Here is a 534714-nt window from a genome sequence, read left to right as displayed (position 1 = left end):
GTTGGTATCATCTGAAAATAATCCATATCATCCCTAGTGGCCCTCTTATAAACAGATGTGTGATTAATATACATTTAAGATAATGACAAGAGTTAAAAACACATTTAATCCTTTTATATAAGATCATTATTTACATTATGATGTACAGTATATCTATATATTTTACATATACGTGAAATGATGTACATGTATTACAGCGGTATTAGACAGAAGGTTGTGTGGTATCACATGGAATTAAACGTGCATTATAATCTAACGGCATTATGAGCACACACACACTTATAAACACATTTTAGAGGCGGCTCCCTTCACTGCGGACATGCACAGTGTTCTGTTGAGCTGACTGTCAAATCATTAAAGCTGAGTGTCTCACATTTCCTTATCTGTGAAAGACAGAGGGAACAGATGAAACACTTTCTATTGTTGTGCTGGAGAGCTAACTAATTAAGCTGCTTTATTTTTTACTGTTGACTTTTCTCCAGGAAACACATTTGATTGTGAAACAGCGCAGATGTCGTCAGTTTTCTCTTTGCTTTTAAAATTTTGGTCCCTAGGTAGATTGATGTCTAAATTCACATTTTTTTATAGATTATGATAAAGATGGTGTAGATGGTTCCATTTAGTATTGACAGCAGTCGCAACAGAGGAAATAGAAAATAAGGCCATAATGACAACAACTGCAGATATTCATCTCTCTGTATCATATCTCTGTATTCTTTATCTCTTTCATTGTTTTCCTCTCGCTTAGATATTCTCTAGTATGTGGAAATGGGATGTCAACTTAATGATGACGGTAATTGAAGTCATTACTTTCTGTCTTGCAGGTTATTCAGTGCGATCTTGGAGCAGGCCACTAAGGGGGACGGCGCCACTCCTATTGGAGGGAAGGCAGCAGGCTTCGATGTCAAGGCTCTGAGGGCATTCAGAGTACTCAGACCCCTCAGATTGGTCTCTGGAGTACCCAGTAAGTACTGAGAGCTGTGGAAGAAAAGAAAGACAGAAAAAGTGAAAGAGAGAAAAGGAAGAGGGTAAAAAAGGATTCTCTGAGGATCAGGTGTGAATGGCGATTGGGTGAGGTGGGGGAGAAATGAACCACAGATTGGAGCTGATATTGCCGCTTTTTGCCACACACACATACAGTCCACACACACAGTGACACATAAATGCACACACATACAAATGCTCACACACACACACACACACAGTCCTCTTGTCCTGTTGTCAGATACTCAGACAGTACGAGCAGTAGATGAGTTGTCTGTCAGCCTGTCTGTGTTAGTGACTGCAGAAATCGATAATCCAATGGGCCAGAAGAGAGGAAAGGATCAGATATCCTGGATGAAGGTTGTGCGAGTGTGTGCACCTGAGCGAGTGTGTGTATGTGTGTGTGACAACTCTTGTGATTACAATACCAGGCAAATGCACAGGCTGCCAGTGCACATCCCACTCTCTTGTCGTCCGGTTTTAAAGCGCGACTGCTGCAGTGCACAATATTTAGACTGAACCCTGTCCAACATCATTGGCCTGTGTGTGTATTGAATTGATATCATGGCAACTCATCAGTAGCATGTTTGCTAGCTGATTAGCACACTGACTGACGGATTTTTATTTCTGAAGGCTTCCAGTTTCTTTGCTGCATAAATGCTGTAGAATTTTACAAAAACAGTGATGTGTTGATGAACGTGGTTGTTTTGTTAAAGGTGGAACAAGTACTGTGTTATGTAATTTAATCAACAGATCCCACCAGAACCAATCCAAGTATTCCTCAGTCATTGATGCCACCTACTGTGGCTTTGCTGTTGCATTTACGTCACCAAATTATGTGTGAATAATTGCACTCAAATACAAATTGATAACAATTTAGTTGTGATCGTCACTTGAGCTGGGTGTATAAATAGCTTTCCTTTATTTACAGAAGAATAAAGGACTCCATTTTCCTGTGTTTTTTTGTTTTTTCTGAGGAACTGATGGAAGGCACTCTCTCTAAAGAAAGATTATTAAATCTTTGGAAGAAATGCAGTTGTCAGTTTGAGTGCTTACATGGTGATTAACCACAACTGTTCGGCTGTATGATGCGCTGCACAAGGCTTTTATCATTAACATTATGATAACTGACTGTTTCGATACTCTTTTTTTTTTTGTAAAGTTTTTTGTCTATGTGTCCTCAGCGGTTCCTCTGTGTGTGTTCTGCAGGTTTACAGGTAGTGTTGAACTCCATAATCAAAGCCATGGTTCCTCTGCTCCATATCGCCCTGCTGGTCCTCTTCGTCATCATCATCTACGCCATCATTGGCCTGGAGCTCTTCATGGGCAAGATGCACAAGACCTGCTATAACGACCACATAGGTACACGCTCACACATCGGAGACAGCGAGAGAGGGAGTATCTAGACTGTCGCGCACTGATGCACACATGCAAATACAAGCATGCATGATCAAACACATACACTCCCATACCGCACTTCACTGCTCAGATTACTTTTGAGGCATGTATTCAACTGCGTGTGAAAGCATGCTTCAGTGAGCATATATTCACACAAGGACACACACACACACAAGACACACAGGTGAATACTATACCACACAAACCTTTTCAACTGAATCATGAGCAAACTCTATACTGTCACTTCGCTTCCCCGATGTGTCTGAGGTAATGAGTCTAAGTGGTGTGTGCATAAATCACTGACTGCAGTCAGACATCAACCATCAGCCAACAAAGCACATACCCTAAACAGCTTAAATGATAACCTCCATTAATTATTTAAACCATCATTTACGTTTCTGAGTATGAATGATTCTGGCAATAATTGAAACAGCAGCCGCCATAAATGACTAAAACAATTCTCAGTGAAGGCCCCTAGGTATAAATGGACTTGAGTGTTGTTATGGTGATGTTATAGATCCCATGAGAGGCATTAGCATTGCACTGGGTAAGTGCTGGTGGAATACTCTCTGTCATCCTATACATCACCCTCAAGAGCTTGTTTTGTATAATTAGTATTGCACTTTTTCACATAGATTTTTTTTGTTATGGCTGTTTAACACTTTCTTTTAGTGTATTTTTTAAAAAATATTGTTAGATGTAGAGTGGGAGTCATTTTAGCATTTTTCCTGAATTAAGAGACCCAGTCATTTTCTGTTACTGTTAGGTGTTGGCTGGACTACTTCCAAACCTGGATGAGTATGAAACTCTCAGGGTGTCATCTTTGGTACAGAAGATGACAAACTATGTCAGGAGATTAAAAAATAGAAAGGAACAAGCATGTGTACATAAAAAGTTGAGGAATGTCAACTTTAACTCTAAAGGAACATACCAGTGGGCATACCAACATACCAGAACCTCTGAGTAGTTTATTTATGGTTGCTGGAACCAATGGCTGCTCCCAGCAAGATGCCAGGTGTGTATGTCTCAAAAAGGTATACAAATCTCTCTCTTCTTCCTGTCCCTTTAGCCTCAGTCACCATTGCAGAGGAAAAGCCAGCACCGTGTGCACCTGACGGAGCTTATGGCCGACACTGTGAAAGCAACGGAACAATGTGCAAAGTGGGATGGGAGGGCCCAAACGATGGCATCACCAACTTCGACAACTTTGCCTTCGCCATGTTGACCGTGTTCCAGTGTATAACCATGGAGGGCTGGACGGACGTGCTGTACTGGGTGAGCCGGGCACCACAACAGTGTCTTTCTGTGTGTATGTGTGGAGTGAGTGACATACTGCTTGGTGTGCGTGTGTAGCCACTGTACTGTATCTGTAACATCAGTGTCGCGTGAGTGCTTATAAAGCAATAACACAAACACTTCTCTCAGAAAGACAGGTGTGCACACAAAGACACACACAGATTATGTTTTATGTGTGTGTGTGTAAGCTCATATCTCCGGCTAAATCAATGCAGACAATACACTGTGTAATTGAAGGCACCGATTAATTCAGAACGTGCAAAGACTCCTGATTCTTAATTCAAGTGTCAAGTTAACACACATACAGCCACAGAGACACGTGAACACACAAAAAGTATCCATCCCTCAGTAAATGGCCAGAAGCATGCAGCAGCCCTGTCCAGCTAAACAAACCAATAGATTAGTCTGTGCTATAAATCAATGCTTGGGAAGGTTCAATCAAACTCCCATATGTACCTCATTCAGAAAGCATTTGATTTAGACGGCTGCAACAGAGGTGTGGCTTCACACACAATTTATGATATTGATGATTCCCGATAATAGGTGTTTAGGGCTCACATGGCTGTTTCTGAAAGGTCATCTGTATGCCTGTACATTGCAGTTTGTCTCAACACTGCAAAGCACTCATGTGGTACAGATGAGTTTTCAATATATCACATGACTGTGCTGCAGCACAATACAACTGTGCTGATTTTCTAGATATCAGGTAGCCCTGGTATTTGCTTTTATTGTATTATCATTATATTCAGGTCACAGAGCTGAGCATCCGTTTCTTCCAAAACCCCAGAAGGTGGTTGAACAACACTTAACACTTTTATGGCAGCATTTATTTTCCAGGATCCTCCAAGTGTATTCTGTCCATATTGAAGAAAAAAATAATCCATCTACTGCACAATGAATTGATTTTTATCTTGTATCTTGAGCTTTAACTATATTTTCTAATCCAAAAAGACAATTGCAGCAAGAAGTTACATACTTCCTTCCCTTTCTTGCTGTGTCCTTGAAAACAATGTATATACATAACATATATGAATATACCTTTCAAATGTTTGTATCAAGCAAAAAGATAGTTATTTACTTTTGGCTACTACTTTTGTTTGAATTAGGAAATCTGTACACTCTGGAGAGATTATGTTTTCAACCAGGTGGAAAAGGAGTCTTTGAAGATTTTGTGAGAAACATTAAAAACAGTGTTAAGAACTTTTGAAAGTTCTCCAGTGATTTTGCTTCCAGAGAAACAGATTGTGAACTCTGCACCTAGAATATAATGATAAAACATGACATGCCATCAGGAAAAAACTAAAGTAATGAATGAACCATTATATCAGTAAATGAGTGTGTGTGTGTGTGTGTGTGTGTGTGTGTGTGTGTGTGTGTGTGTGCGTGCGTGCGTGCGTGCGTGCGTGCGTGCGTGCGTGCGTGCATGCATGCGTGTGTGCATGCACTGTATACACATGGAGCAGAGTGCCTACTAGCTCTTCACCCCTCCTGCACCCTGTCTGCTGCAACCTCCTGCATACACACATAAATACGCACACAAACACATTACATCAGTTAAATGTTATAATTTCGTTATTATGAGAGCGCTTGTGTTGCCAGCTCTCTTTATAATGAATGGGGCCTATTTGTTAGGAGTTATAAGTACAAATGATTATGGGAAAACACTCAGACAAGTCCAAGCCTTTCATTTAGTTTGGGCATTTAAGCATTTCCGTAGTTTTTATTGTCTCCCATTTTCGGGGTTTAGATTAATGACGTCCAACATCTGCCTCTGTCGTAACAAATGAACCCTCCCTCCTCTCCTCTGTTACGTCCCTTTTATCTCTCTCTATGAAAGTAAACTGGAAATATTCACCTTTGCTTTTGAATTTACGTACAGATGAATACTCTGACATTTATGATCGATCAAATCCCTGATACTAAATGGCTTAGACATTGTCTTGTCCACATCCCATTTACATCAGCCCTAATAACGATCTGCGTCTATTCAAGCCATCCCTAATGCAATATCCAGATGAGTGTGTGGTGTATTTCCCTGCAACTGAATATCCTGAAATAAGTCATATTTATTGATCCGCACCCGGATTTTTTTGTGTCACATACCGTAAATCCTCTAGAACAGATTGTAATTGGTTTACATGAACACTTGTTGAGTCACAGCATATAAATGTGTTTCCTGTAAAAACCGATCTACCTTTCCAAGAAAAGATTTCTTAAGGGATTGTGTAACCGCGAAACACACACTGAATAAGAGCTAAGGATTGTCATTGAGCTGTAAAAGCAGTTAAGTGTTGTTTAGTGTGTTCCTAACAGTTGATTGTCAAGCACCTGCTTTCCAACAGGCAGACAAAGGGGTTTTAAGACACACTTATTCATACAATACTGCCACTCTTGCTTCGGCAGGACTTTCTACTGCTCTTTCTAACATGCACTGCTATGCTCTTGTTTTCCTTTTCCATCTTTTATCCCCTCTCTAACACACTTTCTGTCTGTTCTTGGCCTCTGCTTCCTCCTCTCATTCACTTATTCATTCTATTTCAATCTTCTCAAACCTTTTTCTGCCACATTTCTTGTTCCGTGCCCATTGTTCTCATCCCTTTCTTCCTTCCATCTCCGTTATCTCTCCTTTCTTGTTAATCCTCTTCTTCTCTCCATCTCCTCCTCTGCTCTTTCTCTTGTCTCTCTCAGATGCAGGATGCTATGGGCTATGAGCTGCCATGGGTCTATTTTGTCTCTCTCGTCATCTTCGGCTCCTTTTTCGTTCTCAATCTCGTTCTGGGGGTGTTGAGCGGGTAAGAGGTCGTGCTGCTGTTGTCATGTGTGTACAAATGTCTGTGAGAGTGTGTTTGTGATTGTTGTTTGTCATGTGGCTATATAGTATGTAATGTTTTAGATGTGGTAAATGACTATGCTACAAGACTCCCTGGACCAGACATTTATGCATCTTATGGTGGATTTTTAAGGATGCAATGAACCATTGAAAAGTGGAATCAAATACAAATAATGCATGGCTGTCCACTTTATAAAACAAACAATTGTGCATTATTATGAGTATTGTTGTTGTCAATATTATTATTATGCAAGTTCATGGCAAAATCTGTTAAAGCAGTATTTGAAATTGAATACTCTGCTTTACATCTTATGTATTTTTGTTTGGAGGCAATTTGATTTTAGTTGGCCGTTTTTAAAATCCAGGCTCCCATGCTGTAGAGTCAAATGCCAAAAGATGGTCAAATGCAGTGCAAATCTAGCTACAGTAAATTGACAAAAAGTCTAAATTAGCACCAATTTGCATATTATCCTGGTACAGTCAAGTGGTACGCAGAACAAATTAAACGCAAAGAAGAGGAGGGTGAATCACGCCATCAGTCCACTAGTAAATTGGACGTCTTATACAGTTCATAGTTCTCTGCAGTCGAGGAAAGATGAACTGACGGTCACTGAACTGAGCAAAATCTGCTGCTCTCTCTCCTTTCTGTTCCACTCAATCAATCCTTTGTCACAAGCCCGAGAGAAACACACACATACAGTACACACAGGCGAAACAATGACGCACCCTCTGTCTACCTGTTATGTTCACGTCAGTTGACCTCATGGGGCTGCATCCTGTCACAACCTGTCTGTGATGGACAGGAGGACACACACAAACCTCCCAGCCCTGCTGGACTGGCCTCTTTTGACCAGCAGGGTTTAGTTACATACACAAGCAACTTTTATTTTTTAGTCCATCTATGTCCAGGCTCAGTTTTAAAGGACATTTTCTTTCTCAATCACCCGACTGCATTTAAAGATCTAGCGTGTTTGTTTACATACATGTATATCTCAAATTAGCATTCATCTGCTAACATTGTCCCTACAGCATGTGTGTGTTTTTTTTGAAGGCCTGTGCTGTGTCTGGGTGTATGTTTAGTTTCAATAAATGCTGCTCCAGCAGGCAGGCTGGGTGCTGTTTTACCTCGCTCTGCCAAGTCACGCTGTTTCAGTACAAGCACCACCCGGCCTGTAGGGACACACTGGAGTATTAATAATTCACCCCTCAGGTCAGCCATGGAGGTGGAACGCTATAAAAACGAGAGAGTGGAGTCTGAAGGAGACATGGCGTTAGATATGGAGATTATGGGATGGAAAGCCGCACTGAATGGGGAACATCATTTGTTGTAAGCGATCATAAAACCATCAGTGTCACTGGATATAAATAATCTGAACATCGAAGTTAAAAAACAATATTGGAAACAAACATAAACCAATAATGACAAAAATAGTAATAATACTGATAATAATAACTTACCCTTCAAAATTACATCCAAAGTTATAACAATAAAACATACATAAAAAAAGATTAAAGTGAAAGAGTGCGAGCATTGAGAATAATTTGTCATGAGGACAGTAATGATGTCCAAACCATGGGAGTCTTGCTGCACAGTCCATTAAAGCGTCTGACTAAAATGCCTTCTCTCCACAGTCATTACGCCTGAAATGAGCTGGTTTGTGTTCAACTGAAGTGAATCAAACTGTTTTTAAACATCTAACCTTCCTTTTTCACAGATGTACATGCTCTAAGAGTTGTTTTGATTATCATGAGGGTCATTTATAGCCATTCATAGTCATTTTTCAAATCCATGTTAAATACAGCTGGCCAAATACATTGCCATGTGGCCCTCTAAGTGACTCTGACAAATACTGTGAATGCACCATAATCCCAGCAGGGATCCTAAAGAAGCAAACGGTTCCATCTGTTGGGAACTTTCGCTAAGGATCTAACTCCTTCCCTCTTCCCGTCTTCCCTCCCTTCCCTCCTACTACTCCTTACTGTTCATTCCTTACTTTCATCCCTGCCCTCACTACTTTCCTCGCCTCCTTTTCCCTCCTTCTCTTTATCTTCTACCCATCCTTGGTCCGTCCAGGTGAATGATGCAGTAGGGTACAGGTGGCCCTGGGTGTATTTTGTCACCTTAATCATCATCGGATCCTTCTTTGTGCTAAACTTGGTTCTGGGGGTATTGAGCGGGTAAGGGGAAGGTCAAAAGTCATTTTAGACTAACTTCTCTTTTTCTCTTCATGCTCTTCTGTCTACATCCTGCTTGCGACTATAAATGGCGTTTGGTTTAACAAGTACTGTCCAAAGCATGTACAGGAATGTGTTGTAGTAGTAAATCTGGTTCAGGTCAGGAGTGTGTAGAAACACACATACTAGACATGTGACAGAAGGAAAAGTGCGATCAGACAGATATTCGCTGCCTTTGCGACCTTTTTTATATTACCTCTCTCAGTGGCAATATCCAAAAGGTCTTACTACAACTCTATAGTGTTGCTTCTAAAGAACAGCACTATTACTATCATAAAATGCTCAATTCTCTGCGCTGCTGGGATGGCACACAACACTGTCATCTCATTTTAAAATAAAGAGAACCATAAGCCAGCGGTATAAATTCAGGCTCCCAGTGGACACAGCCTCATATTACGCCAAATGAAAGCTGTGTTTGTTGAACACTGTAAGGATATTGACAAATACTTTGCAGCTTACTGTTCGGTTTCAGCTTTTGGGAATACATTAAAGAGTTCACTTTAACCTTCTCTTTATGCTTATAGATTGTTGAACCTCTCCAGTTTATTGGCCTCCCACCAACAATTACTAGGCTCATTATCTTCGCCATTCAGTCTAACTTTGAATATGGGTTTCTTCACATGGTTTAGGTTAGAATGAACTATGGTAGGGCACAGGTTTAGGGGATTGAAGTGTCTCACCTGTGACTGACTGACCTGAAACTGACTCTCGATACCCGCGGTGATGTGACAGCGGCATTGTGGGAAAAATAATAGAGGTCTATCTGGTCCAAACAGCTTGGGGGGTTTGGCTGTCTGACTCTTTGTCTGACTTCTGACTAATGATGCTGTCAACACACTACACAGCCTGACCTTTTACCAACTGCTTCCTCCATGGAGTGTGTGTGGGTCTCAGATTGGCATAATAACTAATGGCAAAACAGGAAGAAAGCGAGTAGACAGAAACATCAGGTGTGACAGCATTTGTCTGGATTTGATGTAATAAGTAAATAGTAAGAATGCAGAGAGACAGAATGAAACAAAGGGTGAGGGGAAAAAAGAGAATCCAGTGATGATTTGGGACAGAAAAATGACTTGATGGGAACGGGAAAATGAGAGCGATGCCTTGCAGAGACACATTCGGTATAGACACACACTGGCACGCACAAACACAGATCAATAGGCTTGGTCTCCTGCTACAGCGAGACAATAGCAGTTTGTCCTAATGCTCATTGATCCGTCTTGTGTGTGCATGAGTGTGTGTCTCTGCTGTCTGTAGGTGTAATATGAGGTTCCATCATTCCTCATCATTCCACACATGTTTTCACCCTCATACACTCCCACACACACACACACACACGCTCTCTAACTCTGTTCCAGCCTATAGACTGACTGTAAAAATCAATGAAAATTGCACATGACAATCTATAGAGTTTCATCACAGACTCTGCTCTTGCTCTCCAGGGACCCGTGTAACTAAACATTACACACGTGTTTGATTAAAATCTATGTTCCAACTGCATTCAGATGAACCTTCAGATAAGTCTGACACTATATCAAGTCATTATATATGCAGGTTTCAGGGCTGTATGTCCAAATCCAAGATCTCAAGATATGAGATGGCTAGCAGGGAGCTCTTCTTACTGTACTTCATTCAAGATATTCACGACATAGATGCAATTTTACTCGATGATGGACCTTCAAAATGTAGATTTATACACCTTTTAACTGCTGATGTTCTCAGGCCTCCCAGCTCCTGTCAGATCTCGTTCAAATGACTTCTTTTCAGACAAACTCCTGTGGCTTCAACCTGACGTTGACCTTCACAAGTGCAGCGTTTAATCAAACGTCCTTTAATTCTTTCTTTCGTCCTGACACCTAGAAGTAATTTCGCCAGGTTTCATCATAATATTTCAGTATTTCACACTCTCCTAACATTGATCTAAGTTGTCTTAAATCATCTTAGTTTATGTCCTCTTTGTCCACATCATCCTCCAAAATCCCATGAGTCTGGAAAAGAAGGCATAATTATTAATATTGCTGTATTAAGAAGAATAATAGAAAAGAAATTAAATCATGTACACACATAAATATTTTTTTTCTCCATAGAGAACTGAAAACTTTATATGAAGAGATAGCTGAGGCACAAAATACAGCTCTAGGTTTACCTGTATATCTTCGTTCCGACCTATGGCCAGAACCTCTGGTTGGTGACCGAAAGAATGAGGTGGCTGACGAAAGGTGAGGAGCTCAGTGATGCGCAATGACCTCCGTGCAGAGCCACTTCTCCTCCAATTTGACAGGAGCAAGCTGAGGTGGTACAGCTGGTGAGGGGTGCCCTCTCTGTCCCTCCCTCAGGGCTTGTAGCAAGCACATTGCAACTGGGAGGGAGCCCTGCAGTGGTGGACCCAGGACACACTGCTGGGCCTACAACTCCCAGCAGGCCTGGGAGTACCTGGGGCCCTGTTGCTCTGGGACAGTACAGATAAAAGAAGTATATTTTGTGGGCTGTTGGACACTTTGGGACTTGAATTTATAGCCGGACTACCAGAAGTTTTGCAATTAGATGACTTTTCATTGAAGCTCTAATCTACCCGAATTAAAAAATGTGGCCCCATCATGAATAAATCACTTTCAGTCTAAAATTAAATACATTCCCACTAGCACAGGCTTAATGACATTACCACGTTTACCAACATAAAAGAGAACTGGATTCAACTGAATCTATTTGTTAGCTGCTTAATAATACATCCAGATAAATTGGATTGTTTGAGATGTGAATCCAGGAGCAATGTGACTGTCTGGATGTGCTTTCATCTGCATTTGCATACTAACACGTTCTCTCCCTGGCAGAGCTTTTCTCTTTTCACTTTAATTTTTTTCTCTCTCTTCAGCAGGTTTTTCCTCCTTCCTGTTCTGATGTACTGTATAATGTTCTATATTATCGCAGCATTGTCGCATGATTCATTTTGCAACACTTCAGTCTAGATTTTCAGATTCTTTTTCCCTGTTTTCGGTCTCTCTCTCTCCCTTTATCTCTGCCCCCTACTGTGCACCCTCCCACCTCTCCATCCTGCTCTCCTCCTCACAGAGAGTTTTCCAAGGAGAGGGAGAAGGCCAAGGCACGTGGTGACTTTCAGAAACTCAGAGAAAAACAGCAACTGGAGGAGGACCTCAAGGTAAGTTGTCCTATGTGTGCTTGTTTGAGTGAGGCTTATTCAAAAAAAGGTGAAATTCTAGAGGTCCCAGTCTCCATTGGCAATCTGGCACTAGTACAAAGTAGAATAATGTGTGAATGGAAATTCAAGCAGGGCGACAAGATATGCAGAGTTAGATAAGAATTAAGACAACATCTTATCATGGTTATTACGGCTTTATCAAATATTGAACATCCTTTATCGCTAGTAAGGAGAAAGGCCAATGGAATATGGAGGTGTCCAAAATACCATCACTATAAGACATCAAGCATAGAAAGCAGAGCATTTACAAGGCACTTTTTAGATTTACAACACAGACAAGTAATTACATTAAAAGATTCAGGAACAAAAACGCAACGTAGATACTGTACTTATAACTATTGTATTGTGGGATTGATTTTATTTAACATGTTCAAGTGTAAACACTTATTTCCAACATGGTCCTGAGATGTTGAGGTCAACACAAACTTGAAATCTTTAAATTACATCACCACACAAGTAATAGTAATAGTAGTGAGAATAACTCTCCCATCAAAATAAAATATCCCTCTCATATTTAGCAACTTAATGTGTAGCAGGAGCAACATTTCAACACTGTTAAAAGCTTCTGGCTACATTATTCACTTAAGACACTTTACATGAATGCACATTGCCCCTGGTATTATAGTTGGACCATTGTTATCTCATAATAACACAAGTATTTGGAAGCAAGCCCATTGATTATCTACACTTAACTTAACACTTAACTTTTTGTCTGTGTGTGTGTAAATATAGGGCTATTTAGACTGGATCACTCAGGCTGAAGACATTGACCCAGAGAATGAAGAGGAGGGCATGGACGATGACAAACCTAGAAACCGTGAGTACTAATGCGTGTGATGTAACAGTACAATAGGCCACGAGGGAGTGAAAATCTGTCTTTACTGCAGTTTGCCTTGAGGATGACTATGCCTCTGTATGTGTGATTTACGTATTGTTGTGTGGTGGTGTTGGTAGGTAGGATTTTCTGTACTTTGGTTTCAGTAAGATTTTGTGTGAAAAAGCCTCGTTGGAATGGTGAAATTGTGTTTATATCTGAAGATATTTTGTCCTCAGTGCACCAAGAAGCTGTGAGGATAACTGTGCATGTGTGTGGGCGTGCATATGTTTGTGTCAAATCCTGTGTTTGGTCTATAAGTAGTGAACTCACTGCAGTCTCCATCACATGGTAGTGGCTCATAGTCAGTGAATGAATGGCTGACTTACTGACAGAGTGACTGACTGACAGACTGAGAGGATGTTAATATTGTCTGCTTGCTTTGGCTGAGAACCCTCTTGAGGTTTAAAGCCTGTTTTGATATTAGTGGAATGTGTCAGACTTCAGCTAATAGCCTCTGGGCACACACTCACATACACACAACAAACAAACTCACACACACACACACATTGTAGGTACACACCCTTAGGAATATGTGTACTTGTTTTCTGACAGAAATGTACACACACAAATTAACACCCTGTCTCTCTCCGCAACACCTCCAGAGAGAGGCAGCCACACATGGCACATGTCTCCCCAAGACTGAGCTGCATTTCCTGGGAAAGGAGAGCAGGGAACTGGCCTCTTTTGACCTGGAGGTTTGATCTCAGAGAAGATAGATAGAACTTGAAAGAGGGATGGTGTGAAAGAGAGACAGGGATTGTGTCTGCACTATGTCCGTGCATGTACTGTTCAGTTTGTACAGTATGCACTGTGAACTATTTCATAATGGATTGGAGCGCAGCTTGCTCGCAGTGGTGATGAATGAATGAATGATGCAGACTTAATATATGCAGAGGGAGAGCATGCAATCTGCATGTATTCTGCACACAGACCGCTCATCCTCTCCAAAGCACTTTGGCTCATTCTGAGAAACACTGATGACTGCCAAGGGAAGAAAGAAAGAAAGAAAGAAAGAAATAGGAAAAAAAAAAGATGATCTAATCTTTCAGTGAATCTCAAGAAATTAACATGGTCAAATGAGTAATGACCCAATTTACATGAAAATGAGGCACAACACCCCTGTGGCTAAACTGTAACCTCTACTTGTTTTCACCTCTTACCGTTGTGCTCCCCCGGGCCAATCAGTGTTGCAGAAACACATCAGCAGTGTATGAGATATAAGCACATTAACAAACAAACAAATACACTATGTGGTCTCCCAATTGGGCCAATTTTGTAAAATGTCATCACAATACTGAGATGCTTCTTTCCTTCATATTCTACAAATTCTGCATCAGTGATAGTAGACACAAAGTCCATACACACCCCATTTAGTTGTAGAAACAAAAAGAAGACAACACAAAATGTATCAAATAAAACATATGCATATTGCTTTTACTAAAATCAAGCAAATTTGCCTGAGAAATAACAATTAACAAGTATTAAAACTGTGGCTATCAGTCGGGTGCAGATTCAGTCCATTGCTTTTACTTAGCGGTATAACTTAGGCCCTTAGATTTAGATGATCTGACATAATGATGGATACATAAAATCCAAAGTTCTCCATCAGAAGGATCAATCATCCGTCTGTTTGTGAAGGTGGAAAATTGAGTCACTTGCTCTCTCATTGCTCTGCCTCCCCCTCTCCTCGATAGATGGATCCTCCTCTGGGAAGATGAATGAGGGCAGTTTGTCCCTGCTGCCCAGGACATTTTGCATAGACTAGTGCACGCACACACACACAAACGCATGTCTTAAGAAGGGATTGGAGACTTAGAGAATAGAGGAAAAGATAGCGCGGAGAGAGATGGCGAGGAAAATAGATGTTAAGATACGAAAGAAGGATATATAGAGTGTGAGTGTGTGTATGTGTGTAAAAAAATAGAGAGACAGAGGGTATCTAGGACAGAGAACAGATGGGATTTCACATCATGAACAAGTCACACCGGTGACCACACACTCATGCAGAGACCACACACACCTTTCTACGTGTCTATCTGTCATTCCGCCTTTACATGAAGAGCTACAGGAGCATAATATTGATGTATGATGTGAATGGTGTGTTCATATGAAGACAGATATTTATAGTGTGTGTGTGCGTGGTTGTTTTTGGTGACAGAGAGTAGTAGATGTCATTCACTGTATTGATTTTCACTGTTTTTAGAAACAGCGTGAGCGTCAAGAGCCTCTAAAACACGGCCGTTAGCATCTGTGATTCATGACCAACACCTGCACACCTGCTCGCACACACTCAAATGTGATGATGTGATATGAACGGTGTGGTAGTTATTTATTTATGTAAATGTATCAGATGATGTGTCTCCTCTACTCATTTATGTGTGTTTCCTGTCGTCTCAGGGGGCATACTGTATGTGTGTGAACGTGTGTCCTGCATGCTCTCACCCTCTGTCATCTTGTTCTCGCATGCTGTCGTCTTGTTTTGGCGTCTTGCCACTGCTGTCTGTGGTAGGAGTGTCCCCAGCCCACCTGGGTAAGAAGACCAGTAAGCTTGCCTGGTTCAGTCACTCCTCTGACTCTCAGGACGGTATGTGTGCGTCTCCGAGTCGTGTGTGTCTGTGACATGTGTTTGTGTGTCTATGTGTATTCGGTCGTAATCGGGCATGTGTTTTCATAATTACTTTGGTTGAAATGATCTTGATAAATCTCAATGAATAAGAAATAAGATCTGAAGGGCTTGTGGTCAACAGCCTCCTTAAGAGCTAGCTGGAGGGTTTACATGTCCCATCTATGAACACCTCAGAACCTGATGTGGAGGATGTGGCTGGGCAGAAACATGTCAGGACTACTTTGCTTTAGCTTGGATCAATAAGATAGGAGTTTTTAATCATTATTAAAACATAGTTAAAAAGACCACTTTATTGTTCATTTTACAGATGTGTCAGTATATCTGTTGGAAGTGTAGATTTCATTGCGCTAGCTCTCTGAACTTTTACCCTTTTTCAAACTAAAGTATCGGCATACTTTGGACAATGTATTTGGGCCGTCTGTTTTTCTGTCTCCCACGATGAAACTTCTCTACCCTCTGCCACGATAAATGTGCATTCACCCTGAGGATAAATATCCCTGAGCAACTTCTTCCAGGTCACCAGACAACCCCTACTGAAAACAAACACATAAAAACAGGTGTAAATGCTATGGGCTATAATGAAAACGGTGGTCATAAAATGTAAAATTACATCAGTATTTTATATTAAAATCTATGTGTATATCTGGTCAGTCGTCATCCCATCTCTGTTTGCATGTGTGGCCTACATGTTGATTTTTTGTTATATTTCTCTCTCCAGCTCTATGTTTAACACTAATGTGAGACCTCTTTGCGGGGGCTGTTTGGTGTTTGTGTGCTTTTGAATATGGTGGTACTTGTTTATCATTATCGTCTGCAGTTTAATCAAAGCTCGAACGATTCATTGGTTAATTTAACTGATAACTGTATGACTAGCTACTCTATGAGTGCAAGTGTGTGTAGCTGTTTATTTGTGTACTAAATGTTTGCTATATTTCACGCTATGTATCTGTGTATGCAGTTGGTTTTTTTTCTTTATTTTTGCTTCTGTACAAGTATGCATGAAAATCACGTCGGAATCACTGGAAGAATGAGCAGAATCCAACAATAGGATGACCCCAGTATGGAGGAGCATGCTGATGAATGCTCAGGCTCACAGTGATGGAAATAGTGTGAGAGGAAGGGGTGAAGTGGAAAGGAAACAATAGCTGTTGTGTTGGCCAAGAGGGAGACTAGAGAATAGGATGAGAAAATGTATTGCACTGTGTAGTGCTTAGTTTTTTTAAATGTTGACTTACTCAGCTTTCGAGAATACGAATCCTCCTATTGAATTCATTCTTTCTCTCAATCTCTCTCTGTCTCTCTTTCTGTTCTTGAATTTCTTTTTACTGTAGAGAGTGAGAATGTTCGAGTTCACATGTGATGGCACAGTCTTGCAGTGAAATACACTTGAATTACTGCAAGGGACAAGAGGGGATAATGCAGTAATAGTTATAGCTTGAGTAATAGGTGTGATTGTAAAGAGAGAATGTCATTTAACAGAAGCAATCACGTGTCCTTGCAACAGATAATGTACTCTATGGCATCAGAGCCAATACGAGTATGTGTGATCATTTGTGTTTGAATTTACAGTTTGTGTCCATTTCCGCATTTGTGCTGATTGTGAATGCCTTTTTGTGTGTATCCATGCGTGTGTGTGCTTGTCTTGCTGAGCCATGCTCTCTGTCCCCCAGGTAAGAGCCATCGTTTTCCGTCTCTGCGTGGAGCCGTGAAGAAAAATGCGGCTTTCCTTCGTAAGGCGTGTGCGTCTGTCTGCATGGTCCAACACTAGTAAAAGATTCACTGGAAAACGTGATTCTAGAGATGCAAGCGGACTGCACCCTCTCCTCTCCTCTCCTCTCCTCTCCTCTCTTCTCCTCTCCTCTCCTCTCCACTCCTCTCCTCTCCTCTCCTCTCCTCTCCTCTCCTCTCCTCTCTTCTCCTCTCCTCTCCTCTCCACTCCTCTCCTCTCCTCTCCTCTCCTCTCCTCTCCTCTCCTCTCCTCTCCTCTCCTCTCCTCTCCTCTCCTCTCTTCTCCTCTCCTCTCCTCTCCTCTCCTCTCCACTCCTCTCCTCTCCTCTCCTCTCCTCTCCTCTCCTCTCCTCTCTTCTCCTCTCCTCTCCTCTCCTCTCCTCTCCTCTCCTGCATCGTTTCTGCCCCCTCCAGAGCTTCAATGCTAAAGGGGGCATTGGCTGCCTCTCGACACTGTAAAGAAGTTTATTCTGATTGTCCTCCTCACCCCTTTTTTACACCTTCCGTTGAATAGAAATCTTATCTCAAGGCCATGTAAATTAATATTCTCTCGCAGTAGAGACTTGGAAATTTTCCCACCAATAACAATCCCTGCTGCTGGCAATATTGCATGTCTTCATTGCATTAAAACCTTTAACATGTTTCATGGCCCTCAACTTTTATTAATGTTTAATTGAAAAAGGGAGAACTGTCAGTACAGGAAATAAGGAGATGAGGAGAGGAAACTTTCTGTATTGAGATGCAGCCACTGTGTTCCTTTATAGGTTCGTAGGAAAGGATACGGTTCGCATTTGCCTGACTTTTCTGGGGGAAAAAAACCAAGAGGACAATGTCATCACAGAAAACAACTGGAGTGTGCTTCACTAAATATATTTGTGATGTCACAGTCCTCTCCTCCCTTTCCCTAAAATTCCCCTGCACTCTTGCTAGCCACATTAGATCTGACAATAAAAGAAAGCAAAGCGATGGCTTTAAAATTAGAATTTTAGCCTTTAATGATTTTCACCAGGCACTTGCCATACTGGTACTTCTTTTCATTGACGTCATTGATGAGTATTTACATGCTAATAAGATGGGTTATTTTAAATCATTCTCAGTAGAATCTGACAATTGCCTGGTGAGAAAAAACACTGGAGACTAAAATTCAAAATATTACATTACTGTATTAAAGGTCTGCTATGCAGGATTTGTCGGTTGCTGTTTGAAAACAAACCATTCAAAGTTGGCTCCTCCTCCACAGCTCAACTAGACTGAGAGCCAAAGCAGGTAAGTTAGGTAAAGAGGGAATGAAGAGAGGGAGTGGCGTCACAGAGAACAGAGGGAATCAGAGAAATTCAATAGTATTTTCTGATTGTTTCTTGGCAGTTACATTGTAAAGCAACCTCCGCACAACCCTGCAGGAAGGTGCCACAATGCAGATTTTGTGTGAATTCAGGCACAATTCACCCCTTTCCGCTGTTTACCTCTCTACTCTGTGTCTATGTGTATCTGAGCCCCGCCCTTGGTCAAACAGACACACAGACCAATAGCTCACAGAGCAGAGAGAGAGGAGATAGAGTACAGTTCTCTGTAAAAACAGACATGGTTGATGATTGAGAGGGTTTTTTTTGTATTTTTTTAATCCTGCATAGCGTACCTTTAACTGCATGAAAAACCTTTTATTTCAAAAGTTTAGACAATTATTTGAACAGTGAATTGACAGTCATTTTTGGTCAGTTTGGTATCGAAAATTCAGACTTCTTGAAATATCTGAAAATGACTTCTGGAGATGATGGTATGGACGATTATTATCTTAATTACGCTTTTTTTTTCGCACAAACCCGCACACACACACACACACACACACACACACACACACACACACATACACACATTTTTGTTTCCCAAATGCCACTGTAGTGAATTATTTTACTTTCCTTCCAATACATTATGGAGGAGTTTTCTTATTTTCATTGCTATTATTTAATGTTTTAACACATTCACTAATGCCACATTGGTAAGAATTAATGTATCCGTCTTTTGTGTAAAAAAAAGTGTGACCCTTCCTTGTCTTCCATATTCTGCTCCTCCCTCCTTCCATTTCTCTCCCTCCTATTCTCCTTCTTCATCTCCTTCCTTCTCACTGTGTCTCAGGTCTTTAGGGTTTACGCTAACAATAGGTATTAAACTAGTTCAGAGCTCCATTGAGGAGAAATCACCAGGCTGGTTTTATATTTGAAAGGCTTTAGCCTCGGGAGAGACCGGAGGGCCCCGGGTGCTTTTAACTGAGTAGCGTAGCAGCAGGTGGCACGTGTCGAGGTGAGGGAACAAACAGCAGAGGCCTTCACGTTCAGAGAGACCATCCTGATCTCAACAACACAGAATTCATCCATCACCAACCATGTGGCAAAATGTGCTGTTCACTTACTGCTCTCACTTACTTTGAGGTCTTATGTTAGCTAAGTACTTACAAGGCAGCTTATGATATAAAAGAGAACATCCTTTGCAAATGTGCCCTGGCAACTAGGTTGTTCTACAAAATGATATCTGAATGCTATTGTCATTAGTTGTCTTCACGTCTATATGTCAACTAGGGTTTTTTTTATTTGTTTATTTTTTTATACTTTAAAATGCACTTAAAAATACTTGGAATATGGGAAATATAGTTTTTGTCCAAGCCCATGACCAACACTTTAATCTAGTTGTTCTGTTTACAGTCAGGACCTGGAATGAGGAATGGCTCGTTGACTGCAGCCCTCTTTAGCTTGGGATGACTGACTGCATGCTAAGAGATTTTGCTTGCTGATTTTTCTTTGCTTTACTTGATTGCTTTTTTTGTTTGGCACGGCATTATTTACTCATCTGTATTGCAGGTCATATAGTTCTACAGTACATGCACATAACCAACAACCACAGTTTGTATTGTTTTCTATGAAACTTCAGGCAGATTTCTAAATTTCTATTAGAAAATGAATGCACAACTGTATGATAAACTCTGTACTTCTCATTTCATTTTTAAGGAATTAATATATTTTTTACCCTCTCATCTTAAGTGCTGACCATGTTCCTTGGCTTCATGCTGAGAGTTGTTTTTCAAGAGTTGCTTTTGCCTAATCTTACTTTTTCACAAGATGCATTGAGATTCATATGCAGCGTCTGACTCTGGTACCCAGAGGGTGTTACAATAAGTGTTTGAGGTGACAGTGAGGGGAGTGCAGCTCTCTCCCGCAGGCAGGCAAAGAGTGACAGAAGCAATAAAAAGCAATGTATCACTTCATATCAGTCTCTCAACCAGCCATGCCCACATTCATTCCTTTTTCCCCTCTTCCTCCATCCATACCTCCTGTGATGTTTCCATCAGTCCCTACCCTCAACCCCATTTCTCTTTTTTTCAGTTTATTCTCCCTCTTTTTCTCAATCGCTGCCTTCATCTTCTTGGTATTCATCCCTCCATCTTTACACATCATTACACTTGTCTTCAAATAAGGACAAAGTGACACATTTGCAGCCTCCTTGTGGCTTCATAAACAAGAAACGATTGGACTCAGCCTACCTGTTTACACATCGACAAAAAGAATCTGTGGAGCTGGGAATTAATTTTCAGATGTTTGCATTGTCATAAATCCTGCTAAAGCTCTCACAGCTGGATCAAAGTTTAGAAGACTGAATAGGAAAGCGTTTCAAGGTTTTTTTTTTAAACCGTGGCTGCAATGTAGCTCCAACATCCCCCACAAAGTTTGCAGACCAAAGACCAAAATCTACAGCATGTTATTTCTTTGAATCTCCCTGGGCTGTAAAACCACAGAAGGGTTTTGTTAAGATTTAATTCACACAGCGTTGAGCAATCCCTCAGCTTAGAAGTTGAAATTCATCCTAATAGCCGTTACAGAGATTGTGTCCCAGGATTCCTAACGGGTAAATATTGCTATTATGGTAGCTTAGTACGTAATTAGTTGAGGCGAGATTGTTTTTTAATCGTATAGAAATCAGATTTTTTTAGTGGTTGACTCAGTGGTCCACTGCAGCTCCTCAATACTGGATGCACTTTGTAGCTTTCAAGTGTGTGCGTAGTAGAATCATGTAAGTGAGGATGTACAACCCATTTTGCTGTTATTTCATCTTTCCCTCTCTGTCTCTCTTTCTACATCTGTCATCTCCTCCTCTCTTCCTTTGCTCCTCTCTGTCTCTCAGTGAGCATGCCAGCGAGTGAGAATGAATCAGTCAACACAGACAACGCCCCCGGGGGAGACGTGGAGGGGGAGACCTGCTGTACCCGGCTAGCGTAAGTAACAAGCCCTCTCTCATACGCACCTCGTCTCCTGCTCCAGTCACCTTCTGTCAGTCCCGAGGATGAACTCTCTCCTGAAACCTTCCTGCACTGGCACTTCGTTGTTAGCCATGGTTACAAGCGACTTAGCCTGGCTCTGTCGGGTCTCACAAAGCCAGACCTCTGTCTCATTAAGCTCACTGAGCTTTGGAAGAATTCATGCACTGATGTTGTTTAAAAGAGACTAGATTGGGTTGTCGTCATAGTCTAAATGGATCAAATTTCGAAAGGGAGGACGAGGGAGGTCTTTTTTTATTTTCAGAGCCAATTAAATGATCCCCAAAGTCTGTGACCTTGATGAGACAGAGGACGAGCCAAGAGGAACTGATCCTACACTAAACCACTGTGCCTTGTTATTTATTTGTAGTCTACTATAACCAAACAACTACTGTGAAGTCTGAAGTGTCTGGATCATTTTTCTTTTTTAGCTGAAAATTGAGAATGAAATATTTTTAATCTTGCTTTTGAGCTAATTTCTAACATTATATCATGAATATTTAATTTCTACCAAGGGAAAACATTTGTATTTTCTAAAAGTACAAAAGACGAAGACGAAATACAGGTTTACATTTGTACACTGTGTGTTTTCAAGCTTATCTACTCGGGTTATAATGGGTTTTCAAACATCATAGTATCACAGGACCCCAAAATGTGTCAAAAGAATTTGAAAAACTTGAAAAAGTGCCTGTTAACTCAAGTGGTTGACCATCATTTGGGACTTGGGAAAAGTAGAAAAGCAGGACATCTATCATGGCAGCATCTTCAGTTTTATTCCCTTTTCTTCTCTCCATCACTCTTCTCTCTCCTCCGTGTGTTTTCTGGTGAAGTGCTTTCCTCCTCCCCTGTGGGAGCTCACGAACAGCTGACTCACTCGCTCCTCCTCCCCCCTCTCCTTTCATTTCTTACATTATTCAAACAAGTGCGTTGCTTTCTTTCTTAGACTCAAGGCCACGCAGGAGCCGTGACCCAAGCGGGCCCACCTCAACACACAAAAGCAAACACACCTACATACAAAACTGTTCATAACTGGGAATGTAGCCCAATACAAGACAATACAATACAACACATTGGAGAACGTAACTGTATAAAATAGGCATTTTAGAGGTGAATTTAAACTCTCTTGACCAGAGGAACAGTAAAGCTAGTAGGCACACTTGGATGGCACACTGTTGTTTATCTGTACTCTCGCTGTCCATCTGTTACTTTGTCCTTGTTATGTTGTTTGTGTTTATTTGTCCACTGTCAGACCAAAACACCTCAAAACAAAGGATATTTCAAACAGTATCTCAGTTTTCATTGGTGTACTGACTAATCATTTTGTCTTTAAAATGTTAGAAAATAGTGAAACATGCCTGTTTGGATCCCCCAGAGTCCTAGGTGGCGTCCTTAAATGTCAACAACAGCCCAGAACTTGATGCTGTTCAATTTTAAATCGCGTATAAGAAAGAAAAGCATCAAATCCTTGCATTTAAGAAGCTGGCCCCAGCAAATATTTGCCTCTCTAGCTTAGAAAATTACTGAAATTATTATACAGTTATCAAAATTGTTGCAGTAGTTAGTTAATCGACTTATCAATTAATCAACTAATTGTTGCAATTCTACTATACAGGGAAATTTCAGCAACTTAATAATGTGTTTCAAAGAAAAATCTCACCTTATGGTTCACTTACTAGTTTTTACTGGAGCTTTTGGATGGATCTCACCATTCTCTTCAATGGGTAGAGTTTGCATGCGTACGTGCTTACTTAGCCATTGTATGTATTAAAGATCAAATATTTGATTCAATGTTCTAGATATATCACATATTATCTACTTTTGTACCAAAATACACCTTGTTGTGTCATAGGATATTATTTTCTCATTCATGATTTCTAAAATGGCTGCAAAATAAACCTATTTTGGTTCCAAAATTTACATAAAATGTGCAGGTCTACAGCATCAACCTCCTCTTTTATTATCCACAGAGGAGCTCCAGAATTTACACCTGCACTTTTAGGTTTTACTTAAATAAGTGACTTTCTCTGTAATCTGAACAAATGTCTAGTAAACCTTGCCAACACTGGAAATGTGATTCCTCCCGCTTCCTCAGTGAGACTGTTACGATTTTGGCTTGGGGCATTTGCTCACACAATTATGGCAATAAAACTTGAGACTTTTAGTTTGTCAGGTCTTCCTTATATTGCCATATAGACAGACCTCCGGGTAGGAGCTACTCCCATGCCCGCTGATCTCATAATGGAGACGGACACATGGAGAGAAGAGACTCGTGTACTGTCAGCCCCCAGATTCAGTCAGTCATTTTATTCTTTCTTTCGTTCAGTCAGTCAGTGAGTCATTTCATTGCTCCAGTCAGTCGGTCAGTCAGCCAGTCAGCCAGCGAGTCAGTCAATTCATCTGCTTTCATAGACAAATCAGTACAAAGCTGCTCACAACGACTGTATGTGATACAACTATGCTCTCTTTTGAATTGTTTGATTTTTCAAAATTAATATGGAAGCAATAAAGTGAAATTTAAATGCAACTAACATACATAAATACATAAAGACACTAACCAGTACATCATTTAATGTGGTCATCACATGAGCCACTATTTTGTGCAATGGGTTTGGTTATCATTAAACAATCCTTGGCTGAGAGAACGGACTCAGCCTGTGAGACTGTAAATCTCTTCTCTTCTCTTCTCTTCTCTTCTCTTCTCTTCTCTTCTCTTCTCTTCTCTTCTCTTGTCTTTCCAATGTCTTCCATACTCTCTTGTCCTCAGTACTATATGTATGTACCTTTTGCTGTTACAGTGGTGAACAATCAACAGACATTTTCCTCATAATTATTGTGTTTTGTTCACACCAGAGCTGATTGGAAGAATTCCAAACTTAGATTTTTTTTTTCTTTTGACTGGATGCCACTGTATATATGTTTGCAGGGGGTGATTTGTTCAAAAGAAAGGTTCGGTGACTGTAATTTGTGATAATAAGGGAAGCCTTTCCCCTTTATCCCTCTCAAATCACCCCTGTCATGTTGTGTACCTGTCTATATGTGTGTTACGTGTGTGTGTATAATCCATTCTGTTTTCTGTGTTCCAGAAATAGGATCTCCAAATCCAAGTTCAGGTTAGTACATGTTGTTTACCATTGTCTTTGAATTCACCTGCTCTACTGTCTCTACTGCTGTGGTATTTGTACAGTCGCTGGATGTGTGTGTGTGTGTGTGTGTGTGTGTGTGTGTGTGTGTGTGTGTGTGTGTGTGTGTGTGTGTGTGTGTGTGTGTGTTTCTTGTGCACACCTGTACACAAGCACACACGGAGAAACTGATAAAGTAATACATAGCCTTGCTCTTTAAAGGATTAGTTCAACTCTTTGAGAAATCACTTCCTCCCTTGCCAAGAGTTAGATGAGAAGATCGATACAATTCATTAGCTTAGCTTAGCACAAAGACTGGAGAGTGTCCAAAGGTAACACGACCTGGGAGGTTTATGTGCCAGACTATTTCTTGGCTGGGTTCAGTAACTTCCTGGAGTCTTTGATACCTTTGAACAGAGCCAGGTTAGCTGCCTTCCCCCCCATTTCCTGACTTTGTGCTAAGCTAAGCTGACCACCTGCTGTCTGTAGCTTCATATAATACAGTGACTTCATTGCTCCTTTGATGGTTTTTTCCATGAGTTGGGAAGTTGTCCTTCAAACTATCGTTCATGAGCTTTTAAATTGTAATATAGATGCTGCAAAGATGATGTGTTGTATTTTATTACTCAGAGCGTTAAAACAACATCTTGAATGTTGTTTCCAATATTTGGGTGACAGACTTGCTAATGCACCAATAAATTCCCTAAAATTACTGAAGTATTGCTTTACATGACTTGCTTTCAGGGTTAATGCTAATAAATAACGTTTCTAACTAATCTGGGTATTATAACTAATAACTAATACCATATTACAAATTACTTTCATTTACTTTCGTCCACATGAATGACATCAAAGACAGGAACTTTCCCAGTTGGGAACTCATTTTGATGTAAGAATGCATGTCCGCTTGTGTCGTGTCGTGAGTTGTGTCTCATGTAACATTCAGTGTGTGCATCATGGCAAAAGCCGCTGTGTGCCATAACTGACTCTAAACAGCTCACACACACTCAAACAGAAGACACTTGAAATATCATTTTTGTATAGGCAGAGAGCAAGATAACCTTTCAGATACAGTACAGTTCATGACAGCCAGTGGAGAAATAATGGATGGACACAACAGACAGTGGAAAAATGGAGATACTTGATTGGGACGGTCAGAGTCTTTAATCATTTAGTTGTTATAAATCAAAGCCAATTAGTCTGTGATGAATGAAAAGCACTCTCTGGTCGTTATACAAGTTGGTACTTTATTACAGTCCTTGTGGCGAGAAGCCAACTCAACACGTCAGCTTGTCAGCTTGACAACAACCCTTACACGAACCTCGTCACATCCACCGTGCCAAGGTCATAGAGAGGCACTCTTCTTAGCTATCAAGCTGTCGCCTTTAGACACTAAAATCCAGTGTGAACCAATTTCCAGCAAACCTTCCTCAAGAAACTGAGACAACCCGAAGGTCCTCTAATCTTTAGGACTGTGTGTCAAAGGTTGCACTGCCAATTTTGAGCTTCTCAACAGAAGATTTAAAGGTGGTTCCGCAGTTTTTCACATATCAGAAATGTTTAACACAGCTGGATGTATAAATACTTTTCTTAACTTAAGTCACTATGAATCGTGTGGTAGAATGTTTACCATAGCAGTATCCAGATTGTTATTTTTCTCACTTTGTTTCAAGGCAGTCTATCATTATCTAATTATTGTCTCCTCGTTAACTTTGAAGGTAATTTGGAGCAAATTCTTGTAATTACACGTTGCCATTTTGCCATTGTCCACCTACTGTGCCAATGCTGCTCTGCTTCTTCATATATAGAACAAAAGCAAGGTTGACTGTCTTCATGTTTTTGATTAATCTATAATTATTATTGTTATTATTATTATTCTAAAGGACAGTTATGAAAATTCAGTTATGTAATCTTTGGTACATGGGCGTTCAAAAAGAAAATGTCATGATTTAAGTGGACTGGTTCACAGAGATGTGAGTGCAAGGTGTGAAGCCGGCAATTACCAAAAGCAATAACTTTTATTTTCAACAGTAGAGGGCAAGAAAAGTGCAAAACACCTTGTGTACATCTAACAACATGTTAACCTGCCTAAAAAGAAAGAAAATGTGTTTTTTACACTAAAATGAACCACTTCTTTTGAAGCATTAATTTCCCTTCAAGTATGAATCCCAATATCACACATTTCAGTTTAAATTTGTGCCTTCAATCACTTTGTTTTTCCTCAAATGGTGCGTGTCTCATTGTGCAACAAAGCTCTTCATACTGGCTTTTTCTTGGTGTGAAATGTCTTTGAGGATGACTAACTTTTCTACAGCTCTGCTCTCAAACAACAGACAACTACGGGCCAAAGGCTGATGTCATCACTACCCTGTAGACAGACTAACTGACTCTTTCTTTGTCTTCTCTCTCCTCCGCTGTTTGCTTTTCACTCTCTTCTTCAATTGTTTCTGTTGATCATCCTTTGTTTTCTCTTATTTCTTCTCTGCTCATCGTCTTACTTTTCTCCCTTGTCTGGCTCTCTGCTCCCCATTCTCTCTCTGCACCTTCCCTTTTCTATTTGACCCGCCACATTTCTCTCCTTTTTTCCCTACCTCTTCTGTCTCCCATCCTTCATTACCTCTCCATCTCTCCCCCTCAATCTTTGCTTCTTCTTCTTCAGCCGATACTCGCGGAGGTGGAACAGGCTTTGTAGGAGAAAGTGCCGGGCAGCGGTCAAATCACAGGTTTTCTATTGGCTGGTCATCTTCCTGGTTTTCCTCAACACTCTGACCATCGCCTCTGAACATCACAAGCAGCCTCAGTGGTTAACTGATGTACAAGGTACATAAGCACACCCACACACATACATTACATTTATGTACACACAACATCACCTCTCTTCATTCAGTTAATAGCTAAATTATTCACCTTTTTGCATTGCCTTGTCCCTTTTAATCCCACTGTTAATTTCCTTTTCCAACTCCTTTCACTCCTCTCCTTTTTTATTCCTCCTCAGACATAGCTAACAAGGTGTTGCTAGCACTCTTCACTGGTGAGATGCTGTTAAAGATGTACAGTCTGGGTCTGCAGGTAGGTTGCCAACAGTAACAGGATTTTTCCTCAAAATTACTTATCTGGGAAAAGACTGTATTTTTAGCAAGATTGTCAAGAAAAGTGTAATGCAATTTTCCTCTCCCTGCTTCTTCAGCTACTTACTTAAGTTTCTCTTTTCTCTTAACTCTCCACAGGCATATTTTGTCTCGCTCTTCAATCGCTTTGATAGCTTTGTCGTGTGTGGAGGAATTCTTGAGACCATTCTGGTGGAAACCAAGATCATGTCTCCTCTCGGCATCTCTGTGCTACGTTGCGTACGCTTGCTGCGAATCTTCAAAATAACCAGGTTAACAGAGAATTTTTTACTTACAATTTTTGAAGAGTTTTGCAGACAAGAGTGTGCATTTCTCTGTCCTTCCACACACTCATGTTTGAATGTCACCTACTGCAGTACAGGACAATGAAAGACAATCGCAGCTATTTCATTACCAATGTCCTCAGGATGTAAAATCTTGCACTGAAGAGGAAAAAGAGGGAAAAAAATGGGAAACACAAGTATATAAGTCAAGTACATTGTGTATTTGGGACTGATACATATTAATGTATCTGCTTTACCCAAATATTAACTGGATGTCTCTTCCCCAGATACTGGAACTCCCTGTCCAACCTGGTGGCCTCCCTGCTAAACTCAGTTCGCTCCATCGCTTCCCTGTTGCTCCTGCTCTTCCTCTTCATCATCATCTTCTCCCTGCTCGGCATGCAGCTCTTTGGAGGGAAATTCAACTTTGACGAGACCCGACGCAGCACCTTTGACAACTTCCCCCAGTCTCTGCTCACAGTGTTTCAGGTAATGATGCTGCAAATGCCCCTGGTCTGGTCTGGTCCGGTTTTTATACGATTTTCTTCATGATTTTTGTCATTTTTATTCCGTTTATTTCTTCCTCCACAGATCCTAACAGGTGAGGACTGGAACTCTGTGATGTATGATGGCATCATGGCGTACGGTGGACCGTCCTTTCCCGGAATGTTGGTCTGCATCTACTTCATCATCCTCTTCATCTGCGGAAACTGTATCCTTCCATAACAGAGCCCTAAATAAAGTAGCTACACATCAGCATAGTATGGATCTGAAGAGAGTTAGGAGTGATGAGTGATCTGATTTATAATCCGTATCTAAGACACAGAAGCAGAAGGGAAGGGTATGTTGACATGGGGATACATTCATGAGCGCAAAAATTGTTTGCCAGGGGTCAATCAGTATGTCTGCCCGAGCTGTTTGGCGTTCAGTGTCTTTCAGCTGTAGAAAGGTCCCGAACCATTCACTTATCCTACCCGGACTGTTTGCAGCCAACCACACTGATGATCTGATGGGTCAGCAACATCCTTAACTTCAAACCCTCTGAACAGATATCCTCCTGAATGTCTTCTTGGCCATCGCTGTGGACAATCTGGCAGACGCTGAGAGCTTGACATCCGCCCAGAAAGAAGAAGAAGAGGAGAAGGAGAGGAAAAAACTGGCCAGGTAAAGTACAAAGAAAAAGAAAGACGGGTAGACAGTTAGCTGAGGAAAAGACTAAAAAAGGGAGGGGGGGAGGGAGTGGGAACATCGAGAGAGAGATATAGCTTTCAGTATCCTGGATAGTCAGCAATACCCAGAGGCATTTAAGTATGCTGATACTGGAACCTTAAAATCAAAGGACTAAAAATGCTTAACAATTAGAACATGAACTATTAGGTTTTTAAAAGAGGCTGACATTTGCCTGCTTTGCTTTTCTGTCTAAACCAATTTTATTGGGTAATTTTAGCGTCTCATTGCTTATAAAGGTCATTTGTCAGCAATGGTAATGTGAGATTTTAGTGCTGCTGAGGAAGATAGTGTTCCCCTCAGCGGCACAAATCATTAAATGTCTCCTTCTTGGGTGCAACACATATTGATCTGAGGAAAAAGTGTGATGGAAAACAACCATTTACCTAACACACTATCCTCTTCATTTGAGCACAGCCGCCCTCTGTGATTGAAATCCACCCCATTATTGAAAATCTGAGTGTTTATTTTGTCCTTCTGGTGATAATACAAGTCAGTGGATTAACATGGTGCCAATACTTTGAGGGTTAGGAGAGGGGGAAAGATGCTAAATGTGAGGTTCCTCTCCCTCTTTATCCAGGTTGGCCAGTCCAGAGAAGCGTCATAACAGCGAGAAACCCCCTCTGGAGGAAGAGAAGAAGGAGAAGATAGAGCTTAAGTCCATCACGTCTGATGGAGAGACCAACACTGCTATTAAGGTACACATAGACACACACATATCAAGAAATATCCTTCAAAAAACGCACAAGCGAGCAAGTAAGTGCACATGTAATCAGAGAAATGAATGAGTTAAATAAATGTAATGCTCTCCCTCTTCAGATTAACATGGATGAGTACTGTGGAGATGAAAGTGAAGAGAAGAACCCATATCCTGCTAATGATTATATAGGTAAAACACAAATCAGATGCATGTACTGTGTGTGTGGTTGAAACGGAGAGATTGTACCCTGCCAACAACCATCAAGGTCTATATGAGATCCCGACTGAAAGACTTTTCTCTCAAAAAAACGGAAATGTGATCAAGAAGTTATCATCATATATACATAATCTGTTAAAAAACTTCAAAAACCAACATGTAAATACCCACAGTTGCTCAGTAACTGTGTCTAAATTTCAGTTTCAACAAGTTCCAATTGTTACACATTTGTACTTCTTTCATCGCTTTATTTCCTGTAGTTTACTGTCTGCTTTTCTCCTCTGACATTTTCTCTCATCGTAATCCTTTTCCTCCCTGTCATCAGGAGACGAAGACGACGATGAGCCAGAGATGCCTGTGGGCCCGAGGCCACGGCCACTATCCGACATTCAGCTGAAGGAGAAGGCCATTCCCATGCCTGAGGCCCGCGCTTTCTTCATCTTCAGCCACACCAACAAGTAAGAGGACACTGTAGTTCTCCACTATACCTGCCTCTCTTCTATTTTTGCTCATTTTGGACTGTTTCTCCCTGTATTTTCTATCCTCTTTACTCCCATCCCTGCATGTTCAGATGATTATTCCTGTCATTTGTGTAACAAGAGACTAAAATATGTTTCACTCACTCTCTCTTTTAGATTCAGGGTTCTGTGCCATAAGATCGTCAACCACAACATCTTCACCAACCTCATCCTCTTCTTCATCCTGCTCAGCAGCATCAGTCTGGCAGCAGAGGACCCGGTCAAGAATGACTCTTTCAGAAACCAGGTAACACACACAATACATTTTTTTTTTTTTTTAAATCACATGTTTAAGTTTAAATACAGGATATACACTTTCATGGCCGGATATACTGTACATTAAGGCGCAGACAGAGGCAAACATTGTAGTCATCATTAGTTGCCCACACGCATTCATTCTGTGCTAAATGGATTATAGCTGACAGCAACATATAGAGGAACCAAAGCTTATTGTGACTGGCCGGTTACACTTAATGAGATTTCTTCCAGAGTAATGCAGCCGTGATTAACTTCACGTTAAGAAGATGTGAAACGCCTGTTAAGCTTTGTTTGGTCAATTTAACTCTTGGTGTTTTTTTAGCCAGACTGGCAACTTAACATTATGGTATTTGATATGTACATATATGGAAAATAATTATGCCATTTTAAGTTCATTATTATATTTATTTTCAGTTGCTCACATGTGCCTCTGAGTTCCAAGGTCAAAATATAACAGCAAAGACTGTGTATACAGCCAAACTCTTAAACCACAACACATGTACTATTTGTATTTACAAAGAATATAACTGCACTGCAGCTGTATACACTAATAACACACCACATGGATTATATATTAATGTTGTTTAGAGTTAATGGGTGTAATTTGTGAGCAGTATTCAAATGTAAAAGACTGAGCTCTGTGCATGCTGTATCTGTTTTTCTTTATTGTTTCTTCTCTCAACAAGCGAGACAAACCCCCTGAGGGCTGATAAAGATCAGTTTTATTGTATTTTCCTTGGCTATGGTATAGGCAGCTGTATATTAGTCTACCTCAATTAACCTCATTCTGAAACTTTAATGCAATAATACATCCTGTTTCTCAGATCCTGCTCTGTTTTCAAAGTCTATTTAAGTCAAATCGGAATTCATTATCCTTGGACCTGAACCTCGGCATTATTATTTCAGTATGTTGTAGAGTCTTCCAGGAGTGCGCTACAGTTGAGCGCAAGTTCAGCTTCGACCCCCTCCTGTGTGCTCTTTTCATTTCAACTGTATAAACAACACCTAGAATGGGTACTTTAGCTCTTACTGGGGGACCCGAAAAAGTGACAAGAATGCTAAGGTGGTTTTAATTCATCCAGACTCGGTTCAGTCACACTTTGGCAAACACAGCTGATGACATAATGTTTCTGTTTCCCACTCAATCAGAAAGCCATTGCATACTGGGCAGGGCAAAAGCAGTGTTGTTGTTCCATCCCAGGAGTGCTATTGTGTAATGTACATTAGTCCAGCAGTATTATGGAAATGGTTTCTCTAAATTGAAAACAATAACGCTCTTGTGTCGCTTTCAGATCCTTGGCTATGCAGACCATGTATTTACTGGACTCTTCACCATAGAGATCATTCTGAAGGTAGTGTTAATTTCCCTAAAGCATTTGCTTTATGTGTTTCAATCACACATCATATTTCCATCTAATTATATTACATAAGGTGTAAGCAAAGTATATCATCTAATGCAATGTATTTCTATAATGTTGAGCCGATGTAAATAAATTAGATAACTTAGTCTTTTTAAATTAACTTAACACAATCGATTTGTTCAATGGATTACTTCTCATTTGTGTTACTTTTATGTATAATATTTAAAAATAAAACAGATGGACATTTTATGTGTGATTAAAATACATGGAGTCAATGTTTTAGGTGTATGGAATTTGTTTTACTTGCTCTACTTTAATGTGATCCCAAACTTGTAAAACATTTTTTACATGTAGGATATTTAGAGAGACTAATATTTTGCTGTGGTTGATGTTTGGAACAGCCCTGATTTGCCTGGTGAGAAGCCATTGTTGCATCAGGGCAACAAAAGTGTAGAGAAGCAACTTTTTCAAGTAGCGATGAGTGTGCAAGCAAACACCAACTACTTTCAGATAGTATTTAATCCAGTGTTGAAGGTCAGGCAGTCAGTAGCACTGCATGGTTGATCGTACTAAGCTGTGAACTTTGACCCCTACAGATGACAGCCTATGGAGCCTTCCTCCATAAAGGTTCATTCTGTAGGAACTATTTCAATATTCTGGACTTGGTGGTGGTCAGTGTGTCCCTCATCTCTTCTGGAATACAGTGAGTGCAATATAATGTTTTCTGATGCATGTTTTATGGCGTTGTCCCATTTCAGTTGAGACTTGGATCATACACCGCTTTAGCATTTTAATCAAACTTTTGTGCACTGATATTTGCAACGTTATTTGGTCCAAGCGACAACACCAGTGAAGCCTACGATATCAAATATACACTCGTGTTATTGCTAAATAAAACAGGGGCTAGTCAGCCAGATAATGACGAGTGCATGAGACACTAGTCCAGTCCAAGAACACACAAATTAAGTTGGAATGCGGCTAAGTGGGGAAACGTTTTCATTTGTAAATTACCTCATGCTTCACACTTCTCTCTATTCTCTAACAACTTTACACTTCATTACTCCCAATCCCCTTCTCTCTTTGTGATGTTTATTAAAAATGTTCTCTGCTTCTCGTAGCAAATAACTCCTTGAAATGCTGTGATATTTTCTGATGTTTAATATGCTATGCTACACTCTCTGTCTCAAATGCTTAATAGACTAGACTTCTCGACGTAAGTCCACATTAGCCCATATTAATAACCCCCTTAACAGACCTTCACCTTAACTGTGTAAAACTGTCACTCTTTTGATTTGGTATTTCTATAGTCTTGGAGAGTTTAGTCGAAAATCAAGAATATAATCTTTGATCTTTTCAACAGGATTAGCTTCATGGGATTACATTGTATTGATAATAAATGGGTTTACTGTTATTATGAACACGTGGTATGCTTTTGCATGTGATGCATACCAAAAGGCCTCTTTAAAGGCACCAGCATTATTTGGTATTTAACAACAGGGTTAAACTGTCCTGGGTTAATACTGTAGTCCGTCACTGTTATGTTAATACATTTGTTCATCTATTCTTTGTCAGAGTTTCGGGGGCAGGTGAAACTCATATTTCTGGATAATCTGAACTCTCCCAGGTTATAGAAATGACACCTGAATGCTAAAACTCAGTGGTTTTTGCCTGTTAAAAGTAGTTTTTAGGTGGGATTTTTCTTGAACGCATCACAGTCAAATTAATTGTGATTATGCTGCATTTAGTGTGTGTGAACAAGTTTTTACTGCAGTTTCAGTATTTTACTACCCAATAATGAAGCATCTTTTTGGGGATATATTGTATATCTATATATCTCTCTGTTCCATTTAAGTATCTGTGCACATTGAAGTAAACATGTAAAATATGGATTTTTTTTATAAGGAGGTAATAAGCATGTTATAAAACAGTCCTAAAACAAATTACAACATATATAAAAAATCAGCTTATATTCAGCTCTCATTCTGTGTAGTTTCATAATATTGTATGTGGACAGCATGAAGCATGGATAGGGTTAGAGATGATACTAGTAATGAATGATGAACCGCCTACCTCTGGACAAAATCTGGTCCAGAGGTAGGAGGTTCATCATTCGCCTTAACCCAGTCAACTAAAGCAAAACTAAGTTACTTTTATGTAACATTTAAAAGTTATGTTTGAAATACAATTGACATTTATGTGGATTGTACTATCACTAGAATATATCTTCACAGCTGGTTTGACTGTGATGCGTTACAGATAACATCCTACTCCACGTGAACTACCTTTAACTACCTTTAAACTTTACCTTCCTGTGTAAAAAACTGGTCTTTTCCTTACTTTCTGTTTAAAAGTCGACAAAGAGTAATGTCACTCCCCTTAAATCACTCTTTTAACCCTCTAAAAAGTCACTCCCTTGAAAGGATACATTGACATTTTGAATACACTTCTTTCTTTCTACCTTCGTCACACTTTGGCAAAAAGTTTTTGTATTTGTTCTTCAGTTAACTGAATGACTGGCTTATTAATTTAAACTGAATTTAAAGGTGAAATATACTGGCAATATATATTTTTAACATGATTTACACCTGTTGAAGTCAAGTCATAATAATTACATTTAAATGTCAGACAGTTCAGATTACCGAAGGACTAATAATCAAGCCTTTTCCAAACATTAGCTGTACAATTCAAAATGTCAAGGTATTCATTTGATTCTTTTGGTTAGTATGTGAAAACTTTCCTTTGAAAGGTCACACTGTTTGACCTTTGGCCTGTACTGACACTCTCTTACAGCACAATAACTCTCTGTTTGCCTGTAAATGTATGTTTGGGTCTTTGTGTTGGTCTGTCTGTGTAGTACTTGTGTGTGTATGTCCATGAATCATATGTAGGTATGTGTGAGTGTTGTGTGTGTTTTACTGTATAACATATGCATTTTTATTATAATGTATTGTGTTAACTGTCATGGTATATTTATGTTAAAACCATGCTGTCTGCTGCCCATTTATAAAAAGTGACCAATAATGAAAGAATTTATTATCCTTTGTGCCAAAACCTGATATTTACAGATAATCACAACTTCTAACTTATCAGATCAGATGTTATCAGTAAAAAAAACAAAACACTATTTTCTAGGCAAGGATAGTACATGATAATTATTTTAGAAGTAAAAAATGAACTAAATCAGACAGTTTTTTTATTTTGCCACCTGATTTTAGCTAAATAAACATGTTGTGGCTTGCTGAGAATAATGTGCACCTCTACCAATCCCCTTTTAAAAATCTGAATTTGTATTTGACTCAGTGGTAAGAGCAGTTTGAAATATGTTTGACTGCTTTTCAGCGTACTGTACATTCTGTAGAGGAAATATGTTATTAAAATTATATATATATATTCTTGACTTTGCCCAATTTAAGCCCAACTTTACTTACTGCATCTCTAAAGAGAATCATGGCTATTTTCATTTATTATTTGCCTAAGTGTTTTTAGGATTATTTAGTATCATACTTCTCGTTAATTTTCAGTTGTCCAGTTTACATGGATCTTGATCATTTTCATTTCCTTACCTTGTGTGTTGTAACTTCTTGTTTCTTTGAACCATGCTCCGGTTTGATTTAACAATCTTTAACACGGATGCTTTTAAAAGCACCCTTGGATGTGTGTTATTCCAACCCTGCTAATACGTCTTAATTGTAAAATGTGTGTTTAATCAGATTGACTGGTCAGCAGTTTAACACCAGGTGTGTTTCAGGTCCAGTGCAATTAATGTGGTGAAGATCCTAAGAGTTCTGCGAGTGCTCAGACCGCTGAGGGCTATCAACAGAGCCAAAGGACTAAAGGTTAGCACACTCACACATTTAAAATTTAAAATGCATATTATGTATATTATAATAAACATACCCGCTTCTTAACAAATGAAACACATTCTTGTATTAACTATAATTTTTTGTGTGTTTCCAGCATGTCGTGCAGTGCGTGTTTGTAGCCATCAGGACCATCGGCAACATTGTCATCGTCACCACGTTGCTCCAGTTCATGTTCGCCTGTATTGGAGTACAACTCTTTAAGGTAAAGAAGACAGGATGGATATAAGAAGGAAACTCGTTGCTTTGTCTAAAAAAACATTTAATCATGTTATTTTTTCTGTATGTAATAAATGTCTATGTTTTTCCATCAGGGCAAGTTCTTCTTCTGTACCGACAGCTCTAAACAAACTGACGCAGAATGCAAGTAAGAGATCCCTCCTGCAAACAAGCTTGTTAACTCTCTTATATCGTAATCACTGGATAAAACGTGTATATGTGTGCGTTTGTGTTCACCTGTTTTACAGGGGTTCCTACATTATGTATAAGGACGGCGATGTGGGGAAGCCTGAAAGAGCCCTGAGAGTCTGGGAGAACAGTGACTTTAATTTTGACGATGTCCTGCAAGGCATGATGGCCCTATTCGCTGTGTCTACCTTTGAGGGCTGGCCAGGGTGTGTGTCTACATACAAACACAATACATGTGTATTTTGATCTGCATATTGTTTGTACTGTGTTTTTTACTTTTTCAAAAAGGTAACAATCTGAAAAATCTCCACCTTCCTCCTGCCCTTCAATGAATCTTCCCCCCCTTTCCTCAGGTTACTGTACCGGGCCATAGACTCTCACGCCGAGGACGTCGGCCCCATCTACAACTACCGCGTGGTCATCTCCATCTTCTTCATCATCTACATTATCATCATTGCCTTCTTCATGATGAACATCTTCGTCGGTTTCGTCATTGTCACGTTCCAAGAGCAAGGAGAGCAAGAATATAAGAACTGTGAGCTGGACAAGAACCAGGTAGCGTCAACTATAATTGAATTTGTTCACATCCTTTTTTTGTGTGTATAACTGCAGTTTTAAGCTTTTGTTTAGCAGCATGATAGAGTTTTCAGACTGCAGTAGAAGAGTTTTTCTGCTGTTCTGACTGAAGCGGGAAAGTCACTTTGTCATTCAGGAGGCACAAGGGAGAGGGAATGGAGGCCAGGCAGTGAGATGAGGAGAAGCTGGGGAAGCTGAACATGAATTTTAGGGGCTGAAATACTTCAGGAATCCAGCCAGGAGGCAGCTGCAGCAATTCAAACAGAAGATGAGGCGAAAGCTTAGAGAAGTAGCTGGGCCAAAACTCTGCAGCTGCACAGAGAACATGGAAGAATAGTTTTGGGTGGAAAAAGGCTTTTTTAGACTTTCCAAACGACAATTGGACAATTTTTCCTCCATGATGGCCTGACAGAGACAAAGCTACATCACCAAACCAAAGTTGGTTCATGCTCACGTGTGTTTGTGTATGTGTTTGTGTCATAGCGCCAGTGTGTGGAGTATGCTTTGAAGGCCCGTCCGTTGCGTCGCTACATCCCCAAGAACCCCTACCAGTACAAGGTGTGGTATGTGGTCAACTCCACCTACTTTGAGTACCTGATGTTCACACTCATCCTTCTCAACACCATCTGTCTGGCCATGCAGGTAAGTCTCACAAACATACACTCACAGAAGTACACACTCCAAAAATGTCAAAATGACACAGTCTAGGCTTTAGTCAACTCCCATGAAACTCTCTTTATTTGTGGATGTTTATGAGTTGTTTATGTGTCTTTGCAGCATCATGGACAGACCAAGAATTTCAACGATGCCATGAACATCCTCAACATGCTCTTCACTGGACTCTTCACTGTGGAGATGATCCTTAAACTGATCGCCTTCAAACCCAGGGTAGGTCCACTCCTCTAGCTGCAGAATAGAATAACACTCTTGTACAGCTCAGTAGGGAAGAGCAGCATAGAAAAAGAAATCTTATGGAATAAGATTTTATCAGATAAATGTACGTTAACCAATTAATCAGACAGAATAGTCAGATATACTTTTGGCATTGAATCTCATTTATTGCAAATAACTGCTTACTGATGTTGAACTGTATATTCCTAATCCCTATTTTATGTCCTCCAGATGATAATTACGATATAATAGATTCAAAACATGATTAGTGGACGGCATCATGCAGTTTTTAATTTCACTGCTCCCTCGTTACCCTGCTGTTGTTGCTTTGTGGGTTTATTGGTCTAATCTCAGAACTTCCTCGTGCATCAGCTATTTAAACATTAGCAGATGGGAATGTTTCCCCCGATTACAACAGGGTTAATGGAAAATCCTTCAACGAAATCAATAGGGAAAATGTAGTTTAATATTAAAGCTTTACTCTTATCTTTATTCTTGGACAGTATAGGTTGTAAATCAAAAGATGAGTACAAGGAACAAGTGTTTTATCCCTCTAGTATACATAGCATGTTACTGGGTTAGTTTTACTTTTTCTTTAATTTAAAGGTGGAGTTAATTGTTGGAAGTTAGATGTTTGTTGGAATTAATTAATGTCATCCACAAAATTGTTACTATTTGGGAGGTTTTCTAACTACTAATTAAAACTTTGTTATATTGTTTCTATCCAATTAGCTCCAAAAGCCAAATCATGTTCTACAAAATGCATCCTTTTATTAATTTGGATGAAAGATGATTTTCTTGTAACAACTTTTGAAAATAATTATCTATTTGTGCTATTTAGTCTGAGTAACATAATGCAAGCCTTGGAGTGTTTTCCTGCACAGGCGGACCGAGCTGGAATTCATGCAGGAAAACCTTTAAGATTTGGGAATTTACTTCATGCTGATCTGTATGTCTGTATCTAATGTTAACCTCAAGTAAGGATCATTTCAATTGCCAGATTTCTAAAAGCAGTTTTGCATCTTTACAAATTGTAAAACATATTCAATCTGATACCTGTTTTCCTTCTATCATGAATTTAGTCCACGTGATGAGATAAAGTGCAGCATGAAGACAAGTTCCCAAACCATTTTGAACAATGCCAATGAAAATAAACCAGTTTATTTGTGCATGAGTTACAACTTTAGGATGTGCCTTATTTTCATTGGTTTTCATTGAACTCTTCCTTTAAACAGCGGACACACACGCAGGACCAGCTCACTAACACTTTTACTTCTCAGGTATTACAGTCGTCAGCATACATGTGGAAGAAGCTCCAGTAACAGTTACTGTGTCGGAAAGATGCCAAGTATGATGCCTTAATGCCTATTGACTTTTTAACAGGTTTCACAGTCTCAGCCTTACTCATCGGGGAGCTTCATGAATTTTTGATAATGTTTATACTTTCTTTTTGGCCTGTTTTTTACTGTGTTGTGTAGTCCTGAATGTCAGAACACAACTGTTTCTGAACTGATGTGTGCCTATGTTAGTTTGATAAGAGTAGATGTAACCACTATACCTCAGCATTTAGATACTAATGCTGAGCTCTGTTTTACTAATGTTTACCCCTGTTTTACATTAATATTCTTACACCTGACAACAACTTAATTAAAACCACTATAGAGTCCAAAAATGCCTCATAGTATCTGCATAATCCCAGTGGGTGCAGGTGAAGTTTGGCAAGCAGAGTTTTTGCTATTTTATTATGATGCCTCAGCTGCTGAAGACAGATGATGAAGCTTAAAATAGATTATGAGACTGATCGTCTCTCAGCGTCCCTCTGTCTGCCACTTTGATGCAAACAATTGAGTGGGATTTGTTACGTACTGTATGAGTTACACAGCTATTTTACAGGTTTACTACCGTGTAAAATATGACTTCCAAAAAGACTAAAGGCAGAGGTCTCACATCTCACTATCCAGACAGTTATCCTCCCAATTTCCCTACTCCTACTTTCAAACATCTTTAGATTTCCTCCAATGTTGTTGCCTGGTGCAAACATGGTAACATCATTAGCCCCCCCAAGCCCACAGTGATACAAAATGTTAGTGTGCGATGGAAAAAGCAGTTGGGCAAAATCCGAATGAGATTTATTTTACAGCATATATGGCATTTTTTTTTCTGAAAAGGCTGTGTGTGTTTTTCAAAAGCGGCATCACATCTTGGATGTCTCTCCAAGTACGAGTATACTAAAGCTGTGTCTCTACACCAGAACATAACACAATCATTTGGCTTGAAGCTATGTGGATGTTTTTCATAAATACCCACGTTGCACCACTCCTGATGATGAATTGCCCACAATAAGTTAAGCAAACAAAGTGGTCCTTCAGTGTAATCACTGCTGCAGCATTACTGAATCGCCCCAAGATACTGTAACTGCTATCTAACACGCCATCCTTAACAGAGCAGGAAATTCAGCTGCACCTAATGATCAGATACAGCGACGGAAATGAGTTAATTCTCTTCTCTAGAATTAAAATTCTTTCTTGTGTTGGGTCATCAGCTGATTTTTCTGTTTCCTCATATAACCACCATAATAGGGCTGCGAAGTAGCAGCAGATGTTGTTTGCCTTCTAACCTACCTTTCTTACCCTCCTCCTCCTCCTCCTCCTCCTCCTCTTGCTCACCTCATCCTGTGTAGGGGTACTTTAGTGATCCCTGGAATGTGTTTGATTTCCTCATCGTAATTGGCAGCATAATAGACGTCATTCTCAGTGAGATCAACGTAAGTACGATGCCCACTCTCACTCTCCTTGTCACTTCCTCTTTCTTTCTGTCGTGTGCCCTCTTGCCTCCTCTGAATCTTTCATTTCCTGCCACTCTGCTCTCCTTTGTGGCTACTCCGTGTTGTGCTGTCTCTCCTCTTCATCTCTCTTCTTTCTTTCTTTCTCCTCCTTCCTCTCTCCCTTCTCCATCCGTAACTCCAAGATGGCCGCTGCTACTCAGGGGACCCCCAAGCGCAAGGGTTCCCAAGCAAGAACAAGCTTCTTCCTGGGTTTCATTAAAAGTCGCGTGAAAAGAGGCAGGGTTTAGTTTTGATTTCTGTCTTGCGTCCTCCTTCCTTATTCCTAACAGTATGTTCTCGGGTTCTTGATTTTTTTTTCTTCCATTTTTTTTGTCCGACTGTGACATGTCCTCAGGTTTGATTCCCTCACTAACTGAACTAACTCACTGACCACTCACAAACAGACTTACACACCTTTTCATTTTTTTAACTGCAGCAACAGGGGTGTTTTTTTGTTGTGATTTTGTTGCAATTTGTTCTTTACTGTTGTTGTTGTTGTTGTTGTTGACATTTTCCTCTCATGGACAAGCATGACCGATCGCCGCTGCTCTTCCTCTGCTGTCCATCTCTTTCAGACTGCCCCTTGTTTTCTTTTTAATTTATAAACTTTTGTTGATTCTTTCCCTCTCTCCTCCTACTAAAAACTCCAGTGCTCATGTATATAATGTTTTTATCTTATTTTTCTCCTCTCTCCTTTGATTTACGTTCTTTCCATCTTTTTAAATGTCTTATGTTCTGTCCTTTTCTTCTGTTGTTGTTTTTTTCTGTTCTTTCCACCCCTACGCAGCATTATTTTGTTGATGCATGGAACACATTTGATGCCTTGATAGTTGTGGGTAGCATTGTTGACATAGCGATCACTGAGGTTAACGTAAGTAGTCCAACTCCCTCCCTCCCTTCCTGCCTGCCTGCTCTGCCATTCCCACACACACAAACAGACCGAGCACCGATACCCATCTCGCATGCTTTCAAATGATTAGGAAACTTCAGCTGCACCACATTTGAACTTAAAAGGCGGCTGAAATCTGGCAGTGAAAACAGCCAGATGTAGCGCAATCAAAACAGAGCAGAGAGTCCTCTTAAGGGTTTGTGTAATTTAAAACATATGAAACGACACATTTTACATTTGTGCTCGGACAGCTTTGACCATAGACATCTGAATAATAATTTAGAGATGGTCAGTTTGATTTATAATCAATACATTGGCTTTTTGGAAGCTAATGTTATCATTACGTCATCATATATGCATTTTTTAAAATGTAATGTTGACAGTAGTGGAGTCTGCAAACCTGTTCTTGATGTTCCCTGTTTGCATTCCTCCACGTTTATCTTCAGCAGTGTAATAAGGCTGCAAATAAAACATTACAGTTTTAGTTTCTATAGATTTTATAATGTTTGAAACTGCTTCAAGTCGGTATTCGTGCCTCGGTCTGCTGAACATCAATAGCATCAAAAACTATTGCATTTGCCAATAGAACCTATTGCATTGTCTCAGCACTTGGTTTGTTTTCACATTTGGTTTATTTGATCTTTTGTCATTGCCACAGGGGATTGTGTCCATTCCCCTGGCATGATGGACACTGTATAGCATGACAGATGTAAAGGTGGCATATCAAGGCCTGGTACTGCATGTACTATTTTCAGAAAAGATTCACATTGCTGAAAGAGGAAAGAATACAGGAAGATAGATTCTCAATTTCGAACAACAGTGTTTGACCCCAAGGGGTCATGAAACTCTCTCAATTCATAAATCACCAGGGAAACTTTAAATTCAAATGAGAAAGATACAAGTTGCAGTTGCATTTTTTTTTCTTTTGTCCGACAATAGCAATGCGCAGACATGAGGAACAATTTGATCCATAAATGGATTTACTCAGGACCTGTGAAATTTATGTAAATGTATGTATGAATTCATTTATTATCGACGTGGAGGCCCTATGGTCAACAGTGGGGCTGAATAAGAATGAATATCCCAAACACAAGTCAAATGTTGAGTGTCTATCGTATTTACACTTCAGGGATAATTGGTGTTTTATTCATGTGATATTCAAAATGCTCTTTGGCAGCAGAATAGTCTGAGAGCCAAGCAAAGTGCCGAGCGTGGCTGGACACAACCCTGCGTCGTTCAGCCTTGGAAGAGGATACGTTTCGCTGTGTGTGCTGGTTTGCCTGAGAGGGAAATAATTTTCTACTATGATCAGACTGACCAAAAGGCTGAATGTCACTTTAAAAAATCTTTATACTGTGAAGGAGCTTCTTGTAGGAGAGCCTATCACTTAATTCCATTTGGTGCCTCAGCTTCAGTCTGCAGAACTAGTGGCAAAAATCCAGTGAAAATGCCTCCGGGGTCTTGAGTGTAGCTCAAGTGGCAGCTCAGTAGGTGGAGGCAGCTCTATATGAGTCTAACTCTGATATACTGTCTGTGCGCCAGCTTATAAAGGCACACATACTGTACCAGCCTTGCTGGGTTTCTACTAAGCAATCATAACATACAGCATCTCATCTCTCTGTGGATCATCTTCTAAATGCAGTAATTTGTGGTTAATTGTAGGTAATTATTTCTTAATTTAATTGCTGTTCTGGTGTATCACCACAAAATAAACCCAACAACATTGAACCTTATGGTCTCAATCATTTCGGGTCTTCTTTGGGTTCTTTTAATTTAGTAAATTATGGTCCTGTTTAGAGTAAAATGGTCAAAAAAAAGCAGGATATGATTTAGGGCAGGGCTGACTTGTGATTGGCAAGTTGCCACCACAGCGTGTCACGAGTTCTCAGTCAGATCTGATCAAGATATAGTCCCCAGCTCCACCGTCTCATCCACAAATGGTCACGTCTTGTTCCAAGAAACCAAGATGGCCACCATAATGCCAAAATCCCCAAAACCCAACATCACAGTGGGTTTAAGCTTCAACAGTTTTAGATTATGTCACATTGACCGTAGATACACTTTTACCACATGTCGATGCACATTAAGTACGGTTGGATGAAATCCCGTCACACCCTCAGCCTGCCGCTGGTTTGAGGACATGAAGCAAAGAAAAGATATGCACAGGGGTACACCGGTATGTTCCCCCTCAGTGGAATGCAGTGTGTTTCACCTCAGACAGCACTGGTCAGGCATACAAATAAGGTTAGTGTATCCCTGGGGTGTGTGAGCTTGGCAGTTGTTTTCGTGCCTTTAGAAAGGGAATCCATTTGTCCCCATGAGAGGCTGACAAAGCTGCTTATAAACGACACAGGGTAATTTCCAATCTGTACTTGGATATTTTATGTTTTATTCAGTTGTTCGATGTCGGGGGAATCATAAAAGCATCATAAATGTTTATATCCTTTTGTTGCCTCGCAGATACTGAATTTAGTATACTCACGTACGAAGAGCTTATAATTACGTAATTACATAGAGAGACAAAATCAATTTGATATGACATTTCTGTCAGGAACTGACACTATTTAATCACTGATTGATTAGCTGCCTTAATACTGATGTTCGTTGGGCCAGAGATATACATCTTTGTCATCTATACAAGTCACTGATGTTGCACTTAACACTTTGGTTTGGAGTCTGCCTTTGATTTGGTTTGCAGTTCTTTCTGAATGATTCATTATTTTCCTCTCTCACCTCTAACCTAAAGGCATGCCCCAAGTCTTTTATTTTTCTTCTTCTTCTCTGGTGTTTTTTTTTTTTTTAATGATTTGGGTGATGAGATGCCCAAGCTACCTTTTCTACATTTCTTTTTTAAGAAACCCTCCGCACTTTAATCCTGTGAGAACTCTTTGACTGTTTTTGAACTGGGACCCGGTCACTTAGACATTTTAGATTTTAGCCCGGTACTGCATTTCATCAGGCACTGAAGCACAAGTGAATGCTATTTAACGTACTGAGCAATGCAATTAGAAACTAATAGCGGCAGCTTGCCAACGACTACCTCTCTGTCATTGCATTCCTAAGTACACATTGAAGTGCAGTAACAGGCCAGCTTTTAAAATGTTACCACTTTGCCTTTAGTAAATATTAAATGGCCAAAAGAGCCTGTTTGAGTGCACCCACTTCGCTGTTCTGTTGGGTGCTTGTTGACGTAGATTAGATGCACATTTTGTGGTCTTCGAATCAGAATCCTTCCTTAATCCTGGGTCTCTAATTCTTCCCAGCGACCTGCGGGTGCTTCTTAAATCTTACATGGTTTCTTGTACATTTTTTTTGTTTTGGTTTGAGTAGAAGTAGTGTGAACAGATTGGTAGTGGTTTGCTCTGAGCGGTGTCTTGCAGACGATGCCAGTATGGACTGCATCTATTTCTCTTTTTCTTTCTCTCTATCCGGAATGCCTCCTCCTCTCCTCTTCATCTCTCTCCTTCTCTTTCTGAGCTTTTTCGGTTCACTTATCTCTTCTTTTATGGACGTTTATCTCTCTCTTTCTCTGTCTTCTTTCTCGTTGGTTTGCGGTGCTGCTTGCTCACCTGAGATGCAAGCTGGGTGACATGGGTCTCATGCTTTTCATATACCCTAAGAGGCCAGCCAGTTATCTGCTATATCTTTAAAAAATATTCTGATAATAGTCCGTTTTCATCAAAACACATGAAACATTAAATAAGAATGCACATAATGTTGCAGTATTACAACTTAACGATAAATGGATAAGAAGCAAAGAGGTGAGTAAACCTCAAACCTAGGGTAAGAATGTTCTCTAGAAACCCATGTTACCTACTGAATTGACTGAACTGATGAAATTTTTGCTTGAAAATATGAAGTGCAATGTGAGAAAACAGCTCACGTTCATAAATCCGACGAGCTGAAAATGCAGTAACTCACATCCGCACTGTAGTTCAGCCTTAAAGGACTACTGTATATTATTTACAAATTCACTGTTTTGATTTTCTACTGAGTTTTAGTTCGGTTAAAATTGCACCACCATGCACGGATCCTCCAGGGCCACAATTCCACTGTAGTCTCTGTAATTTGTTTTGTGTCCCTTCATAATGAGAAATATTCTAATTGAGTTTAATCTGAGACTGGTTCACAGCTTTGATTTCATGTAGAAATTGAAGCAAATTCAGATTTAAATCGTGCTTAAATTGAACCAGCTGGCCCTTTGTGTAACTCACACACACACACAGACAAACATCCAGATTCTTCCATATTCCAGTTTAACTACTGCACTTAGTGTAGATCAGTGCCATCTTCCTTCCCTGCGTCCGTCCTTCCTTTCCTTCCTTCCCTCCTGCCTATCTTTCCAACTCATCCTTGTCTTCCCTTTATGCATCACTCTTCCCTCCCTTCTTTCCTTACTTCCTTCCTTCCTACAGTTGTCCTTCCTTCACTTCATAACATAATGCCTCAGGCTTTGCACAGATACACACACACACACACATACAAATACCCTCTTTTTAAATTATTAGCTTCCTCGTTGCCAGCCGATAAAAAAACAGTTTATAAGTATACATACATAAAATATAGGAATCTATTACTCTGTGTACATCATTATTGTGTGTGATCATAAAGTTGTGTGTATGGCTCTGCTAGAATACCTTTAAATGCTTTATTACTTTCCCCTTTTCTCGCTGTATTCTCACCCTCTGTCCTTCATTTCCTTATTTCCTTCCAATTCCTTTCCTTTCTCTATCTTTTGTTGCTTCTTTCCAACTTTCCTTCCTCTCTACCCTCTCCATTCATTCCTTCAAAGTAGCTTTTACCTGCTCAGTCACTTCTTTATTCCAGGAAAGATTGGGAATAATGAAGCATTATGTTTGGTGGCAAGGTATTCTAACAGAGACCATACTAAAGCAGAGTGAACAGCTCCTGAGTCATAGATTGAACTACAAGTTAATCTATCACTCCCAGCAGTGTCAAATGTTGCAGTACCAGGGACGACCAATTAGTGTCTCCCCACAGTATGTTTATCTTTGTGCCTCTTAGTGTTATGTAAATACTTGTGTGCTCCGATTTCCAAAAGCATCTAAAATCATTTCGGTGGAACTGACTGAGATGATCTTAACTTCCTGTCTTTTTTATATTGTGGTATTCTGATGCCTGTTTGACCTGAAGGTAGATGAAAGTTGTGGTCTGGTTAACTGACAAGTATTGGGCCACAGACAACATATATAAACAAAAGAGCTTAGGGAAATGTCTCAAAACAATCAACCTTTAGGATATATTTTAGTTATGCTACTTATATTAACCCAAATGTTTCCAGCAATGTTCCATGTAAGAGAAATCTGTAATTTTACTCAAGATAACAGTGAGTTTCATTTGGTGACTTTGACTTCCAGGAAAACATCAGATGAAAGTAAACATTAAACATTATTACATTATTTCCATCGGCAATGGTGGTTGTTAAACAATGAAGACTGCCATGATCCCACAGCATTTCATAATGTCATCAAGCTACGTCTTTTGTAGAAATTACATACTGTGCGTTCAACTTTCAGAAGGTCCATTAGCATTTCTAATTTAACTTGACTCTTGACTATTCTCAGGTCGGGGAACAGCTTGAATAACACAAATTCAAGGGAGGCATTGTCCTTTAATGCCAAGATGCTTTTGGTAAACGTAGCCTTGGTTAAGCTAAAGCTTATTATAGTTTCAGCTGGCAGAAAGAAAAACAGATAGCTACAGAGGCGCCCCTCTATCCCCCATCATACACACAAACCTATGGGCTCACATGATACATGCGTAGCTGCACATAGACACATACAAAATCAGACCATCATTCAATTGCAATTTCCCAATATCTCACACTTCCTACATGTTTCAGTCTTCTCGTACTGTGATAAGAAGTGACTCATCCTGATGTGGCCGGCCTCTATATGCAGTAATATCGTACAGAACTCTCCCTGCTGGCCTAGATGAAATTATTTCCATCATGTGAGGGTTGATCAGAGACTGAACCCTCACTAGCCTGGTGGTTTGAGAGTTATTTTTCTGTCTGGGCTGCTGCAAAATTCTCCCCACTCTTCACAATATAACTGTACGTGCACGGTGACACACACACAAACAAACACAGACACACACACACACACACACACACACACACACACACACCAAGGCGCTGCTCTGGTGCTGATCTTTGTTGCCTTTCCTTAAAGCCAGCTGACTCCTCCTCGTCCTCGTCCTCCTCCTCTTCGTCCTCCTCCTCCTCCTCTTCCTCCTCTCACCCCCCTGCGGTAAGGCCAATGGTACGCTCCGACGGTAACCTCGCCCGCCTCCCCACCTCCTCCGCCATTCCTCCATCCTCCCATACTTCCATCCCTCCTTCTGCTACGCCATCCATGGTATGATCCAAAACTTTTGGCTTTACATCTGTCCTGTCACCTCTCCTCTGTCCCTCCTGCTGTCATCTTCTGCAGCATGTCCAAGGTTGCGTTTATATAGCTGTTGTTTGTACTTTTAAGTGTTTATATATATGTGTGTATGGTGAAGGACACTGTATTGTCAAGGCCAAGTATAACTGGAGTCTTGTGACTTTCCTTGTGTGGCAAATTGTTGCGCCCGCTGCCCCCCACCTCCCCCAATGGCTTGCAACCTGCTCCCCTTTCCCTTTTGGGTGTGGTATCTTTTAGTGCTTCGTCATCAGTGCAAGCCATCATGGTCACGCTGTCACTCTGTCTTCCTTTCTGTCACTCTTCTCCACTGGCCTGCCATCTATCTATTTATCAAACTATCTATCTATCTATCTATCTATCTATCTATCTATCTATCTATCTATCTATTTATATATCTATCTATCTATCTATCTATCGCTCTGTCTATCTGTGTATCAGTCTATTTGTTTGGATGTCTCTGAATAATTCAAACTATTCTTCATATTCAGACTCTCTCACTCTTTTACACTTACTGTCACTGTACCTTTCCCGCTCACTGCCCCCCTCTCTCAATGGTGCAATGGTCCCCACTGTGGTCCAGTTGTGGTATTACATGCAGTACAGAATATACACTCCTCGGAAGGATGTGTCATTTTCAGCATACCTGTGAATGGAGTTTGGGACAACTCATGTCTCGGGTTACTTGTCAACACTAGAAAAATGTGACATTTACCCTTAGAAAGTAAGCAAACTGCTCACAGTTATAGAATAATAGAAATAGTTTTCCTCTCTGAACACAACTCTAACATGTATTATGTTGAAAAGTAAAATTTGACATCAGTTATCCCAAACTGCAGCTAGATGTGATGAGAATGGCACATTCCTTTGAGGAGCACACTGTGTTTTCTCTGTGGGATTAGCATAAAGAATTGATGGCCTCTTGGAAAAACACAAATGGCACGGAACAGATTTAGAGGTCAGATAAGTTGATCTGGTGTTTTTTTAGGGTCGTATTTTATTATTACAGTGAAGACAGACATAGTGCTGCACTGCTGTGGTTGTTATGTTTAGGGTTTATCCAATGCATCCTGGTGCACTTGTGTGGAAAAATGTAGTTAGATGACAGTTTTCGTCATTTTTACATGATCGTTGCTGCTGTTATGGTTGCCGATGGTTTGTATGATCTGGTAACTTTGGCTTCTTCATCCGCTGTTTGTAGTATTATTATGAATAATATACTGAATCCTTAGTTGCTATATTAGCTGCACTGTGCTTTACACAAATCCTGATGTCGCCATTGTTTTTTTCCGCCTTTTTGTCCCAGAGAACGAGCAGCAGCAGCATAAATAAGTAAATCTGTATTAGAATAGCACTCAGCAAGAAGGCTGAATATTTCATCGCAGAGTTATTTCCTGTGGATGAGTACTGGGACAATAGACAGAAAGCTACAGTGCCTCTCAAGCTCACACTTCATAGCTTTACTAGGGTATATTTTGAATAAAAGTTAATCAGACAATGCTTTGCTTGTTTGCATTGAGATGCAAAATATTGCAGGTTCATTGCAAGAAGCTCTGTAAATACAATGCTTTCTGGGATGAGAACAGTTTCTGGAAGATCATAGTAAACAAAAAGTAAAGATGAGGAGATTTGCCACCCATGGAAATATTATCTTTCTACCTGGCACTGGCTGTATTGGGCAGTAATATTTTTATCCACCTGAATGTCATCTCCAGATTGTTTCTCCCGGTGGCCGGTTGCTCCGTGACAGACAAACAATTAGCCTGCCTGCATGATTTATTGAAACAGGAATCTGCCTGCAGGCGAGGATTTTTGTACTGTATCCGTTGTGAGTTGTTATCAGTGATTTATGAAAGAGCTTAGCTCCATCGATGGAAATCTCTCCGGCCTGGTCTCAGCTATTAGAATTTTAGTCCACACCGGTGCAGGATATCCAAATCGTTCAGCTTAGTGAGATGATTTACTTCAGGAGCTCCTAAAGTATTTCAGTGCTTGTTTGTCAAATGTCATTGCAAGGCTGGATTTACCTGTAATTGGATATAGAAACAACCAAGAGTGTGTTCTTTAGCTTGATTATGACAGCACTGTAGCGAGTAGGAAGTAACAGCAGAGTGACTAAAGACTATTGGACCCATTTCTAGTTTAGTTTTGATGGTGGTAAGGTTCCTTTAAAGACTGCAAAGTAATTTGGATTTGTCTATTTGCACAGTTAGATATATATATTACAGGACGAAAGCTTGAAATAGGTGCATTTAGGAAGCTGATGGCTGGTTTGTGAATCTCTTTGTTGCCAAGTGATTTTTCCATGAAGCCAGAAAAAATAAGCATGATTGCCCGATTCTCTCCCAGATCTCTTTTGTCAGTTGATTTTGATGGGATTTTGTAGGACGCAGATTTCCATTTATTAATTCAGTGTGTATGTGTGTGTGCGTTTGTGTTTGTGTGTGTATGTTATACATATTTACATCCACACACATGTGTGGGTGGGAATATGCAAACGAATGGTACTTGTACGTCTGCATTTCTGCATATGTATGTCTGCGTGTGTATGTTTGGATGTTTGTATGATCATCTTTACCTTTGTGTGTGTGTGTGTGTGTGTGTGCGTGTGCTTCCCTCCCCTACATATCTGCATGTGTCCTCCATGCGTCCTGTGTTTTTTCTAAAAAAAAACACCAAACCCCACCAAAAGGGACTGCAGAACTCTGAAGAGAACGCCAGGATCTCCATCACCTTCTTCCGGCTGTTCCGCGTGATGAGGCTGGTGAAGCTGCTGTCTCGCGGGGAAGGGATTCGGACCCTGCTGTGGACCTTCATCAAATCCTTCCAAGTGAGGGGAGAACCGGACACAACATGCTAGAACAGGGGGTTGGGTTTATACAAGACGAAAAGTGGCGCTTTAACCCTAATGCGATGCAGATTGGAGGCCATAGTACTATTTTAACTAGATTTCATTTTTCACCGCAGATTTTGTAGTTATTCTCAATTTTATTCTCTATATGTAGACGTAAGAATGGCATACTTTAATCACATCTGCTAAATTAAGACACAATATATTCATTTAATGTTGTTTTGTCTTGTACAATTTATCTTGTAATTTCAGATCTGAGTCACATGGGGCTAAAAATATCCTCGTTCTTGTGTAAATCCAGCTTGGTGGAGTCTCACAAGCCCCCTTTCCTTTCCTCGCCTCCTCCCTCCTCGTCTCCACCTCCTACTTTCATAAGAAGTCAGACAAAGTGGGAACAGTTCAGTCTAGATGGGGAAGGAGGAAAAGAAAGAGGGATGGCGTGAGGTAACGGAGAGGAGGTTTAGGAGTCTTGGTGCAGAAGCAGGGAGGGATGTAGGGACAAAAAGCTACGAAACAGGCAGGAACTCCAGACCCTTAACCAGCAGTCTCTTTTCTCCTCTTTCTTACTCATCTCTCCTCTTCTTCCTCCACTTCTTCCTCTTCTACTCCCTTTTCCCTCCAACACCCTACTACTAACCTCTGAAAGCTTACCATCCCCTGTAGGCGGGTTAAGCAATAGACAAGTTTAACGAAGCACTCCACCAAAAAATGAAATCATTTGATAGAGAGTTATAGGGAAATGAAAATAATCTGTTCTCTGTCTTGTGTTATGTGAGATGGGCCACGCCATGTTCTGGTACAGTCACGGAAATTTGAAATATTGGTGAAGCAGCAAAAACCACGCTCTCTGGCTTTGTCGCACCAACAAGGATTCATTTTTAAGCCAAATTAAATAATGGTTTCACTTTAAATTCTGTTGCGCCAAAACTTTCAACTCCAATTTATAATGTGATCCACCACTTGAGGAGGTTTAATGACAGCAGGCTTATTTATTTGTTTGTTTCAGTTTGGATGAGCAAGCATCCCCATGTTGATTTAACTCTTTAGTTTCGGTTTACTTCAATAAACTTGGATTTACTAAATGGAGATTAAGTTTACAAATGCAACATTTAATTTATAATCTGGATTTAGACATTTTAAACCTAGTTTTGCTTAACTCTGATTAGAACTGATTAGGATATTTTTTAAAAAACATTAAGCCCTTTCCTGCACATGTAAACAGCATTTTAGGTTTCTGTAAATGGATCTTTTAGGAAACCTTTCCAGGGTGAAGATGTTCAGTATCTCTTCAGTGTTTACATCTGGACGGGCAGAAACAGATTTTTTAAATGTAATTACAGATCTTCACGTTCACTTAATCTTTGTTGGTGCAACCCAGTCATTGTGTTACATTTAAGACAGCAGTGGTTGTTAATATATTACTATACTTAAAACAAATGGCTGTACCTTTTATCCTTATTTCATTAGTCAACAGCTTACATATTGACTTTTTATTTGATTCATCACGGTTTGGCCCTTCTCGCCCAGTCACAGGGGTAATGTTAGCCAGGAGCTCAGTTTTCCAGGCATGTAAATATCAAAGATATACCTGTTGTGGCCATGTTGGTCTCCTGGCTAAACTCAGAGAGCAGTTTATGAATTTACTGAGGTTTTTCACTCCTAAGTCAGATGATTTGTCCTGGTTTGTTTTTGGTGTTGTGCCGCACGACGCTGCAGATCAGTTCACTTTCACTTCATGAAGGACCAGTACGTTTTTTAAATTGCATCTGTTGATCTATAAAACAAACGCGTGATGTTTATCAACTTTTTTTCCAAAATCAGTTGTAGTTTATTGGATATTTAAGGTTTGAATGAAAGTGAAAGGACTCCAGCCTCGGTGCAGGATACTACTGTCCACAACTTGTTACTAATGTGTGTCTCTCCTCTTTAGGCACTGCCCTACGTAGCTCTGCTTATAGTGATGCTATTCTTCATATACGCTGTCATCGGCATGCAGGTAAGCTGTTGCCCTGTTTCTCCTCCCTCTGTTGTGTTTTCTTCTCTCTCACCCTCTCCTCTAGCTGGCCTTCGTCCTGTGTCTGTCCTCCTGGAGTCTTGTCATCCAGAGTTCCCATCCGGTCACGTCGTCGTCCTCTCCTCCACTTTTCTTCTTCCTGTAACTGTTGCCAGTCTGTGTCTCCTCTCCTCCTCTCTCCGTGTGTCCTTTTGTCTCACCTATAAGTTGTTTGTTTGTTTATCAGTGATGATGAGAGGGAGACACTTTGATTAGATTTTCTGGGGGACAGCCGGCCTCTAATTTGATTGTCCCAGTGAGCAGTCCCTTCCTCCTGTCAATGCTGACGACATATCCTGTGTGCTGTGACTACTTCCCTCCCTCCGTGCAGATGTTTGGTAAGATAGCGCTGCGGGACCACACGCAGATCAACAGGAACAACAATTTCCAGACGTTCCCTCAGGCAGTGCTGCTGCTCTTCAGGTGAGGAAGATGACCACACTCCTTATCTTCAGTCTTCAGTCTCCTTCACATCTCTTCACAGCTTCTTCTACTCTTTCTACATTATCATTGTGGTCCTCTTCTCCCTCCTGCATCATTAATTTCTTTTGATCTCCAGTATTTTCTCTCTTCCATTTACTGTTTTACATTAGAGGTTACCTCTGACATTGGATAATTTAAATGCACGAATATCTCCAAATGTCAAACAGTACATTTTGTCGATTCTGTAACTCTGCCAAGAGCCGATGTAGGAAAATGTTTTGTCAGTTTCTATGAGACCATTTTATTTCCACTGTGCCAAGAGTTATAAGTTGTAGTTGAAAATATGTAGCAGTGATCCCGATAAAATCACCAAAGATCTGACACAGAATCACCTCTTACTTAACAGCTTCAACAGCATCCAAACTCTCCGATCTGTACACTTGTAGGCTCAGAAGTTAGCTGATAATTGTTGACAATGATTCCTGAAACGTGACTATGAATTAATATTAAAAGACTCTGGTCCACTGAGGAGGACACCTTCTTCAGTTGTCAGAGGGCTCCACTGATAATACATGAACCCTGTGGTTGCGATGATGGTAAGATTCCATGCAGGGGACAAAAAGCATAGAAGCTGAAAGCATATATGAAATCTTTTCTATTCATTCATATTCTGTGCACTGACCCCTTCATGGAATATATCATAACGATGGGCTTCCATTCAGAGAGACTCGGATACTTCTTACTTCTGTGTAAACAATCAACACTTGATAAATAATACAACCAAAAATGATCACCTGGCAAAACAGCAGCTCAGAACATTTATTAGTACTGAAGTATTCAGAATGGAAGACATTTGTAGTTTGGTACAGGTCTTGATCTATTCAACTAAAACAAATCAGAATTGACATTTCTTTCTTTCTTTTGTTGTTTTTCTGTAAATCTTCTGTATCAGGATGTAATTTTAATGCGATGACTGTTTTGTTGCTCTCATGTTGTTCACACTCTAACACTTGTGCATATGTGTGTTTGTGTTTATGTGTGTATCTGCCTCCCTCCGTGGTTGTATCTATGTGCGTGTGAATGTGTGTTACTGTGTGTTTGTCCATGTGCCCGCATGTGTGTGTTATTGCATGGATGCACACATACGTTTATTTTACGTCCCTGTACATCCGCGTACCTTTGCATGCATATGATGTGCGTCAACGTGTGCGTATCTGTTTGTGCGTGTGCATGCACGTGTATGTATCAGATGTGCAACAGGTGAGGCGTGGCAGGAGATCATGCTGGCATGCACGCTCAGTCGGCCATGTGAGAAAGGATCGACCAATGAGAACAGCTCGGCCACCGAGGAATGTGGCAGCCAGTTTGCCATCATTTACTTTGTCAGCTTCTACATGCTCTGTGCCTTTCTGGTGAGTACAGTGCCAAGAAAAAACCTTTTGTTTTAAAGTTTTTAATGATTTTTAATATAATTCACTACATAATGTTACAGGTAATAATTTGAAACATGTGATCTATAGATGACTCTATTCGTTCGTGTAGTTTCTGACTGATTCCTGATTCTCCCCAGATCATCAACCTGTTTGTGGCCGTCATCATGGACAACTTTGACTACCTGACGCGTGATTGGTCGATCCTGGGGCCGCATCATCTTGATGAATTCAAGAGGATCTGGGCTGAATACGACCCAGAAGCTAAGTACGTTTACAGAGAATTAGTAACATACACGTCATCCAAATGGTTCATCTTTCACCTGCAGAGGTTGTATAGACATTCACTACCATGTTACATCTGTGTTGTTTCCAGGGGGAGGATAAAGCACCTGGATGTGGTGACTCTGCTGCGGAGAATCCAGCCTCCCCTCGGCTTTGGAAAGCTCTGTCCACACAGGGTCGCCTGCAAGGTAAACACACGCGCACACACGGCCTGCAAATTCCCAAATACGGTGTGAAGGCTGCAGAGCTGGAGAAAATATACAAAATATTTAATTTGGCTTTGGAATTAAAATCACTCTATTTGCTAGGTGTGATAAATATACAGACATTTGCCTTTGTGATATTGATGTGATGACATATCGACAGCTCACAACACCTTCCACAATGACTCAAATGGCACACTGACAACAGATCGTACATGTAGAGAAAATATTTTAGTTATTGAGACATCAATGTCTCTCTAGAGGAAAATTAGCCGTGACCATAGTGTCAAACTACTGTCAGCTGCCAGCATCAATTGGCAGTTGACGAGGAAATTTACCTGTGCATCATTTTCTTTTAAAATTAAACAAAATACACCATTTCCTGCAGCGTCTGGTGTCGATGAACATGCCTCTGAACAGTGATGGAACAGTGATGTTCAACGCCACGCTGTTCGCCCTGGTCAGGACTGCACTCAGGATCAAGACAGAAGGTAACACACATATGACACACTCTCACACAGTATTATACAGGTACTGTTTAGACACACGAGACGATACTGCGAAATACGGCAAGGTATACACTCAGTGGCATATATGCATAAGGTGGGGATTACATTTATTACCATTATGCCCAGAACAGCTCATTGTAGCAACACTTCTGGCACTCCTGACTCGAGTGTTAGATGCATCAACAATATACTGTCTCATAAACACAAATACAGACACATGTGCTGAGGTTTTCACACTGGACAGGCTGTGAAAATACTACATTTATGTGCTGTTCGTGTGCGTCCAGGTAACCTGGAGCAGGCCAATGAGGAACTGAGGGCAATAGTGAAGAAGATCTGGAAGAGAACCAGCATGAAGCTGTTGGATCAAGTAGTGCCCCCTGCTGGTGGTACGTACACTCTGCGACACAGTTCTAACAATAAACAGTAAAATTAAAAAGGTGAACTCATTCAAAAGTCACCACACTACACGCTGTGATTTAAATTTCTCCTGTTACTTTGGCTACTTTGGCAGCATCACTTCTTTTCTGGATAAAAAAACATGAGGCATTATTTCAAGCATGATAATTCTAATATTTGTATTTCTTGCAGATGATGAGGTGACAGTCGGGAAGTTCTACGCTACCTTCCTCATCCAGGAATATTTCCGCAAGTTTAAGAAGAGGAAAGAACAAGGGCTGGTGGCCAAGGTGCCCCCCAAAACTGCCCTCTCTCTGCAGGTACACAAATACACATAAGTTTTGTTTACCCTCGGTCATAAATCTGTACATATCCACTACCTGGGACATTCAGAGAACAGCGTTAGATTTTTCAAAATGTGACAAAATGATTAAAGAAATGTGAGAGAGAATATGGTGTATGAAGTGTGTGAGAACAACTGCCTTGTTTCAGAGTTTTGACAGCAACATAAACATGTTGGTCGCTATGTTAATCTATAAGAGCAACACATCAGTGTGTCTGGTCTGTGTGCAGGCGGGCCTGCGGACGTTGCATGACATCGGTCCAGAGATTCGGAGGGCCATCTCTGGAGACTTGACCGTGGAGGAGGAGCTTGACAAAGGCTTGAAGGAGCCTGTGTCGGCTGCATCGGAGGATGATATCTTCAGGGTAAAGGTCGGATACACACACCCTCACTCACTCTCCAAAGAGAGAAAGAGAGAGAGAGATGATCAGCGCCCAGCTTGAAGCCACATTACTGCTCCATGCACATACACGGACATGCTTGCATGTGCTCAGAGGTTCGAAGACATTTATAAAAAAAGGCTCATTCTCCACCACAAAGCTTGGCTACCAATCACTGCAGATACTGGACCAAATTTTAGTGATCACATGCATTTTGGAAGACCATCCAGTGGCCCCAAATGCAAAATAAGAACAAGAACAACATGTTTTTTCACAAAATGAAAACTATAAAATCAAACAGACAAGATCATTTCAGTTGAGCACTGTAAGTTAGCTTGATTCCGCCGGGCATGGTTGCGTTGCGTTCCAGCTGAGTGTCACCAAAGCACCTATCAGCTCTGCTCCACTTAAAATATGTGCTTAGTCTATTTTTGACAGATACCGCATCAACCTGTATAGAGCAGCTTTAGCCAGGCAGGAAGTCAGACACAGCAATAACATAGAGAATCTGGTCAATTTTCAAAATAAAACACCCCTACGTAGCCTAGCGAGCAGGCAAACACTCCATTTCTGAAACACTCCCATCGGGATATGAAGCCATGTGGAGGACGAAGCAAAACCATGTTGCAGATTTGACATCATACAGCTGTGCCCGGTGGAATCAAGGCATAAGCCTCTGACAAAAAAAATACACACACACATACACTTCTTCGCTCAAGGGTGAGTTATGCTACTTATCAGCCTCCATTTACAATATCATTGCCATTGCTTTGAATTATTCACTGCTGTGTTGTGTTACTTTTACATACTCTATCTAACACACACAGAGTGAATTAGGTGGTTAATAAATGGTAACATTTAGAGAATCCCACCACTCCTCTAACATTGATCTGTTATTAGGCATTACGGAGAGTTTTGACCGAGACTTAGTGCCTGATTCATTCAGTCCCATAGCTCTGCTCCCATGCTAAAGATTTCATCTGTTTTTAAAAATACAGTTTTTGCATTTCCATCTTGGCTGAGTAAAGTTTTGTTGCTGCCAGCAGTGAATGTGACGATATTAATTCTGATTCTGAGTGTTTGAGTGTAGTTAAGATATAAATATATAAAATTTTGATCTAAACATTATTTTAACTCCCTGCCTTTTTTCCAGTATTCTCATCTTCTTTTCTCTTCTTTCCTTTACTCCTCTCTTCTTCCTTTCCTGTCTCTTCCATTATCTCGATTACCTTTCTTCCTCTCCTCATCTTTCTCTCTCTCCTCTCACCCTACAGCGTACGGGCGGGTTGTTCAGCAACCATGTCAACTACTACAACCAGAGCGATGGCCGCAGTTCCTTCCCACAGTCCTTCACTACCCAGCGTCCCTTGCACATCAGCCAGAAGGGCTCCCCTTGCGAAGGCGAGAGCCCGTCCCATGAGAAGCTCATGGACTCGACCACTTTTACCCCGTCCTCCTACTCTTCATCAGGCTCCAACGCCAACATCAACAACGCCAACAACACCGGCATGGCCGGGGTGGCGACCCAGGGAATCAGTCGGTTCCCGAGCCCGTCCATAAGTACTGTGGACGGGCACACAGGACAGCCGCTCACCCCCATCCTGCTACCAAGATCAGCGTGGTGCTTTCCTCCAAAGAGGTGAGTGAAGCCAACAGCAGATTACATCTGCGTCTTATCAGGTGTTTAACATTTTTCTTTTATTGAAGTGGTGTTTCAGAGTCTTTTTTCCTTTCCTACCTAACGTGCTCTTGAACCGAAGCAAGAAGCATTAGTCCGTCTCTTTCATTTCAAGAACATCATTACAGCTATTTAGCTTGTCGGCTAACATAATAAACAACGTTACGTTTCAGCACGGACTTAAATCTTCTATTTCCTTCACTCTCTTTTTCCTTCCTCCTTCTCTTTCCTTATCTTTTTGTTTTTTCTGGTGGCGAGCAGGACGTGTTTTTATGACACCCTCATGCGGTATGTTGCCAGGGGACAGAGAGGGAGTGTGTGTGCGTGTGTGTGTGTTTCTGTGTGTGTGTGTTGTGTTAGTCCCCTAAATGCGTGCAATAAGGTTTCATAATGCTATATAAAATGGCATTGCTGTCAGAGTGCTATAATGAGACTTGTTGCTATGCACATAATGCTTTGGTTGCTACAGTATATCAAAAGCCAGACCTGTGCGCTGCTACTATAAAGACTGCTACCAAAGCCATGGATAGACTGTTTGGTGCAACATGTCCAAACCTTTCCTATCAAAAGCTCTTACTGCTGCTGTTCTCTGCTGTTTTATTGTATTTAATGGCAGGTCTGGGTTAGACAGAATTTCAGTCGGCCTGTCCAACTACCTAGAATGACATGAAATTTTCTCTGGTTTTTCATGGTCCCCAGATTCCTGATGAATTGGATGACCCCTTTACATTTGAGTTAGTGTCCTTAGTATAACCTGATCCTCTGGGGGATGAACTTTTTCCATTTCTGACTGAAGATATGAGGGAAGATTGCTGTTACATTTCTTCAACATACAGTATCTATGCTTCATGGGATGAGTCCTTTAAATGATTTAAATGACCTCTCTATTAGCACCACCCTCTGTAAAAACCTTATACTCATATCAGTTTTTATATGCAGTGATATGAGAACAGCACATGAACATGTTGGTCATGTTGGGCTTTAGCTTTAGTTGTGATTAGGGCTGCACAATATGGTAAAAATAAATCATATTGCAATTCTTTCACAGATATTGCGATTGCAATATCTTTCGCAGTTAGTGGGAATGATCATTTTTGCATCACAATTTTTATTTTCATTTAGAAAATGTATGAAAAATCATTATGATGTGACAATTTTTGGGTTCTGTACCAAGCTAACGTGTTTTCTTACTTATCAGAAGAACAAGATTTGTTGGCCAGGGCATATCTGTAGCACTACACTACTTTATTATACTGCATTAACATTTTGCCTTTATCATAAAACTGCAGCTTCTGCGATTTTTATATTGCACTTGGCCATAGTGCGATTCATCAATAATTAGATTATTTGTGCAGCCCTAGTTTTGATCCTAGATTAGCCCATGTGTACGGAGGTTGGTTACAGTAAATGAGGGAGCAAGATGAGTTAAACCCCTTCATGTTCTGTGTGTTGATCTAGATTTGAGTGCTCCATTACAGCCAAAGCATAGTATAAGCTTTCCCAATCACCATCTCTTTGGATTTGCTTGATTTAAGCGACAGAGTAACCTTCACCCAGCTGCCATGTGTAGTGAGCTTGATCTCATCCAGAACAGTCTTAGTCAGGTTTTAATCAAATACGTTCTAACCCAGAGTTTGCTGTGGAGCCCTTTTAATAGCTGTGGATTAAAGGAACATCTTGACAATTTGAAATGTGATTTTTTTTTTTTTTTTTTTCTTCACCAGGCAGTTCTTTGAGAATTGTATGTGCTGGTGATAAAAAAACAAGACTAATTATTTGTTTTTGTGAAAGTTCATCATTAAAAATAATGAGCACTTGTAACTGCAAGATGTTTGTTTGACTCATGAATTTGAAACACGACCGTTAACAGGTGGTTTCTTGGAGTTGACATGATGTAGCCTTTTAACCTGACAATCTGATGAAGAAGAGAAGATTATACTTCAAATGTCAAGATGCCTCCTTAAAGCTTAAGTCTGGAGTATGAAACAGATGTGGACAGATAGTGTGACAAGACATCTTTGGAATACAAAGACAATACAACCTAATACAGATTATTTACAGAGTCTAGATTAAGTCTCTCAGGAGGAAAAAAACAAAATACAATTTCGATTTCAGCTTTTGAGATAAACATGTGGAGTTAAACACTGTGTTTTCTGTGAGCTAAATTGTATCCAGGCATTTCGTCCTCTTCTTCAGAGATGAGTAGAAAAGACAGTATCTGATTCTTTATTGGCTTTCATTTTAAATGATGAGAACAGCATAACATTTAATTTCCCCGTAGGCTTACATTTAAATGCTGCTCTCCAAGGACCAGCTAACAACATCACATCACATCACAAGACATTATCTTGTCCGTCCCACTCGATGTTTTTTAAAGATGTCTGCACCTCAGTCGTGCAATCAGTTTGTCATATTCCAGTTGTTGCCTCTGATGCTTTTTACCATTTTGCTTTAACAACATAGTTCCCACCTGCTTCTCCTCCTCCCTTTCCTCTTCTTCTCCATCCTCCTCTGTCCTTCTCCTACATGCAGTAGTTAAACCTCAGTGGGTTCCTCCTTCTCTCCTCCTACGCTCCTCTCTGAGTTTTTTGCTAATCGGCTGCTTCTTTTTGTCTATGTGTTTGTGTTTACATCTGTCTGCCTATTCGTCTACCTGTTACTCTGTCTGTGGTCTGTGTTTACGTTCATTTTGTTTGTTTGTTTGTTTGTTTGTCTCGGGTTGTGTGCTTGTTTGTTCGTTGGCAGCTCGGACTCAAGTGACAGCCGTCTGCCGATCATCCGAAGAGGCGAGGGGTCAACAGAGGAGACGTACGATGAGAGCTACGCCGACGACAGGGAGTACCACGAGGACGACCACTCGCTCTCCTCTGACATGTACTACTGAAACACACACACACACACACAGAGAAACAATTTGGCTTTCATCTCTTCATTTGATTAGATTTTTGGTGTGTCTTTCATTAACTCCTCTTGTGTGTACTCATTAGGCTGGTGTATCATGATGACACATGTAAGCAGTTGACTCCCATGGAGGAAGGAGAGGAGGTAGAAGACAGAAGAGGAGGCGGAGGGTGGCAGTCTCCCAGGAGAGTCTTCCTCTGCCCCACTTCTCTGGGTGAGTAAACACGTGCAACTAAATACAATGCCTCCTTTTTCTATATTTTACTCTTTTTTTACATGCTGTGTGTCTGCATATTTGTTGTGTGTGTGTGTGTGTGTGTGTGTGTGTGTGTCTGTGTGTGTGTTAGGGCGGAGATCGTCCTTCCATCTGGAGTGTCTGAGGAGACAGTCAAGGCCAGACGTCTCCCAGAAGACGGCCGTACCCTTACACCTTGTACATCATCAGGTAGAAGTTGTCCTCAAAATCCTCTTCCACTTAAATGCACATAAACAAGTTGTAAATAGTTAAAGCCATCCCAGCTATAATCCCCCCTCTCTCTGCTCCTCTCTAACACTCTTCCTCCGCTCTCCCTTCCTCCAGGCTCTGGCAGTCGCAGGGTTGAGTCCTCTGTTAAGAAGGAGTCACTCACCTACCCTCTTCAGCCGGCTGTGCTCCACGCCTCCAGGCAGTCCCACAGGTATGCTGCATCCTCTGCACAGTTCAAAATCCAAAAAGCTGTTTGTCAACCACTTGCAGAAATGTTGCATTGTGTTTCCTCGGCAAGCAAAATTATGACAGTGGCCTCCAGCATTGGATGCTTGCTGGACGTAACACTAGGCGGTGCTGACTGTCACTAAACCTTCTTATAGACATGCTTATACTTCCTGGCTGCACCTGATTGGAATAGTGAATAGTGGAAATAGTGAATTTTGAAGTTTTCTTACCATGCTACAACTTTTTGGAGTTAGGTTCCGTCTCCTAATTGTTTCTCCTCTCTTTGTTATTCTAGCCCACGGCAGCGATGCCTCCTACCAGCGAGTGCCCTCTCTGAGGCTAGAGGGCTCAAACTCTCATGAAAAGCTCAATACCAGTTTGCCCTCTGTCAACTGTGGGCCCTGGTGAGACTAAGTACCTTGAAAAGTATCAGTTATGATGACAATCATGCCACTGTATAATCAGTAAGTATAATAACAGACAAATTATTGCCCCTAGGTACAGCGACAGTAATGGGAACAGCAGGGTGCCCAGTCCTAGCCCCAGCGTGTCAGTTTCCAATCCAAGACCACAACGGCCGGTGTCGCTCACAGTGCCCTCGCTGCTGGGAAAAGACTCCAGCTCACTGTGTCACGGCAGCGCAGGCAGTCTGGTGGAGGCGGTCAGTTGTTTTCTTTGTCTTATGTCAGTAATTCATTAGGTCACAGGATACAGTTGAGGTGCTTTGAGAGTTTTACACCTTTGGGTCTTTGAAATGCTTCAAACGTGACATTATGATGGATTGAGAGATCAAAACTTATAGACTTCTGGCACCTGGGATAAGTGCCTCAAGTGTTTGTTTTTATAATAAACAAGCAATGACATCACCATGAAAAGTCTAGAAAATAATCCCCACAATTCTTTCTGTCACCCTTGCTTCCTCTCCATTAATTCCTCCATTTCCCATTTCCCTCTCAAGGTGCTAATATCAGAGGGTTTGGGTCATTTCGCCCAGGACCCGTCGTTCATCGAGGTGACCAAAGCCGAGTTGGCTGACGCCTGCGACATGACCATCGAGGAGATGGAGCACGCAGCCAACAACATTCTCAACGGCAGCAGCGCCACAAACGCCACATCCAGCACCTCCTCCACCTCCCAGCACAGCCCCAACGGCAACCTCCTCCCCTTCCACACAGCAGCAGCAGCAGCAACGCACAGGGACCAAGCGGTCAGCGAGGGCGGGGAAGAGGCCGGTGGAAGCAGAGGCTCCATCCATGGGCCGTCCTCGGTCGAGGAGCGGCAGGAGCTACTAGCAGCGGGGAGGGGACGAGAAGAGGAGGAGGAAGAGGCGGAAGCAAAGGAGGAGGGGCACCACAGAAGCTCGGTTGTTATTGGAGGAGCGCGGCAGAGGAACAGCGGGCTGTTGGAGGACGAGGATAATGAGTGTGTGACGAGTTTGTAGGAGTCGGCTTGACGGGTTCGATCGGCCGACCGGCCCCTCTGACATCATCAGAGACTGACGCTTGTCAGTGCTGGGTAACAGCGCCGCAGCTGGCTCTGTCTGTCCCCGCCCCTCACACACACACAAACACACACACACACACTGTCTGCCTCTCTGCCAGACGTAACCGTTCTGGACATTGGCGGCCAGTGACGCAACCTTAAACACCTGGTTATGACTTTGTTGGTTTCTATGAGTTTGTATGTGTGTGAATATTTGTAGTAAAGTATACCACACTATACTCTATAATATCTGAGTGTATGCTCGTGTGTGTGACCTATGATTTTCTCTATTTGTACGTGTACGTGAGTGCGTGTGTTCTCCACACGTGTCTGAGTGTGTCTCTAAAGTGCCTCACAGTTTTATCATGTCCTCAAAGTGTGAAGAGCAGAAAAGTAGAGACAAGCAAAAAACATGCAAGGGGAAAGCAGGGATGAAGAAAGGTAGAAAGGAAACAACAGAAGCAGGAAGTCCTTTTATGGATTTCCTGCCGTTGACATAGTGTGTTAATTGTTTTCATTTCCTCTGCCTACTTTGGTGTTGTGTTATTGTTGTTTGTCTGGCCGCCATGAAGCCAGGTAGGGGACAGCAGACCAGCTCGTGGGGGGGGTCTGTTAAGGATTCAAATCTGACCGTACCCACTTGAGGTCAAAGGTCAACTCCTCCTTCTTGGTTCACTGATGATGAAGCGCTGTATTGAGTAAACGGGGGCGAGGAAAACCCTGTTTGAAATCTCATTTCTCTTCCTCTTCCAAAGCTAAGGAACCTTGGAGCACAGCCCTGCCAGCCTGGGGGTGGGATTAAGGTGACACGCCACCCCTAGCCAAGGGGGGGAAGGATTTGAGGGACGGACCAACAGCCACTACAGGGCTGCTGTAGGGGGCAACGGGCAGAGAGAGACACTCTCTGGCCAACAGGAAGCTAGCCAGCTCTTTCATTCGCTGGTCGATAAGATGCCAGCGAGAGACAAACTCAACTCGTCCGTCACCTTGATCTGGCTTTGCCTCCTTCACCGCTTTTACTTGTTTGGCCACACCCACTTCCTGCCCCAAACAGGAAATGGGAGGAGCATTTGGTGGCTAAGCAGCGACAGCGAGCCCTCTTATTCTGCCTCATACCTCGCCGTTCCTCACTCCTCCCTCTCTCCTTCTTCCCTCCTCTTTGGTTATTCCACCATCACGTCTCCCTCCATCGCTGGGTTTTTGCTTTTTCAGCCCTCGGGAGGCGAGTGTGTCGAACAGGGCAACAGAGACGGAGGGTGGAGGAGAGAACGGGAGTGACCGATTGAAAAGAAAACAGACTCTGGGCATGGATCTACAGAGGATCTGTCCGTCAATCAACTTCACTTCCTTCTCCGAGACCCTCCTCTTCCTCTCAGCGTGAAATCCTATTGGATTTGCTGCCACACACTCTCTCTACAGACCACGCCCACTATGTATTTAACAGTTCAATATTGTGCAAAACTGGCTAGCCATGACTATTTTGTTTTATATTCATGATGTTATTGGTTTAATTTATCCTTGATTTGTTTGCACAATCGGGGTGCTGGTCTTATAAATGTATTTTTGCTCGGTTTATTTTAGGAGAATTTTAAGAGGTTTTAAGTATCGAAGCAGGGCGTAGTGTTTGCGTGCGAGTGTATAACTATATTTGTGCGTGCGGGTGTGCGTCTGCGTTTTAGTACAGGACGTGTGTGTGTGTGTGTGTGTGTGTGTGTGCGTGCGAATGTGTGAGATAGCGTGTATCTAAAAGGGGGGTCTTTCTCTCTATCAGTATGCACCTTTTACAGATTGTATCTATTTATTTATTTATTTTTCCCAGAAGAGAAAAAAATGTGCGTGAGGATGTACGTTTGTATGTGTGTGCGTGCCTGTGTCCGAGCGGTTACTTATGTATTCTAAAAAGCTGATTTTAAGCCTAGACAGTAAATTAAGGTAGCATTACAAGTATGGTATTGTGTGTGTGTGTGTGTGTGTGTGTGTGTGTGTGTGTGTGTGAGAGAGAGAGAGAGGGTGTGTGTGTGTGTGTGTGTGTGTGTGTGTGTGTGATAATGGGCCTCCTTAACACAGGGTTACCATGGACAGGCATGCTTCCAAAGCTTTGTGGTTTCTTTAGCACGGTTTTTACTTTTTAGCCAAGCTGCAGAGTCAGAAGCTACTCTATCTTCGAAAATTAGTCATTTCATAACTTTTGTTTATTTTCCCATTTAGAGGTAGTTAGGCGTAAGGTCTCCAGCGAGGTCAGAGCGACGGTTAGGTTTACAGCGGTGATGAGTTTCGGCGTTGCAGCTTGGCCAGAAGGTAACAAGCCTTTTTGGCGTTTGCTGCTTTTACTTCTTGACGGTGGACGGTCGCTCTGAACGGTAGAAGCACCAAATTCGCACTGCCACAGTGACGCCTCGTGAACTGAACTGGGGGTATGACGCCCCGATCGCTCGGCTGTAACACACCGTAATCACAATGAGTTCGTCATTTAACCATAGTTTCAACTCCAAATGAACTATTAGGGCTGGTGTACAGATGCTGCAAGACTTCTGAATCACATCTCTTTGTCTGAGGTCTGCTCATATCACAAAACATGATGATTTATTGTTGATTATTTTGTCATTGTTAGAAATAAAAGAGTTCCCTGTCTGTAATATCATTGTACTACAGACACGGAATTGATAAGATGTGTTTGGGTGACGTGATAAATTCTTGGAAACAGATCAGGAAAGTGTCATCTTGGAGGGATGTTGCGTCCCGGTTGATCCCCTGGTGTGATTTCTGTCTTTTCATTTTCTCGTTATGGATTTTTTGGTAGCATGCTGACAACTTTTTATCGACCTTTCTCTAGTATGGCACAGGTATGAACCTCAGGCCTCAGTACATTACACAGGGCACAGGTCTCTCTTTGTATCTTCTCCAAAAAACATTCCTAATGTCAGAATCACACCCTTGGTACCAGTATTCACGTTTATTAAATGACTTAATATTATATAAAGCTGAAATGATTTAAATCAGCTCTCAAACTTTGGAAAAACATAATTGTTACCACCAAAATCCCAATGCAAAGTCAAGTAGACCCTAGGATATTCTGTATCTTACCATACCAGTGCTCACATGCAGATACATCTCAGTTATAAAGTACATTTTACGTTAGCTTTACAGCATTAAAAAACAGTTTCTTAAAACTCTTACTAGCTTGGAAACAATCTAAATATGTTCAAGAAACAGTTCTATAATTCTATAAATGATCTCAATTAAAATGTCACTTTAAATACAATGAATTCCCACCCAGATACACCATCACATGTCAACTTACAGCCATGAGTTTTCATTTTAAGTTACCACGAAGGACTAACTGCTGAGCTCTCATTCCTACGTGTTAAGCAGAGCAGGTTTGTGGCAGGGAAGGGTATGCATGAACACACTGCCATACACTGCATCCTGTGCCAGTAACAGACTTCTGACATTATTATGCAAACTAAATGTGAATGTTGAACGTGTTTTAAGTGGCAGTGCTAATTGTTGTTTTTGTGGTTTTGATCATACAAACCCTGAAGAAGTCTGTGTTGTCAAAGGAAATACCCTTCCTGACATTTAGTTGTTTTTTTTTCCTTCATAAAATATCTCCAGCATTTCTTTCTTTCTTTCAGTTATTCTTAAACCACCTCATTTAAATAGTCCTTTTATTTAAATAACTTGGTACCATAAGCTCAGTTTCAGTATAAGCTGCTTTTTTTTCCAATCAAACTTTAAGTCTAAAGGTTATGAAGGCAGATTTAGGAATGGTCAGGCATGTTTATGTGTGTGCAGGGAAGCATCTGGGTTCAGTGTTTTAATCTTGACGTTAGAACGTTTGGTTTTTGTTTCCACGCCTTGCTGCATCGGCCCTGGTAAAGTTTATTCAATCCCCCTCCTGGTTATTTATGCTAAATTACTTGATAAATTGAACATGAGCGTTCAGCAACACCTCCATTTTTGTGGATAAAAGACGACACATAATGGTTACATGCACTCTGAAACTAAATTCAGTTCAGATCCTTTATTTTGTGTTCCTAATACATGTTCAGTTACACATTATAGACGTGCACACTCCTATAGAGTAACTCCGCATATCAGAAGTGCCAAACCAGGCTGCGTTGTGTCTGTTTGAAGGCTCTTTGGTGTCAGGTGACACAGATTCTGTCAGAGGCCTGTGGTGCCCCCATGTGGAGTGGAGCAGCATTGCAGTTTTTTATGTTCCACATAGGTTAGCGTGAACTCTGAAGTGTTGTTTGGCAGTGTATGGTATGAGTGGGTGTAAACCTGCATCCCACAAGATATGCAAAAACAATGCAATAACTATGACTGTATACAAGGTTCCCGAAGTAAATATACTTGTGAAAGTGAAAAAAAATATCATGCCAATGTTTTTTTTTTGTTTTTTTTCTGTTTGTTACATTTGTAAGTAAACTCAGTGGTTTCCATGCCAGAGAAACCTAACATACTTGAAATCAGGTACATTGCAGTGCAGTATAGTAAAGATGTATTTATTTATCTTTATCGTGCCAGGGTGTCAGATCTGCACCTGCGGTCAGAAGCGTGTGTCGAGACAGCGACGTGAAATGGGTGTTTTTGCTCGTGGTTTAACATCCCGAATGAACGGCAGCAAAAAACAACCACCTTCACCTCCCTGCCTCGACACGTTTTTGACTGTGTCCCTTTTCTCTCGTTTATTTCCAGTTAGTTTTTTAATGGATTGAGCTACAGTACGTGGGTGTTACCATCAGTATTGCATGAGGTTCACATGTTGACATTGAGCGTGCCAGGTATTGCAGTCGTTTTGTTTCTTAGCATATCACATTATGACGGAGTAGCTATTTCTATTTAGTGTACATATGATTAAAGTCAGTATTTTTTCTCTACATACACACCTGACTGTGGACAGCAGTGGAGCGGTATTTTGGAAGGTGATTTTGCATATCTTGTGTCTTATGGGCTCATTTTCTGAGAAGGATAGAGCTCATGTTTATATGATTGTTGAGAAGCTGAGAGAAAAAAAAGATCTAAAGTATTCTTACTCCCCAGTTTAGACAGGCGTCACTACTTCCTTGCCTACGTGTTGCCATAGTTTCTGTCTTTGACTTCTATCTTTTCCTCGTCTGACATGTAGAAAATGGACCAGTGGAAATAATTAAGATGAAATGGACCAAATAACCCAACATTGGTGGATGATATTGGACAGACAAACACACAGGCAGGAGCTAACACATTCAGGCTTTGTAGCTTAGTAGCTTCACTCAAGCACAGAGCGGACAAAATGCATGAAAAAGTCATCTTACGATCCACAGGTTAAAAATGGGGATTTGGCCCACTTCCATACTACACACTAATTCTGAGCAGGTTTTGAGTATTTAGTGTTTTGAAACTTAAGTGACAAAATTAGTCAACACGGTCCTGACGACCCAAAAGCTGCAAAAAATTAGAGTAAACATTACTTCCCATTTGTTTTAGTGTTGAAGTTCTACAAATTTGGGAAAATGAATGGTAGAAATGTCTGCAGCAGAGGCTGATATCCTGATGTTTAGTCCCTGGTATGGGTAAAGCTTCAAATATGTCGGAAACTACATTTCCCATAATCCAACACAAAACATATACTAAAGCAGTGTGTTGTATGGATTTGGAACAGTCCTTTTTTAACAGCTGACATTTTGACTAATTAGCAGGAAAAGCTCAGGTGTAGCTAATGGCTCATATACCTGTTGTCTCTGTTAGTAACCCGTTAATCAGGCTGATAAGCCCCCTGAATCTCCACCTACAGCTAGGTAAACTAAAACCACACCCCTCTGCCATAAAGATATCAAAGTTATTTCCTCGAGTGAAAGCAAAGATAGAGAGAGAATAAAGGCCTGGTTTATTGATGGATGACAATCTATTTGATGATTGAAGACAAAGGGAAGCAGAGGGTGTTTTGTCTGGATGGAGAGTATTTTTTGGTTTTATTTCATCATGTTTGAAGGTCCGACATGGTGAACTATATATCCAAGTAATGTTTTATGTGCATGGGTTTCTCTCTCTAGGGATATAAAGTATTGGTCCTATGTGAATGATAATATCTTTTGTCTCACCACTAGCCAATGATTGTATATTTTTATATACCGTATACCATACTATAGCAAGATATATATGAATATATAATATTTAATCACCAGAATGTTAGAAGTAAGGAAAAGGCAGGACACTTATTTGGGAATGTAGTTATTGAAATACTGGTTATGAAAATGTGCTATATATGCCTGCTGACTGAGGGTCAGTATGAATTTATTGAACAAGTCCCACTTTATTGACTGTACTGTTGACCAAAATGAAGCAGCAGGGAATGATGTAGTAGGAACGATGGAATTTACACAACAGGCTTGATTCCCAGACTACGTGGCTTACTTTAAATATGATTAGCTGAACAACACAGAAAGGCTTCTTCACAGTTTTTCATGTTTAAACATCTAAAAAAAAAAAACACTGGAAATGCAGCAATCGATGCCTCAGTTTCACAGTTTGACATCTATTATCTAACATTTTAAGCAACAGACATCTAATATCTAAAAAATGCGTTTTGATTACGTGTTCGTTTTTCGTCAAGTGTTTAAAAAGACATACCAGCAACCTGTCAGCGCAGGAGGTCAAAGTCTGGACATTTTCCTACTGTAGCACCGAGAGAACTGTCTCTCTTTCACTAGTCCTATATCAGCGACACACACATATACACTGTACACTTTTTCAAATGCATTATTTAAGCTATTAACATCGAACCAAAAAGAATCCACCTGTCAAGGACTAGAACTCTCTATGCTTTGAGCCATGAAAATCATGTAGCTTCAATTATTTTTCTTCCAAAAAAAAAAAAAAAAAGGAATTAGAGGACTTGAACTACATCTCCAACACAGACACTGACCGACTTTTGTGTGTTTATGCAGCAATGGAGAAAAAAAAAAGAAATTTCTTCACATTTTTCGTGTCACCTGAAGGTGTTGCATTTATGTGACAGTGAGGTCGACGAAAACTCAAAAGTATTTTATGTTTGTGTGGAAGAGCTGCTATACATGTACACGAATGAATCTGAAGCTGCTCAGTATTAAGAGAAAGATGTCATCCAACATGCTTTAACAAATATTATACACACATATACCATTTAAAAAGTATTTAGAGTTGAGTGTTTATCCTGAACTATTATGAGAGAGGGTGAGGCCGGAGAGCAGGAGTCGTGTTATTTATCCTGTCGCTCAGATTTCCTCACGTGGCTCCACCATCGTCCCAACAGATCTATTTTCTTGTAAACAGAAATGTTTGTTGATCATTGTTTGATCCTGACAAAACATATTTTAAGAGGACTATTTTGAATATAGATTTTATTTTCCTTTTTTTCTAGGTACAAATCAGCATAGCCTGTTGTTGTAGGAATCTAATTAAATCGAATTATTAAAAATACGAATTCCCTTTTTTCAGGAGAAACAAGAGAGGACGTCCTCTTTGTTTTTCTGTTGTACAGATGTTCTTTTGACGACAGCGCCGGTGAACGCTTTGGGTACAGAGAGTTAGAGAGGGAATATATTATGAAATCCAAGTGTCTTCTATTTTAGATATTATATATAGAAAACTATATCTAAATTATAAGATATTGAAAGTTTGATGGATTTTGCAGAGGGTTAAAAGAAATCGTATTCTTTGAGATAAAATGCCCAGATCACTTTTCAAATCTACACGTTGGCATTTTCTATATCGGACACAGAGGACAAATGTTTTCAATGTTTCTATTAGGTTTACAAACCATGACTGATAAGTTTCCTTTGAGTGAAAATTAGCATTCGTCTGTTGCCAGTGCAAAAGCAGGATTTGGGGGAGATACATGCAATTAAATTCCGGTTATCTTCTTTCAAGATTAACGCGACAGTGGTGCACTTCATTTAGTAAAAGTGACACATTGTCGATGGATACTTTTAGGATTTTGAAACCTGATGGATTCATTACAAAATATGGTTAACTGTCAAGAGATTATGTTTAAACTTTACAAGGAACACATTTACAGCCTGCAAAATTTTAATAATCGGATGTTATTGTATGGATTTTGGAGGGAAGTATTCCAGTGTCATAAAGTTTTAATAACCATGATCACTATCAAACAAAATCTTAACCAACCCTCTGCTTATTGTGCTGCACTGGCTCATAGTTACAAACCCTCATAAACGCATGTGAAGCCTTCACCGATCAATCTTGGGAAAATTTGATTTATTCGCTCGAGACGGTGGTGAGGAGCACATATCTGATTTATTTACAACCCTCTTCCTGGGTTTTGTCCTGGGGCTGTTGAGCCCTAAAATGAACCAAATAGATGATACTTGCTTGCCCAGTAGATTTTAGTTATAACATGTAGGATTGTTAGGTATGACTCACCCATTGTGTAGCAGCACCTACAGCAGCACCCCTGCGTGAACATTAAGGACGACTGTTAGTATTGTAAGGACCTTGAAAGCCTCGTGTATATCACTCACTCCTTCTCTCACTGCTGTTCATACACTTGAATGAATAGTAAGTCATAAAGGAGATCCCCATGAACGGGAGCCAGAGACCGCCATGCTTGCATTGCGTTTTTTTGAAAACATTCTGTTAATTCGATATCACAGAGTTATTATTTTGTTATCTCAGGATAAGAAAGCCCATTTTTCGTGCGATCATTTATTTTGTTAACTCGAGAAAACCCATACTTGACCTTTAAGCCGTGCTTAAATTACGCTATTTTGATATCTGATTTGATATGTCATCATCTCAGAGCAACAAAGCCCCTCGTGATAATGGGCTGATTTAATTTGTTATCTCGAGGAAATTGTAAGTTGACCTTTCTCAGCTTCCGTAGGTGTGGAAGCGAAAAACAGCCATGCTCCGCCAGTCATGACAGTGACCTTGACAGCTGAAATCAGGTGTGATCAAATGAAACAGACGCTCATTTTCGTGTTTCGCCATAATTATTCCGCGATATCGAGGAAAAAGAGTTGTTCACTTGTGATAAATTGTCTGGTTATCTCGAGAAATCTGCCTTTTGTTTCCCCGAGATAAGATAAATGAACCTGTTATCACGAGAAAAAGGAGCTTTGTTATCTAGAGGTAAAGAAATCATGAACAAGTGCTCTCAAGATAACGCCGTTAAAAAAGAAAAAAATGCGAGCATGGCCGTTTTTGGCATCCGTAGGATCCCTGTTTGCACACATTACAGTAACTGACACAGAGATTGCGCTTTATGTTTCACTATTTTGGAGAAGGACGCTGCACCCACAGCCTGTTGGTAGAGCAGAGGGGTTTTCAGTGCCGGTTTCTAACAGTGGCTTTCTTCAGGATATTACTTCAGCTGACAGCTCTCAGCTCTCGAGGTGTGGCAGCAGCTTTACCGTGCAGACTTTCTGTCAGTGGTTCTGGTGTTAAAACTGTGAAACCATGAATGTCTCTGCATCTGCTACTTCTCTCTAATTCCACGAGAGCTACGTCACATTGCACCATGAATGGTAATGATTACATCCCTTGAATGTAGGACGCAGTGATGCTCATACTGGTGTACTTGCATATCCAAAAAAACGCCACTTTAAAGGATAAAGGCTCCTGGTTTATGTTTGGGTATATTTCCTTTTTTAGCAGCCCTTAACGGAAGAACGTGTTGGGAACTTTAGCCAGCTATCTCAGTTTTGACCACCACAGGCATAAAAGATCTGATTTGACCTCGATGAGTGGTTTTCATCGCCACATTTAACCACAAATAGCTCTTGTATGCCTGTGTGTGTGAGTAAAAGCAGCTTTAACGAATGACTTGGCTCACCCGAGAGCACCGGCAGTGTCATGTACATTATCCGCGTTTTCTTCCGCCTCTGTAACAGCATGCAGGCCATTTATCCGTTTGCCAGCCTGAGTTTGGTGGCAGGAGATCCAAGGCTCCATGCGTATAACGTAGTGTTTGACGAAAGCTTTTCTTGCTCCATATTTTTGGGTAAATGCCAGGGCCGTGTGGCTCTGTCCTCCACTGGTCAGTAGTGTCTTATGATCTTGTTCATAGTCTTAGTTCACTACTCATGCAAAGTGTTACAGGGCCTTTTGACAGGATTGAGCTGTTTTGTTTGTTTTTGTTCTTTTCTGTCGGAGAGAAGTCTGTTGTTAATCCTCGAGTTTGTTTCGTGTGCCGACAGAGGTGTTCACACAGAGACCAATTTGTTGTAATATTAGTAGTGACGCTACTGTTAAATGTAGTATTTAATGACAGCACTATTTATGGTCAAAAAAATGAACTAGAGTGTGTTATTGTACTTGCGGTAGCTTTGGAGGCAGGTGGCCATTCTGTAACTGAGTTCTTTAACATAAGCCACTCCCCCTCGGCATGCGAGGGATTTCATTGGTCCTGAGGTTGCTAAGTGACACTGGCCCAGCATCATTTGGTTTCCTCGGTGGTGACGACTGCATGGTCTCACGGTTGACACACCCTTTTTCTTCTTCTTCTTCTACTTCTTCTTCTGCTTCTCTTTCTTTTTTCTAAAGGAGAGTTCTTGATTTTTTTTTTGTTTTTTTTTTTGTTCATTCATTTCATTTTAGATTTTAGAAAGGGAAAGAATATGAATCAAATAAATCAGAATATTAATTCAATCACTTTTTCTACTCCTATTTTCAATAAAAAGTGAAACGAAAAACCAAACAAAAAGTTGATTTGTAAATAAGTGATGTACAGTTTGTATCTGTAACTTGTCAGTCTGTCATTGGTGACAGAGTCTGTCTTGCTTATAACGCACGCTACCAGTAAATAAAAAAAGGAAAAAGTATATTTAGACTGTATGGTCCCTTGAAAGCAAGTTTTAAATTAATATCTGATGTATATTCCTGTAACATTGCATTTTTATCTGAGGAATGATGTTATTAAAAAATTGCAAATAAATTGCATTTCCTACAGCTGTGTTCTTCACTTCCCTGTTACTCTCACACATCAGGTCTTCTTCTTCACACTACACCTCACATTTTTAGCATTTTTAACAGCTATGTCATCGCTGGATTTTCCATTAAGTGTGAGACCTCATTTCCATAAGGAAATGCTTCACTGCCTTTACGATAGAAAATCCACCCTAAAACATAATAATGAGAATAAGAAATCTTTCCCTCGAGTTTTTCCTTAAAGCCTCCTCAGACTGAATGGCAGTACTGACTGTGGTTTACTGAGGTTTGGGGACATTTAAGGGTAAATAACTTTCAGCCTTTTAATCAATTATACCTAATTTGGACATAAAAACATTATTTCTATGAATCAAAAGGCTTACTTATTGTGCATTTGAATTAAGGCTGAACAGTTCATCAAAATATTATCAAAACTGCAATATTGTTGAGTATATTAAGGAATTATACATGCTTGTTTGGTGCAGACCCCAGCAAAACACTTTTTTCATCATATTTTTTTCTTACACCTATAGTGACACATAGAAGCATGATATTGTGTAGTTACACAACTGCTGTTTTTAACCACTAAGGTAGTTTTGTAGGTTGTGTATTTCAAATGTTATGAAATACATTTGATTGACAAAGAGCTATGAAAAATTAAACCTACTCTACATTACATTACAGGCTCTTGTATACAAGTCTTGAAGGTATTGTTTTAATGTGGGATTTAAGGCCATATATGTAGATAAAAATGACTTCTACATATAAACTTCATCAAGATTGTTCATCAATCACAGTCAGTGGTGGAATATTGAATACATTTACACCTGAACTGTACTTCAGTACAATTTTGAGGCACTTGTTGTGTTTTGAATAAATAAATAGTTTTAGAAACTCCTGAGGGGCATTGATAACCTATAACTGTTGTTAGACACTGTAGAAATGCATTAAGCTACCAAAGTCACACCATCCCAACATAGATCCAGAACACACTGCCCTTCAGCAGCTGTCAAATAAAACAAACTTGAAAAATAACCCTGATGGCACTGTTGACTCGCTGAAGCACCCGTTTCTTAGACCACCAATGGAACAGATGGAAGCCTAAAAATGATCAAGATTCGATGTTGGGCGCAGAACTTTTTTTTTTTTCTTCGGAGATTGTAAACAGCTGCTAAAATGCACCAGTCTGGTAACTGAATGAAGAAACCAAAGCAGATAACAGGAACTGCAAATACTTTTTATCCTTTTATGACATACAAATAGAGTTCATTTTGGCTGTACAGCAGTTTTCAAAACACATGACAAGGTTAAAGAACAACACTAAAACTTACACATTATTATGTGTCAGGTTTATGAGTAGCCAAGTGTCTTTTCAGATTGCCCTGCTGGGAGAATTCTCTCTCACAGTTTGGACACTTAAACGGTTTCACCCCGTTGTGGCTGAGCGTGTGTCTCTTCAGGCAGTTCAGCGTGAGGAAACGCTTCGGGCACTCGGAGCACATGTACGGACGCTCCCCCGTGTGCGAGCGCGTGTGTACGTTCAGGTGGCTCTTGCTGGAGAAGCCCTTCCCGCAGTGTGTGCAGGTGTACGGCATCTCGCCCGTGTGAGACCGATTGTGCAGCAGCAGCTCCCCGGAGGATAGAAAGGACTTCCCGCAGGTGGTGCACAAGAAATTCCTCTCGCCTCGGTGCATCTGCATGTGTCTCGTAATGCCCGCTTTGCTGAAGCCTTTCCCGCAGATAGTGCACAGGGTCGAGGGGCCTTCGTGCAGCCGCTCGTGCTGCTTGAGCGAATAGCTGCACAGGAATCCCTTGTTGCACTGGCTGCAGATAAATATCCGCCCTCTCTTGTGAAGTCTCTGGTGCTGATAGTATCCAGAAGAGCTGGTGAATCCCTTCTCGCACTGGCTGCAGTGGTACGCGAAGCTGTGAAGCTTCATGTGCGCCTTCAGCTGATTCGGATGTTCAAAAACCTTTTCACACTTTGTGCATTTGGTTTCCTCCTCTGTGAAGTTTTTGGTGACGGGTCTCGTGATCAGAAATCTTTTGTCTTCCCCCGTGGGCTCTTTCCGTCTACGTCGCTCCTTGTTTTCCAAGTTGTCCTTCTTCTGCTTCCGTTCCCGCTTTTTTTCAGCACTTTCTTTTTGTTTGCGTTTCCTCTTTTTCTCTGCGTTGCCTCCTACTTTCTTCTTTGCTGCATCTTTACTTGTCTTTGCTCTTGCATTTCTCGCGGACAGTTTTTTCTGAATGGGAGCCGTCCCGTGGTGCTCACTCCTAATGTGCTCTAGGACCTTCCTCTTTGTGTGGTGAGTGAACGAACACTGGGGGCAGATGAACACACGGGACAGGCGGCCTGAAGACAGCATGAAAAAAAACAAGTTAGTTAAATAAGACTTCAGATAGTGTACCAGCTCTGGTCTGCTACTGCAGCTGATTCAGTCTAACCTGATACATTTTTTGGCAACCAATCATCTGCATGGACATCCGAATCTTCTTCTAAATCTCCCAGTGCCACCGTCACTTCCCCATTGTCATAATCACTGTCGTCCTCACTGTAAGGCTCAGTGAACCTTTCCACTCCGGTCGAAGCAGGGAGGGCCAGAGTGGACAAGAGGATATCTTCCTCACTGCTGGGAGGAGCTGCAGGTAAAGGAAGATGAAAGTGAGCGTGACAGCACCAAGGGAAAAAAACAGATGAACACCACATACAGAACTCTTCCTGTTCCTCATGTCTTTTCTGTTAAACGTACCTGAGCTGAGAGTGCCCGACTGTCTGTGATGAAGCAGCAGACTCTTCAGGGCAAAGGGTTCAGACAGATGCAGTCCAATTTCTTCTGACAACGATGTTGTTTCGGTGAGCCACGCTGCTGTCTGAGACACAGAGACAAAACCATCTAGATGCAGGCTGACAAGTGAAATAACAATCATGTTCTTGGTGACCTCAAAGCAAAACTCAAAACATTTCATTTTATTTCAAATGCCTGTTAGTGTTATACAGATAATGTTCTAAAAATCTGCTGACTCTAACAACTTCATTACATTTCTGATTGTATATTCCCGTGTCAGTAAGTGTGTGACCTGCTGTTAGTACCTGCTGAAGGTCCGGTACTGGCAGCAGCAGCTCCAGCCTGCACAGGAACTCAGACACAAGCTGCTGCAGTCTTTGGTCGTAGGCAGAGCCGTAGTTTGCAGGAAAAACCTCCTGCAGAAAAAGCCAGAGCTTTGCATTTAGATTATAAACACATCGCCGCTGTGAATAAATGGTTGGATATCTCACAGATTAACTCACTTGGAAGAATGACTCCTTTTCAAAAGGAACATTCAAGAGGTTCTGAACCAGGCTGGCAAAGTTGGTGTACGAGGTCTTCAGTATATCCGCACTGGCCTGTGAGGAAGAAGAAGAAGACTTTTCATATCAGTTATGTTTCTACCTTTGGCTTGTATTAAAAAAAAAAGTTAAAAACAGTAATAGTATCCCAGATCATGTATTTTGGGAACTCCATATTCAGGACTATGAGAAAGCCCTGAATTTATGTTTATTGTCCAAGTTTTGTTCATGGAGCAGCTCTGATTTCTCACCATCTGATCAGTGGAGCTCAATTCAGCACTGCAGGCGTGGATTTTGTCCAGATGGCTCTGGATGGACTGCAGGTTGGCGACACCATCCCCACGGCACAGCTCCAGGACCAGCTGCAACGGGGCAAAGGTGGGAAACAGGTAACTCAGAAGAGCATGACATGGCAGGGACAAGATTGATTTCAATTGTGAAAAGAAAAACTGAAGGTTGAAATGTACATGTTACTAATTACAAGACACACTAACATCATATCTAAAATGTTCAATTACACATGAAGGACTTCTCCTCTATGATGACTTAAAAGTCGAGATTAAAAGTCCATCCTTGACAATTTAGCATCGTGTAACATAATCTAAAGGAGGACTTATTATAGAAATGTTGTTGAGGGGTAAAACACCTTGTATGTGACATTTCTGCATTTCAAGTTGCACCAAAAAACAGGCACAGATGTAATTTTAAACAGTAACATCTGAGAAATCTTAAAGTATAGGCATATTACTCCTTATGCACATGCTAGTTAATGAAGGTTGGAAAAACAGAAGTGAAATGTGTCCCTTATGCAGCCACTGAGGGAAACGTGAACCAGGATCATACTATCTTGTCATCTCTGACATTTATATCTAAAGGCTCACAGTTGAGAGTAAGTCCTCACCCTTGCTCTGAGGCCCAGGATGAGCTGAGCTCTCTGACAGGGACTCAGAAGCTCTGGGACCATCTCTGTCGCCAAACTGATGAAGTCCACCAGCTTGTCATACTGCATCACACTGTGCTGCTGCACCACTTGCCACATGAAAGCAGACATAAGTCTCACTGGAGGGACGAGGAGATGTAAGGATGCCAGAGGAAGAGGGGGAGGGGAGCCTGGAGAGGACATTAAAGACAAGCGTACTGGAGTAAATAACGTGTAGCTCAGAGCTAACGTTAGCTTAATAACTGCATTAGAAACGGGATAATTTGGTAAATTGGCTGTCTGCGTTACTTGTTGGGTAGATAAATAAATAATGATACAAACCTTTGCTCTTCCACGCCATTTCTTTGTTTAAAAAGTCCGAACTATGATGAAAACATCATTCTGCACTCACTTCACAGTGCAGAGAAGATGCACTCACTACATCCGGGTGTGAACGGATGTTATGGAAACTGACGTGCAGTGTGCGTATCCCTTCAAAATAAAAGTTGGGACGCTCAATTATATTCTATTGAAAAGCAAAGATTTAGATGTGATAGTAACAAATATAAATATATGTATATTTAAAAAAAAAACAACAGTAGGGAAGAGAAGCGAAAATATACAGATTGTGATGTTTGAGCACTTTCTGCCGGTAGATGGCGCAAATTTGCTACTCTTTTTGTGGTATTCTGCATCTGTTTTGCCCTTTAGTTTATTCATTTGAACCACTGTTAATGTCATGAGTAAAATCTGTGCTTTTTCTACTATTACAAGTAGAAATGACTGCTGTCAAAAATACATATAGCGTAATGTTTAAATAATGTGGTATAAACAAAACTAACCATGTCAAACAAGAAGGATGCGACTCATGCCATCAGGTGTGTATGTGATCAATAAAACTTTTCATTAGTTCCACATATGCTCATTGTAAACATCCCCTGCACACGCGTGTCGTCAACATGGCTTCCTCTTCTCCCTTATTTAAAAATTCCAGAATATATGAATATGAAAATATTTTTGTTTTCCCCTTCCCTCTAAAGTCTCATCTCAGGGTGTGTTTACTAGAGGCTTCAAGTTTCCACATCACATTATGCACAGAGGAAATGTTCACTTACTCATACATCATTGTGCACAGTGAAGCTCAAACATTCAACATTATTGAAAAGAATAAAAACACTAATTTAACTTGAGGGGGACTTTAAACTCACCATGAACTGAGGGCTTATCTATTACTGAACTAAAATATATAAATACAAAAAGTACACCCATCCAGGCTGAAGTAAATACAAGTTTTAGTATTAATCTTTAATGGGGAAAACATAGTAAATGAATGCAAAAGTACCATAAATTGCTTGTATAATGTGCTTTCTAAAAACACTAAATCTTTTACTTAGGTATTAAAGTAAAGTAAATAAAGTGTCAGACATAAAGGTGCAATATAGTAATAATTTAATTTTAGCTCTCTTTGTGTTCATGACTGAATAAACTGACATTAAAGGACAACACAACTTCATACTGTTTTACTTTATTTATATTTGGCGGACCCTGCCACCTTTCTAGCTTCAAACTGTTTCCTCTATGAACAGCTTGTTTATTCAGTTAAGTTTGTATTATTACCTCATTAATATTGTTACACAATTTTAGATTTAATTTCTTCTCCAAAAAGTTGATAGTGCCCCTTTAATGGCAAACACGTAGGAAATAAAAGCAAAAGTCCCCCCAAAAATTTTTTATAGAATGCTTCCTCAAAATAAAAGAAAGTACCCAGCGCTCCAGGTTGATGATCACCCTTAAAGACGTGACACAGGCTGGTAACACACACCCAGTGCGTAACACACACGCCCAGTGAGTGCTGCCCACACAGCTCTTGCCTGCAGCAGCTTGTGACTCTCACTGTAACTGTACGTGTCGGCTCAGGTCTATTGGTTATGCCTGCGAGTCTTAAGCTCACTGAAACTCGTGTTTATCTGTTTTATTAATATAATTAGTAACTCATTTGTGCGCAAAGTTGGATTTTACGCTTGGATACTTGTCGCCATGGGAGGAAGACGCAGAGGAAACGACGAAGACTTCAGCTTCGTCAGTCCAGTTGTTAAATATCTACTGTTCTTATTTAATTTCATATTTTGGGTGAGTGGCTGTTTAACCTTTTATTTGCTTTTCCACGTGTGCTGGTCAGTCACAGTGTTTCTCGGCCAATCGCATCTGATCTCTGGTAGTTTCAATTAAACTCCTTATAATTAACAATATAAGAGTTATTTCAGGTTTCAGTTGTGGCACACTCACTGTGTTTTCTGAGCTCAGGGCGTGACGTGTTGATTTTGAAAATTGGAGCGCCACCTGCTTTGTTTGACTTGGTAAGTCATTAACTTTTTACAAAACAAAACAAAAAAAGAAGTGAAACAGTTCCCAGGAAATAGAGAAAGGGAAGTCAACATACATGTCTGACACATGCACACCAGCTGTCTGCTGCTCAAACACTGGACAGTTTGACAGTAAACAAGTTTTATTTTTACTGTCAGGAGTGTGTTATCAGATTTTGTCCCAGAGGTTTCTGAGCTCAGAACCTGTTTGGTATTGTTGTGAGTGTTTGAAATACCTACTCTGAGTAAACAAACTGTGCGCTGCCGTGGTTTGAGTTCAGGATAGGTCCTTTCATGACATAAGCAGCTGCCAAGAAACACAAACTTCCAGTGATCCATATTCTGATGCACATTTTTGCACAAATCTCTCTGCGGGTATTATTAGCCGTGACTGTCTGACTGTGGCATCTCGTCCTCCCACAGTGAGATGTTAATAATTGAACAACTCTCGGCTTTAAAAGTGAAGGATTCGGTTAAAAGTAACAGCAGTGGGTTGCAAACAAACCAAAGTTCATATCAGTGAGTTGCAGCGTCAGGCGCTCGGGGACTGTAACATAAGGGGATTTCTGACTTAGAACATTTTAAAGCAGATCTGTCGTTGCAGATTAAACGTGTGAGCGGAGTGTGAGGAGACTTTTCTTGTTTCTGCTCGAGCATAAAATGACAGAAAAAGAGGACAAATACAAGTTGAGTGTATACACAGAAGAATCCAATTGCTTCTTTACGTGTTAATATCCAAGAAGCCATGAAATATGTTTGTCTAAATGCTCAGGGACATCCTTTAAACAAACCTGCATGAGCTTCCTTGAACATGATCCCGGCCGTGTACAAACAGGATAAGGCCGTGTAAAAACTTGAAGCTCTTCAACGTGGAATGTGTTGTCATTTCTGTTGCCTCTGGCTACAAAGAGCTCTGTGTAAGACAATTATCACCGCAAATGCTGGACTAGATTGTCTGTAATCTTAGGAAATGTCACGTAAACTCCATGTTTAGTCAGAATCCCAGAAATTAGCTGTCTGGTGAGTCGGCACAGTGATGATTATACGATGAATTAGTCATGTTTCCAAATAACAACAGACATTTTTTTGCCTTTTAGCTTCAGGTGTCAGGTCTGGTGTATTCACAGCGAGAGCAAACCTTTACAAGAAGGTGCAGACAAATCTAGCCTTGCCCTCCTAACCCAGGAGGGTGCAGTGTCTGTGGTAACTGGATCCATTTCATTCATGGTGGGAAGAGTGTTTCTGAGGGCTCCCTTTTATTCTATTGAGGCAAGGAGAGAAGCACTGAGTGAATGGAACAGGTTTCTGCCAGGTTGGTTTAGTCAAATGGAAACAGAGTGGATGAATTTCCTTTTGACTCACCTGAAGTGAAGATTTTACTATCAGTTAAGTCTTGCCCATGACTCATACCGTATATACCTGTTGCCACTCCCTGGACAAGTATGAACATACAAGTAGTTCTTCTCATCTCTGTGGTTTCTTCTCATTATGTCCCAGTTATAATATTTTGAAATGCTTGAACCATGAAGACGTTTTGTGAAATCTTTTTTCTCTGTGTTCTCAGATAATCTCCCTGGTGATGGTGTCAATCGGCGTGTACGCCCGCATGATGAAACACGCAGGTGAATGATCCTTCACTGATAGAGCACCCAGGCTCTCTTCATGTTTAGTGTGAGACAGAGGGAGTATTAAGTGTCAGGACAGCGATGTTGCTTTTTGTTTGGGGCTTCCACTGTATGGAGTCACAGGAGGGCCATTAAAAAAATCTGTGAAAGATTACATTTGCATTTATTTATTCCTCCTATATTTCCACATTATCTTTTACACATTTTTTCAATTTTACTTTATATTTCCTCATTTCTTTTAGTTCCCATTTTTTTCCCCATTAATTTCGTTTTATATTTCCAGTTTTTACCTACTTATTTATTCTTTTACTTATTGTTCTTTATTTTTCCACATTTATTTTCTTGTTTTACAGATGTATTATTTTATTTATTTTCTCGTATTTTATTTTTTCTTTATATATTTTAACATTTTTATTCATTATTATACTTGTTTTTCCTTTGTATTTCCGCATTTCTCGTTTACTTATTTCTTATCTTATTTATTGTTCTTTTCAGTTCCACATTTATTTTCTTGCTCTTTTCCAGATTTATTTTTTATGGCACTGCTGTGACTGTGTAATGTTTCCTGTTTCTTTCAGCGAGGAATAATTCTGTCGTGTGGAGCAGTTCCTCTGCTCACATCGGTCTTTGAACTCCTCTTTTCTTCTTCCTCTCAGAGGCAGCTCTGGCGTGTCTGTCAGTGGACCCCGCTGTAATGCTGCTGGTTGTGGGGGTCCTCATGTTCATCATCACCTTCTGTGGCTGCGTGGGCTCCCTGAGAGAAAACATCTGCCTTCTGCAGACAGTAAGTCAGGAGTTTTTCAACCAGGTCGGGCTTTAATTTATTCTGATTTTTGACACACTATGAGCTGCCAGATAATCTTAATAGCATTTTATTTTAAAATCAATAAAATCAGCCTTAATGCTTGTAGAGGAAGAATCTTAAGCAGAAGCAGCTTAAGCAGTCTAATGAAAACAAGAGACTCTGTCTTTAGTTGACTAGTTTTTTACTGTGTCTTTCTGTTGTAACCCCTTGCTTTTAGCTTTCTTGCTTATTTTCTCTAATTAGAGAAGTTATTTTTAGTGCTGTAACTATCTCCCCCTCCACCTCCTCACAGTTCTGTGTCTGTCTGACGGTGATCTTCATTCTCCAGCTGGTCGCTGGGGTCCTGGGCTTCGTCTTCGCTGATAAGGTATGGAACAACAATATGGAGTATCAATTAGAATAATATATGCATAAATGTATTTGGGAAAAAGAAAGTGTTTTTTATACTCTGAACTTCTGTTGAACTTGGAAACTGGTGTCTTAGTTTTAATATATATTATTAGAATAAATCAAATCTAATTATCTATGCGGGGCAATAACAGCATAATAAAATTGATGCACCTTGAAAAGGGTACTTAATTTGTTTTTTCGACACTTTCCTTGGGGTAAACTGAGCTTTATTTATTATTTTCTGATTGTGAAGACTGAGGAAACACTGCCCTCTCCTGGTCTTTATCTGTAACTGCTGCAACATTTTAATTTGCTCATACATGGCTGTTATAAATGTGATTGTGTTTGCCAGATCTTGAGAGGAAGTTGGATTTCTGATGTTTTACAGCAATTAGAAAGAGCATAGTTTATTGGGATAGTTATATTTGTCATGAACCTGCTCATAGCTGACAAAAACATACTTGATATGAAAACATATGATACATCTAACAAGTCTGTCTATTCAAGATTATCTGTTAAATTTGCTTTTTTCATACTCTGCTAAGGCTCGTAACAAAGTGACTGAGATGATCAATAAAGCCATCATCCACTACAGAGAAGACATCGATCTGCAAAACCTCATTGACTTTGGTCAGAAAGAGGTAAGGACTGAATCCAAATACAGACTTCATGTGCCATGCATGCTGAACTGTCACCATCATCAGGGATAACAGTAGCCTACACAAACACCTAACATGTCCTGTATTGATTTCCATCCTTGTTTCCGTAGTTTGGCTGCTGTGGTGGTGTCACGTTCACTGACTGGTCCCAGAACATGTACTTCGAATGCAAGCAGAGCAACCCCAGCAGAGAGCGCTGCTCTGTCCCCTTCTCCTGTTGCATCATGCCCACAGACAAGGTCTCCCTCATCACAAGACTCTGCTCGTATCTTTTGTGTCGTTTGTTTTTTGATACGTCATTTTACCTATATCTATTTATTGACTTGTCTTTTAACTCTAAATTTGCAGGTGGTTATCAACACCATGTGTGGACAAGGTATGCAGGAGTTAGAGTACGCTGAAGCTGTAAAGCACATCCATGCCAACGGCTGCATAGACAAACTAGTGGACTGGATCCACAGTAACCTGTTCCTGCTGGGAGGCATCGCCCTGGGACTGGCCATACCACAGGTGAGATATGAAAATGAGCCTCCATCCACTTAAAATGCAGTAATCTGCATTCAAGCCAGGTTCGAACATTTTGTGTAATTTTGTTGACATATTAGACAATTTTGAACATGTCTTTTTATCACTCCATAAATCAGAAAATACAGTCAGTAGCTGTAGTAAAAAAAACAGGAATAGGATCATTTTTAGGAATAAAATGTCGTATAAATCAGGCTATGAATGATAAATGAGCAAACCCTTCTGTAAAAACCTTCCAAATATAGAAATCTGAACTAAAATATGCATTTTGGACATTTTCTGTCCACTAACTTGAAAGCAGACATGTTATAGAAGCAAACCATACCCATGAACATTTTTTTCCACCTGTAGTGTCTCCTCTTTAGAGGAGAGACTTGTCATGCCCAACTGGTGAGCCCTCTGTTTTGTCTTCTGCAGCTGGTTGGCATCCTCTTGTCTCAGATTTTGATCAACCAGATCAAAGACCAGATCGAGCTCCAGAACTACAACCTCAAGCACCGCACCGACCCCTGGAGATGACCCGGGCCAGATCACACCAGATTCTCATGAACGGCACCAGAAACTTGGTGCCACCGGCAGGTGTCTTTGCCAGCGCTCTGAAACAAAAAAAACAAGCATCTTTCATCTCTGCCTGGATTGAGGCTTCTTCTTCATTCATCTCGACTTAGAAACACAAGACGTGTGTCAAGCGAAACCACTGATGTGCTTGGAGAGGGAAGTCAGGACACAGAGTGGAAACTGATAGAGGAAATGGGACTCTGTCGCCACCTACTGGACATAGACCATGCTTGAATTTACCAAACTGTACAAAAAGCAGAGGCAGGATGGATGTTTGGTGCTCGGGGTCACATTGAGGGGATCACTGACCTTTACGTCCTTTTTTTATCATTTCTTTTGTGTCAAAGATGCCAAATAGGAGTGTGAGTCAATGCATATCTGTGTATTTTTTTGTTCCAGCTGTATCCACGATGTTGTAAATACTAATTAACTGACTGAACTCGCATTTTTCAACATTTTGTAGACGTTTTAAAAATAAAAGAATGTCAGACAGAAAGTCTTACGCATACTCAGCGATGCTGCTCGTGGCTGCTATCGCCTGCGAGATGCATCTGACGTTTATTTCATCTGACACGCGTACCCTAAAAATACGCCTGTTTTCACTTGGTAGCTAACGAGTCAAACAGAAAGGTCAGCCTACTTGATACATTCCTGAAGATAACGCCTGGTGGTGTGTAGTATTTACCTCTACACCCTGTTACAGAAGAGAAATAGTACGAGAGCGTAATAAACCTTGTTTACATGATGGTCGTAGGCGTGTTCATTTGATAATTAACTGTATTGCACCAATGGTCTCCATAGTAACACGGCCATGCTGGGCAGCCTGGTTGTCCTGCCGAGACCTCACACTGCACATGATGTCATTTCCTCCTCACAGCTCAGCTGCCAACATGGCTGCACGGTGCACGTATTTTATGTTAATATATGCCAAACCACAAACTGTGTATTCCTTTCTCACATATGTTGTGGCTGATGAATCCTGTATGAATCATTTCAATCCTGTCCTCCACTCCACCACTTTCTTTGTCATTTTTTTTTTTGTAGTTGCTTGCAACTCAAATACAAAAAGAGAGGGAAATTCCCAGTTTACCACTAAAGAAAACAGTTGTGCGAATGCCTGAGGTGCTGCAGTGTTGTTGTGTTGAAGGGCCAAGTTTGTGTTGTGCGACCAGACCGTGGTTGAGGTTCTGTGAGTGTGGAAACAAAAAATCAGATTTACAAAAGGAGTTAAACACTATTGGTTGTCTTGCTACGGTAACAATTTAAGCCTGACTCGCTCTGACAGCAAAGGAGAGTGTAGCTGTAATTAACTGCTTTTGTTTGAGGCTTTTTGTGTCTGAAAATCATCGCAGCATTAAAATGTTTTTAATTCTTTGTATGGTGATAATTCTGGGGCAAACCATCTGAGGAAAAGCTGCCATTTCATTCTTCACCTTCTGTCAAGAGAAGCACGATCCAACTCAACCTCTCCTCTCCTCCCCAGTCCCGTTTCTCCGCCTGGCAACTAAAAAACCCCAGTTTCTGAGACATTCCCAGCCTGAAACCCGATGCCTGTAATCTTCGGGAGCCCGAAACAGTCCTGCATGTTTAACAGCCTTTTGACGCAAGTCCGCAATCTAAACATGACATTTCGATGTTAGTTTAAAGCTGCAGTTACTCCCCTCGCTGGGATTTTCCCCTTCGGCACGTAAAACAAAATGTCACCGATCAATCTGATGGCACAAAGGAGTGAGAAAAACATCGGGGATGGATGGCAGAGGTGTGACATGTTATAATTTAGTAAAAGCCAGCTGAGTGTAATGAGAAAGTGACAGTTGTAACAGCAGCGTACGGCTCTCGTGATAGTGGCTGTGTTTTGGTATGAGTGTGTGTGTGTGAGTGTGAGTGAGAGTGAGTGAGTGTGTGTTGGCCTGGGCTCTGGGACACTGTGTGTGGTCCCTCCTGGTTTTTTGCCTCTGACTCACTCAGGCGGCCATGTTGCTGTGGATTTCAAGGAGGCCCAGACAGAGAGAGAGGGAGAGAGAGCGAGAGAGGGGAGGGAGCAGAGCTAACCCAGATTTACACTCAGAACACCGGGGGAGAAACAAAGCATCTGCAGCCATGCAAATACCACAAGTGCACCGTCCAATTAATGCGATAACAACAGCACCACGCTCGAGGATTTAACCAGTTTGAAATTTCTCTCTAGTGGCATCCTGAAGTATTTGTGGACATTCTAGTAAACTCCAATAAAATCAGCATAAAATAATGTACGTTTTTCGTGTTGTTTTGCAGTTGTTAGTTAGCTTCCTGCAGCCACGAGAGGAAGTCCAGTCCATTATGGAAGTCCCAGAGGATTTAATGTAGTTTTGAGTTATTAACTGTGCCCCTCCACTGCCTCACTCCCACACACGGATACTCACAAGCACACTCCTGCCATATAAACTGCTACTACACAAAACTTCATGTGAATCTTGCACAATTCTGACCGTCGTGATCTTAAAGGTGCGGTAAGTGATTCTGAAGAAAGGCGGTTGATTGTTGAGTCTCATTCCCCGGTCGTCGAATACTGACTCAGTGATTTGTACATCAACCCTGGGAAGGAGACTCGACAATCAACTGCATTTCTTCAGAAGTGCCTTCTTACTCACTAATATACAGGAAACAGATTATAAATGTGAACCAATCATCTTACATCTCTTTGATTGTATCTCCTCATGTAATCCTTCACAGTCAGACATTCATTCAGCTAGACTTCAGCAGATGAGACCACATTTATGGTATCTGTATGTTGTTTGACTATAACATGGTGTTTCAAGATATTGTATCATTATTGCCTAATAAGTGTAAATTACACATACTGCCCACGTGGCCTTATTTATATAATATTATGTACATACATTTTGTATTTATTAGTACTTATAAGGAATATCTCTGGAATATGACCTAATACATTTACTCAAGCACTGTAATTAAATACAAATTAGAGGTACTTATATAAATAAATACTGTTATTTTCTTTTTACCTACTAGTTACTTTACACTCTGGGTTAATGTGGCAACATTTCTCTCTATTTCAGAATTTTTACAAACCAAACAATCAATCAATCAATCAATCAATCAATCGATTAATCAAGAGCATAATCATGAGATTAAACCGTAATGAAAATAACACAAAATAGTTCCTCAGTAAAATCCTGCATTACACTGATGCATGAGTAATAATAATCTAATTATATAATATATGTAGTAGTATGACAGTCACAGGGGACATTTTATTGTATTAAAAACTTTTACTTTTAACAATTAAACTACGTTTTCCTGATTATGTCTACACACTTTTACTTGAAGGTGCACTCAGCAGTTTTGGGGGCGAGATTTTAATCAGAGGAGACAGATTTTATTCATTTAATTCATGACTGAATAAACTATATTAACAAATGGTTCTCAGAGGAGAGCACAATTTAATTCTGTTTTACTTTAACTTTGTTTATATTTGCAGGACCTTTCTCAGCAGCCATTTTTCATATTTTCCTGTGAGGATAGCTTCTTTGATTATATATTTATATTTCTGAGTTTATTGTGACCATATCAATGTTAGTAAATATGATCTTTCTGAGTTTGAATAGAGTACTTTTACAGTTTGGTATTAGTACTTTTAATTCAGTAAAGGATCTAAGTACTTTCTCCATCACTGTACCTATATTTACACTATTTGTAATACACATATCTGGAGTTCTGGATTTCTTTTGCACAAATAATTGAACAATTAATTTACACAGTCTAGGCCATTGTTATTTATCTAATGCACATTGCTCTTTAATGTCATCTCCTCTTCTATTTCTATGTATTTAATTCACATTGAAATACACTGGAATACCCATCTCTTGTGCAGCTGTTGCATTTTAAATCCGTACGTTATTCAATATGATGGTGAGAAGCTCATAATGCAGCATCAGCACCACCTCACTGAAAGTGCACATACATTTTAAACACATGTTTGTTAATGACTGCTGCATTAAAGCCCATGCACATTGCTTAAGTAGATCAATAATCAGTGAAAGGTCTTGAGGACCACCTGGGGTCTTCATAAAAACTGTGAGACGTGGTCACATGATCACACAGGTGTCTGATTCAGCACAGACTACACAGACCCTCCTGTCAGGTGGAGGCTCTGTGTTGTTTGGGGGGGGGTCCTTGAGATGAGGAGTTTTTGGAGAAGGCCTGCCATAAGGCACATTCTTCCACTTGCAGAGGGGGATGGGAGGGGAGGTTTTGTTGCTCTGGCTCTCCCCCACCATGTGCATACCAGAGACAAAAAAAAAAAAACACACACACAACCAGCAGACACCGAGCTGCAGCTCGTGAACACAACACAGAGCTGCGATCAGGACGCTTCACCGGGATTAAACTCGCTCCTCTGGACGCGCAGAGAGATGTGGGATAACTGCTCATCTTATTTTTCTGCCTGCATGTAAATAAAGGGGGGGCTGTGGAAAAGGGGGTGGTGCGTCAGAGCTGGAGATCCTATTACAGAGATCCAGACTTTTTCATGGCAAGTTTTTTGGAAGTGGGGGGAGGGCGAAATCTACTACTTTCACGGCGTTTTCATACCCAGCCCTGATCGCTCCAAATGAACACTTTGTATTGTTTTTTAAAGCGGATGATGCGTTTTCTCCAAAGCTGAGGGCAGTGTGTGTTTTTTTTTGTAAACCTCGGAGCTGCCGGAGTTTGGATAATGAAGGAATTCCGGAGGATCCAGCGAGGATCGGACGAGAAGTGCAGAATAAAAAAAGTTTGGGAGGACTGCGAGAAAAGTTTGACGCGCTCCGCAGATTTTCCTCCTCGACACGCCGCGTTTGGAAACTTATTCTGAGGACTTGGTCTGCGCGTACATCTGCGAACAGGAGGAGTGAATGAGGCGCCCGAGGATTCAAAAAAGTAATCTCACTTGTGCACGGTTGAATCTCCTCTCCCAAGATGTCTTCCCAGGCTCGGAGCCCCATTGTTGGATTTTACGGGATGCTTTGCGTCTGGGCTGCCTGGCTCTCGGGCTCCGGGGCAGTGTTGTCCCCGAACGGGACGATATTTGAGGACAAATGCAAGAAGACCACAACTTGCGAGGTTCTGAAGTACAACACATGTCTGGGATCGCCTTTACCTTACACGCATACTTCTCTGATCCTGGCGGAGGACTCCACGACCCAAGAAGAGGCTTATGAGAAGTTGACCATGTGGTCTGGTGAGTTTTAATGTCTCGTTTTAGAGCCTATAGAGTGATGATCATCCTGTAGTTAAATCAGACAACTGTGGAGACAGTAGATGTAAAATAAATCCCATTTGTTGGAGTGTAGATGCCAAAAACAGAGTTCTGTAAACACCTGTGGGGTTATTATGAATGTTAAGATGGCTTAAAATACTTTAAAGTGATAATTAAGAAGTATAACCTCACTATAAATCTATTATTGACTGCATTGTGTAGATTTTGTAATAAGCTCAGCATAAGAAAATTATATATTTTGTCTGCCATGCTTTTATTTTGTAGTAATTAAACAATAAATACATGCATAAGTGAATAAAAAAAGTGGAGCCAGTTTGATTAATTAAAAAAAATATCTTGTTATAATCATTACACAGAAATATTCAGCATTGTTGACCATGTGATGGTCATGTTAATTGGTGTGTCAATGGGCTGTGATGAGGTAGGCAGAGACCCCTCAACAGGAAATGAAGGGTTAAAAGCCATTAAAGGCAACAATGGGAGTCACTCACAGGTGTGAGAGAGGAAACAATAGTGGAGTCTGGCTGATAAAAGGTTTGTAGATGTTCTGTAAGAGGACTTTCACATTCATGAGCAAACACTAATGAGCTGCCAGGGCCTGGACAGTGACTCGCAGGTGTCAAGTGCTCCTAAATAACTCATAAGGAGCCTTATTTGTATCTTGGGTATGGTTTATTGTGGCTCCTGTGCTCCTGAGAATAATGATTATTTTTGCTCTGTTAGGTTTAAATATGCTTTTGACTGTTTCCACCAAATTGTTGTCTATGTTGTTGTTGTTGCTTTAAAAAATGTTCACTCTGTACTGATACAAAATGTCCCGGTGTATCACAGCTGGACTCCTTGCAGATGCTTTTTCAGACTTCACGAGATTTCACAAGATCACCCTTTATCGGGACCACACTCAAATAAAAAAAATGAATTTTCCACATCAATTAATCTGCAGGATAATTTTTTGATTAATCACTTTGTCCATAAAATGTAAGATGTTGCAGATCATCAGGTGACACCTTCAGATTGCTTGTTTTGTCTGAGCAACAGTGAAAACCTGAAACATATTGAGGTGACAAGAGTACAACATAGAACGATAGCAATAACATTTTTAATTAGTAGTTGTTGATTAACTTTCTGTTCAGTGGCTGAATACCAACGATTATTTTCATTATCAGTTAATCTGCCTATTCTAGCCTCATCCAATATCAAATTAAACATACTTAAATCTGCTAGAACCAGATTTTTCAAATCTGTACTCATTCGTAGATACCAGCTGCCTTAATATACCTGATTGTTTACATCAAAATCCATATATTATTCCCTGAGCAACTAATGGAAATGGCGAAAAAAGCACTACGGTGCTGACGTGTTAAAGAAAGTTAAATACAATTCCTGGATATGTGGCCGAGAGCCACTCTCCATCCAAGTGTTGTGGAAATCAATTTTGTAGTTTTTGTGTAATCCCGCTGACAAACCAACCAACAAACCAACATACGATCACAGGCCAAAACATAACATCCTCTGTGGGGGTAAAACTTTGTCAACCAACAGTCCCAAACCCAAAGACTCTTCATTTACTGCCATAAATGACAAAGAAAAGCAGGACGTCCTGACATTTAAGAAGCTGGAGCCAGCAAATTTTTGACACTTTTGCTTGTAAAATGACTGAAACAATCTCTTAAAATAGTTGGCAACTAATTTCCTGCTCATTGACTTATCAATTGTTGCAGCTCTAAACAGTTTGTCAAACCGACTGATCTATGTTCTATCCTGTTCCTGTCATAACTTTATTAATTTATATTTGCACATCTCCACCTTCCAGCTTTGGATAAATATTAGTTAATCGATAATAACAGTGATCACCATCACTGACATCAGTCTGATAAACGTCGCCCATGTCTTGCTGTACATTTCTCATGTGTAATGTCAAATGTTCAGCCCGTTCTAACACTGTTTTTCTCTCCTAGGTTTGAGGAACGCTCCTCGCTGTTGGTCGGTCATCCAGCCGCTGCTCTGTGCCGTCTACATGCCCAAATGTGAAAACGGTAAAGTTGAGCTGCCCAGCCAGAGCCTGTGTATGGCGACGCGCCGCCCATGTAGCATCGTGGACCAGGAGAGAGGCTGGCCCAGCTTCCTTAAATGTGACCAGTTCCCTGTTGGCTGTTCGGTAAGCTTCACCGTTACATAATGTCATTTTCACCGCAGGTCAGAAGTCAGGGCCAGCTGGAGAGCAGCCACCTTTGATTTTTAAAAATGGAATAATTTATTGTAATGATACCTTCAAGAAACTTTTTCTCAAATGATATCAAAGTAATGTTGGATTAGAAGCTCACCTTTCCCCTTGCCTTGTCCTCCGTGTGCAGAATGAGGTGCAGAAGCTCAAGTTCAACACATCAGGCCAGTGTGAAGCTCCCCTGGTGAAGACGGACATCCAGTCCAGTTGGTACAAGGACGTGGAGGGCTGCGGGATCCAGTGTGACAACCCTCTGTTCACCGAGGAGGAGCACGATGACATGCACGCCTACATCGCTTACTTCGGCACCATCACCCTCCTCTGCACCTTCTTCACCCTGGTGAGACATAACTGTGATCTTCTATTCCTATTCTATAGATACCTTTTCAGCCGTCCTCTGACTTTGAAAATGTCCTCCGATTCAGGCCACTTTTCTTGCCGACTGGAAGAACTCCAACCGCTACCCAGCCGTCATTCTCTTCTACATCAACGCCTGCTTCTTTGTGGGCAGTATCGGCTGGCTGGCCCAGTTCCTGGACGGAGCCCGCGACGAAATTGTCTGCAAGAGCGACAACACCATGCGACTCGGGGAGCCCTCGTACGTCTTCAAGCAATCAGTCACGAGATTAGATTAGAATATAATCCAAACGAAAAAAATTGAATTCACTCATCTGTTCTGCACAGGTCTTCAGAGACGCTCTCGTGTGTCACCATCTTCATCATCGTGTACTACTCCCTGATGTCGGGCGTGATCTGGTTCGTCATGCTGACCTACGCCTGGCACACGTCCTTTAAAGCTCTGGGCACCACCCACCAGCCGCTGTCGGGCAGAACCTCCTACTTCCACATGGTCACCTGGTCCATCCCCTTCATCCTCACTGTGGCCATCCTGGCTATCGCAGAGGTAAAATCTCACCCACTTTTTTTCCAGTCATGGGAAAAGATTAGTTTTTTTTTTCAATTTCATCACTTATTCATCGTTTCCCCATTGTGTGCTGGTCCACAGGTGGATGGAGACTCGGTGAGTGGGATCTGTTTTGTGGGCTACAAAAACTACAGGTACCGGGCCGGGTTCGTGCTCGCTCCCATCGGAGTGGTGCTTGTCGTTGGTGGCTACTTCCTGATCCGGGGTGAGTGACTTAAAAACCGAAGGCAGTTCCTTCCCTTATTTTCAAATCTTTCAAGCTTTGTGACCAGCGCTTCACATTTCTCTTTTCAGGCGTCATGACGTTGTTTTCGATCAAGAGTAACCACCCAGGACTTCTGAGTGAGAAAGCGGCCAGCAAAATCAACGAGACGATGCTGAGGCTTGGTACGTTCTCTCTGTCTGTTGCCACTTCACAGCACATTGTAGATGTGAGAAACGGCATGAGGGTGAAAGCCGTCCTGTTTGTGATCAGAGTTGAGATCTGGGTCGAGTTAAGGTGAAGAAATTGAACGTTTAAAGATGTGGCAGCATGTTAATTTGGGCACACTTAACACAGGGTTTATATAAAGGTTTGTAAGTTTTTGGGAAATGCTTAATCCTAGCTGTTACATTTGCAGGGATAGGAATAGAGAGCTGCAGCCTTAAAACCCAGACATAAGTTAGCATTTTTGCACTTCCAGTTCCCTCTTTAACGTGTATCAACATGCTAACAAGTGGCCAAATGAGACTACAGAGGTTATCAGGGACATTAAACGTCATCAGGCAAACTACAGAGACTCATTTACTCATGGATATCTACTTGTAAACTATTTTAACTCAACTTTTCCGACTTGTACAGTTTTCAATTCACAGTAGAATTAAACAAAACGTGTAACCATCGTAAACTTTTGTTTGCCAGAGGGCTTATTTTCTGCAATAATCCAAGGGAGATGCAAACTTCTGGCTCGTTATATGCTTGAATTTAAGTCTACTCCGTGAAAAATGCTTGATTTTAGACATATAATCTGGTGTTTCATCCACACACTAACTAAAAATCTTTAATATTTTAAATGAAACAACTTTCTACTGTCTTTTACAATGATTTCACCCATTATTCCACATTTTTTCATTATCATTTTAGGTACACTTTTGCTTTCTGTATGAATGATACTGGCAGTGAAGAGTCTGGTGTCTCACACCTCATCTGTCGTTCTGTTTCTCCTCGTCAGGCATATTCGGATTCCTCGCTTTTGGCTTCGTTTTCATCACCTTCGGCTGCCACTTCTACGACTTCTTCAACCAGGCTGAATGGGAGAAGAGCTTCAGAGAATATGTTCTGTAAGTCCTCAGTGTCTCTCCTCTTTAGGTGTCAGAAATCCCGTTGAGAAGTCTGCCGCTCTTTCCCTTGATCGTACACTCAGTAGCAGAGGTTTACACCTGCCTGCATCGGGGCTACTTAAAGCTAAATCTTCCACACAGAAATCCACAAACTGATGCTGTTGAGACTTCAAACCGCTGCTCAACCGCTCAGCTCGCAGCGGTGAATGCAGCCCTATTCCCCCACACTGTTGACACTGGCTGGATTGGAATTAATTTAGCCTCAAATATGTAAACCACTCTCTCCTGCCCGAACATGTAAAAGACTCTTATTTACCTGATTCAGCGTTTGAATGTAGCTCAGTCACGAGGAAGTATTCAAGGCGCGTGTAGCGTGGAGATGAATCATCTCATCGTGTTTTCGACAGGTGCGAAGCCAACGTGACAATCGCCTCTCAGACCAACAAGCCGATCCCAGAATGCACCATTAAGAACCGGCCCAGCCTGATGGTGGAGAAAATCAACCTGTTCTCCATGTTTGGGACGGGAATCGCTATGAGCACTTGGGTCTGGACCAAGGCCACCATCCTCATCTGGAAACGGACCTGGTGCAAGTAAGCAAACGTCAGACAGTTTTCTGTGGTCATAGTTGTGCCTCTAAAAACACATGATTCCAGAGGTTGTGTTTCATTCATTGAGTTTTGGAAATCTGTAGTTTGGATTCCTTGTAAGTGCTTGAAAACTGCTGGAATCTTAACCCTAAAAATCCATCTTTAAAAACGTGGATTTTCCCCCCTCATCATTTAAAAGTACGGGGGCATAAATTTGCTCAACTTCTTGCTGTGCGTCTCCAGTGTGTGCATTTAGGTTTGCTGTGTTAATCCCTGGTTTTGTAACAGCACTCACAGGGGCTTACTGTGACTTGGATTTCACTCGCAGGAATTAGTTTCCTTCTCGCTTTGAAACAAAAAACAGTAATTCTACGAATGATTGTTTTCGGTTCGGGCTTAAGTCTCATCCAGAGTGAAGTGACTAACATGTAGGAGATCCACGTCTTACCCAAGGTCACATGCCTGTCCCTCTTTCTAACCGCCTGATCATTTTCTGTGGGGGAACACAGCCTTTCATTCTATCAGGTATTGTTTTTACCTGTGGTCTCTCTTTTTTAACATGCCTTACGTTCATGTGTCAGGATTATCGGCCGTAGTGACAACGAGCCCAAGAGGATCAAGAAGAGCAAGATGATTGCCAAGGCGTTTGCGATGAGGAAGGAGCTTCACAAGGACCCAGAGAAGGAAATGTCCTTCAGCATGCACACCGTGTCTCATGATGGACCAGTGGGTGAGTACTTCAGTGGATACATGTACTACTGAGGACCCACTAGTGTGTGGCTGTGTCTGTAACTGCAGTGAACCTTCTCTTGTCCTGTATTTTCTTATTTTAAAGTTTAAGAAGTACTTAACTTATTTACTTAGTTAGAAAGATAGTTGTTAAATTTATTCCCAGGCCTTCAAATTGGGCTATTGGCTCGCCGACCAGAAGCGTTGGTATTTGACGACTAAACAATCGACTATAACTGGATTACTGCACCTTTAAACTGCGTGTTTACAAACAGCAACTAACAAATCCTACATAGTATGCCTTTAAAATGAACTCAGATCATTCTGGGGAAACCTACACTGATATTTATTTAGTTGTCCACTATTTGGACTGAAGAATGACACTTTGGAGGCCATGTCTGGAGATGTTTGCGTGCCTCCACCTTGTGGTAAATAAGTGAAAATGCAAGGTGTCTGTTAGTCAGGTCTATGTGTGCATATTATTCATAGAGTCCTCCCTGTTTGCCCCCATTGTAATGGGTGGCTTCACCCAAAATACATTCACTTATCTTTGAGGCTTCTGGAACGACACACTGTGGTTCAATTTTGTAATTTAGTTTCTTAAACAATTGTGTTGGGTAGACATCTGAAAGCCTAGGCACGTAAAAACTGAAACTGTGCGTGAATATATGCCGCTATAGGTAGGTGATAAACTACATTTTGTACTTTGTGGTCGCCGACTCTCTGAGCTTCGAGTTCAGTAGAAGAACGTCAAAGATGGCGCCATGTGTGCTTATATAATGCTATACTCCTTTGTGAACCACTACGTGTTATTTTTCCTTCAAATTTGGCCTGAAAAAAATGTTCCGTTTGCTTTTTTGTGGCCCAGAGGCTACACAACTGTTATGTCTGTAGCGAAGAACTGAATGACACATTCCTCTGCTCGTGTAAGCTGTGAGGCCGCTGCGGCTGCGGTGCTTGTTTAGCTTGGAGCAGTTCAGAGCTGCAGGGGCACCGCGGGGGAGCCGTTAACAGTATGTTGGATTTAAAGTTGTCCTTAGTTGTCCCTAAATTGAGAGTTTGCGGTTTGTCTTCATAGCTGGCATCAATTTCGACCTCAATGAGCCATCGAATGACGTGTCGTCAGCTTGGGCGCAGCATGTGACTAAGATGGTGGCCAGGCGAGGGGCCATCCTGCCTCAGGACATCTCTGTTACTCCTACTGGTACACCAGGTGAGAGCTGGGGACTGAAATTCACACCTTCTGCTTCAGATTGTCTTTTTTCCTCTTTTCTCCCTCTCTTTATTGGAAGAATCACCAAATATGTTTCTGTCATTTTTTTCCCAGTGCCACCCCCAGAGGAGAGGAACAGGCTGTGGATGGTGGAGGCTGAGATTTCACCAGAGATGATAAAGAGGAAAAAGAAGAAGAAGAAGAGGAAGAAGGAGGTACGTCCAGCGGAGGAGGCTATGGACCACCAGGCTTATCACCAGCGCGAGTTTGGTCGGAGCTCAGTGCCTCGTCTGCCCAAACTGCCGTGCCACCCGAGTCTGGTCGCCAATCTGCGGGAACAGCAGAAGCAACAGCAGCGGCAACAGCTGCAGCTGGAGGAGGAAGTCCTGCCAGGGTCCTTCCCAGATTTCCAACCCTCCTGCGAGGAGAGGTGTCCCTACCCACAATACCAGAGCGGTTGGAACAGATATGGCCGCAGCCTGCTCACTGACCATCTTACCCACAGCGACCGCCCAGAGGATCTGGGTCTCGGCCCACGCTGCCCTCCCACAGCCTCCACCTGGCAGACAGGTGGTTCTTCCCGCTACCCCGGGGAGACGGAGGGGCTGTCAGAGAGGATGGCCCATATGGCTCGGGTACCGGCAGCACGAAGGGCTGGCTATGGACCGGTTCACTCCAGGACCAATTTAATGGAAGCGGAGCTCATGGATGCTGACTCTGACTTCTAAGAGCATAGCTCCGATTTATTGCTTCGTGGTACACAGACAGTAAGCTACAAAAAGTGCTGGAAACTTTCAAAAATCTTACTCAAGTGCACCTAATTTCCAGTGCCCAGAGGTCAAGATGGAACTAAGCTGGTCAGTTTTTTAAATCTTTTTGTTTTTTCTTTCTTTCGAGTTTGTTTTGTTCTTACAAAAAGCAAAGGGATAAAGTGAAAAAAATATGTTGTGAATAAGTTAATGAAAAATATTTTTTTATACTTTATTTGTGTCCAATGAAATTTCAAAGGCAACTCGGTGATGACAAGACAAATGAGGCAGCTAAACTTTATATGGCTTGAAACCGATGTCTTTATTCTGAAGCCCCCTGCGTTCATTCAGCCCCGTTTGTGACAACATTGAACTTTAAACGCGGCAGGATGAGTAACGGTGTCATTGATGAATTGCCAACTGCCTGTCAACTTTATTTTGGCAGTTGCTAAAACGTTTGAAAATTGTTATATTCTTAATCTTGGATTGTCTGCTTTTGTCAGCCTGACTCATACAGAAGACCACACAGGTTAAAAAAAAAAAGAAATGTACGGGCTACTTGCAAATATTGTTTAACCCAGGTCTTCTTTTGTGTTATATTTAAATGTTCTTAAGGCTCCATTTCTGTCTTCCCACTACTATTTAGCCATTAATAACTTGTGTTTATGTACAGTTAATTAGAGGTACTAACCATTATCTCCCTTGCCCTAGTAATACTAATATAACAGAAAATATTGCTAAGTGGTTTTGAGAGGTTGCCTTAAGAATCTATGATACAGGAAGAACTAAAAGAAATGGTTAAATTTGTACATGCCATATTGTAGAAATTGAGATTTCCATGTCTTTTTTATCATAAAGCAAAGAAAAAGAAAGAAAATGCTGAATCCACAGAGAAATGCACACGAAACTGTGCCTTTAAACGAGCCATCGCGACTTCCGTAACGTTCTGATGTCACAACTATACGCCCTATAACGCCCTCAGCCACGCCCCCCAGCACAGCCACGGTTGCAAAAACACCTGCAGAACTCATGTGGAAACACGGTGGGCGGGGCCTGCTCAGTCCTGTGAGACCAATCAGAGCTGACTGGGCTTCCTCGGGAGGGGGGCCTTAAAGAGACAGGAGCGTTCAGACAGAGGGTGAATACGAGTGCTGCAGCAATGGACAGTATGTGAAAAGTAAAAGCATCTGAACAGTTTCTAGTCACCACCCAAAATAGAAGTATGAACCTAAAAATGAGCATAATATGTGGCCTTTGAGTCAAACACATTGCCCTCTTTGCGTTGTATTTAAACAGAAGAACCCAAATTGTTATCTCATCCTTACTTGCCATCATTTTATTGACATCTACAAAGTAGCAGTGACACGATTGTGTCAAAGAATTAACTTAACACCCGGCTGACAAGCAAACACAAGGCTTTCAGGGGTTGTTGAGTTACTCTTTAAACAGATATTATTCATAAAGATACTGAGCTGAAATACATGATTCAATACACCCACAGATAGCTTATTGTTTGTTTGGAGAAGAGTACTGAAATGTCCATCTTAACAAGTTCTCTTTGTATACTTCCGAACAACTTTTCTTCTTGTATAATTATTTTTAAAAGTGTTATTTTTTTACAGCAGTATTTCTACTTTTGTTTATCTGTTGTACATATTCAGTCTAAACTGGGCTTCATATGTGTGTCCTCTTCTCTTCAGTCCAGTTGAAGGTCGTCTTCACGATGTATTTTACACTACAGTGGGCTTAGAAGTCACCTTTTACCTAAATGCATCTATTTTTCACCCTCTCTCTTTCTAAATGTGTGTACTGTACATAGGTTGTCCATAGATTTCCTCAATAAGGGTATTATTTGTACAGATTTATATATCAAGTCACTTGATCACTCTGCTGATATGATAAATAAAAAGGGAAGAGTCAACTACGCTATAAAAAGTTTTCACTGTACTTGTGCTGTAACCAAAATTTCACCCAGCGTTGTCATGTTACACTCAGTATGGATAAATGATGCTGAAGCAGACTGTGATAGAGCGCCTCATAGCCGATACAAATTAGCCTGTCTAATGTAATTCATGTGAGATGTGTATGATAGAGAATTATTTATGTTATTATTAGTTACCACACTGCTATGAATTTGTCAATGTAGTGAGTCTGGCAACAAAAATAAAGCATAGCTGATGTCCACCCCAAAAAGTTTATGTTCAAAGATTATTAAAACATTAAATGAAGATTACTTTAGACATCATGTTTCACTTTTTTATGCCTTGGAAAGTAAATAAATTCTGTTTTTTGTGAGCTGTCTAAAGGATGTCGGCCTACCAGCTGGTCTTGTGTTGCTTTCTGTGTTTAGTCTCCCAACTGTGTAAAAAGAAAAGATTACTGTCACTTTGACTGTGCAGCTGTACTTTTTGTGTTTTCATGTGTAAATAAAAGTAACCCTACACTTTTCTGTGTGATTGTTTTGTCATATTTTCACACACTGGATTCAGTTTTGCCTCTAGAGTGTTACTATTACATTCAGAGCCAAGTGTCTGATTGTACAAAAAATAGATGCCCACTGATGAGAAACCACTGAGGCTTGTTCAGCTACATTGTTTTCTGTCAGCTGAACGATAAAAAAGGTTTTAATCTGTTTCCCAAGTCGTGCCTCTTTTTCCTAATACGAACAAATCCTTTCATTCAGTTGGTATAACATGAACCCAAAACTTTAAGTCCCCCTCCGGTCAAATATGTTCCTACAGTTGAATGTTTGAGCTTCGCTGCGTATAATGACGGACAGTGTGTGCAGAGTTCACAGAAAAACTCAAACGCAGCCATCTACTCATCCACATGCTGATGGAAAGTTAGTTAGGTGAAGTATCGTCGTAACATTTCTGGAGCTTTGCAGCAAAACGGCACTACATCATTCTCCTAAACAACTGAAGTAGATGGGGACTTGTTTTAATCCAACTCTATGGACATTATTTGTACCCCTTTTTAAAACCCAAATCTTCACTGTTGCTACTAAGCTTAAAGCATGCACAAGCTCAACCGTGCATTAATGGTGTAAATAACATCTTTTCAAATCAATCTGGGAGCTTCTGGAGACCTGGATTATGCAGGAAGAGCTGTATGGAGCCTTTTTATGTTTGTTATTTGTTTTTTTCTGTTTTTTTTAAATAATATTGGACCAGCAACCCTGGTCCAACATTAATATTAGTATTAATATATTAATATTATAAGTGTGACATGGAAACTTGAAGGCTGCAGTGCAGAAACATTGACAATTGATTTTACAGGGATGTAGGAGACATCTTGGGTCCAGCAGGAAAAATATTTCCTTACTCATACAATCTGGATTTTCTCTTTGACAAGGGAGAAGGAGAAGGTAATATTTTAAGGATTTTAATGTGGTAATAATTAATTATAATTATAATGTTTTCTGCTTCTGCAAAAACCATCTCAGACGGATGGTTAGGCTATATGTAGACTAATGGAAGTAAAGGCAAGGCATAAACTGGGGCCAAAGCTGGGGCATCATGTGCAACTGCATCACCCTCATTGTAATCCTCCCTGATTCTACCACTGGGGGGCGCTAATGTCGGACAACTCTACACCCAGCAGTGTCTGTATGTACTCTCCTCCTCCCCCTCCTCCCCCTCCTCCCCTCCCCTCCCCTCCCTGTCTTTGTATGGAGTCGGGCAGCCAGCAGTGAGAACAAGGCAGACTTCATAAAGAGGCGCACAGATGAGACAGCAGCGTCTCTTTGGGAGCAAACAGACAAAATGTCGCACAAGAAGTCCTCGCTGATGCCAGGTGATGCGGAGAACCTGCGGAGGAGATCCGCCGCTGACTCCTCAGGTGAGGCCAAACCATCGTCATGACCTCCACTTACACTTAACTCTGTTTGTTGAGAAAACTTATCTTTTTATTTGGTGTGTTTGTTTGTTTTTTTCATCGCTTGTTGTTCAATTTACCTCGTGTCAAACGCGTCCATCAAAGTCACCTGTGCTGCCAGACTTTCCTCCAATCACAGCTCAAGTTTGATAATCAGTTTCCTGTTTGGCTGTCAGGCTTTTTTATTCTAAGAGGAATTCTTTAAAAGTCATTTCCTAACTTCCAAACGCCACTTTATGTTGTAGCATGTTAGTTTGGTGGCTTCTCTCATCAGTTTCAGACGGCAAACATGAGTTGTTCCTTCAAAATCTCTTCAATGCACCCTTAAATCTTTTACTTTACATTTGTATCACACATATGGAGTTACAATGGAGTGGGGAGTCAGAGCCCCATGTGCAACATCATATGCATAATGGATTTTAACGAGCATGCCTTTATTTTTAATTTCAAAGCATATGTCAGTCTGCTAGGTCTTCTCATCTATCTGTGTCGCAATGCATTGATAATGTGATCAGTCGTGGCAGAGGGGACAGCATGCATGACGCTCATGAGGTTTTTGTTAGTCACACACTTGTGCATGGGGCAACCAGAGGGCGTTGGTCCTGGGTATCAGTCAACCTCGACACCTCTCATGTAATGAAACCCCCCCAGTCATTCAGTGTTTCTCTACTTGATGTACTGATCTGCATGATATCCCCCCACTCAGAGAGGTACGTAGATCCTGATCAGCATCACCAGTTACCACGGCGACAGTCCCAAAATGATTGGCTCGGCGTTGGCCCCCAGCATCCAGAGCTGGGCGCAGCGGAGTCGCCCCCCCCTGAGGCTTCCTCCCACCACATCTGCCACTACACACCGAAATGTTTCCTCACCGTCCACAGAGGTGAGTGAGACATTAAGTTGATGCCACATGTGTTTTTTTTTCTTTCCCCGCTGCGTGGAAGTTTTCTCAAAGTTGTCACCTGCACAGGAGGACACGGCACCTCAGCCCGGTCCACTCCGACACGAGGTGCCCGGTCTACTCCGTCACGGTTTGGAGAAGAGGGCTGGCATGAAGCCAGCACAAAGACAACAATCAGAGCTGAGAATGAGGTGGAGGCGCACAGGGAGGCCAACAACTACAAGGTGGGTCACAACCTCAGTATGTGTAAAATCCTGGCTACGGCCCTGTGAATAGATGCATGTTTATCTAAGCACGGCAATACCGTAACTGCTCACGACAAGGCCTGCAGATTATCTTGAGTAACCAGGTCATGTTTTCTGGAAAGAGACATCGCTGTGGCACCTTGAGCACCACAAGCCGGGTGCCGTCTACTCGCATTAGATTCAAGAAAAGGCGGCCGATATCTCAAAAACTTGGTGAACTGTCCCTTTAACTCGCTCTCAGGTTCAAATTGAGTCTAAAAACGGTGGGAAAGAGACCTAGAATGGGAGGCATGAAGGTTATTTTCCCGCTTTTTTCTTGCCGTTTCTTTTAAATTGTGCTGCAGATGTTTAACACGGACTACATTAAGCACTATTACCTCAAAGTTGTTGTGGTAAAAGTCACTGGGGCTTTGCTATTTAGCACTGTATCTTTGTACAACATATCATTCACTCTATTTTTTTTCCAGTTTGGCTTCAGGAAGTGGAAGGCCAGTGTGACGGAGAGGCCCATTGAAGACCAATCAGACCTCATCAAGGAGCTCTACTCTGATCTTACACTTGTGAAGCCTCGAGAAGGTCTTTTTTTAAAATCATTTTACTTAAATGAAGTTAAAGAGGTCTTAAATACTTTCTAAAACAATAACCTGAGTTTGTGATTTCTCCTCTCTTTCAGGCTCGGTGTTGACTTTGGGGAATGTAGTTTATGTAATTTCATTCGGATGGTGGATCTCTTTAATCTACCTCCTCATTTGTCCTGTAATGTGTCTGACAATCTTTGGCATCCCTTACGGTTTGTATCTTTTTTTAAACTCACAGTATCACTCACAGTATAGTTTTGCCTGAATGTGGAACACATACCGTCTTTCACTTTCCTTTTTTTAGGCAAACTTTGCTTAAAGATGGCGTGGTACTTTATTTGGCCATTTGGGAAATCGTTAGAAAAGGTAACATGATATACAGTATCTTTAATTCTCGATAGCTGCAACATGTTCTTTTAAATGGCATCCACAATTATTAATCTTACCCTGTTGTCATCTCTGCATTCTTTAGGCTGGTGATGTAGTTAGGAGACCCATTGGGAGGCCTCCAAAGATCGAGGTCATTCCTGAAGAGAGTGTCATTGAAGACAATAAGGGCCTTAACAGGGACTCCGCACCCCTCCTGATATCCTCCCCGGTCCCTGTTGAGATCCCTGTCCCAGAACATGCAGCTAGAAAAACTCCACATCACTGGGTAACACAGTCAGAATGACCTGAATCAGATTGAGCAAGGAAAATTTTGCAGCGTTTATATAAATATTATGAATGATAAGTATTCTTTATCCTCCCCTGCAGTGTCGCATCAGTACTTTTCTTTGGTTGTTACTGGGTTACCCCGTCCTGGTTGTGGTCCACTGCCTTGCCTGTGTGCTCTCCTGGCTGCTGGTCTTCACTATACCTGTAGCCAAGATGAACGCTCGCACAATGACCACCGTCCTTCTCATGGCACCAGAGGACGTTCAGATTCACAGACTGGAAAAGGTGCACTCTCCAAAACCTTAGCACAACAAACCAAAAGCATGGCCGCATACCACCACATGTAACTGATTTGTTCTTCTGTGTTTTTCCGTGCAGACGTATGTGTGCGAGGGCAGAGTCATCTTATGCTGTTATCAAGCTTTCAATGTGTATTACTACAAATTCACCGTCCAAGGAATCAGCATTTTTGCTCTGAGTATCCTTTTGTGGGCTGATTGAATTCGTCGTACTTGGCTCGTGCGAAGAAACGCCAAGAGGAAAGAAAGCTACGACTTGAAAAGAACAGTCAGTTATGATTTTTGAGGAAGGTGCCATCCATTTGTTCTCCTTAAGTCTCTGCTCCCTCCAGACCTTCTTCCCCTGGTAATAATCACTGTGATTATTGGCTATGTTGACCATAAACACGTTTACTTCAGCCCAGAGACCAAGTTTGCCTCGGCCATCACCTCCATCATTCCTCTGTCATATTTCATTGGCATGGGTATAGCCAGGTAATGCCTTGTTTTTTAAAACATTTTCATCTGTGCCTGGCCGGTAGATGAATGCGAATGAAGGGACAGACTGGGGCTGCAGTAAAGTCCTCATGAACTCTGATGTACAGTACATAGAACTGTTGTTTTGTTCCCGCAGCATTTCTGCCCAGAGTAACTTTGCAGTGGGAGCGGTGGTGAACGCCACGTTTGGCTCCATCACAGAGATGACCTTCTACATCACAGCACTGCTGCGAGGACACAGCGCTGGCACCAAATGTTATGAAGAGATCGTCAAAGCAGCACTCACCGGGACCTTGCTCGGCTGTATACTGTTCATACCTGTGAGGGGGAAAATGGGAACACGCAGCATTATGATTCTTTCTATGAAGTTTGCACGCACTAACCTCTTGCTGTCTGTCTGTGTTCAACTGCACAGGGTATCTGTATGATCATCGGGGGCATTAAACACCGAGAGCAGCGATTCAACAGTCGTTCAGCCGGAGTGAGTTCAGCTTTGCTCTTCATCTCCATTGGAGGTATGTATGGAAGACGCACATGTAACTTATTTGTATGCCTCCGCAGCAGCCTTAGCCTGAGGATTTTTGTTTTGGGGTTGTCTGTCCCATTCTTGTGAACAATGTATCTCAGGAAGGCCTTCGGGAAAATTCTCCAAATTTGGACCACTGCTGTCCTCCACCGACAGATTCATAAAACTGAACTTGTCCCTCCTGCTGTGAATGTCGTCCCCCAGGTGTGTTTGCTCCAACGCTCTTCTCAAAGACCTTCGGTAATCTGGTGTGCGAAAGCTGCTCCAACGTTCCAGGCAATGGCAGCGTACCCTTCGTCTGCAAGGATTGTCACTACGACTCGGTGGGCTGCTTCACTTATCGCTTCATACAGTATGACTTGACCGTTTGGAAAGATTGAGAACACAAGAAAGTCTTTTAAAAATGATTGATTTTAATTTTCACCTTCATTTTTTTGACAGAGTCAAACTGACGCACATTTCATTCTGTCCCAAATCGAGTAAGTCCCGGTGCTACACACAGATTTATCTTAATTAGCTGCAGTTTTTCAAAGTAATCAACTCAACTCAAACTATTTTTTAATTAAAAAAATGTTTTTCAGGCCTCTGGTGTACACAATCTCTGTGCTGCTGCCTGCTGCGTACCTTATCGGCCTCATCTTCACTCTGAAGACCCACTCCCACATCTATGATATCCATATCAGCGATGGCCAAGGGGGCCACGCACACGGTCAGTACGCACAAGCGGGCCCCAGCACATCCCGGCCCACTGGTGAGGCCGCCACTGGCCAACTCCTTGCAGACAACTCGTGTATTAATGCCAGCATTGTTTCCACCAGCCAGGTGGTTGCAACAGGTGTGTGGGTTGCACGCATGTAATCTTTTGGGTGAAGGAACTTGACACTGCGATGCACGGACTGCCTGTTGCCTGCTATATTAACCTTTTTGTGCATGTGAGGCAAAATTGTGCCTGTGCATGTCAAAACTCAGCATGTGAGGGTGAGGTCCCTAAAAACCGGAGAAGGTTCAGACTTTGGACTCGGATTAGATGCATGTGAAAGCAGAAAAAAGCTTGTCAAGTGAGGTAAGTCATAAATGTTAAACTGCAAAGGCTTACAGTGTGTCTGTTCCCAGGAGGTCATCATGTGGTCCACTGGTCCCGCTGGAGGGCTCTTGCAGTGCTGATTGTTGCCACAGTGTTGATGGCCTGCTGCGCTGACCTCAGCACGGAGAACCTCGAGCCACTGCTGACCGATTCCTCCATCTCCCAGGTATTCAAAATGCTTCAAAACTATAAAGAACAGTGGTGGAAGAAGTACCCAGACCAGTAGATCACCTCGGCTGGCTGCTGCCACACGGCTGCAGTGTACGGCTACTTACAAATTGTACATTTCAAAAACACAGGGAGGACTTGAGAAGGCCTGCATATATAGTTCTGTATTGCTACTCTATTCCTATTTATTGTAGGCTAGTTCTTTCATAAATGCACCAAAACATGGCAACATTGAAATGGAAATGCAAAGTTCAATTACCTTTATAAGCATAAGTAATCTTGATTAGCTAATTTAGACTTTTTAGGCTGTGTTACCTTCATTATAAAACACAAATATGTTCTGTGGCTCCCGACAGATTTTTTGGGCTATCCCTAGCCCACCGTTTCTTCCTGCACCAACTCAACAATCTCACAAGATATCAGAACTAGACTGCTCCTTGAACGAGCCTTGTGTGTTTGGTTACAAAACACATCCTGTTATTTTAAAAAACAAAGGCATATCTCTTTAAGAATCAGTAGTTGGTTAGACGTTGTATTTATAATCTGGAAAGTAATTTAAGCTGTCCGATAAATTGGGTAATCTATTTTCCTCTGAAATGTAGTAAGTAATACAAAGTTGGATAAAATGGAAAGACTCAGATAAAGTACAAGTACCAAAAAAAAAAAAAAAAGGTACTTTAGTAAATTCACCACTGATAAAGAGGATGGGAAAATGTATTTTATATTCCAAATGTCATTGGTCTTGGCTGGTTTGACTGTATAGCAGAAGATGAAACTGAATCCAACTGGCTGGTTTCAAATTGGGTTAAAAAGGAATGTAGGTTTTAATGGAGCCTTGATGTACCTGATGATGTGTTTACATATAAAGAGAATGTTTCCCTGTGCTTGGTGCAGTACTTCATCGGTGTCACATTGTTGGCCATGGTGCCTGAGCTTCCTGAGATCGCCAATGGGGTCCTGTTTGCAGTGCAGAACAATATCAGCCTGAGGTATGAGTACACTCTGCTGTCTTGGTATAATTTTTAGTTACTGCCTGAATTTTTCCAAGGGAGCTTACAGTATCTATTTTTTTTTGTCTCCAGCCTTGAAGTGGGCAGCTGCATTGCTGTGCAGGTCTGCATGATACAGATCCCACTGCTCATACTCTTCAACGCCTTCTATGTAAGTGCCCAGTTTTTGTAATTGTTAATTGATTTATTTACACCGTGCAAGAGTTTTTGAATCATGACTTGGTCTGAACCGTTTTCTCCCCCAGGATGTTGGGTTTGTGCTCGTGTTCAGTGACATTCATCTCTGGTCCAGCATCTTCAGTGTCATTCTGGTCAACTACATCTTCATGGATGGAAAATGTGACTACTTTCAGGGTAACGCCAAGATTTCCCTACGTCAGAAATCAGAAAAATTTAGGGACCACCGGAGAATATTAGATTTATTACTAAAAGCAACACTATGAAACTTCTGGAGTAAGATAGTTGATTGTTTATTCTCGTTCCGAAATCAGCCCCAATGTTAGCTCAAGATAGGCTCCAGCCCTCCACAACTTGGCATTACAGATGATGGATGGATGGATAAACACTTGACAATCAACAATCTTTCTGCAGAAAGTTACATAGTGTTGTTTAAAAAAACAAACATTTTAATGAACTCTTGTTCTGTTTGCAGGCACTGCTCTCGTGGTGGTCTACCTCATCCTTCTGGCCCTTTACTTCTTCGCTCCTTCTCCAAGTTCTTGTTGATCTGCTTGTCAAGAAAATTCCTCAAAAGGCTCCAAAATGTTATGCTACTATAAAAAATAAAAAATAAAGCATTCATCTTCCAGTGGTGTTTGTTCAGTGGCACAAAAGATTGAAAAAGAGTTGGGTTGTGTAAGTGAATAGCTTTTGTCAATATGGGACGGTGGCATTTTCCCAGTTCTGGGTGTCATGAGAACGTGTGACTTTTGATTTGTTTCTTTTGCATTTACATAAAATGTACATTTATTTTTTGTTTCTAAATCATTGTAATATGTGGTTTATACTAGATATAATAAATGCATCAATTTGTAAAACGTCTTCTACCAGTGCTTCAGTACCTGTACCTTTTTGTTTAAAATCATGTGATTTCTTTTGAGAAATACACACATTTTACACACATTAGTATGCTCAACTAACAGGAAACATGGCATGCAAGTTGTCATGTACTTTGAAAAGAAGGGGAAACAGCAGCTCATGCAAAAATAGCCTAAAATAAAACATTTTGCTTTAATTATTATGTGTCATGCTAGTTATTAGTAAAGCAAAGGACATGGGTGGAACAGAAAAACTATTTACAGAACACTTTTATTGACAGTACTCCAATACAACATTTTACACAAGCCTACTGTACAACATTTTAGTGGTCACCTTTAAATCTATGTCCCAAAGTAAAGGTTTAACGATGTTAATATAAAAAGCAGGGTATGACATCAGGCAGAGTTATGCAGAACAGAAAGAACGGGGCAGGCGGATCAAACCATGGAGCAACGTCCCATCATGGGTCTCAATTGAACCCTCATTCCTTGTCATAGTCCCACTACGTTTAAGATGCAACGTCATTTGGCATCAAGTTAATTCATAGATAAAACATATGAACCGTATTGAACACATTGATTTGACATGTTGAATGAAGTGCTTTTCAGGATGATACCCACAAGGCTAAACATGTTGCATCCTGTCCTGAAGTCCACTCTGCCTGGCCTTTAACAGGAGCAAAATACAAAGCTCCTGCGTCCTCGAAACAGGGTATAAAACTGCTGTTTTTGCCACTGAAATGTCGAGTGAGCATACATAATGGCTTGCTGAAAATGGTTCACCTACTTGGAAAAAAACAATTCTCAACATGAACCCTTCGATTAAACATGCAAAGATCTTATACTGCCTGTATTTGTTAAATTTCAACCTCATTAAAAGTTTGAAAAAGGCACTGCAGTATAAACCAGTGTTTGTGTAAGCCTGCTACTACTGAAGCGACTCCCTGTGCAAAACATTTTCCATATCGACAGAGAGGGAGTAAAAGTCTGAACAGAATTAAGTCTTTATTCGAATAAAAGCATTTTAAATTAACTTTAAAGAGCACCAAATTCACAGTGATGTGTTGCATGGTTTGGTTTAGAAATGCAAGCAAACAGGATGGAAATTGAATCATCTTGAAGACACCCACCTTCCTTTGACTTTTTTTTTGCAGATGAGGCTGTAACATAACATATTGTATAATGGAAAATACAGGAACTACAAGTGTTCAGACATGGAACCCTTTTGGAGAGTGTTCATACAGTGTTCATGCATGTTTTAGCCAAAAATAACATATATTACTCATGACCATTTTAAAGGCATACCATAACTTTTTAAATGTTTTTACCTCCAAGCAATTAAAAAAAACAAAACTTTATTTGTCCCCTGGGGGGCAATTAAAGAAAAGCAGACACCTGCTTGCATTCATACAGTAAAAAAAACTGAATCTGAACACTGAACACCATGTCTGCTTCTAGTCTCGCAAAGTTACGCAAGGCTAACTTTATGAAAATCCGGGTGATTGTGAGTTGATTGTGATACCATTGGGTGAAAAAAAAAAAAGGCTGCTTGGAGGGTTGCAAAAACATTTAAAAAAGAAAATCTAAAACACTACAGCATGTCAGTAGTAATGCATGTAATGAATATTATATATGAGATTCGAATTTAATTGGCTAAAATGTGCAAGAACACTGGCATGGTTCATTTGGCAAAAAAACATCTTTCTTCCACTTTTTAGACATAAATGATAGTTAAGAGGATCTATTAAAAAAAAAGAAAATGTCCACAAATACTCAAGACAAAGTGTGCAAACAGCAATACTAGTTGATGAGAATACCCCCAGAAAAACAGATTTAGTCCTTCAAATAAATACACATGCATTCTTCCTTTGCACAGAATTCTTAAAAGTACTAGAAGGCAAATTTTAAAAAAAAAGAAGAAAAAAAAAAGGGAGAGGACAGTCTTTGAAAGCATGACATGGCAAAATAAAGGATTTCCGGCTGTCACAGTTTGGAGGATGAGTAGCTCGACACAAAGGCATCATGTAAGGAACGGTGGTGGCAGGGGGAGTTGAGTAAAATCCATAAAACATTCCACATTTATTTTCTCTATCATCACTGAAACTGCAGGAAAGAAGAACAAACGAAAAGAAAAAGGCATCCCATTGTTTTTGGTTTTAAGGCGGGGCTACGTTAGGCGGGGGAGGGAGAGGGCATTTTCCCGAGAATTTCGCTGCAAATTAATTCCTGTGCTCTGTCGTCTCCTCCCAGTCCGGCCCAGCCCGTCCCATCCATTCATTCGTCCGTCCTCCACTGTGCGGGGCCTATTTCAAGCGTTCAATGAGTTCCTGTGTGAGGCCCAGGTTGAGCAGCTGCATGGTGGGGAGTGAAGTCAGATGGGGAAAGGCCTTGAGGAGCTTCTCCCAGCATAGCTCAAGCAGGCTGGGCACAGCCAGCCAGATCTTAAACAGAGAGCCAGTTCTCTTGTTCTCATGGATGTTCACAACGCCACCGTGGATGTACATGCAGCCAGCCTTTGGACGGAGCAAAAAAAATAAAGTTTATACACAGTAGAGAGATTAATACAAAAATGAACTGGGGCATCAGGTTGTAACCCTGCAATCCAATGCATGTCAGAAGCAGATAGCTGAGAATTGGTATTTCTGGCCTCCTAATATAAATGGACGCCCACAGCAAACTGATGTTTGTTTGGCAAATGCGTAAAATCAACAAACAACTAAAGCTATTGGTTTGAGAGATTTTCACACTCTAAAATGAGACAGGAGGAGTAGATTAGTACCACTCACGAGGACTTCTATAAGGCACGAATGGAAATGGAATCTACAAAGTTATACAACACTTTTCAGGGAGCTTGGGGGGGAAAAGACCTAACCGAGCAGCAAGAAAATAATAAGTGAATTGTATATATAATATAGCCCAAGTGGGACTCCATCCCTGGTCACCAACTAGGTGATATCATTGTGGTACGGAAAGATACAGGCTAGATGTTTCCCACTCGTCATTCCTTTGCCCTTTTCCATGCTTGAGTTCTGAGTACAATGGATTGCACCCTGCCATTCACATCTGCCCTCATTTCCATCATGATTACAGAATGTAAGACAGGACTTTACCTATTAGGGAATTAGACCAAAATATAGAGACTTTGCCCTGCCATAGATACAAATTTCATGGGTTACATTAGGTGACTAGATTACCAACTTTACCCTTTAAAGAGTTGATATTCCAATTAATTAAATGTATATACACAGAGTTACCAGAGAGTGTGGTACTCACTGGGGTGACAGCAGCACAGTGGAAGTAGGCCGGCTCAGGCATCAGTGCTGGTAGTTTACTCCACTGAAACGTCTGCAGGTTGATCTTCCACAGATCAGCTAATATCAACTCCCCGTTGTAGCCTCCACAGATAAATACATCTACAACGGAGAAAAACAATCAGACACTGTTCATGTAGCTGGCAGGGAGTTACTTCACACTGAAGATTTAACAACAGGAGTATGACTTTTAGTCAGGTGATACTGGCTGCTCACCATTTCGAATTTGTACACAGCTATGGCACCTCCTAGGAGCAGGATACCCTGTTCAGATGTTAGTGACATGTTAGAATAGTTTGAATGACAGCTAAACTGGCTTAGTTAATAATGAAGTGCAGACTGCAGACCTATTTTGTCATGAGGTTTAGTTGTAATCTCCTCCCAGGAATTGGTCTCCAGATTGTAAGCATGTATCTGTTAAAAAGAGACAACATTTACTGCGAGTCTAAGTGAGTGTTTAGTGCAGTGATTGATTTCTAAGATGGATTTGGCTTGTGTACAAAACAAAACTGTAATTAGAGTAGATGGTGTTTTTACCACTCTACTGTATTTGTAAAATCACTGTTCTCTTTAAAAGAAAGACAGGAAAATACCATATGTAGACCACATTTTGCTTTAGCTGTCATACAAATTAAACTGGAAGTTGATTAAGGGTTGTGGTAAAAATGTTTGTTGAGTCTACCCCGCGTAGTGCAGTACCTTGTCCAGAGGGTAAGATGTCCAGGAAGTTCCTCCTCCCAGAATGTAAATCCTCTGTCCGTCATGTGCTATTTCATGCCTGTACCTGTGATACACAAACACAACAAGCAGCCATGTCAAAGGAGTTTTATGATCTGAGAAGATCCCTAGCTTGTATCACATCCAGGCGTTACAAAGACGTACCGTTCCTCAGGCAGGTCGTCAGGAGGGTTGTTGGGCTTGAGGTGGATCCACTCCCTGGTAGTCAGGTCCAGCCTGTGCAGGTCTGTGCTGTAGATGTAGCCCGTTGTCCCTCCGAACACGTACAGGAAACCGTTTATAATTACCATTGCCTGAAGGAAAAAGATATGAAAGCATAGTAAGCATCAGCATTAAAAAAATATCAGAGCTTACAAGTTTGTATATCCACTGTATCCAACTGGATTTGGAAAAACGTTCTTTTAGCTTCTACAATAATTCTACAGTATACTGATTTTATGAGGTTACCTGTCCGTAGATTCTGTTGGGCTTCTTCCCCCGACAGTTGAGCAGCGACCATCGCTTGTACTTCACGTTACAAACGTGTACGTCATTGCCGTTATTCTCACCAAAGGGGATCCCAGTGCCACCAAACACCAGGAGGTTGTTTCCGTGCAAAACAGCTGAAGAAACAGAGCGACAAATGCATTTTCATACACTAAACAACACTGAAATATTATGGAGTCCATCTCATCTCATTCAGAGTGAAATATTAGATATGATGTTTTACCTGACATAGACGCCAGCTCTGTGGGCATATAGCCCTCTGTCCGAATCTGCTGCCAGCAGCCCGTGGCAAAGTGGTACCTCCAAAGCTCCCTGAACAGTGGATAGTCTTCATTCTCCGAGCCTCCTGACTCGTCGTAGTCAGGGTTGTACCCTCCGAACACATACAGGTTAGTGTTGTCAGCGACACAGCGATGCCCACTGCGGGCGGGGGGAGTACGATGAGCTGGAGAGGGAGGAGAAAGTTTCACAGGGTGAGGAGAGGAGGAGCATGGTAACAGAGATATCCCACAGGTCCAAGACTGGACTGATAAGATAATCACACACAGAAAGTTAGTCAAAATTAAACACTCAGTTTAAGATAACTAAATACTACTGGTTGTATTTATTATAACATTTGAGTGGTCATAAGAAAGGAGCACATTCATCCATTTTAGGGCCTAAAATCCATCTGCTTTGATCAACATGGAGTCATCACATGGTGTAATCATGCTAATTCACTGCTTCAACTTATTTATATATTATTTTTTTTATTCTTCCTCTACCTAGAAATGCTAAAAGATATCCCAGCATGCCCTGACAGAAAGCGTTAATGCTCGCCCATGGGTCACAAAGGCTAAACCATGAAAATGAACATGTTCACGGTCACGTTCACAAAATTGAGAAATTCTGACTCACAAGTTTCCCTGCATGAACTCACTGTGAGAGGAAACCTTTGGGCAACATAAAAAATAAAACCACAATATATCCTTGTTGAGAGGCGGCTGTGTGAACACCTTGTGTAGAAGTTGTCTAATTAAAATAAAACTGGTCAAACACATGGTGAGAACAAGATGTATGGAATCAGAAGCTTAATAATGGCACTGCAGTAGTGGCAAATCCAGTTCTCTACGATGGCATTTTTGTGCATTGTGTTGAGACTCAACGTAGTGCATCTACTAGGAGACAATGAGCTGTAAAAACAGTCACTGATACTCAAGCTACGGGCATTTCCTCATTATACTGTGAATGGACTATGTAGTGCAGTTTAAATTAAATGGCACTAAAGCAGAGAGGGTATGAGCCTACTCATGTAGTGCTGTAGCTAAAATACAGGATCAGACATTCACAGCGGCATTATCTGCAAAGCTCAGAGTTTTATAAGGAAAGCTCAGCAAATAGCAGAAAATAAAACATAATTTCAAATAATGCTCAGCCTGAGGGATTAGAAGGCGCATGATGACAAAATACAGAGCACATTAAGCCGAATCTAATAACGTACCTCGTTTAATGTTCTAAAAATAGACCTGAGGCCTACCTACCGACTCAACACTAATGTTCCAGCCAAACAATACATTTTTAATAATCATGGTTTGTAATGAACAGCAATTAAGAGGGGGCACACAGAGACAACAGAGGAATGTAAAAGACAACACGGAAGATGCCAGAAAACACAACACGAATAAGCGAATTCATAAGTTTGGCTGTTTTGTATTATCGTCTCAAACCTAATCAAATAGTTCGGAATCACACGATTCACGGGCCTAATTCAGTCCAGTTGCCTCTATTATTACATTATGTCCATAAGGCAGATGCTTTGGTCTCGAATTCTTTCGATAAGTGCATTCAAACTCAAGAGGAACAAGAGCTTAATGTTATCAAAACTTGGAAGCGCAACAGCTGAAAGTGTGTTCAGAAAGCTACACATGACTACATGCTTGAAGTTTGCTACTGACATGTGAGATGGGCCCAGACCTCCACCATCATGGCTGAAACATGAACAGAAGAAAGGTTGTAAGAGTGCACAAAACATGTCTGTTTCTCAAATCATTCTTCATCAGCTATTCCTCCTGATCTGTAATAAAAACACTGTAAAAACTTTAATAACATCTCACAGCATGCATTTGGGCTCTTAGAGGAATCGGCCTCCGGTCTCTTTAAGCGTTTATTAGAAATGTCAGTGCATTTTAATAAAATATGAAACCAATCAGGGGTAATTAAGGTGTCAGTTAAATGGCAAGCAATAATATGAAAGCACTACCTACAGTAGCTAGCATGGCAAGTGCCTTGTTCTGGCACTGAGTATAATATAAAAGCTAAATAATCTTGTTTAGCAATTGTCTATGGTCTCATCTACGTCATTGGATATTTTTGCAACTGGATGTCAATATGAGTCAGAGGGACCTGAGTTGGACTGTGTACCATTATATTGCAGGGACCCAGGTGCTGTAAGACTGTATCTGTGATACACAAAAGTGAAAATAGACCAGCAAAATGATCTGTACTGAAGGGTTGACACAACACTACAATCTAATACAATGTCAGAAATGTTAGAAAACAAAGAGGAGTCAATCCTTCCTGGCTTTTTCCACACATGATGGATCACCTCAATCATGTCTATCTATCGAGTACTGTGAACAGCAATTGAAGGTTATTTATACAATTTTATAATACGCCTATAATTTACAATTGATTGAAAGGGAATTATGCAGTTTGCAGCCCTGAATCTCTTAAAAACACAGTATCAACATTGCCAGTAAGGTGTTTGCAAGTCAGCAAAACCTATTAATTAATGATTTTGTGCCAGGCCATATACTATGTTGACTGTACAGCTAAAAAAAAACCATGATTTTACACAAGGTGAAAGAACACGACAGCCACTTTTCACTTTACAACACATAACATCTTGAATATCATTGCCAACAAGCTGTTTAAAGATAAACAAGCTGCATTGCCTGGTGCTAGCTTGAAGGCTACGTTTAGCAATGTCACCAATAAGGGCACAGTTTAAATTCTTTACAAAGCCAACATTGCCCGTGGAACAGCAGATATCAGTCACAAAGTATTTAATAAACTGCTAAATGTGGCAACGTTGAGTTAAAACCTGTCGTTAGCATGTCTTGCTAATGTTGTTGACCGACCTGCTAACATCTCATCGTGCGGCGGCCTGCCTGTCAGTTTCTCGAATTTATTCAGCTGGTCCGTGCTGCGAGCACCTTCAGCGTCCGACATCTTCTCCGGTTACAATCCACTCCTGAAGGATGTCACATCAAATAAAAACAACATCTGCTAAAGTGCTGATAAAACATTATAAATCACCCCACAGCTCAGTCACTTTGAAGCCATTCACAAACGTTGGCTGAGCGTCTTACGGACCGTAAGACGCTCAGCCAATCAGAAGGCTTGTTATTAGGGCTGTGTGTGTGTGTGTGTGTGTGTGTGTGTGTGTGTTGAGGAGCGTATGAAGGGGGGATGTATTGGAAGTGGATTGAAGTCAACAAATAATTATAATAAAAAATAACTCAATAGATAAAAATAGAAATAGTCCCAATGACCTCAGTGTCCATATTGGGTTAGGGTTGGGTTTGGGACCATAGACTGTATAATTGAAGTGGATGTAGTCTAGTAGTCTTTCTAATGGAAAGCCGGGCATGCGATGGCACTGGTTGCAAAAAGAAGTCTAATTGTATAGAAGTCTATGAGAAAATTACCCTACTTATCACTTGATTTATTTCCTCAGTAAACATTTTCCTAATGAGTTTAAGGTCTCAATTGCTCGTTTCAAGTCTTCTTTAACACAGCATGATGTTCATTTTGTAGATTATGGTCCCATTTAGAGCAAAATAGATGATAAACTAAGATATGCTTTAGGGCGGGGAAAAGTTGTGATTGATAAATTGCTACCACAGTGAATTGTCAATCAGCAATGTGTACACATGGCACTGTGTACTTTTGGTAGCTGTGAACATTTTTGGGTGTTGAGTGTATTTTTATTTAAGCATTTTGACTCTTTCACAATGTGTTTCCAGTTCTCGGAAAGCCAACTATTACATTTTAGTCACCTAAAATGTCTTTCTGTACGAAAAGCCACTCAAAGAGGTTGGCTGTTCATTTATATTTGAGAATGTATTTCGTTTTAATGAATATTTTCTCTGGCCAAAAGGTCGACTGGTGCTCTGAAACTGCACTACTGATAAAATGCCAGGAGTGATAGGATGTAACTAAGCCTGGATTACTAACAGGGCAAAGGGGGACCACTGCTCATTTTTGCCCTGGGGCCCCCTAACAGGTAAATCCGGCCCTGATTAGTACATTTACCAAAGAATTGTACTTATCAGCCAGCCTTTCTAATCAGCTCCTCCATTTTATCAGTAAACCCCAAAAGGGGTGAGGCAGGGGGGAGTGAAGGGAGCAGGAATTAGGAAATTGATTTTTGCATTTTTAAAGACTTTGGATGCAGGACTTGTGATTGAGTTATTTCACATTACTACTTACAGTATATTTAAAGAATCTGAATATCTCTTACATTGTGCTGTTGGATTCAGGTGCTTTAAATTGAGGTATTTCACCTCCCTGCTGGAGAATCAAAATGGACGACTTATGTTTATACATTTAAAGAGAGATATTCTAAAGAAATATACTAAATCTGTAGACACTAAACTAATTTCTAAGCAATTTATACCCCTATTCTCTCTTGTGATTAATAATTCGTACTTGATAAATACAGCAATGTATGTCCCAACAGATATTTAAAATTAAAACGGGGTTGACAGTGAAGTACCAGGCACGTTTGGTGGAGGTGGTGCTCAGGACTGTTCGGGGTCCTGGAAAGCGGAACGATTTGTTTCAGGGTTTATTTTCCGGGGAACTTCAGAGTCGATCATGGCGACTCACGGCGGCAGTCGTGGGGATCGTCTCGGCAATTCAAATCACCAAAAGTCTTCAATTGCATCTCCAGAGAAAGTTCGCGAGCTGCTTAATGACGGAGTGTCCTCAACAAATATCGGAGCCAACAGGTGCATTTCTGGAACAATCTCGCGGTATCTGTTTGATTTAAAGGGGCCGAAGAAACAAGTTGACATTAGCTAGTTTGGTTAGCCACTTAGCTTGGCAGCTCTGCTTCTTTAGCCGCCTTCACTCAGCGTAATTCAAAGAGGCACATGTCTCCCCAGATAAAGGGCTGTGTAAGTTAGGCCAGGAACGGGAGTTTGCATACAATTGTTACTTCTTGTGCTTGTATTTAGTCCATTTACCTGACATGTTTGTGGTGGTAGCCGTCGTGCTATCGCTCGCATGCACAGTTACAGATAAAGGGGGTGGGGACCCAAAGTTTTACTGTAACACAATGTTCTGTTTGTTTTCTATTCATTTCTGGACTATTGTCCACTTGCCGGCCAGCCATGAAGGCCAGGTTACATACATTTTCTCGTAATTTCTACTGTGCACTAAAATCAGAGGCAGACTTTGGTAAGCAGTAAGGAAGAAAGGAACCTTTCCATTTTTTTTCTCTCCGTTGTTACGTAACATTTTTATCCAGGTGTAATGTTGGGTAACTGCATGTTCATATCTTTTACTTTGCGGTCGTTTTCTTAAAACTCCCATCTCCAACTAACAAACCCCTACATGCATCAGTAGTTTAATTAAAACAGGCATGCACCAAGCATTGCTATCCAGCTGTGTAAGGTTATTAATACACTATGAATAAAGAATCTGACAGTGTACAGTACACTTGAATTTACTCAACTGCATCTTTTATGTCATTCAAATAATAAGTAAGTGTGTGGAAGCTAAAGATCTGTGGGTTTTTTTGTCCTGTTTGTGTGGATTTCAGTGGAAAAGGAGATTTGAAAGTTCTGGAAGTAAAAAGCAACACTCAAGCACCTTGTGAGGCAACGAACAAAGAAGCCTTTTTCTCAAGAGTGGAATCCTATTCAATATCCTTTTACTTATGCATCAAGGCATCAGGGGTTTTTTCAATAGCATGCAACCATGTGATCACTAATAAATTGTTGTAAGGAGTGTGACGATACTTGTTTTATGTCTAAGCGAACCTTTCCTTAGCAATGCACTGTTTGAAATGGGCAGGCAAGCCCCGCACACTGTCCCCCCTGATGTGCGCCAGATACGGCTGGATCAACGTTGGCTGCGATATGCTCAAGTGCTCCACCTGCCAGGCGTTCCTTTGTGCATCCCTGCAACCAACTATAGACTTTGAAAAATGTGAGCAAAACTTTTCAACGACAGAAAAAGGCAGTCGCACTTTATTCTGGCAAGGTTAGGGTGATGTTGCCAGTCTGCCAAAAAATTAAAGGTCACGCAACTCTCCCTCTTTCTGTAATAGATGAATCCCGCATTGCAGAGATATCGAGGCAGCTTCAGACACAGCATGAGAAGTTTTGTCCCTGGCCTGACTTTCCGTGCCCAGGTACAAGCAGCTGTTTTCTGTTGCATGTAAATACAAAGAAAATAGTCTTTAACGAGACAGTGTGTTATCCACGTGATGGTCAAGGTGAGTGTTGATGTCATTTCAGAGCGGTTCTGGCTGGTTCCAGCGTGTGAACCATCAGCACTTCTCAATGCCTTCTTGGAGCGCTTCCAGAGCGCCTGTCTCCTTGCACAGCAGCTGCCAGCCATGAAGCCAGAGCAGCTGAAGTCTATGGTAAGTGTCATTTTAGATACTGACAAAAATGCTATAATGCCATGTCATATTACAGAAAGGATTTGGAAGAATGATTCCAGGAGATTATTTAAGGATAGTTTGATTATAAAAATGTCAAGTCTAAGTGATGTATTAAAAAAAACAAAGCATTTTCTGTTGTTCACATTAAATAATGCCTACTATTTCTTTGCAGTCACTCACTGAGGATGTTGTCAGTGTTATACTGCAGCTGATCGAGGAAGAACAAAAAAGAAAGGGACGGACTCCATGTTCTGAACCTTTGGCTGTCCAGGTGGCTGCATGCATTGTTTCTCTCTGTGGCTGGGCTGCCAGGTGAGATAAAACTCCTTTTGTTGTGAATCTTCAATACACTTTTGAATGTTTTTATGTGACATTTAACTAGTATAAATAAATTGATACTGCCATAAACTAGAGGAAGCACACTCAGAAATTAAGCTTGATTTATGCTTCCAAGTTGAATACGGCCTAAGCTCTGCGTAGATGCATGCCCTACGCTGTAGCCTGACACGCACCTTCCCAGAAATGTGACTGCACGTCGCAGCCACACAGACGACAAAAACTGTAATTGGTCAGCTTGGTGGCCTTGCATTTCCGGCTTGTCCTCCAATGCTTACCAGCAGTGCTTACACAGGGGATTGTGGTCTGTAGTTTCCCTAGTTAACACACCAAACTCTCTGGCTGTTGCTGAGCCACTCTTTGCTGTTGGAGTGTCTCTGGGGAGCGTCTCTAGATAAAGCACACAGGCCGGTTGTCTGAAAGGTGGGCTGCCCCTCCACAAGCATCCTGGTGGCAAACACTGCCTTGCCATCCAAGCTCGGTGACTGCTCCTCCTGGGGACACTTGGCCTGTCCACTCTACATAGCCCAGAGACACAGCAGCGAGCCAAAGAGTTCAGTGTGTTTAACGGGGAAAGTAAAGTTGGCAATCTGCTATATCACCACCGCCAACAACGCAGTGCACATGTATAAATGCTGACAAGGACATAGGCTACTTGTGTAGGTTCCAGCATAGACTCTGCGTTGAGCCCACGTGCAACTATAAATCAGCCTTTAATCTCCCATGTCAAAAAAAAGATCCCCACTGATGTATTGGATACATGGAAGAAAATACAATGCAAGGACAGGGAAAGTGATTTAGGAACTTGAAAGAAACATGGCACAAAATGTATTGGCACTCTTCTGCCTGATCAGGATGTCTGAGCCATGGATTTCTCTATTTTAGCCCAGCTCTACACGCCATGAACCTGCCCATCCTCACCTGCTCATACTGCATGCGCAAGGTGGGCTTGTGGAACTTCCACCAGATGGAGGGAACGGGAGGCGATAGCGAGCCAAACACTGTAGGCCAATCGGCTCAAGCAACAGTTCCTGCCTTAGCAGCCACGCATGAGGGTCAGGGCGACCAGCCTGCTTCTGCCTCACCCACCCCTACAACTCCATGTCGCATGAAGCTGAGGAGCCAGGACTCCACCCGCACTGACCAGGCAAGCTTTAAGCAAATGAAGATTGACCTGCTAAATAAGAATGGCTTGCATATGTGCATACATCACTTTTAATCTGAATTACTTTATGTTTAACAGTGGCGGATGAAATCTATGACGTGCCAGGCTGCTTTTTTACCTTGCTCTTGTGTGTGTTTTAGGGTGAGGGAACCTCCTCCCCTGTGGCTTTGCGTGCCCGAAGCAGAGACTCACCAAGCCCCAGTGAAGAGCTGCCAAGCCCTCTGACCAGGGGCAAAAGGACCGCAAGTCGCGGTAGAGGACAAGGGGACAACTCTGGAACTGAAGGCGCTGCCAGCCTGCAACACCCTCCTAAACGCCTGTGCCTCTCATCAGTTGGTGGTCCAGTAAGAACTAACATTACTGCTGATTTCATAGTTAGTAGTCATAGTTATTTTGGCACAGGGCTCCATGTGCAGAAGACAGATGCTATATAAAAATATAATATATATAAAAATCTTTTTCAAAGAATAATGGGGGGAAAAAAATCACAATTCACACTTCATACTGTATCAATATCAAGACAAGGCTGTATAACCTAGTTCCTAATCCTAAATTAGTCAAAAAGGGTTTTGTATTACCTACTTTTACTTGGCTATTCCTAACTGCTCTTTTGACCTTACTTCTTTGTTTTTTTCAGGATGAGCTTCTGCATAAGAATGCATTTGACCCCCTTGCTCAACACAGAGACTGGTGTCCCTGGATCTCTGTGGGAAAAGAGAATGTGGATCCAGGGGCTATGTCCTTTATGGATAGAGACATGGCGCTTTATCAGCAGGGCTGGAAGGCTGCTCTCGACCTCCTCGTGCCCATGAAGAAGAACTCTAATACAGCAGGAAGCAGTCCAGGACAGGCAAGTTAAGACTTCTGAACTTTGCATTCTATAACAAAAGAAAAATGCCCAGATCACATCCTCCAGAACATGATGCATGGCAATACATGCTATGCCACTTGGCTATGTAGCTTTAATTTAAACAATATCTGACATTTCTTTATTCTCTCTTTCCTCCCAGGGCCCTCGTGACAAGTCCAAAAGGGTGTTTGATATATTCCGTCAGTGGCAGGTATCCTCTCCGTCTCAGTAGACTGTTTCCATCCAAACAGCATCACAACACTGAATCGATGAACTGACCTGCACTCTTTTTGTGGTACAGAGTCCGCAGTACTGATGACAGGATTGTCATATCATATCGATGTATGCCATCCCGTAAAGTCGTGTTTACATTCAAAGTGTTTCTCGAGGGAAAAGAAGTTGATTGTGTCTTTAGGCAAATATATGAGTGTGTTCTCTGTGAAAAGCGACATATGTGAAGGATGTCTGTGTGGCGCTAAAACGTCATGAAAATTGGGATGTGCAACTGTTGGGGGGCCTATAATAGGCCTTGTATCATGTTTTTACAGAAGTAGTGATCAAGTAATAGAATACATCTCAGTATATCAATTGGCCACAGGTAAGGCACCTACTTTGAACCTCACATGAAGTCTCCTTCGGCAGTATTTCATGACATTGTGATGGTCCAGATTTTTGTGGAATAACGAGACAAGAAGTCCCTGATGGTGAGAAAGGGCCAAATGGCTTAACACTGGAAAGGCAATGTTTACCTTCAATGTATGTTGAGTCATTTGAGGGAGTGGTAAACATTAACCTCAGACAAGCAAAAAAAACTGTGAGGAAGTCATTTTTGTGTGTGTGTACTGCTGTGGATATGAGTTCTCTTTGAAAAGAACAATCCTTTTGGTAGTGTTTAAATGTTTGTTTTCATTTAGTCAATGCTAAAATTCTGCTTACTGCAGGCAGGTAGAACCATGTGCCATGAACTTCCAACCTATTTTGAATTAGATTCAGGATGCCTGTACTTTCTATTTGCCTCCCTACAACATTTCATTGATAATTCAGTCATCTTTATTCTGCATGTGCTTTTATCTCCATGGAATTTCCTAAAAGTGTTTAATAAAATGCTCTTCTGAAAGTTTGTTTCACGTTGCATCTTGTTCCTCTGACATTTCAACTAAACAATAGATGAAATAGAAATACATTACATTATTGTAAATACAGGGGGATGCATTATTTTCAAGTATGGCAAATATTTGTGTACCCTCTCTTGCAGCATACACAGTGACTGGTGACAGGTTCCTTATTGATTTCACATGAATTTTGGGATTATTAGCTCGTCTGTTCCATTTGCTGCCATACAGTATGTTGCCTTGCTCACCAGCAGCCATTTTGTTGCCTGAAAAGAATGTTAGCCTCTTTGGCTGGGAGGGATGGGAGTTACACAAACACTGTGTGCTCCCTATATTTGTCTGTTTTACACAAATTAATGTTTTCAATTTCAGTGAAAGGTAGCCTTGTGACATTTAGGGAAAAAAGCAGCTCTGAAGCTGTGCTTGAAGCAATGGTATATTTTTAGACGTGGTTATAAACATTCTCTTGATTAGGCCTTTGTATTTGTATGTTATTTTATTAAATATTTCGAGTACTCTTGAGACTGATATGTTAATTTAACAGAAAAGAAAGCAGAGATTAGCTATGTTACGCCCCCTTAAACCCTCTTAAAACATCACAAATCTGTGTCATACTGCTTGTATCTTTGGGACAATGTTTTCCTTCAAGGACTGTCAGCTGTGGCCAGACATTTTGAGGTATATGTTCTGGCAACCAACATTTGGGTGTGTCACTTGCCTCTGGTTGAGAACATGGAAGACAAGCAAAACCAAGGCAGAGCTAGTACCACAGCATTGAGAGCAACCTTTTGAATTGCAAAACCCTGAAGAATGTATCAAAAGCAATGCTACTTCTTTGTCTTGTTGTCTTTTCGTATAACTTTTAAATTCCTAAATAGATGACAGCAATGTAACTGGCGTCAAACCGCACTTCAACGTGAATTTGAAGCAACACAACCCTAAGCTCTTCCAGGTAAAACTACAAACACTGCCATTTATGATGACGTTTGGTCGCACATTGATGACGTCGTCCGCGGAGTGATCCTAGCTTGTCAGAACCATGGTCAGAACGCTGAGAGGCAGTGAACAGCAGAGGTCTAGCGCTAGCACAGCTACTCATTAGGACAGAGAGACATTGAACTGAGAAGACGTTTTGCGGTGAACATTTCCGAAAGCAAATGTTAACTTTCGGATAGTACGGTTTGCTAGACTGTCTAGCGTTTCGGAGGCTAGCTTTCAGCGTACTTACTGGTGCCCTGCGGTGGAAATAGCAAAAATGTCGTCTCCAAGTCCGGGTAAAAGGCGAATGGATACCGATGTGGTGAAACTGTATCCTTTCTGAACATAAACAACAGTATCTCAATCGCTGTTTAGTCAGCTATGTCCTGATGTATGTGGTAATATGGTGCGAGAAAAACGTCTTTATTGATGCTGCTTTGTTCGTCTTGGTGACCCAAAGCAGAAATAGCTTTCATTGTGAATGACTGGTGTTTTTTGTGTAAACAACATTTTGCTAGCAAAGCCAAGTGTTAGCTATTTCTGTCCTGCGAACCTTCAGTCGCTTATCGGGACAGCTGTATTAGCTAATCACATCGCTGCCATGTCCTGCTAGCATTTTTTCCCCCAACTGTGTACATTTGTAACAACGTTAGCTGTTTAGCTTGCTGTGTATATTTGAAAATTAATGCAACAGCCGAACACACGCTAACGTTATTCTCCTTTTCCAGGAATGTCTTTCATCTTGTTGCACCACCAATAGACCTGACAGCGGTAGAATATACAAACACCTTATGGCAATTTGGTTTCTTTGTCCAGCCTGTTGTTGACAGGGGAGTTAAGTCAAACTGCCCCTTTACACGTTGACACAGGAGCTTGTTTACATAACGTAAGGCTAACGTCAACTGGAAATGCTGCTGTCTTTTGTTCTACTCTCGTCAAAACGTTGGCGTTATTACAGCATGTATAGCACTGTGGGTCTCGTTAGCTTTGCCTTGTAACCCCACTAAGGGTTGACTGATTGTGTTATTGCATCTGCCACTTGAAATGTTACCTTGTAACGCTACTGAGCTGGCTGGCTAGGCTGCTGGTTAATTTCAACATCAAAATGGCCACCTGATCTGTGTGTCTCACTGTACTTCAGTGTCTGCAGGCAAATATATGGAAGCCTAACTTATATCACGTCAGAGTGGTTGTTAGTTGTTGTTTTAAGGACTGTTGTAATTGTAAGTGAGCATGGCAGCTGTTTTCTTTAGAGCTACAGCAGGTGTCATGTGAGCATGCAGTTGTTTTCAAAGTGGAATGCTTGAACTTTTTAGGCAACACCTTAGTGTGGTCTGTTTTTCAAGTCTTCTGTCACCATGTTTACTTTTGTACTGCTCATCTGTTTGTTGAATTTGACTCGGGGCTGACACAGGACGGACTGTAGCAACATATTTCCAGTCCATACAATGTTCTAGAAGAGCAGTGTGAATAAGTAGTTTTTGTTTTTGTCCCAGCACAGTGGAAACCAGCGTAATGATTGGGTAGCCTGTTACTAGCCGGAAACCACAAGAGGGAGGGACTGAGAACAGCTGATGGGATGGCAGTGCAGCTTAGTCAAATATGGGGCTAGAACTGGGCTGGTCAAAACATACCAAAATCAGTAGAAGTTGCCCCAACAGAGTTGAAATAATGGTTGAGTAGGAAAAGTTTAAAAGTCTTAGTAGTTGGATTTTGTCATTTTTTAAAATTAAATTGAAAAGTTGCTGTATTCTTGTTATATTTGCTTATATAGACTCAGATCATATGTGACTTATGCAATACTGATCCTGCATTTCATAATACATCCTACCTCATACCATCACATTAGAGTGGCCTATACCTTTTAGACTGCATGTGGCTGCAATGTATGAATAAACATCAACAGCCAGCTAGCGACATTGCTTGTCTTATTTTGGCTTGTTGCCTATGGCGTTCTGTTACGTCTTCTAACTAGCGACGGTGCTTGTTTGAGCAAGTTCGTGCTCCCCCCACCCGACTCCACTAATGTGTAGGCGATTGCAGTCTTGCTAGAGTGCTACCGGCCTGACAGGCAAGAGCAGGTTTGCCTTATGCCACCTGCTCAATTCCATACAATGACCTGTGTGTGTTTTACGATACTGTGAGTTGAGCAGTGGTCAGCAAGTGTTGTGAGAGACAGCCATGTGTGTGTTTAAATGTAGATCTACAGAATTGAGATTTACTGGCTTACATAGCACATGGGTTTGTACTGCTGACTAGGCCGTCTTGTTGGGTTAAAGTAGGGAGGGCTCTGGGTCAGTGGTCTGGGAAAAAGTTCTGTCCTCCTCTTTGTGTCCCAGGAGCAAAACTAGCAGTAACAACCTCTTGTCTGTGCTCCCTGTCCTTGTGTCTCACCCTGATGAAACCAAAACCCGAAACTCACACCACCTTTTAGACCGGAGCAGCTTCTTTCTTATGGGCTGACACTGAGAGCCCTCACGCATTAATTTGCTGCGGCCACCGGAGAGCTGAGAATCTAGAGCGGAGGCCATTAGGGAATTCGTGAAAATGAATGTCAGAATGACCTCCGCATGTAGTATCTTTTGGCTTAAGCTTTGTCCTAAGCCAGTCCGATGGATGGCAGCCTGCTTTTATCACCAAATGTACAGAACTTGTGTTTGCATGCCAGTAGCCTGAACTCTTTGTACTATTTAATGAGATATAGTCATGGAGAAGGCATTAAGTGTTGGTTTACGCTGACTTCACACTGCAGTTTTCTCTGTCCAGCACTCTTTCACACCCCTCCTTTTGTAAACTTATAGTCCTAAGTGGCAACTTGTTTATTGTCCAGTTCCTGCCAAACTGTAGTCCTAAACCTTATATTAGTGTTCTTCTCCAATGACCTGCTTAAGTTTTGGCCACTGGTTAATCAGTCTTGCTCTTGGACATGTTGCTTTCATTTTTGAACATTGTGTTCTTGAACAAGAGTCCAAGAGTGTGTCATTTCAAAGTGCTTTACATTCAGCCTGTTGTGTGGGGTTGACTGCACATACTGTGTAGGTAGTTGTGCTATTATTTGCATGTATTCATCGTTGGTCTACTTGCTTTACAAATGCTTTCAAGCAGTAAGCTGCTGGAATTTGAGCACAGGTAGATTACAAAGGGCTAAGCCTGTTTTTTCAATGCTAACACAAGCTCTTGTCGTGGCCTATGGATGCTAATGCAGAGAAGAATGGGACAGAAAAGGAAACGTGTAGAATTATCAGTACAACACTGTTTTTAGTCAAGAACAGTTTGTATAAGTGTATATTTTTCTTCGGTCACAATAGTGATACATGTTACAATACAAGATTATCAGGTTTTTCATGGAAATGTAGAGATGTTTTCCTCCTCAGGAAGGCTTTTATTTATCATTACGCTTATCTTGCTTGTCATCTAATAAATGAGCAGTAATACAAAGATTTTGAAATTTCCACTAAAATTGATTTTAATCTATGTAGACTGAATAATTACTGGATGCTGGATGTGTAACCTTTCATCATTTTATTTCACATGGCTTTTGTGATATGAATGTAAATTAAATCAAGTGAAGTAATACAATGAACAGATACCCTGGTAAAATATGTAGTCAAACTTAAGTGGTATTTCAGTAGTATACCACACTTTGTTCAGCTCTTGCACTTCTTTAGGCTCTGCTGCATTGTCCTCACTTAATATTTATCTTTATGATAGCATGAGCCTGAAGACTTGAGGTGTATATTTGTTCACATATGAAATCTCATTACATCAGCAGGGATGTTGGGACATTTACGTAAACAAAACTGCCTCTCGGCTCTACTTTTCAACCTTTCGGTTGCTGCTGGAAGGTCTGAAAGTGAATGGATAGCAGTTCTGTGAAGCATGGCCACCAATGAATTATATTTGAGACTGGGGAGTAGTTGGGAGGGGTGTTGCATGCTTCATCAGTTCCAGTATCCATCATGATACCTGGCATCACTACCAGTATAGGTCTTTATGATTCCACTCCAAATCAGTTGTTGCTCTGACGTTGCTGCTTCATCTGTCACCTTTCAAGGCGAGTTTGCATTTTCAAGTTTACTTCAAGGATCCCTTTTTCCTCTGAAGTGACGGTTGAGCCAGTACCTGGCCTTCAGTAATCCTGATTTATTCACTTGTCCACAATCAGGGGGTAGGCTTCTAGGGGCAGTGTCCACCTCCTTTTTTTTTTATTATTCTAACGTCCTCCCCCACTCTCTTGCCCACACCATCCCTCCACCCTCTGAGTAGAATACCAATCCTGAGCTTTATCTGCTCTCCGCTTGGTGTTTCGGCCCCATTGTGCCCTTGTAACATGACATCCGGACAGCATCAGCAGCGGAGTCTTTTGTGTTTCCCCGTTTACAGAAGACCCTGTGACCTCCACCTCCCGCTGCTGTGTCAGACCATGTCACACAGTCATGGGCAGCTAATCTGCACCCAGTGCTATTATTGCGGGACTGAACCAACTAGACGCAGTTCACTGTAGGGAAGGAGCCAGCAGTCCTCTGATTCAGAGATTGATTGAATGAATAGGAGCAAGATGACAAGAATGAGGAAAGCTCTGGTCTGGTGGTGAAGTTGCAGAAACTAACAGCAGGCTTTGTTTTTATGATGTAATAGAAATGTCTTTACAGTAGCAGACACAAAGAAGCTAAGAAGGTTACAGAAAACGTGGAAGCCAAAGGACCATTTTGCATTATGCTGACAGCAAAAATGGCAAAAACACAAAACAGACTTCTACATCATACTGTTTGGATGGGAATCTACAGTATATTTGGTGATGTGAGCATTTTCCGCCTTGCTTCAGGTGGCAATCACCATACCGTTAACCCCAAAGCCCAGTTATCACTTTGTAAACCCTGTTTATTGTGGCTCAAGGTTAATATTTAATCTTTAGTAAGAAGCTCAAACACTAAGACAGTGAAGGGAGTGGCCCATCTAATGCACATACTCAACCTGTGATGGTATGGACTCCTAGGAAAACTGGAAAATATAGCCCTTAAATTTAAACAGTTTTGTTTTGTATGCAGTTAAAGAAAGTGTATGTTATAAGATTCATATGTTTTGGTTCCTGGGCTGGAAAGACTGTAATTGTATGGGACAAAAACAGTTTTCTTCTACTCCCTTTTTGTCATTTGTTTTGGTCTTATTCTGTCAGTCTGAAAGCTTAGAAATACCAGGCTTTCTCCTTCTCTCTGTCTTGTTTTGGGTGATCGCTCAGTGTACATACACCTTTGCCTTCGTGCAGGTATTTTTAAAAAAATCCACGCTGCAACATCCATCCCTATCCATGCACTTGCTCTTTTTCCCTTTGTTATTTCTCCATGAGTGAACGTAAGGTAACCTATTACATTCTGGATGAGGCCCCCCTTCTAGTCATGGGGCCCCCACCTTGATTGACAGCCCTGTTTTGGGGGTCCAGGAGCAAGGCATCTCTGACAGTAGGAGATTTGAGGCCCTCACTGTTAATCCCACAGTGCAAACAGTGAAGCTTCCTGCACGCATGGCTGAGTTCCCTTAGAAAAACAGATGGACTGAAGTTCCTCTCTTTGTTTCGCATGATTTTTTTTTTTTTCTGGCACTGGGAAGCTCGGTCTGCCTCTGCAGCCACTCACGTGCGCTGTTGCTTTAATGTGGAAAATCGAAGGAGTGACGATGGCTAGCTACATGATCGGTCATACATTGGCATATGTGCCGGTAACACTGCTACCAGTTGTGTTCTACGTATGAAGCGAAGGAGCCTTATCAGAAAAGTGCAAGTACACTATCCACACCCTGTATCTGGTAATCTGCCTCTGTGGGTCTGTATCAAGTTGATAAAATTAGCCGTGTGTCTATCTCTCACTACAGTGAAATTTGGGTTTGTTAGCAGTTTCCTCAACATGTCAGTGTTGAAATTCAGTTTTTTTTCTTTAGTCTTAACTACAGCAGAAAATCTTGCCTGTTAGATTTGCTCATTAAACGGTTGCCTCAGATTCAGGCCATTGTTTCTCCTGCCCCGGCTCAGTTTCGTGATCATTAATAATCATTTAGTTTGTGTGTGCATGCACAGAGCTCACACGCTTGCATACACACACGGAGACTCGGTGCTATTGCTGTAAATAGACTGTTGATTTAGTGAAGGGCTGAGAGGAGGAGCAGCTGAAGGATTCGCGTTTGATTGCAGTGGGTGGGCTCTCATCTCTCACCAGAGAAGACAAAGAACTTAGCCTGTGCAGTACTGTGCTGCTCCAGCTCTCACACAGGGAGGTAGCCATCCGCTGACATAGTATAGTGAGGCCTGTATTTAATGGAAACCAAATCTTCATTGCCAAATGATTGTATTAATTCAAGCTTGTGTTTGAGCATTGATCATCGTATTTTTATCTCCTTCTTTTCCGAGGTAGAATTAAAAAGTAGGTCTTTATATTGTTTCACCGCATGTGCAAATTGTGGAATTCAAAGACAGCGTTTACATTTGTGTGAATTTTCAAAAACGTTAGTCTATTGTTGGTTGAAAATCCCAAAGGGTTTTGGTCTCAGAGGTGGATGGTATCCATCTGTGCTAACGCATGTCTAGGTTGTGCGAGTAGGTTATAGTCTTATTATTATTATAACACTTATGGATGAAACAAGATAAAATGTACACATGTTCAACATGTTAGGCTACCTGTTACACAATAACATATCAGTTTTAATGTGGGATTTTTGTAATTTTGTCATAATACAGCTGGTGATGTAATCCCTTGTCTTTTTTATGTTAAATATGTTAAAATTCTATATGATGAGTTTTTGATTTTCAAAGCAAAAATGAGAGTTATTCATAGAGTTAACTTCCCATCCACCATCCAGTGAGTGCAGCACTTAACAGCTACCAGATATTTACATGTGGATTTGAGAGAGTCTGGACTTTGAGGCCATGTGTCCATTGATATGTAAAACCTGCTGCTAGGTTTTCTTTCACACAGCCCGCATATGCTGACAACAAGTGCTCCATCAGTTTTTAGATACTTTATGTGTCGGAGCGAGCGGGGTGCTCTGAGAAACCACTCTTAAGCTGAGCTTTTCTGAGAACCCTGAACTTGAGATGAAAGAATAGTTGTTGATTCATATTCAATATTTCAGAGAAGATTTCAGTACAGTAAAGGTCCCAAGTACATCCTGTTAACATTAAACACACATGCATTATTTTGTAGTGTTTAAAGCAGAGGTTAAAGTAAGTTAATGTGCCTAATTTCATTTCAAGAAAGCTGCATGTCCCGTTGTTTATCCACAACTTTATAGGCATCCAAATATACAGTATTTTTACGATTAATTGAGTATTTGTCTGATGCTAGCTTCTTAAATGTGAGTGTTTTCGGGTTTCTTTACTCTATTGCTACCATGGGCTTTGGCTCCTCCATTTTCTGACATTTTATTAACCAAACAACTAATTGATTAATCGAGAAAACAATCAATCGAGGCAATGAAATTAACTGTTGGTTGTAGCCCTGGTTTTTATAATGTTATCTACGTAGCTCTGCTTAAGTCTAGGTAAACGTGCGCTTTATCAAATCTATTTTAGCCTAGCTTTTAAAGGATTAGATCACACCTTGTGGCCAATTCATTAGTTTTGTTACCACATGGAACAATCACATATATGTATAATCCGTTGTAGTACAGGTTATTAAGACCCTAGTTCCCCTCAGCAGCTCTATGCAGCTAGAGGCGAGATCTCTCACATCTCTTGTGGAATATGAGCAGGAGGAGGGAAAGTGTGAGCAGCTGGCATGTCCACCCGTTTACTACCAGTACCCGTTCATACCAGTACACCTCTATTCAGTTATCAGAGTGAGCCAGGTCCAGTCATGAACAGCCAGGAACCCCCTTCCTCAGAGGAGAGCTGAGAACAACCAGGCCTTACATTTACAGTGAACGAACTAGGCTAAGGAGCAGAGGTTGGTGCAGAGCTTGTCTAAATCAGATTTAGGTCCATGAATAACTGGCACCATGCATAGCATTAGCTTGTATATGTACAGTGGTGGCCACCACAATTTTCAAATCAGTCAAGAAGACTTGACACATTTAAACTCCTTATTGCTGTTGCACCTCTGTTTTACTATTGGTGACTGTACATGTAAAGAACCCTAAGCCAACATTTGTGACCTTTGAGATCTGTCAAGCTAGCTGATGATTAGCTACTTTTCAGCTGTACATACATTTAAACTTCCTTTGTGAAAATGAATGTCAAGGCTTCTGTTGCTCCAACAATTGTACTTTGTGGCATACTCGCAAATTTAGCTGTCTAAATTTATGTAATTGATTGTTGGATACACTTTAATGTAGCCCTCAAGGACTTCCTATTTAAACTAGTTTCATAAACATTTGATTGATTATTAACAGATTTGTAGATATAAAAGTCTACAATATCAGATTCTCATAGGTTATCAAAGGTTATCAAAGTTATTGTGATAATGTCAGGATTGAAAATGAAAAATGTGGTATTGAATGAATGGGAGCTGCTGTTAAACTTGGACTATTGTCTGCTTCGTTCTCATTTTCCTCCCTTTATTTCAGCATGTATTATCTAACTACTGATTCAATGAGCTGGGGTTTGAGGGGGTTTCTGATGGTTGAAACGGTTCATTTAGGCTCCAAATCTGCATTAAAATTGAGTGCAGAGAGTCCGTCTTAATGAGCAATAAAACCAAGTAAACAGCAGGGGAAAACGTTGCCTTAGTGTGAGAGATGGAGGGGGGGAGAAGGAGTAGAGGAGTGGGTCAGTGGGGTTGGCTGGTGATGGCTGCAGGGGAGAACGGTGTTTGTTTGGTGTTGAACTGATTAAATCCCACTCTCACAGCAACAACACCGTGCCTATCACTCGCTCTGCCTGCTGTGGCAGGATGGTTGCTGTGCTACAGTAGCTGCCTCTGTTTTCAGGCCGCTGAGTGTAGTGGAGGTCACACGGTAATCCTGCTTGGCTGGATGCAGTGCGCTAATACATTAGAAAGTTTAAAGAATGAACTCGGGCACATTTACACACAGGCTAGAGTTTAGAAGAAACAATGCACATGCATAGATAATGGTGCATACTGGCAGAGGCTGCAGCAGAAACCTTCCTCAACTCAATCTGACTTACACATGCAAAATTCATTTTCATCTGGATGTCTTTTAATAAGGCTCCATATCAGAGTGTGGGCTTTGAGTCCATATTGTGAGCAGGAAGAAGAAACAGCTTTGTTGTTCGTGTATTGTTGGTATTGACTTTGTTGCCAGTTTCATTATTGTACTTCAGCTGTACAAGGCCGTTTTCTTTTCTTATTGCAAAATGTAGCTTGCTGTCTTAAGAAGGTAAGCCTTCTTTCTCGCAATACATATATAAGCTTGTACATTTCTTTTTGGTAATCTACTTGTACCTTTTTGTTGGAGGAAGCTTACCCATTGCTTACGCCCTGAGGACAGATGCTATGTTTCCTGCCTTTCATCTGCAAGGCCTTTGATTGTACATTGTAACTACAATCTGTGTACAAGTCGGAGAAAATGAAAGCGAGGTCGCCACCTCGGAGTTCCTCATCTCTTAAGAAAGATGTGCTCTTAAACAAGTTACTCTAAGTGAAGGTTGAAGGTGTTTCTTCTGCCATCCAATTAATGTCATCCAATCCCTTTGCAGTTAAAAATTCCCTTTCAATCCATGATGTCTCTCTATTCAAGGCAGCAATATTATGCAAACAAAAACCGAGCCTTATGTCTATGTGCAGCAAGGCATTTCACCTCCCTGAAACTGAAGCTATATTCCCAAGTGGCAAGAGATGTAATGAGAATTTGCCTTGCTTTTGTTGTAGGCTAATTTAATGCCTCCATTCTCTGAATATACCTACTCGACTAGACGAGCTACGTTGCGTGCTTGTTTGCTTAACTACCACCATGCATGCAGAAAAAAATTGGAACTTGCCAAGTTACAGTCTCTTTTGTGTCAACAGGTCACCAGCAGTGTCTGTCAAAACCTGTGTTTCCTGTTCTTTGTGTCTTTCAAAATCTGTCCCTAAACAATGTGGAGTTCTTATTGGAAGTCTTAACATGAAACGCTGTCCCTTAAGGTACAGTTTATCTACAAAGGTGTTCCACAGGGCTCTTAACTTGGCCTCACTCTTCTCATTGTCCATTAACATTGTCCCGTTTAATATCTGATGTGTTGACACGTCATTACAGATGACACTGTTTTTATTTAATGCTGCCTCTGATTCAGTTACTGCTCTGTCAACTCTTCAGTTTAATCTTCACCGTGTTAAAAACAAAACCTAAATTAAGTAGCTATTCTTTATGTTTTTGCGCTTTCCCCCTGAAAAATCTCTTATTGACATTAACCTATCAATCACTGGGGAATCTGGATTGACTCTTAACTATTAGAACATTTTCTTAGTAAAGTCAAGTCCAGACACTGGTTTATCCCACACACAAAGGCAAAAATCATCATTGGCCTGCGGTCCACAGCAATGATGTCATTCACATCCACAGATCTGGCTGCCAGGCTGGATCAGCATTCACTAGGCTGAACTCTTTTCTCTCATTATCTCTGCATCACTATCCCTCTGCCTCTCCTTTGGCATCCCTCTTTCCATGTTTCTTTCACTTTATTCTTCAACAAATCTCTTTATCATCTTCTCCGGCTCCTTTCTCTTCTGTTTCAGCCCTCTGCTGTCTTGGCTAACCTTATTCTACCCTCTCCTTTTAATGTTCCTCTTCCCCGCTGGCTTTTGAGGGTTTTGGACTATTAGTGTTTTCCAGGCAGGCTTCATAACTTTGTTTTCCTGGTCTGAAACACAAAGACTTTTTCTTAAGTTCAATCTTCTTCTCTGGTTAATGCCATTAATAACTGGAAATTATGCATGATGTCCCTACTGTTATTCAGTCTCTCTCCTCATGTCTTTGGGATCATTTGATTTGCTGCCTTTCCTGTTGTTTCAGCCTAGCCTGCCCAGAGGCTCTGTACCTTCCCTTTAAAGGGATTACTTGAAGCTGGAGGTGTCAGCAGGTGGTCAGCGTATTGTATGCTGAAATGTAAATAGTCTGAACTGGCCTGCGGAGTCAGTTTGGTCCTTTTGAATTTGATTATACATGCCTGTCTTGGATAAGACATAGAGATGTATAGTATTTGAAGAGATGTTTGTTGTTAACTGTAAAACTTGTTGGCCCTTGATTGATCTGTTATTAAGAAATTGAAGATGAATAAAAAACGAGGTAGAAAATAAGAAATGAATACTGGATTTTTAAAAATGATCACATCATCCTGTTGATCAAAAGAGTTTGTGGGCTTTTCCTTCCCGTCCTCTCCTCAAAAGAAAGATGAGACAAGGAACTGCTTTGAAGCTAGCCAGTACCTACTTTATAGCAGATCAACAACTTCTGTCTCCAAAGAGGGAAATATTTGAGGATGGTTGACACCGCATTGTTTGACAGACTGCAGTTTATGATTCCCCATCATGTTTGTTTTCTATACTTAGAAGGCTGGTCAGGGATGGGATATTTTGATCCAGGGTCAGACAAGGATAGTGTCCTGAATGGACCAGAAAGAAAAACAGGACATGTCTAGACCACAACCGTAAATGCTATTTACTGCATATTTTTACACTTAAGACTTTGAATGTGCTTTATAGAGTTTAAAATCAGGAAAACATTGACATTAGTGTTTGGATAAACTTTGAAATCTTTTATAGAGAATACTTTGTAGTCTGAACAATGCATTGCAGTGAAATGGTGTTTTCAAAGGACACTATGTTGCTTTAACAGTTCAGAGCTTTCAGGGTGAGTTTCCCTCTGAGATACAGGAGTGAGGATGTGTGTGTACGTTCTCCTGGATTGATTGGGCTCTGTGTATCAGATTAGAAGTGTGTGTAAAAGGATATTGACCTGGTGCTATCCACAGATTATGACTTATCTATACTAATCCAAGGTGGGGGGATGGACACAGTTGTTACGCTGGATGGGGAACAAGTCAATGCATAACCTTGATCAAAATGTTGTTCGGAGTTAATTGTGAAAACAGTTTAATCCTGGTTGGATTAAAATTAGTGTGTTTAAAAGCACATTACTAATATTACTGAATATGGCATGTCTGGCTATATATGGATTCATCATCAACCACTTGAAAGACTTTATATATCTTTTTAATTGTGTTATTAAGTTATGGATACTTAAATTAGATTTTTCTGATACAAAAAAGTGAGATTTGATGTTTACACGCCAGATCGTTATAGCAGTGAATGCCAGTTGTTTCAGGCTAGTATGTTTAAATTTATAATATTCAGGTCATTGTTCACGATGTTTATGCAACTTGACTGACTTGATTTGAACTTGGATACAGCAGCACCTTAAACAATATTAATGTGCATGTAAACACACCACACAACCCAGTTTCTGTCTTGCTTTCTTGTCAGCAAGTTAGTGAAACCATTTTGCCGTACACTACAATGTGTTATGTCACCTTTGTTTAAACAGTCCAGACAAAAAGACACTGCAGCACATAGTCTGTAGGTATAATCTGTATATCATAATTTTCTGTCTACTTCTCTTCTTCTCTCTGTTTTGCTGTTTGAGCGGCTATTTGTCAACTACACGCTCACAACATCTTCCAACCCGTCAAACAGTTGAGAAATTCACAAGCTCCCTTCTGTTTTAACAGACTGGCCAAACTCCTTCATAAAGGGGAGGGAGCTGTTGTTGATAGCGACTTGCAGTTATTTACTGGGTGGAAGGAATGAGCGCTTGGAGCTTTGGGTCTCATGGTATTAAACAAAAGGCCAGTGGATTAGACTCATTGTGTCATGATGACATGGAAGACAGCCAGAGTACTAGCAATGTGAATTCATAGTTTTCGGGGTTGGCCTTAAACCAAGACACAGATGAGAGGACAAGGTGAGAGTTTTGAAGTGGTTATAAAGGCCAGTAATTGTTGATTAAGATGCAGATGGACTAATGTGTGTGTATGTTACTGCCATGCTATTTGTGGTTATTGCAGATTATGTTTTAATACAGTCTATGATGGTACATAAAAGCAATCTTACCTTTCCATTTTGGTGTTTAGCAGTGTAAAGGAATGTACAATTATAACTATTTGGCTGATTTAACCAGGATGCTCAACAAAGACCACACTTCTAAAAATTATGAATAACTTCGAGGTGTAAGGAGGGTATAGCTGGTGAGTGTTTGTATTTGTGATACTAGAGTTTAAAGCTGCAACGCCTACAATTAAATTAATCATCCAACTATTTTGATTAGAGCCCAATAGATATATCGGTTTGCTGATATTATCGTCCTATATTGGGCTGCTTGGGATTATTTTTACATATTAGATTCCCAGGAAGTTTACTCTTTCACTGCACTGGTGTCTATTTAGACAATAAATGTTATAGTTAAACTGTAAAATATCTGATTGTTTACTCCGCTGTGATATAAAACATAATATCTTTGGGTTGTGGACAAAACAAGATACACTACTCAAAATGAGTTAGGGACATTGGGATATTTTAGTGTTTCACAGGCTTGTTTATTCTGTGACATATCTGAGTATTCAAGAAAATAATTGACAGATTAATCGACAATAAAAATAATCTTCACTTGCAGCTGTAGTGGAGATAGGTGGGAGGTGCTCAGTGGAGCCACAGTCACTGCTGGAAAGTGGACGTGGTTATTTGTGACTCTTGACTGCACTTAAATTTGCTTACATTTCTTCTTTTTTCTTTTATGTGTGTGTGTGTGTGTGTGTGTGTGTGTGTGTGTGTGTGAGAGAGACTTGTGTAACAGTCACTCGGTGCAATATGAGCTTCTTCCTTCTCGCATGTGATCCGACTATATTCAAAAAGACCTGAGCCTTTGCATTAATATTTGTTTGTAATTTTGCTGGGCTGTAAAATGAGCTCATGCTGCACAGTAACCCATAAACCCATACCCATAAGTGTCAACTAAATGTCTAAAAGTTAAATGCAGAAAATCTAATATCGTAGAGTGAAACCTGTTCTTCTCTGGCTTCTCCATCAGTATGGTCAATGTCAATTAGCCAGCAGCATAATAAGTGTTGATTCAACCCCATTAATAGCTTATCCCCCACCCTGCCTCACTGCCGTCTTCTATAACATAACACACACGGTGCATACCATCCCCCTCCTCAGCACTGCTTCCCTCTCTCGCGTGGTCGTACACACAGTCACTCACACATAAGTAGTTTCACTACTGGTTAGGTGTATATGTCCTTACATAAAGGGTAGAACTTAGTGAGCTGCAGAGCGTAAACAAAATATATGCAGTCTGACTGGAGTCTCCGTATGACGTATGGCTCGTTGTTGTTTTGCTAGCAGGCTTTAGATAAGTGTTGTGGTCATTTATTCTGGCTTGGACTCTGCATCAAAGAGCCTCTTTGAGTCCAACACGAGTCAGAACCAAGAGGTTCCTCTTCTGTCTGACAATGACACATTTCCTTGCCCAAGCCAGGGATTCAGTCTGCTCTTAGTTCGCAGACTCCACCAGAGCTTAAAATAACCTCCAGTTTGATTTAACCCTTTGGGGGTCAGTGCTACTGCTAATGGGATACACACTCAATCAGGATTGACAAGCCAGCTGCTACTGTGTGGCATGGAAAACTGATTTTTATCCCATTTTCTGTACCTTCTGTCTCTAATGTGTTCTGTCAGTCTTTCACTCTTCTCTCCAAGTCTCTCTCTGCTTCAGTTTTATTTCCTGTGCTTCTTCCCTCCGCTCACATGAAAGGGAAGTCATTTCTCCGTGATGATCTTGTGTTAGAGTGGGGATCAGAAATGATGAGAGCATGTGTACATTAGATGGCTGTAATGTTGGATTTGCCTTATTATTCTCTGCATAAAAATAAGCTAACGCTTTTTTGTGCCTGTAACTGGAGTCGCAGAGGAAAACACTGGGTGATTATTTCCTCCACTAACCACAATAAACTTCTCCTGTGATGGATGATATGAGTTTTCTAAATCTCAGCCAGTTAATAGGTTTCGAAGTGAATCACATTAACTGATAAACACAGTAATGATCACAAGCTCAATAGTCGTGTTTTTTTAAGTACCAAGATTCTTGCATCCTATTTGAATGTTTGTCATGCAGTGTGGTGTTTTTATTATTCATCTCTTACCCTGTACTGGGTCCAAGCATCTGTTCACCCAAATGTTTACAGAATCTGCATTATCTGCAATCTGTTGCATGGAGAAGGTTAGATTCAGATCATTTTTAAAGTTTCGGCCTTGACCAATCATGGAGCACTAAGCTGCAAGAAAGTGGTCAGAAAGTAATAACCAGACATGTGTCAGTTAGTCCAAGTCTCAAGCATATCCCAATTAATTCTTCTTGGGCAAGTCAAGGGAAGTCACAGGTCGTGTCAGGTCAAGTCCCAAGTCGATCACTTTTTTCCTTCCCAAGAAACTTCAGTCTTACCTGCTGTTTCTATAAATATTCCTCCCTATCACTCTCAAAGAGTGAAATACTGACAGCCAGACTACACCAACTAAACAGAAAACAAAATAAACACAGACAAGTCATGCGAGTCATCATGTCTCAAGTCAAGAAAAAGTCACGAGTCTTTAACTCCCATCTAAATTGTGTCTTAAATCATTTATTATTATTTTGAGATTATTATTCAGAGTGCTTCTCACTGATTGACTGGATTATTTTCTTATTTGGACTAATGGACCACTGAGGAATCTCACGTAGTTTTGTTTGAAATAAATCGCTAATATCCACATAAATAAACATAAATGTTTCAGGCATTCTTTTAAGGAGATGGCCTCCTGTACTGTGTTTGACAGTGGGGGCGTGTGCTTTATGTCCAGAGAGTGACAGGTGGAATGAGGCCTGCGTGGTCCTGAAGCCTGGGTGAATATGATCCGCTGGCTGCTGTGAGCGCACATGATTTTTTTGTTGCGGAATCAGTGGCCTGCATACTTCACATTCAGTCTTGGGGATATTAATCTAACTTGCAGAATGACAAATTGGCATGAAGCTATCGATTGTCATTGAAAGTAAGCCTCCAGGACCAGGGGTCAGAACAGAATATGAGAGTAATTTTCCTGCATTGATTTGTTTTCACTAGCTGTCCAAAGCTATCATCGTTCTCTTTAATTTTCATACGTATGTATGATATGAAAGGACGATGTAGAGAGGAAAAAGGTCAGCTTGTGTCCTCCTAACCTCAAAGCACGTCACAGTGTGTTACACTGGAAACAACTGCTGCTGAATTCCATTTTCACAGAGGCCAAATCCTGAATATGACTGGGGAAGTGTGTTATTGTTGTCCCTTGGCTTGTGTTTGTTGATGTGCATGCAGTCACGTGAAGACATCCTTAACGACCTTACAGCATCGAGAGCAAGCATGAAGTCACCATCCTCAGTGGACTCAATGAATTTGTAGTGAAGTTTTTCGGACCACAAGGAAGTAAGTGTTTCTCTTTTCTGATTTACAGAGATTGCTGACTTTAAATTCCGGGTGTGTTTTCATCTACGTTCCAAGATGTATGAAACAAATTAAGAAACGGTTATTTGTGTATCTGCCACGTCGGATCCTGGACGTGTCCCGTTAATCACCTCCGACCAGAAGTTCATCATTTTTAACTTGTTCTAAAAACCAGATAAACATTCATGTTAAAAACTGATAATCTGACCACATCTCATGTTTAGTTAAGAGAGCATGAAGTGAATGTTGTCCTGAGGGCAGCCAGCACAAGAATCTCAGTCATTCTCTTGTGAGGAACATAAAAAGAGGTTCGTCACAGCAGGCCAGGAACATAAAATGGATTGAAACCAGGCCTGAGGCGACAAAGTGAGAAACAGTGGAGCTGGGCTTGAGGGGAATTTGGATGAGGAGAGCGGCCCCATCAGCAGGAAATACTCCTTTCGTATGCTATTCGCAACATCTGTGGCAGTAAAACCACCGCCACTTAGACATCAGTGAAAGGGAGGAAGTGGGTGTTTGACCCTGTTTATGGTGCAACCAAACTATGCCAAATAAAATGGCAGGTTTGTCTGTCCACATATGTTCACGCACTATGCACACGCTCGCCACCATTCATCCTCAACAAGTGTGTTTTCAGTCATCTGTGGTGCTGTTCAGTTTCAGCATGGCACATAAGGTTCCTGTTACACACAGCTATTCTGGGAGAGCATCACACACTCGCACAATCTCATTCTCTTCCTCTTTGATGTCGGTGTATTATATGAAGCGATTTGGAAGTAGAGAGTTCTCCAGGGCTGAAATACATTACTGCATAAAATAAAGGAAAATGGCGAAGGGAAAAGTGGTGTGTGTAGCTCATTTCTCTAGTGGCCCTCTCTCTGTTGTGCTCCTGTGCCGAGGAGAGAGGAGTGCATGAAATTGAAATAACCCTACAGTGTTTAAATCCATTGGAGTGCATGAAGGATGGAATATGATGTTCAATGAAATGGAAGTCTCTCCTCTGTCCTCAGCAGTGTTCTGACATTATATTATTGTGTCCCCTCTCCCCATGCACAGCACCGTACGAGGGAGGCGTGTGGAAGGTGCGAGTAGATCTTCCCGACAAATACCCCTTCAAATCGCCATCAATAGGTAGGGGCTCTACCATCCCAAGAATATTTATAAGAGACTCCATTTTTTGTACTCTGTCCTCATTTCTGTCTTTGCTTTTTCAGGATTCATGAACAAGATTTTTCATCCCAACATTGACGAAGCGTAAGTTTATTTGAAATTGATTTGATTGGTTTCTCTTCCTTTGAGTCTACAGTGTCAGTGTGGACAATGAAGCACATCTATTGATTTATTTGTGTAAACAGATGTCACATTGTAAACTATAAACATTGGTGGAATTCATTAATATCTGAATTATATTTCTATTGTTTTATGGAGTGAAATAGTTTAAAAGAGCTACGCTTTTTACTTTTTGAGCCATGAGTTCTGGCACTATTTGCAAACGGCAGCAAATCACACAAATATTTAACCTGGCGAAGCTCTTTGTTTCTCTGGACCTGTTAATCCGCTGCTAAGAGGCCAGATCCTTTCAAGCACATGGCCCAGGAAGGTCGGTCCCTGGGAGGAGAGAGTGAAGGAACGCACACCAGTGATAGTTGTGCAATCGTAGCCCACACTTTTAGATACAAAAGATGCTTCCTTAAATTACCAGTTTACTAAAGCATTCTCTATATTGTAGCTACAGGATGAGTCTTTCTTCCCTCACGGTTGGTCTCTGGGAGGACCTGATGGACAGGCTGAACCTGTGCCTCCTCCCAAAACGGACATTCCTTACTACAAGACCACAAATAATGCTGCATTCAAGCAGTTGTTATCAGAAAACTTTATATTTATCACCAGGAAATACCAGTGGTAAACTGGGCACAGTTCCATGTTACAGTACAAATTGTGACATTTCAATTCAACACTCAACATTCAACAAGCAAATGATGTACAGAACCAATCACAATGTTATTTTACAATGACTTCCAGGTAGACAAACCCTGCAACTGCACCCAAAGCTTACATATAATTTCATGTTGTGGTGTATACAGCACATTCATCAAAAATACATGTGTGATGCTTCGATATCTTGTTAACAACGACACTTTCACTAATGTTAGGTTGGAGACCTATTTTCTATGTTAGGCCCCAGACTTAATTTGAATGCACCTGGCTTGTATGTCCGGCCTGGTCACATGACATTTTCAAAGCTTGACAAGAATCTCCTGAACACTCCTTAAGACACTGCAACACAACTGATATAGGATACAAAGGGATTATTTCTCTGTTGTTGGAACAGCTGACATAATCAAACATAATAGCTCCTGAGCTGTGACACACACAGCACACACATTACCTTTGGCCTTACCCTTCTAACTCTGTTTTCTTCTCGGTTTCCCAGGTCAGGGACAGTGTGCTTAGATGTCATCAACCAGACATGGACAGCCCTTTATGGTGAGTAGTCCCACTGCGTATGTGTTCGTATTAAGTTTCCCCACTGGGGTCTGTGTGATTATGTGCGAAAGAACTTGACACAGGGCCATGAACGCCAAAAAGTTGACTAGCAAGTGTGGCTACATTAGGCAGCGGTGAACAATTGGTCCTAATCTACTTACTTACCGAGGAGAGAAGTGAACACTAATGAGGTAATACCCTCACCCAGCAAGGTCATGAAACATTCACCTTCGACAGGAATGATTTACCGTCTGTCAGCTGTGAGAGACATGCTCACATAGTCCTGATGGCAGCTTGTACTTGCTGTTTCTCACCCGGTTGCTCCTCTCGCTGTCACTGTGTCTCTCTGCTGCTCTCCATGCCCCTGTGCCCTTCTCCCTTTTTCCCCATTAATTTCTCATTACAGCTGCTCCACAGGGCTAAGATAGCTGTTGAGCAGTATAAATGGCTTCACAGTAATATCCCTAGCAGATGTTTCAGCATCCCTACCTATTTATTTTCACTGGTGGAGGAGAATTTTTTGAAACCCTTAATGGTGTTTAAGCAACTTGAATCAGAGTTAACTCCAGTTAATTCCAGTGTTTTGATATGAAGAGGAAAAGATTTGCTTATGATGTCAAAGCCAGAGTTTTTTAAATCTTTCTCTAGAATTATTTCAAGCCCTTAATTACATTTGTGTTGTTGGACCTCATGTGAAATGCTGCAGTTTTTGTTATGTTGAGTGTTTGAGGAAAGAAAATCACATTGGACAAACATGGGGAAAAATAGGCCAATCAACCAAGCATTGTCTGTAATGAGTCTCTACAAAGCAGGAGTGAAATAAAGCAACTGATTAAACCAGATAAACATGATCACACTGTACAATAGACTGTAGAGGAGTGTTTGTTTTCCCAACATCAGCGGACCCATTGGTGACACCTAGGAGAGGAGAGCAGAACTGCAGCTTTTCCTACTAGGCCTCAGCTCGGAGAGAAAGCTGAGGCCTGCTAGCAGGGAGCTAGTGAAAGGGATTAGTGTGGTTCTAGTCTCTGTGGGTCAGACTGAGGATTTTACATTTGTGGTCTTGTTGCTAGCATATAAATCACATGTCTTTGATCCTTTTGTGTGGTCATCACTGGTTTATATGAGTGTACATTGAATATGACCAATGGCAGCATTTTTATTATTTCGTTTTTAGACATATAGTCTGCAAAATATTGGTTAAGGCATTGTCCGTCAGCCTCCTTCAGATTAAGGGTTAGATTAGGAAGAAGCCCAACATTAACTTCTATCAAATGATTACTAGATTATATAACCGTGTGATTACTTATTTCTTCCAGTTGGTAAAGCGCTAATCTGTCATCTTTCTCTTCCCCCAGATCTGACCAACATCTTTGAGTCGTTCTTGCCCCAGCTGCTGGCTTACCCAAACCCCATCGACCCCCTGAATGGAGATGCAGCTGCCATGTACCTTCACCGGCCAGAGGAGTACAAGCAGAAAATCAAAGGTTGAAACCTAATCAAAATTTTGTCTTATTCGTTCCATGTCCCTTTAGATTCTGAGGGTGTATTCACACTTGCAGTTCTGTTCTATTGGTCAGACAGAGGGGAAAAAATTATGCATTGTTGTCTTTTAGTTGATCCAGTTCCTGTTCACACTTTTTAAAAATTAAACATAATGACTAAACTTGATGCTAAACAGATTGACAGGTAACTCATTGATTGGACAGTTGGGGGGTTATATTTGGGCTATTATCATCATGCATCATCTGCACTTGTGTGTTGAAATCAAACTCCGGTGACTGCCAGAACTTTATGCATCACTTTAATGCTTATATCTGTGGTTATTTATGTTCTTTGGTGTCACAAAGCGGTATTAGTATTATTAGCCTGTAAATCCCCATCATCTTACAAATTATGACTAACCGAACAAAAAGGAGGTGTCTCGTTGCCTCATGACTCTGGGCTTTTTACTGTGGCAGTGCTGCCACACATTTTTAATGGACCAAATAAACTGATAATGTACACTAAGTTGGTTACAAGCATGGCAGTTTTCACAGCTTTTAATTTGCAAAAATACCACATGGACATGCACACATGGCAGGCAAATGAGTCCACCCTTTCTTGGTTATTTCAGCACACTTGTTTTGTCCTGAAACTGAGTGCAAATGCTGTGTTGACATATGTGCGGATAAACCAATCTATAGGGGAGAAGCTCCCAGTTGCGGAAAAACTGCACCAAACAAGCCCCGTGTGAATACACCCTTAGATTATAAGACACCTCGAAAATACTTTCCCAAATTCAAAAATAAAAGTAACTCTCATCACTGTTTCCTCTCAGTTTTTCCTGTCTGACCATGCCCTCTTTCTGTCCGTCTTTCCCTCCACAGAGTACATCCAGAAATATGCAACAGAGGAGGCTCTGAAGGAGCAGGAAGAGGGGGCAGGCGACTCTTCATCCGAAAGCTCCATGTCTGACTTCTCAGAAGACGAGGCCCAGGACATGGAGTTGTAGTGATAGGAGGGCTCCCCCATCCCGCCCCCCTCCTTTAACCCCCCACAGAGACTATATTTGATTTCCTAACCATGAGAAAGCAGACTTATAATATTCATATTTAAACAAGTTGATTTTTTTATTATTATTATTATTACTACTAAACAAGGATTTTTATGGATATCTAGCCTTTTGGTGTGTTTGACACCCCTCCCATTCTGTAGCTGTTTCTCCCTGCACAGGTGTCGCGATTGCTTTCACGTTCTCTCTTGCCATCTCCGCATTTTTAAGGTGTGTCATGTAGTCGTAGGCAGAAAAAGTCCCCATGAACATCTCATTTCTTTACTCCAATTTCACTTTTTAAAATATATAATATATACGATAATATATAGTTTGACCTGAATCCTGATTTCCTTTCTTTTTCCACGATGCTGATTGATTCTGACCAACATTTTGTTAGTCGCTCCACTGCAGAGCTGCGTAGGTCTTGCTCGCCTGGGGGGTGCAGCTTTACAATATTATCCTGTAGTCAAGACAATGTTTTTAAGGCGCACAATCACACGTAAAAATACAAAAAGTGTAGTGCCAATAGACATCCATAAATCAACCCTGAACGCTTCCTCGCACATCTTTTTCAACATATTGATTGAGACACGTAAACAACAAAAAGCCTTTCTTTCTCGCTCAGTTTGGATGCTACATAGACATGTTACTTCACTTTTTTTGTTACTCTTTTGCCGAGCTGCTGCAGCTGCCTGTCTACATGTGCCGCCGCGCAGTGCAAAATAAATGCTCAATAAGGTCAAGTCTTGGAAAACAATTTAATTAAGCGCATGTCTCAGTGCAGGGTCAGTGACAATGTGGTGACAAAGACGTGTTGGGGGGGCTTTTGGTGTTGATTTTTGGAACGGGCACTAGCTGCATAATAAAAACAGAAGTGGCTTTACTCTGATGCATTTGTGGAGGTTGTGGTCAGACTCACTTGGTATGATGGGAACTGAAAATAGACCAGAGCTACCCCTTAACCATCTGACCATTGTATGAGTCTCACATTTCATGGGAGGCACGTCGAACTTCATTATATCGGTATTAATGTCCAAGAGCAACTTGTCCAGGTGGAGACAGAATGTAATTATCACCTATTGTGGTGAAGTATATCGAAAACCAGCAACCAAAGTCTGTTTGAGTTTTACTAAAAAGCAACAAAAAATGGTCATATGGTTATCGAGTGGATCTGAGGAAAAAGAAAAGTGATTTATTAAAGATTCAGGTGTGTGTAGTCCTCCTCACATTCCACTGTTTAGCCGGAGTTTGCTCCAATGCATGCCCTTCATATTGGTCTGACCTGTGGTATGTACCCCGACTGCATCGACTGGACTCACACTCTTCATGTCCGCCTACCAGGATCTCTATATGAGGATTAAAAGAAGAGCCCCTTTATATGACAATTTGGCTTGTAGTAATTTCCGTTGAGGGGATTTAATTTAGCTTTAATTTCATGTGTACAGATTTGACTTCTTATCCTAAAAAAGAGGAGATGTTGATTCACTGTGGCGGGTTGAGATGTAAATCCATGAAGCGTGGAAAGAGATGGCAATCGCAGTTTTGATTTTTTATTTTTTTTTTCTCCTTATATTTCCTGTACATTTCTTGCCCGATGGGGGGGTCACCATGTTTGGATTGTTTTTTTTTCTTTTTATGTACAGCATCTACCTTGTACAGTGATAAAGACACCTCTCTGTAGCCTCATGAAAACTCAGTGTTGAACCCCAAAAAACACTGGACCGAGTGTTGCTTGTCGAGGCTTGAACATGGCAGTCAAACTACCTAGAGAAACCTTGCATTGCAGTAAGAATCACTGGTTGCTTTGTGGCAGATTGTGGAGATTCAAAGCTGAATCCTACTCGGGAGGTCACCTTTATCACCTCCGATCTCAACTCCCTCTTCTGTGCCTCATCACAAAAAAGAAGAAATCCCCCCAAAAACCATGTTTCCTAAAAAGCCATGAAGGTCAAACGTAACTAGAGAAGCACATTGTTTTTACTCATCCTACTTTTACGCTCCTCTTCCTGCAGTTTGATCCTGTGCAATTTTGTGATTTTTTTGACATCTGCATTTTCACTCTGTCGCAGAGAAGTGGAAGGACTTGGAGTTTATTCGAGCTAACGTAGGATTGTTAGACTTCTATGGCTCAGGTTTGACGTACAGTTTGGTTGTATCTTGCATTGTGATTCACATTTTTCACCTGGGACGTATCGAAAGGATGGAAATCATGCGAATATTTGTTGAACTGTGTTTATTGACATGTCAGGATAGTTAGTTTTGCTGGGTGTTCAACTAAACCACATATGCTATATGGCTGTATTACAGATAGAGTTAGCTAGTTTGGTATACTTACCTGATAAAAAGCATTCATTGCTCATCTGATTTTTTTAGTTAGTGTCTGTTTTGTGGTTAAATGTAAGATACATGCCTGCTTGTCCTCTTCTTGCAGATTCAGAGTTGTACAGATGAGTGTGAGTGATTTCAAACTAGGGTGAGGTGACCTGTAGCGAGCCTGATAGATCTAACTGTACAGAAATGAAAAAAAGTGGTTCAAGAGTTTGGATTTTCTCCAAAAACACAAGTTTATGCTCATAATTATCACAGCATTTGAATGCAGATTTAGAACAGCAACACTTCGGTGATTTGTTTTTAATTTCCAATATTTATCCGATGAGTAATGGGATAATAATTTCTTTCATTCAGCCCCGGGGATGTTTTGAATGTTGGCTCGGGGGTTAGCTTCCAGCAGGATGCAGCCATTTTAACTGTTGCAGAGCTAACTTGTGTGCTACGTGAATGTTTTACATGTGTTCAAAGTGTTCAAACAGAACAAACCTGCATATAGTATGTAGATCTCCCACTCTCACAATTGGCTTGTGTTTTTCTCCCCAAGCTGCCTATAAATGTGTATTTATACATTAAAGGTGCAATATTTAGGAAATTCTGGTTGAAAAAAGTCAAAACTTCCCTAAAATTGTTTTTGTGAAGAAATAACAGTTTTGACATGATGACATAATATTGTGTTGCAAATCATGTTGGCATGCTAACAGCTAGCCACAGCCTGTTCTGGTCCAAATATCCTGTGCTAGCAGTGTAATCATCTACACTTCTCTGGTCCTCCGAGCTCCCAGTCCGGACTATTTGAGCTAACTAGCTGATAGCGTTTTACTTTGTTAAGCTGCCTCCTATTTGTTTTGAGTTTGAATTCAACAGGTGGCCAATTCTTACATATTGCACCTTTAAAGAGACCTCCTTTTTTTGTTTTTAATCTTGGTCATCAGGCGCCACTGGTTCAGCTAAATGATCACACTGATGACAACTTGATCTTCAGCTTTTTGTTTTAAGTAATTCAGATAGGAAATCTTGTTTTACTTTACATTTTTGCAGTATTGTACTTGAGTGCTGAAAAAGTAGTTTACCCGAGTCGAGAATTGCAATGAAATAGCACATTAAGATGCCGTGGTGCAACAGGGAACTATTGATATTTTCTGTCTTTTTCAAAAACAAGATCATACGTTTGGTTTGCAGCATTATTTGCATCTGCTGGGCAATAAATTGATGATGTTCTCAGATATGGTGTTGCTCTAAACATGACGACCATTTGATATTTTCATCGGCCTCTTCTGTGCTCTTTTTCCTTTCTTTTTTACTCCCCGCACTTACTTAGTAAATGTGAAGAGAAGTAAATACTGCTGTTGTTTCAGGTCAAGAACTAAAGAAAATCTCAAACCAGTGAATGATTATGCTTTCCTTTACAACTTAAATTCTAAATTATTGGTGAAGGAGTAAGGAAAAACATGTTTATTGTGCTTTTATTTAATTTCCTTTTGGCTTTCTCCCTCTTCTGCTCTAAGACTGTACAGAAAACAATGTCTTAACTACCCACAGTTTTAAACAGACTCCAGACAACCACATTAACATGATGGGATTGATCGGGGGCCTCAAAATTTCTAACTGCAAACCTGCAGAGAACGTCCAGTCCAGCGCCATCGCCCCACAACCGTACTCACACACTCCCCCACACCCTAAGGATGAAGGGCCTCAGCTAAGCGAATGGACTGTCCTATCATTAATCCATAGACGGGACCTTTTATCAGCACAGCTGCAGAAAGCCAGCACCCTGATCCTGTAAGATCACCTCCCCCCCATGTGTAGACTGTCTCCTTGTGCACTTGCATGCTTCTGGTGTGGAGTGGAGGCTCGCTTGGTGCACACCTCCCATTCTGTCTTGTGCTCGTGTGGATTTGTGCCCTGTGCCGGCCTACTGCTGCCATCAGGGGATTTAGCGGGCACACACAGCATGGAATATGGCAGTTTTTTTTGTTTTTTTTTATAGAAACTATGTATTTGTTACCTAGTGTGTGATAACTTGAGGGTTAAAAAGTCAAAAGGTTTATTTTTTGTTTTTGAAAAGTCCATCCTTGGTCTTATTTTTATCACCCTCTTTGCCCTCCTTCTCTTGTTTTTTCTTTGCATTGTGAAGTGGGCATGCTTGTCAAAAAGACAAAGTGCTCTCTATTAATAGGCTTATAACCTCATAAATAGTTGTGTATAAAATAAACTGTTATAACTTCTTTTTTAATAAAACATTCAATGTGTATAAAAGGTCGTTGTCTGAGGCTGGTGATTTTCATCCTTTTCAAATTCCTTAATGCAAGGATTCAAGAGTTTACTGCAGAAAACATGAAGAGCGAATGATACGTACAGTATAGGCAGAGTGTTTGTTATGGCATCTTCTTCTCATCAAATGTACATTTCCATCAAAATTGTCATCTTGATGCCCTGAGGTTTCTTTCAAAGAGATCTCATTTGAACATTTCGATGTTCAAAATGTAAATGCCAACATCAGTGACCTTTTTTTCTCCTTTTTCTTGTTTCGTACAAGTTGGAACCTGCGAATTCACATCATCTGATAAGTGTATAGCGAAATATTTCTCTCAGTGACCTAAATTCCAGCTTTGTCAGACATGACAGGCTGAAATATCCTGATGTGTTCTGATCTACCCTGCAACTACTAATCGAGTGGTTGGCAACTGTTTAATTAATCGCCAACCACTTTGCTAATCTATTACTCAGTTTGACATTTATTAAGTTAAGGTTATCTGATTCAAGCTATTTAAGTGTGATTATTTTCTGGTTTCTTTACTCCTCTGTGACTGTAAACTGATTAAGACCACTAGGACAAGATGTCAGTATGTTTGTTGACATGGCTAGAATAAGTTGATGATTGAAAATTGGTCAACTTTGTCCCGGAGAAATGTGTGTGTTCTACTTTTATACACTTTAAGTATCCAGTATTTAGAACATATGACTTTGGTAAAGCACCACAAAACAAAACACTGGGAGGGCACATCCTTTCAAAAATCCAGTTAACTAAATACTTTGGGTTATTTAAAAAACAAGACATTTCAACACATCATCTTGGACTTCTTTATAGACCACACAACTAAAAGATTAATTAAGAAACTACTCAACAGATTAATCCACAGTGACTCTCTGAAGCCAACTCTAAACATATTTGAGGTGAACAAAATGATTTGCTTTACAGCTGTGCTATAATGTAGGCTGCATTCCACGATTGTAATATGAGGAAAATATCAAGGCTCGACATGCCTTTATCCATTAGCTTTCAATATTAACATTTCTGGGGTTTTTTACTCTTACTCTAATTGTTTTTCTTTATTGCCTGTGCAGATGGAACTTGTGGATCTTAAATCTTGGATCCAGAAATAAGATATTACTGAAAAGTTTGGCATTCTCTGAGATGTGACCCAATCTGTGCCCAATTTGGCATCCAAACAGCTTTAGAAACCCTCTCGCAGTCAGTTTTCACACTTCAAATCCATTAAACAAACATATTTTCTGTCACAGCTGCACTTCCACAAGGTGTCAGTGTGGCTCTACACTCCTGTGTGCAGACTCCCCACCTCCACCTCAGTCAGCTTCTACAATATGAGCCACTGTCTGCCATGATCCCTGTGAGTGCTTTGAAACTTGAGAATGAGGTTTGTACCCCAGTGCTTCAGGTCTGAAATGGGGGTGGTGAATGACTACAGCCATCCAAAACACACAACACTGGTGACTGAGTTTTCCATCAAAGCCAACATTAAAGCTGAATTCTTGGTTGCAGTTCTATTATTGTAGCCCGTAACATCGAGTGTCTCAACCCTCAGAGGGCCGTTTCGGTTTATATAGCATTGCATAAGTCTTGTATACTGCGGTGATCTGTGCCAAATCTGCTAAGCATCTGAGCTTCTGACTGGGGTTTTATTTTGAAGGGGACATTGGACTGTGTGAGATTAACCTTGCACTGAGGGCAGCCTCCACATGCAACGGTGGGTGCAGTCTCACAAGAGAGCCAGCCGAGGGCGCTGCCTCATCCGTCCTGCTCTACCCTCAGCTCAAACCCCCTCTGTATAATCACAGCAGGGGGAAATAAATGCTGTGACATAAGGCTGTTTAATCCCCTCTCCTCTGAAAAATGTATTCTGTCACGCAGCAATCTGGTCTCTCTTCCTGCCTGTCTTTATTTCTGTGGCAGCGCCGAGACATGAAATTACTCCCCAGTTTGATATTTCTTCGATGTTTGGATGAATGATCGCTGTGCTCATGTTTTTGTCGCCTTCTGTTTGGTTGTACATCGAGTTCAGATGAGAAAATTAAAGTTCAGTGTGCCTGGTCCGTCATGCATCCTCTTCCTTTATCTCTGACGCAGAAAAGGGCACAAAAACACCAAAAACACCCCAAGAATAAATGCAAATTGCGTGAAACTTGTGTTCAATCTTTACTGTTTTTGAAGCTGTATTCAGATTTATTCTGTGCCCTTTCTGTATACGCACCTCTTTTCTCTGTACTGTACATCCTCTGCCAGGCCACAAGCTCCAGCGTGCCCAGATCTCAGCCCTAGAGGGTCTTCAGCCTGGCCAGGAATGTCAGTCAGGTGATCGACACGTGTCTGCTCTCCAACAGAAGGCCTGCGAAAATGACTCTGCAGATTGAAATTGGCTGGTTATCAGGGCAGACGTGTCACTGAGTCACCCTAGTCTCCATTCTTTTTGCCAACAGTTTAAAGTGTCTGTTGCACCAGTAGCTCACCAGGTGGAGTGCGTACCATCGCTTTCTCTGTTCTGGCTTCTCCAGTATCTCCTCAGCGGTCACTGTCCACAATAAAACAGAAATGCAAATAATCCGAGCCACAGAAGATAGTTGTTTTTAAAGGTGCACTATGCAAAAATTGGCCAATTCATTCTCCAAACAAATAGGGAGCAGCATAGCCCTAGAATAACTGCTGCTGACTGTAGCTGCAGTAAGATAGTTAGCTCAGTTAGCCGTGCTGCTAGCGGTCCGGACTGGGAGCTCGGAGCACTGAGGGAGTGTTAGTGTTGTTTATTCCACAAGCACAGATACTCTGAACTGCCTGGAGGAGGAGGTTTTGCTGGGATTAATGCCGCACTGGGCACCAGAACCAGAGCTGGTGGCTAAATTGCATTGTGGGTAATGTAGGCACTATGTAGACTAAATATGTTTAAAAACGAATGATGAAAATTTGAGACTGGAGATATCACCTTTTTTGTTCCACACAGTCTTCTTTCTTTTTAAAACCTGGCGCCTACAATACCCATGATGCAATTTTGCCACAGAGTGGCATCACTGGAGGCAATTTATCAGATTACATGAAGCATCCTCTGGAGCCACAAACAGCTTTATGCTACTTTTATGACTCATGCAGTTTACTTCCAAAGACCTGTAAGCACATTTTAAGGTGTAAAATTGGTGGAGGTACCCTTTACACTGGCAATACAAGACATCCAACTACTTCTTGTGAAGTGTGCCATTATGCAGTACCATTTTGCTTCCCTCCTGGTGATTAATCTGCTATATAAATAACATCTGAGGAGGCACAAGTCAGGTCGTAAGCAACCTTAATTCCTGTGCGCTTCATTTTGAGGTCCATGGATTTTGACTATTGTTCCCAGCATTCTTTGAGCTGTAAAAACCCAACCCTCTGTTTTCGCCCTCCTAACCCTTCTCCTGCATCAAAATAGGAGGAGGATGGAGGGAGGGAGGGAGAGACGAAGGGTGGGAGGGAGGAGAGGACACGGCTATCTGTCTCTTCGCAGTCCTGACCTCCAGGAGTCAAGCAACCTGAGAATCTCAATGAAATATTTAAAGCTTCTGTTTTATCCGCAGTGCGTTTGGTCAAGACACACTGTGGGCCCTCCATGACGTAATGCCAGCTGTCTGATTGGTCCTGGCTGAGCACGGTGGTCAGGTGACCTGTGCTGCTGTGGCCTTTTAAGGCATTACGATGCCCCGAGGCTCCACATTAGGCTCATGTGCTGTCTGCTGCAAGTTATGATCAATCACTGTCGGCTGCAATATCATCCATAGCAAGGCTTTTAGGAGTATATCTACCGCATGCATACATTCTTTAATAAACGCCCTGGTAGATCAGATTATACTCATGTTTGGAGAAGAGTTGAGCTACTCCATCATCTCTTGTTTTTATGCCATGGGGCCTTCAGATGCATGGTGCAACCATCACTAAGGATGGCTAAAATATGGTGTCAAAGTTGATTTTGTTTCTTCCCTTCATTTCTGCTCCTCGCCTGCTGGTGAGTTGACAGCCCGTCAACCGATCTGGGTGAACCATCACTGACATGCAGGCTGTGTGTTGGGTTTCTCAAGCTGGGGCTGGATGGCAGGCAATGGGCTCTCTCAGGTTACAAGCTCAGTTTCGCTGTCAAAGTAGGGGGTGGTTGGGGTGGAGGTGGTGGTGCAAAGCAGCAGCATGCAATAGAATAATCTGTGGGTCTTTACTAATAGATGACCCACTGACTAACATGCCCCCACCCACCAACGCTACCATCCACCACTTTGCTGCAACGGGAAGACCAGAAGGCCGCAGAGAGACCCTGCCGAAGGTGGTTTGCTTTGACAAAATTACTAGAAGGGTGTGTAAGAGAGAAAAAGACAGTTGTTTTCAACATCATTAAAATGTATAATAAGAATAAAATGCCGCCATTTTGGAAAAGATGCAGGAGTATGTGCTGCCGTACCACCAGACGACAGAGCGGCTTCTCTCCTCAGACTGTGGGACTGTATAAAATAGTCTTTCTTTTTTCTGTTGTGTAGCATAACGGAAATAATTCACTTCTATTTTACAACCCTGCTGTTTTAAAATGACAATAAATCAACCATTACTTTTACCTTTTACCATAAGTATCCATTGCCAAAGCACCACACTACAGAGCAGCTTCTTCCCTCAGGCTCTGAGACTGTGTAGTTTGTTTTTCTTTTTTTTAATGTTTTGTAGCATAAAGGTACCAAATTCAATTTTGTTTTACAACCCTGGTGTTGTAAAATGACAATAAATTAACCGTTACTAACCAGGCTACAGGCTACAGCAGCTTCTCTCCTCAGTAGTTACCCTCAACACTTCACCAAGAACAGTATTTTTTTCCGACTTGATGGTCTGTCTAGTTTTTTGTTTCTTTTGCATGCGTAGATTAGGGAATAGAACAGAGATGTAATTTCTAAATATCTCGCGTTGCATAATGACAATTAAAATGTGTGTTAAATCTTGAAAATACTGGCCTGTTTTTGATAAGTGTCTCTTATTTAAAACATTAAACATCCCTAGGAAAAGACAGCCACTGGTCAGCTGTGCGTTATATTTAGCCTTTTTCCATGACCTTAATTTCATCTTTACATTGTTTGTTTGTTTTTCCTGAGTGATGATGCTGCATGTGCTGGTGGCATCATACAAATAATCCTCTGCTCAGTAATCCTGTGCAGGAGTTAGGCCAGTTGAAGCTGAAATGTAGTTTCATATTAAGATACAGATACAGAAATGAGTTACCATCACTCAGATCATGTTTGATTTTATTTTATAATCTTTTTGTCCAGTATGCCTGATATTCAGAGTAATCTCAGACTGGCTCAATAATTATAATTAGTTTTTTATATTAGATGTGAATGAATTTTGAATTTTGGTGAAACATGGTCTCTGCCTCTTCATTTTTTCCTGAGCACTGTGTTGCATCCTGTGTAAATCGATCTCCATTGTTGCCATGTATTTTTTCTTTTGGAGCATCAGACCGACTCTTGCCGCATTATTATTTCATCCGGCGTCCTATCGCGTGGCCTGCACGGATCCCTTCACGGGCACAAAACGCGCCGCGTCCACCCGATCCCCCTCCCGCTGGCTGGCACCTGTTTTCATCAGCGCACAACCAAATGAGCGTTTTAAATATTCATCGCGGGGACACTCATCTCCTATACACACGATGATCCGCGGCTCCGGTTACAGCTTTTCCAGGTGGGCGCCGCGTCAAGGCTTGGAGAAGGCTCCGGCTCCTCGACGCTGAGCTGCGACGTGGATTGATTTCATCTCCCTGAAAGGAGAGAAACCGAACCCAGCAGCATCACCTCTAAATATTACACGAGTTTTGTCCAGCTAGTTATCTGCCTAATTATCAACAGCAGGTAAATGGACTCTGGATGGCCATCTGAGAGGAGCATGGGCAGAACTCGCCCTCATATATTAGGGATGCTGATGTGAAGTAGACATACAGCGTGGGGGCCCCCGCAGCTCTGCGTTAAGAGGAGGATGAGGAGCATCACCGAGGCCCCTCTGAAGGCCCCAGAAGAGCCGCTGCCTCCATCGGGCCAACATCAGGTTGTATGACCAGGAAATAACCACAATATGTGACAGATAAAAACAAATAATAATCCCACTTTGGTGTCATAGCAAAGGTATGTGTGTCTTCCTTCCTCGCACAGGAAACGTTACGCAATCTGCGCGCAGTGACCACTAGCGCAGGCTTTACATGCAGTATTTGATAATCATTAGCCATCTGGACGTGGTCATTTGATCCTGCAGCAGCATCTCGACCCAAGAACTGCAGCCTCAACAGCATCAGCCGACTCAAACTAATCCTTCATGGATGGGGGGGCTGGGACAGAGGAAAGATGCACCAAATAGTTCATCTGATGCTGCTGTGCGCTCGTTAGGTTTAATACCAGACAATGCGGCGCAAGCCACGTTCAGCTGGACGTTAATGAGCTATATGATCTTCTGTTTGCTCCAGCAATTAGACGGTGGTCAGTTTGATGGTGCAGGCTGCTTGTTCTGGCACAATTCAGAGGAAAACTGTGGAATATAACGTGTAGGTGAGCAGCAGACATGTGGTCTGTAGGTGCTGGGAAGGTTAACCATCGGCCTGTATAGAGACCACAGGCCTGCAGGCCTCCTCTCTGCTGCGTGGAGAGGCCTTTAAGGATATAAAGAGAAGGGAAAAAAGATATTGTAATGCGTAAATATGAGATTGCAGCAGGATATGCTACTCCTCAGCATGCAGTAAAAGCCTGAAGAGAAACATTTGATCGTACATTTAGATTAAAATATCAAAAAGTAGAAAAGAGATCAATGAAATCCACTAAATGTTACATTTGTGCATTAATCTCTCTTATTTGTAGGCCAAATATAAAGGTGCAGTCCCTCTTTTATTCGCCTTTTTCTTATTTAAATGACCCAAACATGAATTCATGTGTAAAATATAGAGTGATCTGGGTGTCCGAACAGGAGGAAAAAGTGTCTCGGACAGTCCTGACAGGGGTTTGGGGGTTGGTCCAAATTGTTCGTCAGGGGAAATCGTTTAATCCGGAGAGACAAAACCAATCCTCATCCGCTCAGACTGCAGCAGTCCCCGGGTTAAAACAGCAACACGTTTTAAGGTCTCCCCCGGCTCCGGAGAGAGATCCGTGAACGAGGCCGTGAACGCAGCAGAGGAAGGGGGTTTGGATTATCGGGTGAGATGCGGGGGAAAATGTGCGTTTTTCCTCGGGTAAATCCGTGAGAGTGGGAGCCTGAACCAGGCGGAGGGAGGCTGTAAAGACGTCCACTGTTGTGAACACAGGTACGATTTGTACCCTGAAAGGTTGTATTTCCTTTTAAAGGTTAATGTAGCTTATTGTTCTTTTTTTTTTTTAATTGAGAACATATTATATTATTCAAAATGTAGGAGTATTATAGGCTATTTAAAATCATAGAGGGTGTGTAGATTTAAAGACGAACAAACCCATAAAACTTAAACTAGGCCTGAAACAAAAAGGAATAATGAGAATAATGAAATATACGACATAGATTTCAACGTAGATATCGTCACAGCAGCTGTGTTTTAAAGGGTTTAAAAGCAGGATGTTAAAAACAGTGTTCGGTCGTTGCTCCTTTGTGTGCCTGGCCCTTTAAAAAGGTGCACAAGGAGCACCTTTCTTCCTGCCAGTGTGCAGGTAAAAAGGGAGGAGGGTGAGTTTGGAGAGAGAGAGGAGAGCGGAGAGGAGAGGAGAGAGGAGCGCAGGGCTGAAGTTGACATTTGATACTCAGGAAGTTCAGAACAGCCGCTTGGATTTCTTTTGTTTCATTGTAATTCTGCAGTCCTGCTGCGGGCGACGCGGACCGGAGGCTGCTGTTGCCTCAACACCGCTTTTAAAAAGAGAGGAACTCTTTAAAGTGTAATAATAGGTTTTATACGGACGAACATGTCTGATGGGTCCGACTCGAGCGCAGTTTGTAGCTTCAGGTATGGCGCACAGCGATGGACACGGAGGAAGGTATGGACTGCATTTTTATTTTCTACACTTTTATACTCCAGTTAGAGTAGATCAGGTTTTTTTTTTTAAAGTTTAGTAGTTTTTATGTGGCAGGGAGAGGTACGCACCAGACAGAGGAAAGCTGGCGTGAAATAAAAAAATAATGATTAAGATAAAAATAAAAGTGCTCGTGTTGCTTTCAAAAATAAAGAGGTATTCCTGTGATTAAAATCAAAACGAGTCTATTGTTTAAAGCGTTTAGATCATTTAAAAAAAAGATTAAAACAAATTTAACCATCGTTGCGCTTTAAGAATCCGAATAAGATGGATCTGATCGTAAGAAAAAGAAAAAGAAACGAGTAAAATTTAAAAAAGAAAAAACAAACTAAATGATCTTGAAGCTGTTTTAATGTTTTATTGGTCTCATTCCCATTGCACCTGCTTTTCCTCTCCCTCTACTGCAATAAATACCAAGGGAATACAGTCCAGGTAGCACAGTCTGTGGATTCATACTGAGTTTGGTATCTTCCAAATGTTTTATCCTCATCGAGAGGATGATCAGGATGTAGAATATATAATAATTAAATGTAAAACAATATAGGCTATATTTTTTACATCAGCTGCCATGAAAATGCAGCTCCTTAAAGTCAAACTATTTCCACATTTAAAAACCTCATCACAGACGTGCTTTATTTGATATAATTCACGTTTCCGTCCCGTCCTGCAGGCCTGTTTCCCTCTGACACCGGGCGCGTATGTCAGGTTCGCATGACCGACAGAGAACTGAATTCGTGCTGCGGGACTTAGGTGATAAATCCTCCTGAAATAACCGTGAAGTTGAGGACTTGTAGACTCCCTATTCAGACAAATGCGATTAACTGAAGGGGCTTTGGAGCTGCTCTGAATTAACGATGGCAGAGACAAAAGGCAGCCGTGCAGTGGGAACATTTCAGCAGAATGAAGCCAGCACTTTACTCTATGAACATCTCAATGTGTAAACGTGTGGGTCGTTTGAATCTTTTATTTATTCGTTTTAAACCTGAATTTTTTTTTATATATTTGTACAAAAACTTTTTTTAAAAAAAGATCAGTTTTACTATTGTTTGTTAAAGAGAAAAGCAGCATCTTGAAAGTAGGAATAATTTGTACAAATGTGCGTGAATTACATCAGTTAATTTCTACATGATCTCAATCAAAAGAGGGTGGGTCCAGTTTGTACAGGCTGATGCAGATGGGCTCTGTATTTTGACAGCTGGCCTTGGTGACACATCAAAATGAGACGACTTTGTGTGTCATCTATTTAACAGACAACCATCCAAACACAATTAATATTTGCAGAAGAGAGGGAGAAAAAAAACAGATTCGGATCTGCATGAGCAAACACACTTTGAAATAATCTTAGAATAAATCAGAAATATGTTTCAGTGTGCAACAAATTCAACGCACAGAAATAATGCACTTTCAGAGAAACTCTGAAAAAAAAAAACTGAAGCTCCCTTCTGAACTAATTAATGTATGAAACAAGCATCACCGGACCTTTAAAGGACACAGGTTCGTTTCAACTTGGCTTTTTAGTGCTATTGATTTCTCCAGGAAATGGCAATGGGAGTCTTGCTCAGGGAGCCATTTGGGCGTCTGAGGAATCACTTAGTACATGGTTTGATCGCTGGGATCAATGGGAGCTCTGCGCACTGCGGGGCCCAGGGTGAGGGAGCTAATGGCTGAGGCAAAGGGTGGGGCGTCTGAGGACGGTTTCGCCCTCTCCGGTTATCTGCGGCGCAAAAAGATGCTTTTGACGACACATCGCACAAGGTCAGGAGGACGGGCTGAAGGTTACCACTCGGCTGCGGCATTGCGTAGCGTGATTTTTTTTGTCACACAGAGCTGTTAACGTTGAGTTGAGCGAGAAAGTGGCAGGATTAGCATGTTTTGCTTTTGTAGATTTTGCAGGAAAGGCCTTGCATGCTCGTTGGAAAAGCATTAGTCTGATGCACTGTGCACTTCTGACTCTGATGGCAGCCATTTTCTGGGATTTGTGCTGAGAGGAAAACGGGCTTGCCGAATCACCACCAAGCTTCAATGGAGCTTGTGTGTTCTGTTAGCAGGCAGCTCACTTACTTTTACAGGGAGATTTTTATTTTCAGAAAAGAAAAGACGACTCCAAATAATCCAGGATTGGTTCGCTTAATAATTTGCCACGTTTCCATTTTAATCTCCAGCGATTTCTGTGTAGGGGAGGCGGCAGCGTGACGACAAATTGTAACAACGCTAATCTACAGAGCGAATTAAGAGGTCAAGTTTAGGGTGTCACCCTTTGGACGCGCTGGGGGTGTAGGGGGAGGGCAGAGCCGGGAGATCACCTACAAACTGTAGGGGCCCTCCATGTGCCCTCAGACATGAAAGCTCAGCTGAAAGATATCCTCATTGTGTCTTAGCAGAATAGTAGTAGGGAAATGCGAATGAAAAATGTCTGACTGATTTATTCCTGTCCTTACTGAGGACAATTGTTTGGTCTATAGTCCCAAAAAAAAAAAAAAAAAAATGAAGCTGATGTGCTCCATAAATCACCCAAATCCACATCACAATATGGGGTGTTGTGATGCGGGAAGATCTCGCCGTAAAAATCCCCCAAAAGTTGATTTATTATATATTACATGCAACATGTTGCGGCAGAGTAATCTCCTGCCTTACAGTCTCCTTGGCTGTCACTCCTTTCCTAGAAGCCTAAAGATGGCAGCTCAGGTGATTAGCGGTGAACAAATAGATAGAGGATGTTTTTTCCCGCTCGCAGGATGGACTGGACTTATATTTAGTCGCCCACTCTGAGACACAGTAGCCTTTGACCTGTTACTCAACGCCGTCCTCTGCAGTGCAGCGCGTCTCCACTTTGAGCTGCGTCACTGCAACACCGTGGACATATTGAAGCCCGTCGGTGCTCCTCTTACATCACTTCTTCCCTTCCTCCTCCTCCTCCTCCACCTCCTCCTCTCTCTCTCTCTCTCTTTCTCCAGGCTGTTTCTTTCTGCTCTCCTCATGAGGGTCGCTGGTCTAGTTTGCATAGTTTTGCTTCTGCTGGGCTGACTCTCCTCGCAGGCTGGCTGCCTGGCTGAGGCGTTGGGGTTGATAATGACTCCTGTTCTGTGTATGGCACTGGTAGAATTCACTGTGAGAGCTCACTATCAGTGAATTACCATAGGGCCATAAACAGAGCAGAGAAAGAACCACTTGATGATGCCCGTCCATAGCGGCTTACTGTCTCTCTGTCTCCTCTCCTGTGCCGTGCTGGTGGGTGGGGTGAATGTGATGTAATGACTCTGGTTGCGGTCGCCTGAGCCGAGGCTTCGCTTGGGCACTTCGAAGTCTCTCTGTCCTGATGTGCTTCTGTAACGACAGCTGCGTCAGCCACTCCTCTTCTTTGCCCATTTTGGCACTAGCACATTTTTGCTTCTGTATATATACTTTGAGCAATTATGTGTAGTGCCAATATAGGACAAGACAGACTTCCATCGCTTACGCATAATCGTGGATTGTAATCTTGTGTGTGTTGTGTTTTGGTGTCTCTCAGTTATAAATTTTCCTTCATGATCGACCACTGACTTCTTCTCACTGTGCCCTGTTAGTCATTTTCTCCTTCCAGTTGTCATCTCATGTAATTTGGTCTTCCTTACCTGACTGTACAAGAGTTTACGAAATACTTTTTGATCCTGACACTCCAGTCTATAGCTCAAACCATGACCATAAAGGATGCTATCCGCACAACAAAGCCCCCTAAAAAACCAACCACATGACTTCCTCGTATATCAATCTGAATCAATCCATGTTTGTGTCTGCCGCCCTGGTTCTGAAGAAGAGGCCCCGTCAGCTCTCTGGTGGTGTTTGGCAATGGTAGAACTCACACTGGTGAGGTAGATGGATCCGGTGGTTCTAGACTTGCCAACTACTGCTTGGGAGCGTCCGTCAGCTACAGAGACAAAAGCAGCCTTCCGGTCCCAAGTGGAGAAACATCTTAAGGACGTAATTATTCATTGAGTGAGTGGCCGATGGTGGTGAAGGGTGGGGTGAAACTCTGTTCCTCCCCTGCGCACCCCGGCCTCAGAGCTCCAGTGACTCTGTGAAGGACAGGGCAGAGAATGCACCAGACCTGGGACACTTCACAACATCAATCAGCTGTTTGCCCTCTTGAATTTATAAAAAACGTGTGCAGGATGCATTTCATGGAGACAAATGGAGGAAATGGATTTTTAAGCTTAGAGACGAACAAAATGTGGATTGTGCAAAGGACAGCAGTGCAAAACCAACATGAACAAGATATGTCTCCAATATTTAGACAATTCTGAGTAAATCTGATAGATATCGTAAAAAAAATAAGCTATAAAAGATGGGTAACAACCTAAAAACCAGGGGTGGAAGTAACTAATTACGACTACTCAAATTTAAATAAGAATACTTTGTACTTTTACTTAAGTGTTACTTTAATACCAGTACTTCTACTTGTAATGTTTCTAATGTAATTAGTAATGTAACTATATTCATACTTGAGTACAGATTTTCAGCCACTGCGAAAAACAAGAAAGAAAAAAAGGCCTGTAGTCGAAAATCAATCGTAGTGTTTCTTGAAACGGGAGAATCCGACGCAATCAATGATTCATCTGTAGATTTTTTTCTTGGTTTGGTCAATTAAATGTCAGAATATGGTAAAAAGTGTCGATCAGTGTTGATGGCGTCCTCAAATTGTTGTTGTTTTGTCCACAACCCAAAGATATTCACTTTACTGTCATAGAGGAGGAAAGAAACCAGGAAGTATTCACATGTAAAAAGCTGGAATCAGAGAATTTTGACTTATTCTTTAATAGTTGACAACTAATCGATTAAGCGATCTCCCTCAAACAACAATGATATAACATGTTAGTGAGATTTTCATGCTAAAAAAGTCCTCAATTAGAAGATTAGTCAGTAAAACATTAGCGTCTACGAGCTTGGTAATCAATGAATTGTTTAAATCATTTACCGAGCACAAACTTGATGTTTCTCACTTCTAAAAATGTGAGGATCTGTGTCTATTATCGGTTTTACATTTCTGTTGCAATATCTTTGGGTTTAGGTGGAACAAAACAAGCAATCTGACTCATCACTTTTTGAAGGGCATTTTATTCTAGAATAATTGATGTTTTATTTTATAAGATAATCATTAGCTGCATCCCTGCATGCATTTAATGGAAGGGACTGATGGCTTTCTTCCGTGATGATAATGGATTCCTCTGTTCATCAGTCAGTCTCCAGGTTCGTCAGATCACTGAGTGCAGCTCCGCAGCGCGAGAGCCTCGCCGCTCGTATAAAGGTTCAGCTATTCTGCCTCAGCCGACCATCGGGGGGTTCCTCTCTTAGCTCTGTGGCATAATTGGCAACCGGCGCGGTGTCATCTTACCCCTCTCTTTCAATGCGGCCTTTTTCCCTCCTCCCTTCTCCCAAACGAAAAGGGTGGAGAGCGAGGGAGTCTTTCTCCGATGTTGGGTTGGGTTTTTGCGCTGTAACACTCCATTGAGCGGTATGGCTCGAAAAAAGCTGCTGCATACTGAGCTCCATATATCTGGGTCAGGGTCTGCTAATGTAGGTGACAGGGGGATCTGGGGATTAAAACCTCTTTATCTGCCTTTGTATAAATCCTGCTTTATAGCCTACACTTCAGCTTTAGCTAATATGATTTGTATTGTTACCAGTTTGCCTGCAGGCGAGCTATATTTGATCTACGCGGACGTCGTCACCGGACCTGTGCAGAGGCTCTGTTGCTTTTGTGCTCGTCGGCCATTGAAACGGAAAGAGAGCGCGTAAGTGCTGAGATTATGGCGATACACGGACTAGTTGACATAAAAGAGCTGTTATTCACTGGAGAACTGGTTCAGGTTAACTGTGGTTGTGTGTCGTGTCGCGCACACGTGACATGCACACGGACTTAACGCCGCAGCTTGTGCACCTGCTGACGCCATCTTGTTTTTTACTGTCTATCGTACAAATTCCATTATCTGTGATGCAAATAAATACTTTCAAAAGACGGATCCGTGTGTCAGACTCCCTCTAACGATCTTCTCTGCAGCAAAGTGCATTGTGGGACAACCCTTGTCAATGCGAGGCCTTCTCCAGATGGGCCTAGCAGCTCAGGTTACACCGCATTTTTCAGTGCCCCCTCTATCCCACAGCCCCCCTGGCCCCTTTCTCCATCTCCCTCTCTCACGCACACACACACACTCACAGTTTCCTGGGTGGGTAGAGTCGGGCTGAGACAGTGCTTCGCCTTGTGTTCTAATGCAGGCTGCAGAGCATTAGTGAAATGAGATTATCATCGTTCTTACGCAGTGTCTGGGCTGGAGGTGGACAGAGGTGTGAGCTGAGAAGGTGAGGATGCCATTATTAGACCATTAGACTACATTATGGAGGGAAGACGCTTCATCAGCAACATGTCTGCTGATGCTCAGGCTGCAGGGGAAACTCTGCACAGGGCCCAGATGTTTCCTGAGAGCCATTTTGTGGTCGTTTTTTTTCGAGAAGAAAGTATTTCTGTGGCAGTCTTTACTTATTTTCTTTCTGTTTCTATCTCAGGCCAGTGGGTCAGACATGGTGAGAATGTATTTATCTGAATGGTTAGGCTCTAACAGATATACAAGTATTCATCTTTCTCCATTTCCTTGTATGAGAAGGATGTTTTTTTTAAGTTGTGACCCAACCCTATGCTCAGGACGAGGGGCAGGAGATTATCTCTTGTTAGAGCAAGTGGGGGCTTGGACCGCAAGCAGTTTGTACATATGTGTGCGTGCCCGTGTGGGTGGCGTGCATGTGTGCGGGGGTGTAGGGCCCTGGATGCACGTATTAAGAAACGATTAGTGGAGATTAAAGCTCTGCCCTGGAGTCTGCCTGCCTACACGCCTCCAGGCAACAAGAATGACCAACCCCTCCCTTCTCACCCTGCAGTGACCCCCGTGGAGCCAGGCCACTGAAGAACCTGGCCACAATCCTCGTCGAATCAATAGCGCTGTCCCAGTGATCTTCCACCACTGAACATATTGCCCCCCAGGACGAGAGCGCATGCAGGCACTCACACTGCAGCCTGACCGCCTAGATTGGATGGTTTAAATGACATCCAATCAGGTTCAAAGTCAGTCAGATGGATGTGATGATTGGAAGAGTGCACTGCGGTGCGGTGCACGATGATGTAACTCGTAACCGTGTCACGCAATGCAGCAGCACAGGATCTTTCCGTGTAAACTCGGAGGCCTATCGGGCCTTTACAGGTGCAGTGTTTGAGTAGTGGCACACAATTAAGCAAAAATGATGTAATTTGTTGATGACATTCTTAAAGAATTTGTATATTTGGCATTGAAAAATGATTGAATTACCCTAATTAGGATCATTTATGGAAAGAGAAGAGATTTTATTATATTTTTTCCTGTTATATGAACGAGGTTGTACTCATGTTTAATCACAAAATACTGTATAATGCCTCATGTTAAGGTCATTGCAATTAGTTAATAGATAAGACCCTTATAAGACACTTTCTTAACATTAATGACTGGCGTTAATTGCATCACATGTTCAATAATGACTTTTTTGTTAACTGTTTATAGACACTTAAGAATGTTAATAAAAACCTTGTGCATTTTCTAATAATTGGTTAAAATAGCATGACAAACACATTTATTGAGTTTATCTAACTTTGAAAACTTCGCTAAGCTTTTTTGGTTGCTTTATTAAGATAAATACACATTTTATTATGCCTTTATTAGCAGTTAAGCCTTATTACCTATCAGCTCATGCTTATTACAAGGACCTTAATAAAAAGCATTGGAGTCCATACTGCCAAAAAAATTTTGTTCATATTTTGGAATGAAACTTCAGTTATGTTGAAACAAATAAATTAAATAAAATGCACCAACGACTACAATTCCAGCCATTTAAACACGTATAATAACAAAGCCGAAGCAGCAATTGGCTGGAGTTGACAGCATCACTTCGAGACAAGTTCTGCCCGTATTGAATCCGTGCCATTTCATAACTCAGTTGGGTTCCGCTTTAACGATACAGCTGAAAGGTTTTGATGCACTTTGTGTAAGTGTAGCTCAGTGGATGGATGGTGCAGAGAGACAGACAGACAGAGATGGAGGAGGGAGAGGCTTATGCCGCATGAGGTGTAGGCCTTTTTCCAAGAAAGCATGCTAATAAGGACCTTCCTAATCTGCAGTGACAGTTTGACGCGCATGCGTGTCACACACCTACAGTGATTTAAACATCACACAAAGTTCCTGCTTGTCTTCAAAGACCAACAGCATGCTTTTGAGTGCCATCTAGCTCACACAGGAGTCTAAAAATAACAGGAGGGAGAATAAAGCATAAAACAAGAAGGAAAAATGGGATGTTTTCATCTGTGTGAATGCAACCTGGTTCTGCTTTAATCTGGAGGAAGAGCGGGATATCCACTGACGCCTGATAGATTAAGGCCTGAACGCTTCTCTCTCTGTTCTACTCTGCAACAGAAGGGCCCGGCTAGCAAATCCCAGGCTTTAAAGCAGAGGAGGTTCAGGCAGCTTATGATGTAATCATGGCCCTGTCTGTCACGGCAGGGAGGGGAAGGTGGGGGTGCTGCGGAGGAGAGGGTGGTTATCAGGTTTTATGGCGACTGCATCATCAAGGGACGAAATTCAGAGAAATGGCATTCCTCAGAAAGGGAAGATGCGGTTGTCAAAGGTCCAACATAAGGTTTTCTGTATCTGTATGTCTGTTTTGCTAGAATGGAAGAGGAGGGACAAGGTCATTGTTTTGGCAACACGAAGGTAAGTTTCAAGTTGAGAGACATGTCCAAGAGACACTCCCAAATCATGTTCCTAAAATTGCTAGCCCTAATACAAATGGTGAAATGCCACACACACTGACACACTCTTATCAACATAATAACTTAGTCAGCACTCGGCTATAACACCTAATAAATAATGTTTATGATGTTATAGCTGATGTCGAGCAGACATGGAGCAAAATAAGCATTGATTTGTAATGATATTTTGGGCCATTGTCAAATGCAAGCCCAATATTCACTGTTGTAGCTCTGTTTTGGGCTCCTAAAATGTCAACCTTGCCAGATTATTAAACTGTAATTTCCAACTTGGTCATCATTTGGTGTTTGACAGGTTTTGTACAGCGGGTTCGGTAGCTTGTTTGCTGCAGACAGCTACCTACAGCTGTTAATAAGACTTAACTATACAGTAAACGTGCAACACATCAAACCAAAACAATTAGCTTATAGATGCTAAAAGGATTTATAGAGTTATGCTTTGAAGGATATACTTATAATCAAGAGAGAAACAGAATGAACGGTGAAGAGCAGCCATTTTATTGGACTTTATTTTTTAAATAGTGGTGAGAGTTGAGTGTTACAGCTGCATCCAAATACGTCGATTCTTCGCAAGCACATTTTATTTGTGGCAAGATTTAAAGAAATGCTTTTTTATGATGTTGGCATCACGAATACTGCAGCGTCGGTCCAAATACTTCCTGTGATTTACAAAGTGTTACAGACCACCAAGTCCTAATCGACATACAAAGGAGTTCATGTTAAAAAAATAACATACCAAGGGGTGCTCATATCCATGCACTGTAAATAAATGGATTTGGTAGACAAAATGGCTGCTTTGGGAAGTCAGCTTAGCAGTCCGACAGTAAAAAACACCTTGATGTATATCCTGAGTCTTCACAAATCTTGGCATGTGCGTGGACTACAGTAAAACAGCACGGGGAAAAGCACATGACAAGACGGTATTTCAACATATTACGTCCTCATCTAATGTGGGAGATGTCTGGGAGTGTCTTCAGCTTTCAGAGTTTTAGGTGAGTTCGGGTGGAAAGAGTAAAATTTAGAATAGTGATCTGGAAAGAGTATAATTTAGAACAGTGATCAAAGATATGGGACACAGAGGGAGGCGATTTCTGACTATGGCACTGAATTGTATGTGAATGTTTCCTAAAAACAAAACAGTCAAGCACACAGACAACAATGAAAGTCCAGAACAGTGATAGGTACACACTCTGGGTGAAGCAGTGGTGGCTTTCCTCCCGGGCTTTTTGGTTCATCATCGTTTTAAGTAAAGGTTAATTGTAAAGAAATAAATACTAAATACTCAACATCACAGAACTAAAAAAAAAAAAAAACATGAAGCTAAATGGGAGAAAAAATACACCACCAAAAGCAATTTCTTTACATAGTAAACACAATGCATTGATAACTCACTTTTACTTCCCCTGCAGATGTACATTTAAAAATATATTTGACATTGTACACAGCGTGATGTCTGGAAAACAGTAGGATAAACAAATCTCAGAGGTGGCCGTTCAGTGCCTTCTACTCTTTCCAGGGTCACTAATGTCACTGCTCCAGGGTCACAACCTCCACCGCCTGGCCGTCCAGCGTGACGGTATTATCTATGCGTGTGGCGACAGGTGCCATCGCGACCTGGACGGGCCGGTTGCCCTGGGCGAGGCTGGTCACTACAGTCTGGTACATGCTGACCGGGATCTGGACCAGACCTGAGGAGAGGACAGAGACATGTTTTGGATTTAGACACACAGCAGCGGCACTATTAACCCGTTTGTGTTCAACAGGGATCAGCATCACTTTTTATGTCGTCTATTTTATGTTTTATCTCAGTAGACAGAAACTAATTAGGCAATAATTCTAATTATTGATCTAATGTGAGGATTTGTTGATGATTAGTAGGAATATTTTATCAATATTCAAGTGTTTGTAACCCTAAAAATCTTTGTCTGTTCAGTTCCTCTGAGCTGACCATTCAGAAAAATGTAGTGTGGGCATGTTTACTACTGCTGGTATGATCAGTTGGTTGTTTGATTGGTTATTAATGAAAATAATGATAAATTGCAGGCCTGTTGCTAACAAATACTCCTCGTTCAGTCTTTGGCCAGAGGTAATCTTGTCACTGCACTTTCTGTTGGACACGGTGTTTGGGAGGCAGTCGAGTCCAGGTAGTTGTCTGTGACAGGAGGCGGCCATGTTACAGAGACGGCATTTCTGAACAATGGTCCGATTGAACGTTCTCAGCTCGCTTCCCCCATGTCCAGCTGTGTGTGTGTGTGTGTGTGTGTGTGTGTGTGTGTGTGTGTGTGTGTGTGTTTGTCTCTGCCTGTAGGGATTATTGCTGCAGTCACGTGGGCCTCTGCCCCACCCTGCAAGCTGTCACAGTGTCACAAGCAGGCAAGAAGGTCAGTGTAGGGGATGGCAGTGGCTCATGCCCGCTCCCATTACTGTGAGCTAAGACATTAGACTTTAAACGCACCAAACAGTCACCAACTATGAATCCCTTTCAAATACTGTGATGATACAGGGCTGCGTTCAAATCTGTTCATATTTCAAGTCTGCCAAAATAAACTCTGGCCCCTTTTGTCAGGTTAGCCTGTAATTGCTGGTCCTCTAATGTGGGCTCTTGCTAAGCCCACTCGCGAGTGATTGGTGACAGGGTTAAGTTTTGCTGATGCAGGTAATTGTACTGGCAGTGATTATGGTGGAGGGCTTAGGCAGCAGGGCATTGGCCTGGCACGTACGGACACAGCACAGTTACCGAGTGAAGGGCCTCATTGGGCCACTCAAACGTAGTTACTTGGACGTTAAGGGCCTGTGTGTGTGTGTGTGTGTGTGTGTGTGTGCGTGCGCGCGCGCGCGTGTGAGAGTCAAGGGTCGCTACCAAAGCCAATCAGCGGTGTCTGGGCCAGCACACTTCAAACGGTGCCCTGCACTCTTGTGTAGCACTACAGTGATTAGCTAAGGTCAATCGTCGGGAGAAGGACTGGCTTTGGCAGCTCTATAAATTGTTAATTGAGCTATTGCAGCCAAATGAGTCCTCATGGTTTAGAAAGCAAGATGACAAACAACAAAGGCCGCAGACGTTAGGTGTAATTTACACACTGTGCTTAGTTTTGCATTTTGTGCAGGTTTTAGCATGAGACGTTTCTTTAAATTTGATCATGTCACTGCAGATCCTTATGACACTCAACCTTCTCTTCATCTATAAATCCCTGGTTGGACATTCACCAAACTTCATGCTGGCATGGACCACAGGACCCCATCAATCTGCCATTAGTTTTCTCCGTACCAATCACATGGAATCATCTTCAAAACATCCTCAGGATTGACACTCTTGTGACCCCTGTCCACATATACTGAGCTGTTTGGAGTGGGTCCTATAACTGGACTTGGAAAAACTGGAGACTACAACTGGAAAAAAGCATCCAGAGGTCAACTGTAAGGAAGTGAACTGAAACAAATGACTGATATGTGGCTCAATGTAAGCTAGTGGCGGAAAATGTTTCTTGTGTCACTGCTGTTTTAATACATGCTTCAGTGCTTCACGATGAGGAAACTGCAAGTATGTGTTTGACAGATTAAGCACGGGGACACAGGTATGCAGATACACTTGATCTGTACAGGCCTGTATTCATATTCATCAAGTGTCACCCAGTGATGAGACCATCGACTGATCACGGAGTGAATCAGTCCTCTTCAGGCCCCCGAGGGACCTGCTTTTGGGACGACTTTGTGTGCGTGCATGTGTGTTTATTGCACTCTAGGAGGGTTCTGATTAGAAGAAGTGATGGATAAGAAAAAGATTGACTGCTTGACAAAATGTTTGTGTGACTACATTTTTTGTTCCTTCCTGCTGTACGGTTATAATTTATTTGTTGAATCAATGCATTGACTATAAATGACCATGCTTTAATAAAAGAAATTACTAAATTGTTTTGGCTTTAAAATAAATAAATATTTCATAAAAATCAAAGCTTCTAAAATTGAAAATCAGAGAGAAAAATACCATTAGTCACTACATTTAGGGATCCACATCACTTTAGCAGGGTATCAATCATTGACAAGTAGCAGCATTATGTTCCACCCTCAGGCTATTGCCCGAACATATGCTAAAAATGATTGTTAATGTTACCCAGCAAGGATATCATTACAAACTGGTCCAATCCCAGCAGGCACACACCGCCACAGCAGTGCGTGCAGTATGCATGTAAGAAGGTTGACGAGAGGGTCATGAAGCTAACATGGTGCAAGGCGCGCGAGCACGCACGCACGCGCGTGCGTACACACACACACACACACACACACACACACACACACACACACACACACACACACACACACACACACACACACACACACACACACACACACACACACACACACACACACCATCTGTCACATCAGCACAGAGTAGATTAGAGTGTAGGAGCTCAGAGGTCTCACTGCAGCGCTACTGAAGGGAAGCTTACACTTAGTAAGACTAATTAGAAATGCCATTGGCTGGGGACACACACAAGTACTAATTAGTGAAAATGTGATTGTGATGAAAAAGAAGAATTCAGTTTTCTCTTATTGTTGTTATTGTCCATCTACAGCTGCCTAAAATACGATGAAATACATACATGTGCAGAGGTCTACAGCTGTTGACATTATGGTATTTTTACATTTATCTATGAATACAATAAAGAAAAGTGGTGTAATCCACACGTATCACAGCGCAAAAGGAAGCGTGGTGTCCTCCTCGGCTGAGCTATAACATTAGCTAGCTTAGTTAGCTAGCTTCTTGTCCATGAGTACGCTTCCTTCTGTGCAGTGGTGTGGTTGGCTGGTGTAGTTTGGTAGACAGAAAATAGTTCCTATATGAAACTGCTCACAACAAGGTCTGTGGGTTTTCTTTAGTTGAAGGACCAGGATTTTTTTTAAAAAAAAATGTATTTTTGAGTGTTTTCAGCACCACAAGCCAAATGCCATTTAGTTCCAGGAAGACATCTCTATGGCCAATGTCTCCGAAAGCACTACAGGTAAGAAAAAATATGTATTTTTGAGTTTTGGTTGAACTTCCCCTTTAAACTTTACTTTAGCTATTGAAGTGTATTTTGCATATTGTCTCAGTCGTGTTGATGATAACATCATGGATGAATACGTACCTGTGGCATCTTGAACCCCTGCCAGCGCCCCAACGGCAGCTGCCGTCTCTGCCAGGACTATCTGCCCTCCGCCTTGTAGAGTGGCCTCGGCCAACGTCGCCACTGCATGGGCTGCTGCCTCACTGCAACGCACATACATAAAGACCAGAAAAACACACACATCATATAGCTCACAATATAAACCATTTTTATGCACACAATAGAATTAAAAAACACACAAAACACCTTCACATATATTAGGCTTTCAGATACAATCATTGGTACAAAAGGTGAAAAGTACACACAAACACGTACACGCATGCACACACACACACACACACGGTCTGCTCACAAAGACGAGGGTTATTAGCGAGATGTGGGGTGAAGTGGTAGGAGTGTATGTGCTGTAAGAGGCTTTTCTAGTCTGGACTTATGGAGAATCTGTCACATCTCCCTGAAGGCCAGGTGCTGCGGGTCTAACAAAGCAGTTTTATTAACCAGATCTGTAGAGTGGAATTACCACGAGCCTATTACCACACCAGCTTCGTTATGAACTAATGAAACTGTTCACAGCTTGATACATAATCACATCTGAGACTGAGCTACAGATGGAGACGTACAGTATGAAGGAGCAGTAGGGGCTGAGACAGAGAAGTGATGATGCATTCACACTGCAATTGTATGTGGATGACACCCGACTGGATGTTGGTCAGATAAAATGCTTCTCATCAAGTCTCAAATCTTGAATTCATATCATTTTTGCCAACAACCGTAGCTAGTTTTTCCATTTAGTGGTAAACATTTCAGGTTTTACTAATTGGGTTTTTAGTTGACCATGGCTGTGTGCCACGATACGGTGTCATTTTTCCTCAACACATCGGAAAAGACAGCGAGAGAAAGAGGCTCTATTCTCCCCCTGGAGCTGGAAAACAGAGACAAAATGTTCCAGAGCCTGTGGAGCAGAGAGCCCAGAGTACGGTAGCTTAGCACAGGTAAACAGGGTAGGGGGAGGGAAGAGGAGGGAGGACTCAGGTGGGTGCAGGTAACAAGCCCCAATGGGACATACCCATACACATCTGAAATCATTGCCTTGACACTACTGGGGTGAAAGAAAAAAAAAAAACAGCTAACATGTCAGCATCTCAGCAAGTCTGATCAATCTGGTGAGTTAAAGAAACATTAAAGAACTCATTGTCTTCATCAGCACACTTTAAATGTGCTGTATTCTTGTGCTGCAGTCAGATCCTGCAGACACTCGAGGCTCCTAGGACATGGCTTAAGATCCTGTTGCGGATCCCATCTGAATACAATCGTGTGTGGCTGATTTCCCTCCAGAAAAACAACACAACAACAACCCATGTCCATGTTCTACTACTAGACTTGCTGCGGTAGGACCATTTGCAGAATCTGTAGATGGGTTGTAATCGTTGTGTTATGTCCGATTTTATTTTTAGACCTTTCCTGACGTCGCAATCAAGGCTGACTTAGCAATCAAGCCTTTAACACCTGCACTAATGTCCTTTTCAATAAACAAAATTATACCGGCCATTAGCACATGGAAATATGGGGCCAACAACCAATTTAATAGCCGTGCACCTTGCACGCTGCCTCTCTAAAAGCTGCAGGCAAATTAATTAGATGCTGAACTAGGATGAGAGGCAGTTGACTCTCATCACCAGGAGACCCCGGTGACCAGTTGTTCCATTCTCATCCAGTTGTTAAAGCTGCCCGAGTAATTATGGATTCATCTTCTGCTCTGTAGTGTTTGTCAGCTGACCACCAGCAGACTGTTGAGGATTGTGTCAGTGACAGTGAGACGTAAGACTTACAAGCACATGCACATGCACAATTTTTGTTAGAGAAAGAGAGGACAATTCCACTGTGACAGCTTCATGCTATCACTTCTGCTTTCCTGTCACCAACAATCCAGCCTGTTTCCCCAGTATTACACTTTGTCAAGTGTGAGGATTTAACGTTTATGACCTGGGGATACTAGCTTTAGATGAAAACTACAAGAGATTTGATTATGTTCTCAATAAAATTCATGACAGGAGTCCATCTAAAAACAGTTACATATTATTCATGAGGATTCTCATACGTCTATGATTTAACATTTCTTTCTCATGTTGTCTTCATTCCCCACAAAACCACCAAAATAAATGCCCCTTTCCCATCCTAACCTGTTCAGAGCCATTGTGACGGTGGCTCCCGGCTGAATCTCTTGACTCGCGGCGACGGCGGCTTCAGCCAGGGATGCGACTGCCTGCGTGGCCTCTGAGGCCTGAGTGGTTTGGATTGTCATCTCGCCGCCCTGGAGGGTGGCCCAGTTCTGCTCCACCTGGAGAGGAATAACACACTTTCATACGAAAAGCGTACAGGGATCAGCAGTTTGAAAATTACAGTTATTGGATTGTTTGTCTTCTAGCTAGCATTTTCATTTTGTGGTGCTGAACGGACAGCTCCCATTAAGTGCACTTCACACAATTTGCTGCATATTGTTTCTGGGTCTGAGCCATTAGTGGCACTTTTACTTAACTCCTCAGAAGACTTGTTAGATCTTTCACTTTAAGTGTTTTAGGAGACAAAGTAGCGGCTAATTTTGGGTATATTACTACTACCCCTTTAACAGAAGCCATCTTTGGGGGCTTAGTTCAGTTTTTGCCCACAATAAACATAGATCTTTTCTCTGAGATTGCTGGAGTTTTGTTCGCCATATGCAGTAAATGAACACAATGTGTGTTTACATTGAAGTACAAAAAATGGGACTTAGATGTATGTGTTGTGTGCATGTGGAAGTTACCTCTCCGTCAGTCACGGTGGAGTAGTTGACCTGCGCCACCGTCACACCGGGCAGCTCTGAGGCATCAGCCAGGGTGGCAACCGTGTGTCCTGTGCCGACCTGAGAGAAAGGAGTGTAGTCGCGGTGAGCAGGCCGAGAATTAAATGTTAGATTTGCTGTATGACATTTTGAATTGAAACAGTGCCATCCTCAACAAAACAGCAGCTAAATCATACCTGTATAAGCGACACTGTTCCGTCAGGGTTGTTGATGGTCTGTACCACCGTCTGTGAGGGCACGAGGTGAGCGATACTCTGCGCTGTGGTCAGGTGGTGCTGGGTTGTGGGTACCGTGGTTACCTGATGGTCTTCAAAAGCGTACAACAGATCCTCACGGCCGTGCTGCTTGTAGCAGTTCTTAACGATGGTCCTCAACGCCTGCGTCCAAGACACCTTGGGACACATAAACACAAGTTAATAGGGAGAATAATTCCATAGATTGATTCGAGAACCGCTTATATTAAATGCAACATTACAGATTACAGTCCCAGAGTTCATGTATGTATCTCTCGTCACATACCAGCTCATCAGATACCATTTATAACTGACCAGACCAGTATTTCTCTTACTCTCTGTTTCTGCTCCTCTGTGCGGACGTCACTGCGGACGTTGGCCCATGGGATGTCCTCGGGCCACCACACTGGCTTGCAGCTCTCCTTCCCCCAGCCAGGCTTCCCTCGACCCGTCGAATACTTCAGCATCTCTGGGATGAACGCTCGCAGCTGGGCCTGAAGCATAAGGGAACAGATGCATGGAGTAAACAGATGATACAGACACCAAAACTCTAAAGTGGGAAACTGCAGCACACGCGCCCTTGAGCAGGCAGCAGGAGGCGCGTATTGATCGGGCACCTGCTGCCTGCCGGGTGCTGAGGTGGTCAAGGCCTGCAAATAGAAACAGGCTTTCTAAAAAGGAGCACAATGAGATCATGTTTATTAACAGACCAATCTATGGCTGTGGCTCCAGCCTGATGTGTCAGACGGACACCATGGGAACATCAGGGGTGATCCAACACAGTCAACCTGTCCTAGCAAAGGCTCCAGTACCCTCAGCCTTGGTATGACAAGGACAAGCTGCTCAGTGTTGTTAAAAAAGAAAATCAATGTCCAACAAAAACATTAGATTACTTTATTAAGGGCCTGTGCAGAGACGCAAGTCATTATGTGGATTGATGTTGACAATGAGTGCTTGTAAACTACATTTGAGCGACCCATTCACAAACAATGAAGTAAAGGCCAAGCTTGTTTATTGCAGTTTGTTGCTGCTGTAATTGTAATTGTGCCCCTAAACAGGGAAAGGGAACGAGTCGGGGTCTTTATTTAATCTGATTTGCATGCTATTGATTATCCACCAGCATACATACGTACTTCACGTGTGGAAGTGAGCGGCATGCGCAACCCTAACCCCCCTCGCCATCGCATCAATACTTCCAGAACAAGCACGCACTCACACTCAGCGACAGGCCGGGGTGGGGTTTAGTGCCGATGTCCTCAGTGTCCTGGTAATATGCAAGCATCACCGGGGGATTATATTGCACAATGAGGCACTGCAGCGTCTGCCTGCCTTGACATCACGGGCTAAATTTGGTTCTGGGAGAAATAAATCCCTCCCCCCTCCTCCTCCCCCCCTTAGACCCCCTTTCCTAACTCTCAACTGCAAAGCCACCTTTACACGGGTCCTCACGAAGAGATATGACAAAATGGATCTTCATCACACCAGCTTTGGAAAACCAACCTCCACATCCGGTGGCTGCAGTGAAGGGACTTCACCTCAGCCACCGTTTGGCATACTGACAGAACAATTTGGATTAGACTCGGTAGCAAAAAGATGCTTGCATTTCCACCTGTGGCTGCTCCATGTGTGGCTGTATGTGGATGCATGTGTGTTAGACCAGATGGCCTAATTACAGTGGCCAGTGAGTTAAGTGGCATGTTGTCCTCGCACCCACCACCCCACCCCCTCAATCCTAATCCTCCAAGCATTGGTCCAATCAGCATTTAGGATGGCGGCAGGTCCCTGGCCCTAACAAGGCTAGGGGGTAATTATGGGCTCAGGCTAGACCCGGGATCACCTGCTACAGATGCTCCATATATTGGACTAGCCAGGGCCTCCGCCTGCGTCACTAAACCTCACTTGGGATTTCTTCTTCTGCTGCGCAAAAACCTGCTGCAGATGTCTGCACAGAAGACAATAAGGTCTTCTCACTAAGTCTTAATTAGCTGCTTCATTCTCATGTTCATACTTACCCTCTTTAAAAGGTTGGTCGCCCGTTCCCAGAGGGACAGGACAACATCCTGCCTCAAACACTTGCCACACTCGTACCTCTAAAAACCCCAACCCCCACACCATTCCACCTGGCTTGGCCAAGCTGAGTGAGGCAACAGGTTACTCACGATAATCTCATCCTACAAACTGCAGAAAAACAAGCCCCAACTAACACCTGCCCTCTGAGGACACATCTGGCCAAGGGATTGGCTACAACCGTGCTCCTGGGCGTTGAGGGCCGTCTCTGAGGGCCGCTGTCATGCTGGCTACTCTGACGATGATCCAGAGAATGCGTCAGCAGCACTGGGAAGGCAGAGTAAACAAGCCGGGTTCCCTCGGGTGGAGGGAGGACTCAGGCTGGCAACGGTGCTAATGCTGCAGTGAAAGGCCGAGCGAGAGCAGCCGACTCTGCACATCCTCTCACTGGTACCACAGCCTGGCTAGGCTTGTCTTCAGATGCAGACACTAGCTATCCATCATGCACACTGTATGCCTGAATTACAATGCTGAGATGATTGCAGGTATTGTATTCAATCAAGCTCATCCAGTGGCACTCATTGACATGAAAAAACAGCTACAGTTGAGTGTTTGACCTTGATACATATAGCTAGCTAAGCTCTTGCTCATTACAGACTTAAAACACAATCTGTGATTCTGATTTGTTGCCAGCTGGTGCCCTCTGCAGGGAAGAGGGACATTGTGTTTGTGTCCCAGAGTCAATTTCTGCCAAAGGACCAGCTGTTTGATGCTTGGTGTACAGGGTTATTTTACTTGATAGGTTTCAAGCAGGGAGAGTATTGAGCCTGACCTGGGTCATCTTGTCCACAGAGACTGGGATGCCGTCAATGGTGAGAGGGGGCAGCTCCGAGGCCAGCTCTCCACCGGGGGGGGCGTGTTCAGCCAGAGCGTTCTCCAGATCCTCTAGCATCATGCCTTTATACTTCCTCACCTGGAGAACGGAAAGACATTTGTCATATACCTTATCAAGTAAAAATACAAACATTTGCTGATAAATGCAAAGAATTATTATAATTTCAAGATCTCACTTTGGACATGACAAGAAAAACTAAATGATTACAAGAAAAAAGAAAGAGATTAACCTTTTTTATAATTGAAGAGGAAAGAGTAATGAAATGAAAATAAAAATAATGAAAATAACATTTGCTTTTGGTTGTATCATGAGGCCTGAATGGATTCATCGCAAAGAAAGGGTAAAAAATAGGCAACATGAGTAGAGCAAACACTGTAGACGCATGTAAAGGAACATCTGTGGCAAGAATGAGGTCGCTTTGATGTAGTAATTAAGAAGTTGGGAAGTTTTATTGTGTGTTCAACCTGCTGACTGTAACACTCACCACATTCTCCAGAGGAGCAGCACCAAACACCTTGAACACGGGGTTGGGTTTGGAGGGAGAGATGCACAGCACGATGGCCTGTTGACCCACTCTGGTGGTGTACTCATCTAGAGTGGCTCGCAGTTTCCTGTCAACACACACCATCATTTACCTCTTGGTTCACAATAAAAGCCATAAAGTACAAAGTCGACTCTGTCCGAGAGTAAACAATGACCTCAGGTGCTGAAAGTGACATTTTTGTCATTGTAAATATGTAGTAGATGTGTTTTAAGCTCACCTGAGCAGACGAGTCTGCTGCCTCTTGCGGATGGAGGGGTTGGATTCAAATATATGAGGCCTCTTTCTTTTCTTACCAGTTGCTACAGCAGCAGCAGCTGCCATGCCTACTGGGCCTGAGAGACAGAAGGAGAAAGAGCAGTGTGACAGTTTGTAGATGCAAATAATCAGGATTAGGGTTGCAAGCAAAGATCATTTTCTTATTGATTATTTTCTCGATTAATAAATGATTGTCTGGTCTATGAAATGTCAGAAAATAGTGAAAAATGTTCATCTGTGTTGTCTTGTTTTGTCAAAATGTACAACTTTCTGTTGATTGTGTCTGGATGCTTTTTTGTCCTCTCTTATTAGATTGATCTTGAACATATGATTATTTTTATTCAATCTTGTTTTTTACTTTGATTTGAAAAAAGGATAAAAGAGGTTTAAAATGAAGCTGAGTTGCAATTGCGCCATTAGGTACATTAGGCACCATTAGGCACATTGACAAAAAGGTGCCGTCAATAGGTTGACAAGAGGCAATATAATGGCACTGGCGCCACCTTTTGTTAGAAAAAGAGCATTACACTGAACTCAGGCAGCTATGGATGTTTTACAGGGTTAGTTGAATTCAATTGAATCATCAGGATGCAAAATAAGAAAATATATCTTCACAAAACAAATAGAGGGTCTTGTTTGTTTTCAGCAGACAAATGGATGCAGCTTCTGGAACTGAGTATAAATAATAAATAATATCAATTCTGCCAAAATGTCAGACAACCTCACAGCAACATTAGAGTACTGCTCGACATTGGTTTGTAATACGAGTTGTTCTTGCACGCTTTTTATCAAATAAATCCTGCTGACTTGGAACCACTAAATGCTCAATCTCTTGGCATACCTGCAGCAGCCAGGTGTGCGGTGACCTCATCAGTGCCAGCCGAGTTGAGGATGTCTGTGTCGTCATAAGGATCCTCATCTGGTGAGGACGTCGAGTCTTCCTCAGCGCTCATCATTGATGCTTCAGTAAAGGTGGCCACATGTACCTACACACAGGAATGATCAAAGTAGAATGTGTTCAAACTATACAAAATATCATTGGACTCATAATCTGACTGAAGTGTTATTATTTAAGCTACTAGCTAACTAGTAAAATATTAACACTTGATCTAAGAAAGATGACTGTCATAATGCTTCCAAGTGCACCTGATGGACCTGTTGGCTGACGGCGCTGGCCTCGATTGTGGTCATGTGTTCTGTCTGGTGAATGACGTGCTCGTCCATGATTGGCCGCCTGGTCTACACAGCTGGATCCACGATAAGAGGACTGAGGCGAGAGAGAGGAAAAGAAGAGATGCAGTATAAGATAATGAAAAGAAAGATAATATAAATGCAATACAAATGCAGGTTAAAGGTCCAGCGTGTAGGATTTAGGGGGATCTACTCGCAGACATGGAATATAATATTCATAATTCTGTTTTCATTTGTGTATAATCACCTGAAACTCGTTGAATCGTTGTGCTAGAATGAGGCCCCCAATATTTAGTAGCAGTGGTAGCAACCCTATTGGTTTTAGTTTGGTTACTGTAAGTGATTGGCTACTTGATCATGATTGAGGCTAGTTCTGTGCACTAGGCCTTATGCTTGTTTGTGAGGGGGATTATTTTGTTTCGTTATCTTGATTAAAATGTTCTGCTTCCCTTTTTATCTAACTGTGGTGGTACTGTGTTTACTTTGGTGGTGAATGAAGAGGAAACACAGATTTAACATATGAATATTGAATCATTGAACATCCATACAAGTATGTAAACATGAAAATACAAACTGGATTATTGCATTTTTATTTCAATTTTTACTCAAATAACACATACTTATGTGGAAAAATTGTAATGCTAGAGTGGATTTTCAATTTCAAGTTTATGTAAACATTTTAATGCAGTCCACTGTGGGCTCCCGTAGATTTCCCCCAATGTGGTGCCTCAGTCATCATGTGTTTTCATAGTAAAAAATAATGTACATCAATAGTGTGAAGATATGCCTGTGCTCATCTTTGTGCCTCTCCTCTGAGTGCCACTAGAGGGCTTCAGACTGTGTCAATAGTGAATCGTTGAAGATCATCACTGTAAATGAGGCAAGACAATGTTTTATTTTTCCTTTTATTATGTGTTAATAAATCTTATGTTTCACAAGGGATGGATCTGCAAGATGTGCATCCAACACACTGACAGATACTGCTTGGCACTATTTATATACATGCTTTATTTTCATATGCAACTGTCTGTATGGGAATTTCTGATTTCTGAATCTAAATGCAGTCACAGTTTGAGGCAGTGAAAGTTCATGAATATTCATTGGTGTGCTGCATCTGTGTATGGAGTGATATTAAAATCTGACATTCATACAATAAGGTTTAATTCAAGTTAAACACTTAAAACTTACACACAGGCCCACAGTTTGCGTTTGTTGACTTAATGACTGTCAGTACATGTTTGCACAGATACTGAAAAGCTTTCACTGAACTGAACCACTGAGGCAGATTAATGGGGCTAACCTGCTCACTTGATTCATTCAAAGTGGAATATTTATAGGAAAAGATCTTCATAAAACACGTGTTAACTCTTTGCCCACCAAGACAAAATTACAAAACAGGGGGTCAAAATCCTGTCATTAACAGCAGGCAGGCGTGTTTGTTTGCATCCTACACCCCCTGCACTAACTACATGACTGTAGCTGCTGATAGGATCAATGGGCTGTTAGACAATTCGGTGCACGACTCGAAACTAACATTGTTTAATCATATCCCAGGCCTGCTATAACGGTCATATCCACAGCACCCAGTAAGTGGGCATAACTAACTGCATTAAACAGGCAATGTTATTGCTCAAGCGTCACAGAGCTGTAATGTTAGCCGACTTGCCGGGTCGGTTGACAACGGCTGCCAAAACGAGCTAAGCTAGCAATGTCCTACATTTGGCTAATAAGCTAGCTAGCTAACCATTTGGCGGTGTAGCTTCGGCCATCTGAATGGACATTGGCTATAATTGAGAACAGCAGCGGTTCTGCTGATGTTCGGACACTGGTTTTGGATTAATTCAGTGTGCATTGAATGGTAAACCTTAGTAACACAGCAGCTAGCATGAAACCCGCGCAATATGAAACAAAACAGAGCGCTACGACAGGCCCAGCGGCCTACGTCTCATCCAAAGCTATTCTTCTCTATACGAGCTTGTTGTCGATACGCGCCTACAACATGATTCCACACAAAAAGCCATCTTTGCATCATAACGCAGCTCCAGTCAACATCTAAACAATCTGCATCTTTCACCCCAACGCTGCCGGGTTCGATGATGCGGCTGCGCCGGGGCTGAAATAAATGGAGATTGCGCGGTAGGGCACTAACCTCAGAGCGGCTGCGCTACTTCGGGCCTGCGCCGTACAGCGGGGATGGAGCCGAGCTCTAATGGAGGACAGAGGGGAGCCAGCAGCAAACACAGCAAACACAGCGAGCAGAGCGCACACAACACTGATCTGCACTAGTGATGCCTTCAGGTGCCTATCCTCAGCTTCTGTCTATCAGGTTCACAATTCATACGTTCAGACGTGCATTTGGAAGCGCGTTTGACCAAAAGACGAGCGCAAAAGCAAAACTCTTGGTGGTTATTGTTTATTGGCTCTTTTTAGATATGAAAATATGCGTAAAAAAAGTTTTAATCCCCCCCCCCCCCTTTTTTTGCCCATAGTTGCAAATCTTTAGGGGCATTATGAACAAGTAGTATAAAGTATTTGCAGTTATTGCAAAACAAGTACAATATTAATCAAAATACGAACCACAAATGTTGTGCAAGGCAAGTTTTTAAATACTAAATCATAGTATTACATGGTTTACATTATGAAATGAAAACATTAAAAATGAAATGTTGTACCCACACCTGAAATAAATAACTTTGACAACTTGCTGACCACGTTTGCATAGGCTACAATTCACATTAGGCAACTTAGGTTATTTTACACTTCCCCCTTTTCAGTCACAGCGATTGTAGCTTTTTATTCAATCCACATTTGTCATTCGCGCCTCCTTATCGTGCTTAATATTTCCGACAGTCCCTGAACGCCACATTAGCCCAGGCAAACCACGCCCCCTTCAACTCTGATCTGATGCAGACAGTTGAACCTCGTCCTCGGTTGAACCGTCGTTGTGGTGAAGTTATTTGCCTACAAGGCCATGAAAATAACTCAAGAAAGGACATTGTTGAGATTAATTAGTGTTAAAAAAGGTTCCTGTCTTTAATTTGGAAACGTCACTGCCAACAACGACCAAGTGATGTGAGTCCAAAACAAGCTAATGTTGCCCCAATTAGCAACAATTAGGAACACACTTGTTCATTCCCTCAACAGGTTAGTAGATGACATGATTGTATTTTTTGTCGTTGTTTAAAAGCATTATTCAGACAATGTATAGACTAGGACACATTTATCATAAGGAATACATCTGTATAACATTTCATTCTGTCTCATGGGACCTATGCTTATAACTAACAGACATTGATTAATTAACGAGGTGCTAGCAAAAAAGTACACCTAGAGTCTAGAGACCTAACAGTCCTGCAGTCAATTCTGCCTTCATGAAGGTTTGAATCTTCAGTTTTGTTGGCTACAACTTATGGTGCTTTATACAGAGAGGTTTATCTGTCGTTTTGCCCTTACTCACCGATATAAATGTTGTGGACCCAATAATAGGAACACCAGTCAGTATAATGCAACACAATTGGGCCTAATTAGAAGCATAAACTCCAGCCTTTAAAGTGATCCTCAAGTTGAGTCATCGCCTCTCTAAAACACTGTCAACTTGAACATAATAACCCTGACAAAGGTAGGATTTAATGCAGGACTTTTGCAATATATTACATTAGTTTTAACTAGGTGTACCTAATAAATGGCAACTGAGTGTATATGAGGAGAAACTTACAGAAACTAACATGAAAGTTGACCTAGCTTTCAGTTTTGTTTCCTCCAAGTGTCCTAATTTTCTATTCACTTACAGCTAAACAGGTTTCAGATCCAAAGATGTTACTTATTAATTTGGAGGGTATCATTCTTATCTCATTGTCTGTAACTAGGGCAGAACGATGTACAAAAAAATTATCACATTGCAATTATTTTAAAAATGATGATGTGAATTTGACTGGGATTTGTATTGAACAAGCCTGTTCCCCTCTTTCTGGAGAATATGTTTTGTAGGTTGGGAACTCTCTTTGTCAGGAAATTGCATCTCCTGTGATTTGGATATCGCACTTGGTCATATTGAGATTTCAACAATATCTATTGCATGACACCATCTAGAGTTAATGTGTGTCTGTTTCAGTGTTCATGAAGGACTACATTATCCCTGACATGGGTCATTTTGGTCTATATTGATGGTAGAACAATATATTTACATTTTGCCCCAATGCTGTAAACCTCACTCATGTTGTACTCCAAACTGTTTTACAGGACATAAGATGTGCTGAACAAGGTTTGGTGATGCTACAAGGTGACACGTTAAGTGGAAACGTTGACTGAAAAGATAGAAAGGCAAGTTCCTTAGAATTGTATTCCTGCTGTAGTATAAACTTCTTACTGTAGTGTAAACTTCATTAGAGGTTGTACAGCTCCAATGACACATCTCGGACCAGCAGCCACAACCTGAAACTCACCTCAAGGGGGCAGCGTTGCATCACAAATCCCACTTAGAAGTCAGCCCTTCAAGTTTGTTGTAACAGGAGATGGCAGTGAGGCGTCATTGATGCGGCTCTCCGCAGGTGCCCTGGCGTGTATTCAAGATGATGGATGTTTTACATTAGTGTGTGGTGACAGCAGCTTATGTTTGTGTCTCACTAAATGTCAGCAAGTATCATATTCAGAAATCTGGCAGGAAAGCCACAGACTGTGACTCCACATTTTACAGCTTCCATACTGTGTAGCTGACCTTCATACTATGCTTTCTCACTGTAATCCCTCTGTGTCTGCTTTCAACATCTGGAGATAGGATTATATTATTGGTATGCTGTCTCCCAGTGCTACATGATTAAGAAACTATGGTCATCTCTATGGTTTAGAGTTTAAGATTCCTTTTTCCAGTTTTGGTTGTTTGTCTGGCCTTTCTACTCAGCTTTCTGACTCTGGTAATCATTTAAAGATTAAATGTGTTGGTAACTGTCTTGCATTCTGGTCTATAGATAACCTTAGCAGAGTTTCAGCAACTTAAAAAGTGCTGATTTTGCATTTGTTAATGTATTTCTCAAGGGCACTGCTATGGAAAACCGTTTCTATTAGGTAGATGGTGGTGTGACGTAGATGGAGTGAAAAGCTGGAGAGTGTTAATGAACCAAGGTCCTATTATTTGCTCCTATTCTGCTTTCTCCTCCCTGGACTGTGGTTGGGTATAGATAAGGCGTACAGCCTGGGGGTGTGGAATCAATAATGGATGTAATTGGTGAGGTGGAAGTGAGGATAATTGAAGGTAATTGTGTGGACCGTCACAAGGCTTGGAGAGAGGTCAAGAGAATGAAGGTGGTGGGGATGGAGTAGAAAATTATTTTCTAGTGTTCCCATACCTACTGTATGTAACACCTCCACGATACCAACCCCTCTGTCTCGTTGACTTGTTACTTTTAAAGCTGCAACCAGACAAAATGTAGGTAAAAATTTAACATTTTTCAAAACACAAAATTAGGTATTTATCTTCCCTTAGACCACATCTATTTATTGTATTTGCTCAAATGAACTAAGCATGAATGAATTACTTCTACAAATGAATAAAGCAACAAGTTGAAATTTAGCAGAGATGGGGATCAGCAATATTAAGCTAGATATTTTGCTTTTTTTGTCCCATCAGTACAAAACAGCATGGACCAACTGAGTTGGTAAATATGTTGAGAAACCGTTCACAGATGTCTCATTTCACGAGTTCTGAATTTCAAAGTTCAAACTTCAGAAGTGTTGCAACCATTTGGAGCTGCAGGTGTTTGCCTTGCGGTACATTAATTTGGAAGTTTGAAATTCCATCTGTGTTATGTCTCCTGGGTTCTCAGTTAATCTTTAATCCAATACACATCCGTTAATATGTTTTTATCACCTTCAGCCTCTTTTTGAGTTTTTGACAGCTAGAAAATTAATGGCGGCTCCATGCATGCTGTTTCTCTTTCTCATGAGTACCACCATCTTGTTTTGCTGCTGGCCGCCAAGGACTTGCATTCAAGGTTGAGTGGGATTTATTTGTCATTATACAACACAGGGCTGCATAATGAAATCAAAGTTTATAAACTCATAAAGCTACACACAAATAGAACTGAATGTAAACAGCAGCAGTGATGATAATATGGTCAGCATCTTCACATTCAAAGTTTTACATCTGGGGAACAATGTCCATCCTCTTTGACTGAGTGTGAGCAAGTGTGACCAAGCATCAATGATGAGACAGTAGCCCGGAGCAGCATTTTCCATCCTGGATCTCTCCCCTCTCCTCTCTGGGGTGGTCCAACTGGTGAGCTTAGATGGTCAAATGATGCTCTGGGCAGTGATCATCATCAGTCTGCTGCTCTTAATCCAAAAAATGCACTTTCTTCCCCAGCGCTGATGAATTAATTTCTGTCATAGGTAACTCACACCAAAGCAATCGAAATGCTAAACAATCTAAATGCCTTTCAAGGGCGCCTCAACATTGTTACATCAGGGAGTTGTATGCTTTTACACTTATTTGTCTGAATCATTTCAGCCAGACAAGATCAAAAGAGGCAACTGTTTAAATCTTTAGCCACGAGGGTGCAAAGTCAAAATGTATATGTTAACAGTAACCGGCATACTCAGCGCTTCAGTAATTTGTGCCTGCCTTTGATCAATGCTGTGTGATGGAGTTAATTTCTTTCATTATCAAGTTCTGTATATTCCTTTCCCCAAGGTTGTTGTTGGACTATCCAGGAGTGCATTCTGTACATAGGGTATAACAGGTGAAATATTCTGCATGATCAGCAGGGGGCACTGCAGCACCATGTAATGAACCAAAACTAAACCGCTGTAGAAACTTTATTGCTGCTGTGCACAGTCATGCCCACTGAATGATATGACACGTTCATTCATATTTCACTCTGAGAACATTCAGAGATTACTTCCATCTAGTAGCTCGGGGCAAAATTAATCCAAGATCCTACGCTATGTTATCTTTCTGCGGAGGATATCGAACTTAGGGTGTATTTTGCAGTTGAATGTACTTTCAGTTGCAGAAAGTAAAGTCATTTTGCGTTCGCAATAAATAAATGAATGGATGCATCCAGTGTAACCTTGGAGGTAACAGAATACATTGCGGAGCCATACACAGTGGGAGAGCAACAACATTGACTTTACAGCGCTCAGTTTGGACTGAAATACGAGTTTTTACATGACAAGTTATCAGATTCTTTTCTCATCCTGCCACATTCATACATTTTTCATTATTGACAGGAATAAAAGAGAAGTAGAAAGATTTACTGCAGTTTCTTTTAAATACATCCTCCTTGTTTCTTAACTCATAATTGATTCTTTCCATATCTTTGACTTATATACAGAAGATGTTTTTTCTTATCACTTTACTTAAAATTGGGTTAAAGGAAGTCAAATGTGACTCTTGACTAAAGAGCAGAGGAATCTCTGTATACCACAGGTTTTAAGAGCTGACACCAAAGTTTGAAAAAGTGTTGTGCCTCCACTTGTTTGCTCAAATGTATGCTAGACGCAAAAAAATTTGCAGTTGAACAACACATTTTGTACTTTTAAGCACTTCGTATCACCATCTGCTTACCTGTGATTGGCTAGTTTACCAAGCTACTTGCTGCAGAGTTGTGTAAACAAAAATCTCTCTGTAATAAGTACGTTGTGATGAAAGTGTTTAAGTACCCCAATTGCTTTCTTCAGCATAGTCTGTTAAAAATCTTAGATTTTGCCAACCAATGCCGATATTACATCCACTGTAGAAAGCCCCAGTGCATGGTAGTCAGTTGTTTTCATTCGTTAGTTCACATTTCATGGTGCAATTTAAAAAATAAAAAATAAAAAAAAAAAGTAATGGGGACATGCCCCCACCACTCCCAGTGCGAATGACACCTATGGTCTTTACTGTTTCTGAGAGAATACAAGGACTCCAGAAGTGAATGGGAGAAGTGGTTTGATTGACTAAATCTAGCGTGAGAAATTTTGAGGTGAGTAGGCGTAAATACATTGATACAACATCAATCACCGGCTTTGATGTCGCAGCCAAAGGTTTCCAGGTGATCACACAACTTCACAGCACTCCTGTCACCGGCAGTCTCAGAAGTAGCCGCTCCAGCATTCCTCCTAGATCCCACTCTGTGGAGGATTTGGTGAAGGATGTTGTTCGCATGGAATCCTTTTTTTGCAATTTAGCTGGATATTGCATTGGAAGTGTTATTTCTCTGTAAGTTACCATTCAGCTGGGAGGGAATGTGAATAGATGGAGAGCATTTAGTGTATCTCACATACATGAAAGCGAGGAAGTTGGTGTGAATTCCATATTTTGGTTGTAGTTTTTCTATGTTTACCTGCTGCAACACACGTTTCTTCATGTTTCATTCTCAGTCCAACCATCTGCTCTCCTCCACTCTCCCTCTATGTTGTCTTGTAAAGTTTTATCTGTCCTTTCATTATCAGCAGTATTTGAGTAAATACAAGATGAAGACAAAGGTTCAAAACTGAATAAATGCAAGAGTTTGAGAGTGAGCGAGTCAGCCACCGTATATGAGTTGGGAATAGAGAACGGAGAGCAGTGTTTTCATTACAGATAATCAAGTCAAGGCTTTTCCTTTATTCTCCAAGCACAGCCTGTTGTCAATAGAAACAGGAGTGTAGAGAGGATGATAATAAAGGGCAAGATAAAGGGAAAACAAGCAGGAATTGTAAAGGGAAGGCAGAGTGAAACAACTATCAGCGAGCTGTCTCTCTGTCAAGTGTCTGTCTGTTTCCTGCTGTTCCTGTGCCTAATTGGAAATGAAGTGTAGGCAATGAACCTGTTTATAGACTCATTACTACAGTATTATGCATTAGCACAAGTTATTGTGAACATTCAGGACAAGAGGTGAGTGAGGAGAATAGAAGAAGGACAATAGAGATTCATGGAGGGAAAATATCTTTTGTCATGAATCTTCATACTTTGATATAAAAAGATGTATCGCAGGTGCACTTTGATGTCTCTTCACACATGCTGATTGCTGTGACCAAGATAATTGGGCTCCTGTCGGCTTGTGTTGTGCCACAAATGCTTGTTTTAACACCTGCCCAAGAGGGGAGTGTAGCCTCATAAAAGCCAGGCTACTGTACATCTTGCAAGCTCAGTTATTTACCGCAAGATTGAACACCATGAGCAAAGCAGAAATAGTCAGCTAGTGTTGCTAGGCTGAGGGTGGCAAGACACCTTGTAAAAGCCTCTGCTAGCTCTCAGGAACGGTGGCAAGTCAACTGCAAGGACTGACAACAATCCCCCTTTCAAACTGGACATAAAAAATCCCCACTAACATCTGGCTTTTGACCTCAGCAGGAAAGGGTTTAATCAGCATTCGTTCCAAGGTCAACCAGGGGATTCACCCCCTGCTGGCCATAAGAAAGAATGCAGCTTTACGGCACTTCAGCATCGGCTTCACCTCCCAGACCTGGAAGCGCTGTCTACTATTTATGCAGTCAATGCTTTCACCTGAAAACAGGTTCAGGTTTGTATCTTTATCCATATTTCAGTTGGCTATTGTTTCTACACGCATTGCCTGGCATCACATCTGTATAATCACAAGATATCAAGAGTCTCTTAAGCTTTAGCAATATCTTTCCAACCCAACTAGTTTGATTTTCCATTTGCTGCAAGAGTCTGATAAGCCTAGCTGAGATTCCATTTACGCTACAAATACTCAGCGTGACATTCTGTTAGTTACAAACTGTGCACTTACACCATGACCTTAATTCCCTGTCAAGGGAAGTAATAAAAAACACGGTAATAGATTCACCTATTTTAACTCAAATAAGCCATGGCTAATGCTAGGAAGAATATTTTGACGCTATTGAGTCACTCTCTCACACTTAATGGTACACTGTTTTCTGTTTGGCTTAATGAGCTTCATTAAGTTCTGACTCAGTACTGTGTTGAGTTTTTTTTTTTTCCATTGCTAATTCAGTAACAGGGCCTGCTGTTCTCCTGCTGGGTGCTTGTAGAGTGAAACAGTGTCATAAAACATGGTTAGATTCTCAATGAACATGTGTGCAGTCCACAGTAAAGATTAGATGTCTCACAATGCAGTTCAGCTCTTAACTCTGTAACAACTTCTGCCATCAAAATAGTCTCTCTTGTGTTTAAAGTATCTCCCAAGCCATTTGTCCTTACAGTCAGGTCTGCTTCACACCACAACCAATGGCATTATCTCGGCCAAGATTCCCTGATGCTGATCCATTTGAAGCCGAAGAAAAAGAGCTGACGAGAGGCGAAAAGTAACTCTGTTTTTAAAGGCCAGCCACTTTCACTGTGTGTAAATGTGTGTGTGCTTGTGCTGTCCTTTCTCTAATTGACCAGCTGTGGCTACGTGCTCTGCCTCCTCAAAACCCCCATTGATCCCATGGCCGTTTCACAACAGGCCTTATTGCTTTGCTTGTACTCTCCGTTCCAGCCGTCCGTAACACCTCTGAAGAGGGGAGAAGGAAATGGTGGCGACTGTGATTGCAAAGTGAGGGAGGGAAGCAAGTGGAGGAGAGAGGGATTGAAGGAAACAGAAAGTCAGCTAGGGAATAGATGATCAGGAAGGGCAAAATGGGTGTGTTCTGTCACTTTATGAATCCCATTTTTTAAACCAATTCTTTATGAAAACAATAACAACAGGACAAACATACTTGATACAATGGGCAGAAATCAATAAATCTATACCTCCACAAATGAATTCCTAAAGATTTCCAATGATGAAAGCCACATGCAGAAAAATGGCCCACAGTTTGCAGTTATTAAAATGTAAATGCTCATACATTTCTTGAATGTCAAATTCACTGACAGTAATATAGGCTAAGTGGAGTACATTAATGTGTCATCTAAAATATATAATTGTCTGGCTGCCTGGAAGCCTGAAATGCATGCAGCGTAACCTCACGCTCTGGCTTTGAATCTGGCCAAGAACCTTTTGTCACCCCGCTCCCAACTTCCTTGTGCCTTTACAAAACAAGAAACATTTAAAACAAATGAAATTATAATTGCCTTTCAGTGGGCTAAGGTCGCAGAATGTTGTACTTTCAAACTTGGCTTGCTTCGGATGCAAGCTTAAGCACATTTTCAAGGGGAGAAACTTGGGAAAGTCTTGGTTAACAGAATCCCATCTGTTTTTCAGTCGATACGCAGATGGAACAGTGCCAAACATCCCTTACCTCTGAGTTTCACTTCCTCTGTAATATTATACGAACTTTGACCTTTCTTCCTCCAGGACTCTTCTTCGGGGTTGTGGGCCAGGGTCAAGGCCATTAAACCTGGCTTAATAAGCTGCTGAGCCCCCCTCTGCTCACCCCCCACAGGTCCATGGGAGGTCTGAAGATCCAGAGTCTGCAAAGTCAGAGACCAGGCATGTCAGCAACCTTCAGAGATGGTTCATACAGTGCATCTCTATATCTTCATCATGAATGATACTTACTGATACATGCTGATCCCTATTAATGTGTAATCATATTCTTGAAACAACTGGTTGTGTTGGTATTGTAATTTTGTATTTTCTTATTTAAAATAGCATATTTGCTACTGTTTCTTCACTTTTAGGATATCCTACTTTACTAAACTAACGAGGGGATGAGGTACAGTGGAGAGACACTGGGAACAGGGCAGTGCTTACTAGGTTGATGTGAGACGGGTGTGGGGGGGAAATCAGACTTGGGAGGAGCACAGCAACATAGGATGAAAACGGAACACAAGTGAGCAGCAAGTAGAAAGTTGCAACAAGACACACAAGAATATATGACAGTCATGCTACTTTTTGTATTTCAGCAGCCCTGTGCCAGTAAGCAGTAGCCAGATTGGCAGCATTGTACAACCTGAAGCCTAATTGGCTGGATCATGTAAACCAGACACCAAACGAACCAAAATCAAAAACAAACCTTCTAATTGTATCATCATTACTGACAATGTTTTTTTTGTGATGTGGTCTGGAGGTTGTTTAATCCGCCAGTCTTCCTGTGATATGCCAGATGGGAGTCTAGAGAGTTGAGAATATTGGTTGGTCAGTTTTTTTTGGTGTTCTTATATGTGAATTGCATGTGTTGTACATATGTCTGTGAGAATGTGTCTCATCACCTTGTGTAGCTCTACACCTGAAACATTTCTGGAGTGACAGTAATAGTTTTCAGTTTTGAAATACATTCTGTTTTATTACATAAAAATGTAAGGGAAGGAGTGCTTCCTTGGCTGAAATTAAATTTATTTTAGGTGTAAAGTAAATGTAGACATAAAAATGACAAACTATGGTCATAGTAAGACCTTTAAACAAGTTCTGACACCTTTTGGCATCAGGTTTTCATTGGAGAATCATCTTGCATGACTATTCCATTGCAATAAGCAATGTAATTATTTTTAAAGAGAGTGTCTTCAAGTGTTCCTGTGATTTTTATGTCTGTGTATTGCTATGCAAAAACATACACAAACTGTAAGTACATTTCTCAGCCTCTGTATGTCTATAGACATGTCTGAATACATACTTATATATGCATCTAAAGGCAATGTGTTCTGTTTGTACAGCTACCTACATTCAAGGACAAATTACTTCCACCTAAAGAAATACTGTGTGGTTTGATAACCTCACTCTTTCTCCTTTTACTATAGATTCACGCTTTGTGCCCGATTGAAATTCATTATACACTATAAATATCACTGTCACCTATATTCTGAAAGCACTTGATCAAAATTAGCATTGCAAATGACAAAAACTCTTATGCATTGATCCCCTTCATACATGTTTAGCACCAGAGTTTGTTCTACAGTGTCTTACTCTTGCGAGTCAATGCATTTTTAATGTGGACTTATTTTCAACTGAATAATTTAGTGCATGGTCAGCAGCAGGGGTGATCCAGAATCTATCTGATGGGCAGAAAGTACAGGGGGTACATCCAGCTCAGGAAGTTTGAATGGCCATGAAAATGCATAGTGTAGCACTATATGTACTTATAGGTTGAGTCTATATAGAGTCACTTTGTCTTACCACATTGCAAGTAGGGATGCAACGACTATAGATTTTAATGGTGCAAGTACAGTCTGAGGACAAGTTCAAAATTCAGTTTATGATTATAATTCATTAATTTATTTCACAACACTATGGCTATATAAAATCATAAAAACAAGTCATTTTGATTTAGGTTTTATTGTATTTTGCAACAGTTCTTTCTTTTAAAAAAACAAATAATACAGTAACCGAATAATGCAGTCCAAAATGATGAATAAAAATAATGAAAATTCAAGATGTTTGGCCCTGAAGCACCAACTTTCTTCCTGCAAGTTTTGCAGCTTGGATATTCGTCTTCTTGAACGACGTCATTCTATGTGTATCCAAAATGCTACCACACTGGCACCTTAAAGGATAAGTTCACCAAAAAATGAAAATACAGTCAGTATCTACTCACCCCCATGCCAGTGAAAACTCGAATTAAGTTTTGTAATTCACAAAACATTTCTGGAGCTTCACAGCATAACAACATTGCAACATTCTCCTAAACAACTGAAGTAGATGGGGACTTGTTTTAAAATGTATAAAAACAACTGCATTGCGTCGCCATAATTACTTCCCGTTATTAGTCCTCATCTACTTCAGTTGTTTAGGAGAATGCTGATACGCTGTTTTGCTGTGAAGCCCCAGAAATGTTTTGTCATGCAAAAACTTCACCCGACTTTCCATCAACCTGAGGGTGAGAAGATAATGACAAAATTTTCATTTGTTTTTCTTTAATGCAGTTTTTGGGTGGAAACAAAGCTTCAGTATCAGGTCCTCTGCCATGGTGTTGCGAATGTGACAGCTAATGTAACTTTGCTTGCCTGAACTTGTTGCTGCACTGCATTTTAAGATGCCACACTCGATTTGTTTGTTCCGGTTGTATTTGTTTAACATCCCTCACTGTACAACTGTTGTTCACTGAAAATAATGTACCATAATGTCGTTTTTTTTAGAGTGAGAACAGGAACATTTGGTGTAGCTGAGCCTTCCAGGGCTCCAAATGGTGAAGTCCGTTATTTGCTGCATCCCTAGTAGCAAGAGCTGTGGCAGTACAGTCATTAGAAATGGGCAGCTTACTATTTTGTGGGATTAAGGTAATATTGTATTTCATTATACAAATTTTATCTAAATTCTACTATTTACTTTGTCGTGTCCCTTCAGTGCTAATTCTTCAGCAAAAACAAAACTATTGTCTGTATTAAATGATTTTATATTTGTAGCTGTAATGTACAAAAAGCGTGGGCTGGTCTATTTTCTCTGACCAAGCCCCTCTCCCAGCACACACACAGGACTGTATTCATTTGTTTTATTGCATTAGAGCATTATGTAAATATGTACATTGCCAGTCTCTGGAGGGAGAGTGCGCCGATTGGGCTGAAAAGAGCATCCAAAGAGGGCAATTTAACAGCCAGCGATGAATGCCCGCTAACATATGTCAGCTTGTCACACACACAAGTGGACATCAGCATCATCATGCAGGAGAGCGAGTAGACCCATCTGCGCCAGGGGTAGACCCGGGCATCCGGGGGGCTCCGTCTCTTTCATTTACCCACGGCCGGGTGCCGAGTATGAACGCAGGGTTTGTGAATGGCCTGTTATTAATGAGGCCTCACTCGGCGCGAGCAGACACCCAGGGCTGCTGCTTAGCGGCGTGCCCTCAGCCGACGTGAATAACAAAAGGCAGAGTGGGATCATTAGTTCCCCGGACGCCCGAGGGCTCTGCCACTTTAATCACGTTTGTGTAATGAATGCAGCTGCTGTGAATCACTGCTTATTCATAATGTCTCCAAAATGCAGTTGTAATGTGGTATTAATGTTGCTACTGCACTGCCAGAGGTGGTGTGGGTCCGTGTGTACATAATTGAAGAAATTGAGATGGTGTCGGCTTTTATTACTCGTGGATAGTGGACCCTTGTGTTGGTTGGTTACTGTGACAATGTTATGACAAGGCCTAAGGTCATTTTAGATTGATTATCACCCTGGGATCCCTTCTTTATGCTCTCATGAGTATGGGAGATGAAAATTTCCTCCTGAGCATCTGTGGTAGTAAAATATCAGACTGAGACATGTTAACATGTGACTTTGGCTCACAGAGCAAGTGACTTCTAGATATGGACATGGGATTGTGGAGTAAGGTTCAAATAATTTCTCATTTCTTTCTCCAAAATATCTGTGAGTGGTTTCCAACTTTTTATAATGTCATATTCAAGACGCAACTATGAAGTCCACATGCCTTCTGCTGATAGGGCAAAAGTGCGTTAGTCCTGTTAGTGAGTACCGTTACTTTAAAGTGTGAGAAATTGTACAGGACTCCAACAAACTGATGATTTATGTGTTAATTTTGCTAAGGTTCACTAAAACTTAAATGTTTTGCCTGAGAACACCATCCCATTGCTTCTTTTAGACATTGTGCCACCATCTGGGGGCTGTAGAACCACCACCAAGTCAAATGCCAAGATTTGTATCCTAATGTTTCGAGTTGATAACTGTGTTTGTCCGCTTTCATGGAACCTCCCTACAACATGTGTGATCAGGTGCCAAATGAGTGACCTTTTCCCATTTGTCTTCTTCAGAGGGGGCTGTATTCGCTCCAAGCGTTTTCCCCAGCTGTTGGGCTTAATAAAGCGCCACTGGAAAACAGCATGTCACTCTATCATCTTTTTGATGTTCTCACTATGCCTTTGTACGAGTCGAAGCGACAGCGGGCGTTCCTACATGCCAACAAGTCTCGAATAATCTAAATTAAAATGGCTAATCTTGTGATTAGGCCAGCCCTGTTGGGCTTCGTGCACTTGAACACATCTGTGTCTCAGCCTCTCCTTTTCTTTCTCTTTATGGTTATCAGCGGAGCCAAATGGTGCCAAAGGGATTTGGAGCGATTGTGTGCTGCCCTTGAACAACGTACATTTGTTTTAGTATAGTGTTGATCACTGTCTCCTTTGAGGCCATTGTAAATCTGCTTTCTGTCCGTGCCAAGACATCTGCCTTCTCACTATTGCAAGTTAGAATTAATCCCCAGAAGGAGGCTCAGTCTTAAATAAATCTGAGTCCTGTTTGGTTTGAGTCCTCAAGTACATCTGGACTATCTAAATGATAGAGAGCAAAGGCTGTCCCAAATCCCACCTTTTGTGAACGACGGGTCTGTCATGCAGACACAGGACCCAAGCGTAAAGACGTCTGCTGCATTTTTATCTAGATTTCTGTCTATTTGCATATGCATAGGATGAATCATTGTTGTCATTTTAATGAAGGGGGAAAACTCCCTCACAGGCAAATACCACAAAAAGAGACCATTTTGATGGCAGACATGCCTTCATGATCAGCTTTAATAGGCTATTTTACTGGGGAGCCGCATCGAAATGCAGCGCATTAAGAAACAGCTTAAAGTGGCTCATAAACTGCTTGGATCCTCCAACGCGAGCTGTCATCATCATCATCATCCCAGACAGACAAAAAGCATTCAATTTTGAGTATTTTCTGCCCTTGTATTCTCCCCTCACCCCTCCCCACAGAGTCATTTTAGTTTGGGAGTCAGTTGTGATGCCGATCTAGTTAGTGTGTTAACAGATCTTAGTGTTTTGGGTTTTTTTTTGTCTTGTGCGGCTTTATAGACAGGAGCCTTTGGGAAACCAGCTTTCTGTCAAACGCGGTAGATATGGTCTCGTTATACTCTGACCTGCGAGACTCATTTTTAATGTTATTTCGTCACCCTTATTAGTATAAACCCACACTCCAGAAAAACTGAAACCTTGTTTGTTATTGAAATGTTCCTTGGGTGTTCAGTGCCATGGTCCCCTGAGCTTTACCATGCTAGGAAGCGACTATAAAAGGCAAACCATGCCATGCAAAATAATCCTCTATTGTGTTCTGCAAGAATGATGAACTAAATTGACAGCTGGCATGCCATTTTTTCCCAGAGCTCTCTTTAGGTCTCCAAGTTGCAGCATGTCATTCCGCTTAGATTATTGGAATTGTGCTAAAAACGGTGAACTTCTCAAACCTGAAAATGGTTGACTTTAACAGCCTGTGGTAAAATATTAGAAAAAGCATAGAAGCGTCAACAAGATAGGCGCCTGCACGCCAAAAATCAACAACTTTCTGCACTAACTCACTTTTCACGCAGTGAACATTTCTGATTCAACAACCATCTTTTGATCCGTCTCAGACATTTCTGTGTGTGCCATCCTTAACAATCTGTCCACAGCACAAAAAGAAGCAATGTGAACGAGAAATAATGAAGCATTAACATTTGTCAGGTCAGAGGTGGGAGAAAGCTGAGACACAGCTCCTTGGCAGCACTAGAGGAGCAGATTTAGTTTTAAGACGGGAGTAACCGCGGGGGTGGAAGGGGAGTAATAAGGGGCTTCCACTGAGGCCAATAAACTATCTTGGTACCATGGATAGTGCCAGTGGGTAAAACCTCCATCCATCCTACTGAAGATGGCATTTATTAGAGAGTGAATGCTCGGAGGCTGAAAGGCAATTTTTCATTTACAAAAATATTTATATTGGCAGAGAAAAAAAATGTTCGAAGTGCGCGTTGTTTTCTTTTCCTTGGTGCATATACTTTGTTTATTATGAGCCTCAAATATCCATGCTATTACTCTTGCTGTGACAGTGTAGCAGATATACAACTTTTTTTAGTAATGAAGTGAAACAAATAGCGAGTCCTGCGATGATAAGCCAATTGATAAGTCGATGAATGAAAATTATTTACCAACTATTCTGAAAATGCTTAAAGCAAAACTGTTGAACGTATCCAGCTCCAGCTTCTTAAATGTAAATATTTGCTGTTTTCTTTGTTCATTTATGATAGTAAATGAAGAGTCTTTTGACTGTTGTTTGGACAAAAGAAGCAATTCAAAGATTTTCAGAGAAATTGTGATGAGCATTTTTCATATTTATTGATATTTTATGGAATAAACAAAGCAGATCAATTATTGTTAGTTGCAGCAGAAATAGCAATTCAGTCTGATTATCAGGATAGAAACACACAGATCCATTAACATAAAACCTGTTCTGGTTATAAAACAGATTTCACGTTGCATGCCAACCAAAACTAAGTTTGTGAAAACAGAAACGACACATTTACAGTAAAAAAAGAAGCAACCTGTTAGCACTGTTAATGTTTGTTGCTGCTTTAAAGAGTTCCTTGATCAGTGCTTTGCGAACTGGCGAGTGATGCCGGCAGTTTAGTTGAGGGTCATCTGCACTTGAATGGCGAGCAGCTCATTTGTTTGCATAGAACAAGTTGCTGTGACGTTGTGCATCTGATTTCATTTGACTGATTGAATCCTGTATTGATGAAAGCAGGCGTGTTTTTGCGCTATTAAAGGTTAGTGGCATTTCCACCGTATGCAGGCAAACAAACATTTCTGTTCTTAATCTGTGGTTGACGTCAACAACATCACCTTTTATCCACCGTTGAGTGTACGTTAGAGAAGCTGGAGGTTGTGTGTCTGTCCATGTGCGTATATTCCTCAATTATCTGCATTTGTGTGTGAATTCCTGAAAAATGTAATGCCTCCCATTTCTTGCTATATATGGTTAACTACTTAGAGGATATATGTTTCAATGGTAGACTATGGATACTTAATATGGGTATATTTTTTGTATATTTAGGGTAAGCTTTATGATTTTCTTCAGGAGATTCATTAGTTTTATTTTGGGTCTGGCAGTACATAGTTTATATTGTAATGTAAGAGCATCTGTGAAAAGGCTGTGAAAGGGGAAAACAATAACACAGAGAAAATAAGCCTTGGGACATATAATTAATTTCGTGCCTCAGGAGTGAGCAGAGTGTGCACAACCAAGTGTTTACAAATCTGAACAAATGGGACAATTTGAGTTTCACATATTCTGCTATCCAACATTTGGGTCATTAGGTAAGTGTATGATGTGGGTTTGGAATTACCATACAGATAGCCAAATCTGTTTTCTGTGATAAAAAACAATGCATAATGTGAAGGAAAATCATGCCCCTCCATGCACTTACTAATAGCTATTATAGAGAAATGATGATCAGATGGTGAAAATACTTCAAGTACGAATGTAACAATGCATTTGACATCTCAGCCAGACTTTATTGCAGACATTTACTAATGTGTTTACCAACCCAGATTATCAGCCATTGTAGTCTGCTTACTTTTATGAAAGTTGTGAGCTGCGGAGTTAAAAAAGCCAATCTTACCATGTCCCTCGACTCATTTGCATGTTCATTTGCATTTCATGCTGTCGATGCAACATTTTCATTTACACACTGTACTTAGAAGTTAATCTCCACAGAGCTGGGAATGAGATAGCGACATCAGACTTGCTTCAAAGATGTCAGAATGTAAGTGCTACAACCTGAATAAGATGATGCAAGTGTGTTTAATATCCCCAAACTCCATGACTTTCCAGGTTAAACAAATACATGGCAGTATGAAGGTGTATAATGACCGCACATCTGAAGCTTTAATGTCTTAATTAGGTTATCAACAGTAGCAATCACCTTTCTGAGCCAGGTAAAATGCTAATCTGGATGTACAGTATGATAGTGAGCATGTGCACAGGAAATGATGAGCAGACAGAGGCGATTATGCATTATTCAATCTTTTCCTCTAAAAATAGAGCCTACCATCTGCTGGTCCCTTGAAATGAATCCCCATATACAGTATTTTGTAGATAGATATCATCAGCCAGGAGAATGTGCTTTGTTCATTTTCTAAACCAACTGTTTTAATTGATAACTAAATGAGAGACCTGACCTTTGTTTAAAGCCCTTGTGTTAGTACAGTACCTGCACGCATGCCGTTGTCCGTGCCTATGAGCGAGGAGGGGAATGAGACGTGAGAAAATGAATGATGCCAAGGTATAGAAGTGGCTGAGATGAGGAGAAATTGAGGGAGAGGGCAACTTTTCACTTGGCCCCCATCCAGCCCGCATATCAGCTGTCTGTTGAGCTTTTTCAAAGGCAATTTATTTTTAGATATTTCAAAAACTCATTTGAAGGCGATTTTCACTCTGTGGCTGCAGCCCCTCGCCTTCAGCCTCCTCCCTCTGCGCCAGTCTTACCCCCCTCTCATGTGGCACCCGATGTGTCGCAGAGCCCATTCCTTGGCAGTCAGCACAGTTTTGATTTAATTCTGAGGGCCATCTGTAATCCCCTGCAGGACACAGAGGCCCGTAGCCCTGCACACCACACCTCTCTATCTCACTCTCTATCTGCCTTTTTTCCCTTTGCTCTCTCTGGACCTTACCTTTTCTTTCTTCTTCACTATCAGCAGCCCCCCCGCCCCAACCACCCAGCTACCCCCAGGCTCTGTCGCCACACTGTGAGACTGTCAACACATCTTATACATACAGGGATAATGGGATTGCAGAGCAACAAAGACTTACTGCAGGTATTCATAGAAATAGACTAACAACCTGAACAATAACTTGAATGCACTTATGTCCAGCATTGTTGTTTTTATGTTTAAGTAATAAGTCGTGTTTCAATTGAACACTGATGACTGAGAGGCAGATTGTGACAAACGCATTCAAACCTTGCATAAAGACTTACACACAAGAGCCGTATTTGCTGCTTCCCCTTTCATATCTCATGAACCAGTAGACGTTCACTCTAGTCGGAGGCATCATTGCATTCAGCAGAGTTCCTTTTTTATTGCTCTATCTTCTTCTGTTGGTCCATCGGTTCATTGGTTCAGAAGGCTGTGCCCACCCTATGGCAACTGCAGCTTTCTATCTATGAGGCTGTAATTTGCCATGGAGGTCAGTTGAGCTTGTGTGCATGTGAATGCTTGAATGCCTGTATGCCTGTGTGTACCAAATTGCAGCTATTGCTAACTGGCGCTTGTTACATGTTTAATCAACATAAATTGGTCTATCCAACCTGAAGCTCTTCAGGAGTTCAGACGTAGAGAAGATACTGCTAACGGGAGATCTTTCCCATTCAGCTAAGCATCCTGATTGTGGATTTTAATCCATCAGTTTGGATCAAAAAGCATTTAAACAACAGTTCCTATAAAATACAGGCCATTTGCTTTAGGTCAACATGGATTTCACAAAGTGCTGGCCCATTCCTTCTGCAGCATTTGGAGACTTTGCATCCTTTTGCACCCACACAATTAAAGTCTGTGATTTCCAGGGTTCAGAGTGGACATCTGGACAGGCCACTACTGCTTTTTCTGCTTACTGTGGCCCTCTAATCACAGATAGCAATATTTTTGAGCTTGACACATAAATGTCAGTGTTCTGCACTCCCACAGAAGTTTAGAAAGCACATATCTGCGACTGAAAAGTTACACTAGCTTGGTGGAAATATCTTTCCTGGACATTGCTCTCCACAGGCTGATTGGAACTTACCCTGTGAGTGTCTGGCTGTCAGGGTAAAGCAGTTTGGCGGTCGGTTGACTCTGTAAGCTCTGGTCAGAGATAAGCACCTGGCTGGAGAGCTTTTCCATTTCCTCCCAAAGCGCCCAATCAAGCAGTGGCTGCAACTCAGCACTAAAGAGACCTAAATACTCCTCGCTCTTCCTGTCTCCCTCTCCCTTGTGGAAGTTTTTCCCACTCTTGCCTACTCTCTGTCTTTCCAGGTATTTCAATATCTCTTCAAACTCTTGCTCGGAAAATCTCTCGCTCTTGCCCCAAAGAGCTTCATATAGCCTGACTCCATCCATTTCCTTATGGAGGTCATGTTGTCACTGTCAGATATTTTATCATTTCACCAATACTCAACCTTCCAGCACAGTGGTTAGAAAATATTGAGTTTTTGACAAAGCAGACCAACTTAATCCCACTTGTGGAGATTGTGGATATCTGCCAAAGCTTTGGCTGACTGTTGAAGTTGTAGCTAGGGGTTGTGACACCGCTGTGTGTGTTAATTAGAATGATCAAGGGGCCTCAGTGCCTGTAATCCTTCATACCCTGATTCAGGCGGAAATGTTTCACTTAGGCCTTATCAGTTTCTGCATAGTGTTCTTTTTTAAATACTCTTGAAAAGGATACTCTTATAGTTTGAAAAGTGGGAAAACAAATTTGTCCCCATGGACAAGTCCACCAATAATGATCCACGAGCCCATGAGAGTTACCAATTGTAACTTCTATAAATAAAAAAGTAGGCAAGTTAGAAGAGGATTTTGAGGCTTTGAGATAATTGAGATATGGATTATGCAGAAGCTGCTCCAGCTCAATATCAGTCAGATGGCTCAGTGTTTTTTTTTTTAAGCCTTCTGATTGTTTTTTAGATGTTTGGCCTTTACACGTAATTGCACTGAATGAATTGATGAATGTGAAGAAGTAATCAAATGAGTTTTTCCTTAAGTCTTCTGTGTTTTCATTTTTAATTATAAACCCTTCTGCTAAACCATGATGCCCACTAAACCATAAAGCCTCATATATTAAAAGTCAAGTTTTTAGATTTGAAATGATTTGCTTATTTTTCCTGTGTCTTAGTTGGTAGAACAAGTACTGTTGAGGCTCATGCTGTTAAGACGTGATGCTCTCGACTTGGGGACTTTTTTAAACTTGCAAAAGTTTAACTTCTATCATCAAATAACAGAAGAATAACCTTTTTTCCAAAATGGAAATTAAATCCCGTGATATTTTCTGTTCGCTGTCTTGATTTGAACTTAACACAGAGTTCTTTTGACCTCCTTTCATCATCACTCTGTCCCCGTCCCCTTTTTCCTCTCTTTTTCTTTTTCCTTCTTTTCTCAACATCGGCAGGTGATGTCTTTGAAAGTGCTGAATCAGCAGCGTCTATGATAGGCTGGCTGGATACTTTGTCTTGCTTGTGACCTTCGCTGCTCCTCTGATGTCCATAACAAATTGCCCCAGGGTATCAGCATGATCATGCAGTGGCATCACAGCACAGGAATAACAACAAGCTTAACCACGCTGCATTTTGTGCGCACGCGTGTGTGTGTGTGTGAGTGTGTGAGTGTTGTTACTGCAGCTTCTTAATTACAGTCCAGTGTCTTTCTTTTCTGGAAAAATCATCATTGCCTTGCACATTTCAGTTCATGCCTGTAAGACCCAGTAAACTGATTCTTAACACCTCCTGAACGTGTAAACATTGCTGTGTCAAGTAACATTATTAATTACTGAGAAGCCTACAAGAGCTCACACTTTTGCTGTTCGGTGGCTGTAGGCACAATTTTAAATTACAGGTGTGTGCACATTCATGATTGCCTGTCGCTTTGTATAGTTTTGTTCCAACCTGTACAGTAGCCAGTGGCACTCGTTATTAATGTGTTTAAATATGTGATTCATTGAGTGCAAATGGCCTATTGGTCAAGTTGTAAGTGGCTGTGTCATCCACGAGTGCTGCAGGGTTGTAATTCTCTCTCTCTGTTCGATACACGCTCTCGGCCCTTGATGAACAAGCTGGTCCGGGCGATTTGCTGCAGAAGCAAGATTTTATAGCGTGTGTACATGTGCAAGCGCCGACACATTTAGTTAACAAATATGTGCATGTGAGTACAACTGCACATCCAAACATCATTAATGGGACCTCTCTCTGTGTTTTGAATCATTAACTCACCATTAAAAGTTGCTTACACATACAGTAGTGAAGCACTCAAACACTGCTAGTCCTTCTATCCAGACTTGATGGGGTTTTTCAGAGTCAGGGTCACTCACACGGACCTGTGAGGCCCCATCACACTCTGAGCTCAGCATGATAGATGAGGGCCCTTATTGTTGAGCCAAGCTAGCTAGCACCCCTGCCCCCGCCCCACCCCACAAATCTGAGCCACACATACACTATGCTGCTGTCGCAGCATTGCATTGGCACACACTCTCATAAAGTTCCAAGGGCATCGATTCAACTCTGCTTCATTAATATGTATTGGAAATTATTTTCCACTTTGTTAAGGCAAGTCTTGCTTCCCTGAAGGTTAGGTCCAGTGGGAGTGTGTGCACGTGTATATAGTTTGAGCTGTGCCAAATACCGTAGATTTGTAGTAATCAATGTACCATGGGTGTTCAATTCTTGCTCAGCAGAAAAGGAAAATGAATCACTCTTCTTGCTCCTCAGTAGTATGTTGTTAAGGTTATGTTCTCCATTGTTAGGAACCCCAAAAGTTCAGTAATTACATTAGCATTCCCTTATGATTGATAGTTCAGGAGAAGCTGCTGGGTCATAAATGATGAGTTCACTGCCAGTAAAACTTTAACTTCGACTTAAGAGTAGTTCTCAGAAATGAATTAAAAACTGTGGTATTTGCCGTTGAAACTATACTGTGGTTGATATGGGTGTCCTGATCACATTTTTTGACTCCGGTCCAAACTTGAGTTCTTTTGAAATATCAACACTTAGCAATTTTTGAAACAGCCTGCGGCTATGTGCTATGCAGCTCACTTCCTCAAAACACTGTGTGTTGGTAGACCATCAAGTATTTTATTTAATAATTTGATTTTGTAAATGGATTGGTCTTTTCATAGCCAATGTTGAGCCATCAGAAATCCTTGGATCAGGCCCAGTCTCAATCCATGGATTGGTGGTGATACCCCTCCTAAATAGGGTTGGGTTCTGATACCTGGTTCCATTTTTGAATCCATTTTTAAAGTGAATCTTTGAGTTGAGGTTATTCATAACTTTAGCTTTTGGCAAACAAACTCTTTAACTAACATTTTGTTGTTAAGTTTTCAGTGCATAAGCAGTGCCATAGCAAGGTCATTAAACAGGTTTTATTTAGTACAAAACCCTAGAATCACCGCAGGGGTTTAATGCGACATATTGTATGTCTAATAGCATCAGTCACTTTCCCTCCTTTCTAATAATACTCCTACAGCATGATGTAGGCCCAGGGCTCCCCAGCACTCTTAATTTTTTGTCTGATTAGCGTTAATCAGTGTGTGTGTGTGTGTGTGTGTGTGTGTGTGTGTGTGTGTTTCTGCCTGTGTGAGTCGGGCATCATTTCTTAATGGGGTATAATATCGGCAGCCCTGGCACAAAGCTGGTGTCGTTGGGGAGCTGGTGACACCCGGGGCTGATTTGATTAAAGCCAGTAGATCCCTTTCTAAGGCTGCTCATTAAACCGGGCAACAAGGGACCCAATGACAAGACCACTTAGCATATATAATAGCCAGGTAGCGGGAGATTTAGGTAAAGATTAATAGGAGGGTGGGGAAGTGCTGAAAAGTTTGAATGAGAGACAGAAACTTTCTCATAAAAAGATTGAGCTCATGTTCAAGAGTTAGCAACTATTAATGCAATTTTTCATCTTTACTTATAGTTCACCCTGGAGGTATTACAGACCTCTTGTTGATGAAATGTCAAGTGTAATTTTAATGTGGCCCATGTTTAAAATATGGGCCTTGGATAGATTAATAGAGACCCACCCCCAAATTGCAGTTTTCACTCCCCGGAGCAAATGAAAACACTGCAACCTGCATTAGCATTATGAATACACTCCCAGATGTCTAGAATTAATCCACGGAAAATGCCACTTAATTTTTCAAAAGAGCAGGAAATGTTGGCCTCTTTTTAAATTGAAAATATCATAATGAAAGATTTTGACTGCAAAAGGTATCACACACATTTACACACACCCCCATGCAGGCTCATACATAGAGAAGACGATTCTCCCTCTGCATCCCTTTAGAAATAAGAGATTTAAATGGAGGTGTCAGCACTGGGAAGATGGATAGGTCTCAGTTAATGTGTTTTTTCTCACTCGGTAGGAATTAACTCCTCTCTTCAACTCTGGCTCACCCTGGGACGGCAGAGTAATGAACCCTAAAAGGAAAGCGCTGAGCATGTTTATCTTTTTTTCCAGTGTCTCTGCTGCCACAAACCCAAATTCCTTGACTCAACCCCATGACTTATCGAGGGGCTCAAAGCTCAAAGCCAATTTCACAAACATGTCCTCCATCTCCTATTTACTTTAAGGTGTGTGCATTGAAGGAGGAAAAAGGGCTTTAGTGTATATAGGTTAAGATTTGTGTATAGCGTGTGCATGATTGTGCAGCAGCGCTGTGTATACAGTATGTGCACCAGGGGAGCTTTACTCGTCTTTCATAAAAGAAGAAATTCAAGTGAGTTTTGTTTGTATTGAATCTAATATTCCACTCTCCACTAGCTGACCAGCCTGTAGAGCCGTGTTATATGGCTCAAAAAAATCTTGACTCTTTTCTTTTTCCAGGCTTGGGATTGATTCGCAAATAGACTGAATCATTTATATTTTAAACCCTAGATTTGTGCAAAATGCTAAGTAAGCATCCTGGCTATCTCTTACAGCTGTGGAGTTTCACAATCGGATGTTTCCCCAAAGTAAAGGACACACATCCACTGTTTGTTTCAGCAGACAGGGCAAAAACTCAAAGTCTGCTCATCTGTTCCAACTTACTGTGTTTCTTGGCAAGACATCAGTTTGTGTCCATGTCATAAAGACAAAGCAAACAAATGATAATCTGCACACTGTTGCATCCAAGTCCTATAAACAGAGAAAATATCTGCTCAATAAATAAAAACTGAGAGCACAGAAAGGTTTGGAGAATAGTCTTAGATTTCATGGTTAGCTGTGCTCCACAGGTCTGTAAAATGTGGTTATGTAGCTAGCTAAAATCTACTTAAAAATTCTGAATTATTTTATTGCTATGATTTGAATGCAAGGATTTCCAGTGCTAATGTCAGGGTCCATAAACATACAATGTCTGGATGAAAACCAGTGACCCATAAGACCGGTCCTCTGAAAACTGAGGGTCTCCCCTCCTGATCTCTGGAGGAGAAGGCTTCCCTTATAGTCGACACAACCCCACAAGGGGACTGGGCTTTTGTCCTCTGTGTCCTGCCTGGATATGCTCCTCTGCATCCCTGCTTTTTTTCCTCCCTTAGCTTGACATCCGTGACAATTACTTGAGGCCTCGGGGAGAGGATGCAAAGGACATGTGCAAGGGCACAAATGAAGTTCTGCATATATACATAAAGGCTCAAGATTTGCATACATACAGCACACATACACACATGGTGGTTTCAAAAGTTTCCCCACCAGGACCTCTTTTGGTAATCTTCTATCAGATTATGCACAAACAATGACAATTTTCCACAAATATTCAAATAACTTCATAAAGTTATCATTTATTCATTTGAAGTGAAAATTCTTAATATATTGTACAGTACAGAATCTACTGTCTGCACTCTCGCTTCTGCAGAACTGACGCCGCGAGATAATCATATTCCAAGATACTATCAGAAGAGGGGTGAGAACCAGAGGGGCCAAAGTGACATTTAACTTTACAGGAGAGCCAAAGTAAAAAATGACCTCACTTTGTCCTGATTTTGTTTCTTAAATTCCATTTTTATTCTTAAAACTTCATAAACATGTGGATGACAGTGTACTAAATGAACAATATTTGCAACAATAAGCAGCTCAGAGTGTTCAGTGTTGGGTCTTTCGAATTTTTTCTTGTTTTTTTGGTGTGTTGAGTATCTTTTAAAAATATTTTAAACAAAATAAACCCTCTTTCAAACATTTTTCATGGTTTGGGTTTTTGTTTTAGTGATCTTCTGTTTTATTCTTTGTAGAGTTATTCTCATGTGTCATGTTTTGCTTGCACTTCTTGTCTTTGTGTTTCTTCCAGCCTTTTTGATTGCCCTTTTAGTTTTACCTGTGTCTTATTAGTCTTCTCAGTTGACGTATTTTTCTGTGTCCTGTAATTTACCCTCTCTTTGTTAGTTCGTCACTTTCTCTGTGTCAGGCCTGCGTCTCCTGTGTTCTTTTGTACTCGTGTGTTCCCTTTGTTCTGGATTTGCACCCCACTGCTTTGGTTTGTTTTTTGTTTTTGTGTTATAGTTTAGTTCGCTGTATTCTCCTTGTTGCCTTTTTGTTGCCAGCCATTTTGTTACTTGTGTTTTGGACTCTGGATTGTGGACTTTGTTCTTTTACCTGCCTGAGTGTCTTGCGTTTGGGTCCCTTTTTTGAGAAACACATAAAAATTTCAAGCTAGAAAAGGTTGCATGCTGCTACAAACAAGAGTGGAGCTGAACTGAACTGAAACTGAACACCTCCCTGTCCGACCTCCGCTCCTCCTCACTCCGCACACAATCCCTACACCTTTCCTGTTTGCAGACACATCAGATGGATATTGATGTTAATTAGGCAGCTTCTCGCTAACAAGTCAGGTGCTCAGCATTTTCTAACCATCCATTAAAATTGTGTAATGTGCCCATTGAATAAATCTTTCTTTGAACAAGATATCTATCCATCAGTCTGTGTCAGCTATCGAAAGGTGAGTAATGAATGGCTTCTACAGGTAACTATAAATAATGCAACACACTGGGGTTGAACTCAATCAAACTGCCTGTTGTGTAACCATACTGATTGATCCACTGCTGAGATTATCCACATGTCCGTCCAATGTTTAGCTAAAGCAATCTGCTCAGCTCTATCATGGTTAGTGGACAATACAGCACTGTGTGTGTGTGTGTGTGTGTGTGTGTGTGTGTGTGTGTGTGTTAAATTCTTAAGTCTGGCTTTCATACACTTAGAGGGTAACTCCACCAATTTTACACATTAGACTTTGTTTGCAGGTCTACAGGCCTGCTCATCTAACTTGTATGCAGGGGTGAAATTGGGATTTTTTATGAGTGTTAGTATTTATTTAATAAAAAAGCTTCCGTAAACAATTTGAAAATGGTCACAAAGGACCTGTTGCACAAGAATATGGTTTTATGGTTTTAGCTGATAACAATCTGAAATGATTTTTTTCTGCCTATGTGGAAATGTATTGAGTGTTGCTCTGTTTGTTTAGCATCTCAATGCTGTGGTAAAAAAAAAAGAAAAGTAATGATGGATGCAGGCTTACAGCAACCTTCATGGCCATGCACGAGGTGCACCTGGATGCACCATGAAGTCTCTATCCCTGTGTGTCGTATTCCAGCACAATTAGACAACAGAGGACAGTAGCAGTGCACTGTCAGTGATGCTAAACCTCCCAGCTTAGATTTTTATTACATGACTATTTTGGTACAGAAATTTACCTACCAGTGTGGCGGATCGTCTTCCAAGATATACTTAATTTTGGACACTGCTGGTGCATAATCAATAAAGTGGGAAGACGACGCATCTCGCTCGCTCGCTGTCTAACCTGCATTCCAGGAAGGGTATGCCAACTTGCCAAGTTTAAGCCCTGGAGACCCCCAGCCCAATTTAACCCCTGCAGCTATCACGTTTGCTGCTCCCACCACCTGGCATTACTGATAATCCCCAGGAAGTTCTTTGCCCGTATTCTCTATTCTCTCTCTTCGAAAATTGTTTCTAGCGATTGCACAGAATCAATCCTAAAAGGTAAAACATTCAGCCACAAAACCCCATTAGTGATATTGTTCTTTCATTACACTCCTGTGGTGTGTGGATGTGCCACAGCCAAAGTTAATTCCACACAATGATAGCTAGACTCTGAGTCTCTATTTGATTATAATCCATCTCCCTCATCAAAGATCAGCCCCTCTGATTGCTTTGTGCTGTGTTTGACAAGATTAAGCCCCCTTTTTCCCTGTTAGACATGAAGATTTTGTTAGATATGGTGCTTCCTACTGGAGATTTATTTGAACTGCTGCATTACCACTATCTGCACAAATAAAGTCAGGCCAGATCTAGTACATTTCTCATTCATATGTTGTGACTGTATTTAAAAACAATGTCTGGTTTTCCCCTTAAAAGAGAACTTTACCATTATTCAACCAGCATTGTATCACAACAGTGTTGGTATTACTGTATATGCGAGTGAGCAAACATTACATTTCTCTCCATTTTCACTCAAAAACAGGCCATCTGGAGGATTCTAGAGCTGTTGTATCAACTACAGATTGTACTTCATTGCGACAAAGAGTATATAGTTGGCTTGAGATAGAGAGCTGCCTGTCTCTCTCTTAGATCGAGTGATGGGTGTCTCACCGAACTCCGTTCAAATTGTCTAGACTTGGCAGTGCTGATATACTCTGAACCAAGATTCTCTTCATACACCGCCCATTTCTTGCCTTAAATTTTCATCAGAACATATTTTGGCCTACCATAAAGTTTGTCAACCGGAAGTGGCCGCCATATTGTTTTGTAGATGGTGAAAATGGAAGCTGAAAACTGTAAAACAGGGCAGTGTTGATCAAATATGAACCACAAGCATTCATTTTATATATTACTTGCCTAAAATGTTCTCAGAAATAATATTGGTATACTGTTTAGATATATAATACGATATTGTTTGCTAGCAGCTGGTCGACTTACTGTTTCCTGTTTCAAAACAGGTGAGGGAGTCTTTATTGGTGCACTGCAGTGCATTCTGGTTGTGGATGGTTTTCTACTTTTTGAGCAAAAGGGAATACCACAGCCCTTTTTTCTCTGTTTTCCCTGTTTTCTCTGGTCATGTTACACACATGCCAAATTTCGAAAAAGGCCCTAATAATAAATAATTCACAATAGAAAGCATTATACAAAATTTATAGGGTTTCTTCTAACTCAATAACACACAAAATTGAGAGATTTTGCAAGGGAATCTGGGGAATTGCTCTCCCTCTTCATCTCCTTGCTGTTATTGACTACTGTCATTGCTGCTGCTTTGACCAAAAATATCTTGATGTTCAAGTTTGCCATCTGCTGTGGCACAAAACGGTCTTAAAGCACGATAATTGATGTTTAATAATGATTATATAAAAAGTTACCCTTTCCATTAAACAAACAAACAAATACTTGAACGTCTATGGCTATTACATAGACTGACCGCTCAGCACTCCAGCTTCCTCTGTCCCTGACCAATTATAAATAACAAAATATTCCCATTTTTATCGTGCACGGCCATCTTTTTTAGTGCAGAAATTCTTCTTTAAGCAAACATTGGTACATCTTGGTTACATTGCGTTATGCTCCATTTGTAGAGAAATGGTGTGTCTGGCTTTGGTCGTGTAGTGTATGATTATTGCACATCAGAGCAAAAATGTGATTCTAGAAAGAGGCTGCAAAGACTGCTGCAAAAAAACTGCGTTAGCCGCCTCTAACTCCATATGTTTACTGTTCACTGAAGTTGCATTACATGATTAAAGCCCTCAAACAGCTGCCACGAGAGACACTGCCAAGTCATTAAGGCACTTCACCCTTAAACTCAATTAAACCAAAACTGGTGAATCAGCTTGTTCAGTTTGGACATTAGCTGTGAGTCAGATGAGCCGAACCAGATATCTGTGGATGCGTTGTGGACATGAAGAAAAACATAATGCTACAACTGCATGGCAGTTTAAAAATCTGAATCAATGCCCAGTGACAGCTCTGCAGTGATGTATTCATCCATTCAGGTGTAGGAAGGTTCACATTGACGCCTGAGTGAAAGACAGAGGTGTGTCAACTACAATGTCTGTCCCGAGCAAATCAAGCTATGGCCTTCAGCTGCTGTCATAAGGTTATGTTTTAATTATTCACAGCGTTAAAAGAATACAGCTGATACTATTATTAGCTCTTTGTAAAGGAGTATTAGTTATGTAATGTTCTCCAACTCTTGACAGCAAAAAAGTTATTGCTGCTTATTATTATTTTGTGTAATGAGAGAGAAATATGCAAGTGGTATGCTTTTAGAGATAATCAAGCTATTTAATTAGATATTTGCCTGGTTTGTCACTCACAGTACAACAATCAATGTTATTGAAATAATAGCATTAAACTGTGACTTTATCAAACCCCTGCTGGTATATTATCATCATTTTGTTCTCTGCTGTGCGTCCTCACAGCACAAATTTATGTAGCCGCATAATGCCTCATATTAACAGAAATTTGTACTTACTTTTGTGATAAGTAAATATGTATAGGCTGTGTATAGCAGGTAGTTTGGCAGGGGCAATAAACATCCAGGCAGACAAAAACAGTAACGTTTAGCTTGGCAAGCAGCACCGTGGGTTGAACTTCTGTCCTTCAAGCTCTAACAGGATAACAATTTTGTAGTAATTTGCATACAAGCTGACCTGCATTATTTATGTGTTCACGAATGCAACCAAGTGCATTCACGTGAAAATGGCTGCACGCACACAAATTCACGTACATGTACTCGCACACGTAAACACAAAAACCTTTGATCCTGTAATTTAATCGAATATATAAACTCCCTGTCATTGTGACTGTTACACCAAAAAGGACCCAAACGCAAGACGCACAGAGGCAGGCAGGTTGAAAACAAAAAATGAGCTTTAATGAGCTGATGTCCAAAATCCAAAATGCAAAAGTACAAGCAGTAAAATGGCAGTCGACAAAAAACTGGCAACAAAAACAAACAAACCTTAAGCCATGGAGAACAAAGCGGGAACACAGAGGACACAAGAGGACAGGGGAACAAGCATAGGAACACACGAGATGCAAGAGACACAGGACTGATATGACGACGGAAACAGACAAAAACAGGAAGCAAAAAGTAAAATAAGACACATGAGGATAAACATAAACTACAGAATGAAACAGGACATGACCAAACCAATAGTCCAAACCGTGATAGTGTGCAGTGTCATATCTCAATTAAAAGAAAACCCCCTGCTGAAATCCAGTGCAAAGACAAACATGTTGTTTCCATAGCAGAAATGTTGTTACTCTTCTGCATTACAGCAATATAAAGATATAGTAAACTTCAAAACACTGCTTTTTGCCTTCCTCATCCATTAGTTTTGGACTGTAGAGATGTGAATGTGACTCTGTTGCAGTCCACCCCTCATTTCATCCTCTGCTTCCATTCCTTTATTCTAATCAGGCGAAGCATCATATTGAATTTTTGACCGCGACGGGAACTTCACACACCTGATATATGTTCTGTGTGTTTGTCAAATAGCTTGGGCCTCGCTGAGGGATAGAAAGCACATGAAAGCAATAAAAGATAAATCCCTTCTGTGAAAACCTCAGTGCACAACTGTTTACATTCTACACACCGTTATTATTAGGTAAAATCCAAAACATTATGTTTTGCAGGTTTGCTGTAAATAAATTCCCAAATGTGAGACGGTGAATATGAAATCATGTAAACAAAAATGAAAGAAGTTTCTTTTGCGAGAAAGGAGGACTTTTGCGATACAATCAGGTGAACTTTTCAATGATGAACTTGAAGTGAAAACGTAGTTTTTAAGAGGTTTACTGCATATTTGTAGCCACAGGCTATGACTGCAGTTGCCTGGCGACTTTCTCCTCATTCCACTCCCCTCATCTCTGACCCAGAAGCCACAGCAGTCACACAAAAGGATTGGCTGAGATTACTGTGCGCCACTGCATCAAAAACGACCTGCCCAGGGGCAAATTTGATTGGTTAAAACACGGCATCCGTGGCTATTTTCCATGTGGAAGAATGGAGGCCCACAGCAATGCACCAACGGAGCAGGTCCATAATACATATTTATACCCTCAGTCTGTGGAACATTTATACCTTTACGCTTTTCATTTATGTGTCGCTTCTTATCTACTCACCTCTGGCTGTGTTTCTCATTTATGTGGGGAGATTTGCCTTTTGTGTATTTTTACTATTATCATATTCATTTTTGCTGCTCACCTTGTGGAGAAAAGCTCCAGGGAATTAATGATGGAGGCAGGTGCCAAAGAAAAGAAAGTGACGGCCCTAATCGCAAACTTTTGAAAGACTTCCTTCGTTATTTTAATGTTTACAGACACGGGGATAGTATTTTACTTTCAAAGTAACTCTGATATTGCATTGCAGCATATGGTGTTGACAAACCAAACAAAGATTTGATTTTTTTGCAATTGCTGGCTATTTAGACAGCATTTCAGTGAAGGTCAGTTAATATTTTTCTTTACTATACTACCTTTCTTGTCTTTCTTGAGCACAGAATGACGTCATGCCCTAGCTAGCTGCGTTCCAGTACAAGTCAAAATACCAGTTTTAGCTTAGCCATTGTTTGTAACTGTTAGTAATACCAGTTTATAACAACGCATGACATGGAATTTTGTGCATTAAAACATCAAAGCAACATGTCTGCTGATGGAACTGAGACACAATTATATATAATATATTGTGAGACAATATGAGACACAAATAAGACAGAACTGCTAATAAACAGTATATTCTACAGCTTTCACAGCTGTTGATAAGTAGAACAACCATCTTAGATCTTGAGGCCAGGGTTGGTGAGGTGTGTCGGACTTCACCAATGTGGCTTGTGTGTCACAAACAACTACTGGAATCACCTCACCTAGGGCAATATCTCAATATTAAATCATTATATGATATGAGACTGTATATCATCTTAGATTGTGGCTATTGTTATGTTTTGATATGGCATAAGTGCATGCCTGTTCTCAGTAATTTCTCCCGTTAATCTCACGATTTCATAGTGATACAGATCAAATAGGTTGCAATGTTGCAATATCCATATCGAGGTATTTGTTCAAAATATTGTGATATTTCATTTTGTCACCCTGTTTTCGCATTTGTGAAATACATATATCACATATATCGCGTAATAGCCAAATGATATTGCAATATTACTTTAAACCTATATCGCCCAGCACAAACCTTACCCCTGAACAGTGCCGTGTGGAGTAATTTACAACTTCATGATGAGGTAAAGATAAAGTGGAGCCTCCACTTCGAGATACATCACCAAAGTCTTGAATAAAGCTGCTGTAAGGACCGAGGGTCATTATGGTCTCTTTTTTGAATGATATGCTGATAAGATCACTGCAATTTCCTGTTGGTTTATGACCTGTCAAACAACCCCTCTCTGGGTGTAACGCCATTGCTAATTGGTGCGAGTTGAGGAGAATTATGAACTGTACAATTATTATTCAAATTGGATATACTGTAGAGCAATTATGCATCCTTTCTGTTGCCCAGAGAATCACGAAGGCTCAGACGAAGTGATTTGCAGCGGTATAGCTTTTTGACTGACATCAAATCCCACAATGGCGAACAAAGCTGTAATGGCAATGGAAATCTTTGCAGATACAATTGCTTGCTGCCATTATGCACCAGGGCCTCTTTTTGCTTTTGTGGAGAAGACACAAAATTGCTGTGTTATTATCTAACCGTTCCCCTCCTCCTCTCATCATCTCTTCTTGAATAAAGTTACCTTGAGAGTGAGAGATGCAGGGAGTGGAGAAATACTAAAGGTTTTTTTTCCTTTTTAGGATATATAGACAAACTCAGGAGGAGTAATGGTTGAAGTAGTGTGTGTATGTGTGTGTGTGTGTGTGTGTTATGTGTGTTTGATTTAGATTTAGGCTGGTTCTTGAGCCAGTGATCGAGCAAAGGGATTTCCTTTTCTGTATGTCGCCTACACAAGCAACCCCTCCTACCATCTCTGCTGTCGTTTACCTTTGCACTTGACCCTCAGCCTATCCAAATCCTCTCCCACTCCTCTTCTCACCATTCGCAGTCTCTTTCCCTCCCACACCATCGCTATTTTCTCCATCCATTACACCCTCCCATCATCATCCGTCTGTCTGCTTTCCTGACTCGTCAACTCCCCTGCTGTTTTTATTTTTTCTACTCTTTACTCCCTTGATTTCACTTGTCTGTTTCCTCCTCCTCCCTCTCTTCATCCCTTTTGAGTCAGTCTATCCACACCCCAAGGGAGAAGTATGGGTCTGATGAACATGGAGAGCCCGGAACAAATCAGTCTATCGATTTGTCGACGTATCCCTCGCGCTGCCCCTCTGATCGTCAGCAGAAAACAAAGTGTTTATTAAGCGAAACCTTCCCAATCTCCTTCTGCCCCCACCTCACCCCTCTCCTCTCCACTCCACTATCCACCCTCTCTTGGTAATGTAGAGCCTGTTTCTGGGACCTGTCCACCCGGCTGAGACTTGTCGTGTCTTCCAATTACATTGCTTTACCAAAGTCACACCTGTCAGGGTTCCTAACTTCAGCATTTCTTCACCCCCGTCCTTACCCTATCCACCTGTACTGCCAATTTAAAGTTGGCATATACTGTTCCCAAAGAGAGAGCACAGAGCTCGCTCATATTTATGACGATGCACTGCAGCAAAACTAGAGTCACAAGAAGGAGAGTGACGTGTAGTGGAGTGGAGTGTTTATCAGTCATCTGCAGTCTATAGGGCTTAAATTGGGCCTGAATTTTGTTCGGAACTATTGCATTATGGGTTCTTCTGAAAGGCCTGAATTTGATTGAAATGGAAAGCAGTGCCTTCTTGCTCTGAAAATACATCACTGCTGATTAGATTATGAAGAACTGCAGGGGTGGAAGGGAGGGTGTTTTGGAGTGGTGGCAGATATGAGGGTGAAATGCAAGCAAAACACACTGTGTTAAGAGTCAAGGAGGAAGCGAAAGGCAGCGGGAGGAATAAATAATGGTCGTGGCAGGAGAGAAACAGGCTCTGACTGCAAGCAAAAGAAATTCCAGGATCTCGTGATCTTTCCCTCTCTGGTTGAGGTAACCTCATATCGATACGGTATTAGCTGGAGTCAGAGGTTCTGCACAGCAGAGCAGCCTGCCTTTACTTTGACAGACAGACAGAATGGATCCATGCCATTCCCAGCCGCGGGGCTCCCAGGCCTCGCATAATCAATCAGCCATTAATGGAGTAAGTGGCTGTGGAAGGATATTAAATGTTAATTGCTGTAAGGTATTGATAACACCCATTGATCTCCAAGATAATTGCAATCAGTGAAAACAAAGATACATTATATGAGACTTAGCCCCTTTTACCAGAAGCCAGGGCTAAACAATGATGAATGGACATATGGATGAGATGTGCTTTTGTTTTGCACATCCCTCGGTTGTGCATCCTCATGGGAATATTTTATAGCAACTGGAACTTGGTAGCATTCACCTGCGAGGACGGACCGTCTGGTATTGTCTTGTAAATTTAGATCGACAAGCTTTGTAGAAATTGTGCCCATCAATCCCTTAATTAAACTCCTCCTGATCTAATCCTGTTTGACGAGAGCAGCATTTTCATTATTGTCTTTGCCTTTTATTGCAGTAGAGGAAGATATTGTAAGTGAAATTTAATTGTACTGAGAGTCAAGTCTGTCATGGTACAGCCAAAAGGAGGTGAATCATAGGTACAGGACCGAGTGCACGCATACAGTAGCTCACAGTAGAACCTTATGCTGCAAATTTATTTGTGACTCAGATTCTGTCTGAAGTGCAGCAATTTGAATGTGTTACATATACAGTTAATAAGTCCCTCAGCGATTTCTGGTATGCAAATTGTAATTGTTATCTGTTGCAAAGCAAACAACATATATCAAAAAGTGTCTGAATCTCTGAAAACACAAAAAATATAATTCTTGTTTTAAACAGCTGCACAGTCAGAAGATGATAAAAGAAAGCTAGAACTGCAGACTGTTAGGAATTTCAGACTTATAGTAGCTTAATTTGTGTAGCACCCTTAAAAACTGAGTTTAGAAAGTACTGTGACATACAAAGCAAGAGCAGGATACTCAGGGAGGGAGGCTATATAACAACAGAAAATCAAACAAACAAACAAATCAAGCAAGATGAGATACAGGAAAAGTTAAGATAAAGTTCAAACTAGAATGACAATTAATAGAGCGCCTACTTCCGCCAAGGCCCAACAGTCCCCTTTAATTCAATCAAGCCTAATCCAATATTTAACTCAATAGCTCTGGATCACTTTAGTTTAAAATCACCCATTACTGCCTGACCACAATTTAAGCTCACCAGATCTAGCATCTCCATCATTCGTGGAAATCCGTGCAGTGGTTTTTGTGTAATCCTGCTGACAAACCAACCAACCTACAAAGACACATGTGAAAACCTCCTTTGCAGATGTAACAAGAAGAAAAAACACAAACAAATCAATAGAAATACATTTAAAAAAGAATTAAAGCAATAAAAAGACATCACATAAGAGCAAATAAATACATATAAAAGAATCAGAGCAATAAAAGCAATACAAAAAATTCAAGAAAGAGAAGTAATGTTGGTGGATACAGCCCTCAATAATCCTGTTGAGAGACAGCAGACATACCAAAAATGAAAGATGAAAACATTGTTGAATTTACTGTTAATCTTTAAAGGAGCCATATGGAAGAATTTTAGTTGAAAACATTCAAAAATGTGCAAAAATTAGCTACAACTAGCAGCAGTTATATGTTATATGTTGGTTTTGAGTATGTATTTGACAGGACACTAATTCTTACACATTGTACCTTTAAGCTGAAGACAGGCTTTCTGTTTGTCTTTCTCCTTTGGTGCCTCCTCATCGCCTCCTGCTCAGTCTCTGTTCTCAGATACTGCCAGCAGTGTCTTTGCTGGAAAAGGTTGATGTCCATAAATGACTTGTTGGGAATAGACGGAGACAAGAGCATCACTCAGTTCATTATAGATTAACCCCTCAGTGGAGTGTGAGGTCGATCAGAGAGCAAAACAACAACCTGCAGTCAAAGAAGATTGTGTGCACATGTGCATGTAGCTTATATGTTAATGCTCTCACATGAGGGATTCATATGCCCCTGTGTGAGTGTGAGCCGAGGTAGAGGTTCGCGCAGGGTGGATAGAGAGTTGTGGCTACTCCCAGGCCACCTGAGAGGATTTGGCAGGCCCTGGCAAGGCGTCGTGTCAGAATGCCTGTTGAATAATGCATGGCCTCAGAGCAGTTGGGCTCTCTAATACCACATGACTCTGAGACACCCCTCCTAAGATCAATAACACTTAGAAGCTGCTTTATAATGAAGGAGACACTAAAATTCCATCATCAGGCAATTAGTTGAACTCTGGCTCCCATTCCTCACCCCTCCTCTTCCATTTCTCTCAGGCCACGGCACAACAGCGGGCAGATCATTTGTTAAAAGAAAGTAATCTGGAGACAGGTTCGCTTGTGATGGAGTGTTTCTCTGCGTTTGATGAGGAAATTTGTCAAAACAGTTTGCCTAAGACTGAGGGCTAGGATTCCTCTCTAGGGGGTTTTTGTTTTTTTTTTGCTCAGTCTTTATGTGAGTGAGAGGGAAGAAGAGGAGAGTGTGAGAATACGAGAGTTAGTGCCCACTCCCTGATGTTTTTTACCCTCTTCTTTGACATTCCCTTTCCTCTTTTCCCTGCTGCTCCGAGGCCTGGGGCACATGAATTACCACTTTTGTCTAAACTCTGCATACATATCAAAAACATGACACGTTATGTGTCCAGCAGTTAGAGGCAGGGCTGGGAGTATGTATTGGTCATTCACACACACTTGCACACACTCCATTATGTATATAATATGCTGTCTTCTATGCGGTCTGTGCGAATGCATATATAATGACTGAATGAGCTCTGCAGACAGGAGTGTTCTCCGCTCTACTCCACAGGGAGGTCAAGGGTCAGGAAGCGATAATGCAGTGTAAGTGTACTGGCATGGGATTCGGAGTTCATTAGAGGTCCATTATAGTCTTTGAGTGACATCACTCTCTCAGGGAGCAGGAAGAAAGGAGAAAATGGGCGATTTGGCATGAATGGCCTGTGTTGTCTTTGGTGTAGCGCTGTATGATGGATGATCTGGGGTCGAGGGTATGTTGTAAAAAACAAATGACATTTTAATATTTTCAGTGAGCAGCTTTGAATGCATCCGTTTGGAAGGCAATGAAAGTCTGAATGTTCTACATCTGTCTATAATCAGTCTATGATTTGGTAATTTTCTACGGGAGGGATGGCCCTGACCCTAAACCCACTAACCCTAAGCAATTTAAGGGGGGACAAAGGGGGACACCACGCTCCTTGTTTGCAAGGCGCACCGTTAAGACACTACTGAAAGATCATAGAGATAGTAAAGAATATTATAGGAATACTACAGACATTTGTCTCTATGATCCTCTCACTCGTCTGTGAATACGCATTGCTAATTTGATCATGAAGGTAATACTACTCTTTATACAGTATATAGGCTACAATAAGGTACAGAATTGAGTATTTGTACTATATAATCGAGAGAATATTATAGATCCAAGGTCAGACTGACAGAAGGGCAGAAATGAGAGAACGAGGCGCAATAACAAATCCGTCTGCTACTTCAGCACCACGGACAGCGCCATGGATTTATCAATACACAGCTCACTTAGACTGCTTAAATTTTCGAGCTAAAGTCAAGGACATAGATTCTAAATTGCACAAACTTCTGTCAGATAGAGGATCAATGAGTCCGGCAGACTTAACAGCCCCTCTGTCCCTGCACTCCCTCTGCTTGTATAGGATGCCAGGAAGATCGCAGGGGTAACATGGGGGATGCATTTTGATCATTTTGCCAACAAGGTGAATGGAATACCCCCACATCCACCCTTAAATCGCCTAGTGTCTATAATCACACAACAACTGAAACTTTGGGAATCCTACATAACGCAGGGCCAGCACTTTTCTAGCCTAAGACTTTGAAAGGACTTTAAACCCCTTCTTTGCCCTCTCCACAACCTCCTCAACTTCATCTTCATTCATATTCACAATCAGCGTCTGTAAAACCCAATGCTGTCGTCTGCAAGTAACCAAATTTATTAGGAATGAGCAAGGAGGGGGAATTACCAGCATGGACAGTGTACTGGCTTAATTTGGAGCAGGGCCAACGTCTCATTATTCATCCTCTTCACTGTTTATTGGTGAGAGGAAGGTAAAGAGGTGGAGAGGGAGCAGTCAGGGAGTCACAGAGTCATCCAGGGCTGCATCCTTCTACAGGGGATCTCTTCTCTCCACTCTCTGGGTCCTGGAGGTCAAGCTGAGCTTCGGCCCCCTCTGTCAGTCTGGAATAATAGAATAATGGCATAATTAACTGGCAAGAAGATTTTGCCCTGGGGACGGGCTCTGCTGCTCCATTAGAGGAAGCTGGAGCCTTGGTCCTGGCTGTAATTAGGTCTCCATGGGTTCTAATTGTCCTGCAGTTTTAGAGTTTAAATGGTAGCAGCATGGCAGAATGGGATCTGCAATGAGGACAGTGGAACAACTGAAGGTGTTCTCTTCTGTGCCCTAGATCCAATTAAAGCTGTTATGGATAAGAAAAGGATGGGACCAAATGGTCAAATACTAGTGTCCTAATGTTTTTCTAGTAAAGTGTTGAAATGAAAAATTAAACGTTAAGTAACTAAATGTTTGATTAGTTTGTTATAATTCAAACACACATTCACTGGTTCTGGCTTTTCAGATGTGAGGGTTTTACTGCTTTTCTCTGTTGAATATCACTGAAATTTTTATATACAGGGTTTTTGGATTGTTCAAGCAGAGCACGGATTTCACAACCCCATGGTGAATGGGTTAGGGCAGACCTATTCAACCGGCGGCCCGCAAGCCAAATGTGGCCCTTTAACAACCTCGTTCTGGCCCTTAGTTGTGTCTGTCAATAAGCACAAAAATATGGAAACACTAAATGGTCATGGGTCAAACATATTATTTTATATATATCAATTTTCCCATGATAACGAGTAAATAGTATTTGTTTTATTGAGATCACAAGTTATTTATGGCATTATTGTGGAATAACAACTGTTAGTTTTCCTGAGATAACAATGTCATTTTCTGTAGATAACAAGCTTTGTTCATATAATAATTTGTTTGACTCATGATGGTTTAGGGCTTTAGTACAAAAATACTTTTTAACCCAGGCTGTTTAAGCAGAAGGCATTTATGAGAATCAAACTGGCAACCTACTTTACTACTAAGGTTAAAAAAAATGAAAATATGAATGAGTAATCGATTTTTCCTTTGCTTTTGTATATTTATTTTGCAATTATGAAAACTAAGAAACAAACTGGAGTAAAAAAATTTAAAAGACAGTCCTGCATTTTATGTATTTCAATATAGCACCCCCCCTCCCCATTGATGACAAATGACCCTCAAAATTTAACTGAAGTCGAGCACTGAAGGTTGCTCATTTTAGCCTATGAAGCATCGCTAGTGGCCAAGTAATGAAGCAGTGTACTCATTTTATTTTATTTATTGCGTGAAGCTGTGAATGAATTGCAAGCATCCTTTTCTGTCTCCATCAGATGAATGGCAAATGGCATTGTGATAATACCAGGATTGCCACAGTAACATTGGAGAAATCACCACAGCTGAAGACGCGTCTGTTTATAAACACCGTTGACGACTACTGATGATGTATGAGGGTCTTCAAGGGTTACCCCATTTCATAGGGGGAGATTTCAACCACTAACCCTTGTAGCTCTGTTCTGAGGAGGCAAGGGGACACTTGAAAACGAAACGGGATTGAGCCAAAGACTACATAAGTAATACCTGATCACAGTTGTGTTTAAAGCTCCCCTGTAGCCTGTTACCTCTCCATCACTCTCCACCACATGTGGACACCTTATCTGGTTCTAGCAGCGTCTTAACACAACAGACGGATATGTGTCTGTAATAGTCTATTGACTCTCCGACGCTCTAACAATGCGTAAGCCGGCTAGCTGTAGCTCCTCCACCTCACACACAGCTCTAACTGATCTCCCATTGAAAGAGATAGCGGTACATATTGGTTTTTCATACAGCCGCTTGCACTGAGCTCCACTGGATAGAGAGCAGTGCTCCGCTTCTCTCCTGCCTCTGATTTATTTGAATTTTCATCACCTCAATTGATCGAGACCCTTTACTCTAGGGACAAAGATACAGACTAAATGACTATTGACTACCAAATGTTTGAAAAATGCATTTGTCAGACCACCAGTGCTATTGATGAGGGTGTATTAAAAAATGTATCTGAACAATCAATGAAGAGGAAGGAGAAAGTCCATAGCAGGAGACTACCAGCAAGTGTCTTGCTCTATTATTTGTGCTCTCTTTCTCCCTCTCTAAAATCCTCTTTTTCTTTCTGTCTTTCTTTTGTCTCCTAGTGCTTATGTGCTAACCACTGCTGGCGCATTGCAGTAAACTAGGGGAGGTAGAGTAGTAGGGTGTGTGTTGTGCATGTGTGTGTGAGGAGTTGCAGCAGAGGCATCGACAAGCATCCGTGGGTTTACTGTCTCCATAAATCCCACTTACCCGATGCCCACGTGCACGCATGCACACGCTCCGCATCCAGAGACGCTGACCTTTTCTTACAAGTTCTTGTCTTTTTTTTTCTTTTCTTATCTCACTACAGAACAGCCAGGATGAATCACATCAGGATGTGCCACATTCATCCATTTGGGTTTTATTAATGAAGTTTGGGATGCCAGTACATTAACAAAATGGTTTAAATGAAACACTTTTTTCTCATTTGACAACATGTGCTTTCAGTGCTGACACCTCCTCCTTGATGAAGCAAGGAAAGTAATGAGTACTCATAGGTGCCATATTGTTGAAAGTGTGATTTCCATCTCTTTTTTGATTATAAAGCAGGTCTATAGAAATACTATGAAAGCTCTTCAAGTCAGGACTTCTGCAAGTTTGTCATGTCATAACTTTACAGTCAGCGCCCTCAGCCACGCCCCAACGATGGCTGTAGTTGCAAAAACACTGGCAGAGCTGTTGCAGAAACATGGTGTGTGGGCCTACTCAGGCCTGTGAGAACTGACCAATGAGAGCAGACTGGGCTTTTCGGGAGGGGGGGCTTAAAGAGACAGGCACTAAAACGGAGCTTTCAGACAGAGGGTGAATACATGTGCTGGGTTAAATGGATAATACCAGAAAAATAATGCTTTTTTGAATATTAAAGCATGTAAACATTAAAAAAAAATAAAAGTATGAACTTGACAATGAGCATAAAATGGGCACCTTAAAAGATGAAAACAGTATGGATTAGATTGTCCTCAACCAAAATCAATCTTTTTTAAAAGGGCAGTGTCAATATCTCGCTGCAGCCTGAACACGCAGTGTTAGTTAGGAATTTATCTCCTTCCCTAACAGTTAGCTTGAAATATGCATGATCTAAAACTGAGGTATTAATATATTTGCATTACAATATTTACAGGCTTCTGGTGACCATTCTTCCTCTCATCCTTTTTCTTCTATGACAAGCTTGTGTATTATCTTCGTTTTTTTTTTTTTTTATATTTGAATTTGCACATCTTGTTTGAGTTGTGGACCAATCAGAGTTGCAGTCATGCGCGCAGAAATGTTAGCTGTCTGGGAGCTAGCTGTACAGTTTGATGGTTGTGTTTGCTGAAGGATTTTAACATCCTCATTTCATGACTGGCTGGACTTTATGGAGGAGATGATGAAAGGTGCAACAGTCGACACCATCTCGTATATCACATCCTCTTCACACACCATACAAACACACACACACACAGACACACACACACACACACACACTCACAGACGCTCGGCCTCTGTCTCTCTCTCTGTCTCTATTTTATCTCTCCTCTATATAAGCTGACATACCTTCCGACTAATGCTCTGTCAAGATCATTAGTGAGTGATGGACAGCTTTTGATGTATGTCATCATTCACTGGTAGAATGAGTGTATGTTTATGGACTGAAGCGAGTCCCAGTCAAATTAGGGCTGCTGTGTGAAGGTGCGGAATGACCTTTGACGTTTGAAAGCAGAAAATACAGGAGGCTGGAATGATGATGGGCATAGATGAGAGGAAATAACTTCGCGATGGGTTTGATTTTGTTTGGCCTTTATTGCCACAGAGGAAAATGATGGAAAAGAAATGGTTTTGGGGAATATGTTTGTAGTGCTTTGAAGTAATATTGATGGCGTTGTTTAAAAGTGAAAAGCCCAGGAGATGAAACAACCAACTGTGATGCCAGAACTGAAGAGGAAAGACCCATTTACGTCCAGTGTCGGCATCAGTTATCAGATATGTGCCTGTTCAATTAAGTCAAGTCCCCCTCCACTCCAAAATCTGCTTTTGCTTCTTATTTCTCAGTTGAATGCATCACTGTTCAGAATGATGCAGGGTTTGCGGCATAGTAAAAGGCTGTTTTTACAATTATCTGCTGAAATGGGCTCATTGAAAACCGAATTTTAAAGGTCCATTGTGTAGAATTTAGGGGGATTTGGGAGGATCTATTGGCAGAACTTGAATGTAAACCTTACCTTACCTTACAATGAGCCTTTGATATGTACAGAGGGAGCAGGTCCTTTTTAGATTGTTTGTGTTTTTCATGGCCACTGTCGGAAAGGGTGAGACAAGTGGTGTTTTGTTTGTCACAATCTGCAAAACAGACGCAGGCCTATGAACATGATTTGTGATATAACTGAGCTGAAGTGCACAATGGTCAAAGGTTTCAAGAGTAAAATCCAGGTTAAGGGGACTTCTGAGAATAATTAGGGGAGAAAGAGACGACTTGAACCTTAGCCTGCCTATCTCAAGGGTGGGTAGGTGAATGATTTCAGGTTCTAAGGTCAAGATGCATCACTTCCTTGCAGAGGAGGGTGCCAATATGAGTGTGTGTGTGCATGTTTGCATGTGCATGGATTCCTGCTTGCGTGCGTGTAACTGTTTGTGACACCCAATCAGCAAACGAAACTTGTCTGAGTGATGAATGGCATTGTAAACATTGAGCTGGGCCAAAACAGCCCCCTGGAGACCATCCATGTTTGTGTGAGATCAGCAGAAAAAGCTCTTATCGGGCCTATTACGGTCCTTCCCCTCAGCGTGGGGATGGAATGCGCTTTGCATCCTAATGTCCTAATCTATTCTTCATTAAAGCTTAACGCAGCAGTTAACGCGCCCTCTGATAGCATCACACTGTGCCCTCGCAGCAGCACAGATGAGGCCTGCATGCCACTGATAAAGTTTCAAAATGCAATAGAGATGGCTAAAATACGGTTCGGAGAAACGCCACCTCGGGATGCCAGCAGAGGCGACCGCCGCAGCCTCCATAGATACCCAATCTCATTAAGAACACTGAAGTGTTAATTTTAAGAGAGAGCTCTCCATATTTCACATGCCTCCATAATTCAGAGAGGATGCTGACGTTAGGAGGGCCCTGTCATGAGGTGCCATGTGTTCCCTGGTGGATGATGCCATCTGGCCTGGTTTACAGCGGCCTGCTAAGGCCACCGTGAGGGCCCAAGCAGCTGTTGTTTAACTGGCACCGACTTGAACCCTAAACCAGGCGGCGTGTGTGTGGGCAGGAGCACTCCCACACCTACAGTCTGTTAAGTTGTACTGTCTCACTATGACAGATGTGGTAGTGTGAGTGCCAGCATTTTGCTAGAAAATACAAGACTACAAGGGACGTATTCATGAACAGCGCGCCAACACGAAGTCTCAAGTCTGCAGTAAAAATAAATAAATAAATCGAGAACATTTAATTGGAAATGTTCATCAATTTGTCACCCATTTCAAGCGAAGGACCCTTTGAAACAAAGTTGGAACACAAAGAACAGTGCGATGTAAATCTCAGAACGAATGAATAATGGATTATAGAGTGGAAGAAAAAGATAATGGGGGAAAAATGGAGAGAAAGCGGAGACAGATGATTGACAATGACAAGTAAGATAATAGAGAGTGTGATCAAAATTCACCGGGCTCTTTCCTGCATTCAGGCAACAAGCCCATTATGCACAAACAGATGAAGACTGGGCTGTTGATAGCCTGCAGGCCCTGAAGTATTTCTATCTGCACAATAACACCTCAAGGAGCTAGGCGACCATTTTTAGTTGGAATGAAGGGGGGATGAGTTTTTAATCTGTTATTATTTTTTCATTTTGTATGCACTCTCAGATGCTTGCTACATTTGCGCATTCATCCAACTGTCAAGAATATGCTGGTGTCAGGACAAACACTTGACTCATGTCTGATCCCTCTCTCACTGTCTCTGTAAATGAGCTCTGCTTTTTGTTCCTCAAAACACTCAGAGTGACTCAATGTGTGATTGATCCAAGTTGATAAGCACTATACCGGAGCATGTACTAAGTGCTTGTCTCACTTAGTTGCTGTCTCAACCTTGTAAAATGAAAAAAAAAAAAAAAAAAAAAACTTACTTAAAGGTACTGAACATAAAACATATAGGCCTTTGTATGAAATAGAAAAAGCGAACATTTGTGATGTGATACCTTATAGAAACCCATATATGGAGATACTGTTTGAAATTCTTGATGTGCTTGTTCTTCACAAAGAGGTCAGAGGTCAGAACAGCAACACTGACGCTGTTTGGGAGTCACTGCTTTGTTCTTCTCATGTGGTGAGAATCAAAATGAGAATTCATGTCACTCAGGCAGGGATGAGACACTTATTGTGACCTACTGGCTGTTTGGTGAGTCTAGCTCTCTCTGGATAGAGAGGTTATTTGCCGCTGTTTGGAAAACAGCTCTGTGTCCCACTTATAAGTTTTGCTTTTAATGGCAGCTCAGGTGTCAGGATATAATGTTAGCAGTTAACATTTTTACAAACAATAGATACGTCCAAGTACGTCATAGGCAATGTACCATATTGACAGTTGTACGAATTATGCCATATCATGTCAACATTATGTGTTCACATTACTTTACAACTAAACAGGTATTTTGAGCCAGACCATGATTTTTTCCTAACCCTAACCAAGTGGTTTTTGTACCAAAGCGTAACCAGAGTATAAGCACAGTGTTGTGACAAGAGAGAAATAGAAAATTAAAAGAAGGAAAGTTGCAAAATTAATAAGCGGTATAGTTTTGATCTTATCTCTGATTTTGCAGAAACGTACTTACATTTATTCTGGAGATTTGGTCGGTTTAAACAGAATAAATAGATATGCAACAAAGACATGTGCAGCATTCAAATGGTGCTTTAGAATACGAAGGCCAGCATCATGAACAGACCTTTGAAGCTTTGAACTATTCAGCACAGCCCTATTGAGAACCAAATGTAACATTGTTCGTTTGAAGCAGAAGCTGAATAATCTCAGTCACAGAACATTTCCACTACAGTGTTTTGCATTTAAATGCCTTGCTCAAGTGCACCTCGATAGAATTTGAGAGTGTTAATGATTCTCACTCTGTGATCAGATTTACTCCATATCAAACTCTCCTAACTTTATCAGCTGAAGGGGAGAATCCATCACAGTGTCATGTTCCCATTGAGCCTCAGTATCATTGATTAATGTAACCAGAGATGCAGCTTCTCGCCCCTAAATGAGTTTGAGATTGACACCCCAGTTTATTAGGCTCCATGCTGCAAACTGTGTGATGCGGTGGAGTGTAATTAAAGCCCTCACCCTGGCAGCCATCATAATGCCAGCAGCCACCCTGTTGTTGTGCTGAGCGTAGCATTTTGTTCATCTCAAATTCATGTATGTGCACACAGAAACACTTTGTTTTCTGCTCGTGTAAATTGGGCTATTTAAGCGGAAATGTCTAATTTGGTCTGTCGAATAGTGATGATGCAATCTCAGAGAATGAGGCCAACTTTGTAGAGGTGCACATTTAATCCTCTGCCTCCCTTGATTCAAAAAAGAAAAACATGTGTTCCTATAGGTAGTAGAAGTCCTTACCTCTCAACTTTCCTTCTGCCTCGACAGAAAATATTGTAAAGTAATGTACTTTTGGGTAAGCAGGGTAGAAAGGTCTTTGGGTTTTGGACTGTTCGTTGGACAAAAGAAGAAATTTGAAGATATTTTGAAGTTGTTTTAACATTTTATAGAAAAGGCAAATACCGTAATTGGTTAATTGTGAAAATAATAGGTGGGCTAATCAATGATAAAGTAATTGTAAGTTGCAGCCCTTAGTGTCCCTATAAAATCCTTTAATAATACAAATAAAATGATCTAATGGAGGTGCAGTTCCTGTTTTAGCCCAATTTTTTTAGGGCCGGTATCTATATTCAGGCCAAAACTAACAATATATTGGCCAACATTATACTGTATATATATTTTTCATGACATAAACAAAATAAGAATGCATGGATTGGTGGTTGGATGGATGGATAGACAAAGATACACACTGAATATGATTAAAAGATACAAAATATGAGTGTAGATCTGAAGAAATCCAGTTGATTGATTTGTGTCCTTTTTTGCTGTTAACATTGATTGTTGTACTGAGACACGCATTACACCTGTTGCTGCCTGGTTGATCATCATCATTTTGCGAGCTGTTTCCCTGGCCCTGCTCCAAATTCTTCTTAGCTAATATAACATTGAGTGTTTGCATAAGGTATAATGACTGAACATTGAGCGTGATTGAAGCGAACAGAGTCAACAATTTAGTAGCGTAGCACTTCTCACAAAACTCCTTATCGCTGAATGAACAAGCTCTGAACTGCCATTTTATGTTCAATTACCGCCTTTCTAAGTGGCTGTTATGACATGCTGTTGAGCACCTGTGGATTTTCTTCCCTTGAGCTTTGAGCTGTTGAGCTTTGACTCTAAATCAGACTTATATGTATTAGTTACTACAGACGAAATGTCCAAAAATCCTGTTGTGAAGGATGAACTTTCGGAAAGGTATTTGACAGTTTTTGTCCCTGAAAAGTCACCAGCTTCCTCTATAAACCAAAAGCATTTCACATGATGGAAAACTTCACAGGAGATGCTGTGATGTATGCCTCACTGGAGAGAAACACATTCACAATAATACAGCACTTAGGTGTGATACCTTTAGTAGGTGGTACCTCTAATAATGGCTCGAGGCAACGTGTGCTTGAAAGTTGATTTCACAGTTGTTAAATTGCGTCACAGCACTCCAAGCTGAGAATATCTCGAGGCAATGGAGCCAATGCACTTATCCCTGCGCTTGAGAAAAAAAAACATCCCATCCTCCAATTCTAAACCGCTTCAACTTTGTGAAGAACTCAGTCGTCTCACTCTTGTTTTGTCTCTGAGACGTGATAAATTACTGCCGGTCTGTAGCTAGATTTATGACCTGCTGTCTCGCCGTGTGGCATTATGAAGTCGGAACGAGTGACACAATCTAATATTCTATACTTAAATGATGAATAATGTCACACACCACCCACACGCAGCCCATAGGTATCAAAGCAGTGGAATATTGAGCATGCCTAAAACTCAATTTGAAACCCACCGGTGGGAAAATGGCGTTTCTAATGGAGGAGGGAGGCCATCAGATTTGAGGTTGAGAGCGGGCTGATCTGAGCTATTTTTTGTCTGTGGCGCTGCTGGCGCTATCAGTTTGAGATGGTGATTTGGATGGCGACGGGTTGGCTTCGACAGGTAATCTGGTACAGCCATTAGTGCCTGTTAAGTGGCTGGGTCTCAGTGTCACACCTTGTCCATCAGTCTTTATTTGGTGAAACATGGACTTTCCGTTTCAGAGGATGCTCTCTCTCGCAAGTCCTCTTTTACCCCCTTCAGATCCTGTCTCCAGAGCAGGTAACCACATGGTGATAGTCTGGCAGAAGTGCTGACACCCCAAATCGACATCAGAGACTAATGTAGTGTAAGTGGATGAACTGACCTGCCACATCATCCACCACCAGCCCCAAGCCCTCTGTTAAAGAACCCCCCGCCCACCTTCAATCCTTCTATCTAACCACTCAACCACTCCAGTAAGGGACCACGACCCTGGAGGGGCCCCTGATTGGAAGGGGTAATTAATTCGAACAGGGACATGTTCATAAAAGGGGGTGGAATAATAGAGGACTTTAATATCCTCATCAGATAGGAGAAGATGAGTGTCTGTGCGAGGATAAGAGATGATAGTTTCTACACAGAAGCACACAGAGCCAACCTCTTTTAAATGGGAGACACATAGCTGTAATGTTTTGTCAAATCTACACCACAATTTTGCGCTTAAATGCACAGTATTTAGTTTCTGCTGCTAGAGTTTTCTCAATCAAAACAGAACAAAAAGACAAATAGTGTGGGATTATGGTAGTTGTTGTTATATTCGAAACGTTGCTGAAATCTACCTGATGTGACTTGAGCAGAAATATTCATGTACAAGGTTATGTTTTAAAGTTTAATTAATTGGTTTCTTGTTTGCTGACTTCCATCCTCACTCTCTGACACACACCTTGTTACCTTGAATGAAATGATGGATTTCTCTGGGTTTGATCGTTGGAAACATTTAGGAAATATTGTAAGTACACAACTCAACAAAATATACGTCAAAAGTCTTGTCGTTGGTAGACATTTTAATGCAGAAACATTACATATCATATCTTTAAAGGAAGATTCTTGAGTGATTCTCAAGCAATTTCCTTATCTTTCATAACTTTATAGTGTTGTGGCAATACTGGATTTATTAAAGGTCAAGTTCAACCAAACGTGAAAATTCAGTCGTTATCCAGTCAGCCTGATGCTGATGGAAAGTTGGGTGGAGTATCGTAGTCTACAAAGCATTTTTGGAGCGTCACAACAAAACAGCGATGCAGCATGCGTAATTGTTTAAATAAGTGTTAATATATTGGTATTTTATTTTTATTTTTTTGCACTATAACTTAGTAAATTTGTCCTCATGCAAGCACCATGATTTAATAAAAAAGGACTTTTCATACCTCTTAGACTTAATTGCAATTAATTTTCAAATAGCACGGAGGCGGGTTGCAAATGTACTGTAATACATCATCATAATCCATGACTGTGTCAGCCATGTAGAATACAATGAAGGTTAAACCTTAACTTTGCAGAATTACAGCTTTAAATGATCTTCTTTATGATGATCTAGTTATGCTTTAAAGCCTTTTAGAGGAAATGTGAAAATATCAAATACCTCAACAAATAAAAATCAAAGCAGTGGGAAATACTCCATAATGATGTTAGGGAATGGCAGACATGAGCAAAAGACTCCATCACGCTGGAAGCGACCTTTAAAGGTCAAAGGAGGGTGAAAAAAAATCAAATCGTAATAAAACCAATTGACTTTGTGCTGCTCTTTGTTTAAATGGTACTTGCGATGGAAAGGTTTCATTTATGCTGCAAGCAACACAATCAATCAGCGCCCAGAAGTATATTATTTTCCTGTTAAAAGCTGAACAATGAGGAAAACCCAACCAGTGTGTGGATGGTTGACAAGTTGCTTGGCCCAGAAAACTTGGCAACGTCTGAAAGTTTTTCTGTGACTGGCCGTCAAACAGAGCCTCCAGATTTTTGGAGTTCTGTTTCTCTGTGTGATATCATTTTATTAACAACAGTATTCAGTATTTTTCACCAACTGAAGCTTCCTGGTTTCAGGCAAACTTTAATTTAAAAACAATAGAGCTAAAAATCTTGGAAATTATAGTTGGAGTAATTGTTGGGTTTGATGGCATGATTATGTTTTGTAAATGAATTTTTCTTTCAATTTGTCAAGCATCTTTCATGGTATTCTGTGGTGTTCTTATGGAAAAATGGCGTGTTTTTAGAAGTAGGTATTTTTTCCATATTGGGAAAAAATAGGGAAAAATAGGTTGATGATTATCTTAAGTATTCAAGTAATCAATTCATTAACTTACCGTTTAGTCTATAAAAATGTCAAACAGTTGTTAAAAATGCTCCTCAAAATTTCCCAGAGCCCACAGTTACGTCTTCAAATGTCTTCTTTTGTCCAACACACAGTCCAAAACCCAAAGACTCTTGATTCACTATCATATATAACAAAGAAAAGCAAGAAATACTTACATTTAAGAAGCTGGAGCGAATTTGGCCTCTGGTTGCAGGAGCTCCTCAGCTTCAGCTTCTTGGAGTGTTCCTTTATCTGTGTAATATCTGCTATAGGTCTGATATACCGGGTCTATGTAGCACGTTGTATGTTTGTCTCTGGCGAGGTTCATGTGTATTGATGAGCAGGATAAAAGGCTTCGATGTATCAGCTTGTCAGACTGCAACCATGAAGTTAAATGAGATACAAATGTTAAAAGGTGCTTTGTTCGTGAAGAATAAGGGAAGTGATGGCAATCACACCCTTGATGAAACAATTATCTTCCTCTCAGTCTGCTGCCACAGCTGACAGTCTGAGGCCAAGATGGGAGCCTGCCTGCGCCCCACTGTTCGACTCACTCACCACCTCCATTTTTCTCCTGTCCTCACATCCCCCTCCCTCCCTCCCTCCCTCTCATTTTTTTTGTCCTTTTTTCCACCTAGCCATCACTGTAATTAGTACCTCTGTCATTTGCCCTGACATGGGTGTGCACATGTTAGTCTGTGCATGTGAGTGTAAAAGAGTGTGTGCCCGTGTGATGGGGGGATAAAGCGGAGTAGCAATAGGTCGACTTCCAGAGCGATCGATTCTCAATTGCCGTAGAAGCGCTTTCCTCCTGTTTTTTTGCCAATTCAACACATGATTAAAGCCGGCGGGGCAATTACCATTCATCTGGAAGGAGACGGGAAGAACAGGCCCTCAAAGAAATGTGAGAATCAATCCATTATGACCAGCTCTCCTCCTCCTCCTCTCCTCTCCCTCACTCTTTCTTTCTTTCTTTCTTTCTTTCTTTCTTTCTTTCTTCTTCTCAGCTCTGTGGCTTATCCTCCTTCCATCTCTTCTTCCTCTCCTTCAGTCACCTCCTCACTGCTCTGTGTCTTCCCCCACCTTAGCCTAATTTATATCTTTCTGTTCCCCTTTCCATCACTATCCTTCCTCATTGCCCTGTCTATGTTCTCTGTATCCCTGGTCACCATCATTGCTTCCTTTAGTCTCATTAAGACACCTTTTCCTTCTGCCAGTCCTATTACTATCATGCTTCTTTCTTTTACCAGCCCTTTATCCACTAAAAGAGACTATTGATCCTGTGATTTGACATCTCTGTAAAGGAACAATTTCACCTAAAATTACACCTTTTAAGCTTTTATAAAAGAGGAAATGCTCTATTTGTGGTGTTTATATGCGATCGCCAGACACAAAATCATGCATAAATTTAATGCAGATATTCTTGCAATAAGAAATAAGGGGAAGAAAACAACCTTTTCAAGTGGTAAAATATTCTGTATAACAACAAAGGCATGGAAATGCAGTGTGGTTCACTTAATATGTAGAGAAACAGATATAGCAGCATTGGAGATGGTTTCATGTGTACTATGCAGAACAGATGAGAGTGTTATAACAAAAGCTGATAGAAATTGTTTTAAAGTTTAAAGCCAATGACTCAAAGGTTGAGATCTTAACAGTGTAAGATATTATATATTCCATTAATTAATTCAGAATTTTGTGCTTAATGTGAGTTTTTCCATTTTCTGCTACTTTATTTTTCCACTCCACTACATTTTGGTTCAGTACATTTATTTGATGACTTTATTTACTAGTTATTACTTGAGGCCAAATAGTGTGTAATAGTGTTGTCATCAGAGTCACTGCTAACTGCCACATACTACAACTGGGGTTTGCTTGTTAGCTCAGTTAGGTGTGCAGTTAGCAGTCTGGACAGGGACACTTTGTACAACTTCTTTCACACTTGAATGTGTAAAATTCGTGGAGTTACCCTTTAAGTTTGACAGCTAACATCGTCTTCTTCTCAGGCAGAACATTTACAGTGATCGCAAAATCAATTTGTAGAACGAGATATTAGAAAGTTTTAAAAACCAATACCAGATGCAAGGGTGCAGCTACACTGTAAACAGCAGTCACTTTCTGAAGCACATCTGTTTTTCTTCATATGAAGTGGCAGAGCCCTCCTCTGTGTGATTGGTTATTTCCTGTGTTGCCGGTCAGTGCTGTACAACCAGAGCTCATCCATTGTAGATGTTTCGTTTCATTAAAGCTATTTGCTCAGATAGAGAAATAGAGTAGGATGTAATATGGGAAATGAGGATTTGTACACTCTTTGTAATTGCTTTTTTTAAGTGCGACTGTCCTAGGTCTGGCACGTTCGTACAAGAGAGCCTGGGTCTCAGGTCATTAAACCTGGCGAATAATGTGGGTGAATTCATTAAGGTGTGATTATTGTTGACAGCACGTGTGGGTTGAGAATAGACAGCGATAAGGAAAGGTCTTTGGTAATTGGAGTTCTTTAGACGCCATGGCCTCGCCTATAGTTGGAGGAAATAGGATATAAAATTATCTGCAGCTGACACACACACACTTACAGTACACTGACATACAAATTCAAAAAGGTAAATACACATACGCAAATATCATTTGAGCTTGAGGAAATTATGTTACGAGTGCAACAGCCCTAAAAATCAGCTCATTTATGATAATATAAAAAATCCAATTTGCTGCCGTTCCTCACGAGAAGTGATAAGCAGAACCTAGCGTGTGTACGTACATCTCCACCTTTGATGGAAAGGTGACAGCTGGGCTCAATCCAAGGCCCAAGAACTTGGCTCTTTACTCCAAAATCACACATCCGAGTCCTTGTTCATCAAAACTGAGAGGTGTAGACTCTCTTCCCCGACGCCGCAGGAAAGCATGACTGATTGAAGTTGATTTCCCCTCGCAGAGCTTTGCATCGCAGCAGAATGGCGAAACACGCAAAGACGGTCGAGTAGGCAGACGTGGTCGGGCTGATAAGTAGCAGCTCCAGCCCCACCCTCCAGCGCTGAACGAGGTCAGGTCCACAAAGACGGGAGAATTGCGATTATACTGTATACCCGTGTGGAGGCAAGTGCGTGGTCAGCTGTGGTGCGCGTGCGTTTCTGAACATGTTAACACCAGTTCTGCTCACACACACAGATCCTGGCCTCACATCAGATGATGACATTTTGAGATAATGATCTCTACTGGATACCAGCACACGCACACACACTACACACATAGGCACACAACACTGTGACACACTACTCAATCTCGATGAGTTAATTAAGCCTTAATTACAAAATCAGCCAGCCACCATAACCATGAATGTTACACCAAATACAATATTTTCTTTATTGCAGCAGTATATCAACATAAGATACAATTAGGGTTGAATGTTGTTCTGTGCTTTTAAATTACTGCATGCTCGGATTTTATCACTGATGTCCTTCATGCCATGAGAGCAGCAGATAATTATTAGAAAAGAGTGCGTATTCTCTATTCTCAATTGAAATTAGAGGGATAATACAACAATTCTTCACAATAGACAGCCATAGAGAATAGTTTGATCTTCTGTTTTTTTGACTCATCTTTTGTTGTTTAGGTGGTTATGGGAATACAGCTGAGGACATTTATTCGTTACAACGCTAAGACTCTTGTGCACTTGACACTCCATCTGTTTAATGTCCCTCTGCACTCTTCAACTCACTGTGTTGGCATTTATTCCAAGAAAATTTTGTCACACAGGTGTATTGTAAACTGCCATTTGAAAAGATAACGTAAAAATAATTAAATGACAGCTTTTCAAACTCAAACTCTAGTATTTATGACAATTGGAAAGGCAGTTGTATAAGTTTTATGTATAAGTTTTAACTTAAATTAATTATTCTGAATCTTTTGTTTCTAGAAAAATGGCCAAAATTGGTGCAGTCTGTACAGTTGCGGGTTTATTGGGTACACCTAGCTAGAACCACTGCAGTCGAATACATCAATCCTTGAGTTTACCCAAAACTAGCAGATAGTCAGAGATCTTGCTGTTGTTTGGATATCAAAGATAATACTAAAGCAACACACTACATAAAATAAGCACAACAGAAATGCCACATAGGTCAAGTCAGAGTATCTTTAAATGTTACTGTTACATCTGAAAATGATGATCAATATTTTTAAAAACATTTTTGTGGGAGAATGCAAAGAATCCCACATACAGTCATTCTCTTGGACTCACTGAGTGTTATTTTTCTAAGATGAAAAGCTTGCGCAGGACAGTCACATATATATTCATATTTGCACATTTTCTACTGCACATATACACACACCACACAATACAACATGGAAATGAAATGTTTGGACAAAAGGCCACTTTTTATCTGTAAGACAGCCATTAACATTTTCTATTTTCCCATGTCTTTTTCCTTCAAAATGCTATTCCACATTGTTTTGTATGCCTAATGGTAACCCCAAATAGATCCCTTTGTCCATCAGCAGAATTACAAATCAGCAAATATCACCATAAAACAGTAAATTGCCTTCATGCCCCCAAGGCCGTATAGCAATGAAATTGATTGATAATCGGCGAATAGGATCACAGCAAATATGATCTCTGGAAATTAACAAGGCTATTGTATCAACACATTTTCTTTTCATTAGAGTCCAGAGTACCCTCTATTCTAATGAATTGCCAAGAGTTAAGAGTGCTTTTTAGGTGGCGGACCTTGGTCGGTTATTAATCATATAAATGGCACAGGACCAATTAAGCCCCACAGAGCAGGGCGTTAAGGCTTTTAACTGGCCCCAGATTACCCCAGACCACTCCACTAAGAACCTTTAATTACCATCCTTGGCCTGTGTCAATGAATACATCAATGTGTGGATAAATTCATAGAGCGGGCTACTCGTGTATAATTGCCATGATTAACTTTTAGGGGCGAGTTATTCCTCATCAGAATGTATTTGAGACTGTGTTTATGAGAGAGTGAGAATATTAAGTTGTGGGTACAGATACATTCGGATTGGAGACGCAGCAGAAGAGAGAGAGTGAGTGTAGTCAGGCAGGAGTCAAGGTCAAGACACAACTTGACTTGGACTTGATGATTGGCACTGGCAGTTTCAGTTCAACTAAATGTGAGTAATTACAGGAGCTGTTGTGTAAAATGAATTCATAAAAAGCTCGGCGGGGATGTACAGCAAGTGATGCTAATCGCTCTTTGTGTATATCTCATTAGACCAGACGGAACTAAAGCAAACCACCGTCCAGAAACAATTAAATTATATGCATGCAGAGTGAAATCATTTGTCAATTATGTTATCTTGTCACTTCATCCAATAAGGTTTGGATTCTTTCTCATTGTGTTTCTCTGTTGGTGTGTCGCCAGCGCCTGTCATAATTCTGACTTGTCACAAGACAAAGCTTCCCTTCTTACGAAGCTCAAGATATGTCATTAATTAAAGAGAAGAAAAAGACCCTGACAAGGAAATTGAATTAATTATATGTTTAAGATCTGGGAATGAAGCAAAATGTGGTAAACGTCTCTTGAGACTGAAGATACGGCTGGCTATCGTAAGTGAGAAATTTAATTCAACATTAGGAGCTGCTATAAAACCACATGATATATTTTCATGAAATAGCAAGGGAGCAAAATTAAAACTATTCAGAGAATGTGCTGCTGAAATTTGGTAGGATGCTTTTGTTGGATAAAATCTGTTCATCGTGAGGAGAAGTGGCTGGCTTTCCTCTGGCCTCTTGCATACTTTATTTTAATTGGGTTTCAGGACCTGGTAAAACATGCTTGGCATATGAAAAGACAAGTTGGGGGGATTTTTTACCCAGCTGTTACATTCTCTGTACTGTCTGTGTTCTACATCAGGGGCGTCACTGACATTGTGAGGGGCAGCAATCCACTGAGAAATAAAAGGGCAGCCACAGTTGTGTTTAACAATGTGAAGCACCCAGTGTGAAGCTTTGTTTAAAAAGCTAAACAGGGATTCACCTTTTGCTGTTATCAGCACCCATAAGCCCAGAGAAATTTACTCTACAAATTCAATAGAATTGGGTTTAATATGCTGAAGAATCACTAAAAATGTCCCCAAATCCCCCAAAAAGACAAGAGAAGACAACCCATACGTGGCATATACGGAGACTAGTGAAAAGTACTGAGTAAATTGCCTTCATTATGATATGCTCACCCGAGCTCAAAGGATGTAGACAGGGGTGTGTGTTTGCCTCCTTTTTTTGTAAAATCAAAAGTCAGCTCCAGATTTTGTTAACGAGGACTCTAGACATTTTTTTAATCCGACCTGCTACACCAGTACGACCAATGAAAGTGTTTAGTTGCAGTTGATAGATTTTTGGGCGCATGTTGACCAAAGTAGTTGCACCCTGGAGCAGCAATTTGCAAGACTGTCGCCCTAAATGAACTCTCATTATTGTTTGAAATATACTATATATAGATAATATACCAGTAATAATCCAGAAGGGCACTTTAGCCAAAGAGAGCAAAAGGACAGTGACTTGAACCACTGCAGCAACTTCACTTTATGTTCCTCCTTTGCACAGTGTATGTAAACAGCAATCCACACCTGCACCGGGAGTTACATGGCTCATCCTCAGTTATACAAATCTAGCACACAAAGCTTGTTTACAAGCCGATATCTCATGAGGTGAGTTTGTTTTTCATACGCTGTCAAAGTTCCCCTTCTTTGCCTGTCGCAGTGAAACCATGTAATGCTATTAGGCAGCTTTTGCATTTCAACACTGTGAGAGTGCTTCAGAATTCTTCTCATGATGTTTTTTTTATTTTCTCCCTGAGCTCATCTGCAAGGCTCTGGCAGCAGCTTAATTTTTCACTATCAGCAGAGCCACGGCCCCTCTGTGTTGCTAACCAATACACTGTTGCGTTTTAAATATGTTATTTTAAAAGAATTGGAGCAAAGTATCCAAGGAGTGATGGCATTGTTGGGCTATTTCGCAGCCTACTGTATTTGCTAATTGCCATCTTCAGCTCAATCAGCCATGTGTTCCACTATTCGGCTTGTTGTTCCTGGTTCAGAAAACCAACAACAAATGCTGTCTTCTCGCAGCCCTGTCATATACACATCAACACCATCACACACTTTGATGAACACAAGTATGCACAAACACACCTTAAATAAAGACACAAAGACCAGCTGCCTATCAGATTGGAACAGCTGGAATAAACACGTAAAAACCCGCACGCTAAGAGGTTGCAATCAAATTCTGAGCACCACCAAAACAATTGAGGAAAAGGATCTGATGAACAGATGGAAAGTCAGGCAGCTGATGGCGCGCTGCTTGGTATGAGCCAGACTTCGGGCTCCCCGGTTTTATAATATAGGATTAGTCACAATGGAAATTGTCATGAATGTTAAGTAGCCAGCAGTGGTGGAATAAGAATTCAAATTCTAAAGTAAGAGTTGCAAACTACAATGCAAAAATACTGTAGTGTCTTAAGTTTTATTTCAGAAGTGTGTACACTCACTGGCCACTTCATGAGGTATACCTGTACAATGTAATGCAATCCAATTTCACAGCTCTATGACTTGAAGCGAATGAATGAAGTTTTTTTCGTTGACACTTATGATCTAACAATGAACGTGACTTTTAAAAGCCTTACCTACAGTATTAACTAATGTTTATTATAAGGACCTTTAATATAAAGTGTTACTCTTTACTAAAGATGCTCAGTTATTTTCACTGCTGCTGTGTTTGTTGTGGTTGCTGTGCGTTGCTATACAACACAATTTTGTGGCACAGACATACACAGAACAGCACACAGCAGCAGACAAACACAGCTACATGTGCAGTCACACACATTCACAGAACGACCAATTGCATGATTGAATGAACACTGGTCTGTAATTACAGACTATGACAATATGTCTGCTGCTTTCTGTTTCTCAGACTCCCCCCATCTGTCCCCAAAGCCACTGACCCTTTGGCTTCTATGTAATGACCACTGAAACGGGTCATTCTGTCTTATTGACACAGCCATACACAGCCTGGACATTATGGCATGTCAGTACTGGGGATCACAGTTCCAACAGTAATGACTGCTGTTGTGGATCACTGTCCCAGTTAATGACCTCTGCTATGGGTTGAGGAAAAGGTCTGTCTTGCTGCCGGTGTCACTCTGTCCATCTGTCTGTCAGCAAAACTCTGGAGGTCACGGCCCAGTCTGGGAGACCCACTGACAATAACAGTGCCTGCAGTTATGAATGCTTTCATTCATTCGTTCATCCATACATGAAGAAAATCAGACACACACCACCCCGGTCGTGGGCCCCGTGTCCATTAGAGTGACATGGATGTTGACCCACCCCTCCTCACTCCCTCCAGCAATCCCACATACTCGGGGGGGGGGGGGATGGATCACGGCCCCTGGACTGTGTGATTCGCCAGGCGACAGATGGAGGGGACACATGGAGATGGGATGGAGAGACACACACTTATGCATGGCCTCAGTAAAGGGATCTATGTATTGTATATGCATATGTGTTCTTGTGTTATGGCCTGTATAGAAACATGGAAGATTTATACATTTGTCGCAAGTAAAACATGCTAGATATATAAAATTACAATATTCATATGTGGACGGACAAACAATGCGCTATACGGCATGTTTAAAACAGCTGTGCAGTCACGTTGTAAAACTGTATTATACTTGATACAAGCAGTCACACCACAAGCAAACTCAATGCCACCCTGCCATCTGGTTAGCTCTGAACAGTGCCAAAGACTGAGTGCTTATAGATTGAATTAAACGGTGATACTGTTGATTGGCTGGGCGTGACTGTGGGCAATCACAGACAAAGAAGCCAGGTTACCTTGAGCATTGTTAAATGTCAGGCCACCACAGATGCATAAAGATATCGATGAAAATAATTAAATATTCTTCTTGTCACTGAGAATGTGGCATGGCGTGATTAAAGAGTATAAAAGGGTTTGTTTTCCTCACCCTAATCCAAAATATTGCGACCAGTTTCATTAAACATGCCCTCCACACACCTATTAAGGCACACAAAAATAGTCTGTGTGTGAGACATTAAAGGTAAAATTACCCCCCAAAAAATCCCTTAAAACGGCACCTAGTCCTCTTCCCTTGTTAAAAATTAAGTTAAAGTTTACCTAATGGACATAAGATGTTTCTTAAGTTACTTCCCTAAGCTAAGTCCATTCTTAGTTTTTGGGCTCTGGAGGCTTCAGGTTTCCACATCACATTTTTGCATTTGACTTAAACATCCAACTGTAGAAACAAGAAGATAAAGCAAAAGCAAATACAAACTAAATGAATAGAAGCAATAACAAAGGTAAAATCACATTCACACAGTACAAACATAAGGAATAAAAGCAATAAAGGACAAAAAATAGTCATGAGGGATACATTTGACTTAAGGAAACAGGGGAAAACATATTTTGGGGGCATTTTGAGTGAACTGACCCTTTAAAATGAGCAGATTCCTCTGGTTTTAGAAGGGCTTGACATATCTGTGCTCTAACAGCTGGTAGCAGGAATGTTTGTCTTTCAGCTTTTCAGGAGTTTGTTTGGAAGCGTGTGCAGCATGTTCAACGTTATGAATATAAAATGCGATACTATTTCAGATTATTCCATTTTACTGAATTGAGTGGCCTCTATCCCCCGAAGGGTTTGATTTAGGAATGTTCTTTTGGTTCCAGAAACAAGGTTCCCACTTAAAGGTAGCATCTCTGCAAATGCTTGCATAGGTCCAGTGGGAGCAGAATTTTGATGAGGCTGAGGGGGGAGCATAATCTCCTCAACTTCATTGTTTTCCCATTTCTACATTATTTCCATGAAACACATGCATCTCGAGGCCCTGCTGAGAGATTGAATGTGGTGAATGTAATTCTGTCTGTGCTCCCCTGGGCGTCGCATAGGTGTTAGTGACTTGACTGACTTTAGCCTGCATGCCTAAGGCCCTGATGGGATCTTTGCCACCCATGTACCTCATAATCTCTCTGGAACAACACTGTCCCCGCAGCACAAAGTCTCTACCTGGCCACAGGAAAGGTTGTGTTTTGGTTTATGTTTTTGCATGTATTTGTCTGGCTGTCGTCCTAAGTTTATGTCTAATTCTCTCCGCCTGGTTGTATGATTGACTTCTGCCTTTCTCTCTCCCTCTTCCTACTCGTCCTCTCTCTCACATAAGACGATTGGATCGGTCAGTGTTTACAAGTCTGTCTCCATACATGGCAGCAAAAGCGGCCTCTAAGCATCTTCACACCCAATTATCTCCCTTCCTCAGGCACCTCGGACTGTCTGCACTTCCTCCGGTCCCCAAACATTCTTATTCAGTTTTATACTTACTAACACTTGCATCCATACACACACGCATTCACACAGATGGTGAGAATATTGTGGGAAATGTGATAAAAAAACAAGAGTGAACCAAGTTTATCTCTCTGGCTTTACATTTTTTTTAAATAATGTTTTCTAGTATTGTTTTTGCATTAGGTGGAAGGATAAACTACACTGGAGTCAATCTGAAGTCAGAAAGTTCTCTAACCTTTCACTGATTACTTACACCGTGCGAAAATTACAAAAACAACAACAGCAATCCACTAAGTATTATATCTGCACACTGGAATAACAGTATGATGTGCAAAGTGTGAGTGTAATACAGTGAGACAAATTTATTTATTTAATTGAATGCAATTGTAAGGAATAGAGTAGCAAATTATGAATAAATCAGAAATTTAGATGACAGCAGTGGCAGGTTATCGAAATTGTTTACAGAACAAAATAATGAAAAGAATAATAGTAGAATTCTACTAAACTTATGTAAGCAAAAATAACAACTTAGCACCAATCTCTTGTGAAATCATGGGGAAAATGTGGGTCTCCATGTTGTATGAGACTGGCATTTTGCTGTTGGATGATACAGGTGGCATTTGAGGTCACTGCTCTGCAGCGGGACGAGCCGGCTCGCTGGTTTTGGCTGAGATGGAGCAGTTCTCTCCTGGCTCTGAGGCTGGTCCCCATGGGTCATCGATGTTGGGCCTTTTCCTCAAACTTGGCTGGTCTTTAAGACTGCAGTCATGCTGATTAAACAGTCTTTTGTCTTGTTTACAGAGGCTCCAGACTAGGGGAGGGTTTCTCTGTGTCTTAGCACAGGAAGTTTGTCTGGCCAAAGTCTTTGTCTTAGGTTGAAGGCTAGAGGCTGAGCAGATGTGGTTCTCAATGGACATCATAGTCATGGTAATAGTAAGTTTAATTCTAGGTTCCTCTGATGCAAGTTTATGTTCTGAATACTTGTGTTATTGCTCTCCGAAAACCCATGTTCCTCATTTGTCTTAATAAGGCTTACACAAGTTCAATGAGTCCAAAGGGAGAAAGCACAAGGTTCTGTCTGATGTTTAACTCTAAAGTTTCATGTCTACCTTGTGAACCGTGATTTATTTTCTATTATTGTCGAGGTGAATGTGAAGTACCAAGGTCAGGTAGAAGAGGGAGGCCTGAAGGTGGAGGATAGCAGAGAGGCTCACCAGGCAATTATAACAAGATTAGGAGGAGATTTGAGATGTGAGAGATATTGTACTCGCATGCTTATGCACATAGGCAAACCAATCTCGCACTCTCCCACTCACTCTCCCACATGTAAACACAAAGCCCTATAATTTGCTTTGGCATATAGAAAAAAAGCATGCTGGTTATCTCTATAGAGGTGTAGTGCCACAGAAACCAGCCAGACAGTCGATATATGGACGATCTGACAGTTGTGACAGGTGAAGAAATGTCTCCACTCCTACTCCGTGTCCTGTACACAACAAGGCTGCGTGTTTGATGTTTTCCTCTGCCTCCCCCCTGGGCTCGCACTGGGCTGCTCTGAGAATCATTGCCTTGGGAAAATTTGGGAGGAAATTGGCTGAAATTAGAATACCTTTTATGGAAAAATGCGCAAAATCCTTGCAGCGATGGGAGTGCACAGAGAGGTGGCACCAAGCAGACGGAAAGAGACTTGTAGGTCACAGCACAGTCAAGTCAGTCAGAACAAGTCCCGTCTGAAGTTTGGTCAAGGCTTCTATGCACCGGGATGCATTGCGCATGAAAATGTATCCTTGTCTCTCATCTTTATACCTCAACATATAAGATTTATTAGGAAACTAATATGAGGCTGGGAACTGCTGTTGGTGTTTTATAATGTTTTATAATGACATTGATGAAGAATCTATATTTTTAATGTGAATTGGTCAAGTGTGACAAATACTGAATCTGCTTAATGTCAAAGGTCTGATTTCCATCAGTCAGATCTGATAGGTGCATCACTTTAGATTTAGAACGACTGTCTTTTTTGGAGATAATCCCTGCTACATTAATGATGTCTGTAATTGATTGTAAAATAGAAAAAAATAGCTGAAAAAGAAATCAAAGAAAGGCAATAATGAATCGGTTTCTACTCTGCAAGTGTCTGGATGGCCTGCAATAGTAGATAAAAAGAAAATGCTCAGAGAGAGAAGTGTCGCAGCTTGACCTTTTCACCTCAACTCCATTTTTCAGTGCTCATCACTTCTACAGCCCTGCTGCTGAAGCGTAGTATGCACACACTGCCAACATTTGCATTGAGAAATGGCTACATTAGCTCATATCTGCAACCTCACCAAGCCATTAGTCAATTAAAGGGTTAATGACATGTCACAGAAGAAGGTTCGGTCTTGGTTGGCACACACAACTTCCAGACGACCAACCTTTAATCTAACCCACTTAAATATGCATGAGCCCTCCCAGTGGGGCTTTAATGGCCCATAGTTCCTCCCCCCATCTAAACCTACACTCCCGACCCCCGTCTGACAAATGAGATAGTGCACCTTGAGTTACCAAGACAACACTTTGCTCAAGGTTCTGTGACATAGACCAATGAGGGAGGTACTAAAAATGTGTCTTGGCTGCTGTCAGCAAGCCTCTCCTGACCTCAGATTCATTACAATAAAACAGTGTTGGCTTCTGTGATGCCAGTATGTAAATATCACTGACACCTCTGCTATGGAAATGGATGCCCACTATAATGAGGAACTATGTCTTACTTCATGTTACCTGGTAATATTAACTGGTATAGTTTAGATTCCCTGACAGTCCAGCTCAGTGCCCTGACCTACTACACATCAGCTAATGTACGTACAGTATGTATTCCTGGTATGGTATGTGTATATACCCATGTTATACTGACACCAGTATTGACATTTTAGGGTTTGAAATTAATTGACAACAATGTAGAGTATGAGTGGACATTTCTTTTACATAAACACTTCAAATAACACACACAAAAAAAAAACTTTCAAGGCCAGCACCTATACTTTACCTTTATTTATTGTGTTTAGAGGATTGGCTTTAGGGTTTGAAAATATTGGTCTAAAATACATTAAACATCTAAGTACTTTAATCTCTATTGCATACCAGCCAACATACATACTATATCTGTCATAAGGCAGTGTCATTCGATAATACGGCACCTGACGCTCATCAGTGATTCACGTTTTCAGAGTAGAGATTGTCACATCTGTTGTTGGCTCTGTGTTGAGCATGTAGCCTCGCTTTGAATGGCAGACATTCTCTAGACACATGGAAATGCTTTTAAAGCGAAATCACAGCCTTTTCTCTGACTCAAAGTAGGCGGTTATTATTCTAAAAGTGTGCGGTTTGATTGAAAACCTACGGTCTATATTGATATGAATATAAAAGCCTGTTTCCTCCCTTCCTCCCGCCCTTACATACTCCTCCAGCCCTCCCTCTTCCATCTCATGTCCCTAATGACCTGAGTGCATACTGTTGTAAAGGCATTTCTCTGATTATTTCCGGATCAATTGTGAACATATGGATATCCTGAGCATGACAGATGCACGGCCACTCAGTTATTGTAAACACGCCAATAACATCGATGATGGGAGGCTAAACAGCAGAGGTCAGTTGGATTGGCTCTAAACATGTCAATAATGTTTATTTAAGAGACTGAAGTGGGCAGTACACAACTCACTGATCCGCCACAGATCCATTTCGAAGAATAGATGGAATCAATGTGCTAGTGAGCTTATGTAATTTGAGTATGAAGTGAGTGGTTTGCCCTTGCTTTTTTTCAATTTTCGCACTGACCTCACACAGATCCCCACTAGAATTATAATGGCAAAAAGTGGGATGGTAGCCGTGCGACAGTGTAGGGGACAAGTCTCATTGCACATGGGAAACAAGGTCATCCACTAACCTTCTGTCGAGCAGCAAAGCAAATACTCAAAGGCAAAGACCACCATTACCGGCTCCCCAAAGGGGGTATCAAGTCAATTCCCAGCGGGCACACATGCAAACACAAACACATAGAAGCCACACACAGACGGATGAGTTAGAGCTCTCCCTGTCTGACACACGCACAGTCACAGGCATGTCCACGCTCCCCTCAATCCCTCTGACCTCACCTCAATTAGCGGGAGACATCTTTGTTTGGGTTGCCGTGCCTAATTAGCATGGTTCACCGCAGAGCAAGTGCTCGGCGAAATTCATTTATCAAAGGGGCCTGGGACAATGCTTCATGTCACACCATTAGGATTGCAATCTCTCTCATCATCTCTCCCGCTCATTTCATGGAGCCATTTGACAGTTCTGAGCGAGGGGAATGAGGTAGGCAGGGGAGGGGAGGGGAAGGGGGAGAGCAGCATTATGGAGCGATGGACGGAAAGTAACAGCATGTAAAACAGAATGCTGGGGAGAGGATACATGTGGATGCTGAGCGAAACAGACAAATCGTGTTAGCGAGGAGGAGAGGGAAAGGACGAGGGAAAAATGAGTGACAAAAGTGGCAGATGGAAGAAGAGAGAGTTGAATAGATTTTGTGAAAGACAAATAAGTGAAGGGGAAAGGGAGAGAGAGAAGAAACACCTCAAGGGTATTCAAATTGAGGCCAGTTTGAGTCGGCACGGACAGACATGTGCATAGACGGTCCTGGCAGCGTGAATCTCTACCTATCACACCTTCCCCATGAGGACGCAGCTTAATGGGTCTTTGTATACACACACCGCCTATAGAGGCCACTGCAGCCTTCAACATGCATCAAATATTCAAAGCATCTTCTGTTCTCAAGACACACACACGGACACGCAGACACCCTCGCGCACAATTTTCTCACACCCTTTAAGCCATAAATGTCAATATAGAAAGCAACGCTGGCACGTCTCCCTCTCTCGCTCTCCGTCGCCGTCTGTCTCTGTTTTGCGCCCCCCCCCCCACCACCACCACCACCTTTTTAGTAAAGGGGAATTGTTTATCTGTATTGCTTGAGGATATTGTGAATCATTTTTCAAAACGTTATCATTTGTTATTTTTCACATGGTGTGCAAATTGATGCGTGGGTAAGAGATGGGGTGGGAGTGGGGGGGGGGGGGGGGTTAGGTGCTGAGGGAGACGACCATCAGACCATCAATCACGGCAAAGTAGCCCACAGTGACAAGTAGAAGGTCTCTGACATTTTTGACTGACTTGATTGATGTGTTTTTGAAGTGCGGGGGGAGCCGGTGTCAAACTTCCTTTCTGGCGTGGAGCAGATAGATCACACATCACACGGCGGTGCTCAGCGGGGATCAGTGATATACTTTTAAACAATGTGCATGGATTTACTTCACCAGTCAGGACTCCCTAATGAAAGAAAGCTTACAGTGCCATTAAAAAGAGCTTTCAAGTCAATAACTGCGGGGTCTAGGGTGATACATCCGTGTGAGTTATTGTCCTATTTAGTTGGCTTTTGGCAGCCTGTGCATTGTTTGATAAACTTTCACAAAGTGAACTTAGGTTTTAACTAAGTTGAGTTCATTGCATGCAATTATTTGCCTGATCTGGCCGCTAAATTGTGTCAACTTTGAGTGTTTCCCTTTTCATGTAATTGTCTGTCAAGCTCAAAGTGAAAGCAACCTGTTGTTGTAAGTGGGCGGTGTGTGGTTTCCCAGTTGAATCATAATGCCAGGTTTTCTCTCAGTTATGTGTCGCACTTTACTGCAGCAGAGAGACTCTATTGTACCACGGACGTGACACTCAAATCCTTTCAGCTGCTGTGCACCATTAACGCATACCCTACTTAGTCTGAGTTTGAAAGCTCTTCAGTGGCACCTTGAAGGTCAGTTGTAACTCCACATTCTTTTTTTCCTTCAGAGTTGTGTTGGCATTTCATTTTTTCTTGGTTTTAAGTGTGTTTGTCTATGCACTTCTCTCTTGCAAAGACAGAAGTAAATGTTGGGGATACATGAATTAAGTTGGGAAAGGTGGGAAGTAGGAGGATGTGAAAAAGAGTTTGGTGCTAGAGCCGGGGCTGAAATATAAAAAGATTGTTACTCAAACTCAACAGATGGAAAACAGCTTTATAATTTTTTTTTCTGGGGGTTGAATAACATTCAAAACATGCCGCATAAACAAAGTAAAATATGAATCACTATCACAATGACAAGGCAAACTTGAAAATGTCTATCACTGTCATTAAACATGGCAGGTTGTAGAGCCTGGGTAGAATGAAGGGTTATGACTGAGGGTACGTGACTGGAATTTATTCAGATGTACTGATGAATTTCACTATTTATTTCTTAAGGTAGTTTATATTAGAATTAATTGTTTCGGTGGGAATTCAGGGAGTATAATCAGCATTTAAACTAAAGCCGAAACTGGTCTCATTGTAAATATGTTAGTCATGCTTTGCTGAAGGCTTTCAGCTGACATGGAAATGTGTAAGCATGGATTAGGCCATTTTTCTACCAAAAACCCAATGAAACTCATTACAGCAGCGATTTGAGCAATCATCTTTGATGTGTGTCTCCCTATTGCCATTTCAGTTTTGTTTAAAAAGACTTAAGAAGTATGTGTTTTTTGGTGCTACTGCACACTGACTGCACAAGATTTTTGCAACATGGAACACAACACAACGAAATGCCTTACATAGTGAAATAGCAGCTTCTTCTTTGTTGTTTAATGGTGGTTGGCAATATGCGTTTAGGTGCTTCACTGCCACCTTCTTGATCGGCGGGGGTTAAAGTTCATGACATCATATCACACAAACTGGCCGTGGCATCACACTCCCTGAACACTCCTGGGGTTAGTCGCTGCTAGCCTGATTCTGAATGAGGCCTTAGCCCAGTTTTAACCCAGAAGTCTAGACTTCTCTAGACCAGGAAACCAGTGCTGACTGTCTTCACTTCGTCAGTGCACTCGCTGAATTGACTGTATCGCATATATTCATTATGCTTAATAGAAGAATGAGGGAAAAACAGGATGTTTCAGAGTCTGTAGCTTAAAATACTGCACTTTACAAGGTGTGAAAACCAGCACAGCATACCAGAGAATGAGTTTTCGTTTCCACTTAGTATGTGCCGTGAAGTTTTAAAAAAAGTGTAGAGTCTTTTTCTTTCTTCTCTCCTCTATTTCGTCGGGGTGCTCTATTTTCACACTGTTCTTTCTCTCAGCGCAAAGGGTGGTAGAGCAAGGTGACATTTGAAAAGTGCATTTCCCTCTCCGCTCCGTCAATCTGTTCTTTTCCCTTACAGACAGCCCCCTCCATCTGCACACCGCCATGGCATGCACACACAAACTCCACACACACACACACACACACACACACACACACACACACACACACACACACACACACACACACACACACACACACACACCTTCGCCCTGCCCACTGACAATGATGTCCCTGGTTACCACGGGGGCTGTGTGTGTTTGGTAGACCAGACTGCGACCTCGGGACCCCTAAATGACACTCGGGCTGGCTGCGGTGTGACCCTAGGGCCCATTACGAGTCAAACTCAACAACAGATCTGTCACATACACTCCTGTGACGAGCTGTTGGACATAATACTGTCACCTCCCGATGACAGGTTGTCAACACCTGTGTCAAGATGATCGATCAGCGATTGAGTCCCAAAACCTTGTCCTCCCGTTCGTTCTCCCCACTTTAGACCGATTAAAGCAGAGGTGCAGTCATTTATATTTCCTCACGCACAGACAGCAGGTCTGTTTATCTCCCCGGTGACAAAGTTTTGTTGCACGTTTGGAAGTTAATTGCTTGGCTCATTAGCTGCGTGTGTGTTTCTGTCTTGGAGCAGTGGGGGGACTTGATATTATCTTGTTATGGTGCAATGTTTTACAGTGGGAGTGGTGATCTCTCAACCTGAGGTATAAAACGGCCTGAGTGCTTCGGAAAGCCCGGTGTGATCTGTTCATTCTCCTCATTCATTTTTAATGGCCTTTGAAGAGAGCGCTTGTCTTCCATCACCAGCACCATTTTGGCAGCGAGGTAAACAGATGGATACTGACAGTGAGCGAGCGTCTCACAACAAGTGTCTCGCTCTGCCATATCTCCTCCTTGACAGAATACAGCAAGCCTTCACCCAGTCTTTCCCCCTGCAGGTAGCCGGTAAAATAAACACCAGACATTATGGGGATTTATGTAGCAGAGAACTGGAAGGAAATACCAGTATGAAGTTGAAGCTTTTCCACTGCAGTCACAAATAACAGGGCTCTACTATATTTTTGTTGCAGTCGGTGGTTTTTATTGCTGCAGCTGCCTTTTATAAAAGGTAGCTGGTTACAATCTTAAATGTTTAATAACCTCAAAAGAAACAACCTCCCTTCGCTGTCTCTGTGTGTGTTCCTGTTCTGTTTTACAAAAATTCAGTTATCATTTCAGTGACATTTGCTGGTAAAGACAGCCAGACGTAACATAGCCTCTTTTCATCCTGTCAGAGACAAGTGTAATAATCACTGCTGCAGCTACGCCATTGACAAATTGCTGTTATTGCGGCTTTAAATGCACACATAAACAACCGATTCATTAATCGCTTTTTCCGCTGATGGCTTTTGATCAGCAGAGAGAGATTGTGCTCAAGGACTTGTTGAAGGTCGCCGTGTGCAGATCTGTGATTGCTGTGTAAATCGATTATGGCAACACCTCCCTCCAAGGATGCTGTCAGGGAGCCAGGCAGCTCCGAGCAGGGCTTCAGAGCCAAGGGCCACGTTGAAGAGGGGAGATTATAAAACACTGCTGCATACATCTTAGACAAGCAGACAAGCATACAATTTACATACCAACACGCATACAATAAAGTGTGCCCACCCACTTCAGTTTATATCACGCAAGAGCAATGTAGTATAATCTAGACAAGCTGCAGTGTTTACTGCACTTCCTCAACAGCCCATTTTGATACTAGCGAACTGTTTCTGACTGACTTCAACAGGTAGTATGATGGGATGTTATCTGTGCAATCCACAGGAAATGCATGTTTTGGTAGATGTCCAATCCCAAAGGTCCCATATTGTAGAAAATTGTATTTCTTGTTTCTTCCTTCTTATGATTATGGAGCAAGTCTGGGTGCTATATAAATACTGTGAAAGTATCAAAAACTCAATCAACAGAGACACAGCCCCCATTTATTGTGATGTCACAACTAAACAGTCCCCGCCCTCAGCAATGTCTCCAGCATGGCCTTGGTTGCAAAAGCACCGACAGAGCTGATGCAGAAACACGGTTTGCTCAGACCTGTGAGAGCTGACCAGTCAGAGCTAACTTGGCTTTATGGGGGGGTTGCCAGAGCTTACAGACAGAGAATGTATAGAGGTGCTGTGGCAAAGGACTGTATAAGAAAAATTATGTTTTTTTTTAAGCATTTATAGCAACTGAAATGAGCACATTATGTGAGCTGTAAAGGCACATTATGCAGGATTTGTTGGATTCTGTTTATAAAAGGAAAATCAACAATGATCTTTAATATATATGAGTCAATACATAGTGTGGAGTATACCTTTAAACCTGCAAGTTTTAATGTTTACATTGAGTCACATAGCTGTGTGAAATGAAGCGGTCAGAAAACTGACACAATGTGTAGGCTACCTTTGTGTTGTTTTGTGGCCTATTGTAATGATCATAGCACTGAATGGTTGTGTCCCTTTCATCAATCCTTATGAGCAGCAGGTTACTGTAAACTTTGATAAACCCGTTGTATGCTATAGACGAGAAGGTAAGGGACTAGTCGGTTAAGAACGCTGAATATCCAGCAGAGGACCCAGATACTTTCCCTGGAGACTGATGGAGACCAAACAGAACAGAAAGGAGGGTGACAATTGGATTTATGTTAATCAGGAGATCAGAAGCACGAGTTGAAATACAAGCAAATATTGCTCTAATAGATGTGTAAGTATGCGTTTTTTTCTAATTCAAGTCATCATTACATCTTCTAATGTGACAACATGGCAGGGCTTTGATGTTTTTCTACCCACTAGTGCCTACTTATCAATTAACGCAGCTTTGATTTTCACTAATATGATATATATCCCCTTCCTGATCAGAAGCATGTTTGCTTAAAACATTGTAAAATCTGTTCTCTCCTACTTCTTGTTCCTTCCACCTGTTGGTGGCTGTGAATATGGGGCAGACAGAGATGTGTTTTGGGCCAAAAAAAGAGGGAACATTGATGGATCACTGCAATGTCCTGCCGACAGTCTGAGGACTACCCTGGCCAGGTGTACTCTGACGGTGTCCTGTCAGCGGCGGGCTACATTTGGAAAAAGAGACAGATATGAGGAGGGCGTTGAAAAGGGTGAGCGATGTAACGGGGATTGTGAAGGTAGAAAATGAGAGGCTGCTTGAAAGAGAGAGGCATTTAGAGGGACAACAAGAGCGACAGGTACAGAGAGGGGACGGGAACGAGAGCGGAGCCAGGTGAAGTTATGTTCAGTCTTCTGAGGAAGGATGTGGCTGTTTTGTCAGCTCCTACAGACTGAGGGTTATCTGTCTCCCCCAGCTGTGCCACCCAGCTGTCACACACTGCTATGCTCCACTCTGTCCTGGCATCCTGGCACATAGCTCCCTCTGCCCACCATTATCTGCCTGTGTGTGCGTGTACTCCACATTTGTCAGTCCATGCGGCTGAAGATTATTAGCATGGAAATGAGCAAGTTCAGGCTATGTATGCAGCATGAGCCAATATGAGAGTCTCTCCATGGCCCTTTCCCCCCATCTCCAAGACAGTTGAACATCACTTTCGCTAGCTTCCAACCTAAAGTCCTCCGCGTTCTTCTGTCTTTTAATTAATCAAGTCAGTCTGTACATGATGAAAGTTTCTTTTCAAGACAGTCTTGGAATCTCTCTGCAGTCATTTCCCAGTGGATGCCATGTGCCTCCTCTAGACACCAGACCAATCTGCAGTCCCCGCTGCCACTCTCACCACCCCAACCCCGCCGGGTAAGAGCCTCAATTACCCAGAGCATATCACCGCAAACAGCCACTTTGCAGCCAACCACCTGTGACTCGGACTGTGGGAAGCTTTGGCTGCTGCGTGGCTGTGTGTGGGGAGAACAGCCAAAGCCTTGGGCTGGCTAGCCAACCATTGATTAAGGGAATCAGTATTGATTAAGGGAGCAGGGGACATCTGGAATGGACCAATTTATGTCCCCACATCAATTATTCAAATGGCTGCCGCTGAATTGGATTAGAGGACGCTCTTTCTGCCATCGTTTCTACCCCTCTACAATCTGTACCCTCTCAGCAAGCTGTCGTCACAACTCTTCTGACAAGTCAGCCCCTTGAAATGCAAACTTTGAGTTGGCCACATGGACATTTCTTGCATACAAAACGGGTGCACTGGGACAATGCTAGGATGAGATTTATTTTTTTAGCTTCCATAGCCGGATGCAGGAGCACATTTTGTTGTCAGATTTGTTTCTCAGTTTGCCCTTCTGTCTCTGTGTTGACATCTTGAGGGCTTGAATGCAGAACAGAATGGCACAGCCTGGTAAAGTCTGGGCCAGAGGGTTATTCATATTCATAATGGTGGTGCTGGAGAAGCTGTGAAAACGTGCGCTGCTTTGTTCACGTATGGTGTGTGTGGTGTTTTTTGGGTGGAGGCGGGGGGTATTTGTGTTAATCTCTGTGTTGTTGTGCCTGGCGGGATTCTTCTTTGTGTATCATGCAGCAGTCGGCCCACAGGGACGGGCCAGCGCTGAGGCCAGCTGATGGGCTCCTGTCCATTGTAGACAGGCTAACATGGCAGGAATGAGGAGTGTGACTGAGCCAGGGACAGAAGCCCACAGGTGGCTGACTATGATAGAGGGCTGCCCTTTGTCTGCTGCCCCACTGGAGCAGCTCACAGAAACACTGATTCCTTTGACAAAGATTGATGAATGATTTTTTTATTCAGATGTAATCATAGACAGGGTCCGACTCGGTACTACACAGCTGAATGAAAATCACGTTTTTTGTTATTTTAATTTTATTTATATTGTTTTATTCAACAAGGCATTGTATAGGAGCAGTGATGCATTACATACACAACTCAATATATTCCCTTTCTTTTTCATGGCTGTAATGCATGCAGGAGGCCATTTTCTGTAGCTAATCCATTTTAGAGCTGCATGTAACAATTATTTTCAACATCAGTTAATCTGCGATCTATTTTCACCGTTAATTGATTAATCATTTCATGTATGAAACTTGTGAAAAATGCTAATCACAATTTCCTACAGCCAGTGACATCTTTAGATCGCTTCTTTTGTCCAGTTGAAAACCCGAGGACTCTTAATGAATGCTGAAGAGAAGCAGCAAATCCTTACATTTAGGAAGCTAGTTCCACTTTTTTGCCTGGAAAATGACTGAAATGATTCATCAGTTATCAAAATAGTTGGCAATTAATTTCAGCTATGCTGCTGTACTTCATTTAAGAACATGTCAGCTGAGCAGACGATAAGCATGACAGAAAATTAGGGGGGTCCAAATGTGATAAAGTGTATATTAATTACTTCAAATTCAGAGAGAAAAACTAAGAAATTATTTTTGATTGGCATTGCCTAATTTTACTGAGATACTAGAATGCCTGCACTCTTGTAAGTATGTTGATTACACTGTGTCTGTCATATAATTTTCATCACTCAGGTCTTTGGGTTAGGGTTACGGTTAATAGTGTTGGGGCCAGGGTTAGGTTAAGCCTAACCCTGAGTTAATACTAATGACATTCAGACTGTTAATTGTTTCAGCTGCTGAAAATATGTTTCTGTGCAGATGTAACAATATACCGTATCATTACACAGTGGCTACAAATGTGGAACAACTTGCGTCCATTTGTTTGTTTGTTTGTTGGTTTGTCAGCAGGACTACACAAAAACTACTGAATGGATCTCCACGAACCTTGGATGGAGGATGGGTCTCAGTCCAGAATAAAACTCATTTACTTTTGGTGCCGATCTGAATAAAGGGACGGATCCAGGAATTTTGTCTGACTTTCTTTAATATTGGACGTTATTCAACATTTTTGTTAATTTGTCAGGGACCAATGCATGGTTCCTGATGGAAAAAATGAGACATTTTTAGATGGCTGCTATGAGTGAGTGCAGTTTGATATAGATCCAAATAAAAATCTGGATCTAGCAGATTTTTGTGTGTTAACCCCCAGTATGTTTATTTGATATTGGATTGCCTTGATTTAATTAAAAAAGGGACTGTTTGGCCTTGGCAGAGGTATGCGCTCTGCTGTGTGCCATTCAAATTTTCAGTGTAGTTGTATAGGTCATCATGAGTGCTTTGTAATGGTCTACAGCAGTAAAGTGTACTCCTGTCACAGTATGGAGCCAAATCAATTACAGTCTGAGAACCATTTCCTCTTCCTGCAGCTTAAACATATTTCCATGTTTATGCAGCAGAGGGATTTTTAGAGTCGTACCTGTCTGTTCACAGCTATAATCCATTATCAACAGGGGGAAAAAAACATGGTGGACATGTAAGCAGACAATAAAGTAATAATAAATTCAATGTACTTCTCAACCAAATAATCAATTTGCTGTGTTGTATAGGTTCACACAGCTCTGGTAATTCGTGTTTCGGTGAGAGTGTATGGTGTCGGAGCCCGGGGAGCAAATGTGCCGTTTAGAAGGAATTGCATGGTTGTTATTGATTAGGGTTAGAGCTGAAATGGGGGAGAAGATTTGTGGAGCCCATAAAGGAGGGACTTCAGAGCATGTAGTGAGTGTGAGTGTGTGTGTGTATGTGTGTTTGTGTGTGTACGTATGGCAAGAAGTAGGGTTGTGTAAGATCAATGGTAATGTTTAGCAAAACAGGAAGTGTCTCGACCGGTACCGTCCTCCTGATTTATCAGGTGGTGGGGGTCAAGGGGCGTTGCAGATGGAGAGGAGGTTCCAGAGATGTAGTTTGGTAACAATCACACATCACAATGTGAGCATAAACTCACTCGTCATCTTGAGCAGATTCACCTAATCTTAGCTTCATGTGGAGAAGCAGGAAGAGCCAAGAGGCATTATCGCACACTTGTTTACGTTTATTGATTGACTCCAGCAGACTAACACGACTTGTCTCAGCTTCAAGGTTCCTTCAGCGTTCAAAGCGATTGTTGTGAAACCTTTCGACAGACTCAGACTTGTATCTCCATTCTCCATCTGTAGTGTTTCTGGCTGTATGATTGAGCCTGTCTGATTTCTTTGCTTCCAGCATCAACACAAATGTTTACTAAGATGGAGCAGACGGAGGAGAATGGACCAATATTGGTAATTGCTCCCATCTGCTTGCGTGCAGTTGTCAATATCTCCTGTCAACCGGTGTCCAAGCTGCACTCCACATCGTCAATCCATCCATCCAACCATCACGCCAGTCAGGCAGTCAACGCGGCAGCCGGTTATTACCTCACACAAAATCAAAATCTCAGGCAAAACCTGATTTAAGCGAGAACAGAGATCATCCCGAGATCATAAAAATGATTTTTAGACAAATTTCATTGCAAACACCAAAATATTTTAACTAGTCATTTCTAGGGGTTTCATAATTTGGATTCTAATTTGAAAATTGATCGAGATGATCTTTCAATCGCAATCATCAAAATCTAATTCTCCCAGTACTTTTCCTCCCTCCACCCACGCATACCCATGCAAATCCGAAGAAACATGTGCATGCCCACTTGAAAAGACAACCCAGCTGCTTTCCAAGACACAAAGATGTGCGCACGAGGCCGAACAGCAGACTGAGGCTTTGAGTTTGTTTTCTTTCTCAGATATCCTTTGAATTTCCATCTTTTGTTGTTGATTGTTGAATCCCCAAAGGGTGGTACTTTTTGTTGGGATCTAAAATCTTTATTTTTAATAAATGTTCTTTGAAATTGCCTCACCCTAACCTGCAGAAAGCCACCAGGATTAAGTAAATGGCATAGCTGTCAGCGCTGAAAAATGGTGTTTAAATCGAAAATCCCATCGAATGTTGACCTTAAAATCTTAAGTCAAATCAAATTGGGGATTTGGTGAATTGTGACACCTCTGGTCATTGCACAGGAACAACAGCTTGAAAACATTCTGTGGCGTTAAGAGTTAAAGATGAGTAAACTTTAAAATGCTGCAACCTTTTGGGAAAAAAAAAAAAAAAAAGGACCAAAGGAGACAGACGATAGAACAAGATTTAAGCTTTTTGCACCTTCTGCACTTTGACATGTCAAAGTCTCAGATGAAATCCCCTTCTTCTCCTCGGCTGTCTTCATGCTCCACAGCCAATGAGTGCTGGGGATAGATCACAAACAGGAGACAGACTGGCACCATTAGCTGGGTCGAACCATTACTAAGCTTGAAGTGTTTTTATGCTCCAAGATAACTGAGCTGTATGTGCAATCCTGTTTTTTTTCTGTAACATTAGTTTCCGGCCTGAACCTGTTACTCAAACGTCTTTTTTTTTTTCTTTCTGTAAGAGAACTTTGCCACAGCAGCTGATAGAGTGATATTAATCTTTTGAATTGCTCTGTTGACCATAAATCTAATAGTCTCCTGTCTTGAAGATAAGTCTGTTAAGCTGAGGGGGCCCGGGGATGAATATGGGTTCAAGTCCCATAAGATGCAGGTTCAGCCTTATCGATTATCCAATCCCGTAACCCCACATGCCCTCTAACACTGATTGCCAGCAAAGCACCAGACTCCTCTCTTCTCCTCCACATCTGTGCATCGCTCTAACTCCATGTGGACGGACCTTCTAATCTTTTTTTTTCTTTTCTCGATGGCCACATCAGTGCGTGCGCGAACGCGATGGCAGGGTGGGGGTTTGGGGTGAAAGGGCCGCGGTGATCATGGGAGTGTGGAAAGCCACCCCTGGTGCGAAGCAATCATAGCCGGCTCTCTATCATCCTGCCCCCTTCGCTACCTCCATCCAACCCATCACCCCTCAGAGTTGCCTCTCCCCTCCCTTCCATTATTCCCACCTCACTGGTCAGAAAATTAGGGTGACACTTGGCGGCCCTCTCTCCTCTCCCCACCTCTCTTTCTCGCTCTCCTTCCACCTTCCTTCGTTCTATTTCTCACCCATTACTCCCAGTTCACTGGTTGGTATATGGAGGGTGACACTGGGCCAATTCAATCTCTCGTCCCCGTCAGCCACTCAGCCTTCCTGAGTGCTGCAGCCCTCCCATCTATGGCCATACCCCTCCAGCGGGTTGTCACTCTGTTTTCTACACTTCACACCTCCCCTGCCCTCCTGTGCTACACAGGACTTTCTATTTCCTCATCTGTCACTCCTGTTTTCCATTTACTTGTCTTTTTTTTAGCTTACCTTTGACTTTTAAAGTCCTGTGTGTCTCTGGGAAGGTGTTTCGAGATGGCCTTGTTGTGCTGGGATAGTGAAATGCTTTATTGTGCAGCTGTACCAGTTGAAATAGTTGATGTTGCAAGATAGTTCTGTGCGATTATACTATATCCTTTAAATCTGTGTGTTGGCCAATCACTTACATTGCAAGGCAGCTGGATCAGGTTATAACCTGAGCTTGCAAACTCATCACCAGGCTTCAAGCTATGAGTTGAACCAATCTGCGTCCTGTGAGGAACTGCTGGCAACAAGAGACATTGTTTAGGTGACATAACCAGTGAAAGAAGCCACTGGTCTTTTGAAAACAACAGTTGTGTTTGCTTGAGAGGTTAGCGCAGCAGCTGCTTTAGTATCTGTTATATCAGAACTGGAGAGCCTTTCTTGATGGAAGAGACGTTTTTGTTTTTCTCTTGACTTGCGTCAGTAAGAGTTTGATTTACCAGCTGGCTCCTCTGGTGGTAGAGCGCTCCTACCGTTGATCTGATTTGGTTGAAGTTAGCCTGTGATAGACAGATTCTTTCCCAACCCTAACACCAACAAACATGGAGGCGAGTGAACATGAAACACGGTGGGAAAACAGGCCAAGACAAAACAAGGAGCTCGTACCTTAAAGGGTTGTTTCTCTTGCATGGACATGATTTGAGTATGGAAAGTCTGACACAGACCCGAAAAATGATTTTGGCATTTTGTTACCTGCTTCATCGAAAAATGTGCACAAAGGTTCTAAATAAAAGAAGAAAAGTTATCAAATATGAGTAAGTTCCTTTTATTTGTCAAGTATATAATTCAAAATATAATAAGAAATAGCCTTTTCCATGTAGTCATTTTACTGTTTCTTTATTGAATGTGTTCTATCATGATACATATCATTACCTGGATATGAAATTACCTGTTTCAGGATATGAGATTTTGGTCGTATCACAGAGCTCCATTGCAAGAAGTCAGCCGTGGAAGCTGTGTGTTTTGTGAGATAACGTAGCTGATGGGCCACTTGAAAAAAACAGTCATTTACTACATTAAAGTGAGTGTTTTGACTGCCTTTGATGTATGATACTGAATAATGCAGATTGTCTAATAAACCAGCGTGTTTACTGCAGAATTACAGCTAAGCTTTGTAGACTGATATGTGCTTAGAGGCAGGGATTTCCCTCTTTGATTCCCTGAATGGCTTCAGGTCCGCTAGATTGACTTCAAGAGGAAGAAGCTTAAAGATTCAACTAATCTTTACCAATGCTGCTGTTTCCTAATTATTTTGGCAGTGGATATTTGCTTTGCCTTCATTATAATGACTGTGGTTACATCATGTCAGGAAACACCTCTCATTAAATCAGAGGAGCTTTTGTAACCTGCCTCTCGACAATATAAAAAAGATCCATGGATTTACCCCACGGAGCTCATTTTACTGCAACTCAGATTAGGAGTTAAGCAGAATTTGCATCACTTGGAGTATTAATAGGCTGAGTTTGAGCCAAAAACAGTAGTCTTACTCATTAATTGGTGAAGTACATCAGCCGGTTTCTGACTGCCGAATCCAACTTGGAAAAAGGAACGGAAAAGTTGTCAAATTGGGAAGATGTATTAAATTTACATCAGTATGATGTACAGTACGGTTTCTTTAAGCTTTCCTCGTTAAGAGAAGGAGAGGAGGTAGCTGGAAAGATTGTAGTTTGAGTGTAATGTACAAGGATGCTGGCTACACACCTGCTTAAACATCTGGCTCCTTAAATCTAACATCTACAACCACTTTCAGTCTTTAAGTGCTTGCTGATTGTAGCTGCTTCAACACTGGGGAAACACATTGAGTGGGGGGTGGGGGGTCATACCCCATGACATTTCAAACCCCATTTCCTGCATTTATTTTTATGCAGAAAGTTGTGCTTTTTCTTCAACAATTTATAGTGTAAATGTCTTTATTTACGTAAAGGAAAACAAAAGATCATGCACCAGTCAACAATATAAAATGGAATATAATGTAGTAAGGCTCTCAGGGATTTCTCTATTGTTTTCAAATATTGATTTTCTGTAAATCAGCTTTGCTCATTTAATGTTATGCCTGCTGAGTCAACACGTGTATGCATGATTCCCTCTCCCATCCTCTTTTGTGCCTTTTGTTTGAGGAAGTAACCTCTTTAAATGTGCATGTGGCACCTCATGTCAATGATAATTCAATTTGTTTTAATCACTTTATAAACCCCTGGGCTTTAATATCTTATGTGTTTCAGTGATATTTCTGCTCATGCTCAGAGCTTTAATTCAAAACATGTCTCACATATCTGGAATTATTTTTAGAAGACATGTACATCTCAGCTGGAAAAAACAAAAACCTTTGTCTTCACAGTTTATATGTACATACCAGCAAAATTGAGCAAAACTGTTTTATTCTTATGCTTTGCTGGTAGGTCATGCTCTGCGTTAACATTGTGAAATCAGCGAAAGCTGTTGTGCTAAAGGGTGCTGTGAAACATATTCTGTTTAGATGCTTTTTAAAGAAAGAATCTAATATTGTACCTTCTCCTCCTTTTTCCCTTTAGCATCTGTGTGCTCCTTAATCACACAGTTACTCCCTCTTTCCGTTTAATGCCAGATTGTCAGAGCTCGACCACTTTGTTCATTTTATTCTCAACTTGCGGGGATGTTTGTTTATCCTGCCTGGTGTGAGATGGCTCAGTCATTGGGTAGGGAAGCTGCTTTGTAAAACCAAATCAACCACTATGATGATAATAGTTTGGAGTAAATTGGATGTCATCACTGTGTGCTTTAGGCTTCCGTCCCAGTTTTTAGAAAGGTGTGCTTACAAGTTTATTTCAAGCACTATTGGATGCTGATTTACATTTTATTTCGAGATTTACTCTTTGAGCTACTCCTTTTCAAATGTTGGACTTTTCAGTGAATGACTTTCCCTGTGCAGATTTTATTCCAGACCTCGGTTTCTTTATCTCACCCAGTGGTACTGTGGAAAATCAGGCCATAGACTTTCAATTAATTGGATAAAGCCATAATATGAATAATTTGGATACTTAAAGTCTAAAACGATTTGGGCCATTATGTATCTAAAAAGCAGAGGGCTTTCCTTTCATGGAAGACGTCCTCTTCTACTATATACAGTTCAGTATTTGTTCTTATGCATCCTGGCAATCATACAGCCAATAGCACAAAGAACAACTACAAATCTCAGAGAAAAAAAGAAATGTCTCTTTGTTGTGCATCTACTCTTTTTTGCTCCGTCTGCCACCAGACAGTGGGAGACCTGAGACGACTTCAAAATCCCTGAACACCCACTCTGGCTGACCTGTCACAAGGATGGAAAGGAAAATTAGAGCTATGTGGAGGAACACAGTGTAGTCTGCACATTGGTAATTGCTAAAAGTTTTTGAAAAAAATGCTGTGCATGTAGTGTGCGTAGCAGAAGGCTTGGACTTGGAAAATATGGCCACAACATTTAATCTATGCCATGGTAATGCTTGGTTCACCCTGACTGCCTCTCTGGGTCTCCTGTGTTGGTTTTGTTGCACCTGTCAGGGAAGAAAAACTTCTCATTAAAGATTTTTTCCAAGTTTCTGATCGGATTTCGGTGACTTCTGCAAACTGTTAGCATGGCCCGAGCCACGGTAAAGAGGTCTTGAAGGTTGACAGCGTCTTTAAATATTTATCAGGTGTGCATCTTGCAGGAGGCTATGTGTTTCCCAGTGGAGTAAAGGGCACGTCAAAGTCTAAATCTGGCCTATAGTGCTTTAGGATTCAGACCATGGTATTTCCGAATTGACCATCTGTGTCAATGAAAGTATAATTCAAATGTAGCTGTTTGTCAATTAGCCTCCAACAAGACTGCATTCTGCACAAAGAACAAAAACAAACATGAGATGCTTGGTTTCATAATAAAGTTTATTCTATATTACAAATAGTATTTTGTTCTTGACTGCAAAATAGGAATGCATTATATTTACATACACAGGTATACAATTAATTATAACAAAGTTAGAGAAGCTCGCCTTATATCCCCCAGGTTCTGTTTTTATCTCTCGATAAGATACTCTTTATCTTTCAAATATGGTCTAGTAAAAGTCTTTTCTAGCATGTTTCTGTAACACCTGCTATAACACTGAGCTAGGAGGACATTTTTAGTTCCTACAAAACGTTTGAAGGTGGAAACTTTATCTGCGCTCTTGGCAACACAGGGTGGCTACTTGCAGACAACCTTTGTTGCAGGGGGAAGGGGACAGGAGGAGGGAGAAATGAAAGACAGGATGTTACACCGGGGGGCAGATTCACAATGACAGTCCAGGACTCTCACCTTGTGTTATTTATTAACACACGGCTATGAGGGGAAACTTTGGGTATCTAGACAGAGTATACACTGGCTACATGGATGAAAGAGGTTCTTTTGAAATTGTCTGAAGGTGTTTCAGTAGTACGTTTCTTACAGTGTTAGCCTTGCATGAATTAATCTTCCAGTCGCTAAATCAGTCCTTATTCCCCTCGTGTTCCAATAACAGATATGATTAGGTTTGATATGTTTACTACTTAACTTGTCCAACAAACACCTTGTGAATGTACCCCTCCAAGTTGAAACAACAGACATTCATCGTACTGTATACCTGCAGACAGTAAAGAATGGACAATGACTTTGATATCTCACATACGTTTGACACAATGGCTAAGAAAGAAACAGTCACTTGCCAAGTCTACTATGAAGCCTAATGTGCCTGTGTTATTAAAAGGTGTGTTTATCTGTATGATAAATCACATGTATACATCGTTTCTTCAAGAAAAGTTGAAAGGGATGGTAACACTTGTATTTTGTGACGCACATGGTGGCAAACTGATGCGGTCTTTTGTTGCTTTTCATGAAATGAACAAAACAACATCAGTTTGTTTTAATGGATTTTTCCCATCTATAGTGACTTGAACAGGGCTTTACTCAGAATGTTTCTTTTCTCTCCTGGACTCAACTGATGGAAAAACAATTTAAGCAGTTACCATGATGAAATAATCAATCTAATGCAGCAGACACCTCTCAAAACAAGATGTAATAGCAGCAAAGACAGAGCAAGATTCAACTTGCATCTTCTATGTAGCAGAACTCAAACCACAGAGGACACACAGCTGTCACAAAACACAGATGGTCTGTAATGGAGGGACAAGAAATTCAAAACAGCGTTCATGTGAGATCCATCATCTTAAAATGAACAGTCGGCTTGTAAATGACTTTAAAGTCCCTAGTAGAAGTAGAAGTATATAAATATCTTTGAGCAAGGCAGTTCCATTTCATACCATCCAAATAGGTCAACATGCAAGGGTATATAATATCTGTTTTATTTAGCATCTAACACTTCACAAAAACCATGGGCATGGGGATCTGCAGTAGGGCTCGAACTGGATAAAGGTTCCACCTTAAACGAAAGTTATAGTTTTTATTACATGAACAATCCACTTTTTCCATCTCGATTCTTCCAAGCAAAAGAAAGATAAAAGAACACATCCACATCATCATTGCAAGGCTTAATTTTCTTATTTTTCACTTTTTTTTAAATAAGTTTCTTAAATTGTTTACGTTTTACATGCGCTTAAAAAGCCAATAAAGGACCCAAGGTGGACCTAGGGCGGTCTTCACACATTCACATCACCACATGGGGCACGTTGTCAAGGCAAAAGAAAGGGCAGAGGTCAAAAGGTACGGAGGGCGCCTCCATCAGGTCTCTTTCAATCGCTCTCTCCAACAAGTCTTATCTACTTTAATGTCTATCATTTTCTGTTTATCCTGCCCTGATGCTCGCTTCTTGTTCTGTTCCTGCTCTGCTTTATCAGATTTTTTCTTTTTTTTTTCTTTTTTTTTCTTTTTTTGAGGCTTGGAGAAGGCCGCCCCCTGCCGCCACTGAGGACAACTACACTAATACAGACAAGAGCGCCTCAACAGTTACACACTCAAGAGTTGGGGTTTTTGCCGTATGCAACTAGCTACCGTCTCCAACGCTTGTGCAAAACAGAAAAGAAAACTGGTAGGTCAGGAGCCGGACACGAGGGCGAACGGTGTGCCGAGAGCTGGAGAGACCCGGGACGATGGAAAGAGAAAGGAGGATCAGATCACCTCGCCCACAGAGCCTCTCACCCCGACACACTGAGGTCAGAAAAATCACACAGGTTTCTTAAAGTTCCAGTCACAATATTTTTTTTTTTGTCCCAGAAGTGGTTGTCTTTTACATAGTCCTTTTTTTTTTCAGTTCCTCAGTGGCACTTTACAAATACATTTTTGACCGTTTTGAAAATTTCAAGCTCCTTTGGTTTTTGGCTGACCGACTAAGTCCATCTTGTTTGATTTCCCCGCACAAAAGTCTTTAAATAAGAACATCCTGGGAAAGAAGTGCTACTCTCACCTTTTGGGAGCAGTCAGCCATCATCTGGCTGCACTGTGTTGAATCATTCTTCTTATTTTTCATGATCAAGCAGTTTCTTACCCAGTACATTTCAGTCAGCTCTTCCCTTTACCCCCCTCCAGGGTCTGGTAGATATCTGGGCAGTCAGGATCTTGGGCAGCTGCTGATTGTGTGTGTATCTGTGCGTGTGTGTGTGTATGTGCTTTGATAGACCGTCGCAGTGGCGGCACAAGATTGGAAGTGGCAAGAGCCAGACAAAGACTGCTCCTGGTGTTGGGATTAGCAGTCAAAACACTGTCTTCCAGAGTTGTTTGTGTGCTTCTTACAGAGGATCCAACTTGGGTCGGGGCCTCCAGGGATTTTTGTCTAATAGGTTAATTTTGCAGTAGCCACATAAGCCAGATGGAAGCAGAAATCATGAGCATTTTCTTTGAAGTAAATGTATGCTGGGCAGGAAAAATGTGCGAATGTTGCAAAGGGGTATAGATTAGGGATGCTCTGGTTTGTAAAGTTTTAGCGTCAGTCACATTTCAATAAAGGAAAAGTTCAGAGAAGCACTAATCCTTCCCTACCCCCATCAGTCTTTTTCTTAAATACAACTCCAGCTACATTGAAAGGACACAAGAACATTCAAGGTTTGCCTGGACTCGCCCCAAATGTCGCAGATATGTATGCTTCGCTTGTAGGTACAGTGTAAACTTGGCAAACCATCCTTGCATTAATTTTCTTCAGAGGTGTTCATTTGGCTTGCAGTCATCATTGATGTTTCCTCTTGATTCCATATATTGAATATAGAACTACAATAAACTGGACTCTAGAGATGATCTTAACTATCCTATTTTTGAAAAAAGTTCTCAACAAAATGGACACCCAACATCGTGGTGGTTTTTAAAGAATTACCTATCAGTGTAAATTCTTGAAGGCAACATAAAAATGTTTTTTCCCCTCTTTTCTTCCAGCAGGGGGACTGAAGTATGCCAATATGGCCAGCTTTCAAGCAATCACCCCTTGAAGCTCTCCCTGTGGTGAAGCTGAGGGATCCCCCGCATTGCACTGTGGGAGACGCCAAACCTCAGCCCCGAACCACCCTTCGGATAAATTCAGGTAAACTAGTCTATGCAGCAGAGTGGATGAGGAAAACAAAAATATTTCTCGGGGAGAGGAAGCAGAAAAAAAGGTCAAGGAAGAAGTCATCTTTGAAAGGCGGAGGGAGGAAGTCACATGATGAAAAAAGATGGGGACAGGTCTTCGCTCAGGCACGGCTCGGTTTCTGATGGGGTCTCTTCCCAGTGCGCCCTGGGAAGTGCGGTCCTCAGCTCTCCAGACTCATGAAGGCCACCACCTGCTCCAGCTTGAAGGCCAGCCTCTGTTTCCTGGCTGCATCGTCCTGCTCCAGTGCACACACAATCTGCCGGCAGGACAGTGAGGGAAACACACACACACACACACACACACACACACAAACACATTACTGAAAGCGCTCAACAAAACAAAACTGCAATCAGGACTTTCAGATCTGATATTTCATCATAAGTCGATAACAAAATGCTCCAATGTGTTTTGTGTTTCTTATTTAAAATTATACTGTAGAAACTCTAGAAACAGCTAAAAGAATAATTATACTGTAAAGCTATCTTTTGAACACTAAATGCTCATCCTAATGTCAGCTTGAAAAGTGGCTTCCTCTTTTGGAGGACAGCAGCTTCAGTCAGCTTGGATTCACAGCTGTTAAGAGTGGATTCCAATGGAAACATCAATCAATCAAGTTAATAGTTGTGGCTGATGGCTGTCAGTCCAGTTTTATGGTTGTTCACAAAGGTGTGCCACTTTTGTAATACAATTTTTGTGAATGAATTAGCTGAAGAAGCTCTGTTTTTGGTTCAACTGAAATACATATTACTGCTCTTCATGGAACACCAATTGAAAGAGTAATGTCTCAGCAAAACTAGCCTATTACTATTTTTTGAGCTTTGGCTCTCAGGCTGCATACAGGCTAACCATCTGATTGGTGTACAAGTGTTGGGCTCGTACACAGCCTGGGAAGTTGATTCGAGACACTACTCAGGACAGAAAAACTACACTAAAACAAGTGTCTTTGTTGGTCTACCTTTATTAAAGCAATAAAGCCAGTTTCAGTGGCTATATTTTCATTACTATGTGTCATTTGCTAGATTGATAAAAATGTTGGTGAGGACCAATTTCCAGTGTGAGTGTCCCTTTAAATCTTCTTGCCCAAAAAAATCAATAACATCAGTGGTAGGAATTCTTACATAATGATAACACAGTGTGTGTGTTGTCTAGGAGTGTGGCGAGTCTCAGTATTACATACCTCCTCAGTGTATTTGCCCACATAGGAGTAAATCTCACTGAGAGAGCTCATGCTGTTGAACTCGTTCATGTGCATCCGTGACTGTTCCGCCAAGTAGGCATTCATGTCCTGGTCGCTGATCGCTGGCATCTTATTAATGTCTGAGTAGTACCTAGTGAAAGGAATAAACACGTTAAGAGTAGGTAATGAAAGAATACACTCATTGCTATGTTGTAACGTCTATAGTGCTGCAGTTGTCCTCGGAGCTCATTACCCCTAGCAGTACTTTGAAGATATCTAACGACTGCATGTTGCACAGAGGCAACAAGTGTTTAGCATGACTGACATGGGAGTCATGTAGACACTGAAAGGCCTGAGATTTCAACCTTGAACACCACAACAGAACGCATACACTGCATCGAGTAAGGGTAATCAGTCACTGTCAGCAGCAGCTGTGTTGCCTCTATCAACTATGTTAATTAAAGCTGGTTATTTACATATTAAATTCCTGTAGCTGCAGCCGCTCGAGGATAGGCCTGGTGTTTGGACGGGTATTTCTGGGCATGTGTGAGGGAGAACGATGCATTTGCCAAGGAAGCACGTCTTCAGAGTAAACTGCGCAGAGGAAAAGGCAGGTGGGTGTTGCTCATAGCCTTTGCTCAGAGGTCACGCACACATCAACACCTGTTCAGTGCTGGAGGGCAGTTATGGGGAGCTCCTGGCAGGGGATTGTTACTGCAGAGACCAGGTGTGCTTGTTTTAGGGGAAGTTTTTATAAACAAAACTAAATCCGCAGCTTATCCAGTACAAGTACACTTTGTAGGTCTGAACTTAATTAATTGCTATTATTGCGCAGCTGTGAAATGTGCTTTCAGGCAGTAATAATGTGAAGATAGTTTTCTGGCCACAGCATCCAAATATTTTTAACTGTCAACTACACAAAGCTACTGTGAAATATTAAATATCCTTTGAATACTAGCAGCCAGTAGAAAATCTTTGTCTTTAGATGAAAGCACTATAAATGTTAGCTTTCCAAATATACCGATCCATATGCAAACAATTATGTAAACGAATAGTGTTATGACAGCTGTGATGGATTTGTCATTGTCTGGAGACCATCAAGTCCCACATCAAATTCAAGGCAAGTGTCAATATCTCACTAACCCGCTTCACTTCACGGCCCAAAATTAATAACATCAACATACTGTAGCAAGTCAAAAGCTCTGTGGGATATCATGGCTCTGCCCAGCTGCACTGCCTCAAACAGCAAATATAAAAAAATAACTAAAACTGCTGAAAATGCACACTTATCCAGTTGTTGACTCGTTTCATTAGCGTTTGAAGTGTTTTTTCTTTTTATGTAGACTGACTGCAGCATAGTAAAAGCTCACCGTCTACATGGGTTCTGTCTCTTGAAAAAGCAGCAGAGATTTCCTTTGTGAGACACAAGCTTCCATTAGCTCGCTCACCAGGTAAGGACGTCCTACCCTTACAATTAAGCTGTATCTTAAAGGAGAGAGAAAAGCAGGACATCTCTGCAGTGTTCACTTTCTCTCCTCTCCCTCTGCAGTCTTCTTTCATAGCCGCTGCATTCTGCCCTTTAAATCCTCTCCCTGGCATGACCCTTAACTTTGTCACGGTTGGACAACAGAGTGGAGCGGCACCAGATCCACCCTAACTCAGTCATTACTATATTACTGAGGCTTTTCCAACTGAATAACACAGTTCTACTGTGGGGTGTTCACTGATGATGGTACTGCTCCACCAAACTTGCAGCGCAGGCAGGATCTATATTCACTACAGGACAGTGGGGTGTTTCTATTTACAGCTATTTACACAAACAGCATTTCCTGAAAGTTTCCAGCGTGCATGTTTGGTCTTTAAAAACAGTGTATACATGCAAATCTTTGAGTGAACCGAGTGTGTGTTGTTGAAAATGAGATCCCCTGTCTTGTTTTGATTATAAAGCGTGTCTAAGTGCTAGTTTAATATTGTGATAATATGTCACCTTTCAACAATAACTAAATGAAGGCTACATTTCTGTCTGTGCTGCCGGCCTGCAGTATCAGCGTCTGTCAGCACAGATCATTTTTCTGCTTACAGTATCCAAACATATCCATGTATGAATCAGCAGACCAATTTCCTCACACTGCAGACACACACAGGACGAATGAGTACGGTCCTGTGCCGGAAGCTCCTCATTTGGTTTCACCCATTCAAGCAGTGCACATATATTCTCGTCCGGAGGCCTGCCTTGTGACGAAGCAGCCAGCACATAAATACTCTGACCGCTTCACACTTCCCCATCTTTTATTCAGGACTTCTTCGCCTTCCCTGCTGACAAATAAATTTAATAAAACTCTCATTTTACCAAATTACTGACTTCTACTGCCTGCTATTCTCAAAAATGCTTTCTCTCTCTCCCTCTTTTTTCTTTTTCACACACACTTCTGCACCCTCCAAACACACCGACTCCTCTGCACTGTAGATCTCGAGCCCAGGGCGCCTCCATCCATTCCCACCGTGTTGTAATTTGGATTGTGTTTCATGGCCCATAGATCACAGTGCTACAGTCACATTGTGTGTGTGTTGGAATGAAACATGGTTAATGCAGTTTTCCTGATGTTTTCACTCACATAAGAGCCCACCCCACCAACCCACACACACGCATTTCCTCCCTTCATCCATTCATTGTTTGATGTGTACACATGTGCTCACCTCTCCACCCAGTTCTTGTAGCTGGGAATGTCCTTGGCATAAAGCAGCTTGTTGGAGGGTGAGTCCTTCCCAAGGCGGTGTTCTGAGGTGGAGCAGGAGTCCATGAAGGTCTGGGCCACCACAGACAGACAGGCATCTGTGATGCTGCTCTTATGTATGTCAAACACAAACTGGGGGTTCTTGATCACATTCACCCAGAAACGCAGAGGTAGGCTGCAGGGAGGTGGAAAGAAGAACAAAGTAGTTTGAGATTATAGAAGTTCAAAACATTTCCTTTTCATTACAGTTAATTAATGTCATGCTGGTGTGCTGCAGCCAATCTCCATTAAAATGTGTTTTCCTGAAATGTTAATGTTCAATAGCTTATATTCCTACAATAAGAAATGCTAATGTTGTGGATCTTTTAACTTGTTTTGCAGTAACTGAAATTATACTGCAACCTGTAAACAAAACCTCTAATGAGCTAATGACACAAAATTGCTTATAACATTTTATGCATGTTAATGTACTCCATTGTGTGAAGCCTTGTGCTCTACAAATTACTTTTGCATTGATTGTTCAGCACCATCTCAGTGACAGACTGCTCAAACAGAGGAACAGAGTGTAAAGTAAAACAACAGACTGTGTCCGGTTGAACTGCTCTCAGATTAAGTCCCTAAATGCCATTTTTATATTTGCTACAGCCAGTCAGGCAATAGACATGAGCATATTATGCGCCAGAAGGGGGACGAGGCTTCATTCACTTTGCAAAGCTAGTACACAGGCCCTGCTGTTGCCGATGTGCTCTATTTGATGTGTGTGCTCAATTCAATAAAGCCTTTATCTTTAAAACCAGGTGGTGGCTGGCTCTCATTTTTTCCAGCAGTGTCCAGGGGTCCTCGCTGGGGGCCGCACAGTGACACAGTTCATATTGCCTTGTTTGTGCAAGTGGGTCCTATTTTGTGCCTGTCCAGAATAATAAAAATATACAAGTCTGTTTATTTGCTGGGCTTGTTTCTGCCAAAATGAATAGATATAGGGCCAGCTTTATCTGTGTGTTGCAGTGAAAGGGCTCAGGTGGTATTAAGAAAGAGCTGAGTGTTACTTGGATCTCTGTATCTTTACTATTCTCTGGGCCATGTGCTTTTAGCTGATGTTGCAAAAATCAAACAGGAAAGACACTGCAGTTTAGCCTGCATAGGAGTTTCTCTGTGTGGCACAATATCAAAGGATGGGGAAAAAAATATAATGCAATCATTTAAATACTACCGGTTCTCCCCTACCATCCCTCTCAGCATTTATCCTTGCACAACCACACACAAAGCCATTCAGATGTACAATCTAACAAAAGAGGATTTGGAATCAGAGGAAGAAAAAAACTCTGCATTATGACTTTCAAAATTAATCTAAGCAAAGAATCTAGTGGGATTAGGTGCAGGGATCAGAGGGATATTAACACCACTGCTGTGCCCCCTTGATTGTTGACAATCTGCCCCAGCTGCCCTGAGCTTTGAGGTATGTGCTGTTCCAATCAGCAGTGGACACTAAAATGATGAGGCTCTGCATTCAAAATGTTCTCCATAATAACATCTACATATTATCTATTGTGTTGAGCACAGAATTTCTTCAGCAGTTAACTCACGCTGAGTAGTTTAAGGAATATGATGGCCATGATCAGTCCTTTTGGTCAGGGATTAGGGTAAATATCAGCTGCCAAGATCAAGGGCATCTCTGATCCTAGAGGTATTACTCTGGCGGAGTCAGAAAAAGCCCTTTTATTAAAAGGCTATTGCTCTCTCCATCGATTTAGAACTACAAGTGCCTTATAGATAGAAAAAAATCCAAAAAACTGCATATTTACCCGGTACTCTAATAGGAAGAATTTGATAATATAAGCAAATGCAGCTTTATTGACTGAATCAGATGACATTGGTCATGAAATCAACTCTCCTAATCGTCATCATTTTACCAAGATTACCAACCAGTATTGACTAAACTTCCATACTACTGTAAGATCTTCTAGTTCTAAATATTTCCTCAGGCACTATACTGCAAATAAAGACAACAAAAGGAACAGCAAGTCTCCCTGCAGCCCTTCAGCACTGATTGACACTTTAAGCCTCTGACTCTCCAGTTGTGGGATGTTGTCCCATTCCTAATGAAGTAGCTCGCCATTGGCATGAAAAGGGTCACAGATGTTGTGATCCAGGGCATCCCATTCGAGGCGTTACAGCACAGACAGGGAACTGACCAAGCTTGACCTTTTTCATGCAGCGACGTAAGGTTCGAATTAACAGCTTTATAAAGGTGACCTGACTGGGCGCTGTTCCAACTGGACCTCGGTAGGCAGAAAGGAATGACCTTTCATGTGACTAGGAAGTTGCAATCCACTACTGAACAAACTGTTTGCCTGGACAAAAGAGCTTAAAACAATTTGAAAACTTTGTGTGAATAACACTGCATGACTTAATAACGATATAATGAGATAATTAGCCTAACCTTAAAAGTCCTAGTGATGCCATTTACAATCTGAGTGGGCTGGGGATTGTCTCATGACAGCACATAGGCCCTTATCTGCATTCAGAAAGGAGGGACGTGTGTGCCAGTTTTGCACAGTAATTAAAATTCTGTCTGTTGCATCCCGTCATGACAAACACACGGTGCAGACGGAGACATAGACACATACCAAATACAGAGGAGTGAGGATGAGAGGAGACGCTGACACACTGCCGCTAATCCAAAAGATACCATCTGGAGATGCTCTCGGAGCCAGAGACTCATGCGTGCACACGCTTACTGTACACGCATACAGATAGACATTACAACTCTGTCACACAATCCAAATACAGCTAACATTTTTACTCAATTTTAACTTGCACAATTGAAATTCTGGGACTCATAACAGTTTACTTAGTGATGGCTATCACTGAGGGGCCACATAATTTCCTGGGCTAGAATAAATCCTGGATGCCATCTTTAGGTTCCTGTCAGCTGTCAGAGTGTGTGGAATCAATGGAAATCTGAAATATACAGCTCTGAAGGCAAGCAAGAATCATGCCCACACACAATTTTTGATATGATAATGATATAAGAAGCACTACAGGCTGAAGGATAATCAACATAAGAATGTGCAGTGATGGCGGGGAAACCCTAAAGGAGAGGTGGGGGTAGCCGGTGGCGCGTGGGGGCTCTGGTTGGAGTTAATGGCATGTATGATGACGATGGGTAGGTTTAATGGGACGGGGGCCCAGCATGGGAGGGGCGCTGGCATTATTATTCTCTCCCATCAGACAAAATGAAGGCTTTTGTTGCAGCCAAGATTGCACTCTTTTGAGACGATTAAAGGTTATGGGTAAAGCACACACGGCGAGAAGCAAAAAAGACACACAGCCATATGCACATCCCATACTGAGAAGATATCTGTGGTGGCATCAGCACAAACTGTTGTGTGCAATCTAAGTGGCTTTTTTGTGATGGTGTGTTATGATAAATTGCTATTCATTCACAGCCCTCTAGTGAGAGCCCATTCCATTAAAAGTCTAATGTAAGAGCGAGCCGTTGCGCTCTCAGAAAACACTTAACACACGCTGCAAATGGCCCAATAACGCAGTCGCTGGAAAGGACCAAAATTAGGACCATAGCGTAAAGTAAATAATATTTCTCCCCCTTCTTTAGCTTCTCCTTTCGCGTACCTCCCTCCATCTCTCTATTTGTCCCTTGATGCACATCAATTTTGTCCTCCCATCTCCATGGTTCCCCCGGGCCTTGGGCTGAGTGATGCATGCTGGGATCTTGGCAGAGGCCAGGAGGCTAATGAGATATTAGTGTGCGTTTAACTCCCACTGAGTTCACTTCCCTTTCTTCACCTTTTCATTTCTCTCCTTGCCGCGTTCCGGTGCACTGTTGGTTATTTAACCCCTACCAACCTCTTAAGGTGGACTCACAGAGGTCAGTGTGGTCTAAATTAATCAGTAGATATTAATTTAGAGGTGCACTTCCTCCACCTGGGAGCGTACATTTGTCACTATGGAGATTTCCACAGTGACAGGCGTTTTTTGGCCCAGTTATCCATGATAATAGATGGTGAGTCTTGGCAGCCAATTGGATTAGCCCCTTGTGGTTGGCTTTAATGAAGATTACACGCTCCTGTGGTTAATGGATATTAGGAAGGGAAGAGGCGTGTGGTGAAGCTTGGCACTGACACGGGGTGATACCAGGGCAATGCCATGTGAAATGTGCCAAAATATACTGATTATGTGTGCAGTGCCTTAAACAGCAGAACAGCAGAAAGAAAAGGCCATGAATGGAGCCAAAGGCACCACACTGGTGAACAAATAATAAAATCAATTTCATGTCCATCAAAGATCCAAGTAACTGCTTCACCAGTTCCTTAAGACCAAAGCCTGGTACTGTACGTCTTGGTGTGTGTGCTTTGTTTCTGTGTTTGCACGAAGATTCAAATGCTAAAACTGCTCCACTCACCAGTTGCTCTTCCATGTGTGTCGGACATGCGGGTCGTGGATGTTGTGTTTGTCGGCCTGCTCGTCCAGGAAGTCAAACATGTATTTGATGGCCAGTGGCAGGGCACTGCCTCGATGGGCCGTGCTGAAGATGGTCTCAAACAGGTCGTCCACAAACTTCTGTAACGTACCCTACAGATGAAGGAGAGGGGAGATGGAAAACTGATTACAAGGAGCCCTAAACCAGGTATCTTTTCATTCCAAAGTCTAGAATAGTGACTAATACGAAATATGAGAACATACAGAACTATACAGAACTTTGCCAGTCTACAATAACAGCATGTTAAGTCAGCATCTATATTAAATGGGAACCCACGGAACCAGTCGGACTGAAAGATTGGCATAAACTTGTGTATATTTTACCTGTGTGAGTTTATGACTTGTGCAGTGCATGTCCCCTAGCTCCGATGTTTATTTGTCTGACTCCTATCTCACAGACCCGGCCCCTAAATCTGCTCGCTGCTTTGATGGGGGAAATTGTTATTTCACAGCTGACTTTTAATAATATCTGGGAACAGGAGGCGCATCTCCTAAGCCTCTTTGTGCTGCCGGATTAGCTCCCACACTGCACCATTGACCCTAATTTGATTTAATGTTGGCGACTTTAAGGAGGAGGAGGAGAAGAGAGAGGAGACACAGAGTGAGAGAATCTAATCCTCTTGTAAAGAATGAGCTGATGGGATGCACGGGAAAAGGCGAGAGCGAGGGATGGAAATGAAACGACAGAGGTTTCCTATCAGTAGAAGAGGCCATTGAGTGTGGCAGATGAGGTGTGTACAGGCACTGGCAAATAAAAATCCAATTTGGGTTGGAGCGGGTGACCGAATCTCAGAGTCAAGAGAGGTAGAAGAGAGTGGGAGGAGAGAATCCTGTTAGTCCGACAATCACGGCTATAATTCTAATGTGGCCCACATTCCCGACAGCTTATCGTTTTTCTATGAAGATGGAATCTCATATTTCTTTATCAAGCCCACGTGCTGTACGAGTGGCAGTCTGCATTAGCTGGCAAGGGAATACCTTCAGTTTTATGTGTGTGTGCAGATACCAAAGCGTGTGCCTACAAGTGTCGAGGCTGTGACATTTTACGTCATCCTCTATCTCAAGGGGGGCATGTGCATCAACACTGTCATCATCAACAGGGTTCTCTTGTTCCCTGGTGGAGATGAGGCTGCCAACATGTCCCCCCCACGACTCTCTACCCCGTCATTAGACTGCACTCTAAACACAATGTGTCATCTGGATGTTTTGATGGCGTCTGCCTCCACATTGAGAAAAGCAAACAATCAGTACACGGGATGGAGCCCGAAACAGAAATAGGGAGACGAAGAAGAGATGGACACACACACTCTTGAGTGCGAGCATAGAAAATGCAATCCTTCCCCGTTGGCCCTCTGCTCTCCACACACGTGAACACGCCCCGTACCCACACTCCGTCAGAGTGACACTGATGGAGCTAATATGAGAGACGTCAGCGGCGTTGCCAGGGAGAGGTATTTATTGGCAAGGTGAAAGCCAAACGCAGTCAATTACACTGCCTGTCTGCCCAATCATTTCTCACCAAGAGAGATGGCCGGCCAAGATAAACTGGTTATTTCACGAAAAACAATCCATCTGGAAAGATGATGTGCTGTCTGCAGTCAGAAGCCACCTTCCTGCTCTCTGGAATCGGATAATGGCAGGGAAATGGAGCAGCTCACAGGGGCCGAGAGGTGACATGTGCGCATGTGTGTAGGTCTGCGGAGGGCTACATGGTAGGTGTCATGGTGACGGCTGCTCCTTCCTCCCCTCCTGCCGCCTGCTCTGCAACCCTGTATGTTTGTTTATTAGTTCGTCTCATATGGGGCTCATCATGTCCTGTTTCACAGTCACACCTCTCTTGGCCTGCTGTTGTCACTGTCTCACTTATCTGCTTTAATTGATCACCTGATTTTGCTCATCTGGCCCCACATCTGGTCAGTCATTAGTTCTCCAAGTATAAACAGAGGGAAGTGATCAGTTGTCTGTCTGTTTGGCCTGTGATGTCTGTGTTTCACTACATTTTGCATCTGAATGTGGTCTGCTAAAGGAGTGGACTGTGTAACTTTGTAAAGAGGAAATACAAAATTGTAACCATAGGAAATAAAATGCCCTACATAATGGAGCTTTTCCAGTACAACCTTACTTCTGTCTAGTATGACCAGTAGCTTTTGGTGGCTAACGCTTGCTAATGTTGTGAACATTATAGCTATTGCTACATAACTGACACTTGTGCATCTGCTTTCTCCAGTTGTGTTCAGGCTACACTGTGTTTTTTTTTATTTTTTTTTTTTTTACACGTTTAGCTAATGTATGAATCATGATGATTTAATGCATTAACTCATTCAGGATGTATAATGAATTCCTATAGCTCATCACTGACAAATGACAAATGTGTTTGCAGGTCTTGGGGAGTACAACTGCATATGTGAAAAAAGAAGTATGAAACCTTTTGTGGCTCTAGAGGACGCTGCATGAAGTCTGATAAGTTACCTCCAGTGATGTTACGTTGGCTAAGTAGCATTGTGGGTAATGTAGGTGCCAGATGTTGAATAGCAGTCCACTGGTCTGCATTGTACTATTACAACACTGTTGGACTCATTATGGACAGTTTAAGACCAAATGATCAAAAATCGATAGAGCAGAAAATTGAGATATAACCTTTGTAATTCCAAGCATTATTTTTCCCTTTCAAAACTTGGTGCTTACATTACCCACAATGCAACTTAGCCACTGAGTGGCATCATTGGAGGCAATTTATCAGATGACATGCAGCTTCCTCTGGAGCCACAAAGGGCTTTTTACTTTTTTTTTCACATGTGCAGTAGTATTCCCCAAGACCTGCAAACACACTTTAATGTGTAAATGGTGGATTTACCCTTTAATAGATCATTGGTTAAGGAGTGTTAATTCACAGTTAACTTCATACATTAAAGCAACATTATGTAGAAATTGTCAACACCACTGTTGTGTTGAAAACTTGTATCTTGAAGTAAACAGACTGGCTGTGAAAATCATCTTGCTTAAATTTGCATCAAGTTAGCTTTCAGTTGCACAAAACTTTATTTATGTAACTGTATATATGTATTCAGTTTTAATATATGAATGTTTGTATCCGATGATTTGATCAATACAAATGGAAGGCACCGCTCTGCTCTCAGAGAGGCTGAGCAGATGCATGGGTCTGAAATAAATTTATGTAAATGGAATCCAGCTAATTCGGTCGCATATCAATTATTGTGTGAAGTAACTGTGAATGAACATTCCTTAACTGATGAACTATTAAGTGTAAACTAATCACATAAAGTAATAGTAACCGCATAATTTGTTAATGGTCAGCGATAGGAATGCATAATACATCCTGCATTAAATCATCATGAGTCATGCATAAGTTAAGCCTAAATCCTATTACTGAAATATGTGATTTTCCCCCCTTTAACGTTTTATGATTATTATTATTATTGATGTGGTCTGGACATTAAGGATTTTTTATTCTCCTGCTTCTTCTGTTGATGCCCTGTTTACTGTATATGTTTACTGTTTGATGCACTCCCTTAAAGACTCCTGTCAACATGTATTTACATTACATACCGAGAGAGCCGATGTTCTCTCTGTGAACTGCTAAACAAAGACAGGCAGTGGATCAAAATAACAAACTTAAATGTTCCTGCATCAAATAATTACAGCCCGAACATTTTTCAGATCGCAGCGTTTTCTTTTACCCTCCCTGGATGCCTTTGTCTGCGTCTGATAGAGTGGATGTCTTGTTAAAAAAAAAGACAAGAGGGAGGTGGTGCTTTCGGAGTGGATTGGAAATTTGCATTCAGCTGTTGGATCAAAGTCACATTTCCCTTCAAACCAAATTAACTGTTTTTTTTTTTTTTTAATGTCTGAAGGCCATTGTCGCAAGGCACATTCAAAGAGACCCATTTTATAGCCATTTCTATTTTTGCCTGATCATTTTTTCCATTACAGAAACACCTTCGCTAGCTCCATGGGTCTTTTCTTCTTTACCCTTTTTGATATGCCGCCGCGTCAACGCAACCGCAATGAAAAGAGAAAACAAACAGAAATATCTATTTTCTCTTTTTCACCTGAGGGGATAGAGGAATACATTTGAATAATCTTTTCCGCTGAGATGACTCATCCAAAGTAAACATGAATATTTAAATAAGCGAGGGGTTTTCTGAGTCATGGTAACATAGGGTAAAGGTTAGAGTGGCCTTTTAGCCTTTCACCTGCTGAACTGCTTCAAGAAAAAGAAACATTTCCACACGCAGTCGTTAAAAATGCAACAGAGGAGACTGAGAGTTGCTGTAAAATGTCTCTGAAAAATGATACAAATCCGAATGAAGTGTATATTTAGCATGGGACATAAATCACCAGATAGTGTGACCCAGTAGCAATGTATAAGCGTGGCTCACCTTGGTAGCCAGAAGTCGTGTCAGGTAGATCTCCGAGACCATCTTGCTGCCGCGGTCACCCTCTTTCTGGTCTCCGTGCTCATGGTTCTTCACCAGGTGCCAAACCTTGACCCCGCTCTCCAGGTCAGGAGTGATCATGGGAGTACGGGAACGCAGGCTGTCGGGGCTTCCAGTGTACTTAATCATGTTCTCTGTAAAAAAACAACATGCTTTAGTTCATGTAGTACTGATATATCTGATGTAAATTTAAAGGTCAGAAAACCACGTCAGCATTTGTTACCTTCTAGCATCAGTTAAACTTCTGCAAGTTTGAAACTATGATATATAATGTGAATTTATCTGATTCACAGCTGAATTTGTTGGGTTTTCTTGGGAATAAACAAGACACATCAGAAAGGAAAGCTAACAAAAAGCTGCACAAACTAAAAAACAACCTACAAGTAAAAGCCTGTCGCTTCACCAGAGAGGCGGAGAAAGCCATAACCTCCATGTCAGCTACAGAATACAGTTTTTTTGGCTTGTGCCTTCCAATTTTCAGGTCTGTGAGATTGGATATGAAACTTTTAGAAAGTGTGCATGGTTAATTTTTCATGCCTTCTTCTCCTGGGGACAAGACACGGCATCGCCGGCTGACACAAAATCGAACAGGTGTCAGAGGAGATGAAATATGTATGGCCCACCCAATGGCCGGAGTGGCGATGACATTTCCAAACACATGGCTCAATGAATGTTTACACAGTGTGAAAAAAAATTGATCAGTGGGTGCGGTTTAGAGAGAGGAGTGAAGGGAAAAAAAAGAAGAGTGTTTTTCAGCGTGACAGAAATCAATCTGTCCAGAGAGAAAAGCGGGAGGAGAGAGTTCAGGGGAAAAGAGACAGCTGGAGATATCAGATACAGAGAATGTGTGTGTCTTTGTATGTACGTATGTGTGTGTGTGTGTGTGTGTGGACTGCTCAAATTTAATTACAGTATGATCAACTGAAAAGGTTTGTTTCTCCTATCGGATACTCGAGTGAGCAATATTTAACTGCAGCGTTGTTATAAGACCTGTGTCAAGTGTTCTCCACGCGTATGGTTTGACTTGTGTGTTTTCACTGATGCTGGACAAGTGCAACACTGATTGTGCTATTGTGTGGGAGCTGTTGGTGCATTAATTTATTCAAGAAGTTAGAAAGCTGAGAGTGATGCAGAGTCAGGGATACACAGGAGAGAGATTTCTGGTTGGATTCTATTCTGATCCACACAATGGAGGTGTTATTTTCCCTGTGTTTCTGTTTTTTTTCTCTTTGTGGTTTTTGATGGAAACATTACATCAAAGACACAAAGGTTTCTCCTTTCGTGGTCTGACTCAAGATGCTACACAGTCTTCGTCCTAATCTGTACTTTTTACCCCACAACTTTCTGTCTTGCTCCACTTTCAGTCTTCAGCATCCATATTAAATTCTGTCTTCTCTCTCTCTCTCTCTCTCTCTCTCCACTATTTGGCCATTGTACTCAGAAAGAGTTCAAAGTCACTCTCAAGTACCACACCAGTTGTGAAGTGGATCACACTTGTGTTTGAAGTCAATCCCTTAAAAATATTGCGGAGGTAGATATTCGTGGCAAACTTCCTCCCTCCCTTCCTTTTCCGTTGCACCTTGTCCTATCTGGTCTAATTTGGTGGCGGAGAAGCGAGGTGAGTCCGTATGGAGATGAGGGGATGCTAATAATGTGGCACCACATTTGATGTGTCTGAAGTGTTTGCGGCCAGTGAGGCCGGCCCTTTGATCAGCGACTAACTTGATGGTTTCTCAGGTTCAAGGAGACGCGGAGCAGACGGACGGGTGGGAAAAAAAAAACACAAAAAGACTGGCACATGGCTGTACTTTGGAGTCTCGAGAGGCCAGAACAACAGAAGAAAAAGTCCATTTGGTCTCTTGTTATGTTTCAGAAATCCTTTTAGCTACTCTAAATTGTGTCTTGTCTTTCGAGGTCTGTCAGTGTTGTCATGCAGGGTCCTGTGAAAGCTCATCACCAGATATTCAATCTCATGTGAAAGCATCAGTTTGTTTTTGTATGGGTATTTTTTTGTCCTCTACTTTCTCTTTGTGTTTTATAGACACATATTCTATATGTTTCTGTGATGTGATTGACTTAAATAATTACTCAAAAGATTTTTCTACATTTATTATTTCTTATAAACAATCATTTTGGGTCAGGCTTGCATGACCTGGTATTTGAATGACTAAAGCCGCACCATTGGTGGGGTAAATCCAATTTTCCTGTACTTAAACAACGTTTAATTTACTTAAAACTTCAGTACCAGAGATCATAATATAATAATATAATATAAAATAATAAAAGTATTAATCTGTATTCGTACGGGACTCATAAAACAAGGGGACCTCATGTGATTTAGCAGTGAGGTGACTTCATACAGGATAAGTGCAGTCTTCATATTTTACTTGAATTTACTGAGATTGTCCACAGGATATGATGTCAAGGCTCTGTGCAACATCAACTTTCCAGAGGCAAAACGTCTGTTCCTCATCAGCCACACTGATTGTATAGTTTGGAGTTGTTTTACCCACTTCATGCATGTGATACAAGCAAAAATATACATTTGCGGCTCATTCACATCAAATAACAGAGGCTTTGTCGCTGCATTTAAATATGATAATCTTTTGTTGCTCCTAACCCTCTGTCATCACTTTTAAACGTCAATCTAGCCGATCTCGTGTGGCAAAGTGGCTGAAAGAGACACAGATGTCACTAAAACTCAAAGATGTACAGAAACATGTCAGCTTACCATATTTACTTGCAGAAGTTCGAGACACAGTGGAGTTGTTTACTGAGTTGTAGGCTGTAACTTGCTTGGGAACCAAGGCCATTACTGCATTATCAGGCACCTGAAAAACAGACACACATGTTTTATTCAAATGATGTTGCAGACAAAAGCCATTCGTACAGATTTAGTTTTTTTTAATGTGTGCAAATTTCTAACACAAGCAATCTGAAAACCAATAGATCATTTTGTTGGTGTCATTTTCTATATTTCTCACCATCTATTCTGGTTTCATGTGGATAAACTGAATATCTTATTACCCGTATGTGCTCTTCTCAGCCCACACAAACATATGATGACTGACAGGGGGGAGGGAGAGTTTAGCAGAGCATCGTACAGGCCTGTGTGAGAGGGGACGTCCCACGGTCTCTATTCAATAAAACCTTTCCTCTAGGGTCGGGTAGTGTGTGTGTGTCTGTATTTGGGAGTGTGTGTATGAAGGTGTTAAGAATAAAGCAGTGTGCATATGTGCCTGTGTTTGTCCATGTGTAAATAAGTGTGTGAATGAACGAACGAGTCAATCTCGTGCTCCTCCTTTTACAGTCAGCCAAATAGGATTCAATTAACACAACTGGGATGTGCTCTGCCCCGACCGCACACACACACACACGCACACATGCAGCATACCCCTATTCTGCATAATCTGGCGAGCCGTGCCGCAGGGTAAGGCGGGGTTAATTGAAGTGATCCCTATCACAGTGTGGGTGGATGGGACAGGGAATAAGGACCAGAGGCTTTTTGTGCATATATGCATGTGTGTGTATGTGTGCGAGCCAGGGTCTTATTAAGATTGTATCATTATTTCACCCAGTCACTCAATCTGCTCTTAACGCATAATACGTTTATATTATTGTAAGCACGAGGCCCACAGGGCAGATCTTGTTATTCCTTTGTGGCAAGCTCCCCCCAACTCACCAACACCCTTAAGCATGCTCCCTGATCACTGCTCTTACATGTTGAATAGATATAAAATCAGCGAAGCACAATGGAACATAATGAAAAGGAGGAGTGGCATTTGGGGAAATAACATTTGCAGGAGAGGATAAAGGCAGAAAGCAGAGCACAGTTTCCTGAAAGGGAGGAGGAGGAGAGATATGTCTCTCATTATGGGGACAGGAAGATCTGATAGCTCAAATGCCAAAATGATGTGATGTTTTCCCGAAAAAGAAATCAAACTTTCATTGAGTTTGTGATGCAAACTCTCACACTGTTACTGAATGGGGGCTGAGTGGCTAAGTTTGACTAGTGGCAGATGAAACCAGATTTGTTTTATGAAACAGAGCACATGATTCTATTGAGCGTGTCTGGTCGGTCATATTAGCCTCTAATAAGACAAACAATGTTTCGATAACATGTCTGGAGGACATCCCAGGACTAAATTTAGCAGCACGCTGGGCTGATGTCATTCAATGGAAAGCACAGAGTTGTAAGAAGTTCCCAAAAGTCATACTTGAAAAAGTAAAGATGTCATTAGTTTGGTATAGGCAAAAGTAACCCATATGAAAAGTACTTGATTAAAAGTCTTTAAGTATCTGATATTAAATGTACTATTTTGGATAATATTATGCATCTGAATATTCAAGCATTTTTCTGATTATTAGAATTAGTGTTTATCTAATTGCAAATAAAATAAAATAAATTGTTACTAGTAACTCTCAAATAAATGTAGCAGAGTAAAAGTACAATATTTGCCTCCAAAATGTAGCCGGCTATAAAGTAGCAGAAGTTGGATTGGATTACGAAAGCGATGAGATCTTAAACAAAAAATGATTCATACATTTGACCTTTTTCAACTCAAGTCACAACATCTCAGTGAAACGAAGTTATAAAAGTAGAAATACTCCGTATGGATTGGCAGATGCCCTTGACTGAAGTCTGAGTGTGTCTGTCGTGTCTCTTCCCTTCCTTGCCCTTTGCTCAGCCTGCTGACAAATTTTGAGTGGATGGGAGTGTTTTCTTTTTGTCAAGGATAAGGCGCCCTTCTTCCCCATCCTGAAAAAATGAATTAACTTCTGTCTTCATTATCTTATCTCCGATTTGAATCAGCTCCCTAATCCATTCCACCAGCGCCTCGTACTGCGAGCCTGTTGACACTTGCTGACGCTGACATTTAATTTAGGCACCGTGGAATCTGCACTTGGAGGGGACAGTGGCTGCTTGCTTAGCCGCTTGTATTATTCACAGCATGTTGACAAAGCAGGCCTGTTTTTCTCAGTCTCATTCAGGTCGGCTGGATGGACGGTCACCAGTTGTGAGACACAAAACGCCTGTTTATGTTTGTGAGTGAATGAATGAAATGCCTTTATATTTTGGCATATGTCTTCATGTTACTGCTTGTTAATAAATGTGTTTTATCAGACCTTACCTTGTGCTATAAACTATGCATTTGTTTCAGTACCTTGTGTGCCTATATCCTGTACATAAATCTATGCTTATACTCCACTTCAGAAAGAAAATGACACTTGGTCAGCACATCAGATTCTATCTAGAGCCTGCTCCTCATGTAAGAGATTATTTCCAAGTGCCACTGTTGTTGGCCACTTCCCCTTTACCTGACAGATAATTTGTGTTCGTGGCGTGAGTCCCTGTCAGCTGAGGACTAACTAAATGGCTGTAAAAGGTCTTTCACTGAATTGTCCATTAGATAGTTTTGGAGCTGAGTGAAGATCATCAGGTCGCACAGCCTAAGCAGAAAAGCTTGAGGGGAGCTGAGAGGCCTTCAGAGATTGCAACTGTAGACAGAGTCATGATTGGTAGTAAAGAAGTTCTTAATGGATCAAAGATGAGCTTCAGCATTGTGTTTGTGTACCATGACTTTGGAAATAGGATGAAAACATTCGTAGCTTTCTTAGAAAAAAGACGATGTGAATGTCTTCGAATAAAAGATGTAATCAACCTATTATACATTTTACTAAAGTAAGTTGCGAAAAAAACAAGGAAACATACTTTAAATTAAGTCCGTGTTTGGATTGATTTTATGCAATGTTATCAGTTTAATTCACGTTGCAGCTGTTGTAGTCGTACCTGATAATGGGCCAGCATGTTCAGTCTCTTCCAGTCACCTTCGATCTTAGTGGTGACGTCCTCATCTTGCAGGATCATGCGCTGTCCTCGACCCTGACGCCATTCTGCAATCGCACAGGGAAAAACAAAACACAACAAAAATATGAGAATATTACCAATCATATTCACACAGCGCTACTCATTTGACAATATTTACTTTTTATTCATACTTTTCTCTGCTAAGGAGGTTCTGTTTTTGCCCCTTTTTTCTGCACATCTGTCAAGATATCTCAAAATATTACAATGATGCCGGCCTGCTGGTACAAGCAGTTTTTTGTTGTTGTTTTTTTTTAACAAGACAGATAACAGTTAAGGTATGTTTGTTGTGACAATCATTATGTTTTAGTGCAATTCTAAAAGAAATGATGTTGTGCAACAGGCTGAAAAGTTCTGATAGATGGTCGCTATCTACGTCTTCATCTGCTGAAGCTTTTCTTTGCTTTCTCCAGAACAATCATGTCACACTGTCATGAAAAGTCTGAAGAGGATCAAAAAGAGGAGGAAAAACACAAAATTTTAAGAGTAGGAGCAGAACCAAAAGAGAAATGACACGTGTGAGAGACAGTAACAAGAGCCGAGTAGAATTAATCACCCACTCTACTCTTTTTTAGAATTACGTTTTTCCCTTTATTTTGCTGGTGATATCGAAGGGTGTGATTATAGCTGCATGCCCAGGGCTTCTGCCCTTATGCTTTGCTCTCTGAAGGTGCTAGTGGTCCCTGCTGTCTTCTTGTGAAACCACAATCCACTGCTCTAAGCCCCTTGCCTAGCTGCTCTTATTGCTGGGAGTTTTGTAGAAGTAGACCAGAGTTATTTCCTCGCTAACGGGATGTGCAAAAAATAATAACTGAAGATAAAGTTTTAAAGACTGTAAAACACCTAATTTCCATACTTTTCAACAAGTAACTTCCAGTGCACATGACAGTGTCTTTCATTTAAACAATACAGAAGCATTTACATGACCTTACAACCAAATTTCATTTACACTACATACACACTAGGCTTTCCACATCTGTGCAACCTCAGCACAAAACAAAAGCTTTGATAGAAACATCTCACAATGCCCCAGCAACATTATCATAAGTGAAAGAGGAAAGCCATCTCGAAAACAAACAAGCTGATGATTCCTCTGTTCTTTTTGCAGACATCATGGGCTTTATGAATACGTTATTGTGTCTGGGCCTCCTCGCTGTGCTTCCCTCTTGCATCGGCCACTGTCATCTCTTATTCTGATCACAAACGGGGAAACAAAGCGGCAATCACTGTGCTGCATGATGAGGCCTGTCTTTGGAGGATCGACCAGAATTGTGTTAGCATCTGAAAAAACTGCAGGAAATAAAGATTCTCCTGTTGTTTTTGTCTATACAGTACATCCTCCCATAAAGATGCAAATGAGCGCCCGTCTCCAGTCGAGGCTCAGTAAACAAACGAAGGAATGAGAAAAAAGTCAGAAAGGAATTACTAAAAAGAATGAACTTTATGTGAAACCAGAGCAAACTGAGATTACTCTGATTCCCAAATCCAGTGGTCGCTACTCAGCAGGAAGAGAACAGTATGTGAGTGTGTGTAGAGACTCGCATATTAGACTCGCATACAGCCAAAGAGATAAGGGCTTTAGGGAGTGTTCGGAAGCTGATGGTGAAGAGAAAGGGCTGAAGGTGACTGTTGTTCTCCACTGAGATGCATGACACACATTTGCTAGTGGCAACACGGGACACAAAGACACACACACACACGCACACATGCACACACAGGGCCGAGCTTCTTTGTTCACAGGCCCTATCTTCTCTGAAACCCTGCAGGGGGACTGTGGATTGCAGCAGATGGGAATTAAAAACAATATCTGGGATAACAACACTCCTGGCCAATCTGTCTCAGGACAGGCCTGCAACAATGCCATTATCCTTATCTGCCATTGCAATCAGTTTGTGTATATGTGTGTGTGAGTGTCAGAGAACCACTGATATTACCTGTGTACATAGAGCAAGCTTAAAAGTGTGCCAAAATAGCAAAATTAGTAAATAAAGGGAAGACCTGTTTCCATTCCACCACTATCAACAACATAAATATGCTAACTTCAGAAGTTTGCAAAAGATTTAGTCAAACATGTTCTCATGTGTCATTTTCTCACTGGTGATTTTTTTTTAATTGCCTATTTTGTCCTCATCATTTTTTAAAAGCATAATTTTCAAATAGCTTAATGCACCAAGAAGTGTTAACATTTGAGATCGCTCTCCATCATCACCTGCAATTAAACCTGGCTGCTGCTGATTCTGGTGTGAAATTATGAAAACATTTTAACCTGAGACACTCATAGTGGAAAATCAGAATGGAATATATTAGATGGATAAGCTAGTTAGCGAGAATAGCCTCAAATAAGGTTTGCAGACATTTTATAGCTGCTGTAATATATTTGTATTAAAATGAGTGTTAAATAGCTCAGTATTCCAACAGTAATCACTGTTATAGAGTGTTTGGTCAGTAACCCATGTATCTCCTCGCCCTGCCCATGCAGTAAAAGAGAAAATACATTTTCTGGTATCCCTGCCCAATATAACCAATCAGGATAGAGAACTCAATAAAGAGGCGGTTCTGTCTGCTTGTGAATGCGCATAGAGCAGGATCCTCCTGTTTGCTGCTATGTCTGGTGATTACCGCTGCATGTTCATTTGACTGCTAACTGCAGCGGCAGCTTGAAGATCTTCCAGATCCATTGTTCCTCTTGGACACTGTTGCTTACTGTAACTTGTGCCGTCAAAGTTTGTGCGTTTTATGCCGAGTATTCTAGGCTGGGCCCTTTTATGTCTCATTATTTATTATTTTCCCTCCATAAATAACTAATCTCATCTCATACGATCTCTCCATTACATTAAAATCTCATAATTTGCATTATATGCACTTATGTCCCCACGACTTTTCAACGCAAAGCAATACCCTTGTGTTTTCTTCGTATCCATGCAACATGCAGCTACATACTGTAAACATAGCACTGAAAATAATATTAAATTCTGTTCTCTTGTGAGCTTGCATTTACTCATTTTTTCTCTCACACTCAGACATACAGAACGAGTGGCAAGTCGACTCTCACAATCTCCAATTCCCTTTCGTAATAAAACAATAATAGAACAACACATCTTGCCCAATGGGGGCCATCAAACAATTTTATCCAGGAATGTCGTCAAAAGGCTAAACCAATCTCTTCACTTAGCTATCACACAGGCAGATTCCCGACGGTATGCACTCAGCCCGACCGAGATCTGGGGTTGGTTATAAATATGCTATTACGAACACACAACGGGGGCTTAGAAAATCCATCTGGCAATATTAAACCATAAAAAGCACGGCGCATGGTGCAGAGACAGCCTGTAGGTATCGGCAGACAAACACTCAAGGATAATATTGTTATGCTCACAAGCATGCATGTCTGTGTACATGCCTTGTACAAGGGCCACACAAGGAGTACCTAACCCTGATCACTAGATATCTTGCGGAGAAGTATTTCATTACACCTTCATCTTTCAGAGGGCCCTTAAAGTAATTTGCAAATAAATTAGATACAAGTGAGATACCCAAGAAAAAACAGAAAGAAGAGGGAAAGGAAGAAAAAAAGAACAACACCACAAAAATGATTTTGTAGGAAAGAGATCACTGAGTGTCTCGATTGATTAGCTGATCAATCATGTGACTCAGACACTAGTCAACAAGAGAGTCGATCGATGGGAAGTTTGGGGAGGGGAGCGACCGATCTCAGACATCTGACTGAGAGAGCCAGGAAGTCAAGTCTCCTGAGGTTGAAAAGAAAGCTTCTTCTTTATATCTAAGAAGACTTGTACTTTTTAAGAGGGGCTGGGAAGGGTGGGGAAGCCTTTTGTAAAAATCAATGGGTGTCTGAGTTCAGCCTTCTTTTCTCCAGGCACATGGATGGGAAACACGGACGGATAGAAATGTTTTGACAAGATACAAGGTATCTACAGGGATGTGTGGGAAATGTACAATTACTTAAGCTGTTTGCCGGCTTTTTTCACATCATTTATCTATGAAAAGACAAAGATTTGTACCCAGGTCCATGTCGGAGGCTTTTAGGCGGTGGGAGTGTGGGACGTTCTTGTAGATGGCGTCCAGGATCTTCTCCTTCACCTGGCTGATGGTATCACAGTTCAGCACCTTCACCTGGATCTCTGGGCTCTTCTCATTCTCTGGATGGATGCAGTTCACCACCTGGAGCACAAATACACACAAGACTGCCACTGTGAGGGGAGGAGGATAGCATTCATTATGTTTTACATGGGGGTAACATTTTCTAGGTATCTATAGATACATTTTCTTGTAAAATTTGCAAATGCGGCAGTAAACCTGGAAAGATACAAACACCTTCCCTATTTGATTTAGCGCAGTGGATACTTTGGGAAATATCTAATGCATGATTAATCTTGGCAGAGAAGCGGTTTGTGTGTTTTATGTTAATAATGTTGATTGCACTGTGGATTGGTACTCAATGGAACTGCAATAATTTTGTGCCCGCCAAAGGGTCGGAGCAGAAAAAAAATTATCGTTCACCAGGGAAAGTGCTCTTTCCTCGGAGCTTGAAGAGAGACAGCAATGTGCTACCTGAATTGATGAGCAGTAAACCAGCTAATTACAATATTATTAGGATATTCATCAGTTCTTTCAGTGCTGCCTTGAGGTGTTGGATGGAAATACCCGATTTACAAGATTAATGCAAACACACATCACTGACCTCCTCTCACATTATAATTGATAGGGTAAATTTGTTATCTTCTATGTATGTAGCATCCCCAATGTGTACGTCTACAGTAAACCTAGAATTCAAGCATCTCTTTCAGAATGTGCACCTTTAAGTGTGCAAAACTGGGTGTTAAGCAGAATATTGGTGATTCTGTTGTAAAAGCCCAATTGACGGCTTATTTCCTGAACGTTTTTTCCGGTCATATGAAAATCTGCACTCCCAGAAATAAAGAGGTGTGACACAAGAAAAAAAGAAGGACGGACTAAACAGTGTCTGAGTTACCCTGCCTGAAAAAACATGTCACAGTGGAGAGAGGACGACAACCGACAGACTTGGGGAATATACAAACGGTTCCAGACGGAGAGAGCTTCAGCATACACATGCATAATCTATTTCCTTCCTCCTCACCCCGAAGCACCGCTCTTTCCCTGACAGCGCCGGTCTCGACAGGAAGTGAGGTCGCCACTCCTGTGCCCCCTTCATGTCAAGCGTGACAACGACAACTTTATGTCCCGTTACTCATCTCATGACCAACAACCCATAACCACCCCTTTTCTCTCCTCTTATCCCTGAAAGCATATTAAGTGTCCCCTCTTTGCCCTTGGAGCCCGGGGCAGGTGAACCCCTTACCAGCGTCTTGTAGTCAATCTGTTGTCTGATGAGCTTGTCCTCGCTGAGCGAGTAGCGTGCCTCTCCTGTGATGGAGTCAATGGGGCCTTTCTCCATCTGCTGCTTGATGGCACAGAAGAGGGAGAAGAGAGGTTCCCCTGCACACTCCTGCAAAGACATTTGGAGAGAGGGGAACAAAGCAAAAGTTTGGTGTTAGAAGGAAAACTCTGAAGCTCACTGTCAGCACAGTTTAATAATGTCTGGAAAAAAAAAACCTAACTAAAATGTTGTAGTTGCTTTTTGTAATGTTCTCCAGACTGCCTTGCTTCCAGAGTTGCTGAGCAAGACTTATAAACATCACGCCCAAAACTCAATTGTTCCTCTAACTTTAAAGAAAATTGTACCGACTATCAATATATACACTTTGCTGAAACGATGCCTGAGTTTTGGAAATATTTGATGGATTAACATAGAAAAAATGCCATTAAGAGAGACTTGTGAAGCCACCCCCACCTACCCTTCTGAAAACACAGCTGTTTATCAAACAGAAGAGAGTGGCCATTTATCATTGTTCGGAACACAGAAGGGATGGAGAGATGGAGGATAGAAACAGGACATTTTTTGACCCAAGGGAGGAGAGGAATTGTGAATTTCCCCTTAGTGAATGGAGCAAAAGGTACTCCTCGGCATACATCGTGGCTTGAAAAGGAAAACTACTTCTCTTATAAATCTGACAGGGCAGTTAAAGCAGGAAATTTGTCTTTTCATCAAGACTAGTATAGAAGAGAAGAAGTAGTGTAACACGGAAGAAGTAGACTTACTTGCTATTACTTGTATCTAATCAAATCCCAAATTTGAGGGAAAAAAACAGCGATCAGTGAGGTGACAGTGATTTCATCAGCTTGGTTGAGGCTAGAATTAAACTGCTTGTGTAATGTTTTTTTTCCCAGGAGCTTAAAATGTTCAATAAAAGTTGAAAAACAAATATTTAAGTTACCTTCAGAAACTTGTAGAGGAGAAACGTAAACCAGTTGGTCAGCATTTTCTCTGCCACAGACTCAGTCCTGCAAACAGACAGACACAAAGCACATAATGAACATATGATCCCCTTGCTCTTATTACCATCATAAATATTCAGCACCTTCATCAAATATTCTGCTAAAAATGATGACCGCTGCTAATGAAAAGGCTTTCGTTACACAAATATAATTGCAAATACATGAATTGAGAGAGCCTCTGCACATGCTATATGATGGCCTTTTCAGACAATCTTTTCGGATGGCTTTTATGCTCAGGCACGCCGAGGGCAGCTCGTCTACGGCGGCGGGGATTTTAATATGAGGCAAAGCAATTAAAAGCCTTTATTTGATCCCAGTGGATTGATGTCGTTAGGGGCTGGAGCAGCTCTGTAATAACACTGGCCTCATTATCAAGCGCTCCCTTGCCTATTCACTGGACTAACACTCGATCCGTGCACAATAGAAAGTGAATGAATACATCTCCCTCTCTTTCTCCACCTGGCATCCATGCTTCACTGGTGTGGCAAAATGGTGTGCGTCTGCATTTGTGTGTGTCTGTGTGTATGTGTTGACCTGGGCCAACATTGTGATTGATCCCGTGTGAATGGCTAATATGCATACATAATAACAACGGCGGTGGCGGCGAAAGAGGAGAGGCGAGGATCGGATATCCTTTGACAACAACCTTCTTGACCAGCAGCAGGGGTGTGTGGGTAATCTGTCAGAACACCTCAAACACACACCCCCTCCCCTCTGCATTCAATGAGCAACTACCATCGGCATCAATATTTCAGGATTAGTGTCCATTGTGTCCGTGTGTGTGTGGTTTTTTTTTGCCCTGTGTTTCGGCTGCCACCTGCAGCCCTCCCACCTTTCACCATTCACACAGCCTCTTTAAGGGGCTCCACACAGAGGCATGAGGGGGGACATGATGTCTGCTGTGCCAGTGGGCTGGCCTGGCACCCCCCACTAACACTGGCACAACACCTGGGGGGGATTAACTTCCTGCCTCTCGCTGTGCCCGCGCTTTCATTTTGCCGCCCCTCCCGCCCTTCCTCCGTCCACAGATCCAAGGGTCAACAAGGTCACTTTTCATCTTTTCTTTCATGTGTCCTTGCTGTCTTCCTCCCTCCCTCTGGCTCTGCCCACTCTGGATCCTGTAATCATACACACTTCCAAATCCTCTCCATTTCTACAAATGTAGCCCATCTATCAAAAGGATGAAAGAAGCATGGAGAAAGGAGGAGGTGCACAGGGAAGGAAGGAGGGAGGGAGGGAGGGAGCGCTGAAAAGGGAAAATGAAGAAAAGGACGAGAAGAAATGACTTGGCTAAGTCTGCCCTTCCCTTTTCTTCTTTTTAAACCTCCTTTTCCTTACTCACTTCCAATAGATATTGTGTTTTTGTGTGGCTGTGTAAGTGGACAAGTGTGCGGCTGTTTTAAGGCTAGCGTGCAAAAGGCACAAATTAATCCCACTGCGTATGTGTTCAGAAATTACCATGTGTGCTGACTAGTGTGTATTTTGTGTGTGTGTGTGTGTGTGTGTGTGTGTGTGTGCGTGCGCACGCTTCTGGCAGCGGGTGCCAGCCCTGCAGTAATACGAAGTCTTGGCACGACCACACCAGTTTGCTTATGCTCATTCTCGATCACAGCACAGTCTATGGGGAACAGGGATAAAAATGGCACTGTGACGGAGCTGCTTTAAGATCTAACGTTAGCATTTGCTATTACAACTTTCAAACAATCTTCTCAGAAACTCTCCTCAGCTCTTATATACAAAACACAGCACCGACCTATGTTTGGGTTAATGCAATGAAATGTGCCGTAGCGTGTTGGCACGGTCAGGCTTGCCTACTTGGCAGCCAGTCAGAGGGGCAGTGGGCATTGAGAATGATCTAGAGCAGAGGGGACCTGGCAGTGCTTAGTTCCCCCTGATTACCGAGGTAGGGTTGATGGGAATCCGTGCTTCATCACACATTTAACATTTTGTTGGCTGCCATTAACATGTATTCGTGTATCTGTATGAAATGGGCACTTAGACTGTCTGGAAAACTGTTACCTCCTGGAGAACTGTGAATTTTTGATGGTAGATACGGACATGGTATCTAACTAATGAAACCACAACAAAGTACTCTGTCCAGCTCATCTAATCAAACTGCTTCTCCTTTCCTAATATTTCTTTGGTTTACACATTAGATTGATCCCTAAGTGCATCATTACTTGCAGATATTTTTCAGATTATTGCAAAAATGACAGAAATACCCATCCTAGAACACGAGGTGGCATCTTCAAAAGCTTATTTTGTCTGGCCAACAATTTATCACCAAAATGATCAAAAGTTGATTATTTAATTAAATGATCAGTTTGAGACAACATACTGCATTAGGTAGGAATAGAGGGCCTATCGTGGCTGCATCTGAAAGTCTTCCTCTCGCTGCAGTCACGTGTTAACCGACACAGCTTGAAGTCAGAAATCATTTCCATTTCCCACTCTGGCTCCCGGTGAGGAAGATTGGTCATCACATGTGTCAAACAGTCTCACAGTGACAGCTAGCTGCTGACACCTACTGCAGACATTTTTTCCTTCTATTACTCACACACAACCAAACAAAACAGACATCATCCTTACAGTTAAACAACGCTGTGTGATGATTGTGTGTACGCGTTGGAGCCAAAGTAAGGTTGTGATCGACGGCAGAACATATTGGGCTTTCATCTATTGACCAATATAAAAACGGATATTTTGACGCATCAACTGCAGCCAAACTAAACTTAAGGCTTTGGACAGGCTGTTTAACTCTGCATGATTGGAAGAGGGATGGTGTTGGGGGGGAGGCGAGTGAGAGATGGAGCAATGGAGGGAAGAGAGGAGTTAAAGGAGGAGAATGCAGCAAGGAATGCGACAGATGGTTGTGGAAGGCTCTCGTTAGTTAGCTTGCCTGGTGGTTGTGCTTCAGCACAGGTTGAGATGGGACAGATGGAAGGATGTGCGTTTGTGTGTGGAGAGAGAGGAAAGAGACACACGCACACACACACACATTTCTTGGAAGAGGAGGCAGTGGGTAGCCGTGCTCAGATGCTGTGCCAGAGACACCCTGCTCACGCACTTTAAGCATTGATTTAGCAATCAAGAAAACAGGGGAGGGGGGAAGAGGAGGGGAGGAAGAGCTGGGAATATAGATTGAGAGAGCGAGTATAGGAGAGGAAGAGAGAGATAAAGATAGTGACGGTGTGTCACAAGCGGCACAGGCATCAGAGCTGAAGACAAATAAAGGAGAGAGCAGTGGAGAGTGAGCAGACAGAGGCAGGTAGTGAGGGAGAATAACACTCAAAATGAGCAAACATGGTGAAAGAAAGAAGGAGAGAACAAATTAAAGACAGAGAAGAGAAGGAGGGGTGCTATCTTTCCTAGACAATATTAAGCTCCGTCTTCACAGCCTTATGCCTGTGTATCTGGGCTATTTTCAGCCGCTATCCAAGGACACGCCAGTCAGCCCACACTATGGGGTGGCGTAGCTTGCTCACACTGCCTCATCACATCTGAAATGCATGCTGGGATGTTGAAGGACTAACAAGCGCATCGGAGGAGGAAGAATGAGATGAAGACAGTCTGATCAGTGGCCATCGCAATCGTGTGTTTGACAAATGGGCAATCAAACCGGGCGAGCATTTGTTGTAAACATGTGCTCTCCCTCCAGTGCTGGATGAATGCGATGGCGTTTCCCCCAGGGTTATCCTTCTCCCTGTCCCTTGATGACAAGGAAGAGGGAGAGGAGGAGGAGGAAAGTGGGGGGAAAAGCGTGATAGAAGAGTCTCTGCAGCACTTCTCTATTTCTCTTCTATTCCTTCTTAAATTCATAATCAAATCCCATTATGACAAGTCATGTATGTATAGCACATATAATGTGCCTGTGACATGTTAATTAAGTGATCAAAGAGCTGGTCTCACTACTTGCCTCCACGCCCCACTACTCAGCTTTCCTCTTAGTGACACAGCTTTTAAGTGTCTGCATTGTCCTTGACTACCTCTCCCCGTCTCTGCTGTACACGCCATCTCTTATTTTGTATCTATTGCCAGGATCAGCGGTTAACTCCATTGTTTAGTGGCTGCGCCATGCTCGGCGAGATCTGGCTGCAATTAATCATGCCTCCTGCCCAGACGGCATTAATCTCTCTCTGCATCACCAAGCGGAGTCTAAACAGGCTTTCATGAGGTGAATATGCCCACCGTCTTGTGGACAGTACATTGAACGGCATTAATTTCAGTCCCCTGCGCAAGTATATGCTTGTCGTATTTGTGTGTCTTTTTACTGGCAGAGATGAGCGTTTAGCCTGAGGGAGAATCAGAATTGGATGACTAATTGAAATTAGAAGTACAAATTAATTTGTGACATGCCCGTCAAATCATCTGGGGGTGTCAAGAATTGACTGATGACCCTCAAGCAAAAAAACATACAATACCGTGTGCATTTATGTATAGACACCCATGCACAAATCCCACAAGCTGGTTTACTCGAATAACCATAATCATCACATTTACCAAGCACCACAGGCAGAAAGCGTAATCACACACAGTGCTGTGTTCAAGTGCATGCCATTGAGACTACAAAACCAGGGGAGGATTGTGATTGTGCTAGAGTGCAAGCTTTCATAGTCTCACTTTCTCTCTTTTTTTTTTCAGAAATGAGCATTTTCTTCCCTCTTGAGCTATTTCAAATTGGATTCACTGCTAATTAATCATAATTATTTTGCTAATGATGTGCAAGGCAATGCACTCTGGTGTCTCTGAGACAGAGCCAGCAATTCAAGGTCACTGGAGTTAATCCAAACATGTGACAGATAGGAAGCACAGCAGCATATCCTGTTCTTGATAGTAAAAGGGTTCACATCAAGCAGTACAACCTTTATTTTTATCCCTTAACAAGCAGAATACAAGTTGAATATGAGTGGCAGTTAAGTATTTAAATATTTACCATGGGGGGGAATTGGGTGTGAAACACCCAGCTGTGTAACTTTGGGCAATTGTTAGACATTGATAGGAGTCAAGTTAAACTCTGTTCCTCTTTTCTGTGGCTGCTTCTCACCTGCGGAGCAGTAGCTTTGGGTGGTTTTTGCTCTCAAGGTTGCGGTCTATGAGGTCAGACAGAAGGTGCTTCAGGACATCAGTGGCATACTCCAACTTGCTCTGCAGCACTGTCATGATAAGAGAGGCCACGTTGCCACGGTCCCTCATGGAGAAACCACGCTGGGCCTCCAGAGTGCGAATAAAACACAGCAGGTAGACCTTGTTGTTAATGAGCTGGCCGAAGAGCTTCAGACCCTTCTCCACTTGCTCCTGGCGGTAGCCTGGCACCTGTGATGAAACAGAAGAGATGTTCAATTGACTGAGACCCATTAAAAATAACAAAGAGGGAAAGAAATACAGATTCTGTAGTGACACATTAAATGTGATGACATATTAATCTAATTAGTCATCAGTTTGTTTGGATGAAATATTAGCTCTCTGCCTTAGACCAGGTTTAGAGAAGTTAACAAAAGCTTAAACACGTGAAAATCAGTGTAGTAATATATAAATCCACATATAGTTTTCTCCACGTTCTCTATCTAATACATCCATGTTTATAAATAAGGATGGAAGGCAGGGACAAATAAGAATGTGAGGAAGAAAAAAGAGCCTAGGGAGATGAGGAGTTTAACATCTTGCAGCTTTTGTTACGTTTAGTCTGAAGGTTGAGAATAAAGGCAGCAAAACACTAAGCCTCTTGAGGGAATGTTTATTACTTTGATGGTGCTGTGTTCCACACTAACGCAACTAGAAAGGGAGTGCAGTGATGTGAATTCCCCTCGTCTGAGCCTGGATTGTCCCTGCACCATTTATACAAGTCACTTACTGCACATGCCTCTTTTCTCAATTTTTTTTTCCCCCCTCATAGAACCTATTGAGATTATGTTTTTCTTTTTTTTTTCTTTTCTCTGTCAAGAGCACTCGTGGTAAAACAGCATCTCTTTGTACCCAATGCAGCTGTCAACCAGCATATGTTCCATCTTTTTACCTTTCCTGGAGGAAGCCCTTGTAATCTGCCGGGAGCTATTGTTAAATTGCAATTCTAATTTCATACCGCCTGACAAGATGTGTATAGTGTTCATGTGTGCACATGTTTTGAGCGTTTGCCCTTTTTGAGCATCTACATTATATATGAGCATGTGAATATAGGCACACATGGAAATCTGGGAATCTGTGTGCGTGTTTAATGCCGTCTTTTGTGTCTATCTAAATAAACTGTGAATGTTAATGGGTAACAGACCCAACAAATACATTCTACAGTATCATAACACACATTTTTAACATTTCTCTTAGGATTATGGGAAGACGGAGCATAAAAACAGTACAATGGGAACACTGGGATATACAGGTTTGACAGGTAGAGGAGTAAAATGACAACGCCTGCTGAAACAGGTTTTTTTTTCTGTAAAGATAAGGAGCGAAGTGAGAAATAATAATGGCAGGCAAAAAAATCACATAAAAGCAGAAAGCAAAATGCGATCCAGGTGTACAGCGAACTTGTTGGGAAATAAGAGGGAAAGGAAGTGATTTTGACTGCTAAGAATAAACTGTAAGAGTTGAAAAGAACAAATAAAATGTCAAGAAGCAGGCTTGATTGTGCTGACACATGCCAGACTATATTTTGATATCTTTCTCAGCATGTTTGATTTTAACTGAATGCCTGATATGTTTTTTTTAAATATCTCATAACTGAGCAAACTTTGCTTAGTTTCAGTAAACCAAGACAGACTTTCTATCACCTGTAGTGTTTCTAACTATCTACAGCCCGCAATCAAAAACTTGACTCTAATTCTCCGACACATCAATAACAATTAAGCAGCCATCAACTGCCAAAGACAAGCCTGCTGCTTTTTTCATTAGGCGCCTATTCCGCATTATACTCCTCATACAGTTCAACATTTATACCAATTAAAACATAATTAATATTGCTTATTACTGGGAAATTCTCATCAGGGATAGAGTGGCCAACCCTGAGGGCAGTGAAATGGGGGTCCATCATTCTCTTAATGGAACAAGACGACCTGCTCAATTACAGCTGTCTATCAATGTCACCACTGGGGATAAATGACTTGATTTTTTTTTTGTTCTGCTTTCCTCCCTCTGATTGACTTTTAATTTGTTTTTGAGGTGGTGAGAGAAAACGTCGCAGCGCCTCATATCGTTTTGAGTTATTAATGAGAGCGTGCTCCTGATTTGAGGGCTGCCTTGTTTGTTTTTGAAAAAGTGTTGTTGTCGGCCGTCAAAAGGCTTTTGTTTACCCGACAGCGTCACAAACAACATCGGCGTCAATTTCACCTACTGTGACCCACCGCATTGTTAATTTGTTTGCTCATTTTGCTCCCTTTTCAAATAAGGCTAATTGCATTGCGATTGTTATTTGATAGAGACTGAAGAACAGGTACACGCTTGTGTCATCTGCAGTAATCAACCGGAAGAAGGACACTAAATTGACTGAGAAATTGTCCCTTGTCTTTTAGGAATTCCTCAAAGCTGCTCATCAATACATCGGTATTTTTCTTGTGTCACCAAAAATAGCCTTAACAGATGAATCTAAATAGCATTAGGTCAATTCAACAAGGACAGTTTCAGCCAATCTTCATTAAAACAGACTCAAACATAAAGGGCATACACGTATGCATACATATGTCATGCAATTAAATATCCGTGAAATATTTTATCACACCTCCAGATCTCTGAGTACAGGATGTTCCTCGATGCCTGGGAAGAGGACCCTCATGGTGTAGGTCCTGTAGTCCAAGAAGGGGATTCCTGCTCCATCCAGGTCACTAGTCAGCTCATGGATGTCTGTCTGGAGCTCTGCAAAAGCTGATACATGCACCACATCCACAAAACAGTTAGCTCATGATAGCATTTTTATGGCACCTATGATCTGAGCTTGTTAACCGTCAATTGATCAATTTATTAGATATATACATACAAAATGGCACTGGAGGCTGCCAATACTGAATTCTATAAACAACTGTTAAGCACTCTAATTTTAACCCAACCAAGTTCACTCCACAGGTGCTGCTTTTATTTCTGTCATCCCTGATAAGCTTCTCACAACAGATGGATTCCACAGTCAGCTTTTAGATTTCTTAACAGAGTTGAGAATAAAGAACACTTTCCACAATATAAAGCTAGCGCGGGTTGACAAACACGGTACAAAAATATTTTTAAAAGTTTAGAACACTTCCAAGGTAGCAAAGTTTGCTCGATCTGCTGAAGAGGAAACACTGAAAATCCATATAACCTACTACATATCGACCTCTTACCCTCTTTGCACTCCAGAGCCACACGTGACTCAAGGTTGTCCATCTGCATCTGCAGCCTCTTCAAGGTCAGGTCGCTTTCACGAGACTTGCGCTTGTAGGCAATGAGCACCACCACGATGAAGAGGATGAGCAGGGCACCGGCTGCAGCAATGCCAATGATTGCAGTGCTGCTGAGCGGGCTGTCGGACGTGATGTGGACCACACCAGGGGAAAACTCAATGCCACCCACTCGTGCCTTTTGATGGTGAAAGACAAAGAGGCAGATTATAATTATTGCATGTTCATAAATGCAAAATGTGTTTCCTTGAGAGGTTTTCATAAGGAAGGGCCATATGTTGGCATCTGGTGTGGATACTTAAAACATGAGGCAAGTGGTTCAGTATACCAAAGCTATAATCAGAGAAGAACTTGACTTAAATATCACTTAGAACTAATACTTTAAAAAGTCTTAATAAGCTGACCCATAGAAAAGGAGAAATGAATGAAAGGCAAAACAAATCACAAATATTTATAAACCATCATATAATATCCGCTTTTGGAATCACATTTAGGTCCATAAAACATTTCTCTGTCTTCAAAAGTGAGATCAAAGCTCAGACAGACAGTCATATTGATTTGCAATTTAAATGTGTACACACTGTTTATTTGTGTTTTACAGTAATGTATCCATCTCTGTCTGTGATGCTGGGCTCAGGTGGTAACATCAGGAAGCGCTTTGTTCAAAGTGGTCCCTCTTAAAACCACAAATGGAATCTTTATTGAGTTTGCCGTGACCATAATCCTTCTTATTGAAGGCTTATTTGTTTGTCTTTTGTCTGCTTGTGGGCAGTAACAGGAACCACACAGCTGATTGGATTAGAGCGGTAGTCTGTCTCGAAGTGGACAAGAAGATGGATAGAAAGCAACACAAGGAATGTCCGTCTGTCTGTCAAACTGTCAATCGATTTGTAGGTCTGTCTGCCTTCTCCACCATAGTCTGCCTATCTGTCTTGCGCCTGCGGGAGTGTGTGTGTGTGTGTGTGTGTTTGTGTGTCTCTCTCTCTCGTCTTTGTGAGCATGTGCTGTATCACTCACCAGGACCTTGTGTCGCCCCGTCAGGTTGGGTGACTCACAGAGCAGCTGGGTCTCTGACACTGTTAACATGCAGGGCTTCTCTCCAATCAGAACCGTGTAGTTCAGCTTTCCGTTACCGCTGTTGGTTGGTGGAAGGAAGTTCCGCCCCTGCAGGAGACAATTGGTGCATTATTAGAGTTTGTATTGTCAAAGCGGGGAGTCAGAGAGTTAGGCAGAAAACATGGTGCACACAAGTACTCAAACACATATGATAACGCCTGTTCCAGCTGGCACAAACACACGTCTAGTGTGAACAAACTCAGGTAATAAACGTCAGTTCTCAAAGGGGCGGTGTAGAGCTAATCAGAGCGTTTCCATGGCCACAGTAGTAAACAAACATGGCATTTGTAGAGGAATGTGTACTGCTGTGCCTAGCCAATAGAAGAAGAGAAAAGAACAGACGATGAGAGTTGACTAAGTGTAAGAAATATGCCGACTGTAATACACAGACTGGAATCAGTCTTTCAAAGCTTGAATCTGACTTGCAGACTTGCATTGACCATGTTTCTGCACTACGGTGTCATTTATATTTATACCAATCATACCTAAAAAATAATTTATATATGCTGTGGGTAGTGATCTACATTACAGCCTGTAATATAGATATGTATAAGATCAGTATAGGCAGAGCTGTCTGTACCTACAATATTAATCTAACACTGGACTAACAGCAGGAACACTGACTGTAGGTTTGCTTCTTTTATACAATACATGCAGCCATTAATATATGTTGAACATAGAGCTAGGTGAAATAAAATCAATATCACAATATTAAAATTATTCTGATATTGATTTTTACAAAATGTAATATAAGTAAACTAATCAAGTTGGTGTATGATGCATTGATTGTTTTCTCAGCTTCACACATATTAAACAAAATCTGTTGTATTTGCTCATTTTTAGTGATGATATGACCAGAATGTCGGTAATATCTGTCCCCATACCTTCAGTATAATGGGTGATCCAGGTTTAAGCTCCAGCACCCCAGACACACTGAGTGGTTCGAACTCAGGATTGGGGTAGTAGATAAAGTTGGTGTTGTTGAGTGCCATCAGAGCCTGCACATCGTCCAGTTTAAAGCCAAACTCATCAGGTCGTTCCGGCACTTCCTGGTGCCTGGCCAGACTGATGGACAGCTCTGGGGCCTGGCACAGCATGGTTGTTGGGCTGAGCACCTGGCACAACTGGAGGAAGACAGCAAGAGACTTAATTATAAATGAACATATCTTCTGTAAATGATAATGAGAGCTTAGTGGAAGCAAAGAAATGTTGTCGTCGACACAATGTTAAAAAGTTCACATTATTCCTACAGTATTCAATGACCGGATCTCAAATTATTAGGTTCCACATCACTTTACTCATGCCTCCGTTCAACTAAACCTCTGTCTAATGCATGCACCAACTTTACTTTAATGCCATGACATCCCATCAACAGCTGGTGTGAATCTTTTATTGCACTGGTTTACATTCCACTAAGCCCACTGGGGATTCAAACTGGAAGCTCCTCCATTTCAAAAAGTGCAAAGAAGAACCTGTTGGGAGTATTTTCCTCAAAGAAAGACACAAAATGAGGTGTAGTTGGAGAGCATGTGCAGTCTTGCCACAATCAGGCTTTGATGTGTGAAGATTCAGGAGGGATAACTAGGTCTTACCCTTCCCTTCATTACCCTCCAGAAAGCGCCCCCACCCTCTTATCGCTTCTTCATTCCCTGTCCCGTTATTCTTCTCTATGATCTTTTCTTCTCTCTTTGACACACTCTTATTCTGTCACTCATCTTTTTCTATACCACTTTCCTGCTCAATTATAGTGTCTCTTACATCTTTCTTCAGGGTCCACTCTTGTTTTTGTGATTTTTTCCCTTTGCCCTGGTCCTTTATTTGACGTGTATGTGATTTAAAATCATCCTTTTTATTCCATCTTTTTTCATATCTCTAAGCCCGTTTTATAGCCAAGAACAGATTGTCCGAGCTGTCATTGTCATGCCACACGCCCTTCAGTATCCCTCTAACATCTCCATTCCTCCCTGTCTGTCAGGGTGTTGACAAATCAACCACCAGCACAGGCCTCATTCACAGACATTTCCGTCTCATTCACAGACATTTCACATTTCCACAGTAACCTCTGCCATGCAGCCACTCAAACTTTTGGCTGTCACTCTAATTGGCTCCTTGAACATAAAACTTGACAAATCCTGCAAGGTCTTTGAGACATCAATGACATCAATCCTGCACTTCTGCATGAAGGTTGCAGGAGGAAACAAAAACTCTCTGTGCACAAATGTTTTTTGTGACTTAGAAAGTGAGACGTGGGTGCAAATTCTGCGTCGGCACATTTAATTCATGGTTCAAAAGTACAGGCTGCGTGTACAGTAGCTTGAGACACAATACCCTGTACATGCATATGTGAGCACAGATGTTAAACGTGGTGCAAGGGCATGCTCAAATGGACCATGAAGGTAGCATTACTGTCTTTTGTTACTCCCTCTTCTTTCAATCAGATCACACAGACCCTTGTATGGCTTTATCTAACCTCCCCTGGGTAAAAGGGTGAATAGAGGGTAGAAGAATTTGATAAGGGCCAATCTCTGTGGTTTTTAGTTCAGTGTCAAAACTTTCCTATTGTTACAAAGGTGTGGAGAGGAATGACATCATTATCTATTAATTCAATTGAAACCTGTTGAAATTCAAAGTGCCCTCCCAGTGTTCTGAGTTTTTCCTTGACCCATTTACCTAAAAGTGGCACTGAGGCATTTAGTCAGGCTCTGCAAAGAAGAAAATTACTCTGACACTCGCTACGGCTGACTTCCTTTGGGACGTCTAGCTGACAAGGGAAGTTAGAAACAACGGTGGTGGTAAAGATATTTCATTGACTATGTGTGTAAATATATTTAGTACATGTGTTCTACTACAGTATAATACACAACAAACATCCCATCAAAGATCTATATACACATACAAATAAAAGTGTTACAAAAACCAAAGCAATGAACCACAAGGCAGCTTCTTTAAATCACCCAGATTGTTTTGTGTTCACCATGACTTACATTGAGTGTCTCATGGCTGTTGTACTTGGCTCTGATGAGCGGGGTCTGAATGATGTCCAGGTTAGTTCCTGTCACTGTCACTGGGGTATGTCCACTGTGTGTGTGAGAGAGAAGATTGACAAAGAGTTAAAAGGATATTTCAGATTGTTTTGACAGGCGATAATATATATGACTCACTAGGAGTGATATTGATGCTTGGACATTTGTTCAGGCTGCTGGTGCAAAATTATGATGCTGTAGATTTTTTTATAATCTGATTTTAGATGCTTCAATTTTGTTTTTTATTAACTTGCCTCAATTGCTGCTTTTCATTTTTGTCTTATTTTTGCAATTCTGCAATTGTACCATACCTGTAGATGCTCCATTCAGGCTCGATTTTGGTGATGGTGGGATCTTCCACATACTCAAACCGCAGATCTTTCTGGAGATGAGCCTTGTCTATGCTCACAGACACGGACACGTTTCCATAGCCATGTAGGGAAGCATGGGTTCTGCAGGTGAGCCACTGACCACCCCTCCTAAAGTGATGGTAGGGATGACAATTACTGAATATAGATTTTTTTTCAATAATATATTACATTGTGTCGACAGTCAGGAGTCATCGCATGAGTTGTTTATCACTGTCGGTGCAGATTAATAAATGATTCAAAAACCAATTTTAATTTAGTACTTAGACAGTTGAATGGTTACTTAAGTGGACATGGATAGACAGTTTATCGACTGAACTTGGAATTGTGCATTGATCTGTGTTAAGTGATGGATTACAATAATACCATGTATTTTTCCAAGAATTCATATGATAAGAAAATGTCATTTCCAATTAATTAAAAATCCAAAAACAAAATCACCCTTGCTAAAGAACAGACTGAAGCTTCTTGAGATATAGATATATATACATATATATATATACACATATATCTATTCATACACATACACATACACATATATACAGTTTTTTATTGACTGTTTAAGTTTGCCATGCAGGATGAGCTCTGGGTGGTTCAACCCACTGACCTCAGATAGGTGCACGGCTGGTCCTTAAACATTATAGACACGTTGCTCCCAGCATCAAGGTGGCTACCAGTGATGTTGACAATGGTTCCCCCAGAGACTGGGCCTCGACTGGGCTTGAGGTTGATGATCCTTGGGATCTGGAGAAAGGGCAGAGGTTTAGAGGTCACAAATCAATCATAGTATAAAATCAAGGTTAAGTAAAGTACTTCATTCTGAATAACAGCTCTAAAAATATGAATTGCTCAAGAGACCATTAGTTGCCTTAAATGTACAGGATAAAGAAGTTAATCAGTAAAGGTGAGCCAGAGTCAAGCAGTATTCAAATTATGGGGCAAAATTATAGAAATCCTCAGTGAGCAGGTAATAAAGAAGAGATTTGGAAAATATGAGAGACTCTGTACTGTTAATTATATGCAAAAAGTTGTGTTTACATTGTTAATTTCTTTTAATTTATGCAAATAAAATCACATAAACATGCTGTGAATAAATCTAAATGTTAAACTTTCTTGATGTTTTACACACACAATGTGTTGTCTTTATTTTTAGCCCAGTCATGACTCCTTGTTAAAAATAAGCACCCTTTCCACCTCAGTAAGCATATCTAAAATTAGCATTTTAAAAAACAAATTTGCTGTATATTTACTTGTTTGTCATAATAAGCTGTGGCCCCCTTGACAAAAAAGTAATGAATGAGCATTCTCAGCTAAAAAAGGTATGTGAGTGTTGATACTGTATATACCTGCACTCATCCCACTGACATACACTATATAGAGGTGGAAAGCTTTCAAATTAAAGTCACACAGCAGCAGATGTAGTCCACTGGATGCTTGGCATGAAGTAAATCCTCCTCCAGTTCATTTGCCCTTCTTATAATCTCATCTCCAGCCCGCTGCGTGGTGTGACATCTAGACCTAACATCACATAATCCTCTGCAGGGCCCCCATTGAGAAATAAACCTCGGCCATCGCCCATTAATGGATGGCAGTAAAAATGATATCACTGCATAAAATGAGTACATAATAGCAACAACTGCAAATTTATTTCAGAGTGTGCGAGTGTGTGTGACCGATGCTGATTAGTTGTGTGTTATGTGTGTGTTTTAATGTGCCCGTGTCAGGAAAATGTTTTCATGAGCAGGGTTTCCTTCTCATTCTGCACTCATTAGTGACTGCCAGTTATGTCTCACTGCTGATACTGTACACACATGAGAGGAATGCTGAGAGCTCTTGGTGAGAACCACTAGAACCATGTTGGATCACTGCCAAATGTACAATGAAACCAACATGTACATACAGTATTAACGCAGTAGGTGAGAACACAGACCGACAGCCAGCAAGGTGCTAACATGCAGGGTGACATATGCAGCATGTGTGCTTTCCTGCTCATGTAGGGTAAATGGTGTCTGTGATGAATCCATTATCTAGAGACTTTTTAACCACCACATTGTCAGAGAGACATCATCACATGAGCAAAGACCACACGGTGTTTAGTGTAGTATGTACTACACAAACGCGAATGGACTATTATAGAATACTAGTAGTCCTTACTGCAGTTGATTGTTGAGGAAGTGACAATAAGAAGTCATAATGTAATTTAAGCCCCATCTTTTAACAACTAGTGTGAAACTAGTCAAGAGCATCAATAAGACACTTGAAATCACAATTCATTATATGTCACATGTAATGTTTTCTTACTGTTGATAAAGTACATGTGAAAACATGATGTGTTAATCAGTGTAGTCAGAAAGCATTATGAGTGCATTAAAATTCACTGTGAATGCCTGCGTAATGCACTATAAGACTACAGTCTTCATAGAGAGTCTAACCGTTTCTTTGCTAAAATTTTTTAGGAGATATCACAAAACATCAACAAAATTCAAAGTACATACTCACCACAAAATAATAGTACTTGGAGGACTTTGCCATGAATTCTGGTCTGCACTCTCCAACCCCGACGCAGACCTGCACGTTCCCAGTATACTGGCTCTTCTCTGCTTTACCCATCTCACACACAATCCTGGAAACATTAGCATAATTGTTGAATATGTATGAAAAAAACATAAGGCAATGCATATACATACACACACAAATAGATATGCTGCATACAAAATGCCTTTACTAAAATCGCTAGAAAACCCTGCTGCAGCTCCAGAAAAGGCAGAGCAGATTATGTGATAAGAATGGACTCAAACCTATGTTAAAACCTCAATAAAATAATGTTTTATTTGGCAGCGACCTCACCTCCAGCGCACTGCCAACTTGTGGGAGAAAAAGGAAAAAGTCTCTATCCTTTTACATATGACCTCAAATGCAGCTACCTCTTCTGCTGGGTCAGCATTTGCTTAGAAAGTGCTGGCACACAACTTACTTTCTTAGCAGAAGAAGCGCTGGGTCTGTTGATAAGCCAACTTTAAACTAGTTTAAAATAATTTGATGGACGGCACCTGTAAGGAACCAAAGCTCTGGATTAAATTCAAATGTCAACAAAATGTAACCTCCTGAACTTTCTAAAATGATTATGGGGCTGGGTGTGCATGTGTGCGTGAGTCCCTGTGTGTGCGTGTGTATATATGTGTATCTGCTACTATGAAATATGGAGGCTTGGGTTGTTCTTTGCTGCCCACAGCAGAACACATACAAGACTCTTGTAATCTACCACTGTGACTTGTAGATAATCAAACTGTCTTCTGGTCGAGGAATTAGGCCAATTTAGCATTTATCTAGTGGTCATGTCATAGTCTCTCTCTCTGTTAATCACTCACCTTCCCTGTTGCTGTCTTACACATACAGGCACACATAAACACCCTGAGGTGAGAACTGACTCATGATCAGTTGGTCATGCTGACTTGCTACGGCTCAGTCGCGTGGGTAACACAGGTAACACAGTGTGTGACTCAAGCATCTTGCTCCCTGTAGGGCATGAAGTGTTCAGCTGTGGTCAAAGTGCTCTCACTGGGATTACAGCAAGTGAAAGGAGAAAAGGAAACATTACGCTGAATATATGATTTAGCTTTGCTTCTGTTAAAATTACAGTTTGATTTCTCCCTGTGGTTCCAGTGCAGCTGTAAAAGACTATATTCATAGATATTATGTACATTTTGTTCGACCACATTGTGATTTACTGCACAGAAAAGCTCATCATCACCTGTAATTATGAATATATGCTCTATTATTAGCTGCTGTCAGCTGGCTGCTGACTCAAACAGGACTTTCTGCTCTGCAGGGATGTAAATTGAGACTGCAGTAGGTGAGGATGTGATATTTATTACTCAGTGCTGTGACTTATATTCAGTCATCAATGTAAGACTTACTGTTCAGCAGGTATGTAGCCCTCACGTATGGGGGTGCAATCCACTTCCGCCACCTTCACGTTGCCCTGGATCTCTCTGAACTCCAGCCCCAGGTTCTCGCCACGGATGGTCACAAGCGTGCCACCTTCCCTGGGACCCCGCAGAGGGGTGATCTGTTGAAATTCAAATCGAGACTGATGACTTTGGAGATGTGATTTTGTTTTCATAACTTAACAACAAGTGTTCGTTAACCCTTAAAACCCAAGTCTAATATTTTAAGTGACACCATTTGATGACTGTCTCTCTTGTGTCTCGTGTTTTATGTTTCCTTCTTTATATTGTAAAATATGTCTAGTACTGTATATAAGTGGGATGATACGGACTGCATCACAATACGATATAATTAATTGTTAATGACATGGATACTTATATGGACACGGTATTGTGCCAAATACTTCCTTGACTCATATTTCTTTGGCAAAGATTAAAAAGCTGTTTGAATGTTTTCACATAATCGGTCTCCATTAGCTATAATATGCCTCTCAACCCCTCGTCCATACGGAATACAGATCTCAGTCAATAGCTTTATATGTCATTATTTTAAATTATGACTTTTGTTTTAAACTTACTTCAACAATTTGGAGATTTTGTAGTGCATGCTGTATTCATGTTATAAAGTAGTATCACACACACACACACACACACACACACACACACACACACACACACACACACACACAAACACACACATTCGTCTCACATCAGTATCGTTAGCACAGCCCTGTTCCCTGTGTCTCTCCACCTGTACCTCTTTCCCTCGTTAGTTTGGTTTGTATTGAAGCATGTGTTGTTCCCTCACTCTTTGTTAGTTGGTCTGTTTTAGTCCATGCATCTCTTGCCGTGTTCCTGATTTGTTGTGTTTTTCTGGTTTGTCCTCAGTTTTTGCATTACTTTGGTATTTTCCTTTGCCTATTTGCCTCTGTTACTTAAATTTTGGACTTTGGTTATCGGCATTAAAACTTGCTTTTGTTTCTTTAGCTGCTTCCCTTTGTCTGTGTTTGGGTCCATTTTTGCCTAAACATGACACTAGTGTCTAATAATGACAAAGTTATAACCACCAAAATGCTGTGAGATAAAGACTGATTGCAGTCTAACTATAATGTTCCTACTTCTTCATGTTTAGGTTCCTGTGAAACCACTGTATGGAGAAAGGCCCTCTGCAAAAAGCAATATAGACAGCTCAGATGTAAAAGGACAGACAGGTGAAAGATAGCTATATGTGTATTTTAAATTTTTTTAGGGATAAGTGTTTTCCGTTCACACATTATGTAACCCTCAGAAAAAAATGACTTTGCTGAAGGGTGGTAGGACTTGAGAGACAGCAGCAGAAAAGAGACAATAAATGGAAAAATAACAGCTCCAGTGACAGCTAAGAGGTCAAGAATCAGGGTCAAGGGAATGTCATTTCTCAATCCTGCATTCACTGAAAACCACAACAATATATTATATAAGATTAACTTAAAACTTGGCATTGGGTGACATCTTTGCAGTAATCACAGTGGCCTTTTGATTTATCAGCAGCATCTCTCATTGTTGATGAGGCGGTTCCAACATCCATCAGCACTTTACTCACACAATTACTTTTTGGCCAGCGAGTGTCTGTCTGTTTGTGTGTGTGTGCTCATCATCTGGCCGGCCCAGATGGATGGATGTTAGAGACGGACACAGAATAGTCTGTTCCTATCCGTCTCTGCCAAACAGAAGTCCTCCATGCTGTGTGCTGCAGACAGGGGCCCAGCTTTAATGGTGCTGTGTCACCATCCCACTGAAAAATAGTGATCCCAAGGATTTTTACTGAGGCTGTGGCTCTCTTCGCTTCTCTGCTCGGTTTATAGTCGGCAGTGTGACCCCCTGCAGTGTTCACAGGTTGAGTGCTGAGTGAGTGTGGCTTTATCTTATGGCTTGAGGCTCGTTGTAGTATGATAATCCTTATGTTACTACATGTGCATCAAACTATTTTAATTTGCCCGTTTGATTATTTTTCAAAGAAGTGAACTAAAACAAATTGAACTAGCCGGGCTTGAAAGGAAACTAGCCAATCGAATGACAGACGTAGGCTCAAGCCAGGTCATGCACATCACGAGTCCCGTGGCTGCCATGTGGGAGATATCGTTATTGTATGGTTCAATGTCTCTGATTAATAAGGCTCCCTGCTGATATCTTAATGAAAAAAAGAGCCTTCTGGGAACGTAGGCTACAATACGTGCAATTAAAAAAGATTGCACACAATGCACGGTGGCTCTCCATTTATTAGCAAATATGGAGGATGGAGAGGGAGAGAGACTTCAAGAGAAATTGTGAAGGAGAAGGAAGAAGCTGAAGAATGAAAGAGAGCGAGAGAGGGGGAGAGACGCAATGAGGCGTTGATTAGATTTGTGACTTTGACAAGATAATTGACGGTTGGGTAGAGGCAAACACTTAATCACTTCTCTCTCTCTCTCTCTCTCCCCCTATCCCTCTCTCCCCTTCTCTTTCCATCTTTCTATGCAAGTCTCTCCCTCTCATATTGTTGATGGGAGATGTCATTATAATGAAGCGTATTAGAATGCATTAGAGCCCCGGTCGTCTTGGAAAAGTCCTCACTCCTCACCCACTGACAGTTTTTATGGGGAGCGTGAGAAGGCTGCAATATGTCCCTGCTGCAGCCTCAGGGATGTGAGGAGAAATACAGGGCCCATCTCCAGGAATAAATCCACCGCTCGGGGTGAAGACAAACACTGGAGTGGAAGAATGATTGAGTGCACCTCACTGATCAAGACTCTTTAATAAGTGCAACGACAGACAAAACATCACACCATCCCCTCCCTTATGAGTTGACTCTATTTTGACTGGATAAAAAATAATGGTTTGGGTTATCAATGAGTGAAAGATAAGTCCTCTTTCCTTTTATTTTCCTTTGATCAAGGAGAGACTGGAAAATTGTTCTGTAACCCACTGGAAAATCTGTGGAGATTCATGTCAGAATCAAGGTGCATTCAAGGTTACAAGAAACAATGTCCATCAACACTGGCCTCTTGTCTGTATGCAAGTCTATGGAGGATGATGTAGAGAGTGGAGGAGGGCTTATCCTTCCATTCCAGTATCCCTCCTCTCTCCCTCTATCCAAACCCATCACTCCCCGGGACACCAGAGGGGATTCCCCCTTCTGTCTTTTTTATCCACGCTTTGCTTCATCCCTTCATTTCTAGTCAGTCACCATCTGCTCCTAACTCTCCTCCTCAGGAAAAAGGATGTAGAGAGGACCTTTCATCATATCCATCATGGTGGGAAATGGGGAGGGCATAGGGGTCTTCTTTCACCCCTTCAGCCTCATGTGACTCTATTCTGGCTCAGTCTACCCATCCGTCACCACCTCTCTTTCACGTAAACTCAATCCATCCTGCTCTCCCTTCATCCAGGCACCGTTCCATCCATCTTTCTTTTGTATCCTCTTATCCTTCATCTTGCTGACCCTTATCCCTTCTGCTATTGAACCTTTTATATGCCTTGCACAGGGGTCAAGTCTATTTGCCTCACACGGTGTCTGTGGTTTGCAGGAGCACACTGGGTTAAGTGGGGACTTGCGAGAACATCTGTGCAGAGTTGATTGATAAGTAACAAGACTTTGGATGATTTGTCTCTTTCTAGGTCTAAATATGTTCACACTGAAAGAAAGAGGGAGTAAATTCTAACAGAATAGACGTCTAAAAAGGCCAATTCACATGACTGCTGGGATTCTTGGGCTTCTAGTGTATCATTAGTGTTCAAACTTTTGAGAGAGAGACGTGTTACTGAATTGTAAAATATATATCGTTCCTCACAAATGCTGTCAGACTGAATAGCTGGTGGTGACTCAGCCTATGACGTTATGTTGAAATCATCAACAGCCAACACTCTCTCCGAGGTGATGCGTTTAAGTATGTTCCCATCACTGTAATTATGTGTATGTGTTTATGTGTTGCCTCTGAGATTAAAGGCACTTGTTGGCATTACTTGGCATGGCCTGTAGGTGCTTATGTGTAAAGGGTGTACTGCATGTGTGTCTCACCTGTGTGATCCGTGGGTGGGTGCACTTGCTGTTGATGCCGTTGTGCTCCAGCCACTGGTTCTCGGGGTGGGGGCAGTGTTGCTTTAGGGTGCAGCGGTTCTCTCCTTTACACCAAACACACCCAAACAGCGGGTCCGCCTTCAGACACAAACCGCAGCTTCCGCGCTGGGCGTCGCACTTGTACAGATGGACTGTGTAGGAGGGAGGAAAGAAACGGAGATAAGTGTTTATTTGTATGCTGAGCTGAACTTTACCACAGTTTTTGTTACCACTGTTAATAGCTGACAGGCTACCAAGGTTTCAAGGAAGGTTTCTGAGAAGTCAGCATTTTGCAGTTTAGCATCTGGTGTCATCAGTTTGCCTGTTTTTTTGTGATCAGAAAAACTCCCTAAATTACCCTGGTAATTATTCCCTGTTGTAAAACTGGTCTTATAACATTTAATGATAATATCTTGATGATAGGTCCAAATTGTACCATAGAAAAATATTCATGACCAATATACTGGTCTCATGAACAGCCAGTGTCAAAACGAACCACAATTGAGTTTAATGTCATGTTTACACAGGTTTGTTATTCAAAAATGTACACTTGTATCTGGCAAAGGGCCTGGAGGTCACTGACTATGCATGTCTGTGCTGGTCATCGACCACACATGCCCCTACACTTCACGTACACTCAAGTCAGCATTCAAGGATAAAAGCAGCAGAACTTTTCCCGTTCTTCACAATTCTGCTGTATGACATTGTTTCAGCCCACACGTGTGAATAAATCAGCTTAAACTATAATCGACTTGTGCCTGATACATTTCACATCCTCGCACCCGTGGCTCAAGAAATCCGCCTTTCAGGGGGGAAAGAAAACAAGGGAAGAATGTTAAGACAGAGGGAGAATGAGTGGAGAACTCAAATGAGAAACCTTTAGACAAATGATTACAGAAGAGCAAATGCATGCAAATTTATTTTGTGCAAAAGCCTCTAAAATGATGGGCAAACACTTCAAAACACACTACAGACTGAAATTTTGGGTTGTTTACCAGAATCTTTCAATGTCTGTCAGCTGCTGTTTGAATATGCGAACAACAAACTCAACATTTAGTGAGCGACATCCGTTGATATCTTTGTCTCATTATCTCTCCATCTATCATCATCTCTGTATACTCCCTCTTCCTCCCTCCCTCCCTTTGAGTTTCCTACACTGCTGCCTTTCGCCGCTTCTCACCCACCACAGATTTAACATATCATCTCCATGGCGACGGGCCAGCCATTTTCTTTTTAATTGCCATTAGATGCATGTGTGATCTGTCCATCAAATGATGCCCTAGGAGCCACTTCCTCCACAGGCAAACAAAGGTAGGAGGAGGGAAGAGGAGGGTTTCGAGTTCAAGCAGCTCCCTCTCCTTCTCTAACTTTTGTTGCTTCTTTGATTTTACACTTATGCTCAAGGATATGTTTTGTACTCTGTATTTGCCTCAGACACACAACCACAAACACACACAAGCACTGTACAAACTTTGCCTTACAGCACAGTGTCATGTTGGCATATCATCCACATTTTAACAATACGTTTCCTGTGCCCGACTCCACTGCCTTTGGTTAAAATGAGTTGTTTCCCTGTCAGAGAACTACAACCCCTAGCATGCTGCTGTTGCCTCAGCATGGATCACTCACAGTGGTGGATCGCCAGTGGCCAAACTGAATCAAGCTCAGCAGCTGAATGCTTAAAAATTCAGCACTGAGCTGGTATTCCACAGAAACCGTGAGTAGAGTGGAGAGTTGGACAGAAAAACATGAGAGGCTGTACCTACTCCCTCTCTGTAAATCGAGCCTGGAATAATGATTTAGCTTTTAGCATTACTTAGATTCACAACTGTTTAATTTTGCTACTATTTCTTTTCTATCCATCTATTCGCATAACTTTCTTCAGTTGTATGTGTGTTTTTCCCGTTACTGCTCTTCTGAAATGTATACCGGTAAAGTACAAAGAATTGCTGAGATGAGAAAGTAAAATGGAGGAAGGAGGAGAGGCGGTGGCGACAGAGATGGATAGATTGCCAAACTCCCAGAGAGGTGTTGACAGAGCAAATAAAAGAAAACAGCTGAAAATAAATAATATTTGAGAGGAAATTTAGAGAGTTGGGGAGAGACAGACAGACAACAGTGAAGACAAGGGGAGATATATAGACAAATGACGAGAGACGGGAGGGGAAAGAGAGACCTGCAGGAGGATGTGTTAAAGTTAACCACTCTACACGGAAACATCAGGGGATGGATGCTGCACCTCAGCACACCGCCCGCCTGTTGCCATGGAGACCGGCTCCAAGGGCAACAATGGGGAGGCAGTGGCTTTAATGTGTGTTTGTGTCCGTGTGTGTGCGAGTGAAGTGAGAGTTTATAAGAGAGTATGCAGACTGTGTGTGTGTGTGTGTGTGTGTGCGGCTTCTTATAATACTATGAGAACTGTGGAAAGAGCTGATATGGATTCATGTGTGTGTGTCCGTGTATGTGTGTATGTGTGTGTCTCGTGCCTATGTGCGTGCTCACCTTTGTTGTGGGCGGGGTTGTCGATGCTGAAATCTCCGTTCCAGATGACGGTCAGCTCCACGGGAAGACTACTCATCTCCATCCCATCATAGAAATACTATCACCATGGCAACCAGAGAGGAAAAGAGGGAGCGAGACAGGGAAGATAGAGAGAGAGAGAGAGAGAGAGAATCTGTTGAGCTACTTTAAACTGTTATTGTCTTCAGTCCAAAAGGCTGACTTAACAATAGTCCTTTGAATGCCAAACACATCATCAACAGGTGAATGTAGACACAGTGAACACGCACATGAACTCACACACTCTGTATTCATGAACACGCAGAGAGCTTTGAAAGACGAGATTATTTTTCATTTGGTTCTGTAACACCAGCAGCATGGAGGGTTGGTGCTAGAATCATAATTTTCCGCTAAATTACAGTTCCCCTCCTTCACTGCTCAATCAAAGTACAATATTTGGATTGTACTGTGATTACACACACAAATCCCACAGACATCTCTACACACAGACACACATACACACACTCAGAGTGATGAAGACAGACAGGAAGATGAGATGTTATTGTATCAACAGACGATTAGCATCAAGACCAGCATAAAGCCTTTTTCATGCTAGTCCTTCATTGCTGTCAATGTATTATTCAGTCAGTGAAAGGAGCTTGATCGCTGGGATGGCTGTGCAGGAGAGACAAAGTCAGGCTCTTGTCTCATCAACCCACTGTCTAGCTAGAATAGGAAAACATTCAGCTGGAATCAGTGGGCGTGTGTGTGTTTGTGTGAGAGAGAGATTATGGCCACTTTTATAGGAAAACTTTATAGAAATGGGGCGTTTTTATAGAGATTGTGTTCGTGAGGGTGGCGGTCAATGATGATGCCCCACAGAAGCTGGCAAGTACAACACACACACACACACTCGTCCTCACCGATGTGTTTTGACACTGCACCGAGGAGCTGTTGAAGCGCAGCGCAGGAACTCTGTGTTCGTTTCCTTGGATGGTCAGCAGACACTCGTACCCCCTCTGTCCAGACTGGGGCTGCGGGAGGTTCTTTGCTCGGAGGGTGATCGGCTTTACCACATTGACTGGGACAAGGATCCTATCTGCAGGCAGCAGCTGGGGACATCCCTGGAGGAGAGACAAATAGATCCGGAAGGATTAATATTTAACTCACCAGGTTTAATGCATAATTGCAAATAGGTTAATGTTTCTTGAAGAGAAGTTTGACACAAGTACTAAGTCCTACTAGTGACTTAGTTATGAGCAAGAACTCACTTTAGAATAGGGAACTTGTTCTAAGTCAGAGAGACTTAATTTAGAGTTATTTGGTAGATTGAAAAGACAATTTTCAATTTATGTGGAGGCACTGGGAATGGCTGCTAAATGCATCAGGAATATTCCTACAACATCGCTGACATACCAGTGTACTGTAAACCCAGAGAGCCATCAACACGTCAACATTTCTCTCATGAGGTACAGCACTTCACCAACACCGATTTAATTGAATGACATAGCCACTTCAGTGTGCACCGTTTCAGGTGTTTTAGTGCTTGTTTTTGTGATAGTTTCTATTGGATTGATATCAGCCAATTCTCTTGGTTAGACAGTCCTAGGACCTGCTCACATTCATTGTGAGTGAAGGGTGCTCCATCATCATTATCCACAGGATGGGAGCATTAATGATACGATGAAACAGACACTTAGACATAAATGATATGAGCTCTCAGTTTGGTTGTTATGCTCGTGTTTTTGTTCATGAAGAAAAGATGTCACTGATGGATCAAAATAAGGCTGATTCCTGCCTGTGCAGTAATTAGGCAAGAATGAATGACAGCGAGAGCGAGAGACAGAGAGAGGGGGGATGAGTCACTTAGCAATTGGAGGTCTAAAATTAACAGCCAATCAATTCAGGTGCGAATAGCAGCCTAAATATAGAGCACCTATTACTTGCCTGAAAGATGAAGAGGAGAGGAAGAGAACAGGTGTGGCGAGGGAAAGAGATGGACAGAGAAGTGGAAAGGAAAGAGGAAGAGTGAAACACAAGTGGAAAATAAAGTGGCAGGAAGGACAGGTGACTGACAAGTAGAAGTGAAAGGTGAGGCGCGAAGTAAACGGGGGTAAAGATAGTAAATAGAGAACAGCACTTCCCTAAACTGTTTCATGTTTGCGCTGAAGAGTGGTGGGTAGAGAAAGGAAGCGAAATAGGCAAAATGAGAAAGAGGATCAACAAAAGAACAGAGTGACTGAAAGAGGCAAAAAAAAAAAAATACCATTAAGCATATGCGACAGGAGGAGCTTTAGCATGTCAAAGAGGCAGAAGGAAAGAGGGTGAAAAGAAGGAGAGAAGATAAGGTGAGCCCCCGCATGGTTGGGGGGGGGGGGGTTGAAGCATAGCGCACGTTGAACTGGGTGATAACACTCGTTTGAAGTTCATTAAAAGCCACTTGATTGGGTTAGGCTGAGTGACTGACTGGGTGGCTGCGTGGCGAGAGAGAGGGGGGGAACACTCTGTGACACTATTCACAAAGTCATTATAGATAAATGACAAACAGGGTGAGCGAGTTCAGCGGTGGAGGAGAGGAAGGAAGAAGAGGTGGTGCGCGCCTGTTTGCTCTCCCAAATCTCATTTTCCTAAGAACGAAGGGTTTTATTTGGAGAATGAAAATGAGTGGAAGTGCAAAGAGAGACGCAATCCATTTTTAATCACAGCTCTTCCAGTTAATACACTTGAACAATAGGGACAATAAATTTGATCTGGTTAGTGGAAATGAAGGCATGGGAAGCACTGAGGTATGACTTGACACCGTGACAAAAGCTGTATCTTCAATACGCAGATCTAAACTGATAGTGGCATATATGGTGATTAGGTGATAGGATTGTGCACATACACACACACACACGCACACGCACGCACACACACACACACACACACACACACACACACACACACACACACACACACACACACACACACACACACACACACAGGTACATTCCTATATTACCAACAGTGGACTGTCATGTGAACTGACTTGTTCTATACTGAACAAGTGTGGACCTCTGTTTCTGGTTATTTTGGAAAACATCAAAATAGAATAGGAATTTTACTTTTATGGTCTTTTCTGATCCGCAAATGTGCTTTTTGAATTTTTCAAATAAATTGCCAAGAGGAGACTTACATCTGAGTAACGTCTAGCGATCAAAGCTGCATTGAAGCTGTCTGTACACTTTCTATCACCTCATTAGTGCAAAGACTTTTTTTTTGTAAATTATAATTTACTTTGGATGTTATCAATAATCTAACATTTTTGACCCACACCATTGTTTTCTTGGAACCTTACCCTAACCCTTAGTCTACACCCTAAAATTTGAAAACCCTCAACCCCTAAAACACCAAACACTTCTCTTGAACATGCTCACAGATCCAAGGTTAACACACATTGACATGTAAGTGTATTCACACATATGAATGCAAACACATACACAGTGTAAACTACAGCCTTGGAATTTCATTAAAGTAGAAGATAAACGCCTCAAGTCAGAGACAGACAGCATCTCTTGCATCATCTGCATTATGACAAGATGTCAGCGAGAAAACTTCAAAAAGTAAACTCCAACAGCTGCTGATAACACACACACATCTACACTATTTCACCAATTCATTAACACCTTTCACAATCCTCTTTACAACCCTGACAACAGAGTATTTTTTCCTTACAGCTATGGTTCAAATACCTATCCAGGAAATTGCTGGTAAACTTACTTACATAGTCTCACATAAACACACTCAGGTTTATTTAACCTCATAAAGTTAAGCCCTGTAATCGTCAAGTGGGCTTCCCCCACTACTACAGACTCTGCACACTCCTATAACTGCAAACAGTCAACCTTGCCAGAAGTACAAACTGTCATCCCTCATGTCTGCGCAACATCAGTAAAATCTTAACTCTCTTTTTCAGTTTTGTGACAGAAGAAACAGCAGAATATAAAAGCACAGAACGCAAAACAGATGCCTTACTTGCTTCAACAACAATGAAAAATTCATAATGTGGCAGGGAATCCACGAGCAAGCAAGCACGTACACTGTCAGCGCTGTTTTTCCTCCTACTTAGTTCAGGTTTTTCTGTTTGTATGCATTCATACACACTCAGACACAGTATTATAACATACCTTGATCATTGCCAGCAGTCCCTGAGGCCAAGTGGGGCTTTCGGTGGTTTGGACAAACGCACGTGTATATGCTAGCTGGCTACTGATGCTGGTGGTGTTGGCAGTGATGCTCGCTGTTGCCTGTTAAGATTTATGTCAACATGAAGTTGATCTGATAGCAATGCGTTTATTTCCCATCTCCACCTTCTCAACCCCCTACGACTATAGTGTGATAAATAGCAGTAGAGCAAATGCAAATCACATGCACACATACTGTAGCTGTGCACCGCCATACGGAGGACTTTAAATTTAAAACTCTCATTCCATCAGGATCCAGACTGTTACCTGCTTGACTTCTATCAGTGGGAGGAGGAAGATGAGGAGAATGGGGTGGACCTATGGAAGTATGGTGATCATTTAAAAAAAATTATGCTGTTTCAGAAGCTTCATATTGGTGGTGATTTAAGATGAAGTTCATAAACTAAAAATAAAAATGAAAACAATATTTGGTCACTCACCTTTGGTAGTTTTGTCATGCATTTTATTGTGTGCATTTGTGGCACTCACATCATTTTTTTAATTACATGAGCATCATAAACCACTTTTCATTTACAATAGTACATTAGGATTCTGAAATCATTTTAAGCAAGAACAAGGCAATGTAGCGATAGAATCCATATTTGATCAGCATCGTTTGGTCTGAGTTTAGTGAGCAGTGTGTGTTTAGATGCTGGTTCCCCTTTTATCTTTTACTGTTTTGTTCTGAGATGCCAGAGCTCTAGTGGCAGTGAATGTCATATAGTTCATCTTTCATATATATTTTTCCTAGCGGAGGAAAAGATAACTAGTCAGTCAGTAGAAGGCTACAAAGTACATTCTACACGTGAAGCAGACTAGTTGATACATGTGTTTATGTGTCTCTGTGTGAAGCGGTGGACTTCAGTGACACATCAGTCTGACAGTCGTGTAAACTGTAAATGAACTTGCACTAGAAAGAGAAAACCTGTCAATGGCATGACTCATCGCAACCACATTATAATCCCTTACTTTTGAAAACCAAGTTGGTGCTCTCTTTTTTTCTCTATATAATTATCCTTCATTCTTCGTCTCTCCATCACTGACTCATTGTTTTGCCTGACCCCATCTCTGATTCTCTGTCATGCTCATGCGTTATCCCTCCTTCATTTATCTCTCTCTGAATCCAGCCTGTGTTGTTCATCCTATCTAGCTCACTGACCCTTCTCATTTCTCTTATCAACTCCCTCTCACTGAATCTCTCTCCTCCTCTCCTTCCTGACTCCTTTTCTTCTCCAGGACCTACTTAGATCTGATAATTGGAGGCTGGTGGGAGGTGTGAAGGGTGGAGATAGGGAGAGTGACAGAGAGTAGGCAGCGGAGTGGGAACTGTGAATGTAAAAGCCCTTGGCATAGTCTGAAGCAAGAGAGGAGGGAGGGGGAGAGCCAAAGAGAGAGAGGCCCATAATTATAGCAGTGTAAGGTGTGAAGATGAAGAGGATCTTAAGTTTTCATACAGTACACGTACACACACACACACCTTGTGGTTACCAAGAACGCCCCTTAACTGGCCTCTGTTTTATCAGCTCCTACAGAGCCTCGGGCAAAGACACTCTCCCACTCTCTGCTCATCCTCCCTCCTTCACTGCTGCTCCTCACCTTGTTTCTATCCCACTATTCAGTTCTCACCTTTTTTCCCTAAATACCTTTTCCTCTTTCCTGCTCCCATTTTTAAAATTATTTATGTATGATTTAACATGAATTTTAAAAAAAAGTTTTCTATACAGTATGTGATAACATTTTAATCACTCAACTAATTACTGAGATCTGAGAACACAGCGACACTGCCACAATTTAGAGCTGCAACAATAAATCAATTAATTAGTTGGCCAATATTCAACTGATTGTGAACTTTTTTGATAATTGATTAATCAGGTTGAGTATTTTAAAAGGAAAAAAAAGGAAACATTTCTGATTTCAGCTTTTAAATATGAATATTTTCTGACAAATTTTGTCCGACATTTTGATCTGGATGGTTGTGAAGTGGAGTGGGCCACTGGTGAGCTCAGACCCAGCTGCTGGAGGTGATGGAACCAAGAGATCAGACGACCGTCACTGAAATGACAGCACCTAAAGCAGAGAGGCGCACTGATTTACAGCAAAAATGTGATTGGCTGACGGAGATTGCATCAAAATCTGATTGGTTTGTTTAATTGGAAGATTAAACACATATATCCAGCTGATTACGAAGAAAGCGGGAGAAGAGGGAGACAAAAGAGAGAGAGGGAGAAATGTGAATGAATGACTAGCATAAATATAATCTTCCTGATTGAACTTGCACTAGGCTTCTAAGTTAGTTTGCTAATCTGTTAGCTTCGGTAGCTTCTTGCCAAGCAACAGCATTTTGATGACCACTTGAACGCCAAGCAAATCATGTACACGTCTTGTCATGTTGTAACCACAAGCTCACAAGGCAAACAATATTACTATCTGCCTTTGTTTTGTCTTCCAACAAGTTAAATCCCGTATGATCATCTGACTGAGCCTCTGTCTTTTTAGCTTTATTCCCAGATCTTAGAGATTCATATGGACTTTTATTACTGTATTTTACCAAAAGAAATGACAAAAATAAGACCTACATTATATGAAATTGTGGAAGATCTCTATGCCGGATTAGATAGATGACATTATGAAGCTTTCACTTTCATTGTCTTTTTCATTTTCCTCCATTTGGTTTCATTCGCTCTCACTCTCAATTTCGACACATCCCTTCGGTCTTCGCTCTGCAAATACTCAACTGACTGTTTAGCAGTCAGTGCCCATGTGCGACATCGATTTGTCTATGAATCGAACCCAAGCACCTCTCTCTACCATTCCTGTCTAATATTGGCAACTAACAGCTATTACAGCTGGCATTTAGCTTCTTTAATGAAATTATCTCGATCACTTAATTGATAAGTTCCTGGTAAATAAACTCCCAGGAATTGATTACCACAACACAGACATTAAGTGTCTAACGCAAGGATGTGCTAAGGGGGAGTGATATTTATTCAGTAACATTAATATTTTGGTCTCCATACCAGCTGAATATATTATGGGAAGGCCTGGCAGCAGCTAAGGATATCAACATGCTGTGTTGTAGACAGAAGAAGAAGAGAAGGAAATATCCTCCTGGGGTTTCCATCAGACAAAGAGAACAGGAAGTGTCCTCTGTTTCACTTGCTTTATGTGTGCGCTTAAGCGATGAGGGAAAAGGTGATAAATATGCAGGTAAACAAACAGTTTATTGGGTAAACAAGCACAGCCTATTTCATATAATCAATGTGACTGTATGTGGTCAGGAATAACTTTTGGCGATTTATTCAGTGTAGCAAAGTGAAGCTGCATGCATGTTCTTTGTCAGTGAGGCTCAACAGAACGGCTGAGTCCTTGAGATGTGTGGAGGGCAAACAGGGACGTGGCCTTGGTTAATGTGCCAACAGGCAAACGTCTGATCCGACTGCCCATATCATTGCTGGCATGAATAAAAAGGCACCCACTGTATGCCGAGGCCTGGCTTTAACTCTGTCCTGCCATGCATACTAACAACAAGCTCAACCAGTAGGGAGATGTCCCTGGCCTCCATCATTAGCATAGCGTGTAGGGATTATTCAGATCCCTGCCTGAAATCCCTTAATTGTCATAGTACACAAAAAGTCATCTGCAGCAGAAAAAGGCCGTCCCATTTCACAGAGCAAAGTTGACTTGTTGCCCTCTGTGAAATTTGGGAATGATTCCATGGATAGTTGTGCGTGTGTCTGCATGTTCTTAAGCTTGCATATGTGTGTCTAAATTATTAATTCAAAACTGCAACCAAAAATCTGGCAGCAAACACATGACCTTGGATTTGAGGGGTTAATTAAAAGCAAATTAAAAGTCATTAAGCCTGAAAAACACCTGCTTTTTCTGAAACAACACGTCAAAAGAAAGGATGTCATTAATGTGCAAATACCAAATCCCCTTCGCTTTATTTGTGGTTTTCTTTTAGTCAGCAACACAATAGGAGCGGATTCACACATTATTATCCTCAGTCAATATTGACCACCAGCCCCTGAGTTAATTGGAAAAGTAAACCTGCAAAGACTCAGGCTTGGGCCTGACTAAGCAGAAGGTTCAAAAGGATAATGGAAAAGGCGGAAAAGAGAAAATAATATCGTCTGCGCAGGTTGAATGGCTCGGGGGAAACATGGGTGGAATAACACAATTGAGAGCAGACTGCTCATCAAAGGAGGCAATCTGGCTAAGCTTGTCCCTGCCCGTCGTGCAGCGTCTGCCAACCCAGACATGAGCACTAGTGATCTTCATCATAGCTCACCTCGGGCTAGGATTAACAGGCCACTAACTCCCTGTAAAAGCCTCCCCTGCAAACTGCAACCCTGATTTGGCAGGGTACGGGCATGAAAACACTATATTCAGATAGAAACACACATACACATACAAATGCATAGAAGCACACTGATACACACATACTGTACCCACCGGCTCACACCAGAGGTTACACACATGCACGGGCAGAAACCCATCACCTCCATGCTCAGCCCTGAAGACAGCCACTGTGGCAGTGACTCTAAATCAGAGTGGGACCTCTCTCATAGGACGGGGAGTGGGCGGGTTGGGGGCATCTACTGAATGTACCCTGTCCAATGAGTGGCTTGTCCTCTGCAGCAGAGCAGCCTAATTATGGTGGGCTCTGCTTCGACGGGAATAGAACTGGCTGCCAATACTATTGATAATTCACACAGACTAAGCTGTCGCAGGGAATAGGGATGGGCGAGAGGAAATGGCTCCGTTTTATTAGTTTCCACTGCCCTTTGATGTGCAGTCAAGAGCGAGACATGCCAAGAGACTCGTGCCAGATGGAAGCACTACAGCCGAAAGGTGTCTCAATCCTTTTAACATAACTCTTTTTGCATGTGAAACCTAGAATGACGGCTATTAGTTTCATGTAGCCAAACATTTCCCCTCAATTTACTTCACCGTGTTTTATTACTGAGCTGGCCCAGTACGAAGAGGCCGGCTGGAGCTGGGCAGCGTTTGTAACTATGGGTATTCTTGGACATTTTATCATTTGGCAGCAGTTTGACTGTCTCTAAATCTACAAAAAGAGGCACTGCTAGAAATTTCTCCACTGAGGGTTTCGCTCTCCTGGCAGGACCCACATGGGGGTTTGATGACTGAATAATTGGAGTTAAAGAGGAAACATACAAGTTTTCAACAACTTTTGTTCCTGGTTACCTTGCAGCTCCTGGTTTCGTCTCTGGCTGCTAGAATTAGCGAACAGTAGCATTAGCATTAGCATTATGTGATAAAGACAAAACACCCAGTCACCCAGTTACATTAATAAGTAAGTAGATTTTGCTACTTACTGATCTAGTAGAAAGAATGCTGGTTTTAACCATCTCAAGAAATCTCAACATATGTTGATGGGGGAACAGACTTCAACATAACACTCTTGTTTTACCATGGTTTCTATCACACTCCCTCTTCATTTTCTTTGCCTCTTTCACCAAGGGGGTTTATTTTCTTTTGGAGGGTAGAGTATCCACAGTTACTTGGTTGATCCATCGTTAGCTGGGGATAGCTACTGAGGAAAATAAATCCTCTACCTCTTTTGGTTGCGCAATGGCAGACATGTTACCTTTGGAAAGCGAGGCTTACAGGGAACCATCTTGACATCGATGGTGTCATTCTTTTACCACCAATACACTTTGAAATCAGTATATTTGTGATAATGACAACGATTCCATTTCCACCTTAATGTAAAAATAAGCAACAACTACAATATATTTATTGCCAGCCCTGGTGACGGACTCACCTCAGGCTTCTTGACACGGCCTTCCTGGAAGGAACATGTGCGAGGGTCGTGGGTACAGTCATGCCTGTATTTACACCAGTGGCACTGGTAAGGACTGCTCACACATGACAGGCACCTGAATGGAGAGGAGAGGGAAGACAGTGTTGTGAATTAGTATTGAACAGCAGCAAATTCACGAGAGATAAGAAGCTCAATATACCTTCTTACTTATGCATACAATACAATTTCCAACAATTTACGAATCAATGTCAGTTTTTTCATCAATATGAAGGGATTAGAATTATGACAAGCAAGAGAGGAGAGCTCTGGAAAACTATAAGGATACTTACGACTTGTGCACGCTACAGTTGTAGAAAACAAAACTGGTATTGGCGAATGCCAGGCCTGTCTCCTTGGACTTGAGATAGAGCTGCACGATCTGGTGGTCACCTAAAGAAAATAGTTCATAGTTAAGATTAATAGTTTGATACACAGAGGTGGAGAGAATGTTTGGATTCAGGTAAAGTGAGCAAAAAAAAAAAAAAGAAGAAAAAAAAAAGCAAGAATTGGTTTAGTTTCAGAAATCATTTACTGAACCTATTATCAACATTTGAACACATATGATAAACAAAACAGTAATATAATGTGATGGTTGCATGTCACAGCTACTTTTCCAGCACGAGCAGTGGGAAGACACTTTTAAAGGACCCCTGCCTGTATGATAATCGTTTTATCCGCTTGTTCACATATCCTTTTTCAGTGTCGAGTCACATTAGATTTTCCCATGAAGGAGAGATGACTGCACTGCTTTGAGCCACAGGTGCTCAGCCTGTTGCAGTATCTTAAGAGAGAGGGAGAGTAGAAGGGTTTTGTTGGGTTAAGTCTCCCTATCCCTGCCGCCTTACAAGAGACAATAAAAGTAGGTGCACACACACCATTTCCCTTGGGATGGAAAATATTCCCCCGGAAAAGTCTTTGAGAGTGTCTTTGACAAGGTAAAGGGGGAAGAAGATGAAACAGAAACCGTGTGTGTGTTTGTGTGTATACGTCTGTGTGTATGAGAGCTTGTGCCTCATCTGTATCTGGTGTGTCCTTTTGTCTGGCCCTAATGAAGGAGTTCATGTTTAATTCAACAGCACATCCACACATCTAACTACTCTCTCACTACACTACCTCTGTACCCCTCTCTCTCATCCCCACTCTATCTCTTCACACAGGTTTCTTCACTTCCTTCCACACTGCGACACTTCTTCTCCCCCGTGTCTCTCCCCATCTCTCTAACAAAGAAGGAATCATTCATCAATCACAGTAAAGCACCGCTGACAACGGATCTGTCCTAATTAGGCCACCTAAATGTTACCTTGAAGCCTGCTAACACTATCTATCCCTCCCACGCTCTTCACTCCATCCGTCGCTCTCCCTTCTTTTCTCTCTTTCAACCAGGCTTAGACTAATGAGTACTGGTAAAAATGGAGGATGAAAGGTTCAAATATGGGCAAAAACGTGGAATATTTCCCTCTATTTGAAACAGGAAAAGGTTATAACCATGTGCGTTTTGGGTGTGGGGGAAAGACGAAGCAAAAAATGGGGAGAAATGCTGTGCGCCTCATTTGTGTGCGTCTCAGAGAACGTATTTACACGTCTGTGTTTGCACGACTGCAGCATCGCCAGCTTTACATGTGGTTGACATGGCAAACATTAAACAAATGGTTTTAATTCCCCAAAGCACCCTCAGGCTCCCCGTCAGCCTTACATCTGTACATGTGTGCTGTCTATCCTCGGATTACTTCATTGCAGTGGTGCCGTGTGTTTGCTCATGGCAGTGCATGCATGTGTGTGTGTAGCTTGGGTACATGAAGGAAAATGTGAATATTTGTGCAGGTGTAAAGCAGAGGTCTAAAAGTCTTTCTTGTACTCTACTTTAATGACGGCCACGTCTCCGCACTTAAGACTATACTTATCTAATGTTTGTTTTTTTGGCTCAAATATCTACCAAAAAGTCATGGTTAACAAAGAGTCTCTTTAGAGCTGTGACATTAGCAGTGTCTAAAAAATCAGTGAGCATTCCTTTGTGTGTAAATTCTGAGTATAATTGATGGATCACCATCTTTTTATGTTCTATTTTCATTCATTATTCATTTTTTTGTGGAAGTATGGAGGAGATGGCACCATCATTATCTCAACATGGGGACACAATGAGTGTTGGTGATGAAGGATTGCCTGCCTGGGGACAGACCTTCCCAGATGGGAGCTTTGTTCAATTAGACCAGGCTTAGCCGACCACAGAGAGGGGAGGTTAAGAGCAGGGGAATTAGCGAGAGAAAAATACACTCTCCCTTCTTTGCTCATGGAATGAATATTGTCAGAAATTTTTCAGCTGTTTGCTGTGTGAAGGCAGTGGAACCAGTGACACTGTCTGCAAGGACTGTGTAATCTCTAGACACTAAATTAGCTCATATACTGTAGTAGAAACACTAGGCTGTGCAGCTTGACATTCTTCTGTTTTGCAGTTGGGTTAACTGGAGTCCCATCACTCCCCTCTGGAGCATAACCACTTTTTTGGGCGATGGTAAATACATCCCACAGCACCCTAATAACTAATGTTCATTCAATTACTAAACATGTCCTAGGGCAGTGCTCCAAGGCCCACATGAGTTGCTGACGGCAACAAGAAAACAAAAATTCATAGAACACTCATAGCCCTAGGACTGCCATGCTTCAGACTGAGGGGAAAACATCCAGATGACTGTGCGTTTCCCTGATAGACATGCGTAATTGTATTCAACAAGTGCTCTAATGTTAAAGTAACTGATGCTGGCAATACATTTTACAGATTTTTTTCTAAATATTATGAATAATGACTTCTTTACAGGCTATATCAGCAGGCTTCCTCCAGAGACCAACTCTGTAACATCCATCATTGGCTAGTACGGAAAAGTGAAGTTTCTTTTGGCCATAAAAGCTCCAATTGATCCACCCTTACCTTTGTCAACAATAATGCGTGGCATCTCTTTCTCAGCAGGGGAGGAGCACTTGATCCGGTTTCCTTCCACCAAGCCATTCATCTCAGCCAGGTCCTCAAAGGTGCAGTTGACACCCGCAGAAAGTTCTGGGACATTATGGGCCTCCAACACCAACTGTATCGAGGGAAAAAGGGAAAATATGTTTCAGTGTCCTGTGCACAGAACTGGTATAAGAAATATAATAAAAGAATAATGAAATTAACTCATGAAAGTGATGAGTGGACAAGGTAGGATTCAGTTCAGTTTCACATTTATAATAGAACAGAAAACACATTAAAGATAATTGACAAATTTACCATTTTATTTTTGCAACTATGGTCAGAGATAAACAACTTAGATCTGTGCCCCAGACTACCGCACTCTAACATCTGTGAACACTTCAGATCAGTTTTGGAGCCAATATGTTCCTCAAATATGACTCTAACACAATATTGCTGATGAGAAGCACAGCTGCAACTTCCGTGCAGAGTAAAGATCCATCTGCAGGGCGGTCAGTGGCCAGAGGAGCCACAGGGGGACTCTTGAATAAGAGGTTCAGTAATCAGATGCATCCTGCCGCAGACATCCAAACAACATTAAAACACTATGATGCAGAAAGACATAGATTGACTCATCTTAATAGTCTGTAACTGATGGTCACAAGCACTACTACCTTCCTCGCCACCTCCCATAATGCCTAGGGGCATCGATGAGCTGTATGGATTTAACATTCCATCTTAATGTCCCGACTCTCCGGCTCAGTGAGAGAAGAAGTGCTTTTCTTTTATCAAAGAAATGATGAAAGTCAAGGTAAGTGGAAGGATGAGGAGTTAGAAGAGCATATTGAATGTAGATGGCTGAAACAAAAAGTGGCATGAAAAAGAGACTAAGGACAAGAGGAGGACAGAAATACCAGGAGGTTGGGAATGACATAATGAAGAATTGAAGAGAGGAGGAAAGTGCAAGTATGCAGGCTGCTGGTCAGGGTGGGAAAAGAGGACTCTCTGGGAAAGAGAGAATGCAAATCTTCCCTCTTCATTTGAAAACGCTGTGTAAGCTCTCTCTGCACCTCAGCAAAAACTGGCTTCAGGTGGAGCAGGAACAAAAAAAAGGAAAAAACTCTGTCCTTGAATAAGAAGGAAAAACGAGGGTCGTGGAGGCAGGTGGAGTGGGGTCAAGACCAAAATATACATATTGATGGAAAAGCGTGTCTTTAGGGGTCTTGGTCTAGGCATTGATTTGGAGCGCAGTCCATAGTAGTGATGCGATGCTGAAAGCTGCCTCAGCTGCAGAGTAGGGCTGACCTGCGCTGTTTTTATATTGCTGTTTAATGAAAAGACGGTGGCGCGGGTGTGAACACATACACAGCTTCCCACGCAAGATGGACAGTGCACGACCCGGCTTCTATCTCTTACATATCCTGTCTCTCATTCCTTGCTCACTTTACCTCTCACCTTCTTCTTCTCTGCCTTTAATTTATTTTTCCTTTTAAGCGGGGAATGCAGCCAGACCTTGAGATTCCTCAATTATGTTCAGAAGTAGTCACGCCACAGCATAGCCACAGCCAGGCTGCATGAATATGAAAACAACCTACTCATGTTAACAAAGATATCTGCTACACACACATACACAAATGCCCTCCTGTAGTTTAAAAAACACCATATCTAATGCAGAGGATATGTGATGATGGGCTGTTTGTGTCGCCATGGTGAATAATAAAAGTCTTTGCTGCAAACGACTGGTGAGAATTTATTCAAAAGCTGATGCCAGAAAAATACTTTACTTTACATCTTCTTACATTCTATAACTCAGTCATGTTTGTGTTTGTGTTTAGATGGTTTAAGGCTTGAAATGAATAGATAAATTATATTAAATTGAAAAACAACAAAATATGTATGGGTATAGAAAACTTAATTTTGAAGTTTTGGATATAAAGGAGGAATCTTTTCACAAACAAACAAAGACAGAGTTAAATCTAAAAGAGAATAATATCTGTTTTTTCTTGGAAGAGGTCTGATTTCAGCAGCGCAGTGTGTCTCTTACACCCAAGAATGCCTTGGCTTATCTTTCCAAACAAATATTTAATAACACAAAGGTCAAGGAGGAGCCCCCGTCTGTCTGGCAGAAGCCTCTGCCCTGCAATCAGTGGGATGGGAGATGTGTGGCACAGCTTTTGGGTAAAGCCTGCTCACTGGGAAAAGGTTAAACACTCTCTGAAGACACACACACACACACACACACACACACACACACACACACACACACACACACACACACACACACACACACACACACACACACACACACATGCACACACACACACCCTATGAATATCATTAGAGTGATGCAGAGGTGTTCTTCAGAAAATCAACACCTCTCATGTGACCGTCAGAGCAAACACGAATGAGAATAGTCATTCCGGCTTGACCTTAGAAAATCATATTGGATATTTACGCACTTGATCTCTAAGATTCAAAGTCATTTCTAAGCCACCATCAAATAGGAAATGAGAATTGAAATGTGACATCACTTAAAGTGGCTCAGGTCAGTTGGCTTTTCGTGACATTCATTGTTACAACATTTGAAATAGGTGATCTTTCAACACGCTGAGTTTTGATAAAGAAAAGATAGAATAGCATGACATACTCAGGCACTGTCGATCTTCACCTGAGCATGCAGTAAATCTCACACATGTGGAGACACATATGTAGACACATGCTTACATGGCCAATTATAAACATAAGAAGCCACATGTTCCTGTCCCAATAAAAAATAACTATTGAGTCAGACTGGGCCTTTGGTGGAAGGGAAACCTGAAGCAGTGCAAGAGGATTAAGTGAAACAGCCAAATGATTTATTTCACCCAAATGCAGAACAATCCTGATCAGCTTAAAATGCAGAGTCATTAGAGTTTGTATAAAGTGCAAACATAGACTCTGCTTAAAAGTGGAGAGAACTATGGAAAAACAACTATCCAACAAGTTTATTTCTCCAATTCCTGCAGACACATTTTTGTTGCATTGTATCACAGCTCCTTGCACAATAATCAATACACTTAAACAATCAAAAAGCAATCAAACCCTTTAAATCTGGCAGCTGTTGAAATGTCCAGGGGGAAAATGCTGCACTTAGTTGCCAACAATCACAATAAACACAGCTGAGCTAAACTGTTAATGATTGTTGACATTTGCTGGGAGAGTATTTCACTGGATGGGACTGAAAGTTGTGAGGTCAGGATTTGAAGGATGCATGTTGGCAGGCGGTAAAATGATGTAAAGCAGGATTATAGAGTTAACACTGACTACTAATCAGTATCTAGAGCATAATTACATTGCATTACAAATTATGCTTGAGTGTGTGATATTGTCAATCTGCCAGACAACATTTTTCTCACTAGAATCACATTCAGCTAGCCTCACTATTTACTGTTGGGGAAGCTAACATCGATGTTAGCCTGTTTGGGGAGCTAAAACTGATGTTAGCCTGATGGTTTTAAGTTTCCCAGGCTATGTCTGAGTGGCTACCCACTCTACTCCATTGGAATGATTAATGTGTCTGACACGTCAATAGCTGACAATTGAAGTGAGACATTAATTGATTATCATAAATGCAGGTAGACTCATGTAGATTCTAATCACAGATGCAGGCATGGCGGGACGAGTGCTGATTGAAGAGTCAAGTTTACAGCACTAGATAGAAAGTCTGAGATAGGATAGGGCACAACCATGAGCTTAGAAATGTGTTCTTTAATGGGAAGATCCAATTTTTCCGAGCTTTGAAACTTGGCAATTATGACATTTGGTCCCTGGTCATTGTTGTCATGTTTCCGGTGAAGATGAAGAGTAGTGTGTTTCCACTTACCGTGACACTAAACTGGGACACTGAGATGTTGTTTGGGTGGACACTGAGACGCACACACTGCTTGATGTCTGATGCAAAGCGACGAGGCTCTGATGAGCGCTCACATTTCTCCTTTCTGGTGCACCTGGAAAACAAAAACGTGAGAGAAGGGGTGTTATTCACAGATGACAAATGCACATACACACATCAATCTAGTAACCTGACCAGGGCTTACCCCTTCCAACCTGTTGGCACCTGGGAAAAAGAAAATGTCTTGCCGCTCCCTGACGGACAAAGTTAGACACATTTATCATATTTCCTCTCTAGCTGTGCACCAGCTACAGTGGCCAGTGAATGGAAACCTGGTCTCCGGGGGGTGGGAGCAGTGGCATTTAAAACAATGGTTGCTCTATATGTGGAAGTGGAGCCGCTCCGTTGGGAAAGAGGTAGGCCTCGTCTTTGTAATGCTGTCTTAATGACTGGCATTCATGGGCATTGCCAAGTGCAGGTGGAGACGCGGATGTTGGTGGGGGGGGGGAGGGGCGGGGATGGATTCCTCCGCCTCCTAATACCACACCAGGTGGTCTAATCCAGTCCACTACAGTGGTTTGGGGAGCTGGAGGACTGGGCCCTTTGTGTTGTACGAGGAATTTAATGGCTCCTGTTTCAAACACTATCCCTTGACATAATGCGGGATAACTCCCAAACATCTAAATGGGGTTGTAAGTGAACTGCAGTATATTCCCATAAAACACTTGCAGCTGAAAGTTTATAAGTTAAATATTACAACAGTAGAGGCAACAGAAGAGCACCAGTGAAGCTTTAAATTGTTGATAAATGTATGTTCGGTGAGAAATACTGCTCTGTTAGTGGTAAAACCTCAACTCTCCTCCACACACACACTCACCCACACACTCTTGTTCTCACTTAATCCCCTCATAAACTTATGCAAGTCCCCTATTGATTTAGACAAAAACTTGCTGTGCAATTAACAACCTGGCAAATCCACAGAGTGCCCTAAAACTTCTTTAGAGTGAGAAAGGAGAGAAAAGAAAGGAAGAGGTCGTAATGAACGGATGAAAGAAAGACTTTTGAGGTGGTTGACGTCTGAGATACAGTAATACCTTATGCAGCAGGGAGCTTTTTATCCTGAATTGTGGAGACTGAGGGAGGGTGGGTTTTGACCTGACATGAGTATTGTAAAGTTAAGCAGCCTAACGTGCCGCAAAAGAAGACAGACATAAAGAAAAAGAAAAGAAATAATCTGTTTGAGAGAGAGAGAGAGAGAGAACGGGAGGAGGGGTGCAGGAGAGAGAGAGGGAGAGTGTAAAAGAAAGCAAAAGAGAAGCAAGATTTAAAAGGAAGGCAACCATTGTTGGCTTTCTGTGAAGCTTTCACTGCTAAGCCGGTTTGAGTAGGGGTTTAATCGCTTCAGGTTCCTTTGTGCTCCTCTATCACTCCTGTCTGTTCCTCCTTTTCTAGCACTGATTTAATAAGACCACATCATATAAGTACCCCCAGGCAAACCGCGCACACACAAACCAACAAATGCACACTTCCACATAAAAGTACTGTATATATAAACATATAATCTTAGCTTTCTTCCTTGCATACCCACAGGTCTGTTGTTTACACACAAGGAAGAACAGTGCTGTAAAAAGATGCTCAGCAGGACATTTTGTGTACGCGCTTGCCTTGTATGGGTGTTTTTTTGTGTGAATATTTGTATAATGATGTTTCTCTTTATGTTTGCTTCTTGACAGTGTCACTGTTTTGGTAGGAAAACCTCAAATTTCATGCCAAAAAGACTAGCAGCAACGCATTTATTAGCATTTACTGGCACATCCTCTCTAAGTGAATCATCACTATGAGTGACTGAATCATCCCAATTGAATAATAAATGAATGAGTAGTGGTTTATGCCATTCAATCAATTTCTCCCACTCACTGTGCTACTCTCCTCAATATCTTTATAATAGGTACGTTTAATTGATTCCTGGAGGACTTTAAGGTGTAGCAGTAAACAGTAACAAGACACTGATATAAAAGAGATAACAAGGGACAAAATGATGCACAATGATGACAATAATTTAATATTAAGCACTTAATAAAATAATAAAGCACCCTGTTACCCTCAGATTAGCTTCAATCAAATGCCAGAATACAAACCCCATAACTTATGTAGGGAGATACACTGTACTTCAAGAGGGAAAGCCCACCAGTCATGAACCCACATTTCTCACCTCACAGTCTTTGTTGACAGTGTAAATTGGATGCTATTAATTCTAATTTGCTGGTAATTTTCCAGGTTCTCGTTTTGTGTTGTTTATTATTCTGTTAGGAATCTTTGCCAACGGAGTTGGGCCATGTTCTGGCACACGATGACGTGCACCAGCCCACCTACAAATTAAACACAGATCATTTTGAATATTGCTAAGAGCTATAACAGTTGTTGCTTTCAAATACGAAGACAGGATTTGTCAGACCGCTTACGGCTGGCACAAGTGTGACTCTGAATTAACTGGCATACGGTATGTGCAGTAAACAATATATGATCATAATTGCACTACAGTTGAATCAAAAATGTTTAGAAAGGATCTGTTCCAAGGCTGTATTAGTGATGTTACAGTCCTACTACATAGTCCACTACATTAACAGTCCACCATTTTATTTCAGTGTGCCTTATGGTGCACTCAAAAATGGGCTTTCCATATGGTCCACGTTTATTACATCGTCTCTGTGAGATGCTAGCTGCTGTAAATCACAGCGGGGGAGTGAAGAGTAGAAGGATGATGAATCAGGGAAACAGTGTGACAGAAAAAATCAGAGTAAACAAAACATCAGGCATAGACTTGTTAATGTCCATCTCACACCAAATAACATTTTTAAGGTTAGGTTTTTATGTGCATGAGGCGCAGTGCATGATGTTTATGAGAAATAATTAAGTCTGTGAAGATTTGCAGCCCACAAGTTCTGTCGACTGCAGAGTTTTATAATGTATCTTAATACAGTTACAAGCCAACAAGACAGAGTTGATGAGTGCAACAACTAGACCTGGCATAACTGAACTGGGGCCTGTTAATTTATTATCATTAACAAGGGTATATCATTCGTTCTAAGAAGTGGACAGGGGCCAATTTGTTTAGCTTGTTATGCAGATGTAAGGTGAACATGGAAATTTTCATGAAAAAAAACAAGCAAACAGCCTGGCTCAACTGCAACAAAGGACATCAATCTGATGAAAAGACCAGTGATTGCAAACCCTTATGGATTCATTTCAGTGAATTCAGTTGAGTGGGCATCTACATTGGAGCCTTCTGGCATACTATCCAAGATTCTACAATTAAATTTAATGAATCTACATGTGAAACAACATCTCATATTGTATTCATTGTGTTAAGTGTTAATCTTTCAGAAATTAAATTTTAAAAAATCCGATATTGCAGGATTTTGTACTAATAGTCAACTGGATGATAATTGGTGTGTGCAGCGCCACCATTCCCTGGATGTATGCTATACATAACAAATACCATCATCTTCTAAATAAGGACTCACGTACATTTCCTTTACAAGGTACCCACTTTGACTCTATCAATTCCAACTATTAATGATCATTATGTGTTATGATTCTTGTTAAATTACCCCTAGATGATATGACGTTTGTAACGCCAGCTTCTACTGTACACATTCCTTCACTTGTGTTATCCCATACTAGTTATGAATACAGGTGGTAGTGCAAGCTAGTGAATTGTACTGCAGGCACCTGAATGGCCTCTGTTTATCTCTGGAGATGTCACACAGCCCTGCGGGGACTGTAAGTTTCATCTCTTTCTCAGAGTCAGAAGGTCACAGAGACGTGCTGGGCAGGATGAAATAGCCAACAGGTCGAATTATTAGCTTTGACATCCCAGACATGGCCCATGCAGGGACTGTGACTCAGCGGAAGAGGGAGGCTTTTTCTTCTCTCTGAATTTCTCTACCTCCCAGGGTTGGACAATTGCACTGCTGCAGAAAAAGCTACGGGTTTTCTCATTCAAATAAATGAGACCACTGCAATGTCGCCTCCACATAGGGCTACAACAACAAAACACAGGGTATTCTGGTTAAAAATTGGTCCTGTGTCAATTTTTTCTGAAGCACAATGCGATGTCATCCGCCAACACACTGTTTACCTCGCAAACACCGAGACAGGAGAAAATAACTGTCATGCAGTTTGGCTCAAAGGGGGATGGGCTATTGATGTGGTGTTTTGGCATCTGAAAAGGCTTCAAACTGGACTTTCTAGCTTGTATTTCATCTTCAAAATGTACATACTGATGCAATCCTAGCATAGTTTCAATTACTAGAACTAATTTTATTTGATTTCTTTCCTGATATACCTCCAAGTTCATGTTCATTCTGCTGTGTATTCCAGCAGAAATCCCTACTGTAATAGTAGTGGGTGACATCAGCTAACATATATGCATTTTTCTTGATAAAGCAGTCTTACAACCTGACTGAATCTCTCACCAATGTGTAAGACATGTACACATATTGATTTGGATTAACTCAAATGAGTTTATGTAGCTGCTCTGGCTTAGTATATTGAAGACATGCTTTTACTGATGTAAGAGGGGTGTATTATCAGAGCAAAGCACTGGATAATTGTTTTCAATTACTATCCAGACAGACCTTGAAAGAAAAGAAGATTGCATCGTTTGTAACAATATGAAACAATCCCGCCCTTTGTAAACATCAAAGAATAGACCATTTAGAGAACCCCAGAAATCAAAGCGATTTAGATTTCACATAACAGTCATAAAAAGCCTGGATGGGTCTTTTTTCTGTGGAGAATTAGATGTCCAACATCTATTCATTTGGTTAGTAAACACTGCTGTTGTGCAGAGCTGTTTGAGTGACTGGCGATGACACATTATGAGAGAGTGAGCTGAAAGGATTAGATTGGCCCTGAATGGAAACTAATCTGCAGTCTTGTTTCTCACAGCCTTTGATAAGGTGACACAATTAGAGTGAGACTGAGAAGAGGGCAGTGAAGGATTTTTAGCCTCTGCATTTGTTGCTGATGAGGCTGTCATGGCCGAGCTAGATGGTCTTGTGGATAATACATTTCATCACAAAATATTCATCATCATTAGCCCTTTTGATGATTTAATTGACTACACTTATTCTGTGCACTACGTGCACACCGACCAAAGAAATATCCATCAATCAACATTTAGCGATGAATTCAAATAGGTATAATTTGCTGCAAATCCTTTAACATAGATCAGACGAGAGTATCTTCAAATAGGAAACTTTAAATTCATATATTAACATCACTGACAACCACACAGTCATAACTTCTTCATCTGGGAAAAACATTTTTTGAAAAGAAGAAACTTTAAAAATAGTTATCAAGTTCACCTTTAAATGCAACACAATGCCATGGCAACCAAGACATAAACCCAATGGCCACAGACAGTGTCAAGTATTCTTTGGTATTTTGAAGGCATCGGGACAAAGTATAATTCCAGGCTTGATCCCTTGTGGCTGAAACTAGTCGAGTATCAGTGGGGCACAGGTTGCAGGGCTCAGGGGAGCGAAGAGAGAGAATCTACTAAAGAGAAGGTGCAGATGTATCTTGCCATGTGAGACTTCAGGTGTAATGCATATCTAATGTGAGGCATGGAGAAGGTCAAGCAGTCTGGGAAATGAAAGCTATTAAATTCTCACAAAGCTGAAGTCCAGCCAGCTTTAGCTCTATCAAATGCTCATGTCACTGGAGGAAACAAACAACTTAAACATACAGTACAATCATACTAATATACAGTATACACGAATATAGACACAAACTCCCCTGCACTGAAATTACAGGGTGTTTTTTGTACACTACATAACTGGGGTTCTGCATTTACGGCGCTGTTTGTGCTAAATCAATGCACAACAAATAGGTATTCTGTAGGCCGACTGAAACTCAATTACCATAGTACCTATGCATCATCGACACTATATGGAATCCTATACATACTAATACCCTCAGGCTGTATAAGGTACTGTGTCACAGAGATTCAGTCTCATCACACACATCTACATTCAGCTTGGCTACATCCTCTCACTCTTACATATGACTGCAGACACACATAAACACACACACACACAACAGTCGGTGTGCCTCCTTGTGCTATCATTAAGAGTGGTGGTCCACAGAGCAGAAATCCGCATGGAGGGGCCTGTGGGAGAGTCATTACCTGGCCCACTGGCCATGACCCTGTTACTCCCGTTTGTGGACACACACACACACACACACACACACACACAGACACGCAAGCTCATACCCAAAGACATAGAAATTGCAAAGTGGCTGCCCCCCAAGTCCTGAAAATCTCCGAGCCATCCCTTTTACGTACTACCAATGCAAGCGCACCGGCTGAGCGGAAAATTACACAGTAACACTGCTGCTAAGAGTTTGCACAGGTAGCCATATGGGATAAAACGATCTCTTAAAAAATATATGGATGAAAAGCAGAGCGAGGCTGAACTGACATTGTCGATCAGTGTTCCAAAAACACACATTTTAATAAAACGAGGGGCTATTAGCACTTATTATTTTCAACAACCTCCATAAATCCTACATTTCAGAAAAGATGGTGATCAGCAGCATCAATGTGGCCCTGCAGGCAAACAAGAAGCAGCTGTTCCTCTCTGCTGTGACTTTTGGTGTCTCACACTCCACCACGCAATTTTAGTAGCTGTCAAAAGCCACGCCACCAACTTCTTTCATCTCTCTTTCTTTCTCTGACGCAACACACACAACAAACAAACAGTCCCCTGGCAGAGCTATCTACTGGTGCTGGTCTATTAGTGTGGCAGGCTTATTAGGCTGTTTATCTAGCATGTATGATGCCACTGCTGCCCCCGAAGATACCATTAGGCCAGGTTCTCTATATTAAACATCTTTATCTGACTGGCTCAGACATGTAGTGGTGTGTCTGTGAGAGGGGCAGGAAGGTTAAAGAGTGTGTCAACAAAGCAGATGCCATTTACAAAATTAGCTTTCATAAATTATTTAACTGAATTATTGAATCATTTTGTTTTATGAAATTATTTTTTATAAAAACAAATTAGACAATTAACGAGCACTTTAGTGTCACAAAAGAGGGTGAAAGGGGCACTGTCATTAGCTAAATGATTCTTTTTAATCATCCAGTTAACTAAGTCATTGCTAAATGTTCATGGGAGATTTGATATTCCTCTTTCTTTGTATTTAGAGATGACAAAAGTGAAATAACGTGATAGCTTAGCTCGGATAAGACTGACAAAGGATGTAAAAGCTAATATTGAAATGTTTCCAAACAGCTCATATATCACTGTCCCATTTATTACGACATCAACAAACAATCTGACCTGACATTCATAAAATAAAAGCCCAGACACTGACAAGGAACAACAATGCAGTATCACTGCACTGCATCTGCAGTGTTATCCCATGGTATTTGTGAATTGAAGTGCCCTGTCTGATGATGTTTTCATAACTACCCCTCGGGGTGATACTGCAGAGCGCTGGAGGGCTGCTTTTCAATGGTCTCAATAGTGCACTTGACTTTTATCTTCCATATATTGTGTTATGATCCAGCATGTGTGCAGCTGTACAAGTCGGCATATGATACTATTGATCCGGGCAGTCAATATCCAGCCTGTGGAGTCAAGGTGTTTTTATTCACAGCCACAAGGCAGTTTGTAACACATTGAAACTATGCTTATCATTTTCTATAGCAGAGAAAAAGGCAATTAGAGGTCTCTGAACTGTACGTGTATACAGTATATAAGGCTTGATACAGATCCTATATTTATTGTCTTACCTCATTGGTTGTATGTGTCTAACACGCAACTATAAAAACAACAGAATACATTTCTGACTACCTGCATTAGCACAGATGCCTATTCTAACTGAGAGGACATCAAAATAGACTCATATATTAGTGCTTGTGAAAAGCTTTTTATCAAAACACTATGGTTCCATTTTGTCCTACTCTTGGAGATTTCATTTCTAAAGACACACTGAAAACAACTTCTTTATATTCACAAATAAGTCACCCAGGGCAAGATAAATGTTGCTGATAGTGAAAAGACTGCAAGCTAATGTAAACAATACAATAAGTTTACATTCACAAAATGTTTTGCTACTGTTTATCGATCAAATGCAGTCTGAAAAGAAGTCTGAAGGATATAATAAAAACAATGCAATTTGGTTAAAAAAAAATGCCTGTCAACAAAAAAAAATGCCTGGTTGTTACAATAAACACTCAAAAGTGTCCAGCTTGTGAGTAAATCAATACATACAGATACATACTAATTACATTACATTGTCTTGGCAAGCATGAGTAATCTCCCTGCCAATAATATCTGATATTAATACAGAACAATCAGTCGGGATTATAGTAGGATTATATAACATTCTTACTAGACCACTTGCCATATCACCACCTGTGTGATGGGACATGTGATGTGAACTGCATGAGTACACTTCCTTAAGAGCTGCTCTCCATCAAAGTCAAGATGAACCATATGTGTGTGTGTGTGTATGTGTTGACCCTCGTATCCTCAACCAGAGTGCCTGCTCCTGGAGTTTAATTTATGCACTTGAAAGGAGGATTTCATGAGCCATGCGTCGGAGGAAGTTGAAATCAATCAGGGACAAGTCGATTCCTAGTTTAGACGGATTTATTCACACGTGTGGACAGAATCATAATGTAAACAGGATATAGGATATAGGATATTTTATCCTTGTATGTCCGTACATGAAATGTAATTATTTTCATTTTCAATTAATATGTAACTTAATTTCTAATTATTTGCATGATTAATGAATTAATTCTTTAGTCTATTAAATGTCAAAAAATTGTGAAAAATGCACATCACAATTTCCAAGAGCCCAAAGTGACTCATTCAAATTTCTTCTTTTGTTCAATAAAGAGTCCAAAGGAAGCAGCAATTCCTTAGATTTAGAAGACTTCAAAAGTGACATTAAAGCTTGAAAAATTACGGAAATTAATCGATTATCTAATATATTTTGAGAAACATTTTCTCTCATTTGACAAACTGATGAACTGACTAATCGTTGCGGCTTTAGTCGCATGTATGGTCAATGACTCACTGGCACAGACATGCATGGGGTAATCAGTCTAGACACTTTTGCAATAAGAAAAACCTGACGACACCAGCTGAAACTGCAAAACCTTACCCCCAAAAACCTAACTGTGGTTAAAGTTAACTGTGGTGAAGTTCAGGTCAGCATACAAAAAAAAAACCTTCCATCACTCACCACTCTTTCTTCTCTGTGAATTTATCCACCCTCTATTTCTTTTTTATCCCCTCTCATCATGTGGAAGACATCACCGTGTACCTTTACTTCCTTTGACTGTCAGCACATCTCTCATTCCTCCTCTCTGTCTCATGTCAGTCCCTGTGCCTTCATGCTCTGCCGGACAAAAGCAAGACACCTTCCCTACTGTGAGTGTGTGCATGTCCATTTTTAAGTGTCTGTGTTTCCCTGTGTGCGGTATGGTGACAATGGGTGACAGTGAGCAATGGTCCTGACTTAGAAGTGGGCATGCACTTGTTGTGTATGTGCTTGTGCATGTGTGTTGGTGCTAGCCAGATTGTTTTATGTGCGTGTGTGTGTGTGTCTTCGTACTATGATGGTGACAGTTGAGAGGGAACTGGGAGGTGCAGCGCTCCGTTCCGTCCTGATGCCCCTGTCACTTCTTGGCCTTGTTCCCTTCCCTCAACTTCCCTTAGCATCCAGCAAGAGGTGGAGGGTGGGGGTGTGGGGAGGGTGAAACCAGTCACCCATACTCAGGGGATGGCCATCCTCCCCTGGGCACAGACATCAGAGCAAGTGCCATGGATGCTAGGATCTCAAGATCAAAGAAACAACTTGGAATAAATTTAGCTTGGAGAGTTGACCAAGTCATTTCGAGCGCTATTTGATATTTGAAGTCCAGTTAATCTACTTGCTGATATGAGGCTGGCCAGCCCATTGTCATAGTTGCAACTAATTTTAAGTGGATTATGATGAGAAACCTTGACAATCTTATAGGTGAATATTCATTCAGGTCTGTTGGACCTGGAATTCGTTTGAGGTCTGCCATTTTTAAGGACTGTCTAATCTGTAATCTCAGATGAGATTCAAAGTGCAAAACTTCCAGAGTGGATACATATTTGAAGCCCACTACTAATATTACTCCTTATACTATTTACCACCACATCCCTTCATTTAGAATCTTTCAGTGGCAAGATATGCTGATAAAACACTGCAGTTTGTTAAGATACTGGCATTTGTGTTTTTGTCTTTTGTTGTCTTTGTATTCTTTGTCTGGTTCAATTTATTTCGGAGAACAAAATGAACATATTTTCTCAGTCTTCTAAAGTTTCTTCAAGTTTATTTATTATCTTCTCTATTCTTTTGCTTTCATTATCCGGTCTTTGTCAGTATCCTTGCATCTTGGCTCAGAAAGTCCACTAATTAAAGTGTTCTTCTACAAAGGCAACTTCGTCTTTTATCAAAACTTTTGTCTGCATCACAAAAAAATAAACTTTTTGGTTGTACAACAATGATTCTAAAAAGTATTGGGACGCTGAGTCAAAAACAAAACAAATGTGAACATTTTCTACAACAGTACAAAGATAATATATTACATGTTCCACCTCATCAACTGTATTGTTTTTTGTAAAAAAATATGCTTATTCTGAATTTGATGCCAGCAACACATTTCAACAAGTTGGGATGGGGCAACAAAAGACTGGGAAAGTTCTGGAATGCTTTAAAAACACCTGTTTGGATCATTCCACAGGTAAACAGGTTGATTGGTAACAGATGATTGGGTATGAAAGGGAAAGCCTGGAAAGGCTAAGTCCTTCACAGGCAACAGAAAAGAGGCAATTAGGCAATTAGCACACAAATTAGTATGTTTGGAGTATCTGCTTACTTACTTTTAGCTTGGCTTCTAATACAAGCTCAAAGCTAAGGTTTTTACTTAAAGGTGACAGCCTCATTTTAGATGTCACTCTGACGTTACGGTAAAAACTTTCTTTGATCTAAACAACTCTTTTCTCTGCCAACAATATGTTTCAAAGCCCTTTCGGCTATCTCCAGGGGAAGGCTAGTGGTCGACATAACCAAACACGAGTCCTTGGTAGCATGCTAATTGTGCTGCTGCAATTTAATTAGCATTAGTGTGGCATACCACAGTAATGAGCACACTGAGGTAACGGATGACTGTGACACAGCGACAGGTAGCGGCGGTGCAGAATTAATATGAGAGAGAGGAAGAGAGGGGAGAGAGAAAGAAAAAGCATTCAATGGATCTGCCAATTAGCTTTTCCCTCTGAAAAGGTTATTCGTTTGACAGCACCAAAGATGTCTTGGGAAAACAAAGGCTTTAGAAGACAAGAAGCTCTGCAGCATGACTTGCAAGTTTTATCAGCCATTTTGTGTGTTTACTTATGACTTCTTGAACTTTTTTGTATCATCCTAATGAGCATGTACGTGCGTGACAACTGTTTATCAAGACGTGATTACATGACTCCAGAATACAACTTCATAAAAACATTGAGACTTTCTGATCTGTTCATTTTGAGTGCTACTACAAAGGAAAATGTACAAACAGTTGTATGAGATTGTCTGGGACTCCCTTGTGTATTACAATCTACCTCCAGAAGTTTACTATTGATTGTACAGCAGACCTTCTCTAATGAACTAGGAGAAGGCATTTGCCTGTGGCCAGTGGCACAGATGACTTAACTGTCCCTGTTCCACTTCAGGACGGAGGGATCGATGTTTATGAGTGTTTGGAAAAAGAGAGGAGAGAAGAGTTAAAAGGAGTAGTAGAGTGATGCCGTTTATGGCCAAACATGCTTCTGAACACACAACATACTTGGATCTGACACATGCAGATCACGTGTCAGATCACACATATGCAAAAGTTAAAATGTATAATGGGGTGCAATGCACCAAACACACATTGACGGTGGTGATACATAAACAAATATATACAGACTGTGAGTGGATTCATGGAAGCAGATTCACAAATCTGTATTAACACACACATACACACAAAAATATAGCATGTGATAAGCCTGCTGGAGATGGAGTGTGATTTGAATGATAGCGAAGAGAGAACGACCGGAGGAGGAGTAAAATAAAATGAAAAAGTACGAAAAAAATGAGAAACAGAAAATGATTTCAGTGCTCTGGGAATATTACTCGTATCGCAGCCAAAAGCAGAGATTGAGATATGTCAAACCAATTATTAATGTGAAGATATTGCAACATTAGCACCACTTCTTCCAAACTGACACTGATATCACAGAGTAATGTGAGATATTCTCAACATCCATGCCAAATATGATGACATTCATTTTGACAATGCTACTTCTCCAAATATGGTTTCCAATCTGTCTGGCTGTCACACATGACAGGCACGTTGACAACCTAGTTAACCACTTACAAAACTGACAGCTGACAGACCGGCATTACGGGAGGTAACATATCCATAACGTAGCTGTAATACTTCTGGCATACCGGCTCGGTGCGTAATTCCCCCTGCCTTAGTTGGAGGGGTTGAAGTGTGGATGGAAACAGCACAGAAAAAGGAATATGTCATGTCAGACTAGTGTAAACAGGAAGACACATAAAAGGTTTTGCTGAACAGAACAACAAATATTAGAAAATTAATAAAGTTTTGTCAAAACAGAAAGAAAATGTAAAGGTCCCATGTTGTAGAAAGTGAGATTTCCTGTCTTTTTTAATTATAAAGCACCCTTTAAACAAGTCATCGGGACTTCCGTAAGTTTGTGATGTCACAACTATAAAGTCAATGCCCTCAGGGAAGCTCCCTGCACAGCCGTGGTTGCAAAAACACCGGCAGAGCTGAGTAGAAACAAGGTGAGCGATGCCCGCTCAGGCCTTTGAGAACTGACCAATCAGAGCAGAGTGGGCTTTTTGGGAGGGGGGACCTTAAAGAGAAAGGAGCTAAAGCGGAGCATTTAGACAGAGGGTGAATAGAGGTGTGTATAGTATAATGTGTTTTTGGGGGTAAGAAACAAATGATAGACAATATAAGTATGTATGTATTGGGTTTGCTACTGTACATAGGCTGCTTCTCACACACCCTCAGAGGTAATCTCCTGTAAGAGTCCTCTATGAGACTCTCCTCTGATTGACGGAGTGTGACATCCAATGACAGTGGTAAAAGAGTGGAAAGAAGGGGAATGATGAAAAGGGGGGCTGATATGAGTGAAGACTTTCCTTTCACCTGCCGAGCTAGACAGGCATTAGCATAAGTCGTGCATCTCAGCAGAGGAGAGCATGGGTGTGATGGGCCAAGACAGTTTGGTTGACAGGTGAAGCCTCGGGTCTGACACAAAGTTTTATATAGGGGGCACATAGGATACACAGCTGATAGGATAAAAAGGACCATATGTCTATAAATGAAGACATTTGCCTTTCCAAATGGTCAGTGTTTGTCAAGGACAATGACTGCAATCAGACACACACACGTGCACGCACACACACACACACACACACACACACACACACACACACACACACACACACACACACACACACACACACACACACACAGGTGCACTCCTGTTGATTTCCTCCCCTGTACTATTGATTGCCTTTCTCCTCTTCCCCTGGTGTTCTCTCTAACAGCTCCTCTCACCGATCTATAAAGTAAATAAAGGCAATGCTGATAGAGAGAGAGAGAGAGAGAGAGAAAGAGAGAGAGAGAGAGAGAAAGAGAGAGAGAGAGAGAGAGAGAGAGAGAGCGCTTGCTCGGCCCGGTGAGGTGATTTCAAGGTTGATTGGGAACAACAAACTATCTGGAAGAACACTTTGAAGATGAACCGCATGGTATCCTTTCCCTCAACACCCCTCCTTCCAGCACAAATAAGTGTGGGTGTGTGTGTGTGCGTGTGTGTTTGTGTGTGTATAATAAGAGGTCCTGGTATTTTGGCCTTTTTGCTATATGTTATTAAAGATACATGATATAAGCCTTTGGTCTGCAGTGTACTGGGCATGGTGTTCTTTGGAGAAATATCTGTATCCTTGGCCAGTCCAGGAAGAGCATTTCACAAGATAGCATGGCATTGAATATGAAGACAAAAAAAACAAAAAAACTATACTCTATTATAATTCACATCACATCCCCCTGCTGTCCCTTTTCTCCACAGCACTTCATACTGACCCTGTGGGCATCAAAATGCTGCCATTCACATGTGGATGCTCAGTCATTTGTTTTCCCTTTGGCTACATTCTGTAATGTCATGTTAATCTATTCAAGCTATGACTGAGCAGGACTCCTGGCCAATCACAGAACTGGAGGCAAACATGAGAGAATTGTCAGTAGTGTTTTTTAACCATTGCTGTTGTGAAATACACATTTTATGAATGCACTCGGCATACAAGTGGATAGGAGAGCAGTGAAAGCTGTACAAGTCTGTTATTTTACTGTTTTTCAATGACTCCCCCAATTAAAAAGCTCTGATGTCCATAAAATAAGAGTACAGACTTTAATGTCCAGCCACCCAGTAGATGAGCAGTAAGTTATTAACACAACTGTGATACCCTATCATGTTCAACAACTACCTTTCCACCCCTGTATCTATACATCTATCTCAAGTGTAGTCATTTTTAACTCGGAGCTACATAAATAACATGTTATTCTACTAAGATACTCAAATGGAGGTGAAAGAAGAATGAAAGACATAGAATACATATTGCTATCCTCTGAATATCAAGTAGTTCAGCTCTGACTGGATATGTGTGTGTGTTTGTGTGACTGTGTGTGCCAGAGCTACTCACCAAGGATACACTTAAATGCGTAGTTAATTCAGCCACACATTCTACCTTACAAGATAGCACTTCCTTTTTTCCTTCAACGGCTCATTTAAACTATATACAGCAACACCTATTGCCTATTTCTTCTTAGGGGGTAGGAGAATGACCAGAGAGACCAAAGTGTTTGACGCTTGAAGTCCGGTGATTCCAGAGACTGCAAATATGATAAAAATAGAGGTTGACGACAAAAATACTGTCTGAAAAATAATCTGAAAATTGATACTGAATGTTTCCTCTGTATTGTACACTGGCCATGTGTCTGTGCAGACTTTTTTCTCTTGTGTATGTATATTTGCAGGACCTGCTGGGATGTACTCTCAGGTTGTGAATCAGGCCCATTAATGGTCCTATACCACTACTGACCTCATGTGACACTTCATTAAATAAAGGAGGCGTCGGAAGGGAGTTGAGAGATACATACACAGTTTATTTAGGAACCATCAAAAGATAAATTGCAGGGCTGTGTCATCTCAGTGTGTGCTTTTATGTGTACGGACAGCCAATTATTTTATAATCATCCTGAAGGGGCCAAGCCGAACTGACCTGTAGGGAAAAGGTGACATATTTATGCAGAGTACTCTACTGACTGTGTGTGCAGGATTTATGCACCTATATATGTGCACATATATTTGCATGTGTGTGGCTTGCACAGCCAGCGCACATCCTGTATAGCATCCACTAATTAGCCATGCTATCCCACTAGTCCAAATTTGTGAAAGACAGGAAGAAAATAGGGAGTAAGAGAGAAGCATACCTAAAGTTTGATTTTATTTCACTACAAAAGTGATATTTTTTTGACACATTATCCTAACACAATATACTGGGTGTCGCTTAATTACCCTCTATTATTTGAAGCAACAGGCCAACAAGGTTTGCTTTAAACTGACAACTACAATGTGGCAAGAGTACTTGTAGTAAGTGACGACAGAGTCAATGTGAATTCCAGGTGAAGCCTTCATTCGGTTACTTAGCCTGAAATGTAAACTTTACATGAAGTTCACCTTACTTAACAAGGCTAACACAATAAATATCTCAGGTAGCAAATATTAACAGTGGTTGATATAACAGAGAATGACACAGAGCAGTCAAACAGGAGTGATTATAGCACAGTCCTGCCCTGTGGTAGAGGTGGCGCTCAGGGGAGCTTCAGTTACACCAAGACCCTGTTAAGAATTCACAAGATGGGGGATGGAGAGCGGTGAAGAGGAGGGACTTTGGGAAAGGTAAAACTCTGATCAATCAGTCATACTCAGCTGTGTGTGTGTGTGTGTGTGTGTGTGTGTGTGTGTGTGTGTGTGTGTGTTTTCATGTGCGTTTGTGTGTCTGTGCGTCACAAGGCTGAAAGTAAGGCAAAAATGTGTGTCCAACTGACAGCCGGTGTGTGTGTGCTCACAACTCACAACCTCACACACACAAAACACACCTGTAATCTCCCTTTCTGTCCTTGTAATGGCCAAAGGCCTAGACACCTGAGATCGACTAAAGTGGCATTTTGCTTATTTTCTCTCCCACTCTCTGGCCTCTATTCTCGTTTTGGCGACTTGACACTAATTCTCCAGCACGAAAGGTGTGTGTGTGTGGGTGTGTTTGTGTGTGTATGACTGCCCTTGTGTGTATGTGACTGAAGAGAGGCGTGAGCTGAGGTGAGCTGATTCTATCAGGCTAAGTGTGACAGGCCAATCTGTGGCCACCCATTTGCTCTGACCGGGAGGATGTCCAGGGTGTTAATAGCTTTGTACACATTGTACACACACACACACACACACACACACACACACACACACACACACACACACACACAGAAACAAACACACAAAGTAAAGAACACACACTCACATGCAGACCATATTCACATACAGTCACACACACTTAAGATTTTATTTAAATTGCAAGTACTGGTAAACAGTTGCAAGATGGCTGCTCACTGGGGGCCTTTAATTTGTTGTTTATATTGATCCAACTCCTCTATCTTTGGATAAATTATCTTTAAATTATCTGCTAGAATACACCAAATGGTTGATCAATGTTTGGTTAAGTGTGGAGTGTTTAGAGAGGGAGTTCAATACAAGAAATTGTGATAAACATGAAACTCTAGACTGATGCATTACACATACGTGCGTTTGTGTGTGTGTGTGTGTGTGTGTGTCTTTGCCTCTAAGCTCTGGTATGTGACCCATAACCCATCAGAGTGTGTCCTCTGTCTGCTAATGCACTTTTTACCCTGGAGACCTCAAACACATTCATCCTCTATTTCTCCTTCCTTCAATGCTGCACACAAACTTGCTCTTTTTCCAGATCTCTGTCAATTTATCACATTTCACTCCTTTCACATCTCTTCTCCCTTAAAAGTTTGTGTCCAGGTTTGTGTCCAGTCTTTGTCAGAATTTACTCCTCCATTATCTTCTAGTCTGCTTCCCCACTGCTCCCTCTTGTCATCTCGCCATTCATTTTCTCAATCTTTCGGTCCATCTTCCCTCCTTTCTAGTTTTTGTGTTATTTCACTCACACTCGCACCTCTTCTCTGCCCTCGCCATGTCCTCTCATACCAGCAGGGATAAAGGTCCTAAATGTTCTCAGTCACGCACACACACATACACGCACCCTGTACCCAAGGGCTAGCACCAACACAAGACACCAATTTTCAGTTTACAGTGGAGTGGGAAATCTCCCTGCCCCCTGGCAAGCACTATCTTCTACTCCAATCTTGAGGAACGAGGGTTTGACAGCAGCTGGGGTGTGTGTGAATTTGTGTGCATCTGTGTGTGTGCGTGAGAAAAAGTATATGACACATACAGACAAGCTTAAAGGAGAAGCAAAAGAAATAGAATTGTGGTCAATGAGATACTCTCAGATATATCTCAACAGTTTCCAGTCCAGTAACAATAACATAAGCTATCTCTCTCTTCATGTCACCTCCTGAAGTCTGGAGCAGTGCCCATCAGAGGCCTGGCCATGCCCGCCAGTGTCTGTGCTCTCACCAGGCTCTGGTTTCAGGACTGGTAAACAATGCCAGTGGTTAGGTTTGGTAATGGATCCAAGGGGGACGCTGGCACAAGGCCGAACCCCAGGAAAGCAATCTGAGAGTTGGCCTGGGTTGGCGAGAGGAGTCCCTGAATGCTCAAGGGCTGCAAGGGATGGATTACTGGGCATTGGCCCAGGCGTCGTGGAGGTAGGGGAGGCTAACAACCTGAACACTACACCCATCCACCCTAACACTGTCTGGTTCGTACGTTTGGAGCTTGGGGAATGAATTGGACAGAAATGAGAAAATATAATGTTTGTAAGCCTGAAAAACCAAATAGAAACAGGGAATGTCGATGTGTTTGTATAGGTCTGTGCACATGTATGACAGTAAAAGTAGCACTTACGTGTTGTGCAGGACACACCAGCCACAGTGGGGATCTCCTGAACCGAGACAGTCACTGCAGGTTGAATACTGACCACAGGCCTCCACTGGCACCCGAGACAGCTGCAGAGAAACACAGAACAAGGATTAAGTATGGCAGAGAGATAGGCAAAACTATTACAAGGGAACATTACAAGAGAAAGAAAGAAACACAAGAGAGATTTGATGTGTCAAAGAATTCAAGAACTGCACTGTTTGGGTACTGTATGTCATGGGAAGAATTTGAATGTGATGGAGAACGTATCTGCAAGCTTGGTTCAAGATGTGTGTGTGTGTGTGTGTGTGTGTGTTCCCAGAGAGAGAGAGAGTGACAGTGAAATTGAATCTATCATAATAATTTAATGGATAAGGGGCATCAAAATACAATTTTGAGTTATTTCCCAACTTACAAAAATTCTCTTCAGGCTAGACAAGCATAATGAATTTCTATTCCTTTTGCGCCACTGATGGCTTACAGGTAACACGAAACCTCAAAAATAGTGAGAGTGAAGCTGTACAGGGAGTATGACTCATTGAATAACAGTCAGTTTTCATGGTCAAAGGTGTTGCATCTAATCTACTAGAAATGTAGCAGAGTACTTCAGACAACCTCTACAGAATAGGACAGAACAGGAATAGAACTTGTTGCCATCAGGTACTATAGAGGGTATGTGTGGGTAGAGAGGTGAACAGTGATATTTGCAATCTTTAGTCAAAACAGAACATAACTTGTTGCTGAATTACTGTTTGCATCCTGAATGACTGAGACAAAACCAGAATATTACAATTAATTAAAATAGCTGTAAATCGTCTTTATTAGACTATATCAGAGCTTATATATTTTGTGAGAAAACAAATCTAAAAATCTAGCCAACACGCAACACAATAAAGCACTGTGTCAAGCAGTATTCAGAGTCAAAACAGGCAAGCAAACAAACCTAACTCATGTGTAAAGTGATAATGCGAAGCATTTTGTATCAGCACTGATTTTCATTAAAATGTAACTGCTTGACAGCTTCCATCTTCCTCCACTGGCTCCATATGGGAAACTTGGCCACTTGGGAGAGCAGTCCATCCATTATGATATATAGCCCTGCCAATTCAAACTGGCATTGACTGGCACTGATTGGCATGGGCCTTGAGTGACCGAGCGCAAGGGGCAAAGCTGAAGTAGATCTCAGCCGTCCCCCTCCTCTCGTCACCATGGTAACAGCATGGTGCAATAATAGGTGATGCTGGCACTTTTGATTAATGAGCCGTCATTGGTGGATGACCGCTGTCACTCCCGCTGCTCACCGATGACAGCCGGGAAACAGAGACGACATCATCAGTGTGGGACAGATATTGGGTTATGATGAGGGTAAAGCTCTGTGGGTGTGTTTGTTTGTGTGTGTGTGCATGCACACTAACTGGAAATCCAGTCCTGAAATATGAGTTTTAGATGCAGGGAATTAACTCTTTTTACTTTCTCTGCCACGTTCCCTGGCATGTGTTTTTTAATACTTTATTGCAATATTCCTTCATCATCTGCCAGATAGTTGTTTAAAAATCTTGTGCTTGATTGAAATATTATTATTTATTATTCAATTATTTACTATCATTTGGGCACATCTTATTCTATATACTTATTATAGGTTTTTTCAAGTCCACAACTTGTTGCATTGCTGATAGCCATGATTTTAGTTTTGTTGGATTTGGCTGTTTCTAGTTTCAGAGGTTCTTTTAAGTCAAATATATATTTAAGGATTTTTTTCCCCTAACCTCTTCCCAAAATGGTATCAAAGTTGGACACATAAAAAATGTATGTGTGTATAATTTGCTACTTTTCCCCCACATCCTGTCCAGCAACTAGTTCCTGCTAAGGGATAATGTTTCGCCTACTTATACGGCTTAGTAAAACATCTCATGTTCACTTTCCCTGCAAGTTCTCTCCAGTATTTTGACTGTGATGACATAATGTTTCAATTTAGGGAATATTTCCAATCCTCTGCTCATATGTTAACGTCATTCTTTTTTTTTTTTACATTTCACCCTTACTTTATTATCTACAATGGTGAGCTTGGCATGTTAAACAATTTTTTTCTCATGATACTTGAGAAAAAGAATTCTCTTTGAATCAAGATCTTAGAATACAACCTACACAGAAAGAAACCTGTAGGTTACATTACACAGTCACAGTTTAAGATAATAATATGTACTGTACAATTCAGATAAGAATTTGGAAGCTGATTAACACACATCTATTCATTCCCTTTAACCACACAGTTCATTCTCATAGAATTGGCCAAAGCCCTGCAAAAATACAAACTTTGGAGTATAACGAAGTACAGAAATATACATATACAGCTGTAATCCTGAGGTCGAAATATGCAATGAACATCAGTGCAGCTTGCTGGGGATTTGAATTTAGTGCCTCGTTTAAAGACACTATGGCAGTGATGATGGGCACTGATGTAATCTAGGCAATTTTCAAATCACTTCACTGCTTCAGTGCACCAGTGGGTGCTGAGGATCAAATTCTTTTGGATACTAGTCTCTTCATACCCCCAGATATAAGTGATGCAATTATACATGTCTCCGCAGCACATTTTACTGACTAAATTCAACATTGGAGGGTATGAAAAGCCATAATTAAACCGTCCAATGTAGGGCATGGCTGAATGTAACAAGAGATCAGAAACGCCTATGCGTAGTGGTATCTCTAAAGCGCAGCCTGGCACTGACGGCGGTTCTCTCTGTCGGACGCAAAGACTATCACACAGCACAACTCTGCCAGCATCTCATGCTCTGTCTCTCTCTTTCAAATAAAAACACACCAAGTCAAATCTTACAATTTTGCTCACAGTCATAGTGAAGTCATATTTCAACATGTTTGCTCACACAGATGCACCACAAACATACTTTCAACTGGAGTCAGACACTGACACACTGGCACGATTGACATACTCCAAAAACACACTACTACATCACTCTCTCTCTTGCTTTCTACATTTATGTCTCTTCTGTGTATCTCTCCAAATACTATAAATAGCGGCAGACGTGCACACACACTGACACAGATTCACACACAGCTTAATGAATTCAGAGGGGGCGTATCTCCTTGTCAAAGTCAAGAGGAATCCGGCATGCTATTACAGATATAAAACAATGCAAGTGTATCTTTGTGTGTTAACTGTGTGTGTGTGTGTGTGTGTGTGTGTGTGTGTGTGTGTGTGCTCTGGGGAGAATAAAAAAATCAGCTGGTATGTTTTGCCCTCCCTACTGTGTAGAGCTGCATTTGCATTAGGTAGATAAACGGAATGAGTTTAAGATGGAATCAGAGAGATAGTGGCGCAAGTGTGTGTGCACATGATCAAACTCAACACTGATCCTTATTGCATCTCACATGATAGATTCCCTCCCTTCCTGTCACTCTCCACCAATCCTGCTCCTCCTCCTAAAATCTACCACTGCCTCGGCCCACTGCCAGCTAAATAACCTCTTAGTCAATGAAGAGAAAGGCCATTGTGTTAGCCTATGGAAGGATTTCAGCTGCCAAAGCCTTATCATGAGAGTGTATGAAACCACAATCTCCCCGTGTGTGTGTGTGTGTGTGTGTGTTTATGTAATCTACGTAGCTATGTCACCGCATCGAGTGGTTTGTCACCTCGTGATCTGCCATAAAAGCTAAGCACCCAGACAGAACTGTAGCAAACAATGCCACCATATCTGAACGCTTTATAATTTAACACTTCATCGGCAGCAGATAGGCCGATACGCACGTGTGTGTACTCTCATGTACACACACATACAAAAACACACAGGGATTTAGACTTTGCAGAATGGAAGGGACCTCCTGATGCCTATCGAGGCCTCAGATGCCTGCATCCGGGGAAATGGTTTTCTCAACAGATAAAAACACACACACACACAAAAAGACAAACACACACCACATTCAGGGCCCAGCAGAAGCAATGGGTGCCAATGCGGATCCTCTGTTCCAGAGCACGGATCCTGATATCATTCATTCTCCCTCTGTCTGTCTCTCTCTCTGTGTCACTCAGACGCTCTGAGGTGTGTAAGATCATACATTCATCATCTCTCCAGTGCCTCCATTCTCTATCTGGCACACACACTCACACTCGAACAGGCAACACTTTTGTCCCCTCTTTTATAAAAAAAAAATTGAGGGATTTGGTGGCTAAACGACCCAATGCACCCCTTGTCTCTCTCATCTCGATATCACATTCATTTCATGCAATCTTCTTCGTGGGCTTTGCCAGAGGGGCAACCATTACGGCTCACTGTCTCTTCACTATGGCTGCGCTATCATATCAGCAGGGATAAATACAAAGGATGGGGTGCATGGCATTTATAATTCCCTCCTGTTTCAGGTGAGAAAATGACAGCCATTACACCCCACACTCTCCCGCCTTTCACAATAGGAAGAGATGGAAGCGGCTGAATATAATCCTGCTTTTAAAAAGAGGCCAAGATCACAGATGTACGTGATGTCTTAATATGTCGGGAGAGAGGCGGAGATGTATTAGATTATTTGATCATTTACTGTGGTGGCACAATGGCATCAAATTAAATATGCAGCATATATACAGTAAGAGCGTGTGTCTAAGGTCTAAGGGAGAGACGGAGGAAGAGTCTACGCTTTGAGCGTATTCAGAATTTCCACTTCAAGATCTTCATCATTTCACTGAGGAGATGATAAAGCTCGACTTTGTTTTTCTTTCCTCTCTCCTTCTTTTCACTCCGTCACCCCTCCTCCTTACATAATGCCAGGGGCCTTCGAGTCAACCTGCAGTGGGAAAGTGATCATTTAATAAATCTGCAGAGACTTTTATTATTAACTAATTCTTCTGCCTCATCTCTGTTCTTCTCTTTATCCTACTCTTTTCCTGCCCCCTCCACTTGTAATTAAACAGGGATTTCACCTGCAGCCAAACTCCACCACTCCAAATGAACAGAGAGAGGGAAATTAAAGTGATAGTCCAATCCTGCCTTAGAGCCTGTAGGGCACACTGAACTTCTCTTATCTTTTCTCTTCTTCCCCCAGGCTAGCTTCGTCTTTTTCTCCTTCCCTGGTGCGAGTTTGTTCATTAGTTTGGCACAATGCTGCCAGTGCACCATGACTACTGGCAGGAGAGCAGGAATGAATAAGAAATGATTTGGTGAAATGTACTGCATGTAATGCCATGTTATTTGGTAATTTTTAATAACACATTGTAAGTTAGCAATGTTAGACGCCCCAGTTGTATATTTCGTATATTTTGGTGCACTGCATAAATCTGTTTGAGAGGGAGAGCTCTCTTCTTTGTGAGGATCTCAATTAAATATCCTCGAGTTATGCAGATGCAAGCAAATCAGCAGAAAACATTAAACCTGATTACTGTAAGTGAAAAAATTATTCACACTCGTGACAATGGAAAGGAATGATAATTCCTGACCTGCTGTTATCACAACAGCATGTCTTGTAGAGCTGCAATGTTCAGTAGATTAAGACGATTAGTCTGTCAAAAGAAATTATAAACCAACTATTTTGAAAATAATGAATAAACATTTGCTAGTTCCAGCTTCGTAATGTAAGGATTGGCTGCTTTTCTTTGTCATTTATGATAGTAAATGAAGAGTCTTTGGGTTTTGGACATTTGGTTAAAAAAATGATGAGCATTTTTCACTAGTTTTGGACATTTAATAGACTAAATAATTAATCAATCAGGATCACAATATTGTTAAAATACTTGCAATTTATATCGTTCAGCCTTACTACTTATCACTTAATATCTATCTCTCTGACTCTGTCATTTATTCCTGGTACCTCTGCCTCTCTCTCTTTCTCGTCATATGTCCCACCCATCTCCTCTCAAGCTGGATGGAGGACAGATTGACGTGGGAGTCAAATGAAGCGAGGGACACATTGACGACCCACTGCCTCGTCACAGCTGACGCGCCACTCAATCCGTCAACCACCACCCGTTGGTATTATATCATAAACTCAGTTAACAGAGCAGGCCAGTGGCTGCAAGTGCAATATTGTTTTCATTTGACGTCCTCAGAGGTCAAATGAGAAAGCCATCCATTGCGCTGTCAGGATTGTCAGTGCATGACAAACGACTCGGATACAATCAATCATTTTCACTTATCTTTCCATTCCAACGAGGTTAGGCCCCCCGTACACTGACAAAAAAAAACAGTTAAACAAGCTTGAGGCAGTTTACTAATAACAGTTTACAGATAAGGATTTCCTGCAAGAGGTGTACACTGCTATATTTTTTACCATCTGTCATTGTTGCTTGGTCTATCTACAAAATAAGTAACCAAAAGCTGAACCATGCGAAGCTCAGCAATTCATACAGCACAACTTGCCCTAACATCATGCTAATGTTGCCCCATTACAGTGTCAGCCCTCAGTGGTAGAACCATGCTGAAGACATGATGGATGTCAAGGTAAAGTGCATTTAAGGTGTCGGGTGAGGTCAGACCCTTCGGTGCACAAACAGGATTTGCATTTAGTCTGCCATTTTTCCCATTGGCAGGTGCTAGAAGCTAGAAGCCACACACACATATGCACGCACACACTGCACGCACACACACTGCACGCACACACACACACGCACAGTGGCTAATTCTGCACAGGCTGCATCATCTTGCCCTGGGGCATAGCCTGGGTAAAAATAAGGCCTGTATCACGCAGATGGAGTGCACAGTTTGGACTGTTTCCAGCAGCCAAGACACTGACAAACGATGCAGATGATGACTCACAGGAATGACAAATTTTATTTATTATCTGTCTGCTATACATTATAATGGGCTTGTAGATTCACAATTATTCAATGGGAAATGGGAAAAAGAGAGAAGAATACGAGAGACAGAATATACAGCAAAACAGCAGGAGAGAAAAAGAGAGAGAAGGAGCGTGAACACAAAGGTAAAACTTCAAGAAGGGACTTTGAGTGAGCCAAGAGTTCACTCCAACCTTGTCTGCCCCACTTTGTTGACATTTTTCAGAAGTGTGTCAGGCAGCAATGGCTGCAACATATCAGCTCTGTTCACTTGCCTTGTTAGACCACGGCAGCCTGCAGCTAAACTGGGACACAACATAATATGCACATCTAAACACCTCCATAACTCACAGCCACACACCAGAGGGGTGAGGAAGCCACACTGTAAGGGATGTGGTAAAAAGTTTCCCGCTGCCAGAAATTAAAGGAATTCTGGTATTAAATGTCTTTGATGAGATGCGAAGACGCGATACTTCCACAAATTGGCTTGTCGGATTTCCCTCAGGGGGGTTCGAAATAGAAAAAGGCATTTGACTTTGAACGATCTCACTCCACTATAGTACACACTTTCAATAATTCACACTTACAGATCTGCATTTGCTACACTGAATATAAATAATTTAGCACCCTGAGTGTGGCAATCCCAGCACTTTCGAGCAACAGTTTACATGCTGCATGTAAAAACCTCAGTGTATGTTGGGAAAAAATTACTCAAGCAAGAAAACCATGTACTGTAGGGATATACTCGATACAACTAACCACTGACTGACGGAACGGTTACTGGCAGGATGAGTTCATGTGTTTTGTTGGGATGCTTGAGGGTAGTGGATGGCTATGGGAACATTGGAGGCTGGATTAAATGACTAGGACACGACAAAAACTGCTTGAACTGCTCCCAAATGCCCTGGAACGCATGTCAAGTCTCAGCACAGCCAGCCGCTGGGTAGTGTACTCTGCAATCAAAATCATATTCGTTCAAATTACTTTCCCATGATTGGGTCCAAAACAGAAGTTGTTTATATTCTATTTAACTACATGGACAGTCATGTTAAAGGGTGTAGGATTGTGCACCAAACAGGCAACTTGTTCTGGCATCCATCATGGTAATGAGTTTTGTTGCTACTGGGGGGGTATACTTGTTCTGCAACAATGTTTGGGTGGGTGGTGCGTGTCATGTGGAATCCACGTGGATGTTGAGACCAAAGGTTTCCAAAGGTTTCCCATCAGAACATGCATTGCAACCCAAACCTTACCCTGATCAAAGTTATTGAATTCAACTGTTTGTCCTGTTAATTTTGTGGCTGATCGGTGGCGATTCCATCATACAATAAAGTAGTAATGCTACTTAATAGTTGTATGCATATTTTCTACCTTGTGCAATAATCTTGTGCTAACTTCCGTTCCACTGTTGATCACTTCATGGAGGTGTGTTTTCCCCTTCTACAATATATCTGTAGCACCTGTTAAAACTTAACACTATGTAAGTGTGTGATTTGTACCATTAATTTACATGCTGAACTAACGGTGAAATAATGCCCCCACCTCTGCTGACACCACCTCATTCATTCCACTCACATGTCCTCATTGTGGCTGACAGATGAACCAGTGTTAACTGGATAGTAACACACTATTGGAACACAGCACCAGCTCATATTAACAGTGGGATTGACCTGCCCCCGTCACTCAAACACCAACCCCAACATCCATAATCATAGCCCATTCTATAATCTGACTGTCCTCTTTATACCAGAACATCTATTTAACCCACTAATAAGATGACTCGTCTGTGTGTGTGTCTGTGTTGGAGCAAGTGTGTGTATGAGAGAGAGAAGGATCCAATTAGAGGACAGCCAATCACTGGATTAATGAGAGAGTAGGAATGACAGATTACTCTGCTAGTAGGGACTGGTGAAAGCAGGAATGGAGGATTGGGGGATGGCACGGGTTAAAAATGACAATGGGTAGCGAGAGCGGGTTAGAAATGGAATAAAGATGGAGAAAAAGGAGATGAAGAGAGAGGAGAAAAGAACACAAAAAGGCGAAATCCTCATTCGCTTTACAAATCCCCTTAGAAATGAATAGGGGTTGTAGAGGCAAAAATCTATAATCCTGAAAGAAAAACAAACCTAACAAAGAGGACACAGTCACAGGATGAAGCAAAAAAGAGATCGAAAGAATGGAAGAGAAATTAAATGAAGGATGAGAAAAATACAATGACTGGGATGTGAAGAGCTTTTTTTTTTTTTTTGCAGTAGAGGATAATGCATGGGAATGCGTGGATGTGTTTGGCCAGCTTTCTTCTCCTAATGAGTGTATAATGTGACACAGACAAGCAGGGTACAGTGTGACTCTCAGCATGACGCCCCTCCCTGAAGCAGGAGATATACTTCTCTGTCAAGGTGTAGCAGTGGTCCAGCTGCATTGTAATGCATTTTATAAACATAATTTAAACAGCTGAGCATTATCAGACTGTGTTTGAGTCCTTTAAGACCAAAAGTAATCATGTTTGCATTCTTTTTTGTTTTGATGGAAAGTGACAATACTAGTTCGGACCAAGTGTAAACCCACCATGACGTCAGTGGTTTGTGGTACACAGTTTGAAGCTTCAAGTTAGGCATTACAGCCGTTGCCATCTAGGTTTTTATGGAACCAGAAATAACCATATTTGGACAACAGGATGGAGCTGAGTAGGAAATCCATATTGGATATGACCGAGAACCCAAGCACACACCATATGAGCTACTTGTAAATCACAAGGAAGCCACGCTTTAAAACCTACCCTGCCTTATCGTCATGGGACCATAATGTACAAGATGGATAACACGCTGTATTGGAGAGGACGATTGAGACCATAAACTCAAAACTGTTTACGGAGGTAATAAATCAAGTGAGAAGAAGGGTCATTTTCTCATAAGCTTACATACAATCACTACTTATTTTAGAAACCAGTGGAGTTGCCCTCTGTTGGCCATTAGAACAAATGCAGGTTTAAGATATTCTGCATTGGACTGCACTAATTCAGTCCATGGTTTGATCTGAAAAAGGGTAGTTAAATCACACACAAAAAAATGTCCAACGACCGAAGAAAAATTTATCGAGCCTGGCAATCGTTATTTAGCCCGAGTAATCACTTTCTTTAATTCACTTTTCTGATCGACAGCAATGATTGCAGTATGGACAAGGTTTGCATTTGTTCAGCGTTAATGAAAATGTTAAGAGCCTTTTCTCAACTTTCTCCAAGTTGTCTTTGTTACCAACTGCTGGGATCAGAAATAAAGGCAGCTCGAGCTGACTAATCACAGTTGCACATGATTTCTAAAGTCCCAATACTCTCAACATGTAGTTCACCTTCGCCTTTAGCAGAGCCTCAAAGCCTCTGCCTGCAGCGTTCGTATGTAGTACAATTATACGAGGTATGAAAGCATGCAAAATTACCTATCAGCAAACAAACAAACACCGAAATGAAATGCTCAACACATCACAAATTTCTGCAATCTGCATTATTCTGCATGACTACATCCTTAGTTAAACTCTGCCTCTGTCCTTCTCCTGACCCTCTTTTCCTTGCAGTGCCTTGCTGGACTCTCACACCAGCCAGGATCCAGAGGAGGTCTGTCTCTTGGTCCACCCCTGGCGTAGCATCATCAGTCTGAAGGGCAGGGTTTCTAGGCTAAGAGCAGCAGGGAAGGAGCTGTATCGACCAACACTCTTCTCAGCCTCCTGTTGTGGGCCCCCCTACTCTTGATTTTTCTCTTTCTGTATTTCTCCCCTGTCCCATCTATCACACTCTCTCTGAGCGTCTGGGTCCCAAGGACCAGAAACAGCAGGTAGATCTCTGCTATCGACCAGCTCTGCTGCTTTCATAGTGTTTACCGCCACTGGGACTCGGGAATGTGCATGTGTGTTACCTATTATACCAAAATATTGTTGCTATGCGTTCTTCTCTACCTTTGAGATGGAGCAATTTGTGCCCATCTCCAGTGATTGCAGACACTTGGAAACAGATTCGTGTTTCACAGTAAATCAGGACAGGTACTGGTGATGATGAAGCAGTGGTTTTCAGCTGCCTCAATTGGCAGTGAAGTCGTTTCAAACTCATATCAGCATTGGCCCAATTAAAGAAATTATCATTTATTGGTAATAACTTCGTAAATCTAGTAGAAATGTTTTAACCAGTAAAAAAACAACAACATGCTTTTAGTCTATACACCCTTCAGCAGTAGAGGAGTGTGTGTTTGTGTTTGCTCTCAATATTTGTGTGTATGGTAATTCCCAGATGTTCCTCCTAAACAGTTAGTGGAGGTCAGTCCTCTAACTAGGCTAATTGACTAATTACTTCGAAGGCTTTAAACACACACACACGCACACACACACACACACACACACACACACACACACACACACACACACACACGGGACAACTATTGGCGAACAAAACTCACTTTTGTCAGCTAATTGGCATGCAAATTAAAAATGCTAAATTTGTAACTGGATAATAGCGCGACATTCAGAAATCCAACAGAATGGGGAAAAAATTTAAATTAAGTATTCCTAACAATTAATTTGTTATTCTGTAATATCATCTGTAAGCCCCATTACATGCACTGTAATCCAAAAGAGAAAAAGAAAAAAAATCTCAAAATGCTTGCGAACAGATTTGTACTAAAGACTAATTGGATGTGATGAGAAAACAGCATCCTAAATGTCATCATTCTGCGAACTTGTGTCGCTCCCTTCCTTCCATTCCCATTCTCTCTGCAGATGGAGTGACTGAGACCTCAGGAGAGGCAATGAGAGCTGCATCTGAAAGGGCACCTTCAACTCATTGCCTGGCTGATATTTAAAATGTTATCGGGATAATCTGGGCACTTAAAATGTACACGCAATTACAAACACGCACACACACACACACACAAACAAATTGCACTACACATTAGAAAAAACTGACACTTTCATGGTGCCAAAGAGGTCTATAATCCTCTGGAAGCTGCAGACAATATACAGGGGTAACTAGGCTATCGTTGCCAACAAAACACCAGTGGCCTTTTGTGATTACGGGTGGCAGGAGATAAAGAGGCGGGAGAGAGGGAATGATATGCATATTATCTGAACTTCCGAGCTTTTGCTATTTTATAAACAGCCACATTAATAACGAACAATAAATGGGGCCACACTGAACTGAAAAGAGGAAGATCCACCATGGGTTCTCTGATTGATGAAGCCATCTTTGAGTGATTTCATTACCGGCCCTTTAACAGTGTGTGATGAAAAGATCATGCTTGCAATAAATGGTAAGATGCCTGTGTGTTTATGGTTTCTGTGATGAATTAACTTCGGGGATCCAGACTCACTTGGATTGATTTCTCTTAGAGGACAACAAATGGATCAAATAATTTTATAGTGGTCCATTTCAATTTTTAAGAAGGAACTGGAGGTTTAACACTTTATGTTTGGTATGTGTTTCTGTCTTGTAGTCGGTTTGTAGTCCAAGTAGTATTGACCAATCATGTTTGATGGACTTACTGTAGGTTGTATGCAGCTAAACAGTCCCTGTGAGGAGCAACAGAGGTGGTACGCATTAACTGAAATGCTGTCTCAGAACCAATTTTTATTCATGTATTTATTTATTTATCTATTCATTTGCAGATATTGATTAGCTGACATGTCGTATGCCAACCATTCTCATGTATCAAGGTGGTAATTGGTAAGGCTGCAATTTAAGATTATTTTTATTATTGATTTGTATACTGGTTATTTTCACAATAAATCCTTTATTCTAGAAAATGACAAAACATCTGAAAAATGCTCATTGCGAATTCCCAAAGCTAAAATGACGCCTTCAAATTTTTCTTTTGTCCAACCATGAGGCCAAACCCAAAGACTCTTCATTTACTATCACAAATGACAAAGAAAAGCATCACATCCTTCCAAGCTGGAACCAGCAAATGCTAGAAATTCTTTGCTTGTGAGATGACCCAAATTATTAAATCAATTAGCAATTAATTTTCCTCCTATCGACTAATTTATTAATTGACTCATCATTTTAGCTCTACTACAAACACTGTAAGCAATGAGCAGCGAAAAGAGGAGGAAGTCTTGGTGGATTATCTGTTATATTTAGATACTGTAACTGCTGAATACGCTGGAAGTTTTCCCGAAAATATTGCAGTTGCCTCCTGAGGCTAAATCGTCATCAGACCAATAGTCAATGGGTTCCGAGATCGACATACACATAACTCATTATTCCCCCACCAAGGAAATAAATATAAATTGGTACCTAGGGTCCATGTATATGGAATAATCTAGGTAAATGCTTGTGTCTTTTTGTGTGTAATATAAAAAGAAAGTGAACACCTAACATAGTGAGTCATGCGTGTGTGTGTGTGCATTTATGTGAGCACGGCATGTGCGCTATGGAGTTTCCATGGTGCTCCTTTTGCGAGCTTTTGCCTCTGATAGAGGTGTTCACAGTCTCTCTGTGTCCATTACACAGAGTGCTGCTATTTCGCTCTACATTCCATGTCATCAAAGGTACTAAGAGAGGTAGTGTGCGTGTGTGTGTGAATCTGTATGCACAAAGACACACACCAACACGCACGCACAAGTGGACGGAGACCACTCTCCTCTCTCCCAATAATTCAACACATTTATTCATTCCAGCTCTCCCCTCACAGTCTGTTTCTGTAGAAATACACGCTCATAGCATCCAACAGTCCATCTAATCCTTTTCTCTCCTCCAGCCAGGCTGTAATGAAATCCTCCATGCTACACCAAAGGTCATTCTACACTGTGACATAACAAAATGATAAATGCCAGTGGTTATGATATTGAGTCAGCAGGGGGTAGACTTTTGATGTGTGTGTTTTTGTGTTTTTCTGTGTGGCTGTGTGTGTGTCTGACCTGGGTCTCAGACATGACATAGAGGTAGTGGTGGTCAGAAGAGAAGGCCATGTCTCTGAGGATGGGTCCATTCTCCACCGCCTGCACCGTCTCATACTGCTCAGCTCGAGAGGAGCCGTCTACCCGGATCTGGAAAAACACAAAAGCACATTAAGGATTAATATATTTCATATATGCATAATATTTCTACTGGCTGTAGCGCTCATGTTGCCTCTCAGGTGGTACAACAATGAGATTAAAGAGAAACATTTCTAAACTGAACATGAAGGAAATAATCAAAAAAAAAGTTTTAGGAGTTGGGCTGATTCTGTCAGATTTATTGAATCAGTGCCGACTGAATAGAAAGTTTTATATATTAAAACTCAAATACCAATGTTATTATTTTAACTTTAGGTGCAATATGTAAGAATTAGTGACCATGAATCAATACTCCAGTCAAATACTAATACTAATATTTACATATTACACCTTTAATAGGCATAGCAAAATACAACTAGAAATGTAAAACAACTTCTTCCATGTCTTAGATGCAGCTGTAACAATTCACATCTAATATGGAGAGGATCAGGTGCCTTGGTCAGAGTCAGTGACATTTTCATTAAGTGTTTGGGTTTTTGAATTCACCAAACATCAAGTTCACTATGTTGACAATATTATTCAAGAGGTGGGGAGAGTACAGAAAAGCCAGCAATTAAAATAAAATGAGTTAAAAAACTAAAAAAGGACACATAATGAGAAATGTTGCCTTCCTCAAGGAAAGACTTGGAAATGGAACAAAGGTGGCAACAGTGTGTACAATTAGGAATCAAGGTATCATAAAAAGGTACTTTCAAACATTATTATTGACAAAATTGCCTATCTACTGCATACTGCCTGGGGATTTTCCCATGCATCGTGCCTCTCAGTGCTGTATCTGAGAAGCTCATCTTTCTGTATTGCAGTTACAGCCATTCAAAAGTGATTACGGTAATTAGGCATCTGGGCAAGAGGTGTGGTCTGTGGGCCCCTAGGTGTGTTTACTCAGCAGAAAGTGCAAGAAATTGGCCCCACACACACTTGGTGGTGTGATGGAAGTGTTCTGGGTTGTGCCCGAACATCTGCTTACATCGTCACACACACCGGCACACGCACAGGATGTGTTCCAAATGATCCTTTCTAAATCTGGTCCTCTGGCTGTAATTTTCCCACTAACACACAGTTCTGACACCTACCTACCCAAGCAACTTTCAGCACCCGGTAGAATACACGCACACACACACGCAGATCAGTGTGGGCTTGCAGACAGGTGTGAAGCAGGTCTTGTTAAAGTTGTGATGACTCTTGGTAGTTGTTTGCGCACTTCAGCACTTAAGGGTTCACAGGTAACGGGCACAAACGGGAGATAATTGGACAGGAAGCAGATGGTCGTGCAGACAGGTAAGTCACTTCATGATTAATTATAATACGCTGATGACAACATACTCTCTGGTAGCATATCATTAAAAATACCTCTGTGCTGGCCCGCCTTAAGCAAGAGTCTTATTTAAGGTCGAGAAGCCTGTACTGTTCTAAGTAGGTAGACTGAACCCTTATTACCAACTGAAAACAGAACTGGTCTTTGTAAAGAAAAGGAAATTATTGAGGTGGATCTTATTTTAGAAAAGATCAAATAGTAACATAAAAAGAATAAAGAGAAATAGCTTTTAGTGCACCATGAAACATAAAGGTACACTAATATGTGCAGAGGACAACAATCCTCTCTGTATCGCTCCCCTCATCATCATCATAAAGCACTGGTACCAGTTCCAGAAGCACAATATGCACATTCTTTAAACTTAATGTCAGTCGCTCCAGCCCTTAACTTTACTCTACATTATAACAGAAACCAACTCTTCTGCTGGACAGCCAAATGGAACTTCTCTTTGACTTTGCTTTGACAATCAACTATTGTACAGTAAAGAGAGAAACCTAAGTACACAGGGTACAGTTTACGTCCTGCCCTGCTCCTGCTGCTTCTACTGATATCCAGTTTCACAACATGACATTTCTTTAAACAGGCACCATCTTTCACCCTGATTTCACCCTGCTCTCTTTTGTTTCTCAGTCATTCTTCCCCTCTCGCTCTGCCTCCTGCTTGGCTTGTGTAGCGATCTTGATCTCAAAGGACCTTGAGCTCTGTGCATCAAAGCCGCACACACTTTCACTGGGAACCATTGTAAGCACTCGGGTCAGTTGCAAAGAAAAGAACAGAAGGCGAATGGGAGAGAGGGAAAGAAGAGAGGCAGGTAGGAAGAAAGAAACTTCCACGCAAGCCGGGGCCAGATTCAGCAGGTGGGGTTATCTAATCTGCCTGATCGGGTGAGTTAATTTGCTGCGCCGTGCATATGCGGACAGTACACAGCATGTGTGTGTATGTGCACATATGCAACAATGTGTATGGGAGTGTGGAGCTGATTGCTGAGCAGAGTTAAAGGTCAGACAGTCAATGGCAATGGCTGAATATAGAGTTTTATTGTGTTGGGACAGATCCACACTCACCAGGGAGCAGAGGGGCTTCCAGGGGAAGCTCCTGTATATTATCCCTCAATCTGACCACCAACAAAAACAAATGAGCCACCAGGGAGTGCACAGCATGTCCGCAAGCATGCAACACTGGCTGAATGAGTCACACAGGGACTGGAGGGGAACACGTAAGGGAGAAAACGAGAAATCAAAGACTTATTTGTGCAATAATTAGCACATATAACACATTTAATAGCAATCTTACACTGTTTTTTTTTTCCATCAACACAGCAGGGTCACCCTGGGCTTGTAGGTTTTAAAACTACAGTCAGAGCAGACTTCATCTCCCCTGATATCATACGGCGTGCTTTGAAGGAACAATACTGCAATATATATATATATATATATACATATATATATATATTTTTATAAAAGAACATCTAGGGCATGATTTTTGTTACTACAAGAAGACACTCTATCTGAAAACAAAAAGCCCACACAGCGCCGACTGAACACAACCAATAAATCAATTCCCTTGATGAAAAGCCAAAGCTAATAATTATGTTTTTTATGAAACGACTAATCCGGGTTTCATTGTCAGCAACAGTAATTATTAATATGTCTTAAAGTAATTTCTCCATCAGCCTAAAATCATTAAGGCAGCTACAGTGGTGCTAGCCAATATTATCTGATTCCTTTTCAACAGTAATAAAGTGGATTAGCTGCTCTATGCTAAATGGATTACAATGCTAATCTCTGCTATCACATTAGCACTACACAATAGACATTCACTGCCAGACAGTCTTAATTTTGCCTCAGAGTAGTGGGAAGGTGAGAGATACATTGGGCCCACACATAAATGCACACATACAAACAAGTGTGTTCACACAAGCATTTGCGTGTATAGAAACATTGGCATTTCACTCTCTCTTTTTCTTTCACACGCTCACACTCACAGACACACACACACACACTCACGCACACACAGGCTGTCTGGCTGCAGCTACTCATATGGTAATGAGTGATACTCGGGAGGGAGGGGGGGACTGGCACTTTTGACTCATAGAGCACACTTTCTCAGCCCTGCAAAATGTGTCAGGATAAGTACATGTGTGGGGGAAATCAATGCCATACCGGAGATTATACAGAGAAAATCCTACTTCTCCTTAAAATGACCATTTTGGACATGAACTGTATCCCCCTAGTGGATGTGAGAGATAACTACATTAACACTACCACTGACTCTGGAAAGATTCTGCAGCGCAAATGCACCTTTATCCGTGATATTTACTGTCACACAAACACAAAAATGTCTTTTTAAAGCATTTCAGACTTAAGACTTAACAGAATGTGAGGGCAGTGGTGATATATCAGAAAAAACAGCCAACTGTACGTGTATTTCTAAAACAGGTCCGGTGTTACAGTACAGAGCATAACAAATGCAACCCCATGTGCAGATGGTATTTCTGCTCTGAATCTGTCAATGAAAAATAATGTGCCCAAAGTGACTATCTCCCTCTCTCCATGGGGCTAACAGCTAGCAGAAGGTGTGATACAGACAGGGAAGCCATTCCGGTGTGAAAACCACAGGAGTACCCTCTCTCAGATTCCTCGTGCTGGCACTGTGCTCCACAAAAACACATGGAAACTACCGCACTTCCTCTGACTCTGCGTGGAATCCATTTTGAAGCAGGTGCAAATGTAATGCAGGAGTCTTCTAACTTATTTTACATATGCTGTTTTAAAGAAATAAAATAACTGCGAGAAAAAATATTCTATTATCAAGTTATTACACAGTCAAAACATGGATTGCTTGTTTTGTCATCGGTAGATTCGAGTAGACACCTCATGTATCCTGTGTCAATAACGTTGTTGCCCCTATGGAATCTTCCTCCAGTGAAAATTGCCCTTTGAAATTCAGTACTCCTGCTTACACATCTGAGCACTTGTATTGATTTTAGATGTGCTATTATGTAGAAACTACTTTACATCAAGTGGTGAGATGAAGAAGTCTAGTCAATCCTCAGGAGACATAAAAAAAACTGCTGCAGCAGTGGTAAGGGAGATGACAGTTGTGGCTAAGTGCAGGAAATACACAGAACAACCCCCTCCTGCCCCTCTGGAGAAACAACTTATTGAAAGTGTGCTTCCTAAAACATACAATAACTGAAGGGGAGGAACTACGTGTGTGGTCTTGAGTTGGGATAGCAAGAGCGATTGGAGGATTGTGTCCTTGCCTGCTATGGCATGGATTTTGGGGTGGCAAAAGGAAGGTTAGTCACACAGAGTTGCAGTCTGTTAAGCATGGCACACACACTAACACGGCATGGCTGGAACACACACCATGACCAACATGCTGCCAGTGGAAGCCAGAATAAGCTGCTGACTATAGTATCACTATTGGTCTGACATGGACCATGCGACCACAGTGAGCAGAGTGGGATGGAGCAGAATGTCATCCAAAGTCACACAGCATGCTGGGAAACTTAAATTACCGTAACACTCGTGTGAGGAATTCCACCAAATCCCTGACACGTGCATGGGCAAACCCAGCATCAGTGCCAGCATTTCTGCAGCCTAGAAGGGTCATGAACTTAGCATTGTTCCAAAATTTACTTAGAAAGTGGTGTGACATTCGGGTCGTGCAGTTTATTTATGGTGTTTAACACAAAGATCCGGAATCGTGGTAAGTAATGTTAACTATTTAATCTACCGTATTCACTGTAGCTGTGCATTACATTACGTTTTAAAAAAGCATTTGCATTCACTTTACTTTACATTTTTGTGTTTGTTAGCTAGCAGCAAACTTGATGCAGCCAGGTCAGCGCATTTTTACTGGTGGTTTAGCATTAGACAGACCATTTCAGTCAGTTCAAGTTTTCGGTATCAATAATTTCTTGTTATTTTTCCATTCCGTGGTTTTGGTTTGTTTTCCTTGTTTTAACTGCAAATGACGACTTACAGATGAAGTATTTTATGTGCGAGTCAGAGACTTACAGAAAGCGTCTGTCTAACTCCCCACCATAACAGGAAGTTGCACTTTGATTAACAATTATATGGGAAAGATATCTGGGTTAAACTGTTGCCAACCTGTTGCTTTTCTCATTTGGATACTAACAGGGTCACATTCCCCAATCTCAGCATGAAATTGTAGGTTAAATAGGTACAACCAATTTAATTGATGGCCAGAACTACAAAAACCGGAGCAATGTTAAAAAGAAATCTTCAAGAATTCCTGTTCAGTCGTAATGTCAACTTTGCTAAAAATCTGTAGCTCATTCTGGACATTCAAAGAGTGGTTACTACTATCACCGTAATGATAATGATACTTTGATTTGTGAATTTCAACAAACTGATAGCATCTTTTAGTGGCATGACAGTCAGAGAACAAGCAAATCGTGCACACAGAGGTCTCCCTGGGGGCTCCTCTTTAAGCCCTTGGGTCCCGACCCTGTTCAAGATATCAATCAGAAACATTTTGAAGCGGCAACAGCATAGCCACATGCCAAATGCCAGTGTAACCCGACCTGCCACACTTAGCTCAGGTTTCGACCCTCTTTGTCAAACCACAGCAGAGTGTTAGGCATTCAACCAGGCAAGGCAGGACAAGAAATAAGAGCCCGGAAAGAGAGACAGCCAGACGGACAGAGACAACTGAGATGAACATTCACTGTGAAAGAAACACGAAGAAAAGAAACAACGTATCGTCACTATATAATGGCAATGTGTCTCTCCACGCATTCTATTCATACCGACAGCAATACAATAGTGGCTGTCTGATTGCCCAAATCTGTCCAGCTCCCTGAAACATATGGGAGACAGAGAGAAAAAGAGGGGGAGTGGAGAGAATAACATAAGGGAAGGGGGCTAGGAGGCGGACTAGATCCATCTCTCAGTGTCAATCAATGCCAGGATGAACCTTCTTCTTCCACATTCAATGCCTCAATATATAGCTTGAGGCGAGATGGACTGGTGCAAGACTGGTGGGGGAGTGTGGATGATTTGACATTAATCTCAGGGTATTAACGAGGATGTGGCACTCTAATATGGGATGCCAGGCTGGTTGTGTAGCATTGCTGGAGCAGAGAACTGCGTATGATCCGCTATTCATCGCCAAGAGTTATTAGGGACAATCAAAGGAGGAGAGATGTTTTTTATTCTGTCTGAGAGGAAGACTGGCCGGAGAAGAAGGCACTAAATACATGTGGTACTGCAGGTGACACATGAATGAGTAATGCCATGGTACTTGTTCATGTACAATGTCTCTTGGCATAGTATTTTATATTTTATGATGAGCTATAATGGAGACATCTTGCAGTTATCGAAAGGTGTGACATCAACTCAATTTTTTACTACTTTCCTTTATGGAAGCAAAATATTCATTCACCTCATTAAAGACACTTTAAAAAAATCCCCCCTTCTTTCTTTCCTTCCTTCCTTCTTTCCTTCCGGCTCCACTCCTTTCTCTATAGGAAGATGAGTGGGCAAAAAAAAACCCACAGTGTGGAACTGAACTCATTCTGTGCTTTAATTCACCATTCTCTGTTTTATGTTTGCGATTCGGCATATCTGCTACACAGCAGGATTTTAATTAATGCATTTCCCCGGATGCCTGCGTTGTGAGGGAAGACGCTTTGTGGGTGCAAATCAGGGAAATGTCATTGTTAGCAGGGAAGTAACTACAGAGACGTGCGTTGGCAGTGTCAAAACTATGCACAGTATTGACCTCTATAATGGCCCTCCTGTTGGGTTTGGTTTTATTAAGGTTAATCCTCTGCAGATGTTTTATTTTGGCGAGGTTGTTTGAAACTGGAGGTTAAAAGAAAAGTCTCTCAACTCGGTTCAGTGAGATAAAAGTGGTATGGCTGGGACAATAGGGGTTTTACTGGGTGGTCTGAGTGTGACTGTGTCATAGCAGCAGAAGTAACTAAAGAGGACAGTTAAAGAAATACAGCAAGGCACAGGAAAAGCAAAAATCAATTTTAAGTTTTGTGAGTGAACAGGTGCACTTATGTTTGTTTCTATTGGTGCTACTTCACCACCTCACATCTGTGATCTGACACTAAAGCAGACAGAGCCGCAGGGGGACCCCTGGCTCACTGACTGACCGTTGTGGCATTAAAGGTGTGGTACCTGTTAGCCTGCAGGTCCATGCGGCCTACTAATCTAACCTTATCCCCCTGCTGAGAGACAGACAGAAAAAGCTAGGAGAGGCAAAGAGAAGGACAAGAATGTTATTGTGAGGGATGATGGTGTTGGACGTGAAAGGGGACAAGTGTCTGGAGGCTCCCTAACTCATTTCTCCCCCCGCGCTCTCCTCTCCTCCCTGAATCTCCCCTACGGCTTCAAAGGGTGAGTGACAGGTCTCCCTGCTATCATTCCCTCTACTGCTGAGCTGCCTTAGAGCACTGTGACCAGGCAGGGGGCTCACAGCTCAGCTTTTGTTACTCATTTCCCTCCTCTGCTATTGCTTTTGCTCTTTTCCCCCTCTCTCTCTCCCTCTATCTCTTTCTCAGGTTCTGTCTCAATCTGTAAGTCATGAGGTGGACTAAAATACCTGCAGGCTTATGGCCAGTTCAATCTTGAGAACATTTGTGACCGCTTGACTTCTAACTCACTCAGTTTCGCTGAATTTATTCCTTCTTTTCAAAATTCACTTCCTCTTACTCGGTATGTTTGTTGCAAACTTTATTTATCAGCTGCAATTACAGTGTGTTCTGTATGTTGTCTTCCATTTATTATCTTTTCATTGTACTTACACATTTTTACTTTTTTCCCCACAATCGGATGTGAGCGGAAATAAAAAACCTTGTAGACTTGATGGATTTTTTTTTCTTCATTGCTCCCTGCACAGTCTGCCATTTATATGGTTCTTGAATGTACCCACCGTTTCCAAATAGTATGTGAAAATGGCCTGCTACTTGATGTTGTAATCTACAGTATGTGATTGTGGACAGGAAATGCTCTTCCACCAAGTCAATAAGACAAAATACACACAAATGTGCCCAGCCAAGAGCAACAAGCCTTGCCAAGTCTGGACAATTGTCCCTTCCCTATTACTTATCCCAACAACAGCAACACTCTTTATTCTTTTTCTCACGGTCTTGTATCATTTCTTTGTCCATCGATATTTCAACTTTGCCATTTTTCCTCACAAAATGCATAATTCCATCGCATTTAAGGTGCAGAGAAGATGTCACAGCTCATCTCTCTCTACACAACCCCTCTATTCCTTGTCCCTACTTCCCCTGCGCCTTTTCCAATCCAATTCCTCTTTCACTGTCTCACTGTAGAGTCGCAGCAGGGTGTTAGATGCGACAGGTAGAGATCTCCTGACAGACCTCATTTAGTGCAGACAGATGCCTGGCCTAGCTGAGAAAAACCCATACGCACATTTCTCTTTCAAACCAATTATTTCCTCTACTGTTTTTCCTTTCTTACCCCGTTATGCTGCAGTGATAAGAACTGCTGTTTCCACCACACTGCTGCTGCAGCTACTGGCTGGGCCTCAAGGACCCTACGGAGGCAACGGCATAATTTGAGCGCACATCACCACCTGTGTCTCTATTACTGGTGCAACCCGGTGGCAGTGCTACAGACCGGCGTGCACCCCATTATATTTTGTGACCAGAGGCCACTGTGTGAGAGCTAAAAGGCTTTGGGAGCCATTAATGAAGTCAACATGCTCCCCGGAGTAGTGAGGGCACCAAATCAGCCTATTGTGTCGAATCAAGACTTGGCCTTTCAAGCGACACAGCAGTGCACAAACTCAGAGCTACGGATGCCATTCATTTGGAGGAGTGCGGCGGGCAAACTGTTCCAGCTGGTTCAATAGTATAAAGACAGCCCCCTGAGTATAATCATGTTGAGCTTATACTCAGGGGGGTTCTGTTTTTTGTGTGTGTGTGTGTGTGTGTGTGTGTGTGTGTGTGCGCGCTTGTGTGCATGTGTGTACTTGACAACACCGGGAAAGGTCTTAGGCAGGTGTCCGCACCTGTGAGAATTACAGTGCCCAGGAAGCTGGACATATGGCAGAGCAAGAGGCGGCTAGCTTTGATGTTAGGATAGCAGCGAGAAGAGGAAAAAGAGAAGGTTGAGGAGGAAAAGATGCAAAGAAATATCTACCTCTAACACTCTATTGCAATGAAATAGATTCCATTTATTGTGAAAGTGTGCTACGTGATTAGCATAAACTAATCAATGTTATCACTTTAAATATGAATATACTTGTGTTTCCTGCTTTAGTGATCACAAATTGGAGTCGCTGTTTATCCATCTTCATGTTTATCACAACTCTGTTCCCTCATATTCCTCCCTCCATTCCTCCCACAATGACTGGCATGCAGCCTTTGGATAGAGGAACTTTGCAGCCAAAATCTCTGCCCAAAGCGTTGAGAGCATATGTGCATGGAAACTTGTTTAGGAAGTTGGTTAGGTCCAGGCTGAAGACTGAAAAATCTACAAGACCCACATGTATACATGCAGCAATGGATGGACAAAGATGCTCATTCTTCCAGTGTGTCACATAACTATACTTAATGGTACTTAATTAGTTGACCGCATCCGGCCTCCTGTCATTCACCAACTTATCCGACCGTTTAGGATGATGAGTAGAGGATCTGTTTGTTTTTTGAGCCAAGGAGACAAAGAATCACTGATCTAAGATAACCTACATGTAAGGTCATGATTAATTGAACACACATACAGAAATACCAATGTCAGAAAAACCCTTAGATCAGCCATACATAGAGCAGGTATCTAGCTCTACCCAGGAACTTCAGATACATAGGAACTCTAAACATAATGGTCTGGTGACGGCTTTGATCAACATTCACAGGATCATCTCACAAACACCCCCACTGTGACCTTTATCCATCCCTATGTAAGCTTGTGTTTCACAATACCATAAGAGGGTTTCATTCTCTCATCTTAACTGCAAACTCAACAGCCTTTTCTTGATCAGACCATTCTACTTCTATAAATGTCAATCAGCAGCCTGTTGAAAAAAACAGTGGTGGAGATGTCTAGGTCTGATAGTGACCTACTGACAGGCTCAGATCAACTTTAGCCAAGGTGAAGGGATGACTTTGAGAACTCTTCTGTCCCCTTTTTTCCAGACTATGCTTTGTTTTAGTGGTTATCTATCGCTTTCCTTTACTGCTTATCAGTCTGTCCTCTTCTCTCTGGTCAATACTAATTTTCGGCTTGTTTACCAGGGCAAACAGAGCAGTTCATTGACTTCAAGGGTGTGATTGGTTTCCTGGCAGATAAGGACACATACATAAATACACAAAAAGATACACGATACGCACTCATACGTGCACAAAGAAAGCAACAAGAAAATGTCAACAAACCTGAACTTTAAATGTGCAGCCACAAATGTGGAAAAGAAGTGTAGTGAAGACATTAGAGGAGAAGGCACTGTGTGTATGTATGTGTGTGTGTGTGTGTGTTTGTGTGTGTGTGTCTGCAAGTGTGTGTCCAGGTGTGTGAATAATAGATGGGGAGTTGAGAGCCAGACGCTGTCTGAGAGCAGACATCACCCTGGATCCCGTTACCACACATTGCCATCAGAATAACTCTGGAGACACAAGCACACACACAAACGCACACACCATGCCCCAAGTTCAAGCTTTAATACGCATGCACAAGGGTCTACACGTGCACAGCCCTGTGCACACTCAATCCCAGTGACCTTTCTGCACCCCTGTGCTGTGTTTCTCACTGCTATCTGCCCTGTGTCTCTGCTCAAGTGTAATCACAGCGTTCAGTAACATGATTTCAAGATTAAGATACGTCTTAAAAAGCTGTTTTATTTAAAAATCTTCCTGCAAGTTGTGGTATATGATTCTACTGGTGTCAGCCTCTATGGAACAGAGGGACTAGATTTGGTACAGAGTGGTACACACACACACACACACACACACGAGCACACATATTAAATCTATGGATCACTGACTGAAGCCTAGGATCACACATACTCATGAATTCATGAATTACCAATGGCCTCAGCTTTCCTTTTTGGACTTGCGCAGATTTGTGTGTGTTTGTGTCTCTGTGTGTGTGCACCAGCGTGTATACGGGGAGCATTCATTGCCTACCCTTCAGTTTTATGTTGTGGTGATTTATGAGCTACCTACCAAAGTTTCTAATTAAATAGGGAAGCACCTCACAACCAATTCCTCAGAGATAAGCAGGTGTGTGGATTTCTGTGTTCCCTCCTTATTGTCTGTGCAAGTGTGTATGTGTACATGCAGTATGTGTGTATATTCCCTTGTTTCCAGCCCCAAGGGCGCTTCCTTTTTTTCTCCTCATCTCTCCTCTTTGCCTTTATTCCTTTATTAAACAGACTGGCGCACTAGCTCTATTATACCTGTTTCCCCACTGAAGTGAAAAATTGCATTGCTGGCATAGCAGGGGACAGAGAGAGGGAGACAAAGAGACAGGCAGAAAGCTAGAAAATGAAAAACAAGGAGAGTGAGGAGGACAAGGAGAGCGAGGAATAACACTGCAGTAAACCCTCCAGGCATGTGCGATAGCAATGGCAATCATTGGAGGGAAGATGGTGAGACTGAGAGAGCGCAGGAAGACTAAAGGCCAACGTCCACTGAAAATGGTCTGGATGCATTCCATGAGGGCTGTGAGTGTCAGAACACCTACAGAACTGGCTGGTGTAATGGTTTCAATGTCCACCAGCTACAGGAGCCGTGCGTGAACAGACATTATTGGTGCTATTTTTGCCACATCACTAGTCTGTCATACTCAGACCTATTTCAACAGCACTGTGTCAGCGCTGGAGAAAAGTCTGGCTGCACCAGTTCTCATTCTGGCATCCATAGGTTTCCTGGGGAGGTTACTCGGAAAATGATTATGTGTGGATACTACCAGCGCTCGTCAGAACTAGCACAAGTAAGAAAGTATTATAATATTAAGACAATAAATAATGTACTGGTGGTACTTTAAAGGCTTTAGAAGCGTTGGCTAAGTGATCTAAGTGATGACAATACTAGGTTTAATAGTATTCACTTCATGCTAACCTATATCTTCCTGAATAAATAAGACACCATACTAGTCGTTTTAAGAAAGAGGACTAGCGCCCTGTTACCATGGAAAATGCCAGTTCCAGCTGAGTGACAGGATGCACCGGATGTCGTGCCCATACTTCGCGCAAGGTATCATTGGGGCTAGGAATAAGGCGGGTAGGGGAAAAAATGATTTGGTTTGGTTGTATTTCTTTCAACCAATCACACATGTCTTGGGTGGGGATAAGCCCAGGATGCAGCAACAGTGCTATTGCAAAATAGCATCAGGGGAACTTGTTTTGCGCATGGGGAGGCAAACCCTAACAATAAAATGGCTAAATCTCAGCAAAAGAAAAGGTTACAGCTGCTAGCTTGTTTAGGTTCTGACCGTTAGCTACCAGGTAAGGGAATAAAAATAAATGAAATAAAAGTATCATATTTACCCTCAACAAACATTAAAAACTCACAAGAAAGTAGCTTATTATTCAATTGTCATTCAACACATAAGTGATTGCTGGTACTATCTACTCTATGCAATATTCTGTAATTTTATGACTCAACCACTGCACACAAAAATGCCAGTATATCAGTTGTACCCATGTCGTTTCTGCTAATTTTTGCAGCGGACATCCGCCGTAGGAGCAGGAAGGTGATTGGACCAGAAAGAAGGACAGAAATACAGCACGTACCCAAGAGAATTAGGCCAGCTCCCTTAAGTCACTTCTATTTCCTTTTCTCTTCTCGTCCCGTCTTATTCTCACTTTCAAACATCCACCAGAGGCAAACACATTAATCACGACACAAGTTCATTTCTACGTCTCCCTGAATGTGGTGCAATACCTCATCCTGAATTATGTCTGACACACTGGAATTGTATCGTTAGGCTATGGCCCTACTTAAACCTTTATAAGGCAACAGGGCTTGCCAGAAAAAAATCACGATGATGCATTAGTCTTGGTGACACTTATTACAACGTAGGTGGCAATTTCTTCAAGTTTTGTAATATAAGCCAAATAATGTATTCCATCCATTTTGCTTATATAAGAATTAAAGGAGTGAAGAAAATGATTCCCAGCCTGGTCATGAACTCAACACTAAAATCTTGGTCTCTGCATGATTTTCAAACTCATTCCCTCTCTTCTACCAATGGAGACATCACAAGTATAAGCCGTCCTTTTACTGACTCCACGGGAGGCTTTTCTAAAATTAGCGCTTCTTTATCAAGGGAGCACATTAGAGTTTCACGCCCATGCATTACGCCGTAGCACAAAAGCATTGTATTGTGCATGATAATGGAGGCTTCACAGTGGGAGTCAAATAACTTCACCCCATAAATAAATGAGCGTGTTGTTTCAGGATGGCTGGTTATCTAATCACAAAGATGAGGGAACAAATAAAAGGAGCGTGCAAGCATGTTTGAATACAATCAATACCTTTACTACTATGTTTCAATGTGTGTGTAGTTACTCTGTGTAATTACACGGACTCAAAACATGGAAATAAACATATCATCCACGGTGGTGTAAAACAAAATGAACATTCACACAGTCAGACACTGCATAAAATCCAATTCTGGGCTGATATTAATCCTAATGTGTCAAAGCACGGACTCATAACTGGAATATTGTTCTGTATCTCTCTGTTCAGACAGTTCAGTTAAAGTATGTGTGGTGAATTTGACTTTGCTGATATGACAGTCTGAGGGCATCTAATAACCTCCATCATTCTCTAACTCCCACTCTGCCTCGTCTCCTCTGCACTTTCTTAACCACCTCCTCTCCGTCCTCCGATCTCATCTTATTATCTACATTCATTTCTTCTCTACCTATTCAGCCCTTTTGCTGCGTGACATATGAGAAGTATGAAGAGCAAACAGAAAAACCAAGTGTCCCTGTCAGTGCAGAGTGAGCCTGAATGACATAGGGAGGAAGAGGCAGAGGAAGTGAGACAGATCACCTGCAGAACGTTCAGATAGAGATGGGTGTAAGCTGCGCTAAAACTTGAAGACTGATAAAAGTTAATTCTTTCTCGGGGAGAGACAGAGAGAGAGGGGGAGAGGAGTCTAAGAGGATATTTGGTGAATGGAGCCTGTCAGCTCACGTTGTGCAGAAATCCTCTTATACCTCAAAATTTCAATTAGGTGGGGAAGCGTTTTGCTGTGTTGCGCCTCTCTCATTCGGTGCAGGAAGTACAAGGTGCATGAGGTGGGATTTGTCACAGCAGCGACAGGCCCGCTCCACCTACATTATGATTCAAAGAGCACGCACACAAACACGCACACACAAAGGAAGCTCCCCCTTCCACCTGCCAAAGCCATTTCGAGTGACAACGGCGGTACACTTGATGCTACTTCAGTGTTCAGTGAGCGGTGTTGCAATTGAGTTTGTTCCACTGAAGAGGATCTGAAATTTAAACTCCACAGGTTTGTGTTGGGCTGCTGTCATCTGTATGACAGCTACAATTACACTATGTGTCATCCTCTCCAAATGAAACTGACTTACAGTAATTACAACGCCAAATGTAGCAGCCAGTTTTCATGCTTTGTTTCTATTTAATCCCGACCTTAGTTTTTCACTTTCTTTTCCCCGTGTCTGTCACTGTCCGCATTACTATCAAACATGACAGAAGAAGAACCAAAGTATTAAACTTAAATCCTGAAATTGAATTAAAAGTAAAAAATCAAAGGTGTAAATTTCGACTGAGTAAAAAGTAGTTTCTTTAAAATGTAACTTTTATTAAAATAAATCTAATCTAATATACCAATATTAACCATGATATATAACAATAACATATTGATGTTGTGTCAATAATACACATATGATAATATCCTGATTAATAACTAATCCAGCACATATTTGTTGTTTGAAAATAACCATAGACTATGAGCTTTACACAGGACTCTTGTTGCTCGGGTGTAAGTCCTATGAATGACCACTCAACGGATCCAACTTTCCTCCTCAAATGGGACTTTTCTGGCTCCTTAAACTACATTTGTCCTTTGTTCCCACCATTATCACCCCTTGTTGGTGCAGCACCTTCATGCATCCACTTGCACTGACATGCTACTTAAATTCTCCTTTCTAATCTGATCCCACTTCCAAGTAAGTTTTGCTCTTTCCTCCTTCCCTCATCCTTAATCTATCCCATTTCTCTCCTCCGAGCATTTTACCCATTTTGTCATCAATCCCCTCAGGATTCTTTACAAAATATCCATCTCTTGTTACCCCGCGTCCCCTTTCTCCACAATCCTTCTCTCACCCACTCATTTACTCTCTTTCTCGCCCCATTGAGCCCCTCTGCTCCTTTCTTTCCCAAAACTCTATCCTGTCCTCCTCTTCCTCGCACCTTCTCCCCCTGCACTCTATTCCCAGCTTCCCAGCTGGCTTTCATCTTCCCCAGGTTAGATTACTGTAAAGCACTGCCTGTCTGCCAGCATTCCTGAAAGCTTTTCATCTCTGCTCCGATTCATCTGGGGAGACAGAGAGTGAGAGAGTGGGATGGAAAGGGTGAGGGAAAGAGAGAGAGACTGGGAGAAAGAGTGAGCGAGAGAGAGAGAGAAGGCTGTGTTGTGCCACAACTATGGATTTCAGAGCCTTCAGTGGTTAACCTGCACTGCACACTGCACTGGCTGATGGGAAATTTCCCCGCTGGTCTCTTGGCTGTCTGTGAAACGCCCACTCAGAGCTGAGAGCATACCTCACTGGGGACAGACAAATATGCACACACACACACACACACACACACACACACACACACACACACACACACACACACACACTTTGCCTAAAGCAACACACAGAAAGAGACACTGTAAATATAAACAACATACACATTATCCAAAGTGTAAACAAAAGCAAGTGTAGTCTGAACATATATTACACATGTGTGAGAAAACAACAAAACACATAAGATTAGAGTGATCTAATCTAAAATCTACCAGTTTATCTTGGTTCTGTGTTGTTGCATTAAGTTTGAATGTTCAAACAGTTAAAAGATAAATTGCTTTGACAGCGTGATAATACACCTGGAGATGTATTTACGGTGTAATCGAGTCAGATAGGCACCACTCGTTTCGACACCACAGTCTGAAATTTTCTCAGCTTTCAGATAAAGAATGCATGAAATGTAAATGCAACAAAAATGTGCCTAAATGTGTGTGTGCGCGTGTGTGCGCGTGTGTGAATGAGTGTGTTTCTGCCCACATACATGCATTGACAGCTTACAAACAGCAGTACAGGTTTAATTACAGAAGGCCCTCCAGCTGTTTATCGCTCTGCGTCAGTGTGTGTGTGTGGGTGTGTGTTTGTGTGTTTTCCGGTATATGTTTTTGCCCAAGTGTGTTTGTGTGTTGCTGTGGAAATGGGGGGACTGTGTCAGTGGGTGAGAATCCCGCGTAGCTACTCTAGACTGCAACATTTATGTATGCGACTGTGAGGTTTGGTTTATACGGCTGCGTGTGTGTCTGTTTAAGAGTATCTGTGTCAGTGTGTGTGCGTGCCTGTCTGCGTAGATAGCAGCACATGTGGAGATTTAACAAACAAAATGTGCTTTCTTTAACCATGTTTGAAACGCAAATCCCAAAAAGCCGCTACAAATGTCAATCTATTCTGCATTTAGTGAATCCTCCTACAGTTGTAATTTTCTACAAATAAGCTCAGTATCTGGAGTATAAAGACAGACTAAGACGCTCCACTCAGACATGACTACTGATTTTAAAACATCAATGGATCTGGGGCTGCACATAATTATTACTGTTATTATTGATTCATCTGATGGTTATCTTTTAGATGAACTGATTAATGGTCAAGTCATAAAATGGCCATAACAAGTCCCATGAACCCAAGCTGACACTCTCAAATTGCTGCACTTCACATTGTTATAGAACAAAGTCACCAAATTACATTTTGCATGACAAATGAATTCATTTTGTCATCAATGCACCAATCAATTAATGTAGTCATCGTTTTGGCACAGACTGGAACAAAATAATTGGGTAACACTTACTTTAGTCCTTGTAACAGGTGTTAGTTTAGGTAATAAGGCTCTTACAAGTCGTTATAACATGTTAATTAACATTAATTTGTGTTAATACAACTATATGAGTTTTAACAATAATTATTGTTAGATTAAATGACTAAGCACTTACAAGAAACTTGCTTTCAGCTTAAATGTTTATAAATGTTTCTTAAAATTATTTATTACAGCATTACAAACAGATGTATTGGGTTTAACTGCCTTAACTATTATGTCATTGTTAAACTTAAGCTTACTAAGATTTTCTTTGCTGCTTTATTAAGATCAATGCATACCTACTTATGTCACTATTAGCAGTTACCTATGTGTTTTTCAGCTAACACATCAAAAGTGAGAATGATGCCTTGTTAAGGTTAATAAATCCTTTATTATACCCTAATTAAAATAACTATGCTTTTCGCAGGTCCTCCATCCAGACTGGGGGCTATGTGTGATCAAGGTTGATTAAATGTGAATAAAAAAAATATATAGAGAACGAAACACACATTTAGACAGCACTTTAGACAACGCTTTGCACCTATTAAGTGACGCTCATTACAGTACAAGGACCTTAATATAAAGTGTTGGCTACAGAACACAGAAAAATCATATATCCAGTTTGTAATACACAGTATGTGAGAGCTTTTCTGCTATCCTTTACACATCACTTTGCATTCTCCTTCAGACACACAGTCACATCCAAATCTCATTGTACCAGCTCAATCCTCTATGATGGGGCTGTGTGATGATATGGTGCTATGAAGCATTAGGGGCATCCCTGCATGGGAAATTTATGGACCTGCCAGTCTTCCGGCCATACTCACAACTCCCACACCCTTTAATCTTACTGCTGTCATCCACTGTCACTGCCTTATGACTATGGCCTTGGCAAACTGCCAGCTGACACATAGGCACTATGTGTTTGTGTGTGTGTGCGTGCTTAAGAGCGTGAATGTGAGACTGTTGAAATACAACGCCATTGTGTAGTACAGTAGCGTACAGTATGTCAGTCAAATGTAGGCCAGAAGTGACAGGCAAAAGTGCTGCTCTAGTAACAATACGCAACCTTTAAAATATAAATGCTGTGATCGTACACAGACAACAAACACAAAATACAAGCCAAGTAGCAGCTTGCTCCCAGTCCAATTCTTGTATGTTAGGCACAACACACTAATTTGGCAAGAAAACAGGGAGAGATAGAAAAAGACTTGAGAGAAAAAACAAGGGAGGAGTGGGGAGGATAACAAAGCAGTGCTTTTAGACTCGCAAACTGAACTGAATTAGCCATTTCTGAAAATAGTAATTCTTTAGTCTTTGGCAGAAACTACCACCCTCACACAGAAAAATGGAAATTACACATAATGAATACATTTACATGTATGTCATTATAATTCTTATAATCGCAGCTAACAGGATGTGGTGCTTATTGCCCTGAATCATCTACAGTTTTCTCAATAGGCCCTCAGAGGCTGTTTGGTTGTTGTCCACATCCTCTGTGTGCAGATTCGAAGTCACTTGAGGCAGATGAGCGGGCTTAATGAATGAGTGAATGAAAGAAGTGATCAACACTCTGGCACATGGCCTACACACGCACACACACACACATACACGCACACACAGAGAGAGAGAGACAAAGACAAGAGCTGAGTCTTACCCTGTAATGATAAGCATTTATAACTAAAGCCATCCACATAACAGCGCATTCGTCAGGCTCTGTGGGAAGCTCATTGTTACTGAAGAGGTGATGTGGAAGTGCTGTGATCAGCCAAGAAAGTAATTATAAAATGAAACATCAACAATAATGTGCAAAGTTGGAAAGCGGCACTCTGCAAATTCTCAATAAATTAGCATGAATTTAACATAAAGAAAGGACACAATACAGTTCAGCATATGGAGCTTTTTCTACTGCTTCTGCATCAGTTAATGAACTTTGCAGCTATAGGGTAAACATGGGTAAATGTCAACTGTTTATATAAGCATCAACCCATCTTTTCTGCAAACAAATCTAAGACTAACATACTCATAAATAACACTGCTGCTATCGACTGCCAAACATGAATTAAGTCCAAACAGACGACCGGGTCTCAGAAGCTGCAGGGCTGAATGGTCCCTAACCCTAACCCAGCCTCTAGAGCAGGTTAATTGCACAGTCTGGAGAGGAGTGCTGCCTCAGTGCTTTAACTTTGGACGTAGACAAATGGGTTTGCTAACCCTTTTCCCGTCTTTCTCTCTCTGTGGGATGAAAGCTGAGCATCATTATATGTCAGGAAGTCTTCAGGTGGATCTGCTGAGTAAGCGCACTGACCAACCTCATCCATTTTACCTCTAAGTCTTCCCCATTGTTCTGGGTGTGTAGAGTTACTGGAACTAATACCGTCTAAATGGCAAAACCAGTATGTGTAACACTAATTGTGTATTCAATCAATTGCTGCATTGTGTTAAAACTGCAATCAATAAATGCAATTAATACAACCAAATGTACTGCAGCATTTTTTGCATGCTGTCGCTGTGTGGTAATAGTGAAAGGGATTATTGCTGTCACTACTCAGCTAGCCTGTGTAACGCCAGTCTTTGGGGAAATTAACAACATTCTCCTGTTTAACTGCAAGACTTGCAACTTACATACTGAGTGATGACTGACTGACTGATGCAGTGGGGACATTGCTGCACTGGCATTGGAGCCAAGTCTCACTTTTGGGGAAAAAATAAAAGAAAAAACAAAGAAAAACAGTAATTAATGGTATGCTGAAAAAAGGGTCCTGGGATGTCCTGTCCTCTGCCTCTCTCATTGCCTGTAGTTGCATCCTCCTAAACTGGAAATTGCCCCCAGCAAAGTGCTCTTGGCAAACTGATCGCATGTCATTCCTTCAACTGGGAAAGAAATCATGGAATCATTACATGAAAACCTATCCTCTCATATTTTGATCAAGTATCTGCAGCAAACAACTGCTTCAATCCAACTGTACAGCAGCATCATGTACTTGTACACTTTGTACCTTTTAGGGTTTTTTTCTTTCCTTCCTTGTTATATATATGTTCTCATGCATGTTAAAGAGCTTAAAAGCTGAAATGGTCAAAGTCTGCACTAACAGAAGATCCTACAGAAAACACTGCTCCTGAAATGTCTCTTCAGTGGTTTCGCCTTTAATTCCATGACTTTGTTTGCAGAATATAAAAGAAAGATGGAAGAAAAGGTCCACATATTTAATTATTGTTATAACCTCTTTAGTAAATAAAATGAATTAACATTATGTTTGTTCCTGTTATTGACTTTTCATTCAATAAGTATAAAACTATCCTTCTGGTTATCAATAAACACAGATCTTGTAAGATAAGAATCAGCTACCGAGCAACAAAAAAATAATTTATCGATGCCTATCAAAAGGTCACATTGCTGAGGTTTATGTTATGTCAAAAATCAAATGATTGTAGAAACCTTTCAACATCTGATGCTGTTGAAGTATAATAGAACTATTAATAGACTTAGTAGAACAAAATTATACAGTGATGTGTAACAGCATGAGATACAATTTGATATATACAAATCTTACAGTAGATCACACTCATTGGATAGTTGTGTATCGCTGAAGCACCAGTACACTCAAAATCCCCCTGAACCCATCTCCTCACTCCTAACCCCTAAACTATCCCATTTGAGCCCTATCATCGCCATCTCCCAGGGGCTATGTATTTTAGCAAGCCCGGTCTCAGGCCAGGAGGACTCAAGGAGGCCACTAGTAGAAGGATTAGCTTTCCTATCCTTCTCCAGCTTTTTACCATTTTAATGAGGCAGGGCCAGAGGGTCTTTCTTCTGCCCCAGCCAACTGTGTCATAGTCTGGGCCTGGGGACAGAGTACGGCTGCATGGGTTCAGGGACGGTTCTAATACAGCGCAGCCATTGTACAGGGAAATGGAGTGAGATATGGCGCTGATGAGAGGGGAATCTGGGGAGGTGTGTGTGTGTAAGAGGGAGAAACAGACAGAAGTATGTGGGTGTCGTATGTGAGTGTGTACGCACAAACCTCCATGTGTGTCTTCTCCCAGAATAAAAGAGTAATTTAGGCCTTTCTATGGGCCTACCTCCAAAGCTCCCCTGGTATGCACCCCGATAACACAGAGAGGGCACATGTGGATTAACTCGCTATTGAAGGAACTGTAATTACCTGCTGATATGAATATTATTATTACCACTGGGTAAAAACCTGACAATTTTCCTTTCAGAAATCCACAAAACCCACCAAGTGAATGGTAAGGGTTAACTAAGCAACGGAAAGAAATTGGGCGGTAATGCTTTATGTGCAACATCACTTTCACAAAAAGACAAAGAACATCAGGCTGAGTCAGTGAAAGGGTAAATGTCTGGGACTGTATTATGCTGGGATTAAACAAATACACAAAATATTTCAGACTACTTTTGTATATTTCTCTTTAAATTACCATCTATACATTGTGTAGTGGGTACATTCAACCTAAAATAAAAGCAGTTGGCAGAAAAGATGATTCACGGCACTGCAGGACATGTGTGTGCCACTGTATTCAATATTAGTAAATTGGCTCTGACATACACTTCCAAAGCCACCTGGGGTTATGCAAGGCTGATGTCTACTTGATGCTTTAAAGGAGGACAAAGCTACTGCCATTGGGGTGAGAAAATGGACAAAAAGCCATTGGGCTGCCATCGGCTTGACAGGGATGGTCAGTGGGGAAGGCAAAGAGGCTGAGGGCTCTAGTGGTGTGTGTAAAGATCAAAGGTGTGTGAGCGTCTGTGTCTCTAGCTCTCGCATAGATGTGCATGTACTTGTGTGCGCTTCCATGGGAGAAAACATCCAATGACACCTCAAAGAAATCTAGTCTGAAACAATTTTTCAGATTCTACAAAACCCCACAGCAAAACAAAACTACAGCGGCAGCAGGGGGTCTGAGTGAGTCCTCTCTATTGGACAAAAGGCCTGTCAATCATCACAGGGGGTCAGGAGGGTGGTCAAAACTCAAATAGGGACACAATGGCTCATTGGGATTCCACATTCGCCCCTGCACACACACACAGACACACAGACACACACACACACACACACACACACACACACACACACACACACACACACACACACACACACACACACACACACACACACTCTGAAAGAATGCATGGATAATCAACCTTGGAGGAAAAAAAACACAAATAACCTTGAACTGATGTTCTGTGAGTGTCAGTGATAAAGGGTTTCATAAAAAGAAGGAACTAGACCAGCCAAAAGAATGCTGCTGATGTGAATGCGTGCAGCCACGGCTATTGAATTTGTTATAATGGAAGAGACCATGAAGAGGAGTCATTGATACAGGCTGAAGTCCACTTCACGGTGGTTTTGGCATTGAGAGGGTGAGACTGAGAACCATTTCACAGCCAAAGACACTTGGCCTTAGGGCAGAAATGCCTATGGAGTAGGGCTAGGCTCAATGCAATGACCTAAGGGTTTCAAGGGGCATAGAACACAATCATTACTGTCACAAAAGCTTGACAATGACTTAGGCTTTGTCTATCTGTCACAATCTTTCTCACGCACACATTGGATGACCTCAGATTGCAAATGGTAAGTACCCATGCCAGTCAACCAAGCATAGTCACATCCTGAGCCTATAAACAGAAAAGATGTACACCCACCTATTCAGGTCTGCAATTCTGACCTATTTTTCATGTGCACTCTTCTTATTTCCTTTTACCTTCCAAATAACCTCCTCTACTAATGTGCCTTTTTATCACTCTCTACCTTCTCTGCTTCGTATTTCACACTTTTGTCTGCTATCCTCTGCCAGACCTTCACCTCGAGTCTCCTTTTCTCTCCTCAACAAGGCTGTTTCCTCTCTGCTCAGGCCCTTATAGTCCCAGGGCAGGCTAAATCATAGCCAGCCACAGGCGCTAAATAAGAACAAACGCCTCTGCTTTACCTGGACAGCCTCCCTGAGGGGACACTCAGAGACTAGAAGACAGCTAGCATTCTCTCCATTTCACTTTGTATATACCCCCTCCCCAGCTCCCCTCAATATCTGCACCGTGTGTAATTGAAAAACATAAGGCCCAAAGGCCTTTGGTTTTCTCGACTTAAGAATTAGGGCGAACGCCTCATAGGAAGAGGAAGAGGAAGGCAGGGTATGGGGGAGACAGAGCAATAAGGCAGTCTCTAAAGCTGCATGTACCTGGGTACCGGATACACACAGTCGAGGGTTGTTTTATGGGGGTATAGGGCAGTAGAGGAGAAGAAAAACATAAATATATCCTCTTAAAGATCTGAAGAGTATAAAGATGCATACTGGGATTATTTTCCTTGTGAATGCATAGTCAAGAAGAAACAGGAGAATATGGAGAAAGTAACAACATGCATGGGATGCATTTGTCCAACTTGATGCCCAGCTTGTTGGAGGAGACTGTCTGTGTAGAGGAATAATGTGAAGATGTGCAGAGGGCCACTCAAAGGATCCTCCATCTTGCTAAGTTGTTTGATTTCAAACAGCAGGTGTGTATTATTACCCCTACTGATAGGACACAAGCTATGAGGCTCTCATCACTCTATTGACACAGATACAAACTAATTAAAGGAATTTTCATCTGTCTCTCAACAGTATGCACAGAGGGACATACACAATGTGCTGTACATGCACAAGTACCTCACACAACTTTTAGTCGAAAGTGAAATCACCATCAGTCTAGTGTGAATATGTGTGTGCATACATATGATGCCAGTGTGTGACTAATATTAATTTCTTCCTTGTGTATTAGTGTGTGTCACTGCTCCTGCCTGACTGCTTTGCATTCTCATCTCTCACACAGATGAAAGCGGGACTTGTGTGTAATTAATTGGATATGTTTGTAATTAGGGGGCGAGAGAGGGAGAGATGTGTGCATGCCTCCTTTTGTTTTTGTCTGTTGCGCCTAACAACAGCACAGGAAAATAAAAACTGATTACACAGAACACTAATTACCATGGAATTATCCCCCTCACTTCACAGGGTTAATTCTTATTCCATGTGTATGTGCGTAAACCCATACGCATGCATGCACACACGCGCAATTTGTTTGTGTTCCCACTACATGGATATGGACACACACTTTGGTGCTACAATCAGTGTGTTATTGACCATTAGCCTGATCACAGAGAAGCATAAACTCAGGATGGAAAGGTAATGACATATTTGCCTAACAAGAAAGCAGCCTGCTTGTTTGTTGGTGAAACACAGTTTGACACATGGGCTGTCAGGGACAAAATGGATGCAGCTGAAGATTTGCTTTTAGACAGGACACTCACTAATGAGCTCTGTGGACTCCCGCAATAACTTTACAAATTATGCTCAAATTTGTCTGATCTTGTTAGAAAAATCTACAGCCAGAACATTTTACCTAAGAGTGAGAGACACTGTACATGGATGGAATATCCTCCATAAGCAGAAGCAGTATAGAGTATTGGAAAGCCCACATCAAGCCAGGAAGTGCAAGAAAGATGAAGATTATTGTCCTGAATCCTGTTAAGTCTTAACATCTACACTTATGTTTTGAATTATAATTCTAAAGCATTTGACATCAGGAGATATTTTTAAAACATCTTCCAGATAAAAAAAAACACCACCAAATTAAAAAATAAGGTGTGTCTTGTATCAGGTCAGAGACAAACACTTCTCATACAAGACTTTTACTTCCAGCTTACAGAATGTTCTTCAGAATGCTGCAGTGAATGAGCAAGGGACTGTGAAGTCGGGATCTATTCATAAACAAGGCCAGGCAGCTATTCAAACTGGTTCAATAAAGTGCTCTAATCGTACTCGTGTTGGTCTCAAAAGTCAAGCTCTGCTGCTGAATAAGCACAGCAGTGCTTTCACTCTGCCTGCCTTTCTGTTATCTTCGCTTTTGCTAAGCAGGGTGAGTTGGTAATGAGTTGGTTGGTTGTTTGGATTGTTCTGTGCTCTCTCTCTGTGTGTGTGTGTGTGTGTGTGTGTGTGTGTGTGTGTGTGTGCCTGTTTGAAAGCACACATTCCTGCAAACACGTGTGCACACACATCACTTCCAACTGGGCCTAAAATGCCATCTGATTAACAGCCCCATTTTTTTGCTTGGTGGCGTTAATAAGCTTATCCTCTGGCAGCTTTTATACAAACAAACACAGACGCACAACCGACACCAAGAGACTAACTATAAAAGCATTTGAGGCTTTTAGAGCGAGCTTGTATTGGCATGGGGCAATAAAGTGGTCTGTGCACGCACAAGCACACACCATGATAGGTAACACACTGTGCTTAGCAAGAGCCAACACATTATATGATAACTAAAATCTGAAACTTTCTGCACATTCACGCTACAACAGAAACGATGGACCATCTGGTGTCTCGATTGTAGAGTAGTTTCACCTCATTGTGGGTTATACCCAGTGCAAATTAGCAGAAAGTTGATATGAAAACAAATATATTTACTGTGGTGATAGAGTTAGATGATACTGGCATTAGCAGTCTGGGAACAGACTTATGTTCCTTATACAAAAGGCTTCAATCCAAGTCAACAGTCGACATTTCTCCTCATACTGGATGTCTTTTTCTCAGTATACTTATCTTAATTCCTGGGCCGTATGCATGCCAAACTAAACAGTGAAGCCTCAACAACCATGCAAAAAAAATAAAAAATACAGGATGAAAATGCAAAAAACCAAGCCAAGCAGACAGATGACAGCGGAGAGAGATGTACTCTCTGCAAGCAAACATATCTCTTGAATCTATTTTTCCACTGAGGCGGACCTGAGGGGGGACACCCTCTTCCCTGTAGATTACAGAAATGGAAGAGTGGATCCCTCTAGACCTTTCTCTCTTTCTATCTCTCTTTCTCTCTCTCTCTCTCTCCGTTTTCCTGCCTGCATCCCTCTGTTGCACGGCTCGGCTCGCCCCGTGTTACCATGGCAACAAGGACTGGTGCGGCATGGTGAGGACTACGGAGGGAGAAAGGAGAGGAAGAGAGGGAAGGGAGAGTCCACCTGCAGTCCCCTCCCAGCAGCTGAAACCCTGAGGGAATCTAGCAGGAGGGACGACAAGACAAGAGTTCATCCCCAACTTCCTTTGCCATACAAACGTGTTTGTCCTTCAGCATCAACTAGCTTGTCCTCCTGTCTCTTCCTCTCTTATCTCAATTCTCTGCTCCTTTATCCTGCCCCCCCCCTTTTCTTGCTTTTTTCCCCCTCCACACTTTTTATTCCCTGTAATCTTTGCTCTTCCTCTTTTTCTTCTTCTTCTCTCCTCTCCTTCTTTGCGTCTGTCCCTCCCTCCTCTCCTCCTCCATCTCCCGGAATGAATTAGTAATGACAGTGGTTAGGTCCACAGTGGTGAAGGAAAATTGTAATTATAAAAATGTCAGTCCTGGTTATGCCAAGAGAATGAGAAAGAGGCCATTACTGTCTGTGACATCTGTACTTTGTTGGAGACACGAAAGAAGGAGCTAATTCTGCTTCATTTTATTTACAGGGTCATAAGTATCAGTCTTATATGTCGCTATACAGAGCTTTGAAAAGGAAAGACAAATGCTCTTATTCCATCTTGTCATGGTGAATTTCTTTATACGGATGTTTGACTGTCACATTATTTCTGAGAGAAATATGTGGGCTTGAATGACATTATGACATTATGTGGCAGATGTATGATCGACTCGTGGACCTCTCATTCCTCAGGTTATTCTCACCCAACGCCTTAGATATATATCGGAATATTCGTATCATTTAATGCTCCTTTTTTTCTGGTCTCCTGCTATTTTCAAGCACAAGAATGAATGAATAATACAGGGCTATTTCACTGTGTATCAGAAATGAAAACAATTTTCAGGTTCTCAAAATGAAAGTGGGTTTAACCACACATTTTTCTTGTACTGGCAAAATCTTGTGTGGAGATAGCTATCCCAAAGAGTTGTGTGAGGTGCAACCTGACTCAAAAAGATCAAGCCCCTGCACTGGCAAGCATCCACTGTGCTGCTGTGTCTTTGAGAATGATCCTGAATACCTATCAGCTCCGCAGCTGCTGATGTGCTGCTGACCATCTGATTTGACCAAGCAAAAAGCCAATTCTTTATTAATCTATTGTAAAATATCCACTATTTGGATCTCTTTTTAGCCGAAACTGATAACTGATATTTACTTGACATTTATTACTGATAAATGCCTGCTTCTCGTGGCTGATACTGATAAAATTACAGATGATTCCACATTGTTATATTTTAAAAAGAACTTCATAACCTGTACTTTATGCACACCTGAGGGTAAGAAAGGCTGTAGTGAGCAAAGATGGATGACTTAATATTCCATTTAAACTCTCTAATAAGATTTGTTGTGTATGACCTAGATGTTTCACTCCTCTCGGAACCCTTGAGGAACATGTATTGCAAATTGCAATCGTGTTATCTTCCTCTGAAACTATAAAAAAAAACCGTCTACATCAGCGATGACATATTTGGCTGCCGAGTCTGCACGGCAACTCGTCTTCATCTGCTTTTTCCTGCGGATCGCAAATCAAGGATGCATAACGCCACCATATTGGAATGTGTAGATGCTGTGATTATTAAGTCAATGAAAGTAATTTGATTATTAAACACTATAGTACAATTTTCACATTATTGGGCCAATCATTTTGCTGCTCAATATATAGCGTACATCCCCAAGACAATGCATAATAATCAGAATCATATAAAAAGTTAAGAAAGAAAGTTTCTCACATAAATATTCAATGTACCAAAAACATTATTTCATCTTTGAAAGTGATACAACATGTAGCCTTATCATAATTCCCACTATATTGTTATGATATGAGAAGCTTATGTGGCTTTAGAAGCAGTGGGGAGTAATAAAGTCTATCTATATATTTGTCGGTTAGAGTCAACAGTAAAGGCAGAGCTGTCACACTGATGTAACAATCTGACCCAAGCAGGGCCAGGGTGCCAAGACTCCCATCAGACTGATAAAGATGTTCATAAAAGGATTTATATTGGCTGTCACGGGGTGTATAGATTCTTATCGTTCACATATAGATGCAACATCCATGCACACCCACAGCAACACACAGATAGAGATGGAGAGACTGACACATCACACACACACACACTCGCACAAGCCAAGTTCCTGTCCCATTCATCTTCACTATTAATGTTACCAAACCGACTGATCTGAGTGATCTCACCAGCTGATTCTGGTTCAGATTCGAGGTATTGGATGACAAGAGGAAATCACATAGAAGCCAGATATGATCAGATTCAGGGACGTCCTCTAATGCCTTGCACCGAAACACAACTAGATCACGTTTTGACACATAACACAGGCAGCCTGCTTATCCAATCATTACTGCAGCTCACATTCCCTTTGAAACACAACATAACCCAATTACCAGCATCCTGTTTTAGACAAAAACAATGTGTGACACTGTGTGTATGAGTGTGTATTTTGGTATCTTGATATTTCAGATAGGTATTATTACACTGGCATGGCTCCTGCTGAAGGTCACACATCTATATCCTGCTGTACAACATATCTTGGTTCTTTATAACTACGACATTTAGACTGTTTGATAGAGTCTAGTATCACATTTAATTAAACCTTTCATTGATCATGGATTTTTATTTGTAGATGGATATAAAGATGGATTCTGGGAGCTGACATATTGCACAGATAGAACCAGAGTTGATAGATCTTTAGCCATTATATATTATTATAATATATATATAATTATAATATTATATTATAACTTTTGTCTTTCTGCAGTTGCTGTCACACAATTCAGTGATGATCTAATATGGTGTTAATATCAGCATTGCAGCCCAATAAATGTTGAAATTGTAGACTTCTACAAACCACAAACATGCTGAAACTTGACACTTCAACTCTATGTTTTGATTATGTTGTGACAGTGTGCTGTGCTTAAAGGTCTGTAGGATAGATGATTAGGTCATATTCTCAGCTCTTCACATACAGACGCTTTGGCTTTTTCCAGGTCAAATACTGACTCATTGGATTGGTAGGTCTGGCCAGCCAACAACCCATTGACGAGTTGGGAATGAGACCCCATAATATAAAATCAACCAGCTAGGTTTAGGGCACAAAAACCTCTTGGTTAGGGTTAGGAAAAGCATGTTTTCACTTAAAATACCCAGTTTTGTTGCAACAAATGGAAAAGGAAATGGTGGTCTTGAAACAGTCGTCTCGATATGATATATATTGCAGAAATGTCAATGACAAAACGTACCAAATCTGTCGTTTTCAGAAACGACCAATGCCAAGATCTCCTTTTGGCGAATGGGCTGAGCATTTCCATGTCTACTATAAGTGTGCTGAGCCAAAGAAACCATATAGTACCTATTGGCAACTGATAGTAAAGGATTGGAAATCATGTTGTTGATAATCATATTGCACTTTAGACGACTCTTAGACTATTGATAGTATTAAGCTCTTCTTCACAAGATTTAGACATTGGAAAAGTTTAATAAAAGATTAGAATAAGCCAGAAAAGAATTCAGCCAGATTTTTATACATATCCAGAGGATGTGATCAGATTGGGTAATGGGGCTGGAGGACAAAACTGTTGAAATCCTATACTTTATCACTATCCTCTTCACTGTTGTGTTATATAACAAAATATAACAATAAACTTGTCGATTAAAATAAATGTGGTGTGCTGGAGAAGCTTTTTATGACTGTGTAAACATAATAAAGAGAGCTTGGATGGAAAGATGGAGGCAGAGATGGGGGGGTGAAGAGGTGTTGTGATGCAAGACCTAGTCATTAACAGAATCCATTAGTGTATAAATGAACAGTGGAAAGAATATAAACAGGAAAGGCTAATTATGTTGTACTGACTTCATACAGCACATGTGGGTTTGCATTTCTGTCTGTCAAGTGTTTATCTGCAGATTAATGTGTGTGTGCACCCAACTGCCATGCGTGTTTCAGAGGCTTACAAAAGTCATAAACACGGCATTGCTGAGTGTTATCAGGCCTCTCTCAAGGTTGCCATGTGCTCCTTTAATTAACACACACTGCCAGAGGGAGGCTCCACTGATACAACAGCAACACTCAAATTCTCTATCAGTGTTCCTACAATGTTGCTGCAGGCCGGTCGTATTTATGTTGTTCGCACAGAGATGCACCAGCAATAAATCAAACTGAAAGAAAATCCAGACACTCGTGCACTTCATTTGGAGGCATGATGAGAGAATTTATAAAACAGGTGCAACACGCAGTTCATTATAAGAAAGAATGTCAGTGTGTAAACCTTTTAACATGCCAAGCAAGCATTTAAAACACTTTCTCAAGGTTAAGTTGTTATTGCGCGGCACAAAGCTGCAAATTCTTCTTGCTTAAAACTTCAAAATGCTAAATATTTGCACGATTTCTGATCTATTATAGCCAAAAACAGTTGCTTTTTGGAAAAACGCTGTTTTTTCTGTGTGTGTGTGTAGAGTGAGTGTCCTCACTGATGTCTGAAACATGTCCTTGAGCAAAGCAGTGTGTAAGGAACAGAAGATAAGACCCGTCTGTGCACACACACCTACAGTACAGAATCATTTTTTCACGCAGTAATCTATAGACCCACAGCCAGACTCTCTCTCTCTCTCTCTCTCTCTCTCAAACACACATACATTCACAATCATCTTGATATGGTGCTTTAAAACCTTCATTGTGCAACAGAACGCAGTCACACTGAAGTATAGAGGGCACCAGCACAGCCTTGATCACAAACACTGACCTGCTGCGTTTGTAACACATAGACACACCAGTGCACAACCAAACACATTCTTTGTCATGTGACTCAAGTAAATATACCTCTGGGTGAACACCGAAATACAAAGACACCAACAGATGTAATCTCAAGGGAGAACAAAAATATCCCTATGCCAGCAGATGCACAGGCACATTTACAATACCGGAGACATCCACATATTGCCACAGAGACCCTCTAATTTCTGACCTGAATACCCTCCACTTGTCTGTATAGTTTGGTCCGCACACACAAATCACAGAAAGAAGAAGCACAGAAAACATACAGCAGAATGTAAACATCCGTCATATTTATTCATAGCATTTAAAATTTACTTTATACATAACTGTCCAACACAAAACCAAATCCCTCCTCAATTAATCTCCCTTATTTCGCTTTAAAGTTTGCCTCTGACCCAATGCTGCCTCTCTCTTCTTCCTCCCGCTTCTCCCCATCAAAACCTCTTCTCCCTGATGGCCTCGCTCTGCTGTGCTCCCCGATGTGCAGGCGGAACAAGAGAAAAGCAATAACATAAAGAAAGCGGGGAAAAAAGAAAGTAGAAAGAGCTCTTTCACTAGTGGAAGAGAAGAAAAGGAAGAAATGAGAAAGAAGGGTCGAGGGCAGAATGCTGTCGAAAGAAAAGCCTACAAGTAATGTAAAAACAACAGTTATGATAGAACTAAAGTACAAAAAAATCCTACTGTACTTTAATGCCAGTGTGCCAAATAATTAACCTATTTGAAAGCTCCTCCAAAAACATTTGTTCACATAACAGGCATGTCATTAAAGCATGTCGAGTTGGATTAAGGGAGCGAGACAGTCAGCATGAAGGATAAAAACAAATAACAGCCTTGATTAAAAGTTAAACTAAGCAACAAAGGCAAGAAAAGAAGTAAGTAATTAAAATTAAGCCAGAACAGGTTGAAAGACAAATCAATGAGAAAAATTACATGAAAAGAAACAGAAGCAGATATGTAGATTGAATGTGGCAAAGCCGGCCTGCAATGCAACATACAATTCTCTGAACCAGTTCATAAATAGAGAAAAGCGAGGAACAAAGGAAGGAAAGAGTAAGTGGACAGAGGAGGAGAGAATAGAGGAAAGCATGTTTCCTCTAGTGCTGAGTCCCCATGTGTCTGACAGTCCAATGGATGATTTATGGTGAGCATTGTCTAGCAGTGTAATTGGCCGCCATGTTGGTTCCAAGTGTGGGAATGAGAGCACGAGGGAAGCAGAGATATCTCAGGACTTGTGTGGACTATGTCCAAATAGCAGCAATCTACAGAGAAAGGTGGAAAGTGAGGGGTACCGAGGCCAACAGGGGAAAGATGGAGACCACACTGTCACAGGCTGAGTATGGCAGAAAATCTTTTTTGCATTTTTCTCTCAGCATCAAGCTAGGTGAATCAAATGAACACATTCACACACAAACGGTTTTGCTCTAATCCACACACAAACACAAATAAACTTGTATAAATATGTGACACAGTTTGTCAAGTTGTTTGTCATCGGCCTCTGCAGAAATCATCCAATCAAAACCACATCTTGATTTTAATTGTCCTTTCAATCTAATGGTTGGCAAGAGAACAAACGTCAGCAGATGATCTAGCACTGCGTAAATAGGTGAGTAACACCTAATCAACATGCCATCAGTGTCCAGTGACGTGCAGTAGCTACAACCGTGTTTCAATTTAAAGTTTACTGATGTATGTGCTCAGCAATGAGATCACAGCTGCCTCGTCAGAGTGAGGTCATAGTACTGTTCAGGGATTTAAGATGATGTGCACCGTGGGATAAGATCTATCATCAAGGGAGTGGCCAAGGTTAAAACAGCAAATATTTTCAACTTAGGTCTAGGACTTAGGTCTTTGAATAAAAACTATGGCACCTGAGATCATTTCTCTTGGGCAAAAGAATCCTTTTTTTTTTTTTTTTTTACACAAACATGTACGAAAACAAAAACTGTTAGCCATTGACCATATTCACATGGCTACCATTTTCCTCTGACGTCACGCTCAGGGTGGGAAGCTCAAATGTCAGTGCATTGTTTCAGGTTGAAAGTCCTATAAATATAGTCAATCTGACAAATCATTTCACTGCTTCCTGAATAATCAGCAACTGGAAACACAATGGATAGTGAAAATCTAGAGCAACATTGGGCCATTTTTCAAGGTGAAACAAAGTAGAGATAATAGACATTGAACCCATTAGCTTCTGTTAAGCAACAATTAACATTAGTGTTCAACCACTGCCTAGCAAACCTAACCATTTGATACACATTACACGATAGAATAAAGGCGTAAATTAACTCTAAAATATCAATGCACATCTTGGACACATTTATTTAAGCCTGGAAGTGAAATGCACTGGATATAATCAAATGATGTTGTTAGCTAAGATGTGGTTGAATGATGTAATGTTAGCTAAAGGGTAATGTTAACCTTGAAATATGGCCTGATATCCATCCAATGAAGAAAGTGTCATGGCCATGGCTACACACATCAAAAACACTGGTGAACAAGACTTATAAAATCAAGATTTATATAAGTAAGCAATACTGTGTATGTCATATAGGCCTTCAGGAAGCAAGGGGCCGGAAAGCATAAAAAATCTTATTTTTATTATGTGCTGGGTGGAAAGCTTTAATTAGAAGGAATGGGTCACAATGCTTATAAGCTCATCCGGTGTTGAATACAGTCTAGAGATAGACTAAAATGACTCAGTGGCAGTATGAATGTGGCTGAAGAGGTTGATTCTATTTCAATTATATATATTTACATACATTTTACTGTAATGAAAGCAATCATTTTCTCAAAGTAGGTCTCCAATTTGATCCAATTTTGTAATAGGACTCTTCATATACAGATAAATGATTGAGGATATTCAATCATCTACTTGTCCAAGTAGGCAGCCATGTTTGAAGTCATTGTGTTGTTATGTTGCTCTGATGTGTAAATAACATTGTAAAAAAATAAGTTGAGTGCTATTTGGTTTGGTGTTTAACTGATATGGTCTTTGAGGAAGACATCAAAGGGTCCTCTGTGTCTTTTATCTTCCCATCCTGGAACTGGTTTAATGCATACACACATGCACACGCACACCCACCACCATTCACCCGCCTATCCACACACACGCACACACACACGCACACACGCACACACACACACACACACACACACACACACACACACACACACACACACACACACACACACACACACACAGATGGAGAGAAGGAAGAGAGAGACTGCACTGTCATCCGAAGAGCCAAGTCAGATAAACTTCTGTGTCTCTCCCTCTGATGCACCTCCATCACTCCCTCCATACTTATTCCCTCCCTCCTCTTTTGTCTCCACTTTTCCCACCAGTGCTGGCACTCACTACAGAGAAGTTGTTCTCGCTATTTTCTCTGTGAGAGTGGACCAGGCCAATAACTTCTCTCTTTAATGAGCATGTCGTGTTCTCCTGCACTGCTCATTCCCCAAACACACCCTCTCAACACTGGCAGCTTTCTGGGAAGGGGCGGTGGTTTGTGTGTCTGTGTGTGTGTGTGTGTGTGTGTGTGTGTGAGGGAGAGGGAGAGGAAAAGGAAGTAGAGATTGGAGATATTGTCGCTATGTGACTGGACCGGGCCAATAACTCCTCTCTTTAATGAGTGAGTGTCATGTTCCCCTGCTCTCTTAACTCTCCGAACACAGCCTCTCAAACACTGATAGCTTTCTGAGGGATGGAGAGAAGGAGGATTAAGGACTAGAAAGGACATAAGGAGAGAAGCAAGGGCAGATAGTGATAAGAATGAAGTGAGGGATGAATGAAGAAAAGGAGGGAAATAAGAGAGAATAAGACAATAAAAGAAAAGAAAGACAGACAGGTGGAACTAAACCAAAAACCTTCAAATAAGCTGTAAACTGAAGCTGTGAAAGGTTTGGCACAAACATCCTCAGACACATACTCAGTGCATAAATGCCAGCCTACACACACACACACACACACACACACACACACACACACATACACACACACATACACCAACAGCCTGGGGCTACACCGTCAATCTGCAAAAACCTTCTCACCAAACTGTAATCCCCTCAACCTTCCTTCCTCTAGCCTACAGTGATTTCCGAACCCTCCACTGATGTTGCATCACTGCTTGATGACATCGCAGACGTTCCTTGAGGTATAGATCAGTGGGAATTGTACACCAGACACCGTGTACGCCAACCAGAGCTTCTTACAGCCCAAAGTTAGTGAGAAAAAGCTGATTTGCATAATGGCCAAGCTATTAGCACAAAGCAAATCATCCTGTCACCATTTAGTAACCCTTGCTAATTCATTGCCAATAGAATTATGATATGTATGCTCCCAGCATGAGAATAAAAGCATAATTTTTCCACGAGGTCAAAATATCACCCAATTATTGGTAATACATTTTCATGTGGTGAAAGATATTACTTATACGCAGGTAGAATGTTATTGACAAAAAAGGATATATAAATAAAGATTGTTAAAGCCTGTTATATGAATTGAGATGACAGCTATGGGGCAAGCACAGCACACACACACACACACACACACACAGACACACACAATAAACAAAAGAGCTCAGGTCCAAACTTCTGTCTAAGCAGCAATGGAACCTGCTAAAAACTTTCTGCCGGAAGCAGGTGTGGATGAATATTCATGAATGGAGCGAGTATCAGGTTGCCTTTCCAACCACTATTGTGTGAGTGAGTGAGACAAGTGTGTGTGTGTGTGTGTGTGTGTGTGTGTGTGTGTGTGTATGACTGTGTGTGTATGACCGTGTGTGGTTAGTGTGTTTCTGTATATCTGTGTTCTTGTGTAGGTAGAAAAATAGGGACATTGCTGAGAAAGGGACAACTAAAGAAAGACAGAGGGTGTTAACAAAAGGCAGACCAACTGCAGCTCTGAATATTCATAAGGGTTGAGTGACTCACAGTAAATTAGCCGGAAAGAACATTTTCCACTAATCCCTGTTTCGATCAAGTTTCATATAAGCTTAGAACAATATTGCACGACATGTTCAGTCCTTTTTGTTTTGTTTCTAACATATAGGGACTTTCTAACATATAGGGACAAATTGTAGATCCCTGTGGCAGCTGGTATGCATTTAAATTATCATAATTTTTATCAGGGTAACAAGACAAGTTGAGAAGGCTAGAAAAGTGAAGAGAAATAAGACCAATATGCAAACATGGCTAATAATGTTCGCAATAGATCTTTAAGAGAGCATGACTCTCTCTCTCTCTCTCTCTCTCTCTCGCACACACACACATCTGCTTCAAAGCCTTCTTCTACTGAATGGGGAGCTTTATCAAAACCTGGCCTCTGAAAATGTGAGGGACACATTGCCAAAGGGCATACACACAGACACACTCGCACACATACGCACAGACGCACAGACGCACAGACGCGGACATGCACAATATCACACTAAAACGCTGTCACGCCACAGTAAAAAGACGAAAAGCACATTTTCTCAGATCGTAGTACATTACCATGGAAACACTTTTCAACAGCTGGTTTGCATGCCAGCACTATGCTGGTCTTCACCCTACATAATTTAAGCCCCATTTAGATGAGCTTTGTCCACTCGGTGATCTAGTGGGGGCAATGGCAGTCATACATATCTTATAAGCAGGAGGGAGAAATGGACTGAGAGATGCTCCATTGGAGATGCTGCAAGAAAATTGATGGCGGACCAGGAAATTTGGTGTGTACTGGAGAGGTCCAAATCTCCCTGTGGCATTAGGTGCAAAGAGCAAAGCTGGTAGGAAAAATGTAATACTCAAGGAGAGAGGAGGATAGAGAGAGAGAGTAAGGATAAGAGGAGAAAATGAGCACCAAGCACATGGGAGACAACGAGCAGAGAGAGTGTGAACTGTGAGCAGAAACAGAGAAAAGGAAATCCTATTGTTTCTCCTACAGAGAGAAAATGATAAATTATTTATGTAATCCTGTTTTTCCCCCAATCAGTTAGGATTGTACACTTCCAGTGAGTGTGGAGAGAGCTACAGTACAAGTCATTTCTTCTGAAGGAGCAAAGAGACCGAGAGAAAATCTGAAAAATGAGAGGAAAAGTAAGTGCTGAGTGTTCGACGTGATTGGCATTTTAATGTGATACTGAGATAGCTGTGAGACCAGCAGCTCACTATGGTTTCAATAATAATAATGATAGTAATAATAATGGCTTCGCAGTTGGACCCACATGGCTGGGGCAGAGCACTGTTGTGGAATTTGTTAAAGCTATTTATTCCCATCTTTACTTCAGTTCATAATGATGCTTTCTTCTCAACCCCAAACTGGGTTTTAAAGTCCTATGTTTCACGCGAAAGTAAGTAAGCCATAGGGGAGCTGAAGGGATATTTTTCACCTCTTACCTTCTTGTGTTTACGTCTCCCCTTGAACCACAATGTCTGCAGGCTGCCTTTCAACTCATTTACTGTAGTTGCAGCTGTTTAACTACACCTCCAAGAAAATATCAGGGAGAGTATCATGCACCCTTATAGGAGGGATTACAGCAGAAATGATGCAATGGCAACTTTAAAAAAAAAAAAAACTCTCTCTGACTGCAATTAGGGCTGCAACTAATGATTACTTTCGTTGTCAAGTAATTTGTGATTTTTTTTCTAGATTAATTGATTATTTGTTTCATCTACTGAATGTCAAATAGTGAGTACAGAAAATATTCACATTTAAGACACTGGAATCAGAGAGTTTTGACTATTCTAAATTAATTACTCAAACAGATTAATCAGCTATCAAAATAGTTGCTGATTAATCTAATATTTGACAACTAATCAATTAATAATTGCAGCTCTGACTTCAATAACTTTATTACTTGGGTTATTCCTTGCAGTAAGAAGAGATTTATGTTACAGGTGCCAATGACCTATAAATCAATTAACCTATGACAGCTGACTATGCAGCACAGTTACCTCAAGGTCTGAGCGTGTGCTTGAGTGTATGACCTCGACATGTCTTATCTTGTCAGTCAGTATAGTATGACAGTAGAGGGATAAACAATGAGTCAGCGAACACCCTCAACGAATTTCAATCAGGCCAGATGGGCTGCTGCTGTGTCATGAGAAATCTCCAGACCTGCATTCACCATGGAGCAGCTACACAGCTACTACAGACAACAGGGGACAAACCTCAAAAACAGCCTGACTGCACTTCAGTAGGTGATCATGTGACCTTAAATGAGCAGATTTTTTCAAATGGTAGAGCTGCCACAGGACATATAAAAGCTCCAGAGTTTAAGTCACTTTGGTGCCGTTTGGCACGACCCATTTTGTCAGGGCATCCATGGATGACTCCAAATTCTGAGATGTTTCTGTTCCGATTTCCATCTCTACATCTAATCACCCATCTTCCTATCCCCCCCTCCCTCCAGCTGCCCAGCCTGCTGTTCCAGAGCATCTCCTCCAGGTAAGGAGCGATCACACCAAGCCCATGACACCATGCTGGGACATGTGGCACTTCTGCCGCCACACATCTCATCTGCCTAAATTAGCATGCATTACACTATCACATGAGTAGTTAAACTGTGTGTGAGGACGACGGTGTACGCTAGGTGGGGGACGGATATACAAAGATGCGGAGAGAGACAGGTGTTGCCAGGTTGGATTGGAAGGGCTTTTGAGTAGGGCGCAGCAGGGGTGAAAGCAGTTGCGGAAGGCTAGTGAGGCAGAAAAGAGCAGAAAGGAGGAAAGGGTGAATGATTTTAGATAAATAAGTGATTGAGACTGAGCGAAAGGGGAATAGAGATACAGAGTACATCCAGGCCAACTTAACTTTAAGCAAAATAAAAATCACAGGCTGTCCTGCTCACTTGCTTTTTCTCTCTTGACACCATCACAGCCCTCTGACATCACCTGACGGATTAAGTGCTTTTCATCTTGTGGCAGGGTTTTTCACCAAGAGACAGCAATTGAAAATCTAGCTAAAAAGTCCCGTTAAGAGCTTAACAGCCTCCTTTGTAATGGGTGAGGAAAAGCGCTGGCCAAAAGGTCAATAGGCTCCCACTTAAAATCTTGATGATAACAGCACGAACGACAGCACAGGTTGGCATGATAATTCCTATGGTGACGCATATTGCTTTCTGAGTGTAGTTTCCTTACAAACTACACCGCTGAAGCTTAAGGCAAATTTACATGGGCTTGCAAACACTGACAGACAGAGGAGTTACAATTTGCAGTGTGTCGAGTATGGCAGAAAAGCACAATGGTGAGGCCAGCCTTAATTCTAGGTACAAGGCATTTTCAATACATTACTTCAAATAAACACAGTCACACAAAGGAAATCCACTACTAAGACCCAGCAGTACACTAAAATCAGTAACATCATCTGCATACCAACAGTTTCTCAGTTCAGACATGATTGCTGACAACTGAATGTCAAAATGAATTCTGGGGAAACCTTACAAAATCATAGTCTCCAAGTCTCATATTCCTGTTTTCTGCCATGCAGGGCACAGCAACAAGTACCAAATGTTTCACAAATCACAGCAAAGAATATGAGTGTTTTTTTCCCCCCTGTGATTGACAACTTGTCTTACACTATGTACGCATATAATAAAACTGACACACCTGGTGAAGTAGGCTGGTTATAAATACACAAGGAATTCTTTGCAACTACTGTTTGGCCCAGATATAATCTATATCAAAGAAGTCATAAACATTTCCTGTCTGTCAGGGCAATGGCAGTTGAGTAAAAACGTAAGGCAATTTAGAGGGAAAATTGTCTTTTAAATAGAAATCATGGTGAAATACAAGCTTATAACATAAACACAAGCAAGTGTTGTGTTTGCAACATAGAACCGTATCCATCACCTTCACATCAACCAGGGCAGCTCCGTTAAAAAGGCTAATGATGATCATTATGCGACACCCACATGCACAGCAGTATGGGGAGCTAGAGTTTGTCTTAATAATGGATAAATAGAGATAAGGACAGTTTAGAAGATGAAGCAAAAGAAGAGAGCATTATTAAGTTATTAATCCTTCCCACTGACTGTAAAGACAGGTTACCCATGGCAACAGCAAAGAAACCAACATCTCTGGGGTAGGGAGGCATGATAGGGTCATCATCGCCAAAGGCAGAATGCAAAACAAGTTTTTTCTTCATCTAGGTCATTGTGAGACCACATGAGTGGCTGCTTACATAATTAGGTTTGTGTTTAATGTGTTTGTGTTTTCTCTCGTTTGTGTTTAGACTGAGCGGAATATGAAAATGTCATCACCGCTTGACATGTGAGATTCTATGACGTGACAACTGGCTGGGAAACATCGTCAAAAGCCAATCAGTGTGCTACACCACCATGGAGAACTAATAAAGCTGCCATTAGTTCCATGGAGTGAAGAGTTACTCATTATGAAAGAGGATGTAAGAGTGTTGAGAGCAGTGGCAGACTTTCTTACTCCAGTGGCTGCTGTAAGACAATGAGCCAGTGTGTGTCTGTGGATAAGACAGCAGCGAAGGAAGTGAAGATGAGCACAGATGTGCGGTAGACTTGACATAGATTTTTTTTCTCAGTTCTCAGCTCGCCAAATGCCAGTCTGCCCACACAAACACTGACAAACTTCCACCAGCACACAACCAGTGATTTCCTGTCTTACACGGAAAAACATGAAATACATGTAGATTTTATGTAAGCAATCACTCTCCACACATAAAACATTAAACAACCATTTGCATGTGCACATGCACACACAAACAAGCACTAGTGCTGCCACTAAGACTCCCACAGTCATTATAGGGCTCTCTGTGGACCTAATGTGTGGTAGGTAGTAAATACTGCTGCACAGCAATATCTGCCTCAAGTCATGTTATTATGATGTGTGTGTGTGTGAATAAAGGAAGTATAGGGTGACACAGCGTTATCATAAGGGACCAGTCCCACTGGATCAATACAATCTAACATCATCCCTGACCAAACACAAACACTTTTTCTCTACATATTAAAATTGAGAAGACTTCTCAGCAACATTCACCTACATCCAGGCTGAGAATGGGCAAAGCTTTTATTTAGCTAATGGAAAAGAAATAAGTGAATACATAAAAGAAACACTGCTTAATATGCTGCAAAAGAATAACAGACAAGAAAAGAGTGACAGGAAAAACACAACATAGTGCTGAGGGAGGACAGAAGCCCCACACAAAATACCAGATGCTAAGCTAGCGGTGTGCTGCCTGCTGTGCCAGCTGAAAATTGATTAAAACAGCCTCTGGCCAGGGGCAATGGCCCAAACAGGATGGGCATGCAGGTCACACAGGACAGGCATACACACACACCTGTGCAACATCACATGGTCTCACACTAATCTTTGCCTGTAATGCTTAGTCAGCACTCAAAGGCCAGGCTGACAACAGGAAGAAGTGGGTGCACCAGGAACATTTTGACCTGGCGAACCATAAAGTAAAAAATTTGACCCTTCGGACAAGCTGGAGAAGTCTGGGCACAGGAACTAAGTGTGTGTGACTCTGATGTTGTGCAGTTACACAACAGGAAGACAATAAATCAGTAAAGAAACACATTAAACTATGGAAAGTTCCTGTTGTTAAATGATATGAGGCAAGCCAAGCTGGAAAGCATTTTAAATATAATAATTTTCTTATTTGGTTTTAATCATTCCATGAGTGTGGGTGGTGGACTTTAGTAACCTAACTTTCCTACAAAATAAAACATTATTTATAACACACTTATTCATTATCCTCATATAAAGTTTAACTGCTGAAAATGTACACATTTCATACAGTGGCACATTGTGGGTGTTTTAAATGTACTTGCATACCTGATATTGGTAGAGGTCCGTTTCAAAAGGAGAACAGAAGTAGAGGCATCATGGGAATATGGAAGAAAGGGAGAAAAGAAAAAACATTTATTAGTAAAGTATCAACTGGGCATAAGAACAAAGATACACAAAAATCAATTTAAGGAAATATTATTAAGACTGGTGCAACAAAACAACTCAAAAAATGAAATGCTCAATTTACACCACATAATAACCACATATGTCAAACTAATTCAACAACCTTCCACAGGGGGTTGTTTGTGTGAAGCGAAAAAAACACCCACAGGCTGAAATGATCAAATTTGTCAGGCAGTTTCCGCTCATACCCGGAATCTAATTTTCCTCTCCTCGCACTAACTCTCAGCCCCTGTTAGCGGTGACAGCACCCACACCCTGTGCCATGTTGTGCCAGTGAGGCAGGCTGGCACGGGGCTTACTGGCGCTCTGCAGTACTGTGAAAGTGCAGCGGCACAGTAGCAGCCTCAGGTTAGAAAGATGTGATTCATTAATCAACACTCCCCGCAGGGAATAACGCTGCCTGCTGGCACAGCCTTTCTTTCCATTCTCCTCCACTCCCTTCTGACTATCCACTGGACAAACAGCACAATAGTATGCTGTATACATAAGGGTATGCGTGTACAAACACACCGGTATGCATCCCACTCGTAATTAAACGCACTTACACCCATCAACATAAATATTCATAATTTTTTGCCTGAGCTTTGTCCCCTGAGGCTTATCTGTGATAGAGTCGGCTTGGTTTGGGGACTGACGAGGCTAGGAGGATAATTAGTTGAAAGCAAAGAGGGAATTTTTATCTGAAAGCTCCAGATTTCTCTTGCCGTCCTGGCCCCTTTGGTCAACCGTTTACATTCACTTTCCCTTTTGTGTATGTAGCAACACTGGTTTTATTAATCACTGTCAGCCATAATAGTGCCTGGAGTGGCCAGTAATTGCTCTTTGCAGTGTTACGTATGACATTATACAGGTCCCCTGTGTTGTTCTGTAGGGTGAGGGCACCTTTAGTCGGGTATATGCTGTTTTCTGTGATGTTTTTACCTTGATAAGATGAAAAGACCTGCAGATATACATGTGCTTTACTAATTCCTCATTTAAATAATGGAAAACAATTTTTGTCCTTTCACATTTCATTTTGGCTAACTTGCTCATTTGAGAAAACAACAAATGGAGTGTCATGCAAGCTAAGCCACTCTGTGGATGAAGTGCTTCCCATCAATACACTGAGGATGAGTGTCTGGCGCTAAAAAAACGTGCACATGCCATTAAATGCCCTAAGGTTCCCAGGCTCTTGTTAAGTGCCGGTTTAGCATCATGAGCAACCATGCAGTCTGCCCCACGGAGCCCTTAGACAGACACTTTAAGAGCACAGCCTTTCTGGGATTAGAGATAAAAGACCATAACTGTGCAGCCAAAACACAGTTTGATGCAGTGTGTTTCTCACAACAGTCTTAATGGATCAGCTTTAGCGAGGACCGGAGCTGAAAAATGGCAATAGTTCCCTCTGCAGGTTGGAGATGAGTCACTAAGGATACACAGCATCTGAGAATTTTGAGTTTTTTTGAGATTCACGGAGGAAAACAGCACATGAGAGCATCTCGCTGACAATGTTCACACACTGTGAAAGAGTTTTGAAGGCTGTAGCACACAGGAGCTGGCTGAGAGTGTGTCTGCCTTAGTGTTTAAAGGACAGAGAAGCTGAACAGAGGTGAAATGTAAACAGCGGTCAGCCCCAGTCCAAACAGCCTTTTGTCTCGGGCTGACAGGAAGTACTAACTCTTGCCTGTTTAGAGCTCTGTGTTGAATGCAATTTGTTGGGATGCTGGCTCACATTTAGGTCCTATTAGACTGAAGACAGATGGTTCTTGTTTGTAAGGTACCTCTGACTTTGATGTTTAGGAGAGTTATGGCTTTCTCTCCCCAAAAAAGGATGGAAGATATCTAATATGAGTATTAGTAATACCACAGTGTTTTTGCTACATGAAAGGTTTCAGGGTGTGAAATTAAATTCTGTTTATAGTCTTTTTTGTAAATAGCTAGGTTTTAGTCTCAATGAATGAATTGAACAATAATACCAAATGGGATAAATCCAGTCATATTTAATCTAATATGATCTAAAAAGCACAAACAATAACCATGAACTAACAACCATCTGGTTTTGCCTGAACGCACAGGCTATTTAGGTGGAAAGCAGGGGTATTATCAACTGTCCAGCTGGCCGTGACCAAATAAAAGAGGCACACTAATTCCGCTGAAACAACACATCAATTGCCTGTCCTGTCGGCCACCAAAGGGTGCTTCTAGATGTCAACTGATTAGTGAGACCAGCCACGTACTTCAGATTAGACCTGCTTTAAAGGGAAAGGAAAATCCATATCAAAGCCCCAAAGGGTGCAGGGCCATTGCTAGTCACTGAAAAACATCACTCCACCCTTCTCTTCATGCCCTCCATCTATCATAACAACAGGTCACGGCCCTTTTCACAGTGGGAGCAGGTCTGATACACTGGGAGCCACTTATTTCATTATCATATTTCAAATTCACATTTCCACAACATATGTGACTACCTTGAGAATACTCCCCATTTTGCGAATTAACATTTAAACCCTGCAAACGAGATAAGAGGCAGACAGGGGGGAGATGACGGCAGAAGGGGGAGTGAAGAAACATAATAGTGCATGGAGGAAATTATGGAAATTTTGATTAAGGTTCAACAGATGGGCGTCATTTAGACGAGCCACAGCTGACATTTCTGTACCAGGGGAAATGGGCACTGAGACTGGCTCTCCTAAAAATAAGTCTGCACTAAGTAAACACTTGGAGGAGAGGAGGGTCATAGTATGTGTGTGTTTGTGTTTGTGCATGTGAGTGTGGGCATGTATGAATAAGTGCACGGCCTTGTGTGTCAAAATACTTCAGGGAGCAATGGAGGGGGGCTTACTCACTTCTTGTTTTTTCCTGCACATTGCCTTCACACTCACACTCGACTGTGGCTCAAACTAATTACCTGTAGAATTCACAACATTATTTCACAGCAACTAATGACTGCTCTTAATATGCTGGTAATTACCTGTCAATAGGATATAATTGACAGTCACAGCAGCAGGCCTGAGCCTAAGGAGAGGGGAAATTAGTGGCCACAACGTCAAGACTTTTACAACTAGCAGACATAGAAAATATTGATAGCAGTAAACTCTGGGCAGAGTGGTTTTTTTTCCACGTTCTCTCTTTTTTTCCATTGCTCTGTTTGCAAAATCTTGTACATTACCGGTCTAATTTGCAGTGATTCTGAAGCGCCCCAGTTCTAAGGAATGCTGTTTAACATTACTATCTTGCATCATCCTCTCTGATCTGTAAAAACTACACAGGAGACCCCTACAACACCATTTTATCTTCTTATTATGCGTAGTATAACTAGTTTATGGTGCAGTCTATTCCTTTCCTTTACATATTGATTAAATACTTTTCACTCCTCTCTTACACATTTTCTCACCTCACCCCCCACCCGTCTTTCGGTTTCTCCAGCCATTGACAGCTCCCACAACCTCTCCTTGCAATGCAGCGAGCACTCTCCTTCCCTTGCTCTGTGCTTTCTCTTCCCTCTCTCACAATCTGTTAGCTGCACACTCTCGTCACCTCACCCCATTATTTATTGATCGGGGAAAGAGGGGGAGCAGAGGAGGGGGCTGTGTATGGGGTCTGAGAGGAGGCTGAGCAGTATTTCCATAAAGGATATTTAAGGCCATTGCCCCGCAGTTCTTCATCCACCATCCCTGGAAGACATACTGTGGGGTCATAGGGCATGATGAAAGGACAACCCAGCCCTCATGAAATATGGGCAGCTTATGAGGGTGGAAATAGGGGGACAGGAAGGAGAAGGGGGGATTTGAGGGGCTTTACTTTGGATTTTTAAGGGCTGGATTCGGTGGCTATGTTGTAAATTTCACAGTAAAAAAAAAAAAAAAGGACATAAAAATCTTGCATCCATTCAAATCTGAGTGGTACAATGTGCTCCCTCCTCACTCGGTCCCTCTTTCAGTCAGATCGGTTAAAGGGCCACTCAAGCCCCCCTCTTTCTCCTTTGAATAAAGGACAAATGGTGCACCTGGTAGCCCGGCCGTGGAGCGCTAAAATTGAAGCGACATTGTGTGTCATTAAATTCCTCCACACCATCCCAGACTCTGCTGATTCAAAGGCACTGCCAGTTAATAGGAATGGTGTGTGTGTATGTGTGTGTCTTCCGGGAGCCCCCGTAAAAGGTCAGAGATGGTACTGCAGTCTCTTGTCAGCATTTATGGTGAGCGGTGTGGCAGGAGGAAGAAAAGGTTGGTAGTATCTTTTCATTTGGGTTTCCCTGGAAGTAGCTGGGGAAATGAGGCTGCGTTTCACGGCTGTCTTCACAGAACACCACGCAGGGAAAGGAGAGGAAGGCAGTAGACGGAAGAAGAGGACAGATGCAGGAGAGTGTTGATGACCGATGGAACGGACCCAGGGTGTGAGTGCTGTTTGGTGTGTATGTGTGAGAGTCTTGCCAAGGCCAAAGCACTACCTCAGCGGACGACTCTAGCCACCGCAATTTGACACAGATGCCTGCAAGCAGATAGACATGCTGAACAGGGGGAATACAGAAGCCCTAGATCATGAACAGAGGGGCGACTAAGGTTGAATAACACACAGGAACTTGGACTGAGCCGAGGAATCAGTCAGCCAGAAGCTCAATCTAGCAGTGAGTAGGTGGAAGACAGGGACGAAACACACGTGGGCTAATGAGGTGAGCTGGGTTCACACAGAATTGCATGTCGAAAAAACAATACCGACACATTATCTGGACAGCTGGGAAATCACTGAACTTGGGGAGAAACACAGGCAGTGGCTACTACAGTGAATGAGACAGGGAAGACAAATGTAGCAAAGGCAGCAACACGCTCTTTCACTCTCCCCATTGGTTTCCGCAAGGTCTTCCTCTCCAGTTACTGTGTAAATGATCTATTGGCCATCATTTAGCAGGGCTGCATGTTAATCATTCATCACAGTAACCATTCAGTATGTAGGAGGCTGTTAGCTGGCTAGCAAACCTGTGTGAGACAGAGAGCAGAGGGCTCCCTATGGGACTCACTGGAATGGAGAACAGCCATGGATCATCCTATGATCATTAATCATACTAGCCTAGTTCCTAATACAAAGTGCAAATATGAAAGGAGTTGAGTTGGAGTGTGTTCATATGAACTATGTGTGCGTGTTAGAGTATATGAGGAGAGGAGGGCATGCACAAACAGGACATGTATTTACTCTAATCAGCCTTCGAGTGTGACCCCAAAACAAACTTGATGCCCAAGTTTACCGTCTACGAGGTATACTTACATTACAATACATACATTATTTATCAACCTGCTTCATCAGGTGCAAACCAATGCGTGCAGGGTATCTGTTGCATGCAATTATAAGTCAATGAATCGATTATTAATCTAAAGAAAATTAATCGTCAACTCTCCTGATAATCGGTAAATTGTTTCAGTCATTTTTCAAGCAAAAATGTCAACCATTTGCTGACTCAAACTTCTTAAATTCAAGGATTAACTGTAAGTCTTTGTCATTTATGATAGTAAATCAAAAGACTTTGGGTTTTGGACAGTTGGTTGTGCATAAGTGTTTGTATTTAACGAATGCTTAATCGTGAAAATAGAGTATATGTTCTGTAATCTGTAGATTAATCCATAAAGTAAATAATTGTTAGTTGCAGCCCTAAAAACAGTGCATTTAAAGCTGTAAGAGCAGCTTTCTTGGCATCTTTCGTGTCTACATTGGATGAGCATCTGATATGAAAAAGACACACTTTTAGAAGTGTTGCTTATGAGTTTACATTTCTGCTACCAACAGTTTAAGTCCAAGATGACAGTAATGCAAAACTGTTGAGACGCCAGAAGCTGTCTCTAATGTAAATATCAGGCTTTCTGAATTTGCAAAAAGCCAGCTCACATCCAAATCGTGTGTATGTGTGTTGTCGTGCGTTGATGCTGACAGAGAGCAGACAGAGAACACGGCAGCATTAACTGCAAGCAGGGGACCTGTCACCTGAAGACAAGGGCTGGAGCGGAGGGGAAAGAGAGAATACGAGGAATACAGAAAAGGAAGAATCTGGCAGATTAATAAAAAAAAGTGGAAAAATGGGAGATGGCAACATACATGAGCTACAGGCAGGCAGAGGTGAGCAGGGGAGGGAGTGAAAAACACAGATATGGAGAAACTCTAGGAGGGACAAAAAAGGATAAAAGACAACAGCAAGCCATCTGGTGTGTGTATGAGTGTGTGTATGTGCATGTGGAGTGAATGGGCTCTTAGTTTGTTAGATGTGCTGTATGTATATGAGCATTTATGGTCTCCCACTCATATAGCCTCTGTTAGGCTGAAGAGGAAGCTATTACCATACAGCAGGCGGTGGACATGGCTGCTGCTGTAACCCTGCACGCTGGTGGATGGTGTGGGTGTATTTGGGGACACATGCACACACACGCACATGCACACACACACACACACACACACACACACACACACACACACTCAACGTTCAAACAAATACACACTGCTGATGCTCCCTTAGGAAGCCACCTCAAACAAACGGTTGACCTGTGTGTGTATGTTTGTGTGTATTTCAGACGTTTATCTTCACAATGTCTAGGTAATAAACAGTAACAGCTGCAGTCAGTCCTAATTAAATACCTGTGCATCTGCTCCTGGATCTGTCTTGCTTCTTGTGTGTCTGGTGAGTGGGTTGCTGCGCATTTCTCAGCACATGAATGTGTTGAATGCAAACCTAATAGAAATAGCCTTGCAAAATATTCCATTAAAATTTCATCCCAGGAGTTTCTATATCAATGTGTAATTAGTTTAAACTCTGCCCAATTGCATACTTTTAATCCAACATCATAAAAGATACGACCCACAATGGGTATGACCTTGACTCCCAACCAAAAACTGGAGCCATTACTGTCATCATGACCATCTATAACGGAGCATGAAAGGAAAAAATAAGGGCGGATATAAAGACGTAGACAAGAGGAAGAAGAGAAGAAGCCAAAAGGTCACAATATTAATCACTTTTGGAATGAGATAAAAGAAAGAAAGCTTGATGAAAGAAGAGCGGATGCGTCTGTTGTGATGATGATGAAGAAGATGATGAAAGGCCGGACAGACCGAGACAGAGCTCTTTGTGTGTGTCATCAATAGCGGCCAATGTCCAGTTCCTAACCGTATCAGTCTGTCTGTCTCCATTCAACTCATCACCTTCCCTCAGGCTACCTCTGGCTCTAAATTGAGGTCAGATGTCACCAGTGTGTCTGCGTGTGCATGTGTGTGTGTGTGTGCGTGCGTGTGTGTGTGTGTGTGTGTGTGTGTGTGTGTGTGTGTGTGTGTGTGTGTGTGTGTGTGTGTGTGTGTGTGTGTGTGTGTGTGTGTGTATATGTGTGTTCATGCTTACACCCGCGTGAGGACGGACGTCAAAAATGTAAGCTTAGGTCACTTCATCCTACGCAAACACGCACAGAAACCACATGAGATGAGGCAGATGCGCACAAACAGCCCCAGCTCATCCTGCCTGGGGGGGACAGCGGTACTTGACCCTGTTAAATATTTACTGCCACTGCTGTCATCAAGTGTCTAAAACACTTAACTGTTGTCCATAAAATCATACCGTCTTCTATTCAACATCATCAGAGTAATGCAATACGACAAACATGTATCACTGTTATTCACACTTCCTCTAATGTTTCCTGGATTTTTAAACACAAGGCCCCTTGACCCTTGTCACTAGACCTAATGAAGACCTCTGGGATATAACAGCTGAAATGCATAGAGTTATGTATGTCCATGGTATGCATAGGGCCTGTGAAACCACTCAATTACACAGCTGACACACTCCATTGTTTGGATAATGGTAGACACAAGTCATAGATGCATAAGCGCAAAAGTCATGCGTGTGCGTGAGAGCAAGCCAGCCTTCGCCCCAGGGGTGACACCTGGGGCAATCCCTCTCACCGCTGCATTGTGTTTAACCCCTGACCTTTCAGAGTGAAACAGTGTCAGAGTGTTAAATATGTCTAGACCACTTACTGATCGCTAGGGTCAGAAGAAGAGAGTCGACCCCAGGACATCATTGACTGTGATTTATGAATGAAAGAGGAGACACTGAAAGGATGTTTTGGATATTGGGTGAAGGCACTCTTGAAGAAGTTGCTGTTGCACTTCTGGTAAACACTATCTGGAAGATATGAGTTTGTGTCCTTGTGTGAATTACATAACAGTAATTTGCAGAAATTACAGTTTTATTACTTAATAAAGTCATTAATTCAGAGTCAGAAAACATTAAATGAAGCTGTGCTTATCAGCTTGGAGCCAAATCAGTTCAACAGCATTTAAAAAACATTTTTCTTGCTCGATGGAGAGGGGGAGAGAGAGAGAGACAGAGAGAGAGAATTTAATCAGCAAATGATGAGCAATTGATCAAATACAAATTTGGAAAACGAATCTGTATTGGCTTTAAAAACTGGCTGCAAATGAGGTGGACCAAGTCCAAAAATACCCATCTAACTCTGGCAAACACAAAAAGCGAGAACAGAAAATAATCAAACTTTCATAGTTGGATAAAAAGACAGGCTGCAACACACCTGCTGTGTGTTTGGTTCATTTTTATGATGGAGTGCGTGCTGCAAGGCAGTAATCTACATAAGGTAATGGAAACTGACAAAAGGGCTCCTATAATGTGATACCCGATCTCTGATAATCTCCCCTCTGTGTTTAGGTCATCTGTATTGTGTCAACACAAGCTTAAGTCTGTGTGTGTGTGTGTGTGTGTGTGTGTGTGTGTGTGTGTGTGTGTGTGTGTGTGTGTGTGTGTGTGTGTGTGTGTTGTGTGTGTGTGTGTGATGTGTAGAGGGAGGGTGGGGAGTTTTGGGAATCAATAGTGCTTAGACATATGCTAGGCTACTTATTGGCTGGGATCATCAATCAAAACACACTTGACTCCACGAGTCTCTGCAAACCACAAAATTGGGGTGCTGTCCCGCAAACCTCATGCCATATGCCTAATGTGTGTGTGTGTATTGTGTATGACTTTCTACTACTGTGTCTACACAGCACACAGGGCCGATCCTTTGGTATTTCACATTATTCCCAATATTCCCATTACAGAAGATAAAGGGCACTTATGAATCAAAGTGAGAACAAAAGGAAGGTCTTTCAATTTCAAACACACAACATCTGCTATCAAGGGAGAGGCACTTTGCCCTCTGAAGCCCCTCTCCCTCAGTGGTCTTGAGAGCTTGTAGGGGGAGGAGGTGGGAATAAGGGAGCATGAAATATGGCGGGTGCTAGTTAGGAGGTTTGCCTTAGGGATGCTCTCTGCGGCTCTTATTCCATCTTCCGCTCCATTGTGGGATGTTGTGTGTCCTAGACCAGTCAATACCGCCGTCCCCCTCCCCCGAGGTGAGCCCCTTCTAAAACATGCATGAGTTTATGAGCTGGGAATGCGCCACTAGAGGCCTTTAGGGCTTTCCGAGGTGGTGGAATATCTAAAAGCTAAGTGAGACCATCTCTCCAGGATTAGGTCTAAGGGCTTTTCACCTCCCCTCTAATACTCCTTTACTGTTCCTCCATTCATCTCCTCCTTCTTTTACTGCTTTTTCCCTCGCTTCCTCCCAGACAGACATATGCTTCTATACATATAAATCAGTCCTAAAGCCTCAATCCTTGGGGCAGGTATGTCTGCAGATCCAACCTGTTTAGTGTAATGAGAGAAACTCCCATGTCCTTTGTACAAAGCTTACATTTTAGCCACTCCATCAGGAACTATACAATCCCACCATGTACTGTAAAATAATGTGTTCACGAGGTGGCTCATCCCTCTTGATCTCACTGTTTGAGAGCCTTATGAGGCTTTTTAGATTCAAATTAAAAATGCTCGATAACCTCTGAAGGCTATTTGAAAAGGAAGATGAGGAAAATAAGGGGTTTGTAGGAGGAAGGAGGGAGATTTGGGTCAATGAATGTTTGATGAGCCCAAATGGCCTGTTGTGTGACCCAGCTGCTGAGGGCCAGGTGGGCTTTTAGTGGAGGGCAAAGTGCAGATGAGGAGCTACAGGACACACTAGAGGAAGACAAACATTGGGAAAAAGTTTGCAAACAGAATACAAAGTTTTTTTTGGTTTTTTTTAGCAAAGTTATGGTACATTTATTCTGTTCCTTTTCTTACTTCACTTTGAAAAGTAGTTTGTTTACTTCCTATCCTATACTCATTTCCTCTTTACTCTCAGAAAAAGTTGGGGATCAATGCCTTGTCATACCTAATGTGCACTGTCTGCAATCCTTCATGTTCAAAACTGGGTCTCGGTATCAGAGCATAGCTGACACAAATCACCGCTCAACGTTAAATGCGGAACAAAGAACGGGAAGAGAGCGTGATAGATGGATGGATGGTGAGAGGAAGGACGGCTTCAGCTGATGGAGGAGAGAGGACCCCCTGCTTACCGGCACATTAATCATTAACATGCAAAAAAGCAGGAAACGCAGGCAGACAGGTTGACGCTAAAGCCACAACAACTTTACATGCAGTTTCCCATCAGAAGCAACATGGACAGAAGATGTTTCCTTTTCAACCATCTCTCACTTCATCTCATCAAAACCAACCCTCCTATATCTTTTCCACCATGGCTTTAAATTCTCTTTCACACATATTCCCTTACCCTCGCATTCATTGCTTCCTATTTGTTGCTGCTTTAGTGACTCCCGCTCGGCATTCCTCTCCCCTCCTTTTTCTTCCATCACAGACAATGATGCTTAGTGAATATTATACTCATCCATCCTTCTTTTAAGTGCCGCCATAATGGTTACCAGATGCACTTATGCCTTTTTAGGCCCATTGATTGGCACAATCAATACATCATCTTCGGAAAGTTTGGAGACACTACATTAGAGCTCCCAGACGCTCTTAAAGCTTTAAGCGGTAATTTGTATGGAGATGGGTGCTAGTTCATTATGGTAATGGTCAACAGCAGGTGGGTTGGGGTGGGATCCGAACGCCTTATGGCTGCTGCCGGTACTTTAAAATTGTTTTCCACAGGCTGACTGTGGTCAGCATGCTAAACATTATTTTCTCTTTTCAGGCTTTGTCACTGCAATTAGGATCATAAATGCACCTGCAATTATTTTTGTCATAACTGTCTTTAATTGTATTATTATAGTATTCATAAAGTGAACTATCACCTTCAAAGTGGCTAGGATTGCTTAGTTCAATAATTATATTAACAGGAATAGATCTTGTGCACTGCTTTGTGAGGTTCACTCAAGGTTCAAGGTTTAGTTTTTTCGCTAGAAAACAAACGAACAAACTTTGTATCCGGGCAGGAGATTATTGCTTACTACTCCACTTAGCTATTCGGTTAAAGGAATTTTTGTATTTTCTCAGAGACAAGCTTGCCTTACAGTTCTGAAATCGTGGGTTTTATTTCCCTCTATAAAATAAAACTTCTGTGCAAAACTTCTTAACTTGATTCCCAACCCCGTAGGCAAATTGAATAGACCTGAGCATGTTTATATGAAAATGTTCAAAGGTTTTTTTAATGGAAGAATAGGACAACAGCCTGTCAAGTTATTGAAAGTGAGGTATTGCATGTAGAAACAGAAACCGTCTTCCACAAGTTAGGGAGATGTTTTGGGTTCAAGGACATGATTTCTCCTGCTAGAGGACGCTCAATTAGAACAATGAAAACAAAAGACGCAGTTTGATGAAGTTGTGAAGCAGTTGGGATCATGGGGGTTGTTGTCTTCAGTGTTTAACAGCCACCGCTGCCAATGAAAATCTGTCTGACATGACACAGTCAGAAATTTTCACTTTTTAGACATTTTTATGCAGAAAAGTTACATAGTATACCTTTCAGAAAAGAACGAGGAATGAGTCATCCCGAACATTGTCATCACTATAGTTCCCACCATTGTTACCATGAACTTTGAGCACAATTCAACCCCACCCATCATTTTTGAATTCACACATTTGAAAATCAGACCCTTTATCCTCAAAATGCCAAACTCTGCTGTTGAGCACTTGCACTATGCTACCCCACAGATAAGCTCCGATTGCTTTGCTATCTTCCTGCTGGCCGCCAAGCTAATCTGGCATGTCAGGCCTGCAATCAGGCTGAAGCAGGTGACATGCGACTGAATGGCTGAACAATGGGATGGAGCTTGGGTCTCAGATAAGAGAATTAATATTGATTGCACATGCATGTCAGACAGATTGTGTCCATTAGGAGCTGCATAGCTCTGCTCAGCCACACTGGGAACACGCCTTGGCTGAGGGCTGGAAGAAGAAGGAGGAGAGGACCAAAAGGTCATTTCCTCTATATCTGTCAATCATTCAAGTCATTGTTCATTCGGTTGTAATTGTGATTGTTTGAAGTGGTTAATGAAGTGGCTTCTTTAATGTTGATTTAAGGGCCAAGGATTTTTTTACATTTCACAATATCTGCTCAGTGTTTTCAGATGAATAGTGTCTATTATTATGTTCCTAGTTTCATGGTTGGTATAAGCCTGGGTCTAGACGATTGACACTGTTAACCAAAAGTTCAATAGTTAAAGTATTCAGTCATTTGCTGACTCATTTGCCTCACTTAGAGTAAGGTTACATAAAACCCTTCATCCATTTTCCCAGCAGCCAGGTTTGCAAAGTCCAAATAAAGCTGCCGATATCCACGCACAGTCACCTATTCACAGATAAGGCATAAATAAAAGCACTCACACACTCAGTCTGGATAGTGTAAGTAACACCCAAATATAGATCTGTGTGTATGAGTGCGTGTATTTATGTGTGTGTGTGAGCGTGAGTGAGAGACAGACAGAGAGCGCTAAGAGCTATAACTGTGGGAGTGTTTTACAAGCTCAAAGCCCTGTGCCTGCTCCTCTAATTCAGCACACACATTGCACTTTCAGCAGATCAATGATCCCACTGTGCCTCACACACACGCACGCATGCACACACACACACACACACACACACACACACACACACACACACACACACACACACACACACGCACGCACGCACACAATCTCTTTCTCCTCACATCCACACATATGCGCATATACCCTCCACAGTGCACACGCGCCAACACACATACATTAAATCCTCCTCATTTCAACCTCCCTTCACCGCTGCTCCGTTTCTCGTATATATGTGCTCTCAAACACCCTCCTCTCTCTTTTTCTTTCCATCCCTCCTTCTCTCTGAAGCCCTGAGCAATTACTCATCGATACTCCAGAGAGGAGCAGGAGAGAGAGACAGAGAGAGAGAGAGAGAGAGGGAAGGCAGCGACTGAGGAGAGAGAGGACAGAGGGATGGATGAAAACAGAAAAGATAGATATAGAGCGAGGGTGAATGAAAATTGCCTGTCACTGACTGCAAGAGTTGTAGAGAAGACAAGAGACAAGAGCACCTCAAAAGATCTGCTCTTCAATGACCAGGGTCAAGGTGTCAAGCAAGTGTGTGTCTCATCTGGGCAAGCAGATGTGTGCGTGCATGTGTGTGGTGTGGGGTTAAGGGTAGTGTGTGGGTCACACCAGTATGACACAACATTTATTCATTGGGGAGGGTAATGTGTGTGTTACAGCTGGGACGCACATGCACACACAGACACTTTTGAGAAACAGACTAAGTCCTATCGACCAGCTGTAGCTCTCTGACTGCGAGATTACACACACACACACACACAATACAAACAGTGATGAAATAGCCATAATATACTGGAGGGAAGTTATAACAGTGAATACAAGTAAATACACTGTGTGTGTATGTGTGTGGGTCTCCCTGCAGTCTCCACAGCCTTCGCTAAGCTCTCAGGTTGATCCATTTAAAACACAATGGAGGATTACATTCTCATCTGGCCACTGGCTTCAGCCTGCACAGAAAAACACTAAGGCTTTAATACTACCTTGGCACAGCAGTGTGTCTGTGTCTAAGGCAGTGTGTGTTTTCATATTTTATGCAGGCAACACAAGTTACAGCAAACAACCGCACGTACGTCAGTGTGTCTGTGTGTGTATCTGTGTGTGCAGGAGACTCAGTCCTGTCATCGCAAGGGCAGGTTGGGGGGGATAAGACCCCTCTCCAGTGTGGAGTGCTTGTGAATTGGTTTTGGCTGCGGGCTAAATCTCCTCACAGACACCTCTTCGTTTTCTCCACAAGACCAGAAAAGAGACTGCTTTCACTCAAGCCTCGCACAACCCATCCAATTCACTGTGATTTGAGCCAGTCCTTGGCCAAAATGCAGGTGTGAATGTGTGCAAACACACACATTGTCTCTCTCTCTCTCTCTATGCATTTCTCTCTCCACCATCTCATTTCCACAAACACTGAATTATTTTCAAAACAATAATGGACACTCTGCACAAAACCCCCCCACCTACCCAAGCCTGTGACTCATTCTTCTACAACCAAACAACAGCTTAACCATAAACCCCTCCTCAAACTAACACGCACAAACAGTTACCATTCCTACATACCCAAGCCCCCCACAAAGAAGACGACAGTTGCAGTCTGTTTATCCGACAGCATTCAGGCCCCTGATTAAACCAGCGCTTATTGGTAATTAAACACTGTGCTTTGTGGCGGTATCCAGAATGCTGTAAAGCACTCCACCTCCCCACCACATACACACCCACCCCACCTACATTGGCACAGTGCCGTCCCCTCCTCTCCTCTTTTTCTGCCTTTCAGGGGGCCGCAGGTGGCACAATTGGCAGTAATGTGTTCTAATTGTTGGCAGCGCTGCCCGGGTAAAGATACGTAGTGGGGAGCGGGCGCTTGGCTGGCGTCTAGCAGGAGACAGGAGGGGAGGGAGGATGGGAGGAATAAAATGTAAAGGGAAGAGGAGGGGGAGGATGGAATTGAGGATATATGGGGTAGGATTGGATTATCGGAACGAGAACAGAATAAGAAGGGGGAAAGGTGAGGATGTGGCACGAATAACGCCCAGAAAAGGAAGAGCAGAACTGGGATTAACGGCAGAGAGGAGAGTGGGAGAAATATAAACCAATAGAGGATGCTGTTCCTGTCGTGTCCAAATGTTTCCTTCGCTGTTGTTGTTTTTCCAGGCAGCTTGGAGAGCGGCTCCCCTGGGTTGAGGCTTAGCTATAACTGCAGCAAAGACAGACACAGCATGAGCTGCTGGCTTCTTGTAGTAACAGAGAGGTTAGACACAAGCCTAAGTTGCTGAGCTCTAGACCACATAAACCCCTGGGGCTTTCCAATTCACTCTATGTACATAGAAATGTCAAGGAGAGAGTGGAGTGGAGTATGGCGAGTGTAAATCTGAGGCCAGTGAGTTTATACTGCAGTATAAATAATCCATGGAAATGTTGTTTCTCTATATTATTGGTCCGTATAATACTAGTATTTCAGCCTTTATACACCTTACTACAAGACATTTAGTGCTCAAAAGAAAAGTCATGTGTGCAAGAGTAATTTTGGATATGAACACCACTGTGAGAAACTCAACCTTCATCTTCATCAGAAACTCCATGGAAACAGACAACATGATGATGGCTGAAACAGCCTGTAGTTTTATCATCTGCATTGTAGACGTGGGCTATGATGCATTTCATATGAAAACATCCAGCACCATAGGTCTTTATTTCAATGTTTATTTCCAACAAAAATGATTTCCAAATGCGTCAGCCATGACAATGCAATAAAACAAAATGAGTCATGGTTCATTGAGATTCTATCCAGGTGTCGTCTATTGTGTATGTGTACATGCGAGTGTGTGAGAGTGACTCAGCAGCTCTCCCGTGGAGCGATTGCACCTGTTCTTCGGTTCTCATCGACAGGTGTTGCCAACCCCCTCTGAATGTTCCTAACGTGGACTAAATCAGAAGGAAAGACAGACTGACAGCCACTGGGCACACGTAGATTTGTCATGATGAGACACTGAAAGCCAGAAATAGTCTTCTTCTACAATGTGGTGAGATCTAGGGATGTCACTATGGTGGCAGAAATACTGTACAATATTTCAAGGTCTACTTTCATACATGGATTCCCGGCATGAAGATTGGTCTATATAAATATTCTCTTTTATTGTCAAAGCTACATTGAGCAGTGTGATCTAAAGAGTAACATGAAAGATGGGAGCAAGAAATAAAGGTTGAGAGCCAGATTCAAATACACAGCCAGTACATGGCCGCCTGTGGCACCTGGATGGCCAAAAATGTGTCAAGACATGCACTATTTAAATATATAAGGGTGTGGTAAGGGTGCTCCCACCGAGCAGAGATAGCGTCTAGGATGCAACATTAAATTGTTTGTACATGCTGTATGTGTGGCTGTATGTGTGTCAGTCTTATCTTTACAGGCAGATAGGCAAGTGAGAGGGGCTGCTGATAGTCACACACCCAATCATGGTTATTTCTGGCTACACACACACTCAAGGTTACCTGCCATATTGTACACATGTATTCATGCAGACTTGCGTCGGGTCATCTCCATGCAGGTGGAAACTTTGAGAGGAGACAAAAATCCACTGGAATGAAAACTGCAGTGAGCTTGGGAGAAAACGCTCCTCACTGCAAGGCGCTGCTGCCGCATTACCATGGCAACGGTGAAGAGAGCATGTGTTGGAGTCAGAGTCTCAAGGTTACTCAATCTCTTCATGTTTTAATAATACCACTCCCTTATGAAAGGAATATTACATCCCTTGTAAGTATGATGAAAATACATATCAGATCTTTCCAGCCAGTGTATTTGTCCAATGAACATGGAGAACCTGCCATCAAGGTTAAGACAAGGAAATGAACTGCACATATCTCTGGTTTCATTAACCAAGACTCGAGTTGATGAGGCCTGATTTCAGACTATTACATGGGCATACTATTTCTGGCTTGGCCTATTTAAATGGGACAAGATTGGTCAAAACCACCGGTGTGTTTCCTCCTTGGAATAGACAGAGCTGGAAGGAGAGGGAGGAGGTGGACTTTGGAGCAAAATAAACCACCAGAAACACAGATGAAGAGAGTTTTAGGAGGATTCAAGCAGGGATAGAAGTGTTGAGAGTGGGGAAACAGAATCCATCAAAGAGAAACAACAGCTTCCAGGGTTAGATTGCACCCCATCTTTTTCCCAGGTGTTCATGTCAGAGGTGAAGCAGCAGGTGAGCGACTGATGTCTGTGGAGGCGGGGTCAAGGAAGCCTGCTGGGATTGGAGTATTCCACCTGATCAATCTCCGGACACACATGTGGCCCGCTGAAGCCGATGACAGTGGAGCTGACAAATGACATTCTGCATGGAGTTAATGAGGGAAGAGCAGATGTATGCTGCCCCTCTGGAGATGCTCTGTGTGCAAGTGCATGTGCCTCAGATATAATTAATTGTGTATCCATGTAATATATGCACGCTCACACAATGCCATGATTGACAAATGACATAACAGATAAATAAGTCGGTCGTATAGACGCACACACACGCATACTCACTGTCTCCCCTCAGTACCAAGTGCAGAAGCATGCTAACACATTAACACGTGTTAGCATGGTGTTTTACACAGAGACATACATTTATTGCTCTCCTTTGCACTAGAAAGACATGACGTTTTCTCATGCTCATCCATCTACATATGCGTTGCATATAGAAGCCGGCAGCATAAAATAATAATAATCTAAAAAGGCTAAAAAAGAAATACGGCAAGCTGCACTATATTCCCTGCACTTTAAATAATTAATCGGCCAATGAGCTTTATGCGAGACAAAAATGAAAACAGAGCCGAAGAATAATATGTTGAACCGGCGATAATACAAAGATTTATTTGTTGTTCTAAAAGCGAAAAAGGCAAGTGCAACATATAGGAAGGCAGCAGCTAAAGTAAGTTAGCTCTTCTTTGCCATCTCAGTTATTACAGCTCCACTCGGTGACACGCTGTCACTGTTCTTCTGTCCTTTCTCTTTTCCTGACTACACAAGTTATTGTTTTCATCAACCTCTCTCTCTCTCTTGCTCCCTCTGTCTCTTTCATCTGGAGTGCAGATGAGGGCAGACTATCATGAGTTGTGTGTTTTTGTCAGTGCTCTGTAGTTTCCAGTCAGAGCTAGGCCATTCACTGACCCTTGACGGAGCTGCTGCAGTGCTAGAGGAAAACTTTCTGCAATGAATTCTTGACATTAAAGAGATTATGTTAACCCAAGAGGAATAAAACAAGAGTAAACAGTCCCGGCTGTAATACATTTAGACCTTCTGGCCAAATAATTGTGGCAAATTCGATTAAGTTGTCAGAGATGGAGGGACAGTGGGCATTTCATTTATTTTGAGACTTAACTAAACATGCAACTGGATCCTAATACTCGGAGGTGACTAGAAAATGAAACATATTTTTTAATGTCTCCTCGACGTGGTGACAAGTACAATGTAAACAATGTGACCCCATTTTCCTCTGTCAGTATCACTACCACTGGCCATGGTGCTGCTGATGCCAATCTGAGGGCCTTCCCTGGTCACTGTCCATGGTGCTGATCTGACTCTGACCTATACATACTGTGTGTGCGTAGTCTGAAGGTTACCATGGAAGGGGATTGTATTATCTACTCTAAGACGAAGGTTGTGTTTGGGCTTGGAGAAGAGCCTGAACGATATATCGGTTGGCAGATATTATCAGCCGATATTGGCCTATCACAGTTAAATCGTATCGGCGTATATGTTGTCTGATATGTGACGATATGAAAACTTTCTTTTTGGAGACTATAATGCAGATAAAGATACTTTGGATAAATCCTAATTATTGAAGGATCGTTGCCAGAAATGTTTGTATATCAGCTAATATGTCGGATATGGAAATTCTTTACTTCCGAATAGTGGTACCAAAATAGGCGTAGTAGTCAGGTTTAACTATAGAAGTATTTAAATACAGCATTTAGAGCATGTTTAAAGGTGGATTCTGTCTTCGGATCAGGACAACCAAACTTGAATATGGACAACGTGACCTGTGCAAAACATTAGTGCTGCAGTTATCATATCAGTTATAGCCCTGCTGACATGAATATAGCTCTAGTATAGAAACACTGTTCACTTGAATGCTTCCTCAACAAATCAGTCAAACCATCAGCTGTTTCCAGGCCCAGATGTTTATACAGCACATCCTGTAGGAGTATTAGTCGGCTTTTAGACTCAGTCTTGTTTTTGTTCGTTTGGAATCCTTGAAAATAATTGATTTAGCACACCAGTAGGGTACAGTAGACGCTCTCTTATGAAGCCACATAAACATTAAAAACTCAATTTTGGACCTGTGAAAACATAAACAAAAATGTTTTTAGCAGTGAAGTTTTTAAAGATATTTTTGGCCTAATTAAGCAGACGTTGGCGGTGGCGCATCAGAGCATGAACCACTAAGACAGGCAATTTCACTGCTCTCTCCTCTCTTCTATAAACTATTAATTGATCTCTGGGGAGCCTTGCTGTTTAAGCTGTTCAGAAATATAGAGAAGTCTGCACCACAACCTTTAACAGAGAGTGGGAAACACCCCCATGGGTAAAAGAGCTGCAAGTGTGGACTGGGTCTGAGAAACCAACCGACTTTGTCTCAGCACTGCTTAATGAAGTCATTATCACATTTTGCGGATCTTACTCGAGAAGTTGTCAAAGGATGTCAAGTGTATGTGATCTCCTCAAACTTAAGAGGGTAGAACTAAAATTGAGAGAAAAACACATTTTAGGGAAGATCAAAACTTCTTCTCTGTTCATATGATGTCCGGAAAGGCTTTGACAAGTTCAGAACCTCGTTACAACAACAAACCAAACTCTGTTACAACTTTGGCTAAATTGGCGGAGGATTCTGCCCATTTAAAATTCATATGTCTCCCCACTTATGAATGATAAATAAGGACTGGGAGGTTATCAGCAGTGCTGTGCCGGTCCCTGTGTGTTCATGAATGTGTGTGTTACATTATTAATGATGTTACAGTATACCATCTTTTTAAATTTAGCCATGTTCAATAAGCTAGACAAGAGCAGTATTTTAACAGTAAAAGAGTTAGCACTGACCTCGTTCATGGTGAGTTATTCAGTACAGTAAATTTGTTATATGATGTACTGTATGTGTGAGTTTATACTTCTGTCTCTATGTAGGCTTGAGGACCTAAAGTGTATGTGTGACTGCATGTGTGGCGGCAGCATCAGCAGAGGTGGGAGGTAAACCAATTTCATCTGCAAAGAGATGCTTGTGATGTGTGACGACAGTGGGGCCGGGAGGTCTCCGACTGAGCCAGCCAGCCTACTTGCCCGTCACAAGTAACAGAGAAGTGACACACTACACATCAACAACACAAACTTACACACACTCATGATAGACAAATGTAGAAAAACTCTTCTATTCTCTCTTTGTTTTCCATCAGCTCATGTGCTTTGGCTTGCCATGTATGAGCATGGAAATATAAACAAATACTAAAATCCTGTCTCTCTCTCTCCCTCTCTCGCCTTCAGGGCTCCATTTGCAGCGGCGCAGCAAAAAAACAGACAAATCAGTTCTAATAACAGGGGAGAGCGGTGAAAGGTGCCATGATGTAACAAACTGTAAACAAATACAGTGGAACAAATCACTGTTTGTCTCAACACATTGGAAAGTTGACAGAGAGGGAGACCACAGGAGAGGGTGCAACTTTCCATCAGACAGAGCATGTGTGGATGTGTGTGAAGAAGGGAGGAAAGAGAAGGAGCTTGGTAACACCTGCAATCATAACAAATTTCAATTCATTTTCATAAAACTGCCAAGATCAGTGGATTCACTCGTGGAGGTGAAGTTAATTCACACATAGTTCAATTTTAATTAAGAGGGAGAACTAGGTGAACTCTGATATGAATATATGTGCAAATCATCTCAACATTGTTGACCTTTGAGGTAACAGACAGAAGTTAACTCAAGTCCATATCACACAGTCAGATTTAAACCCTGGTGTGACAAAATTGCTTTTTCATTTCGTTTTGATTCCCCCACAAAAAAAAAAACTCAGTCGCTACTAGACGTTGCACAGCCTGTAATCACTACATCTCCATGCTTCTAGCACTGCCTTATTTTGCAGAAGTGTGTGAATGGATTTTTCCGTGTCACTTTCTGGTATGTCTGGGTACTAAAATTAAGTATGAAAGAGGTTGTGAAGATTGGGAAATGAAAGCAGGTATTTTGATCCGTGCAAAGTACTGGAGGTGACGACAAAATTAAGCGTAATCATTAGGTGTGTTTTGGGTTTTCACTTTTTTGTACTGTGCATGTATTTAGGGCATGTATGTATGATTAGGGCTCGGCAATCTATCAAGATTATACTGTAATCGTGATATGAGACTATATATACAAAAATATTGGGATATTTGATTTTGTCGCCCAGTCCTAGCATTTATGAAGCAATTTTGAGGCGATTTTGTGTATCGTAATATAGCCTAAAAATATATTGATATTATTTTAATGCAGTATCGCCCAGTCCTATAAGATAGTTACAATACAATGTTTGCCTATTTCTTTAGCTGTATATTGTAATTCTTTAGCTGTGTGTACGAAGCTAGCTATGAGTAAGAGTAAATTAATGATATATTTAGGTAATATGGAAGCACAATGATAGTTTTATCATTAATTCTGGTTCCCCTGTTTTCTGTTACTGCCTTTTGCCTAATTATATCCTGTGGAGGAGGCCAAGAGCTCTGCTTATCTTGTGTCTTGGCTGAGTCTTGGAAGGAAAAACATGTAAAGAGATATGAACAGCTGGTGTGGCCTCTTTTGAAACCTCTGTCAAGGTTCTGTAATTAGCCTTTTCTTTACTTGGAAAGTTGCCACTAGTAAGTTGAGTTATTGAAAAACTATTAAAGACAATGTGTTCACCTTGGCTTTTTGAGACACTCTTTTTTTCTCCTATATTGTAATTACGATATATTCTACCTTTACTTTAAACGTTTAAGTGATTCTTGGTCATTTGAGTCCAGAGTGCTATTTTCAGACAATCTGCACAACAGACTGATGATGATGGTGATGATGATGACGACGATGGTAATGCTGATGATGATGCTTGATGATGGTGATGATGGTAATACGTTTATAATCGGCATCGAAGAGGGTTTTCCTCAGACCAAAACACAACTGCTACACAAGGGCAGATGGTCACCAACACACAAAAGGGTTAAAAGTATATTCCCTCTCCTCAGCTACCATCATGGAATATTGGATGTTGTCTTTACTAAAAAGAAAAAGGGTGCTCCTCCTAATCAGTACATGATCAGGCAAGTCTATGACTCATCATCATCTACCATGGGAAAGGTGTACATGCACTGCAGCGATAAACAACGGAAGAAGAATCCCCATAGATCACAAAGGGGAATCTCTCCTCTGTGCCCATGTGGGTTTATGAGTGTGCAAGCTCGTGCACACATGTGTTACTACCCTTTATCGTCATGGGCATCCATCACAACAAGCAGCTGAATAATTCAACGCTACAAAATAAAGGAACATCCTTGTGCATGCTGAAGAATAAATGGCCTCATAAATGATGTACGAGAGGATGACAAACCAAAAGGGTTACAATAGTGTAAGCAACTCTCGTTCATTATCTTATGTGACACCTTGTCTTCGTCCGTGTGTCCGCATGTATGCATGTGGATCCATAATACCTCTTTAGGTGTGTTGAAAGACTACAAACAGCAAGGTACACATAAGTGGATATTATACTCTACAAAGCTTTTCTATTTCCCCTTGGGGTGAGTTACAGCACAAAGCAGCTGGGAGTTGGGCCAAACAATTTTCTTTAACACAACAATAGCAGTGGCCTTGATACTTAAATGTAGAGAGGCACTGCTTATTTAGAAAATACATCGATAGAGAGGAGGAGAGTTATGACAGACTCAGGGAGGACGACAACAGTGGAATGGAAAAAGAGGGAGGGAAAGCAACTGAGAGAAGATTGGAAATGAAAAGACAAAGGCAATAAGGCGAAAGCTAACACTGGGGCTTATTGAAAGTGCCAGGGCACACACACAAACACAGGATCACACACGCACACACACAAAAGGATGGAGATGTAGCATATGTCTGCAGTAGTGCCAGCTGGAGACATCTGGTGCCAAAACTCCACAGGTCAAACCAAGTGACATGCTCCCTGAGGCGTGGATGGAAGTGTGTGTGCATGTGTGTCTCTGTGCCAAATGATTCAAATGGTCATGTTTACTATATGGTACACACATTATAATGCACAAACACACACTCGTCATCTAAGAATCTAAATTGGATGTGAATTCAAAGTGCCACGTAAACAGAGAAGGAGCAAGAGAGTCCGTGTGTCTGACAGAAGGATCACAGGAGAGGCTAGAAGGATGAGGATGATGGAGGAAGAGAGATGAATTGTAAAGTCTAAACTTCCTGACGAGAGGCCTGGCAGTTTCAGAGGAAAAACCCAGTAAGACAAAACTGCTGCGAACTGTTGCCTGACACAAAAACAACAATATTCTACACACTGCTTTCATAATCATTGCACACAGCCAGTTTCACGATATACAAATCAAAACATGATTAAGCAGCAAATGACATGGATATATCCAGAAAAACAATCTTTGTTGGCACTGCTGCCTGTGATATAGTGTGTGCTATAAACTAGTGTTATTAAAAGTTATGTAAGGTTGTAACAAGAGAAAACTGGTTTATAGGCTCACTGAAACTGAAGTAAACTGAAGGAAAAATAATACTGAACTACAGTAAAGTCTTTTTATCCTCCACTGCTGCATTTCTGATTTATTACAGCTGTTGTTCCAACAAGACAGCCAGACACAAGATCGACCGTTACACAATGTTCGAAAACTGATTAGTCTGACTTATTAGAACGTAATATTCCAAATCTGATTAGAAAGAGCTATTATAAATGTAAATAATACCATTGTTTATCTATTAGTTATGCTGTTACAAAATCCAGATGCTGTGTCTGCTATAAGACAATGGCCAGTCTGTTGTAATATATCTAATTCTCACACACAGACACATAATTATAAGCATCTTTTCACTTCATGTGTTCTGTATTGCATCTGTGTTCGGGATTACTTGTTGAGAGGCAGTCATGGAGATTATTCCTCCTCGCACAAGGGCTGCAACTAACTAATAAATATTCTTTTGGCCTATAAAATATCAGAAAATTGTGAAAAATGTCTGACGGCTTATGACGTCCTCAAATGTCTTTTTTTGTCTAAAACCCAAACAGTTTTTCATAGAAACTGTCATAGAGGACTCAAGAAACCAAAACATAACCACGTTTAAGAAGCTGGAATCAGAGAAATGTTACTTAGTATCTAAAACAAAATTACTCAAACGTTGACAACTTATCGATTAATTGTTGCAGATCCAGTGTATTGAGTGAAGTAGCAGTCGTCGCTAGACCAGAGAGCAGGGAACTAGTCAGGAGGCTTTCACACTTTCAGCTTTTCAAGATTAAGAATTTCAAAGACAGGGACATAGTTTCTGTCTCTCTGAATACACACAAACCCACAACTCTGTAGACAGGGCATAAACTAACTGCAGGTCACACAGGGACAAAGTACTCAAGCAGTTGCGCAAACATGGAGGAATTCTGCCAAAACACAATCTCAACAACACGCAGTAAAAACTGCCCAATTTCAACAAAGATCTGAATTTCATCATCCAGTTCCAAACAAATAGCAATGAACTTTTATCCTTCACCATTACAACAACAAACTCTAAAGAAACCACAGCTGTTTTCACAATGCTGAACCTCTCCACCCTTATCCTATCCCAGCCTCCTCTATACGATTACTTTTCAGATTCAGGCAGCTTATTATGCAAACAAAAAACACTCAAAAGCTCTAAGATGTATATGATGTCTCGCTGAGGAGTACTGAAGTAAAACCGTGCTCATCAAGCTGGAAAGAGTTTACTGTAGAATTAGCATTGGCTCACAGCTTCCAGTGTAAACAGACAAACAGAAACAGAGATATAATTGTTATACTGGTTGTCCAGCATTGCTCATTAGGGCTGAAGAGAGATGCACTGGCAGGGCCCAATCAAGCTCTGTGTGTGTGTGTGTGTGTGTGTGTGTGTGTGTGTGTGTGTGTGTGTGTGTGTGTGTGTGTGTGTGTGTGTGTGTGTGTGTGTGTGTGTGCTTGCAGTTACAGCCATATTTGTGTGTTTCACAGAAGTCTGTGTGCTCATTAGACTGCCTGTAGAGAGAACTAGAGCCAGTGGTCAGAAACACACACAGAGAAGAAAAGAGAGAAGCTGCAATTAGACCAAAACCCAATAAAAATGATATACTTAAACTACATTCAACAATGCAGCATACAGCAACATCATGTTTGAAAAAGAGTTAAGTTTCTCATAAAAACAAGATTAAAAAGAGGAACTGAAAACATGCATCAGTTTTTAGTGCAGACATAGCCACGGACACTAAATCTGACAGGCAAGCCGACCTAAACCCTCTATCAACCAGACCTCTTCCCGGACATCCACACCACAGCCTACAAATCAGACTTTCAGACAGTTACAATAAATCATACACACACAAAAACACAAATACAGACAGTCATATACAGTTAATCATTCAACAACAATGACCCTGTCCTTCGGCTCACTGCTCACACAAACACGCAGTCAAACAAACACATGAGAGGCAAAGGGCAACGTCCATCTCTTGTCCTGACCATCATGACCAAAGCACTCAGCAGCCATGCCTGATTTCTCATTAGTGCTCAAAGCTGAATGGCTGCTTGAGAAAGACAGAGGAAATAAACAGAGAAAGACAGATAATCTTTTGTATGTCACCTCCTGCCAGTCAAGCCATTTTCCAACCACAGGCAAGCTCATGCATTTTTAATACCAGCTCTGATTTACACCTCTTCAAAAACACAGCGTTTGTAAATGTATTTGTTGCATCAAGTGTACGGGACAGGACTGACACGCACTAGAGCGTTTGAACATGTGAATCAAGGAGAAAAGTTGTGTAACATGTGAGTCACCAAACTGTTGGGGGTCACCTGGAGGTAAAGCCAGCTGCACTGCAGCGTTGTTGAGCTCAGAATTCGGGGTTTAAATCTTGCACAGACTTCAAATTGAGGATATTACAATGTCAATGGCTTTCGAGGATTAAATGATGCATGCATGAGAAACATTGAGTAAATATAGTTTTAATTAGAATGTGCAAGTTCATTGTTTTTTTCAAAGTTCAATCGCCTTAAACTGAAAACAAATACATTCAGGAGGAATTAGAATACCGTATCGCAAATTAATTCTCAATGATGTGGTCTAAATCTTCCTCAAAGTTATTTTTCAAGCATTTAAGTTTCACAATCAGGAGAACAATGCAGCATTGTTTGCTGAAAATGGTGTTGTAATGTAGTTCATAAACACATACGAGATGATTGGAGCGATCATATATTACACCTTCATATCCTTCAAAGAAGAGAATTTGTATTCAAATCAAGTTGAAGCCCAGTGTTTTCAGACTTACATGAAAAACACGTCGTTGCCAATTTCACACATAAGCAAAGAAATTGAACCTGCCACCATTCATTTGAATGATTTTGAGATATTTGTGAATACTAATTTTACTTCTTTGAAACATGAATGTCAATAGAGTGATGCTTCTGGAAGTTTTCTTTTTTCAGTTCTGCTACAATGAACGCGATGAAAAAGGAAAAGTTTAGTTAATGCCTTCCTACGACAACCGACCACTCACATAGAGACTATTCAGCTCTATTAGTATTGAGTCAGCCAGAGTGGATAATGCTTGCAGTTTATTAGTTTTTGTATCAGGCTTAAATTGCATGACTATTAGATTAAAATAATCTTTAATTATGCACCCAACAGGATGAGTACAGTGGGGGACATGTTAATGATATGGTGAACAGACGGCACCATTGTCATTCCTGTCACTGAGAGTGAGTGAGACGGAGGGAAAGAGAAAGGAAAAGAAAGGCAGAGAGAGGAGAAAGAATGTATGTGTGTCTGTGTGTGTGTGTGTGTGTGTGTGTGTGTGTGTGTGTGTGTGTGTGTGTGTGTGTGTGTGTGTGTCTGTGTGTGTGTGTGTGCACCCACACCCATGTGGGTAAGAGCCAGTAAGCACATTTGCTGAACCCATCATTAAGTTCTCTCCCCTTGTGGTTGGTGTCAGGGTCTAGACAGGGAGACAAAGCCCAGGCCTTTCCTCCACATGGTACCCAGGGGAGAGGGCAGAGGCCTAGGGGAGAGAACTGGGGTGGGACAGCACGTCTTGGGTGACAGACAGACAGCAGGAAGGGAGGAAGGGAGGGAGGGAAGCCAAGAGAGGGAAGTAAGAAGGGCTGGGAAGATGTATGAACGTATGGGGACAGAGATGAAACTACAGTATCTTTTCCTCTTATTAGTAACCAGAGAAGGAGGAAGGGGTGCACACTTGGCAAGCTGGTGTAAGGGGGGTAATTAGTGAGAGAGACACACGTGTCCCTCATTGAGGGGGTCCCCTGGGTGGGGAACAGCTCAATCAGTAGCCAGCTGCAGGTATAGGGGGTCGTGTGTGAGTGGAGTGCAGGTGCCAGTGTACAGCTGCACTTTTACCCTTTGCACTCTGGCTCATTAATTCTTATGCTACATTAAAGGGTTTACTAACACACATACAAAGAGACACACATCTCTATTGACTACCCGCTGCCCTAATGGTGTCACTTGCTGTCTGAACATCATAGCCTGCATAGACACATTGGGAATGAACTTGGCTGTGTGGGCGTGTGTACTGTGTGTATGTTTGAGGGAAGCAGATAACCCCAACAAAATATGATTATCTCTATATCTATAAAACATCTAGTCTTATGTATATTATATGTTAATTCGAATTTTCCAAAGGTTTCTAAAAAATGTTAAAACCCAGTGAAATTAGCAAGTTTATTCAGGGTAACCGTGTATTTAGCTGCCTGTCAATATAACCATTAAATTGTTTATTCTGCTTCAGTTTCCAGGCAGATACATTCAGACTAAGATATTACAGATAAATTCAGTTAATTTCCTTGATACGTTGATTAAAAACATAAAACAGGTAATGTTACTCGTCCTAATCAACACATTTGCTAATGTAAACAACTTGTATATAAGTGTAATGTTGAGGAGATGAATTGGTCTCCGGTGAATCTGTTTGGCTCGTGCTGTGGTTCGACACGGAAAATAGTCAGATGCCTGAAAAGAAGGAGGGAAGAGATAGAACGTAGGAAGAGCACTGGGGGAAGGGGTGATGCTTGGTTGAACAACAGCTGTTGGGATTACTGTTTAATAAAAGCCGTCATACACATGCACTCCCTCATGCCCCCCTACAGAGCGGACCAAAAGGCATTGCTGTGCCGAGCCCAATAACCTCACATCACAGTCAGCCCACTGCCCCTGGGGACCCGACGCCAGGCACCTCTTACCACGATGCCAGGCCCCCAGATCTCCCACCAGGCCTGCGATGCCTCCAGGCACACCGTATGTGTGTCTGTGTGGGTGTTTTACTTATTATCGCCTATGCATATGTTTATACGGTGCATAAGTGAGTTATGGACCTCGAAAAGAGTGTGTACATGTGCAGAATAGGTCTCTTTTACAGCTGTGTGAGCTAGTGTTGAGAGAGCGTAAGCTACTAAGACATATGTAACTGCATGTGTGTGTGTGTGTGTGTGTGTGTGTGTGTGTGTGTTTGAGAAAGTGTGTGTCTCTGTCTGTCTGAAGGGGGACGGGGGAGAATTCATCAGATAAGCTACCTCATTTGGGCCGCTTCAGGAGGAGTGAAAGGAGCTGTGGGGAGGCTTTCATCTCTGAGACGGAAAAAAGAGACAGAATCAAGATGGAGAGAGTGTGAAAGAGGATGAGAAGGCGGGAGAGAGGGTGAAGAAAAGGGGGGTGAAAGGAGGAAGAGAGTGAGATAAAGAATGAAAGAGATAATCCAAGAGGATGTTTACCTTGGTCATGCTGGCAAGGGACAAAAGAGGCCACCAATATGTACTGCCCCCTATAGGGCCACAGGATATTGAGTCGTGAAAGGGAAAGTTTATTGAAGAAAACACACTTTGAGCTAACAGTGTGCCCATCACACTCTCTTTTTCAGACAAACCGCTTAATTAAACATGAGCTACACGAGTGCTGTCTGTCTCTGTATGTCTGCATATACGAACGTGTGGGTCTACCGCGCATTCATCTCAGTCGTCATAGAAAGCACGAGGAGACGATTTGCAAGTCAAATTCAGCATTTAATGACACGGGAAATCATCTGAATTTATTGAAAGCCAGCATGGAGAGGAAAGGGGCTTGTTCAAGTTTCAGATCAGAAATGCATAAAATTGCCACCCCTCTTCGCCTGCAAATAGAGCTTTGAGTGCTTCTGATTTTAAATGATGGGATGTGTCAAGGTGAATGTGCGGCGGACTGATAGCTTGGGGCTCCCTGGGCGCAATGTCAGACTCCATATTTGATACAGATTACAGAGTTGAGATAATTTGACTCCATAACATATTGGAAGGAAACTACTGCATGGGCTATACTGTAATTGTTTAAGTGAGTGTGTCTGTTTATATGCCTGGATCTAGTGTGTGTGTGTGTGTGTGTGTGTGTGTGCATGCTTATGTGTATCATCTGGATATATGCTTTTTTACATTTAAAATTTTGATTTAAAGTTTTAAATGTCCCAAAAGCAAGATCTAAGTTGTTAGTTAAAAGTACTAGCATTCATTGTACTTTTACTTCCAAACTGTACTCAGCTGGAGTACTTGAGTACATTTATGTTCTTTAAACTTGTTGTGTTGTCACATTTAAGTGCAGTTCACTGAGTGTGTTAGCTCCGTTAGCTGTTAGCTCTATTAACACACCACAGGACCCTGATATTCATTCATTATATTCGTCATATTTTTCATAGGTCTCACACTGTGTAGCCAGCCAGTGATATTAACTATTGTAACAGCATGAGAAGAAGCAATCCGATGAAGTCAGCGCTCGGTTTAGCTTAGTTTTCTCAGCAATAGTTATACATGCGTACAAAAATCCCTTAAGTCCCAAATTGTCAAGAAATGTATGGGAATAGTACATATTAAATCCTTGTATATCCTTCAGTGGCCTAAGATACTGGAAATTCAGGAATACATCTCTCCAGGTAACACAAAGCAGAGTCAAGCTCTATCGTCAAAGAGGTTGAGGGCATTGAACATCCAATTAATAAGTGATATGGAGCTGCTACAACCACGGTTGTTAAAATGCTCCTCTGCGGCAACACGCATGTCAAAGCGTGCTGTTGCCATGCGAGTGCCATCCAAGAAAACTGTGTTTAAATGACAGACAGAAAGAGATTCGAGGTGGGAGAGGAGGGGAAAGAGAAGAGGGCGGCAGTATGTTTGTTATAGTCTGCATCCATCATGCTAATTGGAAATAAACAGGAGCTCATTGTTTGGAGAGCATTAAATCAACCTCTAATCAAGTCTCAGTGTAGAATGGTAAAGCTTCGCCGGCGAGGACATTTCCCACAGAAATAACTTTAATGGCTTTAAATGAGGATGCTTGTGTGCATGCGTGTGTACACTTCGCCACGTGGCTTGTAACCTTTATACTAGCACAAAGGGGGCTAATTGCGAATGATCTCACCGGCAAGTAATTGAACAGAACTCCCGCCTACTGTATATCTATTGAAAGCTGTGCTTGTTTATTATTAGCTTTATTAGCAAGAGACAAATATTTCAAAATACTGTCTGAGAGTCTGAGAGAGGAAATTGAGAGAAAAACAAAAAAAACTGGACTATTAAGAAATATTTGGACAAAATGTAGGGAAAACAGATGTCAAGAGTGACACGGGCAAGAATGGATTTCAACATCAGAGTTATGTTTGGCCTAATACATTTGTATTTATTAGGTTATGTCATGGTATTATTTCCTCACCATGTATTCAATCATGATTTGCATAATGCATGCGATCTGTGGCACTTAAACTATAAACCACAGGCAGCCAACCGTTAAAAAGGATAAAATAGATGCTAAAATAGGAAGGCAGCTCGACAGAAATTGATGCATACAGACAGACGCCACAGACGAGAGAGATACAGAGAGAGATGCCGAGTTGTTGATCTCATTAAGATTAATACAGTCAGACAGGAAAGCAACCGCAGAAGACGAGGAGAACAGAAACACAGAGGTGTAGCTTTAATGGGATCAATAGATCGGGCATCAGTGCAGGGTCAGTGGCTGTGTCCATGGTGACCCATCCCTCACCGGCTGGAAGACTCACATCAGGAGTCCTCTTGTCATTGCCTATCTCACTCACGTCTCTGATTTCCTCCTCTCCCATCACTCGCTCTCTCGGCTCATTCAGCCTTCTCTGGCAGATTTAAAAATTTAGTCTCCTGTAATTCACCTTATTATTCTCCCCTCCGCTCTCTTTCTGCTATCTTTCCTTTGTCCCACTGACTCATCTCCTCTCCCTTCTTGTGCTTTTCTTCTCACTGTCTTCCACCTCCATGACAAAACAGCCCTGACTGAGTATTCTGTACCCGGCTGCTTAAAACGTCAAAAATGCTAACCACAGTTTGGCAGCATTTTAATGAAGCACTGCACTGACACAAACAACCGATACAAACAGGAGCACTAAATAATCAGTTGTTGAGATGTCACAAAACAGCTCACTACGATCATAATACTGAAGGGAGAAAACGTAGTATAGCTGCATATTCTATTTTTCTGCAGACACACCTGACTCTCTCGCTTCTCATTTCTTATCAACACATACTGCTAAGCCGGTGCCAAACTTTCCCTTTTCAACATGCGGTATTTTGTAACTTGTAATTCCAGTTGACATAAGAGTGTAGCCCCGTGTCCTGTTGACTGAATAATTCACCGCGGCGCAGTAGGGCACGCTGCACACTGTTGGCTAACCCTGCCAGAGACACTGTCACAGCACTGAGAGAGAATAACAACATGTGTGAGGGTGGATTGGAAGGGGAGGGACATCAAGCTGCACACAGAGGGAGATGGAGAGTATGGAGATGAATGGGTTGTGGAGGAAAAACAGATGAATGAAAAATGAGCGGAGCAGAGATGTGAAATGGACTGAAGAAGAAAAAACAGATGAATGAGAAATGAGGGAACCTTGAAAAGCGTGAGAAACAAAGGAGATGCACTTTTTGATGGGCCTTATGGAAGACTGGCAAATATATAAATGTGAGGTAGATATTCAAAAGTAGGGACATTAAGAGTGTTAAAAAAAGAACCTCAAATGGAGAAAAAAGCCAACTGGGAATTGTGATAATGTGAGTGCAGGTCTGAAGTCGCAGAAAATGACGTCCAAACTGTCGAGAGGAAAAGAAACCCTTTGCCTTCATCTCCAATAATAGTCTCTCACTTGTGTATTGCACTCTATACCGAAGCTGCCAGTTCCCCTTTGCAAAACAAAGCCCCAAAAATATCACTGCCAACACATGGCACATGCATTTACAGAGCTGTGTGTGTGCGCGTGCGTGTGTGTGTGTCTGTGTGTGTGCTCAAGCTTCCATAGCTGTGGGGAGTGAGGAGTTCAGCATGAATAATTGAACATGGAGGGGGGAGAAGCCTGCCGTCCAAAAAGCAAAATGCCAACTGCCGGGCTCATTTTATTTTAAAAGAAGGGGGGAGCCAAAGGTGGAGTAAGAGGATGAATAAAGGAGGGAAAAAAGAAAATAAAAGAAGATACCAAAGACCTAAAAAGACACAAGTTCAGACTTGTAAAGCCCAAGTAGCCCATTAAAACAAGTAGCAACAGCTGCGCCTCCCTGCTCCATCTTTTTTGCCTTGCTCACTGGACAAACAATGGTATTATAGACAACACCAGGGTCACAAGTCAGGGGTCAAGGTTCGGGAGGTTAAGGTGAAGGTTGAGGTCAGAACCATTTTGAAAAGCTCAACAATAGACTGCTACTATATGACCTTGGCTGGATAAACACATGCTCGTCGTAATTGATCTTTACACAGAGGGGAAGCCGATGAATAAAGATAATGTTATTGTGGAATAGTGGAGTCATCGGTTCAGTGCCTTTTTAAGTCTCCAGCCATGATCTATAGCCATTGCTGAGTAGATCGCTGATTAAATTGATGATTGAGTGATTCAAGACCACAAATAAATTAATTCTATTACATTCTAGGAAAAAGTTCTCCAGTATAAAAGGCAAACAGAAGGCTCAGAAATGAAATTACACCATAAAAAAAGGATGAAGGGTAAAAAAAAAGACATTAGGCTGCGAGTAAAGGGTAACAAAGTCAGATTTTAGAATTACACCCCTTATTCACTCCTGCTGGGAGATCACAGCTGTCCTATGATTTTAGCTCCGTGATCAATTTTTTATGTTTTCGTAGGAGGCATCAACCAAAAACGTGCAGTATAGTGTGGCCACAATTCGCTCCCTCTACCTTGGCTTCTGTGGCGGTGAGCTTCGAACTCATTAGTCCATTTTGATAGATAAGAGGCTTGCAGCTGGAAAGCCACAGCAGCAGTGGGTTTTGTGGGTTATAAAAGCGATGTAATCGGGTTTTGGCAATAGAAATCTAAGGAGTTTAGGGAGGGGAACACTCACTGATTTGTGGATTTGAATTGGATTGAGACTTGTTGAGAACCAGATCTAAATGTGGCAAATGGCTGTAATCTGAGAAGCAGTTGTGTATGAGAGAATGAGACAGGGAATGGAGACGGTATGAGTGACACATGATATAATACTGGGGAGAATATGTGAAGCTCACTGCTTTGCAGCCTTTCTGCTCATCCTTTTCTCATTCTGTCTGCCTCTCAGCACGATTTCTGTCACTTAATCCCACGTTCTTTACATTTGTCTTTTTGTGTTTCTCTTCCCTTGCCCTGCCACCAAGCTCTCATCTTATTTCTCTATGCTCATCCACGCGATTTTCCCTCCCAACCCCTTTTTTCCCCCCTCACAGTAATCCTCTCCTCCCATCCCTCCTTCTTCTACTCTTGCTGTCAGATCTCTCTATCCACTCTAGGCAAATTACACTTTTCAGATTACACCCCAATTAAAGGCCCCATTGGTACACTGTTTGCATGCTGCAGCTTGTCTCTGGAAACAGAAAAATGAACTGTGTCCATGCGTGTGTGTGTGTGTGTGTGTGTGTGTGTGTGTGTGTGTGTGTGTGTGTGTGTGCGAGCGTGCCTGCGTGCGTGTGCGTAAGTGCAAGGCAGAAAGAGCTATCTAAAATACTAGCGGCTGAAAAGAAAGCATATTTGCGTGTTTGTGTATGTGTAATCGCAGACGGCAGCCCCCTGCTAAATCCCTATTAATGATCCTATTTACACTTGTTGCCAGATTGATCAAAGTTTAGCAGTTGTGTGATCCCCAGCCTTTTCATCTCAGCTGGTTTGGGGGGGATGTGGCTACGGCTGCCTGTGTGTGTATAGAGGGTTGCAGGGAGGTTGTTAGTTGGCACGGTATGGGGTAGTTGGCACAAACAAGGGCAAGACGCCATGATATAAAAGCGGGGAGCTAGGTGGTGTGGAGGGCATTTAAGTAGTGTCTGTGTCGTGTATGTGTGGGGTGCTGGTTGCTGGCTGAGATCTGAGGGCTAAAGAGAAACAACAGGTGCAGCAGAACTAAATCATTGAGCCAAATGAGTGGGTGAATTACAAAGTAGTTGGAGCCACTGGTTCTGAAAGTACTTTAACCATTTTATATGTACATTTAGTATTTTTCCTCATCAGAATAGAGCAATGCTTTAATTAAAATGATACTCATTTGCATGAGCTACCACTGCAATGAAGAAGCCAGTCAGACACGTGAATGAAAATTGTTGGAAAAATTCAAAACACTTTGTTCTTTCAAATCAGAGGAAAACACTTGACCCGAAATCAAAAGGTGAACCGGTTTAATGAGTGAAAACCCAATGTGACGTCACCCATTGGTTTGTGGACTACTGTTGCCATCTTGGTTTTTTGGAGCCAGAAATAACCATATTTGGACGAAAAGTTGGACGTGTCATTCACAAGGTAGCCACGCCCTAAAGTATACCCTGCTTTATCGTCTATTTTACTTTAAATGGGACCATAATTTACTAAATGAACATCATCCTGTATTAAGGCAGACTTAAAACTAGCAACTGAGATCATACATTTATCAGGAAATGGTTTACTGAGGTAATAAATCAAGCAAGAAGTAAAGACATTTTTTCATAAGCTTACACACATTCTGACTTCTTTTTGAGTGGAGTCACCTCCTGGCAGCCATTACAAAGAAAGCAGGTCCAAGGCACTTCAGTATTTGCTTCCTTTTCAGACCTTGAAGCTCCATCCATATTTTATACAATTAATGATCTAATCTAATGAAAGTTTCTACAAAATGTTATCTTTAGCTTCTATATGCCATTAACGGTGCACACAACTGAATTTCAAAGGTTAAATAAGGTCCAGTTCATTGTTCATGCAGAAAATGAGCACTAACTTTACTTACAATACCCTGGGCACCACATCAATCATATCCCTAAATCACTCTTTATCAAAGTGGAACTTTCTCCCTACTGGCTGTTAAATCCCTCTATCCCTTCAAACATTCATCCTTTTCATAATGACCTCCTCCTCATGTCAATTCACTCTCACTCTCTTCTACAAAGCATCGCTGGCTCAGTCTTGTTTTTTAGCATACTCCTCTCGTCTGTGTTTTGCCAAATATGCTACCCCTCCTTTACGTCTCTCTCCCCAACTCGTCTCTTCTTGCATTGTCCCCTCAGGTCATTGCCTTGTTAATTGTTCCAAACAGAGGGAAACTTTGAAGTCGCTGTCCCGTAAAATAATATTGCACTCGTTTGTTTACCGCCAGAGCTTTGGCCTGAAGCGGAACTGAGAGAGATGAGGTTTGGGAGGAAAAAGATATAGATGACATGGAGAAACACAGACAAAACGGGAGGGGATGAGAGAGAAAACGAGGGGGATATTAGATACAGAAAGAGAGCAAAGATGAAAGGATGGAGAATAGTAGAAAAGGGGGAACGATGGCCGGGGTGTTTTATAGACACTCTCGTCCACTCAGCTCTCCTGGATCATTTATCACCTGGACAGAGGCCCTAACAAAATACACACTGATGCACATAAACACCCATGCACTCACACACATCTCTTCCATTGTCTTTATGGTTCTTCATTTTGTGTAAAAGCATTTTCCTCACTATATTTCCCAATGTCCACAAGCAAGTACAGGCCTGTGCAAACACATCCATATAATATGCAATAAGGCAGTTTCACAAGACAAGCTCAGATTTATGGCCAACGGCTTTCACAGGAACTAGTACATACGTGTATCCTGAGAAAATATTCAACCTTGGCTGACTCTTGAGGAATGGATGTTTGCTTGTTTTTAATTTATCAAATTATAATTGATTGGTAAAAGGTTGCATGGAGCAATTTTTGAAGAAAAACTGTTCGAAACATCAGGGAAATCAATGTTAGTAAATAAAAGGAATATGTGAAAATGTTATTAAAAAATGAAAAGCATTTGATAAAAGTGTTCCTTTGATTTAGAGATCAGTTGCCAAATTTCTTCTTTGCATTAACAGATGCACATTAAATCCTCCAAGTCGTGCAATTAATCCAATTCATGATATGAAAATGTGGAGGCCATCAGGAAAAATCTTACCCCACAGGAGGAGATTTTCTCAGGCCTGCAAGGAAATTAACCATTCACTCCATCACAGCCTATTCACAGTCCTATTGGCATGCAAATTTACCACTGATTGACATCAATCATCTCGTTCCCTGTTCAACGGTGAGCCCACACTGCTGGAGTTGACATTGAGCGTGCCCACTTGGATGATACAACGGTGCCGTGTGTGTGTTTATGGCATCTCTCTGCAGATAGTTCTGTAGAGTGTCAAGATTATATTGAATAGTAATACTTTTAATGGATGGGCTGGGAAGGTCAGAGACTCACCTTTGACGGGGGAGAGAGTGAGGGAAACGATCGACTGAACAGCTGACAGGTAAAGGGATGGAGAGGAGGGTGTGTGTGTGTGTGTGTGTGTGTGTGTGTGTGTGTGTATCTGTGTGTGTGTGTGTGGACAGGACAGGTCGAGAGATACAGTAGAAGTCACTCTTGTATAAATAGCTGAGCTCTCAATTAGCACCCGGCCTTCCCCTTGACCCTCACCAGCCTCCATAACTTCACACTGACAACAACAAACAACACGTCTATCACTGTTTCTGGAGTGTGAGAGAGAGAGCATACTGCGTGCATCTGAATCATTTATGATCCTGCCTTGTATGTTTTGTTGTTGTTTTCTGCTCTTGCGCTGTATATGTATGCATGAATATTTTGTGGGCAGCAGCTGACTTGCAGCTGTTGTTTACCTCCGCTGCAGCAGAATGTTCACACTTGCAACTTGAATATGCATAATATGACACCGCACCGTGTACAAAACAGAGGGCCAAATTGTCTGCGCTAACTTCCCCATTGAGCCCCACAGAATCCCATAATAGTAGATAAATAGTTACCTAGCAACAGAGCCTAGCAACAGCAGCAGTCTAGATATGCTATCACTGTACAGGAAACTCGAGGGGAGAAATGCCTCCACTTTCAGCAAAGCAGGCGATTATTACAGCGGGCCAAGGGAAAACATCAAACTCTACTGAAATGGATCTGCCATATCAACTGTAATGTAGACACAGATCCGTTTCCTACTGTATGCTAACACAATGGATCGCCTTAGATGAGTTAGTGTTCAGTGCTGGCTAGGGTTTCTGATGACACACAAACACACATTCACACAACTGCAAGAGGGGTATGGTGAAGGTTGAACTCTGTGAGTGCGAGGCAGCGTTGGGACAATTTCATAGCTTGAGATCAATATATTACTGAGCTACAAACACAGAGGAGAGTCAGTGAAAAAGTGTTTATGGAGTGTATTCTGCCTACTTAGCCATGGGCCTGCATGCCAACAACAAGAAAAAGACAAACGCTGGTTCTTGTCCCTTCTAAATGCTGCACAATGAAACAGCCTGTTGCTAGTAGCAGTTTGTTGTTTATGCTGGCCTAAGGTACCAATGTCTTGGATGATGACCATTTCTCAGTCATACCAATTGCTTAAGATTTAAAATCTGCTACATTTTATAGAATCATGAGCAGATTTGGACATACAGTGTTTACTGGATTGCACTGCATTAACAAAGGCTGTATGGTTGGCCTTAGGCACAATTACATCTCCTCTATTAACTCGTGAATACAGTTTGGCACGCTCCAGCCGGAAGACAAAATTCCTTTTTTCTTTCAACTGATGAGTAATTTCACTCCTCATCCATAAATCAATTATGTATAATCCCCTGATACAGAGAATTAGTGGCCATTTAACAGGAAGAAGCTAAGTGTGCAGAGTGTGTGCACATTAACACATCAATGTGTGTTTATGTGGGAAGAGTGTGAGTGCTGATTTGTCTGAACGAGACAGAGTTATACTGATGTAAACATGCCTTATTTCTGACTAAGGACAAAGTGCTGCACTGGAGAACAAGCTTGGAGTCTCCACAGAGAGCAGCAGACCATGTACATAATATACAGGGCTATAAGACACAGAGTAGCCGTTCTAGTAATTTGCCATGGTGATGCAGCAAAAGCATCAGCAGTTCAGTTCAGTCTGGGTTGAGTGTTGGCAAATTTATCATGGTTTACAGTCTATATTAACTAAATCACTCTCAGCATCTATCTACAAGATGAAGATAGGTGACAAATGTATTATTAGGAGCATTTAAACATGTAGATTCACACCTTAGCTGTGACTTTTCATTAAACGCCCTTTTTGTTACAGACTTCCAGTTTTGCAAAGCGGTCCTGTTAGCATATTAAGAGGCCGCTAAAAATAATGACCAATTATGGGATGAACCAAGTGTGTGTTTATTTTGCTCCTGAAGGGGAAGAAGTAAAAGGAAGTTTCAGAGTGTACTATCAATGCAGGGAAGAAAGTAAAGGGTAAGATAAAGGAGGAGGGGTGCAGAATTTAACTTCAATATCATTAAATATATTCATAAGCAAAAGGAAACTGATTTTTTATGAGTCAGAGCTCTGGAGGGCTCTCGCACTTTTGCTGGCATTCTTCTGGGACAAATGAAGCCTAAATAACATTTTCCTAGGAGAGGAGAATGCACCCTCCTTTCCTCCTCCTCATTTGCTCGTTTTGCTCATTTTGTATATCATCCAACGTGCACCACCCCCACCCACCATCCCTCCACCAACAAAAACTCCCAATTTGGCATCACAAGCTCATTATTCAAGTACTGGTAGAAATGTTGGCCCTGCGTGCAGATCAGACAGGAGTAGCTTATCCAACAGCTGCTAGCTGGCCTGATGATCTTGGATCTTGGAATCAAAACTCTCAACTTGAGAAGCGATGATGGAGGTAAAGCATCTTGCAGTATCAGCTCACTAGGAGATTACCTGACTGACAGACGGATCAACCAATCATGTGACGAAATCTGTGAGGGGCAAAACAAGTGGGCAACAGCTCTCTGGCATCCAACGCTACATCCCTACTTTCCTATTTCTTCATCCGTCTGGATGGAAGTGAGCGGGACTGATGTTTCTATTTCAGAACGTGTCTCCCTCAGCGTGTCTTCGTCGGCCAAGCCTGTAGCCCACGCTGTGTGAAACAGGGCATCTGCCAACACGTTCTAACACACACAGTTACATCTGTAGTGTGCTAAGCCGCCAGGGAATCAGAGCCTAAACTGTAGGGCATTGTATCACAACACAAGGTACCAGTGAGAATAAATAGACCTAAACCAGCATCCACCTTTAAAATGCACATTCAAAATGTGCTGATGATGCAACATGATGTAAGAATGATGGATGTTGTGGGGGTTTTTTGTCATGTTTTCAATATATTTTTTGTTATGTTGTTTCATTTATGGATTTTAATTGAAATCCAATTGAAATGGTAATCCCAAAAAGTATCTGCTCATAGCAGGGTTTGTTAACATATGAACTTCCTACTTCCTGCTGAGAATGCACACACTGTTTGGGTTTTATTTCTCAGACTGACAGCTTTATGTGGCTGCAGAGCTTATTGGACAGGACTTGGAGCTGACAGTTAAGCTGCTACTGCGGACGAGGGCCAAGCAATGATGGTGGCGGCAGAAGGAGAGGAGGACAGTGGTTTGGTTGGTTTGCCAGTTGTAGGAGCGGGCAGCTGAGACTAAACGGCAGTAATGGCCTAACGAAGAGAGATCTGGAGAGCCAAACCAGATGGAACGGCCACAGCCACGTGCCTGCCTGGCAAAGCTCGAGGCTCGTTAGCCAAACACAGACACAAAGATTTACTACAAGACAAAGACAAAAAGATGGGAGGATTGGTAAAATGACCATAAGGGATGTCCTCTCTTTCTCTTCAATGCTTATTTTAGTCTTTACGCCGTCTTTTTTTAACTCTCTATGGGCTTTTCCCGCCTCCTCTCTACATTCTCTCTCGACCCAAAACCTTTTCTCTGATTGATATTCAGCACATTCGGTGACTAAGCTTTTTCCCTGTCCTCTATGTGCTAAGGGCTTAACTTTAATGAAAGGGGAGAAGTTGATTACATATGGGGAGCAAAAACTAGGCCTCCATCTCCAGGGAGGAGCGTAGTAGACGAGATGCCGCACTGAGTTTCAGTCAACAATGAAAGCAGACAGAGAAAAGACAGAATCGGGGTTGGGGGGTGTGCACATCAGCTTGTCCTTGGAAGTCAAATTTCCCAGGGTGCTCAAGTGTCAGGAATCAAGGACGTGGAGAATGGGATAAAAAATATCCACGGTGTTGGCTTTTTAGAGGATTCAGGCAGGTGTTACAGACACATAGACACGCACATGCACACACACATACCTCTCAGCAGTTTGTGGAGCTGCAGTGCTACTGTGATGGCTAACCTAAATCCATCTTTGACTATTACAGCAGTGAGCAGTGAGTGGACTGAGGTTGTGCTCGCTGACGTCACGCTGGCAGGCACATCTCGACAGATAGGAGAGGAACACACGGTATTCCCAGTGCTTTTAATCCTTTTGCTTACAAAGGAGCATTGTACTGTACTGTACAAAAAAAGGATATTTTTCCTGCAACTTCTCCCACTGGATCATTTCCGATTTGTTTTGTGCTACATTAGAGGGAGGAAAGAGGAAGTCGACACTAATAGAATCCCTACCTTAACTTATCTGCCAATTTCTCTCACATCATGCTGAGTGCCTTTGCTCTTATTGTATTTTCTATTATAGCATTGAAGGTTTATAACAACTACAAATCCTTCAAATAGATGCACTCAAACACACACACAACACTGTCTAGGTCTGTTTTGTTACCCATGTTAACAAACCACGAGTCCACTCTCACAGCGGGGATGAATATCAAGCAGGAAGGAGCTGGCACTTGCAGAGAGGTGGTGTGAGTGAAGGAGAGAGATGGACGCTGTGCAGTGATTGAGTCTCACGTGCAACTGCTCAAAAAGAGTCACAAACAATGTGTTTTGAGAGTGTTTGTGCTAGTGATTCTGGGCTCAGGGGGTATTGCTCTCCTAAAAAACAATTAATGAAGTGTTGCACTGGCTCTGTCCCTGGGTTTTAGTTGGCAGGAATTGATGTGGAAAGGGAGGGAGGGGGGCATGGATGAACACAGAGAGTTGGGGCTGAGTGAGTGTCTGTGTTTGGAGAGGGCACAACTGCACAGAACCACACTTGTGGACACAAATGTTAAATTAATAGCAATATAATACTCATCAGGCAGAGGAGCAGATATGTAGAAGAGTTAGATTTCCATACTAGTCTTCAGAGATGCTTACGCTCAAAACATAGGGCTGTCCGATTACCACATATGGGGCTTCGTAGAACAGAAGCTATCAAACTTGCAGTCATTATTAACCTTTATACTCGCAATTATCTTAATTATGAGTCTAATGAGAGACAAAACAGGAGGGGAGACATCCAAACCTCCAAAGTCAACTTGACATGAAAGCTGATGTTGAGCAGTTGAGACTACTCAAATGCCAAAGAGTTGCTCTATTTCCCGCCTCTTTTTCGGTTCCTTTAAATACTGACTTTGACGGTGATTACCATAGCAACAGTAGAAGCATCATAGCCTCCAAGCATTTGGGTCAGCCCTATTAAGATGTCTGGCGCACACATGTCAGGTTTTGTAGTCGTAGGGCAGAAAATGCATCAGGTTGTGTGTAAGTGTATGTGTGTGTTAAGAATTTGTAAACAGTACGCATGGCTGAACTCGAGTGCCACACCTCTCACCCTGTAGGAGAGATTTAGAAAGAAAAAGTGAAAAGCTGACACAGGCTACTGATAATGTGTCTTAGTCCAGACATTGGTAAGGAGCCTGTGTGTACTGAAATGTAAAAGGACCGCAGCAAGTCACAATCAATATTTTAAAAAGCTAAATTTTTTAACCAACTCTACTTTATTCCTTAAAAACAAGGAGTGTCTCTAACTGCAGATTGGCAATTACCATTCTGTGTGTGCAGCAGGGGGAAAAAAATCCCATAATCCTTTGGGAGCGCTGGTGTAGCTGAGATAAAAATCCACTTATTAAGGTCTATGTTGAGGATGGGAAAAGAAAGGGCGAGCAGAGAAGGTGAGAGGAAAATAGAAGACTGCGAGGATAGGTGTGCGAGATTACAGATGTTAATTTTTCTTTCTCCTTTTACTCGCCTCTGCTGGCTTTTTTCATATCTCTTCCAGTATTCCTCTCTTGGTCTCACTCCCTCCTTCCATCTCATTTATTTACCCTCTCAATCTCTCTCACTGCTGTCATTGTGTCTACGAAGCAGCCTCGGTACCTGAGGCACACTTCAAAGTCTTGATGTGAGACAGACAGACCCAGGGACCCTTTTAAAGATGTTTACGCTGGCATCTGCTTAATGGGCGAGTCGGAGTAATCTAAATCGCAACTCACTGACACCACTGCAGCTACATGAGAGGGTGGGTGTGCGTGTGTGCGTTTGTGAGCATGTGTGTATCTATGTGTCTGAGAGATGAGCAGGAGGACGAGCCGTGCAATATAAGAATGTGCAAATAAACCAAGACAAACAAACAAACAGGTGCTGGGAGATGTTTGCGGGAGACTTAATACATGTGGTGTCTAAAAGAAGCTTCCAAACACAACGCAGTATATGCCAACATGCAGACACAAACATGTGGAAATGTCTCATTCATAAACACCTCCCATTCACACACATTTTCCATCTCAATCTACCTGCAATTGCAACAGGTTTGAATATGCCCACGTACGTGCAAACAAACGCAACCCATCTGCAGTCTCAGAAGTCTCCCTTGCAGTTGAGCCTAGCTACAGAGTGCAGCCTAGCCTGACTGGCATTTACTGCAGGGAGAAGAGAGAATGACCCAGTTGTGAGGCAAACTGTTCTCTGCAGAGAGAGAGAGAGAGAGAAAGAGAGAAGGGAGGTGGAGGAGAGGAAAAGGTGTGTGGGGGCACGAGTCGCCCCAAGAGACCTACGGTGCGCAATGATTGGCTACAGGCGTGCAGGGAAGGATGTGGTGAGAGAGGGAGGGGAGGCAGCAGGGCTCACCTGCAGTGGTGTGTCCTCTATAACTGCACAGTCTCAGCCATAAATCACAGGGACTTGGAGAGGGGAGGTAAGTTGGGGGGAAAAAAGGATGGAGGTATAGAAAAGAGAAAGAGGTAAGGAATAAGAGAAAGAGCGATGAGTTGCTTGTAGGAATCCAAAGAATGAGAGTTATTGTAGAAATACGGGTGCTACATGCACTACCACCGACATGAAATGGGGAGAAAATGGATCTGCTTGAACCAGTCATCCATCAATGATTTTGAGAAAATCCATTACATACAAAGTGATGAAAGTTTGTGTAGAGTGGAATGAAACAGAAAGAGAGACATACACGACGAGGAGAACATTACTCTGCGTCTGATAAACCAGCCCTGGAATGAACAGGACTTTAATCTTAATTTATTCTTAATCATCATGAACCTGAAGTTATGCCTGGTTATGACCCTCAAACTAAATAATATGTCTCATGTACCATAACAATCGTCTGGCCCTGGCATGGGTACTTCTAGCTACCCATCCACTGAGCAACACAGAGCACACTGTGTGATTAGTTGTTAGACAAAGTATTGATTGTCTACTGCTGGAGCACAAATTAACCAAGCAATGATTTGGTTCTCGCACACAGGCAAATGCCACAGATGAGACGAAATTGAAATGATAATTAATATGCTGTAATTTGGTTGGGGTGCAGCACCTATAAACTTTTTCTATACCATTTAATTAACGATAAATAACTTTTAGGAATTGTTAATTAAGAGCTGGAGAGCCTATGCCTTCACAGTCTGCTACACAAGAGTAATTAATGCCAATTCAAGCGCTTCTTCCAATGTGCAGAGAGAAAAAAGCAGTGGAGTCTTCCTTCAGCAGCAGCCACAGAGGGTGATTCTTAACTGTTCAGCCACCTTTGACATGAGTAGAAGTGTGTGTCAATGAGTAATTGTGTGTGTGTGGGAGACAGCTACGTTTTGGAGTGTTTCTCTGTGGTTACCTACTCAACGATCCATCAGAAGAAGAGAGAAACAGAGAGAGAAAGGTTGAGCATAATTACTTTCCAGTTTTCTGTCTTGACATAGACTTGATATGGCTGAAGAATGTTAATAGTGATGCTAATTAACTGGCTGAGTAGATCTAGGCTTTAAGGGTGTCTTGACAGGGCAAGGTAGAGAGAAAAACTCATACGTGTCGCACGTGAACATTTTAGAGACGTAACTAAGCAATTATGGCTGAGTTGTCAAATGCCTTTGTCAGCCCAAGGTGTGCAGTATGCGAGTATATCTGTGAGATTTGGAGATTTTAGTCCAGATTTTTTAGTTGAGTGCTTTTCACAACATACTCCGTCAGTATTCCCAATTGACCTGTCATTCTGTGTAGATAATGGTGTTTGTGCACATGCATTTGTGCTTGTGGAGGCAGCAGCTTCTATTTAAAAAGCCAGATTAGTGAGTTAGGCAGCTAACATTGGGCTTAGCTCAAGCACGTTTAGATCAGTCATAAGACCTGATCAAAATGTTAAGTCAGCCCGCCTACTAATCAATGAGCTCATGGAAAATAGTGAGTCATCATTCTGACAGATTGACAAGTTATAACGAGACATCAAAACAGATGATGGAATAACTTCGATTCTTATTGCCTCTCCTTGTAGATGACTCAAGATGCTGAAGATTCTTTAACATTTAATACATTTGAACACTATGCTCTGTTTTCTTCATCTGTTGCTCTAACTCTAACTCTTCCATGTGAATTAGCTTGTAGGTTCATACAGTTGTGAACCAGCTTTAGCTTTATCCACAATTTTCACCAGTTTTAGTGCAGACAGGTAGCCTGAAAAGAGCCTGACTAAGTCGAACTCGCCTCATGATATAGGCCCCATGCCCGCCTGGCAGAGCCATCTTTACTGAGCAGCTTGTAAAAACACACAGGCTGCCAGCTTTTCTCACTGGACAGCCACACGACAACATGTTAATTAGAATAGAAAGAAGGAGAAGGAAGGAAGGAGAGGATGATAGACAAAGAAAAGCATAGAGAGGAGAGAGAGTAGGATGTCGGTGAAGCTAGGAAGAGGCTGAGAAGGACAAGGGGAAATTTGTAGAAAGAGGAGGAAATAAGGGAGTATTTGGTGTTGCAGCTTGTAATCCACCTCCCATTACATTATAAAATGTACCCGCAACATCCCCCCTGTATCTGCTGTTTCTTCAGGGTTGGTATTCTAACACAGCTGAGGCTGCATTCCCCACTATCTAAGACACTGATGAGAAGGCTGCATGAATATTTAAATGATCCACAAATTAAGGATTTCCCAGCTTCACAAGGCCACCCCACAATCGCTTTGCACACTGTGGTCTGGCTGGCATTGTCACTGTGTGTGGACCCAAATTAGTTTGTAAGTGACTGGATCAGGCCTCTCAAAAATTTATAAACACATTAATTATAAACTCCACAAAAAAGGACGACTACACTGGAGTTCTCATGTAATGTTCATGTCGTTGGGGGAAACACAAAAGTAATCTGAACTGACAAAATACTATTCTCCTACGAATTCTGAGGTTTTCTGCTGAAGTGCTGAAAGGAGATAAAAAACGACAGGTGCAAATTATACTCGCGATCGAAGCACAGATTCCATATTCCATGTCAGCCCTTTGATTTGTTTATGTCCCCAGACCTTGACTCATCCTTCTCAGCAGCCAACCTTGTCTTAACCCTGAGCCAGCGACACATCAGAGTCAACTACAGTTCAAACTGCCAGGAAACGGAAAGATCAGACTTGGGTTAGTCATTTTTTCTCTCCGACTTCTCTGCTGGCTCAAGCCTTTCATTCCACGTACACACTGCGGAGAATAGCCACTCAAATCACTCACAGCTCAATAGGCTGCCACATACTGGTACTCTTCTCAATAGGTGCAGACTCACAAGAGTGAAATGAACATCAAACTCTATTTCACCACTCTCACCCTCTCCTCCTATCAGACTGTCTCCCTTCACCCTTTTCTTGACATTCTCTCCATCTCTGTAGCTTTCACTCATCATTCTTACTCGCCAATTTTGCCCTCTACACTCTTTCAGTCTATCTGTGCCGCGCTCTCCTTTCTGTAGACGTTCACCCACTCTCTTCCTGCTTCCCGTTTCATAAAAGATCTGTGTAAATATAAAAAAAACTGATTTCTGCAAGCCTTGCGCCTGAATGCTAATTCAATTTCATAGGAAGGTCGGAAAAACGTTAAAAATATCCAGCAGCGTAACATCAAGTTGACACTCTGAGGTAGTTTAATTTAACTCTGACTAAGAGCTGCTGCAGCTTATCAGCAAGTCAGAGCAATGTGAACATCTACAGGGGCTGCTACACTACATGGACCCTGATTCATAGCTGGAGGCTCACCTTTGTGACAAGCTGCAGTGATACAGGAGCTTAAAGCAATCGAGTGGTTCTGACTTAGTGTGTGTGCAAACATTGGTGTCAACCTGCAGTGAAGCAGCTGGTTACCAAGGTTGGTTGTGTGTGTGTGTGTGTGTGTGTGTGTGTGTGTGTGTGTGTGTGTGTGTGTGTGTGTGTGTGTGCTATTGCCCTGCTCAGCCCCTGGCAGCTCATCAATTATAAAGGAGCACTGGTAAGGAGGGATAAGGCCACACTACAGCAATGGCATCTATAAATAACACACCTGAATGACACACGTGAGGTGAAGAGCTATTTTTGCATACGCACACACATGAAGGTTGACAGCCCAACACGCTGAATGCACAAGCAATGTCATCCACCCTATCGGGGCACTTTGTGTATCTGTTGAGTCAGGACGGCAGGGTGCACAGTGGCTGCTCTTTGCTAACCTGAGTGCCATGTGATACTCTGTCTAAATCAGAGGAGAGATTGCTTTCCTCCTCTTCCCTCATGTCTTTCATCAACTAAACACTGTGTCTGTTGAACAACCAAATGGAAAAGTTGATGTGTGTGTGGGTAAATTCCATAAGGGTTTGGAAGACATGCTCTATTCACTCCCTGGTGGCCCCTTGCCTTCTACTTCTACCTCCCTCTCTGTTTCCATGTCCCGTTTTTTCTCTTGGATTATTTAGCCCTTAGTTTATCTCTGCATCCATCCGTCTCCACTCTCCATCTCCCACCCTTGCCATGTGTTGCACATTCAATCTCCCAGCAATACATCCCTCTCTGCATCTCTCCATCTGTCTTTTCTGTTTTGCCATCATGCATCCATCCGTCTAACTGTAACTAATCTTCATTTCCTCCTTGTCTTTTTTCAACTCAACATTGGTTTCATCCTCCAATCCCCAAGCCGTGCCCAGTCCCCCTTCACTTTCCCCTCTCTCCACCCTATCTTCCATTCCTCATCTCCCCTCGCTTCTTCTCCCTTCCTCTAACACTTCCCCATATCCATGTACAGCGAATGATAAGGCTTCCTGACTGAATTCAACACGGACTCTGCCTGCTGCCCAGTCAGTCCGCCTGGCTACTGGACGAGGGGTTTTGTCTTGGCAGCAGGCACGGCAAGTATTGTGGGGATTGAGCGCACACGAAGCAACCACTACCTTCTGATCCTCTTCCCAAGCCATTACTGGACTTCACTTCTCATTAGCTCCCATGATTTTCTGCATAGAATTGACTAATATATACACAGAGACTCATATACAACACTCCCTGAATTTAGAGGAGAAATTAGACTTTGGAAGGGGGCCTAGACAAACATCGTGTACCAAGCAATTACCAGACGAAGATGTATGGAGAAACAATTGGCCAAGAACAATGGTGCAAAAAAAAAAAGAGCTACGAAAAGAAGCATAAGGTTAAGGGGGGCGGCGGGGGCTGCCAAGGGGTTCCCATTGACTGATTCCCCTTGACATGCCTTTCTATCTCTACAACAAACAGCAGAGCAAAGCTGGGTAACAGACAACAGTTAATACAGCGAGACGAAAACACGACCACATTAATACTTTGTGTTCAATCAGCCTTAATGCTGTGAGGTGGACGGCACCTGTCATCGAGTCGAGCCACTATCATCCGATCAGATCATCCTAATGTGCACTCGGTCCATTGTGTCAGCATGGTATGTGTGCAGTGCTGGGAATTAAATACAGAGCATACCACAATATACTCTCTGATACGTTTGTGTGTGTGTCTTCTATACATTCCATCCTGTGCGTGGAACAGCCTGTGCTGCCATGGCAACTCACTACTGAGCTTGCTTTAGTGTGTGCTGCTACGCTAGTTGGTGTGGGAGCAGCAACACACACACACAGTGCCAAGGCAACTAGGAGGACTGCTGAGGAATACTTAACAGTAAGGGAACATTGACATTCTGGGAATACCAGCTGAATGCAGCAGCAGTTCAGACCACTGGCCAGAATGAATGAACCACTGGGTGGGGTTGTAATGGCTACTCGCCAGGGCGATAGTAGCAATAAGTGCGAGTGTGTGCACCTGTGTCGAAGAGTATTGTGTTTGTAGCTAAACAAGGCTTGGGAGGGAGCTTAAATCATAAACCACTGTCCACGCACACACATGCACACACGATGCCTGCACGTCCTAAAGCATATTTCATCATTAGCTCTAAGCAGTTAATCCTCTGCTCCACTGACCACGGCTCTGCTCAGCCCATTTCAATAATCTGCATCTGGGGCTAACCAACCCATCATGCACACACACACACAGACAGGCAGGCGTACACACATGCAAAACAAGGACACAATCAACTCACAAAACATATGGGACTGGTCCAGAGCAATAAATATCTCAAGTAAAAGCTCTAACACCCACACATGCCTGCATCTATCCATCCATCATCTATTGTGCCAACAGGAACGCCAGTCAGCAGAGCAGCCACTGTTCATTTATTAGACAGGCGACGCCGCAGAAATGCAACATTAGCTGTGATTGTAGGAAGTTCAAGAGAAACTAATTGGACGTATATGTCAATCAATGTGGCTCTGGAATCTAAACTATCGTTACCTGATTAGGTTTATAGTGATTTAAATTGATTCCTTCATCGTAACACTACAAAGCTTTTGGATAACTAATAGGAATCAGTATCCTCATATATCCTCACAGAGAGCTGATGCAAAGAGAATGTCAACACTTTACAGATATGGTCATTTATGTATATTTCGCATTACTAAACTTTCACATGAACACATTTCTTTGGTGCAGTGGTGTGAAAGGATTTCCTCAATCAAAGCTGCACAGTCAACCTGAACAAATTGAAATATCCTGTGAAAATCTGAAAAATCTCTTATTTTGAAGATTCGAGTAAGACGTGTCTGGCATGGATAGAAGGCAAGGGAGAGAGAGTTAAGACAAAGAGTGACATGACAGAGAAAACAAGTGAGCGGAAGAATTAAATGAAAGATAAATAGTATGTTTGTGGTGCGGAGGGGCAGCAGGCAGGTAGAGGAAGGAATAATGGTAACTGTAGCAGGAGAGAGCTGTACAGAGTATGAAACTTGCGATCAAAATTGGCAGAGGTTGAGTCAAACGTGAGGTCGACCTTTACCTCCCCGACAACAACCATAAACCATTCAGCGTCTGAATTGACCTGTTTCTTGCTCATGCCATCTCTGCCTGACAACATTAAATGACAGATCTCTCTCTTTGTCTCTACACGATTCCTGCAAGTGTTTCTCCTCTCCTTCAAGTAGCCACTATTCAGTCTCACTCTCCATCTCTTAGGTCTACCCTCTCCTTTCATCTGAGATCTCTCCCTCTTTTCCCCTCTTTCTGTGTGTTTGCTTCTTCTTCTCCGTCTTGACTGGAACAGATTGGAAAGTGGTGAACGAATTGTCACAACCAAACACTCTGCTCTTTGCCCTTTGGCCAAATGCTGACAAATGCTCTGTGGAAAAGATGTTTTTTTCTCCTTCTTTTCTCCCCTCTGTACCATCACTCCAAGGAGCATTCACGTGTCTGCTTTTTTGGCAGCGCTCTGTATAAACTGGTAATATCTAGGACACAGAAACACACATATTTATGTACGTAACTTCAGCTTCTTCATCCTCACTATCTTTCCATGCCGTGCCTTGCTCATTTTTGTGCTTCTGTCAAGTTCAAGGTTAGCTGCTCATTGTATTGAGCGCCAATGCTCCCCCATTGGGAGGGACCGAGTGGAGATGCATTAGCACCTCAGCAGGAGGCTCTCAATCTCATCTTTTCCCTCTCTTCACACCTCCCTCTCAGCCCCTAGTCCACCTCTCCATCTATGGCCCCGTGGAGCTACCTGGTCAGCCTTTGTCCAGCAGCTTGTATTGTGTGTGTGTATAAGTGTTCATTGATGCATGCGTGCTTATCTCCATACATGCAATCGTGTGCAGTGTGTGAGTATCATGCATATGTGTCCGCACAGACGTGAACCTGTCATGCTAATGTGTAGCCTGACCAGATGACCATAAACTAAACCAAAGCCTGCAGGGGGTTAAGGTTTTCCCCTTGACCTGCTGTTGTGCACTGACCTGTAGTAAATAGGTTTAAACCTTACCCAGCTTCAGCCTTTTATCTCCATCGCATCTCCATCTCCTAAAAGCCATAGACCAACGCACACACAAACTGACCGACAGACAGGCTGACAGAAGCCATATGGTCCATTCACTTCCAATGGCAGGAGGTAGTCATCAAAGAGCTCTCACAGCAAACTCCACTCAGCCATGGACAGATAGACGGAGGGAGGGATGGAGATGAAGGCGAAAAGGAAGAGGGAAATTATGAAGAGAGGGCAAACAGAGGTGGAGAGAGGGAGGGAGGGGAGGCAAAGAAATAAGGAGGAAGAGCAGAGAGGAAGAGATTCAAAAGAGCTAGAGGTAAGGTGGAAATAAAGATCGTATAGAGGCTCTGTGTGCTGTGAGGTTTTAAGCCTTGTGTGTGACGGTGAAGGCAAGGCATGGCAGTAGCTGTGGGTATGTACAGAATACTACTGATTCGACAGGACTGCCTGTTTTATGCTGACAAAAGGGTGTTCAGCTCAGCTTAGACTGTGTCAATTCGGACTTCACACAACACAGCCACTCACCATCAGAGACATCCAAAGCACAGGCTCTATTCTGTGTAGCCTTATATTACTATATTTGTGAGGACGAACTTCAAATTGGTAAACTATGAGAGCAAAGTGAGGAAATTTTGGCTGGTTCTTATGTCTTCAAAGGACCGTTTGAGAGTAAAGCCTTAGTTTAAAAAAAAAAGCATTGGTGGAAAGTTCAATATTAAAAGATCTTTTCTCTCATGTTCTGCCTTTATTCTTCTACAGTTGATTTTCTGTTGTTTCTCCCTGGGCCAACCTTTCAAAACAACGATACAGTCCACTGAGTCAGGGACTAGACACTCAACGTTAATCGCCAAAGCAGCTCCAACTGATCTGTTGTTTAGATAGGGCTTTAACAAAACTTTTGTTGGACAGTATATTGTCTACAGCCCAACTGACACTCGATTTTGGGAGTAAAAAATTCAGATATGGATACATCAGCCAATATACACACACTTTTGGCAATCACCTCTCAAATATGATTATCAAACACTTCAACTAAAATAGTAAATCTCACTTATAAATTACCATCTGCATTATAATCTCTGACAAAAGTTTTTATAGTGACACAAACGCATAACCAATACTATACATGTCTTTGATCGGCCAATACTGGCTGATAATATCAGCTGACTGATATAGCGGTCAGGCTTTAATATTGTCCAAGAAATAAATGTGATAAATATCTTTGTCATTTTAAGACCATCATATGCCAGTCATATAAATAATTACATTCAGACATTGGAACTGGAATGTGAAACAAATGTTAAAATATCCTTAAAAAATGAAACAAATGAGGTTGAAGTTAAGGTAAGGGTTGGGGTTAAGCATGTAGTTGTGATAGTTATGGTTAGCTTTAGAGGCTAGTGAAATGCATCACGTTAAAGAGTCGTCATCAGTATGGAAGTACGTCCCTGTCTGTAGTCTAGCCCACAGGCCTTGCGTTATACTAGCAAAATTTAACTTTCAACCCCATTACATAAAACATTTCACAAGCAAATTGAATTTAATTCACTCAGCTTCCTGCCCGGCACAACTTCATGATGTCATAAACGTGAGCCTGTAAACACTAACATGTAGCTCAACCCAAAGACCATCGCATTAAAGTCCATCCACTCTCTTTTACCGTAATGTTTATATTTATTCTGGGTGACGTGTTAGTCACAGGATCATAAATAACACTGAGAAAACAGAAAGAGTGAAACACAGTGAGTGAGAGAAGAAGTGAGGAGGAGGAGAGGTTTGAGGGATGGAACATGTAAGGTGGAGGAGTGTATATAAATCAACATCCATTAGCCGAGGGGTTATAAAGTCACTGATGAAGGAGGTGGACTGAAGCTCAGACCTTTTATTGTCTTGTTGTTGCCTTTTATTGCCTGTGATGTCATCTAATGGTATACAGTTAACGACAGGGGAGGGGAAACACGGACATGGGAGGGGAGGAGTGGGTTGTAATGGGGCTGTGTGTGCATGTGTGTACGCCTGAGTTGACACAGGATATTGATTACCTTTTGTCAAGATGGTTTGTGTCTGTGGGGTTTCTCTGCCTGAATATACCATATGTGTACACATTGCTGATCTTCATTCATGTCGAGTTTGAAGGAGAACATTGCCAAAATCCTGCAGACACGATTCTCTTAAGTGCCAATATGTGGTTTTGAGAGATGTCTGGAGAAAGGCCAAGGGAAAGGAGAAGAAAAGCACGAAGAGAACCAGGAAAAAAAATGTTTCTCGCATCCTGAAGCAAAAACAATATTCAGAATAGCCTGAAAACAAACTCAAAGCCACTAAATGTCCCCTTCCTAACTGGCACTGATCACTACTGATTAGCAGCAGGTATTAAATATGATTACATATTTCCCGTGTTTGAAACATCTGCCTACATGTTGGTTATTGTCTTCCAACATGGAAAACTGCTGCCTCAACCATTCTGCTCCTGTGCGGAACAAAAACAACAAACACAGGCAGGGGCCCATAATCAACAAAAACAAACAATGTAAAAACCAGCAATCAGGTCTGCCTGTGTATCAGCAGAAAAACACCTCTCGACATCGGCTGCTTGTTCTGGCCTCAACTGCATCTTTGTTTAACTTTCTCCACTCTGTCTTTCATCATCATACCACATAGAAACAGCCAGTCTTCCTCCCTTAAAACATGCATTTCAGGAATATAGTCCATCTCTGTCCAATCTCTCTCCTCTGCATCCCTCACTCCCTCCATCCCTCTCCCTTTCCTCCTCTCAGTATAATGCTGTTTTCCCCAGGCCTGTGAAGCTCACTGGCCTGGCCAGCCCAGAATTAGTCTCAGTCATGGCCCTACGATATATGTATGTGTGTGTGTGCGTGTGTGTGTGTGTGTGTGTGTGTGTGTGTGTGTGTGTGTGTGTGTGAGAAAGCAAGAGTAAAAGCACAGGAGCTACCACACTTCTATCACACCTAGCAGCAGTGCATCATCCCATTAGCCCAGAAAAGGCCTGCCACACAGGCAAGGGCGCAGGGGCATGAGGAAAGTCTAAGGTGGAAGCCACAACACGCCAAAACCCAGCTTATCCAGTGCTGTTTAACTCTGAGGGGACAAATCTTGTTTAGCCAAGGGCTTTGCTGTCACACAAAATGTGACATGTTTTTCAAGGGAGAGACAGTTATGGTCAAAGATATTTACTATGGCTGAAACTCCCAGCAGGAAAAGGAATTCTACAAGTTTACAGGAGCTACCTTTTTTAAAATGAATCAGAAAATAATAATTAATCTAAATTCACTTTTACTACGCTGCCGAATGACTGGAGAGAAATTTCAAGAAAACTAATCTACAAAGAACAAATGTGACTGATACTGTATAGCTGATACACTGTAATGCCATCCTAATAAATGATGGATTTCATTCAATTCTGATCCCTCAATTTGCCTCAAGAAACAGATAAGAAACTTTGTCTAATCGATTCCCCAACATGCTGATCTGTGCTGTCTAGCAAGTTCTGCAACATGCTGATGTGTGCTACAATCTGCCCCCAGGGCTCTGGATTTTCTAGTGAGTCCAAAGTGAAGGAAAAGTACAGCGGATACTCCTGATACCGGGTGTATACAAGTGTATGTGTGATATATGGTGCAGTGGATGAGGAGGATGTTGAGAGATACCAGATAGGCTTGGCTCTAGAAATAAAACCCCCTCAGGGGTTCTCCTGATCCCCCCTCCTTCCTCAAAACACACACAAATTCTCTCCACAGCAAAGCACACACACTTCCTCCTTTCACTCTCCCTCTCTTTGACACACACACACACACACACACACCTCTTCCTCCTGCAAATACAGCCGACTCAGCTGATTTGCCTGAAAGTCAATCTGCCTTACTACTACGATCCCTCTTCCAATCCAGCAGTCCCCAATTCCCAGACCTTACTCCACATTCTGAAAGAGAGAAACCAAATCTCTGCCTTCATCAATCCAGCCATCTCTGCAAACCTTCTCTCATTATTCCTGCCCCTTACCTTCTTGACTTGTCCACTTTTTGTGCCCACGAAGACCAGAGAGTGGTTCTTGTAGACGTAGCCGATGACGGAGGTCATTTTGTCGACGGCGTCGGAGAAGAGAGGCTTGCCATGCACCATCTCAGACACGCCCAATGGCGCGTTCATGTCGAGGCCACAAAAGTCATCGTCAATGGTCAAGAGCTGCAGTGGAAGAAACAGAGCAATTAGTGCATCACAAATATAATTTAGTTTCCCTCATCCATACTAGGATTACAAATGTTTTGATAATAGATTAAAGGGCGCTGCAGCACTTCATAAATTCTTCTTTTGGAGTTCTTTGCCACAGAGATCTTCAGGGAGGGGAGTTTGGGGTAGGTTGGCAGAATCTGTTAGCAGTATAGACCATGGTTATCCAGATACAAGTGTACACAGCAGAAAAGAGGAGCTCAAGAATAATGAAAATCAATATTTTGCTTCTGACTGTGCTTTAATAAAAGATAGAAACAGTTTGTATGTGAGAAAGAGTGTGGGAGCATTTGTATGCTTGTGTGCGTCTGCTGGTCCACATGCAGTAAACGGCAAACGTGGAAACAAGTAAGAGAGAGATGAAGATGGAAGAAGACTGCAGTCAGGCACTTGCTCTGTAATAGTGCCAGAGGCTGCTCTGTCAGGCACAATTCCCCACCGTCCACCCAATGCTACAGCAACTGCAGAAATGCCAGTGCGGCAAGATATTGGATCTGAAATGATTCAAAGAGAACTGAGTGAAATAAAAAAAAAGAGAAGTGCTGCATCGTCACTGAGGCAAATCACCGCATTGCATCTAAATATATATATGGAGAAAAAAAACGTATTACAAATGGGAGACTCTAATGCAACTCTTGATGGAGGTTCATCTGTTATGCTTTCTGTGTGGACATGCTACTGTGATTTTGTGATTAAATACAGATGTGCGTGTTTCATGTTTTTGTGCCTTTCTACTTATTTTGTGTTTGCATGCATGTGTATTATCCTGCAGGGGGGATATTCATACCAGTCACTGTGGGCAGAATGACTTATGGGTTTTGATAAGAGAATAATGGCTCTGGGGATTGGTCATTATTCTGTGTGTATGGATGGATTTGAAACACTGGGCTTAGGACTGAAGCAGGCATGGCTCTTGATTAATAGCTTAGCAATGTGGTGGGGTTGCTGTGGAGAGAAATGCCTTGGCAGGAGACAGCGCCTTCACTTTCTTTCAAAAACACACAGAAAATGTCAGTAAGGTAAGATAGTGGGTATGAGTTATGAGATGCAACGTTGCTGTAATGACTTTAGGAAAAGCAACTCCATACCCACTGATTTCATTGTTCAAATGAAGTCCTTGTAATACATTATGGGCAGTACTGGTCTGATATTATTGACTGGACATGCACTGGTTCAGAATAGCTAATTTAGGAAAGTCTATCTTTAAGCTGATGGCAAATTACCTCAGGCTCATACAGGAATATCTTGACATACAACCAAAAACTCTGAGCTTCAGATGCACCAATAAAGATCTTGGTTAAAAAACCTCAACGTCATTTCAAAATCTACACCTGCCAGCTGATTTGAGCTGTCAGAGGTGGGATGCTCTGGGAGGGGGGTAGAGGGTGTTTTAGTTTATGACTTATTTTCCTTTTTTTTCACTGGTGAAAGTGCTCCTCCCGTGCTCTCGATCAATCTCGCAAGCACAAGATGTCTCCTCACAACCTTTCAGTAAAGGCCATCATCATCATCACCAGAAGCCTCAGAGTGAGCGACAGAGGAAGTATGAGGTCTGCTTTCATTAGACAAATGGAACATGGCTGGTCCAGGCCACAATGGGCTTTAGGCTATATAACATGGGGCTTATATGAATGATCGATAGAGATGACCTGAATTTGGGTCAAGATCATGTCATATGGTTGGAGGGTTGAGATGAGGACAAAAAGGAGCAAAGAGAGATGGCCGAAGGAGAGATGATAGATAACAATGCACGACTGAGATGCCAAAGAGAGTAAACAAAGATGAATACTGGTGCACAACAAAAAAAATACTAAAGTGGACGATTTTTCCTCCAATTCGCTCTCCTCTCCTTGCCCCCCCCCCCTGCTGCGACCTTTTCAAAATGAGCTGTTGTCAAGAATGCACTCTGTCCTATGAGTCGTGTGGTGGCTTGCTGCTAGATTAATGGTGCTCTGATGAGAGCCAGGGTCACTACATAAAATCACAATGAAATATCACTCTGGTTTGGAATGTTACTCTACGTGCCTTTCTGAGACGACAATCCATGATTAACACAATTCCTCTTCCTTTCTGATGCACCGAGAAGCCAACAATGATCTCAACTATGGTCCACAGTCACCAGCACAGCTATCTTTCTATACATTTGCTTATATTCCTTGATTCTTCATGTTGCTGTCAGTGCGTCCCAGGGTTCAAAGGTTAACAGGGTCCATCAGAGGCAAAATTGAATACTTTGTAGTATTCGGGGCCTCAATGATTGAATGTCGCCCAAAAGATAACCAAGGTGCAGCCATTTCTCCCAAGATTTATTACTTTTCCAAAAAAGTAAAAGTGGTTTTCATCATTAAAAATCACTTCACATTATCTGCCTGTTTCTGTCAACACACTTGTGTGTCTGCGTAAGTGAGGGGTGGTGCATGTGTGTGAGGAGGATGTTTTTATACGTGTTAAAATGTGTATTTTCCTCTCTTGTCACTGACACATGCTATATTATTTCTGCCGGTTGCCAATCACTGCCGCCATCTCTGTCCCGCATTCTGCAATCTAATGAAATATACCGTCTGTCTGTCAGCCCTTTCAGGAAGCAGACACATTTTCATAACGCCGCCACCAAAACATGACATTTGTAGTTGTGATGCAAAAGACGTCTCTAGTCGGAACACCAAATAATATCAATGTAGCCTATGACATTGTCTGCCAATAAGATACTGCTGTCACTGCTTCCATCACTTTTATGCCCCTTTTCTTCCTTCCAGCCCATCTCATTAATGCATTTTTCAAACTGGGTTACCATTTTTTTCATTGCTTCTCTCTCTTAATTTCCAATGGCCAGTGCTTTTTAAGTTGTCCAAGCATTGGCAAACACTAACTGCATGTAGACCTTGAAGATGATTTTCAATCTTCTTTATCGCTGTCTTTTACTGTCAAAGGACCTCATTCATTAGAGGTTTGCATGCACAGATTTGATTAACGTCTGCATAGAAACAAATTATGATGAAAATGTTCCAAGATATTTGCAATTAGGAACAAAATGTACAAGTGATGCAGACAGTTCACACTGATAGATTAATTGCACACACTATTTTAAGATTGCTGTCCTTAAATAAGGTCATGCCAAACAGTTTTCTAATTCTGACAGTTATTTTCACTCAATTTTGATGAAGACATTTGAAAAAATAAAGTAACCAGTAAATGAGGTCCACCAACTTTGGGTACAGCAGACCTGTGATTTAAACAAATGATTACATGTACAGAGATAATCTAAATATGTATTCAAAATCAGTCGAACTGAAAGAACTCAAATGACTTATATCTACAAACTCAAGTCTTGCTCAGGTCTGGTGGGTATTCCAGCCAGCATCCCGCAGCGCAGCAACAGAGGAGAAAGACAGGGGGTTCCTCCCTTAAGACAGAGGGACAGGAGAGCAGAGTCTCTGTATTTGGACAGAGGCCAGACACTGAGGCAGAATCAGGTCACTCTCAGCCATATCCATCTCTCTGCTTCTGTTTGCCTGCCAGCACCAGCACAAAGAGAGCTCTCTTCTGGACTGTGCAGAGGGATCAGCAGATACAGAGTGGAGAGAAAGAGAGGGGGCAGTGGGCGCACGCGAAAGAGAGAGAGAGTTGCTCAATGCGATTAGTGGGGACTGAAAGAGATCCGCTCTCCAACGCTCTCTGATGTATGGCCTAATCTGGGCTTGCACTGTTGTGAGGGGCCTGTTCTATTGGCTGTAAGTTCACGAAGTTAATGACACACATTAAACCACAGAGACATTTCGCTTCATGTCGCTGCTCAACCGTTGGAGGCTCCGTGATGATCATTTTCTCGCACTTCTAGCCATTCCTTTTAATGCAGTTATTATACTCCATGCGCCAGTTTCAGTCCATTTTAGTATGCTGATTGTTCACTTCGGCTTTTATCGTAAAAAGTCATTATGCGACAATTGTTGTTTATGGTTAGCTTGTTTTAGTTATTGGTGATTATATGGGAAAACCTCTCCTTTAAAGACTGGAGGAGTAAAAAATAATCCTTGTGGTTGCTCTTTGCATAATCAGCCACTTAAATATCCAGTATTTCCTCTCACCCCACTGTGCTAAATGACTGACCTGCCAGGATGATTGGCGGCACTAGAAAATTATGTCATGACTAAGTGGGTTCGCAGCATTCACTGTAAGATTTAATGTCAACATTCAATTTAACTATGCTAAAACATTGGCTGTATGACTCCTGCAGCAACAGTGAGTCACTTTGAAGTGAAGCATATACAAAAATGGTATTTAAGATGGTTAATGGTATTTATTTAATATATGCACAAGGACATTTAGTTCATTAGAAGGCAAATAAAGTATGTTAGTACTAATCCTTTAAAGGAATCATCTAATTTTTTCGACATGTAAAAAATATTCAGCTCCAGATATTATTCTTACTTTTTTGCCTTTTGTAGTTTGTGTTTCTCTCTCCACAGATTCAATTTCCAACCAAATGTTTAGCAACGATTTCATAAAACTGGCAACTTACTCAAAATGTATTTAGATTCAAAGTTCAGATCTACTGGTAGCTTGTAGCTTTTGGAAAGATAGCGGAAAGTAACAATGTTGTTGTTATGATCTCAATAGAGCAAGTTTACTAACAGCCACTTCTGTGTTGGACCTACTGTGGCTTGTTATATAAACTGTACATGACTGATCTGTCTGTGACATTCGCTGCAATCTGCTTACACTGGCGAAAAGCTGAAGAATCACATCTGGTACCATTTCTATTTAGCTAAAACCTTTGACTCTTTAGTTCAAATTAAGCCCTACCCTTTATTTGTTTGTGCGCCTATGTGCTTATGTGTGTGTGTGTGTGTATCAGATGGACCACTGGCTACTGTGCCAAGACAGAGTCTGTCTGACTACTGATCCGTGGTGCCCTCCATCACAGTAGCAACGCGTGACAGAACACACCATCACACACACACAAGTAAACACACACTCACACACAGAGAGTGAGATGTGCAGTGCACTCTCACACTCATGCCCTGTCTCCATAAATCATTTTCGTATTCCCCTCTTCAATATAACTTGTCTGTTTTGGAAACTGTCCAACTTTATACCCAATTGAGCCATCTGAGGGCTCTTCTGCTTTTAGATGCCTGTTTCAGGAAACAGAAGCAGAATGAGCGCAATGCAGAGTGCCAGAGGAAGAGAGAAGCCTCCGCAGCAAAGCCCTGCTGGTCAAGTGTTCTTACAAGCACACATAATTACTTGTGATTACGCATATACAAACATAGTACCAGGAGTTGAACATCTCTAGGAATAAATTTATACACAGTGTCCAGAGATTTGGCAGGTCAGTGTGGGGTTAGGATGAATGGATGAAAAGAGAACCCAATATGTGGATATGTAGCATTTTCAAGATTCAAAGATTTAAAACCTTTAGTGTCCATTAAAGCAGGTCATAGTGGAGTTTTGTCTTTAAATGGTGCATGACTTATATAAAGATACGATACTGTAGATATAAGTACATCAGTTGTACATAAAGACAGATTGCATGTAGTAAAATTTCATGCAGTTAAAAAGTAAAAAATCAGTTGTTGTGAATCAGTTGCTGATGGCTGGGATTCACTACTCATTGTCGGTTTCTTAAGGCATCCGCGGGGCATTCCAGCAGAGAGCATTTCTTTTGCAGCACTCCGACTGAATCGTGCTCAAAATTCAGTTTGAATACAGAGTACGAGAGCTGTCACCAAGTAGATTTAACTTCTCCCTTTGTATGACGCCCTGGGGACTCTTTCGAAAAACCAGTCACAATGATTAGAACTGAAAAAAGAAAGAATATATATACACGGGCACACACACACACAGGGCTGGTTCGATGCCTCCATGGTGATGTCATCTCAGGGAAGAAACACCATCAATCCTGACAGATCAGTGCAGTTATACAATGTGAAATGGGGAATGATAGTGCGAGTTAGTGCACAGTCATATTAAAAAATGTTGGAAAATACAGCAAATCTGTGTATATTGGAGTGTGTATGGGTATACAGGGCCGTGCACACACACTTCTCAGGGAGTGCCTGAAACAAAGTTGATTTATTTGCGTGCTCTGCTGGCAGGTTTCAATGTGAGGAGGCAAGCTTTGATAAGCCTGTGATATTCTGTTAAATCATGTTTGCGGATGCTCGCACCTGCCAACCGTAAGCTGAGCAGCTACAACACATAATAAATATTGGTTAGGGAAAACAATCAAATCAGGAACTAACGAAACAGCATGACAAATTTGGAGAGAAACTGAGACATCACGAGAGCAGAGCCAGGAGAGGGAGAAGGTAGGAGAACGTCAGGAGGTGAGATGGGAGTTTAAGAGATGCCGTGATGGAAAAAAAAAAAAGGATTCACAAATCGAACGAGGAGCTCAAGAGAGAGACGTGTCAGATAACTTCCTAACCCTTGTTTTCCGCTTCACTGTGTACAGGCAGAAAATCTTTCATTATTTCTTTCGGAAGGATTACCAGGCATTACCATTTTTATTTTTCACCCCAAACTGTCTTTATTCAAGTGATAAAAATTGAGAAAAACAAGTATGTATGCGTGAGCGACTACAAAGTCGACATTACAATTCAATAAAACTGCTTTTGTGTTTTCTTTGAGTTGATGAATTGGTTATTAAAGAAGTTGCATTGTTAAATGTTATACAGTTCAACAAATGTGTGTCTAACTAGTTTGCAAAAATACTTTTAATACTGTGAACAGTACTGATCACTGTGAAGTAAAGGAATTATATAGTGGGAAAAGAGGGACAGAGCACACAAAAGAGTTTTCAAAGAAACAGACAAAAGACAAAAACAACTGGGCAAAGAAAAGAAGATACCCAATATAGCCAGAGGATAGTGAAGGATGCGGGAGACATTTGTTTAATCACAGAATAATGATATTGTGATGGATTCTGACCTTTAGCAAGTGGTATCATGTATGGAGATTTAATTAGCGAGCCAGGCAGCAACCAGGATAGCGGATATGTGGATGGAGTGGGGTGAAGTGGGGAAGAAGGGGGGGAGGGGGCAGTCTGGATGTTCTTAATGAATCTACTAGCCTTTCCCTTCCTGAGGATGTGGCCTAGACTGACTCATCAGCAGCAGCAGCAGCAGCAGCCAGCGACTGATTAAGCTCCGCAATCAGGAGGAGGAGGGATGGAGATAGTCCGCACGCTCACCATTCAAAGGTTGCTCAAAAGCAGAACAAAATAGACGAAAGAGAAGAGTCAAAAACATGAAGAAATGAGCATGGGGGAAACAGAGAATGTCGTATTGGAAGAGTTCCTTTTAAGTGAAGGATGAAACGAGGGAGGGGTGAGCACGTGTGTCGGGGAACACTGTGAGAGAGATCAAGAAAAAGACTCAAAGAAACAGCGGCCGAGTAGAATAATCTAATTAATTGGAGTGAATTCAGTATGTGAAGTCGATAGCACATGACAAATGTGGAAGAATAGCCCGTGGCATGTTAGTTAATGACATGTAATTAATGATCATTAGCAGAAGGGATGAGGGGATGGCCGTGGCCTGTCAGGGACTAACAGGCGACCTTGTAATTTTCTCATCCATGTTTAGAGGAGGGGGTGAGAGACAGCACTTTGCTGTATGAAAAGCATTGTATGAGGAAATAAAGGGGGAGAGAAAGACAGACTCAAGGAGGGGTCGAGTAACGGAGAATGAGAGGCCGGGATGGCGGCAACTATTTTTATAAGAACATGAGGAGAAGGACAGTCAAAAGGGGAAAAGAGCAGCACAGGCAGTGAGCAATGAATCAAGGATGAGAGAGAAGAGAGCAGAGAGGGAATTTACTGCGATCCCGCTGTTTTGTTGTTCTGTTTTTTTTCTGCTGACACAGTGAACATGTAGGGAGCAGGCAGCGTTTTTTTTTTTATAGGTCACATGCCACTTCACAATGATCTATGGATGCAGGCCCTTTGCAGACTTATACTGTTGAGCACGCATTATGTGGCTCAGCCAAGCGTGGCTATTTGGGGGAGAGAGGACGCTTCCCCCCCTCCTTACTCCCGCTCTTAGCATCTATCCTTTCTACTGCTCTCTCACCCATCATGCCACTCTCTGTACTCACTTTTTTTCTCAACTTCTCCCCCTTTTTTATCTCACCCACTCCCACTGAAAGCCTCTTAAGGATGGTGTAAAGCAACAAAGGTCCGATGGCAAGTGTTTATACTGTCCTACTCAGACCTATAAATGTACTTATGTCCTTGAACATTTTTATACGTCCTTCGATAATTTGATTATTTCTTGTTGGAAAACAAGTTTTCCAGTCTTTGGTATACCTCTTGATGGATACAAAATAAACCGTGGATGATGAGTGACTTCCTTATCGTATAAAATATCATTGATGTGATTTTTGAAATAGTTTTAATCAATAAATGCACTCTCTCAAAAAAGGAGATTGTCTTATGTGATTGAATCGCAAACACATTAAGGAACTGCATACATTGTTCACATGCAGTATATGTACATAAATGCTATCTTTATTAGTCTAAATCCCATCTTTGATCCAATAGCAATAGCAACCACTTGTATTGAGTCTGCGGGTAGAAATTATGCTTGCTTAATAAAGCAAGACTGTGTAAGAGCAGAGTAAGAGTTGTATTAAAGTGCGTAAGACCCTTATTTGATATTTATGTGGTTGTGTGATTCCTCAATTAAGAGCAGCATAACCCAAAAAGCAGTCTGACTTCCACAATTTTCTGAGCGATTCTGTTTGGTATGTTCAAGAAAGAGTTTGAGCATGTGTATGTACATGTACTGTGCATGTCTATGTTGGGTCTCTATACCACTGGGATGCACAGAGCGGAGACCACAAGTTTAAACTACATTTCTGATTAAATCGGAGACATAGCGCTCCCAGTCATGCATCATTTAAGGCAGCAAAGGATTTAATCCGAAACTAACAACCAACGAATCACAAAAAAAAAAAAAAAACAACCACGGGATATTAGAAAGACAACCAGCCATCACAGACATACACATGAGATGAAAGTTTGCCCTCAGCTCTACTCATCTCAGCATGCAATATGTTCTCTTTGTGAAAACACTCATCCTTATAATATATGGCCTAATATATTAATATCTACTAATTTACTAATGCTCAAGCAATAGGCCTTTGATGTATCTGTGTGATGTGTGTATGTATTCAAATATGACTCCCAGTTTATGGCTGTAGCACCACAGAATTATCTGGTCTACATTTTAATAAATCACTTAATTAGCCTCACATGTAAAAACTGTATTTATTGCTGTGAATCCACTTCACCAATAGCTTCTCTCTGCCTCTAAAAAACAACCTTCTCCATCTCTGCAGTAGCCATACTTAAAAAGTGTGGTGGCACGCGTGTGTGTATGTGTGTCAGAACTCATCTATCTCCTGCAGAGTCCACCGTCACTTGTTCAGCAGGGTCTAATTTATGCGGTGGCGGTGGCGATACTGTGGCGCATGCTGAAATGGCATCATTCCTCAGCGCTAACCCCTGTGTGCTCCCTCACACTTCCTCTCTCCCTGCTGACAGCTCCACCCCAGGCGTGATTTATCAGGCCCTCAAGCAGCAGACAAAGGCGCCCCGGAACGTGCGCTGTGCCAGAGACGGATTAATAGATAAACACTGTGATTCCAGAACCAAACACGAGTGGAGGGTCAACTTCATAATGTCTCGAGATAGTGCATGGCTAAGGTCAGAACAATATGGACTGAGCAGCTTCGAGAGGATCAAATTTATGTTTCTGAAATATGACCGTGACCAAGCGATGAAATTCTTGCTACAAGTATTTGTGGCTGTATAAATTTTCATTTGTAGCTTTTGTAGATAATACATATCACTGGCCTGAGTGAGGAAAACACTATTTGCCATTGCAATGATCATATTTCCTGATAAAATATTTGTATTTTTGCTCACCAGTACATTAAGTCAGTGTTCTTCTCTAATGATACAAAGCTTGGATGGAGGTTGCATGCACCAAGTTTTGCTTTATTTAATGAAGTAGAGGAATACTTTACTTACAATGTCAGTTAAAGAAAAAAATGAAATGTTACACTTTTAACTGCACACTGAAAAACAGGCACAGGCTATTTTATCTTGTTATCTATACCTCCCTGAACTCAAAACTGGCAAGTGAGCATGGTTCATTTAGCCATGCACGCTACATGTAGAGAAACATGATAAATAATAAATGTACTCTGATCAAGGTCATTTTGCATTTCTTGAGGTTGGCAGCTTTCATTAATGACACAATATGAGATCAACAAAACAAAATAGATGAAGCAGCTTTGACTGCTTGCGAAGATGGTCTAAACACGTAACACCTAATTTAACCTTGTTTTTTATGTGCACAAAGTGAGAAATCAAATGAACTGAATCACTGAATTTGTAATGCTGTTATGGAGAATGGAATTATGGTAATTTGGCTGAGCATTCAGCTGCATTGTTTAAAGGGTGAGCGGATTAAAAGAGGCAGTGGATTGTTAATATCTCATCGTAATGTGATGGAGCATGAGCCCACCCAACAACATAGTGTTCATGAAGGCCTCCCGCAGTGCACCGAAGCTCATTATAGTAACACGTGGGAGAGCATACTACAGAGATACAGAAATACTCACCTGTAGTGTCCCTCCATTAGAAACAAAAAGATATCATCAGTGATTTTCTTTTCTTAATACAGTCTCATGAAATATCCTTTTCCGGTAGAGTATACAGTAGACAATGTGTGTATATGTGGAACAAAATAACTACCAATACAGTAGTTATTTCCCCAGTGCTGATACTGTGTGTGTTTGTGTGTGTGCACATTGTAGTAGTACTCACCGCACTGCTGCAGGGAATATCTTTGACTTTGAGCCAAGCCAGGTCCAATGTGCCCTCACCCTTGTAGCACGACTGCAGCCTCTCCTTGATTTTCTCGTTGATCTTCCGCAGAGAGAAGACACACAGTGCCGAGTCCTGTGAGGCCTGGCGTGGACGCCTCTTTTGTCCTTTTGAGAAGACGGCAAACAGCACATCATCATCTGGTGCCACATCTAGTGAGCGTGCCAGGATAGCACCAGCTTTGGACAGGTAGGCTGCCTCGAGTAATCGGTACTCCACGCTGCCACTGATGCATCCAATAGGCACCTCTACGTAGGAGTTGAAGGCGGTGTCTGCCTTGCAAAGACGGACTATTTTGGAGGTGTAGACCTGTTCCCGACCAGCAGAGGAGGACCCAGTGGTTGGTCCACCTCCCATTTCAGGCTGCAAAGTCAGGAAGTAGACAAAGTTCCCACTGGCAAAGCCATAAATGTAGTATATGTCAAAGTCTGGGATGACAGTGAAGGTGTCTGAAGGGATCTTAATCATAGAGGCCACAAACTCATCATGGAAGACATAGGCAAACATGCCATCCTCCTCCGAGTTTCTGGCCAACTTGCGGCTAGAGATGGTAGGGAAGTACTCTGGCTTGCCATCCACTGCTGTGGCTACAAACAGCATGTCCGGAGAGGCATTGCCATACGACACAATAACACCAAACACAGAGCCGCTCTCATTGACACCAGAGAGGTAGTGCTCCTTCTTGTGGAAGGGCTCTCCCAGTTTGAAGAGGTCATCAAGGCGGAGGAGTTTGCAGATGCCCTGGTAGAGGCTGCCACATGCCAACAGCCGGTTCTCCCGATAGTCCATCAGAAGCATCTTGTTGACATTGTTGGTGAGTGTCAGTGGCTCACTGCAGGGCTGGACGATACGTGGAGGGTAGCACTTACGGTTGTCCTCATCTGGTCCAGTCTCGTGGGACACCTGAACCTCCAAGTCCGGGGACAGTTTGTATATGCGATTTACAGCTCCCAAATAAACATTGCCATTGCGATAGTCCACCGCAAGATGGTTGAATGTCCACTCGGGGTTCTCAGCACGAAATGATGAATACTCCTCCTCCTGAAGAGACGCTGTGATCACCTGGGAGCCGGCACTGTGAGCCTGTTGAGCATGCACCACTGTTTGTGACGTCACAGGAAGCACCAAAGTAGACAGGAAGCAGCAGACAAAAAAGCAGGTCCGTGTCCTGGTGAGGGACGTCATGGCTGTGCTGAGGCTGGGAGCGGTGAGGAGAGGGAAGGAGGCACAGTTCAGTACTGTCGGCCAATCAGGATCAAGCCTCTCTTGAGACGGAGGACATTATGTACCTAAAGAGGGAAGAGACAAAACCCAGTGAGAACCAGCAACATGAATTCAAACATTACCAACAAATTACTATACATTCAAGGCTACTGACATGTGGCATTGATAGATTAACATTAGAGGACAATTATATGATCTCTGTTCTAATTTTATCTGGCACAGATTAAAGCAGAGCATCATTACGAGGAATAATGAAGAAAACAGGTGAGAGGCCACACATTTGAGACTCTAGTACAATCTATACATAGAAAAGAAATGGGCTAGACAAAAAAGGAATGAGGCTGAGGCACAGTCGAAGTTTAAAAGGCAGTGTGCAGAGACAGCTTTAGCCAATAGGATCAGTCCTTGCATTGAGGACGGGGACAGAAGAGGAGGAGTAATGCATTGTCTCAGAGGAGGTGATCAGCATGGCTCTGCACCATCTCTCTGCATGGACCCCTGCCCCTCTCCGCCTCTCTTCGCCTTTCTGCTCCAGCCGCTATGCACCTAATTGATTCTCCCCTTGGAGTAGCAATTTGCATGCTTTGGCGATTTCTCTCTTTTCTCCCAATAGGGCAGCTCACCTGCTGACACTGCTAGCAAAGAGAAAAGGACCTTCTTTCTCCCTTTAACATACCTACACACACACACACACACACACACACACACACATCAGCATGTACACACACACACACACATACACAAAGGAGGGGTTTATGGGCAGAAGATGAACAATTAGGGAGGAAATGCAAGTGGTTGCAGAAATACGCTTCCCTATAGTCCTTAGGTCATTTGCAAAGGCTCAGCATTACACATACAGCCGTAGCAGACAAACACACACACACTATGCCACTTAAAATAAAAATGCATTGGTAGGTGGAACTGTTATAGCTATACTGTCAAAGCAACCCTACACACAGTGTAAGACACACACCAGCACAGATTATCAAGCGGAAATGACAGCATTTCCTGTAAACATGGTGTTCCCCGGTGTGTGCCGCCTGCTCATTAGGTTCTCTCCTGTGGCAAGCTGAATGTTATGAGGAGGTGGTGTTCACCTGGGTAATATCCAGGTGTTAGTTATACACACACACACACACACACAAGAATAAAGCTCCTGCCACACAAATCAAAAACGCTTCCTGCACTGGAGCTCCTCATTATTATTCTGGTGTGGTCAACGTTATACCTTACTGAAACCGAAATGCCATCATTGACAAGATATTTTCCGATGTATCCTTTATGAAAAAAAAAATGCAAAAGACAGCCTAACAACAACTTTAAATCACAGAAAAAGATGGTTCTCAGTTGTTAAAAGAGTATTGTGCTTACAGCATGATTGAGCAAAATATAGAAATAGAAAAAATAATACCAACAGTGTCCCTCATATCAAAGCTCTGCAAGAGCTTGTCTGTCACACTTAATGCAAATCTCTTGCAGCAAAAGAGGCACTTTTATTGAACAATGTCATGGTTGTGTTTTTTGCTCAGAGAAAAAAAAAAGCAACAATGTAAAATAAGAAATAGGAAAAAATCCAATAATTTCAAGGCATAGCAAACAATTACATTTTCAGTCAGTTTCACTTTATTAATTTTGGCCGCTGTAAGAAATTGAGTCTACACTTTAGAAGCTTTTTACTATGATCGCTATGGAAGCTACCGGCCATAAATGGTGGTGCTACCTGACATTATCCAGCCACAGATCTCATCGAAGGTTCATATCCAAGCAATCACAAGTAGTGGTGGTGTCAAATGCAACCTCACTGCAATCTTACCAATCTCCCCTCCATCTCCTGGCAGGCAGGCAGAGAGAGAGAAAGAACAGAGCAGACAGGCTCTCAACACATGATAAGAGGACCAGAGAGGATGATGAGAGGGATAAAAACTGATACAGAGATAGAAAGGTGATGTGTGTTCAGACGTGTGTGAGCCAAAGAGCGAGAAAGTCAAAGAGTGATCATTACCAAAGCTATAGGCAGGATGTGTGAAAGGAGAAAGGGATATACAGTATGTGGACAAAATTAATAGAAACACTTCAGATGTCATAAAATAACCCTGCTGGTAATACAAATTTAGAGAAAAGATGTTAACTGAACCTCAAAAAACAGTCGCGAGAAAAGTGTTAAAATCAAACATTTGAGAGCCCGAGAAGAAAAAACATCACCAGATTCACCAAATCGGTATTTGCTGCAGGGGAATTGCACTGAAAGGTGTTTCTATTATTGTGTCCAACTGCTAAAGAGAAGAGACAGCAGGGAGAGGGGTTTAGAGAAAGGAGCTTGTGGAAGCTGCTGCTGTTGCTGCTGCTGCTACTTGAGGAGTAATGACAGGGCAGTGAGCCCATAATGTTCCTCTAAAAATAAAAAGGGGTGCTGCATATTAATCTCAAACAGGGAACAGCACCAGAGCTCCCACCTCTCATTTACCTAGCAGGAGGGACAGCCATAACAAAGCCTTTCTCTGAGATTCCCAGACAACTTTATTCAGCAGTTATTATTAATAGAAAAAGAGACGAAGCGGGGAAGACGACAAGAGGAGAAAAGAACAGTGCGAGACATAGTGAGAGACAGAGGGAGAGGCTGTTATACCACCTTCACATCCACCTATCCTCATGAGTATAAACACTACCACACTCAAACAAAGCTGACATCTAAAACAAAACAAAAAAACTAGAAAAGAAAGGCTCCCAGTAGTCTCCCCTGACAAATAAATGGGAGTTTTGCAAGGACAAAATACGAAATACCCGCAAAAAATTAACACTCTCATCAGTGGTACCCTGGAATAGCAGCGTGTCTGCCACATGAATCTGTTGGTGAAATGCAATTATCCTCCCTGACGGGGGGCAAGCTCGTTTAGTCGCTGTTTGCTTTTGCCTGCTGATCATCAAGCGCCATTAATTAAAGCGTACTTTGGTTCTGACGATTTATACATCAGACGCGCGCACACACACACACACGCTCAAGCAGACTGATTATTCTAACACGTTGTTTATCTTTATCCAGTTGCATGCCATTAGTACATGCCTTTTCCCTCGCCCGCTATTATATATGCATATTAAAATTAGGTGTGATAGTGGTGGTAAAAATGACAGAAAGTGATGATGTCTGAGTGCCAGCGCAAAATACGGCATGACCGTAAAATAACTTCTAATCATACTGACAAAATAGTTTGTCCACTTAATAAAAATAAATATGCATGCTGCAAAATGTTGCTTTGAGTGTAAGAGATGCAAAAGAGAGGGAAGAGCTGGACAATACGGCTATTTTTAGTCTGAATCACGTTACACGATATATCTCTCGATATTTTAAAATCTCCTCAAAAGCACCTCATAAAAGCTAGGACTGGGTAAAAAAAATCAAAAATCACATCTGAAATTTAAGACGATAAAAAGTCATCGTGTCACATTATAATGATCTATCAACACATACTGCTCAGCCCGAATAATGAGGGCTTCAAGTTCTGTGACCTGAGTTTTTTGCGGGCTGCTCCTGGCTAGCTGCCAGATTTACTCAAATATCAAACACACACTCGCACACACAGACAGACAATCACACATTTACAGCCCCATAGACATCAAAGAGTGCTAATGAATTCATGACTAGCACCACGCTCATACGCATACATTTCCAGTGTTGCTGGAACTGTGGGCAAAAATAACATTGTGTGTGTGCGTCTCTGTTTGCGCGCATTATCTCCATCTGTGAGACTCAAAACTGCATATGAGCTCAGTCTTTAGAAAATAATTGGTATGTTTCCGTTTTCCCGTTTGGTGTTCCATGTTCCTAAATGCTGTCAGCAGCCAGCCAGGAAGAATCACATGATAACTGTAAAACTGCAGCCTAAAAGGGTAAATACATAAAAACTGCATTTACATTTATAAATGTGTGACTTCACCAATTAAGAGGAGAGGAGAGGAGAGGAGAGGAGAGGAGATTTATTAGATCTCAGGCTGTGTCTGAGCTCCATCAGGTGAAGTGGCATCTTCACAGCAATACCCCAGAAATGTGCTGGCAGATGGATAAAATGTGTCTCCGCATCCTAAGCCAGATGATGTTTTTTCCGGCTCTGTGTCTCACGAATATATTTAGTCTGGCTGTCAGAAATATCACACAAAACTTCAGACAAGACACAACAACCAGTCAGGTTCAAAGATCAACTGCTACAAATTGCCCTGTTTCAGACAAAGTATTTTGATGCTGCAAAGCTAATTTCAGGGACAACAGTATTAGGCAAAGCTATTATGGATATGTCAGGAGCCATTTTGCTGTGGTAAAGATTGTGTAATGGAGAACCGAGGCCAGACATGACAATTGGCGGAGACGCAACAAAAAGCAAGCCTCGACAAAATAATCTCCCGCTATTTATACTCTGACGGAGGGGAGGCATTTAAGTTGAAGAAATGACATAAAAATGAAGAAACTGTCAAAGTCTTTGGTAAACAGCTTAACTTCTCACAGTGTGAAAACATTCAAAAATAACCATCACATTCATAAAAACACTATGAGTCAAATGGGATTAGAAGATTATGAGTGAGTAAGAAGTAGGATAATTACACATAATCCTTTATATTCATAAAGAAAAAACAGATTTCTGCACACATATCTAAGGTAATCTGTCACAGGGTGAAAGGAGGTGAATGAATGACAGTTGCTAGAACACACAGACAACAATTAAGACTGTATAAGAACTAGACAGGCTTGAATGCAGGACAGAATATGGAGAAAAGTTAAATAGCCATGCAAAGTGAAAAGGAAGAGAGGTCAGTGAGGTTTCAGGGAAGTAATGGAGATGTTAAGTGCATGTCTTGCTCCAGCCACAAGAAGGTCACTCACTGCTGTGTCCATTTGCTTAGAAATGGGGAGATGGAGGGAAAGATGGCTGAATGCATAAAAGGATTTAAGATAGTCACAGTCAGAAAAAAGGACTCCTCTCACACTCGTACAGAATGTTATAGTTGGCATTCAAAAATGGAGCAGATCACACCTTTCACATCATAAAGTCTCACTCACATCCTGTAATATTTACAGTTTATTTCAAGATTTTGATGACTGCTGAAATAATTCCATTGCCACATCCCTGCAGTACTTAAATGGTAGTTGTTAAATCATAGATACAGAAGCTCACTGGTTTTATTGGTTTAGTCATACATTTTTTTAGGAGAAATTAGAGCAGCTACCTGTACTACAGTTGACAGAAACTTTATCTTTTCTGCAACGGGGGGCAGCAATGAATGTTTATTCTCAATGTCGATTATTTTCTTGCTTAATCAATTAGTTGTTTGGTCTATAAAATGTCAGAAAATGGTAAAAAGAAATGGTGATTAGTGTCCACAAATGTCTAAAAAATGCTCAAAACAATTAATAGTTTATCATATGTCAATATGTGCCTTTTACTGACTGTTTTCATGAGACCAAAGGCTTATTTTAGCTTTTGCGTCACTGGAAATGTACAGTGCCATTGTCAGCCACTGCTGTTCATTACAGGCATGTGTCTCTCTGGTTGACATGATATCAGCTGGCAAGGGTCATGGTGGTGGATTGCTGTTCTGGTACTTTTAAGGCCTCATGAACACTGCTTCAGGCTATGCACCTGCTCTTATGAGACTGCTAAACTGCTGCTAGCAGCTTTGTTACATCTCTCATAAGCTACCACTTGTCATCTCACTAGTGATCATGGGCCATTTGGCAAGTCCTGGGTGCTTTGGGTGGAGGGATCTGGGTTGTGAGAAGGCGTGGTAGTAGTAGTCGTACTACTAGTAGTAGTGGTAGATCAGTATTGTATGAGACTCAGCATGACACTGGGAGTTGGAAAAGAGAGCAAACACAGGCAAGCGAGGGAGTCAGAGAAAGACAGAAAAGACAGAGAGAAAAACAGTGACACAGAGACAGACGAAGAAAAAGAAAACAAGCTGACAGAGATGTGTGTCCCAAATCGGTGGATGTACTGACTGTAGTGGAGAAGTCCCCCCCCTTCCTTCTCATCCCAAACCTCCATCCACCCCCCTCCCCTGCTGAGCTCTGGCACTGATCAGAGGAATAAGCGTCACTCTGCATCGCCGCCACACACTGGGACTGGAGGAAAACACAGCCTCCCTGCACTTACCCAGCATAATCACAATCACAAATGCACAAACTCACACATACAGGCTGGACTACCCACACACAAACACAACACAGCAAGACACACACTCCAACTTGACACTTCGGCATAGAATACACACAAACACAGCGAGCATACAGAGCAGGAATGCCCTCTCGACACACACACAAACTGGCATTGTACCTTGGCAACAACAACAGTACATTATGCCCCCCCACTATAACAACACTGGCAAAAATCAAATTACTAGAGCAAAGTAAACTGAGGCTTTTTCAGCTTGCTAGTGGCTGGGGAGAAAAAAAGCACAGGCCTTTGCTATCGAGGCATGCTGCTCAGGAGAAGCTGTAGCTAAGAGGAAACCCGAACAACAACACATACAGTACAGTCTGCCTGCCTGCCTGCCTGCCTGCAGAAAGGAGAGAATTAGCTAGGGAAAGAGCACAGGAGGATTCAGAGAACTCACTGTTACCATCACGCCAACCTAAACGTACACACGTTTCTCCCTCACACAAATCCAGTTATTTATTACTTGAAAGTTTAGAAAAGAACGTATGCACAAATTTGCATAAGTCTCCATATGAACGTAGACACACACTAAAAAAAAACATTAATTCAGTGCTCTCACAGGACTTAGGCTAAGCAAAAACACCACAAACACCCTTAAATAGCATTCACAAACATGCATGTACATCAAGTATGACCATGTATACATCTATTAAGTCAGCACTCTCAATCTGGCAATCATGATTATTAAGTTAAATTATTACTGCTTCACATGCATTTCCACTTTTTTTTGTGTGTGGGAAGTGTAAAACTGCCAGCTGCCAACAACACAATAATTAAAACCATAACTTTTGGGGGCAGCTACAACCCATTTCAAGGGAATGACAAACATTAACAAACAAATCAACGTGGCTGAGAGCCATTTTTATTAAGCACAGCAAGAGAAAAGATGTAAAAGAATAATTGTACAGTCCTATCATTCACACATGCAGACCTGTAAACAGACGTACAAAAACTTAAATAATGATGGAGTGATTAGGTCCAACATGCCTATCAGGCTAAGCTAACCCCTGCTGATACACAAAACAGATGGCACACTCATCTCTCTCAGGAAGGCAGTGGCAGAACAGAAAAAAGAAGGACGGAGAGGATAGAGAGAGAAGGAGGGGTGTCCTTGGTTACATCAAGACGTGGATTAGCAGCATGGATTACTGTCACCAGATACCCTGTCTAGATCGGGGTTAGGAGGTCTAATCCACCACAGAGCTGTTGATATTATAAAGAAAGCCTTAGGATTGTACTGTCAACTGGGTACATATCATATGAATGACAGAAAACTGACTGAGAGACTCTGACATTATGTACTACAAATGTAGCAATCAACCCAGTGTTTACAAGCATCAACGCACTGCAAATAATACATTATGTTTAATTATTAACGCAAGTATTGAGTGTTAAAATCTGTACCTACAATTTTCAAGGGAATCTCCCACTGTTCTGCCTGTTAAAGGAAAGCAGCTCATACCAAACAGATTATGCAGTTCATGGGAGCTGCAGAACAGTTGTAGTAAACAGATCAAGATGAGGATCTTCATCTATCTTCAACTGTTTCCTTCAGTCTAACCAAGGTTTAGTTCATATAGATTTGCACTACTGTATTACATGCAAACAGCTTCCAAAAGGCTTTCAAAATTAAGCATTGCATTTGATGATATTGACAAAGTCAGAAAGTACTTTAAATCACTTTTAAAATCATTTTTATTTTTCCTACAACAGCCTGGCATTAGAGAAAGATCAATGTCTTTGTTGCATATTTTTGTTTTCAGTGCTTTCTGAAAGCAGTGCGTTGTGCCATATCAAACACAACTGGCATAGTATGTTTGTGGGAAGGCAGTGAGGGACCATTGTCTGTGTTGCTCCACTAGCAGAGACCCCTACTTGTTTTTTTTATTTGTGCTCTCGACATCATTGAAAATTAGGGCTTGCCCTCAATGATTTTTCAAGATTTAAAAAAAGGGTGAATGAATGAATAAAAAATGGTCAGTGCTCAAACTAAGTGTGATCTGGGTGGGATAGCAATGATGATAGTTTGCCAAGGACACATCCTCCAGTTAACCAACTCCCTTACATTGACTGATGCTTCCTTTCGTCCTCTCTCCTCCAGTGACCCAGAAATCATTTCCAGTCCCTTAAACGTACATTGAGGCGACGAGAGAGGAGAGAGGACCCTTCTGAAGCCCTGGACCTCAGGGCGAGGAACCACAGGGGTCTCCAGGCTTCCCTCATTCGTGACTCTCATGAGTAGCTTCGACACGAGGTGAAACACTACCATAATGAAAAGCAAAAACGTGGTTGTCCATAAACTCCAGTGAAAACAGCGGGAGGTAGCAGCAAAAAAAGGGGGCAAAAAGCCATAAAAAACTTGCCCTGAAAAGATACAGTATGAAAGAAGCATAGCCAAGCACAGTGAATCACTGATCCAGTGTAAGTGTGTCAAGTATAAACACAATTTCTGTGTCACACATATTTTCTTGCTGTCTGTCTGTCTCTCCTATTCGCTCTTCAAGAGTGAGTCAGAGCGTTTCAAAGAAGGGGTCTAGGCAAAGATCCAACTGGACAACCCCACTGGATTTTAGAGAAATAGCTGACATCTGCCCATCCCATTTTCCTCGCTCAATGTCTTTCATTTTTTGCAACTCCTTCTGCTTTCACCCTTTCACATCTGAGACTTACTAATCCTCCTTAGTAGTACCGGGTTCAAACACACTTGTTTTTCTAAACACAATCAAAGTCAGGCCCCTTCTGAATGTTTTCTGGACAGAAATAATGATCTCTGCAATGCGTCTTTGGTGACAGAATCACTGGTGGCGTTGCTACAAAGCAAAAAGAGTGGGGAATGATGGAGTCCTTGAGGTAGTACAGCACTCAAACAGTCCTTGGTTGCAAAGTAAGGTCACTCATACACACACACTCTCACACACACACACTTGGCTCAAGCTGGGCCTTTGTGCAGCGGGTGCTGATGCAGGCTGAGATTGGTGGAGTGTGTTATCATCAGTGCAGATCAAGAGGCTCTAATGTCATTAGGAGGACTGTTGAAGAGCCCACTGGCCTGCCATCAGCGCCTGGCTCTGATTGGGTTAGACTGCCACTGACTTCCTGAAAAGGAGGGGCCTCTGCGTTTGACACAGACCACATAGCAGTGACCAGAGAGGGCCATTTACAGGGTGAACTTAATGAAGCTCTGGATTCAATTAGGATGACTGAGTCACGACCAAGAGACACGAGCAACTCATCAGTGAGCATTAGGGACCATAATCACACAAATGATGTTAAGAAAGTTATGATTGAAAGAGCATCATCTGCAATTATTTATTTGCTCCATAACAACAACTACATAGTGAAAAACAAAAGAAAGTATTAAGCTGATGATCACTGTTGCACACTTAATTTTGGCACCGTTTTGACAGGCATGCTACAAACAATCTCTTTCTAAGATGGGGTGTTTTCAAAAAGCTTAAAAATTCAAATGTGAGGCGGAGAAGAGTGGAGCAGAGCTTTAATATTTCCCTTTAATCTATATTTAACAAGAAGCACACATGACATATTTTGTGCTAACAAAGAAGATATCCTCTCGATCATCCCTCTCAACTGCCCCCAAGTTATAGCCATGTTGTACCACAGAAGCTCGTTCGGAATCAAAAGGCGGGGATATTTTGCTGTAATTACTATAAATGCAGCCAAGAATCCTTCTTAAATGGTGTTGCTAGGCACTGTCTGACAGCTGCTTTCATAGAACAAATTCAAAGCCTCTAGCTCTCTCGCTCCTTTAACATGTATCTCTCTGTCTCTCTCCCAACTCCCTTATTCCCCACGCTAACGGGCAGACAGGAATGCAGGGCCGTGTAGACAAATCAGCTCTCGCTTCCATCGGCTGCCGACTGGCACCATCTTAAAGTCCCAACACGTCCTTCCTCTCTTTTCTCCATCCATCCATTCTTACTTCCCCATACCTCGTTTCCTTCCAGCTCCAGCCTCTGTTATTTCATGAGAGTAAAAATTCGTCCCCCTCCACCCATTCTCCTCCCTTGCCTTTTCTTTCTGTCTCATCTTTGGTTTCCAATATCCCTTTTTCCTCTCGACAAAGTAATTAATTATGAGTCATAGTTTGCTTGAAGCTGGAATGACTCTGGATGTTATGCTGCAGTGTGAGAAACACTGAAACAAGGCGCATCAGGGTGGTGTGCTCTGTGTGTTTGTGTGCACAGTGTGTCTGTGTGTTTTGGTCAAAGAGACAGAAATGGCTTTGCTGTCTCTTACCTTCAAGGCAGGATTTGTGCTGTGCTGCTGCTCAACAATCATTAAGGGAGTGCTTGTGTCTATCTGAAGTACAGCCTGACTTTTACATGCACACATTGGCCAATATTACCAGCCAATTTTAGCTTTATTAAATACATCAATTTCAGCATATATGTGGGCTGATAAGGAGCACAAAGTCGGAGTGCAGAAATGCCAAAGTTGTGTTGTTCAAAGAAATTTATTTATTTATTTTTCAACTCTAAAATTGTCTGCCCAGAATGTATCTTGGTCATAACTCTTAACTAAACTTGAGGGACCTCTATCAAGTATGTTTATGTTATGTAACAAATTTCATCTAATGTATTTTTACACTGATTTCACCGTTCATTGCATCAGAAGTATCCGTTGGTCTCAATAAACACACCTCTGCGCAACAACTGTCCACACAGACACACACGAAACCGCAAATATAACCAACAAACACTTCTTTACAGGCATCTACACATACACCAGCATGACGTGACCTCTGAGGTTTTAATCATCGTGCAGTCAGCCTTGCCGAGTTGTGGTTAAGACTTGATTTCCAGCAAAGGTGACATCCTTCAAGCTCTTCTTTCACATTAGCTCTTCACTCTTCCTCCGCCTTCCCTATCCCTCTTCCGTTTTCCCTGCCTCTCTCGCTCAGCAATATCCAAGCATATCAGTGCCACTGAAGCAGGTAATAAATCAGGAATTATAACACTTCATTTTGCACACAGCACACTGTAGACCTCCAATCATAACGGTGGAGGTTATGGGAAAGGGGGGAGTGAGCTAGTGAAGCCTCCTGACCCAAGGATGAAAGGAACTGGGAAAGAAAGGGAGGAAAAGGGAAGTTGTATGTTCAATGTAGAAACCAAAACACTGTCTTAAGTAATTCTTTGGTACTACCAATCATTTTAGAGTCTCAAACCAAGCTCCTGAACATGGTTATTGAGCTGTCTGCAGGAAAGTTTTCACAGTTTCATGTTATTGCAGAATCACAGGGGTGAATTAAGGGCAAAGGGATAAAATAAAATATTTCACATCTGACATTTTGACATGTCGCTGCAGGAAAAGCATAGGTGTAATCAACAGCAACAATAATTACTTTATTCCACTAAGCCATGTCAGTCAGACAGGTCCATACAACTGGAACTCATAAATGCAATTCAGCCATTATCAATCTGATTAATTACACTTGTGCTTCTTCTGTTATGACATGCCAAAATGTCTTGGCTGACATGAAACCTTCCCCCACAAACACACACACACGCACACAAAAGCTCACAGCCTAAGGGCAAGGTGGAGGAGTTGGAGAGCCGTGGTCCAGGTTGAGACAAGTCTGGAGACTACTGTTGCCTTGAGAAAAACACATGTAAATTGTCACCATAACATTTGAATACCCTCAAATCTAAACCACTAGCTTCAAACAAATGTGCTTGGTTTGTATTTAAATCTGGCCACACGAGAGAACAAAGGAGCCCACATAACCGTCAAATGACCCCACAGATACCTCAGTGTCACAGTCTTTGCACAACAAGCATTTCTATTGTTTAACTTCCACTTACTTTCACAATATTTCAGGACAGCCGTTGTCATCAAGTAAACCTTTTAAAGACTCGATATAACAATTTCTACTCTTTGCCATTTGAGGATTGATTATATTAATAATCACACTCTAATTAACCCTAACACCCAGTCATACTTAATCATTCCCTGAACTCTCAGACATCCAGACATTGATAACACTGTCTGAATGGTGTTTATTTCCAACTGGTTACAGCTTGTGTGGCGCCAGCGAAAAAAAAGAAAAGAACATTACATCCACATGCCAGAATCACTGCTTCTGAACTCCATTGGCTAAATCAGCTTTTCTGGCTGAATCGCTGTAAACAGGATCAGGCCTGCCCCAGTTCAGATGTTTCGTCATGACAAATGAAGCTGTTGATCACTGACTATTGACCACACAGGCAGTTTCACGGTATTCATTCTTTATAATCCATCCAAATTTGTCTGTTTTTCCCTCTAAATCCCATTTAAAGTGACCTGCCTGCATCTACAGCTTTCCCCATCTCCCTCTCTTACTGTTGCTGCACAGAGCTAAAGCAGACTTGACCTCTAAGATTAACTTCTAAGACATGAAAGCTCGATAATTTAGAAGGCTTTGTGGTGATTACAATAAAACTGCTGCTTTAATTTTTCTCTGATCCCTCACTCGGTTTCCTTTTCTTCTTCCTCTTTTTCTTTTAAATGTGGCTTTTAGGGTATGCTGTTCTGGGAAGATGTGTGGTATATGTGAGGTGTGCAAGTGTTTAATCGAATATGTGTGGTAATGTGTGTGCATGTGTGCTTTGCAAAGCTCAGTACAAAGGACAAAGAATAAACAACTGGACAGAAACAGTCCTAATAATCCATCCTATCTTATCCCATTCCATCTCACGCACACACACACACAGAGAGAGAGAGAGAGAGGCCCCATGCACATCTGTGAGCCTCATCAGTGCAGCAGTTGATTTGGTTTGCTCGAAGCGCATGGATTACAGCTTTCCTTTATAATCCACAGTGGTGATGAGGAAGAGTCTTAAAGATCTCAGCTCCTTGTTTTACAGCGCACAGCTGGAATGAGGTCAGTCAACTGGCCTGTGGTGCCCTTTTAAATTGTTATTTCCTTTGTTTCTGTAATTCACAATAAACTGCCTGCTAAATTTTGTAAACTCTCTACTAATCCACTAAACCAAGACAAAATCACTACTATTACTATGACAAAAGTGGGTTTTATTCAGGGAGAAACTTGTCATCATGGCATGAAAAGTAATTATGAGTTAACCAATGGTGCATGTTTTTTAATTTACACTTGGTTGTCCTCTTGAAAAGTGCAAGGAAATTCTCTCAATGCAGTGGTGAAAGAAGTACTTCTACATTTTAATTAAGTAAAAGTAGCGATGCTGCTCTGTACAAATACTCAAGTAAAAGTCTTTTATTAAAGAGTTAACAGCAAAACGTACTAAAAGAATTAGAGTAAAAGTACTTTGGGGTATAACGAGTTGGAGCAAGTTGGTGGAACTGGAGGTCATTTTAACTTCAATAAAATCATACGTTTTAAAAATGTAACAATGTTTTGTTCGTAAATCTGTACAGTGACTAAAAGCTACAATTTTTCCATCTGAAATGTAGTGAGGACATGTAGAAAATAAAAGACTCATGTATCTCAAACTTGTAGTACAATAGTTGAGTAAAAGAAGTCAGTTACCAACACACAACTACAGCCTCACAAATGACCAATGTGTTGAATCAACACGCCATTTGACACCGTGCCAACGGAAAACATGAACACTGCCATGGATTTATTGGTGTCTATGGCACTAGGTTGTGTTCACACACAGTAGATGCAGCTCCCAACAGTTCAGTCACAGAGTTTGAGTCTGCACTGTCATATAACATGATACAAGCATGTCTCTCGTCTCTCACGTACCTATCTGAATCTGTCTTGTTCTTAACTTTGCAGCTGCCTCAATTAGAGAGAAAAATATGACCTTACTCCTGACTCTCCTGCCTATCTCTGTCATACTTTGTCATCCTGTTCACATGCCCATCCAGTGTAAATTACCTAAGTATAGACTATGTGGGATAGATGGAAAATGTGGGACATGCTAGTGAAGACAGAATGTCTACACCTGCAGAGACTTGCAGCCCTGCGGTAACGATCTCAGAAAACTGAGAAATGAGCAGTTTGACAGGATGTGTCAAAAGTGCCCTTCCAGCTGCTGAGGAATACCATTTTTAAACATATTCAGCAAATGGTGCTGTATTATAACTACTGCCTTAGAAAGAGCAGAGATGGAGAGAGAGAAGAAGAAACAGCTGGCACAATAAATGAGCAGAAATGGAGAAATGGATGTGTCAGTTCTCTAAAAGGTTAAAAACAGAAGGGGAAAGTGAAGGGTTGAAGCATTCAACATAGTGCTGAGACAGTTGAAGAGCACTAGTCTCCTTAACACATGACACAACGGTGATTAACTAATGTGATATCTTGGCTTCTACTTAAAATAAACATCTTCACACATCCCACACATTCCAATTATCTCAAAACACGTAGCTCATGTGCACATATGTTCAGAAAAACATTTTGTTGTTTTTCTACTGTATGATGAGGAAAGTATGTTTCTATCCCAGCTACAAAAAATAATGCTAGCGTGATTCCTGTAATTGCCTACAATTGTCAATTATTACAGTGCATCTGCGCTTATCATGAAAATTTTGACAATGTTAATATTGAATCGATGAGTCGAATGATGCACCGGTGTATTATTCATGCGGCAGATGCACAGCCAATTCATGTCCATTAAGGTGAATTTCAACTAAATAGGCAAACACACTCACACAGACGCTGCAGTCTACACATTGGAGATGATGGTGGTGTTGCTGAGGCTACACACAGCCTTCACCTACATATTTCTCTTGCAACCCTTGCTTTGCTTGACTGCAAAGGTAAGGGTCAGAGCACAATTGCTGCTAAATAAATAAATAAACTGGCAGGTGAATGGAGGTGATGCCCTTGACCTGATGAAAGCATCTAAGCCATATATACAGAGCCACAATCTAAAAAAACATGCTCATAAAGAATTATTGCATGTTTTTCAAACCATCTGTTGAAAATGATCCTGATAATGGATTAGTTAGAGTCTATAAGTGAGTCCAAGATGAAGTTTTTAAAGTATGTTTCCCTCATTATCATACATTTTGTCTAGACACAAATATATTGCGATTAGGAAGGTGTTTCTGTGTACTTACCACAAAACAAACAATCAAAATGTGCTGTTGGAGTCAATTATATTTTTTCTTGTTTGTTTGTTTTGTGAAACTAATTATATTAAATGGGTGCGTACGTGTGTGTAGGAGAATGTCTATTCAGCCATAAATCTGAATCACAAGCTTAATGTCAGCGTCATACTTGGTCTGTGATATCCTGGGGCACAAAGAGGCATCTGAGAGGAGGAGGAGGGAAGAGAGGTCTAGTGGGACGAGGGCCGTGATTAAATGATTCACAGACGCATAAATCCACTCTGTCATCATTCTGGAAGAGGCTACACACTCATTCACACTTTCTAGCACTTACACACATGCATATACAGATTAAAAACCACATCACCACAGGAACAAAACCCCTACTGCTACACTAGCATCATACTGCCTATGACAGAAGCATGGCAGAACTTGTTTCCAACTTGTTTGCTGCAAATGCACAGACTTCACATCAGAAACTTGAGTAGTGTTGCAAAACAGGTTTGTTTTAAGACTGCTGCCATTGGCTGTTGGATATGGTGGGTGGGCTAATCCAGGCAAAAACAGATCTTGGTCTGTAACTACGATTATATTTCATATTCAGTATCCGTATAATCTGCTGATTCTTAATCCCAAAGACTCTTCATTTACTATCATAAATGACAAAGAAAAGCAGCAAATCCTTACATTTAAGAAGCTGGAAGCTGGAAATGTTTGACACGTTTGCTTAAAAAATGACTGAAAATATTAATCCGTTATCAAAATTGTTGACAATAAATGTTCTTTTGATCGACTACTCAATTAATCAACCTAAAATTGTTGCAGGTTTTGTGGTTTACTTGTGCCCTCGTCCATCTTAAAAGCAACCACCAACTGCTTTATAAAGCACAAAAACATGATTCACATGTTAACAACGACTGTATTGAGTGTAAAAACAGGGAGCACTCTATAAAACACCACATCCATTAAATTTGGGTTTAAGTATATTGACCGTAAGACTTTGGCTCATTAGAGGCACCCATATAAAGAGGCACTAAAGTATTATTCAGGCCAAGTTGGACGTATTGGAGCTTTCAGAGATATCTGAATTTCCCAGTTGCAATCGTGACCTTTATGTTGATGTGAATGCTATTTACAAGACGGAAACTCATTGGGACCGAGGCTGAACAGTTCTGCAGAGGTATGCCCTCATATGTATCGATCAGCCGATGTAAAATTGGTTATGTAGAAACAAGTGCTGCTAGGTTTCACACCATTTAAATTAAAGAGAAATGGACAAAACACTGGGTTTTCAGCAAGGCATTTCAGTCATACAGGCAGAAAACTGTAGCACAGAGAGATTACTTAAATTTGTAAAGTCTGAGACATTTAAAAGGTGCACACATATTCTAGGTGCTTCTATAGTAGTAATGGTGATGAATTTATAAGAGGCAATTATTCAGTGTCAATTTAAGAGCATAAAAAAGACATTTAATTGCCTTAAAAAATTATGCCACTGACAGTTTGACATCAACACTATGAATGTAAACTCTTAATTTACAAGAAAAACATCCTTGAGCATCAGCTTGAAGTATTTGTTTGAGTTTGGGAAAACTGAGTTCAGGCAGATTTATGCTCCATTACATGCATTTCCACAGCCCCTCCTTCCCTCCCCACTGTTTGTCTCCCCTCAAACTTTCCCTCTCCCTTTAACTCCATCCCTCAAAGCCTATGGCGTAAACACATCAGACAAGCTTTCTAGCCAGCCGTCGTTCACAGTGGTGAGTGAGAGGATGCAAATTGTTATCCAGCGTTTTACTCCTCCTCTCACTCTCTCTCTCTCTGCCTCCTTCTCCTCCTCCCTTGCTCGCGTCTCTCCACAGTTGGTCATGGCCGTTTTTATACTTTGATTTTCTGTGAGCTTTACCTCATCGCATTGCTTTTCCCAGAGACATGGAGAAAAACCTCTTACACACACAGACTTACATGTGGACAAACACACACATACACACACACACAGACACACACACACCACATAACTATCTGGTTGCCAGATTTGCCGGCGGGCCCAGAACAACCCAATCAAAGCTCAGCTGGAAGGACTGCCATGACAATGCAGAACGGATGGACACAAAGAGAGGGGAGGGTGGAGGGAGGCATGAAAACCTCTGTCAGAACTTGTGCTGTCTCCACTGTTACATGTGCAGACTCAGAGAGAGAAAGAGGATGGTCTTTTTGTGAGCCAACAGAGGAAAAAATAAAAGTCAGGGGGAGGATGCTTGATGCAATACAACAAAGTGGCTCACCTTTCCACTTCTAGTCTGTCAGCTGGGGATTGGAGTAGTGCTGATGTCTACAGCAACTCCCAGTGCTGTGTGTAGGAGGTGGCAGACGGAGATGTGTACTCAGTACAGAAAGGCTTAGTTACATCAGTCAACGACTTTGTCCATATAAAAACTACTGGACATCTTGCAAAGTTTTTTATTTATTTCTTCTTTTTTTATGAAATCTCCACTTTTTTATATCTTTGCCCATTATATGGTGCTGAAATGTTTAGTTGACCAGCACAAAATTATTCAGCAACTATTTTGATGATTAAAATAGTCCTTGGGACCCTTGTCCTGCCTTGGGACAGATATTTTCCTCTATTTATCAACCCATATTAAAGTCCAAAAAATTTCCCCCCCAAAGCGTTTCCAAACAGAATTACCAGAGATCACTTTCCATTTTCCTCAGAGTAGCAACTGCCTACAATGCAAGGATAAAACATGGGCTTATTCGGTCATTTAGTCTATAATGGAGACGTGAAGCAGACAGAAATGGTGCCAGGCTGCCACCCTGTTTGGACCACCACTAAGCTTTCATTGTCCCGGTATGATTTTGAGCCCAATGGCAAATAAAAGTGGAAGCTAAGTTTATAGGGAACCAATCCAAACAACGATGGTGTCATTATTTTATAGCCATTACACTGTGCAATCAACATTTACTTCATAATGATAGGGTAAAATAAAAAAATGGGGCCATTGCCAGTTTAACTATATGATTAATCAGAAAAATAACTGCTTGTTCCAGCCCTCTGGTGCACTCTGCCCAGAGATCTGAGACAAAATGGGAATAAAAACTGTTGCACAGGGTAGTAAAAGCACCAAATAAACATCAAACTTCAAAACACATCAGTCAAATTAAGACGACCTGCCGTGTGGTGGAGCACCTGACAATTCAGACGGACAATCTAACAGTCGTGGTAATCAGTGCTGAGAATGTCAACACGTATTGGTGCCTTTCTCTCACTGTAGATAATAAATGTTAATAGTGAATCTTCTGAGTCTACTTGCTGTCATATGAAAGGTCAAAAGTCCATCACAGTATCAACTCATCCCGTCTCTTTAGTGCCTCCTGCTATTTCTCAAGGCAAGCACAGCAGTGAGGACAGTTTCTGTGGAGGGGTTCTCAGTTGACAAATCATGTTGCCATAGGAACACTGTCAGTTGCGTGGGTGGCAGGTAAGGATGGTGTGTGTCACTATAGTGGGAAGATTTAATAGGTCCTCCCTACGCTGAGCAGGAATACAAGCTTGTGGTGGCAAAGAGCTTTCAGTTTATGTGATTCTTGGTGCCAAGAACCTTCACAACAGTGGAGGGAGTGAGACAGGACGACACAAATCAAACATATGTGGGATAATATCATGTGAGTACCAACGTCATGCAGAGTCACCAGTCTGGGGAGAGACCGAGAGGTTTTGTGAGGTACATGGCAAAACTTTCACGTCCCAGTGCAGTCACCCTTTTCCATCCAAGTTTAATCACAGCAATCAAAAATCAATACCCGTAAGTGATGAAAGTCCGAGGCGTCAACAGAATAACAAATGAAACGCGTTTTCATTCCAGGAGAGCAACAAATTTCTCCCCAGCACTTGGCGAGAGTTAGGCCCCTGGCTAAGAGTCAATCACTGCATTCGCACAGACACAAGCCATTCCAAATCCCATCAACAGAAGAAAAAAAAAATACTCAAAAAAAGGCAAAATCCCAAACTCAAAAGGGAGTCGCACACAGAGAGAAGAATAACACGAAAACCCAGTGTAAGCCTTGTTAAATCTCTCTCTGTAACATCCCCAACATTATGCTGCTAGACTATGATATATCCTGAGGGGAGGGGGGAGACAGGAGATTGTGGGGTGATGCGGGGAGGGTATTACAGTAAAGCAGATCCTCCCCCAATTCCACTTCCTTCTGGCTATAGCGCAGCAGGGGTCCTCCATGAGCCCGCTGTTTCACAATTACTGTGGTAACACTGCATACTGATGCCCCCTGACACCACTGACACTCAGGGCCAGACAGGAAGTGAGAGAGAGAGGGTGTGTGGGGGTGACACAAGAGTGGTGAGACATATCATTAACTTTAAATCCTCTGGTCATCCCAACAGAGGCTCCCTCCTGCTAGGAAACAATCTTACACAGAAAAACATAGTAATCAAACATAGTAATCACATCCGCAGTATATTTCACAGTCAATACTACTCAATAGGGTCATTCCTACCAGGGTCTTGTCAATCATAGCTGCACTTAACTTCAGTAAGGAGAAACTATTTTCAATAACAACAACAATACAGTCATTTTTCATGGCAATTTGACTGTATTATTGTTCCCACTGCAGCTACCAAAACCTTTTAAAGTAATGCTGGTGTCCTTTTCTTATTATTTCTAAGTGGTGGTGCTTTGAGTGTTCACAAAAGTCAGTGACCTCTTTTAGCACCAAGCACCAACCCTCTATTCAAGTCGAAACAAGTGAAACTTTTCTGTAACACAATACTCATCAATGTCAACACAGGTCTCCTAAACCAACAAGGTTAAAGCCGGGTGGGACCAGGGTGGGGTGTCAAGAGCACACATACTATTGTCAACAAACTGACGTTAACCCTCCAATACGATTACATATTGATGGCACTGCAGGGCCCACGTGTGGACTGAGTCATATCAATATTCTAGTACAACACAATAGTAGTAGAATTGCACGCTTGAGCAACATACTATAAAAACATTGTTCGTTCTACAGTCTCACTTAAAGTCAACCCTCCTATTGAAAGAATAGGGTGATGAAAAAAAGGTTCAAATGTTGCAGGAAGTGCCTGCCTGGGGAATAAATAGCACGACATAAAAAAAAAAACAGTTCACGATTGTCGTAGGTTACATGATAAATACTGAAAAGCCCTGAAGTATTGTCTGATATGGATTATTAAAACGTGTGCGCATGCATGCATGCTTACTTAAGCATGCGTGCCCATGCTTCTTTGCGACAGACAGGATGAAAACAGAATTAGGGGCCTAATCCTCGCATGGACTTAAGGCGTCGGCGCGGGAGCGAATGAGAGAGAGCGAGAGGGGGAAAAAATGCCCTAAGACCGTCTGCAATTTTCTCATCATTTCATGCATCTGAAACAAAACTAATTTACTGGTTGTCATGCTCGGCTTGGCACACGCTGAAACGTAAGAGCCAATATGCGCAGCGTGTCACCTGCCGCTGCATCAAAGAGAGCTGTTTATATATCAGACTCACAGCTCCATATGAATCATAGAGACCTAGGAGAAACGCCTAATATGGTCTTATCAAAAGGAGCAGTCTGGCAGACCCACTGGTACGTTGGTGCCTTTCCCCGTCTCCCTGATTCCCATCTAAAACAGCGACATCCCCATGTCCCCTTCTCACTTTATATCCTGCCTCATAGGTCATCCCAATGTCACAGCGAATCGCAACACACAAACACACACAGATAAAGTTATGTACTTGGCAGCTTAGAGTGAGGCAGAAAGATATGGGATGAGAGAGCTGGAGGCAGAAACAGTCAGAGAAGGAGAGAGAGAGAAGGATTGAGAAAAAAGATGAAAGAAAGCATGAGAGAAGGCTGGAGGGAGAAAACAAAAATTGTGGGACTGTGATATAGTAGCATGTACATGTATTGGGCCCCATTATAAAGGCACATGACAGCTTAATAGGACTCTGGCTGCCACGAAGAAAAAAGAAGTTCTGAACAGCAGGGTATGTGCGCACATACACACACATATATACATATATCTTCTCTGGAGGCGTCACACATATGCTGAGTAAACTATTCAGAGGAGAACAAAGGTGCTCATTAAATTGAATGCTGTGACGTGTATTGATTTCTCCCCATAGAATTTCACAACGCCTATTGTTTGGAGATCCTCTCTTCAGATCTTGCCGTCATTGCCGTGGCAAACATCAATATGCAGCTCTGTGGCGCATTACCAAAGGGTTAATTACATACTTGTAAGCAATTACTCTCTTAATGTACCATAGAATCCTCCCACTAAATTGGAATTTAGATCAAAACCATCAAGCTGTCAGTCAGTGATATAATCTTTTTAATGCAGTGTCAAATGAAATGTAATGGACTTTGAATCTTGCATGTACATCACGTATTGGGTTTGAAGCCTACTTTAAGGTCAAGTCTATGCAGACAAGATAACAAAGACAGAGGTTTATTATGGCAAGTAAGGGTCTAAGACAGCTTTAATTTAATTAATAATTCAAAATGTATCGCCAGTTTTGCTTCAGCTCTCATCCTAAACAAAACATTTTTTTTTTTTTTATGGCTTTCCAAACAAATTGACTCACTCTACATTTATCTGTGGAGCTGCAGCCATTGTTAAAGAATCATGTGTCCAACTGTCCTAAAATATGGGAGACAGATTATGGTGGGAAGAACAGTTGGTGACACAGAAATACAATTTGCAATCTTCTCTGTAGTGTTTGGTGGCATGGGAGAGGAATTGGACACTGGCCTGCGTCTGGTAGTCCTGTCACAGCCCAGAGGGGTTTAAGTGTGTGTGTGTGTGTGTGTGTGTGTGTGTGTGTGTGTGTGTGTGTGTGTGTGTGTGAGAGTGTGTGAGTGTGTGTGTGTGCGGGTGCGTGTGTGTGTGTGTGTGTGTGTATGTGTGTGTGTGTGTGTGTGTGTGTGTGTGAGTGAGTGTGTGTGTGTGTGTGTGCGTGTGTGTGTGTGTGTGTGTGTGTGAGTGAGAGAGAGGGAAAGAGAGAGAGACATCAAGCAAGAAAGAGAGCAACAGAAAGGGAATGCGAACAAACAGAGAGCTCCATTCAGGTCCAATCCACAGACACATCATTCAGTCTGACATGACGATACATCTCTGTGACCAGAGGAATCGTATAGGGCCTCAGCAGGCCAGTCACAGATGCATCATTCACACCCACATGCAGACACACAAGCACACTTCTTGCTGAGTCTTTCCTACACTGCTACCAGGCATTTATATCACAATGGAGAATCTTTCCAAGATTCCCCATTCATACTCATTCATGGTATCGCCCTTGACATGAACACATTGCAAAGATTTTCTATGGAGCTTATTCATGAAGTGCACTGCCCCCAAAATGTAATGAATGTCTTTACTGCCAAGGTTGGAGTGAGAGTTTATCCATTAGCGAGCCATAATATTGACAGGGCCGTGCTCTGCGGGTCCAAACTACAGCCTTGTAGCCGTAACATTGGCCGACAGACAAGGGGTAGTATGTCAATGTGAGGTGCTTACAGGCCGATAAAGGCTGCTGTTCCAATTCCTATAGGCAGGCTTTGATGGACAGCGTGCAGGGAGAGAGGCAGAGAGGCAAGGAGAATCGTGAGGGAGGGAGACTGAGTAGTGCCAAGTGCTCTCACAGCCTTTAAGAGTTCAGAACTGAGCTGGAATCTGGTGAAAGGACAACCAGGCAAGACACAGATGAGATTAGATTATCAAACTACGCAGGGACTAAATGTACCTCCCTTGAGACCTTGGCAGCAGCAGAACACGCACACAAAAACAAAATAAGTAAACACGTCCGCTAAGAGTTCAAACTGGAGCATTCAGGAATGACTTGTGGTAAACATTAACACTGAAAAACAGACGCAGACACAGTCCAGCTAGCTTGTCAGGCAACATCACACTGTCACAGACAAGCAGAGGAACTTCACCCTGTGAGTGAGCTTCTTAACTTTACCTCACACAATTAAACCATCCACCAGCAGTATCTGACATGTGTAGCCATCAGAGTGAATTGGGTGCCACTGCAGATTCTCTCAACAAAAGAAAAGCATGAAATCGAGTAAAATTAAAATGACTCCTTCCCAAAGCACATCTAAACATGTCTAAATGCTTTAAAATCTATCTTATATGGAGAGATGCTTTTAATATTTTTCAAAGTAAAATCTGTTAGACATCCTTTGATTAATAATCCAATAAGCACAGCATGCATAATGCTACTGTGCTGTCGAAACAAAAATCATAATTGATGTCAACACAACCCTGGTATATGGGATCAATCTATCCACTGCACCAGCCTGTGAAGCCACACTGCCCCTCATGGTTTCTCCAGGATACAGCCTCGTCCCTTCAGCCACGCTCTGTTGAGTTGAGTGTTCACTAATCACAAGCATGTAAGCCTTCTGTTGAGACTGTTAGACAAAAATAAACCCACATGACTCAAAATGTATCATCACACTGCTTGGAAGATATCTGCACAAAACCCACAACACAATGGCGTACATCAAGTAGCGTTTTGGGGGGCGACACTGAATTGATGCATTGAGTGTGGAGTGCAGGTGGAGAGAGGGAGGGAGAAAGCAGCAGAGGGGCTCAGTGTACTCAGTGTGACTGCTGTACTGGGGATCTGCATTTTGCATATAGGCTGGAGCAGCTGCTTTCTGTGCATGAGGTGCAAGACAGGGTGGGAGGAAGGGGGTAGAGGAAGGAGGGAGCAAGAGACAGAGAGGCAGCGTAAACTCACATTTTGGAAGCAGGGATGTACATCACATTACATGGTTGAGACCACAGCGTGTGCAGAGGAGCCTGCACTGTCACTTCCCTATACTTAAATGCCTAGAAATCAGCTCTGACTCCAACAAACAGTCCCATTCAAGTATAGATGACACTGATGCCAGGAAATGACACACAGATACGCTGTGCCAAAGGAGATGATTAACCCCAGCTAGGCAAAAACCAATGTGTTGCTAACAAAGTAAGATACTGTATACGGAACAAAAGCATCCTTTAAAGACAAGTAAGTGTTATCGGTAATGCTACCTTAAACATTTAGCATTGAGGAAAAATTACTCATCATTACACATCGTCTCTCGGCATACTCCATGTGGCATGACTCCAACACAGTGAAAAGTGCAGCGCTCAAGAAGACGGTGATCTATGTGAATGTTATCCATCCAAAAATCTCACAAGATTAGTTTTGTATAATTTGGCAGTGTTGTAAATTCCAGCCAATCTTGAATTATTTAAATTTGTGCTCAGCATGTCACTCAGTATTGTGAAACCAACATTACACAGGCAAAAACACTTAAATTGACACACATTTGTCTCTCTTGTCCTCTCCATCATTCAGATTTTTTTCAAGCATTTGTAAAAAAGAACGAGTTTAATCTTAAAAAATTTTTAAAAAAATAATAACACATAGCATGTGACCCTAAAGGATACTTCAGAAATCTCTTGACTCAAGGTAAAGTCACATTAAACTCAGCAGCCTCCTGTATACCACAGAGAGCAAATCCTTGCAGAGATATTGAGCTATAGACAGTGTTTCTGTTAACTTGAGTATCCCTAAAGTCAAGTCCTGCGGTCAAGTTCACAGTCTCTGAGAGGACACTGGAGAATCCCGGCGATCCTGGAAGCCACACGGGGAGAAACGCGCGTGTTACGGTTCATTTTGCATCACGCAGCGCACGACACAGTTGGCACAGCTACTCTTAATATTATAAATGCGCGGCTGCATTGAGTTCTTATGCTCCTACGCTGGCTGCAACGAGATGCTAAAAAGGCAGAAATGCGTAATAATTCAGAGGGAGTGTGCAAGTCGTTTAAAAATGTTCTCCCTTGAGCAGTTTCGGGCTACATAAAATCCAACGTGGATCCCTACAGATGCAGGACACGCTGGATTAAAGAACTTTTCAAAAAGAACCACGCTCGTGGTTTTCCCATCATCCTTTTAATTTTTAACACGTCACGGGATTACAGTTACGCATCCTGACAAAGCCATGTGTAGTAGAATATCTGATAGTTTTGTCCATTTCCCAATTACCGTCCAAGGGTCTACACGCCGCCAAGTGCTACAGCCCTACGCGCTGGGTTTATCCCCGAAGGCACTGCGTAAATCCGACGCGGAATCCCCGACAAATCTTCCAGTTTTTAACCTTCAGAGTTTACCGCTGTAAGAGGAACGAACACAATTTGGGCATGCTGCAGCTCTCTGTGGTTTACAGTGGATGAAGGGCATGGCTGGTATGAAGCGCCAAACGGAAGGAATCCAGTTAATATAAAAAGGTCCCAAGTTGAGAGAAATAGCAGGTCGTTACATTTCTCTGGTTATCCGATCCAAATGGGCCGGTTCGGTATGAAACCCGCCCGATCGCCGGGGTGCGCAGAACGGGCTTGGCGCAGCTAGAACAGGTGCAACACGCCTCCGTCACCTGGCTGGTGCAGTGACAACCTCACACCCATAAACCTGGCTATAATGGCACCAAGGCACCCTAAAAAAAAAACAGTCCTGGTTGAGGAGACTAACACCGTGACAAGCCTCTTTCCTTACCTGTAATCTATGCAGATATCACTTCACAGCCGCATCGACACTGCGGATAAGAGGCACGTCCAGAGCAATCCCCAACTCCTTTTACTCCCCCCAAAAATGAGAAATGCTCAGAATAATGTAAAATCCCGATCAAAACGGCGAGTCCACTTTAAATCCCCGGTGGAGGTGTAGACAGAAGGCGATTCCTGCACGGGAAAAAGAAACAGCAGCGGACTTCCAGCAGCATCCCCGATCAGCAGGACTCTACTACGCCGCTCTGAGCTCTCTGAGACCCGGGAGCTGCACCTCCCATCCCCCGGCGAGGACGCACTTGGTATGCCGTTGGAAAAGCTGCTGCGCCGCACGGGATACCGCAGGAGGCTGTACTTGTGTGCGTGTGTGTGCGTGTAAGTGTGTGTGTGCGTGCGTGCAGAGAGCGTGTGTGTATCGATGTGACTCAGTGCGGTGCTCCTGCTCAACTGAGGTGCTGAGGGTGCTGCAGCGGAGTGCGAAGGGAAGAGAGAGGGAGTGCGGGAGGGACGAGGGGGGGAGCGGGAGAGAGAGAGAGAGAGAGAGAGAGAGAGAGAGAGAGAGAGAAGGAAGCGCGCTGCCTCGGAGTTTGCAGCTCCTCGGCGGATCTTGAGGCTCGGGAGGGACTGAGTAGATGGCGCGTCGGACGTTGCAAAAAGCGACTGTTTTCCCCCCGCTATATTCAATCAAGGCTCCTGACTCTCCCGCAGTAACATCTCGGGTCTGGAGGCAAGTCTCTGACATCTACCTTGAGCACCGGGCCTATCCAAAACAAACCTTTTATTACCATGTTCACGTTTAAAGTGGCAGCTGAAGTGACACAATCCCACTATTCCCTCCGAATGCACTTTCAAGACTGAGAGTTCAGAAAGTTCATTTAACAGCTCCACACTTGAAAACAATACGACAGAGGATGTGAGATTAAATAGAGCTTATGATTTGTTAAAACAGAGATTTATTCAAGGTTTATGTAATGCATCCATCCCGTTGAGAATGGGATTTGGCAAAGCCAAAGGGGAATTTACACAAATGCGCCACAATACCGGGGTGAAATGATCAGATCATCGGATTTGAATATCTAATCGCAGGATCATTTAAAGATAGAGATTAGGCAACACAGCTACATAATTACGACACTCGCATAGTTGTAGGGGATTAGAATCTGCATTTTTGTTCTTTGATGATCTTTTAACATGCTTCAGGAGTCTATCCTCCCCCCATACGTTTTTAGGCAATTAATATTCCAAAAGACCTAATTATGTAATCATGTCTTTAACGAAGTAAGCGGTGTGGGGGAACAGGAATAATGTCCCCCTTTTTTTTCATAAAATGGGCTATTAAGCCTACCTCTTATCTACATATAAAGACAATTCAAAACAATGTGGACTCAACCCTGTGCACCATATGAGTCGATGTTGTTGTTTCTTGTATTTCCATCTCATAAAACAACTTCCAGATTAAGCCCTGAAATAGTCAAATGTGGCAAAATGAGCAAGTGCCCCCTGCCCTTTTAGTCCATATCATATCCCTGAACCTCAGAGAGGCACTGTGCGCTCTGTGTGGTGGTGGTGGTGGGGTCTTTTGGGGGAGGCATATGTGCCTGCTGCAGCATCCTCTCCCTCCCTCCCTCCTCCTCTCCTTCCTCCCCTCCTTCCTCTCCTCCTTCCCTCCCTGCTCTCACTTCCAGAGGGTTTCCTCGCTTTGAAACACTGCATCAGAGCCCCACCTACAGGCCACAGAAACTTTACAGCCACTGACACTGACACAAACACAAACCGAGGCTTCACCGGCTCTGCAGTGCCCTGTGACCATTTAAGACCCACAATTTACTGTAAGTTTTTCCTTGATTTTTCTTTACCCAAGCTTCACGACAATTTTGCAAATCGTTATAAGATACAAATTATGTAGAAACATCACAGAAAAAGTCAGGCCAGACATGTTTTCCTTGAGCCTATAATGCCTCATAGAGCATTCATGCCAGCAATATGAAGCCTGTAAACTGTAAAACAATCACAATGGAGACATACTTAAAGCTAAAAATGAAACACAAAAGGCTGTCTAGCAGTATTGCATGAATACTGGTTGCTTATATTACGTATGGCCTCTGGTCTGTTAGGTGGAGGAGGAGGACAACAACAACAAAAAACCGCTCACACCTGCATTAATCAGCTAATTAAGCTAACAATTCACAAAATGGCGCTGGAGTAAATCAACAAAAGATGCTAACAACTGAAAAACTTTACTTACCTCCACACACCACACAGCTTTCTGTCAAATAAGCGAACTTCAAACGTCAAATGCATCTGGAAAACTAAATTGAAGGCGTTTAAAGTCAATAAAGTTCAAGTTTAAGCACATTAATTATGTAAATACAGAGGAAACGTCCCAGCACTAATTAAGACCAGTTTGGAGTCACGTGACTGCTCTCACGCCCACCTGTGCAGCTCCTACAAAATAAAATCCGGTGTAGCCTATAATAGCCACAGTGATAGGCTACATGTGTTCACATAATAGTTAGCTAGGCTATATAACTAAGCTTTTAGCCTATTTATTTGTGAAAGAGCAAATACAAACTGTTTAATACAAACAGGCCTGATACAAATATATAAATGAGCCTGCAGACGAAACTTTGAAAGTTTGACTTTTCCCTCTGGTGTCTTCACTTATTTAGAAAACTTTATTTCACACTGCATGCTATGTCACATATTCTGTATGAAAACTTCTTGGGACTTCTACCAGAATTTGAAATAAAGTTCTGTGGGTGAGAAATGCTTGGCCAGACCAGATAAGTTTGCAAAGATGGACCCAATGGTGGAACTGGAAGGGCGCGCTGCTTCTTGACATAACGCTGTAATGGGCTAACTTGGCTTTTTGTGAACAAATAAACACATGAAAACAAACAAAATGGCTTTAGGTCTAACAGCCCAATGTCACCTCTGAGGAAGACTGACCTCTTCAATCAATTCACACAATAAATCAACAATAGCTGTGTTTGAGGGTGGTCGCTCTTTGGCCAAATCTCTCTTTTTGACAGGCCATTGATTTCAGTCCGTCACATCATGTGTTCATTTATTATACTTTGCTCCTCGTGACAGGCTCCGAGGGTATCTCTCTGAGTCGTTTGAAGGATGAAAATGCATAGATATCAACAGACCAATTGGCTTCATTTAATTATTCAACACAAGCGCTGAGCTAAATCAACAGTCTGTGCGTCGTAATATCAGATAGCTTTCATAGCCCAGCAAATCAATAGCGCTGCAATCTACAGTGACAATAGTCATTCCATGACGGGGTCAGGATCGCATGACCTTATGAAATTGATGTTAAGGTGACTGGTCCAGGGATAAATCAAACATGCTTGGACCAAATGATAATGGGTCTGTATAATTATGTTTTATCACCAGCATCCATCCTATCTGTGTGCTGCATGAGCATAAATTAATTCAATCCAAGGACACACAGGTTTGTCTTGGAAGCTTAAACACACAAGATTGTTTTTACTTCATTGTTCACTTGGTTAAAAATTTATAGATCAGATAAGCAGAACATTTGCAGGCATGTCAGGCATGGCATTGAAGGCAAATATTTAATTGTATCTTGTACTGTCTGACCATTAAAACAAGGTACAATAAAATGGGTGCCAGTGACCTGTTTGGTAAGGTAAACTCTGATTAGTTAGCGCCTCAGCTGAGATGCAAAATACATTTTAAAAGTCAATCACATTTATTTGTGCTTGGAGATTCATCTCTGAATAAAGTTTTCAACAAAATGTCCTTACCTTTTTTTCTGTCTTGACCAATACCAGTTAAACAAACGGGAGGTGATATATGAAAGAATCTGTAGGTGCCAATCCGCCACAAATCCATCATATGACAAGATTTTCCTCATCCGATGGAGTTGCCCAGTTGTTGTGCAATTATAGTTGCACAAATTTCATTTTCCTGAGCATTTGAATGACTTACAGTCCAAGTATTGATCAAAGGTTTGGCTTAAGGTTCATTCCTTACCTTGGAAGCATCCATTAGTAGCTGTTTTGGAGTTGAATAAACAGGGGTTGGTAAAACAATCTACTACCAGTCAGTCATATAACGTGATTTTTCTCAGCAGATAGAGTTGCTGAGTTGTCATGGAATTGAAGTTGTTAAAGCTACCATGTTGGCTTAACAGTTACGATCAAAAGTTCATTTTCTACCTTGGAAACTGCAGTTGGCAAGATAACGTCAATTACTACTGTACCTGTTTTGGAGCTTTTTTTAGTATCACAAAGGAAAGCTTTTTCTCCGCAGTTGAGGTTTGTCTTGTCTGTTTGTTCATTGTGTTAGATTTAAGGTTTATTCTTGTTGTATTCCTAATGTTTGAATTCAACCAAAAATGTAAATTCAGTCATTATCTTTTAACCCTCATGTTGATGAAAAGTTTTGTTGTCCACAAAACATTTCTTGAGCTTTGCAACAAAAGACCATTGCAGCATTCTCCTTAACAACCAAAGTAGATGGGGACTTGTTTAAAATGTAAAAAATTGAGGAAAAAAATATTTGAAATGGCTCCATAAAGCCTACCCAGTGTAATGAATGTCTACGGCTGTCCTGATATCCCAAATTGATTTGATAAAACATTATTTCCCCCATTTTTAAGCATAAATCTTCTTCTTTAAAATAAGTCCCCACCTACTTCAGTTGTTTAGGAGAATGCTGCAACTCTGTTTTGCTGTGAAGCTCCAGAAATGACCCAGCTTTTCATCGGCATGGTTGTGAGTAGATAATGACAGAATTTTCAGATTTTGGTGAACTTATCCTTTAAGCCTAGACAAAGAGAAAAAAACACACGTTCATCCGACTAAATTAGACGTGTAGTGGTCAGGTTATTGTTAAACATGTATTAAAGCGTAAATGTGAATGTTGATGTATGAGGAGTTCAGAAAATCTGGTTCTGCCTGCGTCAGTGAGGGCAGCTGAGGAGAAGAGGATGCTCGCTCGGTGCTTGGCTCTTTATTAGAATGCACTGACCAATCTGACTTCCCCATTTGTCTTGCAAATGAGATGATGACTTATGGAGGCAACATGAATAGCTTTGATGAAGCCTCCTTTTTAATGCAGTCAAGTGGGTTGGAGGGAGGTTCGCTTGTGTATCCGTGTGTCTGTGTGGATCACTGTTGCCAGCTGGCACGGTGTTATTTCAGCAGCTCTCCTCATCTTGCCGAAGAATTGTGCATGTGTGCGTGCATGTGTGTGTGGAGCTACACATAAGCCTGCGTCGGGTCCCTATGTCCTTTTGAATTAACTCGGTGAACCCCTTTAAACACAGCTGTACATGGTTTATCTTAAGCCTGTGGGGATACAGAAATCACCCCACAGTGGTTCACTGTTCCCGGGGGTCTTCCCCTTTTTCCCCTGCGAGCCCCAACACACACAATCTAAACATTCACTGTATCACCCATATAATAGACATTCATCACACATCTGTCACTGTATATCCCTCAATGCAGCAGGCTGCTAAATCACGCATACAAAGCGTGTATATATCCGCTTTATGGTCAATTTACAAGTCATTTCTATCCTGGGGATGATAATATTTATGAGCTGCCAATGGTGATGCTGGATTTAGTGTGTCCATCTTCATAAAAATGTCTGCCCACTCCCCTCACTCTCTCAAAGGCTTATTGGCTCCTGGTTTAAATCACACTGAAACACTGGATATGTCAGTCTCATCCATGATATCTCATTTTCGTAGAAAATCTATTAGCGTGTCGCTGAGCTAATGAAGTTTTATGTGCTGTATGGACCCAGTGAATGACACTCTGATATCCCATTGATTTGGATTGTAAATAGGTTTTCAATTTTCTGTCTGTTTTGCGAGCCACTGGATAGTAAATTATATTGAAGCTGACATTTCTGTATATCTCATATGTGCGTGTTTGTGTGTGTGTGCATGGGGGTGGATGGACGAGTGTGTTGAATATGTCACTCAGTCATATAATTAGTTAGTTTGCATATTGATGACTTACTGCATTCTGTGTAAATGTGTGTTTCAGTTTTTATTCCATCATGTCCGGCGTGTTTATCCATCCGTGCATCATCTCCATCAGCCTCCCCATCAGGCTAGCAGCTGCCTGTCTGTCTGTCCACGTAGCTGTGTGCATGTGTGTGTGTGTGTTTGCCCCAACACACTCCAGGGCCAGGTGAGTCAGTGTTTTGCCAGCCTTGTCTCCAGAGATCCAAGATCATGTCCATGGAGATCCAGACCAGGCCACCCCCGCTGTGCCTCTTTCTGTCCCCACAGAATTGAACTCTTTCGTTGGGATGGGCGGAGCAGATGGTCAGGGCACACATTATACATGCAAAGAGCCAGTGCAAGCCAAAATAATGTGATAAAATGGATCAAAGTTAACGGCCAGTTCCTGGTGTTCCTTGTATTGGATGTAAAAATTTAATTTGTCATTAAAGTAATCCGGAGTTTTGCGCAATCATTTACCTTCATTGCCGCTAGGGATATTGACAACACTTTGTATAGACTAGTCTTCTAGTGAAAAGACTACAAATGATGGCCATCAGATGGCCAACATGGAGGTACTGTGTGTTCTGTGCCTGTGTGACAGGAAATAATAAGTTGGTATTGTATTTGTTAGCCACAGAACATTCCTGAATAACAAACGCAACAAACTAAGCTACAATTTCATAGCTGAAAATTTGGATAAAGGCTACAATATTCACAGGCCCAAAATATAAAAATAAAATATGTGTGGAAAAATGTTGGAACCAGCTCTGTTATATTTTGCTGTGCTGATATAGTCAACTGGTGGTCTTCTGCATGGAGGAAAGGAAGAAGGAGCAGTTGCTAAGTAATGGCCCAGTGTCTGAATTCTGGGAGTAAAATATATAGACTTTATAGTGCCCCCAATGAAAAGGTCCAGTGGATGAGCCCTCTCCCAAAAAGCATGCTTGTGTTTTCTTGCTGTTGTAGATTTAGTCGTCTGGCTATTGTCCGCCTCTTTAGCTGAGCTGGGAGCAGCCTTCTTAGCTGACTTAAAAAAGTAAGTCATTACATTATTACTTGGGTGGAAAGCCCTTGTCAGCCCCCTCTTTTTCATCTCCTTCCTTTTCTGGCATCATAATTAATGTTCAGGTATTGGTATAGCAATGACATTCACTCCAACATTAGCTAGTAATTAGTTCAGATCAGTGTATTTCTCAGGTCATGTGGCCGACTGCCTGCAGTCCACTTTTCATGTTTTGTTGTTGTTTTTGTAATGAGTGATCACGAGTAATTTGCTTCAAAATAAAATTGGGATATCATTGCTTTCATTAGAATGAACATGATAATTACTGCCTTCCACAGGCCCCCCTAGAGGCTTGGTCCCAGAGTGCTCCCCCCTTTTGGGCTGCCCTCCAGGCAGGAATGTTCAGCACCTGCGTGACTGAAAATAACTAGACAGTAGTCCCAGAAGTGCATTTGTACTCAAACAAAGTTACAATTTTGACGTCACTGTAAATTTTGAATATACACTCACTCTCTTTGTGCTGATATTGTCAATGCTGGGATAGTCTTTTGCATGTGGAAAAACGAGACAAAAAGTAAAGAATTTGGAAAAAATAAGGGGGAACAGATGCTCAGTGATGGCCCAGTGGCACCCGACAGCCCTCTGTCGGTTTGGTGTGTCACGGCCCCAAGTCCTTTTCGCCGCCAGCTAAATGATAGCAGTGTCTTTGTCTCTTTCACAAGGCAAGGTAGACTGATAAGAACCAAGCGAGACTGTACCATCCGTATGAGAGGCCACTTGTAATCTGTGCTCTCTCTTTTTGTCACACACACACACACACACACACACACACACACACACACACACACACACACATACACAAACACAATGAAGGTTCTGGGAATCCATCACTGTGGTTTGTGGATATGATCTAACAACAGTGTCTTTCACCAACTTGACCAGGAGCTTTCAGCACAATATCGTCTGGCACCGCTCCACATTTCACTCCATCAGTATACCTCTTTCCACTTCCCATTTGGATGGCATCCATCGGCCAAATCTACGTGTTCGTTCACATCCTCTTATAGTAATAGCTTTATTTTGGATGTCCATGTCTTCAGATATTCTTGTCATATGATATTTATCTGTTGGGATATTCTTGAATGAGCGTTTATAAGGACGTTTTCGTGCATCAGATGAGCTTATTTTGGATCCTGTGACCTGCAGTTAAACCATCTTCAACAGCGGATTAGCCTTCTGCACAAACTACGCTCTGCATACACAAACGTGTCACTTCAAAATCAGTCTGACATGTGTCTGAGTACATCATGTTGAATATTTAAAATTTCTTAAGGACATCACAGGCCGAGACGCATGCAAGTTTGCTGCTTCAAACACACATAGATGGAGAGATTGAATGATGAATCCTCCCTTTCCACAATTCCATAGCATGTACGTCAAGCAAATATAGTTTAAAATATTTGTATATGTCAATGGCATTTAATGTTGATTGAGCCCATACATTATGATACATGATGAGCACCAGTAATAAGCTGAGGAGGGAGGAATAGGAAGGGAAAACATTAAATTATCCACGAATGTCATTCTCACTGTTAATTGATTGAACACGCAGAGAACACATTTACATTTTAAATTGATCATTGTCTTCCAAGTCTGACGGAAGAGCTGTAAATGGTGTAATTATGCATGCATGAATACATGTCATAAACACGCTGTGTCATTGCACTCCGCCAGCAAGTGCTGTATGTGTTACCATAAGCAATGAGTGACAGACTATATCATATTCATTTTGCATGCGGGTTTTGACGGAGGCACTGTTGCACTTTGTTAACAAACAACTGTGAACGCGGTGGCATGCAGACAAAACACTACAATGCTGCTATATTTGACAATATTTTTGCACCAAAGCCACGAATATATGAATGAAGACAAAACATTATATCGCTATAATCTGTCAGCGCTGAATAACAAGAACACAAACATGCTGGTGTGCAGACAAAACACATCTTTGATTTGCAAAATCTGAGAGAGAGTACATAGTGCACCAAAGCAGCACATCCAGTTTGTCAAACATTATGCAGGAGAGCATTTGTATTTGGAAAAAAAGAGTTTGTGTTTTGCGCACGTGCACGCACAGTCACTGAAGAAATCCTTTTTAATGCATGCGTCCTGGATCTTCCCTGACTTTGATAATCCTTTCCTGAATCATTTGTAGTGTAGTTGTAGTAATACTTTATAATCCCTTTCAACGTTGCTTGCGATGTTTCCACAAAAAAGAAAATGTATAATATACACTTTATGTACAAGCCTCAATGTCTATATTAAGGTCAAAGGGAAAATCCATTATGATCATTCCACAGTGACATTGCACCAAGAACAAACTGCTCAAACAGTGCATAAGCCTTTGGAGCAAATGGGCATATAGTGGCATAAAAGCTGAGCCTTTCCAGCTCAAAAGAAACCATAACTTGATTTTTTTAAAGCAATCCCCCTTGCAGGTAGAGCAGATGTGCAGCCATAACAGGTGGAACTGGTATTTTCAGTCTACAGTTGTGTCACAAATAAGGGGTTAGAAAATAGCTTCATCACAGCTTTCATTGCAGAAGGCATTATGTAAACTAGTATACAATACCTGCCAGAACCATCCAAACCACACAGCAGTTTAGTCATGGGCATCTGATGATACTGGCACCACTCTGAGCAAAAATACAGGCCCATATTTGATACACCTACACAGACAAGAGACATGCATACAAACACATGGACACGCGTACAAATCCTCAGAAATGTCAGCGTACAAAGGGAAGCAGTCACACATAAACTGCAATGTAGGGCTGGTGTGGAGGGTAAATGCAAATAAACACGGTTTAGTCACCCCTTAAATTCTAAAATAGCATTAACACGACACTTCCTGAGCATTTACTGAGCATTTAAGCACACTTTACACCTGTTAGTGTGATTAAAATGGGCAAGCTTTCCCTGTTTCTTTTGCATCTACTGTGAACAATTAAAACAAGTGAAGCCTCACACACCACATTTGCTGAGTCCATGGAGCAGACAAATGAAAGAGTACATACAGTAGCCATCTATCAACCACAATGGGGAGTTAAAATGACCCTTATTATGAAAAAAATACAAACAAAAGGGTACCAGTTAAACTTTAAAACACATTCTGAAACTGGCTACAGCTTCAAAAAATAATTGACGGACGTTTTTGTTCAGGGACTAGTCGGAAATGTATTATCTCAGGATGAATGCCTTGATATGTTTCAGATGTAGCAATGGAAAATGGAAAAGTACCAGCAGCAATATTATATATCACAGCGATGACAAAACAAACAATCAGTAAACAATCAAACAAATAAACTATAAAAACAGATTTTTAAAAAAAGGAGCAAGATCAGACACAATCAAAAGAAAACAGAAAAATGATTCATCTATACATAAAAGAACAAAGATGGCATCGCTGAAAACAAAGGCAATTTGTTCTCAGATGAGAAAACAATAACATTTCTAAACGAAATTATGTCAAACAGGTAGTTTCAGTATCAGCTTATGATCAGTAGAGAGAGCTTTCAAATGCTGATCTTTCATGTATTAGTCTGTTCACTTCTCCTAGAAATGTTATTGCTATACCACTAATTTGGTGTTTGTAATGTCACCCAAATTATTTTTTTCTGTAAACACGATGAGAAAATGCTGTTAATTAATATATTTGGAAAGTTCACAAAGCAATGATACTGAACGTTGCAGTAAAATGCTCATTGCCAAAATATGAGGTAGAAAAGAAAGTCTGAAGCAAATGTTGCATTGTTTAACTTTTTCATAGTTATGTTTGGCACTTTGGACAGTTACTACTGCATGTACTACAAGGAGCTTTTGACTAGTTATGAAACCATTTCAATTTAATATGGATCTATATAAGCAAACAACACCATCAGTGATAAGATTGGCTATTTCTATGTAGTCTAGTGTCGAGGAAGGAAACTGCTCTGTAGTCAGGTGGTACGTTGCGGCACTCAAACAAAGTTTACTTTGTTTTATCATTGTCACATTACAGTTATTGATCTTAAATAGCCCAGAATGGAAACACTACCTCATCACCATGCATCCTGCAAACAGCTGTGCTACCTGTTTCTTTCACTCGCATCCAAAACCAATGCACGGGCTAGCCAGATCTCTAGACACAAGTCAGTGGTGCTCGTATTTAACAACATAATTCAACATTAGACCATTTTATTGTTCTGTTATTTTCCAGAATAACAACAACACTGATTCATGACAAACATCACTTGAACTGTACTTGATTTGAGATTGTTTATTTAAGATAGACACAGAGACTGAGAGACGGTCCCTATATCCATCAATCACGGCCCTTTCAGACCCAGAATAGAGAAGCTGAGATAAGCTTTATAAGCTTTACGCTACAGCCCTGCTGCAATGAAAATACAGTCCTGCTCGTCAATATTGTCGGTATTTCAAGTTCACACACCACGGTACACACACCAGTCCAGACATCTTGTGGAGAACGTGCACATTTCCCTGCGCATAAACACCCACATGCGCACAAACACACAAAAGAAGAAGTGGATGAAGGAGAAGACTTCAGCGAGCTGACAAGCAGAAGATTAATCCATCTTTCCCAGCCAGTCACTCCCACTCCCTCCCTCCTCCCGCTTCTCTTTCCAGCCTCATTGTTTTCAATAAAGTGTCAAGACTGGCCATTTTATAATCACATTTGTGACTTGGGATCTGGGATTCAGATGCAATCAATGTCTATTAGAATCACAGGGTTATTGATTGAAAGAGGAGAGATGATGTGAGCGATCTTTCCCATTTTCATCCTCACTCTCTTCCTCACACGTATTTACATAGTGCCAAAGCTGGGATCCATATGTTCCTGTCTACAGGTTGCTGTGCCATACTAGCAGTAACTGTAGACTCTCGTTGTTAGAATGGACTAACAACAGGACTGAGGCTGTTTGTCATATTTGAAAGGACTTTTTCATGCTTGTGTTGACACCCCCAATTCAAGACATGGTTGCAGGGGGCGGCTGTGATTCCATTACATGAACAGCAGTTTTCATTTAGTCTGAATAAGTTCTTGACAGGCAGAGAGAGCCAAAGGACGAAGAGTAGGGAGCTCACACTTTTTGTGTACATTGTATGAACCATTTAGCTCTTTGTGTGTGTGTGTGTGTGTGTGTGTGTGTGTGTGTGTGTGTGTGTGTGTGTGTGTGTGTGTGTGTGTGTGTGTGTGTGTGTGTGTGTGTTGGCATACAGTAGCGCTTGTCAGCCAGGGTCTGTGCAACATTTCCACAAGGTGACATTTAGGGGACAGTTTCACACACTGAGGACATGGCTCCGTGAACTGCTGTTTATCACCTGCCTCTGGAAATGTCACCCAGCTTTACAAAAGCCATACATCAGGATACGTGTGTGTGTGAATATGTGAGAATCAAAGAGAGTAAGAATCTTAATCCTATCTTATTATAGAAGGTTGGACTTTTTTCTCTTGATTTTTTACAACCCAATCACCAGAATAAGTGCCAGCAGTTTAAGTTTCTGCAAACGTTATGTTTCTTTATGTTAAATTTTCAGCTTTATGTCGTGACAGTGCTGTGCTTATGGTCTGGTTAGGTTTAGGAACAAAAACCACTTGGTTAGGATTAGGAAAAGATCATGTTTTGGCTTACTTGGCTCTGTGGCAACCGTAAACGTGAGAATTGTCCTGTCGTCTCCTTAAAAAATACCCAGTTTTGGCTGCAAATTGTCCCGACGTCTCATTGAAATTGTTGAGTGGCGTTTACAAATGTTCAAACGCTGTCTCAAACACCACCCCCTCCTTCTGACATCAAAGTCAGCTTGTACACATCTGAACCAGATATTGTAGAAATGTTGATATGATACATATAAAACATAGATTTATGGTTTTTGAGGGTGCTGATGATGTTTATAGTAAGGGTAACCTATAATGTCACATCTTCATTACTTTTACAGTACCATCCAGCTCACAGATGTGTGTATGGTGCTTGAATCATTTGCCCTTGTCAACCTTTACGGTGGCCAATTAAAATGCTCCCTCAGTCACCTTTTGCCAAGCTACTGTCCTGACAAATGAAGATAGTTAATAGAAGAAGTTAACTTGAGATGGAGTGGCTGTGGCTCATGAGGTGGAGCGGGTCGTTAAATAATCAGGAGGTTGCTGGTTCAAATCCCTAGGCTCCTTGAGCAAGATCCTAAACACTAAATTGGTCCTGATGAGCAGGTCGGCACCTTGCATTGCCATGTGTGTGAATGTATGTGTTAATGTGACAAGTCTTTATGAACAAAGAGCAAAAGTTATTTAGAAAGTCACACACCAGGAGTGTTTTTTTTTCTTGTTGTTGGGAATTCATCTTTTCTCTTCAGAGGTCAGGTTAACCTCAGCACAGTCGGATCCCATCAGCTCGAGTTTACACTATTTGCTCAAGGGTACTTTAGTGTGAGTCACTTAAACGCTGGCCTGAAAAACTCTTTCCATGCTTTACTGACAGTGTCAAACAATGTTAGAGCCACTTCTGTGTTGATTGCAAGTTACATGATCAGAATTAGCTAATTTATTGAGTTGATGCACATGATTGGATGGCGATTGGATGCATGATTTTGGATATAATTTATTTATAAATAAATAACATATTGTATTTGTTTATACATAGTATATATTTTTTATATATATACAGTATAACCACAGATACAAGACCATATGTATTCACCATACAACAGCATCATCAGCAGCATCAAAACACTGGAAGGAGAACAACCAGATTTCACGAGATTAAGACACATCAAGTGTTGTGATTAATCAGTTAATGTGATTACTGAGATGAAGAAGATGTGATACAGGCGGCGGTACTGTGTTTGACCTCACATTAGATTCAGAAATGTTTTGTTATTTTTGTTTAAAGTGAGAATAAATTGGCCAAATGAAGGCAACAGAATCGGTGGCTGCAGTGTTGTGATTTGGACTGTTTAACGTGTGAGTCAGGAAGAGTTGGAGTCAGTTTATTGTGAGATTTCTGTGTAAGTATTGCATCACAGACGACTCCATTGGAAACACATGGCAAAACAAATAAATAAGATACAATAAAAAAACAGAAATAACAGCTGCAGTGCACTCCGAGTCAGCCCAGTTTGAAAAAAAGACATTTTTGAAATGGGGATGTTGTCTGCACTTCACGTTTTAAAATGGCTCCTCGAGGGGTTAAGACTTGGGCTTTAACATGTAGTTGGAGTGGATAGGGTTAACATTAGATGCTACAGGGAATTTATTATGTTACTGAGAGTCCTCGCAAATACGGCAGTACAAAAATGTGTGTATGTGCACGTCGGCGTGAGTGTGTGTCTGTTAAACAGTCTCAAGTCCCAGGACAACTCATTAAGTGTGTAGTCCTTCCGTAGAAGAATACGGAGAGCCGGACACTGTGCTGCAGTCTGCACTCGGCATGCCAGTCACACACAGGAATCCCTGTGTGTATGTGTGCGTGTGTGTGTGTGCGTGTGTGTGTGTGTGTGTGTGTGTGTGCATGAGCAAGAGAGGGGCAGGGAGAGAGAGACATCCAAATCAGAGTTACAAAAAACATGGACTGGGTTTTTGCCTCTCACTCACGTTCCTTCACACACCCTAAAGTATACACACACAATCACACACACACACACACACGCACGCACTGAAACACACACAAAACTTACAAAGGCTGACATGGATTTATGTTCCCTACTGCTCAAGGAGACAAGCCTTGGGAAAAGGGACAAATTCAACCACAGAATAGGAACACCCATTGTTCAGAATGACACAAACACACTCTCACACACACACACACATATCCACAAGAATACACACTCTCATCCTTAACTGGAAATGGCTTATTGACTGCACAGTGTTTAAAGCAGACTAGTGTGTGAGAGGCTGTTGATTTAGTCACTGCATGCTACTTTGCACTGTCTCCTTAATGGAATAATTGAGTTTGGGACTTCTATTGACATATGCACGCATGCAAAAAAGAAACACGCACACACACACACACACACACACACACACACACGTTCACACCGATAAATGCTGATGGACAGAGAAATCTGTGGACTTCATTCGCTGTGATCATCGATAAGACTCCCTTGGATTTAGGTTATTTGAATGGAAATGAAGCATAGGATTATGTTTGGTTACCATCTTGGTGTGAAATGTGTGTGTTTCCATGAAATGGAATTTGTGGAAGTGATTTGTGAGACGACCGGGGACAACGAGGTTTTAATGAGTGCTTGTTTGATTTGGGAATTGGAAACTGGAGCGTCTTCTCTTCATGCTGATTTGCTCTGTTTAGTAATAAAGTAAATATCGTTTATGTGTTCCTTTCTTCTCTCCATTCTTCTTTCGGTCTTTCATTCTCCTTCCTGCCTTGCATTGTTTCTTTTTTTTTATCTAACCTTCATTCTTTTGTAAACACAGGGAAGAAAATAAGATCTTAACAAAACCGGAGACAGTAAAAAGAGAGAGGGTAAATGAAGGAGAAATGACATGAATCTTTTGTGCGTCTCTCTTTCTCCACCAATCTCCCTTTCCAGTCGATGAACAAGAGAGTGGAAAAAAACACACACAAACAAAAGGAAAATAGGCTGTGCTCCTCCATCTTTCCCCAGCCTCCTGACAACTCCACAGCAATCGATAATCAATCCCTAATCTCTCCCATCTCTCTCACCGTCTCTCTCTGTCTCTTCCTCCTTTGCTTCATCCTCTCTTTCCTTTCAAGCCCCTCGATGTCACCGGCTAAGATATCGAACCTGCTGCGAAGACACGCACAGGGCTGTGCGGACCCACACAAATGTAGTTTTTTTATGCACAGACACACACATATGAGTTAAAAAAAAGAAAAAAAGCGACTTGCATTGCATCCATGGTTACTTTAAAATGTATACGTGTAATACGTGCCACATTGGCATTTGGTATATCACGTTCATATTACCTGTCTATGAGCCCGACTTTCATATCAGGAGTAGGGGTGATGGTGGTGGAGTTACAGGCAAGAGTGCTGCCCAGCCAGTTACTGCGGTTCGTGACTGCAGGGCGAAACCACTTGATATTTTTAAGGAGACCTCAGCACAATCTCCAGCTGTGTTTATGGTGACAAAACCAGGTATTTTAAACAAAGAACAAGATATTTTCCCAACCCTAACCAAGTGTTTTTTGTGCCTATACCTAACCAGACCATAACAAAAGCACTGTCTCAACATGACATTTAAAATGGAACCTAATCAAACGTAAAGTTGCAACATGAAGAAACGTAAAATGTCAACATAACTGTGGTTTGCAGAAACGTACTTTGCCAAAAACACTAATTTTAGCTTCCAAGCGCACACAAGGAAGTTGTCACATGGACACTGAATACTGCATTTTTCTGCAATTACGTCCATACAATTAGCAACCCACATTAATGACTATATCTTGGCTGGGTGCTTTGGCAGAAAAATAAAACCACAACGTGTCAATTTTATACCTCCGTTTTAGGATTGATTCAACAAATGAGACAAAATGTTACTCAGTGTTTCTCAGAGATGCTGGTAGGCAGATTTTTGCTTAGCCAGGCTGGATGTTTACCCCTCTGTTTTCAGTCTTTGTGCTAAGCTAAGCTAAGCAGCTGCAGGCTGCAGCTTAATATTTTTTGTATAAATATGGGAGTGGTATTGATCTTGTCATCTAACTCATGCAGGCCGTCCACATCAGAAAAAAGACTGTGAAAGCATCTTATTGACTGTTTTCTTATTAGGCAGCAACCTCTAGTGGCCACAGTAATTATCACAGCAGCAAAGGAGGAAGTGAGGCGAAGTAGTATGAAGAGCAGGAAAGTCTGCATGGGGAGGAGATCAGGAACAGCAATTTATTTTAACTCACTAATGTTGTGAAGTTACCACACCTACATAATCCAACTGCAGCTACATAACGTAAGTTCGTAACCGAGTTGTTTTCACCCATACCATACCACTAAACTTAACCGAGTAGTTTCATTGCTTAAACCCATCCAAGCTGCCAGCGTACAAGATCTGGTACGCCTGTCATTGCTACGCTGTAGCAGTCATATTGGCAATACTGGCAATCAACCTATTCAGTTGTTTAGGTATGAGGATCTGCTGAACTCCTCGTAGAATTTCTCATTTACAGGCAGAGAAATCAAAGATTACATTACAAAGATTACAGGACAGAAATACAGTTTAAATCTCCAAAAAATTAATAAGTCTCCAGAGTGTTGTTCTCCACTGCCCTAGATATGACTGATGTTTAATTTATTGGTCTTTTAAGGAGCTTATAATATTATAATCACACACTGTCACCTCTAAATCACAATTTAAAATAATTCTACACCTTACAATTTTGTGTCAAAGCAGGGAATAGTTTGCCTTTCTTGGACTGAAGTGAAAAGTGTTGGACAGGCTGGTAGTGTGTGCGACCTGCAGTCAATGTTAATTTTTAACCAAGTGTTTTATTTGACTAACCTCGACCATATTTAGGGTTTTGAAAGAATCCCCGGTGGAAACCCATGACAGATTAGAGATGTGCACGTCTTTATATGGCCTATAATGTCTGTGTAGTTCCAGTGAGACTGAAACAGTCTCCTCGGTGGCTCACCCCATGAGAAACTGCCACCGCACACACACATACAGCCTTTATATAAGCCACTCAAAAGTAGAAGCAATAAATCTACCTCTTCTTTACCTTCATGTACTTTCACAGGTACTTTAGGAAATGTTAATCTTGCCCACATGGACATGATAAAAGCGAGAAGAGAGATTAGCAGTTGAAGGTAGACGGGAAATGAAAGAACAAAACGGGAGACAAGAGGAGAGGGATTGAGGTTGCCGGAGATCGAATAGCATTTAATCCACCTGCTTTTGTAACCATATGGACCCCTGCTGGCCTGTGATCAAACCTACCATCTCGTCTGTACTCGCTGCCTCACTCGCCACATGTCTCATTCCTGTTTTTTCCCCTCAATTTCATAAAAGAGCTAAAGAAATTGAATTATGATTAGAAAAGGACGGACAAGAAAGAAAGGGGAAATGCATCCTATGTGGGTCCCCTGTGCACACTGAATAAGAACAGTGATGCTGTCAGTGGAAGCCACCTGCTGTTCTGGCATGGGTGTGTGTCTCTCCGTGTGCGTCTGCATGTATGTGTTTATCCCCTGCTGCGGTTATTACAGGGATGAGGAGGTGTCCCACTCAACACCTGTCCAGCTGCCCGGCATTAGAGCAAATTCGCACTCAATTGCTCGTGAAAAAAGAAACGACAAATAAGTTGATAATAATATTTAAGCTCCACCATCTCGTAGGGTCTATTACTGTGTGTGTCTGTGTGCGATGAGCATTCACCTGCAGGTCAGTGAGCAGCTGACAAACACTTGAAGCACATGGCCGACTGCTCACGCAAGCAGTCCGTGGTTTTGGAGCAGCCACATGCTACAAATCTTGCCTTTCAGTGTTTCATTTTTTTTCGCCCACTTACTCCATCCTGGATCCGTCTCTCTTGAAATCTCTCCATTTTACAAAAGGAAATGCACTACAAGGCGTTTATTAACTGGCAAATGAAACATTCTCAACTTAGTACTGATAACTCTATATGCAAACAAGGCTGTCAGCGGGACAGTCAGCTATGTCTATAAAGTAATTATAGCTATTCTTAAAGGATAAGTTCACCCAAAAAATAAAAATGCAACAAGTCAATATCTAGTCACCCCCATGCCGATGGAAAATCGGGGGGAGGTTTCGCAGTCCACAAAACATTTCTTGAGCTTCACAGCAAAACACTGTTGCAGCATTCTCCTAAACAACTGAAGTAGCTGGGGACTTTTTTTTGTTTTAAAACGGAAAACGGTCAATATCTTTATTTAGACAGGAGGTGGTGGTGTTCATACTGCGTTTGTCCACAGGGGCCGCCATAATCAACCAAAACATTTTAAAAAGTTGCCTTTAACTGTTTTAATTTCCCAACACAAACACGTGTTTGAAAGCGTCCAAAAATACTGAATCTTTTATTTATTTAGGCTGAGAATCTGTAAAATTTCATACAAGGAGGCAAAAAATGACTGCAATCAGCCTTCGATGGATCCACAGTACCAACTGTGCAGGTTACTAAAATTTTCCACAAAGTCATGACCTCAGTGTCGGTAGATTGCCGCAACAGGTCGGACTCAAGCCAAATGCTTCCAGCACAAGGCATGTTTACTCTAACGGGTCAGTGCCATCATTGCTAGGTGAAGGTTCATATTAAAAAAAGAATTAAACAGGTTTAAAGGCTTATGCTTGCATATGTCTTCCCCAAAACTGTGAACAACACTAAAAAAAATTTCATTTCTTTGCCTACATGCAATTTTCTCTTCATAAAAGAGTCCTGTAGTGAGTACAAATGAGATGTCATTTAATTGTACAGTATGTGACGTAAATGGCCGGTGTCCTTAACATAACCTGATCTGTAATCAATACCGCCCCGGCTGCTGTTATGAAATCTGACATTCCTGCATCTGGTTTTGTATCTGCTACTCTGCTATGAGAAAGGACATAAATGTAAAAAAAGAAAAACAAAGATAGAACCGTAATGTTTTTATCTCCTTTCAGCCCTGAGGTTGTTTCCTTTTTACTTTCAAATGTGTTTAATGTTCCCAGCTCACATCTTCAAAAGGTGGCTTATTAAACAGCCGAGGAAACCCTATTTGCATTTCTTTAGATTAGAAAAATCTAAAAGGGCTACATGTGTGTTATTTTCTCTGCGGGAAACAAAGATCACAATCTCTGCAGGATCAGGCGGTAATGGTCGGAAGTCCTGCTGGAGCGGGCGGTTGTGGGATTGGAAAAGAAACAAAAAGCAGTCCCGCGCAGGCGTCTGAAGCAATGACTAAAACATCAAAAAGACAACTTGAGATTGGTAATACTTCTGCACCTGCTGCCCCCGTCTCACTCTTCAAGACAGAGACAGTGAGCAACACACTGACAGCAGCTTTTCAATTCCGCCTCCACAAGTGGGATGGAGTACGAGGAGGGGTGGCAGCAGTCGCCGCAAACTCTATTTGGTCCTTTTTGGCTTTGTTCCATGGTCCCACTTATTTTAAATTCCAAATGTGGGCACTTAAAACCCAAATCTTTTATTCATTGGTCTGATTGTGAAACATGTAGGTGGTAAGTGCTTACGGTCACTTCCCAAACGGCATTTAGTGATTACAAAGCTGCGAGACGGAGTGGCTGCTTTCAATCAGATACCATGGTTATTTAATAACCCTTTTTTAGAATAAAATTCTCTCTCTCACACACACACACACACACTCGCACACACACACATCTAAGGACACACAGTTTTATTAACTATGTCTCTCATACGCACAAACACAAATCCTAAGGTCTGTTTATTCACTGGGATGAGATTTTTCAGTCACACACCATGATAATTCAAAATACTGCCCTGTGATGTCAACCTCTCCGCTTTCACACACAACTGTACATTTTCTCTGTCACAAACACTCACACACGTACCCTCAGAGACCAAAATATGCAGGGATGGTTGCATTGTGGTGATGTATCAATTGCCAGAATAGGAACTCGGTAGACCACATCATCACCCTGATTCACTTTGTAAACACAGACGCATAAAATATCGTAACAATCACCCTCAGTATTACATTGCAGACGATAAAAACGTGATGTGTCGTATTCATTCTGCACGTTGCATTATTTCTGCGCGGGGATATCGAGAACACCAGGAAGAGTGCAAAGTACGTTGTTGCAAAGAGAAGCTTGCAGAGATGTTCAATAAAGTTTTGTGTGTGTGTGTGTGTGTGTGTGTGTTGCTTTACACCCACAGTATGTTGCAACAGCATATTTAATAGCGTGAAAAGACAGAGAAGTTCACACATACTGTAGATAGCTCACCCATAAAACATCAGCCAATGAAAGGGAACAAGAAGAAAAACAGACCGAGCAGCCAGGAGAGGAAATAGTGTGTTGATGTAATTCTTCCAGAACTGATCCAGGTATGAAGTGCCTCAACAAGTGGTTAAAACTACTGTACATACAGTAGATGTATGCATTATTCATTTATGTCACGAATTTGAGCATGAATCACATTTGTATTCTATTCTAATGCAGAAATTGTGTTTCCCCCCCCCCATGTTTTTCACAGGACGACAGAACCGAACAGATATTACAATACCTCACACACACAGCTTCCTATCAAGCAAAGCGAAGGGGATTATTACAGTACACAAACACAGACATTTCATGAGACATAACCCCGGACAACACAAACAAACACTTCAGTAAAGACACACACACAAAAAAAGAAAAACAGTAAATCTACCAGATGCCAGTACACATTTAGTCAGACATTCCCTCTATTAAACAGGCTTTACAACTTTTTCTGGACCTATATTTGTAGACCATAACTCAAAATATTGTATACGCCTGTTTTTTCTCTCATTTCTACACACACAAATATGAACACATGGCTTAAAAGTACATGTCAAATTTGTGCGAGCATCATTGTGTCAAGGGCTCTGTGTTTGTTTGTAGCCCGTAAAAGTGGTGACACAGTGCACCTTTAATTACTATTATCTTCTCTCCTCATTACATCGCATGCAACCTGTTCAAATGTGGCCAATTTTGTCATCAGCTCGATCCGTTCCTTACAGCTGCAGTTGGGAGATCGGAGAAACCAGCAAGAGCAAGCTACATTTTATCCATCAGGCCAGTATCCCTCTGAAAAAAATCCTGCCTCCTCTCCTCAGGCCTCCTTTCAGAGCTATTGCTCCAAAAAACACATAAAAGTGCACTGCCAGACAACACAGACTGCCCAGGATGACTAGTTCTCAGCCATTCTTGTGCGACCAGCTTGCTGATAGCTTTAGCAATACACCCGCTTTGCCTTGTGGAAGACGAAGGTCAACACGTAAGTAGGCTCTCAGATGGGCTTATTTTTCTCTATTTTTTTCTTCAGAGCATACAATTTGATGATTGCTGTCTCGATGTTTAAGTATACGTATTATTCTTTTTCAGTTATTTCCTTTTCCTCAGTGTTTAATATAGGTTCTTGTGAATGTAAGAGATCTTGAAAGTTAGAAATGTCAAAGTCCACGCCGACAGAAGCTCCTCTCTCCCACAGTAAACACTGCTCCTGAAATGCCCCGTCAATAGTCCTGGCACGTTAGCATTAATTTAGCAAAGCTGGTCTGTTGTTGTTAGTGGTGCTGGCTCAGGCATGTGTGAGCTGACCAATCAAAGCAGACTGGGCATTCGGGAAGGGGGGGGCTATAAAGAGGCAGGAGCTAAAACAGAGCATTTCGGACAGAGGGGGGCTGCAGCACTGTACAGTATGAGAAACTGATATGTCTTTTGAGAACTAAAGCATGTAAGCCTATTTTAGTAGTAACACAAAGTAAGATTATGAACTTGAAAATGAGCATAATATGTCAACCTAAACTTAAGAGCAGCATGGGCTGCATGATTTTCAGTGTCCCAGTACAATTGTAACCCAAAACCACGTTCATTCATTCACTATTGTGAATATTGTCTGGAAACAGACCTAGAATACGGAAAGCTGGAGATTTAATCAACTGTAGTTGAAACAATTCATTCAGGAGTGTAATAACACCCTCAGATAGGTCCTTATTTTTCTCACACTCATTACAAATTGTGAACAAGAGTACCAGCTTCATTCTCTGATGCAGAAATTCAAAATGTATTTTTAAAACATTTTTTGTAATCTTGCCACCCCACATGGGATCCAAAGTTTGCTAAACCTTGCAGAAAATTGTTGTAACATAATACTGCAGAATAATGCATTCACAGTCAATGGTGCACAAGAGGATCTTCCTATCCAAATGAAATAATTAGATTGGATGAAAACAGTGGAGTACCTTGGGCAGTGCACTGGTAATTTGAGAGGAATACAAAAAAGTCCATGCAAGGACCCACTCTCTGAACATATTAAATTGAGAGAATAACTGACTGATTAATGGTTTTCATTAAAGCACCACACAATATTTTTTTTTCCTCAGAGCAGAAGATGTTTATTACCCCAAAGCACATGTCATTAGTGTAAGGTTCTGGTATTTTAAACAAAGAAATTCGATTGGCGATGCTGAACAGAGGTAATAAGGAGCTGTATCTGCAGCTGATACTGATGATCCAGAAAATACTGGTGCACCTCTGGACGGAAGGAGAAGCTGTTATCCTCCGTGTCCTCTACAATTAACCCACAACTGCTACAAGCGCTGTGCTATCCACCGTATATCCTTTAGTAATGAAACCTTTTGCCTCGGGCTCTGTGCAAGTATAAAATGACGGTCAGCTCAGTGTGTATGTGTGTGTGTGTGTGTGTGTGTGTTACAAATAACAATTCTGCTTCGATCATGATGTTCAGTCAGAGTGCTGAGCTGACACAACACAAGAAAACATCCGTTAGTCTTTATGGACTTGCTTCTATTACCTTCACTGCCACTTAAACACAATGAGCTCACCACATTGATAAGATATTACCCAGCGTCCCCTCGGGCAGCCCAAACACACACATATGTGCGCACACACTTCCAGGGTTAAACTCCCCCAAACGCTGATAAGCCAATGTCATTCACACAAAGCGTTAACGCAGCACCACGTCTGCTCCATCCAAATCAATAACGGCCCCGGGGCGAGTGTTGCGGCCATGTTTAAGAGCAACAGCACAAACACCAGCAGCAATAATAACCATGTTAATGAGCACCACTGAAAGGTCAATGCTAAACAAAAGAATTCCTCCTTATAAATATTTAAGTGTGATTAACATTAGCAGTCCTAATTAAGCCATCAGTCTTTGCCCCGTGAAAGGGCCTTTGATTAGTCAACACTCGGGACGCCTCACTCCACTGAAGAGCGACTCTGCAGGGCCTGATGGGGAAGCTGTTGAGAAGGGGGTGCGCGTGGGCTGGGTGAAGAGAGGGTGGCGCAGAGTAAACTCAAATCGTGAAAATTATCTGAATGGTCTCCTTGACAACAGTCTCACCGTTTGTTGAAACAACACATTTTGTGGCAGAATACGCACAAGTTTCCACCCGAAGATCATCAGAAGATTGGCAATGAGGTGTTTGCTATTTTACCATGTGTAATATCGTACAGAAAGGATCATTTAATCATTGTTTTGGTTAGACTACATGGCCATGAGCAGGTGTTAGGATGCATGGGCTGAAATAAACAGCTGCACTATTAAATTATTGTAAACTCATTAAGGTATTTTCACGATTCAAGACACTTTATTGTCATTGTGCTGCTGTGCAAAGCAACAGCACAAAAAAATGGCATTGGCACTCCCTGGTGTGTACATTAAGAATTTAAATTAAAGACATTAAGAAGAAATTAAAAATTAATTAAATGTAAGGTAACACTAGTTATTTCACTGTTAACAACAATGAAACACTTTTAAAGCCTTTTATTAAGCAATTGTTTATTGTAAAGTAGCAACTGATGTTTATAATACTTGACAATTGCTTAACAAATGGCTTATAAAGCATTTTATTGTGTGTTAAGAGTGAAATAACTGTAAATTTAAGTTTACCATTTATTAATAGTGTTACCAAATATAACAATAAGGTATGTAAAATACAAAAATAAAGTATACTTTTTTAGATAAGGTAGAGAGGTTACAGCTGTGCAAATGAGCAGCAAATGATATAGCAGCAGAGAGAGGGTGAGTAGACAGTGGGGGTGTCGTTTGGAAGAAGCTGTATTCAGGCTTGTGGTGGTGGGTTGGATCATGGAGGATGTTGGAGGTCCATGGTGGTTCCCAGTGATGTTCCTCAGAAAGTGGTCTTCTGGATGACAGTGGAGGTGTGTACGACGCAGGGGAAGTCCAGTCATTTAAATCCGGGGACTCTCTCCACAGCCCTGTCTGTTGTCTCTGAGCAATGGGATCTTTTGTTCCTGTCTTTCTTTATACATTACAGGAAAATACTCAAATACATGAAATTAGGAAAAAAAATGCACCATATTGGTTTTCTAAATGACAAAGGGGGGAAAAAGTATAGAAAAAAAGACACAATGCAGTATCCAGATGAAGCGATTGTTTGCTGTTCTAATCAAAAGTATAAATACCAAAGGCACATCTATGATTGCATCTCCAAATAGCAGCACATTAGGGGTTACATGTAATTCTGGGAGGCGTAGGAAGCTTAAGACCATGTATGATGCAGCAGGGTAAATGTCATACCTACAAATACCTGCCAAATTGCTTTGCACAGTGCGCTCAGACACTAGTTACCATCATATTAACAGATGTTAGACAGCAGCCACCACAGTGCTCAGTGGTTGGCGCTGTCACCACACAGCATGAAGGTTCACAGAGCAAATCTGTGTGGACTTTTGTATCTTTATGTGGAGCTTTTGAGTCCAAAGTCATGCAGGTCAGGTAAAGTGGAAAGGAGTGAATACTGTATATTCCTGTGTGGCAACGATTTGTTTCCCTTCCCAAATTATGATGAGATAGACTTCCCCGTATCACCTTGAAAAGGAATGAACAGGTATAACGAAAACAAGCCCGTTCTAAGAAATAGGAGAGATATTTTGGATGGTTTTTCTTTTTATAATTACCAAAGACTATGACTATTTAATGGCTTGTATGAAAAAGAGGCAAGAAAAACAACATCAGAAGCTGCCCTGAGATAGAAAAGACAGCCAAAGACAGGAGATTAAAGGAGAGGACTTGTTGTTGAACTTGTTTAGTATATAATCTACTAGAAATTTCACATTCATAATGTTTGGATAACATTTACAGTATCTACACAGTATAGCTTCCAGTGATGCTCCCCATGGCTCTGGCCTGATGTATTCTGGATATAGAGTCACACACTCGTATGGGAGGTGAGAAGCAATTTTGAAAATGCACGCCATCACCACTAATGGACACGCGTGCATGCACACACACAAACACACAACAATCAATACGGCACCGAAGCTCAATGTCAAATTACAATACTCCGAATCGCACAGATGGATCGAGTGTTGACCGTGTGTCATTGTCCCCTGGGTTCTACACAGATGTTTGTGTGTGTCTGTGTGTGTGTGTCTGTGTATGTTGCTGATGATGATTCCATGATGTCACCCATCCCAATATGACCCAGTCACAGACACCAAATGGAGATAATCATGTTTGAGTGTGCGTCTGTGTTGTGAATGCCTCGGGGCACATTTACGCAACCGTTGGGGGACAATGAGGTCTCTTACAAAATGCGTGTGTGTGTTCTAATGTGCAATATCTCATGTTTGCCCTCCAGGCCTTTGCTTACAATGTGAGAGTGTGCATGTGCATTAGCTGTGGTCAGATTGTAAATAATAAATAACAATGTCTGTCTCTATATTCACCTTCTGTCCATACTGTATTATTGTGTGTTTAACCTCAACTGCATGTGTTTATGTACTAAAAACATGACAATAAAAAGTCTATACTATAAAGTACATTGCGGTGTGTGCATGTGCAGGTCTCAGAGGGGACAATGTGAGCACACTGTATATATAAATGGGCACCGGTCACCAGAGTGTGTTGGGCCTGTGGACAAAATTAACAAGAGAAATGCCCGAGGCACAAGCTGCACACCATGTCGCGGGCAAGCCGCAGCACAAGTTGTAAGAGTAAAGTAATTTAAATCCTCTTCTGGAGGATGAGAAAACATTTTTTACAGTTGTGGGGATTAGTCTAAACTGGCTTCTCGCAGGTCACGGATGGATAGGCTTATGCTGGGCCATGTAACAGGTTTAGTAGCCACTGGCTTGTGGCACAGTCATACGCTTCCCTAACATGTAGGGAGTATCTAACCTTCACATGCAAGTAGCTTCTCACTTCTGGACACCTTGGTCGGGCCAACCGAGTCTGTATCAGCTGATAAAGAATAAATAGAAACCTATTGTAGACCCAAGAAGTGCTTTTCTTACTTTCAGTAGGATTTTCTTCACAAAAAGCCCCAGGGTGAAACCATAGCAAAACTGCATTGGTACTGCAACATGTAGGGTTGGGTGATATGATACCGTGAGGTGACAAAAGTTCATCACTGTTTAATATTTTGCTATTTGCCAGCGGTGGATTGGAACTGAATACATTTACTCAAGTACATTTGTACATAAGCACACATTTGAGATACACCAGTTCACTAAAATTACATTTCAGGGGGGAGTATTGTACTTTTTACTCCACTACAAGTAGCTTCAATCTGCCTACAATTGGCACAATTTTAGATTTTTAGATTGTGTACACAAAACCAAAGTTCAGTTTTGTGCGCAGGTGTTCTGTGCAAGCAAGCGACTTCTGTTGAAACAGATGTGTTCAAATAGCAGGCAATAAAAACACTGTCAGGTGCCACAGCATAAAAGGCAAGAAAGTCAGAGCAGAATACATCCACGGGATTTTTACCCAAGAGACCGAATTTTGTATCCCACGAGAAACCAAAAGTCAGCATGGACTTTTAATGTACATCCGGAAGTTAATGGATATAACATATTTAAACGTATGTCACGTACATACGACCTCTTCTCCATAATCAAGCAGTTCTGTTGCCTAAACATAACCAACCTGTGACTGTCACGTGTTTATGCTTGTTACAATGGTGGTAATGGGGACGTGACTATGGACCTGCCCTCCACAGGAGTCAGTGGAAAGGACTGGGGTATCACCTGCACACATACTGGACTTTAAATGCCCTGCATAGAAATTTGAAAGTGTAAAGTGTTATCTGTATGCTTGATAAGCCCTTGACAGCTTTTGTAACTAGTCCCTTTACCAATGAAGATTTTTTAATAGAAAACAAGCGCTTATAAAATATATTATGTTGTAAATTATGTATGAACAGTATACACAGGCAGAGCTGAATCAATCAATTAGCAGATGATGATTAAAGTCATTTTCATGCATAATATTACATGTTTCAGCTTCTAAAATATGAGAATTTAATTATTTTGAGTTGTTTTAATAGTTTTGAGCCTTAGACCATTGACAGCACCACATTAAGAGCAGGTCAGGGTGGATGGATGGATTCAGTAAAACAGTGGACTTTAACACTGCCAGACCACGTTTTTTTTCTTTCCTGAACTGAAGTGTTTATCACTGTCACCACAATGAGGATGGTCTCCAAAGCTACCAGCACCACAGTGCTATAGTGATCAGTTTCACCTGCCACTGTTCTTTCAGGGTATAGCAGTGCATGGTGGTGTAGCATCAATGCAGTGAACAGTTTACCATGCCTCAGTACTGCAATATCAAATTAGGTCAGGACATTGTAGCCTCATGGAAAACCTAGAAATACACTGCGATAAAATACAATGAGTAATGGCTACTATTATGTAGCTGCACTATTTCCATGGGGAAATAGCACAAGAATATTTAAACATGATTTATTAACTCGTGACTCTAACAGGAAAATCCAAACAACCTGCTCCAGTTGCTATTTGTAGTTAAAAAGGCATCATGATAGAAAAAAAATCAAGTTGAAAATGTGCCACAAAGAGAAAAAAAAAAAAAGGGAAATTTTCCTTTGTGCAGTAAAAGTTTAAAATGTCAAACAGAAACAAACACAAAGTTTTCACTGTCAGCTATGGAGCTTTTTCTCATTACCAAACTTCTATCTTATTGTTTTTCTGACTTCAGCCTTCCAGCAAGCAAGTTTTTTTTTTTGTTTTTTTTTAGTAGTGCAGCCCGGAAAAGAGCAAGAGAAAGATTAGTTGCAATATGGTGAGTCCCAGAGAACAGAGAAACACTTTAAACCTGCAATCTGTTACTTCCCTCACATTAAAACTTAAGACTACAGCGTCTATTGCGCCTTTGGGAAGTTATTTCCCCTCTTGCAGAGAAGTATATCATCGACTGAACGGATAACATGAATTATATGTACCACATGGCACCTCTCTGATAGTCTCAATATACATTTACATTGAAATATAAGTGATTGCAAGTCGGTTTGTATAGGTTGTATTTCACCTGGGTGTCTATTTTTCTGGTCACTGAGATGAAATCTATCATGAACAGTCATAAAATACATAAGGAGCAACACTGTCAACTCCCAGAGAACTTTAACATTAACAGATAGTTGGATTGCTTTAAGTCTGTGGATGTGGTGTGTGTGTGTGTGTGTGTGCGTATGTGTGTGTGTTCATGGTCTTCAAGGTCATCCTCCTCCCCTGGTGGTCCTACTGTCTCCTCGGCGAAGCAGCTCAGGGCCTCATTACCGCTCACTTTATCTCTGGAGGGAAAAACTGAGAGTCAAAGCCAAGCTCTCACTCACTGCCTCTTCCTCCCTTTGCGTGCACACACACGCACACACACACATGCATGCTTGCCCATGTATCGCACCATGTACCACCACCATAGCTGATGTCAAACCTTTTGAACAGCTTCCACTGTATACATCAAGCATGTGCTGCTACATTCTTTCCCATTCGTCCTTGTTTTTAATCTTCCATCTCTTTCCCTCCTTTCCTTTGCTGGTATTCTTAATAATCGCTTTCCACAAAATGCAGTTCTTTATCTCTGTCGCTTTCTCACACCGGGATAGCGAGCCTGTGATTTATACATAATTAAAGCTTGTTTAACTGGCAAAGTGTACTTGTTGTCCTCATAACAAACTGTTGCCAATTAAAAAAGCTGTTGCAGGGTCAAATTAACCTCTGGCGAGAGGAGAAGCACTTAAACTTACTAATGCAATCTGCAGAGTTTTTTTCCATTGATATAATGTTCCTATGTAGTCGCTAAGCTATTAGTATAACAGACACCATTAGAGAGGGATAGAGATATTTTTTTGTCTCCCTCCCTTTCTAATCTTTCATCTAACAACTAGCAGCATTAGTTCATGGCTATTCACTCCTGCTTTGTTCACTGCTGGCTTTCCAGACGTGGGCTACAATAAATAAACAGGAGCAGTGATTGTTTATGTCTTTTAGATAGTATGACATTTTGGGAAACATGTTTATTCACCTTCTATCAGAGACTCAGATGGGAAGATTGATCTGAAATTATTGTGAGGTTACCAGCTGTGACAGGAGTTACTGCTCATGTCCAAGAGATAGTCGGGTAGACGGATTTTGATGGACAGACCCGGGCTAGCCACCGATGTTTCCAGCCTTTATGCCAAGCTAGCCAAGCTAAATTAAAGTGGCTAAATCCCCTCAAAAGGTGAGTCAACAGCTGCAAGCGTGTTTCCATTCATACTGTTAGCAACCAGGTTAGGGTTAAGGTATTTTCAGCATGTAGGTCACCAGCTTTGAGGCTGTTGGAGGAGAATCACGACTGGAATAGTCGTCTAATGGCAGGCTTATAATCCCAGTGTACTTTGTGTGAGTCAGTAGCTTCTTGCTCCGTATATAGAGGCTTAACTCACTGGTAGGAAAGCAAATACGTGTATAGATGCCAAACTCCTGCTCTGAGAACTTCTTGCTTTTTTTTATTCTAAGGTAGATAACTTGCACCGGCTTTGGCACAACAGCCACGAAAGTTTGACTCGGTCCAGTGAGACTTCCTCTGCCACCAGGCAGATCTGCCTCCAAAAAGAGTTTGCGTGACCAAAACTTCAGTGTGCCAAAAAAAAAGTAGAAAAGAAAAAAATAAATAAATGAAAGGAAGGTAGCAGCACTTTCGAAGTGCCAATGACTTCCCCAGCAGCACAAGCTGGACTGAAACAAGCCTTTCTGGTGCCAAGCAGACAGACACCAGGATAGACTCGGAGAAAATAAGAAGAGGTGCAGACTAAAACAAAAAAGTACAAATAAATAACAGTGAGAGAGCAAAGGGGGAGCGCAAGGGACAGAGAGCTCTATAAATCGTAGCCCGGTGCAGGGCTGCAGGGAGGGCGAGCAGCCTGATGAATAGAGCCATCAGCCTAAGCAGAGGCTACAGAGCAGCCTGCCATCTGCCTGCCCATTACTAGAATAGAGTGTATGACGGTTTACTCTCATCTGCAGGCCCCACTGGCATCGCTGGCAACCAAGAACATTTCTGTGCGTGCGAGTATGTCTTCACTCTTACTGAAGTCCAAACAGGACGAGGTGTCCTTGCCCAGTCAGAACCACGACCGCATTTTCTTATTGTCTTCTGCTGTGTTTTTTAATTTATGCGGGTGAATGCATTTGTCAAGCTCTTGTATCTATTTAAAGCATATTGTGTCAAACTGTGTGTGTGTGTTTGTGGGTGTGCGAGGACACGCAAAGCAGGCGAGGGTGGCCCTCAGAGAAGAGTTACAGCAGCGTGGCAGACGCTTCACACCTCATTGGCAAGCAAGGAGAGCCAATCACCGCCAACAGATCCGCCCCTCAGGCTGCCGGCCTATTCCTCAGTATCCTTGATGAGTTAGAGAGTGAGAGAAAGGAAAGAAAGTGGCGGGGGAAAAGTACGAGAAAGAGCAGAGGGAGAACAAAAGAACAAAAAAAAAGAGAGTAAATGCAAACACAAGAATAGGGATCGACTGTGCGGAGAGACAGTAAAAGGCACAAAGAGACGCACAGACGGATAAGAGCCGGAGAGGGAGTGTGGGGAAAAACTTTAAAGGGAGAAGCTATTTTTTCTTCAGAGAGGGTCATTAAATCGAATGTGATTAGTCATCATGGTGGAGGATGTTGTCTTTTGTATTGCAGATTTGAGTGCATTCTGGTGATTTTATTTTTTCCCCCAGAGTCAGCTTCTTTAGAGAACAGAAGCAATATAGGGCCGAAATATCATAAAAGCACCGACACGAAATTGTAGCTGTATCCTAATCTCTTCATACAGTCCAATACAGGGACTGGTGTCGGTGGCGGTGACAGAGTCTCACTGTTTATACAGAGACAGATGGTACGCCGCACTTACAAAGACAGTTAAAGCCACACAGACAGAATCTGATATAAATACCAGCGAAATGGCGAACTGTATGGGTGGAGGTGCAGCTGAAAATGTCTTGTCCATTCAGGGCACCTAAAAATATGAGATAACGTACTGAAAGCATCACAAAACACGAACATACTTTCATTTCAGAGGCTTTAAAGTGGTTGAAGTGAAAAGTCTGAATTGAAAATGTAGTGCAGACACTTTAAAATCATGCCCCTGTGTAACAGTGTCGTGAGGGTAGTCAGTTAAAAAAGAAAATCTCAATTCCAATATCTAGTTTTTTCTGTGATAGCTTCAAACCAAAACTTTTTGGTGCTTGTTGCAAATATCCATGGTGGCTGAACAGTCATCCAGCCCTTCTCTCATTTGACCTTCTTGCTTTTTTTCTCGCTTGCTTATGGAGGCATCAGTACTAAATCGAGGCTGTTTCATATCCAGGGAAAAGTTCCTTGTAGTGTGCTCAAGTCTTGAATTCTGATGCCTTGTTAAAGCATTTTGCAAGGTCTTGTGGTGGACAGCAAGTTACAGGTAAGAACCATTAACAGTGTTACCAACCTTATTTCCCAGCTTGTTGCAGCCGGTCAGCCGGTGAGACGGACACCGATACCTTCCTGATGATGAGATTAGTTGGCTGGATTGTAACCACACTCCTCTTTCCTGTTGAAGGGAAGTGATGTCATCACTGGCGATTTTCTCTTGGGACAGGTTGCATCACTCTGGCTGAGCATGGCTGAACTCTTACACTGTATACCTAAACTAAAGGAGTTATCGTGGCAATTTGCATCGTCTTGAGCGTGGATGATCATAAAAAAAGAGAGTTGGCAGAGGAATTCATGAAAATGTGTGAGTCTGGCTGCCTCATTTATTCATGGCAGACAGACTGAAGAAACAATCAGAGAAGAACACTTTGGCACGAAAGTGTTAGACTACATTATAACTGTTTTTCGTGAGGTATTAGCAACTTCCATGAGATTTAACAATTAAGATAGAGTTGTGGGACTGGATGGAAAAACACTTTCTTATGCTCGACGAAAATATGATCATGTATTATTAGATTTTTATTTTGATTGGGAAGAAAACAGTCTGAATTTGCTGAAGTAACGATCAAACATTAGGGTCATAGGGTTCTGATGTCCCCCCCATCTATTCTATGAAAAAACTGAAAACCAAATTTGATTCACGTTCACATGAAACACCTGTTTCTGCAAGACAAACTCTGTTCTCCTCGCTCTCCGCCGCTTCCGTCACCTCGACCCCGCAGCCGGCAGCCTTCGGGTCCCATCAAGAAGCCTGAACACTGCCTGTTGTCGCTGTGGTGTTCAAGGACATCTCGGCCTCGCTTGTCGATGGAGAAAGAAAAGTATTTTCTGCTCCGTTTGGCTCTTTATGTTATTATGAAAACTTTACAGTACTTATATAAAAAAAACAAACTGAAAATCTTATTACTTCTACCACCTGAAAAATGGGAGATTTTAAGAGTGGCTTCAGGAGGCGTGTATATAAATCCCAGCTAATTTATCACTACATTAACTTTGGATTGCATTATGCCTTCATCTAATATACTGTCTCTCAGGAAATACATTACAGAGGTAAAATGTTCCTTTGCAACTTCAGAAGAGAGAAGAGCTCCTGCAGCTCTCCATTTAAAACTTTCAAAAGGTTGTTGAGGTCGTGATGGAGGCCTTGAAAAGCAAAAGGTAAACCCCATGTTTGGATCTTATGATTCTCTAATCATCCTTTAATTATATTACAGAGGATATAATCTCATTACGGACAGAATACACCGTTAAATCACTTATCGTAGCTCGGAGGCACTGGGTCAGATAGAGGAGTTGTGCAGCTTAAGTTGGGAGTCACGGTGGGGAGAACAAGTGGGGAAAAACATCGGTCTGGGGAGAAACACCTGCCATGAACTCCAATACCCATTATCCCCATCCTTTAGAAGACCCCTCCAACACACACACACACACACACACACACACACACACACACACGCTGTATAATAGAAGTCAACCCCCTAACCCCTTCGAGATTTCAAAAGTCAAAAAGCAAACGGACAGCTGACTGACAGACAGAGGGGGATTAGTCACAACGAATCACATGCTTGCATGCACACACACACACACACACACACAAGTCCTCCCTCTCCTGCTCTGTCCACCACACACGCTTTCTTCTTCTGATGCAGAATTAAGATAATGTCTCCCCTGCGATCACCCGCCTCCACATCAAACCCAGACTGTGTCCCTGCGACGTCCACTCTCTCACTCACTCACTCACACATTCGCAGTTACTGAATAAAAAGTGGATGGATGGCTGCATTACTACCCCACCCACACCCACACACACGCATTGTCTGTCTATCCAGTTAAACCCAACCCAGAGAGTCTGGCGGAGTGCAGACAGCGTAGAGAAGCCGTCTCCTCCAAGGCAACATTAGCCTGGGAGAGTGAGCAGAGAAGAGACACACTCTAGGAAGGAGGAGGAAGGCAGAAAGGAGTAGATAAGTAAGAGAAGAGAGGGACAATGAAGGGATAAGGAAGAGGTAGAGCTCCGTGGTGTTTTACTGAATAGCTAAAGCAGAGAGGATTCACATAAGGAAAGAAAAGACAG

At 41.6% G+C, this 534714-nt stretch overlaps 10 protein-coding genes and 1 long non-coding RNA gene across 30 annotated transcripts in view; 7 read left to right on the top strand and 4 right to left on the bottom strand.

Moving 5' to 3' along the window:
- The window catches only part of cacna1c (calcium channel, voltage-dependent, L type, alpha 1C subunit), a 193308-nt gene extending 118582 nt beyond the window's left edge, over positions 1 to 74726 (top strand). The window contains exons 5-52 of one of the 14 annotated variants that reach the window (XM_084346439.1): positions 825 to 964; positions 2194 to 2346; positions 3452 to 3657; positions 6367 to 6470; positions 11813 to 11900; positions 12693 to 12777; positions 17134 to 17202; positions 21362 to 21452; positions 24578 to 24604; positions 27273 to 27433; positions 27609 to 27682; positions 27841 to 27992; positions 28292 to 28493; positions 28596 to 28716; positions 29054 to 29168; positions 29812 to 29929; positions 30051 to 30120; positions 30473 to 30605; positions 30783 to 30912; positions 32216 to 32275; positions 32881 to 32987; positions 36033 to 36120; positions 36242 to 36349; positions 36459 to 36511; positions 36612 to 36758; positions 36906 to 37107; positions 37612 to 37770; positions 37906 to 38016; positions 40700 to 40783; positions 47927 to 48004; positions 50862 to 50990; positions 52942 to 53007; positions 53396 to 53487; positions 54737 to 54899; positions 55058 to 55185; positions 55294 to 55390; positions 55794 to 55896; positions 56202 to 56303; positions 56506 to 56633; positions 56887 to 57027; positions 58311 to 58675; positions 61460 to 61588; positions 61702 to 61829; positions 61963 to 62060; positions 62196 to 62292; positions 62605 to 62713; positions 62808 to 62970; positions 63268 to 74726. In XM_084346439.1, coding sequence (XP_084202565.1) covers positions 825 to 964; positions 2194 to 2346; positions 3452 to 3657; positions 6367 to 6470; positions 11813 to 11900; positions 12693 to 12777; positions 17134 to 17202; positions 21362 to 21452; positions 24578 to 24604; positions 27273 to 27433; positions 27609 to 27682; positions 27841 to 27992; positions 28292 to 28493; positions 28596 to 28716; positions 29054 to 29168; positions 29812 to 29929; positions 30051 to 30120; positions 30473 to 30605; positions 30783 to 30912; positions 32216 to 32275; positions 32881 to 32987; positions 36033 to 36120; positions 36242 to 36349; positions 36459 to 36511; positions 36612 to 36758; positions 36906 to 37107; positions 37612 to 37770; positions 37906 to 38016; positions 40700 to 40783; positions 47927 to 48004; positions 50862 to 50990; positions 52942 to 53007; positions 53396 to 53487; positions 54737 to 54899; positions 55058 to 55185; positions 55294 to 55390; positions 55794 to 55896; positions 56202 to 56303; positions 56506 to 56633; positions 56887 to 57027; positions 58311 to 58675; positions 61460 to 61588; positions 61702 to 61829; positions 61963 to 62060; positions 62196 to 62292; positions 62605 to 62713; positions 62808 to 62970; positions 63268 to 63750 — 6157 coding nt within the window. In that variant the 3' untranslated portion in view covers positions 63751 to 74726. Of the gene's footprint in view, positions 1 to 824; positions 965 to 2193; positions 2347 to 3451; positions 3658 to 6366; positions 6471 to 8404; positions 8687 to 11812; positions 11901 to 12692; positions 12778 to 17133; positions 17203 to 21361; positions 21453 to 24577; positions 24605 to 27272; positions 27434 to 27608; positions 27683 to 27840; positions 27993 to 28291; positions 28494 to 28595; positions 28717 to 29053; positions 29169 to 29811; positions 29930 to 30050; positions 30121 to 30472; positions 30606 to 30782; positions 30913 to 32215; positions 32276 to 32880; positions 32988 to 36032; positions 36121 to 36241; positions 36350 to 36458; positions 36512 to 36611; positions 36759 to 36905; positions 37108 to 37611; positions 37771 to 37905; positions 38017 to 40699; positions 40784 to 47926; positions 48113 to 50852; positions 50991 to 52941; positions 53008 to 53395; positions 53488 to 54736; positions 54900 to 55057; positions 55186 to 55293; positions 55391 to 55793; positions 55897 to 56201; positions 56304 to 56505; positions 56634 to 56886; positions 57028 to 58310; positions 58676 to 61459; positions 61589 to 61701; positions 61830 to 61962; positions 62061 to 62195; positions 62293 to 62604; positions 62714 to 62807; positions 62971 to 63267 lie in introns of those variants that run through there. The other 13 variants (XM_084346438.1, XM_084346437.1, XM_084346436.1 and 10 more) reach the window with 13 other exon arrangements.
- A 1214-nt stretch (positions 74727 to 75940) lies between these two features.
- LOC311252424 (uncharacterized protein) lies at positions 75941 to 79406 on the bottom strand. The gene is made up of 8 exons (XM_084345573.1): positions 79295 to 79406; positions 78935 to 79143; positions 78285 to 78395; positions 77995 to 78090; positions 77797 to 77907; positions 77456 to 77576; positions 77151 to 77345; positions 75941 to 77058 (listed from the first exon to the last, which is right to left on the bottom strand). Exons 1-8 carry the CDS (start codon positions 79311 to 79313, stop codon positions 76043 to 76045), a joined length of 1878 nt encoding a protein of 625 aa, XP_084201699.1. The 5' UTR covers positions 79314 to 79406; the 3' UTR covers positions 75941 to 76042.
- A 1363-nt stretch (positions 79407 to 80769) lies between these two features.
- On the top strand, positions 80770 to 86193 carry tspan33a (tetraspanin 33a). The gene is made up of 8 exons (XM_084345678.1): positions 80770 to 81082; positions 82880 to 82937; positions 83597 to 83724; positions 84038 to 84112; positions 84681 to 84776; positions 84905 to 85033; positions 85143 to 85304; positions 85737 to 86193. The coding sequence occupies exons 1-8, from the start codon at positions 80990 to 80992 to the stop codon at positions 85836 to 85838; spliced, it is 843 nt and encodes a 280-aa protein (XP_084201804.1). The 5' UTR covers positions 80770 to 80989; the 3' UTR covers positions 85839 to 86193.
- Positions 86194 to 90259: 4066 nt separating this feature from the next.
- On the top strand, positions 90260 to 101336 carry smo (smoothened, frizzled class receptor). Its single transcript, XM_084345391.1, has 12 exons — positions 90260 to 91098; positions 93096 to 93295; positions 93492 to 93701; positions 93787 to 93959; positions 94046 to 94265; positions 94368 to 94491; positions 94581 to 94673; positions 95498 to 95606; positions 96014 to 96199; positions 96778 to 96926; positions 98004 to 98138; positions 98253 to 101336. Exons 1-12 carry the CDS (start codon positions 90837 to 90839, stop codon positions 98864 to 98866), a joined length of 2475 nt encoding a protein of 824 aa, XP_084201517.1. The 5' UTR covers positions 90260 to 90836; the 3' UTR covers positions 98867 to 101336.
- A 1239-nt stretch (positions 101337 to 102575) lies between these two features.
- cax1 (cation/H+ exchanger protein 1) lies at positions 102576 to 109690 on the top strand. Its single transcript, XM_084345363.1, has 20 exons — positions 102576 to 102727; positions 103470 to 103646; positions 103734 to 103888; positions 104377 to 104485; positions 104583 to 104699; positions 104792 to 104853; positions 104960 to 105142; positions 105244 to 105429; positions 105523 to 105622; positions 105776 to 105917; positions 106057 to 106240; positions 106336 to 106435; positions 106651 to 106769; positions 106888 to 106925; positions 107028 to 107155; positions 107560 to 107696; positions 108593 to 108687; positions 108781 to 108859; positions 108954 to 109062; positions 109361 to 109690. Exons 1-20 carry the CDS (start codon positions 102652 to 102654, stop codon positions 109432 to 109434), a joined length of 2370 nt encoding a protein of 789 aa, XP_084201489.1. The 5' UTR covers positions 102576 to 102651; the 3' UTR covers positions 109435 to 109690.
- Positions 109691 to 109997: 307 nt separating this feature from the next.
- Positions 109998 to 117646, bottom strand: klhdc10 (kelch domain containing 10). Of its 2 annotated transcripts, XM_084345364.1 has the most exons (10): positions 117400 to 117646; positions 116215 to 116247; positions 114504 to 114725; positions 114242 to 114396; positions 113939 to 114087; positions 113756 to 113840; positions 113404 to 113470; positions 113273 to 113320; positions 113019 to 113158; positions 109998 to 112258 (listed from the first exon to the last, which is right to left on the bottom strand). In XM_084345364.1, the coding sequence occupies exons 1-10, from the start codon at positions 117488 to 117490 to the stop codon at positions 112049 to 112051; spliced, it is 1200 nt and encodes a 399-aa protein (XP_084201490.1). In that variant the 5' UTR covers positions 117491 to 117646; the 3' UTR covers positions 109998 to 112048. The 2 variants fall into 2 exon arrangements, with proteins under 2 accessions (XP_084201490.1, XP_084201491.1); XM_084345365.1 differs by lacking the exon at positions 116215 to 116247.
- A 1459-nt stretch (positions 117647 to 119105) lies between these two features.
- Positions 119106 to 124411, top strand: zc3hc1 (zinc finger, C3HC-type containing 1). The gene is made up of 10 exons (XM_084346009.1): positions 119106 to 119274; positions 120090 to 120192; positions 120328 to 120478; positions 120600 to 120683; positions 120790 to 120917; positions 121111 to 121250; positions 122160 to 122421; positions 122580 to 122783; positions 123077 to 123289; positions 123450 to 124411. The coding sequence occupies exons 1-10, from the start codon at positions 119141 to 119143 to the stop codon at positions 123519 to 123521; spliced, it is 1491 nt and encodes a 496-aa protein (XP_084202135.1). The 5' UTR covers positions 119106 to 119140; the 3' UTR covers positions 123522 to 124411.
- Positions 124412 to 125430: 1019 nt separating this feature from the next.
- ube2h (ubiquitin-conjugating enzyme E2H) lies at positions 125431 to 150555 on the top strand. The gene is made up of 7 exons (XM_084345513.1): positions 125431 to 125709; positions 141723 to 141799; positions 142874 to 142948; positions 143032 to 143071; positions 144252 to 144304; positions 145663 to 145791; positions 146674 to 150555. The coding sequence occupies exons 1-7, from the start codon at positions 125657 to 125659 to the stop codon at positions 146796 to 146798; spliced, it is 552 nt and encodes a 183-aa protein (XP_084201639.1). The 5' UTR covers positions 125431 to 125656; the 3' UTR covers positions 146799 to 150555.
- An 18213-nt stretch (positions 150556 to 168768) lies between these two features.
- Positions 168769 to 183653, bottom strand: nrf1 (nuclear respiratory factor 1). Of its 4 annotated transcripts, none has more exons than XM_084346416.1 (12): positions 183510 to 183653; positions 181316 to 181436; positions 181011 to 181155; positions 180132 to 180246; positions 179855 to 179981; positions 179308 to 179448; positions 176804 to 176962; positions 176412 to 176627; positions 176197 to 176295; positions 175577 to 175752; positions 173418 to 173539; positions 168769 to 169979 (listed from the first exon to the last, which is right to left on the bottom strand). In XM_084346416.1, exons 2-12 carry the CDS (start codon positions 181391 to 181393, stop codon positions 169819 to 169821), a joined length of 1539 nt encoding a protein of 512 aa, XP_084202542.1. In that variant the 5' UTR covers positions 181394 to 181436; positions 183510 to 183653; the 3' UTR covers positions 168769 to 169818. The 4 variants fall into 4 exon arrangements, with proteins under 4 accessions (XP_084202542.1, XP_084202544.1, XP_084202543.1 ...); XM_084346418.1 differs by having other exon boundaries at positions 175577 to 175734; XM_084346417.1 differs by having other exon boundaries at positions 181325 to 181436.
- A 612-nt stretch (positions 183654 to 184265) lies between these two features.
- Positions 184266 to 193595, top strand: LOC311252908. Of its 2 annotated transcripts, none has more exons than XR_014621600.1 (4): positions 184266 to 184504; positions 185600 to 185680; positions 190671 to 190839; positions 192668 to 193595. It is a non-coding gene; the product is annotated as an uncharacterized lncRNA (long non-coding RNA). The 2 variants fall into 2 exon arrangements; XR_014621601.1 differs by having other exon boundaries at positions 192580 to 193595.
- A 70363-nt stretch (positions 193596 to 263958) lies between these two features.
- Positions 263959 to 502614, bottom strand: plxna4 (plexin A4). 2 transcript variants are annotated; one of them, XM_084345362.1, is made up of 32 exons: positions 502469 to 502614; positions 473106 to 474454; positions 462038 to 462220; positions 364895 to 365023; positions 351205 to 351305; positions 332972 to 333095; positions 329092 to 329245; positions 326459 to 326558; positions 326130 to 326244; positions 317039 to 317239; positions 316119 to 316215; positions 313578 to 313768; positions 309512 to 309663; positions 308094 to 308217; positions 306202 to 306338; positions 305538 to 305705; positions 305188 to 305281; positions 303088 to 303327; positions 302105 to 302251; positions 301031 to 301265; positions 300439 to 300581; positions 297775 to 298043; positions 292670 to 292736; positions 291694 to 291840; positions 290375 to 290534; positions 286278 to 286381; positions 283218 to 283317; positions 280430 to 280620; positions 275953 to 276122; positions 271492 to 271704; positions 268795 to 268945; positions 263959 to 267873 (listed from the first exon to the last, which is right to left on the bottom strand). In XM_084345362.1, exons 2-32 carry the CDS (start codon positions 474348 to 474350, stop codon positions 267778 to 267780), a joined length of 5748 nt encoding a protein of 1915 aa, XP_084201488.1. In that variant the 5' UTR covers positions 474351 to 474454; positions 502469 to 502614; the 3' UTR covers positions 263959 to 267777. The 2 variants fall into 2 exon arrangements, with proteins under 2 accessions (XP_084201488.1, XP_084201487.1); XM_084345361.1 differs by lacking the exon at positions 502469 to 502614 and adding an exon at positions 500213 to 500670.
- Between the last annotated feature and the right edge of the window lie 32100 nt (positions 502615 to 534714).

The sequence above is a fragment of the Pagrus pagrus genome, assembly GCF_965226575.1.
Source record: "Pagrus pagrus genome assembly, chromosome: 23".
Classification (NCBI taxonomy): Eukaryota; Metazoa; Chordata; class Actinopteri; order Spariformes; family Sparidae; genus Pagrus; species Pagrus pagrus.
This window is presented reverse-complemented; position numbering and strand designations above follow the sequence as displayed.

Bases quoted from the DNA above. Each gene is read 5' to 3' on its own strand.
- cax1 (XM_084345363.1), top strand. From the start codon at position 102,652: ATGTCGCACAAGAAGTCCTCGCTGATGCCAGGTGATGCGGAGAACCTG. The intron at 105,143-105,243 runs GTAACACAGTCA...CCTCCCCTGCAG, and splicing joins GAAAAACTCCACATCACTGG to TGTCGCATCAGTACTTTTCT. The intron at 108,688-108,780 runs GTATGAGTACAC...TTTTGTCTCCAG, and splicing joins CAGAACAATATCAGCCTGAG to CCTTGAAGTGGGCAGCTGCA.
- plxna4 (XM_084345362.1), bottom strand. From the start codon at position 474,350: ATGACGTCCCTCACCAGGACACGGACCTGCTTTTTTGTCTGCTGCTTC. The intron at 333,096-351,204 runs GTAAGTGCTACT...TTTGTTTTCCAG, and splicing joins TGGTGTGTCCTGCACAACAC to GTGCACCAGAAAGGAGAAAT. The intron at 290,535-291,693 runs GTAAGGGGTTCA...TTTGTGCTCCAG, and splicing joins AGATTGACTACAAGACGCTG to GTGGTGAACTGCATCCATCC.
- zc3hc1 (XM_084346009.1), top strand. From the start codon at position 119,141: ATGGCGACTCACGGCGGCAGTCGTGGGGATCGTCTCGGCAATTCAAAT. The intron at 120,684-120,789 runs GTACAAGCAGCT...ATGTCATTTCAG, and splicing joins GCCTGACTTTCCGTGCCCAG to AGCGGTTCTGGCTGGTTCCA. The intron at 122,422-122,579 runs GCAAGCTTTAAG...TGTGTGTTTTAG, and splicing joins ACTCCACCCGCACTGACCAG to GGTGAGGGAACCTCCTCCCC.
- LOC311252424 (XM_084345573.1), bottom strand. The intron at 78,091-78,284 runs GTGAGAAATCAG...TCTTCCTCACAG, and splicing joins TGAGCTCCACTGATCAGATG to GCCAGTGCGGATATACTGAA. The intron at 77,059-77,150 runs GTTAGACTGAAT...TGCTGTCTTCAG, and splicing joins GTTGCCAAAAAATGTATCAG to GCCGCCTGTCCCGTGTGTTC.
- ube2h (XM_084345513.1), top strand. From the start codon at position 125,657: ATGTCGTCTCCAAGTCCGGGTAAAAGGCGAATGGATACCGATGTGGTG. The intron at 125,710-141,722 runs GTATCCTTTCTG...ACGACCTTACAG, and splicing joins GATACCGATGTGGTGAAACT to CATCGAGAGCAAGCATGAAG. The intron at 145,792-146,673 runs GTTGAAACCTAA...TTCCCTCCACAG, and splicing joins GTACAAGCAGAAAATCAAAG to AGTACATCCAGAAATATGCA.
- klhdc10 (XM_084345364.1), bottom strand. From the start codon at position 117,490: ATGTCGGACGCTGAAGGTGCTCGCAGCACGGACCAGCTGAATAAATTC. The intron at 114,088-114,241 runs GTAACCTCATAA...TTTTTCCTTCAG, and splicing joins CCAACAGAATCTACGGACAG to GCAATGGTAATTATAAACGG. The intron at 113,321-113,403 runs GTCTGCAGTCTG...ACATCTGAACAG, and splicing joins TAAACCTCATGACAAAATAG to GGTATCCTGCTCCTAGGAGG.
- smo (XM_084345391.1), top strand. From the start codon at position 90,837: ATGTCTTCCCAGGCTCGGAGCCCCATTGTTGGATTTTACGGGATGCTT. The intron at 95,607-96,013 runs GTAAGTCCTCAG...TGTTTTCGACAG, and splicing joins AGCTTCAGAGAATATGTTCT to GTGCGAAGCCAACGTGACAA. The intron at 98,139-98,252 runs GTGAGAGCTGGG...TTTTTTTCCCAG, and splicing joins TACTCCTACTGGTACACCAG to TGCCACCCCCAGAGGAGAGG.
- nrf1 (XM_084346416.1), bottom strand. From the start codon at position 181,393: ATGGACGAGCACGTCATTCACCAGACAGAACACATGACCACAATCGAG. The intron at 176,628-176,803 runs GTAAGAGAAATA...ATGTGTCCCAAG, and splicing joins CAGAGGAGCAGAAACAGAGA to GTGTCTTGGACGCAGGCGTT. The intron at 176,296-176,411 runs GTATGATTTAGC...CCTTTCTCTCAG, and splicing joins GAACAGTGTCGCTTATACAG to GTCGGCACAGGACACACGGT.
- tspan33a (XM_084345678.1), top strand. From the start codon at position 80,990: ATGGGAGGAAGACGCAGAGGAAACGACGAAGACTTCAGCTTCGTCAGT. The intron at 82,938-83,596 runs GTGAATGATCCT...TCTTCCTCTCAG, and splicing joins CCGCATGATGAAACACGCAG to AGGCAGCTCTGGCGTGTCTG. The intron at 85,034-85,142 runs GTCTCCCTCATC...CTAAATTTGCAG, and splicing joins GCATCATGCCCACAGACAAG to GTGGTTATCAACACCATGTG.